Source organism: Drosophila melanogaster, chromosome 2R, assembly GCF_000001215.4.
Source record: "Drosophila melanogaster chromosome 2R".
Classification (NCBI taxonomy): Eukaryota; Metazoa; Arthropoda; class Insecta; order Diptera; family Drosophilidae; genus Drosophila; species Drosophila melanogaster.
Genome location: NT_033778.4, coordinates 6,453,203 through 6,861,399, shown reverse-complemented (window position 1 = coordinate 6,861,399; position 408,197 = coordinate 6,453,203). Strand labels below are relative to the sequence as shown.

Genomic DNA, 408,197 nt, shown 5'->3' with positions numbered 1-408,197 from the left:
ATTAACTGAGTCATAGATGCATTTGTTAACTTTGAACTAAGATTTCGTTTTTCAGACTGTCAATAAATTTCAGCCGGCGTCGAGATGTACGAGTATTTCAGTTAGTAATTAATCGTAACAAACTTTCAGTACTGGCTTAAAGTATTCCATTTGGTAATGAGGTCTTGAAAAAAGTTAACAGTCGGTTTCGGATTAGGGTAATGGAATTTGTAAAGCAATGATAGCTAAATGTGTAGGTTGTTTTATTTTTAGCGCTTTACTTGTTTAAAGACCCAATGCACAGTTTCCTCCAACCCTTCTCCAACTGTTCATAAAAAAATTATATGCAAAGGTGAAGGGTTCTTCCCTAAATAAATGTTCTATTCTACGTGGCTTTTGCACGATGTGATTAGAAATGTGATCTGGCCGTCAAATGGATGAATTAAAATGGCCATTTAAGAAGTCATTTGTCAAGTGATGTATCCATTCTTGAAATTGCTTGGTAACTTGTTTAACATTTGGCTTTCCTACCAATTTAAAAGTAACCTTCAAAAAACCAGCTGGACATCACCTAACTTTATGAATTTCCAAGGACAATTCATTACACTATATGCACTTACTGCAGCATTAGTTGTCAGTACTGTGATTATCCTTGGTAGTAACTTGGGTAGTACATTTATGCAAAAATTACATTGATTGTGCATTCTTCAGTAATCCAGACAGATTGGACCAAAGCCGCTATCAAATCAAGTTATAATCATGACTTTTGATGGGCCAGTAGATTATGATGCCCGGCGGCAGTAAAGGCCAAGCCTAATTTATGTCTACTTCCGCATCCAGGTAAGTTTACGGCCTTCTATTAACATTAACGCTCTACGATTGTCGAAACCGATGGAAGGCATTTGTTAATTAAAAGCAAGCAGCAAATGTGCCAGGAGCAGAAGGACGTGGGAACACGTGCTAAATAAATACTCCTTGCTAAAGTTGCTAAGTACCAGCAGAGGTATCGCCTCTCCAGGACCTCAAAAGGACCCCCACCGAACCCCCTTGACGGCGGCTCTGTCGTAAATTCACGCGGCCCGTGGCTTTGTTTGTGTTTGCTTGCGTGCTCCTCGTCCTGTTAATGCATAAAGAAGTATACGCGCGCACAAAAGGAGCCGTCAAAACATTACTTTCTCGTGTCGGCGGCTCGTGTTTGGGTATTTGTTTATTTTCGCATGAAAATAAATGCGTATAATGGCGGAAGTTTATGCCTCGTAAAGAGAAGTTAATTAGCTTTCTGGAGTATAAAATTTGTTACGCACTCTGCCCTTGATCAACCAACCACATCCCATCATACCGCCGCCGTACGTTCTCAATAGCAAATTGAAAATTTTCCAATAACACATCCAAATATATGCCCACAGAAAGTTGGCCAACTTTCTTCACCCTTGACTACTATTGCTGCACGAGTGCAGTGGGAAAAATATTGAAGCTACGTGTTTGGTTATTGGTAAAGCAAAGTAAAGTATCGTTCCTCAACAATTATAGTAGACTTTGGCGACTTTGCGGCGCATTTCGTTACTAAGTTAACTACAGTCCACGGTTCATTCAAAATGTACAATACATGCCCATGGATGATTTGCACGAGGCAAATGACGGTATAGGTTCTATAATGCTCTATTCTCAGATTACCATAATATTCACATAACTTCAGGTCCGTTGTCGCCAAATTTTTGTGTCAGTGCAGCTGCTGATCCCTTTGCTGCTGCGGGACAGTTGATGTGTTAACTTCGTGGCTGGTCGTCCCTTCAGGTGAGTCTTAAAGTCAAACTGGCGACGTGTTTGCATCTGTGCCGCACAGGCAAATATTTACGGCATGCTTGCTGGGAGGATGGGCCATAGTTTCCGGCGCAGACAAAAAGTTGTGTTGAGGGACAGCCGACATAGGAGGACGAAAGTTTCGCAAAGGCCCACGCAACCCAGGAACATGAAAATAGTTTTTCTTCAGCCACATTTATGAAATGTGCACCGCAGGGTTAGTTTGAACGAGTGTCTGTGTGTAGAATAACTTTCACTTTGTCGAGTGGGTAGCGGGGTGGGGGTAATGGGAAAGAGCTGGGACTAAGCGGCTTAAAACTTGCACTAGGATGCCCAAAAGTGTCGGGCCAGCAACTCTCGCAGGACAGGAGACAACTGCCAACTGCCATTTTTGGCAAATATTTGCACAGATAATGAAAGTGCGCCCCATCCTGGAACATCCTGGATCGACTGAGAGCGTGTGTGTGTGTGATAGTTGGCAGTTGGACAATGTGTTGAATTCAGTTTGCCGCCTCTTTTGGGTTTCGATTTTGTTGACAATTCACTTTGCAGCGGTAATTGACCCTAATGCTGTTGCTGCCGATTCCGCTCGGCTTTCGCCTTTAAATCGATATCACTTTTGGCAGCTAAATTCAATTTGGCAAAGGAATCGCACACACACACTCCCCGAGATGGATATTGCACGTGCCTAAATACATTGCAAAAATGTCAAAAAGCACGTTTCAGTATTTTGTGATTTCGCCTTTGCATGTCATGTGTCCCAAAACAAAACTTTGAACTCCGGAGCTGCTTCCCTCCCGCCTCCAGTTGCCAACTACGTGACTACCGTGCAGCACTTGCTCTACCAATAAATGTCGAGCTGAGATGTGTGCGCCAATGGTGTAAGGACGCGTGCCAGCCAGAGTCAAAACAATCCCATCTAATTCAATTACAATTATTCAAACATCGATTTCGGCTACAGATGCTGGCCGACGCAAGCCCACAAAGATATTTAAATGTGGATCGATTTGCCGGCGATGAGGAGTTGCCTGCCCAACCCAATCCCCATTTCCAGCTTTGTTTCAATGCAATCGTCTGTGGCTAATCGCCTGATATTTGCCTCATGTCTGTGTGGACCGTCTGGCCTCCCGGCGCTCAAACATTCGCATTCGCATTCGGATTGGGATTGGGATTCCCATTCAGATTCGTATTCGCATTCACATTCACATTGCCGTGCACATTGTCAGACAGGGCCATAAATTAGGCAGTTGCTAAGTGCTTCGATGTTTGGCTGTGGTTTTGGCTCCCTCTCAGGATCAGGATTGGTTCCGGCTGCGCTGCCAGGACAATGCTGGCCAAGATTTATTCCATGTTCGCACTTTCTTTTCCCATTTCTGTGCCTAGATTAAAGCCTCGTCGGGGAGTTTCGCCGTGAAGTGGCAGAGGAAATATTTCGGGCTTGAAGTTCTGAATGTGCAATGCGTTTAAGTGGATGAAAATTTTATTCATTGCAAAAAGGGATCGATGGCCGGCCGACAGCTAAATAATGGAATTTTCATCGGATTTTTGGTCAGCATTTAATATTTAACATTGCATACCAGCTGACTCCTGCTGACTAGCTAAATATTTTAATTTAACATGAGTGGGGATATCAAACAATTTCAGCACATATATTTCCCTTTTGCCCAGCACTTTTTATCTGCTGCTGCAATTTTCCAGAAATAGCAATTAGCAAAGGCAAAATGTGAAACGAAGGGCAGAATCTAGGGGCGTCTGGGATGTCCGTCGGTTGCATGGGCAAAAAACCCAATTATCACATATTCAAGTCAAGTGCTCGTCCATCGCATCGTCCCATCTGATGACCAAACCAGCTTCGCCCTGCTTGTGATTCCGACTTCGGTTTGCATTTCACCTGAAAACTAATTTACATGGTCTTAAGGCTACACCTGGGAAAATAAAACGATAATTTTTCCATAAGCACGAAACTTATCGATGTGGGTCAATATTCGTGCTACTTATCATTTTATGATGTAGTTCCCATAGATTTCGCTTTGCCCAAAAGATAAAAGATTATCGATTTCCATAAATTACCTAAAAGGAAAAGTTGACACCTCTCGGATTCATCGTTATTTCACGAGACGAATTGATTTATTTATCTGGTTTTTTCCCGTGAAGGATAAAAGGACTGCATTGGTTTCGAATTAAGACCGGTCAAACGTTAATTGAAATGGGACGGGCTGCAGGGATGTGGCTCTATTATATTGGTCCTCCAGCTGGATTATGGTTATGGATTGGCAGGCATATAGGCCAGCGGGCAGCAATCAGTAAGCCATCTGGACGGAGGACTCGAATTTCCCGAAATTACCACTAGGTCGGCTCTTGAAGGACCTTTCGCTTGCCTTTTTCTATGTGAATTGCTCTGCCAGGGTCTGCACGTGCACACTCTTTTAATTACACTGCACATTTGCACTTCAACTGCAGGTGCAGATGTAGCCGAGACACGTTGACACTGATGGCTTGGCGAAGGTTTTGGGTGGGGGGAGGTATCTGGGGCAGGGCACCTTTGCCGTTGCTCATTCACGCCACGTTGCACAAACACAAAACGCCGACGCTGGCATCCTTGCCGCAACCTTGGAGCTGTCGTTACATATTTCGATGCGAAAGCGCTGCGATCAAGTGTCTGGCCACAGATTAAAGCTTAGGAGGGGCTCGAAAAGTATCTGCAACTGTTGTCCAATTTAAATTCAAAACAATTTGTATTGCCTCAACCACCTGCCGCCAGCTGGGAGCTTTATTTGCGTATTCTTTCCTCCTCCAGTTCCTGTTCCTGCTCCAGCTGCTGCTTCTGCCCTTGGGTTCCCTGGGTCCTCTTCCGTTTACTTGGGGCCTGACCTTACTCCTGTCCTGGTCGTCATCGCATTTTTCTTAATTTTTTAGCGTTTTATTCTGATGCGAAGTCGTTTATTTTCATTGCCCCGCCCCGCCCAGCGCCGAGCAGCATTTTAAGTGAATTTGTTCGGACGCCGGGTAAATTTAGCTCCACGGAATTTAAGCGAGCTGAAAGTGGCCGATTGGATTGGCCTCCAAAGAGTTGGCTGCGTTAGATCAAGCGAGCTGGGCAAACACTAACGAATGGCGTTAAATCAACGCTCAAACACCTATTCGAGCTCCTTTGGGTAGTTGTGCCAGATTCCAGCTTGCTGAATCCACCTGCCAGACTCCAGATAGAGTCAACAACAGCTCTCCAGCCGTTCAGCTGGAGTGTTTGAGGGTAAACAGCCAAGTAAGTGAGCTTAAATTTCACATCACGCATACCGCATGTTGGCCAAGGCGGTTGAAGGTAACTTTCGGATTTGGGGGCTGCAGCAATCGAATTAATTATCGAGATAACATGCGAAACAAGACCGGAGCATGGTTAACCAAAAATGAAATGAATTCACCGTGGAAACACGACTCTCTTTGCCTCCACTGCTGGGGTTGCGGCCAATAGAACATCGAATAACAACCCATATCAGTTGGTTGCAGTTTAAATTTCTATTTGGGCTGGGATACAGCATCTGGCTTGATTACAATGCGGCGCGATTTCGCTCGACGATATGCTCGATATGCGTCGGCAATAACTTTCTCTTACCCTAAGTCGGTGGGGGAAGGGACAACGTCTTCACTGGAATCGCAGGGATGTCAGCACATGGATTCCTGCCCGGAGAAGCGATGTGCATTAGTAAATTGAATGCGGAGCCGAGTACATGGCTTTGTGTGTGAGAAGCAGCTTGAGTGCAAGACACTAACATAAATAAGCGCAGAACGCTAACACAGAGGCAATCCATGGCCAGACCGGTTCATCCATTCAATCCGATGAAGTGGCTTTTGAACCCTAGCATACTGCCAGAAATCGAGGTCCTGGAGTGGGCGGGGTTCCCTTTGAGGGCCTTAATGATGTGCTCATTGACCGGCGGAGGCTGAAGAAAAATCTCGAATTGATTTCGAGAGCTGTTCCGCAATGAGCCCAAGGTGGAAGGACCTGCGATTGCATTAATTAAAAGCAGCCTGTCAGCTTGAGGGATTCGCATGACGGAGCTGCTTGCTCCTTGCGATGGCGACTTTCGCGCATATCTAGTGAGGTGTGCATAATGCCCCACAGTAGACCCAAAACTGTCAAACTTAACACTTTGCATTTAAAAAATGGATGGTAATAAAATAAAACCAAAATGGGGAAGGGATGGGAGCTAGCGACTGCCGAACCAAAATTAATCAAGCGTGAAAAAGTGTTTGCAAAGAATTTTTCGCCGCCATTTATAATTTTTCCTTGGCTCCTTCTGGGCCCCTTCCCGCCTCCACCCGCCGGCACATTTTATTTTTTTCGCTTTTCCCCGAGCTATAAGCGATTTCCATTGGCATTTTCCGAGCTGTAAATGCTGTTGCCCGCTTGTTACTTACAATTAGGCGCACGAGTCAGCAGAAAAAGCACGGAGTGGAAAGTGAAAAGGCAGAACAGACACTAAGCAAGAAAAGCAAATTGGAAAATTACAAGGCTTGCGAAATGCATGGGGTCAGCGCTTATGGAAATTGAAAAAATTGAGAAATGAAAGGATTTTAATGCACATTAGGGAAAAGTTTTTAATTTCAGAAAGGGTCTGCAACAAGTAAGCCCCGAACTCCACCCATCCCGAACGGTTTCAGAAAGGCCAGAGGCACACGATTTTGCCATTTAATTATTAATTTCCTAGTTAAAGTTTTAGATTTGAGCTTTTAATATCCTTTGTTAACCAGTCAATGCAAAATAGAAGACCGCTGTTTTTTTTTTTTATTTCGGCTTTCAAACATGAAACCATTGCAATAATAGTAACATTCATAGGTGGTAGGAAGTTCATATCATGGAAGAACCAAATAAAGCCACGTAACTAAACTTTTCCCAATCATTACAGGCAGATAGAAATGTTTAAAATAAAGAAGGAGGAGAATAACAGTAAGCTTAAGGAACTAAATCTCTAAGTCCTAAATCGTCAGTTTTTTTTTTTTACAAATTTCTTACTTACTTCCCCAAATCGAGGAAGTTTGGGCCATCTGAAACGCCGTGCTATTCCCTGCCGATAGCCTTTTATGTCCAATTATCAGCGACAGCGAGCCCAAAATGAGTAAATGGAATTGTCAGGCCCGGAAAAGGGCTCCTTCCGCTAAAGGCGGCTGGGCCGGGGTTTTGTTTTTGGCAAAACAATAAACTGAAATTATGGCCAATGACAGCTGACATTTAAGCCAAACACAATAGCATCGAATCGGAACGGGCTCGAAGGCATTCGAATGGAAAACTCGATCCCTTGTACAACTGTAAGTGGCACACAAGGGTTGCCAAAGTGGGAGTAGGTGGGAATGTTCTGAGGTGGGCGACGGGAAGTGGTTGAGGCGAAGGCTGTGAATGAGGCTCCAATCAAGTTTCAATGAAGTTCTTTAAAAGTAAACCATAATTTACAATGCCATTTTCAAGCAATTTGTGATGGAAGCCAAAGCTAATGCAGCATGACCGCAAGGAACTTCTGAAAGGCCAAACGAGACGGGAAACTAATAATAAAAATGTTAAAATAAATCTTGCGTGCGATCCGAGGGCAGAGACTTTCACCGACTGTGTCTTTCGTCCTGTCCCCCGCCTTTCGTCCTTTCCTGCAAAGTAGCGTAGATTTATGCATCCATTGTGCTGGGGATATGAACAACCCTCTTATATTTTATGCGCATAATGGCCAACTACGGCAGCACTCACACCAACTAGCCCACAGACCGAATGATGGGCGGAGGTGGATGGTGGGAGATGGGATTGAGATTGGCAGTGCGCCTGGGGGCGTGGTCGAGAGGTCGGAGCCTTATTCTCAACCGCTCGAGGATGTTTTTGTTATTTTCGTGTTATTTACACGAAATTGCGCCTGAGGTCATACAGCTGGCTGTCACCGAAGGTGTTAAAGTTCAAATTGTGTCGCTTTGTGGTAGCCCGAATGTGAGTGTGTGTGTGTGCGCTGGCCATGATTACAAAGCATAAAACCATCAAGAGAACAGCAGCAGGGACTACGGGCCTTACTTTTTGACCTTACCCAGTTTCCCCAGCAAATGTTATTCTCTCCAGATTAAATTTGTGCAGCTATGGTCGAACAATGAAGGTCGGGAAACTGTAGCAGATAACTAAACTATCTTCTAACCTTAATCTTAAAAAAAAAGTTCTTCATAGTATAGCCAAATATTTCAAACAAACCCAAATTATCTTTACTAAGTTAATCGTGATTAGCAATCTTAATAAACAAGTACATACATACTTGTACAAAGACCTACCACAAAGATAAGGATAGCTTATTCGATTATGGATAATTTGTATATTATATATACAGATTCAATAAACTAACCCCAACCGTGAATCTGAATATCTATGACATTACGGCACGCCGACGGAGTGGATTTCCGGTCATGCACATGACCACCAGAGCAGTGGTTTTCTACGGTTTTGACTGATTCCATACCGATTCGAAGGGGCTAAAACCCTGAGAGAAAGAAAAAAGGTGATGAATGTAAATGAAATAAAATGAATTTCCCATGCCAGAACTGAAAAGTCGCACAAACCGTTCAAACCGCTTCGCTGCCGGCTGCTGGAAATTCGCCTGCGAAGAGAGAATTTTCCGGCTCGCACAGATTTAAGAGCAATTAACAAGCCCGCCCAGGAAGATAATTGAATATGAATGCACATGAGTGCATTGGGAAATCCATAATTGGACACCGTTGGTAATATTTATATTTGCAAATTGTTAAACATCAACCAGCGTCGTTGTTGGGTCGGACCAATTAGCGCGAAATCAATTAAGAGTTCGCTGCCGGGTGAACCGTGGCCAACAAGTGGGTTCTGGGTCCACTGGTTCAGTGGAAGCTCTCGCCTCCTGACCACCAACCGCCCGACAACCCGCTACCGCTCTGCATGTCCTTCTCTTGGGCTTGGACTAAAGATATCCTGCTGGTCCGGCATGTCTGCCGATATGTATTTACTTTCAATTTTAGGCAGTACACTCATTTATTACAAGCGCAGAGCGGTATTTTCCATCTTATCTGCTCGGGGGCCAGCTTCCCCGCAATTTGCGTTTGCAGTGGCCTCGGCTTTGGTGCTCTCCATACCCGAAAGTCCTGGAAATTCAGGAGCCCGGGTCGGAGTCTGGCTCCGCGCGAACAATGTAAACAAAGAGGCAAAAACCAAACGATGGCAAACAAGCCGCCAAGCGCCTGCCAACAAATACATGCAGGGAAAAGCAAAAAGTAAAACAAGGGACAAGAGGTTCGGTGGGAGCATAAAGCGAAAAATGTTCTTGTTAACAAATTGCAAAACATTTGCTTTTTGAAGACAAATTACTCGTGGTGAAACAAATTGCTTTGCTCCTTGCCTGCCTTCCCCCATCGCTCCGCTACACATTAAATTTAGAGTGTGTGTGGGCCGCATTTAAATTTGATATATTGGACTGGAAAGTAATGCACTCGAAGCACTCACTCCACGACTGCCACAGCTCATTGCACCCGAGTCGCGATGGGTCCGCGTCTAATTAGCAAAAGCCTTCGCTCAATTCGCTTTCCATCGCCAAATACACCTTCCCGTCTGCGCGGAACGGAAACGGAAAAGGAAACAGTCGGTTGCGGATTAAATGTAACTTTAAGCGCGCTAATGAAGACAATTAAATGGGCTTAGTCGAATGCTCAAGCGGACTTAGCAGCCATGGAGGGGACATGCCAGACTCCGAGGTCACACAGTGGCTGCTAAGCAGCTCTAATGCCCCGTTATTGCTCCGGAGTTAAATGCCAACTGCTTCGAACGGCACCCACTGCGTATGAGCAATGTGCTGCATTACGCATCCGCCGTGCCTACAGAGCAGGCGAAAATTCATTTGTTAATTTGTGCATGCACTCGCACTCGATCATAATTTGTGTAATTATTTTTCCAGTTGGTGCGCCACACACCCCTCGGCCCTTCCGATTGCTTGGTTTTCGGGGGTCCTGGTTGGCGTTGCCCAGGGAACGTGCCTCGCTGGATGTTGACCACATTTTTCATAGCGCGTTTCGTGTGGCCATAAATTGAACCCGGCCACGGGATATTGGAGTATGCGGTCAGTGCTCGCCATGAACACTCGCAGCGATTTAAGCTTAAAGCAGATAGTTGCTGATATTTGAAACTACTTGCCAAGCGAACGCATAAATTTGCCACTAAGTGATGTATTGATGCCCTAAGTAAACACAGCACCCACGCCAGTCAGCCAGCTATCCATCAGAAAAGTTGGCCGGACTTTAAAGAGATTCCCGAGCGATTAGCAGGCAGAGCCGGGCTGGGCGCATGGCAAACAGTCTGGGCACGGAAACACTACCCTTTCGCATCCAGGACATTAATAAGTCAAGTCAAGCTCCTTCGACCGGAGGGTGTGAAAAATACTGGAAGAATTACATGCTTCAGCGCATAACTTGGCCGAGATCCTGGAATTGAGAACCGGCAGCCGTGTGCCCTGCATAATCAAGTCCCCTGCTCCATCGATGGCTGGCCAATTCGGTAAACAATGCGGAGGCAAATGCAAATGAGCATATTAGTAAAGCCGCCGCAGCATTTGCATAATTTTCCCACAGTTTGCTGTGCCGCAGGACGAAAGTGTTGCGTCCTCTTCCGACGCAAAAAGGGTCAAATTTGAATGAATGATGTGCTCAGCTGATTTGCGGAAAAGTGATCATGATCATGGAACTGGGAGCCGTGAGCTGGGAGTAAGGATGCCAGGGACCCGCTTTGACCCTTCTGCCCGGAGCACGCACTTCATATTCATGCCGCACTATGCGTACATATAATTCCCTATTCCCGGCACTCTGGGGAGTGGAACAGGACACTGAAACTGCTGCAGTGGAAGAGCAGGGGCAGGGGCAGGGGCAGGGGCAGGGGCAGGGGCAGGGAGAGCGACATCGATTTATGCCGGGCACGTGCAGCACTCTACATCCCACGCTTATTGGCATTTGTTGCACTCTATGAAATCCGCTTAACGTTTGCCACTGCAACTATGGACGCAATCAAAGTAAAAATACATCACCATTAACGGACGACCACAGGAGTTTTGCAGCAGTCGAGATTGCAGATTCAATGGACGGTGCGGCTCCATTGAAATATCAATTATTGCATGTCCACTCAAAGAGTCGGGTTGCTTTTGGTTCGGCCTGGTTGATTTTGGACCGGTTGCGACCAGTCGAGCATTTAAATGCTGCTTAATTGTGCTGCGTGCCTGAGATAAAAACGCCGCAGTCACAACACTCGACGGACAATCGCCCGGCTGCCAGCAAATGAAAATATAAACATTAAAATTAATGACTGCCAACCAGTTCTCGGCTGTGTAATTGTGCGTTGAACTCTGCTCGCACAACTGACTGAGCATAAAGTGCTTAACACAGCCAGCAGTCTAAATCGATAGCATACTTAATGGGGCTGATTTTGTTGTGACTCAAATGAAATAGAAGATGCGTTGGGTATTTAAAGCTGGTATTGTGTTAAAGGAATTGTTCGGAAACATGCTGGCTTATAGGTCTGATTGACAGGTGCATACTCATATGAGGAATCAAATAAAAACGCCATTTTTGCCCAGTTATGTACTTATTGCAGCTGACGGACGGAAGCTACCGCTATTCAATTATAGATATTTTATTCGAAAAAAAATTTGCATAATTACGGCAATTACTTTGAGGGTTTTTAAATTTTAAACGAGAAATAACAACCTATTTAGCTGACAGCCAATATCTGCGTCATTTTCGAGCCCAGCAGTCAATAAGCTCTTTCAAGAAACCCAAATTGAGCTTCGTTTCAAATTTCATTCTTCGGATTCGTCGCAGACGGCGAATTCACTCAGTGCCATTGTTCGCTTACATAAAATCAATTTGTCATAATTATGAGGAGCGTTCTGCATCGTGAAAGAAGGAAGTTAGAGAAGACATTCATAAATATTCGATATACACTTTGTACTTAATCAGAGCATTTTATTAAACAGACACACGCAGGAGGAGTCCGATGGAGAAAACACAATATTGAAATAAAAAAGTTGTCTCATAAATCACAGGACTGCCATTGCCCCACTCCCTGTACCGTACTCACTCAATATGGTGGCCGCCACTTGACGGGCATTATTCAAAAAGGGCCGCCTGTCACGGCCGCCGAATGTCACGCGCACACTTCGAGTGGCTCAGAGGTTCGGTTCAGGAGTTGCGGAGCTCGACTCGGCTGGCCAAGAAGGGGGAGGTCCTTTGTCTGGCTGCCCCCTTCCTGCTGGCCAGGACACCCCTTCGCATGGCTGCAGGTGCAACCGGCGGGCTGTTAACGCCCCGGGGGCCAAATGCCAAGGAGGAGCACATTATCGGGCATAAGTCCCATTACGTGAGCAGGCGAATCCTTTCGGTCGTGATCGAGAATGCAGAAATGAGCAAGCCCCGTTTGCAGCTAAGCAAATTTATAATGCTGTTTAAATGCTTTATGAAAACACACAAGTTGGTCGGGGAGTGTGCTTATGAAATATGCTCTCGAAACTCATGCACGGGTTGGACATTTTAAATGAGTTTTGGCTCCCCGGAATTTACGGTTGGCGGTGGCAAACACGCCAAAAAAGGTTCAAACTGCGGAACGGGTTGGAAACACTTTGCCGGGCCGTTTGTGGAAGTTTTTATGGTCCGTTGTTTAATTTATGGTAAAAATACATTTCGACACCGAAACCGTGGAGCTGCCCAAAGGAGCGAACGCACCTGTTACACCGCCGAGGAGCCACAGCAACAAACAAACAAACAACGAGGCAATTAGACGTGGCAGCAACTTAATGTATTCATGGCCGTGCTGACTGCTGCCGCTGCCCCGAAAACGGCTTTCATGCCACATCCAGTTATCAGCTGATATATGAGCCCAGACGAGCGGACAGGAGCTACACCCACTAGCCACCTCCCACATGTGTAATTAATTGTGGCCCATTTGTTAGCCAGAGAATCGAAAGTGAGTAAATTAAGGATGTTTGGCAGAGCTATCTGAAATCCGGGCAATTTACTAACATGGTGGAACGAAATGGTTTTAAGGCAATGAAACATTTTAAGATTGCCCGTCAGAAATTTTAAAATCATTTCTTATTCATTGCCGTGCACAAAAAGCATGACGACAAGGAAAACTGCATAATTGATTGAGACTTTAAACATTTAACGAAGTTTGCTCAGTACATAATATACGTTCTGCCACTGCCGTATATTTCTGTGTATGTAGCTTGGCAAATAAATATGGCTAAGTCCTGCCATCCCCCCTCCCAGTTACCGAAAATGTCAACGGACGAGGGCAGAGCCACAGCCGTATACTCGTACCAACTATGTTCCCATAAAGATGTCAACTGCACATGCAGTGAGCCATACAGCACAACACAAAAGTTTGTTGTGCGCTGCTCACAAATAAAATTTAATAAACGCCAGACCGACGATTTGGCCATATTAAAACCCTTACGACAATCAGCAACAAAGTCTTGACTTTGAAGTCGAAAAAATTAGGGCGAAATTCAATAAAGTTTGTGTTCTGGAATTTCATACGCGTGCATGTCACCAGCGCACGGGATTCAACGCGCTGAGAAAGGAGCATCATAATACAGGAATGTCCGAGTTTAAGCGGGAATCTGCAGGCAAAAAAGTTGAATTTAATTTAAATTCGACCAAAAATGCATTCCAAAGTGGGTCAATTCCAAATACTTCCACTGTTTACATGATCCTCAGGCCGTTGTTATACCAAAAAAAATGTATATTTGAAGTGGCCAAACGTGACATTACACCTGCTGATTGTTCGTTAAATTGGTTCGGAGTCTTTCTTGAGTTTTCGAAGAATTCCTCCACTTCTTGTTTCGGACATATCGAGTGCGTAAGTCGGGCAGACGGATAGTAGAGATCCATATGGGGGAAAGCGGCGGAAGTGCGGGAAGGCACCTTTCCAAATTTCACTTTGCACTCGTGGCGCGATTTATGCCATTGTGATTGAGCACTGCGAACTCAAAAATCTACAGCGAGTGCAGGGTGAGTGCGGAGTGTACTTGAACTCAATTGATTCAAGCAATTTAATATTCATTTGTGCGTGTAAATCAGATTTGCACATGCAAATACCCGAAATCGGCAGAATAATTGATTGAGCGAGCACACATGGCCGGGAGCCGCCCGAAATCGGGCCAAAATAATTTGATAATTTTTATTTGCAAACGCGTTAACAGATTGCGCCGTCGATTCGCAAATAAAAAGCCGAACAAAGGACCTCTCTGGGATGTCAAAGGCGCGCTGCCGCGGGCCACGTAATTTAATTACCCAAGTCAAAGTGCTCCAGCCGAGTTATGCGCCGTTCCTGTTGGCCATTGATTTATTAGGTTCCGCCGTGCGGCATTAATCCATTTCATGCATCCCGACTCGGAATAATCAGCCAGTAATTTGATTGTGATTTATGATCCCGGCAACCTTGGCAGTCGGAAGGGGCAGTGCTGAGAAGCCTGTAGCTGTAGCTCTGGATCTGGTTCTGGCCCTGCAATAGACTGCAATTATCCAGTGTAATCCCCAGAGCCCCAAAATCAACTCAACTGACCCCACAGCAGCGAGCTGAGTACGAAATGTTAACAGCAGCAGCAGCTGGCTGTGTTTAGTGCGCTATGTTGGCCGAAAGCAGAGCTGCTAGCGCTGGCCACTGCGTTTGGCATCTATTTATTATCTTTGAGGAACTATTTTCGGCATACCATCAATATGCATGAGGGTCGGAATCGCCCCCGGCCTCGCATAACTGTGGTTGTTATGTATATTACGTATTATCATGGCAAATGTTGCCTATGGAAAATTACGAGCGTGACTCCTCCGAAGCTTTATTTCCACTCCCACTGCCCACTGCCCACTTCCATCCCATCTGAATGCTCACCACCACAGTGGCGTACGAGTATTTAGGGCATTTGCCAACAAGTGCAAACAAACCTCAACGGCAATCATTGTGATTTTAGTTACTCACTAGCACTGGTCGCCATGTTCGCTGTAGATCCTACAACAATGTTTCCCGTCTTCAGGTATCTTATGGATTATCATTATTATTTTTCGGTAGAAGTTTATGTAACTGATGCAAGTTACAATTATTTCAAACTACACAACTTTGAAAAGCTGAATTCAATTAACAATTAACTACAAATATTTCTGCAAGATACACAAAGCCGCTTGTGTTGCTCAAGTTTCAGCACAATTCACAATTTCGAGTATTATTATTATTATTATTATTATTAGTATATATGTATATCAGTTTTTGATTACCTACATCTGGCATAAAATTTAATCAGCAATGAATTATGAAGCCCAACTTGATTGGCATACAATTCACATAAATTTCTGGAAAGCATTGTTTAAACATAGTTGGCTGATTTATAGTGTGTATAACTTCAGTTATAAAAGCTACCGATAAAAATTCTGAATATTAAATCCGAAAATTCTGTTTCATTAGTTTTTTGCATTCCATCGTAGTCACAACAGAATAGAGTCCTTAGAATTTCCCTAAAATGCTGAACCAGATTGCTTCTGTGGTATATAAGCTAGTATGGGCGGCAATTTATGCGGCAAAACTCCACTAATTTCTCATGGCCATATCCTGCGACTGACTGCTTCCACTCCCCAACCCCTGCCACCCTTTTCCGTATCCTGAATTGTAGCCTTTCTGTTTCCGGTCTGTGTACACTGCACACGAGACTCGCCGGCGATATTTATTTGCGTGTATTAAATGTCTTTTTGGCAGTGATATCCCCGCCCGCCGGACAGATTGCCGGAATTGTGGCAGGCACTACGGACTGATGGCAACACGGGCTGTTGTTGGCCAGGATTAGGAAGTTCGTAGCCCGCATACGCGCTATCTGACATCTGTAAAATATGTGGTAGTTGTGAGGTAAACTTTCGCTATTTCACGTGGCCGACGATGATGACTTTTCCTCCATTTCCCTTTGTGTCATTATCTTTTGATTATTCCATTTCCTCGTTCGCACAGAAATAAAAACAATTTATATTTTCCTTTGTGGCTACAGAGCAGCTCTCAAGTGTGCGGCTGTCGTGGTCGTCCTGGCAAATTATGAAGGGCGTCAAAGGCGGTCCTCTAAGCCAGGTTAAGGCCAGGTTAGTAAGAATAGTCCGTCTACCGACTGCCGGGCAGGCTTTGGGCCACCTTTCGTTTAGCCAGCAATCAACTTTGGCAACTCTTTCAATTTGTGTGGCAGGCGTGTGGGTGGCCCTATGTGTGCTTTCGGGCCTTGAGTGACTTCTTGTTTAGTTGGCAGTTTTCAAAACAGATCCAGCCAGCTTTTTCCTGCCCAAATTGCTTACAAAGTGTTTTTTTTTCTCATGCCGGCTTTTTATTCTTGGGTCGCACGAAATAAACGGCTGAGCAGTAAATCTTTGTCGGTTTAGGTTATTGAATATTTCATGCCCGAGTTGATTTATTATTTATTTCTTTTTAATGCCCGCTGAAGGTCAAACCAGCAGTTCCTTCGCCATGAACCCCTTTTATGGTCATTATGTGGGACAACAGTAAAGTCAAAAGCCCGAGGAGCCGATCGCATTCCCATTGTCCATCCAGCGGAACTGCCTCCTCCGATTTCGCTCCGCCCACAATCACAGTTTGCCTGGGCGGGCCAAAAAGAAGTCCACGACACCAGGACACCAGAATAGCAAAGCACCAAAGAGCCAGGACACTGGGAGAACACAAGCGAAGCAGAAAGCCGAGCTGGCTGGGAAGGGGAATTAGATAGAGACGGCATAATTAGAGCACGGCCACCACTCGGCGTTGCAAGCCTAATGAGTTCGGCTCGGCTTTTGGCGCTACGTTTGATGGCAATTGCACGGCCCTCTTCGCATTGTCATCGCTCGGCAAGGGAAGTCGCTAACCGAAAAAATCAGTGGGTCCTTCATACTCAATAATGCATGCCGCAGTCCCAGTCCCCAGATTTCGGACCAACCCCAATACCCATCCCCATCCGCTTCATCCTGCCCTTTTGTTTGCCGTTGTGGCGGGCGGTTGTGCAAGAAACGCACGACAGGGTGTATCAAGCTTACAGGACAGCACCAGCAAATTGAAGCCATAATAATAAGAAGACGTACTTATAACGACAATTCTTAAATTCCTCTTACAACTTAACCATTCGAAGTTGATACTAGGGGATTTGATATATATTAAAGGCAAAACTCTAGAAACTATCGGTTAAATTACTTCATAATTTAATGGTGATACAATGATAACTTTCCTTAACATTTAAATCCGATTGCAGAGGCTTAAAGCGTTCTTCCTAGGAATGCATTGCTCCAACAGCATTTTCTTGTCAAACAATGTGACCCACCCTGATGCAATGGTCGTGGGCGTCCGGCAGGAAGGATCTGGGCTGGGAGGACCAAATCCGTGACTGGCCGCCATTTGGCGCTCCGTGGGGTATTCTGCCCGTCCACAAAGTGCTTCCTGCAGTCCGGCTAGTCTGCAGGATATTGAAGTCAGGAGCGGGACAAGTCGCAGTCAGAAAACTGGTACACAGCAAAGTCCACTTACGTCCATGTTGAACTTTCACCCTGGCTGCTGCAACAGTTATTATGTTTGCATATCCCGGAAAATTTCGTGTGTTTTCCTCTAGCTGGGCTGTTAAATATTAATAAATCTTTTTCTGCATCGAAAAATGCCTTTCAACGGCGCAAAAAGTTTTCCGCCACAATAGACGCTTGTTTTTCCGAGTGTCTGGCTGTTCTGGGTGTTCTGGGTGTCCTGGTCGTGTTTGCATTTCTCCGGATGGTTGGATATGGATGGATGGATGGTTGGTGCGTCTGTTTGGGGTCCTTATGTAAATCGGTCGTTGTTCCTTTTAGCACTCGTCCTGTGCTCACTTGTTCCCGTGCTCCTAAGTGTTGAGTGTTTTGTTATTGAAGCATATTTTCCTCATTTGTTCTCGACCTGCACTCACTCGCCCGCTTTTAACCCCCGAATTGTTGTTAGTTGAGCACCAACAGCCAGCCACCAGGCAGGATCCTAAGGTGTATGCGAAACTTTTGCTCCTGAACCCTTTCATAAAGGACAGACCGAGCAGCAAAGGGCTTAATGTGTGTATTCGCTAAAAGCCTGTTACTGTTACTACTGCTGTTCATGGCAACCATGAGCTCCATGGATTGGATGGGTTGGATGGGCTGGATGGGCTGGATGGGCTGGATGGGCTGGATGGATAGGATGGCCGGGAACAACTGGTTGGTAGGCACTGAATTAAAAGTTTTACGGGCTCAAACTTTTGCCAACAAACTTGTGGCAGTCGCATAAAATGCCTCGACTACCCCTGAGCCTAAAAGCATGCACACACGCGGCAACAAAGCCAACTTAACACACAATTGCGCTTTTGCATATTTGAGCGCTGTTACAAAACAAACTAAATTCCGCGGACCAAATCAACAGAAGGATTTGCGGAGGACTGCCACTCTGAACCAGGTCAAGAGCTGTTAACTTGAAAATTACACAATTTGTGCATTTTGCCCGAGAATTAGCCAGTTAAAGTGCTCCAAAATGCCGAAAACCATTTGTTGACCAACTAGGATAACTCAAAGCCACAGCTTTCAAAAACAGAGCACTCTGGAAGGACTAGCGAAAAATGCATATAATATTCCAAAATTCGTCACACAACTATCGCTACATAATTCGGCCACAATATTTTGATGACTGCAAATTCACAAGAGCTCTGGAACAAAATGGCAGCGGCGGCCAATGACAGTAATTAAGGAAAGTGCAGAAAAAGTGACTGACACTTGGTAAATACCCATTGGGGCGGACTTGTTTGCCCCAGTGGCTTCTGACCGAGAGCAGATTGAAGGAGGAGCGAGCTGAAAGGCATTTCCCAACAGAGGTATTACACAAAGGGCCATGAAGCCAGTGGTCCAGGAACTGTTTGCTCTGACCGAGTCACGGAGGAGCTTTAAATACCAAGTCAGTCGTTGGCTTACACTCCGCACAATGGGATTAGAGGTGGAACTGCCTGCCAGTTATTAATAGAAATAAGCATCTGAATTAGATAGACAGTTTAGTTTTCAGTTCTCGACAACAGTATAATCTGATATCAATTTCAACGACTTACTCTTGAAGTATCAAAAATAACATACTTCCCTAAGTTGTTTCCATTAGAAGCAATTTCTGCAAAGTTTCACCAAGTTCTTAAATATATGATACCTTTTCTTATTTAAACGTTTGAAACTGAAATGGTCGAAAATTGTACTAAATAACACTTAAATCAATACGTCGTGGCAAAAATTTGCATATAAAGTACGCGCTAATGGTATTCATAGACATATGTTCCTGATCCGTATCCATATGCCCTTCTGTCCATCCGTCCGTTTCAAGTAAGCCGCTGTTCAAATTGTTTCCCTTTATTTTATCTATATATATATCATATCATTAATATATATCATAGTAAGCTTCGAAACGATTTCACTTCATTGTCCTCGACCGGGACCAATCAAAAAAGTTACTGCTTATATAAAATGCCCGATAATTGCCAGATAATAGTGTTAAGATTTAAGTTGATTGCAATAAACCATGGCAGCTTTCCCTTAGTATCAGTACGTTGATTTGTTATTGTCTTTTTCGCATCGCTTTCAAATAGCGAGCTTGAGCGGTCAGAAGCTTAGTTGGGTGGTGTTGTGGGTGCGAGTGCCAGATGAAGATTAATTTGTATGTTCACCCCTCAGATGCCACCACAAGACTCGAAAGACTTGGAAGACTGGGTGCCTGGGGGTCTGGGTCTCGCCAGCACAAAGGCACAGTCACGGTCATCAGCTGTTCATCTCTCGGAGCATCTCATCTCTGGAAACTGCCTTCTGGCTTGCCCCAGGTAACAGACACATCGGCATCAGGCAGCCAGAAATGGGGGCTGGATAAGATGGGAAGTTGGGCGCTTTTGTGGAATTCTTGTTTGGGGCCAGACACGGTGCCAACTGAATGATCAATGCTGGATGCTGGCAAAGAGCTAGTTCTCCTGGATTGTGTTAAATGTTCTATGAAAATTCATAAAAGGCTTGCTCAACTGTTTGCACGTCCTGGGACTAAAGCCATTTCTCAGTTTCGCAAACTAAGACATTGAGTATATTCAAATTCACATATTCACCTTTTAACACTAAACTTCATTATATGTAGTTGTCTACTTTTGAGACTGTACTTTTTTGGTACAATGACGCCTTTTAGATTCCATTGCCTTAAAATTTAATTAAATACGATAATGTATGTTTATGTTAAACATTAGCATAACTTACCTCCAGGTCAAAAACAGTAAATTAAAATGTTATTGCCACAAAACATGAAATTTAGTGGTGTGAAAAAATGGCTATTATATCACGCATACTAATGTTAATGTCACTTTTTATCTGCCTAAATAAATTTTAAAGATATTAAAAAATTAAAGCCGCTTTATTTAGACATTTTTCAGATGGACACTGTAATGTTTTAGGCGCAAAGACTGGTTTTAATTGTGCCTTCTAGTCTTATTGCCCAATAATTCAATAATCGCATTTGAAAGCTTTTGCTATTGGAGGCTATCAAAGGAGTTGATTCACTGGCCTGAGGTTATCTATGCAAATAGGCACGTGTCCTCGATTCGAGGACTTCGAGGGGCAGGAAGACGGTGCGGAATGCCGTTTGCAATAATTTAACTCAAGCCATCTTGACCCAAATTGCGGAGTGACACATCTCGGCGAAATGAAACCGCCCGCCCGAGGAAACTTTCATTTCGCAAGCTGTGGAGTGGGAGCCGTGTGAATGCTTACACTAATTAATGCGACACCTGCCTCATGTCACGTTCTAGTTGGGTTTTTCCGTTGGCAGGATTAATGAATGCAAGCGTTTTCAATTTTAATCCGCAAAAGCCGCAAAACTTTGGCTAGCCGCCATCATTAGCCGTTGTCAGGCGTCAGGCTGTCATTAAAAATGGCTTAAACATCAGCCCAGTAGGCGGTTGAAAAGTCCCCATCCTAGACACGTGTTTTTGGGGATGGCGAGAAATGGGACACCAGTGTCATTGATTTGCGGAGGGAGCTTAATTTTCCCGTTTAATAGTGACATAGTGACAGAAGTAGTGCACCTACGGACTGAAACAGAGGGTCCTTGAACTTCAAGAATTTCAAAGGCGCAGCGCTGAATGTTTTTCCATTAGCAGAATGGTCGATCGGGAAAATTCTCCCCGGACTAGAAGGTAAAATGGAAATGCAGGGTTTCCATTAGCGCCCGGAATCGAAGCGAAGGCAGTAAAATTTAAAAGCTCCGTATGCCTTTTGTTCTCCAACTTTCTCTGCTTTGCATTTCATTGAAAGGCATTCTGCACTCGCTTTCACCATCCGATCCAACCCAATCCAATCCATTCCATTCCAGTCCCTCCTTCTTCTCCTCCTCCACCGTATCCTTTGTGCCCGCCCGGCTCACTGGGGTTATGGCTGCGGGCAGATTCTGTTTTGAAGGAGGAGCACGGCTCTAATGCAATATAGTATAGTATACTATATAGCCGGCTGTGTGGGCGTAACGAGGTCACTGCTTTGGGACAAAAGTTGTCAACTCGAAAATTACACATTCTGGGGATCTGTAAAAAACACGAGCGAGTGTGCAGCTGCATGGGGGCGTGGCCAGAGCCAACATATCTTTGGCAGCCACTGCACAACTGTTGCCTTTATTTCGGCTTATCAGCCTGTAAAATGCGCAATTCAAATGCAAATGTGCAGCGTAATTAAAAATGTGCATTGCTCAACCAACTCTCCGACCCAGAATGCAGTCCGGAATATAGTCATATAGTCATACATAGCCAGCTATGTGGCCTGGCAGAGCCAATTTAAATATGTGCATGCAAACACACACACACACACATCTGGGAAATTTAATTAGTTGAGACCTTCGGCTCCTCACTGCTGCTGGCCATAAAAATAATAATGCGGAATGCGAACTCGGTTCGGCTCGGTAGAAGTGGTTGAAACGGATCCGCCACCCTTTGTTGGCTTCCTTTTGCGAGTCGAACATCGCAAATCGCTCTAAGCCCCACTATTCATGGCCGACAACATGGGGCACTTCCACCTGAAAGGGCTCTTGTAAATATTCAATTTCACACGTTCTATCAGCAGCCCACTGCCCACCACCCCACTATCCACTGCTGGCCAACCGACAAACCATCTAGCAGCTGTCAGCCAGTGTGGCCGCAAAATCGGCTCGGCACAGCCGGGAAATAAAGTCGCACATATTTTCAAATAAAGCTGCCGTTATCACAAATTGACAGCAAAGTATTGTGCGGCTGACTACTTTGTGTCAGCGGGTGCTGTGGGCTAGGGCTTGTTGCCAAAATGGCCAAATGGCTTTATGCGGTCAGGCAACGGGGCGGGTACGTAATGCGTGCGTAGGCGGCATGCGAAAGGGAGCGGCGCCGAACGGAACGGGACGCGACTTCCGCTTCCGGTTACACACACACACACGCACACACAGCTTGAAAGTGCCCTGCGGTCGGCTGTCACTGCGATGATTGCGCTGCGCACACAAACACAAACGGCTTTGGAAAACTAATAACTCGTCCCGAAGCGCTTTATTTAACAATATTAAACAGCCAATCTGCCGCAGGCAATTTCCGCATTCGCACTGCTTTTGCGAGGCCTGTCACATCGGCCAGGGATATTCAAACACGTTTTGAATGCCGATCGAAAAGCATATACTCAAAATTCCAAAAAACACAAGCCCAGCGCCCAAGCGCCATCATTTGTTTCCAGCCGACTTCCAGCTCCGATCGGGTACCAATAGCCCTGCACCGGACCCACTAAGATGGACGGAGGAGGGGACAACCAGCTCGCGGTGCGGTCCTTGGGCAGGCAGCGCGAAGCCTTCTCCCACTACGCGGGTCCACCGACGGCCATGCTGCAAGGACCCGATCCTGGCGAAGGAGACGTCCTTGCCCTGCAGATGGCCATAGAAGCCTTCATTCTAGCCGAACTCGAAGAGGATTCAGGCTTCGAGTCCGGCAGCGAAGACGACTAGCAGGATGGAAAGAGTAAAGTGATACTTTAGTAAATAGCACCCATGTATGAGCCATCATAAGAGGAATATATGTATCTAATGTTGCACCAACCTTGGGCTACATGATTTATGTATGCCGGTGGACCAATTCGCCCGCATTATGGACAATGATGCACGGCATTAATTAACTCGCAGTCTTACCTTTTGCAAATAGGATTACAAACACTGAAATGAAATAGAGCCATGTTTCGAAATGCCTTAGTTGGGTTTCGGTTTATTCATGTCGATTTGATTTCAATTTGATTTCAAACACAAATTCCATTTAAACACAGGGATGCCGGTGCATCTGTATCTGTGTGCGAGTTGCAGATTAGTAGAGAGTTGTAGTTACATTTATTTTACACATACATAAATACGCATATTTGTATACATTTTTAATATGCTCGTTCAAGATGAATTTTTCTATTTTTCTTCGAATTTACCATACGCTCTCTTGTGCAACATCAATAATAAATATTTACGTTTGTCTGCATCGGTATATTCGCATGTACGTATATTTTGCATTTTGATTCCATGGTTCACATGCCCATACGAGTATAGTTTTGTTCGAGCTCGGTTATAAAAAACTCGCTCGAATGTATTTTGATTTGCCTTAAAATCGAAATTGTTTTCTACTTTTCAAGTATTATATATTCCGCTTTAACCCCTTTCGAATAAATCAATGTTTATCACGCCTAAACTTGCTTTGAAATAAATGCTGTCTTTGTCGCCAGAAACCAAAACAAATAGATTTTCGGTAATCTCCGCAATTTTTGAAATTCTAAGTTTATATTAAATACAGTGGGGATTATTCCTTAAAATGTTATAGCTACTCGATATGGTGTCTTTCCTTGCCAACTTTGTGTTTGTTTAAACAATGTCCATACATTGCTCCTAACGTCAATTTTCGATTCATAGATTACGTATGGCTTAATTTCCAAAGAAGCGCGAAACAATAACATGCATGCAAATGAGGAGAACGTTGTTTGCTTTTAATATCAAAATTAAAATACACACGTTACACACGTTGTTCATTATTTGTCATTGTTCAGTTTTTTTCGTTTAGATTTAGTTTCCTATATTTGTATAAGTTACTCGTTTCACTTGGGGCTCTCCGTTGATAAATACACTGAAAACTCTACACGGTTTCCTCTCAGTCGGGAAATAATCTAAGTAATCAAACTGATCCCACCGAACTCGCTACGCACAGGTATAGGTTTAGATATTAGATTTAGATATAGAGTAGATACTCGTATATGTTTGTATATACTATATACTTCTGTTTGGTACATCTATAAATTCTTTACGATTGCTACTGCTGTATACATTAATGGATTTTTGTTGCGGAGAGAGATGAATACGGATTCTTATAAAATGCATAAACATTCAGCTTAAAGTCTAAACTGTGAGCCAACTGCGATTTCCTTCTTCTTCTTTATTCATTCCCCTCTCTCCCCTCTGGTCGGCTTGGATCGATACTATATAGTTTGGTACGAATATAATATATGTCTGCTGATAGGTTTCGTTTTAGAGAGTGCTTGGGGCACTCGTGATAGGGAGGGCTTTACACTGAAATCCATACAATTCATATTGAGTTGAGTTAGTTGAGACCGTGACATGCAATTCAAGAGTGAGTTCTGTAGTGCAGTTGTTGTGAGTGTGATTCGAATCGATTCGATTAGATTCGATTCGTTCGTTTGTTCGTTCGTTTCGATTCTATTTCGTTTGCTGGCTGCAGTTGTGGCTTTCGGTTTCAAAATTTAAATCACGCTTCGATCTATTCAAAAACTCCCACAGCTCATGCCGCAGGGGCGTTCCACCTGCTACCTGCCACTTGCCACCTGCCGTTGCAGCAACTTACAGCACAAACCCGTAACCTCAGTAACCAGTCGCATCGAACAGATCCGGAAGAACCAGCGGTGGGCAATTGTGCGGACTGCAGGTGACGCTCGGCATCTCGTCGGGAGTCACGGCATCCGTGCAAATGCACTGCAGGCAGTTGCCCGTGTCCTGCGGCAGAATGTCACCAATTTTATACAGTTTGCCTAGAACGAGTAGCGTTTGATTTGCAGTTTAAATGGGATTAGAAGTGAGCAATTGTTATGCGCAGTAGTGAAATACGGGAATGTTGTTTTCATTACCCAGACTCACGTCGGAATGTTTAGCCGGCAATCGAATGATTATACCGCTTATTTTATCAGAGATTTTTATTTGGCTTTGTCCTCTCTTACTGAATTTAGCAAAATGATTGAAAAGGCTTAAATAATATTTTAAATAGGCTTACTCAGCTGATGCAGTTCTTATCAAAACGCAAAGGACTTGACAATACGATTTTAGTCTGGCAAAATCTTTGTCGCAATGAAAAAGTATAGTAATATAAACTCAAACAGATGGAAGCAAACTGACCAAATAGCAGCTTGACCGCAAATGCCCGAGGATATTTATTTCTCTGTGCTACGATAATCCCCTTGGACGGCCACCTCCTTCGACTTGCTTGCTTACCCAAAACATTGCACATACGCCCTGGTGCCATCGGCGCAGTTGTTATAATCGTTGTCAGGGTGTACGGCGGGACAACAGGGCTCTGCTGAGGCTGATCCTGATTGTTGCTGCTCCTGGTGCTGCTGCTGGTGCTGACTGCCACTGGGTTCATTGTTGTTCCTGCTGCTCCAACCTGGCTGCTACAGCTGTTGCCATTGTCGTTAGCGCCTGACGTTCTGTTGCCATTTGCAATTAAATCCGTTTGGCGACGGGGATGCACATCAACTGCAGTTAGTGTAATGTCAATATTGACAACGCTCCCATTGAATTCGCTGCTGTAATCGTTGTACGAGCTGCGAAAGAAGACGGCGTCGTTGCCATTGTCTTTGCCGATGCCACCGATGCCGCCGATGCTCCTGTCACTCTTGTTGGCCGTGCCAACATCATCGATTATTGTCGATGCCGGCGTTTCCCGCTCCAGGCTGTCGTCCATGGAGTTTGTGTTGTCAGCATTCAGCTCGGTGGATGTCAGCCAGCGGTGGAAGGCGTCGTCTCGCTCCGCGTCTGGTCCACGGCGATCGGGTTGCATCTGTCCAAGCTGGTCGGGAATAAAGCACAGACTGTTAATTCGACTTGACTGCATGGTAAATAATAAACCAGCTCGAGCATGAAAAACCCCATTACCAGAAGCATTTCGGGCTCACTGGGCACACCACCGAAGGCGCAGAGTTCAAGCTTCTCGTCCGGGCAGCCAATGAAGTGGCAGTTTCCCCCAGACTAATTGGGTAAGGCCTTCCCTTGGGGTTTTCCGTAAAAGCTACTTTCGGGGACCGAGTCTTATAAATACCCTGAGCTTCTGACAAATGGAGGATAATAGTTTTAGTCTGTAAGGAGGCTTGGCTTCAGTTCGCTTCCCTAGTTCATCTTAAAATTAGAAAAATCACCCAACAAAGGAGGAAGTCTCTTGAAGATTCCTTAGGACTATCATTCGCACAATAACAGTATCACTCAGAAAGGACAAACATTGTCCCTCAACTTTTAATCTAACAGGAAGTTCTGGCATTTATTTCCAATGCTTACGTTTGGAGATGGATATGTTTTTGCGCTACTTTTCCAACACAATGCCCGACCAAAGTGAGGACCCTACTCAACCTCCCAACTCACATCTGTGGCTGCAACTGTGGCCCCGGACTTCTCCATTCCAGACAGCGTGCTTGTCACCATTTCATTTGTGCCTGTCGCCGTTGTCGTCGTCGTCGTCCTTCCCGTTGTCGCCGTTGTCGTTTTCGTTTTCGATGTCTTTGTCGTTGTCGTTGTCGCAGCCGTGGATGTGGATGCCACGTTGCTCGTCATCAACGCCCTGGCCGAGCTGTTACTAGATGGAGTTGGCCATTGTGTGGCAGCTGCCCTGGGCTGCTTTGTAGGCGGCTCTGGCAGAATATCGCTGTCGGTTTCCGCCTCATCAGAGTTTTTATCAGCGGCCAAGTCTCCGCTGGGTTCAACGCCTCCCTCTGCTGTGCCTCCGGCCCGCGATTCGGGCTCAGATGCGGATTCAGATGCCTTTTGTCGCGCCAACGCCTCTTGCTGCACCATCTGCTGCTGCTGTTGCTGTTGCTGCTGCTGCTGCTGCAGCAAGCGCTGTTTTTCGTGCAGCAAGTGCTGCTGGTGGTGCTGGTGCTGGTGGTGCTCGTGCTCCTCCGTCTTGTAGTCGTAGTAGAGCAGGGCTGGCAAGTTCTCGGGGAAGTTGAGGATTTTGCTGGACGAGTGCGCCTGTTGGTGTGGGTGGTGGCTGTGCTGCGGGTGCTCCGACGGGGGTGGGGGAGTTGGCAGGGGCGTCGAAGCTGCCTGCTGATAATGCGTTGCCTTTGCTGCGTGATTAACACCCAAAGCTGCCACATTCTGTTGCTGCTGTTGCTGATGTAGCTGCTGCGGTATTTTGAGCTGCTGCTGCTGCTGCTCGTGTTTGTGTTGCTTGATTATATTGTAGTTGCCAGCACCGCTCTTGTCGCTTTTGTGTTTTTGCTGCATCTGGAGCTGCTGCTTTATGGCGGACTTTTTATAATCCGACTGCTGCTGCTGCTGCTTCTCCCGCTGGCTGTGGTAAACTTCGTAGTCATTAAAATTCTTTTGATTCTTGCGATGCTTATGCCGCTTGCCAACTTTCCTCGCCGCTTTATGCACTTTTGTTGACTTTCCCGTTGTGCTCTCGTGGCGATATGGATCTGAATAGTCACCATCGCCATCGCCATTGCCATTGCCGTCGCCGTCGTCCTCGACACCAAGTCCAAGTCCTGCGTTGTCCCCCGCCGTCCTCGCCTTGTTTACATTGGCCTTATCTGCGAGAAAAAGGCAAAAGTTTCTCGTTATATTATGCATGCCGGGAAAAGCCGACGCAGAACCAACCGCACTTCTCCCACCAGCAGAAGATCTCGCCGTCCATGCAGAGACACACCTCGCAGGCATCCAGGCGCGGAACCTGGAAAGGGATATAGCAAATAACTTAGATGTTTCTCCTCCGACAAGTTCGGCCAGCAGGTGCTCCTGCGGCTTATACAATATATGTACACTGAACATGTGGGAACATGTGCACCCACAACCAGACAATCAATCACAACGCCAGCCGATTTGATGGCCTGAGATACAATGAATGGGCGAGCAAAGCACACATCTCGGCTGAAGGAGCAGGGAGACTGCTCTGGGTCTGGCATTCATATCATCACATGTGCGGTAACGAGCCACAAATTCAAATTATGCACTCTCTTTGTTCAATTACCAGGAACGCTCGTCCGATTATGGTTATTCAAATGACCACAGACGCAGAGTTCCATTGCAGCCTTACACCCACAAAAACGGATGTCTGAAGGATTCACTGAATAAAACGAGGGTTGAGTCAAAAGAAGATGACGAAGTAGAAAAATCATAGTACTTGTTAAATTATACAGGTCTAGCTAACATTTTCGCTACTGATTTAGCTACAAAGGTGCTGCAGGAACTTCTCTAGCTGCTTCCGAGTTGCACAGAAACCACAAATGTACGGCTAAGCACTGTTATAATTCATTTAACTCGTTTTTAAGCCAGTGAACTGTTCTTTTCTGACTAAATAGCAGCGTTCAACCAGTGAAAGACCGATTTGAAATATTGCCTCTGGCGTCATCCTACCTTCTGTCCGTGCGTGTACTTGTGCCCGTTGGTGAAGCACGCCGCTGCCCTGCTGTGCGGCTCCAGGTCGTCGTGGACAGAGGATACCGCATCCAAGTGGGACCCTGCTCCAGTCCCCTGAGCTGCCGCGGAGTCGCCATCCAGGGCGTTGTCCTGGCCGTCGCTCAGCCCCTGCCGCTGCAGCTCTGCATCGCTGAGCATCTGCTGCGAGAGCAGACGGGCGTCGTACTTGGCCTGGGACTGCGCCGTGTCCAGGTCGTAGTTGAAGTCCTCGTGCTCGTCTAAATACTCAAAGGGCAAAGCTGCGAAAGGGCGAGAACAAATGCAAAATAATCCCGTGCTGGTTTGGCTTTTCTCATGCGAACAGAGTCAGAAAAAATAGAAATTATATTTACTATAGGGTGGACCCGCATAACATATTCCCACGTTTAGCAGCATATGCTGTTTTGTTTATTAGGAAATATTTGGGCATATATTGATTTGGTTTTGCCGCTGCTGATTACGGCTTAAATATGAGCAAGTTGAATAACAAAAGTGTGATAACGTGAACATTAAACTAATTAACATTTTGGACTTTATTAAATCGAAATAAAACCCCTGAACTTTATTATTATTTGGCAGAACAAAACTTTTTGAATAGGATTTAAGTTAGCTGAGCACAACAAGTGTAAACGATTACATTATGAATTATATGCGTTTATAAATCACTTGCAAAATATTTCTTAATAAACTATGATAAAATGTTAATCCTGATGCAGTGGTAAAATATCTCCACATATCTCAGTTCACCTGAGGCTTTTCATTAGTGTATTCAAAATGCATGAAGAACAAGAATGATAACTATCTATTAATTAAAACGCACAGAATATGTATATGGGCCATAAGTATAGTTATAAAAACAAACAGATTAGTAAAATCCATACTTAAAGTGCTTGGCATTTTTATTTGTCCATTATCGGCTCGACAACAAAGTGCTGCCCGTCTCGAATGATTATTGTAGTAATAAATGCGTTTGTGTGAGCAAAGCACTAATTTTATTCCGAAGCTCTGGCTACTTATACAAATATTTATTCCGACGACTTGCCTGACCGGCCACCGATAGATAAAGCGTTTATATTCTCAGAATTGACTGGGCTGTTCAGTGTAGGTTGGGATTTGAAGGCTCCAAGATGCGTTCATCTACCGTGCTACTTGCGGCAATCGCCGTTCTCTTAGTTTCGGGCTACGAAGCTGCCGTTGTCCGAGGCGTCTTCGAGGATCCAACCCATCCTGGAAAGTGTGTTCTCGAGGGTTTGGTTCTTGAAAAAGGTCAAAGTGCACGCCACCCACAGAGGTGTGAGCGAATCATATGCGGAGAAAATAGTGCGGCAGAAATCCAATCGTATGTTTGCTTTTTACAACTCTATATACTATACTATATACGAACTTACTTTAGATGTGGTGCCTATGGACTTCCCCCCGGCAAAAAGTTTGGAAAGTACACAAACCCAAACGCAGATTACCCTGATTGCTGTAATCGTGAGATTATCAACCAGTAATTCCGTTTTGAAGAAAACAAAATTGAGCTCAAATCAATAAAAACATTACAAAGCGAAACGAATTAATAAAATCACTAAGTGTGAATATTAAGAACACCATTTAATAATATCTTGTGCTCGAATTTGTCTTAATAGCTTAAGTTAAAAATATCTAAAATCGGTATTTATCTCCGTTGAACAGCACATTTCGCATAAAAATGTTGAACGTAGATAAAGAATCATAAAAAATAATTAAGCTATAGTGGAGTTGTTAACAAAAACAAAAGGCGACAGTGAACCTTTTTGGTCATTTCATATCTCAAGAGAAAACAAAGAAGAGCGGTTCAAAAGTTCAAGGCAGTTTCCCTTTGAATAGTCACAAATATCTTATCAACATCTCAAAGTTTTTATGGATTCTTTGAAATATACCAAACTAATGTATAAAACAAGCAAAAGCAAGTAAAAAGGAAAAGCCTTTACTGATTAAAAATATATACATATGATCCATTACAGAAAATGAAAATCGATGGCCTAGTCTTAAACTTAAAGTGATTAGACTTCAAGCTACAAAGTCTATGAAACACCCAAAGATAGAAACATTTTTAAGCCAAAGTGTTAAGGAAAGGTTTCTACGTGAAATCGCATAATACTATAAAATGTTTTCTACTAAATTTGCGAATATTTTAATGCATCGCATGGTCCGAACACAATTAAATATTGACTCTACATTCGTCACTACGTGAACTGCCTCCTCGATTATTGAAGCCTGTCTACAAAATGAAAGACTTATAGAGCAGGGAAACAGGCATCGCTTACAGTCCCTTAGTGGTATATACAACAATCGTGGTTTATAATTCGTTACTTAGGACAGAACAAGGTCCACCCTGCAGTAGGAATTCAGCACACAAAATCCGATCGGCAAGCTGTTGCCACCTTACAAATGAAATTTTGGCAAAATTCACAGAGGCCATAAACGTTTGCTGGCATTTTATTATGCATATTTGATAAATTATCATAAAAATAAGAAGTGAAATAAATCACGGGCCACATAAAAGTCAGCGCTGTGTGTGCATATGTATGTTGTTTTATGGCAAACAGTTGTCATTAAATCAAAAGGCTGCACTCATTATGACATAAAAGCAGGGAAAGGCAAATGGAAAATGTGAAATGTGAAAGCGCAAAGCACTCATAAAAATGCAGAGTGAAACGCTTGCCGTAATTTATGTAATACAGATTTAATAAGGCTGTAAAACGGATTCTCCTTTTATTCCGACTGCTCTCCATAATTCAAGCAAAGCAATCGGCGACAGAGAGCTGCTCAGTCCGAAGATTGAGGGACTCCCAGACTCCCAGACGCTCCACTCACCCTTCGTCCGGCAGAGTAATCCCAGGATGGTGGCCAGCAGGAGGCAGGACCTCAGGGAATTGCCGCTCGTCATGCTGTCGCTCCTTATAATCCCAAGAAGAATCTCACTTTCGGCGGATTTCACGGATGGCATTGCACTTTGCTTGCTGCACCTTACTTGCACATTTTTGCTCTGACTCTTTGCTTGGCTCCTTTGGCCCACACACACTGGCACACACACAGAGCGATATACCGACAAACCGGTACACCGGTACACCAATACACCGACACAGCGAGGATTCCGCACAGTACAGGAACCTTCGCCGCTGTTTGTTCGCCGTTTTAGGTGGCTCCGATGTTTGTTTGCGCTCCTTCTTCGGCTGTGTTTACGCTAGCACTTTATACCTTGGTAGGAACGGCTGTTTTTATCGCACTCGAGTTGTTTGTTATTTTTAGAATGTACAGAATGGCGGTGGTATGCTGCATTCACAATGCCGGTGCTGCGCCTGCTAAATGTGGGCCCTCTTAAGTAGGCAACGATTTTCGCAGCCATGCCAATTTATGGAGGCTGAATGTAAATGGAACTCAACTACCGCCATTAGGACCCGCTTATATTGAATTTATTTCACGGCCTCCTAATGGCGCAACTGTGATTCACTTTCCCCGGCCTTCAGCCGTTCGGCTTTCGTCCTCCGCCTCCCAACTCCCCCACTTGGTACTCCTTTCGCCGGAGCTACGTGCCTGGTTAGTTGAGAAAGACCCAACAAGTGTTTCCTTCAGAAAGTTGCCTTACGAAATTTGCGAAGGAAGCTGCGGCAGCTGCGATTGCCACGTTCTGTGGCGGCTGATTTCGAATGAAATTGAATCCCATTAACTAATCATAAAGAAGTGAATACGGAGGAGGTCTTCCCCGATGGACGCACACTCCCGGTCCAAGTGCTCGTGCTCGTGTTTATCCAACGGCCGTGGTAACTGCACCGTCAATCCATTTAATCTGTGGCACTGGAGAGGCTTAGCTATCCAAATGGCACGAGCACTGGAGCGGGTAAGGGTGTTAGGTGGTCAGGGAGTGAGGGGCGCCACCGGGAAATCGGGGAGCTGGGAACATGGTGGCTGGGAAAGCAAAGCAAAGCCAAACGGAACGAAAGCATCCGCAGGAGGCTGGAGCGGAAATTCATTGCCACGTTTGAAGTGTGAGAAATTAGCGCCATGCCAGCGGCAATCCCAATCCCAATCCCCACCCCATCTCGATCCCAATCGCAACCAAGTCCGGATCCCAATCCGCACACCCACGTGACTGTCGCACACATTGATGGATGAAACAAAGCTGGCAAAGGTTGGCAGCCATAACTTCTAATAAAGGCGGTCCGAATGCCGCGTGGCCGGGTGGTATTTAATTTACGTTTAATTTTCGACGATTTCCGTTCAACTTGATTGAGTTTCGACTGCACTGGCATGCCGTGATTTATTCGCAGGCGCTTTAATGGCATTCGTTTTGCCTCCGCGGCTCAGTTTCCGATGTTTGCGTTTGATTAAGAGAGGCGGAGAGAGGGTCCCTAATTACATTTTATGTTAATTGAATGCACTTCTCGCATCAAGACTCGCTTTAAATCGGCCACAAAGCGGCGTCGGTCCGTCACACACGGCGGCTACGCGATGACTGAGTCCTTGGACCTGCGACACTCTGCGCTCAGCACTGCGACGGCACTGTTGCCGCGGATGCTGAGTCCTTTGTATTTATTGCACACAAGCACAGCAGCCGCCGACAACTCAATCTCCGCTCTCTCTCTCTCTCTCTGTCTCTCTCTCTATCTCCTCCGAGAGAGCGCTCTCCCCGCTTTTATGAATGAGTTGTGCGCAATAAACACAGCTGCGGCAGCAACGATAACAGCGCCTGTTAGCCGTATGTTAGCCACCGGATTCATGCAAATTGCACCAAAGTGAATCAGCTACAGGCCGCTATCCGTTATTTTCGGTGGAAATTGCATTTTCCCTTTGGCGCCTTTGGGCCATTTGGGCTCGCACTTGCCACCTTAAAATGCATTGTCGCCACCGCCGGCAGTTGTCTTAATCGCATTGCACGGGGGAAAATATATCACTGCAGATGAAAGTATCTTCTCAGTCAGTATCTTGTAATCACTACCAAGAATGACCTGCGCGAAGCAGCAATGTATGCATGTGGGTGCTCAATCTTGGGTTTTGCCAAAGGGGTAACTGATGAACTGATAAGTATACAGTCTATACAGTCTATACAGCCTATACAGTATATGCAATATTCGTCGAGTGGTCCTTCAACCCGCAATTATCACCTCCCCACTTAAAAAAAAAAAAGCTTTGATAGTGAAATACTTCTTAAAATTCTTAATCTTACAACTTGATACTTTTTATTGAGAAATGATGGGATGGGGAAACTTGTGCAGGTTTCAAATTCTTTAAAACTCAATTACTTTAATAAGCGCGTAAGTTGAACGTTTCAATCTCTATTCAATTGTTTTTGCACATTATAATGTCAGCGGAAAATGGCTGAACGCTTAAATTTTTAAAAGTGATACTTTAAACAAACAAGGATTTTGAGCAGAGGAACCGTGGGGACGTGCATGTGGAGGAGCATAGTTACATTAGCACTGCGTTAAAGTAAAATATTTGGATATTTTTCCGAGCGGGACATGCTTGGGGCAGGACATGTGGCGCACAGCACCACCACGGGCTAAAGTTCAGTCCAAGGCACCGGGAACAAAGTGTAAATATGTAAATGACAGACGCCCACACACCCGTACACACCCACCGACACACAGCCACACACACTTAAGGACGCAGGACCTGTCAGGACTGTGAGGCCGTTGAGTGACGGGCGATGTTTGCTGTGAAGCTTGTTAGACATTACAATGCGTGTTTGTGCCAGGATAACTGTCAACAGTTGCCGCTGAATTCGCAGCTTTTCTTATTTTTCAAGTTTGCTAATTTCTTTTGTACACTTTGAGCTGCCTAACAACGTCATGCATTAACACAATATAACAATACCCGGCCAAAATGGAGAGCTACTCCTCCACTCTTTGAGTATCCTTGGATTTTGAGCAACAGTTGGCGATGAATGCGCCAGATAAATCACGGTCAAGAAGTTGCTCCAGATGTAACAATCCATTCACTTCCGGTCATATGAGGGATGGCAATTGACCCAATCTAAGTGCTGAATATTTATGTGAATGCAAATCGTTATCCGTATGCAAGCAATTTATGCAGAAAATATTTATATCGTTATGGCTAAATATTGCCAGTTGGCAGATGATGCCGATCCGATATGAATTTAATGTTTGCCAAAGCAATTATATTGCTCCCCACAAATGCGCGCATTAATCGAAATCATAACCAGCAAAAAGAGCGTATGAGCAAATGTATTTAAATATTTAACTATGCATTATATGAATAACCATTTAATTAAGAGTTGTGGCCTACATATATTGTCACTTCAACCGGTCATCCGTGCTAAAAGGGTTGCATATTAATAATTAATTATTATGAAAAATCTTACTTTTTACCTACTCACATTCAAATATTGTGAAAATAATCTATGGAAATAGTTAAATCGCTTTATTTTACTTCCGATGTTAGCGTTCATAATATTTGCCACAAATGTTAAAGAAAATTGTTTTAAAATGTATTAACATTAAAAGAGTAAAAATTTAAATGGCAATATACTATTTTTATACCTGGGAACGTCGCGTTGTTTTTATAGAAATTGAGGAATTTCTTTTAGTGCCTTCATTACTCTTTTTTTTTTAGTTTGTGAACCGACATAAATCTTTGCAAATCACGTGGAAATTTAATAAAACTGTCATCAGCCCTTTACAGATTTCTCAGTGAGCATTCTTTGTTTCGACCAAGGTTGCTTTCGAGCATCTTAGACTAATCCTTTCATAAGCCGCAACAAAGCCTATTGCAAAACTTCGGCCATAAATATTAGACATATTGTTTTAAAATTTAGGCTTGGATGCCTTGTCCGGGCCATAAAAATGATGATGGCAGGACATGAGCTGCTGCCCCAAGGCAGATGTCTTAAGTTTATGCAAATTAAATCACAATTATAAATTCCAAGCCTCCATCCGCCGCCTGAGTTGGCCCTGACCAGAACCAAGTGGCTATCTAGCCAGAGCCATCATCTTGGCCTAATCTCGTAGCGTTGCGGGGCTGGGCGGTCCGGGACGGCCTTGGGCTGACATTACGCTTGCAAAGCCATATACCATATATATGCTATATGCCAAATGTAAATATTTAATATGCTAAAACTCATTCGACACTTGAGTCTGCAGCTCTTTGACAGACGCTCCTCTGTGGCATTGTGGAATAATCTGTGGAATAAACGAGTGTTTTTGTTGCGGATCCTCTGAAAACGAGAACTAAAAGCTCTGGTTCACTTCGTTGGCGGGATAATACCCTGCGAATTGGATATTTAATACGTTCTTGATTCTGGAAATATCTTAATGCCCTGTCATGGAAATGCGAATTTCATTTTATAACAAATATGTGGATTATCGATAACTGAACGTTTGATTCGTGCTTTTCGTGCGTTTTATTTTGTGGCAAAGCCAGATTTACCTGTGTAAATTCCTGCTTCCAGCCTTCGATGGAGCTTGATGACTATTAAATTAAATTGATACTGCAATTGAAATCACCTTCCATTTCACATGTGCACATTTTCCATTGATTAAGCTGAAAAAGCTTTAAGGCGAACCGATATATCGGAATTAAATTCGCTTCAAACGCACTCAGTGGGTGTGAAAATGCTTAAAAGTTTTTCCGTGTACCAAACAGAAGTTGGAAAGTGAACCCACACCCATCAGTGTGTGTACCTAGGTGCATAGTTGGCGAAACTAACAACAGTATGGAAATCAGTTAACACAAAAATAACGTAACGAATGAACTAGAGACTTCTCCAACTGTGGCTCTTACTTAACAGCTCTTTTGGCTCCCTGTTCTGGGTTCCGTGTTTCAGATATAGTACTTGTGCCAGTGCTGTCCAGTTACTTTATTTATTTATTTTATTAATTAGAACTAAATGTATTAAAACCTTATCAGGTAATATCAAAAACTAGAATGACATCTTCGGTTACGCTAATTTGATGTTATATATTGTTAAAAGGGGGGGGGGGGTCTCACTTTAAGAGTTGCCTAAATTTTGAAAACAGATGGGTAGAATACAATATTTACAATGAATATTTGAAACGAGTTCCGTTATATTCGGTGTTTCCCTTGGCAGCACTGGTCGGTGGCCTGGGGCAACTTCCTGTTTTCATAGCTGTTATCTGCGCCTTTTGTCTCGTGACCGAAAAGTTTGTCCTCCGCCGGCCAGCGGCCTGATTAAAGCGAAACTTAAATGCAAAACACTTCAAAATTGTCTGATTACGAACGCTGAAGACGAAATGCAATTGCGAGCCATTTCGTGCTGCACCTGTAATTATGGCGCAGCGAATGGAAAATGTGGAAGGCGCGGGCCTCGTCGTTTGCCATTGAAGTGTAACACAAAAGTATGAGGGATTGCTAAAAGCAATTTGAAAACAACAGAGTGAAAGCGCTTCCAGCTCCCAGCTCCCAGCTCCCCGATCCCATCGCCCATCACCCATCTCCCGGCTCGCCGTGCTCAAGAATCGCAAAAGTTGGCGTTGCTATGGCAATTATGGGGCTGCAAGAGGTTGCAGCGCATCGAATGGATGAGTGGGGTACCACCACAGCCCTAAGACTTAAGGATACACTCAGAAATTGTCATTGCTTAAAGAAAAGTTTTAGGTACACTTTAAATGCGTTTAAAAAGTCAAAGAACAGAATCAGTCAAGGGGGGAAGCTATAGTCGGGTTCATCGCCTATCAGATACCCTTTGCTTAGCGCTGGCAAGACACTATTCTTCACTTTTCGAGTATTTTCAGTTAAAATGCAATATATTAGATATTAAATCTGATTAATAAGGCCTAATTGAACATTGAAAGGAATTATTAGCTTCTAATGCTAATGCTACAATATTAAAACACCCCACAAAATGGGTAACAGCTAATGACTTTTTGCAAGTGTGGGCTGAAGTGGGTGGCAAGCGTGGGTGGAGATGGGGCTGCTATCTCAGTGGCATACTTAGCAGAGGACTCTGCATTATCCTGGAACTTTATCAAAGTGCACGGTGAGAGCTGCTCCGCACCTGCGGCTGCGACAACTTGTCAGCCAGCTACGCGGCTGTATCCCCCTGATCCTTTTAGCTGTTTCGACTGGCTTAGGCCCAAGTTGGCCGCAGGATAGGCCCCAACAAGTTGCACGCAATAAAACACGTATGTGCCGCAATTAAAATCCGCACGGCGGGGAAAGAGCAAGGACCTTTTCACATATTAATGAAGGGCCATAAGTAAACATTGCCTTTGTAATTACCTTAGGCAAACACAATGGGCTCGGGTTTTATTTCGGGGCTGTTGACTTTGAATTAACAGAAACAACCAGCATGAATGGACGGAATGGACAAAAGCGTAGTGCAAACATAAGGTATTTGCATTCGGATAAATAAGAGTATTGTGGCCAAGGACTAAATATTAAAACAGTAACCGGTTATGTTGAAAGGTGCTCAGAGGGTGGGCTGTGCTGATCGGGCATTTCACTTTTTATTGCCAGTCGGGTTCCTTTTTTATTGGTCGCCATGAAGCGAGTCCTTGCTGACATGTTCGTTCACGTCTAGCCGCTCTTTTATGGCGCATAAATCTGTTCGAACGACGCCGAATTCCTTTACCCAAAATAGATATCCTGCACGACGACCGCTCCCTTTTTTTGATCCCCACAGCCTGCTAATTTCGGCAACAAATCTGCTAAGCCAGCTTATAGCCACACACAAAGTCGCAGGCACACACACACAAACACACTCGTCTGAGTCCTGCAGGAATCCTGCTTTGCACACATGTGTGCGTGTTCCAGGGATACACACCGTCCCCTTCGCGTTGGTTTTTATTGTGGCAGAATCTGAAATTGAAACGTAAATCTTTGTGACATTGCCACAGTCGCAATTGATTTTTTATGGCCCGTTGCTGGCCTTATGAGCGATTTAATCACGAACCCAAGGATGTCCGGGTTAGAGATTAATTCGAGCTGAAGCCGTGCAACTGGTTGAATAATCGAATTGCGACCATCATTGTTCGCACAAATACGATTCGCTGGCATCCAGCAGTTTGTTTATGCTTTCGCCCACAGCGGGCACAATTTGTTTTAATTGCGAGCAAAACAACTGAATAATCACATTACATCGCCGGCGGCGTGGTGGTGGATGAATTGGGTGGCAGAAGGTGCCAGTGGGTGGCAGCGGTTGGCTGGTTGTTTACCAACTGCAGCTGTTGATGATGCAGTTAAGCTCTGCGGAGTCGGCAGCTCGGACGCGTGCAGGCGGCTTAAAAAACGCGCGAACTGCGAGCATCATATGCCAACTTCGATAAGTTGCAGAGACGTAAATAAAACGCAATGAGAGAAAGAGCCCAATGCGGAATTGTGTCAACAGCAATCGCCATCCCAATCCGCCAGTCACGAGTGCACTCGGCGCACTCCACGTACGGCCATAATCTTAAATTTAAATATATATACAAGTGCGGCGCCTCCTCGAGTCTCCTCATAACGATGTGGCAATAGCTCTCCTCCTGATTAAAGACCAGTGGACTTGGACATCCACACGTGTGTGCATATACGCTTAAAGCACTGGATGTACTGGTAACGGCTGTCGCAAAGGATTCATATCGTTTCGTTTCGTTTACTCTTGCTGCCTGCCAGCCCCAATATTACGCATACGACGGGTGGGACGGATTGACGGACTGCAAGGTCTGGATGGGCGGCGGGGTGGTTCGGTGGAGGGGCTTTTTCGAAGTGTCAACCACTTGCAACTTTTGACGTTATATTTTTGTTGGTTTTCAATTAAAAAGTTTGCCTTATCCTGCTTTTGTTGCAGCGCCCAACTGGCCTCCTCGGCAGCAGTACGTCCCTTTTGCCGGATTTCATTGTTCGTATGCCTCTGACGGCCTTCTGACAGCCTGTATGCAACACATTTCAGCCAAATGGAAATCGCAGACAATTGCCATTGACGTGGGCAAACCATTTAGGTAAATAATTGCTTTGCCAGCTTAGTCCGGCATTTACAGCAATCAAACAATGGCCAGCAATTTCGCAGCTTCCGAACTGAATTAATATGTATGTATTGTAGGTTGCAGGAAAATCACATTATATATGTATGCTGTATGTATAGCTGTGCTCAAGCATAAATGTTTTAAATCTGACGAGGCGTAAAGAACAACATAAAGTCTGTTGGAAATAAAAACGTTTAAAGTTCCCGACAATCTTCAAGTAAGAAGGCAACTTAACTTCGGCAAGTGACTGAAGTGTACGAGTATACTTCAATGGCACATCCATTATTTGTGAAAAGGACTTACACACAATTTTTGCAACTTACTCTTCAACAACAATATGTTGCGTTGCCTTTTATTCTATATGCAAACTTACAGTGAAATCCACGTTTCTTTTATGAGTCATGCAATTTTTAAAACGACACACAAATCGAAGTATAAAAAGATATTCACTTTACGACGACCTATATGATAAGAAATATGTTTTCTTCTTTTTAAAGTTGCCTATTTGCTTATCTATTTTTAAAAATATTGGAAATACTAAAAAAGCTGATATAAAATTAAACTTTTAGAAGGCAGATCCTTAAATTTGCAATTGACTGAGAATTCTTTAAGTTCCATTTTATAGATACAACATTTTTATATATGCAGCAACGCCACGAATTTCCTAAAAAGAAATGCAATACCTTCGATTTCTTGTTAATAACGGGCTTAAAGGACATTTCTTCAATGCATAAGTTCGTAATACGGCTTCTGCCAAGTTGATCGTAAATTTTGCTGACAAAACTCCGTTTCAGGCACGTTTTATTATCCTGGCGCACTTCCAAGCGTAATTGATTGATTGATGGATGGATGCATGGATGGACCAGGAACCAGCACACATCCACGCCCGCCCTCCACCAAACACAGCCAACAGGACATCGAGCGAATGGGCGATATTAAAGCAACGTCCTTCTGCCAAAAGTCCCGACAACTTAGCACATTTAATCTTTAATTAAGAGCAGCAAGGACGAACGTTATCTGACCCTCTTTGGGGCAGTCAACTGCCCTGCCGGCTTAAATGATGCGTTAAGATGACTCCCATGAAGGATCACGAAAGTGGCTTGCGGTTTTCGGGGTTTCTGTGGCACCGTGGCCGCAAAAGGACTTTAAGGCCAAACACTGGGCCGCCAAAAGGACACGAATCCCGAGGCACTGGAGGGCAGGACATGGCAGGCGATGGCAGGCCAAAGGCAAATGGTAAATGGCAAACGGCAAATGGCAGAGTAAACCTCCCATCCACATAATTCGCAAAGGCATTGCAAATGAATTAAATTACACAGAAGTGCGAAATAATGGCCGACAGTCCAAAGAGTTGCGTTGCCAAGAGCCATGCAAATGGCCAGTCGGCCGTCGGTGCGAGGATTTCAGGACTCCAGCTCCAAGGGGAGGAGGCTCTCGCCTGGGTGATAGCTAAGACAAGGAGATTCTCGCCAAGGCGAAATCCTATTAAAATTCAATTGCCTGTAAATAAAATGATGTCGTGACGAACTTGGATTGTTTGTCACTTAATTAAGGTTAATGCGCACGTTCGCTCGGGAGCAAGGCTTAACTTTGGATCGGTAAACAAGTGCCATGCGTAATTAAATTTCCAATGAGGGCGGCACACCAGCTGCCAGCTGCCAGCCTGCCGAACTTTGACCCCTGGGCCTTAGTTCATCCGGCGGACGTAGTTTCGGAAAACAGGACATGGGGCAAATGACTTCTGCCGACTGTGTGACAAGTTTATTTCATTATGGCCGCAGAGCACAACACTTCCTCGTGCTGCTGCTCCTCTTCCTGCTCCCGCTGAGCCGAGCTGAGTTGAGCTGCCATGTCGCCGCAGAGTGGAATCAAATTGAAAGTTATCAAAATGTGTGCATAACGGTTTGTTAAATAGTTATTGTGCTGGCACTTTCTCCTCCGGCAGTCGACCGACCCCCAAATGAATTCAATTACGCCAACAAGTCACACAAGTGTCTCTAACTAAGCGCTGCCGCACTTCCTTGCACATCGCAAACAGATTTGCATGGCAAACAAAACTTTCTCAGCCGCCCATGAAAGAGTATGCGCATACCTAATGCGGATGCAACTGCGGGCGCCACTTCACTGTACGGCCAATCGGTTTCCGGTGTCATGTCCAGTGTCACGTCATTTAAATGTGCCAGCTATTTTTGCCAGAAGCGGCCATAAACGCTGCTTTGCAGGTTGACTTGGTGAACGACGAATGGATCCTCGGATCGGAAGCAATCATTTGGGCCTAGTTGCGTTACAAGGAGACAAGACCCCACTCCTATACAAATTGAGCACCGGCCAAGCATCTTTTTGCAGAAACTTGAAGAATTTCCTTATCAAACCAGGCCGTAAACTTTTCCAAAGTTTTCCTGCGTCTGGGGGATAAGAGTGTGATATGATGGCTTGGGTTTTATTGTCTCGGCTAGATTGCAACTCCCTTTATGGCTGGCACACTTCAGCTAGCTGATCCATTAAGGCCAGCAAATGGCGGTCCAACACGCTAGCAAATTCAATACAAAATAGAGAAAAGTTGCCGCCAACTTAAACACTCAGCTCGACTCGATTCTCGATTCAGAGGAAAGTTGTTGCGTTGCCTACATTTTTTTACAGCCGCTGCTACTGCTGCAAACTTTTCTCATTAGTCACTATTTTTAGCTGCAGTTTAATTGTTACACTCTCGCAGGACGAAAGTTTTGCTGCCCGAACTGAGTGCCGCCGGTTCCCAGAGTCGTTTCATTTTTTATTCCCCGATGGGAATTCGCCGGCGGAGGTGGCTGGCATTTGAGCAAGATTTGTGTAAACAAATTAAGCGTGCTGCATGCGCCACTTCTTTCCCGCCATCGAGCAGGTGCGAAATGAATATGCTGAACTTACGCCCCGCGAAATTAAAAGTTTTCGGGCCCCGGTGGCAATTAAACTTAATGCGTGTGTGTAGGCGGGGCAACTCCGCAATTACACACACGCCCGAGCGATGCCTGTAATTCAGGCTCAAACGAGGACATTCCGCCTTCCGAGGCGGGAATCTGCCTAATGGCGACCCAGCGGCCTGGTCGTTCTATTCGCAGAAATTTCATACATCCGCAGGTGGTCCCTTTGACGGGGTCCTGCCATCCTGCCATCCAAGATGCTCCATCACATCAGCTCTGTTTGAGACAGTCAGCTGGCTTTAATTAAGTGCATACCTTCGCTGACGCTTGAAGATGAAATCCTTTGACTTGCCAGCGCCAGGAATTTGCTGGCACAACAAATTAAAAGACAATTTGCATTAACCCCAGACGAAATGACACATCCGTGCGGAGTCAACAGTTGCAAAGGTATTTTCATATTAAATTACCGAAGACGAGTCTGCCTGAAACAGAAATGCACTTAATATATTCATCAGGTTGGAGCACAAGTCCTGCATCATCATTTATACCAAATCGGCTTAACAATAACATGGAAATCGTTAGCAAATTATAAGCAACTGCAGTCAAGAGTAAAATGCGTCATTATGCAATTAAATCCGATTTAAATGGACATTTTCTACACACTATCTAAATGTATTGTAGATAGCAAAGGATACAAGCAAATGATTTTGAACTGAGCATCCTTTTTTCCCAATCCTTCGCTGGCGTCCAGAAATAACTAATTACAGAAGCCGGATAGCAAAGGTTAATTACTTCCCATGGCTTTGACAGCCATTTTTTCGCCTGCCTTTTGATTAAGAAAACGTTTTTTCACAGCAATGTGTTTATTGTTAAAAATGGTGAAAAACCTTAATGAACGCAGGAAGTAGATACAAACTTAGCCAATTAAGTAAACTTATAGAAACAAGAGAAAACTATATTTTTAATTATCAACTATTTTTGGGTTCACTCTTTAGACATATTACGTATACGACAAGTAAGGAAAACTTGAAATAGATTGTTTCATTGGGAGGGATGCAGGCAGCTTTTATTCGATCGAGTTATTCAGTGAGTTTCAATTTTATTTGTCACTATTTTAGAGGTGTGAATTCAAATCGCTATCGCATTTATAAGGAATTTGCAAGTTTTCATGGTAAAACATTTTAGCTTAGATATAGCTTAAACTATACATTTCCAGCAAGTGTGTGGCTTAGACAAACTATGACTATTACCTTCAAAACGCTTTTAAACATGGCAAACATGGTAAAAGATATGCAAGTTATCCAACCCGAAAACATAGCACCCTACCCCAGTTTATAAACAAATTTCACATTTCAATCTCGGCGGCATTTCCTTTGTCTTTGTTTTTGTCATTGCCTTTGCCAGCACTTAGGTACCCGATAAGATAGATAACAAAACTTAAAGTAAACACAGCTTCCGCTTGGAGACCAGGCCATGATCAACTTCTCGTCTCAATCAGCATAAAGCTTTGATTCTAAACATAATTGAACGTTAAAGAAGTTTCTAAAGAAAAGCTTCTGGCCGAGGAAGATTGGATTAGGATAAAGTTAGAAGATCAGTCTGATTCAGGACAAGATCATTTTTTTGACGCCGAGATTGGAATTTGAAATTTGTTTATAAACTGGGGTATAGTGCTACGTTTACGGGTTGGAAACTTGCATACGTAAGTAGAGTAGACTTAAAGGAACGATGATTGATTTCAGGGAAATAACTAAATACTAATAAATATTATAGTACTTATAGGGACTCTAGTCCTGACTTAAATAATATGCTATGTACAAGTTAACCTTAATGTGATTTAAACACTTCAAATCTACGATATGATACAAAACACTTACAATCTATATAGCCTTACTTTTTACATAGTTCGCATTGTTGAAAGCGGCTGGGCTCCGTTGATCCACATCTCGCAGTGATATATTGTTTAGTTTCCTTTTTAAGGCACAGACATTATGTACACCTGGCAGTACTTAGGTCACTAGAAGAGATTTGAACAGATTTATGTGGCCGGCGGCTTGCCGTGCACGCGAAACCGGTAGAGGCATGTATAGGTGGGATGGCCATGGTTCGTCTCGATCCGCAGTTCGACGATCTCGTACGGCCGTTTGATGTCCAGGTTTTGAACGGCAAAGTACTGGAGGGAAGCACCATTGTCCTCAAACTGGTAATCGCCGAACAATACGGGTTCCTGGTCCTTCTCCTGCTCCAAGCCCTGAGTTGATGGATAAGTCGTATTAGAAATGCACCACTTCCTTTCACCCTTAGTCAAACTTACCCAGACAGTGAAGTTGCGAGGAGCTGATTCTATTCTTCCTGTGGGGGATAGACTCTTCGGTATGTGCTCTAGGGTGAATCCAGTGACGTACACCAACGAGTTGAGCTTTAGCACTGTGGGAAGAAAACTATAAGGACTGTTTTAGCAATTACTATTTACCCGCGACTTGCCTAGAAATCCGGGAAACCCTTGGAATGCCCAGCATTCCCCTGGCTGCACATTGGGTGAAATGGCGACCCGCGGCGTGTTGGTGGGATACCAGAGTGGAATTCCAAACACCGATATCTGGGCTGACTTTGTCTGGTAGCTCTCAGTGCAACGCGTGGAAAGGATTTGGCCGCCCGCCGACTCCAGGGCGAAGTCCACCAGGCCCGTCTTGTCGGCATCGTAAATAGCTAGCACCGTCTTGACTATCTGGCGCACCTCCTCTTCGCGGATATGGCCCTTCAACGCTTTGGTGCTCTCGTTATGCTTGGCCTCCACAACCAGAAGAATCTCCCGTTTGAGTCGTTGGCTAATGTCGCTCATCAGCAGGATGCTCGAACGCTCAATCTCGTCGCGAATGTTGTTATTGGTGCGCTTGTTCAGCTCTAGCAGCTGCTGCTCCAGGTAGTCCTTGGCCACAAACATGCTGCGTACCCAGGTCTGCAGATCGAAGTCATCCAATTGGCCAGCGGAACCGCCAGCGGTGGATTGCTTAAAGCCCAGAATTTCGACAAGGGATAGCTTGATCTGCTTGTTGAGAAGAGCAAACTGCGAGTCGTTAAGCGCAGACAGTTTGTTTTCTATTTCAGCCAGCAACCCGTGGAAGCGCCTATCCTGGGAAAGTTCGTGCTGCTGTATGCGTTCCAGCAAATCCTCTTGGCCGAGCTTCAGATTGCTGATTGATTGGTGCAGATCGGCGTTCTCCGCTTGCTTGTCAGAGAGAGCCAACTTAATGAAGGCGATTTCCCTGTTCAGACGCTCAATTTGGACTTCTGCATCTGAGGAACCGGAACTCTCCTTTGGCTCGAGCTCTCCCACCCGAAGACTTATTCGAGCATCTACAAAGTCTGCCAATGCTGGCGCAGCAAGAATACGCTCCAGCAGGGATGCAAAGTCTATCCTGTCCAATTGAATGGTGTAGTGCGATTCGTGGAGGTGAACCTCTGCTTTAATTAGCTTGGTTATCTCCTCTAAGTTAGCTTGTGATAGTTTCGCTCCATCTTGCCAACCGCCTGAGCTTTGCAGCTCCAGTTTCAGTTTTATGGCCAGATCAGACAAATCCTTTTCGCTTAGCTCCGTTTTGTACATAATCTGCTTGAGGTTTTCCTTCATCAGCTTAACAAAGAGTTCAATCTGTTGCGGTGCGAGCTCCTTGGAATGCTGCTGCATTTTCAGCTCGACCAACTGCTGCACGTAGCTGTTTACATGGTTTAAGATATTTTCGTATTCCTCGGCAGTCAAGGCTTTCTGGATGTTCTGTTCAATGCTGGCCATGTTTACCTTAATGGCCTCGGCTTCCCGCTGGGGACTCCTGACGGTGGGCACTTCCATCCAACTTTTCAAGGTGGCTCCAGCATTTGAAAATCGACTACGTAGGGAGCCGAAAATAGATAGTGGCAGCGGCAACAGTGCTTCCGCACGCTGAACGTAAGCACTACGTTGATCCTCCTGCAAGAGCAACCATCCTGGGGAAGGAGAAAATTAAACATAGCACTATTAGTTGGCAATCCTTCTACATTTACAGTCCCTACCAACTTCAATTATCAACCGGACTGAGGTAACAGGGAACTCGTTTTTGGGGTTATTCCAACACAAATGCAGAAGGATAGAGTTCGATTCTGGCCAACTAATATTGCTTTGTTTACATCTTACTTACCATTTAGCGAACTTCCAACAAATGGCAAATAAAACAAACAACTCTTCTTTGTACTTGATGTTTCATATGAAATTGTTTGCGATTTATTTTTGTATAGACTATTACAAAGCAAACAGTGCACAAATTACAATTAAACGTTGTTTAACAACAAGTAAGATTTAGTTAGGGCACTAACCCAGACGGATAACGGCCCTAATTGTTGGACAAGAATGAAGTTAACGATTACGAAAGTTTTACAATTTGAACAGCGGCGAGCTCTATCCTTCTCCCATCAGCCTGTGATGTTGCATTTTGTTGGGAATTGTGTCGGTTAGTATGGTGGGGTATGAGAGGTGGGTTTGCCTATGAAGTGGGTAAATGACGGGACGAAAAACTATAAAGTAAGTGCGCAAAACTGCGGGTCAAGCAGACGGACAAAAAACGGATCAAATGCTTTATTTTGTACTCATATTGTTCATAAAGAAAGTTTCTCATATTTGTCTAAGTGCAAGGGGCGTTGCACCCAACCAGATCACTAAATCTGGTAGCTGTAGCCTGCCCATTGCAGATGTTCCCTACACACGCTCATAATAGACTTTATCATCGCCCTGAAATAACTGACGACCCTTGTTGACCACGTTCTGACCGATGGTTCTCAAGTACAAAACGTAGTCGTCGGCCCAATCGCGAACGCGGACCGCATGCTCGGCGGCCTGAGAGCGTAGCGATTCGAACTGCTCCTGGTTCAGGTAGTCTTTCACATCGATTTTGGGCAACTCAGGTAGGGTGAATGTGTATTCGGACAGGGATTTGGGTGGGAAAGTTTCATTGGGGTGTATGTAATAGAACAGACCTGCAAAGGCAAAGCAAATTAGGCGTTTAACCTTGGCAGACGGTGAATGGAAAATAAAATATGTCATCACATGGCCACTTAAATCTGATCCGCGGGATTTTACTAACAAATTATCGATGGCGTCACGCGACTGCCAACGACCAGACGAGTTTATAAATACAACGACTGGAGGTGATCTATATGCATGTAGTATGAATTCTCGAACCGGTACAAGGTCACGGCACACGCTCTAACATATTTTACTTTACATCAAAAATCGGACGGTGCTTTAAATCCTACTCACCCGACAGCAGCAGCAAGGGCAACAAAATCAGCAGAAATATGAGGAAGCGCTTTTTCGACTTGTTTTCCGCATCCGAGGATCGCAGCAACCACGTGTCCAAACTCAGCACCGATCCGATGAAAACATACAGGTAGCGCAGCAAACTTGCAAGTCCTCCTCCGATGGTCTGTACTATTTTCCACCAAAGTCCAACTTGTTGACTCTGCTGGCGCTTAGCGTGGTAGTTTTGATAGGCAGTCGTCTCCGTGGCCGAGAGATTGGTCACCCGACTCCACACGGTGGTAATGCTGCTAACAACCAGTTGGATGAGGCGGATAAGCCACCAGCTCTGCTTTTGCTGCCCAAATGTGGCGTCCAGTTCATCTGCGGAGTCATAGTTAACCTGCTGGGTATACTTGGACTGGTAGCGGCGGCGGATGAACTCCTCTTGCGCAGGGTTCTGCTGGACCATGTAGTTGACTCGATCGTTATGGTTCTCTAGGCTCTTTCTGGACATATTGGGCATGGCCACAATTCCTGGCGCCAACTGGCGTCGGTGAGGGGACAGTTCTGAGTAGGTATAGTCCGTCTTGGGAGTTTTGCTGCAAAATAGCATCATTAGTATACTGTTTAAAATGTGTAGAAATGATTCACTCACTTCCAGTATTCACCAGCATCCCTGTACTCGATGTAGGCCAGATAATCGCTGACATTTCCCGAGCTGAGGTTACCGTTCGATTGGTTTAGCTTTTCCTGGGCGGAATTCAGCGTGTTTTGTGTGGTCTCCAGCTGGCTTCTGTTCCGCGGTGTCGATGTGGCGCCGCCGGATCGCTTGGTGAGAATCGACGTGACTGTGGCCGTGATCGAGTTCTGTTTGCGTTTGGCATCCGGAGTCATGTCGTCGCTCGAATAGTCCGAGGTCAGCTGGGCGAACGCTTTTGCCCGGGTTTTCTTACTGATACTCGACTCCACTATATGCTCCTCTATTATCGTTCTGCAGAGAAGAGGTAAGATTTGGGAAAAATATTTCAGTAAGTCCGTGATAACGTGCTCGGAATCGTTTGAAACGACGAGTACAACGTATCAAAACAAAAACACAAAAATATGCTTATAACCGCCGCTGGCCTTCAGCGCAAACGACTGTTAGCCCACCCCAGCATGCTCGATTTAGAGGCTAAAACGTGAAAACGATTTCTGACGGCCGACGTTGGACTCCGAATGTCGTCATCGAGTCTTGAAGACTGATCATCAGACCGACCAGGCGCTCTCGAAATAGGCGCCAAAAACTAACGAAGCTCGACCAGATGCTGCACCCTGTATGCGGCTTTGCCTTCGTTTTCTACCCGCTTCGAAATTCAAATTCGCGGCGAGCGTGAATAACAAAAAGGTGACGTCATGGCGGCAGCACACGGCATACAAACATACAGTCGCTATGGATGTGTCTTACTACAGTCCAACTTGCTTACTGAAACCAATGGTCAGTATAGAAAAAGGTGACTCAGGACCAAATAGGAAATAATTATAGAGTTTAAACTGAATTCTCCTAATTCTCAAAATGAAATTGACTCGAACTCCGTAAACATATTGTATGCTTACAATTTTACTACTTATAAGGGCTAAAAATAATGTTATGGGTTCGCGATAAAGGGCTTCGTCCGTAGGCCTATTTCGGGAGTATCCCAGATACTTACTGCACATTGGGGGCCGCCGATTTCCTTTTGAGGTGGTGCACATGCCCCTCCTCTCCGGCGTGCTCACAGTTCTCATGGTCGCAGCTCGATCTCAGGAAGGGGGTCTTGGAACGCGACCGCCGACGCGTTTCTATCTGGTATGTATTTTCGCTCATGATTAGATTCCCTCCAGTGCTCGGGCCCTGCGAAGACACAAATAATTAACATGGGCAACGATTTATTTGGAGTAAACATTAAAACCAGTCTGTGTGTGTGTGCGTGTGCGTGTGTGTGCGTGCTAGGCGTGGGTTGTTTACAATTGGGCAGCTGGAAAACATTCGGTCTCTTCACTTCAATGCTCGAGTGCTTTCCGAAGCGAGCTTTCCCCGCCACATTAATGCCGCATTATGCAATGCAATGCGTGTGGAAATGAGCGCAGTGCCCGGTTTTTAATTAGAATGCATTGGGGAGGTAGGTAAGTAGGCAGGCCGCAAAGACCGCGTCTAAAAATAGGGCGGAGCATTTCGGATCGCGAATTGCTGCCAGTGACCGTGGGGATCCATTGGTGTTGGGCCACATAGCCGAAAACGACGCCCGCCCGGCCTTTCGCGCACAGATATCGGACTCCAGGGAGCGGGGTAGGGATGTAGACGCTACAGGGTGCTCCGGCGGACCACGCCATCCACAAACAACGCGCGATAATCAATACAATGGCTTACTGCCCAAAATGAGTTCGCAGCACAGGCGCAAATATTCGTTGATTCCGTGATTCGGTGAAATGGAAACCCAAACAAGTTTTCCACAGCTGCGTCATAGCGTACATATATGTACATATGTATGTACGTGAATGTAAAAATGAGGCACGCACGCACACAAACAAAAACTCCGCACAGTGCTTTCGGCAGTTTGCCCGCAAATATGTGACATACTTAGTAATATTTCTTGTACTGCCGTACTAATGAATTCCTCCGTTGAATAGCTGGATATGAATTTTGTTTGCAAGCGCCGCGACCGTTTTAAAAATAGCCTCCACCGTCACGACGGCAAAATCACGTCTATTCCGAGCGGCGAAAAAATTCGAATGAACGGGGAAGACACATCGATTATTCTAGCAATCATCGATGTTTCGCCGCCTATCGATTGTTCACATGGATTATTAAAGGGAACGTTGAGAAACGGAATTTGTTTTCATTAACCAAGAGAAATAATGGGTCAAGAATAAAAAATTTAATTTTTACACTTTTATCTTTTGTTCAACAAAGAAAAATAATTTGAATGAGGTGTGCAAATATGCAAACATACATTATTTTTCTATTAACGCCGAAACATTCGACTTCTGGCTTGATAACTAAGAAGAAGACTGAAATTTAAATATAAATTTGTTAACAAATATTATCGTTTTACAAGGATGTGATAGATTTGCGTCATGACAAGCAATTGAGCTTTCTAAGTATACTTTCAGACTTCTGATATCTTTAACTTCGACTTTCTATATGATTGTTATTTAAACATATTTAAAATTAAATAAAATATCGATAGCATTGCGGACAATTAGCGATCCCTCAAACCACTCGGTATTCGGTAAAGGGTATTTGACAACCCTAAGCAATAATACCACAACAAATCAAGAATTTATTGTTGTGATTTGTCTAGCAAAGCCATAAAATATGATAGAAATAACGTGTAACGATCGTCTTGGCAAGAAGGTAAGCAGCTAAGTACCCAAGGCAACTGCAAGCATCGTTAACCAACGATTAACCCACAGGTGCGCGTCAAGTGCAACCCGGACGACACGATTGGGGACCTCAAGAAACTAATCGCGGCACAAACGGGCACAAAGCACGAGAAGATTGTCCTGAAGAAGTGGTACACAATCTTCAAGGACCCGATTCGCCTATCTGACTGTAAGCCCTTGTTTAGTGTCCTTGTAACGCCTTGCTTTACCCGCATTTCTTTTTCGCTTTCTTAGATGAAATTCACGATGGCATGAATCTGGAACTTTACTACCAATAAAACTGCAAGGGAATACCGTTCCTGTGTCTAGTTTGTCCAATTTTTATAGCTTCTTTAATAAATAAAAAGATTTTGAATAATATATATTATTCGTTTTGGTTATGTTCTGATTCTTAAGGTCAATTTGTAATAGTGAAGATATATATTTTTGAGTAAGCTGTATTAAGCCCTTGGTTATCGGACTTCCCTTGACAATAACAAAATACATAGTTAGATTGATGAATTACAATTACAATTAATATTGTAATTTGCGTTTAATGCGCCCCTACGACTACGCCCCTGTAAAATTGGTATTATTTACAGCGTATGTTGCGGCGTTGCCAGATCGCATCAAAGGCTTCCAGAGAAAGAACAACAAATATTGAAAACAGCGCATTCAAGATTCCGTCGAAAATGTCAATGATTCCATTCTTTCCCACGCTCAAAGTCTCCGTGGCCAATCGCTACTGGTTGGACATGGCTCCTGCCTCCGTAAACGAAGAATCGCAGACGCGGCGTTATGAGGATGAAAGGAGCAACTGGGTGAGTTCTCTCCAGACACCGCTTTCTGTATAAATTGTTATAAACTTAAACCGTACAGCGAGAGTCCCTTAAGACGGCCGGCACAGATCTGCAGCCGCTGGGCAAAATGCTCACCATACCCGGAATTGAGACCGACGACGAGGATGGTGAGTACGGCAGGACACTGCATTCGGATTACCATTATCGTTTTTACGTCCAATTGCCCTTGTGCAGCCAACGACGACAGCGAGGACACGGACAGTCACGATGAGGAGGATGACGAGACCAACGACCGCGTCATCCCGGTAACCCAGGACTTTTACTCCGCCGACGACATTCAGATGAACGACGAGACCTCACCCACAGCCCCCTAAATGAATGGGAGTGCCCTGATTGCCCATCACAATGTCGCCCGGCTGGTGGATACACAATTATTTATTTTCGCGTCTTGTTCCCTTTACAAACTGTAATAACAAGTGTCGGATACTTTAGGCTTAAATAAATTATAACATAGTAAGCATGTTGGCTGGAGGAGTCTCCAATACACATTTTCGGAGGCTTAGCTCACTGGTTAAGGACAGCAGGGGACGAACTGGGAGTAGAGGACTTGGGCCCTACTTGTGCAGCGCCGCCGTCTCCAGCTTCGGAGCCGGCTTGGAGGCCAGGCCCGAGAGCAGCTTCTTGATCTCGGCGATGGCACGGCCGGGATTGAGCCCCTTGGGGCAGGTGCGCGTGCAGTTCATGATCGTGTGGCACCGGTAGACGCTGAAGGGGTCCTTCAACTTGTTCAGACGCTCGGCGGAGTTCTCGTCACGCGAGTCGATGATCCAGCGGTAGGCCTGCATCAGCACGGCGGGGCCCAGGTACTTCTCGGCGTTCCACCAGTACGAGGGGCACGAGGTGGAGCAGCAGGCGCACAGGATGCACTCGTACAGGCCGTCCAACTTGGAGCGATCCTCGACGGACTGCAGGTACTGGGCCTTGCCCTTCTTCTCGCCCGCTTCGTTCCTGCAAAGGGCGTGGTATTAGTAACGTTCCAGCTCGTAGGGATTGCTCCCACTCACTTGCGCTGCAGCCAGGGCTGGATGTTGCGGTACTGCTCGTAGAAGTTGTTCATGTCCGGGACCAGGTCGCGCACCACGTACATATGGGGCAGCGGGTACACCTTCAGCGACTTGGAGGTGTTGATGTCGATCTTGCTGATGCAGGCCAGCGTGTTGGTGCCGCCGATGTTCATGGCGCAGGAGCCGCAGATGCCCTCGCGACAGGAGCGCCTAAAGGTGAGCGTGGGGTCCATCTCGTTCTTGATCTTGATCAGCGCGTCCAGCACCATGGGGCCGCACTCGCGCAGGTCCACCTCGTAGGTCTGCATGTACGGCTTCTCGCCGGCGTTGTCCGGGTTCCAGCGGTAGATCTCGAACTTCTTGATCTGCGGCTCCTGGGCCTCCTTGGGCTGCGCCTGCTGCTCCAGCTGGGCGGTGCCATTGCTGATGGCGCGCATCTGCAAGTTCGGAGAATCACGCCATTACCCATTTTATCCAATTCAGGTGCCGCTGAAAAAAAGGTTTACATAACAGCCTCTGCCAGTTGGCAGTTCCCCCAATTACGGAGTGCATTTCGCGTGCTTATCTGTGGCGTTTCTATCCCGGACCCCCTACTTCCCCACTTCCACCTTATATAATTGCACTACACAAAAGCCGCCTGCGCCCCCGCCCCACCACGCCCCTGAAATCTTGGCCAGAAGAGCCCTGGGCCACCGCGCACTCCACTCACCTGGTTCCTGGCCACCAGGGATCCCACGCGGCTCAGGATCTGTCTCGCCTCGGTCGCCAACATTTTCGTTGCGGTTTGTGCTGCAATTGAAACGGCACTGCGTTTGCAATTATCGATTTGCTGAGAGCAAATTTAATGTTTTTCTTATTTGCGTACAAAAAGTTGCACGAAACTGAGGGTGCAGTGTGGCCGTGGCGGCTTCGAGTGTTGGGGAACGCACTAAAATATACCATGCGCGCACTGGTCACACAGCCTGTAACGTATTTGCACCTTTGAATTTAATTTCTATTTAAACTAGGAAAACACTTGTTTGATAAAACTAACAAATTATTATAACAATTAATTATTATTATTATGCTACAGCTTCTTCCGAAAGTAAGTTAAAACAATAAACATTGTTGGAGTTGGCTTAATCGTGCCTAATCACTTTGTATAAAAATCAACTTAACCACAATATGATTATATTCCCAACATAAGGTACTAAGACTTAAAAATAATCGAATGATTTCAGTGAAATAATGGCCAGTCAGTAAAGTTGATGTTAGAACATACTATAACGGTAAGAGGGTTTTCATAGGGTACTAGATTCTCTAAAAAGTATACAGGTAGAAGGAATCGTCTCCTTAGGAAGGATATCTAGCCGTGCTCCGCACGAACGTTGAGTTATTGCTAATGCTTAAAAGTTAAACAGGTAGATTTTACCTACTTCACTAATTATCTTTGCGATTTCTATACATATGCCGAAAAATATCACTGAGTAACGGGTATCTGATAGCCGGTGAACTCGACTATAACATTGTCTTTGTTTTTTTTTTATGATTTTAATGGCTATATTGTTCTGGCATTGGAGAAATTCTGCCCTGGCGGGTACTTCGCGAGATCGTGGGCCAACTATTATGCAAAACTTTTTAAATGGCGTTTGGCAAGTCCTGAGACAGCAGCACGCCGCCTTTGTCAATTGTTCAGTGACCTTTTGTTGTTGGGAAAAGTTTGCGGGCTCTTCCGCACCGCCCAGCCTCGCCCCTTTGTCATTCGCACCTAGAAATGGAAAGCCCAGGTGAAGTGAAAGGCAAGTGGGTCTGCAGTTCGTTTTATGAGCCGATGCCTGCGAAGAAAGCGGTGGAAAAAACTTTTTCAATGTTAGAGCAAACACTGGCAGCCACTAAAGTTGCCACCGAAGGCTGGATTCCGGCCACAACTTCTTGTCCGCCTATTAAAAGCAAATAAAAACAATGAGCGCGAAACTTAAATAAAACCGTTCGAGGGAAGTGAAAAGAAGGATTTCATTTGTGTACTCGACCGAGCACAAAGCGGCGAAAGTGAGGTCATAAAAGAGTCCTTGGATACATCTCTCTGGAACACTGAGAGAAAACACACTGAAGTTCGAAATGGCACAAGTATGTTTCAAAGTAACACCTAGCGTGTTCGAATTATTGATAGCAAACAGCCATAAGATAATTCCTCTCTGTGCATTCAATGGCCTGTTTTGATTTCCATTTAAGATCTACTAATGCAAATGCAAATGTCTGGGGAAAGTTGGATAATTAATCAAGCTTGCTTCCCAACTGTTGCCTACTTTTGCGAGACGAGACGAGACGAGACGAGAAAGATGGCCGGAATCAATGGGGCCAGCAATGGCTCAGCCCACAAGCGAATGGCTTATGGGCCAAATGGGCGTATACTTGATAAAGTTCCACATCCTCAGCTCGTTTTCCGCTCTTTAACTTTAACGTTAACTTTATTTGCGTGTGCCATTTTCGGAGTGACGCAAACCCGGCAGATACACACCGCATTTGTTTGCTTTAAATCTTTATTTTGGGGCCCTGGCCGAACTTGCAGTCACTCAATGATTTCAGCTCAAGTGCGGAAAAATGATCGATTTGTTGATACACCAACCATTTGTTTGCCATTCGTGGCGTTGTCCGAGTTCGTGTGTGCAACAGCGATTGAATAACTTCGCTAACAATAGACGCAGGCCGCACAAAAATAGCCCATTTATTCGCACATTTGTCTGGCTACAAGTCTGTATTGCCTGCCGTGGATGTGATATGGCATGGTGTGGTATGGGGTGGTATGAGTATCATGGTTGGTGTGTGTATCCGCGCTAACTGTGCGACAATATTGTCAAAGTTTTGTGTATTAAACCGGCATTCATAGTACGTCATTTCCCCGGGGTGCCATAAAAAATAGACATCCACTCCGGCGAAGTGCGGCAGACGCGTCCACGTCCCATGTAATCCAATGCGTGTGCGTTGGAGCGGGGAGGGGGAACCACTTGACGCACTTCTGTTACATGTTCCAATGAATTATTTATGGACAAATCCCCGCCAAAAAAAACATCGGAGGGCGCTCGTAACGACACTTGACACCCAAAACGCCCTTAAAATAGCCGGAAATCAATGAAAATTACCTCGTATTGGCCACAATTGGGCAAAAATACGATAACAAGCGATATTAAATGTCTATGGCTATGGATAACCTGATTAGAAAACGATACATCAATTTAATTTGCTCAATAGTTCCCGAATTATATAATTAATTTGATTCAATTAAAATTGAAAGACAGTAAAGAGAGGTTTTTCAACTTTATGGACCTCCAGTGAGTGTAAAATCTTTTCGTTTGATATAATTTGAGCTTGTGTTACCGCTCTTCTTTTCCTGAATGCGGAATATTTTAAAGCTTCAGCGTCGGTGAGGCAGGCAGAGCCTGAGAATTGAAGCACCTGCCTGCGAAATAAAAACGAGGATATACAAAGTCCTGTCGCCTTCGGCAGTCCAACGCAGTCCGGCTGCATTTTCGCTGGGGAAATGCTTGATGGACGCTTTTTAATTTAAACCAACTCCGGGGCTGTTGTAATGCGAGAAAGGTGCAGCAAAACAGCCGGGAAAGTCGAGTTGCCGGTAAAACTATTTATCAACCTGATGGCGACACTGCCGTCGACGGCAACAAAGATGTCACGCGGCTCAGGCGTCTCGGCCAAATTATCAAAAGCGCATCAAACGCGCCAGTTCGAGAGGGTAGCCCCATTGTCGCAGCTCCTTTTTCTGGTCCTTCAGGCACGCACAGGACGATATCTCCGATGGCGGCACGTAGCTCCTCCTGCTGCCGCCGACACTGTTGTTCCAGGGCTACGACATAAACTGAGCCGTCGTCCGCAGAAGAAGATTCACAAAATCAAGTTGGGGCGGTCCAATACCGAAGGTGGGGCCAGCCAAATGTTCTGGGAATCGACACAAGGATGTGTGCGAATAAAATGAATCAACTTAAGAGGTCATATTACAGATAGCGATGATGGCGTAGGGCGAAGTGTGTTAAGTTGTATGCGTATTAAAACATGAAGTCTCTTTCCATTAACAAGTGTTTCCTATCAAAAGTGTTTGTATTCCGTGCTGCCAGCTACTGTTAGGTATTCATTATCCATTGGAAAGGAGCCATCAACTTTCTAAGCCGGGATTATCGACGATAAACCTTATATCTGGGTTGGCACAACTAATTATTTTGTGATATGTTGCGTTGTTTTCGTCCTTGATGAGCATCTCCGAGTGATCGTTAATAATTCAAACTTATTTACCTGCGTTTGTGAGCAAGTGAGTCGAAACTGGGTCAAAGATAATAGCCTTGGACGCCTCGATGCTGCGTATTTGCGATGGACAAACAACTCGGAATTCTGGGCAATATTTGTGCGCCTAATGGCCGCCGGGCTGCCTTGATTAACTAGGCAAACAAAACGGCCAGCCCACGCCGAATGCGATATTTGCACGGTATTTGTTTATGGGCCCGGGAACTGGCTAATCAAACAGCCTAGGAGGTGGGCGGTAGCTGGGAGGGCCAAGGACGTTGTGGCGTCTTGCAAATGATGTTAATGCGATTTTCATGCGATAAGCTTCGCATTAGCGCAATAAGCCACAAATAATCAGGCGTCTGACAGCACCGGCGTCACACCTGGACGCGATCCGCAATCAGATTCCAGTCGCAAAGGAGCCCAGAAGAAGCCAGAAAACTTAACTCCCTGCTAGATGGCGTTAATGCGGCAGCTCCTCCCGGATTGGCCATCCACAAGCAACTGAGCAAAAGGCGAATCCTGTTTATTAACTTCCCGGACAGCTTGCTTAAACTGCCGGAGTGCTTATGCAAATGTATGTAAAGTGTTGTAGTCGCCAGCAAAGCGGAGCCAAGGCAAACCCTCCAAATGAAGTGAGAAAATAAAATTAAAACTTACACACTCAGTTTCAACGCCTTTTCTATCCCATCCCCATGGCATCCCCAAGCCCCATGCCACACCATTCAGCTGCTGTGCGGAGTTAAGCGATAAATTCCAGCCATTCAAAGTCGGAGAAGGCACAAAAAACCAGAGGTGGTGAGTCTGGTAAGGGAAAATATTTGCACAGGTAGCTTTAAAGGAGGTGGGATCTGTTGGCGCTGAAGGGATATCTTTATGGGAAATCTTAAATTACATTTATTTGATCTAATGATAAGAATAGAATGGAGCCAATGCACCCCATTCGAGCGCAGCTCCATCAAAAATTATAAGGGAGGAGTATGAAAATCTTGTGACATAAGGTTCAGCTTGCTTTAGTAAAGTTTAGTAAAATCGGAAATAAGTTGAGAACGGTTCTATATATCCATTCCGAGGTAAAACTATATGTTTAGCTTGCTTTAATGGAAATTTAATGAAATCGGAAATGCTTAAAAAACAGATCTATAGATCCTATATACTAGGTGGAACTGCCCAGTTACTGGCGCATCTCTTTCGAAGGCAAATACGATGGACGTCGAGGTGTGCTGGCCAAAAGGTAAACAAAATGTAAATTGGTTTCGGTTTTCCAATTCCGTTTTTTCTGTGCTATGTGCTGGCCAATGCCGATGGAAGTGGCAGATGGTGCGCCGTTCAATGCACCCGATACGGGACGCTTTCCCCAGTCGAAGAACCCATTAGGGCTCAAAGCCGAACGCCATTGAACCTGCCACTCCAAGGTGGCTCCAGCACACGGGTGTGAGGTTTGCTGGGGCTTTGGCCTATTAATGGCGTTCCGCTGCCGGCCGTTGATTAATCCAATTATGGGGCGATTAACGTTCCACTTGCACATCAAGTATCCGCCACGTGGTGCCGTCTGACAGCAAATAATAAAAACCTTAAGTGCAGCAAGATGGAGGCGCTAGCAAAGTTATGTCCAAATCGAACTCCAGTGCTTCCGCCACCCGGAAACTCGGCCGAAAAGCTGTCCCACATGAAAATGCCAGTCGGCCAAGTGGCACGCATCATGCAACATGCGGGTGCAGACCGGGGCACTTTCAGTGTGGAATTTAATCAGAAAACAATTGCATAAAATTATGCTCAGCAAGGCGAGAAATTAGTTTTTACTCGCACCAAGCGGGCTGCAGTCGCAGTCCCAGGATGTTGGTTGGCAGATGACATGGCCAAGTGGACGGACACACGGCGAAGTGCTTGCTCCACTCCAAGGACCTCCTGCTTCCCCTTGTGTTTGCCCCGGCACTTTTGTTGTCCGACACGATGTCTTGATGTTCAAGAGACTTAATTATTAAAGCAGTTTCGGGCGACCGGCCACCCTTCTCCGATTTGGGCAGCTCCAGCTGGATCCTTTGGAGCTAGCTGCCTGTCGAATTGAATGCGTAATTATGAGCCATGAACCACTTCTGGCTGAGCAACAGCTGCCAAAGCGACTGACTAGGAGAACGATGGCGACGGGGACAATTGGCAGGGACGGGTTTGTTGGCTGAAAGTTAATTTTAAGCACACATTTCACTGAGCTCATTAAGCACACAGTCTGCCCGCTCCATACCCCAGTCCGCCCTTCCGCCCAAAATTGCGCTCCGTAAATCGCGCGGATAATCAAGTTTTTGGTTGAATGCAAATGACAGAGACTCCATCGCGTCTATTAACTTTTGATTTGCGCGTATTTGCCGGATGGCGGAGGGTATTGACAGGAAATCTCCTCGCCACTAATTCAGTATTTGTATGGGGTTTTCTGTGGAAACTAAGTTATTCAGCTAAATTCTGCTGACAAGCTGGAATCAGTGATTGGTTATTGCTTGAGCGTCTTTAAGGGCTTAACAATATAAAAGTACAGATCGATACCCTGCCTATCAGCACCGAATTAATTAGCTAAGAACACAATATATATATATATATATAAATATGTATATATATATATCAAATAAGTGCAGTGGATGTCCAATCATCTGATTCTCAAGAACATTAATCAATGCGTTTACATGAAAATCCCCGACAGGCAAACATCAATATTCGCACTGAACAGCTTGAGTTGCGCCCAAATGTGTGCTACACGTTGGTCGACTGGTGCACCGCCATGGTGGTTAGGGAATGTGGGGTGAATCTATCAGGAACCTGCGGAATATGCGAGTGCCTTATTAGCCAGTCAAAACATGAAGGCAGTGGCGCTGGCGTTCCTGATTGCACGTGCGCTGGCGTTACCTCATTTATCAGCTAATCAAATTACATGGCCATAATACGCAAACATTTGCATGAAGGGAGCCCAGGAACACAGGGCAGCTTTAATAGGCAATTTGCGTTAAACGCTGATTGAATAACCATTAATGCAACTAAAGAGCCAGTGTGCCACACATGCGATAATAATGACATCAGCAGGTGGGTGGGTAAGTGCAATCAGGTCGTAAACACGTTCCGACGGCACCAGTGACTGACTTTTGAAGCGACTGGCTGAGGATGGTGAGCCAAAGTCCTGGACAAGGACTTCGACAACAACGACTAGCTGACGACGAGTCGATCAATGTACAACAGCATTTTCTGCTAATGGGCCACAGGCAGGGTGGCAGGAAGCGCCATTAGACCAGGTGCCACATGCGTTGATGATGAAAAGAAAATGCATTAGGACCGGCCATGATGAGCCCGCACTTGGCCATGAAGGCCTTCAAAGCCAGCCGTGCCCACCAGCCGAGTTTATTAAGATCGCATTTATCATAATTACCGCCGGGTCGTTGTGTTGTGTCTGGTGGAGCAGGATTCAACGCCATGTGATGACATATTCAGCAGGCAAAGCGGCCGTTAAATTCTTGGAATTTCATTCCGCATTGGCAAGCCCGAAAAAATGTCTATGGTGGTCCTGTCAACATGGGGGAGGCTCATAAAAAATGCGACAGGCAGACCCCATGAAAAACCAAAAAAAAAAAAAAACCCTGCAACACAGGGAAAGTAGTCTTCCACTTTTATTACGTCAGTTCTATTTAGTGCTATACCGTTATTGTTAATTATGTCTAATTATATTAGTAGAAGTAATTCATCTTTGCACTTATCCTATGCTACACCCGTTTGTGTATAATGAAATACCTATCTAGGAATACCAGACTACGATCCACCTTAACTATTTTTCTTTCTGTGCATTAACAGCTGGGGGAAAAAGCCAAGAATTTATATGCGCTGGGGCAGCCTGTGGAGCTGGAACCGAAACTGGGAATGATTCATGCGGAAATAAAGGCACTCGAGAGTGCCGTAAATATTGTGGTGGCGACCACAACAACAGCGGCTCTGGGAAAGGTGGAAAACAAAAGGAAAGCTTTGCATTTTCGCACCTTTTCAGGAGCGAACACGACTGAATCGCCGTTGATTCATTAGCTGAATGTGACAAGCCGTCAGTGAATGTCCAAGTGTCCAAGTGACCAAAAGTCCGGGTGTTCACGCACTCGCTCCGTAAATTCTGTCCGTTGTTTCGTGTCCGCTGCTGGTGTGCATTATTTAATTGACATGTTGATTGTTTCGCATTGCGATTCCATTTTATGTGCACTTTCAGGCGAGGGTGTGAGGCAGTTCCGCCCGGGGCGCGGTGCGGGGTTGTCCGCTGTTCGCCCGACGGCCGAGCGGACGGACAAGTGCCTGTTGAAGAGCTGGTCAACTGCGACGACTCACCAAAATAACGCTCAACAGTTTGTTGTGGAGCACGTAGAATAGGAGAGCGAGCAGCAAATGTTGCTAAACATTCGAGTGAATAGAGTCAAAACAAATTGTTATTTCAAGTAGACTAGGCAAGCAATATTATTCGTAATACAACATATCAGATTCGATTAACTTTTCATCTTTAAAGCCCAATACACAATCTATATTTTTTTTTTTTTTATATTTATTTATTTAGAAGCGATGAATCCATACAATGCAGTAACAGTAACATAACAGCGCAATTAACATATAAAAGATAAAACCAAACCTCTCACTAATCATGTGAGGACTTAAGACAATCTATACTAATAAGCAATAAGCAAGTAAGTAAAACAAATAAATCAAACAAGAACATAAATTTATATGTTAAATGCTATATCATTATAGCCATCTTTATACAAATTGTATCTCTTTGCTGATTATCGTATATAAGTGTAGGCAGTAAATGAATAAGAATAATATTTAAATTAAATTAATATTAAGTTTAAAATCGTAAAAGAATAGTAGAAATCCATTCATATCACAAAATAATGGGATTCAAATTATAATAAATATTATAACAAAAGTAGTATAATTTCAAACACTATAAGCAAAGAAACTGTATTTAATTAGAACTACTTTGAAATTACGTTTTTTCGTGTGCCAAATTTTATTTGGATTTTGACCACACCGATTTGGATGTAAGCCCACTGTGCCGAAGATTTGTCAAACTTGTTGCTAAAAAACGCGCCAAAATATGTGAGTGACGGAAAGGGACGGCGGGAAGGCGGAACAAGGCCAAAAGTACCGCACCGCAGCCGTCAACACTGCAGTCATCGGCAATGAGTAACTTCCAACAACCCACCACGACCCCCAATCTCCGCCGGGAAACCCACCTGCGAGGCGCAGGACAGGAGCGTGGTGAAGAGCGCCGCTCGGAAGTCGGAAAATGGAAGGCGGCCGAGCAGTTGCGACGCGACTACCAAATGAATCGGACGCGATAGCGCTTCAGCGGAGGTCGAGAACTGAAATGTTTGCCCAAGAACTGTATATACCAAGTGCTTGAAAGCCGTTAGCAAGTGGTTCATTTAAATATTCGTTTGAAGTCGGTTCGATTTCAGGTATTCGCTGGATTTCGGTATGTCGCGTGGGTTCGAAACTAAAAGTTCATTTTCCGTGCCAAAAAGTGTTTGCCAACAAGAAGGACTTTAAAATATCGAATTCTGCTGCGGGATCTCTGTTACTCTTGCATCTTCTGATCCTTTTCTCCGTTCAGAGGATGCGTGAGTATTCGATTCATGATGTTTCTTCGCCACATGACCAAGCTAAATGGCTAAGTTTTCCGTTTGGCAACGGCTGCAGTGGGCAGTTAAATCACATCTATTGTGGTTCAAAGTTTTGCTTTCACTCGGTTGCTTAATTAAAACAAAGTTTGAAACCCTAAAGTGGAAATTACATGGAACATCTGTTTCCAGGGCGATTTCAAAGCTTGTTCAATTCAATTCCCTAACCGCCACTCCGGACACTAATTGCATTTGCTGGCAGGATGGACAACTCGTTCGAAAGTGGCCGCTTATCGAGTCGTCCACTCGGAATATCGCCAATATCAGTCTTATCGCCCCCGGGACTTTTGTCGCCATTTATGTACGTGGAGCCAGCCAGCGAGCGAACGACACGTCAGAAAACGTGGCATACATTCGGGCGCCTTCGCGGGCTGGCCACGATGGCGAATACTTAATTATTCATATGCGAGCTGATGGTCCTTCGCGATGTCTTTCCTTTTGAGCCGTCACTCGAACACTTGTTCCGCCTGCAGTTCCATTTCGCTGACGAAAGCCACTGCACTTCTGATGGGGTGGTATAAATTATGTTTTTTCCCATTGACGCAGAACAAAATACGCATTCGTTTGCGGTACAGATACAGATAGTGCAGCGCATGGGTAAACATGGAGTTCGGTAACGAATTCGCGGTTAGATCGTGCCTTCGCATGCCATACGATCTGGATTTGGGCATACTGGGAAATTAGAATGCCCATTGACAGCGCATTAAGTATACGCCGTGTGTGTGGAGTAATCTATTGTTATCTGGAAATCTATTGTTAGATTTGTGCGCCAACAGTTTGTTGGTGCTCCGCCCTCACCGCTCTCCTGCACCACAACACCCCCTCGCCGGCCGAGCAGGCATCAAAGCTTATTCATAACATTTGCTTTTGTTGGCGACACAGATACCCACAAGCACACACAAGCACACACACACTGACGCAGTGGGGCCTTCTGGGCAGCTATCAGCAGTTGGGAAAACCCTTTTTGGCAAGTCCAACAATAGCAATTCACATTAGTTATGTGGCTGAAAAAATCGGAAAGAGGGAAACTTTTACATCTGCTGCTGGCATTTTATATAAATTATATTAGAGTCCGACATCCCAAGGCTAGCTTACACTTACGACTGCTGTATAGTGAATTTAGACTCACATTCGCCCAATTTAACTTTGCAGCTGCTCGGTATCGAAATCCTCGTCGCCAGCCAAACGGGAGCTCAAACTGAAATCCATTTCCAAACTTTCGCCTAATCAACGAGCTACGTCCACTTACCCCTGGCTCCAACTCGAAAGGAGCTCGCTCCAACGCTCCCAAAAGCGGATTTCGAGTGCCTCGCTGGGCCGAGCCACCTGGCATGTCGTATTCAAAGGGAATCGCAGATTGACGGCCACATCGCGGATTGAGGTGACTGCAAACTGGGTGCGAGCGCCGCCATTACTCGGTATTTTGATTTCGCTTTCCTGGGCCGCAACGGGCAATTAATTTGCACCACTTTGGAGCCGCTCCGCCTCGATTTATGTGCTCTGCTCAAAGTTGGGGCAACTATTTGGTTTGGTGTTTGTGGAATGTGCTGTTCATAACTTGTATCATAACTTGTGTCAAACGGCGAAACTAATCGAGCGAGGGAGATTTAAATAAAAATTCAACATGGCGATGGAATGGATAACTGCAATGGACAAACGGTAAGTGATTTTTTAATGAGCTGCACAATTAATGAGCAGCGATTTTGGGGAACTTTTCTTTAAATTCTAAGTTTTTAGCTCCAAAAGTTTCCTTAGCTGAAACGGAATGCTTTCTCTTAAATTTAAGGCATTTCCCAGCTGAGTGCACAAGTTTCTTTCCTCTGTTTTCCCGGAGCAGACACGTACTCACACATCGACGTACGTGTAAGTTGAATGAAAAGCTCGACGTGGAGTACAAACAAAACGAGAACGAGAAGCGAAACATTTTAAAATGTTGCCGTCATGCTCGACATTCATTTGTCAAGAACCAACATCGGGGTGCCCCATCCTCCTCCATCCTTGATGGCTGGCAAATGGCCAATCCATCCACTTTGTGGACACGGCCTGCCACGAATTATCCGCTTTATTAAATCTCGATATCAATTCTCCGTAACTCAATGAGCCGCCTTCTGCACAGCAATTATTTCATCATTCCTGATTTGGACACCGAACAAAGGAAAATAAAAACAGGACTTTAATCATGACATTCATATCTTTCTTGTGAATTGAAATGCAAAATAAATGTAATTGTAGTTCGCTATAAATAAACCAACCCATTTAATGATACTACTCTTAAAATACAATTTATATTATGATAAAGCATTAAAGTAATTTACCATTCATTTCATGAGCTATGCCTGAAAAGTGTTTTCTGTCGTGCAAAAATAATAATTAAACCGCTGTAAAAGTATAAAAATACTATAATTTAATTGAAAATATATATATTTCTGCTGAAAGCTCCGCATTTCAGAGGTTTTAATGCACATACATTTTTTACGTAAATATGTGCTTTGCAATTGGATGGAGTTTAGTCTTGTGCAAACATTATTTTAGTGGAATAAAACAGAGGCACGGGACTATTGTTTTTTTTTTTTAGTTGATGTCAGACTTTATACTTTCCATTTAAGAGAGCGGTTTCATTTTATCTGGACACCACAGTATTTATCTTTTCACAGCCAACATAATAACATTACCCTTATCTAAATTAATGAAAAAGCTCATATGTGAGATGGAGTATCTCTCCTGATGACATGCTATTTCTAAAGCATTTACTATTGCAACAGTCAACAGAATAGTCAGCATTCTAAAGCATTTACTATTGCATCAATCAACAGAATAGTCAGCATTTAGCGTGTAAAATATTTATATACAATTACGGAATAACCAAATTTATTTTAGTGTGTGCGCAGTACTTAAGCTTAAGTTGAACTTGATTCGAGCTAATCAAACATTGACCAGAGATCAAAATTGTTTTTCAAAGTGTCTAAATCGATTTGCCCAACCGTAAATGGCCGGGAATCGAGCACACATTCTTCCCAGCAACCACTTGATGCAATTTGTTGGATTTCAGCTGGGGCATCGCTGGACGAGTGCCACCATTACCATTACCATTATTAGCCCCGCCTGTCCCCACCGACTGCTCAGTTGTGCGGCACACTCTATTATTGCAGAGTGGCCTTATATTTCATTGGTGTTATCCGAATGGGGCGTGCCTCCGCCTCATACCGGCCCGCCCCTAACCGCCGCGCACACACACCATCAATCAGAGGACAATCTCTTCAAATTTCACGCTCTGTCAACGCTTAAACGCTTCTGCCGCACTCGCACTAAAGCATGAGGGGTCAGGGGTCAGCGGGCACTCATGTGACTGTGCGCGGCAGCGGGAAAAAAGAAAGGTCAAGTGGCAAGGGCTTAAAGCAAACTGTTTGCCTTGTGCCTGGGCAAACATTTGCAGACCGCTGCCTTTTGTTTGCCCCGCCCAAAGAGAAAGGGCCTAGTAGCGCAAGGGTGCCAGGATGCCAGGGTGCAGTATGCAGATCCAGATTTCTTTCACAGCTCTTCGGCTGCTCCTTCTTATGGACCTAATACAAATGGCCTCGTACTAAAGTAGGGAGCGAAGACAAAATAAACGATTTAATTTGGACAGAATTAATGGCACAGCCAAGAAGGGCACGTCATGCTGACTGGTAATTCGGCTTATCAAGAGCGATCTGGGCTTAAGCGCACCTGGAGATAAAGGACGAGGGAGCACTCGGTGCATGCCATCGGAGAATCCTTGGAAGGAGGCAAGGTAATCGCAGAACGTAAGGCGTGAAGTGGCAAAGCCAGCAGACAGCAATTGATATTGATGGCTTCCCCTTCCCGGCGGAGGAACAATCGTCTTACTTACAAGTGCCGCCGCACATTTATCATACGCCACGTGTGCCAAAGCAGCTTTAATGTGTGCGAGGAGGCCACCCTTCCCCGCAGCTTTAAGGCTGACGAATCGCCGGCACGCCAATTACAAAATTCCGAAACTAAACTTTCGGGCGTGTGCCTAAAAACCGCAAAAACCATTATAATAAACAACGAGCTGGCTGCCTAGGATGTGTCCCAACGCGCTTCCGGCTCTTTGGATCACTCCCTTCGTCCTTCGCCTTTCGCCCACCAACAGCCACCTGGCTGTTTGGTTAACGACAAACCCAGAAACGGTTAGTGGCCCCCCTTCTCGGCACTCGGTTCCCGAAATTGCCGCTTCTACTGGCGAATGAATTATGCATGAGCCCGGCAAGACAGTTCACCTTCAGGAGCCGGATGAAAGTTGTTCGCAGGCTGCGCCAAAAAAGTAGACGCCTCGCTGCAAAAGTAGCCCTCGATGCAGATGATGCCCGGCCAGGGGCAAGCTTGGGATCTATTCCTGACTGCAAGCTGCCTTTGTCTGCCCAGGTCAGCCCTTCCTGCGGACGCACCCGCTCCGTCTGAGTTTTATGGAATTTTTAATTAGGCGAAAGTTGGGTGGGGTCTCCAGTGTGGGCGGCATTGGGGGATTTATGGTGGGCGGGAGCTCGCCTGAAAATTGTTTAAAACTTTTGGTAACATGCCGCATGGCAGCAAGGCGCAATTTGTTGTCTGTTAGACATGTAAAAACATTATTTATAGCGCGATTTGTATTGTTTTCCTAGGGGGAAAAACTTTATTTTTTTTTTAAAGCAAGGTGATTTAATTTTTATTATTTAAAATTAACTTACTTGCACTTCCTGAATTTGAGAACTCCTTATTAGATCTGACAGCTAACTTTTTCTCAAATGCAATTAGTTGACGCTTCACTCTCATTGCTTCGCCATTTCCCTGCCCTTCTTCTCATTATTCTGGGCGGACTTCCGTTTCCTGCAGATTCTTGCCCGGAAACTCTTATACTTATTTATTCATTTTTCAATTGACTTGCACACAGACAGGCAAAAAATATAATTTGCATACTTAATGCGCGCACAAACCGAGCACAAATGACACTGGAATTTTTAATTTGAGTTCATTGTTGAACTAATACTTTGCTTTGCCATTTCTCCTCATTTTTATTCAGTTTATGGCCTTCCAAAAGTAGATCCAAAAATAGAATAATCCACGTGAAGTGCTTTTCATAGAGTCAGTAAATTATAAATGCAAAATACTCGTTATTCTTCGTGTTCTTTTTTTTTTGGTTTCTTCTTTCCTTATTGCAGTCTATTGTTCGGTTGTTTTGAGTTCAGAAACGACTCATTTCTCAGAGTCCTTTACACGTATTAATTTTTTACTTTTGTTATTTCAAAGGAGCATTTTGCTTTGTTTTATAATTGTCCTCTTTGATAATTTGTTATTCGTTGTGATAAGCTAGGTAAATCTTCCTGGTAACCTTAATGCAGAATGTTAGTATTTAACAATAAACTTAATCAGTAGCCGAAATGAAAGCTGCATGACAAGCGTACTTATTTATTTTTTATAACATATAGAGAGAATGCTATGAACGAGATAATCCACTATCAGATACAAGGTCAAATGTCAGATATAATAAGAACTTTATAGAAACAATATTTCAGTGTCTCGACTATTCCATACCTCTTACCCTGTAAAGGGAGTGCGAGAGAAGTGCTGATACTGCAACCATATACTGTTTTCCAGATTGCATTTGTTATTGAAGTGATTAGGGAGAAGCGTGATCTTTAAAGTTTCCGTGATTTCGATGTTTATACGGAAAAAACTTCGTTCAAACTTTCCACCTTTAACAAATATTATACACCACTTATGTAAACAAGTCATCATATATGAGTGCGATATTGTTTTTTTTTTTTTTTGCGGTAGCGCGGCTCAAGTGTGTTATCTTCTATAAAATTCAAATTGCACATAGAAATATTTAATAAGCTGCATGTTTATATTAATCTGAAACCCATACTAGCACGGCAAGTGATTTTAAAGTACATTAACGTCTAACCACTTTTAAACGATTTTCAGTCCTTGCGACCGGAACCTGCGTGATGTGGAGCTAATTTCGTGCCGGTTGCGTCGCGTGGAGCCGCTGTGTCGCCTCCCGGGATCTGCGCTCCAGCAGTTGGCCATGTGCGGATTCTATGAGGACCTGGAGAAGGGGGTGACTCGTGAGTGCTGGATTGCGGGGATTAACTATGCGACAGAGGTGGCTAACTCAAACTTCTCCTCCCCGCAGTTTTTCGCGCCGGCGAGCAGGGACGCTTCTGGTATGCAGTGCTCGGCGGATCGCTGGAGGTGCGATACCATGCCCACGCCGATGCCGATGGCAAGGTAAGTCCTTACTTACACCAGTCAGGAGATGAGACATCCTGGAACACTATTCCGCCGTGCGCAGAGTGCGAGACAATGCGCGTGCTGAGCAATATAATTGATAGTGATTACTCGGCGTACCCGCCGTGTTGCATATCCGATCCGCCGTGCATGCTCAATATTCCGGGGATTTGGGCCTGGGTTGGGGGTTGGGTTTGACTCAAGTGGGGGCGTGCCTGGCTGCGGTCTGAGCCCCTCCTCATCCGTCGATGTGAGCAGCAGGAAAAAGGAACTGCTGACAACGGAGAAAGGCCGGGTATCCGCCCCCTTCCCATTCCCGCAGCGAATCATATCGGTTTGTGGCATTCAATTTTTTTCCGTTCCGCCGTTGCCCTCCTTCTGGCTTTGTGCTTGCCACAGCAACATTAATTTCCGCCAGGATATTGGCCAGCATTTTTTTCCAGCCCAGTGTTCTGAATGCACGAGTACATGTGTACACTGTACTACGTAGTACGTACGTACATATGGTGGCGCCACATCCATCTGTGCCTCGCCACGGCCGAGTTCATTTGGTGGGTTCTGTCCAGAGAGGTGTCTGCTAATTGAAATGGTCCGAATTGGGAACTGGGGCCGAGCAGTGTGTGTGTGGGGTCTGGGTCTCGATGTGGAGCTCCTCCTCGGGTGCGCTCCGTGCACGAGTGGCTGCAATGGAAATTCGAGTATTTATGGTTAAGTGGGGCATGACAGTGGCAGCATGCCTGACCTCAGCTTACTAATATGGTGGCTGTGGCCTGTCGAGCATGTGGCACTGGGAATTGCAGTGCCGGTCCTGGTGGCAAGTGGTCCAAGTGTGGGCAGAGTGCCCTGCAATCCTTTTCAGTATCGCCGGCAAAGGGCTAATGGAGGTGATCTAATAATGAGGATAAGACCCTTGAATCGTCATCGTTCATCATGCCTCTGTTATTCATACGTAACTCAATCGAAGCTTAAAATCCGCTTTCGACATTTCTGATAAAATCAGGATTATATGCTTGCAAGTCGTAACTTATATTTTATATCGGGCAAGTTCTAAAGCGTAAAATTTATAAAGGTATTTCGACTTTTAAGTGCTAAAGTTAACTTTCATTCTGATTATAAGAAATTTATTATTATTATGGTCCATTGTGTTAATTCGTCTACGCCCAATTCAAAATATTCATGCGTTTTTTGCCTTGGCATACATTCATTCGGAAAAGTACTATCTTCTATATTTGTAAATATTAAGGTTTTATAGCTTTCGATTGATTTGCTTATATTCAGTGGGCCCCGTCCATTGAAAACATGAATGTGAAAACTAAAAGAAAATTTATCAGCAACCGGCTTTAATCGATTCCGTATACAAAATAAATTTTCTTTCGCTCCGGTTTATCAAAGCGATTCGTTCCTGTTAACATCTTTGCTGACCCGAATTTCCCGCTGCCTTTTATTTGCGTTTGTATAATTTTTCCGGCTGATTGGCTTTGGGAAAAGCCGGAATGGATTTGCCTGTGGGCAACCCCCGCAATTATACCATAATACATTATTCAAGCGAATGCACGGTGTTTTGGGCCTATGAAACTGTTTTTGACACTTCGTTCGCCGGCGAGTGTTATGAATTTCGGTGAATGAATGTGGCGTGCGACACGCACAGCCCAATTTCCAGAGCCGGATAAACACATAGATATCTCAGCGTCAGTTCCCCAAAACAAAGAAGGGCCCTATCAATAGACCCACAATTAATTTGAAATGATGCGCGCTGCGAGAGGTGCTCATCAAAAGTAGAAGTGCCGCTTCTGAAAGATACACCGGAGTGCTGGAAATTTATGTGTGAATGTGTTACTTCGCCGACTGCCACTGTCAGTTGGTGCGAGTTCCGCTTGGAGTTCTACGGATTTCCCCTTGACCACCTCCGATCACGTGATGACGCCAATTTGGGACTAATGAAATGCGAGCGGGCGGCCTTAGGTAGCAAAAACAGCTGAGGCAGATACAAATTGCAACTAATTCATAAATGTCTTGGCAGAGTAACCCCGAAGCTGCCCAAGGCAAAGTCATGCGGGGGCGTCGCACCTGCAGAGCGCCGTTATAATTGAATTAATGTTGTATTGCAATGGAATCTGCATTCGGGATACCAACCCCACCCACTCAAGCGACCTTGCATGTAGCGAAGTATCTGCAAGATACTGAGACATGACTCGTACTTGTGCTCGTCTAGCTCGACTTCTTGTCTCCTGACCCGCCGACATAAGCACGATTAATCTTTGTTATGTGTCGACGGTGCCGCCGCGCCGGCAAACATTGCCGGATCCAATTAAAATGATTATATAATTACAGCCGGAACGCCCGAGCAGGCCTTCCCTGGCAGAAAGGCCATCAAACTAATGAAAATGCTTTGGAAACTGAAACTTTGCCCACATGTAATTATGTATCATTAGGTGCAGGTGATCGGGGCTTCCTCCAGACCAGTTTCGGGCCACGGCCACCCTGGTGACCCAGCAGCATCGATATTCAAGTTCACTCAATTCGTAGGTGTTTGATCTGTGCGACCCGCGCTCGGAGAAAGCATCTCCACAAATAATTGGATGAGCAGTGAAATCTCTCGGCTTAAATAGAGCACACACACTCTACTCGTTTTGTGGGATACAAAAGCCTCAAGCCACAAAACATTTGATTTGATTTGTAAGAGCCATTTCCGTCAAGACACCTCAAAGCGGAAGCATTCGCTCTTTGGGCAAATACAAATCGCAGATACTGGCCTCATTCGACCTCATTTGTGGCCCCGTTCGACGAAACTTTTAATTAGCCAAAAACTCCGAATTCTGTCCAATTCCGATGGGAGCCATTTGCATACGATGGCATCAAGAACCAGCTAACTTAGGGCTAATGTTAATGTTACTGTTGAATCCAATCATTTTGCCCAACAAACAGATAGGGGCTGGGGGAAACTGTCGGGAGCTGTCGGATGTCTGAATCTCAGACTTAGAATAAACCGCGTCGGATGCAGATAAACGAGCCACTTGAGACGACAAATTGTGGCTCTTCATTGAAATCAACGACACCCGTCGCGCATCTGACCCATCGAGATCACCCCCGCCCGATCCGATCCGACCCGACGTGTAAATATAAACATCCAGAAGGGCCGAAGACGAGGCAGATCTGTGCTCCGGTTGTGTTTACCTCGCTGTCAAACAAGTTGGCGACGCCGGCAGCGAAGTTGCCCACATATGTGGCGGCTATGTGCGCTGGTGCGCGACCAGCGGAACGTATCTTTCGGATACTTTAGTGCTGCCGCAGAAATTAATACGTGCCGAGCTCTCCAGCGGCGCACAACTCGATCGCTGGCCCAGAGGTTCAGTTCGGTTTGGTTCGGTTCGGTTTGAATCTCTGCCTCTGTTTACGCCTCTATATCACCTCCATTGGAGCCCATCCGTATCTGTTTCCCTGTGCGATTCGAGTATCTTCAAGTTAACCATGCTGCAGAAAGTGCGTGGGCTGTGCTGAAAGATTCGCGCGCGGGCGTTCGCCAAGTCGAAATAAACCAGTTAAATCTGAGTGCTTGGCTATTGGCCAAAAATGTAATCGACACGACAACGGAGTGTAAACAGGCCCATTTCGAGTGCAGTTTTGAAATTGTTTATGCAATGCAATTGTGTTAAAAATTTATTACCTTCCAAGCGAAACAAAGCAAGGCAGCCGAAAACACATTTCTCGCCTCTCTGGTGATTCAACAGCTGCAGTGTGTGTAAACAAATAAAGCCAGAAACAAAGCCGCAATATGGAGGAATTTAATTCAAGTTGATTTCATTCATTAAATCTGCTGGAAGGTTGCAGCGGAAAGAGCAGCGAATTCTCCTCTGGTGCGTATCTGCTATTTGCATTGGCCTCATATACTCGTACTCGTATAGGGTTCTTATCGCCTTCTTATCTGGAAAGAACTGCTTGCAAAGCCAGTTGGGTAAACGTGAACCAGAATGGGTTCTTCTTCTTATATGGGTATATGTATATTATTAGCACCACGAACAGAACACTTCACCTGGGCTGAGTGATGTGAGTGGGCACACACAGAACTTCCGGAAAGATGAGTAATGGCTCCTTGGGCTCCAAATCAGTTCCGACTGTCAACACAGCTCTTCTCGCTCCATTTCGTCCATCTTATACATATATGCACGATATGCATATATATCGCATAAATCATGGGCCAATAAATGCGATTTGCATAATTGATTAAAATTATTGGCAAACTGCTGGGCAGGCTATTCGGCCAACAGGTGGACCACTTATGACGGCCCGTCCAAATAATAAATATAAGCACAAAAGGCAGAGTAGATCGCAACTGAATAGCCATCGAGATGATTGATGGTGCTCCAAGCTAGCCAAGAGCCAATAAAATGCATAAATGAGTGCTCAACTAGGGGAGCTCGACTATAACAAATGCAGACGAAGATGAAAGATTGATAATGCCCGGGGAGGGAACCACCTCTGCAGATGAAGACATGGCTCACTCTCGATGAGCATTGTGTACATACGGAGATTTATGTTCACCGGGGTTATGCCTAAAGAGAATAGCTGCAACCTAATTGGGCCTAAAATAGAAAGTGGGGGTACAACCTTGCCGAAGGTCAAAGATCATCCGCATGCACATCTCCATCCACCAACAACCCCTTCGGTCCGCAATCCGCCCACCTCATCGCATCCCAACGTAAGATACAAATACTGCTCGTGTTTTATACGCTTTATGGATCAATACGTTTGGTCTGCGTGCCACAGAGCAAGAGCATCAGCGCCACATGGGAGGGAACTCCTTCTCCCGAGATCAAGGTGCTTTTAATAATCTTTAATAGCTTGGGCGGAGGACGGAGTTCGAGTGGGCGGTTAAAAAGCAGTTTTCCGGGGCCTTAAACAAAAATGTTTATACTCTCGTACGTGTGTATGTATGCACATGCATGTGCGGAGGTGAGCGCATGATGATATTAATCAGGATAAAAGTGGTTTCATAATGTTTATTTATTTATAACAACAGCGGATGAAATGGGGCACTTTCAGCTCGGGGCAATTATCCATCAGCGGGCATCTCCCATCCCCATTTAGGTAGTTTACTCCTTGCTCGCTGAAAAGTTTGCATTAGCATGGAAAAAGTTCGTAATTAAATAAGTTTACAATGGCAAATTAACCGAAAAATGCAATAAATTCATTTTTATCGCACGACTTTTTCCATTAGCAACTCTGCAATAATTTAATAAGCACACACACACATTCAGTGCTGGCTGAACACGCGCCATCGGAATAGGACGATTTCTAATCGGTATCTCTGGCCACTGCTTCATTAGGTAAGCTCGAGCAGCGATTCGTGGAAAGCCAATGTTCGATTCGAAAAATATTCTCAAATTATGCAAATAATCTGCTGATAAGGTGCCAAAAGATACACACCCCCTCGCCAACTCACACAGTGCGTACATAACGCAAATCAAATATGAGATACAAACAAATTATTGCCAAACGAGAGGGAGATTTTCAGCGGAGGGACGTGCTTGTCATAAATTCATTCAAAAATTCAACGCTTCGAATATGAGAAATCGCCTACACGGTATGCAAATGCTGTTAAAATACCCTGACAAAAAAAAAAATTAAAACTTTTCGGCGAAAAGATGTAATGTTTCGTAGAATCTTCAGATTTCAATCGAGCAACTCAATTCGATGCTGTGTATAATATATATATAATATTCATTAGAATGAATTTAAAATGGACAATAGATAATTATTAATATCAACAATTATTAATATCAAAACAATATTCAAGTGCATTAATAGTAAAAAAAAAGTTATTGGGTACACAATTCAAAACTGAAATTTATGTTCTATTCATATTATCAGGGAATAGATATGAACAGATAGTGTATAGAAAAGTTCGACTAAATCTGTTCATGTACTTCCACATCTTTTTAGAATTTACCCATGCAGATGTACAATATTTTTAGCTTTGGAAGCCTATAAACAGCAGAAGCACAGAGCCCAAAAAAAGCAGCAAAAAGCAGCAAGAAAACGCCTTTGCTGTTGCCGCTTGCCATGGCAATAAGCTTAATGGCGGCATTTGATGTCGATTACCATAAATAATATGTTGGGAAAAATATAAAACTCGCAACACACGACTCCACTGGCAAGGGCGTCGAATTAGCCGGGCAAAAAAAAAAAGACGGAACGAGACTGCCACAAAAAGCGACCTTGCCCCAGACACTTGAGATCGCAGACGGATTGAGAATGGCTCCCAACTTCTTGCTTATCGCAGAGGAAATTACAAGCCGAATTTTCCCTGGTCTACTTGAGTTTCTCGATTTGGACGCATAAACTTTATGCAGCGAACAAAATCAATATTTGCACAATGGAGAATTTTCAATTTGATTGCCCGGGGCTGCGAATCGACTCCCCTTCCCTCCCCACCCCGCGCTGTTCTGTTGCCTTTTCGCTTTCCACTTTCCACTTTCACTTTTTATCAACAAATCGGGCTGAGTTCAGATTCGCGTGCTGAATTGAGTTAAACAATATTCTTATCGACCTTTTCCCCCGTTCTGCCAGCCATGGGAAAAGAAGTTTGCTCGGCATGCGTTTTGCCCAATTTACATTTCGGTGGCTAAAAGCGTGGGACTCTGGCTGTGGCTGTGGCTTAAAGCCACAGTTGCCAGCAAAAGTCGAGCAAAGCAACCAACCAACCACTTCAGTAGTGACAACTTGAAAGGGTTTTTATTCACAATCATACCCGTTTCTTATTTGGTGGCATGCCCATAAAGGGCAATCGTGATTTGCTGTTGTCATCGTGGAAATCTAGTTGGATTTATTTTTGCTGCTGCCTGGGGACAAAACTAGATTTGCCAAAACGGGAAGCACAGAGCAATTAATTTGCTTTTGAAAATACACTTTGTTTTCGTTTGAGTGGAAATTTAATTTGATGCGTGCATGCGACTCCATTTGAATAATTGATTTCTGACACAGTTACCCTAATCCATTTAAATTCTGCTACCTGCGCCATGGAAACTGCAACGCCTCGCTTTTGGCCAGATCTTTGGGTTGCTCATGTGGCCATGTGGGTATCGATTTTCCTCCTGCCTTCGGGCCATGTGCTCCACGCTCCAAATGCCCGTACCGCATCATGTTTATGTGATGTGCGTCCAATAAAACTCATGCTAGCACCGCTCCGCCCACGATCTGGAATGCGAATGCGTAAACGCCCACGCCTAGACCAGCAGCATAATGAATAAGTATAATGCTGATGTTTTCCGGCCCATTTCCCGCTGCGTCCAACGCCCCAACCACTCCTCCAGATCTTCCTTTTACTGCCGGCCTTAATATTTCATTACAAATGGCTTTGTCATTTATTTGCCCAAAGCTCTGGCGTGTACCTCTTCTAAATTCACGGCACAAAAGGCAATTTTGGTTTAAAGTGCGTATACGCCACGTGGTGCCATCTGGGCACATAAAACATATTCACGGTGCTCACCAGCGAGCGTTTTATTGCGCCACGTAAACGCGGATCTCTGGGTGGCAACTACTGCCAGTCCGCTCCAGTTGCAACAGCATAAGTCAACAATTTGCAACTTGGCCGGTGTGCGAGGGACAATCTGTGTCATCTCGCCTGATGAACAGCCGCATCGGGCTCTCTCTTTTGACACATTGACCCAGCACTTGTCAGTACATCACACCCGGTCATCTTTTTATGGCTTCCGCCGAAGACAGTAGAGCTGCGATGAAACAAAGCCCTCGGCAGACAATCAGCACCGAATCAATACGGAGCAGCAGCTGCCACACATGCCACACAATCACAATCACAATCACAACAGCAATAGCAATCGCAATCACAATCGCGGCTCGAATATGTCAGCCCAGAAATTCAATCAGCCATCATCCCGCTGCTCCAAGAGTCTGGCGGTGATTGAAAAATCCCGCAGGAGGAATGTGCCATTGTCATCCTGCGACAAAGTGGAATCTGGCTAATTATTGCCGCTGCCTGGGGAGTTCGCGTATTTAACTGGAGTGGGTGCTGTTTCACTCGAATGCGCACTCAGAAGGCTTAAAGCCTATTACAATTCATCAAGATGCTTCTTGTGATGATTATGATTATGCTGCAAAGGTTGGGTTCTGCAGAGGCGTGTGTTTCTGTATTGACGTAGGGGATTCCCCCAACTGCGCCCCTCCATTTCGGCTTTCCTTGTGATTTACATAACACGCAGACGCGACATCGTCACTGTTGTCACCCCACAGGAAATGCAGAATCCCATGCTCTCCGCTCACGATTTGTTTAGATTGCCCCACATCCAGACACAAATAAAACTAATTTATTCAAGGCGCTCGCTCATGCTGTACCCAGCCTTGAGGGGATTGGGGTTGGGACTTGGACAGGCACTCGGGGCACCCCTTCTCAGTCAGCATTTGCATTCGAAAGAGCTGCGTCTTTGGGGCGCAACACCTCTGCGGAGCAAACAATTAGGCGACTGTTTACAAGAAGTCCGCGACATGCAGCCGAGATGCATCTGCAATTAGCTAGGCCGTCTACCCGGAGACAACAATCCGCCAGAGACTGCGGCAGTCAGATGTCGACTTAGAGGGCCCTCGAGCGCGTTCTTCATTCTTTAAGAATCTGCATTGTGCGCCGTCGGCGTGGGGTTTCCTTTGTGAGCTCGCCTGGCTTCTTGGGCCCTTCTCGGCTCTTAGCTGCATTTAGATTTGCATTTTTATTTAGCGCATAAGTGCAGCCAGAGAGGCAATCTAGTTTTTCCTCGCCGCTTCCTCAATGCCTTTCTTTCTTCTCGTCGGGCGCTTCATTATGCCAAGAACGACGCGCTTTGCGTTATATTTGTTTCCCATCTTAATGCGGGCTTGTATGGAACACCCTGACCCATGTGGGCCGAGACTGAGCACTTCAAGGTCGGGCAGGAGGACTTGATTTGTATCGGCGATTAGATTCAAATCGAATCGTTGCTCACCTTTTCGCGCCACTTGCTGTCTAAACTCCCAGGTCAGAGTGGGACATGGAAGTGTCAGTTGCAGCACTAAGCACTAAGCAACACGACCAGTTCAAGACAATGACAGCCAAGAACACTCCCAGATAAGTCTCTGGTCTACTCTGATCTGCCCTGGGGCTGTGCCAATAATTCGAGCAGCTTGTGATAAGAAATGCACAAGGTCAATATTGCCTTGGCTCCCTCGAATCGGAGAAAATAAATCCGCCATAATCGCGTTAGTGTTCCCGCTTTCCCAACCGACAAAATAAGGAGATTTCCCGGCACAAATGCACATCCTAATCGGCTTATACCCTTTTAGAACGCGACTTAGGGAGCGGCTAACCGTAAGCTTAATCGGGGCGTTAAGCACACACAATTGTGTGGCTGGTAATTCAGATGAGATATCATTACAATAATGTGCCCTTATTAACTATTGGGCTTCATAAGCGATACTCTAAGCACCCAGATTAATGTGGAATACTTCCTTGTGTTAACCACAGTTAAACTTCTCTCATCTCAAAACATATTTAAAAATCCGAACACTGCAGAAAAAATGCTCCTTTAATTAGATCTTGTGTTGTACATTAGCACTGATTTCTGAAAATAAAACGAGATAAGGCAACAAACTAAATTTATTAGTCATTTTAAATGTTGGTGTGACATGTAGATTTAACTACGCGACATTGCTTTCGAATGAATACATTTTAATCACATATATGCTAAATATAATTTAACACAGCACAGTTGATGTGTTGTTTCCAAATGAGCAATAAAACCCGATGCGATTATAATGTTTAAAACCAACCGCGACCAGTTTAACGACAATCAAGTTATCTACTGTTTATATTTTGATCGTCATTCAAACAGTGAAGCGTTTAAATAGCTCTTAGAAAGAGTTATTGGTTCTCCCAGCGAATTCATTCGTTTTATCGCCGTGGAACACCAAACATTAACGTTGTAGTGGGGTGCTAATTACTGAAATAAATGGGTGACATTTTAAATGTGTATGTCCGTGTATGTATTTATCTACGGGAAATTATGTCATTAACAATTTCATGCGATAATGTTCGCTCCGATTCCCAAGGCTTAAAAACTCATTTAATTATATTTGCTCTGTTTTCTAATAAATATTGAATCGCATAGGAGAAAAACCTTTATGATCCTTAACCAGCTTGTTTAATAACAATCTTGTAATCGTTTGTTTGCATGTAGATCCACTGCAATAGAACAGTAGAACATCAAGAGAATATCTCTTATGTCAAATCTTGAATCTCTCATAAAAAGCAAAAGAGCTTGGTGTTGTCGCTGATAATGAAAGCTAGATGGAACGCTCGGCTATCAAATACCCATTACTTAAACACCTTTACCTTTAGTTACAAGTGGGATCGTCCTGTACATTTGAAGCTACTTTGAATGACCGTGTCATTGCGTTTTTATAGTAATACAATGATTTGATACATTTTCCGCATATCGATGTGTATTTACCATTTAATGCTACCTCTACTTTTCGCACATGCCGAGCTTATAAATGAGTGATAAAACCTGATGGGACACTTTTTACCCAAGCACCAACCGGTTTGTTTAACAACAATCTCGTTATCATTTGTTTATATTTTGATTCGCGAGCATTTTTGCAGTCAAGCGTATGAGTATCTCTTTGAAAGTGCTCTTAAATCGGTTTGAAAAGTGCCTGCATATTATCGCCGAGTCTGTAATCATGACAACAACTTAAAAGTAGTAGTCATGGTGATAGAAATATTTAGCTAGCTAGCTCACATGCTGTCATGCCTGTGCGTCGCAGGGGAATCTTATAAAAAGTGTGCGAACATATTGTGGTGATCAGTAATTCGTCGTAGGTCGAGCACGACGATTGCGAAAAGGGAGCAGCTACGCAAAATGTTTGTTCTAATATACCTGTTGATCGCGATCTCCTCGCTTTTGGCCTACTTGTACCACCGCAACTTCAACTACTGGAATCGCCGCGGCGTGCCACACGATGCTCCTCACCCACTGTATGGCAACATGGTCGGGTTCCGGAAGAACCGGGTGATGCACGACTTCTTCTACGACTACTACAACAAGTACCGGAAGAGCGGCTTTCCCTTCGTGGGCTTTTACTTTCTGCACAAGCCGGCCGCCTTCATCGTGGACACCCAGCTGGCCAAGAACATCCTGATCAAGGATTTCTCGAACTTTGCCGATCGTGGCCAGTTTCACAACGGGCGCGACGACCCGCTCACGCAGCACCTGTTCAACCTGGACGGAAAGAAGTGGAAGGACATGCGCCAGAGGCTGACGCCGACTTTCACCTCGGGCAAGATGAAGTTCATGTTCCCGACGGTGATCAAGGTGTCTGAGGAGTTCGTCAAGGTGATCACGGAGCAGGTGCCCGCCGCCCAGAACGGCGCTGTGCTCGAGATCAAGGAGCTGATGGCCAGGTTCACCACCGATGTGATTGGCACCTGTGCCTTCGGCATTGAGTGTAACACGCTGCGCACCCCTGTCAGTGATTTCCGCACCATGGGACAGAAGGTGTTCACCGATATGCGCCACGGGAAACTGCTGACCATGTTCGTGTTCAGCTTTCCCAAGCTGGCCAGCAGGTTGAGAATGCGCATGATGCCCGAGGACGTCCACCAGTTCTTCATGCGCCTGGTCAACGACACGATTGCCCTCAGGGAGCGGGAGAACTTCAAGAGGAACGACTTCATGAACCTGCTGATTGAACTGAAGCAGAAGGGGCGCGTCACCCTGGACAACGGAGAGGTGATCGAGGGCATGGACATCGGCGAACTGGCCGCCCAGGTGTTCGTCTTTTATGTGGCCGGATTTGAGACCTCCTCCTCGACAATGAGTTACTGCCTGTATGAGTTGGCTCAGAATCAGGACATTCAGGACAGGCTGCGCAACGAGATCCAAACGGTGCTGGAGGAACAGGAGGGGCAGCTAACGTACGAATCCATCAAAGCCATGACCTACTTGAACCAGGTCATCTCAGGTAGGTGTTCTGTCTGAAGCACAGCCCCAAGAGGGATTGTAACTGGTTTTACCCAACATTGCTCTTCAGAAACCCTGAGGCTCTACACACTGGTGCCCCACCTCGAACGGAAGGCCCTCAACGACTACGTGGTGCCGGGCCATGAAAAGCTTGTGATTGAGAAGGGCACACAGGTCATAATCCCCGCTTGCGCCTACCACCGCGACGAGGATCTTTATCCGAATCCGGAGACCTTTGATCCGGAGCGCTTCTCGCCGGAGAAAGTGGCCGCCCGGGAGTCCGTGGAGTGGCTGCCCTTCGGCGACGGGCCGCGGAACTGCATCGGGATGCGGTTTGGACAAATGCAGGCTCGCATCGGTTTGGCTCAGATCATCAGCCGGTTCAGGGTATCCGTCTGCGATACGACAGAGATCCCACTGAAGTATAGTCCCATGTCCATAGTTTTGGGCACCGTTGGGGGCATCTACTTGCGAGTGGAACGCATCTAACCTCCATATTCGTTGCTCCCATGTATATAGCTTAGGATCCAAAGCTAAAGTGATGTACATTTTAGACTGTTCAATTATTAAATAACCTTAACCTAAACAGCCATATTAACTTATTGGCCTGTGATAAATCACTTATGTTCACAGTTTAGAAGATCTAATTGTCTACCAGTTAGATGCATTCAGGCAAATGTTGTTCCCATCAGATTTGCAGGTTCATAAATTGCATTCGGCTTAAGTTGCAACATGCCACGCGAATCGCCACCTGACTAGTCATAATGTTGTTAGAGTCAATGACTTTCCTCTGTATAGCTGAGCGAAAATAATTACTATTCCCAGACGCTCTAATGTTTTGCATACCTCATGCCACACTCGTTAGGTTGCTCAACCGTAGCAGCGAAAACCCCAAATTAAAATATGGTGCTGAAGCATGCAACACGAGTCGGCTAATTGAGGTAAGCCCTACCTGAAAAGAAATAATGACTTTACCACGTCGAACTGTTCGCAAATGTCAATGCCTCGGCCAGACTATGAGATAACTTTTACGGATTAGTCACTGATTGGTTCGCCCGCTTATCATAGATTTTTTTGGTGATATCGTATAATGTAGCTGAATTATTAAATAACACTGCTTTTGTTCGTGTATTCAAAAACAAGATAGTAATATACTTGAGGGCAGCTATTAGATTCTATTAAATACCTGTTGTCAAGTCTCAACTTTCTAGCTTTTATGGTTCCCGGATATCTCGACTTTCACACGAACGAACGGACAAACGGACAAACGGACAAACGGACAGACGGACATACGGACATAACGGACAGACAGACATCGAGACGGGCATGGCTAGATCGTCTGGGCTAGTTAGCACGAACAAGAACTATAGTTGTCAGCACTTGACTTTTGTTTTATTTATTCTCAATGGCAAACGTAGTAGTATATTTCTTATTTTAGCTGGAAACTGTTTTCATTTCCAGAACTTTATTCGTTTAGTGTACGATTGAGTGATTTAAGTTTCCGGTCAATGACGCTAAGCAGTCTGTCTAGTTCATTCTAAAGAATAATTTATATTTAGCAATGTGAGTACAATCGAACTTATTGAAGTTGAAAGCAAACAACTAATTAATTCGAGAATTGAAAATTTCTTGTATAAATTTCAAACTTTAAATACATTTTTATGTATGTATATTCTACTTTTTGGGCTGGCTTGTAACGCGGAAATTGGAACAGTCATTTAAAATGTATTTTATGCCCCTCCGGATTAATAGTATCCCATCTTATTTTAATTATGCTGGTAGGGAAATGTTTATCTAACGTCAGCGGCGCATGCAACGCGTGGAAATTGAGGCAAGTGTCTAAAGGTGGGAAAATCGGGGGCGTGTAAATTGTGCTCTGTAATGGGCGTGAATCTAACGGTTATGGGAACACAAAATGTAGTTTGATAAAACTAATTATATACTCTCTTATTGGCACTAGCTCATCATCCGGTAATAGACACGTTTTATGAACCTATAGCCGGATTAAAAACCACAAACAAGTGAATATTTTCCAATTAATAACTGATGGCCTAATTATCATAATTAATTAAACAAATAACGTAGTCAGTGATTTATTCAAACCGCGCGAATGCCGTAAGCAAATAGTTTTTCTGAATGAAATATGTGATACTTGTATCTGGCGGATACACGCTGCCTGAGCATACAACGCTCGGTTTTTTCTAAGCATTTCGAGAAATCTTTGACTTGGCCTGGCACTTGGCCCTACCTTCGCCGTGGGAGGGCGAACTAAATTTAATTACTAGCCCGCAAGAAACAAGTGCGGCTAAACAAAAAACAAGTGCAAAACCACCGACATGAAGATAAAGCATAACTGAAATAAAAGTGTCAAGGTTGTTCAACCCAAGCCACAAAGCATTTCGACTGTTTAAAGCCGCAACTTTAAGGTTGTTTGGCCCGAAAACTTTCAATTCCCAACCAGCAGCATCTCATCTGAAATTCCATTAGCCCCAGCACCATCAAAGCAAGAAGCACGCATCGCCATCGCCCAAAGTTAAGTCCACATCCTTGTTTGCCCAACTGAATTGGAACGAGTGCTGCAATGCGAGACCAACTGCAGCGGCATCAAATGTTGCAGCAACAGCAGAAGCAGCAGCAATTGCAACTGCGACGGACGGAAGCGTGCTCATATGTGCGTAAATAGTTTGTCAAGCGCGCCAGTGAACAAAAAGTCGACTTGGACGTGGGATACTGGACATTTGGCCAAAAACAATGCCGTGGGTGCATGTGGCATGGCCAGGGACAGGGCTTAGGTTTCACCGCCACTATCGCTATCGCTATTGCCTTAGCTGTGGGCATGGATACGGGCATGTCCGCCGACATGGATATGCCCATGGACATGGCCACGGTCTGCGCCCGGAACTTTTGCGCGGATTAATTGCATGCACCAAGCGTCACCAAAGTCTGCCATGCCACCGTATCGGGATGTGAGGCGCTGCCTCACTGCTGCACACCGAATTTAAAATGGCCTTTGTATCACTTATGTTTAGTTTGCTAAAGTTTAACGAAAGTTTATTTATTTTTGAACTCCCTTGAACGTTCATTCCAAGTTCCGACCTATGAGTGTAAGAAAAGAGTAGTTCCGTCACTCCCTGTTACATAAATCACTCCCATTTTCGGATTCCATTCTAGATAGCTAATATTTGGCAGTCACTTATTTGACACATGTGGTCAATTGAGCTGTCATCGCACAGAGCGTTCCAATTTAACCGTCCAACCTAGCTTGCTGCTGCTGCTGATGTTGCAGGTGTTGCTGTTGCTGTTGGCCACACTCGAGCAACTTGCAACATCACGTTGCACAAAGAGCCGGCCACATGCAACAGAGTCTCTGCCGGTTCCGCTGACATCCAGCCGCTGCTCAGTTGGCGGCTACTTCGATTTCAGTTCGCTTTGCGAGTCGTCGCCGCGCGGTTGGGAAAACTGGAGTCGGGTCTCGAGTGCTGAATCTGAAACTGAAACTGGCTGGGAAGCCGGCTAAAAGAGTTCCTAATTGAGGCCCGAAGTGACACGCGTCCGCGTCGTTTATCAATGGCAGCTGTGGGTCCGGAGCATGTGGGTCCGGAATGCTGGCAATATTTTCGGCAGCGCGTGCTTGCTTTTAGCCTAGTTAGTGGGAGGTCACTATTGTGAGCGCACGTCCACAACCTGCAATCAGAAATAGCAGCGGGCAACAGACCAAGCAAACCCATCAACAATTCCATTTAATCCGGGTAACGTGTTGCATTTTTCGTTGTTTTTGTGGGCTGCTCATATTTTCAAATGTCGCTCAGCGCAATTTGAATATGCACAACTGGCCGAGTGTCCGAAATCCACAAACTGAATTCCAGTGGCACCGTGAGTGAGTGAGTGAGCGAGAGGGCGTCACGAGAGACAAGGAGGGAAAATGCTATTTCGTCGCAGTTGTACGTATAACGTGGAGCAATCAACGCGACATTATGCAAAGGTAAAACATTGCATTGCAACCCCGCATTTATGTAAAGATCCAGTGGCGAACACGAAACGAGAAAAATGTACGTGCTCTCACACGGCTATAACATAGATACCGAAGCCATCCCATCCGTTGATAACAGCGGGCAATAGCCGTGTTTCTGACTCCATATCATCCGTAGATATAAGCTGGCGGCAATAACCGTATTTTCCCCACAGCAATAGCAGTGTTTCCGAAACGTTTTATTATCACAGCCCTTGACATCACCCAGGGTGTCAGTGGAGAATCCTTGGGAGAGTGTAATCCGGACCCAGAAGAGATGATGAACGAATCATCAATGTAATTCAGCCATCATTATAGCAATAGCAAGCTACATAGAACATACAGATTTAGAAATAAGTTTGGGTTGTTTCCTCAATATTCTAGGTTCTGGAAAGCTTAATTAAAAATGGTTTTACAATTTTTTCAGTTTGGAGAATATTTTTTGGGTTGTATTCATTTTATAGAATTGATTATCACGTAGTATAACAATCTTACGGTTCAATTGAAATATCAATAGAAAAATCCAAAAAAAAAGAGGATATGAAAACATTCTGATGGCAGTTTTGTTATTTCGACCTTCAACTTTAACCAGAACATAACCTCTTTTTTAAAGCTTTTAGTTTAAAAAAGCAATCAAGTTAGGTTGGGAAGCCAAATAGTTCGATAACAGCATTTAAGCCCCGTGACCAAAGTTATCGTGGCATTGACACACATGAGAAATTGGCTGCAGCAGGGTAATCGTTTTTCTGGCTACTGCAACGCAGAAAGTGCAGAGATTTGCTTTAAATATGTACCCAACTATGAATTGAAAATAAAATTGGATACGATTTACAACTCCTCTCAATATAACAATTTCAAATGGTCAGTGTGGATTTCACAAAAGTTCATATTACATATCGTTCTATTGGCCAGTCTCTCCTTGATAACTGCAAAAATATATACACCACAATGAATATAGCGTTGTTTTAAGCTTGTTATATTAAACTCAATCTTCCGCACGTTAAATAAAATTAAGCTAAGGCAAACGCCCACAGAGCCTTTTCCCAACTGGCAAACACACAAAGCTGGGCAGCTTTCCAAATATTATTGTTTGGGCGTAAATTCAATTCAGTTCTCGCCGGCTCGAGGAAATTGCGAAAAGGGAAATGCTGGTTGACAAAACTCGGTCTGTTGGCAGCTTTTCACTAGCGCTCCGTCTCTTTCGGCTCGTCTGTAGCCGTCTCTTTCTGCCGCCATCCACCGTCTCCCTCTCCCTTTGCGTCTGTAGGTCAACTTTTAATGCTGCAATAAATTAGAAAGCAATCAAATTCAGCTTGTAAGCGGGAAGGGGCGTGGCAGACTCTTTTTGACACTTGTCAAAAAACAAAAGCCGCAATAAATCAGCAGAAAAGCGAGTGAGTGAGACTTGCGGCTGCGATGTTGGCCAAAAGAAAGGTGCCACAGCAGCAGCTTTGTAATTACACAGACCGGGAATTAATTAAAGTGTATTTTATGGTCTCCGTGCGCCGTAATAACTGTGCACACATGTGTCGGCTAATGTGAGTTTAACAATTTCTGCGGTCGCTCGCAAGTCTTCTTAAGCCAATTACACGGAAGGGCCAAGATTCCCGTGTTCTCGGATTCTTCGCTTCTCCAATTCTCGGGTTCTCGGATTCACCACAGAAATGGGTCTGCGAAGCCCTCGGGCCTTCAAGTGCCAAGCATCAAGAAGTGTGGCCCAGAACTCCGAGAAGTCTGGTGGGAAAACAAACAGTCCGATGCAAACGCAGCTGGGTAATTGAAAATGTCATTGCAATGTTGCGGTTAGACAGCTCCAATCCGCGTTCGTTACATCCGAAGCAGTGAAGTGGGCTGCACTTCCTCCTCGGCCCCATTTCCCGGCTTGCATTTGGGCGCTGTGGTGCTTCAGTGCCCGTGGTTTTGCGGGAAATGCGACAATGAAGCGATTACAGAGTTTTAAGCAAATGTTTGTCCCTGCCACCACGAGCAAATTGCGGCCATTTGCGTTAATTGGGTAAGATGCCAGCGAAAGACAAGCCCAAGACTGGAGCAGCCATGCCGCCACAGAGTGCTTAATCTGCAGAGATGTATCTAGGTGGGCATTTTCGAACTCCAACTTGCGGATACCCTCACTCTCCCATGGCTGAGTTCGCAGTGGTGGTGCAAAATACCATTTATAGATTTTAACATAATATGTTTCTTAGCTGGGTTGTGGAATCATTCAGTTGATAAAGTATTAGGTATACAAAAAGGGTAGGTTCTACTAAAATGGTTCAACTAAATGGTTCTACAAAATAAATTATGAGGTATTTGCTAATAAAAGTTCTTAATTTGAGCTAGAAATGCTTATGGAGAAACGTGGCTACATCGCTGAAATATCAAAACTGAGCTGCAAATGTCGGTTGCTTCTCTTCCCCTTGGGTAAACTATTATTTAAGCTCTTTCCATTCGGGGAGTACCTGGAACAGAAACTAGCATACTTTAAGTCCAACCTGGGCGCTGTCTAACTTTATATTCTGCCCTTATTTATTTTCAGAGCGCAGTTACTCTGTGCAACCTGGGCGTGGGTGCCACATTCGGGGAGTCCGTACTGCATGACTTGCCGCGGGACAGCACCGTAGTGACGAAGACCACCTGCGAGCTGCTGCGGGTGGAGCAGCAGGACTTTCGACTCATCTGGGAGGTAAGTTTGGGGTAGTAAGTTACGCAAATCGATTTTCGCCCCTGTTCTTGCACATTCCACTTCTGTCAAAGGAATCAATCCGTCTGTTTCGCGCACTTCTGTTCTTTTAATGAGTTGCCAAAATGATATGCAGAAATTCGAGAAGCGGGCCTCGACTATTTGCGGTATTCCTTCGTCATTGTGGAAAATATTTAATTAAAATTTCAATTAACATTTAATGATGCCTGGGCCCGAGGACATATTACCCAACGAACCCCGGCCTAAGTCCTAAAACACATGGCTAGTAATTTGGGCCCTTGGCCTTGTTAAGTGCTCTGGCTTTGCCACAGAGTGGGGCATTAAGCCAAGTTCCCCCGTGGGCTAAGTAATTCTTTGTTTCGCCTTTACTTACGAGTATATGGATAATGGCATTAGAAGGTAATGGCGGGCTTAGCTTAGCATTGCAATGCATCATTGTATCCGCGTCGCATGTTCCCGCGCACTTGGCTGGATTGACAGGACTCTGGGGGCTGGATAATTAATTGGAAAGGCTTGCTGGTGAGCCGAGCTGGTTATTCGGATTGGTTCGATTGGCCTAATTTCCATGGAAATGCCTTTGAACGGAAAATGAATTATATTTGCATTTGGCATGCCACAAGGCTGGAATGTGGTTAAGCATCTTTTTGACTACAGTCAACCACACAACATGGCTTACATATGCCAAAATGTAAATATTTGAGAGGACCACACACACAATCGGCAAAATGTGCACTGAGCGAAACGGAAGCTGGAAATACTCTAGAAATAAATAGTAAGCCATAGGATGCCAGCCAAACACAAAATACATCGCTTTGAGGACCTGATATCCCGAGTATCCCCAACAACTCGACACCTTCTTTCTGCCAGTGTCCGAATGCAAATCTCAATGTGAAAAGTGTGTGTTGTACTCAGAAACCCCACTAACAATGCCATTCAGCCAGGACCCCAAGTCATCTCCTGCGGCAGCCACAAAAGATATGAGCCCGGCACACAGGCGAGCAACCAGAATTAGTGAGGTTCGTCTGTTTACCTTATTTGTTAGAAGGATGAGCAGGAGCAGGAGCGGGAGCAAGCCCCAATTCGGGGCGAATAGCATTTTGCAACATTATGCCAGCATTGGCTTACCCCAGAGGCAGCCCAGTTGAGCTGAGCTGAACTGAACTGAACTGAACTGAACTGAACGATAACAAAGTAGCTGCGACAGCAGGGCCACCACATGTCACGTATACGCAGTGTGCAACAATGAAGTGAAAGTCGATGGCGGATGCTGTGGATGCTATGGATGCAAGACCATAAAAATTCGAACTGGGGGCGTTTTGCCACTGCGAATGGCACTGCGTAAATGCGATAAAATCAGGGGGCAAATTGAAGGGGAATAAGAGAAATATTCGCAAGAGCGCAAGGGATATACGCCATCGAGTTCATGGAACTTGTCATCCTTGGCTCGTCCCGCCCACTTTGCAGCATAGTCGAGCATTTGATTTGTGCGCAAATATTTGCTTGTGAGGACCAAATTAAAAATGTCTTTGAAAGCCATTGTAGTCGCATGTGGCGGGTGAAAGGGAATTTCGGGTTAATTACCAGTCTCATTTCACCGAAGCCCGGGGCACAAATCCGAATACCAGTCCAAGTAGCTACTACAGCCACTTACCATTCAATGGCTGCCAATTATTCCGGACAAGCAATTCACTCGGATTGGAATTGGCATCGGGATAGGGATTGCTATTGCGATAGGGATTGGGATTGGAAAAATGCGAGTAGCCGGTTCCGATTTGTGCTCAGGTCGGATGCAGAAGTTGCATCAATGGTGGAAATTACACTTGCCACTTGCAGTAAATTCCCAGATTGCCGCCGAATGTGCTACTTTCACACTCAATGCGATTGATGCGATTCAATGCCACTTGCTTGCGAAATATTTGCATTTAATTCCGGGCGTGTTATATGTTCTGCCCGCCGTCGCAACCACGGCATTGCCAAACATGTGGTCTGCGTAATAACCAGGCCATAAATATTGCAGCCGGCTCCATTGAGAGCCCCTTGGCATGCACAGTTGCATGTCCATGGTCACGAGGTTATTTATTTATGCACAAACACAAGTTGCACATGTGAACCCGCAAGGGAGCCAGTTGCGTGAGGAGGAGAGGGCTGGATCTCCAAAGGATTTCAAAGCCTTCAGCGAGGAGGGACACAAACTCACTGGAGTCATCAACGTGCATGCTGCGTCGATCAATTTTAATTTCATCAATGTTTCGAGCACTGCTCAATGAACACACTCTCGGTAAATCCTTGGGATTTTCTCGAAAGTCCTGCAGCACTCTGCAGTGTTATTTCCCTTTGGTTAAGTTGCCGGAAAGAAACAAGAAATTCCTTCTATTAGTGCAGATGGTTCGGATTCCTTGTTCCATTGAACGGAAAGTATAAACCTAAATGTCTACCAGGAAAGCATTCGCTTGCTTGCTCAAAAGCTCCTTGTGATTTTCTCTACTGCGTTGCGGAAGTGAAAAGAAATAAATGGGCCATCGTCTTAATAATTTAATAACAACAAAGTATTTTTCGCTCTCTTTCCCTTGAAAAACTGAAACTCTTTAAGCCGAGCTTAATTCAATGCTAAGCAAAAACAATAAGCAGGAAAGTGTATTCACTGGTTTTAAACCAGTTGCAGTTAGATAAGTATTTGTAAATTCACATTTGTTTCTTTTCTTTTGCATGCTTTCCAACCAATATATTTCATCCTCTTGCACTACAAGTTACGAGAATATCAATTTTATCACCGAAAAACACTTAAAAATGACAATGTACCACGCCTCATAAAAACTTGTTTGCATTTAGGCTGATAAGAAATATTCACTCCAGCTCAAATAGCTTTAGTCTCAGATAGTGGTACCGACTAAAATTTAGTTAAACAAAATTCTTTGCTGAATTTCACCAATAAGAACATTGGCATGATGAGAATTCTTCTCCTATTTAGAATAAAGGTCTTCCTTTCCTACAGTTTGCTCAGTTTGCTCAATATGATACATATTAATGAAACCTCGGACCGTTAATCAGTCAATGCCAATGTAAAGTTTCCTTTACCAGGAAACATCACGGTTCTATTACCACGTCCGACTTTCAAGGCGAAGGAAATCTGGAACTCTTGCTACACCGCTCCTCGAAAGCCCTACGCCACCCAGTGGGTGGCATTCATTTCGGCGTGCGTTTGATAAGCAAGCGAGTTTAATTAGCTTCGACGGCGACGCCAACGCAGCGTAAGTCGCTTATCGACGGGCGGAACACGAAGTGTTGCCAGGTTGCGTCTTGGCTTCGATTTTAACCCATTTCAAGCTAATGAGTCTCGTTAAGTGCGGGAAATCGAAAAAAGCGAGAGTACAACATTTGACTTTCATGTTTAATTAATAGACAGAAGGGATCGCCTCGACTGTCAGATACCGTTGAAACCAGTAAAAGTTTAGTACATACCATATACTTTTGTGAAATGTACATCCTTTTTACAGTTACATCCATATAATTTTACAATTTATAATTAGATTTTAAGTAATTGCGCTTTTAGACCAGCTGAATTGCTCATACTATATATGGACCCTTTATCAGTATATATTTAACTAATTTTGCTATCCTTACTTTCTTAAATATGTATCAATTTAAAATTATGCGAGCTAGGGGAAACTTTTAAAGTTTTTAAAGTTTCTTAATTAAAAAGTTTTTATAAGACCTTTAAGGTTCCTAGAATGTTGTCACTTCTTGGGTTAAAGATGTTGTTTGAATCATGAACAATGTTGGGGCTTTGACAACCCTTGTGCCTGATAAGTAATTGCAAACAGCGAGCCGCGGCGTTCGTGTGATTGTTGCCTCCTGACGCTATCAGTACCTGGAGAAGCGTTTGCCAGCAATTACCTGCGAGCTTGAACTCCGCTCCCAAGTGAAAGTGAAGCCAAAGGTTTCCCCACATGGCAGCCGGCAGGCAGCGCTGGTCCACGCAGATCGTGGCCGGCAGTGAGCGGAGTCCCGGCGTCCTTCTGCTTCGCTACCGACGCCACAGCGGCGGGGATGACCAGGTGGGGGCCACATTAGGGGCCTCCAAGGCCACCAAGGCCGCAACTGGCGCCACTTCCGCCGCCGTCAAGTGGCGTAGGCAGCTGGAGCGTGGGCAGATGACGCGTCCGCAGTCGACGGCATTTGAAATGAGCAACGTAATGGGAATCGCAGAGCTGAACCAGGCTGAAACACCCAATACTAATGGCCATTTACGCTTTCCATTGCAGAAAAACAAGGAGTTAATGAATGACATATTCACCAACTGCAAGTTGAAGAACGGTATGTAGACAAAAGATCCAATTAAGTCTATCACAAAGTTTTCGCATGACTAACACTCCAAATGCACTCGGTGATTAATGGTTGGAGAGTATCTGCTTTTGTTATTATTTGAAAAACATATTTTATACTGGCGTCATGCTCAACACTCCATTAATCCGATAATTGGCTTTGAGAACTTTCATTAATGCGGCATTCACATCATTTTGAAACTGCCTGTGCTCAGCTATCGAACGTAACACTAAAGTAACTTAACTGACTAACTTGAACTATGGCTGCCTCTCCAGGTTTTGGACCGAGCGTACAAGCGACAGCCGCAGCCACATCGCCCACGAAACGACCCCTCAGCCCCGACCACCCAAACCCAGCGCTGCCCATCACCGAGGTAAGAGCCAAGGGCACAAAGAAACCAACGGAGTCCCACCGTGGAACTCGCATAAATAACACAAATGTAATGTCCTGACATTGACGACGACAAATGAGTTAATTTGCTGCTCCAGAGGCCGTCAGGGGAATTACAAAATATTTATGTGGTTTCCATGAGTGGGCGCGCGGGGAAGGGTCTCCTTTCGGGACACTTCCTCTGCCTTTGACACTCGCTCCGGACTTTCGAGAACGGAAGTTGAAAGAGTTTGACATTTCCAGACACCGAGTCCTGCTATGAACCGCATGGGCTGGGCCCTACGCACACTACTCGTCGCCGACAACTCGAGCTGTCTGAAGGATCGCAAGGTGAGTGTGCCCGGAGTGCCGGAGTGGGAGGTGTCATCATTGGGATGCTAATCATGCCACCTGAATAGGTCTCCGGCAAGCTAATCCGTAAGTGCGCCCCCGGCACCGAGCTCGTCGACTGGCTGGTCAACCTCTCGCCCATCGTCCACACCCGAGCCCAGGCGGCTGGCATGTGGCAAGCGCTCCTCGAGGAAGGAGTACTCGCACACGGTAAGTTCCATCAGACTCCACGCGCTCAATTCCCTAATCGGTGCCGTTCCGCAGTCAACAAAGAGCAGCCCTTCAAGGACAAGTGCTTCCTCTACCGCTTTCGCATCGACGAGGAGGGCGGCACGGCGGCAGCGGGCGTGCCCCAGGCGGAGGACCTCGGAGCGGCCAACGAGCACATCCGCGAGGCGCTCAGCGCACTCTTCCAGCGCGGACCGGACGCCACACTGCGTATGATATTGCGCAAACCGTAAGTACGGCGGCTTTAATGGGAATAGGTTTTAGGGTTAAAAAATAAAGCATTTAATGTATATACTAACATTCCTATAAAAGTAATAAAAAACCGTGCAATATACTATAATTCAATGAGTAATTTACGTCCGTTTCCCACGGACGTTTGCAATATGGATAATTTACTTGTGACGCATAATTACTTCCGCACACAGACGTCAGAACTATTGAAACAACGCGGTGAACCAATTAACACAAATTAAGTCCTTACCAACGATACATTCCCATACTCACACATTCTCGTATTCAAGACAGTTGTTACAATTTTAATTCTTTGAACTTACTACAAAGATACTTCAATGATATTGCATTGGCAGAGTAATGAAAGATAGATACTTTAGATAATAAATCTAAAATATTTTAATATTAGCATAGGTATGAGTCTTTTACTGCCATTAGTTGGGTCCGATACTCAAATATAAATATATATAAAAAGGACATTGCACTGCGTCCGCATAATGAATTCTCACCTGTAAATTCGATTAAGATCCCTTCATTTCTTATATTCCTTAATTCGCAGTTCTCACGAACGGACATCGGAGGAGCTGGAGCTGGTCTTCGAGGAACTGGTCCACATTGCCGCACTCTCCCACTTGTCGACCAGCATAAAGCGGGAACTGTCGTCGATTTTCGTGTTCGAGGCTCATGCCCAGGCGGGAACAATATGTGAGTATCCGGCCGCAGGATTAATAGCTCCCAGGCGGCGCAGTTGAGATTCTCCAAAGCGGAGAAAGGGTGGAAAAGGGAGGGAAGGGAGAAGTTGGAAAACTTTTTAATTAAGCCCCGGCTAATTATGGCTCAATAATGGGTCAGCCAACCCACACCGACGCAGCTATAAGTACTAACAACGAGTCTTATCCCTTAACACTCTTAACCCATTAACAGTATTCAATCAAGGCGACGAAGGACGCTCCTGGTACATCTTACTCAAGGGATCGGTAGACGTTGTGATACACGGCAAGGGAACTGTTGCCACTCTGAAGACTGGGGATGATTTCGGGAAACTGGCCTTGATAAACGACGCACCCAGGTGAGTGATGGCGCACCAATTGCGACGATTCCATTGAGCAATTGTTAACTGGCTGGTCCGTCTCTCCGGCCAAAAGTTGTGAGAAACCAAAACCCTTCATGCTGAACCCTTCTGTGGTTCCCACCTCCTCCTCCTGGCTGACAGCTCAACGGACAATGGCCGCATAGCCACAATGGGCCAAACAAGTTATACCACAGCCCACTTGGTGCAACGGTCGAGATAACTGGCCACAAGCTCCTCCGCAACAGCGACAGACAACAAGCGGCATTGTGTGCGATTTTAAGGCAAACAATTCAAATAGAAACAAAGTATCGGCCAAGGCCCCCGTCCAATTTGTAAGCCATTTCGCCAGCCGACGCTTGAGCGGATGGCAAAGGCAGAAACTATCAAAGAGTTGCCAAAGAATGGAATTCGTTTCCATTGTGTTCATGGGTGGGGAGCTCCCCAGCTGAGCAGAGGAAATCCAACTGTCAGGATCCGTTTGTCTGCAGGCTTATTAGTCCGTATGCGTGCACTTCCGTTTTTAATGCTCCAATGAAAGGATAACTAGTTTAAGCTCCCACTCGGCTTTTGTGTTAATTAAAATAGTCAAAGAGCTTGTTTGCCTTCAACAAATATAATAAATCGCGCTTCCATCCACGTCGCTCGTATCAGCATACCGGCAATAATTCTGCATATATCAATTGAGTTTATTTGCCAACTGCATGTGCATCTGCCGCTGAAATCCAATTTAAAATATTTCCGACTCTGCGGGGGGTTGGCAAACCATCAAGTGCACGAGGGCTGCCTCACATTTATGGCTATTTACGCGTTTTCACCATATGAATGTGTGGCTAACCAGGACGAAGTCACAAGACTGCTGTTCAAACATTCCTCGAAACACATCCATCCCATAGGTAGATCCTTGAGACATCTAATTCCCCGACCTTCTTCCCGCAGAGCTGCTACCATCGTACTGAAGGAGAACAATTGCCACTTGCTGCGCGTGGACAAGGAACACTTCAACCGGATACTGCGCGATGTGGAGGCCAATACTCTGAGATTGCAGGAGCACGGCAAGGATGTTTTAGTGCTCGAGCGCGTGGCTAAGCAACGTGGACAGCATTCGGCATTTAAGTGAGTGTCTAATCAATTTTTAATGTGCCTTCAAATTTAAATGGAAGTAGGAATTTGATTTGATGGGTTACGGTTGTGTGACAGAATGTAGGCTTTGTTTCTCCCTTCTGGCATCTTCGGTTGAAGAAAATACATCCCATTTAGCACCCTTAGTTAAAGCAGCATTTAACTTCTAAACCCAGATACCTGGCCTTTTTGCCTTAAAATCTAGATACATTTGAATATCTTATCCCACAGATATACGGTGATGTCGGGAACTCCGGCCAAGATGCTGGAGCACCTGCTGGAGACGCGACTGGGCCAGTCCGTGGGTGGAATGGATCCGTTCTTGGACGACTTCCTGCTCACACACATCGTTTTCATGCCCGTCGTTCAGCTGGTTGATGAATTGGCCAATTAATATCCTTTTTAAAACAACAAAAATCACCAAAAAAATTCCGTAAGCCTTTTAGGTTTTCCCCCTTTCAATTCCAGCTTAATCCCCGCCTTGAAGCTCTTTAAATCCCCATGTAGGAAGCCTAGCGTTTCCAAGGTCCGTTTAGCTAGGTCCTCGACAGTCAGGCTGCACTTAAACTGCAAAAACGCACTCTTCATGTCGTCCATCTCGCGCCCGAGTCACGTTCTCCTGGGTGGGAATTCAAAACATTTCCACAGCGACAGTTTAAGTGCCGCCAGCACGCAAGCCTCCACACATGACCCCGATCCCGACCAGCGGGAGTGGGTGCGGGTGGCCTGGACTTTCGGGTGGCTTTTGGGCTCGAGTGTAGCAGAAAATGCTAACAAGCAACACTTCCGCTTCCAACTTCAGTTGAAACAAAGCCGCAAAGATGACTTGGGTCAGCATTTTCGGGGTGCTTCAATGGGGGTGAAGGTGGATGTTGGATGGTTGCCAGAGGTCCGCGGGCACGGTGGGGGGGGGGGGGGGGTGGAGAGCTCTGGTCAATGATGCCTGAAACTAATCTCACAATCTGCATCGAAATACGTGATGAGTTTAATAAGCAGGCAGGGCGGAGCAATAAGGTTGGAAGAAATCAATAACCAGATTCCCAAGATGGGAAGCCCAATTTGGGACTGACTGACCCTGTAAGGTAGCGAGTAAGAAGTTGCGCCGGACAGATTTTCATAACCCAGCAAATCCCATTCTAAATACGATTCACAATCACAAAAGAAATTGGTTTCCGCCTTAACCGCCGTGCACCTTCCACTGCGATGCCCATGAGGACGCCCAAACGCCCGAGGATCGGGAGTATATAATCAACTTTAAGAAGCGCGTGATCCAGTTCATGCAAAAGTGGGTCATGGCCGTCCGCCACGCGGCCTTCGAGGAGCCCAGCGTGTGCGACTTTATCGAGGACCTCGCCGCCGAGGTGGAGGCCGATCCCGACCTGAACGAGGAGACCAGCATAGTGCACAACGTGCTCACCCAGATGGCGCGCTACCAGGAGGACCGCAACCAGAACGCCGGCCAGAAGTGGAAGCTCCCGCCCAACGGCCAGCCCATCTGCCTTTTCAGTGGCAATGCGACGCCTTCAAAGACGGTCATCCGACCAGATGATGATAGTAGGTGTTCATTCAATAGTGATTTAATACACTAGTATCACTTATCGTAAACTCAACTCTGCTTTTTAAGTCATCTTCCGCGTTTACTGCGCCGACCACACCTACTGTACCCTGCGATTCCCCATGCACACCACGGCGGAGCTCATCAAAGCGTGTGCCGCCGACAAGCTGCAGCTAAATCGGGGTCCCGAAGATCTCGTCCTCGTCGAGGTCAAGTCAAACGGGGAGCGGTCCGTGTTCAAGGACAACGATGTCAGCATACCCACGGGTCTGTCGCTCAACGGCCGCCTTTTCGTCTCCGTCAAGGACCACCTGGATGCCTTGGTAAGCGCTGACCAACTTGGATGTTGGATGACCATTTTTTATACTTGCTCATTCCGCAGACCCAACTGCAGGAGCAGGAGTGCCCCACCGAGGGTGTGGACATCGACCTGGAGATACTGAGCACCAAGGAGCTGGCCTACCACATCACCCTGTTCGAGTGGGACCTCTTCTGGGCCGTCCATGAATACGAATTGCTCTACCACACCTTCGGGCGGCATCACTTTGGCAAGGTAGGAAGGCAAACTTTGCCGAAAAGTCTCAGAAGTCTCGTTTGGGTAATTATCCTGCCAGGCTCTGACCGCAAAATGCAGCCATTTGTCATCTGCTTGCAAATTGAGTTAGCCCAGAGTTTTACCAGTCGAACTTATTAAAGATGGCCCAAAGCTAAGGGGACATACGTTTAGAATACACAACTTTCATGCTGACTGAATTTCACACTTCCACCCGCAGATCACTGCCAACTTGGATGTGTTCCTGCGCCGATTCAACGAGGTGCAGTACTGGATTGTCACCGAACTGGTGTCCACTCCCAGTCTGAGCAAACGCGTCGGTCTGGTCCGGAAGTTCATCAAGCTGGCCGCGTAGTAAGTTGTAGATATTAATTAAACTGCGTAGTGAGCTACCATGAACATAAAATTGGAGTATATTTCTTTGGAAGCATATTTGTATATTGAAGACAAAAAATCATGATCTTAACTACTATAGATCTAGACCCACTATAGGCTCCTATTAGAATAAATTAGTACCATAGTATTAATTAAATGCTGAATACATATTCTTATTACACTATCACCACTTTTAGGCTTAGAGAAACACCCATTCCAGCCAAAGACAGAGTAGTAAGCTAGCTTCTTTATCTCGTTACAGCTGCAAGGAGTACCAGAACCTAAACGCCTTCTTCGCTGTGGTAATGGGTCTGTCCAACATGGCGGTGTCCAGGCTGCAACAGACCTGGGAAAAGATTCCGTCGAAGTTCAGGAAGATCTTCCAGGAGTTCGAGGCCCTGATCGACCCCAGTCGCAACCACAGGGCGTACCGAGTGTTCGTGGGCAAGCTGCAGCCGCCGTTGATTCCCTTCATGCCGCTCCTGCTCAAGGACATGACCTTCGCCCATGAGGGCAACAAGACCAGCCTGGACGGCCTGGTGAACTTCGAGAAGATGCACATGATGGCCCAGACGATGCGCACCATCCGCTTTTGTCGCTCCAGGAGTCTGGGTAAGACCAATAAACCCCCTTTGAAAATTAATTTGCTCATCGATTTCGATTTGGAACAGGACTAGAGCCGCCGTCCCCGAAGAGCGAGGGCGAGGTGAGGTCGTACATCAGCAGCTTCCGCGTCATCGACAACCAGCGGGTACTCACCGCCATGTCCCAGAAGGTGGAGCCCACCAGGAAGCTCTAAGCCCTTGTGGAGCTGTCATCCAATTAGCCTGTAGCGCGTATTAAGTGTCTAACCCTAGTGTGTGTTAATCAACCGCAATTAGCTGCACAGTTATGAGCTTAGCCGGGTTGTTGTTGCTTTCCGAAAGCCAATTGGGCCACGGCCACCACAGCCCGGACCAACTTTCGTCCGCATCCGCATCCGCATTAGCCTAAGCTACAGTGTACTATATCTACGACCCGACTAGGAACTATCTCAATCTTCTAATGAACTGAAACCCAAACGCATTTTAATGCAAACGAGAAACTTTTTGCTTTAGTACAAAACGATGGAAAAGATGGAAAACAATTTGAAATTCGGCAATTCCCCGCGGAAACCGAAACGAATAAAAACTAAACTTGGACGTGTGTGATACTAAACATTTATAGGAGGCAACATCAAAACAAACACAACTATACAGCATAATTTCCCACAAACCATTACTCTATAAATCCCGCGCGAGCTGGTAGAATAATTTGTAAAGTTGTACAACGTTTTCGAGAGCATGGAATCTATATTTTTATAAACCCTAAACTAAAACCAACTATTAAACAGTCTAGTTACAGCTAGTTATTAACAAGTAAGCTACGTAGCGGATAAGTTACTTTATTTATAGTTTTCAATCTTATTTTCATTTGGTATTCCGTCACCCCATCTCCTTTTACGGCAACTTGGAAATAAAATACGAAACCATTTATTAATATTTATTTACACACAGCCCAAATTCGTTTTATTTTGTAGAAAGTGGATGCCTTTTTTATGCTACATTAGATAAGAAAGTGCAAATGCAAGTGCATTCAAATAACTAAACACTGGAGAGGGACCTTATTAGTTGTAGTTATGTACATACATACATATATAGAAATACGAAAAATATTTACATGTATTTATTACACGTGCAACTGTGTTTTAAATATGGGGAGTATTTATCCAAATAGTCGTTGTTAGATCTCTCAATGAAAATGCAATCAAACAATTGTTCTAACTATTAAAGGATTTCCCTTAGGTCCAATAAATTGTGGGTGTGGAACTCTGTGGTTCTTCACCAAGTGTAAAATGTAATTATGGAAATCGTGGCTTTGACACTACCTATTTTTTGAACACAACTGTACAACATATGTATGTATGTATTTATATCCAAGGTATTAATTACTATAGTCGGTAGCAGTAGAAAACGAGGGGCATATTCTTGATCCTATGAACTAACTATATATGATCCGACCGGAGAAAGAACAAAGAACGTCCGTCTGCGTCAACAAAATGCCCAAGCATCGTGATCATCAGTAGTTTTAATATTTGGTTAAGCCAATACTTTTCTTAATTATAAACTAAACTATTTATTATTTGCTAAAACCAATTCCGAAAAACTCTATATAAATGGCGGGGTATGTTAATACATACTACCGACTATCCTTAGGTCGGGGATTCGACTATATCATTTTTCGCCTTCATTAGCCAACCTCAGTCAGTAATTGTACTTGTAGTTACCAATCTAACCCAACTCCTCTCCCAAGTAAAGGTCTCTCGAACAACGATTTATCACGTAAACACCATTCCTAGATGTAACCAAAACTTTGACCATGATGCGTAGAATGTAAATGTCGTAATAATTAATACTTTTCTTTACGAAAACCAATCAAAATCAAACAATATATTCAACTATAATCCAGTGGTTTCTCCTTCAAAAATAAAACAAAGCAAATGCAAACGAATATTCAATAATACTTTTATAGATATAACGAACCGATTCAAACGAAACAATATTCTTTAGTTCATAGTTAATGAGATGTAACAATTTCGAATTGATTTACAAGCAACGCAACACCAATTTTAGTATGGTACAGTTTGTAAGTAGAGTTGGAAAGCCATTAATTACTTTATCTACACCACGTGCTACGGAAACGGGTAGAATCTATCAGAATCACTCACATAGAATTGTGTAGGCGTTTTAAACCCAACGCAATCTTACAATCCTCTGAGGAAATATTCGAAATAAGCCAACTCTTTGGTGCTAATGGCACAAGAAAAGTACACATACCTAGGAATATTTATCTAGCAGATGCATTAATCTAGCATATGGACCGTAGAAACTATTTTAGTGTTAAGAAATCGTTTCCCACAACGGAAACTCCTTACGTGTCAAAACCAAAAATGTTTCTACATTTTTAGTACTGCTACATATGTAGACGTAATACCAACAATACACCACCACTATTGTTATTGTTGTGCACTTTCAATAATACACTTTGCATACTATATAGTACATATATCAAATATGCAAGTACTCCAAAAGGGAAAATTTCCAATTTCACTTGTGATTCGATTTGACAATCTCAAAACATAACTCTACGAACTTTTATTTTCTCCAATATAGCCTAGGCACTTGCATAAATTCAACATCATTGGGTAACTCACTGATGCACAAAAAAGATATATTCATGCTATACGTATATACCTCCGTTAACAGGATATAGCTAAAGCCAATCAGTCGTAATCAGTCAGTAAATGTTTGAGCCGTAACTTGTTCTAACCAATAAATGTTCAAATCAGTGTTTACATGTCTAACGCAAAACAATCTCGAAGTTTACTTACCTACCAAATAGCAAAGTAGATTAAATAGTTCGTAATGGGGATGACGAGACGGCTCACAGAGCTCACAGTAAGAAGACAACACCAACAACCACTTAGAAGTAATTAATCCATCGATTATGGTATGTACAGCAGAAGCAGCGATCTTTTAGCCGTACTACCAATTACATATTCTAATAACCAGAAAACCCATACCCCGAAGTGAGATTTGTGCAATGCAGAGCAGATATTTCAATACCCTAAATGTTGAACCTAAGCGTAACAAAATATATCTTTGAATGTCTAACATTTTGAACTCAACTAATATTCGAATAAAGATTTATGTGTTAGCAAGCTGCTACTGGTTTTTTTTATTTGTATTCAGAGGGCGCTATATTATTTTTGAAAGCTTAACTGTTCTTTATAGTTTTGGGCAATATGGAATCGGAGTTCAATCTGTGATATTTTAAAAATGCTTTGAGTTTTTGGTTTAATTTATACACGTAAGGGCTTTAAAACAAAATTTTATTCAAACTAATTTAAGTTCCTATCCCATCAGGTCTAAGCATTTAGAGATGACCACTCCTGGACTTGTGTTAGCCAAACAATTACCTGCTCGTTTTCCCGCCAACTCTTCTGTCTTGATCTTTTCTAAATTCCATCTATGTAAACCGCCCCCTACTTGGGCTTTTTTCGGATGGAGTTGGTCCATGATATTAGACGTTTGATTTACTCTCACCTTATCTGCTCTTTACGGCATTTGATTTTAATTCAAATTTGTCTTAAAAATCTGCTTTGAATAATTCCCGCTAGTCGCTGCTGGACACAACACTGCCATACACTCGCGATCGATTCAGCAATTGGAGAAAACCTCGCATAGCTGGTATGCTATACAATTCAATTAATGTCGTTCTTATGTTTTTAAACGTTAAAATTAAGCTTACTTGTGTGCGTACCTTGAAATATTTTTATACATCGCGCCAGATTTTAGATCGCAATTCCTCCCCCGCTGAGCTTTTGAAAAACGCTAGATGTAGTGGGAAAAGGCCAGCTTGGCAACGCTGGTGGGAATAACCGCGCGTTGTCCGTGACGTCACCGGATGACACAGCAGCTGCTCGGCCGCCGTGACAAAATCATCGAAACCGGCTGTGCGAGCCAACAGTTGTCCGCGAAGCTTTCGACGAGCTGGAACAGATAGAGATTTGATCGCGAGAAAGGCGTAGTAGCACTGGTTTAGACTTAGAAGCGTCCAATTTGCACAGCGTTAATTATCAGCGCCAGCGACAAGATGACCAATCTGGCTCCCACCATCCGGCTGAACAACGGGCGCGAGATGCCAACTCTGGGCCTTGGCACCTGGAAGTCGTTCGAGTCGGACGCCTACCACTCAACGCGCCACGCCCTCGACGTGGGCTACCGGCACCTGGACACCGCCTTCGTCTACGAGAACGAGGCTGAGGTGGGCCAGGCGATCTCCGAGAAGATCGCCGAGGGAGTGGTCACACGCGAGGAGGTTTTCGTGACCACCAAGCTAGGCGGAATCCACCACGACCCTGCATTGGTGGAGCGCGCCTGCCGCCTGAGCCTTAGCAACCTGGGTTTGGAATACGTAGACCTCTACCTGATGCACATGCCGGTGGGCCAGAAGTTCCACAATGACAGCAACGTGCACGGAACCCTGGAGCTGACGGACGTGGACTATCTGGACACCTGGCGCGAGATGGAGAAGCTGGTGGATCTGGGCCTGACGCGCAGCATCGGCCTGTCCAACTTCAACGCCGCGCAGACGGAGCGAGTGCTAGCCAACTGCCGCATCCGGCCGGTAGTGAACCAGGTGGAGTGCCACCCAGGCTTTCAGCAGCGCCAGCTCCGGGAGCATGCCAAGCGCCACGGACTGGTCATCTGCGCCTACTGCCCCCTGGCACGTCCCCAGCCCGCTCGGCAGTGGCCGCCCTTCCTCTACGACGAGCATGCCCAGAATCTGGCCAAGAAGTACGGCCGCACCACGGCACAGATCTGCCTGCGTTATCTGGTCCAGCTAGGCGTGGTGCCACTGCCCAAGTCGTCGAACAAGGCCCGCATCGAGGAGAACTTCCGCGTCTTCGACTTCGAGCTGAGTCCAGACGACGTCGCCGGCATGGAGCAGTATCACACCGGGCAGCGCACGGTACCCTTTTCGGGAATGTCGGGCCATAAGTACTACCCGTTCAACGACGAGTTCTAGACGGGCTCAGGGGTGTCCCAGAAATATCGGTTTCGCCGTTATTGGATTGGCTAGGAATGCAAACAAAACGACTGTGGCATTCCAAGAGGGGTGTTTTGTTTTAGTTGTTAACTCAAAGTTAAAAAGGTTTCGAGTAAACCCGTGCATTAATTCCCCTTAATATTTTACTGGAAGAGGTTCGTAAGACACCCCGCATATGTAGTATTTGTATTGTAAAATAAAGTATATTACGTAGAAGATCTCTGGGCTGTCGGGCTAATCAGTTTGTCTAACGGGGCCGCTTGATAAATCGTGTTATCTGCGAGAATTCGGCGTGTGCACCCGTCGGTCGGAACTCAGAATTCCCTAGTCAAGTATGGGGCACATAACGAGCTTTCATTAAGATGAATGTCTGCGATAGACGCTAAAATACCTCCAAACGAGGAGAGACATTTCCAGGCGCATCGGAATCATATCTCTGCTTATCAGCTGAACAGATTCCGGAATTCTGAAATCAAATTTTAAATTGGCGACCTTGGGCAGCGATAACGGCAGATAGAGCATCGATAGGAGTGACTGCCGATAACATTAACATTCAGCCCGAACGTTTTGCACCACTGTGCATTCAGCTGGGGCGGTCTGGCAGCACTGCCCAGTTTGAAAATCTGCAACATTTTTTCTTTCTCGCTACCAGAAGAGACATATATTTGTGAACTTTTAGATGTAAATTAAAGCAGTATCTATCCATACTCTCAATGAGCCCATTTGAGCTTGGTAAAAGTAGTGGTACGACCTTGCAACACCATCACCACCGATGACAACATATCGATACTTTCGACACTGCAATCATCAGCTTAAATAAAGAGAACAAAAATAAATTAGCGTTAGAATGTCAATGATACTAAGACGGAACCTGGGGGCATCCTGGTTGCTCAAGGTAGGCATCCCCCATAGCCAAGATAGATCACCCCCTGATTTCAAGGCATTACTCCCATGCAGGCATGCTACAGTTCCAGCGCAAAACCGGTGGACTCGGCCAAAACAATTCCCAGTAACCTGCTCGAGGATAAGCAAACGGCCGTTCTGCAAAAGGAGAACGGTACGATCTTCGACAAGCGCCCCTTCAAGATCCACCTGGACAAAGGTATTATTGAGAAATCGCATCGTATCGGTGCGCAGAGAACAAGTATTTACATAACCACAACTCGCGATTCCAACAGATAAAACATACAGCTGGTGCCTGTGCGGCAAGTCCAAGTCTCAGCCCCTCTGCGATGGAATGCACAAGAACGAGTTCCTGAAGATCAAGCAGAGGTATGTACATAGGTGCTCGAGCCAGAGCTATGCGACGAAGTAATACCCCTGTGCTTTCCAGGCCCATTCGGTTCAAGGTGGAGAAGTCGGGAGACTACTGGCTCTGCAACTGCAAACAGACCACCCACAGACCCTTCTGTGACGGCACCCACAAGCAGCCACACATCCAGAGCGCCGTCAAATAGATTTAGGATTGGTTGTAGGGCCCTGCCCGTGTGCGAAAAGAGAAATGCATTAATTTTGAATCAAGCAACACATGTTTTTATTCTAGAATTAGGTTATAGATCATGGCGTGGGTGGCACACTCGATGCTGTGGTGTGTGAGCATAATCATACATTTACTTGTGTCTGTCGAAAGGACAGGTTGACTATCATGTGAGTGGTGTGGTGTGTTAACAAATTATTTACAATGATCAGAGAAGAGAAATGGAGGGGTGAAAGTTTCCGCTTGGAGTAACTTGTCCGTGCGTAGTGATGTAATGTGAAAGCCGGAAATCAAAAAGTTGTGTTTAGACGTTCGCTTTTATTCAAACTTTTTAACGAGTTCTGCCTGTTTTACACATAAATATAGAACTTAAAAAATTGAGAGCAAAAATCACTTATTTTATACAATCATTTTGTTATGAAGCCAATTATTTAAAAATAGAAATCGAAAGTACAAAATACCGTTGGTTCGGCTCTTGTGATCCACTACATACAACACTCAAAACGACAAAAGTCAGCTAGTGAAAAGTTTTACTTAAACAAAAATTATAAATGTGCTTAATAGGATATAAATCAACCATGTAAACCATGTGATACAAAGAGCTAATCTAAATCAAAGTAAATTTGCAAGCTGAGCATTCTAAATTTTCTTAGTTACGAGTCTGTGAACCTTTCAAAAAAGAATTTTGAAAAGGGTAGGCTGGCTTTCCATTAGATATCGAGATTTGGTTCGTTTATTCCGCTAATATACAAACAATTTAAATATGAAATGGTTGATGGTTCACACACATCGGCAACATCAGCAAAATTATCGTGGGTACAATTTTGAATCGAAAAAAATCCCGTCTCTATCTGTTAAGCGACGACGCGTTCGTATCAAATAAATGTTTGAAGAATAACTATTTAATCACGTGGCGATCCTGCTGTCAGCCTCGGCCTAGGAAATCAAACACTCTTCATTTGTTAGTCTTCTCGTTTTTGCTTAACGTCTTCTTGGATTCTGTCTAAATAATAAACTCTGTCCCCTTCATCATGCTTCTTGACTTATGTTTTGAATATGTATGCAGCAAATGAATTTAGTGGGTTTTCGTTCACGTTTCAAATTAATACTCCTCGTCCTCTGGTGGTGCATCGTCAGGCGGCGCAAAACCATCCTGCAAATAGAAAATATAAGTCTAAGCGATTGCAGGGCCGGGTAAAAAGAGTACAGACTTGTCCTACCTCAGTCGCATATAAGATGTCCAAAATCTTTTGTATGATCGGATGCGCCTCGGCGTCATCGGCTTCTTGGCAACTAGAAATATAATAGCAGGTAGGCATGGCGTTCTTAATTCAACCTGTTGATTTCATTACTTACAGAATTTCAATATCCCGCAACTTAGAGAAGTAAAAGTCTCGCTCCTTTTCCAATCCCTCCAGGTTTATGCGCATATCCATCACCTGATCCATAATATTAGTACCGGTTTTTTTCTCATTTTCTTGATCTTGACCCACCTGATTTGACATCTCTTCTATTTGTTGATTGTTGACCGAATTGCTCACGTCGTTCTTCTTGACCGTGCCCGTGCTGTTGGCACAGGCGTTTATTCTGCTCGCTGGGGCTGCGTTGTTCGTGCGCGGCAGCACCTTGGATACTGCTGGAATGGGCAAGGCGATTGAGTTTAGTATGCGAACATCCAGGTCGGAGGTATGTATAAAAGCATAAGGAATCAACAAACGTGAAGCACAGACAGCATTTGTCTTCTATTCGTGCTTTTGTGTTTACTTGGAGGATGTGCAACATCTACATGGACCTGGGCATGCGATATGTACAATTGTCTGATCATGTGGATAGTGCGTACGATAATGAAAGAAGAGATAGCGATAGAAGGATTCAATTGGGAACCAAACCAAAACATACTGGGCTTCACTGCAGACGTCATTGCTGGGCGTGTCGTTGCCGATGGGCCACGTCGATAGCTGCTGGACACGCCGCTTGCCGCCGTGCCGGGCAGTGACTTTACCGCTCCCGATCCGAAGCCCATTGGGGCTCCCTCGCGCACCGCGCTGGCATCGTAATCCCTGCCATCGTAATTGGCATCGAAGAACTTTTTAAACCATTGCAAAAACTCGAAATTGTCTTGGAAGCGACCCTTGACTAATTTGTCAATGGGTATAATCTAAAAGTAAAATGGGCGAGAGATATGCAAACAGGTGAGAGAGCGTGTGGTGAATCCAAATGCAATGGGAACAAAGATTAAACAAACATACAGTATGAATTTGGAAAACAGAACTCTTTGGCCAGCCAAAGCACCAGATAAAAAAGATGTGTATAAATAATAACTTTGCAATGATGGGGATGGATTTTCAGTTAAATTGATCGCAGACTTAGCCACTTCCAAAGATAAGATCTAAACTATTATTTGCGTTTAACCTTGTAATAAAGAAATCTTGTACACTTTGCAGTTGGAAATCCGCCCACATATGCCTAAGTAATTATGGCTTCAAAAGTATTGTCCATGTCGCGGATCTATATAAATACAAATATTTGGGTATTTCCCATCACTGTACGGGGATGAAGAGGAGTTAGTGGGTTGGATGTGGGACAACAACAGATCCTCCAACATGTGTGCTGTGTGCTTTGATGCGACTGAATGTGTGTGCATTTTGTGTATTACTTGGTGCGCCAGCAGCTCAAGGCCAGTGGGGTTGGTGAAGTTTTGTGTGGTGTTGTGTGGCATCCCAGTTTTGCCTAGTTCCGCTGCGTGCTTCACGTTCGTTCGCTTCGCAACTCAAATGAAATGGCAAGCAAATGGCTCTTCCACACCGGAGTTCGTAGCTTCGACAGAACCGTACCAGTTGAAGCGATGACCCGTGCTGGCATTCGTCCGCCAGAAGCTGGAGCCTGCAATGGTCGCCGGTGCATCAGATGGAGATCGTTGTTGCTGCTGCCCACGCCACTGCCTCCGTTGCTGCCGTGTCCGTTGCCATTGCCCAGCTTGACTCCGCCCCGCTGAGCCACGGGGTCGTACTCGCGACCGTCGTAATTGGCGTCGAAGAATTTTTTAAACCATTGAAGGAACTCAAAGTTGTCTTGAAAGCGTCCCTTAATCAGTTTATCAACTGGAATGATCTGTGGTTGTCGGTGGTTGCGTAGTCGTGAAGTTGATTTGTAACGGAAATCGTAGTTAGTCACAACATACAAGAGTATATTGGTACAGTGGACATATGCTTTTAGCGACGCTTTAAGCGCTTCCACTGTACCGTGCCCATGTCCACTCTACATTCTTCGGATCGGGTGGATTTGTGTGTCAAAATTAAATAAAGGTTCGAAAAATAGAAAAGTAATGTAAGCAAGCGGGCATATGTACCTTATCCACAGACATCTTCTTGAAGCCCGCCTGCAATATCTTGAAGTTCTGTATGTACTCGTGCTCCAGATTGGTACGAAATTTGACACGCTTTACTGGCACTGAATTGGGAAACAGCATGTCCATGAACTGACAGTAAGCTGCACCTAGAAGTGGAAGCGTAGGTTGATCCCAGCACTTTGTAGACGAGTCAAGCCCACTTACCTGTGCAGAGCTCCTCGATTTTTGAGAATTGCGACTGGAGGCAATCGTTAACCCAAGCTAGCATATCGTGGCGCGAGAGATTCTCTGACGTCACATTTGTGGAGTAGACGTTTACAGCCATGTTGGTGGTGTCCTCTGGTTTAGTTAGCGGCACTGAAACGAAGATGCAAAAGGCTGGTTAGTTGGTAACTGCACAGTGGCGGCTCCACATGCAGTCCGTGTGGGAGTGCTAGCGCCATGAACGGCTCTTAATTGCGGCGGCTAATAATTGTTTTAGCTCGGGGTGCATTGAAGCGTGTCCCATGTGCGTGCTCAATATCAAGATCACGATAGTCATCAGCAAAGCAAACGGCAACAGGGAACGCCAAATGATTGTTATTGGACATGTTACCGTTGCTCACTCATTCCACAATCTGCAGAATTTGTTCCTCGAAAGTAGTTTGGCTAGTTAGCTCTGGACCGAACAGACCGAACCACAAATAGGCATTTCCACACCAAAAGCTAATTGTCTTACTTCCCGGATTCAGCATACCAATCTGCCCGATGCACTTACCACCTCTGTATATCCGACGTACTTCTGGCTGGATTTCCGATAAACTAACCTTTCTTGATAAAACTCAATTTGCAAAACGAAATCGAACTGTACAAATTACTTTCGTTTTTCTTTTACTTCGTTTTACGCTCTGTGACCAACTGGCAGGACTTATACAAACTAATCTACCTCTGAAATCTCTACTGAAAAGCAACATTCTCAAGGCCTGTTTTTTGACCACTTAGTCGCCATCCTGTTATTTTTCAAAATATACGTAATGCGGAAACCAAAATCGCACACTGGACAAATTCCATATTTAAAATCACTCATAACTATTCGTAAAGACACAGAGTGGCAGAGTGCCATATGTACATATGCACTGATTTACTGCGTTTCATGACCCCAAACAATTTTATCCTTACAAGTAACCAGTATCTTTGCTTTAGTCAATGTTCAAGATATGGATTTGGATATGTCGCAAGAGCACTTTTTCTGAACTTCAGAAGATAAATCCTCTTCAGACCCATCTCTACACTTACGAGAGCATAAAAGGCGATCGAACGAAAGAAAATGCTCCGCGGATACTGGAACGGGCGAACAATGAACTTGGACTGTTCGCCGCTACAATGCGGCGATATCGATCCGCTTCGTTGCGACGCGAAGATGGAGATTACTCATGGAGCGCGTCATTGGCATTATCAATGTCAGCCTGGCCAGCAGGAACATAGAGCATGGGCATGGGCCATCTGACGTGGGCCAGATGAGATAAAGAATTAGCCGGCATTTGGGAGCCGGCCTATAAATACACTGACTCACGTCGGCCGTGGGCCTTTCGGTGTTTCCGTAAAACTCCGACTCTCCACCTTTTCGCTGCGCGAGTGTACGGTGCATTGACCCGAAAGGGCGAAACTTCAATTCAAATGCGGAGCGATTTGCTGCTCGTTTATTGATTTAAGTGCCCCCGCCAGAGAAGGCACAACAATAGCAGTGTCCCAAATACAAGTTGGGATTACTACACAGAGGAATAATGTTTTCTATGAAGAAATCATATGCTTTCTGTTCTATCTCAAAAAACTACGCATTCCAATTGCATATTTCCCCTGCATGTAATATATTACACTATATTAGTTTGCACTATTTATTATTACTATATTACTATATTAGTCGCATTTTTATCAGTCGTCTTTTAGACTGTCCGGTTTGTTATTTTCCAATAAGTGGATAAGACTGAAATTCGATGACTCAAAAAACTCTAAATAAATAACATTAGTCAATAATCATAATACATTTAAGTTTCTGGAAAGTAAAGCTATTTATAAAATCAAGATTCTATTTGAAATACAATTTTTATAGTAAAAACTTATCATTTCAAATAAACCTTGTAGTTTAAAACTAACTACTAAAGAAATTTCAAACAAATGCGCTATATTTTTCCAGTCAAATCCCTCTTAAATCAGTGACTGTTTCAAAAAGTTCCTTGCATTAAAGTCAACTGATACGAATGCTTATTTGCATCCATAAGATGGGGAAAACAAATGAGTTGCAGTTTAGATTCGTATTTTGAGTGCTATTGAGTCATATGCTTGATAACTCATCGGAGATCATTATATCCACAAAATTCCTAGTTGGTAAGTCGCTGATGTGTGACATTTGGAGACGAGAAACTGCGGAATTGATGACCCAGGCGATGGTTTTTTTTTTTTTTGGCCAGTGTAGTTTGTTGTGGCTGTCGATAAGTCAGTGTGGATGTGGGCGCGTGCAGCGGAAGTTGAAAGCGAACTAATTAAGCAGAACCAGGGAAACAGAAAAGAGGAGCGAAGCAGGGCCACTAGCAGGGGTTTTCATTTCTAGCCCACTTGGAGAGACTTCCATATTTGAATCATATTTGGACATGTGTTAGTCCACATCCCCAGGTGTGATACAATCTGCTGAGAGTGGAAGTGCGGCAACAACAATAAGCTGTTTGAGCAACAAATAAACATTCCGATGCTATTGAGCCAAATCCGCTCGAAACTGTGAGTGAGTGCTCCCAGTGTTTTTGAGTGGAAATCGAAAAGAAACCGGCATTCTAGTAGAGCAGCATCGGGAAGGCCAAAAAGCTGCGTCGGCGGAGCCCATTTTAATTAAGCCAATAAAAATAGTAACTTGAGCTAAAGGAAAACAAAACAAGTCCGAGAATCATTGGTAACTGGACAGCTCACACACACAGACATGCCATCTGAAGAAATGCGGGGGCTTGACAGATAAGCCGCAGAAGAATGACGTCATCGAAACGATGGCTTAAACTCAGGCAATATGTTTTCCACGCTTTTCCAGACGTCGCGAGCATCGGAAACGAGGTAGTAGGGGTTGGGCACCTTCCACCATATATATGTACACTGCACCGGAATTTTTGCGGCCTCTTTCTGCGGCTGTGGCAAGAACAAACAAACGCACGCACACACACACACACTCGCCGAGATGATAGTCACTCACACTTGCAAGGAACCAGGATAGGGAATTTTATTTTTGGAGGAGGAAGCGAAGCAGCAGCAGGCGACATTTAAATATACAATGCACACGCACAGGCACGCACACAGGCGCACGCAGGCTCCGCGATGTACAGCTATTTATTCGGCCAAGTGTGCACTTGAAGTTTTCGGCAGAGTTATTTTAAATCGCCACATACCGATGAACTTTCTTTTCTGCTGACGCTACTTCTAGGTTTGCGATTTCTTCTTTTCTTTTTTGCGAATAAGTTGAGGAGCCGCACACACACACACACATATATGTAAACGGAGAGAGACTCACTCACTGACTCACTCACACTGTGGATGCAGTGGACATTCAACCGGTCAATCGTGGGATCCTGTGATAAACTCACCTAATCAGTTGGTCGTTATCCTTCGGGGCGACGGAGAACTAAATGATTCCTGGCTTTAAACAAGGAAATGTTAATTCTATGAAAAACCGTCTTCTGCTAAACGAGCGAGCGCTAGGGATGTAAAATGTACACTGATGCATCGGCCGCCCAGCGCAGGTCCGCATGGAGGTCTATCGATAGGCGCTAGAGATGAACGATAGTCCGTGGTCCACTATATAGCGATATCGACTGTTATTTTTAAAAAATACAATTATAAATGTACGACAGCATGAAATTTAGCAATAAAACGTATTTATTTTCAGAAGAAAATATTTATATTGAACACCACTAAAAGTGTAACAGTGGTATGCACTAGATAGGCGGCTTTGTTTGATCCCAGCTGTGTCAATCTTACTGGTTTTACTCTTACAACCCTTAATACTAATAAAATAAATTGTTTTGTTATACATTATACATTTAAATGTGTGTGTTTTGTGTTTTCCGTATTTCTTAAATAGCTGTAACTTTTTGACATAAACATTTGTTCTATTGCACAGGAATTAAAATATTTTAGCAACTTAAAAGTTGTTTCGTAAGCTTTGAACGATTTCACACGCCTGTTCCTAATAAACAATCAGTTGTACATTACACAGTTAACAATTGCCTTAACGCTAATAAATGCAACAGTTTCGAAATAAAGGCATTAAATGCCTGTAAATGCGCTCCGATTAAATTTCTCCAGCATACAAATTGGATTTACATGCGGAAGACTCCAAACTTGGTCTCCTGACCGGCGTTGTTCAAGGCTGCTTTCAAGCTAAGGCCCAGGATCTGACGGGTGTTGGCCGGATCAATGATGCCGTCGTCCCACAGACGAGCCGTACTGTAGTAGGGCGAACCCTCCGCCTCAAACATTTCCACAATGGGAGCCTTCAGCTTTTGGGCTTCTTCCTCGCTGAACTCCTTGCCAGCTCGCTTGCGTTGATCTTCGGTGATCTGAGCCATAACATTGGCTGCCTGAGTTCCGCCCATCACTGAGATGCGCGAATTTGGCCACATGTATAGGAAACGAGGCGAATAGGCCCGACCGCACATGCCGTAATTGCCCGCACCGTAGGAACCGCCGATTATCACCGTGAACTTGGGCACATTAGCGCAGGCCACGGCCGTTACCATCTTAGCTCCGTTTTTGGCAATACCATTGGCCTCGGCATCGCGCCCCACCATGAAGCCTACATAGATCGATATCATTATTTAATCGCCCAGCCACTCCACATATCAACTTACCAGTAATATTTTGCAGGAAAACGAGCGGTATCTTGCGCTGTGCGCACAACTGAATGAAGTGGGCGCCTTTGAGTGCGCTCTCCGAGAAAAGGACTCCATTGTTTCCGACTATTCCCACTGTGTGGCCATATAGCTTCGCAAATCCGCACACCAAAGTCTCACCATATAGCTTCTTAAACTCCGTAAAGCGACTTCCGTCGACGATGCGCGCAATCACCTCGCGAACGTCAAAGCTTTTGGTAAGATTGGGACCTACGATGCCGTACAGCTCTTCCGCGTCGTAGCGCGGTTCTTCTACGGCAGACGGCGGAGTAGCAGTCTGGAAATTGACTTGACTGGAGTGCATCAGCTGATCGTTGTACGAATTAGTGGCGGACAAGTTTAAGTTGCTCACAATCTGGCGGGCCAGATACAAGGCGTGTTCGTCGTCTAAGGCATAGTGGTCGGTGACCCCAGAAGTCTTGCAGTGCAAGTCTGCTCCACCCAAATCTTCCGCAGACACTTCCTCTCCAGTGGCCGCCTTCACCAGCGGCGGCCCAGCAAGAAATATAGTTCCCTGCTTCTTAACAATGATGCTCTCATCGGCCATTGCCGGTACGTAAGCTCCTCCGGCCGTGCAGCTGCCCATAACTACAGCAATCTGAGGAATTCCCTGGGCCGACATGTTTGCCTGGTTGTAGAAGATGCGTCCGAAGTGCAGTTTGTCTGGAAAGACATCCGCCTGGCGCGGAAGGTTGGCGCCACCCGAGTCCACAAGGTAAATGCAGGGCAAGCGGTTTTCTTGGGCAATCTCCTGAGCGCGCAAATGCTTCTTAACGGTAATGGGATAGTAGCTTCCACCCTTCACAGTGGCATCGTTGGCCACCACCAAACACTCAGTTCTGTAATGAAAATTGCATATTATTTTTGATAATTTAAAAAATTTCGTACACAATTTATTTATTTTCCACCTTCACTATGAGACTCACAAAATATCTTGAATAGTTCCGGAGATCGTTACGTTTATACGAACAGACAGACTGGGGGCACGGCTAGATCGGATCGGCTATTTATGCCGATCTATAATTATAATCTAAATATAATCTACGACCTAATTAACCCTAATGACGCGTAACCTTGTCTTCTGCAGACTGAATGTGCTATGCAAGCGCTAAAAGTTCTGATGTGGAACTTCGATCAACTTGGATTTTTCAGACCTACCCGCAAACGCGTCCCACTCCGGTGACGATTCCCCCGGAGTTGACCACCTCTTCGCCATATAACTCGTGTCCGGCCAAAGCACTGAGTTCTAGGAAGGGCGATCCTTTATCCAGGAGCAGGTTGATGCGCTCCCTGGCTAAGAGTTTACCCCGCGATGTGTGTCGCTCGATGGCCTTTTGTCCGCCTCCCTTGAGCACCTGGCTGGTGAAGTTCCGCAGATCTCCAACCAAACTGGCCATCTCTCTGGCATTTTCCTAAAAAAGCTTGGACTTTAGCTGGTATGTAAACATAAATACAGCCTGTTTATATGCACCTTGTACTCGGCGGACTGCTTGTCTACCTCGCTATGCAAAACATTGGCATCTCCCACATGGAGCAGTCGCACCTGGCTGCGCAGCAGCACCGAGGAGCTCCTGAATAGCCAATTAAGCCGGATCATTTTGTGGGGGGTGGGATTTTAAGGGAGCTAAATGCGAAAATTACCACGCGAGTGGAGGCGAAAGTTACGTCAGTTGTGGGTGGCCGAACTGATAACGATAACAGCAACAGCTGGTCGATCGCTATTGAGCCAACTATCGATTAACGAAGAGCAGACGGGTGTTGCACAGAAAGAAAAAAGGATATAGTTTTCAACAAAGATTAAAGATTAACATCTAGATCAGATCTTTCTATCCAATGAAGAAAAAGGTAGAACCAATTTGTTGCTTTCACAGCTATAAACATCCAATTGGTATATACTAGTAAGATAGACAAAGCATATTATTTTAAACGAGATTTTTATTATAGTTTACTAACATTTATTAATTGCAACACTAGCTGAGACCGCCTTAGGAATTTAACTTGGGACTGTAACAGAATGAACAGCCAACTACAATAGGTGCACTGATTTTAGGCTTAAAGTTCTATGAACTTTCATGCGATTCATTGCATTGCACAATTTGCCTAAACATGATTTGTGATTGTGCAGGTCGCTCTAGAAGGTAAGTAGGTAAATACTAATTTCTGTTGGTTTACGTAGTCGTTAGTGGGCTTGTTAACGTAGCTAAACAATCACGTGACAAGCATAAACATTGGCTCGCTTAAATTTATTCACTTAACTAATTTAGAGTGTAGTGTTAGATTTCTCTTAAAGCGTTTCTAAAAAGTTGTACTACAAAAATATGATGGGTCTGCGCCTTGCATAGGTTACTTGATCTTGATTTTATGCAGCTTCAGTTTAAAGCCTAAAACTTCGCTAAGCACGCCCGATAGGGCCGACAGGATTACCACCTTGATGGTTGTGAATAGATATGGATTGGCACTAAGGCCAGAGAGCTTGAATGGCGTTTCGAGTTCCTTTAGCAGATCGGCGGCCAGCTTGAGCACGCTGTTCGACACCATCAGCTCGTCCTTTTTCTTTGGCTTCTGCTCGATCTGCAGATACAAGTTAATTTGCTCCGTAATCAGCACCGACACACTGCGGTACTTGTGCTGTATCTTCTGACCTAGGGTCATGAAGCGCAGCAGAAAGATACCGATTGTTATGGACCAGATTAGGGCCTCCAAGGTAAGGTGTGTGTGCAGATGAGCCGAATCCTTCAGCCACTCGACGCTGAGGAAGGCCAGCAACAGGAGGGTTACTATGAAGGCGGCGGAAACGATGATATCCACCGATCGCTGGGGTCCGCGTTTCTATGGGGAATGCAACTCAGTGCCTTTGATCAAGAAATACGCGGATGTTTATATTTACCTTCAAATACGACCTCACGCTCAGCCAGGTCTTGATGTTACGCACCTTGTTCAAACGGAAGTGGGGAAGATTTGACTTTCGAGCCCTACGTGATGAAGTTAGGTGGGAGAAGAGTTTGGCGTAAAGGAAGCGTTGCTTGAAGGTGCGCTCTGCAACGGCGAATATTATGAACAGTATGAGGGTCAGGCAAAGGCGTTGGACAAAGCCCAGAGCCAATACCATGCGCTCCCACTGGCTGTCGCCGAAGGCAAGGCCCAGCAGGGTGAAGAGCGATGCCGATGACTTCTCCCACAGCAGCTGCGGCATGTTAAAGTAGCTAATCTCACTGGCCTTCTCTGCATCGCTCCCGAGTGTGACCTGAGTGCATTTGACCAGTAATAAGTAGTCTCCTCCACCAAAACCTTCCCGGCAACATACCTCGCAGAGACGGCAGAAGATGGGAATCAATGTGAGCAGGAAAGAGAAGACCACGCCTATGTAGATGTAGTCGTTGGCCTCGCCCATTGAGTCCACGCGTTCGATTATGCAAGACGCGATCTCCAGCACGGAAAGCTGCGCCTTTTTGGCATCTCGCTGATCCCAAATGGTGCAGCTAACTTTATAAGTTCAATGTTATAGCGTGAACGAAGATGCAAATTTGGTTGGTAATACATACTACGGTCGAGGCTGCTATGTGGATTTAGTATAGTGGTAGGGGTGATGTCCAGCTCTCCAGGATCTTCGTCGCTAAAGGCCGTGTGCTTCAAGCCCCCGTCAGAGTGATCCAGATCAGAGGTGTAACTGCAGTCTTCGCTATTTGTCGTCACCCCCAGCCAGTCGGTGGCAGAAGTGGTGCACTCTTGGTTACAGCCCGAGGCGGGACTGGACATAATGTCGGCATCATCGCACTCATCCGATTCGGCGCAACTCGTTGAGGATTCATTGCCGCGCGACTGGGGTTTCTTCTCGGTTGGAGAAGCACTGGCGGTCACACCGTTTGTTGTGTTTAATCGCAGACGCAACTGATTGGTCTGAACAGGAGCTGGTGGAGCCGCAACAGCCACCGCGTTTGGCAAAGGCGAATGGTTGTTGTCCTCTCCACTTGAGCTCTTTCCATTCAGACTCTCGAAGCCATCGTCCTCCCCGATGTTTCGACGCGTCTGGTAGTCTGGCTTGACGGAACACAATCTTTCTCCAACCGACTCAGGCGCACTTTCTTCTGCGACTTTTCTGCTGGAGCACGGCTCTTCGCCCAGCTCGTAGGTAGCGTATATCTGAATAGGCGTGTGCCAGTTGACGTTGCGCTTTTTGGGGCTTTCGGGAGCAGCTCCCCCTGCCTTTCTGCTGAGATCGTAGCATGCGTCTATGGCTGCCAGCGGTTGCGTTAGTGGGCTGATTGCAGTCGTTGTCAAATAGGTCTCCTCGTTGGTGCTCCGCCTGATAACAGATGGCGAAGGCGTAGTCGGCGTGGTGGGGTCTGGCACCGTGGCACAGGTAACTGTTGGTGAAGGCAAAGGCGTGACCGGTCTGGGAAGAACTTCGATTGTGCTGGTTGCGGTTCTTCTGTTTGGAAGTGATATGTTACTGCTGGCCTGGGACAAGTCAGCCTCCACTTGTCGAACTCTAAAAAAAGAATTCAATATTTGGTTCCGAAAAGAGCTTCGTTCTTACCGCACAATCTTCTTGCGACGTCGCACCCGGTTCTCCCTGGTTGCTGCTTTGTCGCTTAAGTAGCTTGCAGATATGCGACGCAGCTTGTTCTTGCTACTCCCGCCAGAGACACCCGAGGCGGTGTTAGTGGCTACAATTTGTGAGTGGATGAGACTGATCAGCAAGCTTAGGGCGCACGGAATAAGCAGGGCACTGAGGAGGGCGGCATGTTCCTCGGACTCCTTATCTGCATCCTTATCGGAGGCATCTCCATCTGCCTCTGCCTGAAGCAGGGTTCCATTTGGCGGCTTCTCATAGTCAAGGGGCACTATGCGACTGCTGTGAAGCACGTAGATAGCCCAGTTGGTTAACTGTGTGAGGTAAAGCACAAGGATGAAGCCGAAGGCGTTTGGCGTGGTCTGCTTGACCCACCACTGGGCATAGAGGGGCAGCAGGACATAGCGCAGAATGGCCAGGCGTATCACAGTGAGTAACGACTGCTTGGGCTTGGCCTTAGGGAACGTGGAACCTAAAAAATGTGTTTCAATTATGGGCACTATTTGGGGTCAGTCAGGTTAAACACACCTCGCACCAAGTCCACATCGATTAGCTCCGTCTTCAGCTTGGTGTTTTTTAAATTGACACTATTGAAGCCGTCCAATATCCTCTGTTCGACGGTCTTTTCCCATTCTTGCTTGTCATAGGTGCCGATTCTCTTCTGGTACCTACAAAAATTCAACAGCGGATAATTTGATAGTCCGGAGAGGGAGAGAGTAATGAAGCATTGTTCGCTTACCATGCAACTATTTCATCCAATTTCATAGTAATAATCACATAAAAGTCCTCGAAGTGTCGTGCAGCCTGCGAACGAACAAAGAAATCTTCAATTAGGCCTCACATCTGCAGCGCGAAAGCCTCTAATTTATATCGGCCTGCGATAGCGAGGTGCCCGCTATCCGGATATAACTGGGGAACCCAGTATGTGAGTTCGCGGCTGGGATTTTGTCCCACATATGAAGTTGGCGTCGAACAGCTGCTCTGCATAACGGGTTTAGCAGGCTGGCCCATATCAGCTGATGACTTTCACCTTCGCCTTGCCACAAACACGGGCCCGCCCCCGTCAAGCCTACGCTCATAAGGGGCCTTCCCCTTTTCCGCCTCGACCGCCTTGGAAATCTGGGGAAGCGGACGGCAATCGGTCTAACAGCTGTTTATCGGGCGGGTGGGCGTCAATGTTTATGCACACACATGCGGAAGAGGCGCAGGTATACACACAAGCGCAGGGAATTGGACTTGGTATGCGGCCCCTTCTGCAATACTGGGTTCAAGGTGAATTGGCCACAGGACCCGCACTGTGGCCCCATGGCGGAAGCACCCGTGGGAAGAGCTGATTTTATTCATGGATAGCGGAGTTACCTTGGTTTAAACCGCGTCACAGATCGATTTTTGTCCACCTAGGCGCGAATTTCTTACGCTTCCGCTGACTGCTGGTCGCATCGATTCCGGTGCCACTGCTCTGGGAACTTTGGATCCCGTTGGGTATCTGGTAATTTTGAATGCACTACACACGCCGCAAAAGCGTTTGCATTTGCATTGGGTCCGAAAAAATTTGGTGCGCAACAGAACGAACGTCCCGTTCCTAACGAAAAACTAAAGTGTGTGCTCACAAATCCGTACATCTTGCTCAGCTAGATATTATCGATAGGCAGTGGATGGATTGTCAGCTGGCCGACGGCACCTATCGATAGCTATTCAAATCCAAATGGCGGCCATGTTGTTTGTTTGAAAGCCCAAAATAGGCTGTATTATTTTTGTTTATTTGTCCTGCAAATTATAAACAAGGGAGTCTCCGAGAAAAAGTGCAACTGCATCACTAGATTTTTTGAACATATCCGAATTGATTAAAACATTTCTGATTTATCACTTGCCTAGCTTTATTGTAAAATATTGAATAAACCTCCATAACATTAATACAGGTACCAAGATACCGAGACTTTCATTTTTGTGTGTGTTGCAGAAACGAACTCCAAATAATTCGCGAGGGTGGTTTGACGTTAACAAAGGTCATAGTTGATAACCAGTTGAAAAGGATTCATTATTAGTTGGATCAGGTTTTGATGCCAATCTTTAGAATTTGAGAATTCTTACATTAATCAATACAAATAAAGCTATTAAGGACAGAAAACCACTTGTAAATCCGGTCTCATCTTCCATGTTTTCGATGACCAACAGTTTTCGAGAAGGCTTATTTAACAGTAACTTTAAATCATTCTCTAGATCCTATTCAAAATTTGGTATATTTGTTGATTTTTACATAATAGTTGACTGCTGGAAGGAAACGTTTCCGTCCCTAGAATTTACATTTATTCTTATTGAGGATCATTAACCGATTCGATCTGTTCATGTCCTCCTATCTCTATAAACGCATAGATTTTTGGAACTATAAAACTTAAAGATTCAACAATGTCACGTTATGTCTCTTAGCAAAGGGAAGTTTAATCCTTTCTATTTTAGACTAAGCATAACGTTGACAAAATGTTAGCTCGAAACACATTGTTAAAAGTGTTTACCAAAGGGAAAATGGGGAATACAAAGTACTGTGAATTGTTGTAGCGCATAATGAAAGCGATTCTCCGAGTTTGTTTTTATAGGACTATTCGTAGTCACTTTCTTGTTTGCACCGAATGCATAAACAGAGAACTGCAATTCAAAAGGGAAACTCTTGCTCTTTGCCTGATTTCACCACACTGCTCACTCGATTGGCGCTCCTGTGCTCGACGCGAAAGCTTTTCGGGGGAGCGGAAAAGCTGCGCCAAAGCACGAAGTCCACGATCCCGATCCCTAAAGCTCGGGCAAGGCCTCTTGAATGGCACCGAGATTCCACCAAAATAATTTCAGTTGCGAGCGGACCTCTGCACGGAGTGGAACAAAATCTGAAGAGCAAAGAGTACAGTCCGCGGAAAACGTTCAATTAATAGAAGCAAGAAACCACATATATAATCTAATTATTCTCGTATATACCCCACATATATCTCGCCTGTGCATATACGAACCCCGTATATATGTATCAGTGAACAAAAAGTTGTTATACATAAAATAAATTGCGAAAGAAGAAACACCATTATCAACTAAAAATAGTGACCGATTCTCAAAGGAATACAAATTTTAATAACGAAAGACCCCAAACGACGAGAACGAATCAATTATACAATTATAACACTATAAACTGTAGAACACACCAAAACGAGCAGACACGCGCACGCATGTTCGCGTTAAGGGCCTAAAGCACATCAGAACCGTAACCGATCGCAGGATGACTTTCACCCGCCTCAAGACTCTCTCGCTGCTCGTGTGTGCTCTGCTGGCCCTGAGTTTTCCCGGACATGTGAGTGGTGCAGGCAACAACAACAACAAGAAGGGCTCGCAGCCAGTGGCGCCTCCGGAGCCGGAGGCCGTCATCGAGGAGGTCAATGCCAAGCAGCTGGAGAAGCTCCTGGCCGACAAGGATTACGTGGCCGTTTTCTGGTGTAAGTGGGAGGGTGGTTATGCCAGTGCTCTCGGGGTCGTCCGGGCACCGCTCATTTATCGTCAGACCGGACCGTACCGGACTCGAAATAGTAACAGAAGCCATATTATATAAATTTTCGCTAGTGAAAATTCTAAAAATTCACATACAAATGAAAATATGTGAAAAATTCGTTGCTCGAAATGTCCGCGATTTTCATTCGGTTAATTTTTTATTTTTTTTCTATTTCTTCATTTCCTCCCCGAGTTGCCAGTAGTCTGTGCTGCCTTCCCTTTTCTATATTTTTTTCATTTCTGCGCTATCTTTGCGATCTGTTTATGAGTAGAGAAATCTCTCTTGGCTGTGAGAAATCGTCTTTGCAGCTTTTTATATTTTCGGTTTTTTAGTCTATTTTGGCGCAAACTTTTGGCACAAAATATACCTACATACCTATGAAGCAGAATTTAATTTCCTTCCAGCAGTTGCCAACAGATTTCCTGCCCTTTTAAATTTATTTTCAATCCCCTTGTCCAGTGGGTCCCATTGGTGACCTGTTTTTGGGTAACCAAAAAAAAAAAAAAAAAAAAAATGGTTACCGTTCGCGTGAAAGAATGGCTTATTTATTAAATCTCTTTAATCAGTTTAAATATAGATTGGGCATTTGCGCGCTGTTCCCCAATGTCAAAGTTAATAAACACGAAAGTGATCTTCGGATTGTAATATTCTCCTTTATATGTATATGTACATATACCTCACGATGTGTTTCATTAGCATTGGCGGCAATTCCAAAAATAATTGTTGACAATGAAAATATTTTAAGTCCAAAAGCCTCAGGCCCAATGACGCTGGCCGACAATCGAAATAATCATGGAATATCTACGCAAATGGCAGAGCATTGAATAGTTTTGGCAATTAAATCGCAGATAGTTCAATATGTAAACGAATTCTATCGATAAGCTAAATGTGTTTATTATTTCAAGTGAACGCTATTTATGTTATTGCACTGCATGCGATAGCACTCTGATGATTTTAAATCAAACATCCTGCAGTGGATTTTCCAAAGCACCTGGTGTACACAGGAAACACCTTAGTGTTGGAGCCCGTAAATAACAGCATTAGGAGTATGGAGTAGGCAGGGGGGGGGGGTATTCGGCCAACTCGCGATTACTTTCCAAGCAGTGAAAGATTGTTTTGAACGGATTGCCAAACAATCGAAATGGCTGTTTACTCGGCGATGTATTAATGATTCCGATTTTGCAGTCTGGTCTGCCGTTTAACCAACCAGAACGTTTGTAGAGACGTGGGCCAACGGTGGTCTTTTGTGGGCTGCAATTCATTTCCCTAATAGTGGCCGCATGAATTTTATGAATTAATTTAGAATTTCAGCATATTTGTTGGCAGTTGCTGCCGCATTAATAGCACAGAATTGGCCTGGCGCTGCTGTCATTTCATTCATTCATTCAGGCTTATTTTCGATTGCGCGGTCCGATGATGCATCCTGCATCTACTATATAGGAATGAATAATCTTTGCGGCATTTGGCTCCACTTCTGCCAGGGCTTTGGGCTTTGGGCTTTCAATTCGAATGGGAATTTAGTTATGGTCTCTTGTGGCGTCACATGCAGCAGTTGCCGACTGTCAATCGCTGCCGGTATCTACATATAATCGATCTTTAGTACTCACACGCTCGGCTTCTACGATTTCAGATGCGCGAAGCTGCGTGACCTGTGATAAGGTTTTAGCGGAACTCGAGAAAATCGACGATGACACCGACTCCTTCGGTGTGGACTTCGTGAAAATCAACGACAAACGACTAGCCAAACAGTATGGCATCAAGAACTTCCCCGCCCTCACCTACTTCAGGTAGGTAATTCCCCCACCACAAACAAGACACAAGACCTAATCGAATCGAATCCATATCTCGAAAACCGCAGGGAAAAGGAGCCCATCATATATGATGGGGATCTCATGGACGAGGAAGGAGTGCTCGATTTCCTCACCTCCTTGGAGGCCATGGACTTGCCCGATCGCATCGAGGAGGTCAATGCCAAGATATTGCAGAAGATCATCGAGGACACCGACTTCGTAGCCGTTCTGTTCTGTAAGTGTGAATGACTTAACCGTAGCACATACATAGTTCTTCAAACGTTTAGCACTCCGAACACTCTAGTGTCGGACACTTGAAATGATGATATTCTTTTTCAAAGCAGTTGCAGTTTTTAGCGAACACAAACAGTTTAGCTCTCTTGTGACTAAAAATCATACAGCTAGGTACTAGAACTACTTTCAAAACTACCTATTCTGTACATTCTATTCCATAAATCAATATCTTTTGCGTATGTCTGTACTCTATCTATAAATACGTATACTACTTGTAACTAACCGAAGCTAAGTGGCGGCATACTTAACATTTAATATAGCTATCTATATATAATAATAATTTCTCTTCCGGCGGTGTTTCGAACCCTCTTTGAGCCAAAATGCAAAAGGACAATTTATCAATCCAATATCTATTCTATCAAACGACTGCAGGTCCAGATCATGAAACATGCCCGCCCAGGGTTATGGGTAAGTTTTCCGTGAACAGTACTGGGAACCTTCTATCTTGCACTCTCCTTATAATTACCTACTTTGAAACTTTGTTTCCCCCAAATTAATTCATTGACAATGTTTTACCCTTATTCCACCATAATTTTCCTGATTCCAGTAATACCAAAGTTGAAATGAAAAGATTATTCCGCAATGCCCGCAATTCGATATGTAAATATGTATTTCCTTATTGACTGCATAACCCAAATAACCGAAAAATCCAGTGTGTGTTGGTGCTTGCTAAAATCGAACGCTAGGGATTCAGATTCCAGTTTACAATGCACCAATTAGCGTGGGCCAAACCAATTTTATTCAATCTTTACTTAAGCTCTCCTGCTGACCAGTTAACGTCGATGGCCTAGGTAAAGGACACAACCTTAAATATATACAATCACCACTGTACGAGTAGTAATTCTTAGTAATTTTTTAAAAAAACAAGATCTCTCATTTTCGCGTTCGCTATCGACCAAGGCAGACACACATATTACGTATACGTATAATAATAAACATTACAACAACAGAAGCAATGCAGATGAATGTCTGGGCTCGGCGCCAGATTATGTTTTTGTCGGCACGACGTCTTCTTCTCTATAACCCCCCCCCCACAAAACTTCTCATCCGCCACACCACGAATCACAACCCAATCCCTAACCCTGTGATTTGGACAAGCCGGTGGATAGCAGGATGAAAATTGGGGATTCGCACTGATCTATTGAAGTTGGATCACAATATAGAAATTGTCGAGCGTGGGAGATTTTCCCCGGAGACGATATTCGAATTTGTGTGAATTTTGGAGAAAGGAAGGAATTTACCTATAAAAAAGCATAAATTCAATACTTGCAGATGTGGCATACATATGTACATATATATGTACAACGTACATACATACACACACGGTGATGTGTTGGCCAACAACAAAGTATTCGTGGCCATCCGTCTCTTTCCGACACAGCCACCTACAATTTTAGTGTTAAAAATAGAAAACTCAAGCAGTTGGTGGGCCAACAAAATGATTTTTCGCTGTTCTTGCTGCTGCTGTTATTTTTGCTTAATTCTGAAACAACTAACTATAGCCACACTCACATGGCAAGTGTGTGAATTCACAAGAACATTTCTGTAGCATCCGCTACACTATCCATAGGTATTTTTATCAAACGCAGACAGCATACAAAAAACAAAACGCTTATCCTAATGCAAGATGCATAGATGCATAGATGCATGTATGTATGCATAGATGCGAACAGCATGTAGGTGACCCAAGACAAGAAATCGTGGCCCATTGTCCCGCCCGCCCCCTTCACTGCGCCCCCGGCCATCCCCCCGCAATTGAGTTTGAATCCATCAGGGGCTGCAGACAGACAGCGCTTTTAATTGCTCTTGCATTCAGCAATACATCAACATGGCGCACACGAGCCGGCAGTGCATGGTTATGGGCAGATCTTCAGTTGTCGCAGCCAAATGCTGGTTTACATAATATACGAATACCTATACCGATATATTCGTATCCGTCCGTCCCACTGCAGATCTATAACTGTGTGTGCGTGGCTCTTTCCCGACTGACTTGCACTATTTTTAGTTAAGTGCAACATTTGCCCATGTCTGCGGCAGGGCCAAAAATTGGTCAGTCCGTCAGGGAGAAAGTTGAAGGCTCGCAAACACGTCTGATTTTCTCGATTTAGCACATATGTGGGTACATATGTATGTTTTGCCATCATTGTGCATTGTGCAGTAAATTATGAGACATTTTCGCGAGCGAGTGTGTGCGTTGGCCTTGTCACCTTGGCGACACCCACTCAAACAGCTGCTGGGAATGAGTCGCGTCGATCGGGGAAATTAGAGACATACGTATGTATTTTGGTCGGGGTAATGGCTTTTGAAGGCGTGTCATTCTGGGCACTACCGCCGGCTAACTGCATTCGGAAAGATGCGGTGATAGGTTGCCATAAACATGTGGCCAGGCAGCTATCACACTGACAAGTTCACCGACGAAGCAACAGAAATAAATATTACGTATACGCAGCGTCGGCCAGAGAAGCGAAAGCTTGCCGAAAACACATTTACGAATGTGGTAAGCCCAACACAAAGAAATAGAGGAAAAGGTAAATGCAAGGAGAGAGCTTTCAGAAAAAACCATTCCTCTTTTATTAAACCACTCTGATATGTACATATGTATTTCCTTTACCAAGACAAGCACATTGCAACAGGTTGCACGCAGACTGATAGGGATGTTGTAAACAAATTGTGTAAATAAACGAATCGCCTGGGAAAGATTGGGTAACCGTAGCGTTAAGTGGAACTCCATGGCCCTTGCATGCACTCACATATGTCTGAGATGGCTCCACAATAACACCCCGCAGAATAACTTACGGCCGCACGAAATATAATACCTGAATGTTCTTCCTATCCGTGTATTATAATACCCAACACCAGAGCCCACCCTGATGTTCTGTGCTCTACTCCTTGCTTACCAAGACGTTACCCCTCTGCCAGACGGCCCTAATTATCTATTGTTTGCCTGATTCTATGAAACAATCCACCAAATCCGCGATCGCGACTGCCAGACAAACAGCAATGCCGCAAGTGCGCCAAGGCCTTGCAGGAGCTGGAGAATATCGACGACGAAGCTGACCAGCTGGGCATCGGGTTTGTGAAGATACACGACGAGGCCTTGGCCGACGAATACAATCTAGGCAATCTGCCAGCCTTGGTCTATTACCGCCACCAGACTCCGATCATATACGAAGGTACCTCCATCCCAAACCACATTCTCTTGAAACCTGCACCACCCACCACTCAAATCGAATTCAGACCAACACACATCAATCCCATGCTGAGCTCGGTATTCATTTCGCTAATATCGAACTGTGTCTCCAGGTGAACTTCAGCGGGAGGAGGACGTCTTGGAATGGTTGGTGCAGAATAAGTCGACGGGCGATGAAGATGATGTGATTGAAGACGTCACTTCGAAGACTCTGTCGACGCTGATCAGCAATATCGACAATCTGGTTGTGCTGTTTTGTATGTAGATGAGAATTTCCGCGAGGCGCGACACGCGATAACCGACTGACATTAATCTGCAGATGATCATGGAAACGACGACTCGATGACCGTGTTAGAGGAGCTAGAGCAAATCGACGACGACTGCGACAAGCATGGCATTCAGTTTGTGAAAATCGACGATGCCAAGGCGGCAGCCGATTACGGAATCGATTCGGTAGGATTCCAGCGAGCTGGCAATTGAAACGTCTTTGACACAAATAACATAATTCGACCTGCAGATTCCGGCCATTGTTTACTTTGAAAAAGAAATTCCAAATGTGTACGACGGCGATCTCATGGACGAGGAGCAGATTCTGAAATGGTTGTTGGGACAGTTGGAACGGGATGAGATCGAGGACGTCACCGACGAAATGCTCGATACAATGATCAAAGAAGGACGCGTCATTGCCGTGCTGTTCTGTAAATATTGAAACCCCGTACCCATTGCGCCTAAGGCGGCGAACACGTTTTGCTCATAAGCTGTTTTCCAGACGACAACAACGACAAGAAGTCCCAGAAAGTGCTCGAGGAGCTGGAGAACATTGACGACGAGTGCGACGCATTGGGCATTACTTTCGTGAAGATCGACAATCCCGAGGAGGCCGTTGAATATGGCATCAATAAAGTTCCTAAACTGATATACTTTGAAAAAGGCATTCCAACTATTTACGAGGGCAATCTGGAGGACGAGGAGAAGCTTCTGAAATGGCTAACAGACCAAACGAGTTCCGATCAAATCGAGGACATCACCGACGAAATGTTGGACTTAATCATTGAGAAAATGCCCCATGTTGCTGTTCTTTTCTGTAAGTTATTTCAGGGCCCCATTGCGACTTTGTGCCAGGACGCTTGCGCACTCGACTCCCTATCTCTGTTGATATTGTACAGTTGAATTGGTGTTGTACTTCTGGGGTGACTGCAATCGTAACATTAACCCCGCTTTCTAGTAGTAATTTTCAATGGCGCTTGGAAAAAGTATTAACTTAAAACTAAACAATAATAACTAGTAGACCCCTTTTCGTGAAGGTATATCTCTGCAAAGACCGTTAGAACAGTGTAGATTGTAGGTTTCACGTTACAAGTTGAGCAAAACAGCAGTTTGTTGATCAGTTAATTACATAGCCTCCAACGCGTTGCAGACAATTGTTAAATTATCCTATGAAATCATCTTCGCAGACGACAAAGACCAAAAGAAATCACAGAAAATCCTCGCAGAACTGGAAAACATCGACGATGAGTGCGATCAGAACGATATTGCCTTTGTCAAGATCGATGATGACAAGGAGGCCAAAGAATGGGGTATCGATGAGATACCATCGATTGTACTCTTTGAACGTGGAATTCCACACATCTACGAGGGTGATCTGATGAAAGAGGATGAGCTGCTTGGCTGGTTGGTGCACCAGAAGCGCTATTCCGAAATTCCCGAGGTCACCGATGAGATGAAGGACAAGTTGGTCGAGAACACCGAGCACTTGGCGGTTATATTCTGTGAGTAGACCACACTGCTAATGTACCTACGCCTTTGCAATCATTACCATTCGCTCACAGACGACAAGGACGATAAGCAGGATATGCGCATCCTGAACGAACTGGAGAACATTGATGACGAGCTGGAGAAGGAGGGAATTGTCATCGTCCGCATTGATAACGCCGCTGAGGCCAAGGAATATGGTCTCGATCATTTGCCCGCCCTCATCTACTTCGAAAACAAGATCCCGGCCCTCTATGAAGGCGATCTGATGAACGAGGATGAGGTGCTCGAGTGGCTTCTTGTCCAGAAAAAGACAGCTACTATCGAGGAGGTTACCGATGAGATCCTGGTCACTCTGATCAACGAACACGAATATGTCGTCGTCTTCTTTACGGGTCCCTGCGAGCCCGGAGAGACCTGTGAGCACACTCTGAACGCCCTGGAAAGCATCGACGATGAATTGGATGAGGCTGGCATAATTTTTGTTACCACTGAGGATACCGGAATTGCCAAGAAATACAACGTCAAGACCTATCCACGTCTGGTGTTCTTCAGGAATCGTGATCCACTTCACTTTACCGGTGATCTGGACGACGAGGACGAGGTGTTGGCCTGGATTACTGACGACGAGACCCTTGAAATTCCCGGAAAAATTGAGGAGGTCAATGTGAAGATGTTGGACAAGATCTTGGCTGAAAACGATCACGTTGTCGTATTCTTCTGTAAGCCAACTTAAAACCTTATATTGTATTATCCTTAAAACCGTTTTCTGCAGACGCTGAGGGCGATAAGAAGGCCCAAAAGATCCTTAACGAGCTGGAGAACATCGATGACGAATGCGAGGAAAAAGACATTGACTTTGTAAAGACATCCGACGACGATATTGATAAGGAGTACGACCTGCCCGGTCTGCCGGCACTTGCATTTTATAGACATAAGTTTAGAACAATTTACACCGGTGAGTGCTGATACATTTAATGAATACTTTATTAGCCAAGGTACATGTTTGTAATTTTCTTTAAAAGGTGACCTGATGAAGGAAGAGGAAATTCTCGAGTGGGTTATTGATTTGCACGAGTCCACAGCTGATGTCATTGAATCTGTCGATCGTAAGACCCTGCAAGTTTTGATCAACGATGTTGAGCACCTGGCTGTGTTCTTCTGTAAGTGTATTTCTCATTAAGTTCAATAAGATCTTTGGTTGACATTGATTGTTTGTACCACAGACGACGATGAATGCGAATCGTGTTCCGACATCTTGGAGGAGTTGGAGAACATCGACGATGACACCGACAAGCACGGAATACAATTTGTCAAATCAAATGATGTTAAGCTGGCTCATGAAATTGGCATTTTCGCATTTCCAGCTTTGGTCTACTACGAGACCGGCGTCCCGATTATGTATGATGGTAAGTTGGGGATCTTTGGTATATTATTACAGCCTGAACTAACAGTATTTTCTCCTATAGGTAATCTCAAAAATGAAAACCGTGTGCTGCAGTGGTTAGTCAATCAAAAGAGTAAGCGTCCTTTCTTAAACGTGTTTATGCTTTATAACTCACGATCATAAGCCAAACTTTCGATACAAAGTCAAAGAAGATTTCATAAATCTTAAAAATTATAAATCCAATATCATTTACCCGTTTCTTGCCTAAATTAAAAGTACAATACGTAATGATAATTTCTTATATAGGCAATGATGACGGCGACAGTAATGAAAAAATTGTTAAATTGCGCTATCCCAAAGAAAGCGATGAGGATAAAAGAGAAAGATTAAAGCGTCTGCAGAATTCGATTCGCAATGAGAGATTACATAAAAAAAGACTAGAAACTGATGATGATGAAAATGGGGATAACGAAGATGAAACAGGGGAGAAAGATACTGCTAGGGATGACGATGATGAGGATGATGATAAAGATAATGAAAATGGGGATGACGAAGATGATAATGATGAGGACGACGAGGATGACGAAGAAGATGATAATAACGGGAACGACGAGGACGACGAGGACGAAGAAGAAGATGACAATAATGATGACGATGACGAGGATGATGAAGATGATAATAATGGAGACGACGAGGATGACGAAGAGGACAATAATGAAAACGAAGATGAAGATAATGATGGGGACGACGATGACGGAGATGACAATGAGGACGACAAGGACGAGGATAACGAAGAAGATAATAATAATGACGACGAAGATGACGATGAAGACGACGAGGATGACGAAGAAGACAATAATGATAACGACGAGGATGACGAAGAAGATAATAATAAGGACGACGAAGATAACGAAGAAGATAATAATGAAGACGACAAGGACGATGAGGATGAAAACGACGAAGATGAGGACGAAAATGACAACGAAGATAATAAGGGAGATGACGAGGATGATGAGGACGGGGACGAGGAGGACGATGACGATGATGACGGGGACGACGATAACAAAAAAGACCATGAGGACGAGGATGATAACGACGACGGGGACGACAAGGATAAGGATGACGAGGACGCAACAGGGGAGGACGATAATGAGGACGACGAAGAAGAAGAAGAGGATATTAAAAGTAAACCAAAATATAGGCACACGGCCAAAGGTCGAACGATACACCGTCTTGCTGACCTTTGCTCAGGTCGGCTTATAGATGAAATAGGTAATACCTGAATGTGAGTTGCCATTGACGCACTAACTTCAAGTTGTTCAATGTTTTGTCCAACCCGACTTAAATTCCCTTCCCAATTTCATCCCACCCGAGAACACATCCTTGTACACTGTACTATGCCAAAAAAAAAAACACTCTGTAACTTTGACTAAAGTTAATTTCATTGTCTATCTACAGACTTGGGGAAGAGGAATTCAAATAGAAATGCATTTAACCAAGGTAACCACTCTACAATCACGTGATTTCTGTGTCTGTGCTCTGCGCATTGCTTCTGTGCTAAATCAACTATCATGTGAGGCACAATCTTAATTGGGAATACACAGTCCAGTCAAAATAGCTACCCACATTCGTATACTTTTAATCCTCTTGAACTAGTAATCCTACACCTACATCCGCAGCTTTATCCACTTTCAAAGTCCATTGTCCTTGTTACTACAAGGACACGTTTAAAGAATATTAAATCATACATAGCTGACACAATGTTTGAAATTATTTAAGCCAGGCAACTTAAGGTTTTTTATTTAAAAACGTAACTATTTTGATAATGATACAACAATTGTGTTAATACCTAATTTGTTCGATTTATAATTTACTTTCTCATAATACTTTAAGTAATCGTTATGTTTGTTTACATATATATTAATTTATAACGATCCTGTTGTTCCATGGAAAATATTTAAGCATATAAACAAAAACAACCATAAGTTCGATAAAGTGAGACGCAGTGAACTCACTGACACTTAGTCGAAAACGAAATGTACAACAACGTGGGCTTAACTCGACATTTGATATGTTTGTAAATTAGAATCAAAATCCGAAACTTGTACAGTCAGCATCAAAAGCATTTTGTCAGTTAGTTTTGTAGTTTTGCAATATAATTTAAATTATATCTTATAACAATTTCGAATCTCTTCCACTCATAAAGCACGCTTCTACTCTAGAACAAAGAATCTTTCAAGTCTGAATATAATGAAAATTAAATCGAAAATCGTACTAACTGCTCTTTTTCTTTCTCTGTGGTAATATCGGAGGTGTTAAGAAAAGTGTAAAAAGCCAGTTTGCGACTTCTATTCTTAGTTCTAGCCTACAATGATGCACTTTTGTTGAAACCTTTTTAACTTATCGTAACGAACCTTCTGTTGATAGTGAACCAAAAAAAACCAAAATCTTTTAAATTAAACAATCTGACAAAATGTTTTTGTTTGTTTGCTTACACAGATGACGAATGTTTCTATGTTGGATTGGGTCATGACGGCCATTCAGCTAAGCGCGGCAACAATTTCGTGCCCAACGATTACAAACCATTCCAATGCTGTCCAACCAAATTGGAGAAGTCAACGAAAGTTCCTAAGATGACCGCCCAGCGGATCGGGCATAGCGAAGGCGATCAGGGCAAGCGTCCCAGCGGCGGCAACTTCCAGTTTGCCAACCAGGCGTCCAGCAAATCGTCCACCAAGCCAGCTGCCATCAAGAAGCAGGCCAAGCCCTCCAAGGACACCGATGACGACGATGAGGACGACGAGGACAAGCCCCTGGTCAAGGTTTCCTATGCCAACAAGCGCTCGGGAGGAAGCAACAAGCCGCAGGCTGGCAAGAAGCCGGTAGGCAAGGGCCAGGACAACGACGACCAGTCCCAGGAGGTGGAGAAGGTATCCAAACAGAAGTCGGCGAAGAAGTCCGGCAAACTGAATGTCAAATCCGGTACGTAGTCGTTGGACCCTCGGACCAGACACCGTTGTCATTTAGCACTATAAACAATTCGAGATAGAGTTTCATTTGACGTCAAGCTCATTGTCCTGTACCCTGATCACTTTGCTCTTGTTGTGCCCATACTCAGACACATACAGACACACGCACAATTTGGTCGTTACCTTATTTGTTTATTTCTCTTCTCTTTTCTTTCTCTTGTGTCTTGCAGGCATTAATTTTTTCCAAAATCGACTAAAAAATTTGTATGATATCATTTTTCAGGATATCTCTCTGTGGGAGTAAGGCAACAGTTTAACTGAATGTGGATAACCACAGACAGTTAGATAGTGATTGATTGTATGATTGAATGATATACCATACTAAAGTAGCACGTATACGCACTGTTGCCAACTGATAGAACAATTATCAAACCAAAACCAATACCAAACCCAAAACCAAAACCAAAACAAAATACAAAACCAACTCAAACCTGTATAGCCAGCAAAAGAACCTTCAATGACAGGTTTCTATAATTAATGTACATCATCTACATATGTGTGACTGCAAAAGACAACAACTATGACAAGAACCAACTGAAAACTGAATTCGCAGGCTGTGTGTCCATAAAATTGAGGTTTCCTCGCACTAATCCTAAACAGTCTGGCACAAAAACATTGACTTAAATACCAATACATCTTCTGTGTCAGATCAGAACTTACTCCACACTTTTAAGCAGCGAGCCTTGGGCGTTGTTCCACGTTAAGAAGATCCACGAGTAGCAGAATCACACGATACCCGAAATAATGAATAATGATCAAGAAAACCTACTAACTAAAACTTTGTTGATATTTTCGCTTTAACTTTCTTCAAGAGGGGCCGACCTGTGTAGGTCGTCCCCAGGTCTATAACTAACTAAACCACACATTTGTTGCATTTTGCCAACGGATTTCAAAAAACTTTGTTCAAACTAAAAGCAATTACTTCGACAAACAACTATAAAACTTCTGAGAACTTTCGCTCGTATATTTAGTCAGCAAGCTTTGTTATTAACAAATTAATGGGACATTGTCTTTTGTCAATAACGAACGCCTAAACTTTTTTGATACTACTTCTTTTTGTCGCAATATACAATTTACATTTATGTAGTTAGTCTAATTTAAACAAGGGCCAAAGCATAGTAAACGAACGAACAAACGCATAAAATATTTTTTGAAACAATTTACACCTGACAGTGCACAACTGTTAGCTAATTTAACTGAAACGTGTAACTATGAGAGCCTTCAACTTTCATAAGTTTTCATAATAACAACATGAGGAACCATAATTTGTAACCACAACTTTTTAGAAATGTTGCAGCAGCATACAGGCCGTATACTTAATTTTGTTATGGAATCGAAAATCCAATATTTCTCGCTGAACATGGCCTCGCATATTGTAGCTCGCCATTTTGTTTCATTTGTTTTCTTCTGAGAGCGATTTCTGTACCGCTCGCTGTTGTTTTTGTTATCGGTATTTGAAAAATATCGAATTAGAAATCTTTATCATTATGTTTTCTTAAGCTAAAGCCTACCAATCTAAACGCAATTGTAACTAAATCCAACATATATGTAAACAAATTTTGTTGAACAGCAGCTGATAAGTCAAGATTTTCGAAATGGAAATTGTCAGATCGTAAAAATCAAACGCAAATCGACATAAAGCACTTTTGTAAACATAGCTCCCGAATGAAATTGTAAGAATATTTAATAAAAGCCATCCAACTCAATAAACTTAGGTTCTCTTATTTATATACACTTTAAAGCACTGTTAAAATACGCAATTCTTTGTCTTAAATAATTTCAAACATATAGGCCAAAAAAAATCTTTAAATATATTCTTGAATATATCCTTGACGATGTACATATGTATGTATGTTCGTCAGAGGCATATGTCCCCCTCAAAAACCATATATTTTGAATCATAGGCTGCCAAATGTAACATTGTTTATGGGCGGGTGGGGATTTGGCAAAGTGCCGATTTCGAATTTCATTTGGGCGGGGGTGAGAATAAACAAAGCGATCATTAATGTTGTATACATATTCAAGATTAAAGCTGATGATTGATTGACAAACTGCAGCCGCCAGGTATGTGCCACCAAATGGACGAGCCAGACACTTCAACCTAATACATGGAAATATGATGAGTTCTAACCATTTTGTTTGATTTTGCAAACAGGTAACATTGCAAGCAATCAGGACGTCTTCAACTGGATTCTCGAACAGAAGGCCGACCAAAGCATTCAACTCATTAATCGTGACCAACTTTTCGAGTATATAGGCACCAAAGACTTTTTAGCGGTTGTTTTTTGTAAGTATACCTCGGGAACGGTATTTAGGTAATATATTGTAAATGCTAAGGAATCCAAGAGGTTTTCACATACTTTTAGTAAATCGCGCCCACTAAAAACTGTAACTGCCCAAAAACACACGAGCAAAATATAATTTCTACGGAATAAGTCTATCAGAATCAAAACATCTTTATCCAAATACTTGAAATATTCATGTTAATGCCAATGGAATATCGCTTGCAATTGCAGACAAAGAAGATGATCCCGACTCGCCACGAGTGCTGCGGCACATCGAACTAATCGACGACGAGGCTGCGGAATATGGCATTTACATAGTGAAGATGCACGACAAACTGATGGCCAAGAAGTACGGCTTCCGGAATCCCCCAGGACTGACGTATTTCCGAAAGGGCAAGTATATCAACTACGACGGCGATATCGATGACGAGGAGGAGGTACTGGACTGGCTAACGAGCCCGGCCAACATGGAGATGACCGATCACATCGAGCAGGTTAACCGCAAGATGTTCGAGAAGATCCGCAAGAACTCCGACTACGTAGCGGTGATATTCTGTAAGTCTTAGGGGTCCGCAGTTGATTGGACTACCTTTATGAACCCACAACTTGCCACTCTCAGATAGCGATGAGTGCAAGCAGTGTCCTCGCGTCCTGGCCGAGGTGGAACACATAGACGACGAAGCGGACAAGGCTGGTATCGACTTCGTCAAAATCGACGATAAGCAGATGGCCAAGGAGTACGGAGTGTTCGCCCTGCCTGCCATTGTCTTCTTCAAGCCCACATCCAAGGAGCCAGTTATATACGCCGGTAGGTGTCCAGAGTTCAGAGAGGTTTTAGTTCAGTGAGTAAACTCGTTTCCTTGCAGGTGATCTTTACGAAGAAGAACAGATCCTAACTTGGCTGATCACGCAAAAGGATCCAAGTGGAGATGTTATCGAAGATCTCGAAGGCGAAAGACTTGTTCATCTGATTGAAGAGTCTGGCTCCATCGCAGTCTACTTTTGTAAGTTTGCAACCGAAAGCACACAGTGATTCAACCGATGAATTTTCAATATCTCTGAGGACCAAGGTTTTAAGCGCTGCAATCGGTTTGGTGGTATCAATTCGCACAAAGTACAATGTTCAATTTGATGTTCACTTCACGTTACGTCCATCAGCCAACAGGCTTCTTAAATGTAGAATTATTCCATTGATTCAAAAATTAACCATATGTTGCATCGCGTATAACGTACTTTATGGGTTTGTTACCACGCTTTTGCGCAAACAGTTTGCAGCGAACTATGTGTTTATGATTGTAGATAACCACTTAGATAAATCTAGTCTAAGCCTCTTATCAGCGCTCTGTGTATCTAACCGAACAAGACTTTATTTATATTTCTATTTACGACTGTGCTCTCTGAAATCTCAAACCGAACCACACAAATCGATACCCCAAACGTAGGGAACAAGACCAAGTGCGACATTTGTAATTCGAAAGCGGCTCGCAAGGCGCGGCTGAAAAAGGAGCGCGATCAGCACCAGCAGGAGGGCGGAGCAGCCAGCGCCGCTGCCGCCTTCGGCAGTGAGGCGGATCCTTCCGAGGCGGCCGCTGGTGGGGCGGAGGATGCGCCAGCGGCAGGTTCTGAGGGGGATTCCCCGCCAGCCTCTGCAGCTGCTCCAGCGGATGCTTCAACTGGCAAGCAAGAGGATGGTAGCCACCCTTTCTGTATAGAACTCGTGCAACTGGAATGAGTCCAAGAATGTTTAACCACTTAACCCAGCACAACCAGACACCAATAGCCAACGCACACTAGACACACTACCTCCTTGTACAGCGAATGTAAAAACCCCAACGAATTTAGAATCTCCATGCGAAACCCACTGTATCTATTTGTTGCTCCAACTCTGTCTCTATGTTATATTCGACTCCTCCTTTCTATTATCAACGTTAGCTGTTATCTTCCTCATCCCCGATAAGATTTATTTCTTATATTCAGTACGATATTATTTGAATTATAATTGCTGATTCCAACGTACACTTATCACTTATCACATTACCCGAAAATGTGCTAGTGGAATCAGGACTTATAAAACGTACTAACTATAGTCGTTTGCTCTATCATACTTCCCTTCAACTTCTGCTCTGCTTTTTATGTAGTGCTTGTGTAGTACCCCGTATGTCAAGTCCTTGTCTACAGTAATCAAATAATTGATTAATTGTAATCATATACTTCTCAACCCCACTTTGACAATCAGATGCGGATGGCTGCGAGCAGTGCACCAAGGTTTTGGAGGAGTTGGAAAACATCGATGATGATTGCGACAAGCATGGCATAACATTCGTTAAGACCAGGGACTTCTCTGTGGCCGACGGCTATGGCGTGCACGAGTATCCGGCTCTAGTTTACTTCGAGGGAGGAATCCCCAACGTATTCGAGGGTGAAGCAGTCATCAATCGATAGGCATCCCTTACTAAGTCATTATCTTACAGGCGAATTGAGCGAGGAGGAAGAGGTTCTTCAGTGGCTTATCACCCAGAAGACCGAAGATCGTATTGAGCTGATCACTCGCCAGATGCTGGAGACAATGGTGGAGGAGACGCAGTACCTAGCCGTGTATTTCTGTGAGTAGCTCCTATCGATCAGACTCTGGTTCGATTGGCCAACTGTTCTCACTCCGTCACTTTATCATGATCTATCACATTCTGAATTATTGTATCCTCCCCGCCCACACTGCATCGACCATAAACCACAAAAACTTATCCCTGTCTCAAACCGAACCCGAAAACGAAACCGCAATCGCAACCGTACCGACCTCAGTGCCACCAGAGCGCAATGGGAAGCAACCCGCTTTCTGCCGCAGTTTCTGCTCCCCCTCTAGTCTTAAAGAAAGCAACCTGACCACCACCAAATCCACAAAACACTCATCCAGCCAATTCGTACAAAACTACATCTCACGTAAAAGAAAACGTATCGAAAAACAAGGTATTCCTTCCGTATTCCACGTGCAAACAATATAAACTCCCAAGCTCCGACTTCGCATGCTCAATGGAGCCCTAACCAAGTCTAACCCTCCGTAGGAGCTCTGTTCTGTGCCCAGAATCGAATCCTGACAGCACTAAACCAGGCTTTCATCGTATTACGACCAAACTAAATGATGAGATTTCTGCATGCCCTTCCTTTGCTGTTGATAAACAATTTGCGTTCCAAATTTCTAGAATTCACTGGAATTTAGTTTGGACGGGAATACCTTTTTGTTACGGCGTTTTCTTTGCCTCTTACACTATAGCTAACCGATTCTCAAGCTTGGCTCTAATTATAAACACTAATTACTACTGGGTAACTACTGACCTACCATGTATTTTCGGCAGACAAAATCAACTGCAACATATGCGACCAGATACTAGAGGGCTTGGAACTGATCGATGACGAATGCGACGTGTTCGGAATTCATATGGTCAAGATCCAGGATCCGCAGCTGGCAAAACGTTACTCGATCAAGACTTTCCCGGCGTTGGTTTATTTCAGGTAAGTGTCAAGATTGCCTATCAACTAAACTTCTAAGGCATCTGAACTTGTGTGCAGAAATGGAAACCCATTACTGTTTGAGGGGGATCTTCAGAACGAGCAATCAGTATTGGAATGGCTCATCGATGATGACAACCGCGAGCTGGCTGATGAAATCGAGGAGGTCAACGAGCGTATGCTGGATCGCCTAATGGCGGAGTCCACTCTATTGGTTGTTTTCTTTTGTGAGTATCACAGCTTGAATGAATTACAAAATGGTCTTAAAAACTCATCACACACTTATGTAGACGACGATGATTGTGCTGAGTGCGAGGAGATTTTGGAAGAGCTGGAGGAGATCGATGGTGAGGCAGACATGTTCGGCATTGATTTCGTAAAGATTGCTAGTATCCAGGCAGCCAAGAAATACGAGATAGTGAATATACCTTCCCTCGTTTATTTCCGGTAGGTGATAGTCAAAACTATAGGTGAAGTTTTTTAACCCTTTAACACTTTAGAAAACAAGTGCCCGTCCTCTACGACGGCGATCTACACCAACACGACAAGGTGATTACCTGGCTAACATCACAGGACGTATTCGAAATCAAAAACGAAATAGAAGAAGTAAACCGAAAAATGCTCGACAAACTACTCGAGGAAAATGAGTTCTTAGCCGTTTTTTTCTGTGAGTTTACTATCCTTTCTAAAACACTTTTCGATTAGTACAAACATGTCTTTTACTTAGACGAACACAATCAGCCGGACAGTACTGCAGCGCTGGAAAAACTCGAAAACATCGACAGCGAGACGGATAACCTGGACATCACCTTCGTCAAGATGGCCGACTCTCGTTATGCCAAGAAATGGGGCGTCACCAAGCTGCCGGCAATGGTCTACTTCCGCCGTCGGTTTCCCAGCATATATAGGGGTATGTCCGTGGGAACGTGAAGGGAGCAAAGGAGAAATCTCATTCTCATTCTCGTTCTCATTCAAGGTGATCTGTTATCCGAGGACGAAGTGCTGGAGTGGCTACGCAAGAACCGCTTCCGCCAGCCCGAGCTGAACATCTTTATGTACGCTCTGATTGCTCTGGCGGTGGCCTTTGTGGTCTACACCGCCTTCCTGCTGCAGTGCTTCAAGCCGGCGCCACCGCCTCCTGTCCAGCACCCCAAGCAGTCTTGAATGGTATGGGTTGGGGAATCGGGAAGAATGTACTGAATCACGTTGAACGGCTGTCAACTACGATGGAGGGTTTTCGACAAGACACACAAAAGCGAGCGAACCAAACTTGAAATGATTATCCAAAGTCACAATAATACACGCATATCTATGCACATTAAACTGTCATCCAATCGTCTAAATTAGACGCATGAAAACCACTTGTCTGGAGACAATCCATTGCTTTTGAAATATCTTTTGAGACAACTTGATAACTTTGATAAACTCTGATGCTTCCATTAATATCAAAACTCATGTATGTCACATTTACACATTTATTTGTCTTCTCACCCGTGTACATCATGGAAATCAATTACAGAAGAACACTATCAAGTCATAGTAATTACGTTAAATTTAAATTTAAACGCCATAATATTGTGTAATAAATGTCAATAATAATTTTTACAGTAACTTATTTACGGCCTATGATACTTAATAAACTATTGGATGATGTATGTAAAATTGTTCGTTGGGTTTGTCTTATTTTGATCATGATAATGCATAGGTAAAGTCCATGGTCAATATCATTTGAATTCAATCGCGGCAATACGTAGACGTTCTGTTCTAATGGTATTAAATAATATATTTCATATTTATACCCGTTACTCGTAGAATAAGAGGTTGTACTTGACAAAACTGCCACGCCCACACTTTTGAAAAATGTTTAGATTTTTATCTGTATACCAAAAACACGGTGGCCCTCTTTTCACCTACAAAACACCCAAAACGGTCACTCCCACACTTTTAAATAATTTTTACATTTGCATTCCCCAATATCTATTGATATCCGAGAAAAATGATGAAATTTCGCATTTCCACTAGCTGACTAACAGGTATCTTATAATCGGGGAAAATTGACTTTCGCATTCTCTCTTGTTTAGTTGTTTATTTGAGAGGCATCAATGGAACGGTCAATTTAATTAATTAAGAATGCAAAATCTTAAATAACAATTACCCATATAAAATCGCATTTCTCCTTCAAAGGTTTAAGTTGTATACCCTATTTTTTGTGAAAATCAATAATTGATGCAAAAGATGACTGCTATGTGGTTGACTGCTATCTTTAAATTCAGTCTTCAAAATAAACAGGTCGTTTGTCGTGACCCTCTTGCTGACCCCATTGGTCTCTACTATCGGTTTTTTCTCTTGAAGTAAGTAATTACTCTGAGATCTTATTTATGCTTTTTATTCACAACTAGAAATAAACTAAATTAAAAAACAATGCATACAGCAGGTTGGTTTGAGCAAAGAAAAGTAAAATCAATTGCTACTTTAGTTGTGTACTTGAGAAGAAGAACGTGATTGTCAATGGAAAAATCGAAATACCTCATATTAAGAATTCAAAACCTTGCCTAGAATTAAAGGACGATGACAAATGTAATCTCCCAAACTCGTGGTTAAATAATAAGTTTATCCGTTTATCCGTTGCAATAACGCCATTATATATTCAAAAACTATTCAAAGATTACCCAACGAGTGATTTATTTTATAATTTCCTTTGCTTCACAATATTTACAGGTACAGGTACATGTTTAATCTGACTCACGAACTATGTTAGTATGGGGCATTTGGCGGTGATATCTCAATTTCGAAGTTATCAGGCGAAACTGTCTCCACAACCTAGTGATAGCACATAGATTCCTGGGTGCACAAGGCTTTGCCTGCCGTTGACAACAAATTATTTGTTTTCGCCAGCTGAAATTTCAGTCTGAAAACTCCCACTGACATTCTAATGCGGCAAAACAGACCGATGAGCTCATGCTGGGAGCCAGGGAAATAATGGCTAATGTGGCAAAATGTGTTAAATCGAAAGGTAGATAATGACCGAAAGATATCATGCCGAAATTTTGCCGTATACCTTTCGCTAAAGCACATTGCTCGGCCAACTTAAGTCGAAACCACTAAGCCCTTAATATGTGTAAATATTCGACAATTCGCCGATACCTTCCACTAACTGAATAGATATCAATTCCACTATAAAAAGTGAATGGCTTGATATCGGGCCAGTTACTCCGTTTGCAATGGTAGACCAACACTTAATCGTGGCCAAGATCGTGGCCATAGTGGTGCTCTTCCTCGTTACCCTGATCTTCTGCTTTATTCCCTATCTTCTGGATCGCTTCTACAAGTGGACCCAGAGGCCCGAGAACAATGCTCGCGAATTCAAAGTGGTGCTGTGTCTGCTTAATTTCGGTGGAGGGGTTCTCATAGCCACCACCTTCATCCACATGCTGCCGGAGGTGGTCGAGGTGGTGAACGCTCTCCAGGACTGCCGCATGCTGGCCCCCACTCCCTTCGGCCTGCCGGAGGTTCTGCTCTGCACTGGCTTCTATCTGATGTACTGCATTGAGGAAACCATGCACTTTGTGGTTCGTCGGCGGCAGCAAAGGAAGCTACGGGAGGTGGTCACGATCAAGGATGCGGGCGAGGAGCTGCGGACAGAGATTGTGGTCCAGCCAGAAGAAAGCCCCAAGGAGCCCAACTGGCTGCGTGGCCTCGGAATAATCGTGGCCCTCTCCCTGCACGAACTCTTCGGCGGCATGGCCATTGGCCTGGAGATGAGTGTGAGCACGGTGTGGTTCATGACCGGAGCCATTTCCGTCCACAAGCTTGTTCTGGCCTTCTGCATCGGCATGGAGATCATGATGGCCCATACCCGCTGGCTGCTGGCCGTGGTTTACCTCCTCGTCTTCTCGATCGTAACTCCGATTGGCGTGGGCATCGGAATTGCAGTTAGCGAATCTGCCGCGGCTAATCAGCCCAGCACGGTATCAGGAATCCTCCAGGGGCTGGCCTGTGGCACCCTCATCTACGTGGTCTTCTTTGAAATTGTGGCCAAAAACCATGCCGGCATACGCATTTTACTCTCGTCGATGGTGGGATTCGTCCTGATGTTTGGCCTCCAGATAGCAAGTAAGCATACTAAAAAGCCCAAATGACTGAAAAACCAAATTACCACTCTTATTATTTCAGTTGGAGAGGCCAAAGGGAAGAGCCATTTCACATGCCCCTAGGGTATACTCGAATTTTATATGAAAACAATTAAGCCTATAGAGAAATTCAAAGAAACTACCGAAAAATAAAGCGTGGGCTTTTTGGCTTTATAAATATGGGGAAAGAGGACGGCAAGGTCAGGTCATCGACCATGAGATACCCTTTAAACGCCCTTCTGCGAGGGAAATTTATAAGTGGCATCAACAAAAGGACATTCTCCGAGTGCGCACATTAGCTCCACCTACCGGTTGCTACATACTAATTACCAAATTGCCCATAACTTTTAAATAAATGATCCGATTCGAACAACTTTTGGCATGGAAGTTTCTGCATTTATCACACCTTTATTTTGATAAATGTAAATTTATTTTATAAACAAATTTAGTAAAATTAAAAAACAAGCGTGGCGAAATCATCTGATCCTGGTCAAGAATATTTACATATATGGCTAGAATCTTTTTAACTTTTTAAAAAATGTGCTGCGATTTTAATTCCATGCCTGCAATCCTTACCATATAAACCTAAGATGAGACCGCCTTGGATGGACAAATAAATTATCTCAGTGTATCAATAATAATAATATTCGGGAAATACTTCCGAAGTTCCTGCACATTACGAAACTTCCCTCAATCATAAAATTCGCAAAGAACAGACGGCTATGGTTCGGTTATCGGTGGGCCGACGAGAGACACCTGTCCAGGGGACGGCGAATTGATAACAATACTAGGCTGCGAGGCTTGCCCGCTGTCTGCCAGTGAATCCGCGTATCAATCAGCGATCAGATTTCAATCGGCTCCCGCTGATATATGACTGGAAATATAAACCATTAGCCTGGTTGTGAGTTCCAGCCAGCACAGTCGAAGCTATCAACTCGGGAGGTGAAGATGAGCGCTACCGCAACTATGTCACAAGAGCAAACGCAAGACGTGGATCACCATGCGCTGCTGGTGGCCAAAATAGTTTCCATGGTGGTGCTCGTGGTGATCACCGTGCTTTGCGGCAGCCTTCCCTACGTCCTGAACAGGTGCTTCCATTGGACGAAGGCGAGTCCGGAGGAAACCCGCTCGTCATTGGTGGTGCGGTGCCTACTCTTTTTCGGCGGCGGTGTGCTCATCTGCACCACCTTCCTGCACATGCTGCCCGAGGTGATCGAGGTGGTGGAAGCGCTCCAGGAATGCGGCTCGCTTGTCAAGACGCCCTTCGCTCTGGCGGAGATGCTGCTGTGCACGGGCTTTTTCCTGATGTACGCGTTGGACGAGCTGATGACCAGCCTCGTGCGGCACCACCAGGGAAAGCTTAGTCGGAAAGAGTCGGTGGCCAGTCTGGCTTTCGAAAGAGGACGCAGCATTCGTCACAGTGTTCTCCTCAATCCACAGGCGAAGGAAGAAGTGGAAGTTAAGGATACGGAACCGCAGCCACACAAGGATCACCACGGCCACTCGCACATGCCCGTGCCAGCGGACGATGGATCCTCTGCCAGGGGGCTGGGCATTATCCTCGCCCTTTCGCTCCACGAACTGTTCGAGGGCATGGCCATTGGTCTGGAGGGCACTGTGAGCACTGTGTGGTTCATGTTTGGAGCGGTCTCCGCCCACAAGTTGGTGTTGGCCTTCTGCGTGGGTATGGAGCTTCTGGTCGCCCGCACACGCAGTTCGCTGGCCATCTTGTACCTGGTGACATTCTCCATTGTTACACCCATCGGTATCGGTGTTGGCCTCGGCATCAGCCAGCAGGTGGCAGCGGGTCAGCCCAGTCTGCCATCCGGAGTCCTCCAGGGCATCGCCTGTGGAACCTTGCTGTACGTAGTCTTCTTTGAGATCCTCATTGAGAGCCATGCCGGATGGAGGGCCCTTGTGGCCGCCGTTGCGGGATTCGCTCTAATGTTTGGCCTTCAAATTCTTTGTGAGTTACAACTGTTTGACATTAACGGTAGGACCGGCTTTTTAGCTTCCATTTCTACTTTTTGTCTCTTTTACAGCTGACGAAGCGGAGGGTGATGACAGCCTAACCTGTTCCTAGCCAGTGTGACGCCACTTCAGTATTATCAAGTTATAGAGGAAGCAACAAAATAGTATACAAAACGATTCCCTGGGGATCTGTAAAAGTTATTATATAAAATACGAATAGAATTTCAAAAGAGGTTTCTCAGAAATCTTATCCAACGCAAATAATTAAAAATGTAATAACCATATGGATTAAAAGAGACAATATTTTACTTTATATTCAGCTAGTGAGGCTCTTTAAGCTTTTTATAAATTTTAATATATTACGTATAAGAGCGTCTATCCAAATATTTTAATCACCTCTTCATAAATTAGTTTGATCTTACTGCGCGTACGCTTCATAACCAACATTATCGATAAAGTTGGCGGTTCATTCTCATTAACAGAGGGCTTAATCGAACATCTGTGGGGTAACGTAACAGTGTTTCACGCTAACAGTACCCAAACAACATTATTCGCGCGCGGGCACTATCGATAACTTCATATCGCATTAAAATTACAATTGTTTAACTTTCTTAGGTAAGCAGCAACTGTTAATATTTAATGGGAATCATGTTGTAAGTCGCTGTAACTCTGTTTTCTGAAACTACAACTTTTCCATATTTCGATACATGCTATCGAAATTTCCACCCTCGACGGGCTGCATTAACAGCCGCTGTTACGGCAACGGTCAGATGATGTTCCAATTGGAGTGCGAACGGACGTGTGGTGCTAGTGTGGTGGACTATACGACTTTTCTATATTTTTAAGGGCCGCGGCAGTAGAGATAGCCTATTTTTCTCGCGACAGAGCGTGTTAAGTAATCAATTGAAATCCAGCGATTGGGTGAATCGAAAGTTCCTCCCCGATTCCCGACTCCTGCGTGCATTTGAAGCACTTACAGCCGCGATTTCCGCACTCGGGTGCACTGTGCTTTTGTTTATACGACCTCCGGTCGCCCCACATTTTCTGTTGAACTTGTGCCGCCGAGCGGTGTTGTCACTGTCCCACCTCCCCCGCAGAAAATCGAAACTCCCGTACAGTGGGCGTGACCCAGGGCGAAGCCGATAGATAATAACTTTCCACGGGAACTTGAGTGTGCGTAATATCGCCTATAAAGAGTGTTTGGCAACTTGGCGTTCTGGAGTGTCACCCGCAACCAATTCTAATCGTACATACATATATAAGCCAGCTGATTTGGACGTGTGCTACAGCGATTTCATCCCACTGTGCAAGACGGGCGGCAGAAATTCATAAAACAACAGCTAACAAATTCGACGAAGAGGCATACGCAAAAGAAACGAAAGAGAGAGCGAGCTTATTGTATTTTTGTAATACTCGTCTGCCCAACAACTACATTTACTGTAATGTGCAGCCTATAATGTAAGATAATGCAATGACACAGGACCAACTCCCAGTAATGGTTGCAATTTAGCCCAGAAGCCACGAATTCACCAACTCAGCAGAGTGATCAGGTGAGAAGCAATTAAACAAAGTTTGCTTAAGATTTCGGGGGTTACGTTGACCCGTTTGCATTTTGTGAACGGTATTTATATACATTTTTGTATGTATGAATGAATGTTTGCACATATGTCATGTGTATGTAATGCGTAATTCCCAATAAAAAGTCTAAATTTATGATAACATTTTGTTTGTTTTGGGTTTTATCTAGCGATGAGTTAACAATTTTTGACTTATTTTCGTGCTTCGTGTCCACAACCTTTTGATTCTATGATCGAGTGGAGGCTATTTATAGGTCGGTAGTTTCGGACTCGTTTTTGGCACGATTGGTGGATTTACGTTTTCCGTGAACGTTGAAAAAATATGCAAAAACAGAGGCGATTTATAACATACGTATTTACTGTTTTGTTTAAAGCGAAAGTGGTTCGAGTACCGAGTGTAGTGAGTCAACAGATAAGACCAACAAAGCGCGTGTAGAATGCTGTTTTTCGGGCATGCCACTTTCAAACTCTATTTGTCAGTAGGGTATTCAACAGCCCTGATCATTTTACATATTCATTGTAAGTAAGGAAGCTCGCATAAGCCCAATTTGTATTACTAGCTAAAGAAACCAATAGTTATTACCGCAATGGGATCGTGGCGGTTGCCACACAATTCAATCCCAAGCACTCTAAAAAATAAATCCAAAACTTGGGGCACGGACTTAGCTCGCCGCCCCGCCCTCCGCACTTGCTCCATTTACATAAGCCGAAGGGTGGACTGAGGTGGGTGGCTCCGAAGGACGAAGGCGAGAGGATGCTGGTAGACCGCAGTGACTGTAGCACAGTTTCGGCCATTTCGCAATTTTGCTGCTCCAGTCATTTGGCTTTTACTGCCTTTGTCTTCGGCACCATCCAACCCCACCTAGTTGCAAATCCATTGGATTGAGCTGCACATACATACAGTTACACATGTGCTTCGAGAAACTGAAATCATTTACGTGACACTGACTTTCTGTGCCTGCAATGGAAACTTCCAGAGGCTTCAAAAAGGTATTACTTACTGTGCAGCTTTTGAGTGAGACTAATAGGTAATTGCAAAATCAAAAGTAGTGAATTTGGAAAATAGAATGACTACATGAGTGAATAAGCGAATGAGTACATTATTTATCATAGAAGAGCAATATAGCGTTTTCCTCTGTGTGGCTGTTGATATAAGATGAAGTATATATATATATATATATACATATGTTTATACTTGAATATATGCAAACGCTTTTTTGGCTTCGATTTTCGGTTCTTTTGGCGTTCTGCAACTGTGATTTGCTGTAACCGAAAACCATTCTCTTGGCTGCCGTCCTTGAGCTCGCGACTTCTTGATTTGTACGCAATCCGAAGCGAAATGTATCTAGATGGCTTGGCTTAGAAGCCATTGACCCTCAATCGGCTGAGGCGGCTAGAAGTTGGTAGTGCAGGCAGGGCAGCGGGGAAGCCCGAAAACATCTGTATGTAGCAGCTGACAAAACCGGTAAGACCTTTGCATTTATTATTATTATTATTTTGCCTCGCTGCCTATTTATCTGTTTTGCCGCATTAATGTGTGTCAGCAGTGAACGCAGAGCAGTCCAACAGCTGATTGCGTGTGAGGCAAATCGGATCTGGAGCCCAGAACCGGTTCTACAATTCGAATGTGTCGCATTGTATCGCAAGTGTGTTAATTATGCTAATTGCTCTAAAGACACTTCATTAGTTCATCTGTACTTACATATGTACATGAATTCACATGTAGCAATTATCATCCAAATTGGCCTAAGCAAAGTATCCACGTTTTCCCATGCATACTCTCAGATTTTCTTTGATCTCTTAAATTTAGCAGGGCATATTTAAAGTGTCACGAGACCAAGTTGTTGACCCTTGAAAAGATAGACTTCTAGTGCACAGTCTCGAATAAACGAATAAAATAGTTGCTAATTAATTTATTCGTCTCTCCCTATCTAAGTTTATCTTATCTACTTCGAGATCGCACTACGTGGGACGAATGCAAACATTTCACAAGCCGCTCAAAAGTGTATTTCTAATTGTTTAAAATTTAAGCGTATAAGATGGGAATATGCAGAATATGCATTTGATTCGTAGCTCTGATTTGATGAATATATTTATATTAATCGCATTTGATGAATAGCCACTGCATACTTATCACCTTCCCCATCGCTCAACACGAAGCCTTCGAATGAGGTCAGCATGCAAGTATGGTATTCATCTTCATCTGGCTAATCCTGTAGAGGAGACTTCACTTCGGGCACGCGAACAATCCACCAACGTAATTGCACAATTTTAATGTAGTTGGGATATTCTAACACTGTAGAAGAAGCTTAAATTGTATAATATAATTGAGAATATGCATTACATCAATTTCAAAATCTTTACAATATCATCAAGTTGGTCTCTTATGAATCTCCACCTTATCATATATATACTTACATATGTACGTATGTACATATTTGCGACATTTCAGTCGCAATCGTACTCATAGGTTTCAAGCAGAAAGGGTGTACTAGCTTCGGCTTCCCTTCTTGTTGAGGTCTCTCTCCCTTAAATCCTGAAGTATGAAATGCGCCGGATGAAACAGCAAAACTGAAGACATGCGATGGCATCTAATAATGTCGCTGGTAAATTTCCATTGCGTCAAGAGAACACAAACAGGCAGAAGCGAAGAAGTATTTAGTGGTGGCAAGCACGTCGGGCACTTCGAAATTGAAAACTCCCGATGCACAGCCAGTGGCCAGAGCGAGACGGGGAAGGCGAGTGAGGGAGACGGCGGCGGGTGGAAAGGACAGGGAAGCCGCTGTTCAGTCAGTCCAATTTTAAACTCGAGAAGAGCAACAACTGTCGAGTGCAGGAACTTCCAAGCCAACAAGTGATTTCCTTACAAAGTTGCATTGATTGTTTTGGCTGCTCATTGCCGATTGCCGATTTGTTTATTGGACTCGGGTCCAAGATATCGAGTAAACGGAGTTGACAAAGGAACGAGTTTATCGCCACCACATACATTTGCGCGTAAGTGCAGCAATTCGAGCAGTCAGAGTCTACTACTCCTAGCTGTCGCATGATCAGCGACACTCAAATGACCCAAAATCCCAAATGTCACTCAGAAAAACAAAACAAAAAATAAACAATATACAATGAAGTACGGAGTGCACTTTCAACACAAAGCAAGTAATATCTCTGGGTTGTGTGAATCTGTAGGATGAAGTGAAAGTGACGCAAGTAAGCGATTCAATTCTTTTGAGAGTCAGATATTTTTAACTTTAAACCTTTAATAACCGCATACTGTTTATTAAATACTTAATTGCAAACAGGTAATGTAAGCAGGTTGTGATATGTACTAAATTGAAGTACATCATCGTTTTTGTTTTCAGTGTATGCTGGGCACAGTAAATATCCGCCGGACAAGTCGCAGACTGCGTGACGCGCTGATAAATTTGTGTTCGCAAATTTGACGCAAAGAGAACTTTTCGCAATTACATCATACATATGCCCTCGTCAAACGACCTTGCCACCCATTTTCCCGCACTGTGTAGCAAAAGTTCCCTTGGTGTATCCAATCTTATCTGGATCTAAAAAAAAGAATGGCAAGCCGAAAAAATTCCAAACCACTTAAATGATTAATGATTTCTTAATTATTAGTAAGATTTATTGATTGCGGTTTCAGTATAAATAATTCATCGGATTCATTTCGATCACTCTACCCATTTAAATGCGAAATCATTGCTTCTAGCGCTAAATCATAGTCGTTATTGTTTATTTCCAATTTGCATTTTTGTTTGCATATTGCATTTCACATTCAACCTTTTCAGCTCCGTTCTGAGAGCCCGTGTCAAGAGCAGAATTAGGAAAATAAAAGTCACCCCAGCCTTGAAGTTGTTTACACGCATAGCCAAATGTCCGCTTTTTGCCAAGTTGCCCTTTTTAAAAGGCTGCAAGCAACAAAAGGCAGTAAAAAAAGAGTGGCAAAACAAAGCCATTTGTTTTGGTTCCCATTTTGAGAAATTTTTCAAAATACCCCTAATCACACAGGGAAATTGAGTTTCAGAATTGTGCCGGAAAACCGGATACAATTATTGTAGTTGTGTATCTTCTTACGGCTTGGATGAATGTAAGATAGGCATCTTCCTTGAGAATGTGTTTATTTATTATGTTTAATTAATTAATCTGCACCATTTTTAAAAATCTCTAAAGGGAGAGTTTATTTAAATATTGCTGCAGTTTACTTTGAGCGTCGTGCTAGCTTGTTCTTGCATACATATATTAAGCACAACAAATTCAATTAAACTTATTGAATCAATATCAAATTAAAAAATGATGTGTTGAGCCACAATGTTAAGAAATTCAGAGCACTTAGCACTAGAATATTTTTTTTTTTTTGCACAGAGAATATGAGATGGCAAATATTGGCAAGAGTCTCGTGTTGCACATCCTCTGCCTCTACAAACACACACATTTAGGGGAACTCACACAACCCTGGGCAAAAAACTAATAAATCTTATAGCTGGGGTAAAATCAATACAGGACATTTTGTCCTAGTGTTTGTGTAACCGGAAAGTTAGTCAAGTTGAAGGCGAAAATCATAATTATCCTTTAAATGCGAACACCACTACATATGTTTGTGGGCATATTTACCTTTCCTTTTGGAGCCCAGAACTTTTCGTGAGATGACATTGCTGCTGATGCAGTTTATTGTTGTTATTTGTTGTGCCCCCAATGGTAAATATAAAACATGAAAGGACGCCGAAAGTGTGTGCCTGTGCACAACGACACCTGTCTGTGTGAACCGTGTGTGCACTCTTTGTTGGTTAAATGCAACCAGCGACCTCCTTTGTGACTTTTTGCGGTGGCTTTCGTGTCGAGCTTTCAGGTTGTGGCATCAGCCAAATCAAAAGTGGTCTCGACCAAGGGGTAAGGTGGCATTTCTCTGTTACGACAGTGTAATTTATATCGTTATGGTAGCAGTAACTAAGCCTCCGTAAGAAAACTGAAGGCCAAAGTCAAAACATTTAAGTAATGCTTCATCAAGAGAAGGGGTTCTTTTCCATGTGTATGTATATATATTATATAAAAAGACAAGGGAGAACGCAATTTTCGATTTCTTAGACTATCAGATACGCGCTGCTCAGTTACTGGGATTGCTAAAGAGAATTTTCAACATTTTGTTGGGATTTCGATGGAACTTGCCAAGAAAAACACTAGAATAATATAATCAGCGTGCCTAATCTTAACTTTCTAGCTTTTATAGTTACCAAGATTTTGACGGACAAACGGACAGACAGACGAAAATGGCCAGTGATTCTGATCAAGAATATATACTTTATAGGGTCGAAACTCTTCTTTCCAACTTTTATATACTTTTAAACGCATACTATATACCCTTTTATTCTACGAGTAAAGGGGGTAATTATATTTTCAATTTCCTTTTTATAAAACAGAAAGAAACCTTATAGATATATAGATTATCAGATATCCTTTATGCAAATATGAAGTCACTGTTTTTGAAATGTCCATTAAACTTACTTATATAAAATATTTACTAAACCGATATTTACAATGATATGTAGTTTTGTGAGACAAGCGAATTCAATTCGCTGTATGAATCTGCCGTGAGACCCCAACATCCCCCATCCCCAAGCAAAATGTCAAAACCGCAAATCAATTAACAATCGCCACCAGTATTATTCTGGCAAAACTGAACCCACTATCAATTATCTACCTCAATTAAGCGGACTAGAAAAACCGACATCAGATGTTGGCAAGCTGAGCACACATAAAAGCCATTTTAGCCATTTAGTTTTTTGCTCATTTGACCTTAGAATATATTTTAGTTTTGAACTTTCCTACGATGTGGGCATCATAAAGTGCAGGGTTCGAAGGACAAGGGTTGCTGGTAGGGTCTGTATTCCCTCCGTGGATTGACACTCTAATGGGCAATACAGAAAGCGATTGAGAAAAGCAAACTCAATTCGATTCAAGGTGACCAGCTTGTCCTTGCCTCAATTCGCTTAACTCTTTCAATTGAAAAGTAAAGGCGGGCAGTCGAATTATGTATTGTACATTGGGTTAATTCCTTCAGTTCACTTCAAGGCATCTTCTCTCTGTATAATCAAAACAAACAATCAAAGAAATGTAATTCATTTAGAGCCATTTTGATAAGCCAACATTTTATTTGTAGGCCGAAATCGCCTATATGTACGTTTCGGTTTTTCCAGCTCCACTTATAAAGCCCTCCATATACGCAGTAACAGACCAATAACGCAACTTCGATGGCCTAGGTCAGCATCAAAAGGAACCTCTGCGTTAAATTTGGGTGCCATAAAACTTATCGCCAACGTGTAGAACGTACAATGGAATTGCCTCATAATCAACCAACCTGAAGAACAACGCAGAAAGTTATTTTGTCTTATCGCCTTAATTATAATAGGCAATTTGAGCCAACTATGTGCCCAAAACGTACTACTTGCTTATCCCTCCGTTCCCTCAGTTATGTGAAGCAAGTGATAAAGTGAAAGGCAGATTGTTCCAGATCCAAAATATTTCGAGCTGTCAAATGTGAGAAGACATAATATAAGCAGGAATAGTCAAACAAAATCAATTTCTTACAATGAAACAAGTACACTCTATCTGTAGAACTTGTAATGAATTAATCTGCCGGACAGTGAGATACCAATTTTAGGAATCAGGTAATATTTGTATTTGTTAAATACTAGTTCGTGTTTAGCTCAACAGATAAATGTATTCGGCTGGTTTTGTTGGTCTGATTCTGTAGTCTCCGGCATTGCTGTTGTAACTAGAACGGCAATTACCCACAATCACATGATTTGTTTACTATCCGATGTACTATAATGATGCCGCAGTGAATGGCAGGCTGCGAGTCCAAACCTGACCACTGCCAAAAGATCTCAGGAGCGGGCGTCACAAAAGGTTGGCATGTTGACAGACGCCGACGCGTGTGTCATTACAAACCGACTCCACGAGTATTCGACCGCGTACTTGCGGCTGCACAAACGCCAGATAGAGCAAATACTATACTCCGACGCTCTTTTTGATAAGGAATTTATTAGATTAAGGCATGCGATAGCTACGCCGGCAGCGGCGTGAGTGGGTTTAGGTTTAGTCGCTCTTCCGACGAGCTGCGGGTCTGTTGTTCTTCCATCCCAGCCCGAATTGTGCTGGACGCGACGCGACGGAACGGGACACGGGGCACGGGACGAGTGGACTTGAGGGCGACGTTGGCGGCTGTCTAGCGCGTTCCTAGTGCGTTTCTTTGTTTTCGGCCATTGTTGTGTAAATACGGACTAAGCGAGATGTGGACTTTAGGTTTCGAGCACGATGTGCTCTACAAAGTGAAAGTGCTGCTCCAACCGCGAGTGCATTCGAAGAGTGTTGCATGCCACGGGGCGCAGTAGATGTTGCTGAACTAGTTTGGAACGAGATAAACGAAAACGTAATGCCAAGTGGGCTTTATCAGGCCAAAATAGGTTCATGTAAAGTAGTTAGCCTAATTTATCATTTTGAATTTTCGTTTGCGACTTTGTAACTTCAAATTTTTGCAATCTGCCTATTCGAGGGCTAGACATTAGCTTATCGCATCGCAACGAATAAAACCATTTTCTGCCAATTATATTGTAAAGATAGGCAGGCACTTTTCGCCTGGGAATCGCTATCGCCCGCCCCTCACGCTCACAATCCAACTATGATGATCTATGTACTCACAGTAATCGTGATCCGAATTTGATTTCCGATAAGGGACAATTTCGTTGTCTACCCAAAGTCGCAGTCGCTGGCCAGACAATCGCGTTTTAGAACTGGAAATCTGGGCAAATAAAGCACGTTGCTCCCTGTTTACTTGGGTTTTCTGTTCATTTCGCCTATCGAACGTTGAACTTAAAAAGCCACGATCAGTTGTTTAACATACAGATATCTCTGTACACAAGAAGATTCATTCAAGAATTTCAAATTCTAATTGTTATGGGAGTGCAGCTTAAATCTTATCAACATCCTACACTTTCATGGAAATTTTGGCTTTCGATATTGGTCTTTCATCTCAGTTGAGTTCTAATAACTGAGTCAGATAGACAATTTGAAGATTGTATACAAAAAAAATTTGTTAATATTTTAATTTTTTTATAAATTCCGATAGCATTTATGTTCGACTAATTTGCTGGTACAAAAACACCGCAATCTAGCACTCAACTATCTGCAATCTAATAATAATTAGCTTTATTCACTAGATAAAATAAACAATAACACTCGCTTGTGCAGAAATAAAACATTACGGAGCTAAACGTGTTTTCTTATTTTCAAATACGAACGACTGACATTGAATAATACTGCCTAATTTCCATTTAAAATTTGCCAAAGACAAAAATATATCCGTATGAAGTAAATCAAATTATGCAGACTTTATATTTCTCAAATCGAACTATAAATTGACTTTTGTTGGCCTTTTACCATAGCAACATACATAAAATCGTATGTTTGTAGGCTTTATTGTTGATAATAACTCATTCATACGGTTTGTTTAAATTCCCTATGATTATAAATAAAACATATATAAATTTCTATTAAAATTTGACCTACAATAATTGATTGCGGCAATACGATGTGATGTCGCACATGCCTTTCAACTCCCCTCACATCTTTGAGGAATTCTGTTCCCGGTAACGTAATTCCCCTTGAAAACACACTATCTCGATTCCATACCAGGCTCGTATTGTTAGTCAATCGAGCACTTAAACATAAGATGAGAGCACCGTGAATCTCTCGCCTTTTGTGGGACTTTAGCAGAGCAGAGAAATCCGGGCGCATTGAACATACATATTTATAGGTTTAAGCTCGCATTTAAGTCATTTATCAGATGAATCAAAACTAACCTCTGTCCCTCTTGCAGCGTTTGCACTGAAGGCTGCTAATTGAGGACGAGGATCATAAATCATTATCTGGCGCCAGCGAGGAGGCGAGCACAGCGACAGCAGCGATTGAGTTGCACCACCAGAGACGAATTAATCATACGCCGCGTTGGTCGTCCCTCCGTCGATACTAAGATATACATATATACAATGCCTGCGAATCCGCCTCCGCACCACGCGCCGCGCACTTGACACGGGGAGCGGCAGAGTAGCCGGAGAAGCCAGTGAGGCCCAGTCTTGTGTTCGATTTGTGTTTGTTATTTCTTGTTCGAGCTAGCCGGGCACGCTAGTTGGCATCGTTGGCATCGAATCGAAAAGTGTTTGATTTCCGCGAAAACAAAGTACCGCATGTGGCTGCCAGGGCAAAATCTGCTAGCCGGCAGCACAAACTGCAACAACTGCATCTGCAACTGCAACAGCAACAACAGCAACATCACCAGCAACTGCCGCCAGTTGCCGTCAATTATCGCTCAATATATTCTCCGTTGGCCTGTGATAAACCCCCTAACGTTCTTAATGAACGACCTTCGGTCCAAGTCATTCTATCGTGCAGGCAAACCAACATCTGCAGCATCCGCGTCGGGCGCGACCACCAACGCCAAGTCGTTCGACAAGGGCCAGAACAACAATCCCCGTACTTACAACAACAGCGGCAAGTCGAACAAGGTGTTCCTGCATTACATACCCCGCGATCCGCGCCTAAGAATTTTCAACAAAACCGCCACCCTGAATAAACACTCGAATCGCACCCTGAGCGAGCTAAACATAACTGAAGATCTGTGCAATTATGGTGAATTGATTGGCGGTGGTGCCGAAACAGTGAAACTAGTGCCAGTGAAATCTTAAGAATATATCCGCAAAATCCGCAGATCACCGAATCAATTTATTCGTTAACAAAAGTTGGCTGTTGGCGTGCGGAGAGAGCATTGCCTGGACTACGATCGGGTAAGTGGGGCAACTGGAAACCTCAGAAGGATAAAACCTACTTAGATTTGAACTAGTGACTAGTGTCCGATCGTTGATGTTTTTTCCCTATTCCGCCTGTGTAGCCATCTATAATTAACCGCAGACGTCCGTTTCAGGGGAACGAAAACAGAATTGGTCTGAAAATATTCATTTTCGAATACCATAATTATTGGGGGACATCAGCTGACGTCGCGTTCATGTGACGCACTTTGTTTTGGTACTGATGTAAGAAGAAAATCATTCTCTCTCGTTTCGGTTCTCTCAAAATGCTCGCTGAAAATCTGAAAATTGTCCGCTTTCTGTTTTCCTGAGGTCAAGTTGAAGGCGCCTCGAAAGCCAAATAAACGAATTGCCAAATGAGCAAACAGTTTCTGCGCGGATTTTTCAACGAAATGGTTTCAGGCAGATGTTGTTGTAGTCGCGCAATTGGTCATATAGATACGTAAATATTCGAGGTATTAAGAAGCGAACTTAAAGCGCCATGTTAGTAAGATTATTAACTGGAAAAGGGTTTGATCATTTCATTTTGATCGTTTCATCAGCGGCAGACTGCAGTTTAGAAGGGGAAATGGGAAGTTACAAAGTCGATCAAGCGCTAAGTTCCTTCCATCTGTCTCTATATTTCAGCTACGCACTGCAGTTGACCAACAGAGAGAGGGAATATTTACCTACCGCCTACTTAAGAAAATTTATGCTGAAATCTAATGCAAATTGTGTTCACTTCCAATAATCGCTTGGACAAGAAAGTGCAAATTTTACAAACCTTTTTATAGACGTAGCTGAACCCTTTACACAACAACACGATCACTGGGACTCCGACATGGCCAAGCTAGCGACGGATCCAAACGCCTCCAACAACAACAGCTGCGAGGCGGTTAACAACAACCACAATGGCCAGAACCAGAGCCAAAACGGAGGCGCCTCCAATTACCAGGCCCTGCCTCTTACGCCTGCTCCGGCCAACACGCCACTCCACAAGGCCATCAAGCACGACCTCTTCCCGGAGGTCACCTTCTGCAACCTCTCCGTAGAGGAGCTCGCAGATGGGGCTGGACACAGCCGTGTGGTAAGGAGCAGTGTCATCGAACTGGAGGACGGCACCATGACGTGCCTGATGAACGGAAATGGGCAGGTGAAGCGTCGCAAACGCCTGATCTCGAACGAGTCCGGCGACTCGATCGACTCCAGTTCCACGGAGAAGAAAACGCCCAAGATGCCCGACGGTGGATATGGGTGGGTGGTGGTGTTCGCCTCTCTGGTCGTGTCCCTTATAGCCGACGGACTGAGCTTCTCATTTGGCCTAATAAACGTGGAACTGCTGGAATACTTCGGAGAGTCCACTTCGAAGACCGCCTGGATATCCTCGCTATTCTTCTCCGTGCCCCTGTTGATGGGACCCATCTGGTCCAATCTGGTGGACAAGTACGGCTGCCGAAAGATGACCATCCTCGGCGGAGTGGTCTCTGCCTTTGGGTTTGCTCTGTCTTCGTTTTGCAACTCGATCGAGATGCTCATGGTGACCTTTGGTATCATTTCGGGACTGGGCCTAGGCATCGGGTATGTGACCGCGGTGGTGTCCATTGCATTCTGGTTTGACAAGAAGCGCACCTTTGCGACCGGCATCGGAGCATCGGGCACCGGCATCGGGACCTTTGTCTACGCCCGCCTTACTTCCTATCTAATCGAATCGTACGGCTGGCGCGGAGCCACTCTAATCCTTGGCGGCACCATGCTCAACGCATGCGTTTGCGGCGCCCTCATGCGCGATCCCGACTGGCTGATCGAGGAAAACCGTCTAGAGAGTCGATCCCAAAGCGTCACCACCTTCTCGAACTCCAGTGTCTGCCTGGAGGAAATAAAAAAGCTGCTGGACACCGGCATCACAAAGGAGGCTGTGCTAGACTCGTTGGTGACCAAGAACAACACGGAGGCCAACCAGCAGATTGACGATCCGTTGGACTCCGCTCTCAAGCGCTACCGCAGCGAGATCTTCCTGCCCACCTTCCTGAGCACTCAGGAGCTTGACAGCATCTGCGAGGTTAAGAGCCTGAGCCGACGCTCCCTACGCCACAAGGAGGGTGAGGAGGCGCCGTCACGAGAGAACCTGCTGTCCATGTCCTCAGGAGCAGGTGCCTATCCCCCATCGACGGCCGTTATAGGCTCGCCAGATGATACCCTAATGGGCGGAATAGCTCACGAGGCGGCAGAGGAAGCAAAGAAGGCCTATCTGGCCTCCATCGAGACGCTGTCTCCATCGGAAAAGCGCTCCACTGGTAGGACTCCCAATGGCTCGCTCCGCTCCTCGGACGAAGGCTACCTTACGCAGAAGCACGCCAGCTCCCGGTACTCGCTTAACGAAAACATCTTCATGGCCAAGCATACAACACCATCAATCTCCAACCTAAAGGTGAATGGCCTGCGACACAATTCGGTGGACATCTTGAGCGAGGACATGCACTGCTACTACTCGAAGGACGAGACCTTCGCATTGCTGGAGCCGAGCAGGCGCATCAGGCCCACCGTCATCGCCATTCCGGAACAGGAGCAGTCGGTGAACAGCGAGCTGGCCACCCGTCGCGCACGCCTGGACAGCATCACGGGAATCCGCCGGCTGTCGCGCTCCAAGAAGCCCAGCCACCACCGATCGAACCTCCGCCGCAACATCTCGATCCGGAACTCCAACTTCCTTAAGGATATGCGCATTCACCGCAACTCGATCCACTACCGCGGGGCCATGCTGAACACGCACCGCTACCGGCTGCGCGCCTCCTCCTGTCCCAACATCTACCGCAACTCGATGACCACCATCGCCAAAGAGGAGGAAGATGTGAGTAGACCGTGACCCTTGGTCCGCCCTTATCAGCCGGTCGCTTGGCGACAGCCCCAGCTGGTTAATGCTCAAAGCTGTTTATCAGCTGCCTCTCTGTTTGGTCGCCTAGTTGGACCACATATACATACTTTTTAGGGCTGATAAGGTGACCGCTCCGATTTCCGTTCTGCCTACGCAAGAAACCGAGCCAGTTATTGGTACCTTGAAAGATGATAATCTCTTGATAGTTTAGTTAACAACTCACAACTATTATTATTTTGTAATGAATGTCTTGACTAAACACACTTACTCGATTTTTGCGATAGTCCTTTAAATCGTTTTAAAAGTACATTTTGTATTAATTAATTTTCAAGTAGAGATAAAAGCAGTGGTAAACAATCAAAATCAAAAATAATCGTATCCTCAGTGTTGCTTAGATTTAATGGAACAATAATAATTAAATATCCTTTCTCTTTCGATAGACCTGGTATGACAACTTTGTGGACACCATGAAGTCCATCTTTGACTTTTCACTCTTTCTGGACATGAAGTTCGCCCTCTTCAATCTCTCTACATTGTTTTTGTTCATTTGGTGAGTACTCTTTGGTGATATTAATAAAAAAAAAAAAAAAACAATTTCATTGGCAAAGGCCCCAAGCTGTGCATGAACTCAAGGCGCAATAAATGCTAAAATTAATAGACAAATGTGCCAAGCCGTCGCGTGAATTTGTTTATTTTGCCAGAAGACGTCGCAAACAATTTTGGCAGCTGTTCGAAAACGAAAAGCGTTGCACAACAATATTGTTGGCCAACAGCGGTGAAATTCCAAGCACAACGTTATCGATCAGCTCAGTTAGTAGGCCCCCTTAGCTGTTCAAGATCATGGTTTATCTTACCCCACGACTGCGGAGTCCGAGTGCCCTAATAGATCGATAAGAAAACTAGTTGAAATCAATGCTAACTCCTCAACATTGACCAGATAAGGCTCCTCTGCTCAATCAGCGGCTAATCTACTTTTTGGCACGCTCCACAGGTTCATTATCCCCTATCTGTACCTTCCCGATTACATGAAGCAATACAAGTACGACGTGAGCCAGAGTGCCGAGTTGATTTCGGATGTCGGCATTGCCCAAACGGTGGGCATGATAGGACTTGGCTATCTGGGGGATCTGTCCTGGATGAACATCAATATATGCTACTCGCTGTGCATGCTGGGTGAGTGCTTGGACTATGTCACATTTTCAATTTATCAATTGAATTTATTATTTATTATATTTTTCAGTGTGCGGAGCGTCTGTGTTCTTCATGCCCCTGCTGATTACCAACTACATGGGCCTGATGGTCATGTGCGTTATTTTCGGATTTACGTTCGCCAGCTCCTTCTCGTTTACGCCCAGCATTCTGGTCAGTATTGTGGATCTGGACGATTTCACGTGTGCCTACGGTCTGGTGCTGCTGGTTCAGGGAGTTGGAATGATCGCAGGACCCCCTATTGCAGGCGTCATATACGAGTATACGGGCAGGTGAGTTGGGCGGCATTCTACAGTCTGTGCACAGGTTATCTGACCACCCGTTGTCCTCTTTCAGATGGGATGACACCTTCTATTATGCTGGAATATTTATCGCACTCTCTGGTGTCTGTTCGTATCTGATCGAGTTCTGTGAAAAGAAAGCACCTAAGGAGAGTGATAGTGATGTCTTAGAGACTAAAAAAGCTCAACTTTTACACTAGGTTACTTACATTGCACTGTTGAACGCCGCAAGTAGAAGGCAACTGGAGGTACTACAAATCCGAACTGTAGCATAATAATGGACTAGCATTAAATGTTAACGAGTTTCTTATGTCAAATGGTGTTGCAGCCATAAAATCAGAGCAGAATTGTAACTGAAACTAAGCCTATTCCTAAGCTCTAGCCTGTAAGACTATACTTGACTTGACTAATCGTAGCTAAGTATCAATATACACCTAACATATACTTACCGCACTAGGGCAATTACTAACCGCATCTTTGTCTAGACAAACTGTTCAATTTCAATCAATATCAATGCAGTGCATCACTGCCAGGTGCAAACGGGTCCCTCAATTGTCTTCTTTACAAAATTTAGAAAAATAGTTTTAATTGCCTTACATTTCGTACGAATATTAATTAAAGGGAATACAATAAACAACAATCTATGTAACGTATGCAATAACAAGTGACCATTTTCAATCAATCTAAAACTCACAATAAAATCTTTGGAGCATTTGTTTGTACATCAAACGTCACGGATCCGAATAGTTTCCAATTAAAAAAAACCAACTGAGCAAATTAGGGTATAAAAAATAGTTAATGTTGAAGCGAAAAACTTGTTTTTGCAGTTTGGCAAACTTTTTCTTAGACAAAACACAGATAAGATTCAGAAAATAAGAAACAAACCTATGTAATATCTTAAAAGTTCAAGTATTATTAAAAAAAAATACAAAAATATTTCTAAATAGTATATTTCAGTAGTAAAAAAATGTTTTAACATGTAAGCACATTTAAAAAAATTAAGTAAATGCGACACTATATCCCTATAGCCGACATAGAAAGTGGAAATTGTTAATTCCGAACACTTTAGGAAATATGTACATAAACAAAAAAGGATTCACCATTTAATAATATTTACAAGACATTAATTCAACAATTATCTACCGAAAGCCTCTTACTAAATAAAAAGGGTTAAAACTACACTAATGCGTAATTATTTGTCTGACCTCTTTTCATTTAAAAGTTGAGTTGTTTACAACTTTAAATGCCTCATTAAATTTGCCTTAGTGTTTTACTTCTCATCTAGACACCAAAAAACTAATTAGTCGTTAACTATCACTTGATTAAACGCTAATGAACCCAAGGTAAGTACCGATTTAATTTATATAATTATATTAATAGTAAGTATGTATATTTATTATTCCGCATTGTGTTGGGCAAATACAAATATTATAAATAATTTGATTTACGTTTACAGTTGTATCTTTCGTTTTGTCTTAGCAATCGCCGTTAATTAAATATATAAACTTCGTAAAATACTAAATTGATCATTGAATCGCAGCATTTCGTGTTACCACTGGTTAATGCATGTTGATTGTGTAAATTATATAACCCCATTTCGGCCCTCACGTTTTGTATATTTTGTTAAAGTACTTTTTTTCTAGTGTATGTATAAAGACTAAGCGGATTGCACAACAAAATAGACAAAGCAAATGCGTTGAGAAGGAAACGTAAACATATTAATATATTTAATTATGTATGTGTGTATAGAGAAGCGGAGCAGATACCCATTGCAAAAGGGGGCGTGGCGCAGCGTTGCGAAGCTGGACCTCACTGAAATCGAATCACAATGAAAATTCACACAGTTTGATTTTTGTTCATATATTACACATCATTTTGTCAAAATCCCAATGTATAACTATCGATTTTACACGAAGTAACTAGCAAACTAACTTCAATATACACAAAATACATGCATAAAACATTTAAAAATGTTTCAATAAACTTTATAAAATTTAGAAATCACGCACGACATTCACGTACACAAATGTGGTTTGTTTTGGTTTATTTCTGGTTACTTCTTCCTTTTGGTTTTTTTTGGTAAAATAAAACGTAGCTGAACAAGGAGATGTGTTTCTTGTAACTGTCTGATCTTAATGGTTTTAACATTTAGCTTAGTGTCCAATTGCTAGATTAGTGGTAGCTATGTTTACGTGGTTAGTTACGGTTGAGATAGAAAACAAGAAATCTGTTCCTTCAACTACCTTCTATTAGTTAGTCACTAAAGTAGCTTTTACAGAAGCGGCTGCGCCTATCCCAGAATTGCAATCGGGCATCTGCGGTTTACTCCTAGCAGCAGCCACTGTTTGCTGCTCCAGCTGCTCCTCCGGCTCCTGGGAGCGACGGGTTTGTGGGGGAGTGCTGTTGGCCGATCTTAATGCCGTTTGCCTAGTAACGAGATAATAATGTAGTGGCAAGAAGTTTCTAAGTTAAATGTATCCTTCTTACCTCATTGTTGATGTCGAAGACACCTTCCTGGATCTTCTCGTAAATCTCTTTGGCCGTATTTATGAACGCCTCCTCTACGTTGGCAGCTGTGCGCGCAGAAGTCTCCATGAAGACCAGTCCGTGCTCGCGGGCGAAGGCCTCGCCCTCCTCTTTCTTCACCTCACGCCGCGAATCCAAATCGCTCTTGTTGCCTATCAGCATAATGACCATGTTCGAGTTCGAGTGCTGACGCGCATCCTCCAGCCAGGTGGTCAGGTGGTTGAAGGTCTCCCGTCGCGTGATGTCGTACACCAGCAAGGCGCCAGCAGCTCCGCGGTAATAAGAGCGTGTGATAGATCTATTCAAGAAATATTTTGCGTCACAATACAGTTATATAAATGACAGTGCTTATATTATTTAATTATTAGTAACCCATTAAATTTCTGTCTGACGACTTCTATTTAATTTTAAGTAAAGTATAAAAAATTTATATCACAAAAAATTAAAAATGATAGAATTAAAACTTTTTTAAATAAACATCTATCAACAATGTGCCGAAATGAAGCAAATAAAATTTTTTGAATACAAATTATTAAGCCTTTTTACTAAAGGCTCTATATATATATATTATTATTATTTTGGATCATTAAGTAAGAATTTTATTCAAATTATTTTATTTAATATAAAAAACGAGCCGAATTATTATCCGCCTTGGACTTGGGGTTTTGGATACGAAATTTGCAAAAATTTATTCAGTTCAATTTTGGAAGTAATCTGAGCTTTCACTTATCCCTTCTTAAGTATTAACACTAAATGAACAGAAGTGGGTACCTGAAAGCCTCCTGCCCAGCCGTGTCCCAGATTTGAAGCTTGATCTGCTTGCCGTCGATGGTGATCATGCGTGCTCCGAACTCCACGCCAATGGTCAGGTCGTGCACCGGCTGGAATCGCTTGTCCGTGAACTGGAGCAGCAGACAGGACTTGCCCACGCCTGCGGAAACGGAAAAGGGTTAGTGGGCGAGCGGGGAAAAGGTGGGACAGGCTGGAAAATGCCAACAGCTGTTGGACATCCCGAAAAGCAGAGTGCTGATAAGCCCGTGGCTCTTTGGGGCGGAATCCCTCAATTACTGGGGGTGGTTGGGTGAGTCAGCAGCAGGGTTTATGTGTGGGCTGCTCCCCGCGCACCACTAACTCTGAGAGCAGCAAACGCCTGTATGCGTTGTTATGGTATTATTGATTTTTCCTTCGGCCCACCGACTCCAGGAATATTTTCCTGCCGACGCAATTTTGATCTCACGGTATCAATTTTTCACTTGAGACCACCTGAAACCCCCATTTTTTGATTTTCGGGTACGACCCCTACGCCTGCGATGCCCTTTGTTTTGTTGTGTTGTTTGCAATTACAGATTGTTTCCCTGACAATGGCCAACTTTTCACTGGCCATTCCGTTTCAAAGGAAGTCGCAGCTTGCACTCACCTGTGTCTCCGATAATGATGTATTTGAACAAGTACGCGTAGGACATGTTTTAAGCTGACGGGGGTTACGGTAAGCTAGTTTTTAGAAAGTACGATCTCGTAATGCCACAGATAATACGCAATTCTTGTACGTTTTCCAATCTGTTCGTATTTATGATGACTGGCTAGCGACAGTGTGGCCACTTTGTGGCCAGGGCTGGCGGAAATACCGAAATACCGCAAGGCTGCAATCGCCCTATCGATAACGATGCGCACTGCCGCTGGCCAATCGATAGGTATATGTATGTATGTAGAATTTGTCAGAAATTTTCTCGCACAAAGCAAAGTGTTTTGGAGGATAAACGCCAATTAATTGTCAAGCGATGTGCCAGCTCCTGTAGAATACACTCAGCATACTACGGTGCAGGGATCCCACATCCGGAGACTCCCGCGGGGCAGGGACCAGGCTAGCATTCAGTTTCTGCCAGTGATTTTCTCATCAAGGCGTAGGCACAGACGTTGTGGATCATCGCGTCTTCGAGCGGGTGAAACATGAAGATGGCTGACGGCTCGACCATATTGCGTAGGAACCGGCCAGGCACAAAATCCAAGGTGAGCGATGACATGGCGTCCGAACAACGATCCCGGCCCGGCCCGTCTGACCCGTTTTCCGTTTCGCCTTTCAGGACTTCTGTCGCTGGCCCGACGAGCCCCTGGAGGAGATGGACAGCACGCTGGCGGTGCAGCAGTACATACAGCAGCTGATTAAGCGCGACCCGAGCAACGTGGAACTCATACTGACCATGCCCGAAGCCCAGGATGAGGGCGTGTGGAAGTACGAGCACCTGCGCCAGTTCTGCATGGAGCTGAACGGCCTGGCAGTGCGGCTGCAGAAGGAGTGCTCGCCGTCGACGTGCACCCAGATGACAGCCACTGACCAGTGGATATTCCTGTGCGCCGCGCACAAGACGCCCAAGGAATGTCCGGCCATTGACTACACACGCCACACGCTGGACGGTGCCGCCTGTCTGCTAAACAGCAACAAGTACTTCCCTAGCAGGTATGCAGGCTTAGCGACATGGTTGAACTAGCCACATAATAAGCAAAGTGTCTCTCCCAGGGTGTCCATCAAGGAGTCGTCGGTAACCAAGCTGGGCTCCGTATGTCGGCGGGTGTATCGCATCTTCTCGCACGCCTACTTTCACCATCGTCGCATTTTCGACGAATTCGAGGCCGAGACGTATCTGTGCCACCGTTTCACGCATTTCGTCACAAAATATAATCTGATGTCGAAGGAGAATCTGATCGTGCCCATCAACGTGGGTGAAAACGCGGCCCCTGGCGAAAGCGAGGCTTAGGAGCCCGCCCAGATTAGTCAGACTCGCATGAAACACTCATTCAACATACATCTATTTATATTTACCAATAGCTTGCAAGTTGGGTTGGCTCACCCTGACAGGGAAACGATTCCACGCGGACCCGACTCTAATGCAGATCTTGTATGTAGTTTAGATGTCAGATACACATAGAGCTACATAACGATAACTAAGTAACAAGGGCAGACCCCCTCAAACCCGCTCGCCCCATCTGATCCTAAGTCAGCAATTATTTCGCAAGTTATATTACGATTATGTTTAACTCCTTATTTTAATAAATTATATGTAGGCACACGACCTTCTCGTGGCTGATTCCACGTCAAATCCCCGTAAACTAAACTAAATTCCCTTGACTACTGGCAGCCAAAACACCAACACAGCTGTACGTGACTAAAACGTGAACTTTACTATACAAAATTACTATATACACAACAGAAATTGCAATAAAAGAAGTACATACATAAACACACCAAGGGCAAGTACGATCCTCCTGTGATAAATTTGTCAAACGATATTCACTTCGTGCATAGGCTGTTGGTTTACAAGGCGTTCGAAGCCGAGGCGCGACAGATCCAGTGTGGTAAACTTGCCGTCCAAGATTAGTTCGGAAATGGCTCGACCCACGGCGGGAGTCTGCTGAATGCCGTGCCCACTGAAGCCTGCGGCAATGAAGAGATTGCTGTAGTGAGGATGCCTGCCGATGACGCCGTTTGCGTCAAATGTGTTGTGGTCATAGAAGCCCGCCCAGCTGCTCTGTATCTTCACAGACTCAAAAGCAGGAACTCGGTTCGCCAGTGTGGGCCAGACATCCGTTTCAAAGTACCCGTGGTCCACGTCCAGCGTTTCGCACTCCGGCTCCTCGTCTTCGTTTGGACTGCGGCCGCACAGGAAGTTGCCGCAAAGACCGTCCCGCCTGAAGTAGGTGCCATCGGGATCAACGGTCAGAGGTGTGGCTAGCCCAGGACAATTCTTACCCTGAGTGCTAACCACATAGACGTATCGCTTGCGAGGCTCCACCGGCAGGGCTACACTCAGGGAAGCCTCCTTTGCTTCCTTATCACCAATCCCTGCCAGACGCGCCACCTGACCCGAGTACGCTCCCGCTGCCAGAACGCACGTGTCAAACTTCACCGTGCGCTGCAACACATCTCCGGCGTCGACCACAGCTCCAGAAAGGCCGCCCGAATCGTTCCACTCAAAACCCACTACCGAACCGTTCGCGAAATTCGCCCCCAATGCACGGGCCTTCTTCTTGTAGCCCATGAGCAGGGCCCACGGATCAAACCATCCCTCCTTGTCAATCCCGTGGCATCCCAGCTCCACGCCCTCTGTGGACAACCACGGAAACCGCTGACGCAGTGCCTCCGGGCCTAGCAGCTCATTTCGGGCCCCCAGCTCGTTCTGTAGCTTTGAGTTCTTTGCTAGGATGTGGGCTCCCTTCTCGGAGGCAAGGATCAGGTAGCCGTTCGGCTGGTAGCACAGATCCACGTCGCCCAGATGCTCCCTGCCGTTAACCACGAAGTTGTATCCGAAGAGCGACATCTCTATGTTCTCGGCCAAAGAGAACTGCTGCCGCACTCCGCCTACAGAAAGCACTGTAGATGCGCTGGTGTACTGGAAAATTGTATAAAAATTGTTGTTATTCAATAGCGAATAAGTTTCAGTTAGATACCGAATAAATAATAATTTTTAATACAATAGGAAAAGTATTAAATTGGTAGATATTGGATATTGGATATATGATCAGAGCAAAGCAACTACATAATTATTTTTAACCGTTTTGAAACCAAAGGTTCAAACATTATTGGGGTAAATTTTGGATCCCTATACCTTAAAATTGAAGGTGTTCCTACAAAAATTGTAAGATATTGTTGATACTTTTTGAATAACTCTGTGTCGTATTTTAGGCCACCTTGTACTTACACCAGCATCGCGCTCCACCACCAGCACATTGAGCTTGCGGCCCAGCTGCAGGGCCCGGGACTTCAGCCAGAAAGCGGAGGAGGCGCCCATGCCACCGCCACCTATTATCAGGACTCCGCAGCTCCCGGGAAGGACATCGCCTTGCGGCTTGCCACTTAACGAGCGAAGCTGACGCAGTGCACCCAATCGCAGAACTCGTCGCAGGCCCAGCATTTTTCACACTAACCAGCACCGGCACCTGCACATTCGTGGGATGATAACGCCATTGAAATCCGCCAGATTAGATTTGTGCAGCTTTTCCTAAGTGCTTTGTGTGCACAGCAATGAATGCGGAATTACAGTAAAAGTTCCTTCGGCGGACTGATCTGCTAATTTGGGCTGGAAACATCCTTTTTCAATCATATCCCATGAGTAAAGGATTTAAACATCACATTCGACACAATTTTTATTTTGTAGTTCTTGATAAATAATTAAAATTTGGTTCAATCGCTGTGAATAAGAACAATCTAATTTTTCTGACCTAAAATATCAAATAAACGGTTTGTTCTGCATTGGTACTTACTGTCCACATTTAATAGATGCTTTAGCACACATTATCAGCTATATTTTAATTTCTGGGTATTGAATTTGTATTTGACAAACAACTAACACCAACTCACCGATTTCGAATTTCAACTGATAAGGGAACCCACAAAGTATTGTTTATTGTCCTAGGTATAGAAACTGTATAATATTATCTTAGCATAAGGCAGCATATTCGCTTCATTCCTTTTTAAACAACTTGGGGCCATTGACATACTAAGCTATAACGAAATCTTTGCAAAAATAAATTAACGAAATTACCGATATATATTTACATTTCTCTTCTTCTACTTGTACTTTATAATTGCTTATTAAACTTTCTAATTTAGATTACTTCACATTCGAATTAAAGAGCATCTACTGTAAGTTTGAGAAGAGTTCTATAAGAGTTCTATAAAGAAGAATTATACAAAGACCGCGCTTATCTTCGGAGAGCTAATCTTTTATTGCCCGCAATTGCGTTAATACCGCTGGTCTTTTGTGATAAATTGGGCTTTATTTGTACATCCTTACAAAGGGCAAATAAGAAAATCTTCGCATGGTCCGCTTATCTCAACCTTGACTCTAACTGGCGGGTAAATTCTCTTCAGCGGCAGGTTTTTCGGGTTGTTGGCCTGGTTTATTGCGTCCGGGTCTGGTCCGTTTGTTCGGCCGACCCCCACGCCCAGCCCCTGGTTTATGTGGCTGCTGCTGATGGCGGGGCTGGGAACGTGGATGTGGCTGTTGCTGTGCTCCTCCGCCATCCCAAAAATCAGTGGACGTATTTGGCTTTTGTAAGCTAATCGGAATATACTTTAACGCTACTGATGCATTTGATATTCCGTTCTAGCTTACCCATCTATAGTATCCGGCAGCTCGTCCAGACTCATGAGGATGTGCAGGGTGGGTATTTGGCGTGTGACTATAATCTCCTCCAGGCCTTCCATTTGCGGCTTCCAGTGCTCCTCCACACTTTGCGTAGTACATTATAAAAGTTATTGCACATTGGCTGCTTATTGCCGACTCACCTGGTGTAGGCCATGCGCGTCACCTGGTAGAGGGGGTGGCTCCGCTTGAGGACCTCGGCACAGGATATGGTCTTCACCACTCCTCCGCCGGATCCGCTCCACACCACGCATCTGTGCTCGCCCTTGTTCAGCGCCTCCTGAGCAAACTCAATCACATTGCTCACTTTGGTACCGCCTTTTACCTTCGCAAAATGGATGCTTTCAGGCAAGGATTTGAAACATTGTTAGTGCTACTCACATGCATCCACAAAAAATCCTTTTGGGACTTTGGCATGCAGTCCTCGAATGGCAGATCGCTCTTGCTCAGCTCCTTCTCCACATTCTCGGCCTTGCGGTAGTGCATCATTTTGAGGCCTTCCGTAAAATCTGCAAACAAGATTGTTTCACTCTTTCAGAAATATAATCTCGACGAAGCGCTTCAGCAACAACCTTGAACCTATAATGGCGGAAAAAAGAGCCCGGAGGTCCAGAATCTCGAGAACCAACTTAACAACCAACCACTCGTCGTAAACTGTCCGAAGCAGCTATTGCGACCATCGCAGTCCGTGGAAATTGAATAATTGCTTGGTTTATGAGCCGAGAGAGCAGGGACAGAACGGAAGAACCATTCTGCAATTCACCTACACCCTACACGTACGTCATGTTGCTCGAAAAAAGTTTTGAAAATCTTTGAAAACGATAAGGGTTCAATTAGGAATTTAAGCTTAAACACTTTATTTTAGGACTGTTCTAACATGAAAAATTTTAAATTTACAAAACAATATCGCATATTTGTTTCAAATGCAGATGGTTCGTATATGGTTGAAAAACTTGATTGAAGAAAACTTATTTTCCGAAATTAGTAATCAGGAGAATAATTGAAACGAAAAACATCAGTTTTCCCCAGAAGTAAGGCAAACCCAGGGACAAAACCATGATGCTCTGCACATTGATATAATTCATTTTGAGGAGGAGTTCAAGTAAAAGTCAATAAAAAACCATTTCTGCAGCAATTAAATGAGCGCGGATGCATGAGCGTTTTCGCAGCGTTTTCCCATTAAATAAAGCCCTTCTGGGATGGGGATGGGGATGGCGATGTGGCCAAAGGGAAAGGAGGTCACCGGGGGATGATAACCACAGGAGCATGATGCCACTTGTTGAAGCTAAGGCCGAACAACATTTCAGTGCCCGGAGATGGTTGCTGCAGCTGAATTCGACAGCAGCAATGAAAGTTTATTAATGAACTTTCATCCAACAACGACAAAAAAACGAACAGGATTCGTATGGCTGTGCGGGATGATGATGGCAAGTACATGGGGCCACGTGTCCCAGACAATTCTATGGCCCAGTGCAGCCGGATCCAAGGAGCCCGGGTTGGGAAAGGAAAACGGGCTGGAATTTTCCGAGAGGAATGCGTTGAAATTCCTTCGACTCCGCTCCTGCCTGCGCCTCTCTGCTCCGCCTGGGCCATCGTTGTCGTCATTTCCATCGTCATAATCATTTGGCATCGCCACCATCCCCATCAAGTACGTTCCGAACAATAATTCAATTTGGCGCGGAAGTTATTAATAAAACGATTCGCACCCCGGCCAAGAACAAGTGGGAAGTCGGGACGTGGGAAGCTGTCCTGTCAGTGTAATTTGTTGTGTGTTTATGACAACACGTTCTTTTAATTAACTCATCCATGGCGAAATTGAGTTGCACTTTAAGAGCAAATTAGGTTTGCTAATCATTTAACAATTCGAAACTCAATTTTCCACAGCTAAACGCAGCATCAAGCATACGCACCGTGCAACCACTCACATGGGCAACGGTGGTTATTTAATTTCTAGCTCGCCCATTCTATTCCCTGCATATCTTCACGCACAACGCAGGCGAATTTCGAGCCCCACTCCCACAGCTCACAGCTATGAATGAAGCGTCGCAAGAATTCCATTTATTTGCCATTTCAATCGCACCAACCAGCACCACCAGCACCCTCAGCCCTCATCCCTGGTCCGGCCCACTGAAGTATGCATTCATTAGACATGCCAGGGCAGCCGAAGGAGAAGCAGCAGCCACGGCAGCTACGACCGAGCTTAGCTTTTGGCCAGACCGCAGAGCAAGGATCAGTTTGGTTTTGCCAGTCGGGGCCAACGGTTCGTGGTCTCGAGTTCGAAACAAAATTCCCATTCGCCCATCGGAATTTGCTCAGCACAAGTAAGTGCCCCGGATCCGGAAGTCGATTCGATAATGGATAATGGTCAAACCATGCGGGAATTGTATACTTTACAAAGCCGTAAAACGTGCCTGAGGAACCGCAGTTTAATTACAAACAAAATTGATGTTTATGCTAAATACATGTGATTAAAGCAAGCAAAATTAGGGAACAACGCACTATATCGAGAAAAATAAATCTAAAATAGCGCCAATTTATAGTAAAGTTTACAAATCAGAATTGAATCAGCGGTTTCAAAAAAGCCACAAATAAAGCTCCAGCCGAAATAAATCAGATCCTATAAATAACATAGCAATGAAAACGGAATAAATTCTTGTTTGCCAACAAATTGTAATGAATTTTTGAAGAAAGTGGACTCTATACGAAAACCTGCCTGGGAAAAGATTTTCTTTGTTCTCAAAATTTTTAAAATCATTCTTGTTACTCCAGTTTCTGTTTTAAAAAATTACTCGGTCTACTCGAGAAAAGGAAAACCAATTCAAGGATCAAGGAAACACAACTTTAATAACAAATTTAATAACAAATGTGTTATCTTAAGATGTTATATTAACTGTGTGGACATCACCTTTTTTATTCAGATGGTTAATTTAACAATAATACAAATATGATACAAGCAAAAACAGCTTCAGTTATAAAATTCGTATTCGCGTAGTCGCTTAATACTTTTTTTTTTGACAGAACTTAAGGATATTAATTTAAACTTTATCAATGAGCGGACAAACATGTTTTTTTCTAACCAAAATGCTTGCAAAATGTAAAACTTTTTTTTTATACAAAAAAGTCAGAACGTATATATTATATACTCGTAACTACCATAGGAATAATTAGAGATAAAAATTAAAGAAAAATGTACCTTCGATGCTTTTGATCCCTTATCGGTACACGCCACTTTTGTGGGGTAATATATTATTTCAATTTTAATTTGCCTAAAATCAGACGACAATTATTATTATTTATATAGTAGGAACAGTCGGCAAGTTAATTGAAAATAATAGTTTCGTTGTTCCTAATTATAAAATGTTCTAGCTTGGTAAAAAACAGTTTTTTCAAAACTATTTATTTAGCTAGTTTCCTGTTTTGCTCTAATTTTCTTTTAAAACTTTGTCCAAGAATAAAAAAAAACATTTTTATATAAATACACAAAATAATACGAATAATATCCGGAAATCTGGAAATAACCGACTCCCCAAATTTTGGAAAATTTGTTCATTCAATAAAAATTGAATATAATTGCACGTACTGCCCCACTACGCTGATTCATTGTACAATTTTTAAACTTTTCATAATAAAGCTCACCGTGGGAGTAAAAGAAAACGGAAAAATAGGAAAACACTCAGAAAGGCGATTTGGAAAACCTACCGAAAATGGACAGCACCGAATTTCGAAAACGTGGCATGGAAATGGTGGAGTACATCTGCAACTATCTGGAAACGCTGAACGAGCGACGGGTCACGCCCAGCGTGGAGCCGGGATATTTGAGACACCTGTTGCCACGTAAGCCACAAAAATGACCGCAGAACCTGGTCAGTTTCTCCCTCACCACCCCTCTCGAACAGCTGAGGCACCGCAGGAGCCGGAGGACTGGGACCAGATCATGAGGGACGTGGAGGACAAGATCATGCCCGGCGTGACGCATTGGCAGCATCCTCGCTTCCACGCCTATTTTCCGGCGGGCAACTCGTTCCCCTCTATCCTGGGCGACATGTTGGGCGACGGGATCGGGTGCATCGGCTTCTCCTGGGCCGCCAGTCCCGCGTGCACCGAGCTGGAGACCATAGTGCTCGACTGGCTTGGCAAGGCCATCGGTCTGCCGGACCACTTTCTGGCCCTCAAGGAGGGCAGCACCGGAGGGGGAGTCATCCAGGTAACATAAATCTTTTATAGGACGACGGAACTTTCTTTGGTCCGGTACATAGATTATAAGAGTGAAGAAGGCCGACTTAGTTTGTAGTTTTTAAATATCTACATATAATATAACATGATTAACTCGTCCGTGTCTAACAATGGCTCATTTTGGCCACCAGACTTCCGCATCGGAGTGCGTACTGGTCACGATGCTTGCTGCCAGGGCACAGGCGCTCAAGAGGCTCAAGGCCCAGCACCCGTTTGTGGAGGAGGGTCACCTGCTGTCCAAGCTTATGGCCTACTGCTCCAAGGAGGCGCACAGCTGCGTGGAGAAAGCGGCGATGATCTGTTTCGTGAAGCTGCGCATTCTGGAGCCCGACGACGACGCCAGTCTGCGCGGCCAGACGATCTACGAGGCAATGGAGGAGGACGAACTGCAGGGTCTGGTGCCCTTCTTCGTCTCCACCACTCTGGGTACCACGGGCTCGTGTGCGTTCGACAATCTGCCAGAGATCGGCAAGCAGTTGCAGCGATTCCCGGGCGTTTGGCTGCACGTGGATGCCGCCTACGCGGGCAACAGCTTCATCTGCCCCGAGCTGAAGCCGCTCCTGAAGGTGAGTGGTATTCCCACGGCACGCATGGCCAATCTGACTGGATTTCATTCACAGGGCATCGAGTACGCCGACTCGTTCAACACCAATCCCAACAAATGGCTGCTGACGAACTTCGATTGCTCGACGCTGTGGGTGCGGGACCGCATCCGGCTGACTTCAGCCCTGGTGGTGGATCCGCTGTACCTGAAGCACGGCTACTCGGATGCGGCCATCGACTATCGTCATTGGGGAGTTCCACTCAGTCGGCGTTTTCGTTCGCTGAAGCTGTGGTATGTAGCATGTGCCATATGGGGTCCGAAAGCCCTCGATAGCCAACCAAGTGCGAATGGGTCTGTTGACTGTTGTCGACAATTGAATTGTTTTTGGATTGGAGTGGAGTGGCGTTAAGTATGCTGGCTTGTTTACTCAAATTATGCCCTCGTGTATTTGCTTGCGATTAGTTGTTAAAGCAAGGGTTTCGGTGCTCCGTGTGTGCCGAATCTATCCCGCAGATGAGATGAGTCCACATCGAAATATGACAACGCCAAACATACGTTTATTGCTAATTGTGACCACCCAAAAGAATATTATTTGCCCAATTCCACTCTGAGTTTGCCTGTAGAAAGACTTGTATGATTTCAGGTTCGTGCTGCGATCCTATGGGATTTCCGGGCTGCAGCATTATATACGTCACCATATCAAGCTGGCCAAGCGGTTCGAAGAGCTCGTGCTCAAAGATAAGCGCTTCGAGATCTGTAACCAAGTCAAGGTGAGACATATTTGCTTTCGTTTCGTTTTCTATATGTGTTTTAAGTTTTATTTTCAATCGATTCGGTTTATTTCGGTAATTAATCATGCTCAGAGTTCAAAGCTCTTTTGTACACCCCACGAAATGTGTGGGGTTTTCATTTGCCACGGGCAACCGGGTGGGAGTGCGGGTCCATTATGCGGACCAAGGGCCGAGCGCCCATGTAAGGTCCAAAAATAGTTGGGAAATGGATTGATTCGTGGGTAACGCAAGTGTCCGGAGCCCAAGCTCTGACCACGAAGACGTGAACTTGTTCACACCGCCTTGCAAACGAAGCAAACTAAGCAAACGTGCGCAACTACACGCCAAATTCCGCAAAGAAACGGGCGCAAAAATGGATTTCTTTTTCGACCCGACAATGGAAGTGTTTTGGCATAATTGCTATTGAAAATCATTTAGAGACAGCCACAAGTGATTCATCGAGTCAGCGACTGACACATGAACGTTCAAACTCGTTGAGCGTAAGCGTGGCCAAGTCAATTGGCCGATACGATTCGATTCGGTAGCGGATCTGCAGATAGTCACGTTGTAGTTTTCCAACTAATTACATATTTCGGGAGTAAAAATAAATCAAGCTAGCACATTGTTAGGATTTCTTTGTATCTTGCTAAACTTTCGCCAGATAACTGAAAATATTAAATATATACTTATGATTTAAATCGCTTATAAGCATAAACGATGGAGACAATCGCTTATAAGCATACACGATAGAGACTTCGGATCACGCTATTACTTTAGAAGTTTCAAATACCTTCATGTTTTGATTTTTAATTTTTAGTTTGGTTTTAGTCATTCGCCGCAGATTTGTGGAACCAAAATAAATAGTATTTGATTCCATTAGCTGGGCCTGGTCTGCTTTCGGCTGAAGGGTTCCGACAAGCTGAATGAGAAGCTGCTGAGCATAATCAACGAGTCCGGCAAGCTGCACATGGTTCCGGCCAGCGTGGGCGATCGCTACATCATCAGGTTCTGCGCCGTGGCCCAAAACGCGACCGCTGAGGACATTGACTACGCCTGGGACATCATCGTGGACTTTGCCAACGAGTTGCTGGAGAAGGAGCAGCACGATGAGCTGTCCGAGATCATGAACCGCAAGAAGCAGGACACGCTGGCCCAGAAGCGCTCATTCTTCGTGCGCATGGTCAGCGATCCGAAGATCTACAACCCGGCGATCAACAAGGCCGGCACTCCCAAGCTCTCAATGGAGCTGCCCTCGCCCGTTGTGAGCCGCGGCAGTGCCCCCATTATCCGGACCCAGAGTTCGGTGGACCACAACTCGTGGATATCCTGGCCGCTGGCATTCCTCTTCAACAGCAACAACGAGGAAAAGGGCAGTAACGTCTCGTTGCGGTGAGTCTTGTTCGAAAGTACTTGGAAAGTATTTTAAAAGACAAACAGTGAAGAGACAAACCACCGAGCTTAACGAATAATTTGTGTCCGCCACATCCTTTTCTTTCAGTTTCCGACACCTGGACACCAACGTACGACCATCGTCGTCGCGACGAAACTCCGGAGCCGGCTCGTCACCCTCTCCGGAAAACGAGTTGGACTACGTGAACGTCCAGCAGCAGCAGATGGAACAGCGATCGCCACGACGATCGCCCATGGCGGTGCGCAAGGCATCGTCCACGCGGGACAACCTCAACTAATAATATTCACTCCGTTTATGGAACAACTATAATACAGTATTAGCGCTTCCTTAGGTCAGGCGCCTAGTTGAATTCTAGACCAATCTACAATGCGGTGGCATGCCACAGTAAAAGGCTTTTTCTGAATTCCAATATTGAAACTTTATAGAATACTATGAGTGCCGTGGCGAAAATATCAAACGAACATCTTTCTTGTTTATGAATTGCAATAAATATTATTTCATAATAATATAATATAGTCATACAAGGCTGAAGTGATCGGTTGAACACTGCATGTCGTCAACCCATTAGCAAAATTTGTATTGATCTCTGTTTAATCAACATTGAAAGCAAAAATATGCTTAAGTACTAACAAATGGTAAACAGAAATATCCTGCTTTTCTTTGCTTTCTTGCGCAAGGTAAACAGAAGAAATCCAAATAATCATGGTGATGCCATTGATATGACGTACCATCATTGTCGATCGGCATGAAATCGGAAATGGAAACGTATAGATGTATTTACTGTGCACGGGCATGGATTCCAAATGGATTATGACTCATTGAACAGAACTCATATATTTTAAAACGTTTTATGAAGATGAGTGCATGTTTTTGGGAAGGAGAACCGCGGTTCTAAGAAACTGTCGGCTCTTTTCCTTTTTGAGTGGGTTCCTTGAAATCCAAATTGCGCCCGAACACTCTCACCAACTGGTTCAAATAGGCCTCCTTGTCCACGCTTGAGTAATGATCCAGTCGACCGTTTTTCATGTCCCAATTCAGATAGGTGGGCGCGCGCAACTTCGATTCCACGTTAGATGCCTCCGTTGCGGTCTTGCTCCTCTGGGTCTCCGCTGCTCTAAGTATGGGCAGATCAACTACGGATTTATGCAATAAATTTCGGGGAGCACTTTGCGCTGTATACGCATGCAACTCGATATGTTCTAAAGTCAGCGGCTTGTCTTCTTTGGGAGCCATCTGCACATTATCAAGTTTTTGGGTTGCTCCTGGAGGAGCTGGCGCTAGTTGATTTGGATGGGTTTCTAAATGCGAATTGGATTGCTGTGAGTAGTGTGGGCTCGTCTTTTCAATCATTCGCTGCAATATTTCATCATAACTTTGTGCTGACTTCCCTGGATCCTTGTCTATTGGATTTACTTTAATCTGCCTACGGTATCCTGGCTGATCCTGACCGGTACCTGCTACCTGCTGCAACTCTTCCAATCGCCGCTTCATTGCCAGCAGCTCTTGCTCCTGCTCACTTGACTTGGCCGTGGTCTTGGCCTTCGTTGCCTGGCCTTCGATGACTTTCAACTGCTCCAAACTAGAGAGCATTGTGCCCGTTGATAGCTGAAAGCCACGTTGATTCCTTGGGTAAGCTTTTGCCATTTCTTTGGGTCTTACATTGAAAGTGACCTCCTTTGTGTGATCCCGTTTAGCCCTTTTTATTCGTTGCATCAGGGCATCCAGGCTGTGCTTGATTCTTGACGCATCCTCGTAGTTTCTGGGCAGGAAACCTCGTTTTTTCAGATAGACAACTGGCGACTCCCAGTTCTTAATCAAATTCTGCACGACCTCATTATAGGCATGCAATGGGTCGTCTGTCAAATTAGCTGTGAGTCTTGACTTGGCGTTGGACTTTTGAAATACATTCATGGAGCTGAGCACGAAGACATACCTGTGCAGATTGATTGGTTAAGGGATGTTTAAGGAATAGTAGAAATGTGTAAAAATTCACCATAGAACAAATCGCATGGCAACTGCGAGTAAATGAATAATTGTTAATAAAATATATCGTTTATGGTTACGTTTTGAAAAATAGGGTTAGGCTATAGAGATGTAAGAGAACTGGTGGGCAAAAGGTCATCTTTCAAAGATTCTCCAGCCTTTTGTCAATAAAATCGTAACCTTAATAGCTCGAATCTATTACGCAAAATCACGAAATATTAACTTGGAAACAAGTTCGGATTCATTTAATTAAATCGCCAAATAACCTGAGCCATAATCTACTGGCGCCAATATATTGAAATTCAAAGTATCGTCTGTCAAAATCTTTGACACCCCCAAATCGAATAAACCAATAAATAAATACCGTACCCATAAATTAGTATGCCCCACCAGAATGAATGAAATGCCTAAGGTATGATCTGGCAAAATCCAAAACAAGCGAAATTGCCAAAAATAAACGAAAATAGAAGAGCCTCGGAGCACGAAATCTTCATATGCAGTATCCGTCAGCTATTGTCAAGCACGCGCACCATCAAATAAAAAACACATATATAATGCAAATTTTTGGAAAAATCTACAGGCAGCTCTCGAACAGACAGACAGAGGAGTCTGAACATCAATCTTCCATATCTCAAGCCTAATCACACTTTTTCACCTCAACCAACAGAAATCCCCTTTTGTAGATGCTGGATTCCTTTGAGCAAATGTAGCTGAACTCATTTAGAAAACATTGGTGATTCCCAAGATTGGGCGCTCTTTAAAACTTGTTCACACTGTCAGTAAATATTGAAATATGAAATAAAATATTTGAAATATAAATAGCATTGAAATAACATCCAAAATCTAAAGTCTTTACCAAATATCACACAATCGAAGTTAGCGATGCTCGACTGTATCGCGTCCTCATGGGAATTTTGATCGGTGTTTGGCAGTGCCAACTGCCATAATTAATGGTTAGACAACAAAAGCGTTAGCCGCGCTCCCAACACACATCCAAACACGCAGCCGGGTTGGAGCAGAAGCAGCATCAGAAGGCGGATGGATTCGATGGATGATGGCAATGGCCATCGAGCATTTCGATGTGTGACCGCGTAAACTGAATACGAACTTATATTTAGAAGCACGACGTCATCCGCGGTGTCTGGCACTGTGAATGAAAGTTCCGGCGAAGCTCAGGCCCAGAAAGAGGAGCAGCGAAATACGTCAAGTCACGGTGTTGGGGCGATCTCTGTCCCGCGGTCTCCGAATCTCTAGCCGCGGACTCTGCCCCCACCACCGAGCGGTGCTTCAAGGCGCGACGCGTGCGCCGGGTGAGTCAGCCAAGCCATGGCATCCAAAGTTACAGTGGTCGGATTGCGGTTGTTTCCGAACAGAACTTGCAAGATAATACCTGCAGGAGGTTATCTATTGATTACGCCCAGTTAATGTATTGTATATTGTTATTTGGTTTGGCTTGCTTTGTCTTATCTTAGAGAGAGATCTAAGATAGTCAGTAACTTATTTAGTACGAATGAGAAGGCACTCCTTCGGGTTATAACAATGTGAGATTCAAACTGTGTTCCCTAACTACCTGCGAATAAGCGGTTGCATTCTATTTATCTAATCCTCTTGAAAACGTTGATGGACCGCGTACCATTAAACATACAGACTGGAAGGTAAGTATAGATCATTACAGGGCAAAGTTAGATAAGTACTTGTCGGCAATTAGCACCCAACCAAATTGCGGGGGCCTCATGCTGACTCTGACAACAAACCCATTCATTCGTTCGGTCTGCCCACCCACACCCATTATCTGCCAAGTTCCCGCGCCTCGCAAACTGAACAAATCGGTGATTTTCATTTGGCAACGATTGTTTATTTTGATATTAGTGTTTTTGTATTTCACCTAGCAGGAGATTCCATGAAACAATGGGCGCTCTTCACAGCTACGTCATCAGTTCGGCCTCTTGGCAGGGTTGGCCATTCGTACATCCGACTTTCTGCTAACGCATTTGGTCAATGTTTGGACACTTGTTCGCCACTTGGGACTGGAAGTGATTCCCCACTGGTTGCCATAAGCCGCGGAAAGTTTCGGTACTTCTTCAAGAGATTAGAGCAAACAAGTTTGTTCTCTTTCATTGGCTCTTTGCACACTGTTTGGACGTCCCGGACTTACGGCAAATTTGGGAAATTTTCTAAAACCCCCAAAAGATCCCCGAAGAGCCATGCGTGTCAGAATATTCACATTCGAAGCTAATTTAAATGTCATAAAAAAGTCTGCGAATGCTGTCGAAGAATTTATTGAGGTAGGTATTGAGCACAATTAAAATATCTGTAAGAAAGCACGCGATTAAATTCGAGTTTATGCCTCGAAAATGCGATAAATTCGCTATAGCTTAGCATTTCAAGCTCGCGAATATTACTCTTTGTGAATTCCTCAATAATGTTCAGAAGCTTAAATAATAAACTATTTTGGTCAATTATAATTAATAATTTGACTACACGTACGTAGGAAACCACCGTCTGTTGCTCAATCACACTTCAAATTGAACTCACCATATAATTAAGCCAACAACTGGAAACCCTTGCCCACCAGGGACTTTTCGCCAAGCAAGATAATGCTCCGCCCGACGCGAGAGCCGAACGAGAGATGTGTCCATAATGACCAAAGCGGGTTTCCCAGCCAAACGGAGTCCGATCCGAGTCTCCGGGCCAGTAATTTGAGTGCGATCACGAGACAATCAACGTCAGTACGAGCACCGAGCACAACACACCTCACAGGTGTCGGTGTCAGAAGGGAATACATCCGAGCACAGAGAGAAGCCGAGAGTAGCCGATCTTGCGATGGAGCAACAGACCGATCGGTGCCATATAAAAACGATTCCGGCGCAGTGGGCAAGACATTCGCGTCAAGGAAGCTGACCTGCAACGAGTGTGCGGTGCGAGATAACCGGGATTCGAAAGTGATCGAGATAAGCTACTGTGTACCGTGTGAGAGCCTAGTATCCGAGCACTAGAGATACAAGCACCAAGCACCAACAGATACTTCTTAATAGACTGCAATTTATTTGAACAAGAAGATAAACGAAAAGTGTAAATTAGAGAAAATGGATGTGGAAGAGTTTCGCAAATACGGCAAGGAAGTGATTGATTATATATGCCAATACGGCACTAATATAGAGGAGCGTGACGTGGCGCCCACCTTGGATCCGGGTTACCTCAAAAAACTGCTACCAGGTGAGCATGCAATGAGAAGAGGTGTGAAAAAATCAAAGACCCGGCAAAAGCTAAAGATGAACATCGAAATTATTTAGTTATTTTGTGTCAAGTTTGAGTTGAGAGGTGCTTACTGTACAGGTCCTTATTTTGGTTACATCTATAATTATGTCCCAATACTGATTGATCATAGTCTAATAGCAAATAGAAAATACGGGACTCTACTGACAATTTACACCATGGCATGTCATAGAGTTTTTAAGTTTCCTGGGAAATTTTGAATACTCTTCGAAGTTAGTCGAATCTAATTTGTCTGATTGTTTTCGCAGAATTCCATTTGAAACCAGAAAGAAAAAGTTTAATTATAGCACTAGTGATAAATTGTATACACTAATTTGTTAACTATGCCCAAACAAATTAGCAATGAATCCGAAAATATTTCGTTTGCGCAAAATAATCAAAGAAAGACAGACCAGAGCAACAAGCAACTGAATGCCTCTCAAAAACTTGTTAAATCATGTTGACTAATTGTTTTGCCCGCTGCCGAAGAGTCATGTGAATAATGTGCGAGTGTAAACTATTCGAAAATCCCCAGCCCACGGACTCAAGTGCCCCGCAACGAGATGCGTGGGTGGGTCCGGCATAATTGGGGCACACTCGACAGCCATCTCTCCGATCTTCGATCTCCGTCCACCTCAGAGGTTGGCAGGTTGGAGAGTAGGTTTCGCTGGCGAATTTCAGGCGAATTCCGCGCAGTTGGCTAAGTTAAATATTTACGCCGGAATGGACGCCGCAATCCCGAGTTCAACTAAACAAATCAATTAATTATGCATACGCAAACACACACCTTGCGTATAGACTTACTTGTTGATCTTTCTACTCACTGCCAAAAACAACAGACCCGCCATAAATACTGCCTTTGCTGGCCCCCCCAAATTTATGGGTGATAAACGAAATATTTAAGGCCCATCCCACTAATCCCCGACTGCCTGTTTATCTCTATCTCCAGCCGACGCTCCCCAGTCGCCGGAGCCGTTCAAGGACGTGCTCGAGGACTTCGAGCAGAAGATCATGCCGGGCGTGGTGCACTGGAACCACCCCAAGTTCTTCGCCTACTTCCCCTCGGGCAACTCTTTTCCATCGGTCCTAGGCGACATGCTCAGCAGTGCCATTGGTTCAATTGGCTTCAGCTGGGCCAGCTGTCCGGCGGCTGCCGAGCTGGAGACGATCGTGATGAACTGGTACGCCAAGGCCCTTGGCCTGCCCAAGGCCTTTGTTTCGGATGCCCCAGGCAGTACAGGCGGCGGCGCCCTTCAGGGATCCGCCTCAGAGTGCGTTCTCGTCTCTCTAATCACAGCCCGCGCCCGGGCCATCAGCGAGCTAAAGGGTCAGACCAGCGTTCACGACAGCGTCTTCCTGCCCAGCCTGATCGCATACGCCAGCCGTGAGGCACACTCCTCCGTGGAAAAGGCCACCAAGATGGCCCTGGTGAAGCTCCGGATAATCGATGCCGACGAGCATGGACGCATGCGCGTTGACCTACTCCGCCAAGCAATTCAAAACGATGTGAACGCCGGCTTGACACCCTTCTTTGTAGTGGCCACTGTGGGTACCACCGGCGGCTGCGCTTTCGACGACATCACGGAGATCGGAAAGGTGTGCCGCCAGGTGTCGAGCATTTGGCTGCACGTAGACGGCGCCTATGCGGGAAACTCCTTCATTCTGCCCGAGATGCGGGTCTTTTCGGCAGGACTCGAATACGCCGACTCCTTCAACACAAATCCCAACAAGCTTCTGCTGACGAACTTCGATGCCTCTGCCCTGTGGGTGCGGGATGTGATGAACCTTAAGAGCGCGCTCAACGTGAATCCCCTCTACCTACGACACGAGCACTTGACCGGAGTTGACTACCGCCACTACGGCATTCCCCTGAGTCGCCGATTCCGGGCACTCAAGCTGTGGTTCGTCTTCCGGACATACGGCATTCGGGGCCTACAGGAATACATTCGAAATCATATGGCGTTGGCTAAGAAGTTTGAGATGCTGGTGCGCAAGGATGAACGATTTGAGGTTCGCAACGATGTTCACCTTGGCCTAGTTTGCTTCCGAATGCGGTAAGTCTATTAACCATTAAACCATTTATAAACCATTAACCGTTAGCTAGTATTTACCTAACTGAAGAAAGCAGCTAAATCTGAATGCTGGTCTTTAATGATCTACTCAATCTTCTCTACAGAACTGGCGACGAGCCCAACCACATGCTGCTCGCCCAGATCAACCACTCGGGCAAGATGCATATGACGCCGGCCAAGTTCAACGGCCGCTACGTGATCCGCTTCTGCGTCACCTACGAGCACGCCACTGAGAAGGACATCCTGGAAGCTTGGACCCAGATAAAGTGCTTTGCTGAGGAAATACTGCGGGACCACCAGCTGGAGTCCAGCTCCGTGCCAACCACGCCGGAAGGCTCAGAGCGGACCAGCTCAGAGCCATTGGCTCCAGTGGCGGGCAAGCCACCCATCAAAAAGAGGCTGACCAGGACAAAGTCGCTGCGATTCTCCTTCACTCGCAGCATCTCGCGGGAGCAGTACCAGAGCCAGAGCGAGCACCTAATGGACGGGTGCACACCCATCCTGGTCGTCGATCCCAAAACTCTTCAGGAGAACTTCCAAAAGGCGGCGGATGACAATGACAGGAACAACAGCAATGGCAACGTAAAACTCAAAGATATATCAGACGTGGATACGGACGAGGCGAGTAACTGAGCGTCGACCCGAAAAGGGATTTGCGGATTTACCTCTACCTAGTATTAGTTGTCGAGCTGAAATGAGGCATGAATCAATCGACTACCGACTAACATTGCTCAGTTTGAATTTAAGAACATCCATTTATGTACTAGTAGGACCTTAGTTGTTGCTGAATATCATGTAATTTAAAGATAGACTCATTTGCATCTGCTTATACCGTTTAGCTACCTTAAGTTACTGTCATGAACAAAAGCACTTATTTATAAACATTATCTCGGCATTTTTTATGCAAGTTTTTAAAAAATACAAACACAATCCAACGGAAAATGTATCTCGTGTCTTGTAATGGGAGTTTGAAGGACAATCTTAATGTTTAAAGCAACTTGATATGTACATTATAAATGTATATTATTATAAAATTTACAGAGTCGTCCAAGAGGATACATTTAAACAAACCAGAACGTACAGAAAACTATATCCAATATCCAATAAAGCTGTGCATCTGTTTAGAAAATGATATTCCACCCACAAACGAACACAATGCCAAGGATATGGTTTTCATCAAGGAGACCTCAATGGGATTAAGATCCCCGGGAATGTGTTGTCACTACCAAAACATGAAATCTATTTTTCACTAAGCAGATCTTAACGTCAAATGGGGGTCATTGTCGTGCATATTTTTCGGAAAATTTACATTTTTCTTGAGTACAATGCTCACGAATATTTATTAATTATCATACGTTTTTGTACTATGTCGATAAAAGGTCTTCATTCATCAACAGAGAGGGCTAATTGGGGCCATTCGTTTCCAACAGAACTCCTAAAATGGCTAATTACGGGAATCCTTGGCAAAGAGTCTATCCAAAATCCAACTGGGAGATCTTTGGGGGACGCAAATAGTATTTTTTTTAATTTTTGTATATGATATATGTCTCAATAAGTTTGCTTTAAAACGTTACCACTACATCTTAAAAGTATAAACTAATTATAAGTAAACTAAATATAAATATACATATATCGGTCTCCTTACGCATGCTAAGGCATACAATTGTTGCTTGCTACTGCACTTGCTTTGTCTCTTGCATATCTCCATTTCCCACTTTGGTACAAATGCATGTACATACAGATACAAGTGTTTTGGGTCATTCTGTCATTCTTTGTGATAAAAGCTTTTAGCGTGGGAACGTATGTATGTTGAAGAATTTACACACGCATATCCTATCAGGAAAAAATCCTGCCCATCGGACCACGAAATATGTTAGTATGCATACATATTTTGCAGGCCTTGAGAAACTTGCCAATAAAAATAAACAACTAAAAATAATGCCGAAACAATATCCAACAATAATAATATTTATGCACTATTTTATGCACTCTACTCATCAATCAATCCAATCATAAATAAACTCACCTTAATAAATATTATTAAATAGTTTCACCAATATGTGCACAGCAAAATATAAACAAGCACTTGGCACACGTGTGCTATCGATATAACCGGCTTGTGATGCTATCGACTTGTCGTGCATCGTCATCGAACCATCGTAATAAACATAAACAAAAATCTGCCGGCTTAGTAAAATCTTAATCTTGACTTGTTAGAAAGTTTATAAACAAATAAAATAATTTTAAAATGCCTAACTGGAATCAAATACAGTCCCAACTGAGAAGCTCCAACAATCCCGTCGTTTTCTTCGACATTGCCGTAGGCACAACGGTGAGCTGAAAACAATCTAGTCATAATCTGTACATAACTCCGCCTTCTAACGCCTTTTGTGTGCAGGAAATCGGACGAATGATATTCGAACTCTTTGCGGACACAGTGCCCCGCACGGCGGAAAACTTCCGGCAGTTCTGCACGGGCGAGTACCGACCGGATGGCGTTCCCATTGGCTACAAAGGCGCCAGTTTCCATCGGGTGATCAAGGACTTCATGATCCAGGGCGGCGACTTTGTGCAGGGCGACGGCACCGGCGTGACCAGCATATACGGCAACACCTTCGGCGACGAGAACTTTACCCTGAAGCACGACTCGCCCGGCCTCCTTTCCATGGCAAACAGTGGCAAGGAGACGAACGGCTGCCAATTCTTTATCACCTGCGCCAAGTGCAACTTTTTAGACGGAAAGCACGTGGTGTTCGGTCGGGTTCTGGATGGACTGCTCATCATGCGCAAGATCGAGAACGTGCCCACGGGCCCCAATAACAAGCCGAAGCTCCCAGTGACCATTTCGCAGTGCGGGCAAATGTAGCACGGAGTTCTAAATGTTGTAATAAAGTCTCTATTATGTCTTTTTAAACGAAGCTATTAGTTTTCCTGCCGTTCTGGTTACTGTCAAAGGATGTTTTCGCTTTGACATTCAATAAAATACATTACATGTTTTCGCTCTGTTACAAATTACATGAAATATGTCAGAAAAATTGCCAGATAGCTTTGCGTGCTTTAAGGGCTAAGAATAACTTAGATAATACTAATTGTAGAATGAATAGCCGCCCGCCGCAGCCTTCTCCTTTCGCAGGGTTCGACAGTCCTCTATCATGAAGCTAAAATGCAAACACATGTAGCAATATTAGAATAAAGTAATATTTCTACGCACTCATAGTATAGGGATGCCAGAGGAATTGTTGCCAAGTGCCACAGAGCATGAGCATCCAGAATCCAGAGGATGGGCGGAAAGTCAAGCAGTTCAAGGCTCATAGCCAACGCCATGAGAATATAGAAACGCAGGATCCTTCTAAAGTAGGGCCTGCGGGTGCGCACAAAGTGACACCAAACGAACCATCCCACTGCCGCTATAACTCCCGTAGCCACGTTTACCATCATGTTGAACGCATAGTTGAACCGTCCCACGCTCAGGTAGGCAAAGTAGTTAATGTAGTAGGAGAGGAATGCCAACGTGATAACACCCCGTAGGAACAGCGAGTAGCGGTGCAGCATCCGCATGACCATGACGTAAAGTGAGCACAAGATGATGGAATAGGCAAAGGCGTAGTCCAGCAGCTCGGTCAGTGGAAAGTCCCTTGTGTGAAAGATGGCGGACCAGATCCAGCCGTTGAGACTCGTCTGGAAGAGTAAGGATCGAGGGAACTTAGTATAACGACTTTATTGGCTGATCGTGTAAATAAAGGCATACCACTGCGAATATGTGGGTCAGCATATAGCAGGGACTGTCCGGACGCACTTCTCGGCGGAACTTGCGTAACAAGCGCAGGTGAACGACAAAATTCAGGCAGGAGAAGATAACTGAGGCCGGCTCCTGCATGCCCAGCAGGCGGAGAAAGGGCCACTTGCCGTAGAACTGGGGAATCGGCCAACCGCGTTCAAAGAAGGCGAACACCGTTCGCCACATGCATCCATACTGACACTCGTCCGCGCAGCTCCACTGGAAGAGCCGGTCAAACACCGACTGCTGGTAAAACTTGACTGCCTGCTCCTGGATCTCCAGTCCATCTGCCAATGGAAGCTTGCTCTTAAGACTTGCAATTAAAGTGGATAGCACTTCTCACCTGCCGAGCAGTTCGTTCGCTCGCAGTTCTGTCGGCAATTGTGAAAAAACTGTGTGCGGTCGCCGTTGGAGGCGAGGCAGGCGGTCACTAACGCCCCAAGGAGCAAGACTATTGCACTTAAACTACGACTAGACATTACTAAAACTAGTTAAACGCGCCTTCTCACCGACATCCACCCGAAATATTTTGTAAACATTGCACTATTGATTAATCGCCGTCGTGTTGATGCTATCGGTTCGTCGATAGTTGTCAGCATGCGTATGGGAACATTTGAAAATACCAATGAATTTATAAATAAAAGTTCATTTTCAACCAAAGGAGGAATATAAACTATTTAAACTCGAAAATTAAACTATTTAAATTACTTAGCTACAGAAGTAACGATGCACACGGTTAATGCTTGTTATCGATAGCTTACGTGCATAGGCCGCCCAAGAGCGACCATTTGTCATATGTCAAAACATTTGCTCATCTGTATCGCAGTTTCTGTGTTTTCGCAGTGTTCGCCCATTAAAGCGAGAAGAGCAGCGCAAATCTAAGCAAAATATGCTTAGTGAGAACTGGATGCACTTGAAATATCAACTTTGGATGGCCCTGGACTGAACTCAGAGGGCTACAGGCTCGGCAGGTGGAATTTTAGACAGAGACAGTGAAAGAGACGTACGCGTACTGGTGCACCATTATCATCGTCAGCAATGCATCTGCCAGATGAATGCAGTTTTAAATTTAGAGCATGACTCACCTAGAAGCCAGTTAGAGAGTTCGCCCCCAACCGAATGTCCAAATATCTAAGCAGTCAGAGAGATGCCCTTTCCGCACCCGCGCTTCCAGTAAGCAGGGAAAACCGGGAGCCACCTAAATTCCAAGGGGTAAAGGTAACAATGTCTATTTCGTCGTGTTATCAGTTGGCTAATCTTAGAATTTTCTTTAGCAACGCGAGCCACTGGTCTTTTTCATCATGCGACTGAACCTAAAAGCCGTGCTGCTTGTCCTCACAGTGGCTGTGGTGGTAATCACTCTGGGCGTGTATATGCGCTGCGCCGCCTTCTCCTTTTCGCCGGACTTTGTGCGTCCTCTGGACCGGTCCGCAAGGCAGTCCTCCAGCGGAGGAGAAGCTACAGCGCTGCACGACATTGAGTGCTCCATTAACCAGGAGTACACCGTGCACTGCAAGCGAGACGAGAACGCCAACGAGGTTTACGTTCCGTTTTCCTTCCTGCGTAACTACTTCGACGTCAGTGGAGCAGTTTCCACCAACAGCAATGAGGTGGCCAAGTTCAACTGGGTGCACAGCACAGCCAAAGTTAACCTTCCCAGGGGAAAGTACGATGCGCGCGGCGTCTATATGTACTTTGAGAACTACAACGTGGAAGTGCGCGACCGGGTAAAGTGCATCAGTGCCGCGGAGGGCGTTCCAGTGAGCACGCAATGGGAGAAGCGTGGGTACTTTTACCCCACACAAATTGCCCAGTTCGCGTTGTCGCACTACAGCAAGAACCTCACAGAGCCGGCACCCAGGGTTCGCGTGTTGGAGGACGGCGACGGGAACCAGATGGAATGGAGTACGCCCAAGACCAGCAACATGACCCGCATCTGGCACCACAAGTTTAACACCAGTGTTGTCCAGTTCGAGACGGCACCTGGTTACGAAGGCGTCATCAGCATTGCTCTAAACCAGACATTGGATCTTCTGCTCAGCGTTGATCTGCTCCTGGTAACCAATAGCAGTAGTCTCATGATTACCGTTCAGAATCGGGACACCCGTCACAACTACAGCCTGCACTACATACCCGCAGATCTGCTGCTGAGCGTGCAGGATACAAACATCTACTACGGTCTGGGAGGCTCGGCACTGAACAAGTGGCGCCACATCACTCGAGACCTGCACATTGACCTTCAAAAGGGCATCATGGGTGACAAACGCTCGCCGCTAAAGATACGGCGCTCCGATCTGGAGGTAATATCTATTGGCTTTCTGGGCCTTGGCTTCTTCGACAATATCACCTTGTCCACCAGTGACCATCTGGCTCACTTCTACGACGCGGCTGAGTGGTTCGTCCACAACCAGGACCCCAAGACGGGTGGCTGGACCAATCCTGTGCGTCGCAGCCTCAACGGCTTTGCCGAATTGCGTCCGGGGTGGATATCAGCCATGGGCCAGGGACACGCTATTTCAGTGCTGGCACGAGCCTACTGGCACTCCGGCGGGGATGAACGCTACCTTCGAGCGGCCGCAGCCGGACTGCAGCCTTATAGGGTATACTCGCGCGATGGCGGCGTTCTGGCGCAGTTCATGGACAAGTTCTACTGGTGAGTATAAGATCGCCCTGTATACCAAACAGGAACAGCAACAATAGGAAAATTGTTTTTGAGAACCAAATTTATTCAATAATCGAAATTCTTTTTTCGGCTTTTACAGGTACGAGGAGTACCCCACCACGCCACCCTCTTATGTGCTAAACGGCTTTATCTATTCACTGCTGGGTCTCTACGATCTCAACAGCACTGCCCCGGGAAAAATCGCCCGCGAGGCTGGAAAGCTTTTCGCGCAGGGCATGCACTCCCTTAAAAAGATGCTGTTGCTATTTGACACTGGCTCCGGCACCAGCTACGACCTGCGCCATCTGAGCCTGGGCGTAGCTCCTAATCTGGCGCGCTGGGACTACCATGCAACGCACGTGAACCAGTTACTTCTGTTAGCCACCATCGACAGCGATCCATTAATTGCACAAACTGCGGAGCGCTGGAAGGGCTATATGTTTGGTCGTCGGGCCAAGCACAACTGAGAACTACGGAAACTGGCCGTCTATCGCCGTCGAAAAAGTGATATTTTTTAGGGCCTACGTATTGTGCTTAACCATTCAAAATGGTTGCACCAAACGCCGTGTCCTTTCCACAACCTCACACTCCTGATCTGGAAATAGTTTCGTGTTTCTATTCTGTTATTTCCGCCCACGTATGTGTGCTGAAATCCTTATTAAGCTTGTCTATCTGGGCGCCTAGTGTTAAGCTGTTGTACCTTTACCTTTGATTGCATTATCAGATGTTGGCCTCGTCTACGAAAATTTGTTAATTCCCCTAATGATAGATCAATTGTTTGCCCTAGATGCACGCGCGCCTTCTGGACAATACTTTAAATGAATATTTAACCGTTTTAGTTAGATTTTTTACTGTGCAAACTAAGTAGAGATTATAATTACACATCCCTGTATAAAGTAACATAGAGCTTAGCATACTAGATGTAGAACGTAGTTAGTATCTGGTAGATACAAACGTAGACTCTTGTATTTAGCCTCCCGTGTAGAGGCAATAGTAGCGCTCCCACTCAATACTAACTGCCCAAATAACGATGCACGATAATAACGACTTATATATGATAAGCCTGTAATGTAATGTATTGTAGTGTATGCCACTCGAGAATATCATGTACTTCTCGCCACTTAAACGATGCCATTCCAAACATAATTTTATTTTAACTCCTAGGTTTTCAACATCGCCGAGAGGCCGTCAATTAAGCAGAGAAATGTACCCTTTCGAAGTTAATCTTCGTATCATTTATGTGTGTCCCACTACTAATCCCAAAACGAGACTGTTAACGAAAATATTTGATTTTGAATATTATGTTAAGTGAACCAAATTAAAGTACTTAATTTTTGTTCTTTGTACTCGCGTATTATATCATTTGGTGTGTGGTCTGTACAGCTATCGTTTTGTGGACCGCTTACAGATATATTCTTTGTTCGTTTATACACAAACTGATAATCAATTTATTTACAATTTGGTTAATTGTACTAGCTAAGAGGTTTGACAACGCAATGTACACAACTTTAACTTAAATCACTAAAGAAAAAACATCTCCACAATTCTTCTGGTCAGGACCGATCCGAAGTAAGCACGTGGGAGCGGATTGAGGGCGGACCACTCCGTCGACGGACCTCCTGGATAAAAGCGTTTTCCATTTGATCGCAGATAAGGTCAAAAAATATGTTGGCGACGTTGCTGTGCAGGAGGGACTTGAACTCGAACGATACCTTGAAGTCCAGCACGCAGGAGTTAGGTATGTCCTTGAGGCCCGGCTTAAAAGACCACTCATTCAGGAGGTAGTTGAACAGACGTCCATCGTGGCACTCTGACTTAACCAAGCTGGGCGGCACCAGGGTCACCTGCGAGGTGTAGGCCTCGTTAAGCGGCGGAAAGCCAACAATGAGGTCCGCCTTGAAGCCCTCACTTCCCCGGCTGTGCACATCGGAGCGCTTCACATACGGCACGAACTTGTGGTAATTGCTGACGTCGGAAACCACGCTGTACATGTCCTGCATGGAGTAGCTACAGCAGATGGTACTTGAGAAATGATTTCACCAAGGGCGCTGACATTTCACTTACCCCACAAGCTCCTTTTTTGTGTACCAGCGGTGTTTTTTGCGGAAATCATTGAATGTTATGTAGGACCGGTGGGTGCTGCTGGAGAAGCTGCGCTGGTGTCCTCCACTGCAACAGGATAAGAGCAATCTGAGTGTCACGATCAATTTTGCTGCCGCAATGTTACGGTTTGGAGTCGGCCTCGGGTTATGTAATTTACATTTACCTGCTGACCTTGTTTCAATAAGGGGCCATAGGATTCTGACGTCCAGGGCTTTCAGTGTGCTACCCTTTAGCATTTTAGGCAAAGCTGGAGCGTTGGGATGCGGATGCGGAATAGGTATGTAGGTAGATATCAGCCCGTATCTGAAGTATCGCACAAAATGTGTCGTCAATACAGCTATTTTTTAGCTAGATTACCTATTCTCAGCATTACTGTTCTTAGACCGATTACCACTGCTAACGTTTATTAGATTTTACACAACTTGTTTGATTCGTAATACAAACACCTAGACTTTGAAAGCAAATGAGTTTTATAAGAAAAATGTGTCTTTACGTGTTTAATGAAAGCAATAATAATAATAAATGTAATAAATGTTAATAAATGTAGCAGCACTATCAGAAACAAATACAGCTGACACGAGCGTTGCCAGACCGCCGATTATTAGAAACCATTGCTGAAAAACTGAAATCTTTTAAGAACAATGAAACAACTTCCTTCTTTTCTTAACTAATAATTTACTATTTATCTTCACATGATCGTGCACAGCGAGCGTTCCTCTCCTTGCGGCGCCGCCTGTCCAGAGAGCTCTTTTTGCTTAAGCTCAAGATAGGTATTCTCGTTTCGCTTCTCCATCCAGTCCGGCAGAGGAGCAGCCCAATCCAGCGGTGGCTTCTTACGCTTCTGCCAAGTGTCGTTGGCAAAGTGGGCGCGCAGGCGGATCCTTCGGCGCTCCTCCTCGCTTTTAATCACCGCTTTGCCGGCAGCCACATCGTTCCCGTTGGACTGCTGATATCGTTCGCAGTTACGGTAATCAGTTAGCCATTGGGAGCAATCTGTGTCCTTGCCAAATATAAAGTACTGGTGGAAGCGCGCCTTAAAACTCGTGCAGTCGTCGTACTCCTCCTTGTACAGATGACAGGGTCGGATCTGTAAAGGGGATTCCTGAGTCTCGGATCTGTTAACGTAGCTGGATACTTACTGCCCATGCGTCATCTAGTGATTCCTTTGATTTGTCCGATTTTGAGTCAGCATTATCCGATTTTGTGGCCATTTCAATTACATAAAATCAATCATTAGCCCGCACAGCTGATTTTGTTTATGCCGCTGGCTCGCGGCGTTGCCATATCACCCCGATTGAAACTAGTCGGTTACTTTCAAATGTTTCATTTAATACCAAATAATTGCACAATTAATCATTAAAAATGTTTAGCAACTGGCGTTGCCGGCAACTATTTCGATTTTACTCGTATCCATGTAAAGTGTGTAATATGCGATCACTATGAAAAAGGTGTTTTATGTTTCCCTTTGTCACACTTAATTAAGCATTTCAAAGTGTCTTTCAAGCGTTTTCGGCATATTACAACAGAACTTATAAAATTAAAATAACTTTTACGTGTATACTTAGTTTTAGAGCTAAGACCCGATGGCAAATTACAACTAAATCGTAGTCAAAATTTACAATACGCTGCATATAAAGTGTTTCCACGGTCTTTTAACAAGCTACTCATAATTCTAGAATCGCTATTTTCAATCGCATTTTTTGTACAGAGCTGAGAACTGGGCGCGAATTAAATCACCGATCATGGGGTCAACTAAGCATATAAATATATATGTTTGTCTACATGGGCGTGGGGAAGTATCATTACGCGTTATGGTTTACGCTGTGGGATGTTACGTCTAATGTTATTCTGTAGTTTGACTTTAAGACCTATGAACTGTAGAAAATGACCGCACAGGACCCCCAAACCCGTGTAGATGTGGATGTGGGTAGCCGTGGGTCTGTTCTCGTTTGATCTCAGGGCAGAACGCTCTCCAGTTGGAGCAGCTGCAGCAGCTGCCGATGACAGCCGCCCGACAGTTAGTACTTGTTGTGCTGTGCCAGAAGCTGCATGTCCGTCAGATACTTGATGATGTGCACCTTCGCCTCTGCCTTTTGTCGCACGCCCAGCGTGTTGAGCATGTCCGTGACTACCATGCCGAACGACTGGTCCTCGGCGCTGACCGCCTGCGAGACGTTGTTTTGGAAAATCTTGATGGTGTTGAGCATGTTGTCGCTGTGCTCCTCCTCACTGCGCTCTCGCTTGAGCGGCGGCTCGTAGAAGTATGGCTTTTGGTCCTTGCCCACGGCAGTGGCCAGCTGTGCATCGCTGGTGACAGTAATTTCTGCAAGAGACCGAAGTATTTAGCAGGGATCTCTGGTGCTGAAATGCTGGTTCACCTACCATGCGGATGGGTCAGTGCCTGGGCCGAGGTTGTGGCGCTGCCGTTGAAGGGCTGTGCAAATATATCCACGACGGTCTGTTGCTGCGCCTGCTGCTGCTGCGACGGATCGGCCACCTGGTTGGCGCTTTGACTCCCATTGGCGCACTTGCCGAGCAGCGACTCTCGATACTGGCGGATGGAGTCAACCAGGAATTGCATCTGCTTGAAGTAACGCCAGCGCGATTCCTGACATAGTTTCATCTCGCGGGCGAACTTGTCGCGCAGACTCTTCCAGCGCTTCGTACATTTTTGTTCTAAAATGAAAAAGAGTTGTTGGTTTATGATTATTAAATGTCCATATTTAATAGTTATTAAACTAATGTTGCCTTTATGTATGCATTGTCTATTAACCCACATTTAATATATGTATGATCCAAAATAAAGAAGCCTTAAGTTCTGAAAACTCAATCTACTATTTTATTGCTTGGTTGGTAGATTTTAAAAAGGTCGCATAAGCTCATATTTCGTCTGAAATTTGCGTCACATTTTTTTGAGAAATTACTGACTGCCTTTCTAATGACTCACTTAAAAAATAATAAAAAAAATGTTTTTAGTAAGCCGAAAATATGTATCACATGTTTCCAAAAGTCCATCAGCTAACTTAAACAATATTTTACATCGGCTAAACGGATGAGCTGGCTGACTCAATATAGATTGTTTACTCTAGCAACGAGATGCAATGTTCAAACTCATCATACACTTTCCTAAACTACCACTTAAAGAAAAAAACGTTTGCGAAGAAAAGGGCATCTGACTATTATTGCCTTCTCCCTTGGTTTTAAAATAGGCTGCAATGTGAACTGATTGGATTTTCGGGCGACCTTCGCCTTCCTTATGATCCTAGTGCGAAAAGTTAAATTTATCAACATTCTTCGTGAGCTGCAAATCCTCCAAATAAATGAAGTGATAGAAATAAATAAAAAAAAAAAGACTGTGCCTATAATTAGGTGCGTCACTGTACATATGTATGTACATATATCAGCATATCATACGTACATAAATGTACAGTTTGTCAAGAAACTGTTTACACACTGTAAAATAAGTTTAATTTTTGACTTTAAAGCTAAAAATAAAGGGTTTTTTATGCTTAATTAAACGCAATTTTTTTTATAAAATATAATTAAACAATATTTATTTTACTTATAAATCAAAAAACAAATTAAAAATATTAAATATACAAGAAAATAAACAACAAATTCCAAGTTTACACACTTTTGAGACTGTCAAGAAACTCTTTACACAAAACACTAAATCGAAGTTTAATCCTAAATTTTTTAATTATTTTATTAAAATTTTAAAAGTTTTGGTATGTAGTATGTTCCCCATTGGCTTTAGCTACAAGTTGAAGCCTTTTTTTCATGGATTGGACAAGTTTTTGCAGGTCATATTCAAACGGGATCTTTTCACACTCTTCGACTATTACAGTCATAAGCTGTTGTTGTGTTTTAGGTCCCTTTTTGCCACCTTCTTCTTTAAGTAGGTCCACAAATTTTCAATGGGGTTCAGATCAGGACTCTGAGGGGGCGTATAGATCACTTTACCACAGTTATTAAGGCGCCAGGTGCGTACATTGCACTCTTTATGTTTCTGATCATGTCCTGGTAAAACTTAAAATTTGGCTTGTTGTTGCTAACCAGACTAATTTTTTCTACACTGGCCTTCAAATTTGTTTTCTAACATTTCTAGATATTGCACGGCATTTATTGTGCTCTCAATTAAGGCTAGTTTTCCCACTCCACGGCTGGTGATACAGCCCCACACCATCAGTGACATTTTTCCAAATTTTATCGTTGGAATGATATTTTGTTTTTCTAGCGCACTCAACGGTTTGCGCCATACTCTGCTTGGCCCGTCGTTATAAAAGAGCATCATTTTTGTTTCGTCACAAAATATGACGTCATCCCAGTACTCTTCCGCATGATCCATCATTCACAGGGAATGAATGACGCTTTTCAATATTGATCTCTGATAGCAAAGGCTTTTTTCTTGCAACTCTTGAAGAGTACCTATGGCGTAGGATGACTTGGCGCACAGTTTCGTGTGACACAGTTAGGTGACATTCTTCCCTGATATCCTGAGCAAGTGATCTGACCGAGATTCAGGGGTTCGCAATCACTTTTCGCATGATAAGGCGGTCTACTCGCTTGTTAATTTTGGTTTTCCGCCCACCACCACTCTTAGGTTCAAGCCTGCCCTCTTTTTCCGAGCCTTTTAAAACATTGTAGACGGTCTTACGGGATACAGGAAACATTTATACTAATTCTGGAAAAGATTTTCCCAACTGGTGGTTATAGTTTATTAATTGGGTAACTTCAAAAGTTAATCTCTTTCCAGGCATTTTATTAAATTTAATAATTCGCTTTAAGCACGTTTGATCAGCAAAATTTCACAAGCAAAGTCAACAAATTTCAATAGAAGCGTTGTAAAAAGCAATGCAAAGCCAAAAATAACGGAAAAATCGAGTTCGTTCTAAGAAAAAGAACAAAACAAAGTAGGAAAACAAAATGTGTAAAGAGTTTCTTGACAGTCTCAAAAGTGTGTAAACTTGGAATTTGTTGTTTATTTTCTTGTATATTTAATATTTTTAATTTGTTTTTTGATTTATAAGTAAAATAAATATTGTTTAATTATATTTTATAAAAAAAATTGCGTTTAATTAAGCAAAAAACCCTTTATTTTTAGCTTTAAAGTCAAAAATTCAACTTATTTCACAGTGTGTAAACAGTTTCTTGACAAACTGTATGTATTTTATTTTATAGGGTAACCCGTCAAATGCTTGATAAAGTATACCTCTATAAATGAAAAGAAAAAAGAAACCAGATTCGTAAGTAAATGAAATGTTTCTGAAAATATTACAAATCTAATATAAACTAAAATCTTGTTTCTGTTACATTGAATAAATGCTTTTTTCTCGAAGACCTGTTCATAACAACCGGTGCAAGCACACCTGCGCAGCTGTGCGTGGCGGTTCTCCACAGAAGGTTCTTCAAGAAGCTCTGGACTAGTGTAGTCCGGAACTGTGCAGAAACTAGAACTATGCCATCAAACCCACCCAAAGAAGCATCAAATCGGGAACCAAAACAAACCGTTGGCAGCAGCAGCGTCGGTGGCAGAAGGAAGGCAGCGGACAGCAGCTTCCCAGCGCCAGCAGAGACGTTGACGTGACGGTGGCTGTGACGTCGCCGACTCCCGCTGCCCGCTGCCAGGAGACGGAAACCTGTGGCATTGCTGCTGGCTCCACTTGACTGCAACTCCAGCTTTCCAGCCACCTACTTGCATAATCGAAAGCGGATGAGGTGCAGCGATTTGGCCGAAAATTTAAGGTTCGATCAACGGCCGTCGAGGGGGTGGGGTGAACGGTACATTTTGTTGGTATACTCATGAAAACGAAACGAAAGCTGCCTGGTCGGTCTCCGGTATGTACAGTGGGACTCTGAAGTGTTGACACAGCTGTTCTAATTTGTGCTTATCTATTGACCTTTCCAAAGCCCTATATTTTAATTTTCCGAATTCTCATCCTATTCAATATTAAAATAAAATCCATAGTTTCGTCTAAAGAACTGAGCAACTTATTTATTTTACTAATAAATACGTATTTATAACCCGTGCCAAACTGTTTTCTGCCACTGTATGCTGTATGCATGTATACGTGTGTGAGCAGCGCACATCGCAGTCGCAGTGTACGAAAATAAACGCTGGCGCAAGCAGAATGGCTGCGGAGCGAGCGAGACAACTACTGCGACGCGACGGCAAAGTACAGCAACTTCAAAAATATCGACTGAGCACAGTCTGCACACCGACAGAGCAAGCAGGGCCGCAGTCCGAGCGCCCGAAAGGGGCGCTCATTTTAGAGCAGATCTTTACAGATAGAAATTAACCTAGGTTTAATTACTAATGAACTGTATTCTAAATGCAACCATATAAATGCAGTAAAAAAAGTTCGCATAAAATGCAATTTATGAGCGGTGCAGCCCGCGCCCACCCTCACACGTATAGATCCCCCCCTGCCATTTCCTAACCATCAGCCAGCTACTGCGCCGCGTCGCCGTTCACTTTTGCGTCGTTTTCTGTCGTCGTCGTCGACTGACTTGTCCCGCCCCTTCGACCTGCGCCCGCACAGAATTAATCAATTGGCTGGGGCTGGTTGGGGCACGGACCGAAGACGGCTGACAGAAAGCAGAAAACCCGTAGCCAAAACCAGCCGAATTTCACTTACCAGGCACACCGAGCGTTTCGGCGATTTGTTTCCAGGTCTGGGCCTTGCGCACAAAGTGCTTGTAATTGTAGTGCGACCTGTCGTATATCACTGGGTTCAGCTTGACAGCCTCGATGAGATTGAGATCAAACTGCTGCTCAAGATTGGCATCCAGCTTGTCCATCTCAATGGCCGCCGTGAGGGTATGCACTGAGGGGACAAGACGGGGAAACAAGAGTTACAAATTTAGCGGGGACGAGACGGACGTGGACTGGGTCGGATCCCAGTTCCAAACTGGGCACACGGGCTCCCGCAGCCGACGACACTCACTTTGCTTCTTACGTTTGCTAATTGTTGTTAAGTATTTGGCGCGAACGCACGCTCTGTTTGTTTTTATTTTGATTGGTTTCTTCTACGAGGAAGGAACGTCGACGTTTTAATTTTATTTCTCAGTCGCGTCTCTGCCAACGGTAACGGTACGTCCCAGCTCAGTCGCGTCTCTGCCAATTAGGGGTGGGAAAACGCCGATGAAGGGGTCATCAGCGCATCGATAATTTTAAAACTCTCATACAATAACAATATGTTATGGCGACTATCGATGTTTCTGATATATCACAACAGCTGCGTAAAGCGTCAAAAGGCTTAAAGTTTTACCATGTTAAGATTTAAGATGTTAAGATCATAATTCGTTCCGAGTTTAGCTCGTTTAAAGAAGGAAGCGTACGACTATCGATAGACGGAGGGCCACCCTTATTTTAGAGGCGCCACCTTTAGGAAATGTGCGGCACCTTTGGCCAGTTGGTATATTGTAACGGTTCGTCTGCGGTCACACTGTTTCTGATTAGACCAAATGAAACAAATGGCGGCACAAAAAGCCTGGACGGATGAGGAGCGTCTGGAGCTGGCGGCCCAGCTGGACGCGGAACTGGATGCGTTTATCGATGGCCTGGAGAAGAAACGTTACGAGGAGGGCTGGCCGGAGGACCGCTGGCAGGAGGAGATGGACAAGCACCCGTTCTTCATGAAACGTGCTCCTCAGCCAGGGGATGACGTGCATCCGATGTTCGAGGGTCTGCAGAAGCTCAAGTACGATCCGGAGGAGAACACGCGCGACGAGCTGGCGCTCAACTACAAGGAGGATGGCAACTTTTACATGAAGCACAAGAAGTTCCGCATGGCAATCTACAGCTTTACCGAGGGCATCAAGACCAAGACGGACAATCCCGACGTGCTAGCCGTTCTCTACAACAACCGCTCGGCGGCTCACTTCTTCATCAAGAACTACAGATCCTCGCTGAGCGACGCCCAGCGAGCTCTGTTCTACAAGCCAGACTACACAAAGGCCCGCTGGCGGTCGGCACAGTGTGCGTACGAGCTGGAGAGGTTCGATCTGTGCACCCAGATGTGCGAGGAGCTGCTCGAGGTGGACGTCGACAACGAGGTGGCCATCGCGCTGCTGCACAAGAACAAGATGAAGAAGGTTAGAATACGTGATCCAACTGGATAGGAACCCACATTAAACAAGTTATTTCCGTAGCTCGAGATAGAACGCAATCAGCGCAAGGAAGCTGCCGAGGCAAAGCGACGGCTTACACGCTTCCACAGACTCCGCGACGCCATCGAGCAGCGCGCCATTAAGTTTGACGATCAAAAAGTTGGCAAAAAGGACGTCCTCAGTGAGGAGCTCCTTTATCCAAAGTTTCTGCCTTTGGAGGACCATCCGGTGCACCTAGACGAGGACGGCAGCACTCTGATCTGGCCGGCTGCGTTCTCCTACCCCGAGTTCCTGTACAGCGACTTTTATCAGCAGCTGCCGGAGACCACCACCATGCGGGATTGCCTGGCGACGCTGCTCACCGAAAAGCTGCCATACGACAAGGCACACAACTACCGCCTGGGTAACGTGCACGTTTACTACGAGAACCGCAAGGTGGGCTGTGTCCACAAGGTGGACGAGGAGAAGCAGCTGGCCGAGATAATCGCCGAAAAGGGGTTTTTCGTTTCCGGTGGCGCTCTGCTCTTCTATGTGGTGCACAAGGATTCGCGAGTGGAACAGGAGTTTATAAACGAACGGCGACGACCCATGGTTTACAGTTAAGACAGTGAGCAAATAAAGTGATTCCTTCTTGAAAACAAACAAACACCTTTTCATTTGCTTGTAAAGTTTACTTCATTTTTGTGGCATATTTTATTTGTAAGCTTATGGTTTAGTCACGGTACAGTTCAGCATTGGTTATGCTATCTTGAAGCATTTTATTGTAAGTTTAACTAATCTCTGATATGTTATGCGAAGCCGAAAAGCGTAGTTCAGGCTACGCCGCCAAAAAATATCTGATGCGGCGTAAGCCCATTTTGGTAGACGATTAATCATCTGTAGAATTGAAAATTGTTTAGCTAAATTTAGTTTTTCTTTAACAACAAGGCGCCTAAATGAGTCAACAATGTGGTTTTTGGTTTAATACGTATAAAAGCGTTTTTGTAAATTTTCATAATTGAGCATATTCTTAGACATTCATCGTTGGTTCACAACAGTAGTAATACTAGGGGACCCCCCAAGTGGATCCGGATATGGTTCGTTAAAATACATTTGACAAAGCAGGATGACCATACATATAAGGCTTAATACTAAGTGCATCGTGGGAAAGCGTATTATATACTCGGATAACATAATAATCAACTTGTCGAACTAATCAGATCACATTCACAAGAAACTACAACATAAATAGCGAAATGGTTAAAAAGCAGTTTGTGTCCACAGCGAAGTGTTAAACATGGTTACGGAAAACGGAGAATCCATTTTAGTGCTGCGGCGAAGGTGGATTTCTCTGGAGGACACTATTGAGTCTCATCTTCAGCGGCGAAAAGTCAATTTTCTTGAAGCGTGGTAGGGAGGCGAACTTTTTCATGGTGCCTCCCTCGGGCTGCAACTCATTGGACGTGGCCACAGACTGAATCATGGGTTCCAGACGCGCTGGTGCGGGCAACGCCTTGCTGGGCGAATGCCCGATTTTGGCCAGCGTCGCATACTTTTGCAAAAGACGACTAGCCTTTTCCGCCGCTTGAAAGCGATCCTCGTACTCCTTCTCCAGATTTGGCTGTACAAAGCATTCGTTCGCTACGGGAAGAGCAGATGCTTTCGCCTTGCAGGAATCCTCAGATGCTTGGCTATCATCAAACTTAAAGTCAATGTTCTTCAAAACGGTCAAGTGCAGCAGTTCGTCATCCACGCCTTCATTGTTATTGTTATTGTTGCTTTGGTGGGTATTGTTGCTATTGGTGCTGTTCGGACGCTTTACCGGATGGGTGACTGCATAAACACTGTCAGAAATTTTGTGGGCGGCAGTCTTTTTGGTTGAGCTTTTAGTCTTGGCTGATACTGATGCTGATGAGATGGTGGCCGCCTTGTGACGCTGCTCAATGATTTGCTGGGGCGAGGAAATGTAGAGGTTCTCCTTTCGTTCACGTCGCAACTTGGAACTGACTAAGTGCCTAAAACTAGGTCCATGTTCGGTGGGACTGCGTCGCTTTGACTTGAGTGTGTCGCAGCTGTTCGGATAATAGGAGGGTATCTTGTCGTCCACACTGATAATCGACTTTCTTGGTGTCTGGTAGTAGTTTTCCTCCTCTGGCTTCTGTTGCAAAGTTTTGTCCTTGGGCGTTCCCTTTTGCGGCAAGGCCGGCGCCAGGGGAGATTCGGTGGGTGTGCTTGTGCTCAGTCCAAAGCCGACAGGCTGCGCCTCCAGCTCCTGTGCGGCCTTCACAGCCAAAAGGTTCTCGTAGAGGTGTTCCGCAAATCCAGCTGCAGCCGCTCCGACGGTACTGTTCAGAGAGGTTCCATGCATGACTTCGTATATGTCACTCTCATTGGCGATCTGCGTCTTGGTGGGCTGGTCCTCCGTGTTACAGCTGCTGGTGGAGGAGCAGTAGGAGCCCGTGGAATATCCGGAGGATGTGGACACTGTACTGCCGCCTGGCTGTGGTGGCAAATCTTTTACCGTCGCCTTTAAAATGGGTGCCATTACACAGTATCCCGTAAGGTCTTCGTGCAGTATCTTATTTTTCTTTAGCTGATTACTCTGCGGAACAGCTCCATGCGATCCAATGAGATTGATGGTTGACGTGTTACAAGCGGAAAAGTTGAAGTTGTACGGAAGTTGCTCCGAAACATTCAGACTTTCCAAAGAGTCTGCTTTGCCCAATTGGCTAGATATTTGCGCAATAATCTCATTGCGAGAGATCGGCTCAATGACCGACTCATCCAGACTAATGTTTATCTCCATGCTCGACTCATGGTTCTGGGCCTCGAAGTATTCTCCAAAGGTGTCCAGCAGATTGAGTTTGGACAAGTCCGGACTTGAGAAGCTATTACGCTGAGACTTGTTCAACTGGGATGTGCGCTTTACCGGAAGCACAGGCTCCGGCGTGGGGGCATTCTCATACAGTGGCAGGACCTCATCGCTGGGTTCATTGGCCACCTCGCTGGTGCTGCCGGAACGCTTTTGACGTGAACTCCCGAACAGGTTGTCCAGCATGTTCTTGTATTTCTTCTTCTTGGCCAGCTCCGATTCGGGATTGGTGCTGGACCGCGCAATCTCGCCAAGCTGGGCGCACTCAAAAGTGTTTATTCGCTGACGGTAAGGATGTGCGGGCAGCGGTGGCGGTGAAGGAGTCTCCATGACTGACGGCTTCATCTCTTCGTAAATGCCGGATGCGATTGAGACGCGGGAGATGCGGCTGCCGTCAAAAATCTCCTCGTATATTTGCGAGACTCGCGGAGAGAGAGCGCTAGCGTCGAGGGTTTCCGGCAGGTTAGGCAGTGGGCCCAGACCTCCGGGACCCCTGCTCAGCCGGCGCTGTTCTAGAAAGACCTGGCGATAAAGTTCCAGATTCTTAATCGACTTCCGCATCCATTTCATGTGACGTCGGCAGGATGTCTCCGTTTCCAGGGCGAAATAGATGAAGCAGTCCCGCCGATTTTGCGTCCAAAACAGCCCGTACGAGTGCTGCTTCGTGCGCGAGGTAGCCAGGCTCAAGCTGACGCCCGGAACGTTTACGGAGACGCTAATGGGTTTAGCGGGGTGACACTCTTGGGAGTGAGACTCGGTCTCCATGGCCTGGAAACTGAGCCGCAGGAAGCAGGGCACACACTTAATGGCCTCTATTTTCACTTGGCAGCGGGTCCATGTCTTGTAACGCAGCGCCACTGGTCGCTTATCGTGTGTATCCAGCTTGGCGTCCATAGTCATGGAGATTTCGTTGTGGTCCATCTTGGGGCTACTGCTACGTGGTGGGGCGGATGGAGGTGCGGTGAATGAGTTGCGAGTGAAAAATAAAAAAGTAAACGATCTATATCCGCTACTTCGAGAATTACATCTTTTTTGCGACTGGGTGGAGCTCTTATCGGCTATTCTCTTATCGCACGTTTATCCTTCGTGTCCTCGTGACGTGACTGGCGTTGCCACCTGGCGGAATATCACAGAAATCGCGTTTCTAGAAGACCAACAAATGAATTTATAACTTCAATATACATCAATCAAACTTAAGGTGCTCAGCCTAAGCTACACAGCTCTTTTAAGTTCTTTATTTATACTTTTAAATGCTAAATGCTTACATGTTATTTGGACATCTTGAGTACTAGCTTAATAAGAAGGTAGTATCCAAGCAATTCTTATTTATAATCTCTTAACTAATTTACACAATCTTTTAAATTATTTTCAAGATCCATAACCAGGTCTAAAACCAAACAAATAAAAACTAAAATCCTATTTATACTTCGCTTTATAGCTATTTTAATATTTATTATTAAAAAACGCTAATGATGTTTTCAAAAATGTTAGGCATTTCCTTTTAGTATTTAAAATTCTACATCCGACATTGGGGTATATTTGACTTCTACTTGGCTGAGTATGAATTATGATTTGCAAAAGAAGTAAAAATTTAACTTTAAAATTAGGTATCTGTCTAACTGTTTTTGTCGTTTAAAACACAGGGTAGGTATGGTTTTCTTTCAATTTAAAAACATCGCTAGAAAACTGTTTCCAAAAAGTAAGCTGCATTTTTTGTTTTTAGTTTTGCTTTATACAGAAATTTTAATACTATACTTTTTTGATAAGCATCCACCAGCAAGAATACAGCAAGCTTTTATTTAATATTTTATTAACATAATTATTTAATATGAATGATTGGTAATATTTTGAAGTACTCTACTACATAGCAGTCGTAGGATTTGTTATTTTTCACATTATTTTTGTAGGTTTGTAATTATATTTTAAGGGATATCTTAATTTTACATTCCTAAAATAATTTGGTAACTTTTTGCGATAGTCGTGACACGAAATCGAGGGATGAAATTGCATGTGATGCAGCCCCTTGAGCAAACAGTGTTGGACAACAGCGCGCGGCATCGGCATTTTTTGGCGGCCATTACAACGAATGGAAAACTGTGAAGCGTTGCGCACAAATTAATGCATAAACAACAGACAAGCAAGTAGCACACGCTCTGCCGCCTGACAACCAAACCCACCGAAAGCACAATACACATCTCCGAAGATGTCTTCGAGCGCTGCCAGGGTCTACATCCAAGTCGAGACAGAGGCCGAGCAGAAGGAGCACCTGAAGCAGCAGAGACAGACCCTGAAACCCTTGCAGGGCAACGTAAACGATAAGGAGAACCTCACTGGTTCAGGGCGCGCCTCCATCGTGGATCAGCTGAGTCGTCTGAAGGCCGGCGTCCAAGTCGCGCCCAAGTACGGCAAGCGCAAATGCGTGGACACGGCGCCCGCGATTTCCACAAAGGATGCGGATACCCAGACTGATGCTGAGGCCGTTCCGCTTGGCAATGCTGACAAGCCCATCACGGCAGAGGATCTCACTAGCACAGCCGAACCCGGCGAGAACTACTACAAGCTGCTGGCCGAGCAGCGGCGACTGGCGCTGGAGGACTCGCTCACCGAAAACCGCCATCTGCACGAGCGCATCGAGGGGCTTGAGGAGGAGATGGACACTATGCGCCAGGAACTGGACGAGGCCAAGAATTTGGTGGAGGTCCTGAAGGAGATCTGCGAAGAGGACAACAGCGAGGTGGAGGAGGACGACACTACGGGTGACGAGGACAAGGTCAACGCCTAGGCTACACACCAATCACACGTTTTTTTTAGTCTAAGGTTTTACATTTAGTTGTAGTTAAATATCGCGTTTATATCCCTGTTCGTCGTCAGCCAACACAACGGCTGGTCTAATTGTACGCCAGCAATATATTTACTTGTTACACGCCAGTTATAATCCTAATAAAGTTTTACATTTGCACAATTGCACACAATATTTAATTCGTATTCCTGTATTTTATGTGCAACTTATATAAACCATTTCGCATCCATATGCTAGTTTAGATATGCTCTTTTCCTTTCATTAATTCTACATCAAAACAAATGTGTTTATTAGCTTACATCAATGCGGATGGATTTCAATGTGTGGGGAGCTAACGCAAAAATAAAATACTCAAGGTACAACATATTTTTGAGACAAATATTTATTGGATGTAAAACTGTGAACTGCTACTTAAGCCAATCTGTAATAACTTCCTCGCTGTGGAAGTTATCCACGTCAAACTGCAATAAAGGAAGAGAAAAAGGTAAGTTTGGGAAGAGATACAAAGAACTAGTAACTCACCACAACGCACTCTTCGTAGGTGGGTACGGTGCCCACGATGTCTACATCGTTTACCACAGCGTTTATGTAAGCGGCATCTGCCTCGGCTGCCGCTATCAACACCGCAGTCTCGGAATCATCGGTCTCAGCGACGTGTGCAGCATCAGTTGAGGTGGCGGGATTCTCCTGCTCCTCCACCAAACCGTGAGCCGACTTCATGTGCAGGCGCAGGGCGAAGAGACGTGCGTACTCAGCTCCACAAGTATTACAATAGAACTTCCCAGCTGCCTGGCTCTTCGAGGTGGCCGCACTCTTAATGTTCGGCGTACCAGAGCCGACACTTCCTTTGCTGCTGATCTCCTTATGGGTCTGCATGTGATTCTTGACGGCGTACATCGAAGAAAATGGGCGATTGCACACGGCACACCGGTAAGGCTTGGTGTGGGTGTTTTTGTGGGCGTACAGCTGCACGGAGGTCCGAAAAGTCTTGGGGCACGCATCGCATGAAAACTGTCGTTCGGAGCTGTGGATGCGCAGGTGGTGGGAGTACACTTGGTGCGATTTAAAGCTAAAATAATAAGTTATTTAAAACTGTAATTCTATGAAACTTGATTTTACCCACCGCTTGTTGCACACCGTGCACACATACGGCCGAATGTTGGTGTGGGTACGCAGATGAAGGGTCAGGGAATATGACACCCGAAATGTCTTGCCGCAGACCTCGCAGGCGTAAGGCTTTTCTCCGGTGTGGACCCGTTCGTGCTTGACTTTTTCAAAGGGGCGGGTGAACACCCTCTCGCAGTACTGGCAGGGAAACCCGGGTTTCTCCTTATCGAGACTAGTACGCTGGGCTAATTTACGGGAGGACTCGGAGTCGCGCGGTTTCTCATGGATTTTTTGGTGCATCTGATAGGTAACTTCGTTCTCAAACTTCCGGTTGCAAATGCTGCACATAATCTCACTAGATTCCTGTTGGTGCATCTGTTTGTGTACCGTCAGGAGGGTTTCATCGAAGCTGGTAAATAAGGAAATGATTCGTGGTATTTCTTTCTATTGCAGATATAAGCATACCTTTTGTTGCATATTTCGCAGTAGAACTGGTCCAGCTCGCTGTACTGCTGATGGGCGCCTATAGGAAGGGCGTCCTGAATGCTCTTGGGAGCTCGATTCTCATGAATGCGCATGTGGAATTTGAGAAACTTCTCCGAGCTAAAAACGGTGTTGCAGATTCCGCAGCTAATAACGGATGATGCGTCTCTCGGACCCGTCCTTGCACTGACACTGGCCAACTTTCGCCGGACGGGTGCTTTCGCATCGCCATCTTGTTGGCTGGACCCGCCGGATTCCGCCCGCGGACATATGTGCTCCTCAGCTTTATTTCGGTTCTCGAAAATGCTGTGGCAGTCGTAACAGAAGTAGCGATCGGAATTGCTAGGCTCGTTTTGGTCCTTCTCCGCCTTCACGTTGGCCGGAACTTCCTCCACCAGCTCCCAGAGGGGTACGTCTGCGTAGACAATGTCCTCTTCCCCGACCTCTTCCGAAATGCAATCTTCGGCGACCTCCTCGATGAAATCCAATTCCCCGCTAGCGCCGGTGCAGCAGCCGGCCTGCGGACCGTGGGCCCTGTCGTAAGACTCGGTGTCCTCGTATACATTGCCGCAGCTCTCGCAGTAGAGGAATTCCTGCTGCAAGGCGCCTCCGGATAAGTCTCCATCCTCCACGTGGAGGTTCGGGGTAGTCTCCTCGGCCTGGTTGGACGCTGCAAGTGCATGTTACTCGACGTTCATACCCACGGAATCAGTGCACTTACATGACATGGCATAATTTGCTCCAATCTTTATTTACAACAAATAATAATGGGCAGATCCACAGCAATAATAACAAATGGTTTTTGGAAATCGAAGCGTTGCCACAGGGCTGGGTAAGTATTTGCGTTTTAGCTGGGTGGCAAGGCTAACAATCAAAATTTAAAATGTTAATAACATTTATTTTAAAGACTAGAACATTGAACCAGTAATTACAAAATTATAAAAACTTTTGTCAGCAAAGTTAACTTTTATATTTTTTGTTTAACTGAGAGATTATGTTAGTCGATTCGTCTTTAATTTCTGGTAACAGATACACTGTTCAACAGTCAAAGATTGGGCACTATAACATTTTAAAGACGAATTGTCGTACTCAAAATATTGGCACCTCCACGGCGTTTCCAGTGTTGCTAAACACGGACATAAAGTAATGCAGTTCCGTGCATAACACCCAGACTTCGCGCCAAATTCGAAAAAAAAGTTTACAACACACGCTTTATTGCGCCTAGAATAGCCTTGTATGTACAAAAAGAGGAGAAAGGGAATAACAATATTATACGTAAAACAGGGTCCGTTACATACTACTAAACGACTGGTGCCCATGGAAGCAGGAATGATTTGAAGCTCTCATTGACTAAATGGTACGATTGTATTTCTTAACGACGCGATCCCAAGCGAATCTAGAACAGCAGCGAATACAGTTGACCTCCAATGCGCCGACACACGTTTGAGACCATATATGCGCCTGCAGAGATAGTCACGAACAGCGTCAACCATCCCAAGAACGTAAATTCGCCGACCCGGGGTCGGATGTGCCGCGACAGGCCCAACCATCCGCCGTTGTCGATCAGCCAGTAGACCAGGTCGTCCTCTATGATCTCAGCCAGACCGTCAATCAGGCACTGTAGGTAGTCGAAATGTCCCTGGCGCACGCAGTCTATGGCAAAGCCGCCGCATACGGCAAATATCGAGATTATCTTGCCCCAGGTGATGCTGGAGCGAAAAAGATCCTTGGCAACTAGGTTGAGCAACATGGGCGCCATGTCGCTGTCCTCCAGCTCGCCAAACGGGGCCCTCGACAGCTGTCGCGATATGTTTGTGTACACCCGCGGGTGCATCCGCTCCAGTTCCTCGCCCATCTGTGGATTATACCATGTTATGAAAAGATTCAATGGCGAATGGCAGTACACTCACGCTGTTCAGTGCCGGGAAAACTTCATAGACCACGTGCGAGGAGCCGGGGTCCAGGATGTTGCGCAAACGCTGTGTCACCTTCCGGTTGAGGACTCCTGCCCGTCGCAGCCGCGCTCTGATGTACTGACCACACAGACATTTCCCCTGGAATAGAACGACAAAGCCAAAAGTTCAATCACAATCAAATTAACTACAGTGCTTTGATCATTGCCAGGCAATTTCGCTCCATCAGCGGGCCACTTAAACAATATCAATCGACTGCCTCGAGTTTTCCGGCGAACATGCATATGTTCTATTTACGTCGCTCTGAATCCGTTTACAGGATTCCGTAGACACCTGGGCTATTTCAATCACACCTCTTACAGAGTATCTAAACATGCAGCCAAACTGATGGCAGGTGCACATGGCGGTAATAAACTTTGAACAACGACTTAAACAAAAGAAGCGATCAGCACGTGCTGTGGAAAGGCATTAAGACAACTAAAAATTTACTTATGGAATCTGAAAGACGCGAAACGTTTGGCGTAATTAAGGCATTCCCCACCATGTTGCGTTCAATTCCGACCCATTTAGTTGCAAGTTTCCTTCGACAATTTATGTCGCACAATTACCGTTCGTCACGCCAACGATTCCGCAGCCAAGTAAACAGACAATTACTCACTTTGGAGCCAACTTGACTTATGACATGGCCAGCCAAAGAAATCAAGCCCATGCCAAATCACCGGCCTTGAAGCTAGTGTCTTGAAAAGTCTATCGAAGCTACTCCGAACCCGTCCAGCCTCCCAGCGAAATATTAATAAATCCGTCAATTTGTTTACGTGATCTTGTTATGGCGAACACTTGTGCGCCCAACTCTTTCCTTTTGGCGGGTTTGGTGCGACCAAATACCATAAGATTTACTTGAATGGCCAGAGTTCGATGAATTCATCACCTGAGGCTTTCGGGTTGTATAGTTAGTGGTCGGTTTATTTTTGGAATACTTGTTTATAATGGTTCCACCCGTGGCGCTTTCGCGGTTCTTCCCTTTTCTTTAGTTGCTATTATTTTCCTTGAAAACCTCTATGCAGCCTGGTTATGGCCCATTCCATCTGATTTGTCAGAGAAAATGGCGTTTACTTTAGAGGACTGCATTCTGAGAAAACTTCCGCAATGCGCTTAATGATAAATTCCTCAAGAAGTTATCAGCCCGGCGAAAGCAACCACATAGGCAAATATATTTAATAAACACTTTACATGTCGCTCACCTGGAGGAGCGGAGTAAATAGTTTTATCAGTCTCAGATAAACGAATGGTGGAAACAAAAATATTTGCCTTATCAATTAAGTTGAGACAGTCAAGACCCAAATGGTGGATAGCAGAGATTCGGATGGATCGTCCTCGATCAGAGCCATCGAAAATTAGTTGATACCGCAAACAGTTCTGCACATTAAATTGGAATCTGTTTGCAGTTGTCTGTTCCGTTTCATTTTGGCAATTTCGAAATTTGTCCACGAAATTAGGCAATTTGTTTGAACAGCTTTTTCTTTTAGTTTTGTGTTGTGTTTCTCATTTTGCGTACTTGCTGAATATTTAATCACCAAACTGTTGTATTTATATGTATGTCTCAAAAATCGGTTTTAATTATGTGCACATGTTCCGATGCATGACCAGTTTATTTTCTGACTCATTCTATGTTGATAACGTTAGATATTACTTAAAATAATTTAAAAAAAAAACATTGAGTGGCAACATAAGGCTGGAATAGAATAACTATAACAACTAATATATATAACTATTATCAAGGTTTTTAACTATTTTAACGCAAAACTATATATTTAAATGTGGGTTGAAACCGAGTCATGTTTAAAATAATTACACCTTAAAGTAAAGCACATGTCCTCAACCTCTTAAGAAATTTAAGTATTTGTGTTGATTAAACTTTTATATCACCAGGCGCATTGCTATGAACTATAAGAAGTCTTATTTATCGAAGAAGTATCTATTGTAAATTTCAACATTAAAACAATGCATATGAGCCCTGAAAACTTGTCAAAAGAATATAAATTATTTGTAACAAAGCCTTGACCGCTAAAGTTCATAATGCTTTTAAAACCACTTGCAAATTTAATTTGTATTATCTTGGCTTAGTTTTTCTAATTTTCCAACCGAAATGACTGTAATTGTATAATTTTAGAGAATTCTGGCCTATAAGGAAGACATCTGCTTGGTCTGGACCACATACATACATACATAGCTGCCTCTATGTGTACGAATTGGTCTTATATTTAAGAATACCCATCGGAATTCTAGAATTCTGCAAAAGATTAAAGCTAATCCAAGGCATTCAATAGTTCCTTGCTGAAACACTCACTTTGCTGGTGAATATCTCCCTATTTAACTTCCTTGCAATTCCATTGGCTGAGTAACACTCGTAAATTTTTTTGAACATATGCTGAATCAGACGCTTACTTTATAAGGCAACAGTCCCAGCATACTCTCAAGACTTCAACTAAATAATTCCCAAATTGTCCATAGCAAAGGACGGAGCCACTGGTCACCCATTTCTGGTCCTCACCTGGTTGATGATATCCATTTTGTACTCCTGGTAGTTAGTCATCGTGCGCGTACTGCTAGCCAGCGAGGATGTGGAGGCGGCCCGTGTCATGGGTCCGCCGGCGTGAAGGGAGCGTCCGTTAGAGGGATTGGGTACGCTACCGGGTCCTCCTGCTCCTCCACCGACGCCTCCGCGGAGCGCCTTCCAGTCGCTGGAGGCCGTGGCAATGGTGCCGCGGCGATTGGCCGTGTAGATCTCGTGGTCCAGCGACGAGGACTTGAACTTGGCCAGCTTGGGTGGCGGACTGGTGGTGGGAGCCATGGTCGAAGTCGAGGGCAGGGCAATGCTTGGCTGCCCGCTATTGTTGCTGCTGAGGCCTTTGTTGGCGCTGCCCCATGTGGGTTGTGTAATTCCGAAAGCCCAGCCCCGCGACTTTGCATGCACTATGCACTCGGAGCGGAGCGGATCGGATTGGATTGGATGGGATCGGGTGTGAGCGGTGGGGAGCGGTGGGCAGCGCACGAAAGGGGAGCGGAGTGGATCAGCTCACCTCGACGCAGCTGAGGCTCAGCTCGTCTTGGGCTTTTTTGGAGGTGCTCCGATTCTGATAAAATGGGCAAAACAAAATAAAAGTCGGCGACGAATGTGGCGAGCAAAGCGCAGGGCAGCAAACACGAACGAAACGCACAAAGAAGAGCCACTAAAACTTGTTGCTGGTGCCGCGATCCCAGTTTTATTTCACTTCATTTTTTTTTCAGCCGCTCAGAGCTTGCTTTCTTTTTCGCCGCGTTTAACCGAGAGCTTAGTATTCTGAATTTCAACGGGCAGTGGGGAGAGGGAATCGGCCTACCACCCTCTCCGTTCTATCTTCGATTCCCCACTTTCACGGTTACGGTTCCACGGGTTCCACGGTTCTCCGATCAGCGATCTAGGTTCTTTCGAGTTCCCGTTCTCGTTCTCGCGAGCGGCGCTTGTGATTGTGCGTTCGTTGTAGAGGTGGAGAAACATCGATGTTTTTGAAAAATCATAAACATCGATGTTTTTCGAGAAAACATCGATGTTTTTCCATCTCTACTGCGCATCGGAGAAGAAAAGTGTATGAATTGTAAGTACAAATTAATTTTCCATATTTTCTAATGCAATTATTAAAAGCATAACATAGCACATGGATTAATATCTGAAATGTTAGTTTTGAACTCCCGATTTGTGCACTTGCAGTTGCTCGTATGCATACTGGTTTACTTTTCCATTTAATTGTATTAATTTGTTTTATAGGAGCAACTATTGGACCAGCGGCTGATGAAAACGGAGACGACAATAAGTTTGTTTTTCTTTTCTTAAAGTACTGCCTTTTTATTTAAGCAATATTAAAAAATAATCATTAAATTAAGCAGGTAAATTTTGTTGTTTTTATTTTAAACATCGATGTTTTTCGCCAAAAACATTGGAAGCTTTGATGCCCGCCAACATCAATATTTCTCCACCTCTAGATTGTGCATTCGTTGTGTTTTCGCGACTGGCGAGCCGCGGCTCGCTGGGAACCGGTTCGCGGTAACGGTTTCGAAATAACGGCTTCGCTCTCGAAACCGAATACCGATTGCTTTGATATAATTGTAAAATGGAAACCAAATTTTTTTCACCAACGATGTATTACTCTGACAACCATTTGATTAACTTCTCAAGATATATTATACTTACTTTCGGATCTAAAACTGTTATGGAACCAGAAAGCTATTGCCGCCAATTTCAAAACTGTAAGGGAGCGATCTCCAAACTGCTAAATGTGATGTTCAAAAACTTAAATATTTTATCACTAAACGATAAATGTCCGTAGGCTTCGATCTATGATCTCAGATAAGAGATGCAGGCATCGGTCGCCCCTTTTGGAGGTGATATTACTCGAGGAGGACTTTCGTTTCGTTGGATCAATAAACTAAATAATTCAATAAAATGGAAAAAATACCGACTTGTTTCAAAAATGTAGTTGTAACAGTTTTGTGCATTAGCGATTGCATAGCAACGTTCTCAAACAATCTTCCACAGTCGTGTGTAGAATCTGCTTGCCAGATTGACATGGCCAGACCGACTCGGTTAGTTATCCTTTTTTATGATGAGTAACGTGTGTAATTAAATATTCTTTATAATGTTAGTTTGCTGAACTATCCCCACATTTAGGATTAATCCCACCTTGAATTGCTTACGCGTTCGTAACAAAAAGATAATTTTTTTGATAAAAATAACGCTGATACGCGAATTTTTGCAGTGTATCGGACTAGGACGATAAAGGTGTCGTTCTCGTTTTTTAAGCTTATGTAAGATTTTTTAAATGAATCTAACCGAACTATTGAATCAGATCAATCTAAGAAGCATCGTTCCGCCGGTTCCAAATCCGAATACCGACTATTTTGATAATTACCAATGTCGTATTACTTTATCACCCATTTTATTAACTTCTCAAGATATTTACATATTATACTTTCTTTCAGATCTGCAGTCCAACTTTTATCGAAACGAAAAGCTCTGGAATAAGCTTTTCGAGAGAACATCTTGCCGCCAATATCAAGACTGTGGGGGAGCGAACTACAAACTTATAAATGTGATGTTCGCAAATTTTGGATCTTTTATCTCTAAACGATTATTGTCCGTATTCTTCGATCTAAGATCTGAGATCAGCGATGCAAGCATCGGTCGCTCCTTTTGGAGGCGATATTACCCGTGGAGGACTTTGGTTTCGGATCAATAAACGCACATTCCGGTTGGGACCCAAAAGATTCCTTGGATAGGACCTCAAGGCTTAAAAGAAATTTGTTTGAGTCATTAACAGGTGTTCTTGTTATCAGAAGTTTTAAAAATGAGATAAAAAATAAACAGGCCAACTTTTGCTTGCCATATTTAAAAAAAAAGACAGAATGCTATAGTCGGTGCCCCGAATATCAGATACCCGTTAAAAATTGTTTAAAAGCGTCCGGCTTGGCGCATTTAGTGGCAAATTTTTTTTTGGCAAATCCATAGAAATTTACACACGTAATAAAATTATTGAAAAATATCATCAATATCGAAAAAGGGCATCGACTCGGTTAGTGATCCCTTTAAGGTCTGAAACGCTTCCTCCTAACTGTTACATAATTGCCAAAGAATCAAGTAAGCCCTTTTTGTTCTACGAGTAATCCACATTTAGGATTGATCCCACATTGAATTGCTCACGCGTTCGTAGCAAAAAGAACATTTTCTTGGATATCGGACTCAGACGATAAAGGTGTCGTTCTTTATTTTTGAACTTATGTAAGATTTTTTAAATGATCCAACCGAACTATTGAATCAGATCAACCTAAGGCCTAAGTTCCCTGGCGCACCACACTTTCGGTGCTCATCGTCACTACGTAAACTGCTGTCCGGTGTGAAAGTCGAGAAAACAGATACTTCTCAGCATTTGCATACCTAGTATCTTTAGAAGTGATCAAAATGGGCCGATTGCCAAGAAGCGTGACATCCATACACCCCACAGCAAAACTAATTGTAATCTTGATGGTCAGCATGGGGCTGTCAAAGCATGCTTATGTTTAATTGGAATCCGGCAGAGTATCAACCTAATCAATTCTACTATCACAGCGCAAACATTTTCCACTACTTGGCTTCCCCACACCCGTTTCTAAGAATATTTGTCTCTCTCCCCAGCCACATATGTACATACACACATATGTGCACCACCCCCAGCAATGACTTTTCCGTAGGCTTCACTGCGGACTGCAACATTGTTGCCATCGACAGAGTTTTTGTAATTGAATGAAATTAATTATATTCCAGTCGCTGATGATATTCATTTGCGTTCGCTGTGGTGGAGGGGCAGCTGATAATTAAAAGCTCAAATAGGCTGTTAAACTGAACTGACACAGTGACTCCGGGTTAGGTGATGTAAATCTCCACCAAATCTCAATTGATAGCGTTATCAGTGAGCCCCTTGTGGAAGCTGAGGATCGGTTCATATGCCGACCAGCAGCCAGATGTTCCTTACTTACAGTCGTAATTTCCGGACATGAATAACTTTTAGAAACAAATCCATTGTTTAGACTCATTGTAAATTTCTTATGTTGTATTAGGAATTGGTAAATTTATCATATTTTTTTTTCTATCAACGAGTATTCTTCCGAAATATTCCGCGAATCAGCAAGACTAGCCCATAAGTTTCTCTTAGTGAGGCTTGACTGTAATCCCGATCGGCTGACGGCGGATTCCAGACGCTTTCAGAACGGCCGATGCCGTCGCCAGCGTCTCTGTTATGTCACCGGCAACCGCGAGTGATAAGGCACGGGTCGGTGGATGAAACCGACTGTCGAACTCTCCTTACCCTTAGGGTTCCTCAGGCCCATGCTAGTCTGTTATTGCCGTGATGAGGGAAGCGACTTATCAGCGGCATGGCTCTCGCAAACAACCCAGCACACTCGACTGTAGCGCACATAGTGACGCCTTCCCGGGTCTATTATATCGCTGGGAGCTCGAGCCCCTCAGTTAGTCGTTGGTCAGGCGAGGAGTTAGACGTGTTAGAGGAAAAAGAAACTTTTAAAATTTGCTACCAATTGGGAATCCCAAAATGATCAAAACTTCAGTGGACAAGCGTCGTGTTTGCGTAATAGGAGGTGATGCTCATATCTTTCCAGAGATATGTGCCACAAATGCATATATGGTTTTTCTTTTCAGCTGGAACAGCGGGGTTGTGCGCGCTGAAGAACTCCCTGGAAGCGGGTCTGGATGCGGTGGCCTACGAACGAGGCACCGAAATCGGAGGAACATGGATTTTCTCCGAGGAAATGCCCAAGGACGAGTACGACGAGGTGCACAGCAGCATGTACGAAGGCCTGCGGTAGGTGATCGAGTATATGATGGAGCTGTAAGATTTCTGATTTGCGACTCGGTTTCAGCACCAATCTTCCAAAGGAGGTCATGGGCTATCCGGACTACTCGTACCCCGACGATATCACCGAGTCTTTCATCACCTCCAACCAGGTGCTAGAATTTCTGCGCTCCTACGCGGAACACTTCAAGCTAAAGGCCCACATCAAGCTCCAGCACGAGGTGATAAGAGTGCGTCCTCGCTTGGACGACTGGGAGGTTGGTAGCGACGTCACGTATTTTGGAACCAGTTTTCCATCACTGTGACTTGTTTGTTCGACTGGCGAAATACTAATCGATCTCACGGGGCCTTCTCCGATCACTTCCAGGTCTACGTATGGGACCACAGCACGGATACCTGTGACCCAGTCTACTACGACTTCGTTTATGTCTGCAACGGGCACTACACGGAACCGGACCTCCCGGAAGTCGAGGGATTAGATCTGTTCGAGGGCAACAAGATGCACAGCCACCTCTACCGCAAGGCAGATAAGTTTAAAGGTGAGATTAGAGCGCTCCCGTCTGTATCTTAAATCAGTCAGGCCAAAGCTTCGGACTTCGCCTCCATCGCCGTCTGGACGGAGTCCCACTCTTGTTTTCCCCATAAACAACTCGGCCCTCGACTGCAGATAATGTTGTTGACGGCTGTGTGACATAATTATAATAAGTGTAGTGGGTCTGTGCCAATTTCGAGCTCCTCTAGCACGTGCTTAACTGCTGATAGCTGGCACTGTGGGAGATCTCAAAACGCTACTTATCAGATTGTAGATAGAAAAGTAAGACGGAGATCGGGAGAGTCCTTTGGAAAGATGCCAACCATTGTAGTTTTTAAGAGCAGTGTATATATATCAGAAATTTTATAGTAACAACTGAACTAAAATCTTAAACCTGTTGATATAGAATAGAATACTGCATTTGGTGTTGCATTGCACGGTTAGGATTCGGTGATCTTTTAAATCCTGAAAGGTTTATATATCCACATAAAACTTTTGTTTTATAAAATGATAGAAGCTTTACTACATGAGCCATCCATGATATATGTTACATGATCGTTGACTAGCGTGTTAAACCAAACAGAGACTGTCTAAGTTTCCCCACTTCCATTTAATTTATCTGCGCAAAAACCTATTTGGCACCAAAACATTTACCGGCTAAATTGTTTTTCTTACAGACGCGCGTGTGCTGATCATTGGCGCCGGCCCCAGTGGCATGGACATCACCAACCATGTTCGCTTGGCTGCCAAGCAGGTCTTCCTAAGCCACCACCTTTCCACGACCCCTAACACAGCATTCATGGGCAACGTAACGCAGAAGCCGGATGTGAAACGCTTCACAAAGGATGGAGCCGTCTTCACGGACGGCAGCACGGAGAGCTTTGACCACGTGATGTTCTGCACCGGCTACAAGTACACATTCCCCTGCCTCAGCACCGATGTGGGTGTCCAGGTGATAGACAACTTCGTGCAGCCACTGTGGAAGCACTGCATCAACATCAACCACCCGACCATGGCCTTTGTGGGCCTGCCCTTCAACGTGATTCCCACCCACATCTTCGACATGCAGGTGCGCTTCACGCTGAAGTTCTTCACAGGTCAGCGGAAGTTTCCCTCCCGGGAGCAGATGATTGCCGATCTGGAGCAGGAGATCGGAGAGCGGTGGGGCTGCGGCGTGCGCAACCAGAAGAAAGCACATCAGATGGGCGAGCGACAGGTGAGTGTTCACAATACCCTGTATAAGAAATTAAAAATATTAGCTTATGTAGACTTATTTGTTAAAGACTTTTACAAGCAGAGAACATATATAAAACAATCTTTTATCTGTAATTTCAGTTTGTCTACTACAATGAACTGGCCAGTATCGCGGGCATCGAGAACATCAAGCCAGTTATCCACAAGCTAATGAAGGACTGCGGCAAGAAGTACATTTTTGAATTGGACACGTACAGGAGCAACAAGTATACGATTTTGGACGATGAAAACTTTTTGAAGAACGGAGAAGCTATTGTATGATGAACCTGATTTCATCCCATTCTAATATCTTACGTTAGGCGATAAAAAGTGTTTCACTGTAGTACACGAAGATTTAGCGGACTCTTCGGTTCGGATTCTTTTAACGGATTATAACTCAGATGTGTTAATTAATATTTTATAAGAACAATGTAAATCAAAGTATGTTTTGAACGATTAATTCAAAACGTTTATTTGCTAACCAGGAGTATATCTGATAATGTCCACCATAGCTCTTTAATTCTAAGCCTCGTAGAATTGTAGAAGTCAAATTAAAATCTTACTCCCGAATCTCCCATATTTTGGTGCTATATGGTATGAATCATTTAGACAAACAAGGTATGGTTTGCTTTTCACATTTTTTTAGTGTCGTTCTTACAAGTCAGTTAAATAATCATATTGATGGTAAGCTATATCGGCTTACTGGCTCAATTCGTACATGATGTGGGAGAGCACTCCGCTAGCCTCCACATTGCTAAAGGCGACATTGGCCAAGCGTGACTCATAGCGTTTCAGGCTTCTCTTGGCCGTAGCCGAGTAGGTGACCAGGTTGCGTATAATGAGCGCCGCTGTCAGACGGATGCTCTTGGTGACTGGACCCTCATTTTCGTCCATCAGCTCTTTAGCGTTCGTGTAATCAGTCGTGTGTCGGTTCATAGCTTGCATTGCGGCGCTGCCAACGACTGGAACCGCTGAAGCAGGACCCGAAGGTGAACCAGTAGCGCCTCCCGCCAATCGTTGGGCATGACCCTCGTTGCGCACTATGGTCACGGGAGCCTGGGTGGGCGCCACATTGTGAATCCCAGTTGCCAGGCGACGTTGCACACTGGCGCGCAAGTTCTCCGTTGTCAGGTGCCGGTCAATCAGATGCGTCATCAATGAGTACCGTTTGCGCGCTCTGTTGTCGCAGAAGTTGGGTCCGCTGCCCCACTGACAATAAATGTCGGCATCAGAATCAAGGTGATCTGGACAGTGGACACTGCACACGTGGTACTGCAGCTCGTTAAGAGACTTGAATTTCTTGCGGGGACAGTTCCGCCAGTCGCAGATGTACAACCAATTTGCATCCACGGGCATGGGAGAGGGCGTGGGGTTGGCATTCGGGCCAGAAGCAGCGTAGACGCTCTGACTGACAACCAAAGAACTGCTGCTGGGACCTGTAGTTACGACAGCAGGTGGGACAACCGTCTGTGCTACTACCTCTGATTCCGCTGGCTTGGCCTCGCTGGTTGCTAAGACAACTGTTTTGCCGCCTTCCGTTGAATCACTAGTTCCTGACGTCGTTACCACAACAGCCTGGGTGACTGATGGCTTGGGGCTAGATACTTGAGCAGGTTGTGGCGGCGCCGGCTTTTTTGCTAGGAGAGTTACAGTTGGTGAAACTGGAACGGGTGCTATTTTCGGTTTGGTCGCTTCGGAAATCTAAAATAATATATTAAAATATTTGTTTTAGTCATCTTAGCACAATTCTTATTACCATACACCTGTTGGCTATTTAGAAAAGAGATCCTGTAAAACCCGCCACTCAAGTAGTGAAAACGCGATGGAAACATTTAAAAATGGGGAATGTGAATGTGATGCGATTTATGGGATTTAGAACGGGCATGGGCATATTATGAAATCAAATTTTAAGCTGTTTACATACTTTTCAATGACCCTTGTATATATACTTAAAAAAAAATAATAATTCTTTAATTTCGGCCCCAGTTCCCAACTTACTGCCGGCATGGTTATCTTCTGTTGGATGATGGATGGATGATGCTGCTGCTGCTGGTCCAACACAGATCGAATGTGATGTTGCTGCTGAAGAGCCACGCCTCCTACGATAGCCGTGCTGGTAGGTGACTGAGTGATGATCGTCTGCGAGTTAAGCTGGCTTTGCTGCAGGGGAGCCGGTGTGGCCGACGTCTGGGTAATTAGCGTGGTCTCCTTGATTCCGCCCAGAATTACCTGCCTCTTTTCCCCACCAACCGTACCGCCAACTGTGGAAGTAGGAGTGGAGGGGCCCGAGATTATGTGTTGCTGGATGATAGACTGATGTTGCTGGAGCTGAGGAATGGGCAATGAAGCGCCCGGCTTTGCGGCAACTAATCGCTGCTGGGGTGCTAATTGCGGCGAAACGAGCTGCGGCTGTGGTTGGGGCTGATGAAGCTTTATAGTAGCCGGGATCTGGTTCAACTGCGACAGCAGTGAAGGCGACATTTGGCCAGCACCCAACGCCGGAACTGGTCGCTGGGGTGCGATAAAGATTTGCTGCTGGGGGGTAGAAGTACGCGGTTGGGCCAGTTGTGGAGCTGTGGTGGTGGTAACCAGGACCTGCTGGCCCTGCGCCGTTGTCATTATCATTTTCTGAGTGCCAGCCACGTTCGCCGCAGAGACTCCTCCTGGCTGCTGCAGGATTATTATGGTCTTCGTTTGTTGTTGTGGTGTTTGCGTCACCAGCAGAGTGGGTGGTGCCGACTGCGTGGATGTCGGAATAGTCGGCTGCTGGGCCACAAGATACGTCTGGCCTTGCTGGTTGGTGGCCAGAACATATTGCGTCTGCGGAGCTGGCGTGGAATCCATTGCAGTCTTGGGCTGCAGGATCACTGGCACAGTTTGCAAGCCCTGATCCGTCTTTATGGTGGCCGTGGTGGCAAGTTTTAGTTGGGAATGCGGAGCTGGAGAAACCACATTGCTACCGGGGAAAACAAGTTGACGTTGGGTTGGTTGCACTTTAGCCGGAATGAGTTGAAGCTGCTGTGCCTGTTGCGGGTGCTGCTGGCTTTGCTCCTGGCTTGGTTTGGCCAGCGGTGGAACGTCATCCATATCCTCATCCTCCAAAATAGATGCCGCCAGATCCGCATAGAGATTGGCTGCATTCTTCGAGGGAGTCACCTGCGCTTCTTCCTTGCCGCCAGAAGATGAGCTGCTGGAACTGCTGGCAGCGGCATCTAAAGCCAGACGCTTATTCTGCTCCTCGTCAATGGTTAATTTTCGTTTGGCAGCTGCTGATGCAATGATGAGAGTGCGCCCGCTGGCGTCTTTCGTCACTACGTTTGCACCACTCAATGGAGCGAGAGGTGGCGGGGCCGAATCAGTGATTGGCTTCTTTTCGATGGCCATCTGGGGGTGCAACGGCTTAATGGTAGTCTGACCCACCTTCACCGGTGTGTGCTGCATTAGCGGGTTGTTCACGAAGGCGCTTATAGCTGTTGAGGTTACCTTGATGGGCTGGGTAGCATTTGTGCCCGATGCCGTGGTAGCCACAAGGGCTGGCGGCTGCGGCGTCTGAGCTTGGGCCTTCTGCTTCTGTTGGCGTTCAGTTACCTTGTTGGCCAACAAGCTTTTGATGAGCGAGGAGCTTGGGGGTGGCGTGACTGCAGAAGAAACGCTTTCCTCAGACGCCACTTCCGTTTGAACAGGATCACTAAATGGTTGCTTGGGCAATATTGGCGTGTCCTTTTTAACAGGAACAATGCTGGGGGTGGGTCTCTGTTGCATGGCTAGCGGCTGAGCTCGCATCCTAATGCCTACGTAGTACGTCCCAGGTAGCTCTATTCCGTCCAGGTGCCGTACAATTACTGGTCCCACCGATTGATTAAATATAAGCCGCACTAGACGAGGAAACTGCATGTGATTAACCACTGAAAGCTTACCCGCCTTCTGGCAATGCGATAAATATATTCTGTATAGTTCCGCTTGTTCCACACGGAGATCGTTACCGTTCCCAGCCCGTTCATACGTGGCTCCCAGCCAAGCCAGCGCATACTGTTCGTCCTCGTGTGTAAAACTCTGGGAGGCGGAGGGCAGACTGGGAAGGGTCACGGTGGCAGCGATTGGTGGCAATTGTACCTGCGGCAGACTGGGTACAGGCAATTGAACCTGTGGCAGACTGGGCATTGGCAGACCGGGGAGAGCTGTAACCAAGGGTGTTTGCTCTCCGTGAGGCAGCACTTGCGTCTGGGCGGGTGTAGGCGTGGGTAAAACTGCTGGCGGTTTAACAGCTACTTGCAGCGATGTTGGAAGTGTAGTCAGGGAAGTGGGACCTGGAGCAAGAATGGCGGGCATGTTCTGAGCCAGCGAGGCAGCCATGTTTCCGGGGAAAACCTCTACGACACGCATTAATATGCAACCGCCTGTGCCATATGACTGAGCCTCCACTGTGATAAGGGTCACCAGCTGGTCTATTAGGCCACGTACTTGCATCAGCATCGAACATGGCCGAGCGCCAAGAGCACTTAGTGCGTAAACTGCCTCCAGCGTAAAGATAATCATCATGACGTCGGTAAGCGAGAGGAGCAACATGGCTCGCTGGTAAAAGTCCAGGCCAAGGCAACGATTGATGTGCTGCGAATTGCCTTCTCGTCCGCACAACTTATAGAGTATCTCCAGACAGCTCATGATCACCGCGCGGTCGTTAGAGTCAATACCCTCGCAGAGAGTAGCTAAAAGATTCCGCGATAGCTCGTCAGTGGTGGGGTCTAGCAGCTCAAATTGTTGAGCCAGGTTGCCAGCGGTCTCGAGGGCCTGGATGTGAATGTTGCCTAGAACGAGCGAAACGTGTTTCAGTTATTTTATTTTAAATTGATTCTTTCGGGATTGCTATGCTACGCAATAGTCAATTTCCTTGCAGTGTATTTATGATAGCACCTTGATACTTCGTACATTCAAAGCGCCAAAAAATATAATTTCTAAGCAGATAAAAAAAACTTACTCCATCGTACGTTTGCTCCCATGACCAAATATCGCCACAACGTGCGGTTGGAGGCCAAGAGTGCATGATTCTCCTGATGAAAGCTGAGTGTACGGACTAGCTGGACAATCTGAAGCACTCGCTGGCCCATGCGCTCATCAGTCCCGTTGCTCCGGCGCAGATTAAGGAAGTGCAACTCGTCGCAGGCCGCCAGCAGTTCACTTCGAGCGGCAGAGTTCTCACCGTCCTCCTTACTTATCAGACCGTTGTCCAGCCAGGCCTGCTCATCCGTGTAGAGCTCTAGGACCTGTGGCTTGTCGTGTAGCAGGTCGCGCCAGAAACTGAGCTGCGAATGGTGTCGAACCTCGGTGTAACTGTGCTGGAACAGCTGGCGCATGGTGAAGTCAGCGTAGACTCCCAGGTGAGCAAGCAGCACATCAAGCAGTTTGGGGCACTCGGACAGCTGTAGGGTGTGGCGCGCCTCGTTGGCCATAAGTGTGCACACGTTTATGGCGAAGTCCTGCTCATTGGGCAGCGGAGAAAGCAGAGACAACAGCAGCTTCTCGTAGCTGCTGTGTCGGTGCAACTGCGTGGACATCTTGTACTGTCGGCGTCGTTCCACATTAACAGAGTGCTGGCGCTGGTTGTAGGCCATTGGCACCGCCGGCAACGTAGAGTGTGCTGATCCAAAAATGCTTCCTAGGCCACCACCGGCGCCAGCCAAAAAACGAGATCGCGAGCGTCCACCGCCCATTTCTACAATCTCAATAGCCGCCTCCAGAGCCTCCATCTTGTCTGGATCCTCGCCAAAGAAGTTCAACCGTTCGTACTTGTCCAGGTAGCGTCTGTAGATGTGCTTGATACTAGCCGTTCCGTTAACGCAGCGCTCCCGCAATGTCTCCATGGCGCTGTACACCTCGTCCCACTCGTCCCGCATGGTCACCTTATTAAAGCCGCCTCGTTCGGTTACCTCGTTGTACAGCTTGTACAGGTCGACATGCTTACCGCTGATCCTGGCGGGCTGTGTCAATGGAGTGCTGTTTGGGCAGAGGGAAAGTGGGTTAGGTCGTCTCCAAATACAGGAGAGCCGCGGCAACTCACCCGCGTCGTTCGTGAAACTGCTGCAGGTCCCTCCAGAACTCCTCCGGAGGTGACGGCGGCATCTCCTCGACCTTCTCCGGCATGATCTGTAATTGGGCGGGATTCTTGGCGCGAAGGGGAGTCGCTGGGGCCGCAATCTTGCCCGGCGTCTGTAGATCGCCCGGCTGAGTGGCGCTGTTTACGGCGGCAGCAGGCAGCGACTGAAGCAGCACCCGTACGTTGTCGATGGTGGTGGCGCTCATGATTGGATCTTTTTGTGTGGTGGCGTGAATGGGAAACACTTAACACATGATATTCTAATAGTAAGACACGCAGATGCTAATTAAAATTATTTAAAAAACTCAACAAAAATTACAACGCGACGCTGACGCGCTACAGCAGAGTTGCATTCACGAGCAGGGCTGTCAGCAATTGGACCGTATATCGATATGAGGTATCGATGTCTTTCAATATTGGATTTGATTTAACTTTCTTTTATTTACTGTCTTCTTTGAAGACATTTGTTATTTCATAACTCAAAAATCAGCATCCAATCTACATTGGCTAAACAATGAAACGTAATCTGTTCTTAATTCCTTCAGAATTTACGGTTTGTTGTTCACAGTTGAAACATCTCTATCTCTCTCTCTCTCTCTTGCTGATCGAAATCTTTAGAGAACTAGTCAGCTGGCAGTTTGCTTCAGTTTTGAGCTGAATAATGTGATGAAACTGAACTCTCCATTACATGTAGTAACTCTTATTCAAACCAACTAAGCATTTGAGTCCAAAATTCATTACAGCCCAGAAATTTGGAAGAAAACACCGTTATGAGTAGGGTTTTACCAGTTTACTATTATCGAATACTTACAATCGATTGATTTGGCTACACTGTGCACACATGTGCGCTGGAACAAACTTCGTAGTTGGGTAACATTAAAGTTGGGCAAAACATTAAAACAACAAGATGTCTGTACGAGCGATGGGAGTGCTGGGCCAGGCGTGCCGCCTCGGTCGCTGTGCCCAAGTGTTGAGGCAGAGTCACCGATCCGCCCCAGCAGCGTTCAATATCACCATTGGATCGCAGCATTCGCCGGGTGGTAAGCACTGAATATAAGCAACCGGCTCCCCGGAGGGATTCTTATGTTTACATAACACTCATCTTTTCACTTGCAGCTCTCTCGCTCCGTCGCTACTCCACGGAGACCAAGCAGGCATCAGGATCAGTGGTGGACAAGCATGAGTTCCAGGCAGAGACGCGCCAGCTACTTGACATTGTGGCTCGTTCCTTATACTCCGACCACGAGGTCTTTGTGCGCGAGCTTATTTCGAATGCAAGCGATGCGCTGGAGAAATTTCGGTACACCTCGTTGAGCGCTGGAGGCGAGAATCTGGCTGGAAAGGACCGGCCTCTGGAGATTCGTATCACCACCGACAAGCCACTGATGCAGCTAATCATCCAGGACACGGGCATCGGCATGACCAAGGAGGAGCTGGTCAGCAACCTGGGCACCATTGCACGCAGCGGCTCGAAGAAGTTCCTGGAGCAGATGAAGGGGACCCAGCAGGGAGCCAGCTCGGAGGCATCCTCGAACATTATTGGTCAGTTCGGCGTGGGCTTTTACTCTTCCTTCATTGTCGCCAATAAGGTGGAGGTGTTCACGAGGGCGGCTGTGCCTAATGCACCCGGACTGCGTTGGTCCACGGATGGCAGTGGAACCTACGAGATCGAAGAGGTGCCTGACGTTGAGTTGGGAACGCGAATCGTGCTTCATTTAAAGACCGATTGCCGTGAATATGCGGACGAGGAGAGGATCAAGGCGGTAATCAAGAAATACAGCAACTTTGTGGGCTCACCCATCTTGCTTAACGGAAAGCAGGCCAATGAGATCAAGCCTCTGTGGCTTCTTGAGCCACAAAGCATCAGCAAGGAGCAGCACCATGACTTCTATCGGTTCATTAGCAATAGCTTCGATGTCCCGCGCTTCACCTTACACTATAATGCTGACGTACCCTTGAGCATCCATGCACTGCTCTACTTCCCCGAAGGAAAGCCTGGTTTATTCGAGATGTCTCGGGACGGAAACACCGGTGTGGCTCTTTACACCCGCAAGGTGCTTATTCAGTCCAAGACTGAGCATCTGCTGCCCAAGTGGCTGCGTTTTGTAAAGGGTGTTGTCGACTCTGAGGACATTCCACTCAACCTGAGTCGCGAGCTGCTCCAGAACAGCAGCCTGATTCGCAAACTGTCCAGTGTGATTTCCACCCGCGTTATCCGTTTCCTGCAAGAGCGGTCCAAGAAGCAGCCAGAAGAGTACGAGGCCTTCTACCGGGACTATGGGCTTTTCCTGAAGGAAGGAATTGTAACCTCCAGCGACGCCTCCGAGAAAGAAGAAATAGCTAAACTTCTGCGTTTTGAATCCTCCAAGTCGGAGACCGCCAGTGGGCGCATGTCGCTGGAGGAGTACTACAACGCCGTTCCCGCAGAACAGCAGAATATTTACTACTTGGCAGCACCCAACCGCGTTCTTGCCGAGTCCTCGCCCTACTACGAGAGTCTGAAGAAGCGCAACGAGCTGGTGCTCTTCTGCTACGAACCCTATGATGAGCTGGTGCTCATGCAGCTGGGCAAGTTCAAAAGCAAAAAACTCGTTTCCGTGGAGAAGGAGATGCGCGAAGAGTCCAAGGAGACAACAGCGACCACCGACTTTGGCGAGGGCAGTCTGCTGCGCTCAGAGCTCGACACTTTGATTCCCTGGCTGGAGGAGGAGCTCAGGGGGCAGGTTATTAAAGTAAAAGCCACCACTCGTCTAGACACCCATCCCTGTGTAATCACCGTAGAGGAAATGGCTGCCGCTCGCCACTTCATTCGCACCCAGAGTCACCAGGTGCCAGAACAGAATCGATTTGCCCTGCTTCAACCAGAACTGGAGATCAACCCAAAGTGAGTCCTGCTCCTCACGTTTCTTTCGTTGCTTTCTTATTTTGCATTTTTCCTTACCTTAGGCACCCCATCATCAAGAAGCTTAACAAGCTCCGTGAGAGCGACAAGGATCTGGCCCAACTTATCGCCAAGCAGCTCTTTGCAAACGCAATGGTGGGCGCCGGTTTGGCTGAGGATCCCCGCATGCTGCTAACCAACATGAACACTCTGCTATCGCGGGCCCTGGAGAAATACTAGAGTGCGCCGTAGAAGGAACAGTGTAGATATACCGACTATGTAATATTAATTTCTATAATTAATTTCATAAAACGTGTTGAAATAGTTTTAAATATGTATAATTAAACGTTTTAAATATTTTAATTCCAAAAATGAAGGGGAATATAATTTTTTCGGGCTTAATTTTAACTTTGTGTGCCTAGTGTGTGCACAATAATGGGGCTTACACTAGGCATTTTATACAAAGAGTTTTTGCATAAACGTATTCTTTGTTCAAAAGCTCCATAGAAACCAATATTTCTAAAAAAAAGTGTAAATAAAATATGAATTTGTTACATTATACGTACTATAAAAAACGTTTTGTAAGCTATTTTATAATAGCTAATACCGTTCTTGGGACCCATTTAGTTCGAGCAATTGAATTTTTCTATGGTACAAAAAGATGTTTTCCATACAAGTTCATGAACGAATTGACCAAGCTATCAGAAATATAAAATAAAATATTAATTTTGATGTGCTTATGTTCTTCAATTTCGTGCATCCTTTTAAAATCGGTGTGAAAGCAATGCTTTAATTGTATTGGCTCTAGTGGAAACATTGTTAGTGCATTTTGACGTCCATCAGGTGGCAGCGCTGGCACAACTATCGCCGAAAATCCGCCCCCGTGACTAACGTTTATAAAAGCAAAGCATAATAACTCGTTGGTGTTCAGTATCCGATCCGCGCTTTTAAGCAGCAGCCAGCAGTAACCCGAAGAGGCCACAGAGCAGCGAATTGCTTTTAATTAGATTTCTAATCACGTGAGTGAAAAAGCAGTCAAAAGATAGGCGGTCATGTGAGGCTAGCCCTGCGGAAAAGTTTCGGGCCTGCGATAAAACATGCTGCTGCGACAACTTGAATTTGAACAGAGTTCAAACAGAAAAAAAATTGTACAATATTTTCTGCCACGACATGCACACACACAGGCAAGCCACACTTAGCCAATGACAATGAGATTCCTTGTGAGTGTGAGTTTTGCGCGTTGAGCAATGGGAATTGAACAAGGAGCACAGGCATCTTCAGAAAGTGCAAAAATTGCATTTTCATTTTGCAAAAGCCTGGAAACCAGGGTTTTAACAGCTCCCATGTGATTGTGTGTACGTGTGTAATTTTCCAGACCGTTGTCATTGCCAATTGGACTTACTATCCGTGATGTGTGCCTGTCATGCGCTCACTCTCGCGCGCACACAAGCACATGACAACATGCACATGCACACAGGTCACACTCCACACAAGCGCAATAATCCGACGAGTGGCCTCTCGCTCAATCTCACTCTCTCTTGCTGCTCTCTCCCAGTTTTCGTTGTTGGCCACTCGCTCCGACTTGCCAACTCTCGATTAAAAAGTATATTTAAGAATATTCCGTGAGCGGCCACTCGCAATTCGTTCGTCGTCGCAGCAGCATTGGTCGCAGAGCAGCGTAAAACCCCACGTATATAGCACATATATTGTACATATAATAAAAATACTTTGTTTCGACTTGAAGCAACGCATACATATAACGAGCGCGCATAACATTCAGATTCATCTGTGCAAAACGCCGAATAAAAACTATAGTGCAATCACCACAGCAGCAGCAAAACGAACTAAAATTTCGATTTCTCATCATTTGTAGCCTAAAAAACACACAACAAACAAAGCAAAATGTCTTCTGAAGTGAGCAGCGACAACCCCATCTATGGCCCCTTCTTCGGAGTTATGGGAGCCGCCTCCGCCATCATCTTCTCGGGTAAGTTTAAATCTGACTAGAATAAGGATGCCATGCCCGTGCTGTGAAAAATCGAACATTTGTGTGGCGTAAAGGGTAGAAGAAGAAGAGGAAATGCGGGGATAAGCGTGTGGGCGTACTGGCTTCTGTAGGTGGTAGTAACGGGAAATAGCGGCAAGTGTACGAAAACGGTGTACGGACACGGGCTTACTCACACATAGGGATTAAGGTGCTCATATGCATGCGCGTGACAAGCAGAATATCCAAAACTCTTTGGATTGGCAAACTCGATTTTGAAACGAATAGTATTCCCCCTTTTTACAACGTGAAGAATTAGCAATTTTAATTTCGCAGTGGCCAAGTTGAAAAAAAAAATTTCGCTTTTTCAGCATGCTAAAAACGGCATTACTCATACACACTCATGTGAGCGCTTCGCTCTTATGAGCGATGCGCACTCTCTCGGACTCGATGCCATTGAGCGCGTGTGTGTGAGAGCGAGCAAAGTTACTGTGTTTGGTGAAGTTTATGAAGCGCGCTTTCCTTTTCTCACAACAGTCACAAGACCGTTGGGAAGTGTTGCCATATTAAAGTTTTTTCTTTTCATCTTGTTGGTTAGAGCTTGGGCACACAATGGACTAGAAACCCTATTGAAGAACATAAAACCCTCGCCTTTCGCTCTTTGTAAACCCAATTAACTGACTACTTATGATTCAATATTTATTGTTCGAACAACGAACAATAGTTGTCGGGAATTGCATGCCAAAGAAAAATCACATAAAAGACAACAAATATTTTTGTTAAGGCGCGAAAGAAGTATGAAGTATTTTCCTATCGATATCTTCTCCAGCCCAATTAGCAGACAACTTATGTATGACCCAATGTAAATGATCGTCGTTAATCACATGCCCAAATCGTTGGGTGCATGATCAATCGACTTTTTAGCCCACATCACATGGTTAGCTGACGATCTTTTCAGGGGCTTATCAAGACCACTCATTCTCAGTTACCTTACTGATAAGTGGCTTATTTACCAATTCAGTTGGCCATGATAAGATAGCAAGTTCCCAAGCGATTGTCGCAAGACGAACTTAAGGCATTATATGAAAAAAAAAAAAAAAAAAAAAAAAAAACCGAGCACGCGCTGCTGCTTATGAGAGCTAATTTAGGCTACCCCCACACCGCTTTCCATCAAATTGTGACGCAATTCTTATGTCATGTTACCCTGTAATGTCTTGTGATTTGCGCTTAACACCGTACACCCGACATTTCAATTTGATAGTAAACAATAAGGTTTCCTGTGGTGTTTACCTGCCCCATTATCATCACCCAATGAGTAAATTTATCTGACTTAAAGACTGCTTATGCAATTAGAGTCAACAGCATAAATCAATTTCCAGTTTTTATCAGCGCTAACTGGCCTGGTGATCTGGCAACGCCGCTTGACGATCACATGAGTGCCGACGAATGAGAGTTCCAGTTACTTATTTCTCCAGCTCTCACTCTCTTTCAGCTGGCAAATGCATTTGTCTTTTTCGATGACAGATGCGATGACTGAGTCACTGCACTGCGAACAATGGGCGTTGCTTTCAGCTGCGCTTTATCAGCACTTGTCGCCACTTGGAATGCTGGTCCACATCCTCGCTTCGCACTGGGCTAAAAATACCCAAATGCCACGAAAATCCTTCACACAATGACATTCAGCTCCTCCAACACACTCGAGGACGCACACACACACTCGCACGTTTGCCTGCGCAATCGCAGTAGCGGGAATAGTAGCAGATATACATAGAATGGTAGTTGGTCTAGTAAATTATGTAAAGGCGGTTATACTAACGCATAATTTGCTGCCACATGTGATGAATTTTCATCATATCGGCACATGCCACACTGGCCAGGCCCCACCATTGTAATCCCCGACTTAAACGAGCGCACACATTGACTCGGCAACAGGGATGCTGCTGTGTGAGTGAGCTCATGCCTTTCATTCGTATTGCATTTTAATCAATGAACGTCAAAGCTGTTTTCATGGTACAGCCTAGAATACAGTGGGCGCTTATCTTATCTTATCTTATTTTCCGTTTCCCGTTCAAATTCTTCTCGCTCGCAGGAGAGATTAGAAAAACAAACACACCTGCTGCGCTACACATATGTCCGAAGTGCACTTATTTCTGACTACAACCTGTCTCATCCCAAAGCTCGCCACTATTTGCATCGCTCGCAATTCCCTTTGATTTCTGCTCACTCAACTGTGACGCCTTCGATTTGTTTTTGTTTTGCTGGGTTTTTTTCGGTACAGTGTTTTGCCAGCCCGTCTCTTGGTATCTCCCCTGTTTTATAATTATCTTCGGATGTGCTGGCATTTGTTGTTGTTCTCTTCTTCTTTCGACCGATTATTTGCTATATTGTTTAAATTTCAACGCCCACAGAAGCGTCTGCGATGCCGTCTGTTTCTTGATAAATGCCTTGTACTGGTTCGTGTGTGTGTGCAATAACTTAAAATGCACAGCAGCTCTACAGGCAGTTAAAAGGCGAAAAAAGTCAATGCCATTTCGGCACTTTCGAATAATTTCTGCGATTTGAATGCGGCGCCAATAATGCCGAAAAAACATCAATGGCGCAGTATACGCTGTTGCTGCACAGTAGCCAATACAACGATATAAACAAATAGTTCTGAAATTCTAAACGATGAGTTCCACTTTTCTGTTGTGTTTTGAAGGAAACCTTATGCCCAAGAATTTGTTCCTACTTATCAATATAATACGATAGCTATGCATTTGTTTGTGCATATAGTCTAGGAAAACCACGTGTTGTAAGCAATCGGAGAAAGTACTGGGTCAACAGCCTATGTTAGGCTTTCAATGATAAATAAATGTTTATAATGTTAATGCCATTTCACGCAATACGGGCCACAAACGCACCAGAATATTTCTGTACTTGTGCTTGAGAGGAATCTGCTTTTTTGAGGATGTGTGTTCGTGCTTTTGTGACGACAACCTCGACCTCACAGATTTCTGTGTGCTGGTGCTAGGCGCGTAGATATCTATTGTGGCTCTAACCAATTGCTTGTTCAAGTTCATTCTGGTTTTTATCATGGGCATTTCCCATCATTTTCCTGTTTAGTGACGTAGATAGTCGCCAGCCGACATTGATCAAGAGCAGAACTGCCCATAAGTTATGGTGATTATTGGTAGATTCGATTCGGCGGTGCGCTTTATGTGTTCCCGAAGTGCGCTGCTGTCTTCCAAATCGAATATCAGCAATTCTTGGCTCGAGGCGGAAAGTAAGTAATTAACATCGAATCACATGACTCGGTGGATATCTGCTCTCCCGCTCCGCCAGCTTTGAATACACCCATATATCTGAACACTCAGCTGAGTTGGTGGTGTGCGTGCGGCTTAATTCGATTTATTAGTCTCTCACGAACACACGAACGTTCAGTTGACCGTCACATGAAACTGGTTTTGTACTTCAATTAATGCCCCATCGATACACAAAATAAGCTGAATCTCTCGCCACTGGGTTATTCTGCCCACCTGCCTGCTCGATAGATACCGATCCGAGTTCAGCTGGCCCCCCTCGGAAACCTGCCGTTTATACTATGTACTTCAGCTCGGCCTTATCAATATTTGCCCGACTTTTCGAGAGAGAGAGAGAGCGAGTAATAAAACCCGCCGATTTGCGGGGAGAGGCGATTTGGAATGTGAGCGGAGCGAGTTTTATTGCTCTCCAGCTGAAACTCAACTCTGGGCAATGAGTGGCACTTTTGCGGGTGGAGGGACTTTGGGGTTTTTTTTTATGAAACAAACAACGTCAGTTAAAAGCGATCATGTGACTGCAAACTGTTACGCCCGCGGCCAAAGTTGGAGCAAGGGTATCGAAGAGTATTCGGTTGGCCAGCGCTCGAATGGCTGACAAATTTAAGAGTTACATCATAATGTTAAATGTTCTGGCATAATTAGAAAATCGCGCTTGAAGTCCAATATAATGGGCGATTCCTTGATATCGTATTTAGGTGTAGCTATGGGATAAATCCTGGTCAAATCACTAGAAAACTGCCACATTAATATGTTTGTGATAGAAAAGCTTGCCCAAAACTAATTGTTATGCATTTGATTTTCTTCATCAGCCCTGGGCGCTGCTTATGGCACTGCTAAGTCTGGTACCGGTATTGCTGCCATGTCAGTGATGCGGCCTGAACTGATCATGAAATCCATCATTCCTGTGGTCATGGCGGGTATCATTGCCATTTACGGTCTGGTGGTGGCTGTGCTTATTGCCGGCGCGCTGGAAGAGCCATCAAAGTACTCACTATACAGGTAATTATTGATTGTCTACCTCGTACGATTCAACTTACTAACTATGTCAATGTCCAGGGGCTTCATTCACTTGGGAGCCGGTCTGGCGGTGGGCTTCTCTGGTCTGGCAGCTGGTTTTGCGATCGGCATCGTGGGAGACGCCGGTGTCCGTGGCACAGCACAGCAGCCTAGACTGTTCGTGGGCATGATCCTGATTCTCATCTTCGCCGAAGTGTTGGGTCTCTACGGCTTGATTGTGGCCATTTACCTGTACACGAAATAAATCAATCAATGCAAACACACAACAACAACAGATAGACAAACGGCGCCCAGCGGTCAACAGCAGCCACATCAACATCAGCAGCAGCTTCAAGAGGAGCAGGTAAAATTGTGTCAAGCCAATGAGCAACGTGCAACATGCAACTTCCAACAAGCAAAAACCACAACAGTGCGTGTGCGGTGCAAGCCCGGCGTGGACCGTTTGTACATAGGGAGAACAACCAAAACCAGTCCTGCCGGACTGCAGGATCTCCGCCACGCACTGCCCATTGGTGGCCGCCGATTTGCACCTGTTGTTCAGTTTACCTCGATTCGCTGGCGCGTGGTTTAGCTTAGTTATTTTCCGTTCAAAATCAGTCTTAAACACGAGGAAAACAATTTGCAATTAAGTTCATAAAGATGTAATAATTATGATTTTTGCTATATCAAGAAATCCTGCTCTTTTACTTTTTATTTTGCGCTCCACAATTTTGTGTGCTCTTTGTTATTTGTTTTTTCCATTATTATTATTAAATAATGTTTAGTGTATATGTAAAGTTCGTTAAACAAAAAGAAAAAATTGTAAAGAAATCAACAACCAACAATTGTCAGAAGAAACTTTGTACATTTGCATTGAGCCTGACGCGGCTGCAACCAATTCAGATCAACAAATTTAGCGAAAGGGCCAAAACAACAAACAAACAAGCAGCAACCACAACATCAATGCTACCGCCCGATGTCATCCGGTGCGGCAACGTACCGCTCTTGTCCGATTGCCGCTGTTTGGGCGCGCCCCGCCCCCTTCTTTGGTGGTGGGGGTGGAAGCCCAGTACAGTGGTGCCTCTGGATTTCGGACGGCAAGCGGACGCTTGGCAATACTTTATCGTCAACTGCGGAAACCAACTACATGCAATCATTCACACACACACACACAAAACCAACACACACACACACACATACAAAATGTAACTAAGTCCTACGTTTATTTTTAATTATTGTTCAATTCTAAGAATAATATATTAAAAATTAATAATAATAAATTATATATATAATTATGATTTTTTGTGATAAGAACAGATGGTAATGCAAACAATTACGGTATTGATATACATAATATATACAGAATATATATATATATATAAACAAGAACAAGAAATCATAAACAATTATACATATTAACACGAGAAAGTTGTTATAAAACGTACGAAACAATACAAATCATGTGAATGAATGTAATGCGACAAACTAAAAAATACTGCAAATCAACAACCACAACACACACTTTTTCCGCTGTTATTGTATAGTAAAGAAAATATTATATATATAAATATATATTATGTATAAAATATTAACAAGAAATTGTAGTAGCAAAATTATAAACCAACAAACAAGAATACCCACAACAAAAGTCGTGCAAGCAGAACCCAAAAACCGTAGACGAATGTTGCAAATGAAACTCATACCAACAACAACCACATTAGCAACACGAAATCTACCAGAAAAATCCAACAAAAAAAATTGTAAAATCCCAACAAATTAGAAGTTATAAGAAGCTACTTCGGAACCGAACCCAACAACACCCGATCAACATGTATAGTAGTGGCATTAGGCAAATAACAATTAATTTGTAGGAGAGCCACGCAAGCCGAACGACCCGGTCCCGAGAAGGATGCACATTCCACCGCCCGTTGGACGCCGATGCATTCGTGATGCTGAGAATGCGGAGGAGCTCAACCTGTGCGGAGGCGCTGAATTCCCGGGACCCGAATCGCTCTGCTTGCGCACACCTCCCGATCCCCACAAGAAAGCGACCACAACAGAAATGCACAAAACACACCTGCAATAAACCACTTGTGCTCACAATCAATCAGCAATTGTATATAAGCATGTGACGTTGCCTGTCAATCACAGATTCCCCCATCCGACACCGAATCATGATGCAGCGTCAGTGTTACGTTCCCATCGGAAAACGGTGGGGGAAACTAATTAACTCGATTGCTAGCTTAAGGAACTCACGAAGCAAGTGTTGAATAGTCCGTTTATTATTGTTACGCGTACCCCCAACAATTGTGTCACGAATTCATATTGTTATTTGTTTAAGTTGCATGCACCCCACAACATAGACCTACCTATACATGTATCCAATGGTGCGGTTTTAGAAACTGTAACTGTGTATTCGAAACAACTTATAAAGCAAGTAAACAACCATCAACAACAGACATTGTATGAAATAAATTGTAATTTCTAATTTCCAAAACAAGTGTATTTTTATCGGAGGGTTTATCGAAGGACTTGGTTCATTTATTCTGGGTGCTCAGAAAAATAATAGATAACCATCATAAAGTGTTTGAGAATCAACTTCATTAACAATATTACGCAATCCTGCAAAAATGTTAGAAGCTGTTGATGTGTATAATTTTACGGTCACTAGTAGAATTGAACAATGTTTTTCCGGCTGTCTGTCCGTTTGTATTGACGGCAAGTTATTCATTTTTCGTATCGCGTCTGATTTCATTAAGCTTATATATCTTGATCAGGATCGCCAAGTCGCACACTTAATCCCTAGATTTCTAGATTTATACGGACAGACAGGAAAACAGAGGGACATGGCCAAATTAACTCTGATAGTGATGCTGATCAAGAATATGTATGCTATAACGAAATAAAACTTGTAGGTTGAAAACGATTCTTTCTGGCCATACTTTCCGAAGGATCTATTGTAGTATACACCCCTTTACACTACGAGTAAAGGGTATAATTACCAATAAAGTAATAGTGAGTGGAAAAATTAATAACCATCGTCAAACTAATTGTTTAATGTCCCAGTAGTGATTTTTGTTGTTTGATTAAAAACATATTATGAATCGATTTAATAAGTATAAAAAAGGAAGGTTCATCAGTCGTAGTCAGTAACAAAATGAAACTCGTGTTAGTGGTTTTGCTGGGCTGCTGTTTCATTGGGCAATTGGTAAATGTTTTGAATTTTGGTAGAATACTTATTGGCTTCTTTATTTCGCAAGACGAATACCCAGTTGGTTTACAAGCTTAAAAAAATCGAGTGTCTGGTTAATCGGACGCGAGTGAGCAACGTGTCTTGCCACGTAAAGGCGATCAATTGGAATCTGGCAGTGGTAAATATGGATTGCTTCATGATTGTGCCTCTGCATAACCCAATTGTAAGGCATAGTAACGAATTCTTCATGAGATCCGACTTAAAGCTGTTGGTTTGCAGATCCGAATGCAAGTTTTTACAAAAGACTACAGTAACCAGTACAAGCCATTCTTAGTTGACGTTAAAATCCGAATATGTGAGGTGATCGAGCGGAGGAACTTCATACCGTATGGCGTGATAATGTGGAAGTTATTTAAGCGTTACACGAATGTCAACCACTCCTGCCCTTTTTCGGTATTTTGCCTCTGGCCTGGGCTACCCCGATTTGATTGTCCTTAACCATTTTCCAACTGCAGGGCCATCTTATAGCTCGTGACGGTTTTCTGGATACTAGTCTTCTGCCGCCGTTTCCTCAAGGATTTTACCAAGTCAGCTTAGTAGTAACGGACACCAATTCGACGAGCACTGATTATGTAGGCACAATGAAGTTCTTCCTCCAAGCCATGGAACACATAAAAAGCAAGAAGACCCACAACTTGGTCCACAACTAGGGATTCCTTACGTTATATACACATACATATGTACATATGTGAGTATGTGTGTACACGCTTCGTCGTAATTATTAACATTTTCACAAAAAAAAATAGTATACATATGTTAAGCCCAATCTTTCAAATAAATACAACCCAATAATTAGTATTACAATTATTAAAAGGTAATTAGCTGATATGTAGTCCCCCAAAATTGTTATTTATTTTACCTTTATAGGCCATGTGGTTTTCGCTCAGCATTTTGTGACCACTTGAAAAATATTTTTCAGCATAACTACAATAGTTCTGAAATAATTGTGATGATTAATATGTAGAAGCAATAACCAGAAATGTATTTACAAAAATTTAACTAGTTACACCCGTCAGTAGCTTTTATTGATAAGCTTGAAATATGTATGTAAACTGGTCTGCATATTTATTATTTATGTTACATACTCATAATCACTGTGAGCAGGCAGTTCATGTAGTAACAAAACGCACCATATATACATACTTGCAGAAATTATAATTTTCTGTTCTTGTCGGATTCTAACAAGTCAATTAATAATGAGATTGCATACCTAGACTTAAAAAAAATTACATGGTTTAGAAGAAGGAGTTCTAAAAATGTGAAAAACTAGGTGTGATGTGGCTTTTGGTGGATAATTTCAAAAAAGGTTTAAAAATCCTTGTTATGTAACTAAAATTTTATATAAGTATATCTAATGTACTTGAAAGTAGTAAAATTAAATTATTGGGTAATCAAAGCAACAATAGAGCGTTTTTTGACCACAATAATTTTGAATTTTAAAATTGATCAAGAGGCCTAATTTTCCGGACGAATTTGAAAACATAAGAAAATAATTCATACTTTTGTGGTTTTTGATCATGAATATTCGGTTACACCAGTTTTTCGGCTACTATGCTTTACTTTCCGATTTTTATGAATATGAAGAAAGAAATTGCTGTTTCACTGTTAAAATGTATATAAATATCTTTTATCTTACTATAAGTTCGTGGCTAGATATATTAAGTTAATTTATTTTGGGAAACACATTGCCTAAATGGATGTTATGTAGGGTTGGTTTTTTGTTATGTTATCAGGACAACCTTTAAATATGGTTACATGGACAATGGTGTTATATATAGAGGGCTTCGTTTAAAAATCATCGTTAGTCACATGTCTGAAAATAGGGGGATAAATAAGCGCAGCAGCATCCTATCAAGCAATATACATATGTCGAAGAGTCATCAGGATGCCCTTCTTCCTCTTCACTACTCTCGTTATGGTTCGCGCGACGTTTTCTGGCGCTTGAGCGAGGCATGTCTGTTATGCGTAACGATCGAAAACTGACTGACTGATCTCTTCTTCACAAAATCAGAATTATGCGTAGTTCTTGACTTTACATGCAATACCAACACAATTATGACAGTTGTTCTAGTCAGCATACACCAATACTTATGCACACCGCATTTTTCTGTATGCTTCTCGTTTTCGTACAGACATCTACTCCCCCCCCCCCCCGCTCCAGCACGCGACCAGACTACGTTCGGCAGAAACTCTAACGGTTGTCTGCCGCGCATCAGAGGCGTCTGCATGGCGCGTGCCAAGCAGAAACACGAAATTTCGTTTCATTTAAATGATCTGCGACACATACATCAATTGGGTATATGACACACCTTTGAAAACTATAGGTATTTGGAACATCTAACGTGCAGCTCGATTTCAAATAATTTAATTGACATAAGAACAATTAGAGATACAATATTTAATGAAAACAGTCTTCCACAATTTTGTTTTTTTGAAACGAGTTTTCGAATGCCAACAAACGGGGTGTAATTAGACGCTCCTTTTGAGCATGAACGGCTCCAATTCGAATTTTTAACTTACCAAAGTGTTTTTTTGTTTTATTATCCTTTAAATTCATTGTATTACGTGATATTTAAATTACAAGCTGGAAACAATATAAGCACGGTAGTTAGAGCAGTAGAAACTATATCATTTGATAAAGTCGACATTGAATCTTCCCCGCAAATAAACGAAATAAAACTACGTGTATAGCATAATACTTGATTTTTTTTATATTTTTTCATTTCTCAGCGCGTTACATGATCTTGGTTTTCAGAATCGGTTTGAGTCCACTTGTACATACTATGTTGTGTATATAGAGTTCTATAATATATATGTATATAATTCTTTTGATTACATTAGTTACAATCGAAGCAAGATCTCTGATGTTGTGGCTGTGTACTGCCTTAGATTTGGCCAGAACTGAATCCAAAATCAAACCTCGCAATATAAATACTTCTCCTGTATACGTTCGTATGTGTGCTAATTACCATAAATATGTATGCTTAATTCATTTCTGCCTGCAATTTATTAAAGCGGTTTTAATATTTAAAATATGGTTATGATAATAAGTATATGTCTCGTACTGGGTCAACTAATCTATTTACAAACTTAAAACTCAGCTCAGGGCTAAAGGCAAATGCATAACTGGGTATGGGTATGGGTATTCGCCTCGAAAGGCTTCTCCGAGGGGGTTGAAAACAAAAAGCCGAGGTAAGTGTACTTCATCTGGATCATTGCTTATCCTACAGACCGTTCGCGATACTAGCAAAATATGAAATTAGCCTACGGCTTCCCCTTGTTTCTTTGTGTGTGTACTCATGTAGTGTGCACTACTCCCTTGTTTTTCGGCTCCGCCCTGCTCGAATCCGAATCCTTCGGTCGTGAGCCGTATGACGCTGCACTTATATACTCTCTTCGCGTTAGAAAACTTGTCTCGAAAAATTCTTTTGTGTATTTTATGCTTGCAAAATTTGAGGTAGTTTTATTTTATTTGAATTTTTTCCATTACTTCTCTCGGATTCTTGTTTGATACTTATTTTCCATTAGTTATAGACTTCTTCATTTCTTGCAGTACAAAGCGCTGAACAACTCGGGCGAAAGGCATCGAAAGTCTAGCCGAATGGAAGAGTCAACTAAGCTTGATCGGCTAATATCATAGAGTATTGCTTTAAATCATGTTTGTGGGCTGCGATCGACAGACGCAAAGTCCTCACGACTTCCTGTCTCCTCTCTACATACAGATACACGGGAATTACGCCTACATATATATATATGTCTATTTTTCAATATTCGTGGTAAGCTTAAATTACGTGAGGGGCACAGATACGCATCTACATCTAAGTAGGACAACACACAGATATATTTAATACACTCGATTCGAAGCGAGCCTTTATCGTGCAACATAGGGCAAGTGCTCGAGCGGAAAATAGGGTATTAGCAGTTTTAATAATTTGTGGCTCCGCCCATGCCGCACACTAAATTAATCAGTCGTTCCTAACAACTGGGTTCTTGTTGTTGATTTACACATTTGGCAGTGGTGAGTACTCTTTTATTCATGTTTCTGATTTTCATCTTCATTCGAGTCTACTTACTTTAAAAACATAAAAATTCATTCGCATAGAAAACTATAAGAATCGGTTAGCGTTTAGCTTATATGCTTCAAGTGTCGAGTTTGAAAGTATGATAGGTTTGAACAAACATAAAGGAAATGTTCAAGGATCGTTGAATGGGTTTTTGTTTGTCCGTAAAATAATAAAAGATAAATACATGGGATTTTGTGTTATACTTCGCTTGTAGATTGTTGTGATCTTCTTCCGAAAACTTTATTTAGCATATTTTAGTTGGTTTTGCCTTGGCTAATTTCTAAATGAATAGTTTAATGTAAGTTTAAACGCGAAACTAGTTAATGCTATTTTATATACAGTATGCATGATGCTTTTCCGTCTCTTCAACTTTTCACAAATCGATTGAGAGACGCTGATGAGTTGGCGAAAGTTGCATTTGATTTGCACTAAATTAATGGATAATCGTCTTGGGCTTGGGTCTAGTTAACTTAAGCTAAAACTGTTGCATTGCTGTTCGAGTTGAGTACAAAATGTTATACAAATATTTCTCGTATTCTAGCGGTAAATGCTTCAAGTCTTGTGTTCTTCCACGTCACTTTGCTATTCTTAAACATTAACTGCTCAGTTGTGTGCGTAGATTTTCCGCTTTCAGTGTAAGTTTGGCCAGTTTCTAAGAGTACAATGCAATACGAGGGGGGCAACAAAAAGAAAACAAAATGTAACTTTAATTTTGTCAATAGATTAACATAAACTTGGCTTACAAACAAGTGCTGTCCAGTCGGCCATTCCCACATGAATCTCTACTAAGTATACATTTTAGAAATTAAATTAGAACTAAGAACTAGGACATTTGTTCATAACAGCACTTGCTAGAACGCGTGGGTGGGTTGTGATTAGGTGGCCACTAAATGCTTCTGACTTTTACTCTTGATTCCAACCGAATATATGTACAACGATCGATAAACGAAACTTCGATGGGATCAAAAACTAAACGGCTGGTTACGCGCACCAAACAAAACAAAAACAAACAAAGCGGGAGTACTCATCATTTCTATACATTAATGGATGCATGTAGTAATTTACTTTGGTCTTACACTAACTAGACTACTTGTCACTGTTTACTCGTTTGTCGTTTGTTTTTCGGTTTAATTACTTAGAAAATACTATAAATCTGATATGCCCCTAAATGGGCACCAGTGCGTCCGTTGGAACCAGCTTTTCCCTCGCCGGCGGTGTCACTTTGGGTGGTTTTCGCGGATGCTTACGCCGCTGTTGCATCTGCAGCTTGGCGATGCTAAGTACCTGCTGATAGCTGGACACCGTCTCACAACTCGCACTGCGCGAACTACTGCTTCCGTCTTCCTCTTCATCTTCATCTTGATCCTCTAAATCCTCCTCCTCTTGATCCCCATCCCCATCCTCGTCGCAGTCGCTACCGCTCGCCTCGCCTACCTGCTGCTCGTTGACATTATAATCGTCGGCGAACAAGTGGGAGTCATAGCGTAAGCGAAAAGCCGTGCTGAGCAGGCTATCCACGCGAGTTTTTTCGGCTGGCCGCATTTGCTTGATGTGTAGTACTTTAGTGTGCTGACGCGTTCGGTTAAGACACTCCGGCAGCCACTCGTCGGAAATGCTGTTTGGGGAGGAGAAGGAATTAGCATCTGCAAAATAGAGATACCTTCGGGTTGACTTACATCTCGCGCGGGGACCATCGCACGAAGCACTCGTAGCCGCCTTGGCTATTGCGGCGTCGCATCATGCACTGCCCCTGGAACTCGATGGCCTGGGCACCGTTGGTGAGTGTGCTAATCTGGCGCAGGCGGTGCTGTAGTCCCTCCATTATGCCCGTGTCGAAGAAGTCAAACATGCGAGCTGTAATTTAAGGTGTTAAATTAGATAAATTGCATTTTATGTTTAGGGTGAAAACAAAAAATATTTTTCAATGCTTTTAAGATATATTGTACAATTCCATTCAAGTATGGTCTTTGCGCTGATCTTAAGGTTTTACTTAATGTTTTATGTTTTGCTGAACATGAATTATGTTCACCTGAGAAAGGCTGACGACGGTATCGTAGCTTCTTGCCATTCTTACGGAGTTGTTTGGGCACTGGCGGATCAGAGGTGCGCTTGCTGGTGCTCTCCCTTGCATTGTCAGTGGCATTAAAGTGGTTGTTAACATGCTTTTGCAACGCCAACTGGAAGGGAATGATACAAAAATCGGGTTATAGACGTTGCACTCGCATTGTTTTCGATTTGTACCGACCTGTGAGCCGAACCGTAGGCCGCAACCCTCCACGATGCACTTGAATTGCTTGGAGCCTCCATGGGAGAGCACGTGGCGCTCCAGCCAGCGACGAGAGCATGACTCCTTGTTATACACCTTGCAGCCCACCCACAGACAGGCGAAGGGACCTGTTTGTGTATTGACGTGGTGCGTCTGCATGTGGTCCAACAACTTGGAGTTGCTCTCATGCTTCTTGTTGCACTTGTCCCAGTAGCAGACGCCGTCATGCCGCTTTCCACCTTTGCCACTCGCACCTGCTCCAGCCGGAAAGCGGATGGTCTTTGGCTGCGAGAGGATTGGAGATATAGCGCTCTTTGGCAGACTCTTGCTGGTGGCTTCCACCATCGCAATGTCCACCACAGTGCTAGGCGGAATGGATCCGGTAGTGGAGGCGGAGCAGGCGGGCGAAGGAGCGGCTGAACAATCCTCCGGAGAGGCTGGGGATGGTGCATTGCTAGCCAGTGAGTTGCTGTCGGATGCGGAGGAAGAAGCACTGCTCGCTGCAGTAGTGGGTGGTCCCACAGAGGCGGATTTGGAGGAACTAGTAAGGAAATGTTTTAAGATTAGTCAACATTTCTTAATATTACAATTATAAACTGTACTAACATGGCATCGGCAATTGAGTTACTGCTCTCGCTGTTACTCAGACTTCCACCGATTCCTGACTCGGGCGTGGGCAGGTCCCTTAGCCGCTTGTGCGTCTGATGAGTTTCCAGCGAGGCCACCGACTTGTCGTCCTCTTCATCGTAATTGCTACTCCCACTGCTGCTTCCTCCGCTGACCGTGGAAATGGGAGTGGTAGCATCCTCACTCTTGGCCAGAGGGAGTGCCGGCATTGGAGGCGAGTCTGTGGCTTGAGAGCAGTCATCGCCGCCGCTGGAGATGCACGACGAAGTGACCAGTTCACTTAGCATATCAGTTTGGCTTGCAGCTCGCCGGCTGCTGGCACTCAAGTTGCTGGCCGCCGGCGAGGGTGATCCCAAGCCGGAAGGCGATGCTGAAGGTGAAGGTGATGGAGCGGGCGTAGAGGCCTCTAATGAGAGATCAGCTGCCGAACTAACCGAGTGCGAATAGGTGCTGCTGCTACAGGAATTTGAGTTTGAGTTACTGTTTGTGCAGTCTGGCAAAAGGTCGTGCTTCAGCGTGTCGGTTTCCGATTCCGGTTCCCTTTTGGGCAGCTGCCCGGCGAAGCTCTGAGGCTTAAGTGATATTGTAGGTATTGAGGAAGAGGTCAGGGAGCCCGTCTGGGAAGCCAGCTCCGTTGTTTCCACCTTGATCTTGCTAAATGCAGACAGGGTGCAGGAGTTTGACGTGGAGAGGGCCGGCGAGGATCGCATACCGTGGCTACCGTGGCTTCCGTTGCTACTGCTGCTGGGGGAACTGAAGGGAAGCGGCGTCAACGGTTGCGAAACCTTGGCTACCAGCTTTGAGTTCTTCACCAGGTCAAAGAGATCGGGAGCGCTGTTTGCAAGCTTCATTGTCGGTCCTTGCTTCGAAACGCTCAGCGTTGGGGTCAGCTTCGAGGGTGCGATGCTTACTAGCGGTGGCGTTGGTGTGGGTGTGCCAGTAGGGGTTCCCGTGGTTCCCGTACTCTTGCGCAACTGACCCAGCTCCTTAGTAGCAGACGTGGGTACCAGAGGAGGCGGCGTTGTAGGCGTTGCGATTATCGGTGCTGTCCCCACTCTGCCCTTTGCTGTCAGCCGCTTCTGGTAAGGCTTGGCGGCGGGCAGTGACCGTTTGGCCGCTGGCGAAGATGCGGCAGCCGGTGAGCACGCGGGCATGGAGGAAATCGTCACAAGCGGCGGCGGTTGCGTGGAACTGTGCAATGGCGGCTTCACAATCGCCCGCTGAGGCTGTATGGCAGTGTTGTTGATATTGCTTAGATTATTCGAGGCATTATGGTTGATACTGTTGCTGGCAGTCGAATTGTTGGCAGTGTTCGAATTGGTATTGTTCGTAGCTGCCAATGGCGGCGGCTGAGTGGCAGTGTTCGTACTGTTATTGTTTGTGGCTGCCAGTGGTGGCGGCTGTGTGGCAGATATGATTTGTTGTTGCTGGTGCTGTTGGTTATTAAGAGCTATCTGCAGACTCATTAAGTATCCTAGGTACTCGGCCGAGTTTACAATATATAATTTGTTATCTTTGAGTCCAACTTGCTGATTGTTAAGTGGATTAACAAAGTTCATGTTGCCGCAAGAATTGGAAGCCATAGTTTCTGTAATGGAAAAGTAAGCATAAGCGAAAACTCCGAGAATCAAAGCCGTCCGATCTGTAAGGAAACGCAAGCTTATTGACCGACTTTTTCGAGTTCTTTAGTGTTTTATGCCTCTGCAAGTTATGTCGAACTAGAAGCTTAGCTATTCCTACTTTCGGAGTTCATTTAATTAAACTAAAAATATACTATACTTACCGTTTAAACTCATGTTGTTCTGTCTGGCCAAAAGCAGCTGATGATGGAGATAGCTTCCAGCTCCCGGAATGGCTTCAATGGGGAATTGCCCATTGGCATTGGGTAAGCCAAAGGGATTGCCCGCCGTGGCTAAGTTAAGCAGTCCAAAGGGATTGCCAGCTGGGGCCGCCGCTGCTGTGGCCGTGGTGGCCGTCGTCGTCGTGGCCGTAGTCACCTGTTGCAGCTTAAAGACAGTGCCGTTCAGGAAGTACTGGGCAGCAGCTGCCTGAGCAGCCTGTGCCGCTTGCGCGGCCGCGTTGTTGGTGGCCGCCGCAGCCACTGCAGCTTTGGCCACGTTATTAAGCTGCATAATATTGGCGGCAGCCGCCAGCTGAGGCGGAAGCTGGACTAGATTAGGAAGCTGTACGGGCAGCTGGTAAAGCGTGGGATTGGCGGGGGCGGGCGTTGGATTTAATGCTGGCGCTGGGGCGGGTGTGTGGGCCGCAACGGGGGCGGGTGGTGAGATCTGCTTTTGCTTCAAAGCGGTGCTTGTTACTGGCGGTCGGTAGACCATGGCCGCCTTTCCCTGCTGCTGCTGCTGTTTCATCTCCGGCGTCCTGGGTGCGATGGCCACGTGTTTCTTCGTTGGCGATTTTCCCGTATTCGAGCCATTTGAGGAGCTAGACGAGGACGACGAGGAGCTGCCTGAAGATCCACTGCTGGGCGTCTTGCGCAGATTGGGTGCCACCTGCGCTATCTTGGCAGGCTGCTTGTTGCTGCGTTCGATCTTTTTCAGCGCCGGGACGGGCAAACTGGGACTGGGAGTGACGACCACGGGCGCGACAGGGGGCGCAGATGGGACTGGGGCGACTGGAGCTGGAGTGGGCAAGGTCTTGGATGCCTGCTGCTGCTGTTGTTGCTGTTGGGCCTTCTGCTCTTTCAGCTGCGACAGGATATTGAAGTACTTGTTCAGCGAGGCGGTAGTTGCGGGCGTGCTCATGGTCAGCGTGTTGGCCGGATTGCTTTGCTGGCCGGGCTGCGGCGATAGCTTACCGCCGCCAGGAGACGGCTTCATTTGGGATTTAAAAAAACCGGTAATCTTGGTCTGTGACTCCTCCATAGCGGCCACTTTCAGTCTTTTGCTTGCGTCAAAGGAGCCGGGCAAATCGCTGCGCGCTTTCTTAGCCGACGCGGCTCCTCCACCGGTTAAACAGGACCCTTCACCGCTCAATCCTAATGCCGCTCCAGATCCGGCCGCCGTCCGCTTGTTTTTGTTGGCCGAGGCGGCGGGCACGGCAGTGGAGGTGCTGCCCAGGCTGGTGTTCCACGGCCACTGGAGCGTGGGAAGGAGGCTGGGGTTGCCGTGGCGCTGAGGCGTCGTCGGCTTGGACATGGCGCTGGTTGCGTTGTGCTGGCTAAGATGACTGTGGTGGATGGCTGGCGATGGAGGCGTCTGGCTGGCGCTGCTGGTGGGCGGAGAGGCGGCCGCTGTCGAGCTGCTTCCGCTGGCGCTTCCAAGGATGTGTGGCGGCATTTTGGCCAGCGGGTCGGGCGGGTCGCTCAGTTGCGAGTGCGCACTGTACGGGGAGCCGGGATCGGACGCATCCTCACTGGAGCCCGTGCTGGAATCCGCGCAGCTCAGTGAGGTGGCAACGCCGCTGCAAAAAGGAGAAGGGGAAGTTGATAAGTATACGGGTGTTATCTTGTGCTGGGGCTACACTACTGATACTCTGAGGGATTTCGCTGGCCCCTACTGTGGTTATAGCTGCCTCGGTTACAGCCACACCTTTTGGACGCGGGCCAAGGGAAGGGGAAGTAGATTGAATCGTTTGTAGGAGGACTATTGCCTGGTAATTTTAATTCACCAACTCGGCAATTACATTGCATTGCACCTTTAATATGTTTTTGTTTATGCTTTTGTCTTTTTTTACACGCCTTTTTATATCTTTTTTTCTTTGATTGTTTATTTGCCTGGCAGTGTTGGAAGGCCACTCAAATTATTCTTGGATGTTTATTTCCCGGCTGTGTTAGAGAATGTCCGTCGCAAGCGCTGTTACCTCTAACAGCGCGGCTAACAGCTGATAAATTTCCCAAAACAACCCGCAGTAAAAGGCAAGCAGCTATGAAACTAAATTCAATAAGAGGCGCGCAAGCAACAATTTTAAAATTAATCTTTAAAAAATCGATTTACTCGATGATGTGATAGAAATTATTTTAATTTAGAGAAACTGTAAAAAAACATATATTCATTTTACACGAGAAATAAGGAAAATATGGTTGCAAGAGACCGAACAAGAGAAGGAGAAGAGCTAAAGAGAATAAGAGAACTCACAAGGCATTCAGCTGCGAAATTAAATTCAACAACATGCGCGCAAAACATTTTTAAAATTAATCTTAAAATAATCGATTTACTCCGTGTTTGTGATACAAAATATTTTAATTTTGAATAACTGTAAAAAACATGTATTCATTTTACACGAGAAATAGGGAAATTATTGTTTCAAGAGAGCGAACAAGAGAAGGAGAAGAGCGCAACAGAATAAGAGAACACAAAACGGGTCGATAAACGCTAAGCAATTCGTTTCTGTTTCGCACTAATTTTCGTGGAAGAGAACATGAAAAGTAATAAAAAGTAAACAAAAAAAACTGGAAGAAAGAGCGAACGTAAAGGAAGAAAAAACTCCCTCTCCACATCTTTCTTTATTTACAGAAACAACGATGAGAAAGAAGAAGAAGAAGACGAAGCATGGAAGGCAAGGGCCGCAATCTAATGCGGGAAAATTTCAGTTTCAGGTAGCCCCAAGTCGCGTGTGTGTTTGTGCGGTTTCGGTTAAACACATGTACATGTGAAACGGGATAAACGTCGGCAAGTATACAAAAAATCCTCTGGTTACACAAAAAGGGTATTTTTGAATTCGGTCTGCTATTTTGGTGCTCGAAAAGATATACAAATAGATGATACTTTTTCACTTTTGGAACACGCAAAAGTTTACAAGCTTATTAAAAAATGAATTTAAAACGCTAAAAACTTTAAATATACAATACATAAGTGCAGAATAAATACAATGCCATTTATCCATCAATTGAATAACTAAAACGAAGCAAGCGTGCTTTCTACATATTGTCTTTCACATATGTACATATGTAGAAGTTGCAATTGCAAACAAATATGTAAAAAATATTTTTTTTAATCTTTAGCTATAGAGACGCTTTACTCGATCGTTAAAATAAATCGTTTAGTCGAGCTTGGATTCTAGACCCGAAATCTTTGTGGACAGCGATTTTCAGGGTTTTGTATTTTCCGTCGGCCTTCCGTGAAACATTTTTAATCACATCCAAGTTCTACCTACTCAAATTTTAGATCTATGTACAAAGCACAACAAAAAGAAAACTCATGAAATGAAAACACATTTTATTTTATGTTTGCCTACCCCGGGAGATACCACAGATTACGACGACCAAACTGCTTTTGTGATAAGCCTATTACGTCCATTTTTCTCCTGCATTTGTGTAATTTTTTAATGGGGTGGACGACCCCGACCATTTTTGTTTTCGTGCATTTAGCGCTGCTTTTTTTTTACAGATGCGGATTCATACTCAAATATGACACAGAAATCTGTTGGACTCAAATTTCGTTTAATTTCTAACAACAAATTGAGGGACACGTAGTCAAGTAATGTTTAATATGGAGTACGTTTTATAAACAAACATCAATACCATCAGTATATGTGTGTACACACTCACTTGTTTTAAAACAGTAGGGTTTAATTGAGAGCTCTGCTATCGTAAAGTGGTATTCACTATTATTTTTTAAATTTGAAATCACGTAATGTTGGTTTAAAGCATATAAATTTAAGCAGAATGATTTCTTTTAAGTAATTTTAAATCACCCGTATGCATCCCTTACTGTTGAAATTTTTTCGGGGAACTAATATTTATATATTTGAAAAGCTCATTAATTGACAGACGCACTGCGAAAATCGTGACAGCTTTAAACTACACATTGTATCGTTGACTGGCAGTTAATATAGCTAACATTTTGAACGACATAATCAGACACTTTCTGTTTGCCGACGGCCATTTCCAGGGACTTACATTCCCTTCGTCCGTTGCAAATTGTGAATCTGGTGGCACTGAGCCCGAGTATAAGTTATCCGATATTTATGCAGTAGTCCTTTGGTAGACGGCGCCTTTCAATTGCAGCCGTTTATTATGCATTCAACGCAAAGTTGATGCTTAAATTATGCACTCTATTTAATTTTCCAGCCATAAGCAAAGCTTTATGGCCCCTATTCACACACACAGGGGTCATATTAAATTCATAGAACGAACGCCGCACGGCAAAAGCGGCAACAATTTAAATTTTATTAGAAAATCCCATTAGATACACACGCACACACCGAAAGCGGCTTCCTCATCCGCCAGAAGTTGCCTTTGTCGTGTGTTTGTGTGCGTGGGTCGGATGTGGGGGTGTGTATCCAACACACACACACATACACGCAAGGCATGAATGAAGAAGGCACTGGTTGCAGGGGGAGAGATGGCATGGGGGTTGGGGGTGGCGCAAAAATCATTGCATATTTGCTTGGGCAAACAACAACAATTGCACACAATTACACACACACGGTCGCGAACAGCGAACAGTGACAGCCAGCAGTTATTTAACACGTGATGTAAACGGAATGTAAAGCATGCTGTAATAGTCGGGCGAAACTAAAAATGCAGGCCGAGGCAGCGCTGCAGCAGCGAGGCGGCAGAGAAACATGCGCAGCAGCAGAGAGGGAGCAATGCACGATTACTTTTATTTTGCTGGCGTATTCGTATTCTTTGGCTTAACGACTTCAGCCTTCGTCGGTATACTAACGTTCAACGCTAACGCTATGCGTGTTCCCAGGCAGGCGATCCGATTCCGATCCGTTTTCCTGTCCGCTTTTCCACACACATGCACACACAAACACAGACGAACGCAACAACAACAACGACCGACCTTCAACTTTAATCTCGGTCTTAAAGCATTTCGTACTCGAAATCGTTGCTGCTTTAATTATCCACACAAACACACGCGCGCACACTGACGTTTCTGTTTCTACGAGCGGGCACGCGAAGCATAAATATCCATTTATCCAAAAAAGAGGCGGCAGCAGAAGAAATTCCCACCAATACACCGAAACCGAAGCCGAACCGAACCGTATCTGTATATTTAACTTTATCTTCAATTCTGCTGCAGTCCGCTTTCTGCAGGCGCGTCCGTCGCGTTCAAATGTCGGAGAGAAAATGGCCTAAAAACCTGGCTTCTTCACAAGGAACAACGGGAAAACCGACCGAGCGGGATATTCCCTGTATAATATTGGGAATCCAAAAGGGCATTTTCTGAAAGAGCGAAAGCGCTCTCTTTCGCTCTCACTCTCGCTGCGCTCCCTACGTTTCAGCCCATTATTATTATTATTTTTATTTATATTTCACTTTTGTTGTTGGCACGTTAAATATTTCCTGTTTGTCGTCGTCTCTCCGCTTTGAACCCGCAAACGGGAGCGAAGGCGTTGGGCGGTGGGCGGGGCTGAGGTTGGTGGCAGCAGTTCATGTTATGGTTATGGTCACGTACTCCTCCCCCTCCCAGAGAACATCCTCCCGCCCGCCGACAACTTCGCCTCATTTTACTTTCTTCTCCTTTTCGCTGCCTGCCTCGGCGAGCTTAAATGTTTATCTAATTATTTGGACGTCCTAACTCGGCCCGGCGGGCGTGAAAAAATATTTAATTCCTCGAATAAATCCCTGCAAAATGAGTCGCCTAAATTTGCCAGTGACTTTTAATGATTGCTTCTGTGCTTCTGGCGATTTAATCGGAGGCTGTGCGTAAACAGGATCAAGTTTGGTATAATCTATGGTTAATCTATGCAATTTCGTTTCGAAGCAGAATGCACATTTTAAAGTGTGTAGACAGCGACTAATACCCATTCAAAAACTTATATATGTGAAATGTCAGAATTTTTATAAGCAGTTCACAAACTGCAATTTTTGTGAGGATAATGTTAGAGGCAACCTAAATTTTAAGACATGTATCCAACATTCTACTATCACTGTTATACTATTTATACATGATAAAACTTGCTAATTATACCCGGTACTCGTATACTATACTATTATAGATTCGTTTAAAAGTATGTAACAGTCTGAAGGGAGCGTTTACGACTATATATAAAGTATATATATATATATATGTATACATTCTTGATCAGGATCAATAGCCGAGTCGATCTAGCAATGTCCGTCTGTCCGACTGTCCGTCTGCCCGTATGATCGTCGAGATCTCAGGAACTATAAAAGCTAGAAGGTTAATATTTAGCATACATATTCTAGAGAGAAAGACGCAAGTTGGTTGACCCATGATGCAACGCCCACTCTAACACACTCAACCCGCATAAAACTGCCACACCCACACTTTTGAACCAATTTTCGATTTTTTTTTTTAATTCTATTAGTCTTGTAAATTTTTATCGATTTGCAATACAAATTTTTGCCACTCCCACTTTAACGCCCTAAAGCCGCCGAAACGGTCACGCCCACACTTTGGAACAATTTTAAAATTTTTTCTCATTTTATTCTCCCATATCTATCGATATGCCAGAAAAATTATGAAATTTCCCGTTCGAATTTAAACTAGCTGAGTAAAGGGTATCTGATTGTCGGGGAACTCGACTACCGCATTCTTTCTTGTTTTCTTGCCCTCATCATCCCTGTTGTTTGTAAGACTGTGATAAGCATCCTAATTTTATATATTATAAATTTCCGGTAATTAATTCAGTAATTTAAGAACAATCCTTCCGTTTTGGATTTCAGTTGGTGCTATCCTCTTCCTGTAATGTGTTTAGGGACATTTTCTTCTGGCTTTATCGATAAAACCGATTTCCAATTTAGCATAAAACATTAGGATCGAATCTTCGGGTTACGAGAATATCCAGGGAATACCATGTCCAAGGTGCTTATGTAAATTGCCTTGACTTCGGAAAGTCGGTGGTTTGAAGTAACCTAACCTTTACGGGTTTTTACCATTCTTCAACTGAAAAAGTTTGATTAGGTAGGTATCGTTTCCAGCACTTTTGGTAATCTGCATAAATTTAACACATTTTTAGCAATCCAACTTGCCAGAAGGAGTCGAGAGGAAACGGAAACGGATCTCCTAGTTCCGCATCAAACCCTACATGTCACCATATTTGTTTTCGCGTCAATTTTGATTTATGTGTGGCATAATTCCAGGCGTTATAAACTGTTTTTGACAGCCGAGTTGGGTTTGCGTATGTGGCTGGGGCTGTGGGTGGTTGAATGGTTGGCTGTAGAGCTTGTGGGTGACGTACGCATGAGTTATGGCTAGTACCTGCATCTATTACTTAGCATTTGATAAGGGTTCGGTTGTAACATATATGCTAATTTGACTCCTTCTGCGTAAACTATTTTGCAAATCGCCCGCCGTTCTTCATTAGCCGTGATAAATGGAATTACAGTTTATTTAATTAACGCATTGGACGTCCTTAGTGCGGGTTGACATACACACAGCTATTCAATCTCTTTCAAATATTCCAAACGCACACAGTAACAAGCCGGACAATATGTTGAATTACATTTATCCTTTTCGGTAGGCATTGACGTTTATAAGTGGCAAACAATTAGAGAAACGAAAGTGCTCTTTTTTAGGTACAAAGTCGTTGCAGAAACTTGAAGTTCCCAAAAGCAGACTGGTATTGTGGTATCAACAGTACTTCAATTTGGCCATACATACATGCTTTAAGTGGTGATTATCCAACTTAGCTATAACTTCCAAAAACGGCTTTAATTTGATAAGCCACGTTAAATGTCTCTCCATTCATTACATAGTCCTTAAAGAAGAGGCGAAGGGAAAGGACTTATAGTATAGCTTTGTTTATTTCTCCCAGAAACAACAACTCTTAGCCATTTGCGACTACACAGGCCGGACTATTCAGACTCCACTTGCATCGTTATTAGAGCCGAGTAAACAGAATATAGGTCTTCCGGGAGAGTGCATACACTGTGTACTTAGTTGTGTGTACCTTCACTCACATACAAGCATATGAATATTCTGCCTGACTGGACCCCCTGACGGCACCCCAATTATAACGCGCTAAACAATAAAGAAAATAATAATAAAACGCCAGTGCTCACACATGTTTGCCGTACACACCAGACTGTGTGCCTGTGTTTGTCCTGAGCAACCCTCGCTAATGAAGCTGCAGCTCAGCTATGTTTGCACACGCAATTTGGCTTCGCCTTGCTCCTTCCTCGACAAAGACCCGGGGACCAGGACGAGGACCTGGACCTGGAGCTGGACTAGGACTTAAAACTGGAACTGGAACTGGACGTGGTCCTGAGGTGTGGCCGAGAGTGAAAGAGGGCCAGGGCCAGGGATTATCACCAGCAGCAATAGACCGAGTCGAACAGATCGAAAAACAACAGAAAAAGTCCGCATGAGCCGAATAATTGATACCCTGTCGGTTGGCCTACCCCGGAGGGATACTTTTCAAATCGTCCGCGAGAGCTCTGAACAATACGCAGCAAAATAAATGACTACTGTGTCCGCTCGTAAATTAAAAGTTGTTGGCTCGTAGACGAATCGGTACAGCTCAAACCACCATCTGCCACAATAAAAAAAAGGCTGTACAGATCAGTGGGGGGGTTAAGGTAGTAAGAACAATATGACTCTTTGTTTAGATATTAATCTTATAAGTTTTTATTATTTTTATTAATATCAAGAACAAAGCCTAATACTTTTTATACTTACTTATACTTATATATGTATAACTTACCCTGCTAAAGAATTAAAATCTGCATCTATTGGAAATTTTAACCATTAAAGAAATGCCTCTAGTTCTAAATTGCCTCGTATGGTAAATGTGTGGATCTGATTGATTGATCAACAGAACTACACTATACTATTACGTTAGGGGTTTAATAAAACACCTGAAAATGTTCATTTAATTTAATTTCTCATCCGTTAAAAAAATAATAAAATATTTTTGTAAAGTTTTGGAGGTTTTGTGCTGCTTGTTCATACGGTCGACAGATGGACATGGCTATAACGACCGGACAGTGATCCTCATATGTATACACGAATGAATACGTACTTTCTAATGAATCTAGTATACCCATTCCATCTAAAAGGTTACTGGTACTCTGATAATAGACCACTATTTCTATTTCCGTAGCTTGGTAATGCCGACCAGCGAAACCTTTTTTTTCGCAAAATTATTATAAAGTTCTATTAGATCAGAACGCGATCGTTTGATGTTCCTCTAAACAGGTACATTTAGTTATTGGCCTCATATCTTCACAAACTTGTTAGTGAAAGTTCGTCGATCCGATTGGTTAATTATGTATGTATATATATATATATATGTATATATGCATGTGTCTATCAATATTTGGTTATAACCAATGCCAGCCTGCATCCGATACACAAAATGTCGCTTAAGCTGGCCAAACAGTTGCCGCAACGTTGCAAGATAGATGTAACCGATGTTTGTTGTTGCTTTTGCATCGGCATTATGTCAATTCGGAATATATTCCATTAGCTACTCGGGAAACATACTCCGAACTTACGAACAAACATATGTACATACGTATGTATGTATGTTCTTAGTGCCGCGGGTCCATTTGTGCGAGAGAGAAAGTAGAAAGGCTGGGTGGCGAAAGAGTGAGAGAGAGTGAGTGAGAGAGGTCGCTTGTTTGGCGGGAACAAATAGAAGTACAACAACACCAAATCACAGCTGCGGGCAGCGTTGAGGACGCGTTGCTGTCGAGCCGCTGGCTCCCCAACCCCATTTTAGACCCCTCTTCACCACCCTTCCAAACCTCTTGCAGACTGTGCTGTTACATTTGTTTTGACATTGTTGGTAGTTCTTTCCTATCGACTGTCTCGCTCGCTCCGTCAATCTGTCCAACAATCAATTTTCTCCCTATCACGCGCGAGTGTGTGTGCTCGTTGTTTGGCTTGCACTCGCTGCGCTTTTTACCAGTTCTCGTTCGAGTGTGAAGTTTGATTAGAAATTATTTGGGAAAAGTGTCGAAAAAGGCGACACCTATGAATTGCGTATTGTTGTCCAGAAGGGTGCTGATCTGATCTATTGTAGTTATTTGATTAACCCTCCCTTTGTTTCGCGCACAATAACAATAACAATAAGTAACAATAACGAGCGTATGAAAATTATAAGACAAATGTTTTATACAACTCATTATATTCAAAAGCCCGACCCCTTAAATGTTTGGATCATTGAATCCTTCTATCAGTCCGCACATGTCTACATACTTCGTTTGCTGAAGAGCTAATGTAACATACATATTATTATATTATATCTATCTGGTATTAAAACAGTTATTCGACGGTACGACCTTTTTGACCAATATGTGAAACATGTTTTGTAAATTGAATTCTCTTCGATTGGTCGCAAAAAAGGATAAAATTCTAATTTAAATATTCAATAGTTAAAATAGATTGAGTAAGTTTATAATCAGTAGCTAGATAGCTAGCGAAAGGCGTGCAATCATTTTAATGAAACTGGTTTTTCTAGGAGTAATCAATTCGTTAAGTCTTGAAGTAGGTCCACTACAATAAATCCACTGATTTGCAAATTTCTCTCCCTGATATCCCCATCTATAATCTTTCTATTCTCCCGTCCATCACCACCAAATGTACTCTTTGGTCGGGTTGGGCTAAAAGGGTGGTTACTTTGTACTGAGGGGGTTATGTGTGGCCACCTGGCCCAGAATCGTTTTGCATTTCGTCCCACCTCTAATTGTTCTGCTACTTAGAATGCGGTCTCATTCTCCCACTTTTCACCTCTACCCGTAGTTCTTTTTGTGTGGAGCCGTTTACTTGCGCAGAAGTACGCCTTGGGGCGCAATAAAATGTTTAATAAATTGCAAAAGTGCGCCGAAAGCGGCAAGAGGAAGCGGAAGCCAGCAAGTGGAGAAGGAGCCGAAGGACGGCCCGGAACACAGATGGGGCTGGTCAGGCGGAACAAGTCAATGACACATCCCATATACAAACATATTCTAATGAAGCCGAAGTGAAAGAGACCAACTGCGGCTCTCACACGTTTTTTGGTCAACATAGGAGGGCGGTGAACGGGGGCGTGTCGTGGGCGTGGCTGGGGCGAGATGTTTGGCTTGCTGGGCACGTAAAATGTATTGAATAATTACATTGGGCCGCCTAACGGCATACGAAATGAGCAAGAATCCGAACTCGAATTCGAACTCAAACCGAAGTTGAAGTCGACGCCGCGACAAGTGGCGGCCCGGACATGGGCCACGCCCCCCGTCGAACAATCGAACCGCCCACCTTCTACCTCCCACCTGCCTGGCGAACCTATCCTGCCGTGGAAGTAATGAGCGCCACAGGAATTGGGCATTTCGAAGCGCAGCAGGAAATAAACTTTTTGGATGACTAAGCCGCTCCGAGGGGAAAACGATAAAGATTGATGAATCTACAGAAATGCATTTCGCCCGGCAATCTGTTTCGCTGGAACTCAGACACGGAACGGAGGGAGCAGGCCGATGGCCTTTAAGTAGTGCTAAAGTATCAATCAAAATGCGTGCGCTCGGAACAATCATGAAATTACTTTGAAATTTTCGAATGCCCAGTCAAGATGAAGAAGACCCAACTTGAAACCGAATCCCAGTTCTGGCACCGAATGCCTCTAGAGGCATCCGTACAAAGAGCCGAGAAATCGGTTACCAAATCGGAGAAAACAAAGCGGGAACACAAAAGATGATTTATCATTACAGGAGAGGGCAGGGCGAAGGAACTGGTGGACTTACAAATTGGATTGCCAGAGGGGATCGGAAAAATTAGCTACGCAAGGAAAAAAAGACGTGTGGCAATGTAGAGCTGGTCCGCATACCCATATTTATATATTAAAGTTATTAATATAAGAAATCTTTAGTTTTTGCGTAACAATGACACATTCAACGCAACATATTTATTGAAAAATGCAACAGGTCTTTCGGTTGTATCTATTTGCCACAAGTTAAGCCATATGGTAAACCATTAACTTCCCCAGCACACACATACACAACGTATAATATACTTACGCATTGCCAGGGGGATAAATAATTATTTTCAGTGTGCCTAAGCCACATTCAAGCTCATTTCAAGAGAAGTCGACAAAATTCCTGACAAATGCAACATTTGGGGCTGACACAATGTCAATGTTTAAGTTTTAATTTATTTAAAATCAATTTGCTCAAAATCTTGGCCACATTCTTTTGCTCTCAAGTTCACAGAACTTCTAGCAGTCGGGGTTCTTGCAGTACTATTTCCGGGCGGAATAAGGACTAGCGCAGGACTGAAAAATCCTGCATAATTTAATTGTCCTGTTGCTGGCTTTAGCCAGTCTGCCTCCGTATTTATCTCTGCCAAAGGCTCCCACTCACTTATTCTGCATTCTGTCTGTTGCGGCTTCACTTCGTCTACCTGGTTTTGTTTGTTGCCTTATTGCTTGTGAAAATATTTGTGCGGAGCTGTTCGGCACTCAGAGAAATATCTCTAGTCTGAAGCTAACAAGACTTTACCAAAGAGTTTTGACTTCTCAGTTCATTTATTCGAAAGCGAAGTCAGTACTATTATTTTTCTCTCAGCGTAACTGCGTATTCTGTTTGTTCGCCATGCTCCCGTCACCTTGAATCTTGCAACAGAGTGCATCGTGCCACACTCACACCCGTGTCTCTAATCCATATGCGAGAGAGGCTAACTGTAGGCCAAGAAGGCAGGCGACAGGTGCACTGGATCGAGTGTCAGCCGGATTTTTGGGGGGTTTGCGGTTCGGAACCGTATCCTCACAAAACTAGTGTGTTGTTCTGGCCACCCTTTGTGGGGTTAATTAAAGCTTGCTGGGAGTTGGGGGATCTTTGGGATTCGAGATTAGTGCGTGTATGCCACTGGAGTTCGGGATTAGTTAGTGGGCCAGAAAATCCGAAGCAATTTGATTGGGACTTTATGGGCATTCCGCATTTTATTGGAGTGGCGACCCCGACCTGCTGCGTTCGCAGACAATTCCATTAACATTAAATGTTAATAGACGGCGGAGCGGTCCAAAGATTCCACAATTCTCGTTCCTCGAATTGGAAATGGAACCAGTCGAAGAACCGCACTGGCGATGGGTCCAGCTGATAAATTCATTTTGTGCCCCTAGAGCCGAGGAAAAACAAAGAGGGCTTGGAGACCGGAGTGGGGTAGGCAATGGCAACTGAAATTCAATACCATTTTGGGGGATGACGACGATGATGTGTGCCCGATGGTGATAGTTATTGCTGTTGGTGTTCCCTATTATTGATGTTGCCTGGTGTCATTGTTGCTGTTGCCGCTTTGTTGCTGCTGCTGTCATGCGGGGTTTCTCCTCGGGTCTTCTCAGACTTACAAATGATTTTGATTTCAATTTTTCCCTTTTTGTTTGCCACCAACTATAACTCCGCACCCTCCACGCGGGAGATGCAATCGTGGGGTATTCAGTGCTGGGTAGAGGTAGAACTTTTGTGTTACAATTTTCCATTAATACCGCAGAACAGAGGCGGAGTTGTGGGCAGACTGACTAAGAAGGGGGAGATAAATTCAAAACTTCATTTTTCTATATTATTGTATATTTCCGAAAGGACCTCGAAGAGTCGCCGGACGATATAGGAGTGAGAAAAGGATATGGAAAACCGGTCACCCAGGCACTCAACTTCCCAGCTACATGGGAGAAGTCACCAGCATTTGCATATGAATGCTGGAAACGAAACCCAGGAGAACTGGGGATCGGATACAGCTCGAAGGAGCACTCACACATGACTTGTGCCCATAGACCCACACCCACACATGCAGATGACTCACATGCACTCGTGCTCCTCTCGTCGTCGGGCACTTTCAATTGCCAGAGAAGTATTAATGGCAGCATTTGAATAACAATGACGATGCAGAGCCAGTGTGGCAGATTCTGCAATTCAAATTCAAACGACTGCCAGTCACCGGAGAACCAATACTTTCTGGCAGGCGTGCCACAGCAAGTGCTGCAATTAAATCAAAGTCGGGGCTAATTTGAGCTGCATTCGTAGAAGTGACATCTTTGGTGTCTCCGTCGAAACAAGCAAGATACTTTTTCAATGGAATACATTGGATCGAAACGTATTCGATAATTTGGTTGACAAATGCATCACATATATCAGAAAGGCTTTCTTCAGATACGCTTTCATTTTCAATCAATGCTTGGGACAGAAAATTACAATAGTCAGTTTGCAATGGTTGGACCAAGTGTTTTGGACTGGAAAATCCTATTCTTAAAGATCAGTATGGAGGTTTTCAGAAGGCATTTAGGTACCCAAGGTCTCGTACGGCAAAAGTACCTCGTTATTGATGTAGGCTTTTGGTTTCCTCTGATAACTGAATGCTCATTTTCAGCGACGATTTCCAAGAATCTTTGACCGATGCCAACCCACGTAGCATAATGAGCATCGAATTCAGGGAATTTCGCCATCTGAGGGAGAATTCATTAAAGATCAGCTGAATTTATTCGATGCTGCCTCTGAAATATGCAAACGTCATTCAGATGTCGTTAATTACATCCGTGCACTCCGCATGATCGCTGCCTCTTGAGAGGAGTTGGAGATGAAAATGTACATGTTTAGATTCAAGAGTATTGCGCTCGACTAGCAAACTGGGTTTCATTAATTATTTTCGAAACACATTTCATATTTTTTGACATCAATACAAACAGTAAAATTTGAGCTCTGCTTTGAATTGATATGTCATCTGGAGCATTAAATACCCTAGCTATTGTCTTGCTCTTGATGCCAGGTAAGTGGTTTCTTTATAACTTGTGTGCCATATGACCTTTGGCTGATCCATCAGGTACATTTTGTCAGTGCATTGACTGCAACGCTCATTGGAAGTTTCACTGTAAGACAAACTTAACGGGGTTTTACTGCGCTCCAGGTGCTTACGTCCATCAGTGGGTGGTGCCGGAGGAAGATTACCACTCGGACCTAAAGGGTTTTAACACCCCATTTTCAGCATGCACGCCGTTCCCATTAGAAATAAGTTCAGTTTGTAGATCTTCATCTGAAACCACAAGCCCTCTCAATACTTTCCTCCTGCAGGTTACATCGAGACGTTTTGCTGCCTGTATTCGCCCTCGATTGGCTGCCAGTTGGCCCTTAATCCAGGTATCTTCAATAAGGAGAAGCTACCTGTCAGGAGATGCAAGGACTGCATTGAGCACTGCCAATGCTCGAACAAGTCAACACCACCTCTCAAGCCCCGGATGGTGGTGTCTCTTCTGGGAATGTTTGCCATGCTAACCGAGTCGATCTACTTGACTCAGAAAGTTTGGGCAGGATGCGGTACAGAACTTATTTGAGCATTGACAGTAGTTAAATGTGTAAAGTATTCATTGAATTCTCGTTGAATACTATGTTTTTTTTTATCCTCAAATGTCACGATGCTAACCAAGTTCAAAGCGAAGACAGTTCCACCTTAGGAGGAAGTACTGAAGCTCTATTCGCTTAGATTGGCAAACAGCTACATAATTGAAGAGACCTAGCAAGCTAGGTCTAAACTACAAATGGCTGAAACGAAAAATTGATGTCCTTTGTTGAATATCCTTCGGCTTTGAACTATTTGACCACCAAATGCCAGCTCTTGGGCCGGGAAAAGGCCTAGAGCCCAGAGTTGGTCGGCGGTACGTGACTGAGACCATTATTGTTTACTTATCTACACCTAATTGCTTCTGGCTACACTTAATAATATGGCACAGACATGGCCACAACGCCATCGTCATCGTCGCCATGGAGAAGTCATCTCCACCCCCTCAGGAATGAAGGCGGAGGTCTTGCTTGTTTGTTCGGTTTCCCACTTTGCGTTGGTCCACTCGCCGCTTCTCTGGCGTTTTCATTCAGCTCGAGATTTGTTGCACCATAAAAAGGGCTTCTCGAGATTCTCCCCCACGTCCCGTAGACCCGCCACCGTCGCACTGCTCCCCAGGTTATTGTGTTCCATCCGAGGCAGTGGATTCGGAGCCTGGCTATTTGTTTGTCCGTCGTCCGCTGTGCTGTCTTCTTGTTTCTGGCTTGCTCTTCTCGTTCTGTTCGCTTTTTCAATTTGGTGGGATGAAAAATTTCATTGGAATTGGATTTTATTGTGGGGGCCCCTTCTGATGGATTTCTTTTTTCGGTAGGTACAAATTGTGTGACGCTAATGGAGCATGCGGGCGGGCGAGGGTCTTCGATTTTCGGGCGAAAGAAGTTGGACATCGGACAGCGACATGGCTCATTAGCCGAGAGATTAAAGTTGTTTCAATCACATTAAACTATTGAAATACTATCAATTCATTACAGAGTGTGTGCTGCGTCCGCCAGGACAATTTAGAAAGGTCGCTTCTGAGAAAGGAACCATAATTTTCTCAGATTTACCGGAACCTTCTTGATAAATGTTTCTTTATTTTCAACCATGCTTATTTTCCATTTTGTTTTCCCCCTGTCATTTCGAACCCATTTATCTTGAGTGCTAATTGTAACGAATTTCCAACCCTCCGATTGGAGAGGGGTGTGAATAGGGGATGCTTTCAATGCCTGTCCACAGTTTGCCCAACTCCGGAGGAGCAGATGGGGGAAGCTGTAAAAAGCAGTGGAAAATTTCTGGTTCTCCGGTTTCCCTGCACCCCGATGGCTTTTTGGATTGCCCCCTCTTCCGTGTGCCGATGCATTCGTCGCAATGTGACAATTGCTAATTTAGCTGTGGGACTCGCCCTGCCCCCAGCTGCAATTGGGGGCGTGGTCCAGGAAGTGCGTGACTCGACTGACTTGCAGTCCATGGGAATATCAATTGAAGAGGAGCTGGGTCTCTCCCAGTGGACGGGGAGCTTGGAATGGGCGGCTCGTCTATGAGCAATAATCAGGCTAATAAACATTTCATTCACAGGCCCCATTGAGCGGAGCCAATAATAACAGCAACATGATGGCTGTCTGCATATGCCAAATACTGAATAGGAACCACGAAAACAAAGACCCCATTCCCTCCGCCCCTGGGCAACACATGGGGGGGGGGGGGTGTGCAAGGCGATTGCTTTCGTTTTCATCGTTTGGCTGTCATAATACGAGGGCTCCAGACATAGACCGGAAATTGTTGTTGTTGCTTTCATGCGTAAACCACAAAACTTTTTCTTTTATTCCGATAAAATCTAGGGGTGTTTATCAAACCAAATCATTATGAAACGGAAAAAATATAGAAAGCTGCTACTCATCATAATAGAATTGCAGATTTTCAGCTCATTTAGAAGTGGTGACTCTACGTACCTGAAAGAAAAAAAAAATTGCTAGCTTAGTGGATTTCTTATCAAGAAATAACTTAAAGGGAATTTTAAAATGCGAAGCACTCCCCCAAAATCACTTTTCCGACCTGAACAAACCAGACATCTGCACGCTGCAATCAAAACGAGAACAATAGAACATCCTACAGCCAGTCTCCAATCCCATCAGTCCAACTACCAAACACCCCATCCCATAAACTGGTTAATCCCACGCAAGCCCAAACGATTAACCAAGCCGAACCGATGCCAAACACAAACACAATCCCAATTCCAAACTCCAGCCAAGCCGAACCGCAATGAAAACTGCAGCCCAAAGAATCCAGATAACAACTGCAGATATCAACGTGGCAGGAGCAGGAGATACACCGACAGTAACGCCGTCATAAACGCCGCCAGTGAAAGTAGAAGTAACATCCGGAGAAAAAGGATCGGTAACAATGCGGCTGGCACATTCCAATTTAATGGAACAGGCTTAGTCAGCGAGGGGATAAACTGTTTAAAACTTGGAAACTGGAATTGTTTTCCGCCCACAAAATATTATTTGCTTCAACCCTAATTCTAATGTACAATATAATGTATAAAATCAAAGTTGCCCATGGCATGGTCTAGACATGCTTGTAGGGAACTCTACTTGTAATTCTTTTATCCTGCTAAAATATTCGAACTATTGGGTGTTATTAGAAAGTAAAATTAGTTTTAAAGTCGCACTGGATTGATTTCTTTCAGTGCGCAAAGGGAAGTTAACACATTTCCTGCTGGCAAACGAAAAAGGCATTGGCCGCAGGAAGGTAAAAGGGCTAGTCAGAAAGTCATCTCGAGGGTAGGCTGTTCGATGGGAAATCCCATGGCAGCGAAACAATCTAAATAAGCATATAGATGGGATTAAAGTTTACAAAGGCCAACAAACAACATCAACGTTGAAAGCTAAGTAAAAGTAACTAATAATAACGAAGTTGTGAATACCCTAACATTACGGTTAGGCGATTTGTACAATTTCAGTGATAGTTTTAATAAAGATACAACCTTAAGATAAGTTTTAGTTTCAGTTTTGTACCACAGTACGTTGTTTAACAATACTAATTTCTGATTTTTTTCAGACTGACTGGAGAAGGCAAAGTACCCACTTGGGAAAGGCAAGATATTGCATACCCAATGAGCGGAAGAGCGGAAGTGGCGAGTGCAATAAAAAGGGGGCGGGAGAGCCACGCCAACTGTCAAAACTCCCACGATGTCCGAATCTGCACCGAGCGAAACTTCACTCTCGAAGACTGGGCGTGCAACCCCTCGGAGCTTCGGCGGAAGCTAACCCTGTGGAACGGACGCCGGTCGGATTGCTTGGCAAGAATGGCAACTTCTGAAGGGTTAACACGTGGTCCACATCCAGCTGCACATCGACGTCCACGTCCGTGCTCAACGGGGTTCAATGGGGTTCAACGGGGTCGGCTGATCCTGGTCCTGACTGGGCATTTTGTATATTCAATTAGCGCCCGCTTCCATGTCGAACATTTCCGCTAGTTGGGGCCCCGAATGCCGGCTTTGAGTGGTTTTGGGCTGGAGTTCTGGCAGCCCACTTGTTTGCATTTCTAATGCAATTTGCGGCTGCAGCGCTTTTGTTGCCCTGGACTGCCCTGCGCCCAAATTGTGTGGCGTGTCGTGTCCATTAGCACCTCAACGCTTATAATACATATTCATTAATGCCCAGACCATCACGACTCCCTCATCAGCCGCCCACCGCCTACCGACGATCCTGCACACGTGGCCTCCTCGCTAGGGTTTAATTAACCTCCAAAGGGAGCGGTCTTATCCGGCGACAATCTCTTTAACTGCGGTGTAGCAGATGGAAACTTCACCCGACCTCACCACCGCTTCCTTATCCCTCGAAGGTGAGCCGTGTCTGTTGTCGCTCGAGTTACCGCAAAATGTTCTCATTCATTAGACGTTCGGGCAACGAAAGTAAAGTTAAACTGATGCCCCAAGTCAAACTTGATTGACTATTGTAATTGTTGTGCACCCCTTCTGCTACCTTCGTTACCCAAAAGGCCAGACACTGATTCCGCCTAGGACAATCCGGTATCTGGTGGACGTGCTCCTTTTTGTCTTACACATTAGTTAAAGCTTGCGGCAAGAGCAACAACAACTACAACAATTACAACAACTACCCAACACAACAAAACACTTAAGCGCAACACTTTTAATTTTACAGTACGGTGCGGACCAAGGAGATTGGAGGAGTTGGGGCTAACCCTTTGTGGGTGAGCTGGGGGCGAGCTTGAAACCGATGCCCGGCACGTGGACGTGCGAAGAACATGACGCCCTCGGTGAGCAGACACAAAAGACAGACGACTGTCGACAAACGGGGACAAGACGGGGCAGGCCGAACTATTTAAATGCGATTTTCGGCAGTGCTGAAAAGGGGGTAGTCCAATACGGATGGGGAGGGCAGGGCACCCTGAGCCGTCGGCACGCGCACAAATTAGTGAGCAGCAGATATGAAAGACTGGGCTCGTGCCATTTGCTCACTCGCTCAGTCACTCATTCACTCACTCGCATTGCCGCCAACATGAAAACAACAACAATGGGGCAATGGGGTTGCGTATAATCAAAAATTAACATAACAATACAGTGCGCCGAGCAACAACAAGTAAACGGAGGACAAAAGAGAGGCCAAGTGTTGCCGGGGCAGATACTCCGAATAAAAAATACACGAATATCCTGATGAATTCACATGGCAAGAACTTAAAGCCCAGTCTTCGCCCTCGACTGAGCCCATAATGAAAGGGTTAGCTCAGGAAAGGGGAACTGGTCGGGGGAGGGGAAGGCGATTCGATCAGGAGAGGGACTAGGGTCGGGGGCAAGGACGGTGAAGGACGGGGAAGGACGGGAAAGGACAGACCTTTAAGCACGGCGAACGCACCAGGAAAGCGGTCTGGCTTCATCTTCTGAGCTCTACACTTAGGCAAATATTTGCTACCGAGTTTTGTGGCACTAGCAGGATCGTAAGACATCTTAGTTTCAACGACCGCCAGAGTTAAAACAGTAGGCGTTACAAAATAAAAAAATTTTAAAAAATATTTTAAATGGGAGCATCATCAAGTCTTTTAAAAGAAATCAGTCGGAACTCCATTCTAATACAGGAACACTTTTAAATGGAGATTAAGTTCTTACGAAATGTGATAAGATGTGGATAGTAAAAGAAGCACGGAGTTATTCTCAGTGCACTGAAAACACAAAACGTAGACGGGTAGGCAAACAGAGGGAGAGAGAGTGAGCTGGGGAGACAGAGACAGAGCAGACAGACGCACACAGCCGCACAATTCGATAAAGAAAATTCCCAGCGGGCACTTAATTTACTGCTTGGCGTTCCATTTCATGTCCATTTCCCAGGCTTTTCCCTCATGCGGCGGTGAATACGCACTGTTGCCACTTTTCTCTGCTGAAGGATCTTGCAGTGCTCTGCATTAACATTACAAAAAATGGCCTCTAAGCGTTCTTTTTTTTTAGATCTGTATAGCCATTACTTTAGGACTCTAATAATAATAATTTTAATGCTGTTTCATTACTCGTTACATACAATCGCTACATGAGGTAGCGTGGTTACCATACCATAAATCTTTAATGTCAATTTATGAATTTCTAATTTTTAGCTTCCCTAAATATAAATGACTTTGGCAAAAGCTGATGCGCTGAAGGACACTGTCTTTTTACACTACATACATATTTCATATTATTGTGTATCGATTAGTTTCGGATCTAGGTGGATGTAGATCAGCTTACATACATAAATACGATCCCTTCGGTCCGGTTTCACGTTTAATGGTGGCCAACTTGATTTGCTTTCTGGGAAACTGACTTATTGTCCCTCCTCTACCCCCTCCCATTCCTAGTCCTGAACTCAGCGATTTCCCTACCACGCGTGCCACACACCCCGCAACTGAAAAGCCAACGAGGCCAGTGTAATCAACATAATGAGAGCGAGTAAGAGCGCGCATTATGATAATAGTAGTGTGCCAAATGCTCGTCCCGGGGTTCTTCCAGGGACATTCAGGGTTGCCAGGCAGCCGCAACCAAGGGTTGCAGGGACCTCAACTTCAACTTCGAGTTGAGAGTGTGTTGTGTTTAGATTTTAAAAATATTTGAGTTATTTGAGGAATGCATTTGGCTGCGTTCGGCTTAATCATTTGTTGTTTTTTTTCGATGGATGCTTAGAGTAGCTTACGCGGCACAACAATGAAAAGGCTCCTGGCACGAAATGGTACTGATCTGTTCGCGGAGTGCGTGCGGAATGTCGAGTGTCTCGCTGAAGGGGTGGCTATGAATACTGAGAACAGGGACGTTAATATCAAGGTTAAGAATTCGTACATGTACAGCTGGGTACAGCCAGATAACACCAACCATTTCATGAGAGTGTTCGATCAAGTTTCAAAATAATGCTGGGCTTATCATTGATGCTACCTTCATGTTCTTTAGTGTAGGCGTATTGAAAGAGATTCCGAATACCGAAATCCTTGGAGAAGAACTGTTTTCCGGTCGTATAAGACTGCTGATACATGAGTGGTACGTCGCTGTAATCAGCACCAGTTGAATCACATTTCTGTTTGAGATTTGTGGTACTTTAAAGCTGGAATACCCTATGTGATTCCCTTAAAGTCTTAAAGGGCTTATCCCTGAGGCAGCCTAATCCTATTCCAGCCTACTTCTCCTTTCACTCAACCGATTCCCTCCACTTTTGAACTTCACTTCCACATCAGTGGTTCTAGAATAGGAGATGAGACAAGAAGCCGCTTCTGTTCTCATTCATTCATCTCACTCGAGACAAAATCAAAATTCAACTAATTTGCATTTTCGATTTGCATATTTACACAGAATCCAGCCTATCAACGGCTGCAGTCCGCTCATCTCCCCATTCACCAACTCCAGGCAAATGCTCTGTCATTGAAATTAAATTGATTGCAAATACTGAAGATTGACTTGAAGTGGGGGAGGCCGGCAAAGATGCGGATGCATCTGGCGGGAAAAGCAGGCTGGATCCATGTTGATTTTTGATAACTTTCCGGGCCTGGCTTACAGCTGCACCCCCAGGTGAAGTCGAAGTCAGGTCCTGTAATTGCAGTTTGTGTGCTGAAGGGTTGATCGGGTTGCAATTGTGCCAAATGCCATTAATGAAAATCACAAACACAGTCCCTCCGCCCTATTCTGATTCTGAATCTGAATCCCAGACCGAGACCGAATCCGAGTCCGAGCCGAAGCGCGAACCCTTAACCCCCGGCACATGGCACGAAAACGCCACCCTAATTTGAAATTAAGCAGCCTTTGTGTGGATGGGGTTAAAGGGTGTGCAAAATGCATTATACAAGATGCGTTAATGGAAAACCAAGAGGATGGTGGGTGGGAGAACTGCCACTCAGCCCGCTCAACCCGGTCAACCTGTCCCTCTTAAGCCGGGAAGTCCTTTGAACAGGGACAAAGTTAAACAGAAGAATCATTTCAGTCTGAGAGCTGGAAACCTGGATCGCTGTATAGCTGGAGAGCAGAAAGTTGTCGGGTCAGGTCACTTGGACTGTTTAATAAACTTTATTTGGCTGCTGTCCACTCGTCGCTGAAGAAAACTTGCGAGCAACTTTCGGAAATTGACGCAGCCCAAATCAGTTGCGAAACAAGTTGATTGAACAATTTATCAAGCGCCCAGCGAGCAGAAGGCAAACATCTGAAGGACGGATGGGGTGGCATGCGAACAAAGCTGAATGGGATTGGGTGCTCATGTCATGAGCCAGAAAAAGAAATGACAGCACGCGTCATTTTCGGAACACAAGAAGAGGCTTCCCTAAGACCCAACCCCTGGCCCATCGGTGTTTACTTTGTCAGGATTTGCTCGTGCCACCCCAGAGCTGCTGCTTAAATCTATCTAAACAAATTGGAAAATTTTATAAAAATTGGTTTATGATGCTGACATTTGTACGGCATCCGGAAGAGGGGATGAGTGCAGGCCAGGCGGATGTTGTCAGGCAAAAAACACGGAATCCAATCCAAACATCACTCGAAGAGGAGAAGTGCAGCCAAGCGTTCAAGTCCTGAGCTCAGGGAATGGGCTTCACTGGATGCGAGCTTAAGCCGCCAAGGTGCCAAGAGGATTGCTCAGTATCGGCGACGGCTCCCACATCCCAACAGGTGCCAGTTGAGGGCTGGATCTGCTGATGGCTCCATCAATAACGGGGTGACAGTGACATTGGCAAGTGGATGAGTGAAACAAATCAATAAGCCGGAGATGGAGCCGAGTGTCAGAGGGGAGAGAATCGAATCGCTGTCGGGAGAGTTCAAGTGGGCTGAATCATTTAACTTGGACCGGAGCTGGGACCGCTAACTTTCCATAAGCCATAAAGAAAATTAATACCACTTTACTTCCCTGTAACACTTAAATTCGCAATATAAATCCCATCTAAACGCTTTAAATTACGCCAGCCGACGGCGAGTCCTCAGTCATTAAATTGATAAATACCCAAACTTTGCTCATAATCGCCTGCGAAACGGGCTCGTCTTGGCGAAACAGCTCCTTGGATGGGTGGGGAGGCTGGACTAAACCCTCCTCTCTAAACAGCCAGTCACCGTGAGGCCAAACATTTATCAAGGCCCACCAGTGGCAAAGGCCTTCTCCTCCAGATGCTCCCTGATGTCAATGGCGCGTCTGGAACTGTTTGCCTTACCAATTTGCGAGCAAAAGGACGGCTGGGTGGCCGGAGGAGGCTGGTCTGCAGCCGGATGGTGATCCATTTAAATTCCGCTCATAAATTAACGCACTGCCTGCCTATATCTCACATATGTCGGCAGGCAGTCAACTATGGCCACCAACTCCGACTCCAAGTCCATCTCATACTCAGCTCCTGGTGCAGCCTTTCATCCTGATTGCGGTCCAGCCCTAATCCAGGTCCTGCATCCGTTTGCCGCCTCATTGGGCGGATCGTTTGGGTGACTGACTGGACGACATATTGATGTATTGGCTGCCCGAATTGAATGACTGTCCTGGCCAAATCATGTCAGCGCCCAAATGTTACTAATATTGCGAGCAACCCAGCCAGCCAACCTGAACTGCCACCGTTGCCCAGCCTCCGCTTCATTACTTTAAATGCCTTACACGTTCAACATTTAGGACTCGGCGGAAACAGGGGCAGACAATGTGGCCAGGGTGCCCCTCCCCTCTTGCGGGCGAGCGTACGGGGTGCGAGGGCAGGCACAAACGTTCCATTGATGCAGCCGACGCACGGCAAACGCATTTCGCACGCAATTCAATCTATTTCCCTTTGTCAGTCGCAATCTTTTTGTCACGGGCTGCGAGTGCGACTGATGAGAATGGATGATGTCGCCGAAGTTGCCGGCTCTTTTTTACGGTGGAAGAGGGGAAGGGGAGTCATCACACTATTTGCTGATTACAATGGTGCCACATATTGCTTTTATGACAGTGAACTGAGGAAACTACGACACGTGTAGATGGATAATAAATAATAAGCATAACATGCTTTCTTCTGCTCAGAACGCTTTTAGAAAGCGCTGCATTCGGGAACCAAACTCAAACGGCAATAAGGGAAGAAACTATTATGTCGGGTGATTAAAGATGAACTTGATTAGATTATTAAATTGCAGGTATTGCAAAAAAAAAAACGATGGGGAAATTGACACCACCAATCCTCTAATAATGCAAAGCAACCCTTAAGTCAACTCTATTCACACTAAAGCAAATAACTCCACTTAGTTCAATTTTATTCCCCGTTTGCTGACATCCGAAACGATCTTCCACAAGCATTGTTGCTCCCCTTTTTTCACTCACTAAAAAACAGTCTCTATTGGCATTACTCCGTTCCAACAAAATTAAAGTCTTTCAATCAGAATGCTTCCATGTGTGTTGCATGCCACTTTAAGTTGAACAAGACTTTGGGGGTAAAACTATAAAAAAGTGTTACACGGACAATTAAGTTTTTATGAAGCATTTCCGCTAGATGGCGCCTGTGGGCAAGCGAGTGAGCAGGGAACACGAAACAAGTTCACATACAAAAATACACACAAGCTCGTGGGTTGAGAAATACTTTAACTTTTCGAAGTAGATGGGTTCCATGGGGTTGAGCCACAAATGTGTGGGGTTGGAGGGCGTAGCATCCAGAACGGCATGTGGCTGTGTACTCTTTTGTTGGCTATTTGCATTTAAATACATTTTAATTAGTATTTATTGTTTTTACAGACTTCATGGCGCCGTGGACCCGAGCTGAACAAAAAACAAACTCGACCCTGCCTAGCACTTAGCATTCGCCAAATTAGACATGCAACAATAATGACAGCGGCATCAAGGGGCTAAGTTAATCAAAGGGCACACACACAGGGATCCCAACGACCCCACCCGCGAACTGATCCACTGCTCCACCAGCCCCCCAATGAGATCCCAATCAGAACTGCTTCTGCTTCTTTCTGCTCTCCTTCTGCGGAGCAATTAACTACGCTTTGATTAACACTCCACACATCCGCACGCTGCTGGCGGCCGTTGACAAGGACGTCGACAGCTCAACCGCCCACCACCCACCAGCCTGGCCAGGAGCACAAACATCCACCGCCCCCACCCGCCTCTTAGTCGCTGTCTGTTAACTAACAGCTGTCAATTACACCCGCGCCAGCTTAGACGCTGTTAAGGCAGTCCTTTGGCACTCTTTTTGCCTCGTCCTCGGGCTATCCGATGTTCCCAAGTCGTTCGTCGGAAGCCTCAATCGGATTTCGGCTTTGAGGGACGTCGGGACGTACACTGGAAATAATAATGTCTGCCATGCCCAACTCCAGAAATAGTAAGGAACGTTGTGAAGACATTGTAAATAAAACCGGTAGAGTCCTCTTGAACTATAATTTAAATGCGTTTTAAAGAGCCCAACCATATGTCCTTTGTAATTATTGTTTAAGCACCCTATTAATTAGGTAATTTCGAAATAGGAATATTTTTGATTTAAGTAACTCAGTAGAAAGCTCATATGGGTGGGTTAAAAAATAAATTTGTTGATTGTATTGGTCAAATACATAGCTGAGCATTTAAAGTAAAGTTGACTGTCTGGATGTTTTGGAATTTTGCTGGTAAGATTGTAGGACCAACTTTTAATGGCAGTGTTTCTGTCGCCTGTTGGTAATTAGAGTGCACTTCGTGATTTTGGCTTAGTTCGTGCGCCATCGACTGGCACTTTATTAAGCCACGCCACCCCGGCGCCCGTTCCCCACAGCTACCCCCTTTGACTTCCGTTGGCGCTTAACGGATATGCCGCTTTGGGTTGTACCGTAATAAGTTATGACACTTTTGGCGCCCAGTGTGCGTGGCCTGCGCTGTCCCCAGTGCCTGTGTGTGAGGGTAAGTGTACTGGTGTGCGTGCACGAGGGTATGAGCCACCCCTTTGTGTTTTGGCCACAAGGAGTTCATTGAAGCGCATAATCGCATGTTAAATGTGTTGTAATTAAAATATTAATTTCTTCGTTCTTGTGAAGGTCTCGTCAGCAAGTAGTTGGTTTCCCCGATCCCCGCGATTCGACGCCACTCCATCTATCCCCCATCGTCGTAATCAGCATCATGGAAACCATAATCATCAACAATACCGCCGTCGTCACCGTCTGCTGCCTTGTGGTTTTTCGGCTGTTCTGTAATTATAGTTTTCTGCATTTCTTCTGCCATACACTAAGTTTTTGTTGGGTGAGCCATGAAAAGTATGGGAAAATGTGGGCGTGAAAGAAACTTGGCAAGGACTTTCGTTAAACAGGCTGTGGAGAAGTTGTTATAAGTGCACCTTGAAGATCTGATTGGCAGGAGTTTTAAATTATTTGCTTCAATTGGGAGATATTTTGTGAATCCACACAGATGGTTGCATTGATGATTCAGTTCTTGGTTCCTTGATCAGTCAACTTTGAATTCCCATTTGACCCGCGTTCAATATGCCTTCCCTTTTCCATTGTAAAATTTAGTTAAAGTTCGGTAATGGAATTAAAAACTCACTTAACGTGGCTGTTTACATTAGATCCATTACGCAACGTGCACAAGCACAGACACCCTAAAAATACATATTACTTAGTCAGGCCCTGCATTTCATATTGGCCGTTCAACCACCCAATCTTCGGCTGGCAAACTGCGGTGTTGTAATCGGATATAAATTCTGCTCTCCAGAGAGCAGGCCGCCGGCTCCAAGCTTCTGGCTAAAAAATATGCCACTCGGAAGGGACTAAAGACAAAACGCTGTGGTCCAGGACACACATGCGTCGGCGTCTGCTCCTGGCCCTGGTTTTGGCCATGGCAACTAAGCCATCAGCCGTGGGCTTTCACATTTGATTTAAAAAACGAATTGGAGAACATTAAATGAAACATTCTACAACAAAACCGAACATTTCGGACCAAGTGACACCCGCAGCGGGCTGACGAAAGGGGCGGAAGTGGTTGGGCGTTATAAACAAAAAATTAAGCGCACACGTGAGCTGCATGCGATTTGGAGTCCTGTCCCTCCGGCCCTCCTCCTTCTTGTTTGCTGTCTGGTCTTTGCTGGTCTGGCTTTTTTGCTCATTATGTGCGAGGTCGAAAAAAGGAAAAGCCAAGGAAAAACGTTCACAGATATGGCTGGGCACTACCCTCGTGTGTGTGTGTGTGTTATTGTTATTAAACGAATTCCCGGATCGAATTTAGCCGGGGGAACGGTCTGTCTGGCTTTGGATCGCCAACCGTGTGCTGCTGGCATTTTGTAACCGAGACTGACCGCAATTTTACTTCATTGCTGTCCGTCGCCATTCAAAAGTCCGTACTCACTACTCCTCATTAGCGCTTGGCGCCCAGATGAAAAAAGAGTTGCCCGTTCGTAGTGTCAATAGATAGGACGTCACACCTTTCAGTACAGTACACGTTCCTATTTTATACCATAATTAGTATGGTGATAAGACGTGTGGAAGACCCGTCTTTGCCCTCTGCAATCCGCCCACGTGACTTTCGTTCTCTAAAAAAATAGCATTTCAATTCAATTCGTGATGGGTATCGTGCCTGCGGCAGTTACCGGGACAACCCCAAGCTGGCAAACAAAAAAGCAAAATCTATTTTGCCGGCTTATCCACTCGCGAGGCTGGGCCCACTAACAAATGGCTTTCATTTCACTTGACGACTTGCGGCAGATAAGCCGGTGACCCCGACCCTTTTCTTGCCCCAGATCAAATGGAAGTATTGGTAGACCAGCAGCTAGACAGGCTTGTGACCCTTGTGAAAAGCCTCGATTTCGCCGCACGTGACCAAATCATTTCCCCTCACGGTGTAATTTTCCATGTGCACTTCACATGTCCTGGCAAGGATTCTCGATGAAACCATGGGACTGAAATTCCTTCGACTTCGGTTGTCGCTTTCCGGGCTGACTGGCAATTACTATTTTATGCTGGGGATTCCACCAAGCTCTCCACCCTAATCGACCTGTCTTGGCCTGCTTTATGGCTATATACTATATAATATTGCACATGTATGTATAAATTATGTTAATGTCAATTTGTCGCTATTTTGGCCATTGCCTTGTTAACAGTCGTAGTCTTGCCTCCATAAATATATGGACTGATATTTAGGTTAATGAATATAAATGCCATCATAAGGGGTCCTTGTGAAGGGATCCAATTTCCATGGCCATGTTCTATCGTACGTACATATCTACCAATAACTTCCGTTATATGAAGTATCTATACGGGTATGAATAAATAAAATCTAAGAATTCCCTATATAGAAGGGTTTAAAAATACATAAATACTTTTTGTTTTGTAACCATTTTCCATGCCCCTCTACCTTTTACCCTATTAAAGTACTCAAGCTTGGCACCTGAATACTTTATAACTAGCTTATAACTAGGCTGTCCTTTTTTGTGAAAGGTTTTCCAATTCGAAGTTAATTAAAATAAAGTTTCTTCTGTCACCGAAGTTTTTCTTTTCAATTAAAACAAATTTCGGGATAATCCTTGGAACTCAAAATCTAATAATGTATATATCATCAAAGGTCCATATTTAAAATTTGAAGAGTGATTCATTAATAACAGTTGTTTGATCCACCTAGTTTGCCGCCCTCCTTGACAACAGAAAGGCGATTGGGATCGGCTGTAATGGACCTAAAAGCCACCACCCATGAACGCTGTACCAAGGAGCGGACTCTTATAATCCTTTTTAAGTACACGCATGAATATGCCACATGCTGTTTGCAGCAAATGCAACATTTGTGTCCAAGGCCGTCGAGAACAGTTGTTCCACGTGGTGGCGGTGGTGCTTCTATTGGTGATGGTGGTGGTGATTCTGGTTCTCTCCGGGCTGAAAATCGTGGACAGAAACCGACAGTCGCGTGCAGTCCAACTCAACTCAACATAGTTTGGCCAAACAATTCAAGTGTTTCGGCTGCAGGTTCGAGGACACGTGCAGGGCCTAATCCCGAAACTAGAGCGAGAGCCGCACCGCAGGAAGAAGCGAATGGCGGGAGATGCGTCAGCTGGGAAAATTTACCTGCAATGAAAAGAGAGGAGTACAAAGATTTTTTAATTAAATCCCTCGCAATAGAACATTAAATGTGAGTTTCTTTAATGCGTGGAACATGTGTGCACGGGACAAGGACAGAGACAGGACCCATGACCAAACCGGGCCAATTAGGATTCATAAATCCGGGCTCCGAACTTTTTACCAGCCATCAAATTGCAGGAAGCGCTGGACATAAAAACCATTTCGGGTTCGGATGGACAATAAAAACACAGACTCAAATTGTTTGACAATTAAAAAGGGAGCAATCAGAATTTGGACAACCGGACAAAAGCCAGCAATCCAATGATATCCGTACATACATTGGTGTGCTACAGTGTAGCGGGCTCTTAATCAACAGGGATCTGAATGGGCCGAATTTGGCAGCAAAATAAACGCAAAACGGCGCACAAATAAAAATGTAAATATTAATAAGCGTCAATATGCGTTCAACCGTGGCAGAATCCCGCCGAGCTCTTCGACGAAGCCAGCGAATTTCAGCCAAACAAGCGAGCAAACAAACACGAATGCCGCCAGGATCTGCTCCCCCTTCCCCATATGATTTCCAACCCCGACCCCAGCCACCACTCACCCCCAAGTCTCAGTTGAGCCATCCAGAACCGCACACAGGAACAGCAAGGAAAACATTCAGTCAGACACCGAGGGGAGATGGTAATCTCCCACCACCCATTCGCCCAAACCACCGAGCACCCCGACCAAAGTGGGTGCTACCACCCACTGAATCCCGAGTTCCGTGCTCGTCGTCGTCGTTTACCACTCGAACGGATTCGGCCAGAGTCGGACCAAACGCTAATGTTAGACTAAACGCGAGCAGGAGACCGAAACCGATTTCCGCCGCAGGGCCAATGGGTTTGAGTACATCCACAGTGGGTAAAGAACACCACAACTCAGTGGGAAAGTGGAATGATTAAATAACTCTTTTATCATTTATTAATATTGTTACTATTATACGTCGTCACAAAGTGTCCCGACTAATTTATTCCATTTTGTGCCAGTATTATCAAAATACAATAAATGTGAATATACATGTAAGATTGTTTATTATTATTGTTTATTATTAATTTAATTATTAGTTTAATTCTAAATGCGGTAATTATGTAAAGTATTCTTAGTTTGTGACCGAACGACTGCTGCTGAGAACTCGACTGCCTGCAACGCTGACTTCCACTCGACTCCACTGCTGCCTTGCGATCGTTCCTTCGATGACTGATTGTCGATAACTTCGATTTCCGACAATCATGTTGCTGCTCAACAGCGCTGCCAACCGGGTTGTTGCCAGCCTTCAGCCTTACTCCATGTTACATTCGGCCCTCCTGATCATCATCATCCGACCCGGATGACAATAGGTCTGCATTTTCGGCTATGTACTTCCACAACTTCATGTTGTCACAGCTGGTGGATGTGACATTGGGTCCTTCGACGTTTGCTGCTTTTTTAACGTCATATCTGCCATTGTCTTTGACCCCTGTGACTTCGTATGGACCTAAATACCCGCTTGCCATCTTGCGGCCAGCTACAAATTGGGTCCTTTTAATTGCAACCAGATCACCTGCTTTGTATTTGTATTCAGCTCGGCGCTTTTTGTCGTAATTGCGCTTGTAGTCCTTCTGCGCCTGCTCGATGTTGCGTTTTACCAGCTGTCTCATCTCATAGCGGTCCTCGTTGAATTGACAGACCACTTCTTCTTGGAGCAGTTCCAGTAACCGATCCTCAACTCGGGTGTACATCTTGGTGCCAAACATGACCTCAAATGGTGACAGCTTCAGTGATGAATGCACGTGACAGTTGATCGCCTTTTGTACCTCAGGCACATATTTGTACCACTTCGACGGTTCGTCTGAAGACAGCTTTGATATTATTGCCAAAATTAAACGATTTACTCGTTCTATCTGGCCGTTGCCTCTGGCCACTCCAGTAGTTGTGCAGACGTGTTCCACGTTATGGCTGCTCATAAATTGTTCGAACGCACCACTCGTAAAGGCCGTTCCTTTGTCGCTAACAATTCGCTTAGGGAAACCAAAAATGTTTGACCAGTCGGTCAGCCTCTTGACCACTTCTTCCTGTCCGGTTGATTTGGTTGGGAATAACCAGACAAACTTTGAAAACGCATCGACTGTTGCCAGAATGTATTTATACTGTTTGGCCGATGAATCCATTGGCCCCAAATGATCGATGTGTAGTGTGTGCAACGGTGCGTCTCCTTTATCTATGCAATTTAGATATCCCTCCTGCTTTCCCAACTTTTTGCTGTGGATGATACATTTTATACAGTTAGAAATTAGCTTTTTTACCTTGTATTCCAAATGAGGAATAAAAAATTGCTGCTGTATGCTATGCATCGTCTTTTGCAACGACAAATGGCCAACTTCATGTGCGCTTTGAATCACCTCCCTCTCCATTAGTGCAGGGACAACCAGTAGTTCATTGCCATTGACCATACTATACAACAGGCCACCTTTTAGCTTGTAGGGTTGGAATAGACGATCTTTTAGAATTTCCAGGATTGCTCTAATTGAATCATCGTTCTGCTGCGACTTTTTAATACGTGCTGTCAACTCGGATGTTATCATCATGCATGCTTGGGGATGGCGGCTTAAAAAATCAACGTGTCTCATTCTTTCTCCTGCACGATGTTCGGGTTGAAAATTAAAATCCTGCATATAGAGAATCCATGGGCCAACTTCTCTTGGGACATCTGCTTTTTTTGTTGTCTGTTTAAATGCGACACAGTCCGTGACGAGCTTGAAAGGGACTCCCAATAAATAGTGTCTGAACTTTTTCAGAGCTAAGTATGCGGCTTTTACTTCAAGGTAGTAACTATGACGATTTGATTCGGCTTTTGTAGTTTTTCTGCTCCAAAAGCAGACTGGGTGAAAACTGCCTTCGAACTTCTGCAATAAAACGGCTCCTAACCCGTCCTTAGAGGCATCTGTATGAAGTTCGGTTTCTGCTTCTCGTGAGTAGATCCTCAATACTGGTTCGTTTACCAGAATCTCTTTCAGCTTATTCACCGACTGCTGCTCTACTGGTCCAATGTTGAAAATGGCATCTTTTTTTAATAGGTCCGTCAGTGGTCTCGCAATTTGGGCGTATCCAGGTATGAATTTTCTGAAGAATCCTGTGAGACCCAGAAATCCTTGAACGGCTTTTACATTCTGAGGTGTTCCAAAGGAATTCACTGCTGATGTTTTCTCTTTTCCAGGGCATATTTGTCCACCTTCGATAATATGTCCCAGGAAATGAATTCGCCTCTGCATAAAGTTGCACTTCTTCCATTTTATTTTTAGACCAAATTCTGCAGCTCTCTTAAGTACCATTTCCGTCTTTTCCATGCATTCTTCTGGGGTAGCGGCATATACAATTATGTCATCCATATATAGCTGCATTATATTGGAATTGATTAGTTCTTGAAAAATAAATTGAACGAACCGTATAAACGCTGCTGGGGAATTCTTAAAACCAAAGGGCGCTTTGTTAAACTCGAATAAGCCTTCTCGGGTAACAAATGCTGTGTACGGCTTGCTGGCTTCTTCTACGGCCACATGAAAAAATCCGTTCTGTAAGTCCATGGTTGTAAACCATTTGGCACTCTGCAGTTTTTCAAGCACCTCCTCCATTATGGGTACCGGAAAACAATCCATCAGAACCATGGTGTTCAATTTTCTATAGTCCACGCAAACGCGTAGGGTACCATCCTTTTTCTTGACAACGACTATGCGACTGGCAACATTTGATGTAGATTTACGGACGATTGACTGCTCGACCCATTCCTCTACCTGCTTCTTTACAGCTATAGCTTCTTCTTCAGATAGTCGGGTGTGTCCATGGCGAAAGGGTTTAATCACGCCATCAGGAATAATTTTGAGTTCGACTGGACATTGCTTTATCTGCTTGGGTGGTGTTTCGTATGTTCTCTCTATCATGCGTTCAACGTCTTCTCGGTATTGTGGTGCAACTGTAAAAGAAGATTCTTCGCAAATATTAAACATTTGGGAATACTCAACCGCTTGTTTTTTATCTGCTTCCAGGTCAAGAAAAGTATAGCCTTCTGCACTACAGATAAGACGAAACTTGCTGATAAAATCGTGTCCCACTATTCCATCGCAACTGAATTTAGAATCGTGGACGACTAAAACGTTGTGGCTTGCTTCCACCTGGTCGGTCTTGATTAATGCTCTGAAGCATCCAATCGGCTGTGTTGAGGCATTTCCCAAACCTCGCAATACTGTTGCAGTGCGGTTTAAATCAACATCTTTCATCTTCTTGAATATAGCTTCTTTAATTATGGTCACATCTGATCCTGTGTCCACCAGACAGTTGATGATAATCCCATTTATGATTACTGGCTTTGTTCGTGCACTATCAACGTGAATGCGCATGCTGTTTACTTTTTCCGGACACTTGCTTGAGATATGGCCCTCTTGATTACAGCTGAAACATTTGGTAGGAAGTGTACAATCCTTTCGTTTGTGTTCCCTCGAACCACAGTTGAAGCAGTGATCTGCTTTTACACCTTGTGTAATTTGCTTTGGTTTTGGTTGAATATTCGGCTTGTCAACAATATTCAGACTCTCGTAGATTTCGAATTCTTGCTTTAATTCCTTAAGAGTTTTACAACGGAGCATAGCACCCTTATACTCCTTTTTAATGTCGAGGCCGTTTACGATATGAGTTATCAAAGCAACTGTTTCAACTTCACCTAAGGCTGCTATTTTCTTCATTTGTAACAAATAGTCGTGTAGAGTTTCCTCCCTCTTCTTCTTCCTGTCTTGCAACTTTTTGTGAATAACGGCGCTATTATAGCTGCCTGAAAATTCTTCAATTAGTAACTCTTTGAGTTCAGTGTATCCACTGACACATTCAGATTCTAAGAAAAGTTCTGCTGATCCAATCATCTTACTTCTGGCTTGAACATATTTTTGTTTCTCCGAAAGTTCATATGCCTCGGCATTTTTCTCAAAAATTTCAAACCATTTTTTAATAGGAATTGATTTGCCATCACAGTCACTTACAACTTTTTCAAATTTTTCTGCAGCGATAATTACTTGCCCCTCTTGTTTAGATTTTGCCAACATGCTCTGGGTTAGAGTATTCATCATTTGTTCAAATTTCTCTTCGACTTTAGCACTAGCGTCTTTATTCTGCTTCTTTGCCTCTGCTTCTCCTACAGGCGCCAACTTTTGATCTTCTTCGTTCATTTTTTCTTTTCTGCTTTCGTCCTCGCTTTCGTTCTCTAGAATTGCTTGTATTTGGTCGGTGTTAAGTTTTTTATTTGTAGGTGGTGTACGTGTGAACATTCCGCGACAAGGCACTAACACCAGCAAACAACGACAATGTTCTAACGGCGCGACGGTAGTCGATTTTGCAGACGGCGTCACCGGTTAAAAGACAAATTTTGATTTTCGTTAGAAACGAATTTCACCACCTTTGCAATTTAATTGTTTTAAATTCCACAACAGCAAAACGACTTGAGTCTGTATGAGTTCAATCGATTTTTTCAACTTTCAATGCAGTAGACGTAGCCATAACTTTACAACTTTAAAGACTAAATCCACGCACACGACAATTTCGACTTTATCAGTTCTCTCTAGCAGCTTTCCCGACTTTTACCGACTTGTGTTCAAACAAAATCTGTACAACTGATTTTTCCAACTTTAAATGCAATAGATATAGCCACAACTTTACAACTTTTAAAGACTATACCCACGCACACAACAATGTCTTTTTTCTTTAAACAACTGCACCTTCATATAACCGATTTAGGACTGGACGAGCCCCCATGTAAGATTGTTTATTATTATTGTTTATTATTAATTTAATTATTAGTTTAATTCTAAATGCGGTAATTATGTAAAGTATTCTTAGTTTGTGACCGAACGACTGCTGCTGAGAACTCGACTGCCTGCAACGCTGACTTCCACTCGACTCCACTGCTGCCTTGCGATCGTTCCTTCGATGACTGATTGTCGATAACTTCGATTTCCGACAATCATGTTGCTGCTCAACAGCGCTGCCAACCGGGTTGTTGCCAGCCTTCAGCCTTACTCCATGTTACATACATATTTCATTTGAAACGAATACACTGCTTTCAAAAGCCATTTTTAAATTCAGTTTAGACCATTGAATGGCATAGAACGGTATATGTAATAATAACAAGAATAATCGCAATAGTCGAGTTCCTGGACTATCAGATACCCCATCTAAAGGAAGTTTATTAGAGATATGAGGAAAAAAAACTCATGGAATATACTATTGTAGATTAGTTGAAAAGAACGACAAAGTATGTAGGTATACCTTCTACCGAGATCTTTTAGATCCCAATTAGAAGATAGGGAAATCACTCGCTTTGCTGCTTGCAACTTTATTTACTGGGTGAGGGTATCTAATTGTCGCGACACTCGACTAGAGCATTTTCATATAGACTACAAATCGAACTCCAATCTTGCTTTCATAACATTATTTCATTTAATAACTTTACACCCCGCCGATACCCACTGTGGGTGAATGGCTGCCGCTTCTTTTTTTTTGGGACCGATCCTTCCACAGTACGCTCTAACACCACACCCCCTATAGAGCCATCATCATATCAACATCAAGTCATGGACTTCTGTGAAATGGAACTTTCAACACCGGAAGCAGCGTGTTGCATGTATTTATGTAGATATTAGCGGAGCGGCTAGCCCTTCAGCTACCCGCCACCCTGCCACCCTTGCAGACCCTTTCACTGCTTTCTAACCACCGCTCCTGGTCAGAACTGTTCACTGCCGAATCGAACCGAACCGTATGGCATCGTGCGGAGTTCGCTGTTTCATAGGCGCGACTATAGGCCAGATTTCGCAGCTCTGCACCCTCTTTAGGCAAAGGTCGCAGCGCTAGTGGAACGGGACAGGGGTAAGTCAAATTAAGGTCCATGTTTCTGGTGGTGATAAAAAAAAAACAAATTCCAAAGTAATGAATTCCCAACTTTTTCTCTTCATAATTTAACGAAATTATGTATTCATGTTTCTCAGAGGATTGCTCATTCGGGCCATTTAAAGAAGTAGAATATCTGGGATAAATGGTTAGCTAGACTTGATTAAACAATGTTAAGCAGATACAATGCGTTACTAATCTTTCAATGAAAGACTTGGTTAAGTAAGCATCTTACTTTAATGCATTGCTTGGACACTGAGACGAGACATGTTCAATTGAACGCTGACCTCTGGCAAACAGAGTGAAGTAGTCACACAGCAAACAGAACTCTGGTCAAACGAGAGTGCTTCGTTTTCATGTGGTCAGAACCCTTCCATTAAACCGGCTGGACAGCTCGTGGCGTGATGCCACCCCTGAGCCTTTAATCAAATGCAATGCATGCAGCTCGTCGGGATTACGTGGAACTTGCAGGCTGTAATAAGTTGTTATGGTTGGCTGCTGCCTCTGCTGTATGTTTCATTAAAAAAGTGTCACGCGGCCGGAGGACTCGCATTCCCTGCCTTACCTGGCAGCCTCTGAAGCATGCATCAGCAACATCAATGGGATGTGTAAGCCTTTGACTTGCCGGGGGGTTGCCTCGCGGCACTCGCTCGGAAAAAAATAAACCTGTTTGGCCCGAACTTGCCATCAGGGTTTCCCGGCCACTGTCCACTCCGTAAGAGTGACCAGTAGGGGCAGCAAATCTCAATGGGAACGGAGGACAAAGGACCGTGTGAGTCGCGTGTTCCATCATAATTCAGGGCCTGGAACTCGACTGCCCAACGGGGTGGGGGTTGCAGAACGGTAAACGATTTTGCGATAACATCTGCGGCGGTATTGCGATTGAGCAGCGAGGGTTGCTCATTGCATAATTATGCCATTGTGCAATGAAGTTCACAGTGCTGCTGCTGCTGATTTAATCTAATTTGCCAAGTTCACGAGTTCGGGGTGGCTTCCAGGATTTACGAAAAGCGATATCGGCCCATTGACCCAAAAGATTCAGCACTGTTTCCGTGCTCCCCGTTCTAGCTCCGCATCACCTCAAGCTTCGATGAATTCACCCACGACAACTCTCGAATAAGGAAATCCCTAAGTCCAGGTGCTCAAGATGCCGGGCTATAAAACATCGCCGGCAAAATGCCACAAAATCCCAGCCATAAGGCGCACTTCATAACTCATTTGTTGCCAGCTGAAGGCCGTGGGTGAAGAGGGGAGGACGGGAGCATATCCCCTCGATAACCTCCAAACCCCTCCATGCCCGATTTGAATGTCTGTTTGTCGGTTGGCTCATCGTGTGTAATGGCAACGATTTTCACTCTTTTGTATTTGATTTTCGAAATTGTAATGCCAAGCAATTTCGGTTTCAGTTTCCACTCTTTGGGGCAAAAAGGGAGGAAGCGTGTAACGAATGCGCTACATTTGTCAAATTAGCCAGGGCAGATAAGCGACGGGCGTGGCCAAAGACGAGCAAGATGTCCCAAAGCGAATGCAGTAATCCACTTCAGAGGCAATTACTTGTGTTGATATTTATAGCCATCGCTACGTGAGAGATTTCTAGCAAGCAGACATGGAAAGTGAAAGGCACGTGAGATATCGTTGTCTTTCGAAAGTTACAAGGACCAAGGGGAGACGTTTGATCGATAGCGTGACGATATTTAACGAAGCGTTTAAAATTTAAGGAAGCGTCGAATAGCTATCGAAACATGTTTTGAATTGTTCCCGAAAATCGTACATAATTTAATAGCTTATTTCAGATTCAGACCGGAATTTGTAGGGTACTTGTCGACCGACTCTGGCTGGCTCATCGGATTGGATGCCCCTTTCTCCGGACAATCGGTGTTATTGAACTGAACTTGACATTTTGCATTCCCTGCCTGCTCCGGCGAGAGAACACGCAATAAAAAGGATAATACACACAGATACATAGCGGTTCAGCTGCAGCCACAGATACCAGCGCATCCACAAAAACCGAGCCGCACACACACACCCAAGCCGACTCGACCCCAAACAGGAGGCAGCTGCTGTCCTGTCGGGTCGGTTCGGATTGGATCGGATCGGATCGGATCGGGACAGGGTATACGAATAATAAAGCCGGATTCAGCGAGTAGGCATGGTGCCGCAAAAAACAGGATGAAAGGACACGCGGTGCGTTTATGATATTATTTGTTGGTTTGCAAAGCACAAAAAATGGGGAGTACGAAGGGAATGGAAATATTGAAATATAGAGGATGGGCATTTACAGTCCCGCCAAAAAAAAGTGGCTTTAAAGTCCTAAAAGGGGGCAGTGCGGATAATTCAAAGAATTCTACAAAAATTATTTTCTTTTAATTCAGCTTACTATCATTTAAAATCTATTTACAATTGATAAATATCTGTATCCGTATATCCGACAAGGTGTCTGAAAACATAGTTCGCCTTAGAAACACAATGTATAATTTAGAATTGTAGCTTTAGACACAAAACAGCCAAAGGGATAGAATGATACCAAAGTCATCCTAAACGGGAAGGGAAAGAACCATACTGTCGTTTTGAACCAGTGGCAGCTGAACTTAGACTAAACTCGTATTGAAGGCACCCGGCGCAGAGATTTTAATTAGATGTAATGTCAACGTAATGAGGTTTATCTCATCTGGTCCAAGAGGGTGGGAGTTTCCCGCCGATGTTAATCCCGCTTGGCCGCACCGTTGATCCTCATCCCAGCTTATGTATGCGCAATAAAACCACACTCTCTTCGGGCTCCTCATTGCGTCTTTCCAACTGTCAGCTATTTAGGACTAGGAGTGGGATTACCCGCAGCAGTTGAAGTCTCATCCAGCAGCTTGAGTTGCTCATTAGCAGCCGAGTCGCCTGCGGGGGTCCACAAGGATCTCGCAGAAAGTCAGGTCGTGCCTCACAAATAAATGGCACAAAAACAGATTAGCGCCGAACCAACAATGCGTAAGAAATAAGGACGCTCCCTCTATTCTGGCCTTTATGGACGAGGCATTAAAATAATTTTTATGAAAATTAACTCAACTAAAAATAAGGCAAAGGATGAACACAGTTCGTAGCGTGTGTTTGCTCGTGATAATTGTCGTGTGTCCTCGAGGATGGCTGCCTGGCTGTCTGTGTGAACTTGGAAACTTGATTTTGCGGAAGAAGACAGGCGGCAGGAGCAGCAACAACAACGCGCAACATCTGGCGCTAAGTAAAAACCGTGATACACACGGGCAGATGGAGGGACTCATGGGACAGGCTGACAGCGCGGGACATTCGGGGAGCTGCATACGTATCCTGGCCCATCGCGGGACCCCGAGGTTCCTCTTGAAGCTGAAGCTCAGAACAGCAAGGATGCGCGCGCAGCAGGCGGAGGACGCCTGAGAAAAAGGAAGTTGGGCAGGCAAGGACTCGAGTCCTGCGAGCTAAGAAATTGCTAGCGCCGCTCGTCGCTTGCCTGGCAAACTTTGAAAGCGGTGACGCGAGGTGGGGAAGGTGGTCTGCTAGAAGCGGTAAGGACATGGCCGGGCAGCGTGAGAACATTTTCATGCAGGATATTTTTTCAGTTCAAGAGTGGAACACACCCTGCTGGGTAGTGCTACCCTATCGCACTCGTACTCACACTTGCACAATCAATCACACACACACTAACAGCTGTGAAACAGCCTGCTTATGAAATTTCCCAGTATTGGCAGCACTTCCGCGTTGCTCTTCCGCTCTCTTGCATTTTCAGCTCTGCACATGCGCTCTGGCAGAGAGCGAAGACCACAAAATACTGGGATGTGCCCCTTCCCTTCCGCTTTCTCCACCGCAGCCCCTCATCCATTGCGCCTGGTGAAGTGCACTTCACTGGCTGGGTAAATATGTATAGCTCTTCTCTGCTTCTTCCCCAAAGAGTTTTTCTTATTTTTTTTGGGTTGAGCTCTTCTCGCTCTCCCGCTTTTCCTCTCCCCGGCCTTTAGATGAGCTCCTTTCATGCCGTCGTTCGTGTGGTCGGGGGTGTTATGTATTTTTTACAAGTGTTTAGTCAAATTCGTTTGGCATTTCGGGCAGGGGTGCCGACGAAACACTCCTCCCCCATACCGTCCTCATCTCATCTGTTCTCGGCGTGCGGTGAACTTAAAGAGAGGAAAAACGTGGCCCTGTGGGCGGGGCGATTTGTTTACAAACGCGGGGCAAAGCCAACAAGAGAAAAGTCCCTACCCCTCGCGCCCCTCGAAAGCACGAAAAGACGGAAAGGAAGCATTTTAGAATGAAATTGATTTTTAGTGTAACGAAAAGCGGCCGTGTGCAAAGGGAACGGACGGGGATGATGTGATGGGATTAGGTGACTTAAAGATTTTTTGGCGCCCAACCTGGGGATTTTCGAGGAAGTCTATGATTGGTTGAGTTCAAGGAAGAATACTTAAATGTATTAAATGAAAAGTTCAAATCAATAAAATAAATGTTATGGATTATCGTTATACACTCTCTTTTATAATATTATATATGCTAAAGCATTTCGAATAAATCGACCTTGAAATGAATATAATTCGTTATCAATGTTACTTCAACTTCAACCAAGGATTTCCACTACTTTCTTAAGCGCTTAAGTGGCTGCAAAATGTACAACGACTTTTTAGTGTCGGAGTGGATCATTTATAACCAACCCCCCTCTCAGCGTTTGAGTGGTTCATATCTTCGAGTGCCTTAAAAACGTTCCCATAGAACACGCTGCGATCGCGTACAGCTGATTTCCCCAGCACAATGCCCCCAATTAGGCAGCTTGTTGGGAACAAAGCACAGACTTTGGATGAGATTCACTGAGATCTTCTTAACCATACATCCTGAGGCACGGATCTCTAAGGATCATTTTAATGACATTCAGGTACAGGAACAGATGATGGACAATTCGTCGCAGACCGCAAGACAATTTTAAATAACTGTGCTGAAAAGGAAGAAGAAGTCTGCAGACCCCGAACCTAAAAGAGTTGTCCCGTCATGCGAAACAAACATTCAAACAGATGATTGCCAAAAACCAAAACAAAAGCAGGTCGAGACACTGCCCGGAGAAACAGCTGTCAGGGAACGGGAACGCTCCGATGGAACCAGAGGGTAGAAACCAGACAGAGACAGCTAGATGATGAGAAAGAAGAGGTGGGCAAACAGGAAAGTGCAAAAAAGTGCAAGGTGCAAAAACCAGAAATGCGACCGAGGGGGCCTCAACATGGAAGCATTAAACAGAAGCAGCCGTAATGAGCCGCCTGCTACGAGGGGCTCGAGTGGTTGGTCCCACCCGATGATTAGTCCGCTAAGGACGAGGATCGAAAATGGTCGCTCCCCAGAGGGTCCCGATCAGGTAGTTCAACCTGCATCGGTTCCGTCTGTCCGCCTGTTGAGCAGCTGTCGTTAATGATCTGCTCGGGTCTAGAACGGTACACATATGCAGTTTTATTGTTAGCGGGCTGTTTGCTCCGTAAGCAAAGCAATCTCCGCTTGCAGCACATCTAATCTTTTAGCACCGTTCGTCGTGTTTCGGTTTGGGATTCGGATATGGGATCGAGTTTTTCTTTAGCGCTCTGTGGAAATTCTATTTGTCAAACAAACAATTTCGTTTGCATTATTCACGGTCTGATCTGATAGATAAATAGGGTTCCCTGTTAGTGTGAGTTTGACTGAGAGACGTCACCGCAGGTTTTCCTGTGAGGCAGGTAAAGGACTGGCGAGGTAGGAGATGCGGTTTCAGGTGATCCTCAGCAGCTGAACAGCGATTTCAAAGGAACCAAGTCATCGCTACAACAGTTTGTTGTTGATTAAAAGGATTTTTATGTTTTCCTACGTTACGCAAACGCAACGAGGGTCTGTCATCTTTATCGCTTAGTGGAAAAGATTTTCCCGCCAAGGGGAGAACCTAGTGCACCGAGCGTTTTATTGTAAGAAATGAAGATAAATGATTGTTTTTCAGGAGTCTAGTGTGATTTTAAGTGCGTCAAGTTTGGGGCAGAAAGGTGTAATGCATTGAAAACGGTAAATTCATTTTAAACTTCGAACTATGCGTTGTGCTTATGTGTTTACCTTAACAAAGCTTTGCCCTATTTTCGTCAGCTGATATCCCGTTCATTAGCAAAAGTCCCCAGTTCACCCACATCGCTTAGCACTCAGCCCATGAGCTCCCATTCAGCCCCTGGGTTCATGGAAACACCCCCACTTCATACCTCCACCCCCTTATTGGAAGGGACGAACGCGTCGCTTGCGCATAAAACGCGATTTTAATCACTTTCCGTTCTGCGCCGCTGAAGTGTGACTGCCCCAAAAGCCGTCCGCTGCCTTCGCCACTCAAGCCTGCTCCTTGGAGTGTCCTGTCTTTGGCTTGTCACTGTGTTCCTTTCTGTGTGTTTCTGTTCCGTGCGAAAATAATTCCATTTAAATATCCACGCATAAAGTTCGCCTCGGGTCTGAGCTGTATGTTAATGTAATTTTTATGCTGATTGCGAATTTCCACATTTCCGGACGGCTGTTCGGTCCTTTGTCAGAGAATTAACGGGGGAACCCGCGTGCGTGCCTTCAGCCCTCCCTCGGTTCTTGTGAGCCGTAATGCCCCCGATTATGATGTTTACCCATCGTGCTAGGCCCGTACTGCCTCGCTTCCTCCGTCTCTTGGATCCTTCCCTCGGTTGAATTTTTGGTCGGCTTTTGTTTTATTCGCTGCCAGTTAAGTGCCGCCTTTTGTTTATGTCCTCGCCGCGCAGCCAGTTTTAATCAGCAGCATTAATTTAATTTAATTTGATTTAATAATACATCCGTGCATATGTTTCTCCTTTGTGGCCACTAAGTACGTCTAAGTGGTTGTCCGAAACGAAGCCTGCTCCGAAACCGAAACCGAATCCAGCTCCAACTCCACGACTGATCTATTGTGTGGCGAAATATGGCTCCATTGTAGGGGAACTGCTCTTTGTGGGGCTGCTCATTAAAAAATGTATAAGGATTACGGCCAGGAGCGAAGGTAGGATGGCTGTCCATTAAGGAATAAAATCAAGCTGTAATGAGGGCAAATGAAGAGGGAGGCTCAAGTGGCTCGTCTGGCTTAAAGAACTTAAAACAGAGCTCAGAATTTGACTTAAAGGTAACACTTAATGGACTTCAGTGAAATGCCGCCCGCTTAGTTTCCGCATCCGTAGACCAGTTTACATTCATCATTTCCCAATCATTCAAACGGGTATGCAATCAAAATTACTTTGGCTATCTCATTTTGGCCCCACTTAGGATTCACATTTCTTTGATTTCAGCTTCGGAACCTCGGCAGGCAAATAATTTAAATGAATTTCTCGTTTTCGTTCCAATTTTAAACTAACAATGTTTTAGCAACACTTCAAAGGTTTCAATTTCAACATCAACTTGGCAACGGGCAGGCGCGCGGCATGTTCGGTTGCCACATCGTGTGGCACAAGCACCAATACGCACGCAGCCACACGTACACACGCGAACACACCAGCATAAGCAAAATAATCAAAAATGGCATATAAACAAACACGAGAGCGACAACGAACGAAAGCAGCAATCGCCAGTTTCAACCATCCAGCCTTGCAACCCTCAGGCCCTTCGTCCTTCAGCCAACCAGCCCCGCCCCCTTCGCCCTCTGGCGACGCTTTTTGCTACCTTTTCTCCGCCCCGCCTGCTCTCTGTTTGTTCAAAATGTTAAAATCCTGTTTATTGGATTCAATGGTTTGTTAATTGCCAATTTCAACTCCTTCCACCAGGGAAAACTTTTCGCAGTCCCTGTGTCTGTGTGCATGTTGGCGTCTGTGTGCGTGCGTCTGCGAGTGTGTGTGGGAAAAGCGCCTCACGACGTCGCGCCCTGCTCGTGTGAGAGTGTTTGTGTCTGGTCCCATCGATTCTATAATAATTTCCTGGCTATACAATTCATTAGACGCCGTTGGAGCTCCGACCACCTGTGAAAGCTGTCGTCTCCGTCGCACGGACTCCTGCTTAGAAACTCTGACTCACAGAACCGTAGCTTCGGTCATATATTCAGGTTTTCCCATCGAGAGCCGTTTAATCAACCACTAGTTGCCCTAGTCTTCGAAGAGATGAGCATAACTACGGATACTTTCATACGTTTTGTCCGGTTAAGTGAAAAGGGTTCAGCACAGGAGTCAAGTAAGTGTTGTGATCCAATATTTCGATAGTCTTGTTGACGTTTAAGTGCGTTAAATATACCTGCTAATGAATCACATTTATTGGCATTGAGATCACAAATTTTAGTGTCGCGGACGTAGCGCAAGTTGGATGCAGAAGAATAGAATATAATGTCGATTTTTTAATTTTATTATATTTCCTACAATTTAGAAAAGAAAGACAAATAATAAAATGAAAAAAAACCAAACATGTTTTAAAATTGTAGTCGTGACAGTTTTAGGCGGCCTGTGTGCGTGGAAAACTTTTGAAACAAACTTGCGTTACGTCTGTGTCTCTACAATCTGAAAGTTTTTACTTCTTTGATTTTTGAGATCTCGACGATTATACGAACAGACGGGCGGACGCACAGACAGACAGACGGATAGTCGGACGGACAGACTGACATGATTCTGATAAGGAATAAAAATACTCTATAGGTTCGGTTCGGAATTCCTTTCTTCAACTTGTAACATACTTTTCAACTTACTTTTCAATAAAGTAATCCAATTTAAGCCACGAGTAAGGTTAATCACATTTCGTTCACGCTCTTAGGCATATTTCTTCGCCTTCTTAACCCCCTCTTAAGTGCTTATAGCTTGACATATGGTTGTCTAGTGTCACATTTAATTCAATCGATTCTTTTGCTGGGAAAGCAAAAAAAGTAGCAACATTGCTGCACAAATGCGAAGCAGACTCGGAGGACAAAGGACCTGCCAGCTGCGATTGCAGCAGTATCACTTGGGTGCGTTCAGGAGGAAAGGGGGCATTGAGCTGGGGGAAACGCCACGGATATGTCGCACAAGGCTACCAGGATATATCGGAGCGTGACAGCGGACAACATTGCCGGAGACGGCAGCTCACGCACTCGACAAAAGTTTGCAAGGCTTAGAAAGCGTTTTTTTTTTTTGCTGGCGTCAGAGAAATGGGGGATAGGAAAGATGGCCACGCCTCACCCACCAATTTGAGTTGACAACGCATTTCCGCATCGATGAATTCGGTCCTCCTCATATACTCTCTCCTCGGTTTATTGGTTGATCCTTTGTTTGAATCGGGGCAGTTCATCATTTTCCAAAAGTTTTTTCGTCCGATATTGCTACCTCACATATGTTGCGGAAATGTCAGTGAAATGTGCATGGAAAATCGGCTTCTCGCTTTGACAGATGTCGAAGGGCATCGAGTGAGGGTAAGTGGAGTGGGACCAAAGGCTGTAGACTAATAGAATAGCTATCTGTATCTCTCGTGGACCCTTCGACTCGCTATCCACCTTCTCCGTCTGGCGGCAATTGCCAAATAATGTGGAAGTCATGAAATATTTAAAATGCCACGACTGTAAAGGTGGTCCTATCCCCCTCTAGTTGCTGCCACACTCCTTTCCACGCCCACTTTCATTTTCATTTTGCGTTTTCTGCATGCGACACAACATGTTGAATTTTTAATGCGGATTTTTGGCAAATATTTTTTCATCCCGCTGCTGGAAAACTTTTTAAAGCATACTTTGGTGCATCGCTGATCACGGGGTCGCTTTGGGTGGCATAAGGGAAATGACATAGGAGTTAAACATACTCGAACGGTCGCAGATTGGGGCAAAGCGTTTTATTAAGGGATTTGGAGGGCAGGCGTAGAGGTGAAAATGCCAGAGCAGCTTAAATTTGCACTTCGATCGTGGTGTGAGTATTAGTCGAAAGTGAGAAAGCCATTTCGACGGGCATAGGAGGCGGTGGCCCAGACATCCAATGAATGCCAGGCATCGCATGAAAGATAAACCAACAGAAGCCAGCTCCTGACTTTTGGCCTACACTGCGAACGGAAACGAAACGAAACGAGACGAGATGAGGCAAAACGCACGGGAATGTGGCATGGCACCCGCTCCTGATCTCAGCCTTCCCCACAGAAGAGACAGACTCCGACAGAAACACAGGCATAGTAAACATTTTTTCCTGCTCTGCCACGATTTGCTCGTTTTAATTTCTTTTGCCATTTGCCTGCTACATATTTTCACACTTTATCGTCACTTCCATCCTGCTCCTTTGAACCCCTATTCCCCACTCTGACATTCTGTCATTCTGCCCCAGCTTCCAGACCAGGTCTTTGTTTGTTTGCTGCCTGTCTGTCAAATGAATTATTTGCATAGTTTTGGGCAGCAGACCCAGCAGAATCGCAGAATAATATCGAATCAGACTCCGAAAATTGCATCCGACTGGGTTTTCTATGTGGACGCACGCTGTTTTTGTGCCTAAGCATGGATTTCCACGCCCTTCGCCGCCGTGTAAACATTTATTTGATGCCTGAATAAGTTTTAAATATGCATGTCCTGGAATAGATGTCTATGCACTCTGCATATAGATACAGGAGCCCCCTCGTCCCGCTAATCGAATGTGTGATACGGACTTAAACGCTCTTTGGTGCGGTAAGCGATTCAAAGCTGGACAAATCGTGAATCATAAATGAATGGGGAATAAGTGCGAAAAGGTTAGAGAATTTGCACAGATAAACCGGGCTAAATAAATAATATTTTAAAGAACTAAATTTGCATTTTAGGTAAAAAACCGATTTTTAAAATTGTTCACCCTTTCATATTGAGAGCGAACAGAATGATGTTGATAAGCTTTGTCTTAATACCCGCCAGATAATTTATCGGTACAGCATACAACGTTAAATTAAAAAAAAAAAAAAACAGAGATTCTTTTCAATCTAAGCCCTTCAAGCCTTGATAAAGGATGAGTGGTCTCAATTGCTCCAGCTGCATTCACACAACACGCTAATCAAAGTCCGGCTGCACTTGAAAGTCGCCGGGGAGTAATTGCAGAAGCCTTTCAGGGACCGGACATCTCCCTTGCCACTTGAGCCCAAATGCATTCAGAGCCAACTATTCGGCGGCGGGTTGATTAAAATAGCTGTGTGGCAATGAAGCGCAGCGAAAAAAAAAGCCGAAATAAATGACTTTCGTTTAGCGGGCGTCGGAAGCGACAAACTATGGACGCCATTGTGCATCGGGGTCCGGGTTTCAGGGTTCCAGGGTTCCAGGGTTCCCGGGTTCCCGAGTTCCCGGGTCCAGAGTCCCGGCCAGGAAACTTTTCAAATAGACATTTTCAAAGGGAAACTTTATGCCTTACTTAACTGCCTGTTTGCGAACTTTTTTATCAGCAGCCCCAGACCAAAACTAGAATCAGAACCAGAACTGAACGGAGACTGGCCGGATGTTTAGTCCGGCGGGTTAGGATTCCCGGGAGGTCGGGGACTGGAGCTTGGGCTGTTTCGTCCTGTGGTTAGGCCATTTACAGCTAGGACCTCGGCCAGCAGACTGTCCACAATTTATGATGTATGCAAGTTGGTCGGGAGGGTGGGCAAGTGTATGGGGTAGTGGGGTCCGGGTTAGCAACACCCGCATTTATGTGCGACTATTTGGTTTATTTCAAATAGAATCACATTCACACACACACACACACACACTGGGACACTTAGTGGTCTTTATTGGGTTGTTGTTCTTGCTGCTCCTGGTGACCCATGGCCGGCACCCACAGTCGATGCGGTTGTTTGGACATCCCGCCCACAAACCCGTTCCTATCCTGAACTGCCCGGTTTTTATTTTAGTTTGCAGTTAACCTTTTTGCAGCATTCGCATTCAATTTGAATCCTCAAACACACTCGCACACACATTTGTCATTATAGTTTATGTAGTTTGCGGTCACATTTGGCCAGGCAATATGGGTTTGGGTCACCCTGCGGCCAGGCTTGTGTACCAGTCCCAATCTTCCCCGCTTTCCCAGCTCACAGTCGAGTGCTAATTTTAAATGTATATGGATATTTTATTGCTGCCATTAGAGTTATTGGGCTGAGATCTGGTAGTTGTCGTTCTTGGTTGGTAGTTTGTTAAGTGGTTGAGTAAGATAAGAGTGCAAAGGATTACTGGCTAGAGATATGGGCTATCGGAATTTACGCCAAGAGATGAGGTTTCCTCTTAAGTGAGTTTTACAAAGATGTAAGGACAAGGTAGAATCCCTACGGATAGTCAAGTAACCAAACATCGAAGAGGATGTTTTATCATGAGTCGATTATGTGTTATGTATGTTATCATATCTGTTAAAAATCATTTTTCCAGTACCTCAAGATTTAAAAATAATCAATATATGAAAGAAGGCTTCACTTGCTAGGACTTCGTTAACCAACACCTCTTTCTCAACAAACACCAGCACAGATATTCACACACACACACACACACACACACACTTATCAGGGTGTCCAATTTGTATTAGAGCTTTGAGTGCTTTTTTGGGTTCCGCCAACTGGAATTTCTTTTGTGGCCCGTTTTTCGTGCGCTATTTATTGCCCTTTTTCTGCAAACCCCTCGGACGCATGCACCACGCCCCCTCCGCCGCTGGACCCATTTTAGCCCCTTTTACCCGCAGCTTGGGGCGTAAAACACCAGCTACGATTTCGCATAAATCAAAATAACTGTCAACGAAACCGGCGCCCATAGTTTTTCGGACCCCACAGCGGAACAAAGTGGAACGGAATCGAATGTGGGGCCGTGAGTAGGTGAAGTGTGGAGGGGGGTGGGGGGGGGGGTGGCCCCTCAAACAGGAAGGCAGTGACCATGTCCATGGTTCAGCGTTCCTGCCCGGAAAAATCTGAATCGGAATCCGGTGTGCCGTTCAGTGCGCAAAGGGATTCCGAACGGACCAGGGTTGCCACCATCCCAGCATCAATGTTGTCGCCGTTGTCATTGTTGTCGCCGCCATTTGGCAGCCAATTTTTTTCCATTTTGTTCTCGGCGGCGTCATCATAATTAATTGCCCAACTTTTGCGGTCAACTGTGACTAGGCAGCACTGAAAGTCCCGCCACAATTTGAATAATATTCCATGTTCTCGTATTTGACCCGAAATATCAGCTAATGGAGTCCATCGCAATGCCCGTGCACTTCCCACTGGAAAAGTCAATTACCCTGAATGAACCTTGATGAAAAGCAGCGAATTTCATTTCATTTCGTAGTCATGTAATGAAAACAGACACTGTACCCAGTAAGGGTCCACCATTAGGTCCTCAACTGGTGTCGCTGCTTTTGCCGACTGAATTTGATGAAGTTTTAATAAAACCAGCGACAACAAACACCGGAGACACGAAGCATCTTTCTGCTGTTTGCCTTTTTGGCCCAATCAAAAATTAATGAGTGCCAGGCGCTTAGAGGTGATAAATCACCTTGACAAAAGGCTCCAGACCTGAAGAACAAGGACCACGGACGACAGTGGGAGCTGACATGCCGAGGGGAGAAGCCAGAACGGAGGAGGAAGTTGGTCTACGTTGGGGGGGGAAAAAGCTCTTGGGAACTGCTGGCCATAATAATAATGAATGTCGCCTTTGGTAATTTCCTTTAATTGCCGGCAAATTCGCCACACAGAAACTGTAAGATGGTTTCGTTCGAGTGAAGCAGTTCTAGTGGCCAACAGACATGAGAGTATGTCCATCATATAAAATATTTCATAGCATCGGGTGTTGAAAAAATCTTGCCGTAGTATATTTAAAATGGTAAGCTGTGGCCTACAGAATCTAGATTTTGTTATTTTTTTTCGTATAGCCACAAAAGTAGAAAAGTTGATTAAGATTTAGGGTATTTAGGTGGCTGATTGACACTTGTACTATATTTATAAAGAATTTAATTTCATATCAGTACAAGCTCTAACCGGAAAAATGTGTACCTAATGCCGCCCATCATGATAGGAGTGGGTTCTGTCCGCTGTCTATACTCCTTGTTGCAAGAATTTTGTGGGGTGGAAAATTCATAAGAGGGCCGAAAAGAAGGAAGGCTGCGCAGCATGACGTGGTATTTATTAATTTCTTTGACAAATCTGTTGCGTTGAGTGGCGTTCTCATCATGTCCACCCCGCTTACCTGTCCGGTCCGCCTACACAGTCCGCCGCCCACCGCCCAAGCCCCTGTGTCCTGGTCTTGTTTTGAAGCACTTTGTCAAACTTTTGCAACAACTTTGTGGCACACCACGGGGCAAAGTCGCAGCAACTTGCTAAATGCCCAGTCACACAAATCCAGAGTGTGGAAGGGGGGCGGATGTTGGTATAGACAGGGAGCAAGAGAATCACTTGAAAAACGCAAAAGTAATAAACTTAATTGGTTTGTTCGCAGTTACTTGTGCTCGCTCAGACGACGACTCTCCAGCATTATCACCACCAGAACCAGAGCCAGAACCAGAACCAGACCCAGACACATCCAGGACCTCCATTGGAAGTCCTGCCACATCCCTTCCTATACAGCTGGCACCACTCGAGCATTGCGTTGCGTTTTGCGCTTTTAAGTAGTAAAGTTTATACTCTCGCCTTGTTTTACTTTATTTTTCCTGCTCGCTTTTGAGCCAAAGTGTTGAAGTTTGCTCTTTGAGTGCCTGCGGGGCTGAAACTGAAAGCAGGACGAGGTGCGACTCACACACAAACTCTCCGAGAAATAGAAAAACTTTTGCCGGCATTTGAAACAACAAGAAAAATCGCTCATACGCCACGTTGACTCTGCCCATCTTCTCAACTCGCCAGCCTCAAGTGCTTATTATTTTATCTAATGAATCTGTTTGAGTTATCTCAAAGGAGTGAGGAGGGAGGCGTTGGGCGGAAAGACTGGGTCTAGTCCATGTATGAATACGGCGGAAAGTTTCTCAAGTGCTTTAGCTCCACATCCACATCCTTCTCCGCCGGTTTATAAAGATTCTCGTTAACTGTTTTTTTTCCTGGCACTTTATATTGCCCCATTTAGCGTCCTTTGTGTGTGTGTGTGTGAGCAGATGTAGATGTTTACAATGCATTTTTTTCAGAGTGAAAATAAACCCAGAAATGCACTTGGGGGAGTGTGCCATCTTGATGCAAATCTTGTCCTGTCCGACTTGCACATCCTACCTCAAGCCACTTGCGACGCGGTGTCAACTAAGCTGGCCGCGAGATGACGGCACATAATTATGGCCGGGATACCGGGATACTGGTGGAAGTAAAAGGATTCCTAGCGCCAAAGATGCCGAGCCAAGCTAGATGAGTACTCACACATACTCACTGAGGTGTGCGCAAAGGAGTAGGAGAAGCAGGGGCACTTCCTTTCTGCGGAAGATTCGGCTGCCTTTTGGTCCCGGCACTTTCGACTAATTGAAGCCGCAGCAGGATGCAAACTCACCTGCAAAGAGGTGGAGAGAGAAGACCATTTAGAATAAGGCGGCGGAAAGTCGAGCCAGGGAGTTGCTTAAGCTAACTTTAGTTTTTCCCTCCTCACGGGCCAGATAAAGTTAGCGAAATCCTGTAAATTATGTTTAATAGATAAAGGCTGGCAGAAGGAAGTTCAGCACAGGAGGCTGTCTAGACCAGCGACTAATGGAAAGCAAACGGGAGTCCCACCGCTGCCACTCCATCTCCTCCTCCCCGAATGCTGTCAAATTTATAGGAAGAAAGTTTTCGGCTGCAGCTCGGCTGCTGCACTTGCAATCAGACAGTTGACAAGAGTCCTTGGCAGCCTGGTGTCATATTATGTCACCCAGCAAGTCGCTGCATCCCTCCCTCCCAGCTTTCGGGAGAAGGATTCCCTTTGTTGGCCTGCCCTCGGGGAGAAGTAATAAGTTTGCGACAAAGAGGAACAAACAGAGCCGGCAAAAACAGGCGCGTAATGAAGCTGCCTGGTCGGATGAGTCAGGTTACGCTTGTCCCCCTCGCTCCGGAGTGACCATATGATGCTGTCTGGACCTGACTGTGAGCAACCGGCTGGTTCCTGGCCCGCCCGTGTTTACCTGGCTGAAAAGGGCTATAAAAACAAAGACAAATACGAACGAGAGACGCTGGCGAGGCGAGGAGCTAATGTGGAAATTCAGGTTAAACTGGCTTCGCTCCGTCACTCCTCTTTTCGAGATGGGCTCGCTCCTAAGAAGAACTCTCCTCCAAGGATGCAAAGTCATAACTCAAAAGTCTAATAGCAGAGCCACTGTGATGGCGATGGCGAGGGCGGAAGGGACCGGGATCGGGGCGGGGTCACGTGGCGCACGCCCGGCAGACAGACAGACAGACATGTGACTTAATAGTTGCCGGAGACTGCAAACTGGATCTGGGGATTTGGGGAGAGGATGCAGAAGAAGTCTGTGGCAAACAAACAAAAAACTACTGGAGAAGCGGGAGTCGTGGCGAAGGTTTCAGACGTTCTTAACGTGGCTCACAGATACACACGAACATATGTTGCTCGGTTCGGTTTGCGTCTCAGCAGGTTGTCGCTACCTTATGCCCCTTCTGGTCCTGGAGCCCACTAGTTTCCCATCAGCAGCAGCAGCTCCGCTAAGTCAGATGCTAAATGGCATTTGGGGACACCACCAAACACATGGGAGCGAACAAGAAGGAACGAAGGGTTGCCTTCTGGGACTGAAGCTCGAAATGCTCTTTTAAATATTAATTAAAGCTATGTTCAGTGATGAAAAGCAATAGAGCAATCATCGTTAAACATTGAGAAGCTTAAGAATATTTCCTATATAATTATTTTCCAACCTTTGTAGGCATTACATCTTGGTCCATTAGGTTCTTATTTCATATTATACACATAAAAGGGCTATTATAACTCGAAGATATTAGGTTGGATTACTTTGTTTGTAGACCGAATCCATTAATAAACGTAAGAAATAAAAACGTCAGACAAAGCCGTTTTTAGGATTTTTACGGGCGGGAGCCTGATTTACTCACTTACAGATCACTTAATAAAATTAAAATACCCCGTTCAAGGGTAAAAGACAAAACTCACACATCCACGAACAGCTGAGCCACGATATGAGTGGCATTCTGAAGCTGGTTCTACGTTTGGGTTGGGTGATTTCCCTTGTTTGAGCTGCCTGCAGCAGCAGACGCCGAATTTTTGTGTTCCCAGTCCTCGAGTCCAGAGGATTCTGTCTGCGGTTTTTAGCTTTTTTCTTCTCAAACTTTTTTTTGGGAATGGAGAAAAGGAGTGTTAAGTAGCGATTCGGCGGCAGACTTCTCCTCGCCCCCCCCCGGCCACATGTGGCTAGGTAGTTTTGACTGGCTTGTCACTCCCTGTCAGTTGCAAGTAAGTGGCTTGGCTGCCGGTGGTGCAAGCTCTTCTGGCAGCTTAGTTGTGTCTCAACACTGGCGATAAGATCGGCTTGTTTACATATGCCAAGTATTTGCCAGGCGAAAGTGATGAGCTGCATTGGAGTCTGACTCCAAGCGAATTACTCGGACTAAAAGTTCCCTGTCCTCTCCAATCCTGTCCTCCGAATAAGTACCATCATGGCTACCTCTTTCCCTTCCGAAGAAGCTTAGACCCGTTTGCCGCTGGCCGACAAGCTCCCCTCAAACATAATTGCTGCAATGTGGCAACCATTTCGGGACATGTTCGAAACAGGACATAGTGCCCGTATTCCACTGAAGCTCTTCCAGGCGGAGGAGCAAGACAGCTTGAGGGTGTGGAAGGCGGGCATGAAAAACTACGGACAGCTTTTACTTACAGTTGCGAAGCAAGGTACAAAACTTTTTCTTACCCGTGAACAAACTTTCCGGCACACACGAGCCGGAGGAGTGTCGTGGGTCAGCTCCGTGTTGACAAAGGCCAACCGAGAGGTAGTGTCCCACTCAGCTTGATAAATGTAATGGGCAGGAGTAAAAGTGAAAATGGCAGCAAATTAAACGCAAGGAACTTAAAAGCAACTGGGCGGTTGAGTGATGCCAGGACCAAAACGAAAACTTTTGCGGGGTCCCCGAAAGGGTTTGTACTTTTCCTTGGCAATTTTAATTAAAATGGAAAAATGATTTTATGATTTACACGGACCACTGCCGGCAATTTAAAGCCATTTCGCCCACTTAAAGCCGCATCTTGTGCTCGAGGGCCTTTTTCAATTTGTCTCCAGCTCAGACACGCCAGAAAACTGCCAGAAACACGCGCATTTCCGAATGTTTTTTCGCTCCCCATCGCGGTGAAATTTACATAATCTTAATGCAAAGTCTGTGGAATAGAGGATGGGATTAAGCCTTAGCGCAGACATACGGACAGACAGGGAGCGTCAGCGGATAGGACAGCAAACACTTCAAGTGCGGCTACCACTTTCAGTACTTCTCAAGATCGGCGGAACATCTCAAGCAATCGCACAGCCTCCGGATTCCCAGATCCAATACCCTTCTTGCGTCACTTGGAGGCTGCAAAGGCTTCAAGTGCCTGCAAATAATGGTTGCTGGCCATTCGTTCCGGGGAACGGGTTGGCTTCACTCCTGCCCCATTGCTTTTTTCCGTGTATGCGAAAAGTTGACAACAGGCAAATAAGTGACAGGAGTGGCGGCCCGAAAAGTCAATTGAGTGTGAAAAGCCAAGCGAGTTTAATTTCCAAATAAAAGGGCTCTGATTTCCCAAATCGAAGGGGTTGAGAGCGGAGGCCACGACGAACTATTAGCACACGTCTGAAGACGTGCAGCAACCCTTGCAAGGAGTGTGCTCCGGCTCCTTTATCTTGTGGGTTGCGGTTTGTATCGTTGTCACAGCCCGCTCCACCGTCCGCTCTCTATCTCCATTCAATTTACAGCCCTCGCGGGCCTCACAATTGACAGTCGTTAGCATAATTATTACACAAGGCTTAGCCGGGCGGGTTCGATGGCATTCGGATGGCTTTCGGAGGGTGGCGGCTAATCCTCCAGAGCACCACGAGAGTGTCAACACCCACTGCCCCATCTGTCACCCACCGCTGGATCCCTTTTCCTTCCTAATTCCTCTTGTCATTTAATAAAAAACTGTTTGAGGAATTTAACAACTTTTTACCTTGCACCCCAGGGCATTCGGAAGTCCTTGCGACAGGGGGAGTGCCTTGGTTTAATGTAGCAGCTCAACTGAACATATGATGTTAATTTCTTTGTTGTTCCAAAGGAAATGGGCTTGGCAGGACGGAAGCTTCGATTGATGTGAGTCAGGGACGGGGGCGACTTTAAATTCGACTTCTTCCCAGGGAGGCGGTGGTCGTGGATCAGGAAGTTTGCTATTGAGAGTTGATTCCGCACATCCTGCTGACTTTTCCCTTCTTTCCGTCTTGCCAACTGCTAAATTTAATGGCAAGCAATAACAGGGCTAAGAAAACCCTATAATTAACTATCGTACCACTCCATCTCGCTCCAAAAATCGGACTCGTCTCACCGTTTAGAAATTAATTTATTCAGAGCCCGGGACCTAGATGGAGTCCCGCCATCTGCGACCAGCCAACTCGCCTAATGACAGTTGATGTAGTGGGACGGTCCGGGCTTATAGATAGTTGTGTGCTAGACGGCACCAGATCATTAACTCCGGCGATTGCGAATGCTAACGGCAAATGAGGACCGGGCACGTGATTTCGACACGCTTCCTCGAGGAGTCGACCACTAGATTTGGTGGGGTGTTGCGGAGAAAGGTGACTCTGGAAATTTTAAAACTGAAGAGTCTCGACCAAGTCTGTTCCGAGTCACAATTTGAATTTCACAAGCCATTGATTTTTATTTGATTACCACGACAATGAAGCGACGAGCGCGGTAAACTCTTTTTGGCTCGGCCAGGACATCCAAAATCTGGGGTGCCTGTGATGGTGGCAGAAAAGGCACAAAGTTGAAATGATTTTCGGTGAAAGTTTCTTTTTCGGGGCGACAACTTTGCATGTCATTCGAATGCCGCTGCCGTCTCTGGTATTTCGAGTTTCCTTTTCGATACCCATCACTAGTGCGATTGAAGGGTACATATATGGGATTCGTGAAGACGGAGGTACTAAAGGACCTACACTTTTGGAAATCTATATCTCTTTGGTTAGCTGTACAATTTTGGAGAATCTTATTAGTGTGATATTTCTCTTCTATACAGTGTAGTCATTAAAAGTTAAATATCCTATCATTTCAGAATGCTGGGTATCTTTAAGTTGCAGCCCTCCAAGCCCTCCTTTTTTACATTTTACTGTGGGGGAACTACACCGGCTACGTGGACCCTTTTCTAATGTCCTTGGTCTTGGGTTGTGTTGCATTGCTGGAATTTATTGCAGCCCCGCACGAACAGGGCGGCCTGTCTAGAAGTGGGGCCCAGGAGCAGCTGTCCAGGGAACCGGCGGGCGCTCCGCTCCGGCTGTCAGAAGGATGTCAAAGGCGTCGTCGCCGCCACTCGGTGGTGCATCCCTTTGCCATTTACTATTCACCATTCACCCTCTAACTGTTTGCTGCACACAATCGCAAAAAACTTGAGACAATCGAATCAAACTCATTCGCCCGAAATCATCGACGTGTAAAATTACGAGATAACATTGTTAGCTGTCCCGGCAGGAAGGTCCCGGTTCTGAATCCTGCTACAGCTCCTGGCCCTGCTCAGCCACTCGTGGAAATGTGTTCAGGATTTGAAATTGAATCGCATCGCGCTTAAGCAAGAAATCAACGACACAACGACACCCATTGACGACCACATAAATGTCGAAATATGCAGTCAGCCCAAAGTCCAAAGAGAGCTCGGGGTGGCTGAAAGGACATCGGTTAGTTGACGGCGGATTGCCTCGCCAGCAACTGGCAGCTGGGACCCCGGTAGCCATGGCACTATCCCTCAGCCCGGCTGCACATTTCTGAGGTTTTCATTGTCGGTTAGTTGAGTTTTGCTGTTTGAATTGTCAGACGGCTGATGGCGCCTGGCATTTGGCATTTGCTTGCCTCGAACTAAGTTTAATTGGTTTATCCTTTGTGATTGTACGGCTCCCCTGCAGTCCCGCAGCCATCAACCTCGCATCTCCATCCCGTTTCCCAGCCCGAAATTCCTGGAACGCTTTGGGATACTTATGCTTATGAGTGAGTGTAATTAAGTCGCTTTTCGGGAATGCAGATTGTGAGCCTGGTCGATGCTGGAGGGTTGGCAGGGTAGTGACAACTGAGGCATGAATGAAAGGATCAATGAATGGTGATTAGGGAGTGAGAAAGGAGGTTACAGTACCTAAGTAGCTTAAAAGGTTACTGAACGAATGGAGAGCAATTTATTGCAACCTCACTTTGGGAAGGTCATATTTTATCTAATCGGTTTTAATCACAAATGGCAGCCGTTTTGAGCAATTACTTTTGTACTTGTTTATTTTTAAGGGTATTCGCGTTTCATCTCTAGTCGAATATCCTGGCTGGCAGTACTTGAAAGCCCTGTATCATTTATATACTTTTAAAGGCATATGGCAGACATGCAATCTCCATGCCAGACACGTTTGCTAAAGGGTTTCCCTTTTATTCAATGTTGGGCAGGGCACCTTGGGCACTCCGGGACAATCCCAGAAACTTTCAGGACAACAAGCAAACACCCAGTCCAAGTCCGCCCGTCTATCAGGGAAAATGGCATTATTATAGTCGCAGAATGTCCTTCGCTTATGATTCGCCCTGGCGAGAGTGGGGGGACCCTCTCTCACACTCCGTTCTCATCCTGAACTTATCGGGCACTATCCCTGCGTCCAACTGCTTAGCAGTTTGCTGTCTCACTGCCATGGGCATTGTCCAGGTCCAATTTCCAAGAAAGCAACTCTAGAGAATTTCGAGTTTAACTTTTTACGCTTGAAGCGCCTTTCGTTTCAGTCGGAACTCAGGTTCAGGTTCAGGTCCAGGTCCACGACTACGGCCAGGTCCATTGGCCAGGCCCCAAACCAAACGGCAAACAAAGCCACAGATGCTCGTGCCCGTGGACCTGCCTCCTTACACTGTGAGAATATTCAAGACAGTCAGATGATATTTTTCGAAGACAAAGCATATCGTAAAAATGTTAGGTCTAGCATTTCTCAGAAACGTTATAGTAACTTATACTTATTATATTATAGAATCTGTACGTCGTTTGTATGATTGCGTCGAATTATAATTAAGGCGATATTTAATTGTTTTCAGATTCGTCAAAGGTACCGCCATTAAATTACTAATACATTCGATTGAAATTTTCTAAGAGGACGTTAGGAAACTCACTTTGTTTTCTGAGTGTATACTGGCACCCCCTTCCTTTCGCGCACTTCTCCCTGGCGCAGCCTTCGCCCTGCCCTTCATGCATAATTTCTCCTCGAATTCTGCAATCGCTCCTCCTCCCAGATTCAACTTCTCCAACTTCTTTTTAGGTGGAAGTTTGCCCGGCTGCGCTGCTGTTTTTTCCGTTTTCTGCTGAGAAATCTGTTTTTAAGTTTCAGCAATTTAATATTTTAAGTCCACAAATTGTTGCCGGCGAGGATTACGATGGTGTGCATTCTAATAAGCTGTTAATTGGTTGCCGTTGCAGACGGGCGACATTGTTGCTATAGCTTTGGCTATATAGCTAACGGTAAAGCTATACTGCCACCTAAATCTCATCCCTCGCTGCTCGGTGGCAGGCTCAAATGCTTTCAGTTTAAGATTTCATTCTGCGAATTAAGAACTTAATAGCTTGCGGACTCGCTTCTCTGCAGGGCAAACTATTAAGCTTTTCCATCATAAATGTCCTGCTCTCCCCTGATTTATCCCTTACTCTCTGTCTGAGGTTTAATTACAATCTGCTTTCCCTGCAGCAGCGCCAGGGCATTTTGCCCATCTGGTAATTCAAAAATGCTTAAATAGATGACCGAGGACCTCGACGGCCTAACATCTTTCCCACCTCCTCTGCAATTGGTTGCCATCCCATTCAACCAATGGGTATTGAACTGCAGTTCGATCGCTCATCCTTAACAAAACCTACCGGATATAGGAGTTCCCTTTCGACTTGCGCAAGTGGTTTAGTTCTTTTGAAGGGAAAATCGGATCATTTCAATATTGAAGATGACAGATAACGCTGCCAAAGGAACACCGCATCTTCGGGGTTCTTTGTGCTGCCCGATCTCAATCTGAAAGAAATCCAGCCTCTCATGTGCACATCCTATTTTCATGGTGCCTGCACAACAAAATGCTGTCTCATCATCTGACTTCAAAGGATTCATTTGCACAATACTTTGCCTGCGTCTCCCCATTCGCCTCGTTCGCTGAGGAAGGAAGTCGGCGGAAGTTCTGTTCATTATGTCCTTGCCAAACAGTGCCTTGGCATCAACTTAAGAGCTGGACATCCCGAATCGCTGTCCGTATCCATTTCAGTGTTATTCTTGCTCTTAAATAAGCCCAGAATTCGGAGACTTGGAAGTTTATTTTTTTTTAATATTGCCAAAACATCTTTGAAGTTCGGGTAATAAACGTTAGAACTCTGCCAATTTCAGAAAAATCCTGCTAAAACCACAGGAAAAACTGCATATTATCATTGGAGAAAAGCGGTTGCGTCTTTCGGTTTGAAACAGCGCTAATCTGAGCGGTTGCCGCTACCGCCAAATGTGGCAGGCAGTCTTGGCCTGCAACTGACGGCTGCAGGATGCGAAGGACCTGGAAAGAGCGAGGATGGGAAGCGGGAAGGGGGAGGCCGCAGGACCCTCGCTTGGTCATTTGGCCGCCGCCAATGTTGATTGAAAGGCGATTAGGGTCGGGGTCGCGCTCAGCCAGGGAGAATCAGAAGCGAGATTTGGCCACTGGCGCATGACAATGCGAGTGATGAGGGCAGACAGGAGCGGCATGGTGGTCGGCGGGACGGGAGCGGTGAGCGGTGAGCCCTACATACCCACAAATTGTTGATGAACGAGCACGAATCATCTGTGCGGCGGATTATGCAAGGTCCGTCTGTCCCGCAACAAGAACACCCGTCTACGGAGGCCATAACTTGAATACGTCAGTTAATTGGCATTTTGTGCGGCGACCGCTCCGTTCGCAATATTATAATTATTGGAGCTTTAATCGGGCTTATTACGCTCTTCCGAACCCACTAACCCACCGCAAATCGAGCCGGGAATCATCATCGCCATCATCGGGATCAGCAGTTACCATTGACATCGCGGCGGCTTCAATTATAATTGAAATTTGGGCAGGACGGGCCAGTAATTAAAGACCGGGAGCTGAGTGATTATATCGGGGGTTGATTAAATAGATATCGCATTATATTTGGTGGGTATCATTACGGCGATTGTTGTCCTTACGAAGTTCGGTGGGCCTATTCTTTTGATTGATGGCTTATCGGCAAGCGTTGGCATCGTTTCCAGAAATTCTGTCGACTCACATTGACCCTTTTCAAAGGGTTTTCATTGCTAATGACTAGTGAGAGAAATGTATATACCATTATTATGCACAAGCGCCCAAAACAAGAATCAGCTGAGTGACTGGATGGAGTTACGACTCTCTCGCATTCACTCAGTCACTAACTCACTCATTATTGAACGCCAATTTGGGGCACATTTTTCAACTCATTGCACAATAGTGCGCCGAAATCGCGGAAACTCCCATCGAGGAGTCGGCAGGCTAGTCTCCGATATCGCTCTCCGCCTGTCAAGTTCAATATCGCAGCTCGATAATCAGCCAGACAAGACTCTGGTAAGGAGGAAGGTGTCGTCTGGTCGAGGGACTAGGCCGTATGTACTGACAGCGTGGACAGAGGCAACAACGAATGGTCAGTCGGCCGGGCACATAAATCAATTCCAGTTCGAGAGCAATCGAATCGAATCGACCCGACTTGATTTGCCTTTGAATACTCTGGGGAATGGGGTACATTTAGTTGTTAACTCAGCATCAGCCAAACAGATAATCTCTTGAATAAATATAATGCTTAGAAGATGTTACATTAGTTCTATTTTTAAAAACAAGAAACTACAATAGGTATTAAAAGAATAATAACAATTATAAACACATCTCTCAAGACCATTAATCAAACCCACATATCAAAGCACTTTTAATGGCTAACCGCAAGTCTAGAATTCAACACGATACACTATATTTATGGATAGTAATATTTCCTTCTTGAAGTTAGGGTATTTAAGGTTCGTCACTAGCTCTCTTAGCCGATCGCTCACTGATATTTCTTTCGCCTTAATTTGTGATTGAAAATCTAGGCGCAAAGCGAAACATGTTTGGCAATTAATTGGTTAATCAAAATGATTAATTTGCATGAGCCCGAAGCACTCTTTGCCATTCACCATTCGCAGCCAAATTGGAGCTGAATTTATGCGCTAGGAGAAGCTGTGGAATGGACCAGAACGAGAAAATGGGCAGGGGCGGAAAACAGGAAAAATGTCAATGGGGCCATAAAAATGTCTGGGAAGCTGGCCAGCCGGATAACTTGGTTTTTCTTTCAGTCAGAGCGTTTTGGTTGGAGTTATCAGAATTTTGCCTTCGACATTTGTTGCTATAGCAAATGAGCCTCCAAAGATGATAAGTGTGCCTATTGCCAGGGGTAAAAAAAACCGAGAGTTGAGGCTTCAGCCTCCTGAAGTGTCTCATACGCCTGTGCAATTAAAATGTAATTAAATCGATTTGGTATTAAGTATTAAGTATACGCCGTGTAGCTGCGCAGAGGGTCCCAAAGTCTCCCATTTAAAGCCACTGAAATAAAAATGAAAATGAAAGAGAGATTGCTGGCATAAAACATTCAAAGGACAGTCAGTCGAGAGGGGATGAATACAGGAGGTGTTCACCGATTTCGTGCGCTGATAAAAAGTGAATCGAGAGCAGAGGCGCAGGCAGGCTTAAGTGGATGAGTGTGTAAGTGAGTGTGCGTGTGAGTGTGTCAGTGTATGAGTGAGTGAATGAATGAATGACTGACGGTCTGTCTGACTGACTGGCTCGACTGCTTGTTGGTCGAAGCGAAAGGGGTGTGCCGATGTGTGTGAGTGTGTTGTGCGAGCTTAGGCGTTCGCTTTGTAGGCGCAAAAAGCGACACACAAATGACACTTCATAAAAATGAAGACAACGAATGATGATGATGATGGTGATGGTGATGATGGTGATGAAGCGAGGGTGCGATGGGTGTGTGAGTTGGATAATAATGATTTCAAATGTTTCCAATGCTGTCGTCGGTTTTGGTCCGTTTGCTCCCTCGGAAGAAAAAACGAGAACTTCTGGGGTGCCAGAGTAATGTTTTAAATTAAGTAATTTGCATACGAACATGGGGCTGCCGCCCAGAACAAAGCCTCCCTTCCAGATGCTTTAAAAATCGTTCAACGAGTCAGAAGAGGTTGGATGTAATAGAAATGCTGTCCACGTCAGTTTTTTTTATTTGCATTTGCATGCAAATGTGACGAAATGAAATCAACGCCTGTAGTTTGCCAAAATTAATATAATAAAATAAAAAAAAAAACCTGAAGTAAATTCAAGTCAATGTCCCTTTAAACTAAGGGGATGTTTAATATTTCTTAGAGAACTGTTTTAATTGGAAAATGATATTTGTCCTAAAAGGATGATCCGAACCAATGCCTTTAGTTTCATAATTTAAGAATGAGACAAATCATAATTGATAACATAATTTGTTAGACACTCGTTTACTGCCATAAACTCAGGCACAGCTTAAAGGTATTCGCAAGTTAAAGCACACTAGTGGGGGTTAAACCCCAACGGGTAATATATCACGCCGACCGACTCAATTTGCCAAACCGAAAACACGGCGCCCCCATCGAACCTGCTGCCCAGCCCCATGCGAGGATTAGATTTACTGCTTAACTTTGGCCGGCTCTTGAGCTCCGGCCCCGTCCTGCTGCTCGGCTTCCACAAAGGCACAATAGGCAATCCTCAAGTAGGTGTATTTTGTTGTCGTTGCCGAGCCGCATAATTAAAAAGTCAAGTGAAAAATCACATTTTAACGCAAATTCGGAGGGAGTGGGGCCGTCGAAAAGAATGAATGAAATTTTTGCGCTCGAAAGCCGTCTAAAGTAATAAGTTGGCGCTGAAGGGGCGCCAAAGGGGTGGTTGCGCATACCACACCGGATTGCGTCAAATGCAAATGCGTCCATTGTGCCCGGGGCCATAAACAAACGGGCTGCAAGCGGCATTCCAAGGAGGAAGGATCAGGCATTCCTGCTCCGGAGGACGATGCGCCAGACCCACCACAAGCACTTGAGGTACAGCGCGGCGACGTCAGAGTGGAAAATCGCGAGCTGCAGCCAAAAGAAATACTATTTTCCTCTGGCTGGCTTTGTTATTTCTCCACCCAACAACTAGCATAGCAGCAACAAAAGCCAAAAACGCTAGAATGCCTGCCCGAGACTCTGGGCATTATGCAATTAAATATTTAAGGATCTAAGGATCAGCCCCAGTCCGGTTAGTAAAGTATGGTCTTAGCAGCCCAAGGAACGGATTTTAGGCATAACATGTGTTCGTATTTTGAACAAGAGCCAAAACTACACAAGTGTGCCATCTAATATACAAAGATATACTTATTAAAAACATATGAATTGAATGAATTTTAGGAAATCTTCGTTTTCCTTAAATATCTGCCTTAAAGAGGAAATCATATTTCGTGCGTTGGCACGATTAAAGGTGTCTTTATTTACCCAATTTATTTGAATAAAGAAGTTACTGGTTCGCCGAAAGCAAAATGGGGAATTAAATGTATTTTATAAGTTCTTGTTAAAATTTCTTTACATCAAGAAGGATAGTTTTCAATCTATCACTTCTTATTTATTATTTACCTTTTAATAAGTGAAATGCAATGAAATGATTTGCATTGCAATTTATCTCTTGCTAAGCTCTTTCTGAAAAAACCAACTAAAAGTAAGCTTTGGTTTTGTCTATTTAAAGGCTCAAAATAAACTTAAAGAAGAAATCATCGGCGAGGGAGAGGCCTCCTTCTATTTTCTAAGAGGCTAAGTGAAAACGCGGCAGTCAGTGCCCTTGTTAAGTGCTTACAAATTTCACTTTTCCGTTCTAAGCAGCATCCCATTGAATTTAGGATTCCGAGTTTTCGCTGCTTCTGTGCTCGTTGGGAGCTTACTTATGTCTACTTTTTTAATTTCATGCAAATTTTCTTTTTCAAGATTAATGTCTGCACCAAAAAAAGTTTTCCATGGCCCATGAGGAAAACGAGCAGAAGTTGGAGAAAGCGAACACATTAATTACTGTGCAATTCGAAGCTTTTAATACCCTTTTTCCGTACTGAAGTATGATTCATAATGTCATTGTAAGAACCGAAGACAGTTTAAATAAAGATATATTTAAGCTTGAACCTTACTGGATTGAATAAATATTAAAATGTTGCTTGTAATATTAATGATAATGTTGAAATTAAGCATAGAATCGAAATTGCTTTCAAGCTAAAGGGTACGAAATCAATTATTTTAAAAAATATTTGGTACTATATGGTGCTTTTGTTATGTAAAAAGCATTATTAAAAAAAGAGTATCTTGTTATTGCACCTGCTACTTGTACAGTATCAAAATTAAATATACGAGTATATCGAAACTAAAGTACTTGGCCTCTCTAATTCGAAATCAATTATTTTAAAAAATATTTGGTACTATATGGTGCTTTTGTTATGTAAAAAGCATTATTAAAAAAAGAGTATCTTGTTATTGCACCTGCTACTTGTACAGTATCAAAATTAAATATACGAGTATATCGAAACTAAAGTACTTGGCCTCTCTAATTCGAACGCCCACAAATCGCAAAGTGCTGTGCAAAGTTTTCCAAATTGTTTGTTTTTGGCAATTTTTATCGATATTTTTATCTTGCTATTTCTCCCCGCATTATCAGTGGCTGAATAACAGGTATCTGATAGTCGAGCTTTAGCGTTCTCTCTTGCTTTTCTTCTAAATCCGGTTTCTTTCTTGGCCAGGCCTAAATAATTCTTGAAACTTTTTTTTGGGAGGGCGTGGCGTGTTATCTGGAGGGTTAACTGTCTGTCTGGCCCCAAAAAAACCTCATACAATCAACAAAGATACTCGAAATGAATTCCAACGAATATTTGTTGCTCCCTGTCCCTGGAAGTGCATTGAAATTTAATTAAAGCTCTCCCGCATAACCCTTAAAATATGGCAGTTTGGGGAAAATGAATTCATTCTCATTTCGGCACTCGTAATTCAGATGCTTAATCCTTAATCCCAGCTTCAAAGCCAGTTTGTAAAAACTTTTTAATTGATTTCACTTATTCTGTAGCAGCAAATTGGAGCTCTTCCTTTTCGCTTTTGTTTCAAATCGTTTTTTAATTTCGCGTTTTTTCTCGGCACGCTCTGTCGCCTTCTAGTCCGCTTTTCTTTTGGATGAATTTGACTAAAGCAATAATGTTGCCTTCAGGGCGATTTATGTAGTCTAATGGCGGCCCAAAATGTTGTATTTGACTTGAAAAGTTTTCAATAGAATCGATTAAACCTGCAACCTGGGTGTAAACCTGCAACAAGACGAATAAATCCAATTCGGGAGTGCCTCACAACTTTGGAAAGATATTTTTGTGACACTTAGATTCAATATCGGCAAGGGATATAGCTTCCAGATTTTACTCTCGCTTGATATCGATTCACGTTCAACTATGTGGATCCGTCATCAGTGCTTCATCAGCGAAATCCCGTTCCAAAGGAGCGGGTAAACCTGCAACAAGACGAATAAATCCAATGCGAACCCACGCGTTGGCTTGTCGGTTGGTTGGGGCTTAATGACGACAGTAAAATGACTTAAATCGCTGTCAATGTTGACACTTTAACAAATTTTTTCACTTATGCGCTTTTAAATGCAACTCCGCCGCCGGTCGGACGGATGGATGGATGGATGGATGGATGGCGGCATCCTGAGCGGGGAACATGGAAAATAATTATGCGAAATTTTTCAGCACACTTTATCCATTGTGGCCGTTGTGTTGCTTTTTCAACTCCAACTCCGCTCAGACCAACTTTATTTTCCTGTATTTTGTTTGGTTTCGGTTCGGTTCGGTTCGGATCGCCTCGGTTTCATGGCAAAGTTTGTGCAAAAATGTGTGCGTTTATTAAAAAACGTGCAAAATATTGTTGTTGTTGAGTTTTTTGCTGCATCCTGACAACGTTGTTGACGACGATGATGATGATGAGGATGATGACGATGGTTAAGTCGTCATCATTGTTATTGTTGCCGGCTGCCTGGCGGGCGTGTCCATTCAACCGCATATAAATCGCAGCAGCGGTCCCACCGACGGGCACTGAAAAATGCAACGGAAACGCGAATGTGCGACAGAGGCGTGGCACGGTGCTTTTCAAGGGGCGGGTGGCAGGCGGCACCCAAAAACATCAGCGAACAGCCACAACAACTGAAACAACAGCAGTTCGAAGACCAATGTTGCAACCAGTTGATTGGGGACTTTAGGAGCGGAGTGCACCTCGCTCGAGGAGGTGGGGATCTGGGTAGGTGGGTAGGAGCCCTGGAGCTTTGGCTGCTTGACTGACTGACTCGACTGGTTAGAGGGGACTACCAGGGGCGTGGGGCACGGCCTGTGGTTATCCGCGGCCAGCAGGTGAGCCTCGGAGCCCCCTCGCCTTATCTCCTGATAAAGCGCGACTTGCAACGCGTTGCGTGGTGGAAGCTCCACTCTAAGTTCCCTCCCCGCTCCACTGTGGAATTATGAGAGCACGCTTCATAAACGTGAGGAGCGGGGAACGGGAATCGGAGGGCAGGGTGCATCGACTGGTGCTTCGCATTTTTCATCCGCGGTGCGCTACACTTTATTTGTGTGGGCATGCTGCTTTCGATGGCAGAGTTGGTCTATGGTGCATCGGTGGTTGGTTGATTAAAGGGAGTGGATCCGCAGGCGATGAAGTCATGATCTAGTGGGGCACAGCAATTGTATTTAAATATAATGCATCTTACATAACCGGTTTTAGGGGATTTTTATTTTAAGTTGAACTCTAAATTACTCGCAAGAACTTCAATACAAGCCATCGCGTTAAAAAACTTGGTTCTATCCAAAAAATGATTGAAATACTCAAAAGGTGTGTATTCTTTATAGAACGTGTGGTGAATACAAAATTGATACCATCAATGGAATATTATAATCAACACCATCAATATTAAGGCACATTCCCAATTTATTAATTTATATATCCAGTGTGTGCATATTCATGGCATTTCCCGCATGTCACATATTATCCTTATTTCGCAGCAACCCAATTGAACCCTGTCCTCCCGCTTTGCTCTCCGAGCCGACGAACCGTCCCTGGAAAGGGTATCCATGGTTCGTGGTGACTCGGTGCCGCCCCTTCCATCTGCATTCCCCTTCCGCTCAGCGCTCATAATCTTCTCCTGTGCATCGGGACCGACTTCTCCGAAGGGTCCCCTCCTCCTTTTTCGTGTAATTGAATTGTTGCTGTTGTTGTAATTGCTTTGCTACCGTTTTTAAAATCAAGCAGCATACCGGGCCAACGCATGTTGCCCCCCACCAGCCCACTGTTCCCCGATCCACCACCAGACGGCTCTGCAGCGATTCCGAACTCCTCCCTTTGCCTTGCAGCAGGGCACTTAGCTGCATTTAATGCTCTGTCTGCTGCTGCCGCTTTGCCAATTTTGCGAATTTTAAACTGGTTTCCCAGTCGCCTTTTTTTATTCTGTTTTACACATAACTCTTCGCATATTTCTGCTGTCGGTGCGTATTAATTTCAATATACCCTGCCCCTCGCCCCCTACCAATGCCAATGCCCCTGCCCCGAGCCCCCAGCCATGCAATCCCATTTTTGGGCACCTGGTGCGCGTGCGCTCGCATGCGTAATGAGGCAAGGGTTACGCATACGCCGGACAACGGACAGCGGACATCAGATACTGGACATCAGACATCAACCAGCGGACATCGGACATCGGACATCGGACGGATGACTATATGATGGCACTTGCTGCCGCACTCGTGTCGCCTGCACCTGTCGATCGATCGAACGGGCGTCATGTGCCGCTCGCCGCTTGTAAATAATTCATGTTGACAACTATTTTAGCCGGTCGCAGCTCTAGTTGGTCGCGGCTGACAAACGACGGCAGCGACTGCGATTGACGGTGTATTAAATTATGATTGACACATTGACTGCCTGGCTGCTGGACTGGATGACTAACTAACCAGCAAACCGAGTGACTGAGTGCGGACGAGCGCTTATCTTCGTTGGGGAATGAGCATTAGAGTGGACCTATTTTCCCATCAATTCCTCATTGCAAAATTCGGCTATATCTTAAATTGGCCAATTAGCGTACGATTTACAAATCTAGCAAAATGGTAAGCTATTATACATACAATGTATTGCCATGACTGATGCATGTACTTTTAATCAACTATCTATCAGCTAATCGCTTGACATTTACTTTTACACATCAAATATCTTTTTTTCGATCAAAACCAATATGAAGGGCCTAGGGTATTTTTTTTTTAAAGGCGATTATCATGTCGTTTGAATCTATTTTCATTTAAGGATCACTTTTTAGTCAACATATAATTTTACCTTCACCAGGTCCACCCAAAAGCCCAGGAATATAAACATATGTACACATTGAACTCGTTATCAGGCATAGCCGGTGCTATTGACCTTTGCTGGGAGGGTTCGCAATGTTTACGCTTCCACTATCAGATGTTGACATTGAATGGCCAGGCCAGGCCACAAGTATGTTGTCCCCTCGGAGGTTTGTGAATTGAAAATTTATCCCAGTCAGGAACGATGGCGTCAGCAAAGCCCCTGATGCCGCCGAATTTTGTTTTCCTTGCGGATTTAGCAGATTATTGGCTTGTCAAAACCCTTCCTTACCTGAAATGAAATCAAAAGTGAACGAGAAACATGTTAATTAAAAACTTTTTCGCCGACGGACGGGGAGCGGATTAAATGGATGAACGAGGCAAGTAATGCTTCAACAATTAACAATTAGCAAGTTTATTGCCGAACTGCACAAATCACGTCTGGTGCGAAAGCCGCTCCAATGAAGCGTAAAGCTAAAGTGCCCGTAGAAGGGTAAAAACACTGGAAACGAAGTGGAAACGCCTTCATATCTGACCTACGTCTTCCATATTCCTCGGCCAAGAGGCATGGCCAAAATAAACAACCAGCAAGAAAGCAGAAAAAGGCAAAACAAATGCAAAAGTTTTCTAATTAAAATCGCGTAAGTTTTGCGCCAGCCTCGTTAAATGTTCCCTAACCCAAACTATCCTGCATGGGAACTGCTATCCTGTTTTCATGCATCTTCCTAAAGTCAAGACCTTATGGACTCCTCCTGCTGGCATCATCATCGTCGTAATTGTTTGTTAATGCCTTGCCAAATGAGAGGCCGTAAACAGGAAAGGAGTCCGTGGCGTACAGGGGAACTGCCACCATTTTCTCGCGGTATCGTCGGCACACACAAGTCGCAAAGAAAAAAATTAAGTGTAGAACCAAAGGGGAAAATTAAATTAAGAGCTCAACACGCAAGGCGGAAATCACGCGTGTCACGAGAGGCAAGTCGAGATACAAGCCGGTAGGCAACAGGCTTCTTTGGGGTCGAGGCTCACTTTATCGTTATTATTATACTCCATATTTATAGTTGTATTTACAGCTGGAGAGACGCACACGTTGGCTGGTGGTGCTGATGATGATGATGTCGGTAATGAATAAGCCACGTCGGGCCAAGGACTCGCACAGCTCGGGAGCAATCCTTGCTGGCGTCTAGACCCACAAAACAAACATAAAACGAAGTCGAACTGAGAGGAGCTGAACAGCGAAGCGCCATGTACGTATATGTGTATATCAAAGTCCTGGCCCACCCACGCGAACTCCAAACTCCAACCCCCCACTTCAACACACAACTGCGCTCTGGAATAAACTTAACGCCGCTTTAAACCTATGAAACATTTTATTCTGCGAAACTCTCTTTCGAGATGACGCTGGCTGACTGCTCCTTTGTGTGCTGCCCAAGTTTTAAATTCTATTTCGAAAATGAATTTTTGATTGTGAACCTCACGGGTTCAAGTGGCAGAGTTGCCACTCTGGCCATGGAAATCAAAATTCTGGCAGCGCCCTGGCAGGCGAATTTTGTCGGATAACGGAGAAAATGTACAGCAGAGGAAAGGAGAAAAGGAGGCGTGATGGGAACTACCTTATCGGCAGCACCCGAAAAGGATATGAAGTGGAAAAAATATCAGAGGACTAAACGCGAGAATGGTTGAGGTCGACTTGCGAAATACTATAACTTTATTTTCGAGAATCTCCAGGTTAAACGTATATAATTGTGGAAATTTCAGATTCAAAAGTTGAGACTACTAAGACTATTAGCAATTGAAAAGACCGTTCTTATTTTAAAAAACTACGCTTCTCAAGAATATTTAAAAGCTTAGAAGGTGAACACTCTTTACGACAATGCTGTTTGGTAGACAATGTATAAGTTAGTATACAGGTGGACAACATTTATTATATCCTAAAGTCTGTAAATTTATATTAAACCACAGGGAGGTTTCTTTTGCAACGAATAGAGATCATTTTTTAAAAGCTAAGCTATTAATAATATGTTTTATACTATGAAAGAGCAGTCCTTAGTCAATGTTGAACGTCGTGGTACTAAGTCAGAAGCGAAAAAAGGAGCAAAAAAGTGAGCACGAAACCGGAAGGAAGGAAGACTCTCACACACACACACACAGGAGCAATGGGAGAGCGAGAAGGACGCGCACACACACAGGCACAGACAGAGGGAGCAGGATACAAGCACACACACATACACATACGTAGACATAACGACGGTAAAGTGCCAAGCGACTTTTACAAGGGTCGACAAATATGAGGCAAACGAACGAAGCCGACGGATGGCCAAAAAGGGAGCTGCGGGTGGTAACGAGAAAAGGCAACACATTGAGCGCTTTAATGTGCCCCACCCTGCTCTTGGGGAGAGCACCCCACCCCGTATCCAATCCCTGCCCCTGCTCCTCCTCCTCCTGCTCCTGCTCCTGATCCTGCCCACCGAGCGACGCCCTTTAAGGCCGTCTGCCTGTCTGGCCTCGGGGGTCGCAGCTCAGCCGCACCCCCCGAGCCACCGCTGTGTTAACTTAAATATTTTATGGGGTGTCAGCATTGTCGATGTTGGCGCGATTGTCTCTGCCACCCCTCGGCCCCCGTAAAACCTCTGAGATCCATCCACCTCACTCATGTGAAACGTTCGCTTTCGTTCCTCTTCTTTATCGGGTGCGTGGCTTGTCTTTTGTGTTCGGGGCTAAAGTAATTTCAAATTGATAAGCATCGCCGCCGACGTGGGTGGTTGGTCTATTTGGGGGTGGGACGAGGTGGGTGTATATTAAACTGATTTGTTCCGTGAAGAAGTCGAAGCAGCCACGTCACACGCTTCTCAAAGTCAATTGAAATTAAGTAACAGATTTTTGCGGACAATGTAAGGGGTGAGCATTGATGGAAAGGCAAACTGGGCGATGAGGAATGTAATTCCTTTCAACGTGAGTGTCTCTGCTGCTTAAACTTTCGCCAACAACAGCCACTTGAGCCGAGGAGGAGCTGCCGTCCATCAGCAGCAGAGTGCAGGATCAGAACTCAGAATGCAGAAATTTGCATAAGTTTATTAAGAGTCCAGACCTGGGGCCCGAGCCACTCGAAAGTGCAGCCAGCTGGCCAGGAACAGTGAGGCGGACAAAGTCGTCTGGCAGACGGACTTCAAGTAGCCAGGAATCGGCAAGACAGGAACTGCCACAACAGCAACTACACAAGGAAAATTGGGAATTTAAATTGTTTATATATGTATCAACTCATAAGTTGTTTAAACATTTGTATGCTGCAATCACACAATAAGATACTCAGTATCATTTGTCGTATTGGTAAAGGACAAAATTTCGAAATTCTTACTGAACGTATTATTCACTTTATTTAAATGTACATAACTTGTCCTTTAACAATGTAAAGTCCGACTCTGATTGTGCTCAACAATACGAATATTAATTTCGCCTTGATTTACCAATGTTTTTCTCTGTGTGCAGCCGCAATGAGGACAACCACTCCGGCAGCTGTTTTCGGCTTGTTGAGCCTTCGTCAGCGCCTTCAGCTGCAGCTGGTGGAGTGGACAACGTTGCGTATGCGTATTATCAGGAGTCGACAATAAATTATGTGTCAATTACAAGAGTCAATTGCATTAATCATAGCAGCGACTTGGCTGCAAAGATAAAAAGGCGCCTGCCATCTGTTTTGGTTGTCAAGAACGAGGGCGTGGCCACTGGGACTGCAGCTGCAGCGCCTCCGCCCCTTAATGCCCAGCTCCCAGATTGCAGTACAGAAACTAGAAGGAAACCCGTTCGCCAGCTACTTCTTTCCCGAGATACATGCGGTGATTGTCATAAATTTAACGCAGTCGACATGGAGTTGCAAACTTTTTGGAAGCAGCCACTCCACGTGCCCCTGCCCCGCCAAGTGTCATGTAAATGTGCAACAGCCCGGAGACGGTTGCTGTCGACATGAAGTGGGTGTGGGAGAAGTGGGGGGAGGAGAAGAAAGGGGTCAGATCCCAAAACACGACCCGGCTCGAAAAGCCGCCAACTGCTTTTAACTGTCATTAATTATGTCAAAATAAGATTTAAATGCTTTTTGTCTGTGCAAACACTCGGAGAAGTTGAGGAGTAGCGCTCCACCCCAACCGACAACCCCTAAGCAAAGGCTCCTTCCGTCCAGAGACAAAGTTTTCTGTCTTACTAAGCTGGCACTGCAAAAATATAATTTGCTTAGTAAAACCCCAGGACTTTCGGCATCTTTGCATACTTTTGTCATTGGCTTAGAGGTCTGGTGTGTTCTTAACTTGGTTATTTTTCCCTGGGTTTTGGGGTCTAAATGAGCCAGCTGTACCAGTGCAAACTTTCATTAATTATGCGCATTCGGCGGTGGGCTGGTTTGACATAATAAGGGGCAATCGGCTTAGGCTGCCCTTTGTTGGTCCTGGTTAATAGAATTTTGAATAAGTTATCAGTCGGCGCTTACAAAGGCACGCAATTGTTTTTGCTGCGTCAACAAATCACCGATTCATGTCTCAGATCGCAGGACAACAGGCAGCTGTATCCTGGCGCCGAACAATGTATTTGCCTCGCTGCAGCAGAGGCACAATTCAATTGTGGCTGCTATTGTACTGTAAGCCACTTCTGCTGCTGTCAGTCAGAAGGAGACGCCACCCTCCCGATTCCCTTGCACTCCACTCGACTCGAGCCACTCAATGCAACATGGCCAATTAATTACACAACAGCATGGCCCACTGCACCCAGAAGTTCCCAGCCCCCCGTTGGGTGGGGGGGTGGCCGCAGTGACCGCAACATTCAAGTGTCTAACCCACACACCTGCAACAAAACGAAGCGCTTCTGCTCACCTGGCCAACGCTGCGTATACTTAATGCGGCTGATTCTGATTCCCACCCTCCGGGTGCTGGGGTCTCCCAGTGTCTCTTTTTTAATTTGCATAAATTACGGTGCGGGCAGCACTGAACAGATGAACTGGTGCTATTTTCATTGAAGAGCGCGCTTCATTAAAATTAAATTTAAAAGTATACAAAAAACGCAGTTCAATTGGTGGAAATTCTGCCCTTCTTCTGAGTTTTTGCCTAGTTGCGTCTGGTTCCCCGCTCTCCTGAGGCCCTTGAAAGGCCCAACCACCGCGGAGGTTGGGAAATTTTAATGAATTCGCCGCTCAGCGATTGCAGTTTGCATTTTAATCCCATTCAACATCCGGGGACCGGGCTAATCAGGGTCCGCCGATGCTTCCGGGCAGAGAACGATTGCACGATTTATGTCGTCATCGGATCGGCTTAAAGCTGTGCAGAATTAAATTTGACAAGTCTGACATTAATCAAGACTATTTAGGTCTGGAGTCACTAATTGACTAGCTAATTGTTGGAATGCCCATCTAAAGCTGTTAGAAGTGTCCGGCTGTAGTCTTCTTTCCTTCAGATTCTCGTGTTTTTTCAAAATAAATTCAGAGAGTTAGTCAGAATACAAGCAATTGCAATGAAATTTAATCTAATATGATTCTCTTTAGTCATTTCAAAATCTAATTAAAAGGCAATATCAAAAAAGTAATTTTAAATGTATTAAAACTCAAGGGCTTTAAATTAGTATCGCAGAAGAGATTTTGGTTAGCCTGGTACCTGCGAAGTGCCTTCAACGCGCGGCTGCTTTTCACTTTCTGCAGATTCTTTTGGTGTGTCTGTCTTCTGAAGTCTCTTAATTTGGCGTTGCATCTTGTCCTGGACACAAGCCAACAACTTTGTCATCCGGCTCCTTTTTGCACTGGACTCTTAACTAGACCCTCGCCCTCCTTCCGCCTAATTGGCCGCTCACTGGCTCATTTGTCTTGCTCGAACTCGGACCCATCTCTTTCTGCGGCCCTTGGCTTGTCCACTTTTAATTTGGGTGAAATTTTCCTTATTTATAAGGTTTTTCACTTCATTGCACTCGCTTGTCGGCCAAGTAGCAGTCCGCCCTCCTTCCGCTCCCCACCAGACGCTCTCGAGGCTTTGTCCACTTTCCACTGGCTTCGACTGTGGTATCATGTCACTAAATCAGCACAAATTGCTCAACTGATTTATAAATTTCTTGGCCGAGTGCCAGCGATGTAATCTCATTGCTTGTAGCTTTGGCCAGCCACTCCTCCACTGCCTCCGCTGCCTCCTCTGCCATTTACATCATCGCCGGCGTTGTGTTGCTTTGTCTGTTGCCATTCTGGCTGTATAAATGCTACCAAATATGTCAACGGGCTGCAGTTTCCCCTTTTGTTTTCCGTGTGCGCTGTGCTGCTTAGCAATTTTCTTGGTTTCGGTTTTGGGGTCATCTGGCCAGAGCTGAATATAGATTTTCGTGTCCAAGTCACAAACTCTTTCGAGTTGGCCCAGGAAGTTGGCCATAATGGAATCGATAAAAGTTGCCAGCTTAGCACTGCTGGACTGCTATTTAAATTCATGAATAATCCCTCGAATCACCTCGACCAGAACCGCATTCTGCAACAATTATCTTTGGCTTCAACTTTTAAATGTACTTTCCAAAACTCACAGCGCGACCTTCAGCTAAACCACCGGCAAACCAGCAACCGCCAGGCAACTGGCCAAAAAGCAAAATTGCATGGAAATAACAAAAAATATATACATAGATACATATGTATGGTCTGTGTTATTCTGAGCGCAAAATCAACTCAAAGCGGCGGACAAAGTTAGAAGTCAGCTGAAGTAATTTTGGTCAAAAACTGATACTACAGTCTCGACTTAAAATTGCCTCATTGTTTGAATTTATATAACTTCTGTTGAACAGTAGAAAAATTTAATTTCCAACACGGGGCAGCCTCTCTCTAAAATAAATCATTTGTTGATAAATTCTACCACTTCATGAACCCCCATCGAATACCCTTCACAAGTGCTTTCGAAATATTCCAACCGCCATGATCCCCTTCCCGTATCCGTAACCCCTTCGCTTCCGCTGTGCAGTGGGTACCAGTTGATAGTTTTGACCACTTTGTGCGTTGTTTTCAAATAAATTTCGTTGGCTAAAACTTTTTAATTCGCATGCAGCAACAGCTGCACAAGCTTTGCATGTTTATGGTAATTGCATTTACAAGTGGGCTGCGGGGCAAGTTCGTTCAGAGCTCCAGCGGAAAGGGGCTCAGCTCAGCCAGCATGGATCAGAAATCCCACTCGAATTGCTTGTTTATATCAAATGTATTGATGATAAGTGACTGCACACTTTTGAATTGGGGTCCAAGTGCAGACATGCGGGACAAGCTCATCATTTAATTGAACCGAAACCCCAATTGAACGAAAACCAGATCGTAAGAGGGAAGAGATATGCAATCGGCAACAAATACAAAAGTTGGTGGTCAAAATAGGACAACATTGGCTGACACGAGCTGACACTTTCAAACACATTTGAAATTGATAGAAATATTAATATAACTAAAATTGGCGGTATTGCACAAATTCGGCGACTTTTAAACCTGGATGTTGTATCAATGGTTATTATAGTTGCGTAGATCTGAACGTTCATATTGACGGACAGACGAACGTGGTCAGGCCGACAAGGGTAATAATTCCGAACAGTAATATATATAATATATTTATATTTAAAATAGTCATAGACAGAGTTCGAGAAACAAATATATATGATCCCGGAGACATTCACGAATCTGGGATTCTTAAATTTTAGTTAGACAGGCAGCCTGAAATATGCGTTTCGCCCAATTGGCGTGCTGTTTGTTTTTGTCAATGTTCCACTCCATGAGGGGAGTGAAATGCGTGGGGCACAGGAGACCCGGGTGGCTTTTTTGGGCCCCGCATTTTTCTGCATGAGCGGCAACAGGAGCGTTTCGAATTCAAAGGAGCGTGCAGCGCTTTCCGCCGCCTGTTGAGGTGCCCTTTGGGAATTCGGTGGGGTGTGAGGGTGGTGGTGGCGGTGGAGAGATGCCTGTCACCGGAAAGCAATCAGCAAAATAATCGAGTGAGCCCAGTGCGCTGTGAGAATGTGTGTGAATGGAATTGGCCCTCGGGGTTGTGATTGTGACATGTGTGCAGGACAGCAAGTGCTTTAAGTCACTCACGGCGCACACTTGTCGCTACGCTTTAGAAGTTTGACTGAACTTGAATTTAAGAATCAGAAAACTAAAATAAAGAGTGCTGAAGTAGAGTAGCTGATTGACTGAATAACTGATACTCGTAGCAAATGAAAATATTGAACATATTTATGGGTGCAAATGACGCCGCCTGATGCATCTTTCGGAATCTGGTTTTGCGGCATTAGCCACTTATTAACTGCCACACCCGCACTTGGCCACTGGGATCTGTGGGTGCTTGTTCGAAATCGCTGATTATACCTTAATTGCCAACAGTGCGGAACATGAAGCCCCTTCGCAGTGCACGCGCTTTTCGCCGTCCTCGTTCTGCTTCCTTCCATTTCGCTCGATGATCCCCTTGTGCAATTCTCGTTTTCCATTTCTTCCATTTGCCAACTTGAAATGCAATACAATGGGCATTAAGTAATTGTTGCTGTCGTTGTCGCTGTTGTTGTGCTATGTTGTTGCTTTCGCTGCTGCTACTGCAGCTTGTTGACAAATCCGCACATTTTTCATAAGCTCGGCCAAGTACTTGCTCCCATGCACACAACTGGCGCACAAATATGCCACTCGTACTTGGTCTTCGCATACCCTGTGCTCTTATGAGGACTGAGGGCGTATTAGCTGGACGCTACAGAAGTGATGAAGAAGTGATTTCGAAGTGATGCGAAATAGCAAACATATGGGTGAGTCAGCACTATTGAATCGGAGTCACTGATATACCCAACGAAACATACCCTTGCCCATTTTCATTTCGTTTTGACTGTCGTGCAGTTTTTTGCGCCGATTATGACGCGGACGTGGACGCGACGCTTCAATTGGAGTGGAGTGCCTTCCATCTCATCCCCAATTTCCATGGCCCATGCCCATTCCCATTCCCATGCCTTGACACATGGAGGCCCAGTCCGCTCGCATTGCCATTTATGAGGGCATATTATGCCATTTATCGCAGCTTAAATGCCGCACATAAAGCCAATGCTGGCCTCCTCGTCCTCGGCTTATTGGCTTCTTGCTGGGCAGGCACAGGGGCAGGTATGGATCGAGCCGGGGAACGACCCTCCTGCGACCCTCATGCGACTTGGACTTGGGTCGAAGTGCCGATCGGGCCCGGCTGGGGGTCCCCGGCAATAATAGTGCTCGGTTATCATTGCAATCAATTAATGGAAGTTATTACTTGCCAGGCACTTGGATTTCGGCTGCCATTATAATGTTTTAAGATTTTCATTTTATTTAACTCGTTGCGACTGCCAACTGTAATTGCTTCCTTGGTTCGAGCGAAATAAAGAATGAATAATTGTGCAGTCGCCTTGACTTTTGCATCTAAGCATATACTCAATAATTAGATAATGACGCCATGAACGGCAACAGCCACAATGGAACCATTAACAATGAAATTGCAGCGCGGCAAGCCACACAAATATGAAAACACAGTATGAGCGTATTCAACCTTTGCATTGGCGTTTTTGCTCGTTTCGGTTTTTTGCAAAACTAATTCGCAGAAAAGCGAAAAAAATCCACTGGCAAAAAGCATAAAGAATTATGTGGCTAACCTTGAGTTTTTTATTCGCTATCCAAATGCAACTAACGAAACGAAAACCAGAAACAACCGCCTTCAATCTGCGGGGAACAGAGTCCCATTATCCACGGGCTTCAAAATCGGGGTGTGTGGCGTCGAATTAGATGGGATCTCAAATCGCTGGCAGATTTGTAATAAATTTGCCTGATAGTCGCCCAAGGATTCAGCATTGAACTGTGATTCGGGCACATTAAACAAATCTAAGAAGTTAAAAATGACTATTTACTTCGATTAGTTAATCAATTGGGGCCAATCATCCATTGTCCATTTGTGAACAACTTGATTATACAATAGTGTAGGGCGTGATTATCAAATGAAATTAATGTTAATAAGAATGAATGCATAACAACCCCAAATCACACTCTATTCAGAACCCTTAGATCACATTCGTGATTTTACGATCAAACGGGGACTGGAAAAGGAGTGGGCTCAATTTGAAACTTATTTTTAATTACGCACACAAATTGGCCAAACGAAATGAATTTGAATGACGATGGTTTGCATTACTCCCCGCCCGACACACACAATAGAGTTCTAAAATTGTCATAAAATCGCCAAAAAAAAAAAATGAAACTTTTAGACTATTCGGCTATGGTCGACACAGAGTCGTTAAAGATATGAAGTTATGGGACCCTCTTCTCCGAGCCAGAAAATTAAGTTTAATGAGCATTTTATGCGTCCCAGCATGGGACACTGCGAGCTCAAGTATTTATAGATTGATTTATTTTACTTCCTAGCAGTGAAACACAAAATTTGAGATGCTCCAGGGGAGCGGACCAAGTCGATCGTCGGAAGTGTGTGACTCACGATCGAGGTACAAGTTTGCGTTTACGTAATTGCAATGCCAAGTGCTGCATGCAACGCAATATGTTGCCAACAAGCAGCATATGCAAAATTTTGAAACTCTTTGGCTGCCGCACCGCCGCCAAGCTGCCAATATGTTGCAACATCAGCCGACGATTATTATTTATATGGGACTTTGGCCCGGAGTTTTGTTTGCCTTACTCTCTATACTGCACTCCCATATAAAGATACTATATAGACACATATGTATGTATACACGAGTATGTGTGTGTGGCTGGTTGGCAAACTGTGCCAAACTTCAAATTTATTGCTGCCGCAAAAGTTTCATTGCCAATTTGCAGGGGATAGAGCGGAACCCCCGGCTTAAGCTATCAAAAGTGCTTAGGACTTGTTTAGCAACTTGGCGAAGATTGCAATAATGATGCAGGCAGCGCCAGGATACAAAGGACGAAGATGCTGTGATTGGGGTTTAGCAGAGGGATTGACCTGAGACAAATAGAAGGACAGATACTCCGACCCAATTGGTATTATGTATATATATATATATATATTAACGTCCAACCTTTTTCCAGATCTCTGAGTTCCCAGCGCCTGGGGCTCAACCATCTACCCCTTCGGAGTTTCAGATGCGGCCGCTTAATCACTCAGATGTAGCCAGCAGACCCACCGATAGGAATCGCGACTCCAATTCAAATCTGAAGAACGCCCACAGACGAATGCCGGCAATCAACGCCATCCAGATAAAAACAAATATAAACAAATAGCGGGCAGCATTTCTGTTCATTTTCAACATTTTTACATTTTTACATAAAATTCCAGGGCGGCCAAAGGGCGGGGCGGAAGGGGAAGTGGCCATTTTATTTATTGTTATTTCATTTCGACCGCAAATTAAAAGCTATGAATAAAAGCGCCAAGTGGAGCACGAAAAGCGGAGGACGCAACAAGGTGCAGGGAGGAGGAGCTGTGGACAAGGAGAAAGACGCCACAAAAAGCAGCCAGCAAAACATGCTGAAAACGGAAATAAAAGCTTATTAAAGCCAACACAAAATGGAGCTCGAAGGGGGCCAAGGTGGGGGACTTGAAGGGGTGGTACAATGGGTACGGTGGTACGGACCGGCAGGGACAGGATGAACGGAACGGAAGTGCAGAGCTAAAAAACAAACACTAAATCAAACATTACACCCGACGAAAGTGGAGGGGGTGGGAGTGAATATATAAAAACGCACAAAGGAAAAACGTGCAGAAGAAAATCTCGGGAAAATAGAAGAAGGAAAGGCGCCTCACTTTCTATGCTCACTGCCAGGATTCGCGGACAGGGAGACTCTCCTTTCGGAGCAGATGGAACGAACAGAATGGCATTTCAAAGGATAAGGAACTACTTTTTGGAAGTGTTTATTTTTCACTTTCGAAGACTATCGCACCTGGAAAGCCGCTCTCTTTAGAACGAGTTAAAATATATAAAAATTAATATAAGCCAGAGGCAGTTCACAATTAACCAGGAATTAATGTAATCGAATCCTTTCACTTGCTTATCGCTGTCTTCAGACTTAATCTATACTATAAATACTTAAAATAAAGGCTGCTAGGTAATCTTAACAATATTTAACATTTATTTATCTTTGAGTATATTAAGGTACCACTACAGGGATAAAGATTCAAATGAAACTTTGGTTAATAGGTAACCACAAGTCGAGACATTTTGCTCAACTATTGCCGTGTTCATTTTAGAGCGCTTGGAGCGAGTGCACGGACTTGAGTAAACAGCGGGCCGACGTCAGTGGAAAGTGGGAGCAAGACAAATGTGGGCGCCACCGCGACGCCTTCCCCGAGTCCCCGAGTCCTCGAATCCCCGGGAAGGAAGCCCTGAAAGCCGGTTCGGCATCCTTTTTGCAATATTAAACGCAGCAATGACACCCATGGGGTGCAGGGCCGCCTGCGGGTTAAACACTGCCTTGGTGTGGGTGTGGACTACTAGAAGACAACTAAATATATACATACACCTCGTTATTTGTTGGCATTTGGCTGCTTTTTGCGGCTTTTGTTGACACGGCAGGAGGGGGAGGGATGGGAAGGGGCGGGCCGCAGGACGACGGCGGCAAACAAAGTGAAATATCAAGGGAATTAGAGTCATGGCTGGGATTAGCGATGAATGCCCGACCGAACATGAGTGAAATACCGCTGGCAGAGGGAGTTATAGCTTTAAATTCAACATGGATATGGCGGAGATCGTAGTGCTGGAATCAGCATTCGCTCGGGACTAAACTAGTTCCATTTCGTAATCCACTAACCCTTTTTTATTCACACACCGCTGGCAAAAACCTAATCGTATGCTAAGTGCTTCACTTCTGTGTAACATGAGTGAAAGGAATATGTATAGCCCAGAGGTGAAGGTACGCTGTTAGCCGGATAAGCCGAAAGGATATGTGGACCCCTCCTCCTTGTCGATTTCCCATCCCACTCATACATTCCTGCAACAATGCCATCAGAGAGCCTTTTTTGTCATAGCATTCCGGAGAAGAAAAGCAAGCGGGTAAGAATTAGACTTCAAAACGCAGAGGCAGCCGGAAAAGTTTAGTATAGCTCGAGCTCAAGCACCAGCTCAAACGCCGAGCCAAGTTCTCAGCCCGCTTTTCCAGCCCACCACCCACCTCGAAGTCCTTTGAATGGTGCCAAGCGGCCAGCGCTCGAAGGCATTTCCATGATTACAAGCAAAGGACATGGGCCCCAGAACAGCAGGGCAGCACTTTGAAATTGAAGCTGCTGGGAAAGGGATGAGTGTACACATGTATGCCAATGCGAGGGATGGCATCCGGCTCTGAAGACCTCTCAAGTCAAATTAAAGACTCGACACCCCTCACGTCAGAGCCCCTTCCAAACGGACCGAGCGACTCTTGTCCCACTGCCAAGCACCAAACTTAGTAGCCATAAATGAAATGGATCAACTGCGGGCCCTTGAATACCGCTTGAGTTGATAACATTTTCCATTGCCAAACTGTGAGAATCTGGAGTAGAGATACATAGTCCTATTTATCGCAGTAATACATGATAGAACCAATACCAATAGGCCATATAGCCGATTGGAGCCACATTAAATCCAATCAATGTTCTTCCCAGCTCCTCAAGTCCATCAATCTCAGCTGCGCACTCTTACCGGAAGACTGCGGGGGAATTGGAAACTGGTAACTGGCGATGAGGAGAGTGCTATCTGGTCATGTGGCACCTTCAGGAAATGTCTCATGCGGTTATCAGGAGTGGTAATCTTATCACTGGTCGCTGGCACTCGGAGCTGACAAATGTTAGAGGTAGAAGTGCATTTCTGGCTCGATTCGGCTTGTGGGGTGGGACACAAAGAGGACATTGACTGCAACTTGTGGAGCACATCGAAAGGGGGGCGAGCCGGGCACTGGAGCTACCCGAAGACCATGTGGCGCAGTCAATAAAACAAATATGACAGGGCGGCGGATGTCGGGGAGCGACGCAAGTGTAATGATAATAAAAGTTTATGACAGCAGCTCATGAGCTTGTAAGGCTAATGTCAACGTACTTTTTCATGCGGCGGGGGCTTGGGCCGCCAAATGGGTTGGAGTGGAGGACTTGGTGTGAGGGTGAAGCTCTTTGCAAGTGCCAGTGTGAAAGCGCATCATGCTCCACTGAACTTTTGGCGGCGCAATGAAGCAAGATTTTGCACAGGTAGTCTCCAAGAAGAGACTTTGATAAAGCCTTGCCGGCTGAAGAAACCCTGCGCACCTTGTTCGAAAGTCCAACTGGAATGGCCCGTAAGTAAAGCCTTCAATCGGTCAACGAAGCTCGCTGAACCCTGGCCCTAATCACCGATATAAATCCCTTTCCTAAGCACTAGGTGGGAAAGAAACAAGTCGCCAATTCAGGTGTTCTGTTGGTTTCCCTCTTGCAATTAAACGTTTTTATCTATGGTTACCTGTATTTACCTGCGACTACTTGGCCGTTAAGGGTTTCGTGTACCAGTGAATCAGTTCCAATTAGCACCGATAATTGGTTTCACTTGCCGCAGAGCTGCTAACGCAACCGATCGACTTAATAAATGCAAATCAAATATTTAATGGTCACTGCAATAATAACCCGTTCGGTGGCAACCTCTGTGGCAAGTGTATAATTAAACGCAGACACACACACATGGACACACAATGGCCAAGTGCCGAGTAGACTTTGTAATGGCCAGAAGAGAAGCAATAAGGAGAAACACGCACGAACTGCAGGCCCGGAAAAAGGGGGAAAAGGCCGAGAACTGCTTGGTAAATAATTCACACTCGTGCACTGGGAGCCAACGGAATAACGGTTCATTGCACAAACTAATAATTACATAATGAAGCAAAACACAAGTTAAACTTTGACCCTGGCCAAGAGAGGAGCCGGAAGTTCTAGCCAACTTTTCTATTGTGTCCGTTGTAGGAGGAAGGAAAGTGAAATGGTTGGTGGTAGGGCTATTTTCCGATGCAATGTAAATAAGGTTTGAACAACAAATGCTCATGGGGAGGAGATACCGAATAATTGTTCACTGCAATTGAATGTCGGAATACCTTGGCCCACACAGTGCTACAAATCTACCCAATGACCTATAAACAAAGCTTCCATACTTTCCAACTCGATACCCATTCACGGAACACAAATGCGATATGAACTCCGGAAGGGATATTTCGACTTTGGCCATATGCTGCGACTTAGCCAACAATTCCTAAGCAGCTTGCACTTGGCTTTAAAACTGCATAGCCAAGCATAGTGGACCTGTTCCCCCGGGGTACTGGCCTGCACACATTGTGGCCAGCCAACATAAAACAACAACTCCAATGAGCATTCCCCGAAACATTAAGGCACACCAAGAGTGCCTATGTTTTGCCCCTGTGCCATGACAAACCGGCGGGCAGGGGGGCACTCCCGACACGAGAGTTGCAGTTACAATTGGCCGTGTGTGCGGAGGTCAATGACAATGAGCCGAGGCCTCGAAACCCCAAGTCCCGTCCCAAGTCCAATCCCAATCCGGCCCAAACGCAAGCCCAAGACGCAGGCCAACGAAGCATGCATACTAAGCACCAGCGGTCTGCAGGGTAGCGGGATCGCGGCGGAGGACCAGCTATGTGTGACCACCGGCCAGATCCCAGGGCTCCACTGAGCGAAATGCCTGACTGCACTCAAGAAACAATTATTGGGAAAGGTAGCTCAATTCGATATTCCTCTATTTTAATGCATTAACGTTCCACGTGATTTTCTTTTAATTATATATACCTATATTTATTTAAACTTCGAAATAGCAATGCAAATATAATTTCCAATATTCCCATTCCGTAGCTAAGTAAGTCTTAAAAGTTAAAAGGTCACAGCCGCATAAAGTTACTTATATCTCCTTTTATAGCATTTATTATCTCAACACGAACATAACTATATCTAATTCCAAAGTATGAATTAGTTGATTAGCATTTTATTTAAAACACATAAATTAATTAATTAATTAATTAGGGTGCTCATAAACCTTATCAACTATCAGTAAAATAAATGAAATCAAGCATCTGTTTAGGACGTTTGGAAGAGGTTCTTCCAAAGACAACGTTACAAGGTCAATGTTCTAAAAATAATATTATTTACCTTTAAACCCCTTTTTCGCTGCAGTGGAGTTTCAGTCGCATACACAAAACACAAAAGGCAGAATGCATTCGTGCGTACACCAATGACGATGACGACGCTGCCAGTTAACAACACGATTTGTTATTTTTGTAGCTCCGCCTAGAGCCCCCAGATCCCCACGGAACCCTCCCTTCCCATCTGAAGCCTCCAGTTGGCAGGCAGCGAAACCTTAATTCTAGCAACCTGCTGGCTTTGCTGAATTTATTAGCAGTCCGTTGTCCGCAGTCCGTTGTCCATAGTCCACAGGCCGCAGCCAGTGCAACGGCTCCCAGGCAGACGGACGGACAATCGGACGGAGTACTAAAGAGGAGCCATAAATACAGACCCAAGAGGGAGGGGTTCCTTTGGAGGGGAGCCCGGTGGAGTTCTTCTCGGCAGAAACTCCGCATGATGCATCGCATTCCTCGGCAATCGATGAGTAAATAATGACCAACGCAACGCAGCCAAACTGGGGCGAGCAGGAGGGGGCGTGGCCCGCAAGGGCCGTGGGCGAGGGAGAATGGGTCTAAGAGGGGCATGTTTTGTTGCTTTTGTTGTAATCACACTCAGCATGCATTTCAACATGCCACTACCACTCCTCTCCCCGCTCCATCGACTTGAATCCACAGAAATCCATTCAATTCCCCCGCTTAGCATATTTTGTGGCTTCTTATCGTGGTTGCGGACGGAAAAGAGGGTTCATTATTAATCAGAGAAGTGTTTCGAAGTGAAGCCTGAAGTGAAGTTTCCAAAAAATTGTCAATATTGAAATGTAATGTTAGTGACAATACATTTTCCACATTTTTATATGGGTAATTCCACACATTGTCCCAAGAATTTTAAATGAGCCAGTAGGTTTATATACAGATCTAGATATCAGATTCATCAGTGGTGTCCCAAATGCCCCAGTTATTAAATTTGTTTTCAGTGTTTTGACTGACATTGGCATTAGCGGCTATTGTCATGAAAGGGAGGGTGACAGCGGGGGAGCAAGCGAGATAGGCAACCAACCTAGTCGCCCCATTATAATTTGAGTTAATTACGTATTTTAGCTATATAAATATTTCATATGTCATGCATGCCTGCAGTTAGCCGGCAGTGCATCCCCTGCACCCTCCATCCATTTGCAGGCCCCGTGGAGCGGCAGCCAAAGAAAGGGGAGAGCAACAATAATAGGGACTGCTGCCACCGCAGACTAAACAGATTTTTGGACTGTGTTGCACACGACCTTTGGCGTTGAAGCCACATACACATACAGCCACCCCACCTCTGGGCACACGCGTAATTGAAAATGAATTTATTATGGGCAACAGAGATGCATGGATGGATGCTGTACTAGTTGGCCAGCGGAGGCAGGTCACTTGGGAAGGGGTAACTAGGTTGGCAAATAGAATTATAAACAGGATGCACGCCCACTACCATATCCCAAAAGCAATCTTCGAGCAAACAGGGCCCCAAGGGTGTGGCCCACATTGAAGAAGGAGCAAGTCAACAATAAACAAGAATCGGGCTTCATTTGATTGGCATTAAGCGCTGGCAAATCGCCTCAGACAAATCAAGCGAAATATTTTTAATGGGTTGTTCAGCGAGGGATGAGGGTTTTTCGATTGGGACGCGAAGGGTGCACATTTTGAGTGAGCTGTGGCAATCAGATACAAAAGAACCCCTGGTATCAATGTAACCTTAATAGACCTGCATACGAAAGTTTCGAACATACAAACTACATAGTATTTGCATCTGATTAGAGATTCGTTGGGTCAATTTCAGTCCGTTTTCATTATTCTTATAATATAGATTAACACTATCACCAGTTTCTTTTATTAAAATAGTGATTCTTTTACAATTAAAGAAATTCTTCAATAATCAAAAGCTCCTTACAACAAGACGAAGCTTGTTTGGAACGGGTGGTCCAATCCGAAGCACGAAGATCGTATTCAACGTATTCAACTTCCTGGACCAAATAACTTCATTAGGGAAGTCGAAGCTTCCACCGGGCCAGGAGTGGCTCCTCCCCGTTCGGAGTTCCTCATTCGGGAGACAACTTAATTACCAATTTGCCCCTGGCCTTTTGCCTCTGCGATTGCCATTGCGCTGCTCATTTCCCTGAAAACACCCTTTTGCCGGGCCTTGTTTCACGTGGCCAGCAACAAATTGCTCCGCAACAGAACAAAGACCAGGGAACCGAAAACGGCAACAGAAAATTTCACACGCTCCCAGGGTGCATATTCTGACCAGCTCAGACTGATGGCCATTAGCACTCCAGGGCGAGGAGTTGGACCGAGGTGCAACAGCTGCAGCAGCAGTAATAATAATGGGAAATGCAAATACCTCAGTGGTTTTTCGTGGCGTTACCTGTTGATATTGACAATGGGTGCGTCCAGCTACCACTGCCCCACCGAAGGCCATTAAACAGTAGCCAAGATGCAGGGACAGCCGCACTGCATGCCTTGCAAATTAGACCGAATTAACGCGGCCAGGCAGAAGTATCTATTTACCTGCAACGAGAGAAAAAGAGAGGATGTGAGAATGCAGTGCGGATTAGCCGGATAAAGTTGGTATTTGCTCAAGAAATTGGCTTGACCAGGACTGGCTAATTGCATGCTGTTTACCCCTGGAGAATCTCTATGGCAGGTTGAATGAACTGACAAAAGGCATTCTGAGAAAATTAAGGATCTGGATAGAAAGATTCTGCGAAGTCTCTTTAAGTTTAAAGGGCGGAGGGACTGATATAATGCTCAAATTCCTCATTTTACTTTTCCAACTATACGTTTTGTAATTCAAAACTGGGATTTGAAGTAGGCGATTTGAGCTCTACTTCCATTTAATCGCAACCTACAAACTGAGTTGCTCAACCCCAATGTAAGAAAGCTGGCGACAAAGAACTGTAAAAAAGGAAATTAAAAACCATTCCGGAAGGGGCAACATCTTGCCGCCTGAACGGAGTCCGATAAAGTGGAAAAGCTAAAGAAATAGAAATCCATGTGCAGCTTAAATGGCGACCACAAATCTAAATTACCTCGACCGTGCTCTAAATCAAATGGAGCGCGGGCCTCAGAACCCGGACGCCCGAAAGGGAAGCCCAAGGGCCACCGCAGCGGCAACAATAGTGGCCAAAGGTATATAATAAACAAGCGGCATGCGGCATGGGGCAAAGCCGAATGGTAACTCAACTTGTTACCCTAGAAGTGTGGCCCACAACGACGACGTCGACCGCATTTTGGCGCCCTGGGGGGATGATTTCCATGGTCGATGGCGATGTGCCTGGCTGGTTCATGGTCTGGGCTCCTGCCCCTTCGCCCACCGGCCATGGGCGCCTTTTTTGCCGTCTTCAGTCTGGGGCTTCCAGCCCCACACCGTCCAAACCCCTTCGACTGCGCTTGTAATTAGCCATAATTCACTTGCCTAGACCGAAGACAGAATGAAGCATAAAATATTTACGCACTGGCCAGCCAGGCACCGGAAATATGCAATTTGACGCAATTTGCATGCAAACTCCGCCAGACAGCGACTTCTTGCAACTTTCCACTTGCAACTCACAACTGGCCGCTCGCAAACTCAGTTGGCAGGCAGAAAAGAGTGGCACGTGGTTGTGTTAGGTGATGCAATCATTTCCGCTCTTGCGTGCATATCGATGCTGATTGCCAATGCTCTGGCAGAAATCAATTTCCGTTTTACCATCGGCTGCTAGCGGATGCATTGCGATCCCTCTGCGAGAAACGGGTGAAGGTGAGATCTGGCCAAGGTCTAAAATTCCTCAGTGGGATTATTGGCCTCCGATCTGCAGGTGATGGTGACCCATAAGAGAAAGAAGGGAAACAAAAGATACCTTAAATAAGAGTAGGACTGTTTTACAAAACCGACAAGGAGCAAAAAGAAAAACTGCACTAGAGACGGTTCCTGCCTACTAACAGGGTATACGGTATTCTTTGGAAAGTACGCAACAGGTAGCAAGAAACGTTTTTTAATTTCTTTTTTTTTATTAACGAAACTATTTTATTTAATAGCGTACTATTATCCTTCTTGGACAACTTAATCTAATCGGTATCAATTTTAACGATTCCTATTATCTTAGTTATTTACAAAGATTATATGATTATATGAGTATAAAGGAAATGGAATGTTTAGGAGGCAGTAATATTTAGAAGATTTGAATTATTAAGATTTGATTTATGTCAAGTGGTCAGTCAGGTCTTGAGGGTGTTTCCGACCATAGATAACTATCCTTTATCAACTTAGATGAATGACAACAATAGCATTCAGTATAGAAACGCACTGCTGTAGATATTGTATATAATGAACATGTTTAGCAAGTGTCGCTTTTCACATAGTAAGGGGTATCTTACAGTCGAGGCTTGCGTCTGTAGCAATCTAAAGTAATAATACTCCAGATAGCACAAACATGATATTTCGATTGCCTAAAAATAGAAATACTACTTATATTTAATCCTGGTCTTCCGTAGTCACTAATAAATAATCATGGTGACTCAAAGAAGCGAATTCAAGAATTCGAAGAACCGGACTTTGCGTCATGCACGATTTTACGGCTCAAATTAATAGAGTAGGAATGGTTTCAGAACACATGCCATAAAGCAATGGAGTTGATATCATATCAGTTACCCATTAGCTGGTAATCAGATCGCATTCAACGCAAACCGGAATTATCATACATTATATCGGCTTAACGCATTTAAAGTTTAATCTGTGATTTTTTGTCTGCGTTGCAAACGAAGCCTGCCCCGACAGACAATGTCGTAAAAGTTAAATGATCCCTAGACTGGCTTTTTGCTTATCTGTGGGCCTCTCCCCGAGCCTCTAGAAATCCCCTCCAGCCACCTGAGCTGGACTTCTGCTGGTGCAAACATTTTCTTTTCATTAATTCATAAAGCATATTTTTATAGAGTGGCAACACATGACCCACGCGGGGAACGGGTTAAGGGCGGACGGAATGGCCTGCAGTCATCGTGGGGCATTAAAAAGTTGCAGTAATGGAAATTGTTTCGTGAAAACTGCGAACTGGCAGTTAGCTTGTTGCCATCTATCGGCGAACCGAGGGACTAGTGGGGACTGGGAAATGTGCTTGAAAGTTGTTTTGGGCACGCTTCGTTTGCCACGGGAACATCAAACAGTCTACAAGTCGACTTGATGCTTCTGATAATTTCATCTAATTTGAGTGGGTTTCCACATCCCATTCAGAACCATCTGCACATCTACTGCAGAACAATAAATTGTCCAGCTTACAGTTTGGTTTTAAATTGGGCTTAGTCAAAAATGCGGGGCAATTTAAAAGAACTACAATATATAAAGTATGGCGAGCTAAATGGTTGCCATAATTTGGCAATATATTGGCAATCTTGCTTTCTGCGATAAGTGTTTACACTCTTTGCCAACCGACTGCTCTCCCTTGACGCCCCAGTGAATTTGGCTCTGCTAGTTCAAATTAGTTGTATCTTTGCCTCGAGGCGGTTTTTACTCCACTCCTGGGCGATTCAGTTTTCCCAAAAAAGAAAACTCCCTCAGTTGTTTATCTAACAAACACACCAATTCGGGAAACAACATTTTGTGTACCGACGGATAGAATGTTTATTTTGATTTGTACTCACTCCCCACGCGCTATTTGTTCTATCCTCACCCCGAGGCTCGAGGCCTTATCTATACCACCATGCGCTACATTCATCCATGATGCTTCCAAGACGAACGGGACGGCCAACTTGGGGGTTTGGGAACTTCGGGCCACATACGGCCTGGTCCATAATTTTGTTTATTTAATTTTTATGTCATGGGCCGTTCGGACGCTTGTCGCTTGTCGGACGTCTGTCTTGGCTCGCCCGTCAAATGTGCCGCCGGAGACTGGGGAACGGAGCCCTGGGCACATGGGCATGGGGAGTGGAATGGAGTGGAGTGGCTAGGATTGAAGCGTGCCCCAAGCACCCATCCCACCAAGACGCTGCATCACCATCATCATCATCAGCATCATCATCATTGGCAACAACTTCTATGGCCTGCTCCTGGCATAAAGTTGTCATGCCTCAGTTGTTTGATTGCCTCTGCTCGCTTGCAGTTGGCCCCCAAGGCGGTGGATGCCTGTATAGATCCCCCCATAGCCCAATGCTCTCCATCCCATCACGCAGGTACAGCTGCATTCAAGCCAGTAGTATCGGGCTTTAAGTCGTTCTTTAATTTTGTTTTGCTAAAGAACTCGCGTATGATTCTCGAGCAAACAAATATACAGCTGGGTAAGAGAGCATTCAGCTGCTCTAATCGAGTTGTTCCTTACCAACTTTGGACTTATTCTGAGATCACCTCCTCTCCTCTTTTTGTTCCCTCGACTGTAGCTAGATGTATTTCCCAGTTGAACGTTCCCCGAGTTTCCCACACACTCTCGGGAGTCGTCTGCACTTGGCTTATAGGAAGGCACTCGCAGACAGTTTTATTTTCATTTTCCATTTGGCGTTCTTCGACTTCGTTTCGTTCTCTCTCCTGTTTATTTTTTTTATTTCGGTGTATCTATTTCCCTCGTTTCTAATTTTAAATCTTGCTTGCTTGATGGCCCGGGCTGAGGCGCGTTGTTTACGGAAGTTTTTTCGTCCATCCCTCCTGGCCTGAGTGCATTGCCATGTTCCACAGGCGACCAACTTCATTGTCGTCTTCCTCAATGTTTCTTTTGCCTTTGCTTTTGCTTTTGCCGTCGCTGTCTGGGTTGTATCTTCGCATCCGAGTACCTGAGTATCTGTGTATCTGCCGCTTGAAGTCAACTTGCTGTTGAGTCAAGTCAATGTCGTTCTTCGACCAACTTTGTTGACTGCGGCACAGACTTTAATTTCAAATCTATTAGACAGTCTGCAAACTACCATCCGATGGCTCGCCCCGTCAACTTCTAAGCTTGCTGCACCGTTTGTTATTAATTGATTTCCTTATTAAGCCTCGCTGCGCTGACGGAGCTGGAAAGGCGGAGTGATGGGGGGAGTGGCATCCGGACTCTTTGACGTAGTTTGGCTAATTAGAATGTGATTAAAATTTGTCTGGTTCCGGATCGGAGTCAAACAGGACAGCACAACTTAAAAGTTGCTCTAGGTGCGGATGGTGTCCCTAGTTGTTGCAGGAAAACTTCTCTGGCTACACGACTTGCACATTCTCTTCTAAATGAAAGCTGTGCTGATTTAAGCAGATATAAATCGAATGGAGTGTTGAAAGTTGTTGCAGCAAGGCCTTAGGATTTATTTCAGCATGGTCAAACACTTGAACTGTCAGTAAGCACTCGAGTTTAGCCTTTCTCCATATGAGAAATGTGGGAGAGGGAGACTTTACTGTGACTGAAGTACATTCGGATTTTAAATTTTCCTTATCTTTTTTGTCATTCTAGAAATATCTTTTATTGGCATTTATTTCAGTAACTTAAGAATATTTTTATATTTTTTCTTTCCGCCGCTGCTGTTTTTCTCGATTTCAATGCGCCCTCGAGTGATGAGTGTACTTTATTTTATTGCAATCTTAAATCCAGACTCTGCTGTTGCATAACACAGTGTGGGTGTGAAGTGTGTGAAATGTATGCTGGATACATTTGCTGGATGAAATGTTTTCTTCCATTTTCAATTATAAAATCATTTTAAATTGCCCGGCCCGGCGGGTCCATTGAACTTTGCTTTTGATTAATGAAACAAAATCACCAGCAGCGCAATCTGGCGGGAATGCCTGTATAGGTTATACTCAACTGATTAGCATTTTGGGTGCTGCCGTCGCATTAAAATAAAAAGAATATTTGTTCGCGTCGGGCGAAATGCAATTTAAATTTTAATGCGCTGTCTTTTAGCAACGTCGAGAGCGGCAGCACCGGAAAATAAAATAAAAACACGAAACTCGCAATAAACCAGCAAAAAACTTCGGCACACATGGTGGATTGCTAATGGACGCAGGGGCAGAGCTCGGTGCTTGTGGTGGGGCAAGTGGCAGTTGCATGCTATTTCAGCCGTTTTGCTGCCCCAAAGCTCTCCCCGTGCCCCCCGTCCACAAGTCCGAACACGCACTGCTACTTTTACATTGTATTACATTTAGTTTGCCTGTTTTTGCTGGCAGCCTTTCTGCCGCTCGACCTGGCAAATGTCAAAAGTTAGCATCGAACGCAGCTCATTAAGGTGGTCGAAAAATATCTCTCAGATACATTTTCAATCTATCCCAGATAAACGCCTCCCTCAGTAATAAGGTCCAGCACGAAAGGACGGTAGTTTTAGCGTGACTACCAGTACTACCCTGGAATATCCTAAAGGCAAAAGCGGTACGTTCATTTCGTACCATTTGCAAACGAAATTATTGTGATGTGATTTGTATGATCTATGTACATATCTAATTTCCCTTTTAGTAGTAAAATGCTTGGCTTTCTTCAGTTTTATAACACTTATTGATTAATTACTTATGCTCACACATACACATTCCACACAGAGTTCGCTTAATTTCCGAATTTAAAAAGACTTTTCAATAAGGAAGCTGAGCTCCCTCTATTAAAATCCCATCTCCTCCAAAGGGAAAAGGACCGTGTGCCTGTTCCCAGGACATCCCTGGCGCACAGCTTGACCCACTTAAGGCACTGCCCCTCCCAGGGACATTTGAAATCTGCCGCCACTCATAGCCCAGAGCTTTTGGACATCCGGAGACTCAGCTTTTCGCCCGGAGTGGCTGGCTCCGGCCCTCTTGCCACGCATTAATCATGAAAACTCTGCCATGTCAACGTCGTCACCATGCAAATCCAACAAACTGTCACTAAATGTGCGACTTTAAGCGCTCTTATCCTGCTCTACTCTGCGAAGGGAGAATGCCGCTTCCCCTGCTGCCATCCGTTCCTTCAGCCGGTTCCCGTTTGCAATATTTCCTGGGCGCGATTCCGACAGCCCGAATGTGCGAGAGAGTTTTCCCAGCCCGAAAACCAAAGCGAGACACATCATCCACATCCGTTTGGCTTTTTTGCCATCGCGCACATTGGTTTGGTTTTGCTACCGAGCTCTTTGAATATTTCACACGATTGCAAGGGGGCACAGTGGGTCCCATTAAACCATTATCACAGACAGTTAAAGGGTAAACCCCCTTAATCAAGTCTTGTGCATATCTCCCTTGAGTGATTATCTTCGAAGCAACTTATTTAATATAACTCAATGCTAGAACATTATACACACTTATATTAAAGTGAAAGTTAATAATGTAAAGTTTCAATATAAAGTTTACTAGATCCAAACAAGTGATCTCCGAGTGTTATTAAGAGATGCTTATTTTGCGTTGGCCATTAGATTGTAAAGATTGTAAAGCACTGATGAAACATATTTTAATCCCTTCTGATGATTATTTCCTATTAGATAGATGTACAAGTGCATTGCAATGATAAAGGTCTACTTTACCCACTGTACCCACTTCGTTGTTCTGGCCGAGTGAAAAATAGTGTAATTTGCAGCGCAGAACAGAGCTGAGCGGCTCAAAAATGCAGCCCAGGGTGAACAGAGCCAAAGTTAATTTGCAGCGACGGCGAAACAAGCTATTAGCAGGTTGCACACAGGCGACAAGGGGACAGTGTCGTCATGAGGGGGGATTGCAAGAGGGGCGGGATAAGGGGCGTGTCGCCTCCTTCTGCCGACTGCCTGCATGTGCGCTTCTTGTTCTGGCCACAACTCGTTTTTTCCAGCATTTCGACTGGCCGTGGGCTCTGATGAACGTGAGCAGCACGTTGACGCTTTATGCTTTTCGTTCGGATTAACCCGGCTACTGCAGCTGCACTGGAAAAAATGCAGCTCATTAGCAAAAGATGTCCGGAATGAGTATTATCTACTACAATATCAGGTTAATAAAGTACATTCCTATTAACTTAATTCCAGGCAAGAAGTACCACCACAATAGCCAACAGATCCTTAATGAAATCTGTTTAAAATGTACGTCACCTATTACTATTACATAATCTTCGGGAAATGAGTTCTAAAACCGAATCTGAGCTTAAGTTTGCCCCCTCTACAATATATTTTTTCGTTGAGTCTCGTTCGTTTGCCTCCGTGTACGTACCTATTACGTGTGTGCCTGTGCCGTCGTATCTGTCAGATACTTTAGCACAAGTGCTGCAAAACTTTGTAAATAATGCCCGACCGGGGAACCCTCCCCCCACCACCGCCACGACGGGCTGTGTGCATTCAACATGTCATGAATGAATAATTAGCCGAGGCAGGGCAACCCTGGGAGGGGCTGGGGAAACTAGGAAGCCAACTGCAACCATCCACACACGGCAACACGTAAAATGTTTCCACACACTGCGCTGCTTTAATTAATTTAAGTCGAGTCGAGTTGAGTTGAGTTCAGTTGAGTCGGTTCTTCGCTGGCCGCAAATCCCCGCGAACTAATTTCGTTTTGATTTGTATTGTATTACTTTTTCGTAAATATATTTTATTATGCGATACTCATGCATATTCATAAGAGCCGCTAATGCCCCAAACGGAGTAGACTCCCCCGGCTGCACTCCTCCACCCACCCGTTTTATTAGCCGGAAATGCAAACGTTTGTTATGCTTTTTGCCCGACTTATCTTTTATTTATGTGCATTAAGTGTGTTTCCATGGCACGGCACTGGTATTGTCGATCTGAAGGGTTGGGATGCGGTGGGAACTGGGCTGGGCGCTAGAGCTGCGAGAACGGTTAACAGGTTAATAAACAGCCGAACCGGCATCCAAAACCAGTTAAAGACGCATATTTTTGCTTTACTTGTATTTATTATATAGACGACTTCCTTTGCCAACTAATTTATGCAACTTGTGTTTTCTTGTCTACGGCAATGATCTTGGCGTTCGAAATGCCTGGGTGTGCGGAAGGAAATGGGAACCCTAATGGATAGTTCAGAATTTATTTAGTGCGTACAGAAAATCTATATGAATATCCAAACAGTGTGTAAATTATATAAACTAACATATCTCAAGGTCTGTATTCACAATATAAAACAAAGGTTTTCGAGCTAAAACTATTTTCTTATACCAATTACAAGTAATATAATAACCATTTATAAGATAAAAAACTATACGAAAAGTACATGATGACTTTAGTTTTCCGAACAAAAAGCCAGTTTTAAAGATGGTCAGTGATCAATGAGATGTAATTTCTATATTTCTAGCTTATCAAAATCTTACACGATGAAGTACATCTTTAACTATTTACAATCGAACACTTTAACAAGTCAAATCTGATGGCTACTTGACCTCCATCGTATCCCCAGCCCCTCGTAACTTGTGCTCTTAATGCACTGCTATCTCCACAAATGAAATGTTAACAAATTTCGCATGTATCGCAGTTAGTGGCTGATTTCACACGTTCCAACAGCTGCAAAAACAACTTCTGTACCGACGGCAAAACTGTCTCAATCGTTTACATAAATTCGCCGAGCTGTCTATCAATAAATCTAAGCCCGGATAAATTTATAGCATTTCGCTGCTGTTGCTATCTGTGTCTAACGTTTCCTCCGTCTTTCTCTGGCTCGGATACGAAATACGGATTCGTAGTCAAGACTACCTCAATACGAGTTTCGTTTGCCTAAATGAGTTTTTTCGCTCCCAGCTTGTGGCGTTGGGGGGTCTGTGGCGGGGGAAACGAGAATAACAAGCGTGTAGGAATAACAAAAAAAAAAAAAAAAAAGCGCAGAATCGTTTAGCATATTTTAGCATATTCAGATACCGCCGAAAGAGATGGACGAGCCCGAGCGCCTCGCCCGCTCTCTGTCGCACTCAATTATTACGAAACGCAGGCAGTAGTTGTTGGATAGTTGTTGTAGTTCATTAGCACCTGTCAGTGACAGGTATGTGCGCCTCATGCCCGAGCCCCCCTCTCCATCGAAGGAATAAAAAACCTCGGTTCAATTGCCACAAAGCGTTGCCCCAATGAAAGTTTATGGCCCGTTGTGGTTGTTGTTACTGATGATGATTCCCTATTATATTGCTTTTTTGCGCTTGCGGGTTCTCTGGTTTTGAAAGTGAATTTATAATTAACTCGGTTAATTTTTAGCGTTCGACGCTCTTTGAAATTAATTAATGTGGGAAGTTTTCGAAATGAGTAGAGTGCGCATTAAATTTTAAATTTAAATGGCAAACGAATCGGTTTTGACATTGGCGTTGTGAGTCACACTGATCGGGATTTAGTTGACTGGTCGTGGCCAAGATGCGGCCAAAATGCATTTAACATTCGCCTATGAAATAACGCATCCCGAACAAATCTAGTTTCAACGTAGTGCTTACTACTTCCCATTTCGTATTTATATATTAATTGTATTACATCAAATATACATAATGACCATATTCCTTGAGGAAAGGATGTGTGCTTCGGGGAATCCACTTTGGAAACTTTCAGCTCGCTAAGCTCAAGAGGTGAATAACATTCAGAGAGGCACACCAGAATCTTAAAAGAACTCGTACCGCTCATTGGCATCTGAGCAAATCACCGACGGCAGAATAAAAAGAAAAAGTGAATCGCATTACCAAGTTTTATTGTGCTGATTTTGTATTTGGCTAATTCGTCGCCAAGTATCTTGTGTGCCCGCTTCTGTCCGATCCCTTGCTTTTATTCGTGCTGTATTTTTATTTTTATTTTTATTTAATTTGATGTGTCACTTAAAATTGTCGACAAGCGGGGGGCAATGTCAACATGAGCGAGTGAGAAATTAAGATTTATTGTGGGTGAAGCAGCCAGAGGCGCAGGGGAGATTGTACATATGGCTTCATATGTATGTATATGTATACATACACATGGTGGGTGGTGTAGGTTGGATGTCGGTTTCAGATGTTCGCGTGTATCCGCGAATTTGTATCTGTGCATCGGAAACAGTGAGCGAATGGGAAGGTTGTCCGAATAAAAGCAAAATAAAATACGTTCGACAAGTATTCCCTCACCCGTCAATTTGTTCGTACACCTCCGCCGATGCTACTGCATTTGGGCACTGCACTTGAAGTTAATATATACAATACAAAGAAACAACACTGTGAGCCACAGAGGAATTGTTTTTTGGGCTAAGAAATGGAAAATCGAAGCTTTTAGGCTATTTGCTATTTAAACGACACTTTAAGAACTTTAAGCATTTTACCTCGTGGCAATTTTCCATTCGAATTCAATTTAATTTAATTTTCACCCCGGGTCAGTTACAAATTATATATAATTTGAGGCCAGCTGCTAATGACCCAAGCAGCTTCAACTGTTGTTAAATTTATTAATTTTCGTTTTCGACTGCCGTGATTATTACAAATTTCTGGTGTGCGCCGTGCCCGCAAGAGAATCACATCATTCGGAATGTTCAAGTAAGTTACAATTAATTATGAATGTTAATGATCTTCAAACAGACCATAACTAACAACGGGAGGGAGGGGGTTAGATGGACCCATGGATAAGCCAAAGCCGAACCAGGAAGCCTGCCCGAAAAACATAAAACATGCTCGCAGAAAACCAAGCCAAGTCCAAGCTGCCACAGCTGTTTTTGATGTTAATTTCATGCGTCCAACAGGTTTGCCGAGTACTAGCCACCATGCTTTGCGTTCTCTGTGCCATATTTCACGTTAGTTTCAGTAATTTTTCCATTTCGCCACGCTAACTACCACACAGCGTGCACTTAAGTGTCGTCGCTCCGCCTGTGAATGTGAGTGCATGCACTAGCACGGGTATCTGCAAGTACGCGTATCTGTAGTATCTGTATCTTTCAGCCACCACAACGACCCCTGTATCTGCCCCTGCCCCTGCCCCTTTACCTCACCAGGGCCCTGCCCCCTGTACCTGTCGCCGTTTCGGGCTCAATCCCATTCCCAATTCCAGCCTGCCTAACGTTTTGCTGCTTTTAATAGGTTTTTGTGCGCCCCGGGCCAACACACACGCAGAGCCGAGATACCGGGTATCTTGTAGATACTTTATCGGCCACGGTTTCGCCTTTAAGTCGGAACCGCCTTGACTGGCTTATGTTTAATTACAGTACCCCATTCGCTTGTGAATTAGTTTCGAGAGCCGAAGAGCTGTAAACTTGTACTTGCCATAAATAAGAAAGAAGACGCACACCAACAACAAAGCCTTAAAGATTCCAAGAATGTTCTTCGCTGCCCTATCCCAGGAAAGGATAATGACCTAGTGTGTAGTTCAACCGCTATAAGTTCTCTATGTTCCTCAAAGGAAATAAACAGTTAACTTAATGTTTTATTTTAATATACAAATTGTATTTTGGCTAGAACTTTAAATTGTAGCCAATTGTATAGTTTATATAAGTATTAGATGATCTCATTTAAAACCTTTTTTTGTAAATGTAACATTTTACATTTTCCCTGGTTCATACAATTCTTCTTTAATGCTTTTTCTTTAAAGGATGCCTTAGATCAGCTACAATTTCGGATCTTTTAGCGATCCGATCATTTCTATAGCTACATAATATAGTTTTCTTTGGCAAAAGTAACCTAAAGCAATAAACTGCAACGCAGTTTCCCAATGTATCTGAAACCACAGCTGCAGCAGCTGGCGGTGTCTTTCAAGCCCGGTCTTAATGAAATGCGTATGCAAAGAGTGCGAGAGAGCCAGTCGGCTGGGCGAATATGAATGCATTTGAGTCATTTGGCCAGCGACAACCATCATTTACACCCGGTCTAAGAGCCGTCCTCGATACCTGTTCCCGATCTTCCACAGAATGCGGACGACGAGGACAAAGAGGCTGCAGCCGCGAACAAAGGAAAGGAAATCGAGTTCCCAAGAGCGGCTGACTCACCGGCTGGGTGCAAAGAATGCTGCCCGGGTGATGGACGCAGTCAGGGTTTATGGGTTGGGCCCGGGTTGACATGGGGAAAGGTGCACAAGATATGGCAGTCATTGGATACATTTAGCTGAACCGGAGAGCTTGTGAATTCCCGAAATATGTATTAAGAGTGAGAATGAATTCTTAAGTGTCCTGCCAGGATAGAGAATATCGGCTGGCCGTTAATTTCTTCTGCTCTGCCAAAAGCGACGAATATGGGGACAACAGGCTGATAGCCGTAGATAAAGCGCTCCGAGCCACTTGGGGATCTCTGCGAGATGGGTACAATAAATTGGATTTCTGTGAATTTGTAATGTGCGCTCAAAAGTTCCAAAGAAGCAGCCATAAAAACCAAAGGAACAACAAATATGGTGTCTTGTCTGCTGAGCAAGTATTCGGCATACACTTATTCATAGGAAACTGAGGGTCTGAGATATGGTGACCAGACAAGCTGGAAAACGTAGAGCGGAGTGTTGCGGACAAAACTGTCAAAGGGGCGTCCACTGGCAGAAACCAGGGACTACATTGGATCTGCTGCCCTCAGAAGTCTCCTTCTAAATGGACCACTTTTCCCAGTGTACCGTTCCATGTAGTCTGTCCATCAGTCAGTTGTATATACACACACAGCTACACACACTCTTACGCGCACAAGTGCTAACTTAATTATTTAGCATGCAAGCAGGAACGGCAACAAGAGCAACAACAAGGCCCAAGAACAACTTCAAACTTGGCAACAAAGAAAGCCCGCTAGAGCCGCTCCCCCAGCCAGCTCCGCCCCTTTCGACCAACAAGTGCCGACAAAAGCCAAATCTCAGCTGAGGCAGCAGCAACGTCGCGAAGTTGGAGTTTCGTTTTGGGCTTTGGTTTAGGTTTTGGTTTCGGATTCGGATTCATCTGCCTTCCCTTTTCTCCGTTTTGTTGTTAAGTAGATTTATGCACGTCTAGTCTGAAATTATTTGAAACAAGTTTAAAGGCATATGGGCAGTCTTCAAGGAGAGACCCCTGCGATTCTGCGGCGACTCAGGTAGGGAAGGGCGTTGCAGACGGTGGACCTAAACCTAAAACCACACAGCCAGCGAGCCGGGGACGACGGCCAGTACATTAAATCGCCATGAAGTATACAAAATACAACGGCAAACACATGTCGACGTCGGCGACGTGCCAAAGATACAGGTAGGCGGATACAGATACGAATGTATCTGACTGGCGAACTGCAGAGGGCTATCCCTGGCCCTGATGCTGCTGCTTCCCCGTGACATTGGCAGAGTTCAAGAACTGTCCCGAATGGGGGACGAGAGGAGTAAACTCTCCACGTCGATTCCACGAATTTCACACTTTTTTGGCCGCTTGATTATGATGATTACGAGGGCCGCGATGACGATGATGAAGGATTAAGATCCGCTGTCGCGGGCACGGCGAGATGCGAAGATACATTTGGCAACATGCGATACCCGACAGAGATACGACGGCATTTACTACTGCATCTGTGTGGCACATATTCATTTTAGTGCCGATTTGGGCTTGTGGGCAAGGCCCCTTAAAAGCAAAACTTAAAGGCGCTTAAGCAGCCATCGAAATCGCAGGATGCAGGGGCATACGCATATTGAGTACTTTTGGCGCCATCTGTGGACAAACTTAGTCATTTGTCGGCGAAGAAACACTCATCAGAGAACCATCCAGGGACATGGTGGGATTTTTAATCAAGGCCTTCACTGATATCTGCCCCGAAGAGTCCGACGACCGAAAACAACCCTTTCGTTAGACACCCTCTCGATGTTGCCTTTATGCGGAGTCACCGCCACTGCTCATCAATTGCATTTGGTCAACGCCCTCGACGATTCTACCACAACTCTTCATTTTGGTTTTCTGAGGGGCTTCCTTCAGCATATCGCGTGACCCGTCAGCCCAGTGGGGCGAAGTGATAAAAGGGAGGATGTGGGGAGAAAGGGAAAAGTCCAGGGCAACGCCTCCGATCGCTCAATGGTCGCCAAAGTATCCGCAATTACCTATATCGCTCCATTTTAAGCGACTCGCAATTACTCCAAACAAAACATATCCAAACGGAAGTATATGTTCTGACCTTTTTGGCTTATTTTAGACTCTCTCATTAGACCAAACATGACTTTTTCACAGCTCATAATGCTAGCGAAGGGAAACAGAAAAAATTCATTTATTATGTTTACAACGGCCATACAAAAGTTTTGTAATGTTTAAGCCCCGGCAATTAAGTGACATAAGTTATCATCTTCCTGGGATCTACACATGTGTCAAAGCGGGGGTCTGTCGAGGGTTAAGGGCCTGTTCTAGTTAGCCCTTGTCGTAGCCGGATCCCTTTTGCTCTTCCTCTCTGGTTTCGTGTTTAATAACATTATGATTAAAATCATTTTGTGTCACAGACAATTGTCGCACGCACTCACACTTGTTTGGTGAGGCGAGGAAACAGGCTGGCAAAATGTGAGGGAATCACTCCCTTAAAAGCCCATTCTTCATTTTTTTTCGATCTAGTCCCCACTAATGAACGCTTCTCTGGGATAAAAGGGGGCTAAAAAAAGGATATGCGGATGGCATGCCATGAATCGTAATTGGAAGGCTTGTTAATGATTAATTACTGTGTTTTAAGTTAGTCTTTTCTTAATTTTGTACTTGCCCAAAATGAAAATTAACTAAAGAATGGGCTAATCGAATTTAATGAATAACCATTGTCGACTTCAAAACAAATGTACATTATTTTCATTACAAGTTTCTACGGAAAGGTGGCAGTCTAGATCGACTCAGCGGTGATCCTGATCTCGTATATATTAAAACTTCTCGACGATAATGTATTTACTAAATGAGAGAAGTGGTATGAATATAATACAGAACAAGTTACAGTACTGAATCCCATTCGCTTGGAATGGTTTGTAGGGAAATCTTATTCGCCTGATAAGTAACAATGGATTTTGTAGAAATGTGGGTTACTGGGACATTAATGCGTCATGTACTGCCCTCGTATTCCCGGTTTGTCACATTTCTATACCACTCAGTGAAAAAAAAGTGTGATACTTTTATTTTTATATTTCGCATTGCTTTACTCATAGTGGTTCGAGGTATACCAAAAGTGATAAGAACTTTGACGCCGCTCCGCACTTATCCTGACTTATGCAACTATCTGATAAGTTCCAGCATGTAGCTGGTGACAGAGCTTCCCCTCGATCCACTGTGCACCATTCTGGATGTTTGGTTTGTTTTATGTCTTGGCAAACATTTGATAAAGCAAAAAAAAGGGGAAAAACGAAAATCCCAAGGCAAACATCGGTCGAGTAAAAGTTAAGCAAATACACAAATATTTGTTAATTGTTTCTGTCACCGACTTTTCTCACTGACTTCGAACTGTCGTTGAACTTTCCGGCATTTGTGTGTCAATTTTAATGAGCGTAGTTAACATTTTAGACATTTTAGAGTCTCAAGACTCGCCCAAAAGGCCAAAAGAGCCCTGGTCAACCGGCGAAATTAGGTATATTTTCTTCGACTTTAATGGTTTGATTTACTATAGACATTTACGACTGTCGCCCAACGAAAAAACACAGACTCCGCCCACATATGACTGTGTGTGCGAAACTGAAACGAACGAACGAAAAATTCCCTCACGCACTTTTCCACTAAATCGTTTGAGCGTGTTTTAATTAAATAAAAATAAATGTTCGGGACTTGCGGAACGCTCAGTTCCACGTGGAAGGGAAGTTCGCAGGGATCTAAAAATATTTGAGAAATTCCAAGAGGACTTTAAGCCGGGCCATCTCATCTTGGTCAACAAGCAGACATTTCGCATTTCGTTTTTGTCCATAAAGGTATTTTGCAATAAGCACGAAGGCAGAAGGGAAAGAAAATATGAAGGAAATAAAAAAGCATTTGTTCTTATTTTATTCATAAACTTTTTTTACACCCCATCGGGAACTTTGAAAACTTTTTCAGAGAACCGGTATTTTGCTTCCCCTGCCAACCACACTATTCTCATATATAGATAGTATACATACATATATACTGGCTGACTGCAGCAGACAGACGCAGATGAAGAGACAGCAGCGACGGAGAAGCCTGGACTAAAGTCAGACGGAACCAAGCCAAACCGAAAATGTATCTTACGGATACACAAACATGCCGCACGTCTTTGTCTACGTAAATGGCCCATGAAAATGAGACAGGCATATACATATACATATAGACAGCACCATCGCCCAAAACAGCAAGGAACTCGCAGGAACAACAGCGCAAGGACAAGGACAGCTCAGCACGATAGTCGCCGTCTTCGGCGCTTCGCTTCGATGGCGACATCTTCTTAAAATGAAAATAAAACGAAAAGTGCCAAAAATCGCGTGTTGATAACAGCGCGCGAAATGCAGGGACGTGGTAGACAAATAGCAGAAACAAGGTATTAAGGGAAGATTCTTGTAGAAGAAAGCAGCAAATGCAGAAAGGACTAGGCGCTTTTAGCTTGCACAAGTTTTGAATTCTTGACTAGACACTAATTGCTACAAAATTAACAGGATTGTATTCGGTATGAAGCATAGTTTACTTGCACAAGCGTTTGTGCTTCATTGGTAAAAAAGTAAAAAAAAAAAATGGACAACAACAGCAGTTATGTCCACGGCGATCGCCATTAAAGACGTGGATTTTTCATTTTGGAGTGCGGTAATTGCAACGCTTCGTTTGCACTGATGCAACCTTTATTGTTTTTGCTGCTTGCTGTGGCGGAAAAGGCAAAATGGCAAATTGAATTTCTAATGAACAACATCAAAGTCAAAAATTAGTGCGGTGAAAAGCGGCAGACCTAACATAACAGTTTTTCATAAAAAAAAAAAAAAGAAAATAACCAATTATATGGTATATAAATATTTTTCCTGACTGCAGATTCTGTATTTACTTAAAAGTTTGCGTTTCTTCTAATTGACTTAAATAATACTAATACTAATCTGGTTCACAACCTTTAAGATATTTACCGTAAAGCTGACGTTCTAACGAAGTCCGTCTGTCCGCCCGTATAAACGTCGCGAACTATAAAATCGAGGACTAAAGAGGCTTAGCTAAGATTCTCCTACAAGCTCGTTAATCTTGTGAAATGTGACTGGGTTTTTATTCAAAAAGGTTACCAATTAATATGACCACCGCTAGGTTTCAGGACTGTTTAAATAAAATAAGCGGTGAACCACCTTGCGTCACTCCCTATCATATTAATTTACTTTTAATGACCATTTGGTTTGGCTTTTTCTCGCACTGCCCCTGGTCGTGGTGAGCCATGCAATTTGATATAATTTTATTTTAAAATAAAGTCTTTTTGCGTTCAATTTGATTTTATTTTAGCTAATTAGAATCACAAACTCTTTGCCCTTCCTAACCGCAAACTAATTGCACGCGTGAACGCAAATAAAAGCGTACACAGCTTCACACAATTTATGCGACATTGGCTGTGGATATATATTAATTAATATATTTTGACACAACATTTCATGTCTAATCAATGAACCAAACAATGGTCGAGCACCACAACGAGCATAACATCGCCAATAAAGTCCACGAACGACCGTACAAATTTCAGCTTCGATTGTCAATTCAATTCACATTGATCAGATGTCAGGCTGACACTTTTTAAGCCGATTATGATGGTCTAATGGTTTAATGCCACACACTTCCCTCCTCTTTTATGCCCCAAATCACTCCCAGAGTTTTCTGCATTGTCTGCTCGGAACCCAGTTATTGCTATTGCTTTTTTCTGTTTCCGACTTCTAACGAACTTTGAACGACGCATACTTCATTCACTTTTTCTGTACGCATTTTCCGCTCGTCAGCTCTTTTTATTTCCTTTAATTAGCTTTGTGACTTGTACTTTCTTCAGGGTTTTGCAACTCGAATCGAGCCATTTAGTTACACTTTTCCTTTTAAAAGCTTCTTATTGTGTGTTTATGTTTGAGTTTCGGTTGAGCTTCGAAGTGGAGCAGGGCACATCCCAAGGTCAATGTCAAGAGGGAAAAGCGAGAAGTGGAAGCTGGAGGAACGCGTTAGAACAAAACTGCAAAACGACAAGGTAAGGAACCATATCAAAAGCCTTCGGATTCGGTTTTTTTGATTTCTGAATTTGGTACAATGTGTTACAAATTTGTTACAAAGTGTTGATAGAAAGTAATCTGAGTTCACAGCATTGAATTCAAATTAACTATCCTAGTGATGCATCTTCTACACAAACGTTCTTTAATTGTAAATTTCTGCTGTATATTCTAACGATGGCTTTTCCAATGTTATTGCGTACAGATACTTTTCACAGATAGTCCTTGGCATCACCAGTGCAGCGCCACAATAATTGCCACATGAACCACAGAATTGAGTGCAGTTGTTGGGCTTATCACCGCATGACCACCATGGCACATCACTCATACGCCATGTTTGTCCAGCCGATGCTTAAAAAGTTAATGACTAATTTTCGCTTGGACACAGCTCGAAAAAAGCCAGAGTCTGAAATGGCCGTCAGTTGGTTCTGTGGATGCCTGTCTGACCAGTGATGTCAGTGGGGATAGATGGGGCTGGGGCTGGAGTTACCTTTTCGATGTGATGCACTGGTTTGCTGCTGTTGTTTCAGCTGTACGCTACAATCAGGGAGGCATGCCTTGTGTCTGAACGGAAGTACACACTACACTCACACATAAAGCTGTAAAGCAACCGAATACGTAATTTTTGAATTTTGCTGGTTTCTGTGAGCTCTTGAATCGGTTCTTACTAATAACAGTATACATTTCAGACATGTATGCCAGCTAATTAAAGAATTAAAAATAGACTAATTCCCAAACTTGTATCATAATGATTGTAAAATTCGATATTTATAAAATCAAATGTTTTTCATTTCGTTTTTTCACAGAATGGATTACAAAATATTTAAATTATATGTTTAGTGAAGTCCTTCTGTAAGTGTATACCAAAGGGCCAATGGGCAAGGGCGAAAAGGGGGAGCAAACGACGCCTGTCCATCGCGCGCCGCCTGACGTTATAATTAATGAAAATTCGCCACGTTCCAGTGTATGTGATGTTGGCTGATGGCTGGCCCAAAAGTGCGCTCAGGAAATAGATGCAAAATCGGGCACGGCATCAGCGGGCGCCGCTGCATCCAGGCATTTGGCTAATATGATTTTGATTTTGGTGGCCGGCATTAGAATGCCATTAAGTTGTCGGTTTGTTGGTTTTCTTTCCAACGGGGCTTGTACACTATGATTCTGGCGCGTCGATTTGCACATGAGATGTGTAAGCGATGCATAAATTATGCATCTGTTGCACAAATGTGCTCTGGGGCAGACCCTGAATGGAATATTTGGGGAGGGATTGCGAGCCCGTGGAGTCTCGGCACTTTCAGCCGTCTGGATGGCACTTCCTGTCTCGACAGCCCTAATTAAAGTGTTGAATAATCTACTGAAGAGTGAGATTTATTAATTGGAATTAAGATTCAGTCCGACGAACTCTATTTGTGAAGCACTAAAACTATTTAAAAATTTTAATATGATATAATTTATTTGTGATTTGACATGTTATTTGCATATCGATAGATTCAAGAATTGTAAATTTAAAGTTTCTAGACTACAAGCAGAAGAGTTTTGCAGGATTTGTGATAGGTAAAAAGATGAACTAACGAGGGCTTTAGGAACACTGAGATTCGTAATTTTAATATTCATGCGGACAAATTTATATTTGTACGGTCAGAGATGCCTAGATCTACATCGGTCGGATATGATTTCTTCTATCCATAACTAGGCACGAATACATATACATTATTTTCATATATAATTTAAATATTTTGTACGACATTGGGTACGGAAAAACTCAAAATAGTATTAGTGTAATCGCACACTTCAACTTACGAAAGTTGAGGGGCGGAAAAAAATGTGTCCCTAAATCCCTGCTATTTCACACTTTTTCCGCCATTTCATTCGCCTAATTTTTCCTAATAGCTGTTTTCACTCCCCCAACCCCGACTTCAGCCAAAAAATCCCTGCTTGAGACCGGTTCGGGTTTTGCCTTTTTGATTTATGGCCCCGAAAAGTCGCGCACGTACTGCAACTAGTCCGCCCGCCGTCACCACCCCCTCCTCCAGCCATATAGCCATTGTTTGTAGAGACAAAGTAGCGTGCGAGCAGGGAAAACAACTGCAAACGGCGAAAAGAGTCTGCATTCTACAATTGCGAATTGCATTTTCCATGGAACGTAAATAGAAGCTATTTAGCAAAATGTGCACGAACAACAACTAGAACAACAAAAACAATGCCAACAACCAGGGAACAGCATCCCAGCTGAAGAGATACAGCCCAAAGAGGCGTGGCAGGGGGAAGGGGCGCGCACACGGCGGCTTTGCTCCGTTTTGAGGTCAATGTACAAAGCATGCAACCAGGCAGCATTTATTACGACTTAATGCGCTCCCTTCGGGGAGAATCGGGAACCTCGGAGAGGCTCTAATTTCGTGTTTAAACTGCTTTTCACACAACCACTCACTCACTCATGCGGGGGCACGGATGGTTGTTGCAAGCAAAAAGAATACGAATTTAGGTGTGCCATGATCAAGAGGGCTTTTACTTGATTATATATGTATGTATTAATAACAATACACCTCACTTATTTCTGGTCGTACATATTCTTATTTTGTCTATTGAACTCATCTTTTTAGAAATTATACCGCTTATCGAAGTCAATGGAAATTTGGCCCCTGATGTTGGGCATCGCAACAAACTCTCGATAAACGACACCGACATCAGCGGAATGCAGCACGCAAGTGGAAAACAAAAACGAAAAGGGAAGACAGCAGGAGGACAGCAGCGACAAGGACAGAATGTAAGAGGAGAAAAGGGGGTTCGCATATATATGTACAAACAAGCAGAAGACCGGGAATCCCGCCAGAGAACCAACACGCGAAAGACTGCAGCAGTCGTATACAAAATCTGCCAAGAAAACACTAAAGCATCAAAACACAGTGTACACTTATAAAAAAAACACGCGATTTCTAAAGACGATTGCCTCGAATAACATATACCTGTGGGTATATGTTACATGCAAATAGCAGAGCGACCAAAACGTATTTTGATTTATGTTCAAAAGGTTTTTCATTCAACCAACACTACATGTTTACGGTACTTCATTTTCTTCCACTTACTCATCGAGTCTTTTTCGGCTTTTCAGTTGCAAGACAACGAACTTTATCTTCAGCCTAATCTCCTAGCGTCAATACAGTGGATATGGCCGACATTTAAAGAACGAATTGGTACACGAACTTTATATTTGCAACTGGCACTGAACATAAATTTCAATTTAAAAATTTCAAACAGACATGGACTATATGTTTATTTCCTTACCGATGCGAAAGTAAGGAACAGATGTTATTTTAATATTTATGAAATCTGCTAAAGGTATCTATACATATGTCAACCTCCTGGAAAGAACATTTCTTTGTCAGTCTATGAAAGAGTCAGTATTACGATGAATCAAGATTGCTTTCCCGATTACCGCCCACTAAGCGGTAGTTTCAAGCGACTTATATTTTTATAAGTTTATATTTCGGAAATCGAGCGCGTTTACCATCATCAAAACAACAACCCTCACAACTTGCCAGGCTCAAATTGATAAAAGGCCAAAAAGGAGCTTGCAAGTGGTTATGCCAAGACATGGCAAATAGCATCGGAAGCACGACCTCTCTGAGTGCACGACCCGCGGCAACAAACGGAGATACACACACTGGCAATTGCAACTTATTATATTACACTTTCGATGTCATCGCGCGATGTTGCCGCTGTCATTGCAACTGCAATTGCTGATGCTGTTGCTGTTGCAGTGCTGCCGTTTCGGAGTCACTTAAACGAGATAAATCAACGTGGGCGATTACACAATATCTCAGGGTGATTGTCGTCCCCTGCCACCCGCTGACCGCCTTGCATGACTTGGCGAAAAGTGCAACAGCAACAGCAACAGCAAGAGCACCAGCAACAGCCCACAATCAGCAAAGCAAAGCAAAAGCAAAGGCATGGGCAAAGACTCGCGCCATTGGAGCAGTGGGTCGCTCTCGGGGTCTCGTGGAAATATGTGGAAAAACGTGGAAAACCTGTAAGACCAAAGTCGACAAAATCAATAGCACACACACACACTCGCTCAGTCCGGCGACACTGCAAAAAGCAAAGACGACGCCAGCAGTTGCAGCAGCCAACAATTGCGTTGCTGAAGTAGGCAGTTACTCTTGCAGTTGTGTTTCAGCTTTATGAGCGACAATTAAAGTTAAATGCCTCCGCTTCGAAGCTGCGGATGTTACTCGCTGGTTATACTCAAATGCATACGTGCACATGTTTTGGTTTTTGTTTTGCTTTTCGAAAATAAATACATTTTAATGACTACGCTCAGTGGAAGTGGGATTGTTTTTTGTGGTTTAGGAACACGTTAAAATGAGCCAGCCAACGAGAGAGTTTAGTTTAAAAAATCAGCATTTTGACAAGATTCAAATTTTAGGCGCACAGCTCTGGAAAGATTCAGTGCAAAGATTCGGACAAAACGTAACGAAATCGAAATAAAAACCGAGCCAAACACAAAGCTACAACAAAATGCAGTGCTTTTTGGCGGCGACAAAAAAGTACACACACACAAAAACCAAAAAGGGAAGAAAAACAGAAACAGAAACAAACAAAATAAATAAATCAAAAGGAGTTCAACGACCAAAAGTTTAAATGATTTCCGACTGCCAACGAAGAGAAAGAAGCAACGCCGAAATCGCTCACCAGTCAACGAGGGAACGCGATCTTGGGGAGGTGATACGAGGACGGTGATAAGGCCAAGCCAATTGACAAAACGCTCCCCACAAAACATTTGAAACATGCTGCTGCGAAACCAGACACAAATGCCACATTGGCGTTTAGAAGATATGTATGGAATCAGAACCATTTCTGAAAACCGAAACATAACTTAAACATAATCGACAATTGTGCAGCAGATCGGCAGAGAGCACCGTCCATATTCAAGATTAATTTCCCCGAGGGGGTGGTTTCGGTTTCGGACTCGTATCTGCATCTATATCTACATCGATGCAGCCAGGAAGCTGTTTTCGTTTGCTCAACCGCCCACGCGCCGCATGGAAAATCAGCAGCTCTGCTACTGCGGCGCATCAGCCGCCATTTGCGGCTGATAAATGAACGCATGTTGTGCGTATCTGCCAGATACAAATGCCTGCAGTTCGTTGCGGCCTTTGCTCTTCCTTTGTTTCCATTCCACTGCTGCCTCTACTGTGCTGCGCATTTTTAATGAGCGGAAATTAGTTGGCATTGCGGCAAGAGGTTTTGTGGCTGCCCATTTGAGTAGATACAAATGTATCTGTAAGCCATAAATTTGCAATCTATGAGGCACGTGCCTCGTAGGCCCCTTACAAGACTGGCACTTTGCTGTTCTGTACAATTATCGGAACGATTACCTGTCAGATAAATTCAGCTCAATCGGCTATTAGCTTTTTCCAGATCTCGCTGAGCATTGCAGATTTGGTTCATACGTTTATCATGATTGGGATGGGCTGCATTCTATTTGTGTCTTACGGATCACACTTTTGGATCACTTTTTGGCAGTACAGCGCGCGTGTATATTTAGAGAATTTTCTTTGGCTCAGACTTGGCACAGCCAGCCGGTTCGCAGATACACTTTTGCATTTCCCTTTATAGTTAGGCAGTGCATCTAAGAAATACATTTGGCAGCTTGCATTGTTAAGACGCTTAATGATGCCATTAAATACGTCGATGAAAAGGGGACGGGGTAAGCTGCTATTGAATGTCTTTATGGCGTATACTAAAGGTGTTTATGCAAAAAGTTTATTTTTTATTATTGTTAAATAAGTCTTATTGTGTTCCTTAAAAATTTTAAGTTTTCAATATATTTCATAAATTAGATACGACCATCGTGCCTGCCTTTGCATTTAAATAAACCTCAAAAAATCTCAAATTACGACTAGAATTTAGAACTGTCGAAGAGCAACGTACTTCCCTATCGCTGCAAAATGCCAAACTTCAGTAGTGTGCCCACGACATGCACTCACCTGTCTGATGACTCCGACGAGTCGTACCGATCTAGACATCTCTTCTTGGACCCCTTTGTGCCACGTTCTCCTCCAGTTGTTCTTGGGGCTGTTGCCACCGTTGTTGTTTTGCCGACTCCCACTCGAGATGTTGTTGCAGTCTTCCTGGCGCCCTGGTAGAGCTGAGATCGCAATGCGTTTATATCCAATTTGGCGGCTTGGGCTCCAAACCCGCCAAAAACTCCGCCCACCCCCCGTTTGGTACCCTGCACGATTCCAATAGTGCTGGGCGAGGTAAAGGGCCGAGCGGGTTTGGCCGGGGGCTTCAGTTCAATATTGGAGGACAGAGACGGGCTTTTGTTGATGGGTGGTGTGGGTGGTGGGCTTTTGGGAGTAAGTATCGGGGAGGCGGTGGTTGTACTGGCTGGTGCTGTTATAGGTGGTGTGGCTTCTGGGCTACTGTTGTTGCCGACGCCGGCGCCAATTGTCAAACTGTTTGTATTGACGCTATTTTTCAGCTGATCAAACAGTGACAAAGCCGCGCTGGAGGTTAAAGTTTTCCGTCCCGTTGCTCCTGCTGTTTTGACAGAGAGTGGGGCCAGAGGGGCTGCTACTTCAGCTGCCGACTCCTTGGTCTTTAATGCCGTATCCTTTGGCTGAGTGACTGACATTTTCCCTCTATGTTTGCTGCACTATTGCTATAACGACGCTTTTAATTGGTGTTAACTGCTGCCAGAACTCTGGATCTGCTTTAGCACACATCTGCTATTCCCAACGGCTTATTGTTAGTCGACGGAAAGCCAATTTGAATTGCATTAATCTGAAAGTTGCTCGTCAGCAATTTTTAGCCGCACTGCCCTTAAATGGTGTTACCATTCCGATTTTCCCCATCAGTTTGCACAAATTGGTATATATATATCGCCATGAACTTGCATTTTACGACTTTCGTGGGTCGGACTATCGAGTTACGAGAAGTAAAAATATTTATACAAATTAAACAAAAATTCATTTAAATCAATTGCACTTGTATGACTTTTGGCATTAAGCTGCACTTCACTTCTGCACTTATGACACACATTTTTCAATTCGATTGATATTTCAACGAGAAACTACTTGATCATCATAAAATTAATCGACGTCGCGGGTTCGGTTTTGATTTGCGTGGGGTGGTTGGATTTGCGATCCGTTACAAAGTGTTACACTGTGCTTTATGGATTTGTGAATGGCCAGTAGTTATTTCACTGTCGGTTGTTTCCGGTGCACACCCGAAATTCATTCTGCAAGATTGGCCACGCGGTGCTCGCAAGTTCAAGAAAGCGACAATGAAACCGAATTCAAAACCGAAACGGGTAAGTCAGGTTAACCTCCTAGTCGCTGTGACTGCGAGCCAGCTTTTGTTTATTGACAACAATGACGGGCGAACAAACACATCGCAATCTAATCAAATGCATTCCAATGTGCCTCAGCAAACTAGCGATTTACTTATCGCGGGGCCAACTTGTCTGCCGCGCGTACCATTCATAATTAATGTAGTGGTCACTGCTCTTAATAGCCGCCAATTGCAGTATAACCAAATTAAACAAAGTCTAAGAAGCGCTGCACTGCAAGCTAAGAATTCCGAAACGCCATCGATTGGCAAGCGAAAAACTGCGATCTCCCCACGAAAAAGCTGCGGGCTGCTCTTGCTCTGCCTGCCGACTGACTGACGAGTGGGGCCAAGTGGAGTGGGAGTGGACCGAGCGCTGCGGCCCCACCCGAAGAGGTAGCCGACGAGAAGCGAGGCGGCGGACCGAGTGCCAGCCGAATGGCTTAGCCAACTAGAACCGGGCACAAATCAAGATACGAAGCACGCGAAGCAAGAACGAAGGCAACGAACTGCCGTTCGTTTTAATAGGGGCTCTCCGACGAGCTGAGGGTGAAGAGGAGAAGAAAGGGCCGCGTGCAGTGTGTTCACTTTTGATTTCTGTGCAGCGGCAGCAGGTTTTCGAGAGCGGGACCAAGAGAGAGGGTCGCGTGGGGAGCTTGTTGCGCTACAATGTGAGTTCTTTCTGTGTGTGTGAGTGTGTGCATTTGAACTTCTGGGGAAGTTCAGAGATTCCGTATTTGAATTTCAGCATTTGGCGGCTGGCTAGATGGGCAGCAACTTCCGATGTGTCCGCGGTGGCAAGTTCGCTCACACACAAGCGACCCAAGCTGCAGCTACCTGTTGATATGTGTGGGAACTAATCAGAATACAAGAGGTTCCTGCGGTTCGATAAAACTCAAAACCGGTTCATCCAAGCGAGCATGGTTATATGGGAACTTGAGCTCGAATTTGAAGCTAAATACAGATGTGTGGAGAATATGCACCCATAACCAATACCTTGGCTATATGTATCTGTTTTGGCCCACACTTAATAAGGCCAAAAAAGTCAAGAACAAAAACAAAAAAAACACGAGTCTTGTATAAAAAAAGATAAAAGTAAACAAAGTTATGGCAAAAACCAAACAATAACAAAACAGCAAGGCAGCCAGACCAGCTCTCTCACAAACACAATCTAAAGTCGCAACTGTTTTTAAAGACCAAAGAAAGGGAGGGAGCGAGGAATCAAACACAACACGTGCTTTTATTACGCTACAAGCAATGGTACGTACGTCTGTGCGATGCAACTGAGGGAGACTGCAAAAACAGGAGGGACAAAGAAGACATGTTTACGCGAGAATTTTGCGGGTGTGTGCGAGTGCGACAAAACTCGTTTGGTGTCCAGTTTTACTCTACCAATAAAATGTTTGTTCCTATTGAACGTTTTACACTGCACATACTTGGGATCACTTTAATTAAGTGAATGAATTCATTTCCGAGGAATGCATCTAATACAATCAAAATGTTTTAGCTCACAAAAGCTCTGCAAAAAATAGCTCACTCAACCATTGTAAATGCAAAAATACACTGCGTAAGAGTGACAAGTTAAATAAGTTTATAAGCTTGCGTTCGCATTTTGCGCTGCATTTTCCGGAAAGCTATTAAACTGCAGCAAACGGAGAGAGAGAGTGAAAATAGGATTGAGACAATTGAGAGAAAAACAACCATAATGCTGCATTCATACTTCGCTGAATATTTTTGTAGATGCATATACATATGTGTAGATAATATTAAATTAAATTATTAAATATAAAAATAAAATATAATCAAACATTTCCTCAATAAAATATCTAAGCTGGCAATTATACTGGAGCCCATCACAATTAAAAAAAAATTATGGGTCTTTTAAATGCTCTCAGTGTAAAGCTCAGATTGCCACAGCATACAGCTTTTGTCAGCGATTACGTCCAAATAAACAGTTATGCCTTTTCAGTATTTTTATAGATAATTCCAAAATTACATAAGTGGGCATGTAAACTAAGTAAGGAATCAAACCAGTTTAAAATTGATAGCGAACTGCATGATGTTCCTTGACCATCAACGGGAAAATTGGTTAACCAACGCAAAGTCAGTTTAATTACGATAAAAAAATAGACTCATAAATAATCACATATCTAAAACTTCCGAACGCATAAACGAAGACAGAAACCTTTATGTTAAATAAATTTTTCACATCAACTCCATGCTAAATATTTTCCGTTCGACTCCAATTTAATGTGTATTAATACGACTTTAAAAAAGGTTTTCCGCACGTTTGAAAAGGCATTTAAAAAGCTTATTTATTTAAAATGTTTAGCTGCATGGATTGATCAAACAAGAAAAAGAAAAATTTGATTACATATTTTTCATTTTTAATTTATTGATCTTAATTTATTTTTCCATATCGTTTAACACTATGTGCTCACCATAAAATGTGGAGAAACTTTTTAAAGCATAACAACATATTTCTTTATATACTTTTTATGTCTCAGGGTGTATTTTTTACCTTTTTATTTTAAATCAAAGACTTTCAAGAAATGTTTCATTTTTTTTAAAGGTTATTGTTAAAAAAGCCAATTTAGATTCTTCTCGGAAATGCGTGGGCAAGGATGTAAAAATCTGTGAATAGTGAAGGGGAAATTGTACTTATGGATTCCTTTACATTATTATTTAATAAAAAAAAAGAAAATTGATATTGGGATCAATTTTTATTAGCGGTAACAGTGACCGAATAATATTTATGATTAATATTATTAAGAATAAGAATATATATTAATATATATTAAGAATAAGAATATATGTTAATATATATTAAGAATAAGAATATATATTAATATATATTAGAAATATGAGGAAGGAAAAATATAATTAACGTATACTAAAGTAAATATGAATATAAATAAGAAATATGAAATATAAGAAATATATAATTAACGTATACTAAATTAAATATAAATATAAATAAGAAATATGAAATAAGTATAGAACTAAGCGAAGAATATGAAGGAGGAAAAGTAACGATGAAATAATAAAAAGGAATCAAAATACAATTCGATCGCCGACGTGTGAAGACGTTTTTATCGTGCTCCGCACAAAATCGGTTGTTTTGAGTGAAGTGAACGCCAAATAAAATAAACTAAATAAAAAATCTGAAAGCGAAAGAGACGCTCTATGCGATGCAAGATCGCTTAAATACATAGTGAATTGTTATCTTAAATAATAAAACTATGAGTCAGAATGACACTCGCGCCCAGCGTCAGCGCGAGCATGACGAACGCCGACTCTCAATTCAGCGCAACAACGCGTACTTCTCCTACGTCTCACCGACAATCCCAAACGCAGACATCGAGCGGTCAATAACCCATAGCCCAGGAAACCTTCTTCTACCAACAAATCAAGAAAGAGCCCGCTCCTGCTCTCCCGCTCTATTGGCTCCGACAGAAGCCCCGCTACCTCCAACAACAACAGCTGGAGAGGGACCGGCAGCCCGCTCTGCCTCGTCATCGGCTGCACCCGCTCACGGTCTGACTAAGTCAGCGAAAGCAAAACCGCTAGCAATAAACGGTACTGCTGCACTGCCAGCAAAACAAAACGAAAACGTAAACAAAAAAGCTGGGTCGACCTGGCAGACTGGAATGGACCGCTACATTACAATAAAGCGAAAGCTCAGCCCGGAAAATTCAGATTTGGGAAACAAGCCGAAAAATACACGCGACAACTCTACCTTGATCAAAAATGTAGCCCCTGCAAATACCAACAGATTTGCCTTGCTGGTAGATACCGCTGAGGACGTGCCGCTGGGATCCGTTGATATCGAACCGAAGAAAACAAAGCCTCCGCCAATATACATCCGCGAGAGGAGCACAAGCCGTCTTGTAAATACTTTGATTGGCCTTATTGGGAAAGATAGCTTTCATATAATTCCCCTCGTAAGAGGTACTATCAACGAAATCAAACTTCAGACGAAAACGGAGGACGACTACAGAAAAGTCACAAACTATTTTACCGCACAAAAAATAGGCTTCTACACCTACCAGCTTAAAAGCAGCAAGGGCCTGCAAGTAGTCCTGAAGGGCATTGAGTCTGATGTTACGCCCGAAGAGATAACTGAGGCGCTAAAGGAAAAGGGATTTTACGCCAAAAACGTGTTCAATATCAAAAACAGAAACAGGCAGCCCCAACCACTCTTCAAGATTGAGCTTGAACCAGAAAACAAGCCTCCTAGAAAAAACGAGGTTCACCCAATTTACAAACTCCAGCTCCTTTTGCACCGTAGGATCACGGTAGAAGAGCCGCACAAACGCAACGCTCCTGTACAATGTACAAACTGCCAAGAGTATGGCCACACGAGGTCATATTGTACACTTCGCCCGGTGTGCGTAGTCTGTGGAGATCTCCACGACTCCAAACAGTGTCAAATTAACAAAGAAAATGCATGCGAGAAAAAATGCAATAACTGTGGGGGCAATCACACAGCAAACTACAGAGGCTGTCCAATCTACAAAGAGCTGAAAAACCGTCTTCACAAAAGAATGAACACGGCGCGGGCACACCAAGGATCAGCTACCCTGATACCATCAGAGACAAATCCTGAAGTAATTTTCTCGAAAGCAGCTAGTTTCGCTCCCTGGCCTACATTCAACACTAACAAGACAACATTTGCTAACGTTTTAAAATCAGGTATGACGCCTCCAACCCAAAACTCCCGAACTCCACATGAAGTGCACACAAAATTAGACACACAACAAAACTATCACCCAGCTGCGCAGCAGGAAACAAAAACTGAAGCTATGATGCAAGCCTTACAACAGAGCATGATGGAATTTATGACATTTATGAAGACCACCATTCAAGACATGATGCGTAATCAAAACCTTTTGATACAAATGCTTGTAGCCCAACAATCAAATAAATAATGGCTACCTTACGCATAGCTACGTGGAACGCCAATGGCGTTTCACAGCGCAAACTTGAGCTAGCTCAATTCCTACATGAGAAGCATATCGACGTAATGCTTCTTTCGGAAACTCATCTCACAAGCAAATACAATTTTCAAATAAGAGACTACCATTTCTACGGTACAAATCATCCCGACGGAAAAGCACACGGTGGCACCGCCATACTCATAAAGAACCGTATGAAGCACCACTTTTACAAAGAATTTGCGGAAAATCATCTTCAGGCCACATCTATCAACATTCAGCTGGATGACAACACTCTCCTTACACTAGCGGCCGTATACTGCCCCCCCCGTTTCACAGTATTAGAAGCTCAATTCCTGGATTTCTTCCAAGCACTAGGGCCACACTTCATTGCAGCAGGCGACTACAACGCTAAACATACTCACTGGGGATCGCGACTTGTGAACCCAAAAGGAAAACAGCTTTATAAGACGATAATAAAAGCCACTAATAAACTTGACCATGTTTCCCCCGGGAGTCCTACATACTGGCCATCAGACCTCAATAAGCTGCCAGACCTGATCGACTTCGCAGTTACGAAAAATATTTCCCGCAGTTTGGTTAAAGCTGAATGTCTGCCGGATCTCTCATCTGATCACTCGCCTGTACTAATTCACCTCCGCCGATACGCAGAAAACGTGAAACCACCAACCAGATTGACCTCTAGTAAAACAAACTGGCTCAGGTATAAAAAATATATTAGTTCACATATTGAGCTAAGCCCAAAACTCAATACTGAATCTGATATAGAGAGCTGCACGTGTGCATTGCAATCCATCCTTACTGCAGCAGCTCTTACTGCAACACCCAAAATAACAAATAATACAATTAATTCAAAAAAGACCAACGTACAAATCGAGCAACTCGTCCACGTAAAACGTCGCTTACGCAGAGAATGGCAATCTTCCAGATCCCCAACTGCAAAACAAAAGCTAAAAGTAGCCACACGGAAACTGGCCAACGCTCTGAAACAAGAAGAGGACGACGATCAGCGCCGATACATAGAGCAACTCACACCAACAGGCACAAAACAAAAGTCACTGTGGCGAGCCCACTCAACTCTTCGCCCACCGACTGAAACCGTTTTGCCGATAAGGAATTCATCAGGTGGCTGGGCCCGTAGTGATGAAGACAGAGCCAACACATTTGCCGCTCACCTACAAAATGTGTTCACGCCAAACCAGGCTACTAGCACATTCGCGCTACCGTCCTATCCCGTAAACCGCCATCAGCAACACACCCCAATTGTGTTTCGTCCTAAAGAAATAACTAAAATAATCAAAGACAATCTCAGCCCGAAAAAATCCCCCGGCTACGACCTTATAACACCGGAAATGATCATCCAGCTGCCACATTCTGCAGTTCGCTTCATAACCAAGCTCTTTAATGCCATCACCAAACTTGGTTACTTTCCACAACGATGGAAGATGATGAAGATCATAATGATTCCAAAGCCTGGTAAGAACCACACAGTCGCTTCATCTTACAGACCAATAAGTCTACTCTCATGCATTTCGAAACTATTCGAAAAATGCCTGCTGATCCGACTTAATCAACATCTGATATACCACAATATAATCCCAGCCCACCAATTTGGATTTCGCGAAAGCCACGGAACCATTGAACAGGTGAATCGTATTACAACGGAAATAAGAACTGCATTTGAACATCGCGAATACTGTACAGCAGTATTTTTAGACGTATCCCAAGCATTCGACAAAGTCTGGCTCGACGGCCTAATGTTTAAAATTAAAACATCCCTACCCGAAAGCACACACAAACTTCTAAAGTCTTACCTCTATGACAGAAAGTTTGCAGTGCGGTGCAACAATGCCACTTCCACTGTTCATACAATTGAGGCTGGAGTCCCGCAAGGCAGCGTTCTTGGGCCAACCTTATACCTCATCTATACAGCCGACATCCCTACAAATAGTCGCTTAACGGTATCCACATTTGCCGACGATACAGCTATCCTTAGCCGTTCAAGATCCCCTATCCAAGCTACAGCACAGTTGGCACTGTACCTCACCGACATTGAGAAGTGGCTCTCTGACTGGCGAATAAAAGTAAACGAGCAAAAATGCAAGCACGTGACGTTTACGCTAAACAGACAAGACTGTCCTCCGCTCTTGTTGAACAGCATACCACTCCCGAAAGCAGACGAGGTAGCGTACCTAGGAGTACACCTTGACAGAAGACTCACATGGCGCAGGCACATTGAAGCCAAAAAAACCCAACTTAAACTCAAAGCCAACAACTTACACTGGCTCATCAACTCTGGTTCTCCGCTCAGCCTAGATCACAAGGTCTTGCTCTACAATTCTATATTGAAACCAATCTGGACCTATGGCTCACAGTTATGGGGCAATGCCAGCAACAGCAATATTGACATCATTCAGCGAGCACAATCAAAGATTCTGAGAACCATCACTGGGGCACCGTGGTACGTTCGGAGTGAAAACATCCAAAGAGACTTAAATATCCCATCAGTTACCAACGCAATCACGGAACTTAAGGAAAAATACCATAGCAAGCTTCACACGCACCCCAACCACCTAGCGCGAGGTCTAATCCAGCTCAGCAGCCGTTCCCGTCTCCGGCGAAAGGACCTACCAACCCAGCGAATAAATTATTAGGGCCGTTTAAACATAGAACAGTTGGAAAAATAATACAACTGTTCAAAAAATACTTGTTATAGTTAAGATTTTTAAACTTATTGTTAGTTCTTATACAAGAAGATTCAATAAATAAAAGCAAAGTAAAATAAAAAAAAAAAAAAAAAAAAAAAAAATTCAAATTTAAATATTTGAGCGCGCGTACCATCAGCTACAGACGGAAGGGTCACTCTGGACAAATCATTCTGGCCCACTTATGCAGGCAAATACCACGCTGACGACGGGCACACTAAGCAGAGCCGGGTCCTATATAAAGTGGGCGTCTGCTTCTTATTGATCACTTCGCAGCCGGCAGCGGTCGGTTGTAGAGCTGAAAAACTATCGATAGTGCCAAATATCGATGGTTTTCTAAGAAAACATCGATAGTTTAAAACAAAAATGGAACTATAATTTAACGTGAACCAAAGTTTATATACCCTTGCAGAATAAAAAAAAGGACCCAGAAGGGCCTGCAAAGGAATTAAAATGCATTTTTTAAACAAAAACATAAACGTTTTATTTGCTTCAATTCAAACTATTACTATATAGTAATAACAAAATATGAATATATATATATATATAATATAATAATATATATATATATATATATATATATTATATATATATAATATATAATATATATATATAGAATATATATATATATTAAAAAAAAAACTTTGTTATTAGAATATATAGAATATATATATATATATATATATATGAATATATATTTTTATATTTATAATAACACAACAAGAGATCATTGTTTCTGGTTTTTGTTCACAAAAAGTAGCATGTCTACTTCTTTTGGTTTAAGCGATGCTTTGCGGTCAGATACAATCTGACCAGCTTCACTGAAGGTTCTTTCAGTACTTTTTACAAAGTTTGGTTTTTGGCTTCAGACTCTCACTGTTTGCCTGAAAAGGGATAAATTCATAAATATTTAATTTAAAAAGTAAAAATGATGTACTTACCATCCAATAAGCAAGGGGGTCCTTATCCTCCGGCTCATTAGGTCTCTCAAAATACGTCCTCAAGAGCATTATTGAGTCTGCTCTGTTTGAGTGAACTTTATTTGAAATTTTCGTTTCGTGTGGAGGGAACTCGGGACAAACTTGAAAATAACTCCATCTCCAAAGCTTTCGCGGCTTGCTCTGATTTCGATGTAAACAAAAAAAGCACGGCAGAAATGGAGTCATTTACTAAAATAATCCGTTGAATCGTACAGTACGCGCTATTAAAACGCGTTGGAACTTCTTGTATAAGTGCATAGCATCTTTCAGAAGTTTGTGCATTTTTAAGTTTCTCTGTTGCGATTGAACTTGATTTGAAAAACGATACGATTCTCTTACCCTTTCCTAGTAAGGGCACCATAGAATCTATTTTCAGGAGATCGTGCACTAATAGATTAATAGTATGCGAGACACATGGTAAATGTTTAATTTTCATTAATTCGCACGCTTTTTTCATATACGCGTCGTTGTCTGTTACAATCGTTACTACCTTATTTAAAAGGTTCCACTCATTCAAAACGGCGCTGAGTGAGTTCGCAATATTACCAGCGCAGTGGTTAGTTGCATCTACAAGTTTTTGCGTCGACAAAACTGCTGATTTAAGTTCATAGCATTTGTTAATAAATTGGTCTTATTAGCACGCGAGGGCCAACAATCAGTAGTAATGGATACATTGTCACCGTAACTTAAACCTTCATATTCACGTGGAAGAACTACATTCCTGAGATCGGTTTTACTCGGGTCTAGCTTTCGAATCAAATCGCAGAATCCCATATCTTCAACAATAGAAAAGGGTTGGACATCTAGCGCGATCATACGCCTTGTCCAGCTCCGTTTTTTTTTTCTTGACCCATTTTTATAAGTGAGGTCAGTTTTTAGGAACCGTTCCAAACTAGTGGAAGGAGCAACCTTTTCAGCCTCCAGATATTCGGGATGTGCACGTCCCGCATCCTTAGTTTTCTTGAAATGGTCCCATACCAGTGAAATCTCCTTTTTACGGTTTGGAGTCGTGTGATCCACAGTTGTTAAAGGGTCTGAAATCAAGAAGTTAGTGGTTATTATTGTGGCTACATGCACATATGTATATACATACACATATGCAAATTGTACGCGAACGAGTCTGTTTAAGTGTTTGCATTAAAAGTACTTACTTTTCAAGTATTTATAGCGTAGTCTTTGTGACTTGCGGGCGACCTTAAAGAGGTTTCGCTTGTAGTCTATCCCTAACTTCTTCCAGTTCTTGTTTAACAGATCTATTTTATGCGCATAACATTCATTATTTACATAAAATCATAATGGGTAAGCACTACTTTCATCTGTGCACTTAATGCATTGCCCAACAATACATTCTCTTAGACATTTGTTTTTTATTATTTTAAAAAATATTTTCAAAAACTTTAATGTGTATTTTACAAATATTAAAAAAATAAATCAGATGGTGCCTTTAGTTTCCCGAAGTCAGAGTCTATTGAGTAGTTTTTCTTATGTATAAAAAGCTCTGATGGAGCTGTTAAATTCTCGGTTTCTTTTAAAATTATCGATCTGCATTTATCGCATCTCCCTTAGCAAAATATCTACTGGAAGTTAATTCAATGGTACAACATTGCATATTTTGGTCAAAGTACCTCTCTTTGTCTTGTACAATTTTGAAAAAATATACGGAGTATTCTTGCTGCTGTATTTATATTTTTTAATGCAAGGCTGATATATGTATAATCGAATCAAACTCTATTGACAAAATAACATTATCATATGATTCGCCGTTTTACTTTCTACAAATGTGTAGAGATATGAGCATGGCAATTATTGTATTAAATTCGTTAACTGTAAGACTTCTACGCAAACATTTTTTCAAGAGGACCCTGGTTTTTTATTCCCGTGATATTTAACGCTTTTTAAGTATTCCTGCGCTTCATTCAGTTTATTCCAAACTGAAGTGCGCATTTCATTGGGTTTTTGTCGTTAATACTCTGCTATTCAGGCAATCAAAGTAATCATTAACTTTTTGGACTAATGCAACCGTAGAAGCTGCAACTTCGGAACTATTTCGATGTAATTGCTTGTTTTGGTTACAAGTCTTAATTGCCGCTGCAACAGTGTGGCTAAGTGTTTGAGTTTCCAAACATACGCGCATTAGCTCAAATCTAGTTGGATTAACGTGACTCCTTGTTAATTTAGTCATTCTCGTTACTGATCCATGATGTAATTCGTAAACCTCTCGAATGAAATCAAAGTCAACTAGTCCGTCAGGGGTTGCTTTTAGAAAATTATTCCTATAGACTTGAAAAGATGCGGAATGTCATAAAACATATATTTTTTATTATTTAAGGTTAAGTAAGGTTTCTCATGGGTGACTTCAAGTAGTGAGGTACATTTTCTATTGTTACCTCCTTAATCGTACACAACACCCCTTACTTTGAGAGCACGCCACCAAATGGCACAATGGCGCTTAACTAACGCTTAGTTACATGACGATCCAATTCGATTAATGCTTTGATTTGGTCATCATCAACTTAATTTGGCCGATCGGAACGTGGCTCATCTTTAAGTGAAAAATCTCCAGAACGGAATTTGAGAAACCAATTTGGACACTGTCTTCCTTTTAAGGCGTCATCACCATACACATCTCGTAACTTTTTAGCAACCTGCTCCGCGTTTTTTCCTTTACGGAAATAATAAAGTAAAATATTACGAAAATGCTCCTTTGTGGGCTCCATATTAAAATTGACGCCAAACAAACAAATGTAAACAAAATTTCGAGCACTTTTTTTCTAAAGCAAGCTAACAGTAACAGTTTTTTTTTTTTTTTTTTTTTTTTTGTAGCGTGCGTTTGTTTATTTAAATCTGTCCTAGTGGACAATAATTAAATGGTTTTGCGGGGGAACATTAGCTTAAGGGATACTATTGTACATGTATTTGTGGCGGGTTTTATATGTGTTGTCTATTGTTGTGGAAGATCGAGAGGGTGTCTCCTCATGAGACGTCTGCTTGTTTGGCTATTGTCTAACAGGTTGGTGGCGAGGTTGTTAGGGTGGTTTTCGAGCCTTTTCAGGTATCTCTCGCTGAGCCTGGAGATTTCATCAGCGACTTGTGGGATTCCAAGTTCCCTATGAGTGGGATCTGGGGGAGAAGTGGGTTTCGGCTACGAGTAGGATATCGATCTGGTGGGTCTTCAGATGGTGCTCGACTATGGCCTTGCTGTTCTGCAGGCCGTTCGCATTCCAGACGACTAGGTGGAGCTTTAATTGCATGACTTGCTGTTGAGAATGGTGGCCACCAGCTGTGTCATCTGGGTGAACATGCGCTCCATCATCCTTTCCATCATTCCTTCCATGCGAGCGAACATCGCTTCTATCTGACCGGAGTGTGGGGTTTCTGTTTGGGTTTGGACTGGGGTTGTGGGATTCTGCGGTGCTGCGTGCACTCCGTTGAGGGCGTCTCGGTAGCTCCTGCCAGAGGTGACGTTTGGTGATGCCACGGGCGGCGCCTTGTTAGCATTAGCGACGGGCCTTGTTTTCGGAGCAGCGAGTGCTTTGGCCCTTTTGTATGCAGGGCATCCCTTGAAAGACGCAGGATGGTCCGCCTGGCAGTGGAAGCAGCACGCTTTGTCGTCCTCCCTCTTCTCACATGCCCTCGATTCGTGAGGGCCTCCACACTTTACACATCGGTATTCCAGGAAGCAGTAACGCTGTGTATGACCGAATCCTTGGCACCTGAAGCATTGAGGCACGTCGTTGAACTTCTGCGGCGGTTCAATGGTTACTACCGACCTGCAGATCCGCTTGACTTGGTAGACGTCTTTGTTGTTGCTGGAAGGCTCCAGGTTGGCGAAGAATATTCCCAGCGGTTCTTTAGTTCTTCTGCCAATGGGATTGTGCAGATCTCTAACAGCGTGCCCTTGTCTGCGAAGGTCTTCAATGATTTCCTCACGATCGGTGGAGTGGTGGAGTCCTTTGATGACAACCTTGTATGCACGTTCATCTTTCGGCTGGAAAGTCCGATGCCTCTTGTTTTGGGCCACAAGTTGGAGACGCAGAGCTGTATAGGACTCTTTGTCCGGCATCATGACACGTACGTTGTTGCCATTCACGGTCTTGTAGGTAAAATTGTTCTTCGGGCCTACAAGAGTCGTGATCATCTTGACGAGTGCCGAGATGTTGGTCACATCGGGGATAAAAATCGGAGGTGGCTTGATGGTCTTCGGGGTGGGCTTTGGTTTCTCGGGGGTCTTGGGCTTGGAATCGTCTTTAGGTCCGGGTTCGTCATCAGAGCTCTCTTGGTCGTCCTCGTCTTCTTCGCTCGAGAGTAAAGCGAAGGCGTTGTTGGCGAGCTTCTTGCGCAGAGCTGCGCTAGTGCTTGGCTTCTCTTCCAGCTCCTCTCCCTGTGCTTTCTTTGCCGGTTTTCGCTTTATCTCGTCCGGCTCTGTATGCGAGGTGCTTCCCTCGCTGCTGGGGCTGCTCTTGCGTGTTCTCAGAGCCTTTTTGCGTGGTGTTGTTCCAAGCTTGTGGGTGCGCGGGGGGGTCTGCCAGTCCATCTTCTCCAAAGTTGATAAGGAGTGAGGAGGGGGGGGAAGCTGGGCACCGTAAGCCGGTGAGCCAGGCAGCACGTGGCTGCTGCTTTGCAAATATACCGCTGCTTCGAGCACTGGGGTTTTTGCGCTGGTAACACGCACACTCGGGTGTGCGATGGTGTTAGTGCGAACTACCGTTAGGTACGTTGGCTGGGCCAATCAAAACGCGCGACAAGATCACGCGACGCGAAGTGGCTGGGCACAAGTAACGGGACTTAAAACTGTGAACAATTTGCTGTCGATCCGCAGGCACTTCTGCACTCGTCGAGTGTTCGATCGCGAAAAGTAACAGTTGATAACTGACAGAAGAAAGAATTCAATTACAGAGTCACAAGCCGTTGAAAAAATTTGTCATCGCCGACTATATGAAAAATCCGCAATTACTTTTTGGGCAACCATACTCTGCTATTCAGGCAATCAAAGTAATCATTAACTTTTTGGACACATGCAGCAGTAGAAGCTGCAACTTCGGAACTATTTCGATGTAATTGATTGTTAGACTGGCCCTTAAAAATACACTGCTATAGTCTTAGGTTAGACGCACCATCGTTTTTTTTTGTAAGCAAAATTATTATTTCCATGCTTGTTCTCATTGTCCAAAATGCTTTTCTTATCAAAGTTTGAATCATGTTCGAAAAATAAATGCTCACCCGCTGTGATTTGCGAAAAAATAACGGTACATTCGAAGATTATACACATTTCTTTGGCAATCACACGTGTTTTCGGTTGGTCATTGAATTGTACGCAGCTTAAATTTCTTCTTATTGCGTAGAAAAGTGTAAACTTTTGTATAATAATAAAAATATGAAATACAAACAAATAAAGAGTTTCCGAGCTACATTTAAAGAAAAAAGGGGTAAAGCTCCTGTTATGATCTTATTGGAACGTGAAAAAGTAGACTTCCTACACTCGCAGATGAACAGATAAATCGCAGCTCCAGAACTGTTGACATATATTTTAAGGATCCAGAGGCATAAGGAAATAACTTTAAAGGAAAAAAAGCACTATCAAAACAAGCAGAACGCCAAATTGTTAGAAATGCTTCGAATTTTGCTAAGATCAAGGAATTTTCCGAAGTAAAAGCAAGCTTATCAACTGTAAAGAAAAGCGGCTTCTATTCGCGAAGGAATACATGACGTGGAATGTCCAATCTGACACTCGTCTAAATTATTGGCATTCAGTTGTCTTAACTGATGAAAAACGTTTTAATTTAGATGGCCTTGATTGATTTCAATATTATTATCACGATTTGCGGAAACCTGGCCTATATTTAAGTCGCCACCATAGCCGAAAAGGGTGAATAATGGTGTGGGGTGCTATCACATTTTATGGAACAATTGACTTGATTTTTATCGATCAACAGATGAACGGCGATCGCTTCAAAACAATGTTGGAGTCCGTATTTCCAAAATTAAAAGATCTTTGTGGACCAATTCCTTCGATTTTTCAACAATACAATGCTCCTATTCATAATTCTCGAGTAGTAAAGTCTTTTATTTCGATTGAAAACGTTAATATCATGACCTGCCAACCGTATTCTTCAGAACTTAACGTAATTGAAAACCCTTGGGGCTGGCTAACATGGAAAGTATACAAAGGAAGAAAGCAATACGAAGACAAGGAAACGTAAGCTGCGGCTATTTAACGTGCTTGGAGCGAGATTTCCTTGAGCTACATAGATTCCTTGTATCATTCTATGAAGGACCGGATTTATGAAGTTATTACTAACAAAGGAGGCAGTACTGATTACTGAAATTATTATTTTTTTTTTATTGCAAATAAATCAAATAGTTACGCCAACTTTAATTTAAGTTGGTGGTCACTGGTGGTGTATGGACGGCGTTCGGCGATGGAGCCATTGCCTTCGCCTTTGGCTTGGGGGCAGTCCGCTTCTTGGCCTCGATGTAGACCCGGCATCCTTGCAATTACCGCATGTGGCAGGAGCGTCTTTGGTCTTAGTGCAAAGTGCGTCTTTGGTCTCAGTAGAGTCATGCCCCCGAACGCACTTTACACAAGTGTACTGCAATCTGCAGTAGCGCATCGATAGCACTGCACCAGGTCATTGAATTTTCTGGACTCCTCGATGGTGACCACATCATGGCAGAGCCTGTTCACCTCAAACACCTTTTTGTTGGTGCTTGCAGGCTACAAGTTACACAAAAAACATAGCCATCGGGTTTTTCGTAATTCTTGATACGGCGTTCTTGATATCTCGAACAATGTGTCCGAGCCCTGAGTGAAGCCCTTTGATGACCACCTGGAAAGCACGATTTTTTTTTTCATGTCCTTTTTGATTTTCATGTCCTAAAGGCCATGTTATGGTATTCCATGTGGTCAACAATTTTTCGGTACTTCGAGCTGTCTTTCGGCATTATTCTTACCCAACCTTGTAACGAACACACTCATAGAGCGTTGTCCACCTCAGGGAAAATGGGCGTGGGTTTTAAACCGCTGCACTGTGGTCCAGAATTCGATTTTTTTGGCATAAAGTCTAAAAATTGAGCTACAGACTTGAAACTTTGTACATTTTGTTTTTAAACCACAAATAGTTTGCACACAAAATTTGAAGTCTGTGCGACCACGCCCTCTCTTGCCTCCCATATTAACTACTGGTATGACTCAGGAGTCAACGAAATTTCATTTTTTTTTTTTTTAAAATAAAAGTGTGTACATTATTGTTTTAAAAATAATCGCCCCCTTCTTCTTCTAGCTCAACATTATAATTTTCCGAATCTGAACTCGAATCAGAATCAGAATGTGAGTCCAATATTTTGTCTGATGGATCAGGTTTAAGACTAGACTGTATTTCCAAAAGACTTATTACTGCCTTCGGAAGTGGTTTTTTCCTATTTTTTCTCTCTCTTTCTTTTAAACATATTGTTGACAATAGTGGGTCCGAGGAATCAATAGCTCTGTGGAAAATATCGCTCATCGTATTGATCCGACTATTTTTCCTTGCATGTGATAATCGGTCCCTTTTGTAAAGTTTATTCCGGGCTTCACTCGCATTTTCGCCTAGGCATCCAAGTGGAACCAACGCCGAATTATTGATTTGATATCCGTGGACCAGTACTTTATGGATCGTTGGTGACATAGGATACCATGGATACGTTTGCATATATAATTGAAAAGTTATATCGCAAAAAGAACGAAATTTGTCGGAATTTATAAAATAGTTGGATGATATTGCTATTAAAATAACGTGAAACTTTTCCAAAAGATTTTCGTTAAAGCTGGTTATCGACGAGAATTTGGTACTTGCGAAAGCTCTTCTTGCCGTATTACCATCATTGCTATTGCCGCTGCCATTCTGCTTCGGCATGCTTACTCGAAGGCCCATTTCTCTCCACATTTCCTCCTGGATATATTTTTTTCGAATACTCATTTTAACCTTGTCCTCTCCTTTTATATGCCACTTTTTTATCTCAGCTCTGTATGATACGTTTAAAACAAATTCAAAAAAACGGATCCAGGCATGTAGTGGACTTACCCCAAATTGTAAAGCCTTTACTTTTGGTACAAAGGTTTCTGAACTAAAATTTGAAATTTTCAACATTTGTGTTGGGCTGACTCCACAGATCGGACAACATTGAGTAGATTTAGTGTCTGTTAATACGTTTAGGACTTTTCCATCTATAAGTGTCATGTGCATTTCATAGCTAACTTCTATGTCACGATTTTCATCATATTTATAAGTGAATGGCGTAAGATTTTTAATTTGATTATCTAACTGATTTTTTTCCATCATTATGTGGACAGCTGTTTCCTTTATCAACTCAATTTTTAGAGGTCTGCAAAATCGAATGGACTGCGGTGCTCTGTTTATCCAGATATGCCGATTAAACGAATCTATAATTTGTATGGGTATGACAGAAGTTACAAATAAAGATTGATCAGAAATTGGTGTGCCAAGTGCTTCAGTTTCATATTTCTGCTTGTAAGCACTATGACCAGTTGTCCCATCAAATCCGTAGCTGCAAATTAATTTGATTTTAAAGATATCTGGAAATTCCTTGAAAACATCAGATTGCAACTTAATTAATCTTTGCGTTGTATGATCCAAGAGATTTTGTAATAGCACTTGAGCAGTGTTTTCCATTACTTCTATACCCTCTGGTCGGCACTGTAATTTAGCTTCGATCACTTCATTATACGGCGGATATATATCGCTGTTATGGCTTTTATTTAAAAGCCTGGTGCTTATATATTGCTGTTTTGTCAGCGTGTTTTCCAGGAGATAAGCTAGAGCTTCATCTGGTGAAAGAGGAGTTGGTTTTTGGCATTGAATTTGCATCCTCGATTCGCTTGGAAATTCTGGTGTTTTTAAAGTTTCTTTAAGAACAAAGGCAACGTCCCTCTTGCATTCTTTTCTAGCAGAAACAGTTGCTGCATGAATCAAAAGACTTGTGTCGTGGTCACTTTCACTTGCCAGATTCGATGCCAGTTTCCTTTTTAATCTTTCTCCTGCATTTTGGTAAGATAAGTTTCGGCGTCCCATTTGCTGGGGTATATTGGAGTTTTCAAAATCACTAATCACTTTTCTATTAGAAAATAATTGCTAGAGGACGATATATTGACATAAAAATTTAGACTTTATGCCAAAAAAAACGAATTCTGGACCACAGTGCGCTGCTTTACATACCCTTTGGTTCCCAACAAGACATCCGATTAGTTCATTTTCGACCCCATATAATTGAAGATAAGGATAGTATTTCGATACATTTTCCTAAACCTAATCCGTAAACTAAAAATTACGTTATTTACGTTAAGGAAATCTCTTATTGAGTAATTTTGCTTGTCCACGACAAAATAAAGGAAAAATAATTAAGATAGGAATGCAAATATTGGTATTTAAGTTTACATTACTACTTTTGTTTGTTTGGCTTACTTTACATTAGAATTATGTATGATTAATTGATATTTAAACTATAAAATTCTTTAAATTAAGAGACCTAGATATACGATTCATTAAGGCAAGGTATTTTTAGCACACTATTTAGGAATATCTGACTTTATATATGCACGTGTGTTATTATTATTTTTGTTTGTTCACGCTATGCCGTACTTACGCACTTTCCATCGATGTCAGCAGGCCTGAATACTGATGATGATCTGCTGTATGTATTAATATAAATTGGGAAAATCACATATATATGTTTGTCAGATCTCCCACAAGTTAAGCTAAATTAGAATCGTAGAGGTTTATAAGTAAATATTTTTAGGCAAAATTAACACATATATGAAAAACTATTCCAAAGATACTCAAGACTGGACACGATCATTCGTGTTGCGGCTGCTTCAGGTTCGCAGCATACGCAGCGGCAAAACCAGCAAACCAGCTCTGCGATCTTCACTTGGTTAGCAGAAGAAAAGGACAAGCCCAGCTTACCGCTGCACGCGGTGGGTGCTCCTGATGCAAGCAGTTGTGAATCTTTCTGCGATCGATGAAGCCACCGTAAATTTTACACGTGGTCAAAAGTTAAGGGCGAAGAACAATGCCATGCAACTAAGACTTCTACTTCACGATTTAAACTATCACTTGGCAGTATTTGCCTTGAAAAACTCTTATCTGGTCTACACGATGCTCGTGGATTTATAATCAGGGACTTTGCATCAAATTAAACTGCCCTCGATCACGCCTTCCCGAAAAGAGAACGGTAGTATGCAAATCAAGTGTGACCGTAGTTTGCTACAATCCGACTCGGGAATTTTGTGGTATTTTATATTCAATTTTGCCAGGATTTGAATTTGGCTATAATGGTTTGTTACCAAATGAGTGCGATAGCACATATAAGGTTGCCATTTTGGCTCGACTCCCACAACCTCCTCCGGTCGAGTTGTAAGCGAAGCTACCTGGCTCAGTAACTTCTCTAAGGTCAGCTAGCATGTCTACGATGCTGTGCACCCCAGGCACTATGTTTGGAGGGGACTTGGGTACAGCAGCCTCCACTGGCTTACCTGGTTCCTTAGCAGCTACGTCCTCTTCGATAGGCAGTGCAGCAAATCGATTGGTATTTGACTGCAGCTACTCAGTATCGCTGACCTCATCGACTTTGGCCAGTTTAACCGTCTTTTTCTTATGGGGCACGGTGAACTGTATAATTTCGCCGGCCTCTAGGGATTCGTTGTCCTTACATTATCTCTTTCAATTTCATTGGAGCTGGAGGTGGAGCTGCCAATGGCCGATGTCTTTTTCATGGAATTTTCGAGTACCTTATGTACTTTGGATTTCGATGATGTGGGTGCATTGGGTGGCGGCTCCTTACGCTTTCCTGGATTATTTTTAGGCACAAGCGTATGCCAACGAATTTCTTCTTAGAAATGGACAAAGCCACTTTATCCATTTCCATTGAGTCTGCCCATGGTAATTGCGTGCAAGAGAACGTGTCGTTTAAGTTTTTGCCTATTCTGGATGTGTATGTGTACGTTTGTAGCGGTCGGGCGTAGAAAATATTTTCTGTTGCTTGGCGACGGCAGTGCAGCCGACCGGTACAGTACCGTTTCAGCTTCGAGAACGATCACATGCGCACAGGCAGCATTTGCCTGTGTTGAAGTTACCGTTATTCACTCGATTTTCAGTAGCCAAACAGATCGCTCGGCGTAAGTAGTCGTCGTGAATTTTTCCGCTGGCACGTATACACACTGCGAGAGTTCGATCTTGACTGACTGAGCTATCACGTGTAAATCCATTTTGTTTGTGTTACAGAAGTTGCGAAATTCGCTACTTGTGAAGCATCGTCCCTGATCCGCTATAATCCTACTGGGGACGCCAAATATCGATATGGCGTTGCACTGCCTGTATGCAACTAATCGAGTCTGAATTCCAGGTGTGGTACAAATAGACGTACTTAGTGAAAGCATCAATTTGTACAATGACATATTCCTTTTCGTCTTTCTTGCCACTCAATTTCAATTTCTCAATAGTATCTTCTGCCAACCCATGTGCACTATGGCCTCGTGTATATGATTAACAACGGACCATCTAAACGCCCTCGAAATAACAGGAAAGCATCGCGTCTTGCCATTTCTTTGAATAATACGATGGAACAGACTGTTTCTAATCTCATACGTGTTCGCTAATTCTCTCTGCATCTCGTCACTATTCAACTCGCTCATAATATTCAATGTTTTCATCGCGCTGCTGCTCGGATACTAGCCAGTTGTGTGATAGTTGCCAAGTCAACTCTTACTTCTACAACTTTGCTTGAGTTTGGCTTTGCTTCTAGAGCTACAGGATTCCTTGACAAGAAATCAACATGAGCCATTTGGCTTTCTTTACGATATTCAACGTGGTACTCAAAGAGACCACCATTGCACACTGGTTTTTTATGTGTTTTTTTTGGCAGAAATTTGAAATGATGACCTATCTTCACCAAATTTGGGTTTTTGTTGCTCTTTACTTCCCCCAAGATGATTCACAAAGTTTCAAGTGATTTGGTCAACTTTCATATAGCTGCCATTTAAACGATTAGGCCGATATGCCATAAAAATATTTACCTTACCAAAGAAAAAAAATGTTGTATCTATATTTAATTACATATTTTATTGGTATTATATACAGAAAATCAAATAAAATAAAATCATATTAAGATGTATATGATGGTCCAAATGATTTTGTCCTGAAATTAAAAAATAAATTTATCATATGTCATTGTTATGCTATTATACTTACAAAAAAATTAAACTTATTATTTATTAATTAAAAAAAAAACTCTTGGTCTGAGGCTATTACATCAAGTTCATGATCTTTCTGTAGAAGTTCTCTTTCATCGTCCTCCTCGCCCTCGTCGATGTTCCTGGCAATCACCATGATCATCATGATCGCTTCCAACGCATGGTGATTTAAGTAGAGAAATGACCTCTTGCGGCATATTTTTGTTTTTATTTTTCCTTTGTCTTTCTTTTAGATAAATACTAGACAACAAAGGATCAGACGTATCTAGAGCTCTGTTAAAAATATCGGTCATAGTATCTAGGCGACTGCATTTTCTTGCATGTCTTCTCCGATCGCTCTTATATAATTTGTTCCTCGATTCGGACGCATGCTCACCAAGACAGCCAACAGGCACCAAACAATTATCTATAATTTCATGCCAATGAAATTGTGAACATAGGATACCAAGGATATTTGTTTTGATAGGCCAAAAAAACACTTTTACAAAATGTTTTAAATTTTTCTGAGTCAATTTCATATTGTGAGGAAATCGTTATTAAAATAATATAAAACTATAAAGAATGTCGTAATCAATATTTAATATTGACGACAGTAAGGCTGTATTAGAAAATGCCCTTTTGGCTGTATTGCCATCTTTTGAATAACCGCTTCCATTCAGTAACGGCTTGTCCACATTGAGAACCATTTTCTCCATCATTTGTTTTTGTGTAAAATGCTTTCGTTCCACTAATTTAGGTTTATCAAAGTCCTTTACATCCCAAGTTTTAGCTCTGTATGCAAGTTTTAAAACAAATTCAAAGAAGCGAATCCACGCATGTAAAGGGCTTATTCCAAACTGAAGAGTTTGAGACTTAGTATCAAAAATATCTGAATTAAAATCATTCACATTCATTAAATGCGTTGGCTTTGCTCCGCAAATCGGGCAACATTGGCAAGAGTTACATCCTGTTAATATGTTTAAGACTTTATCGTCTGTTAGTGTCATTTGACAGACATATTTTACAAATATATTAATGTTGTTTATTTTATGCAAATATATGTGCAGCTTACGAGTCAGGGTATCCAAGTTTTCTTTTTCTGCTAATATAAGCTCTCGAGTTTTCTTAATGAATTAAATTTTTAAAGGATGACAAAACCGTATAGATTGTGGCGATCTGTTGATCCAAATTATTTTTTGTTCATTGTGTACTAATTTATAGCGATCCATCATATACATTTAGCCGCCGTTTACAGAAGTTAATATTCGAATACTATTTCAATTGTCTCTTTTATTTCGATCTGTACTCTAGCTTGGTTCAACAGCGACTGACTGCCGCGCTCTCTGCAGAGTGGCGAGTCGATCAGTCGATAAGTTTCTCGATAATATTTGTATAGTAAGGATGGGTGTATGAATGTATAAGCTTATGACTAGATTGGCTATGTATAATTAGGTATGTATGACTAGGAATGTATGACTAAGAGTAAAGGAAGAGGGTAGAAGGAGCAGCCTACTACAACTCGGCCGTCCTGACAACTAGATCTTCCGATCGTAGGATTTTATAACAATTAACGTTTCTTAAAGCTAAGGGTCCTGTTCCTTATTTTATATTTCTTAGTAGAGATACTTTTGAACGGTCTTAAACATTTTTTTAGGTTTTCTTTTCTTCTTGTTTGTTTTCTTTGTTTTACAATTGCTTCTTAAATTATACTTTCTATTTCGTAAAGAGTTTCTTAAATTATACTTTCTATTTTGTACAGAGTTTCTTATATTTTTTTTATTTTTCTATTTTTCTATATTTTTTCTATTTTGTAGACTCTTAATTTTTCTTTGCCAGTGTTTTATATTCTGTATGCTCCATACATCCCGGTAAGGATTGCGAGAAATTTGAAATCCATTAACATCTTCCAGAAGGTAGCGATCATTTTTGAGAACTTTGCTTATGACATAGGGTCCTTTATGCTTTGGAATTAACTTCTTAGCTATGCCTGTTGTTGAGTCAAAATTTTTAACCATGACGTAGTCGCCTTTTGTGAACACTCCTGATCGTTTTCGTTTTTTGTCAACATATTCTTTATTGTATGCTTGTGCTATTTTCTGACTTGCCTCGCCTTTATTTCTAATACTTTCTAAATCTCTTTCTTCAATCGTTTCTCCAATTTCCTCAATTTTTTCTTTTAACTCATCCATAATTTGTCCTTTTTGTTGTAAACCAAATAACATTATGCTAGGATACTGTTTAATGCTGCGGTGTTGTGCATTGTTCAGGGTATATTCGACCTTTTCGAAGACTAAGTCCCAGTGTAGACCTTGATCAGGTTCAATTAACTTGCTAATCATTGGACCAAGACTTCGGTTTATACGTTCAACTTGACCGTTGGCTTGTGGCGATCCTGTTGCAATTTTTATGTGTTTAACATTGCATTCTTTCAAAAATGAGTCAAAATCGCCAGACGTGAAACATGCTCCTCTATCTGATATGATACACTTAGGCCAACTGTATGCTCTGAAGTAGTGGTTTAACGACTTCTTTTGTGTTCGTAGTTTTTGTTGCGTATAGTCTGACAAACTTTGTGAATGCATCTACTATCACTAGAATATGTTTCTTCGGTCTACCCAAGTCTACTGGACCATAATGGTCAATATGGATGATTTCAAAAGGTTTGTTTCCCTTAGGTATGTTGTGTAGAAATCCTTCTGTTTTTCCTGTTTTGGGACTGAATGAAATACATTTTAAACAGTTGCTGATATGTGTGCTACACTTCTGTTTTAAATTTGGAAACCAATAGTTTTTCATTATAGCTTCCATCATTTTGTCTCTTCCTACGTGTCCAAGTTCGTTGTGATATTTGTATAACACTTGTTCTTCCATTTCTATCGGAACGTAGAACAGCAATCTATTTTCATTTGTCTTTTTGTAAACTATACCATTTCTCATCTCATACAATTTATTTTCTGTGTTTTCTAACAATTGCCTGATTTCTTTTAATTTTGTATCTTTCCCTTGACATATAACTAGATTATCTTCGAAACTGTTTGTTTGTATTACCATAATATTTGTACACCTACTCAGTGCGTCAACATGTTGCATGCGGCTACCTGCCCTATGCACAATTTCAAAATCATAACCTTGGAATTCTAAAGCCCACCTGGCTATTCTAGGGTTTAGCTCTTTTTTGCTTAAGGTCAAAATTAATGAGTTGCAGTCGGTGACTATTTTAAATGTCCTCCAATGAAGATAAACTCTAAATCTACGTAACGAATAAACAATGGCTAAAGTTTCTAACTCGAAACTGTGGTATTTTGATTCAATATCTGTTGTCCGTTTTGAAAAGAATGAAACTGGGTGCCATTTCTGGTCCTCCTTCTTTTGCATAAGTACAGCACCGAATCCAGAAGAACTTGCATCACAATGCAATTCTGTTTCGTGTTTATGGTTGTATATAGCTAAGACCGGTGACTGTATTAATTTATCTTTTAACATATTAAAACAAATCATTTCTTCACTACCAAGTTTGAACGGTTTATCTTTTTTAAGAATGTCGTTCAGGGGTTTAGCTAGTCTAGAAAAATCTTTTATGAACCGTCGAAAATATGAGCTTAATCCCAAAAAACTTTGTACTGTATGAACATTGTTAGGTATTGGGAAATTTTTTATTGCCAATTTTATTTTATTTTTATGAACCCAAGATATTTTATACTCGATTGCATAAACTCACATTTGTCTATTCTTAATTCAAGTTTATTTTCAACTAATCTTTTAAAAATTTCTTTCAACGTTTCTAAGTGTTCGTTTATATTTTCGGTTGCCAATAGAATGTCGTCCATATATACTACTACTTTGTTTTCTCTAATCATATCAGCAAAAATTTTGTTAACAAATCTTTGGAACACAGACGGGGCGTTTTTGAGGCCAAATGGCATTTACAGCCACTCGTATTGGCCTAATGGTGTAACGAAAGAGGTGTATTTTATTGATTCTTTTTTAACATGCACGTGGAAAAAACCGTTTTTAAGATCGAGTTTGGTGAAAACAGTTTTGTCATTCATTCTATCTAACAAGTCATCTATAAGAGGTAGAGGATAGTTGTCTTTCATTGTCATTTTATTAAGTTTTCTAAAGTCGACGCACATACGTAAGTCTCCAGTTTTCTTTTTCACTAAAACAATAGGCGATGCATATTCCGAGTCGCTTGGTCGTATAAATCCATTTTCCAAATATTCGTCTAATAGTTTTTGTAACCTGTCTTTTTCTGTGTATGAAAGCCTCCTAGGAAAACAGCTAAACGGTTTCGGGTTTTCCAAACACAATTGTATTTCACTTCTAACTGTCGGTTCATTTGGCCTTTTTGCATTTATATAAAAATTTCTAAACAACCTATCGAATTCTAGTTGTAACCTATTGCTAACATTTTCTCCTATTTTGTATTCTAATTCACTTTCAGTTACATGACATATTCTTAGTACTTCCTTATCAAAGTTGTCATTTAATTGCTCGTAAACGTTTTTATCTTTTGGCAATTTAAAACTAACGATTTCTTTTGAAGTGTTAACAATTTCATCTTCTGATAATTTTGATTTACTGACATTCTTTTGTTGACTAACTAATTCATCTCTTAACGATAGTGGACCAGTTTATTTATGCTGTTGTTAATTTTTTAACGATTTCGGACTAATAATTGCATTTTTAAACGAATTTGGACTAACAATTGCATTTTTAAACGATTTGGGGCTAACGATTTCATTTTCTAACGATTGTGAACTAACAATTTCATTCTCTAACGATTTTGGACTAACAATTTCATTTTCTAAAGATTTCTCAGGACTATCATTTTCAGTAAACATTGATATTTTGTTTATTTCCATGGGTTTTCTCAACGCAATCATTCCCAAGGTGTACGGGTCTAAATTTAAATTGCATGCAGTTAAAAAATCTCTGCCGAGAATAACATTATACCTCATAGACTGGTCGCAAACAATGATTAAACGAAAATATATTTTTATTGATCCTTTCAATACATAACATGTGGTTTGTCCATGTGTTTTGAGAATACAGTTGTTTAAACCAAAATAGCAAGTATTAACTAGGGCTAACTTCATTGTCTCGTTAATAAGTGACTTTTTAATGATAGATATAGGACTGCCAGAGTCTATGAGGCATTCTGAAATTATAGGCTTATAAGTGTGGACGCCGAAAAATGAATACACGTGCTCCTTCCTTTAAATAACTTCACAATCTCTTTATTCGACTTCTCACTTCAAGCTCACGCCACCGAATGCCGCGTCTCGCGTATTCCTCTTTTCTTATGCTCTTTCAAAAGAGAGAGTGAGCTAAGTGTACATTCTTATCTCTTAATGCTAGCTTATAAGTAAGAGCGAGATAGCAATGATATACTTATTCCTAACGGGGATATGATCGTATGCTTCTTCGTATGCTTCCTCGTATGCTTCGTGGGCCTTATGAGTGTTCATCCTACCACAACTCGGCCATCCTGACTAGCTGATCCCCTGATCATGGTTTACATTGATTGCTTAGTTGTATGATGAATTCTTTTACCTTATTTATACATATGTACATACTATATTAATCTGTTATTATTATTATTATATTATTATTATTGTTTAATTGTGTCTTCGTTTATTTTTCTTGTTGCCTATCCAATGCTTAATATTTTGGATGCTCCAGACACCTTGGTATGGGTTACGAGATATCTGAAAACCTTCTACGTCTTTTAACAAGAATCTGTCGTTTCTTAATACTTTAGATATCACATATGGGCCTTTACACTTTGGAATCAATTTTCTAGAGATGCCTGCTGTACTGTCGAAATTTTTAACCATCACATAATCTCCTTTTTTGTATTCTGATGGCTGTCTGGCGGTCTTGTCATAATGTGTTTTATTATACGCTTGAGCCTTTTTTTTGATTATTTTCAACTTCATTTCTAATTTTTACCAAATCCCTATTTTCTTCAGTATTTTCTAATTCCTCTAGTTTTTCTTTTAACTCGTCTACTATTTTTCCTCTTTGCTCTAAACCAAAAAGAACTCTGCTTGGAGTTTGTTTGATGCTGCGGTGCTGTGTATTATTTAAGACGTGCTCAACTTTATCTATTACTGTGTCCCATCCCAATATATGCCTTTCTCTGGTTGTACCAGTTTCGCTATCATTGGACCTAGGCTTCTGTTGACTCTTTCAACCTGTCCGTTTGCTTGGGGTGAACCAGTCGCAATCTTCATATGCTTAACATCGAACTCTAACATAAAGTCATCAAATTCCTTGGATGTAAAACAACTTCCCCTATCTGAAATGATGCATTTAGGCTTGCTGTATGCTCTAAAATAGTCCTTCAGGGCTGTAATGACTTCCTTTGTATTAGTGGTCTTTGTGGCGTATAAACGTACGAACTTCGTAAAACCATCGATGACAACAAAAATATGTTTTTTGGATCTGCCTGAGTCGACTGGGCCGTAATGATCGATATGTATTAGTTCAAACGGTTTGCTGCCCTTCGGAATGCAGTGCAGAAATCCTTCCTTGCCTGTCTTAGGAGAGAACGCAACACATTTTAAACAATTTTCTATATGGCTCAAACATTTGTCTTTGGCATTGGGAAACCAATAAGATTTAGAAATAACATCTAACATTTTGTCTCTACCTATGTGTCCGATCTCATTGTGATATTTATATAGAATATGATCTTCCATGTCTGTGGGAACATAAAATAAAAGTCTGCCGTCGTTACATTTTCTATAAATTATTCCGTTTCTCATTTCGAACAACTTGTGTTCATTTTTTTCCAGCAGTTTCTTGATTTCTTGAACTTTTTGATCCTTGCCTTGGCAGATTACTAAATTGTCTTCAAACGTATTTGATTCCACTATTAAAATATTCGTGCATCTACTAAGAGCATCAACATGCTGCATCCTTTACCCTCTCTATGTATGAGCTCATAATCGTAGTTCTGGAGCTCTAACGCCCATCTAGCTATTCGCGGATTAAGTTCAGTCTTGTTAAGCGTCAAAGTGAGAGAATTACAATCAGTTATAATTTTAAAGCGTTTTCCGTACAAATATATTCTAAATCTACGCAGTGCGTGAATAATTGCCATTGTTTCCAATTCGAAACTGTGATATTTTGCCTCAGCGACTGTTGTTCGCTTTGAAAAATAAAATATTGGGTGTAATTTTCCATCCTCTTTTTTTTGACATAACACCGCACCGAAACCAAGAGCGCTTGCATCACAGTGCAGTTCTATTTCGTCTTTGAAATTATAAATTGCTAAGACCGGTGCTTGCACCAGCTTTTCCTTAAGAGTTGAGAAACAGCTCATTTCCTTTTCTCCAAATTTAAATTTTTCATCTTTTCTCAAAAGGTCATATAAAGGTTTCGCTAATGTTGAGAAATCTTTTATAAATCTACGGAAGTATGAACATAAGCCCAGAAAACTTTGAACGGCTTGTATTTTGTCTGGAACTGGAAAATGCTGTATGGCATCTATTCCTTTGTCATCAGCCCTAATGCCTTCACCATTTATAATGAATCCTAAATATTTAATATTTGTCTGAAGGAACTCACATTTATCCATTCGTAATTCCAATTTATTTTGAGCTAATCTGATAAACACTTCCTTTAAAGTTTCTAAATGCTCCTCCGAGTTCTTGCTAGCAATCATGATGTCGTCCATGTATACAATTACTTTGTTATCCCTTATAAGATCCTCGAAAATTTTGTTTACGAACCTTTGGAACACCGCCGATGCAGTTTTTAGGCCCATTGGCATTCTGAGGAATTCGAATTGCCCTAACGGTGTAACAAATGAGGTGTATTTGACTGATTCCTTATTAACGAATACGTGAAAATAACCGTTTCTTAAATCAAGTTTCGAAAAAACTTTCTTGTTGACTAGCTTGTCTAGAAGGTCATCGATAAGCGGTATCGGATAATTGTCTTTAATTAAAACTTTGTTCAGTTTTCTAAAGTCTATACATAGCCGTATGTCTCCTGTTTTCTTTTTGACTAAAACAATTGGTGAAGCATATTCTGATACACTAGGTTGAATAATTCCCTCTTTTAAATAGTCATCTAATAGTTTTTGTAATTTTTCCTTTTCTGAGTAGGCAAGTCTTCTTGGGGCGCAGCTAAATGGTTTTGACGTTTCTAAACAAAGTTTTATTTCGCATTTGACTAAAGGCTCGGTAGGCTTATTAACGCTTAAGTAGTTGCGTTTAATAATCTCCTTTAACTGACTGTTTAAGGCTTGGTTATTGTTTTCGCCGCATATGAAGTTCATTTGCTCATCCTCTAAGTGTTCAATGCTACAAATTTCTCTAACAGCTTCTTCATAACTGGGCACAACCGCAGCATAAGGTCCGGAATCCGTCGTGAAGTTGGCTAAAGGCATAACTGTTTCGATGACTGTTTTGCTACCTGCTTCGTTAACAGTTTGACTAACTATACTTCTCGCTTCGTTGGCTGTTTTACTAATCGTCTTATTAACTGTTTCATTATCCATTTGACTAACTGTTTCACTAACTGTTTCACTAACTGTTTCACTAACTGTTTCACTAACTGTTTCACTAACTGTTTCACTAACAATAGAACTGATTGTTTTACTATTTGCTTTTTTATATCTTTTACTATCGACTGGGTTGACCGTTATCCTTCCCAAGGCGTCTGGATCCAGTTTCAACTGGCACGCTTCCATGAAATTTCGTCCAAGAACTACATTATGACTCATAGACTCGTCTGGGACCACGTACAAATAAAAATAACATTTAACTTTTTCTTTTATAATGTAACATAAGCTTTTTCCATGTAATGTCAGTTGGCTTTTATTCAGCCCGAAATAGGTTCCTGAAGCGGATTCTAAATTAATTTCTTTGGATACACTGCTTAACTTTGTAAATGATATTGGACTCCCTGTGTCTATGAGGCATTCTGCAATTAATGGGGTTTTATAGTTATTGTGAAAAAAAATCTTGACAAGTCTTACATAATTGTTGATATTGGCGCTCTTGCGCTCCGGGCATTGTCCGACGAAGTGCCCAAATGCCCCACAGCCATAGCAGGATCCGGGCTCCCTCTTTGGCTTGAGACACTCCCTGGCGAAGTGCCCTTTGGAGTTGCAATTGGCACAACGTAAGTCCTTATTGGCTGCACCTCCTCCAGTAAGGCGCTTTGATGAACTGCTCCCTGTTTTGTGCTTCGGCAGACGGACTTCCGAGAAAGCCCGCAGAATTTGCATCGGCTCGGAGAAACGCTGTATGCGCGCCTGGTTGCGCAACGCTGGTGCTGGGATTCCTTCAATGATGTTTTCCAGGAGCTCCTCTAGATCGATGTTGATGTCGTTGGCCAGCATCACCTTGTCCTCGAAGTAAACAGCAAATTTCTCATCCGGATGCCATTCGCGTTTTTGAAATGCGCTCCTCAGTTCCCCTTTTGACATCTTGATCTCGAATGTCAAGATTAACTGTTTGCATAGCTGGTCGGTCGATTCTAGGATGCGTGTGGCGCTTGCGTGCAGCCAGCGCTGTGCGTTTCCTTTTAGTTTGGCAATTAGCAGCATGTGCATGCATCCGTCGTCCAAATTGTAAATCTTTCCGATGTTTTGAAACTGCGTGACCCAATTGCGCGCACATAAGCTGCCGTCAAACTCCATCGTTACCTCTTTTGCCAAGGCAAGCGATGTTGCAGGAGATTCCAGAAGCTTGTTTACATTTCGACTCTGGTGCTGAACAACACTACCAGCGGTTTCTTTTCCAAAACTGGTATGTCCCGTATCAATGTTATCGGCGGCGATAGTCACCTTGGTGCTGTTAACATTGGCGTCGGTGCTGTTAGCGCATATGTTAACATTGCCGTGGTTTCCGTTGCTGTTGTTCTCGATAACGTCATTGATCTGGCGAACATGAGCGGACTTGCTCTTGTTCGCGTCGTCGATATCCGCTTGGATCCTCTGCAGCACAGCCATGTTTGCCTCTATCTCGTCCCGAAGCTCTTTTAGAGTGGCTCTCTCTGCATCCACCAACGATAGCTGATCCAGATCGAGGTTCTCCGGGGGTTCTGACTGCAATGACTGCTCGTCGAACGGGATCGTGCGTGTGTCTCCACCCTGTGGCTCTCTCTGCTTTGGCCAGGCTGCATCTCCATCCAATTCCTCCAACTCTTCTGCTGCTGATCCGTTATTTGGCGGTGAATCGCCACGCGTTTCTGGGGAAATGGCCTGCAGACGCACTATTAGTTCCGCTTTTGTGCCGGAAGTCTGGCATCCAAGAGCTTCCAACCACTTCTTTAGTTGGGGCACTGAGAATTGATTCCATTTAGTGTCAGGCATAGTGGGTAATGACCACTTCTGATGTTGTGGACGCCGAAAAATGAATACACGTGCTCCTTCCTTTAAATAACTTCACAATCTCTTTATTCGACTTCTCACTTCAAGCTCACGCCACCGAATGCCGCGTCTCGCGTATTCCTCTTTTCTTATGCTCTTTCAAAAGAGAGAGTGAGCTAGGTGTACATTCTTATCTCTTAATGCTAGCTTATAAGTAAGAGCGAGATAGCAATGATATACTTTTTCCTAACGGGGATATGATCGTATGCTTCTTCGTATGCTTCCTCGTATGCTTCGTGGGCCTTATGAGTGTTCATCCTACCACATAAGCATTTTCAAAAAAATTAATTTTAAACCATCTTACATAATTATTAGTTGAAACGCTCTTCCTTGTGGGACATTGTGCCACCAGGTGTTCAAGTTGTCCACAGGCGTAGCACGAACCTGGTTCACGTTTGGGCTTCTTGCAGATGTCAGCTTTGTGTCCTCTTGAATTACAGTTTGCGCATCGTATGGCATCTTTGTAGTCGGTTGGCTGTACAGGTGGCTCCCTCCATGCGCGTAGCATCTCCGATGGAATGTTGAAAGTGCGTGCGATATTTTTGACCACTGTTATCCAGGCACGCTCGCAAGTTTTCCCATCGTAATCGGTTATCGTCTCATCAACTGGAACTGGAAAACGATGGCTCTCCGCTCTCTTGTTGTTCTTGGAACTGCAAGCTCGATCGTGTTCCGTTAAGCATTGCCTTCGCTTCTGCTAGCTCTGCGCGTAGTTGCTGTAGCTCGAACATGTTTGTCTCCCTCTCACTGCCAGTTTTGGTTGATTCTTTTCTGTTCATCGCATTCACACATACGTGATCGGTGTTAATTTCACAATTCTGGAAATCCAGTGAAGAAAAAATATCGTTTCCTGGTGGAGCGTTTTTCTGGGGGTGCTCCGGTGGACAATCGCCCCGAACTGCCGTTGGGATGTCTTGCAGCCTCGCGATTAATTCGGCTTTTGTGCCCTCCGTATTTTGGCCCAGAATACGTAGCCAATCTTTTAGAGTTGTCAGCGAAAAGTCGTTAAGGATGATTTTATCGTCCATTTTGGATTATTAATCCCACTTCTGAGATTTTAGCCGCCGTTTACAGAAGTTAATATTCGAATACTATTTCAATTGTCTCTTTTATTTCGATCTGTACTCTAGCTTGGTTCAACAGCGACTGACTGCCGCGCTCTCTGCAGAGTGGCGAGTCGATCAGTCGATAAGTTTCTCGATAATATTTGTATGTATGTATATAGTAAGGATGGGTGTATGAATGTATAAGCTTATGACTAGATTGGCTATGTATAATTAGGTATGTATGACTAGGAATGTATGCAAAGAGTAAAGGAAAAGGGTAGAAGGAGCAGCCTACTACATACAGCACCGATTTCCTCATAACGTTGCTTATAAATACTCTGACCAGTTGATCCATCATATCCATAGCTAAATATTAATTGGCATTCTATCGAATTGGTATTTGCTTTGAAAGTTTCATACTGCATTTCAAGAATCCGCGAAGTTGTGTGGTTTAAGAGTTGTTGTAGCTCAACTAAGCTTTAGTTTAGCATTAAGAACATCAGGATATGATGGGTATCAAACTTTTGTATTCCGTTTTAAATTGATGTATTGGCTTTTTGTAAATCCGTTTTCAAATATAAAAAGGCTAATGCATTGTCGACGGACATTTGTGTGGGCTCAGAACAGAACATTTTTCTTTTTATATTATTGATATTATCGCTGTTACCAGCTGCTGTTAATACAACTGCCATGTCCTTTTCATTTCCTTTTTTAGCCGAAACTGAAGCAGCATGCATGAGTAATGGTACAGAATTATTATTTTTTTGCATTGTAAATTTTACAAAATATGCCCTTCACCTTAGAAGTTCTTAGACTTTAAATCTATATTATTTTTAATCAATTGGCACCATGCGAGAAATTCTTGTTTTGCATTGCCTTAATGTTATTATTATTTAAATATAGCTTATAAATAGTAATAGCCGAATCATAATATCACAAAATAAATTTCAAATATTAGACTATTTTTTTTTCTCTCTTTTTATTTACAATCTGTCTTAAAAAAAGTATGACAATAAGTAAATTTTATAATTAATCTTAAATTACCAGAGGCAGTAGTTATCCATTAATCCCTACTACATACCCTACTCATAACATGTTTTAATACTTAAAACTTGTCGGGGAGATCTAGCACGTGAAATCTTTTAAGTCTTCTGACGTTGTTATTATTATTTACCAAATTTAAGGCTAAGTTATTTTCATGTGTTCTTGGTCTGTCTATATATTTTTAATATGTTTTGCTATTTCTTCTTTAACATAAGGGATTCCTAAGTCTTTATAGATACTTGCATTTGAAATATAAAATGGAGCATTAACAATTTGTCTTAATATTTTTGATTGGTAGCATTGTAGAATCTCAATATTTGAGTTGCTGGCAGTACCCCAAAGCTGTATGTCATAAGTCCACATGGGCTTTAGTATAGCTTTGTATAAACGGACTTTATTTTCCAGAGTGGTTGCAGATTTTCGGCCAAGCAACCAGGTCATCTTCAAACTTTTTTGATTTAGTTGCTGGCGCTTTGCTTTTATGTTTATGTGTTTCCACGTTAGTCTGCGATCGATACTTTGTGGGATTGCTGATCCATTAAATGACACTTCTGGGCAGTTACCTCTTCTTAATGCAAAAGTTATTTGCGCAGATTTCAGGGCGTTGACTTTAATTTTCCAAATAAGAAACCAGCTTTCAATAAGGCGTAGCTCTGCTTGCAGGAGTTGTGAGGCTTCCTCTTTAGATGAGCTTGTAGCTAATATAGCTGTATCATTTGTTACAGGCAGGTATTTGTTACCGGCATATCTGCCGTTACAGGGTGTATAAGACAGGTACTAAGACGCTTCCTTGTGGGACTCCAGCTTTTATAAAGAGCAAGGGCGAGTTTTCATTTTTTTGTTGCAAATAAAATTGTCTATTGGTTAAGTATGACTTTAATAATAAAAAATATGGTTTTATATGATAAGCCATCATGCCAGACTCGATCAAACGCTTGTTAAACGTCAAGAAATTTTGCAGTGCCGTATTTTTAGCTCTCAAATGCTGACGAAATTTCATTTTTTAATCCTGTGACATTGCTCAGGCCTCTTCCGAATCCAAACTGGTGTTTGGGTATGATAGCGAATTCTTCCAAGACTGACAACATTCTCTTTAAAATTATTTTTTTAAATACTTTAGAAAATATTGACAACAAACTATGGGACGGTACAATGTCACTTCATTTTCTGCCTTGTTTGGTTTAAGGATTCCTATAATTTCTGCACATTTCCATTGGCTTGGGAAGTGGTCAACTCTAACCTCCCATTTTTTTTTCAAGGCTATGCCATCTATTTTGTCCCAACCTGGAGCCTTTTTACTTTTTAGCCATTTCTGATGAAACTTCATTAATACTGATTTTACGAATGGGTAAGCTCATTTGGCGGTGACTCGAAAAAGTTATCTACTTCCCTTTCTGTTTGCGGGTTATCAATATCATTTGGCTGAAATACAGAGTGCAGGTGTTAAGCAAATGGTTTGGCTTGTTCATCATCAGATCCACGCCATTCGCCATTAGAGTTTCGGACTACTGTGTTTCTTTTTGCAGGTCGCTTGAGATATTTGGTTGCTCTCCATAAATTATGTTCGTGGTTACAAGAATGTGGATCTAGATTTCAAAGATATTCAGAGAGAGATTAATTTCTTAAAGTTGACAGTAGTTTTCTGAGATCAGATGCAGCCTTGTTATACGATCTTTTGTCGGCAGGGTAGAGAGTTTCTTGCCATCTCTTACGCAAATTTCTCTTGTGTTGTATTTGTTGTCGGATTTCAGCTGAGAGATAGAGCTGATTTGATTGTGAGTTTCTGGCTGGTAGCTTCGTACATATATAGCTTACTTTATCTTGTTCTGTGAGTAGCTCCACAGCATGGTCTATCTTATCTGTTTCCAGATAACTTTTAAATGCATTGATATCTGTATTTGCAGAAATTACTTTGTATGGTTTTGTCAATATATGAGCTACTGTACTGTATGTCACTATTATTAGAGAATGATCTGAGCTTAGATCAAAACTTTCCATTATTCGCATGTGAGATTCTGGGATTCCAAAGTATGCTACGAAGTCTTTTAACCCTTTCGCGCCCAACTTTTTACCCGTGAAATTTTGTTTTATCATTAATGTTTTTACATTTATTTTTAGAAAAATTTAGCAAAATTTTAGTATGCCACGCCCATTAGTTTGGGCGGTAGCGAAAGTTTTCTTGTGAGCAACGTCGGGCAGTAGTGATGTGTAAGCATTGTTTTTTTTTTATAAATCACAGAATATGAAATATTTTTCTTTATAATGACAATTTAAGTGTGGTATGACAAAAAAACAGTTTTTATTGTTATTGCAGCACAGATGGACTTTGCATGTAAGGCATTTGGTCATCGGTGTTGCAGTTTTGCACAGTCTGCAACGTCCTCTTTCTCCAAAAACTACCCAATGTTCAACTTTATCATACGTACAGTACCTGTTGCAAAGATTCCTATTTCCTTCAACGAAATCAGAAGGATTACAGACGTAAACCAATTATCAAAATACAGTTTAAAATTTTTGTCTTTGGGAAGACTTTCTGCCAAATATAAGACAACATAAGATGATATTCCCAAGCCATAAGAAGGAGAAGTGCCTTCTCCAACATATAGCGTAAAATCATAAACTAATCCAGATATTCCAGCCCGCGTAAACATTTTAAGACCCCATTTATGAGGTTTGGATTATATAAGCGTGGATCGACCTGCAACAAAAGCAATTATTAAAAATAAAGCTAATTTAAAAGAAAATTAAAAACGTACCTTTGAATGCAATTATTTGCTCATCGACACTTTGATGCTCTTCCTGCGTTAGTTTTTCCAAAATTTTCTTTGAGAATTCTGAGCAAAGGGCGGATCTTGTAGAGTTTATCATAGTTGCAATCCCCTTTTTTTAATTGTTTGGCGTTGTCGTTGAAATGTAAGCATTGTTTTATTTTTTTAAATCTCCCACGCGGCATTGAATCAGTTATTGCGGTAATCTTTAAATCCTTTGACCATGCCATTCTGAATTGCGGTAGTTTTAAAACACCAAAGTACAATAAAATGCCAATGTAGCGTTTGATTTCCTCATCAGTACATTTAAGTTCAATACCGTGCTCCTGCAAACTATATATATCAGTTTGCCTAGCCATTAAATGAATTAGCTGAGTATCAAAAAGTGTGTAGAAGAACTCCACGGTCGTCTTTATGTCCCCGACATCAAAAGTTTTGTCATCTTCCCAAATACTCTCTGGAGCTCGGCCTTGTTCTCCACTTTAGCCTCTTTGGATCAATTTTCTCCAAGCAACTGTCAACAACAACGCAAGAGTCAGGTTCACATCCTTCAATCACTGTATTTTCCAGAAGGTCAATGTCGATACTTTCTCCCCTTTCAAGAATTCCTTCTAAATTCTTCTCCAGTACCGTAGAAATGTCTTTCATCTCCTCACCACTTTCTTCGTCAGTAGAAATATCCCAATCGAAGTTTAAATCCCGTTCAATTTCTTCGTTAGACAAACCTTTCACTTTCGGTGAAAATTATTATCACGAATGCCCAAGGTTGCTCACAAGCAACTTAGAAAATTATTTACTTACTTATTGTTCACTACTTACTAAGTTTGACTATATCACTGTCTTGTTAACTCTTTGCTGTTTATACTTTAGGTTCTTTTTAAAGTATTATAAAAGTAAATTAATAATTCCAAAAGTTGCACCGAATATCGAAACAATAATTATTGTGATGCGCGTGCTATTTATTGCAAATAATTCCTGCAATTAATCTCCAAATGCTTTTTATATTTAGAGTAGACACATAAAAGCACCGTTATCATAAAGAATCAGCAGATAAAAACAAAAGGCACACTTACAGTTAGCTCTGAAAACAAAGAAATTGCTCACAAGCAACGTTGGGTGCGAAAGGGTTAAGTTTGGTATCTTTCTACTATCAGTAGGCCAGTATGTAGGCTTGCCGGTTGAAAGTGTTGTTATGCTGTTGTTTACTTTTATGCTGTTGTTTACATTTGTACAGTTCGCTTCCCTTCGGAAGCTTAGCATTGAAGTCACCTCCTACTACGCTTCCATATTCCAAGGTTAGGATTTACTTGCATAATTTGTTTACAAGTAACATTATCATGTTAAGTAAATTATTTGTAAGTTCAGACTGTTTTCCTAATAGTTGCTCTACTCTCTCCAGTGATGTGTTTGTTTTGCTATTTCCTGCAGCAATTTGGGCATAAGATTGATAATCGTTACTTTGTTGGGTATATGTTGGCTTGTTAGGCGGAGCAAACTTTGCTGGATTCCTAAATCATTTTTACTCAGGTCATTATTTCTATTCAGGGATTTTCGATTGGTAGCTTTTTTTTTTGGACAAGAGTTCCTGATAAATTCTACACCCTTTGTAGCTGGCGGCGTGTTCTTCGTAGCAGTTGGCACATTTTGCTGCTTGTTCTGTATTTTTCGGGCAAATGTTGCTTGGGTGTCGAGAAGAGGATTTTACACAGCGGTACGTTTTGGTACAATATGATTTAGTATGTCCGAATTCCTGGCAGCTATAGCATTGAACGATTTCATTGTGGGGAGGCTCAATATTTTATTTACATTATATATGTCTAGGTTTTTTTTTGTTAGGCTCAATATCTACATAGAACATGTTCAGTGACGTTTTGGTCGCACGGCTTTTAATATTACTTATGTTTCTAACAACATGACCTTTTGACTCTTCATCACTTTTAATTTCATCTAAATTTGTGGAAAAATGCAAATTCTTAATAACAACTCTAAATGCTCTGTCATCCTTAAGCTGGTATGTGTGGTACTGCACACAATCATTATTAAGTGTTTTGACTAATTTTCAGAATTCTTCAATACTTTTAACCATTACTCTTACATGTCCATAACGTTGAGTCTTATAATAAAAAAGTTCTCTCTTAATTTTAGTTTTAAGATAGGTTAGCTTTTCACTTATACCATTGACGTCAGATAGAAAGATAGGTGGGGGCTTAGCAAAATCAGTTGCACTGTCTTCATTTACCATTTCGAGATCTTCGTTTTTGTTATATTTGTTTCCTGTTTTGTCGGGCAATCCGTCGCTTAAGAGAGCGAAATTATTTGCGCTGGTGCTTGATGAATTGTCCAGGGAATCCTGTTTTCTTTGAACTTCGGGAGGGGCTTGGTCTCTTTTTTGGATTTTATTTTACTCTCTGCCATTTCAAAGCAGTTAGGTCTTCGTCGCCGTCGCTCTGCTTGAGTATTAAGAAGACAGTGATTGTTGAGTGCTTGTGTCCGCACTTCGTGCCTCAAGATATGACCAAAGCAAAGACACTAGAATAATTCTAATTGGATATGACGTTTGCAATAAACAGTTAACATTTTTTTTATTTTATAAATTTTTATTTTCTACTTCGTATTATTTTTATGAAATATTTTTTCTCAGTGTAATGACTTCTTTTGGGAAAATTTATGTTTTAAATTACAGTAGTTATAATAATTTCCTTTGTATTTGCTTTAATTATTTAGTATATTTATTAAGTCATTTGACTTAATATGATGAATGTAAATGATCAAATTTTATTTTTTTAAATGCACATTAGATTCAGTTCTTTTTCATATTCAGTTTTTTTGTATATTCCAATTTGATATCTTAAACAGCGCGCAATTTCATCATATTCTACGAAATTGGCCAAAACTCCCCAAATATGTATGTACATATGTAAATTCGTTTCTTCGATCAGAATTGATTTCGGCCCGAAAATCGCCTTCTAGCACAACACGCACACATATATGCGTTCTCGTCTTTTGTTTTTACTCACACAAGCAAGCAAATTCTATTTTTAGATTTCTTACGCTCTCAGCGTGAGCGAGCAGAAAGAGAGCAATTTTGGCCGTCACCAAAAAAGTGGCTGCATAGTGCCAAACCTGTTACGCATCTTATTATTCTAGTGTCTTTGATGCAGGCCATGTGACTTTTGCTTAAATGTGTACATACTTTCCAACACGCCACCTCAAAAGTAAGATTGCTGTACTTTTATTACTCACGAGACTGTGCACGTCCTTCTGACGAATAATTTTGATCCAGCATTCGTTGCGAGATGTTGGGGAAACCCAGAAAACCCAACCAGATCAATTGAACATATTATTTACATAAATTCAGTTTTGCAAACTATTTTAACTAAAAATTAATATTAGTCATCTTTGTAAGAAACTCAAAATTATCAGTAAACTTAATTAAATTTAGTAAAATGATAGTTAGTTTAGTTAGTTCAGTCTGGTTCCTCGTCAGTTCAATCTAAGAATATAATGTTTTAATTCATTCTGAGAGTCAAAGTCCACTTCTCAATGTAATGAATCTTGCAGATGGTACCGGCAAGTTGTAAATTTGTAGATATATACAGTTTGTCAAGAAACTGTTTACACGCCGTGAAATAAGTTGAATTTTTCATTTTAAAGGTCAAAATTAAGGGTTATTTCTTTAATTAAACGCAATTTTTTAATGAAATATAATTAAACAATATTTATTTTACTTATAAATTAAAAAACAAATTCAAAATATCAAATATACAAGAAATTAAACAACAAATTCCAAGTTTACACACTTTTGAGAGTGGCAAGAAACTCTTTTTTTTGTTTTCCTACTTTGTTTTGCTCTTTTTCTTAGAACGAACTCGATTTTTCCGTTATTTTTGGCATTTGCATTCCTTTTTACAACGCTTCTATTGAAATTTTTTTACTTTGCTTGTGAAATTTTGTTGATCGAATGAGTTATTAAATTTAATAAAATGCCTGGAAAGAGATTAGCTTTTGAAGTGACCCAAATAATATACTAAAACCACCAGTTGGGAAAATCTATTCCAGAATTAGTATAAATGTTTTCTGTATCCCGTAAGACCGTCTACAATGTTTTTAATCGCTTGAAAAAAGAGAACAGGCTTGAACCTAAGAGTGGTGGGCGCAAAACTAAAATTAGCAAGCGTGTAGACCGCCTTATTATGCGAAAAGTGATTGCGAACCCCCGAATCTCGGTCAGATCACTTGCTCAGGATATCAGGCAAGAATGTGACCTAGTTGTGCCACACAAAACTGTGCGCCAAGTCATTCTACGCCATAGGTACTCTTCAAGAGTTGCAAGAAAAAAGCCTTTGCTATCAGAGGTCAATATAGAAAAGCGTCATTCATTCGCTGTGAGCATGATGGATCATGCGGAAGAGTACTGGGATGACGTAATATTTTGTGACGAAACAAAAATGATGCTCTATTATAACGATGGGCCAAGCAGAGTATGGCGCAAGCTGTTGAGTGCGCTAGAAAAACAAAATATCATTCCAACAATCAAATTTGGAAAATTGTCAGTGATGATTTGGGGCTGTATCTCAAGCCATGGAGTGGGCAAATTAGCCTTTATTGAAAGCACTATGAATGCCGTGCAATATCTAGATATTTTAAAATCAAATTTGAAGGCCAGTGCAGAAAAATTTGGTCTATTTAGCAACAACAAGCCAAATTTTAAGTTTTATCAGGACAATGATCCCAAACATAAAGAGTGCAATGTACGCAACTGGCTCCTTTATAACTGTGGCAAGGTGATCGATACGCCCCCTCAGAGTCTTGATCTGAACCCCATTGAAAATTTGTGGGTCTACTTAAAGAAGAATGTGGCAAAAAGGGGCCCCAAAACACGACAACAGCTCATGGCTGCGATAGAGTGGGAAAAGATCCCGCTTGAATATGACCTAAAAAAACTCATCCATTCCATGAAAAAAAAGCTTCAACTTGTAGCCAAAGCCAATGGGGGTCATACTAAATACTACAACTTTTCAAATTTTAACAAAATAATTTAAAAATTTAGGATTAAACTTAGGTTTAGTGTTTTGTGTAAAGAGTTTCTTGAAACTCTCAAAAGTGTTTAAACTTGGAATTCGTTGTTTATTTTCTTGTATATTTGATATTTTGAATTTGTTTTTTAATTTATAAGTAAAATAAATATTGTTTAATTATATTTCCTAAAAAAAAATTGCGTTTAATTAAGCAAATAACCCTTAATTTTGACCGTTAAAATCAAAAATTCATCTTATTTCACGGTGTGTAAACAGTTTCTTGACAAACTGTACTTGTCGCAGATTTATTTTTAATTTCAAGTTAACGACCGTTTTCTGTTACTTTGTGTCCGCTGTAGAGAGTGATGCCGAGTATAAAGTGATTCAGATCCGACATCAGAAGTGGGACCGCCTACTCCAACTTCCTGTAGTTTCATTGTGTCATAGTTCATTTGTGTTTTAGCTGTTCTTTATTTGATCCAATTTGAGGAACAGGGAAGGTCCCGCTCCATTCGAAATTAATTCGTCAATCCTCTTATGATCTACATACAAAGGTTTCTTAGCCTAAGTCGAGGAGCAGCGCTGCCGGCATAGCCTGCAGCGCAGCAACGCTTATATGCGTATCTTATATATATGTATATATATATGTACTGTCGCCGAGCGATGGTGCTGGAGGAGGAGTGGTATAGGCACACATATAAGCGATCAGCGCTTGGCCAGCGGGAGAACTGCTGACCAGGCAATTATGTATGTTAGCCCTCAAGTGGGTGCTCGTATTACGTATACACTTGTGCTGGACTGTTTATGTACACATTGCAACAGAGTGCTACAATGTGCTTGTATATTATGAATACACATAGGTACAGTGCTTAACCGATATGTGTGCATACTACAATAGTGAAAACAATTTGCTGACAATTCTAGAGTCGCAGAATCGCCATTTTTCTGAACTGTTAAAAGAAGTGCAAAACTCACAAAGAGACCCAAAAAACTCAATGCTGTCGTATTGCCAAAGTTTAATCCTGAACGCACAGGCTTAGACACTCAATCCTGGTGCGGAGACCAAGTCTACATCGCCGTGAAGACGGACGTCTTAAATTACGCGGCGCGAAATACTCGAAACCATAGAAGTTGTGTCGGCCGGTGTGTGCGGCAAACTGGCAAAATCACACGGTGGAGTCGCGCCATAGTTCTGCGCTGCAATCACGCGAGTTAATTGTGCGCCTGTTTCAGGTAAATAGGTAATTTATTATCTTGCGATTGTTGCAGCGGATAAACAGCTGATAGCGCAGCGGGCGATCTGGAGAGGGAGGCGTTGCCAGATCAACCGTGTGATCAGTGTTGTGTTGCGACAGTAGGGCGCGAAATTCAAAATTAAATTTAAAATTAAGCCGTTGAAATTTAATTTAATTTAATTTTGATTCTGGTAACTGGGAGCGCACAAGTCTTTAAGAAAGGGGAAAAGGCACAAAGGTCGCGGACAGACCAAATATCATCCTCTCACCGTGCTGGTGCCTAAGCAGAGGCTCTGGTGTCCGAGTCGAGGCGGTACAAACCTCCATCCGTAAAAGCCAGGGGGAAATCCGTGGCCTACGTGACCTAGGTAACCTTAGGCCATCCTTCAGTTGATGGACAGCGCAGTGGGGGGCAGTCCCCCTGATCGCAACGACCCGTTCAGGAGGAGCTCCCGACTTTCGAGATCCCCCACCAGAGGAGTCGGTAACCCGACCCATGGTGACGGAATCTCGGTCCCGTCGGTGGCAAGGGGTGAGCACGCAGGCCCCCAGCCGCCGTTGACTATCGACTGCAGCGATGCTGTAGAGGTGGAGAAATTGGCTCCTACAGCATCTACGACCGCGACAAGTCAGAAGACGATGGACCACATCGCCGTGCCATCGCAAAAGACGGGAGGGAAGTCCCCAGCTGGTTCCCCTCATCGGTCTTCGGACTTGACCACTGCTCTCCAGAACGAGGACCTGAGGGGCATACTTACCAGGATGAATGGCAAGATCAGCCCCCTTCTATCCGCATTCGAGACCCAACGACACACATGAGAGACAAAGGGCATAGCTTCCGAACTCTCAGCCCTTAACAACAGGGCGATAGAGCTGTACGAAGGTACTACTAGCGAGCACCGCTTGAAGAGCAGCGCTACCCAGACGGAGGTACAAAAGCCTACCAAAAAGGCTCCACAAAATGCGCAGGTACCCACGGTGCAGGTGCCAAAGTCCAGGCGCCGAAGCCGAGCAACCCTACGTTGGATGGCAACGGTGAAGAAAAGGCGACATCCATACCTAACGAGTCCAAGCCAGGCAGCTACGCATCTGTCGCCAAGAATGCTAGCACGGGTGCAGAGGCACTCATCGTAAAAAAGACAGGAGAGGCTTCGTACGCAGAGATGCTTCGGAAGCTAAGATCGGAATCGAGCCTTAGCGAACTGGGCAGTCACGTGCGAAAAATCCGGAGAACGCAGAAAGGTGATCTGTTGCTTGAGGTAGAGGGGAAAGCTTCGGAAAGCGTTCCCAAGTTTAAGAGCGACCTGGAAGCGGCGCTCAATGACTTGGCCTCTGTGCGCACAGGAGCGCAAAGAATAGCTCTATCTTGCAGCGGATTGGACGAGGCTACGACAGCAGAGAAGCTCCACAGCTGCTTGGTCGCCCAATTCCAGGGCCTGCAGATAAATCCTGAAGATATCAGGGGCCTTCGCAGTATGCGGAATTGCAAGCAAATAGCCTCAGTGCTGCTGAACGCGAACGTTGCGATACCAGTCCTTAAACAGGGCACCATAATCGTTGGATGGTCAAGATGTCGTATCACCCAGGACGTCCGACCCACGAGATGCTACAGGTGTCTCGGCTATGGGCATCGATCAGCAACCTGCAAGGACACTGACAGGGCAGACTGCTGTCTTAGATGCGGTGAGCGTGGGCACAAGGCAAAGGGGTGCGTTGCTGCACCAAAATGCCTGATCTGCAGCAGCGAGGTGGACAGAAACCACCCGACGGGTAGCTTTGCGTGCCCGACTTACAGAGCGACACTAAAAGATGCCAAGAGCCACCTTAATGCACGCTCATATTAGCGTAGTACAGCTCAATGTCAATCATTGCGCAGCAGCTCAGAGCCTCCTGGCCCAGACTGCGGTTGAGCGCAATGTAGACATCATGCTCCTAAGCGAACCCTACGTCTCTGGTAGTGGACAATCGTCCATGACGAGGCAGGTAAAGCAGCTATCAAATGCTGCAGCTCTCTCCAAGTCCAGGAACTGGCTGCTTTACCCATGCGGGGTATCGCTTATGCGAAGTTAAAACACGTGCACATGTACAGCTGCTACGCTCCGCCGAGCGACACCCCCGATCAGTTCGAGGAGCTTCTGGAGGCGCTCGTGGACCATGCGAGAGGGCGAAGCCCGAAGGTCATTGCCGGCGACTTTAATGCCTGGACAGTGGAATGGGGCAGCAGGACATCCAACACCAGAGGACGAGCTGTGATTGACGCCATGCGAATGCTGGACCTCATACTGCTGAACGATGGACGGAAGCCGACGTTTAACAACGATAGGGGTACGTCCTTTATTGACGTTACCTTTGTCAGCAGAGGGCTAGTAGACAACAACAACTGGATGGTCCATGACGTCATGACGCTGAGCGACCATGCCCTGATCTCCTTCTCCCCGGAGGGCATGCCCAAAAGACGGCAGAGTAGAACAGCCGGGAAAGCATGGGACACCAGGAAGATCGATGAGGCCATGCTGGCCTATCAGATCAATTCCCTGGAAATCCCAAATGTGGACGCAGAGAGTATGGCGGCAGGCCCCATGAATATGCTGGGAAGAATCTGCGACGCAATCATGCCAAGGAAAAATAAGGCACAGCGCAAACCACCCGTTTACTGGTGGAGTGCCTCCCTAAGCCAACTACGGTCTGATTGCCTCAGGGCTAAGAGAACGGCGCAACGAGCCAGAGGCAGTACCCACCACGCGGAACTCTTGAAGGCTTTCAGAAGCAAACGCCTAGAGTTCAAGCACGGCATCGCGGCTGCCAAAGCGCGGTCGTTTAAGGAGCTGCAGGATGGCGTAGACAGCGATATCTGGGGCCTCGCCTACAAGCTTGTTACCAACGAGCTAAGGAGGAGAGCGGCAACCCCATCCGACCCGGGGGTCCTGGCTAACATAGTAGGGGAGCTATTTCCAAAGCAGACCACACTATGGAGGCCAACAGAGGCAGCCCCTGCCCCAGATTTCCCGTGCGTCACAGAACTTGAAGTCGTCGAGGCAGCTGTTTCGCTGACGATGTGGCAATCACAGCCGGGCTAGCAATAGTGGCTCACAAGACCGAAGCAGTCCTACTAAGCAGCAGGAAAAAGATGGAGAACATGCTGGTCTCCGTCAAGGGTACTCAGGGGACCTCTCAAGAGTCCCTAAAGTACCTGGGGGTAATGATAGATCGCAGACTATCGTTCAAGGACCACGCGAGCTACGCCAGCAAGAAGACAGCAGTCACATCCTCTTCGTTGGCGAGGCTTATGCCCAACGTCGGAGGCCCAAGACACCCGGCCAGGAAACTGCTGGTGTCAGTAGCAAAGGCTTCGCTGCTATACGCTGCACCAGTCTGGAGCAATGCCACTTGCAGGGTCTCATACCTGAAAGGAGCTCGTTCGGTGCTACGGTCAATGGCCCTCAGGCTCATTAGAGGATTCAGGACCATATCCGAAGACGCGGCGCTAGCGCTGGCAGGCCTGCCGATTGATCTGGAGATCAAGGCTCTCAGCCTTATGCGGAGTGGCGCTTCCAGGCAAGAGGCACACGAGTGGCTATTAGGTGAATGGCAGAGCAGATGGCAAACGTCGCGACGGGGGAGGTGGACCTATCAGCTCATCCCAGAGATGACGGTTTGGGCAGAGTGACACTCTCAAAAGTGTGTAAACTTGGAATTTGTTATTTATTTTCTTGTATATTTGATATTTTGAATTTGTTTTTTAATTTATAAGTAAAATATATATTGTTTAATTATATTTCCTAAAAAAATTGCGTTTAATTAAGCAAATAACCGTTAATTTTGACCTTTAAAGTCAAAAATTCAACTTATTTCACGGTGTGTAAACAGTTTCTTGACAAACTGTACTTGTCGCAGATTTATTTTTAATTTCAAGTTAACGACCGTTTTCTGTTACTTTGTGTCCACTTCTTTCATTTTGCATATTATTGGAACACGCATTCTCTACCTTGCAACAGCGTGGCAAATAACTGTTTCAAAACAAAAACCTCCGCTCTCTCTCCTGTCCTTGTCAAGCTCACCGGGACTGCCAGTCAAGGTATTTCATCGGTGAGCAGGATGTGGTGCCAAGTTGCACACCATCTTCTTTTGCGGTGCACAGCAGCGCCTTTTTACGACCAACTGAGCGTACCAGTCGTAGAGTTCTTGCCCCGCCAACATACGGGGGTACTCCTTATCTATAGTTCAGATTGGCCATCTCGTCCTTACGGACACGCTTCATCATGGTGACGATGATCACGTGAGCCCCATCCCAAACGATTTTGTCCGCCATCATAGCAGCAACCAAGCCTCTCGGGCTGAGAGGTGACCCAGCGAGCGCCACGAGTTGCGCCCTCTCCTCGGCGAACCTGGAGCAGTGCAGTAGGATGTGCTCTGCGGTTTCCACTGCGTCTGTGCAATAAAGGCACTGGGCTGTATCCACGTGGCGGAACCTACATAGGTACCCTCGAAAACAGCCATGGTCCGTGAGGAACTGGGTCATGTGGTAGTCCACCGTTTTGTGCTCGCAATCAGCCCACTCCGTTAGTTGCGGAATGAGTTTGTAAGTCCAGCGTCCCCGTTGTGACTCTTGCCACCTGGTCTGCCATACTCCTCGAATCCACTCTTTGATCTCTAATTGAGTGTATCCCTTACTCGCAAGGTATTTGCCCTTTATGTCCAGGTCAATGGGTGTAATGCCTGACAGAGCGTGCGCTGCGTCGTCCGATATGGTTCTAAAGCCTCTGATTAGCCTGAGAGCCATTGTCCGTGATACTGCGCGGGCACTATCTAGATAGGTTTTCTTTGTGGAAACGCAGCTCCAGATAGGCGCAGCATAAAGCAGTGTTGCCTTTGAAACCGCCACTAACAGTCTCCTAGCCGGCAGTCTGGGTCCTCCCACGTTGGGCATGATTCTCGCCAAGGCTGCTGCTGTCATTGCCGCTTTTTTGCTGGCATACCTTGCGTGAGCCTTGAACGAGAGCCTTCGGTCTATTAGAACACCAAGGTATTTCAACGTTTCTGCTGAGGCGATTTCAACTCCTTTGACTTCCACACGCATGCACTCAACGGACTTTCTGCTGCTCAGCAGGACTACTTCGGTCTTATGCGCAGCTATTTTAAGTCCGACTTTCTCGAGCCATTCTATGGCCGCCGTGATTGCCACGTTACTTATGTCCTGGAGCTCCGGTATTGTCTTGGCGACCGCTGTTATCGCAACGTCGTCGGCGAAGCAGTGCAGCTCCACACCTCTGGGCTTGCTAATGCTCAGTATTCCATCATACATAATGTTCCACAAGATCGGTCCTAGTACCGACCCTTGGGGAACGCCTGCAGAGACTTGGTGGCTTCTTGGACCATCTTCTGTTACGTACCATAACACACGGTCCCTGAAGTAGTTGCCAATTACGCCTCGTATGTAGTCGGGAACGCCCAAGTTGCGCATAGCCCCGAGGATAATGGGCCATCTCGCTGTATTGAATGCGTTCTTGACGTCTAGCGTGATGATGGCACAGTACTTCTTACTGCCGCCTAACCATCGGTTACCGTCGAGTGCTTTCCTGGCAGCGTCTGTTACGGATTTGAGAGCGTCGAGCGTACTTTTACCCTTTCGGAAGCCATACTGTTGGCCCTGAAGGCCTGTAGGACTTTCAGTGATTAGCTCAATGCGCGCGTACAGTATGCGCTCAAAGAGCTTGCCAACAATGTCCAACAGACACAACGGTCGGTAACTGCGTGGAACATTTGCGGGCCCCTTGCCTTTCGGCAGAAGGACCAGCTTCATCTTTTTCCAGCGCTTGGGGAAGACTCCGTCCAGCAGACACTGTTGGAATGTATCCCTGAAGACCTCCGGTCTTGCGGTGGCGGCTGCTTTGACGATCACGCCCGGGATACCATCAATGCCGGGAGCTTTGTTCGGTCTGATCCTCTTTGCTGCTTCGACGACTTCGCATGACGTGATGCACGGGAAGTCAGAGGCGGGGGGGTCAACAGCGGGTTGCCATAACGTGTGTTGGCTTGGAAATAGTTCCGACACGATGTTGGCCAGGGCGGCTGGGTCCTGAGGAGATCCTGCACCAGCGGAATTGAGTTTTTTCCTTACGACTTTGTAGGCGAGACCCCAGGGGTCGTCGTCTACGCTATCAATCAGGTCCTTAAATGCATTCGCCTTTGCTGCTGATATGCCGTTCTTAAGCTCAGTTCGCTTCGCTTTATATACCTCAATGCACTGGGAGTGGTGCGGTTGCCCTCTAGATTGCTGCGCTTGCCTCCTCGCCTTGATGCATTCCGTCCGAAGCTGGTGCAATGAGTCACTCCACCAGTAGACAGGGGGCTTTCGTTTCGTGTTCCTTTTTCTCGGCATCACCGCATCACACATTGCTCTAAGCCTATCCATGAGCGCTGCCACCATGGTCTCCGCGTGTCCAATTATGGACTCCATGCCCTCGATCTGGTATGCCAGCATGTCTTCATCCAGTTTCCTAATGTCCCATACCGGACCTAGCGCACATCTTCGCTGTTTGGGTGACGGCCTCATTGTTCGGGCACCGAACGTGATTAGGTTGTGGTCGCTCAGCGTTATGTCCTCATGGACCATCCAGTTCGAGCTAGCCACTAGAACTCTGCTAACAAAGGTGACATCAATGAAAGATGTACCTCTGTCATTATTGAACGTCGGTTTGAACCCGTCGTTTAGCAATACGAGATCTAGCAGGTTCATGGCATCGATCACTGCTCGTCCTCTTGTGTTAGAGA

The 408,197-nt window shown here is 44.1% G+C and overlaps 44 protein-coding genes, 8 long non-coding RNA genes and 4 other non-coding genes across 107 annotated transcripts, besides 40 other annotated features; 33 read left to right on the top strand and 23 right to left on the bottom strand.

Moving 5' to 3' along the window:
- Window positions 1-19,305: 19,305 nt before the first annotated feature.
- Window positions 19,306-19,855, bottom strand: lncRNA:CR44166 (long non-coding RNA:CR44166). Its single transcript, NR_073845.1, has one exon. It is a non-coding gene; the product is annotated as a long non-coding RNA:CR44166 (long non-coding RNA).
- A 2,489-nt stretch (window positions 19,856-22,344) lies between these two features.
- On the top strand, window positions 22,345-23,326 carry CG9445 (uncharacterized protein). Of its 2 annotated transcripts, none has more exons than NM_144057.2 (1): window positions 22,345-23,326. In NM_144057.2, the coding sequence occupies exon 1, from the start codon at window positions 22,598-22,600 to the stop codon at window positions 22,808-22,810; it is 213 nt and encodes a 70-aa protein (NP_652314.1). In that variant the 5' UTR covers window positions 22,345-22,597; the 3' UTR covers window positions 22,811-23,326. The 2 variants fall into 2 exon arrangements, with proteins under 2 accessions (NP_652314.1, NP_001260741.1); NM_001273812.2 differs by having other exon boundaries at window positions 22,456-22,898.
- Window positions 23,040-33,044, bottom strand: CG15236 (uncharacterized protein). Of its 2 annotated transcripts, none has more exons than NM_136397.2 (7): window positions 32,733-33,044; window positions 31,352-31,898; window positions 28,469-28,770; window positions 27,713-27,785; window positions 26,474-27,645; window positions 25,331-25,907; window positions 23,040-24,873 (listed from the first exon to the last, which is right to left on the bottom strand). In NM_136397.2, exons 2-7 carry the CDS (start codon window positions 31,482-31,484, stop codon window positions 24,707-24,709), a joined length of 2,424 nt encoding a protein of 807 aa, NP_610241.1. In that variant the 5' UTR covers window positions 31,485-31,898; window positions 32,733-33,044; the 3' UTR covers window positions 23,040-24,706. The 2 variants fall into 2 exon arrangements, with proteins under 2 accessions (NP_610241.1, NP_724506.1); NM_165493.2 differs by having other exon boundaries at window positions 31,352-31,839.
- Window positions 25,765-25,867, top strand: mir-4976 (mir-4976 stem loop). The gene has a single exon (NR_048050.1). It is a non-coding gene; the product is annotated as a mir-4976 precursor RNA (primary transcript).
- CG34215 (uncharacterized protein) lies at window positions 29,607-30,104 on the top strand. The gene is made up of 2 exons (NM_001103734.2): window positions 29,607-29,849; window positions 29,904-30,104. Exons 1-2 carry the CDS (start codon window positions 29,638-29,640, stop codon window positions 30,004-30,006), a joined length of 315 nt encoding a protein of 104 aa, NP_001097204.1. The 5' UTR covers window positions 29,607-29,637; the 3' UTR covers window positions 30,007-30,104.
- Window positions 33,045-37,155: 4,111 nt separating the features above from the next.
- Window positions 37,156-37,208: a mobile genetic element.
- A 1,595-nt stretch (window positions 37,209-38,803) lies between these two features.
- lncRNA:CR44442 (long non-coding RNA:CR44442) lies at window positions 38,804-40,840 on the top strand. The gene is made up of 3 exons (NR_124445.1): window positions 38,804-39,435; window positions 40,108-40,193; window positions 40,254-40,840. It is a non-coding gene; the product is annotated as a long non-coding RNA:CR44442 (long non-coding RNA).
- A 2,360-nt stretch (window positions 40,841-43,200) lies between these two features.
- Window positions 43,201-50,381, bottom strand: koi (klaroid). Of its 6 annotated transcripts, NM_001273809.1 has the most exons (7): window positions 50,225-50,381; window positions 49,317-49,498; window positions 48,284-48,619; window positions 47,647-48,227; window positions 44,841-46,340; window positions 44,671-44,783; window positions 43,201-44,607 (listed from the first exon to the last, which is right to left on the bottom strand). In NM_001273809.1, the coding sequence occupies exons 2-7, from the start codon at window positions 49,469-49,471 to the stop codon at window positions 44,395-44,397; spliced, it is 2,898 nt and encodes a 965-aa protein (NP_001260738.1). In that variant the 5' UTR covers window positions 49,472-49,498; window positions 50,225-50,381; the 3' UTR covers window positions 43,201-44,394. The 6 variants fall into 6 exon arrangements, with proteins under 6 accessions (NP_001260738.1, NP_001260739.1, NP_610240.4 ...); NM_001273810.1 differs by lacking the exon at window positions 50,225-50,381 and having other exon boundaries at window positions 49,317-49,612; NM_136396.4 differs by lacking the exons at window positions 49,317-49,498; window positions 50,225-50,381 and adding an exon at window positions 48,706-48,868.
- A 488-nt stretch (window positions 50,382-50,869) lies between these two features.
- Window positions 50,870-51,389, top strand: ubl (ubiquitin like). Its single transcript, NM_136395.4, has 3 exons — window positions 50,870-51,001; window positions 51,061-51,199; window positions 51,265-51,389. The coding sequence occupies exons 1-3, from the start codon at window positions 50,963-50,965 to the stop codon at window positions 51,306-51,308; spliced, it is 222 nt and encodes a 73-aa protein (NP_610239.1). The 5' UTR covers window positions 50,870-50,962; the 3' UTR covers window positions 51,309-51,389.
- Window positions 51,390-51,633: 244 nt separating this feature from the next.
- Window positions 51,634-52,356, top strand: CG15237 (uncharacterized protein). Its single transcript, NM_136394.4, has 3 exons — window positions 51,634-51,830; window positions 51,889-51,976; window positions 52,044-52,356. The coding sequence occupies exons 1-3, from the start codon at window positions 51,702-51,704 to the stop codon at window positions 52,181-52,183; spliced, it is 357 nt and encodes a 118-aa protein (NP_610238.2). The 5' UTR covers window positions 51,634-51,701; the 3' UTR covers window positions 52,184-52,356.
- On the bottom strand, window positions 52,228-53,774 carry SdhB (Succinate dehydrogenase, subunit B (iron-sulfur)). The gene is made up of 3 exons (NM_057753.5): window positions 53,583-53,774; window positions 52,874-53,310; window positions 52,228-52,817 (listed from the first exon to the last, which is right to left on the bottom strand). The coding sequence occupies exons 1-3, from the start codon at window positions 53,643-53,645 to the stop codon at window positions 52,424-52,426; spliced, it is 894 nt and encodes a 297-aa protein (NP_477101.1). The 5' UTR covers window positions 53,646-53,774; the 3' UTR covers window positions 52,228-52,423.
- Window positions 53,775-54,335: 561 nt separating this feature from the next.
- Window positions 54,336-54,390: a mobile genetic element.
- A 7,289-nt stretch (window positions 54,391-61,679) lies between these two features.
- Window positions 61,680-61,806: a mobile genetic element.
- A 652-nt stretch (window positions 61,807-62,458) lies between these two features.
- On the top strand, window positions 62,459-101,685 carry Epac (Exchange protein directly activated by cAMP). Of its 4 annotated transcripts, NM_001103732.2 has the most exons (20): window positions 62,459-62,630; window positions 63,988-64,494; window positions 68,779-68,921; window positions 68,990-69,084; window positions 87,614-87,760; window positions 92,041-92,092; window positions 92,377-92,474; window positions 92,735-92,821; window positions 92,890-93,031; window positions 93,086-93,278; window positions 93,840-93,985; window positions 94,205-94,349; window positions 95,289-95,465; window positions 95,703-95,864; window positions 96,664-97,025; window positions 97,096-97,349; window positions 97,409-97,579; window positions 97,800-97,933; window positions 98,217-98,566; window positions 98,626-101,685. In NM_001103732.2, exons 2-20 carry the CDS (start codon window positions 64,460-64,462, stop codon window positions 98,751-98,753), a joined length of 3,021 nt encoding a protein of 1,006 aa, NP_001097202.2. In that variant the 5' UTR covers window positions 62,459-62,630; window positions 63,988-64,459; the 3' UTR covers window positions 98,754-101,685. The 4 variants fall into 4 exon arrangements, with proteins under 4 accessions (NP_001097202.2, NP_724498.1, NP_001260736.1 ...); NM_165490.2 differs by lacking the exons at window positions 62,459-62,630; window positions 63,988-64,494; window positions 68,779-68,921; window positions 68,990-69,084 and adding an exon at window positions 72,377-72,938 and having other exon boundaries at window positions 98,626-99,487; NM_001273807.1 differs by lacking the exons at window positions 62,459-62,630; window positions 63,988-64,494; window positions 68,779-68,921; window positions 68,990-69,084 and adding an exon at window positions 84,490-85,050 and having other exon boundaries at window positions 98,626-99,487.
- On the top strand, window positions 79,909-81,651 carry Cyp6a2 (Cytochrome P450 6a2). Its single transcript, NM_078904.2, has 2 exons — window positions 79,909-81,069; window positions 81,139-81,651. The coding sequence occupies exons 1-2, from the start codon at window positions 79,968-79,970 to the stop codon at window positions 81,555-81,557; spliced, it is 1,521 nt and encodes a 506-aa protein (NP_523628.1). The 5' UTR covers window positions 79,909-79,967; the 3' UTR covers window positions 81,558-81,651.
- An 811-nt stretch (window positions 101,686-102,496) lies between the features above and the next one.
- Window positions 102,497-103,799, top strand: CG9436 (uncharacterized protein). Its single transcript, NM_136391.4, has one exon. The coding sequence runs from the start codon at window positions 102,629-102,631 to the stop codon at window positions 103,562-103,564; it is 936 nt and encodes a 311-aa protein (NP_610235.1). The 5' UTR covers window positions 102,497-102,628; the 3' UTR covers window positions 103,565-103,799.
- Window positions 103,800-104,190: 391 nt separating this feature from the next.
- Window positions 104,191-105,104, top strand: CG3420 (uncharacterized protein). 2 transcript variants are annotated; one of them, NM_136390.3, is made up of 4 exons: window positions 104,191-104,480; window positions 104,543-104,687; window positions 104,764-104,857; window positions 104,919-105,104. In NM_136390.3, exons 1-4 carry the CDS (start codon window positions 104,433-104,435, stop codon window positions 105,040-105,042), a joined length of 411 nt encoding a protein of 136 aa, NP_610234.3. In that variant the 5' UTR covers window positions 104,191-104,432; the 3' UTR covers window positions 105,043-105,104. The 2 variants fall into 2 exon arrangements, with proteins under 2 accessions (NP_610234.3, NP_001260735.1); NM_001273806.1 differs by having other exon boundaries at window positions 104,361-104,480.
- Window positions 105,100-112,173, bottom strand: Eb1. 6 transcript variants are annotated; one of them, NM_001273805.1, is made up of 8 exons: window positions 109,687-109,756; window positions 108,616-108,768; window positions 108,412-108,557; window positions 106,962-107,220; window positions 106,556-106,698; window positions 106,419-106,501; window positions 106,283-106,355; window positions 105,100-106,215 (listed from the first exon to the last, which is right to left on the bottom strand). In NM_001273805.1, exons 2-8 carry the CDS (start codon window positions 108,734-108,736, stop codon window positions 106,165-106,167), a joined length of 876 nt encoding a protein of 291 aa, NP_001260734.1. In that variant the 5' UTR covers window positions 108,737-108,768; window positions 109,687-109,756; the 3' UTR covers window positions 105,100-106,164. The 6 variants fall into 6 exon arrangements, with proteins under 6 accessions (NP_001260734.1, NP_724495.2, NP_610233.1 ...); NM_165487.4 differs by lacking the exons at window positions 106,962-107,220; window positions 109,687-109,756 and adding exons at window positions 107,897-108,173; window positions 112,011-112,173 and having other exon boundaries at window positions 105,363-106,215; NM_136389.5 differs by lacking the exon at window positions 109,687-109,756 and adding an exon at window positions 112,011-112,173 and having other exon boundaries at window positions 105,363-106,215.
- Window positions 112,174-112,445: 272 nt separating this feature from the next.
- On the bottom strand, window positions 112,446-115,019 carry Mccc2 (Methylcrotonoyl-CoA carboxylase 2). The gene is made up of 4 exons (NM_144467.2): window positions 114,790-115,019; window positions 114,477-114,730; window positions 113,277-114,157; window positions 112,446-113,221 (listed from the first exon to the last, which is right to left on the bottom strand). Exons 1-4 carry the CDS (start codon window positions 114,913-114,915, stop codon window positions 112,746-112,748), a joined length of 1,737 nt encoding a protein of 578 aa, NP_652724.1. The 5' UTR covers window positions 114,916-115,019; the 3' UTR covers window positions 112,446-112,745.
- Window positions 114,257-114,336: a mobile genetic element.
- A 239-nt stretch (window positions 115,020-115,258) lies between the features above and the next one.
- Window positions 115,259-119,501, bottom strand: phtf. The gene is made up of 8 exons (NM_136388.3): window positions 119,251-119,501; window positions 118,631-118,695; window positions 118,420-118,559; window positions 117,856-118,363; window positions 116,861-117,807; window positions 116,623-116,801; window positions 116,206-116,562; window positions 115,259-116,147 (listed from the first exon to the last, which is right to left on the bottom strand). Exons 2-8 carry the CDS (start codon window positions 118,654-118,656, stop codon window positions 115,662-115,664), a joined length of 2,643 nt encoding a protein of 880 aa, NP_610232.1. The 5' UTR covers window positions 118,657-118,695; window positions 119,251-119,501; the 3' UTR covers window positions 115,259-115,661.
- A 664-nt stretch (window positions 119,502-120,165) lies between these two features.
- Window positions 120,166-120,297: a mobile genetic element.
- A 430-nt stretch (window positions 120,298-120,727) lies between these two features.
- Window positions 120,728-140,299, top strand: hlk (hulk). 9 transcript variants are annotated; one of them, NM_001169594.2, is made up of 27 exons: window positions 120,728-121,361; window positions 123,045-123,201; window positions 123,273-123,439; window positions 123,871-123,906; window positions 126,489-126,671; window positions 126,802-126,945; window positions 127,008-127,141; window positions 127,206-127,386; window positions 127,458-127,772; window positions 128,143-128,457; window positions 128,518-129,162; window positions 129,216-129,398; window positions 129,466-129,603; window positions 129,667-129,849; window positions 135,012-135,143; window positions 135,373-135,696; window positions 135,761-135,949; window positions 136,008-136,145; window positions 136,584-136,832; window positions 137,378-137,560; window positions 137,613-137,744; window positions 138,492-138,648; window positions 138,706-138,872; window positions 138,936-139,092; window positions 139,146-139,312; window positions 139,373-139,555; window positions 139,622-140,299. In NM_001169594.2, the coding sequence occupies exons 1-27, from the start codon at window positions 121,148-121,150 to the stop codon at window positions 139,807-139,809; spliced, it is 5,361 nt and encodes a 1,786-aa protein (NP_001163065.1). In that variant the 5' UTR covers window positions 120,728-121,147; the 3' UTR covers window positions 139,810-140,299. The 9 variants fall into 9 exon arrangements, with proteins under 9 accessions (NP_001163065.1, NP_001036475.3, NP_724492.1 ...); NM_001043010.4 differs by lacking the exons at window positions 123,871-123,906; window positions 136,584-136,832 and adding an exon at window positions 137,941-138,105; NM_165485.3 differs by lacking the exon at window positions 136,584-136,832.
- Window positions 140,300-140,476: 177 nt separating this feature from the next.
- Window positions 140,477-140,720: a mobile genetic element.
- Window positions 140,721-141,866: 1,146 nt separating this feature from the next.
- On the top strand, window positions 141,867-143,204 carry Zip42C.2 (Zinc/iron regulated transporter-related protein 42C.2; the record flags this gene model as incomplete). Its single annotated transcript, NM_136387.3, has 2 exons — window positions 141,867-142,758; window positions 142,819-143,204. The coding sequence occupies 2 exons, from the start codon at window positions 141,867-141,869 to the stop codon at window positions 142,857-142,859; spliced, it is 933 nt and encodes a 310-aa protein (NP_610231.2). The 3' UTR covers window positions 142,860-143,204.
- A 488-nt stretch (window positions 143,205-143,692) lies between these two features.
- Zip42C.1 (Zinc/iron regulated transporter-related protein 42C.1) lies at window positions 143,693-145,058 on the top strand. The gene is made up of 2 exons (NM_080368.4): window positions 143,693-144,741; window positions 144,818-145,058. Exons 1-2 carry the CDS (start codon window positions 143,724-143,726, stop codon window positions 144,856-144,858), a joined length of 1,059 nt encoding a protein of 352 aa, NP_525107.1. The 5' UTR covers window positions 143,693-143,723; the 3' UTR covers window positions 144,859-145,058.
- Window positions 145,059-145,507: 449 nt separating this feature from the next.
- Window positions 145,508-161,705, top strand: CG45092 (uncharacterized protein). Of its 3 annotated transcripts, none has more exons than NM_001299217.1 (7): window positions 145,508-146,296; window positions 155,202-156,165; window positions 156,814-159,013; window positions 159,478-159,587; window positions 160,029-160,210; window positions 160,278-160,518; window positions 160,583-161,179. In NM_001299217.1, the coding sequence occupies exon 2, from the start codon at window positions 155,569-155,571 to the stop codon at window positions 156,064-156,066; it is 498 nt and encodes a 165-aa protein (NP_001286146.1). In that variant the 5' UTR covers window positions 145,508-146,296; window positions 155,202-155,568; the 3' UTR covers window positions 156,067-156,165; window positions 156,814-159,013; window positions 159,478-159,587; window positions 160,029-160,210; window positions 160,278-160,518; window positions 160,583-161,179. The 3 variants fall into 3 exon arrangements, with proteins under 3 accessions (NP_001286146.1, NP_001286147.1, NP_001286148.1); NM_001299218.1 differs by lacking the exon at window positions 145,508-146,296 and adding an exon at window positions 149,116-149,317; NM_001299219.1 differs by lacking the exon at window positions 145,508-146,296 and adding an exon at window positions 153,424-153,755 and having other exon boundaries at window positions 160,583-161,705.
- On the top strand, window positions 145,508-161,705 carry chk (chaski). 3 transcript variants are annotated; one of them, NM_136386.4, is made up of 7 exons: window positions 145,508-146,296; window positions 155,202-156,165; window positions 156,814-159,013; window positions 159,478-159,587; window positions 160,029-160,210; window positions 160,278-160,518; window positions 160,583-161,179. In NM_136386.4, the coding sequence occupies exons 3-7, from the start codon at window positions 157,007-157,009 to the stop codon at window positions 160,725-160,727; spliced, it is 2,685 nt and encodes an 894-aa protein (NP_610230.3). In that variant the 5' UTR covers window positions 145,508-146,296; window positions 155,202-156,165; window positions 156,814-157,006; the 3' UTR covers window positions 160,728-161,179. The 3 variants fall into 3 exon arrangements, with proteins under 3 accessions (NP_610230.3, NP_001260733.1, NP_001163063.1); NM_001273804.1 differs by lacking the exon at window positions 145,508-146,296 and adding an exon at window positions 149,116-149,317; NM_001169592.2 differs by lacking the exon at window positions 145,508-146,296 and adding an exon at window positions 153,424-153,755 and having other exon boundaries at window positions 160,583-161,705.
- Window positions 151,383-151,702: a mobile genetic element.
- Window positions 152,440-154,094, bottom strand: lncRNA:CR43611 (long non-coding RNA:CR43611). Of its 2 annotated transcripts, none has more exons than NR_048048.1 (3): window positions 154,025-154,094; window positions 152,766-152,851; window positions 152,440-152,681 (listed from the first exon to the last, which is right to left on the bottom strand). It is a non-coding gene; the product is annotated as a long non-coding RNA:CR43611 (long non-coding RNA). The 2 variants fall into 2 exon arrangements; NR_048049.1 differs by lacking the exon at window positions 154,025-154,094 and adding an exon at window positions 152,912-152,955.
- Window positions 154,127-154,237, top strand: mir-4975 (mir-4975 stem loop). The gene has a single exon (NR_048046.1). It is a non-coding gene; the product is annotated as a mir-4975 precursor RNA (primary transcript).
- Window positions 161,706-161,930: 225 nt separating the features above from the next.
- Window positions 161,931-164,661, bottom strand: Rab2. 2 transcript variants are annotated; one of them, NM_057742.4, is made up of 4 exons: window positions 164,471-164,661; window positions 163,825-163,984; window positions 163,015-163,351; window positions 161,931-162,954 (listed from the first exon to the last, which is right to left on the bottom strand). In NM_057742.4, exons 1-4 carry the CDS (start codon window positions 164,514-164,516, stop codon window positions 162,856-162,858), a joined length of 642 nt encoding a protein of 213 aa, NP_477090.1. In that variant the 5' UTR covers window positions 164,517-164,661; the 3' UTR covers window positions 161,931-162,855. The 2 variants fall into 2 exon arrangements, with proteins under 2 accessions (NP_477090.1, NP_001260732.1); NM_001273803.1 differs by having other exon boundaries at window positions 162,556-162,954.
- Window positions 164,662-164,738: 77 nt separating this feature from the next.
- Window positions 164,739-166,286, top strand: Mob4 (MOB kinase activator 4). 2 transcript variants are annotated; one of them, NM_136385.4, is made up of 3 exons: window positions 164,739-165,060; window positions 165,135-165,508; window positions 165,569-166,286. In NM_136385.4, the coding sequence occupies exons 1-3, from the start codon at window positions 165,001-165,003 to the stop codon at window positions 165,804-165,806; spliced, it is 672 nt and encodes a 223-aa protein (NP_610229.1). In that variant the 5' UTR covers window positions 164,739-165,000; the 3' UTR covers window positions 165,807-166,286. The 2 variants fall into 2 exon arrangements, with proteins under 2 accessions (NP_610229.1, NP_001246151.1); NM_001259222.2 differs by having other exon boundaries at window positions 165,557-166,286.
- CG3270 (uncharacterized protein) lies at window positions 166,213-167,970 on the bottom strand. The gene is made up of 2 exons (NM_136384.3): window positions 167,748-167,970; window positions 166,213-167,438 (listed from the first exon to the last, which is right to left on the bottom strand). The coding sequence occupies exons 1-2, from the start codon at window positions 167,958-167,960 to the stop codon at window positions 166,329-166,331; spliced, it is 1,323 nt and encodes a 440-aa protein (NP_610228.1). The 5' UTR covers window positions 167,961-167,970; the 3' UTR covers window positions 166,213-166,328.
- A 267-nt stretch (window positions 167,971-168,237) lies between these two features.
- On the bottom strand, window positions 168,238-185,578 carry Rpp25 (Ribonuclease P/MRP subunit p25). 3 transcript variants are annotated; one of them, NM_136383.4, is made up of 5 exons: window positions 185,488-185,578; window positions 169,575-169,702; window positions 169,337-169,518; window positions 169,164-169,280; window positions 168,238-169,107 (listed from the first exon to the last, which is right to left on the bottom strand). In NM_136383.4, exons 2-5 carry the CDS (start codon window positions 169,680-169,682, stop codon window positions 168,894-168,896), a joined length of 621 nt encoding a protein of 206 aa, NP_610227.2. In that variant the 5' UTR covers window positions 169,683-169,702; window positions 185,488-185,578; the 3' UTR covers window positions 168,238-168,893. The 3 variants fall into 3 exon arrangements, with proteins under 3 accessions (NP_610227.2, NP_724490.1, NP_001246150.1); NM_165484.3 differs by having other exon boundaries at window positions 168,810-169,107; NM_001259221.2 differs by lacking the exon at window positions 185,488-185,578 and adding an exon at window positions 180,670-181,254 and having other exon boundaries at window positions 168,810-169,107.
- Tdc2 (Tyrosine decarboxylase 2) lies at window positions 171,426-176,655 on the top strand. The gene is made up of 8 exons (NM_165483.3): window positions 171,426-171,514; window positions 172,825-173,027; window positions 173,090-173,397; window positions 173,558-173,992; window positions 174,047-174,261; window positions 174,614-174,740; window positions 175,621-176,129; window positions 176,239-176,655. Exons 2-8 carry the CDS (start codon window positions 172,898-172,900, stop codon window positions 176,426-176,428), a joined length of 1,914 nt encoding a protein of 637 aa, NP_724489.1. The 5' UTR covers window positions 171,426-171,514; window positions 172,825-172,897; the 3' UTR covers window positions 176,429-176,655.
- CG15909 (uncharacterized protein) lies at window positions 176,690-178,214 on the bottom strand. The gene is made up of 2 exons (NM_136381.3): window positions 178,145-178,214; window positions 176,690-178,084 (listed from the first exon to the last, which is right to left on the bottom strand). The coding sequence occupies exons 1-2, from the start codon at window positions 178,159-178,161 to the stop codon at window positions 177,043-177,045; spliced, it is 1,059 nt and encodes a 352-aa protein (NP_610225.1). The 5' UTR covers window positions 178,162-178,214; the 3' UTR covers window positions 176,690-177,042.
- On the top strand, window positions 177,651-178,879 carry asRNA:CR44165 (antisense RNA:CR44165). The gene has a single exon (NR_073844.1).
- On the bottom strand, window positions 179,006-179,604 carry lncRNA:CR44164 (long non-coding RNA:CR44164). The gene has a single exon (NR_073843.1). It is a non-coding gene; the product is annotated as a long non-coding RNA:CR44164 (long non-coding RNA).
- Window positions 181,009-184,399, top strand: Tdc1 (Tyrosine decarboxylase 1). The gene is made up of 3 exons (NM_136382.3): window positions 181,009-181,350; window positions 182,339-183,443; window positions 183,566-184,399. The coding sequence occupies exons 1-3, from the start codon at window positions 181,221-181,223 to the stop codon at window positions 184,092-184,094; spliced, it is 1,764 nt and encodes a 587-aa protein (NP_610226.2). The 5' UTR covers window positions 181,009-181,220; the 3' UTR covers window positions 184,095-184,399.
- On the top strand, window positions 185,399-186,372 carry CG17266 (uncharacterized protein). Of its 2 annotated transcripts, none has more exons than NM_136380.3 (2): window positions 185,399-185,793; window positions 185,860-186,372. In NM_136380.3, the coding sequence occupies exons 1-2, from the start codon at window positions 185,710-185,712 to the stop codon at window positions 186,325-186,327; spliced, it is 552 nt and encodes a 183-aa protein (NP_610224.1). In that variant the 5' UTR covers window positions 185,399-185,709; the 3' UTR covers window positions 186,328-186,372. The 2 variants fall into 2 exon arrangements, with proteins under 2 accessions (NP_610224.1, NP_001246149.1); NM_001259220.2 differs by having other exon boundaries at window positions 185,595-185,793.
- Window positions 186,339-187,796, bottom strand: PGAP3 (Post-GPI attachment to proteins 3). Of its 2 annotated transcripts, NM_136379.4 has the most exons (4): window positions 187,583-187,796; window positions 187,210-187,526; window positions 186,673-187,139; window positions 186,339-186,619 (listed from the first exon to the last, which is right to left on the bottom strand). In NM_136379.4, the coding sequence occupies exons 1-4, from the start codon at window positions 187,716-187,718 to the stop codon at window positions 186,547-186,549; spliced, it is 993 nt and encodes a 330-aa protein (NP_610223.1). In that variant the 5' UTR covers window positions 187,719-187,796; the 3' UTR covers window positions 186,339-186,546. The 2 variants fall into 2 exon arrangements, with proteins under 2 accessions (NP_610223.1, NP_724485.1); NM_165482.4 differs by having other exon boundaries at window positions 186,339-187,139.
- A 231-nt stretch (window positions 187,797-188,027) lies between these two features.
- Window positions 188,028-191,246, top strand: Hsepi (Heparan sulfate C5-epimerase). 2 transcript variants are annotated; one of them, NM_001169591.2, is made up of 3 exons: window positions 188,028-188,451; window positions 188,514-189,892; window positions 190,002-191,246. In NM_001169591.2, the coding sequence occupies exons 1-3, from the start codon at window positions 188,359-188,361 to the stop codon at window positions 190,366-190,368; spliced, it is 1,839 nt and encodes a 612-aa protein (NP_001163062.1). In that variant the 5' UTR covers window positions 188,028-188,358; the 3' UTR covers window positions 190,369-191,246. The 2 variants fall into 2 exon arrangements, with proteins under 2 accessions (NP_001163062.1, NP_610249.2); NM_136405.4 differs by having other exon boundaries at window positions 188,028-188,457.
- Window positions 191,247-191,323: 77 nt separating this feature from the next.
- Window positions 191,324-192,376, bottom strand: CG9410 (uncharacterized protein). Of its 3 annotated transcripts, none has more exons than NM_136377.5 (3): window positions 192,176-192,376; window positions 191,966-192,070; window positions 191,324-191,908 (listed from the first exon to the last, which is right to left on the bottom strand). In NM_136377.5, the coding sequence occupies exons 1-3, from the start codon at window positions 192,238-192,240 to the stop codon at window positions 191,455-191,457; spliced, it is 624 nt and encodes a 207-aa protein (NP_610221.1). In that variant the 5' UTR covers window positions 192,241-192,376; the 3' UTR covers window positions 191,324-191,454. The 3 variants fall into 3 exon arrangements, with proteins under 3 accessions (NP_610221.1, NP_001260731.1, NP_724484.1); NM_001273802.1 differs by having other exon boundaries at window positions 192,168-192,310; NM_165481.5 differs by having other exon boundaries at window positions 191,966-192,310.
- Window positions 192,377-192,661: 285 nt separating this feature from the next.
- On the bottom strand, window positions 192,662-193,250 carry CG15908 (uncharacterized protein). Its single transcript, NM_136376.3, has 2 exons — window positions 193,144-193,250; window positions 192,662-193,091 (listed from the first exon to the last, which is right to left on the bottom strand). The coding sequence occupies exons 1-2, from the start codon at window positions 193,213-193,215 to the stop codon at window positions 192,693-192,695; spliced, it is 471 nt and encodes a 156-aa protein (NP_610220.1). The 5' UTR covers window positions 193,216-193,250; the 3' UTR covers window positions 192,662-192,692.
- A 64-nt stretch (window positions 193,251-193,314) lies between these two features.
- Adf1 (Adh transcription factor 1) lies at window positions 193,315-199,135 on the bottom strand. 4 transcript variants are annotated; one of them, NM_165479.2, is made up of 4 exons: window positions 198,964-199,135; window positions 198,643-198,831; window positions 194,387-194,680; window positions 193,315-194,327 (listed from the first exon to the last, which is right to left on the bottom strand). In NM_165479.2, exons 2-4 carry the CDS (start codon window positions 198,803-198,805, stop codon window positions 194,023-194,025), a joined length of 762 nt encoding a protein of 253 aa, NP_724481.1. In that variant the 5' UTR covers window positions 198,806-198,831; window positions 198,964-199,135; the 3' UTR covers window positions 193,315-194,022. The 4 variants fall into 3 exon arrangements, with proteins under 4 accessions (NP_724481.1, NP_001260730.1, NP_995750.1 ...); NM_206028.2 differs by having other exon boundaries at window positions 198,952-199,130; NM_165480.2 differs by having other exon boundaries at window positions 198,643-199,130.
- Window positions 195,432-197,166: a mobile genetic element.
- lncRNA:CR45128 (long non-coding RNA:CR45128) lies at window positions 197,205-198,005 on the top strand. Its single transcript, NR_124444.1, has 2 exons — window positions 197,205-197,250; window positions 197,344-198,005. It is a non-coding gene; the product is annotated as a long non-coding RNA:CR45128 (long non-coding RNA).
- Window positions 199,136-199,281: 146 nt separating the features above from the next.
- On the top strand, window positions 199,282-200,755 carry Dpit47 (DNA polymerase interacting tpr containing protein of 47kD). 2 transcript variants are annotated; one of them, NM_080367.3, is made up of 2 exons: window positions 199,282-200,101; window positions 200,159-200,755. In NM_080367.3, the coding sequence occupies exons 1-2, from the start codon at window positions 199,472-199,474 to the stop codon at window positions 200,717-200,719; spliced, it is 1,191 nt and encodes a 396-aa protein (NP_525106.2). In that variant the 5' UTR covers window positions 199,282-199,471; the 3' UTR covers window positions 200,720-200,755. The 2 variants fall into 2 exon arrangements, with proteins under 2 accessions (NP_525106.2, NP_001260729.1); NM_001273800.1 differs by having other exon boundaries at window positions 199,415-200,101.
- Window positions 200,756-200,775: 20 nt separating this feature from the next.
- On the bottom strand, window positions 200,776-204,074 carry sced (scrambled). Of its 2 annotated transcripts, none has more exons than NM_136375.2 (1): window positions 200,776-204,074. In NM_136375.2, exon 1 carries the CDS (start codon window positions 203,886-203,888, stop codon window positions 201,420-201,422), a length of 2,469 nt encoding a protein of 822 aa, NP_610219.2. In that variant the 5' UTR covers window positions 203,889-204,074; the 3' UTR covers window positions 200,776-201,419. The 2 variants fall into 2 exon arrangements, with proteins under 2 accessions (NP_610219.2, NP_001260728.1); NM_001273799.1 differs by having other exon boundaries at window positions 201,074-204,074.
- Window positions 204,075-204,805: 731 nt separating this feature from the next.
- Window positions 204,806-205,937, top strand: geminin. 2 transcript variants are annotated; one of them, NM_136374.4, is made up of 2 exons: window positions 204,806-204,874; window positions 204,946-205,937. In NM_136374.4, the coding sequence occupies exon 2, from the start codon at window positions 205,171-205,173 to the stop codon at window positions 205,747-205,749; it is 579 nt and encodes a 192-aa protein (NP_610218.1). In that variant the 5' UTR covers window positions 204,806-204,874; window positions 204,946-205,170; the 3' UTR covers window positions 205,750-205,937. The 2 variants fall into 2 exon arrangements, with proteins under 2 accessions (NP_610218.1, NP_001260727.1); NM_001273798.1 differs by lacking the exon at window positions 204,806-204,874 and having other exon boundaries at window positions 204,999-205,937.
- Window positions 205,938-206,132: 195 nt separating this feature from the next.
- On the bottom strand, window positions 206,133-208,183 carry Opbp (Optix-binding protein). Its single transcript, NM_165478.3, has 5 exons — window positions 208,079-208,183; window positions 207,340-208,027; window positions 206,891-207,283; window positions 206,290-206,836; window positions 206,133-206,228 (listed from the first exon to the last, which is right to left on the bottom strand). The coding sequence occupies exons 1-5, from the start codon at window positions 208,083-208,085 to the stop codon at window positions 206,175-206,177; spliced, it is 1,689 nt and encodes a 562-aa protein (NP_724479.1). The 5' UTR covers window positions 208,086-208,183; the 3' UTR covers window positions 206,133-206,174.
- Window positions 208,184-208,557: 374 nt separating this feature from the next.
- On the bottom strand, window positions 208,558-212,746 carry Debcl (Death executioner Bcl-2). Its single transcript, NM_176098.3, has 3 exons — window positions 211,822-212,746; window positions 209,268-209,411; window positions 208,558-209,212 (listed from the first exon to the last, which is right to left on the bottom strand). The coding sequence occupies exons 1-3, from the start codon at window positions 212,119-212,121 to the stop codon at window positions 208,754-208,756; spliced, it is 903 nt and encodes a 300-aa protein (NP_788278.1). The 5' UTR covers window positions 212,122-212,746; the 3' UTR covers window positions 208,558-208,753.
- Window positions 212,747-214,698: 1,952 nt separating this feature from the next.
- Window positions 214,699-214,747: a mobile genetic element.
- Window positions 214,748-216,301: 1,554 nt separating this feature from the next.
- Fmo-2 (Flavin-containing monooxygenase 2) lies at window positions 216,302-218,982 on the top strand. Its single transcript, NM_136373.4, has 6 exons — window positions 216,302-216,434; window positions 216,496-216,658; window positions 216,717-216,906; window positions 217,017-217,188; window positions 217,859-218,397; window positions 218,517-218,982. Exons 1-6 carry the CDS (start codon window positions 216,389-216,391, stop codon window positions 218,694-218,696), a joined length of 1,290 nt encoding a protein of 429 aa, NP_610217.1. The 5' UTR covers window positions 216,302-216,388; the 3' UTR covers window positions 218,697-218,982.
- Window positions 218,983-219,041: 59 nt separating this feature from the next.
- Bap170 (Brahma associated protein 170kD) lies at window positions 219,042-224,888 on the bottom strand. Its single transcript, NM_136372.4, has 4 exons — window positions 224,470-224,888; window positions 223,390-224,405; window positions 220,413-223,219; window positions 219,042-220,115 (listed from the first exon to the last, which is right to left on the bottom strand). Exons 1-4 carry the CDS (start codon window positions 224,709-224,711, stop codon window positions 219,114-219,116), a joined length of 5,067 nt encoding a protein of 1,688 aa, NP_610216.1. The 5' UTR covers window positions 224,712-224,888; the 3' UTR covers window positions 219,042-219,113.
- A 249-nt stretch (window positions 224,889-225,137) lies between these two features.
- Trap1 lies at window positions 225,138-227,753 on the top strand. Of its 2 annotated transcripts, none has more exons than NM_058091.3 (3): window positions 225,138-225,545; window positions 225,622-227,389; window positions 227,452-227,753. In NM_058091.3, the coding sequence occupies exons 1-3, from the start codon at window positions 225,413-225,415 to the stop codon at window positions 227,624-227,626; spliced, it is 2,076 nt and encodes a 691-aa protein (NP_477439.2). In that variant the 5' UTR covers window positions 225,138-225,412; the 3' UTR covers window positions 227,627-227,753. The 2 variants fall into 2 exon arrangements, with proteins under 2 accessions (NP_477439.2, NP_001260726.1); NM_001273797.1 differs by having other exon boundaries at window positions 225,313-225,545.
- A 556-nt stretch (window positions 227,754-228,309) lies between these two features.
- Vha16-1 (Vacuolar H[+] ATPase 16kD subunit 1) lies at window positions 228,310-236,158 on the top strand. 4 transcript variants are annotated; one of them, NM_057453.5, is made up of 4 exons: window positions 228,310-228,405; window positions 229,260-229,373; window positions 233,479-233,668; window positions 233,726-236,158. In NM_057453.5, exons 2-4 carry the CDS (start codon window positions 229,289-229,291, stop codon window positions 233,928-233,930), a joined length of 480 nt encoding a protein of 159 aa, NP_476801.1. In that variant the 5' UTR covers window positions 228,310-228,405; window positions 229,260-229,288; the 3' UTR covers window positions 233,931-236,158. The 4 variants fall into 4 exon arrangements, with proteins under 4 accessions (NP_476801.1, NP_724474.1, NP_724476.1 ...); NM_165474.3 differs by lacking the exon at window positions 228,310-228,405 and adding an exon at window positions 229,016-229,076; NM_165476.3 differs by lacking the exon at window positions 228,310-228,405 and adding an exon at window positions 229,016-229,094.
- Window positions 236,159-236,822: 664 nt separating this feature from the next.
- CG33919 (uncharacterized protein) lies at window positions 236,823-237,568 on the top strand (the record flags this gene model as incomplete). Its single annotated transcript, NM_001032222.1, has 4 exons — window positions 236,823-236,873; window positions 236,926-237,081; window positions 237,138-237,311; window positions 237,374-237,568. The coding sequence occupies 4 exons, from the start codon at window positions 236,823-236,825 to the stop codon at window positions 237,566-237,568; spliced, it is 576 nt and encodes a 191-aa protein (NP_001027393.1).
- A 1,216-nt stretch (window positions 237,569-238,784) lies between these two features.
- Window positions 238,785-239,200: a mobile genetic element.
- A 407-nt stretch (window positions 239,201-239,607) lies between these two features.
- On the bottom strand, window positions 239,608-359,394 carry jing. 4 transcript variants are annotated; one of them, NM_136371.3, is made up of 7 exons: window positions 250,502-250,913; window positions 245,659-247,295; window positions 243,855-245,463; window positions 243,228-243,789; window positions 243,057-243,159; window positions 242,659-242,836; window positions 239,608-242,597 (listed from the first exon to the last, which is right to left on the bottom strand). In NM_136371.3, the coding sequence occupies exons 2-7, from the start codon at window positions 247,169-247,171 to the stop codon at window positions 242,147-242,149; spliced, it is 4,416 nt and encodes a 1,471-aa protein (NP_610215.3). In that variant the 5' UTR covers window positions 247,172-247,295; window positions 250,502-250,913; the 3' UTR covers window positions 239,608-242,146. The 4 variants fall into 4 exon arrangements, with proteins under 4 accessions (NP_610215.3, NP_001097200.1, NP_001097199.1 ...); NM_001103730.2 differs by lacking the exon at window positions 250,502-250,913 and adding an exon at window positions 357,712-359,394 and having other exon boundaries at window positions 242,018-242,597; window positions 243,012-243,159; NM_001103729.2 differs by having other exon boundaries at window positions 242,018-242,597; window positions 243,012-243,159.
- sisRNA:CR46361 (stable intronic sequence RNA CR46361) lies at window positions 245,477-245,648 on the bottom strand. Its single transcript, NR_163212.1, has one exon. It is a non-coding gene; the product is annotated as a stable intronic sequence RNA CR46361 (non-coding RNA).
- Window positions 251,781-252,350: a mobile genetic element.
- On the top strand, window positions 260,422-261,356 carry CG15233 (uncharacterized protein; the record flags this gene model as incomplete). The annotated part of the gene is made up of 3 exons (NM_136370.2): window positions 260,422-260,473; window positions 260,528-260,716; window positions 260,776-261,356. 3 exons carry the CDS (start codon window positions 260,422-260,424, stop codon window positions 261,033-261,035), a joined length of 501 nt encoding a protein of 166 aa, NP_610214.2. The 3' UTR covers window positions 261,036-261,356.
- Window positions 276,544-281,572: a mobile genetic element.
- Window positions 281,681-281,713: a mobile genetic element.
- Window positions 281,885-281,931: a mobile genetic element.
- Window positions 290,766-290,955: a mobile genetic element.
- Window positions 311,107-311,164: a mobile genetic element.
- Window positions 322,290-322,394: a mobile genetic element.
- On the top strand, window positions 327,805-328,805 carry lncRNA:CR43905 (long non-coding RNA:CR43905). The gene has a single exon (NR_073842.1). It is a non-coding gene; the product is annotated as a long non-coding RNA:CR43905 (long non-coding RNA).
- Window positions 334,859-335,093: a mobile genetic element.
- On the top strand, window positions 351,105-352,505 carry lncRNA:CR45127 (long non-coding RNA:CR45127). Its single transcript, NR_124443.1, has 2 exons — window positions 351,105-351,708; window positions 351,933-352,505. It is a non-coding gene; the product is annotated as a long non-coding RNA:CR45127 (long non-coding RNA).
- A 233-nt stretch (window positions 359,395-359,627) lies between the features above and the next one.
- Window positions 359,628-360,368, top strand: lncRNA:CR46075 (long non-coding RNA:CR46075). The gene is made up of 2 exons (NR_133106.1): window positions 359,628-359,727; window positions 359,805-360,368. It is a non-coding gene; the product is annotated as a long non-coding RNA:CR46075 (long non-coding RNA).
- A 1,740-nt stretch (window positions 360,369-362,108) lies between these two features.
- Window positions 362,109-366,815: a mobile genetic element.
- Window positions 366,816-368,939: 2,124 nt separating this feature from the next.
- Window positions 368,940-370,119: a mobile genetic element.
- A 394-nt stretch (window positions 370,120-370,513) lies between these two features.
- Window positions 370,514-372,551: a mobile genetic element.
- A 115-nt stretch (window positions 372,552-372,666) lies between these two features.
- Window positions 372,667-372,766: a mobile genetic element.
- Window positions 372,767-374,659: 1,893 nt separating this feature from the next.
- Window positions 374,660-378,093: a mobile genetic element.
- Window positions 374,724-376,896: a mobile genetic element.
- Window positions 378,094-378,948: 855 nt separating the features above from the next.
- Window positions 378,949-379,180: a mobile genetic element.
- Window positions 379,181-379,349: a mobile genetic element.
- A 153-nt stretch (window positions 379,350-379,502) lies between these two features.
- Window positions 379,503-379,539: a mobile genetic element.
- Window positions 379,540-380,143: 604 nt separating this feature from the next.
- Window positions 380,144-392,124: a mobile genetic element.
- Window positions 381,160-391,660: a mobile genetic element.
- Window positions 385,105-390,581: a mobile genetic element.
- Window positions 392,125-392,126: 2 nt separating the features above from the next.
- Window positions 392,127-398,328: a mobile genetic element.
- Window positions 392,338-397,542: a mobile genetic element.
- Window positions 394,451-396,304: a mobile genetic element.
- A 120-nt stretch (window positions 398,329-398,448) lies between the features above and the next one.
- Window positions 398,449-398,558: a mobile genetic element.
- A 211-nt stretch (window positions 398,559-398,769) lies between these two features.
- Window positions 398,770-400,482: a mobile genetic element.
- A 522-nt stretch (window positions 400,483-401,004) lies between these two features.
- Window positions 401,005-401,084: a mobile genetic element.
- Window positions 401,085-401,247: a mobile genetic element.
- A 228-nt stretch (window positions 401,248-401,475) lies between these two features.
- Window positions 401,476-405,095: a mobile genetic element.
- Window positions 405,096-405,308: a mobile genetic element.
- A 133-nt stretch (window positions 405,309-405,441) lies between these two features.
- Window positions 405,442-408,197: part of a mobile genetic element that runs on past the window's edge.

Coding starts and splice junctions, on each gene's coding strand:
- CG9445 (NM_144057.2), top strand. CDS start 22,598: ATGGACGGAGGAGGGGACAACCAGCTCGCGGTGCGGTCCTTGGGCAGG.
- CG34215 (NM_001103734.2), top strand. CDS start 29,638: ATGCGTTCATCTACCGTGCTACTTGCGGCAATCGCCGTTCTCTTAGTT. Junction 29,850..29,903: donor AGTGCGGCAGAAATCCAATC/GTATGTTTGCTT, acceptor AACTTACTTTAG/ATGTGGTGCCTATGGACTTC.
- CG15236 (NM_136397.2), bottom strand. CDS start 31,484: ATGCCATCCGTGAAATCCGCCGAAAGTGAGATTCTTCTTGGGATTATA. Junction 27,646..27,712: donor CTGCTGGTGGGAGAAGTGCG/GTTGGTTCTGCG, acceptor TTTTTCTCGCAG/ATAAGGCCAATGTAAACAAG. Junction 25,908..26,473: donor CCACAGTTGCAGCCACAGAT/GTGAGTTGGGAG, acceptor ATTCCCGACCAG/CTTGGACAGATGCAACCCGA.
- koi (NM_001273809.1), bottom strand. CDS start 49,471: ATGAGCGAAAATACATACCAGATAGAAACGCGTCGGCGGTCGCGTTCC. Junction 48,620..49,316: donor TCGGCGGCCCCCAATGTGCA/GTAAGTATCTGG, acceptor TCTTCTCTGCAG/AACGATAATAGAGGAGCATA. Junction 44,608..44,670: donor CTCGCAACTTCACTGTCTGG/GTAAGTTTGACT, acceptor CCATCAACTCAG/GGCTTGGAGCAGGAGAAGGA.
- ubl (NM_136395.4), top strand. CDS start 50,963: ATGATAGAAATAACGTGTAACGATCGTCTTGGCAAGAAG. Junction 51,002..51,060: donor ACGATCGTCTTGGCAAGAAG/GTAAGCAGCTAA, acceptor ATTAACCCACAG/GTGCGCGTCAAGTGCAACCC. Junction 51,200..51,264: donor CCCGATTCGCCTATCTGACT/GTAAGCCCTTGT, acceptor TCGCTTTCTTAG/ATGAAATTCACGATGGCATG.
- CG15237 (NM_136394.4), top strand. CDS start 51,702: ATGTCAATGATTCCATTCTTTCCCACGCTCAAAGTCTCCGTGGCCAAT. Junction 51,831..51,888: donor AGGATGAAAGGAGCAACTGG/GTGAGTTCTCTC, acceptor TAAACCGTACAG/CGAGAGTCCCTTAAGACGGC. Junction 51,977..52,043: donor TGAGACCGACGACGAGGATG/GTGAGTACGGCA, acceptor GCCCTTGTGCAG/CCAACGACGACAGCGAGGAC.
- SdhB (NM_057753.5), bottom strand. CDS start 53,645: ATGTTGGCGACCGAGGCGAGACAGATCCTGAGCCGCGTGGGATCCCTG. Junction 53,311..53,582: donor CCCTGGTGGCCAGGAACCAG/GTGAGTGGAGTG, acceptor CCGAACTTGCAG/ATGCGCGCCATCAGCAATGG. Junction 52,818..52,873: donor CAGCCCTGGCTGCAGCGCAA/GTGAGTGGGAGC, acceptor CGCCCTTTGCAG/GAACGAAGCGGGCGAGAAGA.
- Epac (NM_001103732.2), top strand. CDS start 64,460: ATGGCGATGGAATGGATAACTGCAATGGACAAACG. Junction 64,495..68,778: donor ATAACTGCAATGGACAAACG/GTAAGTGATTTT, acceptor AACGATTTTCAG/TCCTTGCGACCGGAACCTGC. Junction 94,350..95,288: donor TTGATAAACGACGCACCCAG/GTGAGTGATGGC, acceptor TTCTTCCCGCAG/AGCTGCTACCATCGTACTGA.
- Cyp6a2 (NM_078904.2), top strand. CDS start 79,968: ATGTTTGTTCTAATATACCTGTTGATCGCGATCTCCTCGCTTTTGGCC. Junction 81,070..81,138: donor CTTGAACCAGGTCATCTCAG/GTAGGTGTTCTG, acceptor ATTGCTCTTCAG/AAACCCTGAGGCTCTACACA.
- CG9436 (NM_136391.4), top strand. CDS start 102,629: ATGACCAATCTGGCTCCCACCATCCGGCTGAACAACGGGCGCGAGATG.
- CG3420 (NM_136390.3), top strand. CDS start 104,433: ATGTCAATGATACTAAGACGGAACCTGGGGGCATCCTGGTTGCTCAAG. Junction 104,688..104,763: donor CAAGATCCACCTGGACAAAG/GTATTATTGAGA, acceptor CGATTCCAACAG/ATAAAACATACAGCTGGTGC. Junction 104,858..104,918: donor TTCCTGAAGATCAAGCAGAG/GTATGTACATAG, acceptor TGTGCTTTCCAG/GCCCATTCGGTTCAAGGTGG.
- Eb1 (NM_165487.4), bottom strand. CDS start 108,736: ATGGCTGTAAACGTCTACTCCACAAATGTGACGTCAGAGAATCTCTCG. Junction 108,558..108,615: donor AATCGAGGAGCTCTGCACAG/GTAAGTGGGCTT, acceptor TTCCACTTCTAG/GTGCAGCTTACTGTCAGTTC. Junction 108,174..108,411: donor AGAAGATGTCTGTGGATAAG/GTACATATGCCC, acceptor CGACAACCACAG/ATCATTCCAGTTGATAAACT.
- Mccc2 (NM_144467.2), bottom strand. CDS start 114,915: ATGATCCGGCTTAATTGGCTATTCAGGAGCTCCTCGGTGCTGCTGCGC. Junction 114,731..114,789: donor AGCAGTCCGCCGAGTACAAG/GTGCATATAAAC, acceptor AAGCTTTTTTAG/GAAAATGCCAGAGAGATGGC. Junction 113,222..113,276: donor TTTCCTGCAAAATATTACTG/GTAAGTTGATAT, acceptor CGATCTATGTAG/GCTTCATGGTGGGGCGCGAT.
- phtf (NM_136388.3), bottom strand. CDS start 118,656: ATGAAATTGGATGAAATAGTTGCATG. Junction 118,560..118,630: donor TTGGATGAAATAGTTGCATG/GTAAGCGAACAA, acceptor GAATTTTTGTAG/GTACCAGAAGAGAATCGGCA. Junction 116,563..116,622: donor TCTTCTGCCGTCTCTGCGAG/GTATGTTGCCGG, acceptor AAATGCACTCAG/GTCACACTCGGGAGCGATGC.
- hlk (NM_001169594.2), top strand. CDS start 121,148: ATGACTTTCACCCGCCTCAAGACTCTCTCGCTGCTCGTGTGTGCTCTG. Junction 138,873..138,935: donor TCTATTGGTTGTTTTCTTTT/GTGAGTATCACA, acceptor ACACTTATGTAG/ACGACGATGATTGTGCTGAG. Junction 139,093..139,145: donor CCTTCCCTCGTTTATTTCCG/GTAGGTGATAGT, acceptor TTAACACTTTAG/AAAACAAGTGCCCGTCCTCT.
- Zip42C.1 (NM_080368.4), top strand. CDS start 143,724: ATGAGCGCTACCGCAACTATGTCACAAGAGCAAACGCAAGACGTGGAT. Junction 144,742..144,817: donor GTTTGGCCTTCAAATTCTTT/GTGAGTTACAAC, acceptor TCTCTTTTACAG/CTGACGAAGCGGAGGGTGAT.
- Rab2 (NM_057742.4), bottom strand. CDS start 164,516: ATGTCCTACGCGTACTTGTTCAAATACATCATTATCGGAGACACAG. Junction 163,352..163,824: donor GCTGGGCAGGAGGCTTTCAG/GTACCCACTTCT, acceptor TTTCTTGAATAG/ATCTATCACACGCTCTTATT. Junction 162,955..163,014: donor TCTTCGACATCAACAATGAG/GTAAGAAGGATA, acceptor TCTCGTTACTAG/GCAAACGGCATTAAGATCGG.
- Mob4 (NM_001259222.2), top strand. CDS start 165,001: ATGAAGATGGCTGACGGCTCGACCATATTGCGTAGGAACCGGCCAGGC. Junction 165,061..165,134: donor GGCCAGGCACAAAATCCAAG/GTGAGCGATGAC, acceptor TTCGCCTTTCAG/GACTTCTGTCGCTGGCCCGA. Junction 165,509..165,556: donor AACAAGTACTTCCCTAGCAG/GTATGCAGGCTT, acceptor TAATAAGCAAAG/TGTCTCTCCCAGGGTGTCCA.
- CG3270 (NM_136384.3), bottom strand. CDS start 167,960: ATGCTGGGCCTGCGACGAGTTCTGCGATTGGGTGCACTGCGTCAGCTT. Junction 167,439..167,747: donor TGGTGGAGCGCGATGCTGGT/GTAAGTACAAGG, acceptor ACAATTTTCCAG/TACACCAGCGCATCTACAGT.
- Rpp25 (NM_136383.4), bottom strand. CDS start 169,682: ATGATGCACTACCGCAAGGCCGAGAATGTGGAGAAGGAGCTGAGCAAG. Junction 169,519..169,574: donor AGGATTTTTTGTGGATGCAT/GTGAGTAGCACT, acceptor CATTTTGCGAAG/GTAAAAGGCGGTACCAAAGT. Junction 169,108..169,163: donor CTGCCGGATACTATAGATGG/GTAAGCTAGAAC, acceptor TATTCCGATTAG/CTTACAAAAGCCAAATACGT.
- Tdc2 (NM_165483.3), top strand. CDS start 172,898: ATGGACAGCACCGAATTTCGAAAACGTGGCATGGAAATGGTGGAGTAC. Junction 173,028..173,089: donor TTTGAGACACCTGTTGCCAC/GTAAGCCACAAA, acceptor CCTCTCGAACAG/CTGAGGCACCGCAGGAGCCG. Junction 176,130..176,238: donor GGCAGTAACGTCTCGTTGCG/GTGAGTCTTGTT, acceptor CTTTTCTTTCAG/TTTCCGACACCTGGACACCA.
- Tdc1 (NM_136382.3), top strand. CDS start 181,221: ATGGATGTGGAAGAGTTTCGCAAATACGGCAAGGAAGTGATTGATTAT. Junction 181,351..182,338: donor CCTCAAAAAACTGCTACCAG/GTGAGCATGCAA, acceptor CTCTATCTCCAG/CCGACGCTCCCCAGTCGCCG. Junction 183,444..183,565: donor CTAGTTTGCTTCCGAATGCG/GTAAGTCTATTA, acceptor TCTTCTCTACAG/AACTGGCGACGAGCCCAACC.
- CG17266 (NM_136380.3), top strand. CDS start 185,710: ATGCCTAACTGGAATCAAATACAGTCCCAACTGAGAAGCTCCAACAAT. Junction 185,794..185,859: donor ACATTGCCGTAGGCACAACG/GTGAGCTGAAAA, acceptor TTTTGTGTGCAG/GAAATCGGACGAATGATATT.
- PGAP3 (NM_136379.4), bottom strand. CDS start 187,718: ATGTCTAGTCGTAGTTTAAGTGCAATAGTCTTGCTCCTTGGGGCGTTA. Junction 187,140..187,209: donor TGACCCACATATTCGCAGTG/GTATGCCTTTAT, acceptor TTACTCTTCCAG/ACGAGTCTCAACGGCTGGAT. Junction 186,620..186,672: donor CTGGCATCCCTATACTATGA/GTGCGTAGAAAT, acceptor TTTGCATTTTAG/CTTCATGATAGAGGACTGTC.
- Hsepi (NM_136405.4), top strand. CDS start 188,359: ATGTCCAAATATCTAAGCAGTCAGAGAGATGCCCTTTCCGCACCCGCG. Junction 188,458..188,513: donor CTAAATTCCAAGGGGTAAAG/GTAACAATGTCT, acceptor AATTTTCTTTAG/CAACGCGAGCCACTGGTCTT. Junction 189,893..190,001: donor TTCATGGACAAGTTCTACTG/GTGAGTATAAGA, acceptor CGGCTTTTACAG/GTACGAGGAGTACCCCACCA.
- CG9410 (NM_165481.5), bottom strand. CDS start 192,240: ATGCTAAAGGGTAGCACACTGAAAGCCCTGGACGTCAGAATCCTATGG. Junction 191,909..191,965: donor ACAAAAAAGGAGCTTGTGGG/GTAAGTGAAATG, acceptor CATCTGCTGTAG/CTACTCCATGCAGGACATGT.
- CG15908 (NM_136376.3), bottom strand. CDS start 193,215: ATGGCCACAAAATCGGATAATGCTGACTCAAAATCGGACAAATCAAAG. Junction 193,092..193,143: donor CACTAGATGACGCATGGGCA/GTAAGTATCCAG, acceptor TCCCCTTTACAG/ATCCGACCCTGTCATCTGTA.
- Adf1 (NM_206028.2), bottom strand. Junction 194,681..198,642: donor CGAAACGCTCGGTGTGCCTG/GTAAGTGAAATT, acceptor TTTTCATTTTAG/AACAAAAATGTACGAAGCGC. Junction 194,328..194,386: donor GGCACTGACCCATCCGCATG/GTAGGTGAACCA, acceptor GGTCTCTTGCAG/AAATTACTGTCACCAGCGAT.
- Dpit47 (NM_080367.3), top strand. CDS start 199,472: ATGAAACAAATGGCGGCACAAAAAGCCTGGACGGATGAGGAGCGTCTG. Junction 200,102..200,158: donor ACAAGAACAAGATGAAGAAG/GTTAGAATACGT, acceptor TTATTTCCGTAG/CTCGAGATAGAACGCAATCA.
- sced (NM_136375.2), bottom strand. CDS start 203,888: ATGGACCACAACGAAATCTCCATGACTATGGACGCCAAGCTGGATACA.
- geminin (NM_136374.4), top strand. CDS start 205,171: ATGTCTTCGAGCGCTGCCAGGGTCTACATCCAAGTCGAGACAGAGGCC.
- Opbp (NM_165478.3), bottom strand. Junction 207,284..207,339: donor TGCGAAATATGCAACAAAAG/GTATGCTTATAT, acceptor CTTATTTACCAG/CTTCGATGAAACCCTCCTGA. Junction 206,837..206,890: donor TGCACGGTGTGCAACAAGCG/GTGGGTAAAATC, acceptor TTATTATTTTAG/CTTTAAATCGCACCAAGTGT.
- Debcl (NM_176098.3), bottom strand. CDS start 212,121: ATGGCTCCCACCACCAGTCCGCCACCCAAGCTGGCCAAGTTCAAGTCC. Junction 209,412..211,821: donor AAATGGATATCATCAACCAG/GTGAGGACCAGA, acceptor GTTCTATTCCAG/GGGAAATGTCTGTGTGGTCA. Junction 209,213..209,267: donor TTTTCCCGGCACTGAACAGC/GTGAGTGTACTG, acceptor TATAATCCACAG/ATGGGCGAGGAACTGGAGCG.
- Fmo-2 (NM_136373.4), top strand. CDS start 216,389: ATGATCAAAACTTCAGTGGACAAGCGTCGTGTTTGCGTAATAGGAG. Junction 216,435..216,495: donor TCGTGTTTGCGTAATAGGAG/GTGATGCTCATA, acceptor TTTTCTTTTCAG/CTGGAACAGCGGGGTTGTGC. Junction 216,907..217,016: donor CTCGCTTGGACGACTGGGAG/GTTGGTAGCGAC, acceptor GATCACTTCCAG/GTCTACGTATGGGACCACAG.
- Bap170 (NM_136372.4), bottom strand. CDS start 224,711: ATGAGCGCCACCACCATCGACAACGTACGGGTGCTGCTTCAGTCGCTG. Junction 224,406..224,469: donor CAGTTTCACGAACGACGCGG/GTGAGTTGCCGC, acceptor CTGCCCAAACAG/CACTCCATTGACACAGCCCG. Junction 220,116..220,412: donor AGAAGATAACCATGCCGGCA/GTAAGTTGGGAA, acceptor ATATTATTTTAG/ATTTCCGAAGCGACCAAACC.
- Trap1 (NM_058091.3), top strand. CDS start 225,413: ATGTCTGTACGAGCGATGGGAGTGCTGGGCCAGGCGTGCCGCCTCGGT. Junction 225,546..225,621: donor ATCGCAGCATTCGCCGGGTG/GTAAGCACTGAA, acceptor TTTCACTTGCAG/CTCTCTCGCTCCGTCGCTAC. Junction 227,390..227,451: donor GAACTGGAGATCAACCCAAA/GTGAGTCCTGCT, acceptor TCCTTACCTTAG/GCACCCCATCATCAAGAAGC.
- Vha16-1 (NM_057453.5), top strand. CDS start 229,289: ATGTCTTCTGAAGTGAGCAGCGACAACCCCATCTATGGCCCCTTCTTC. Junction 229,374..233,478: donor CTCCGCCATCATCTTCTCGG/GTAAGTTTAAAT, acceptor TTTCTTCATCAG/CCCTGGGCGCTGCTTATGGC. Junction 233,669..233,725: donor TCAAAGTACTCACTATACAG/GTAATTATTGAT, acceptor GTCAATGTCCAG/GGGCTTCATTCACTTGGGAG.
- jing (NM_001103730.2), bottom strand. CDS start 358,361: ATGTCAGTCACTCAGCCAAAGGATACGGCATTAAAGACCAAGGAGTCG. Junction 247,296..357,711: donor TCGTCGGAGTCATCAGACAG/GTGAGTGCATGT, acceptor TCCTTTTTGCAG/CGGCGTTGCCACCTCACTGA. Junction 242,837..243,011: donor CCGTCGTCAGCCTTTCTCAG/GTGAACATAATT, acceptor CTTAAATTACAG/CTCGCATGTTTGACTTCTTC.